This window comes from Homo sapiens, chromosome 1 (genome assembly GCF_000001405.40).
Source record: "Homo sapiens chromosome 1, GRCh38.p14 Primary Assembly".
NCBI classification, from domain to species: domain Eukaryota; kingdom Metazoa; phylum Chordata; class Mammalia; order Primates; family Hominidae; genus Homo; species Homo sapiens.
Window position 1 is genome coordinate 37,771,075 of NC_000001.11, and position 515,026 is coordinate 38,286,100.

The window sequence follows — 515,026 nt, forward strand, 5'->3', positions numbered from 1 at the left end:
GGAGTAGATCTGTATAGAACAGTAAGATTTTGCATTGGAATTCTGGTAGAGTGCAAAATCACCAAACCTGGATACTCTAAAAAAGAATGCAATTGAAATCCTAGAACTGAAAAATATAATAATTGAATTTAACATAGTAGATGGAGCTGATAGCAGGTTAGACACAGCTAATTCTAGGATTAATGATGTGAAATATAGTTTCAGCATAAAATATCTAGTATCAGAAGAGAGAAAAGAATTGAAAATAGGCATGGGCAAGGACTTCATGTCTAAAACACAAAAAGCAATGGCAACAAAAGCCAAAATTGACAAATAGGATCTAATTAAACTAAAGAGCTTCTGCACAGCAAAAGAAACTACCATCAGAGTGAACAGGCAACCTACAGAATGGGAGAAAATTTTTGCAATCTGCTCATCTGACAAAGGGCTAATATCCAGAATCTACAATGAACTCAAACAAATCTACAAGAAAAAAACAAACAACCCCATCAACAAGTGGGCAAAGGATATGAACAGACACTTCTCAAAAGAAGACATTTATGCAGCCAAAAGACAGATGAAAAAGTGCTCATCATCACTGGCCATCAGAGAAATGCAAATCAAAACCACAATAAGATACCATCTCACACCAGTTAGAATGGCAATCATTAAAAAGTCAGGAAACAACAGGTGCTGGAAAGGATGTGGAGAAATAGGAACACTTTTACACTGTTGGTGGGACTGTAAACTAGTTCAACCCTTGTGGAAGTCAGTGTGGCCATTCTTCAGGGATCTAGAACTAGAAATACCATTTGACCCAGCAATCCCATTACTGGGTATATACCCAAAGGATTATAAATCATGCTGCTATAAAGACACATGCACATATATGTTTATTGTGGCACTATTCACAATAGCAAAGACTTGGAACCAAGCCAAATGTCCAACAATGATAGACTGGATTAAGAAAATGTGGCACATATACACCATGGAATACTATGCAGCCATAAAAAATGATGAGTTCATGTCCTTTGTAGGGACATGGATGAAGCTGGAAACCATCATTCTCAGCAAACTATCACAAGGACAAAAAACCAAACACTGCATATTCTCACTTATAGGTGGGAATTGAACAATGAGAACACATGGACACAGGAAGGGCAGGCAACATCACACACCGGGACCTGTTGTGGGGTGGGGGGAGGGGGGAGGGATAGCATTAGGAGATATACCTAATGTTAAATGATGAGTTAATGGGTGCAGCACACCAACATGGCACATGTATACATATGTAACTAACCTGCACGTTGCGCACATGTACCCTAAAACTTAAAGTATAATAAAAAATATATATATAGGTAAGAGAGAAAGAGACATATGGGACATGGCAAAAAGGCCTAAATACATGGAATTAGAGTCCTAGAAAGAGGAAACAGGAAAGAAGTACTATTTGAAAAGAGAGTAGTTGAAAATTTTCCAAAATTGATGAAAGATATCAAGACACATACTCAAGAAGCACTATCAATCCCAAGCAGGATAAATGCAAAGAAAACTACACTTTTTTTTTTTGAGACAGCGTCTCACTCTGTCACCCACGCTGGAGTGCAGTGGTGTCATGTCGGCTCACTGCAACCCTCTGCCTCCCGGGTTCGAGCAATCCTCCTGCCTCAGCCTCCCGAGTAGCTGAGGCACGTGCCACCATGCCCAGCTAATTTTTGTATTTTTATTAGAGACAGGGTTTTGCCATGTTGGCCAGGCTTGTCTCAAACTCCCTACCTCAAGTGATCTGCCCACCTCGGCCTCCCAAAGTGCTGAGATTATAAGCATGAGCCACCACAGTTGGCCGAAAACTGTATTTAAGCATTTCATAATAAAACTGCTGAAAACCAAAGACAAAGAAAAAATATTAAAAGCAATTAGAGAGGGAGAGACACATTACCTTCAAAGGAACAACATTAAGACTGACAATGGTGGAGTGTGGTGGCTCATGCCTGTAATACCAGCACTTTGGGAGGCCGAGGCAGGCGGATCACCTGAGGTCAGGAGTTCAAGACCAGCCTGGCCAACATGGTGAAACCCCATCTCTACTAAAAATACAAAAATTAACCAGGCATGGTGGCACGCTCCCATAGTCCCAGCTACTGGGGAGGCTGAGGCAGGAGGATTGCTTGAACCTGGGAAGTGGAGGTTGCAGTGAGCCAAGATTGCACCACTGCACTCCAGCTTGGGCGATAGAGTGAGACTCTGTCTCAAAACAAACAAACAAACAAAACACACACACACACACGTACACACACACACACACATGAACAACTTTGGTTAGGCATGGTTGCTCATGCCTGTAACCCCAGCACTTTGGAAGGCCAAGGAAGAAGGATCACTTGAGGCCAGGAGTTCAATATCAGCCTAGGCAACACAGCGAGACTCCATCTGTACAAAAAAAAATACAAGAATTAGCCAGACATGATGGTGTGCACCTGTAGTCCCAGCTACTCAGGAGGTTGTAGTGGGGGATCACTTGACCCAGCAGGTTGAGGCTACAGTGAGCTAGGATCACACCACTGCACTCCAGCCTGGGCAACAGAACAAGACTGTCTCAATTTTTTGAAAAAAGGGCTGAGGCCAGGCACAGTGGCTCATGCTTGTAATCTCAGCACTTTGGGAGGCTGAGACAGGAGGATCACTTGAGCCCAGCAGTTTGAGACCAGCCTGGGCAACGTGGTGAAATCCCATCTCCACTAAAAATAGAAAAATTATCCAGGCATAGCGGCATGCCCCTGTTGTCCTAGCTACTCAGAAGGCTGAGATGGGAAGAGAATCATTTGAGCCTGGGAGGTCAAGTCTGCAGTGAGCTGTGTTTATGCTACTGTACTCCAAACTGGGAGACAGAGCGAGACCTGTCTCGAAAATAAAATAAAATAAAAAGACTGACAACTGACTCTTTCATAGAAATGATAAAATCCAGAAGATGATGGAATGGCATCTATAAAGTGCTAAAAGAAAATATCAATCTAAAATGCTATACTCAGTGAAAATATTCTTCAAAAATGAAGGTAAAATAAATATGTTTTCCCACAGTCAAAATTCTTCACAGATCCACACTAAAAACATATTAAAGGGAATTTTTTTAAAAAACTCAAAAGGAATTATGAACATCCAGGAAAAAAATAAGGTCAAAAGAAAGTAAATATGTGGGTAAAAATAAATGAACAATAACTGTATAAAGTGATAATGTCATGTGAAGTTCTAAATGCACATAGAATTAAAACATCACAAAAATAGCACAGAGTGTGGGAGCAGATAAATGGAGTTAAAGTATTTTAAGGTACTTGCATTGTCTATGAAGTGGTAAAAGAATTAATTTATATTAAACTTTAGCAAGTCAAGGATGCATGCTGTAATTACCATGGTAATCATGGAAAAATAGTAATAAAAATATGTTACTAACAAGCTAATGTAGAAACATTTGGAATAATAAAAATAATCAAAAAAGATTTAGAAGAGAGGAAAAAAGGAACATCGAACATGTGGGATAGATAGAATACAAATACTAGGATATCTTGAAACTCAGATGCATAAATAACTATTTTAAATATAAATGGACTAAATATTCCTATTTTAAAACAAAGATTGGGCCGGGTGCTGTGGCTCATGCCTGTAATCCCAGCACTCTGGGAGGCTCAGGCAGGAGGGTCACTTGAGCCCAGGAGGTAGAGACCAGCCTGGACAATATGGTAAAACCCCGTCTCTGTGAAGGAATACAAAAAGTAGCTGGGCATGGTGATGCACACCTGTGGCCCCAGCTACTTGAGAGGCTGAGGTGGGAAGATCACTTGAGCCTGGGAGGTTGAGGCTGCAGTGAGCCATGATTGTGACACTGCACTCCAGCCTGGGTGAGAGTGAGACCCTGTCTCAAAAACTAAAACCAAACAAAATAAAATAAAATAAAAACAAAGATAGTCAGATTGAGTTTCTAATTTACTTATTATTTTTATTTTTTAGTATTAAAAAAATTTCTTAGAGACAGGATCTTGTTCTGTTGCCCAGGCTGGAGTGCAGTGGTGCAATCATAGTTCACTGCAGCCTCAACCTCTTGGGCTCAAGCAATCCTCCCACCTTAGCCTCTAAAATAGCTAGGACTACAGGCATGTGCCACTGTACCTGGCTAATTTTTTTAAAAAATTTTGTAGAGTCAGGGTCTTGCTATGTTGTCCAGGCTGCTCTCGAATTGCTGGCCTCAAGAAATCCTTCTGCCTCAGCCTCCCAGAGCACTGGGATTATAGGGGAGAACCACCATGGCCAGCCCAGATTGGATTTTTGTTTTGGGGTTTTTTTTAATTTTTTTAAATTTTTTATTTTTTATTTTTTGAGACAAGGTCTCATTCCGTCACCCAGGCTGGAGTTCAGTGGCATGATCACAGCTCACTGCAACCTCTGCCTCCTGGACTTGAGTGATCTTCACACCTCAATCTCCTAAGTAGCTGGGACTCCAGGCGGATGCCATCATGCCCAGCTAATTTTAGTACTTTTCTTTTTTTGGTGGAGATGAGGTTTCACCATGTTGCGAAGGCTGGTCTTGAGCTCCTGAGCTCAAGTGATCCATTTGCCTCAGCCTCCCAAAGTGCTGGGATTATGGGCATGGGCCACCACACCTGGCCCAGATTGGGTTTTAAACAGCAACTTTATACTGCTTTAAAAAACTTCCACATAGCCAGGCACAGTGGTTCATGCCTGTAATCCCAGCACTTTGGGAAGCCAACGTGGGCAGATCACCTGAGGTCGGGAGTTTAAGACCAGCTTGACCAACATGGAGAAACCCCATCTCTACTAAAAATACAAAATTAGCCAACCATGGTGGCGCATGCCTGTAATCCCAGCTACTTGGGAGGCTGAGGCAGAAGAATCGCTTGAGCCCGGGGGGTCGTGGTGAGCCAAGATCGCGCCATTGCACTCCAGCCTGGGCAACAAGAGCGAAACTCCATCTCAAAAAAAAGAAAGAAAGAAAAGAAATTTCCACATAAGGATACAGATATGTTAAAGCAAAGGTTGTAAACAAACAAACATACAAACAGGATAGTATGTGCAAACGGTACATAATACAAACAGTAACTAAAAGAAAATCAATATCGCTAAACTAACATTGTAATTTTTTTTTTTTTAGACGAAGTCTTACTCGTCTCTCAGGCTGGAGCGCAATGTTGCAACCTCAGTTCACTGCAACATCCGCCTCCTGGATTCAAGTGATTCTCCTGCCTCAGCCTCCCAAGTAGCTGGGATTACAGGCAAGCGCCACCACACCTGGCTAATTTTGTATTTTTAGTAGAGATGGGGTTTCATCATGTTGGTCAGGCTGGTCTCGAACTCCTGACCTCAGGTTATCCACCTGCCTCAGCCTCCCAAAGTGTTGGGATTACAGGTATGAGCCACTGCACCCGGCCTTTTTTTTTTGAGACAGTCTCACTCTGTCGCACAGACTGGAGTGCAATGGCCTGATCTCGCCTCACTGCAACCTCCACCTCCTGAGTTCAAGTGATTCTCCTGTCTCAGCCTCCCAAGTAACTGGGATTACAGGCATGTGCTACCACGCCTGGCTAATTTTTTGTATTTTTAGTAGCAACTGCCACCAACCAGAACCGCAAAATGTTGGCTGTCTACCAGGGGCATGAGCAGTTGATGGAAAATTACAAGAGGCTGGCCAGTGATCTCCTGGAGTGGATTCAGCAAAACAGCCCCCCTGACTGGAGAACCCCATACCCCAAAAGACCTTCCAGGAGATGTAGCAGAAGTCTTTCATGACTACTGGTGCATCCACAAGCTGTCCAAAGTGCAGGAGAGAGGCCAGCTGGAGCTCACCTTCAACACGCTGCAGACCAAGCTGCACCTAAGCAACCAGCCTGCCTTCATGGGCTCTGAGGGTAAGATGGTCTTGAACATCAACAACAGTGGGCAGCACCTGGAGTAGGCCAAGAATTGACATGAGGAGTTGCTGCTGAATGATATTCACAGGCTGGAGCAGCTCAACCACCTGGCAGAGAAGTTCCAGAAGACCTCCATCCATGAGGCCTGGACCGATGAGAAGGAAGCCAGGCTTAAGCAGCGGGACTATGAGACAGCCACCCTATCAGACATCAAAGCCCTTATCCACAACCATGAAGCCTTCGAGAGTGATCTGGCCATACACCAGGACTTTGTGGAGCTGATCAAGGCTCTGAGAGTGGAAAAAACTCAAACTACTTTTCCTCTGCTCTCACACAACCCAGAATGCTTCTGTGACCAAATGTGTGTGGGGTTTTCCCCACCCACGGAACAAGCAATCAAATCTGCAGCAGACACAAGCTGGTTGTCCTCCAGTTCAATTCAATTCTGACTTTATCTACCTGGAGATAGTGTCAGATCCCACAGGGAAAGGGCTCAGTCCTGCAATACTGCCTCCACTTCAGATGCTAATCACAAGCCCAATTATTTTTGCCTGTGCTTCAGACCAACTCGCTATAAATTGGGGATCCTGCTACCCGCTACTTGGGTTCCATTAATTTGCTAGAGCAGCTCACAGAACTCAGAAAAACGCTTTACTTACTTTGGCTTGTTTATTACACAGGATATTACAAAGGATACAGATGAAGAGACACATAGGGCAAGGTGTGGGAAAGGGGACTTGGGACTTCCATGCCCTCTCTGGGGATGCCACTCTTCAGGAACCTCCATGTGTTCAGCTCTCCAGAAGCTCTGTGAACCCTGTCTTTTCAGGGTTTTATGGAGGCTTCATTATATAGGCATGATTGATTAAATCACTGGCTATTGCTGATCAACTTAATCTTCAGCCCCTCTTCCCTCCTCAGGGGTTGGGCAGTGGGGCTGAAAGTCCCAACCCTCTACTTATCCCTTGGTTTTTCTGGTGACCAGCCTCCATCCTGAAGCTCCCTAGGGGCTGCCAGCCATCCATCAACTCATCAGCATACAAAAAAAAGACATTGTTTTGGAAATTCTAATTATTTTTTAGTCATTGTATGCCAGGAAGCAGGATCAAAGACCAAATACATTATTTCACAATATCATAGAGGACACTGCCCAGGAACTCAACGAGCTGGATTACTGTGACTCCCACAGTTGTCAATGCCCAGTGCCAGAAGATTTACAAGGAGTGGGAAACCCTGTACTCTCTGACCCACAGTCACAGGGAAGCCCTGGAGAAAATGAAGAAGCAGCTGGAGGCCACTGATCATCTGTACCTGGAGTATGCCAAGTGGGCAGAGCCTTCTACAACTGGATGGAGAGTGCCGTGGAGGAGCTCCAGGACATGTTCCTCATCTACAATACTGAGAAGATTGAGGGCCTGATCTCAGCCCACAGCCAAAAGTTGACCCTGCCAGATAATGATAGGGAGAAAGAGGCTATCCTGGCCACCCACAAGGAAGCCCAGAGGATCACAGATAGCAAACATACCAAGCTGTCAGGCAGCAACCCCTACACCACTGTCACCTCCCCCGACCCCACACAGTTCATCCACTCCCAGTGGGCAAAGGTGCAGCAGTTGGTGTCAAAGCAGGATTATGCACTTCTGGAGGAGCAGAGCAAGCAGCAGTCCAACGAGCACCTCCACCACCAGTTCTCCAGCCAGGCCAATGTCATGGGGCCCTGGATCCAGACCAAGATGGAGGAAAGTGGGTGCAGCTCCATCAAAATGAAGGGGAACCCAGAGGACCAGCTAAACCTGAAGCAATATGAGCAAAACATCATGGACCACAAGCTGAACCTGGACCTGCTGACGCAGAGCACCAGCTCCTCCAGGAGGTCTTCATCTTCAACAACAAGCATATCAGCTACATGGTGGAACACATCCGCACGGCTGGGAGCAGCTGCTCACCACCATTGGCTGCACCATCAGTGAGGTCAAGAACCAGATCCTCACCTGCAATACCCAGGGCATTGGCCAGGAGCAGATGCAAGAGTTTCAGGTGTCCTTCAGCCACACTGACAAGAGCCATGGCAGGGTGCTGGGGCTGAAGGAGTTCAAGGCCTGCTTCATCAGCTTGGGCTACAATGTGGAGGATAACAGCAGAGCAATGCTGAGTTCAACTGCACCGGGAGTGTGGTTGACCCCAACCATAGCAGCCTTGTGGCCTCCCAAGCCTTCATCAACTTCAGGTCTTGGGAGACAACCAACGTAGACACAGCCAGGTCGTTACCTCCTTCAAGGTCATGGCAGGGGACAAGAACTTCATCACAGCCGAGGAGCTGCAGGGAGAGGTGTCTCTGACCAGGTCAAGTACTGCATTGCCCACCTGACCCCACAACAGGTCCCCAGTGCCATGCCTGGTGCCCTTGTCTACAAATCCTTCTCTATAGCTCCATACAACAAGAGTGACTATGAGGCTCCTGGTGAGACTCGTATCAAACACCCTTCCTCGTGGCCTCTGGTAGGGGCTGGGAGAGCCCTTTGCCCCCTTCCCATGGTGTAGGCCTCTACAGTCCCCATTCCTCTGTCTCTGTTAAAAGAAAGAAAAGGAAGGAAGATAGAAAAAGACTGGAGGACACAGAAGGGACAGGGGAGGGTGTAGCATTTTTCTGCTTTGGTGGAGACCATAATGATCTCTTATTATCATAGCCTTTTTTTTTTTTTTTTTTTTTTTTTTGAGACAGAGTCTCGCTCTGTCACCCAGGCTGGAGTGCAGTGGTGCGATCTCGGCTCACTGCAAGCTCCGCCTCCCAGGTTCACGCCATTCTCCTGCCTCAGCCTCCCAAGTAGCTAGGACTACAGGCACCCGCCACCATGCCTGGCTAATTTTTTTTGTATTTTTAGTAGAGATGAGGTTTCACTGTGTTAGCCAGGATGGTCTCGATCTCCTGACCTCGTGATCCACCCGCCTCGGCCTCCCAAAGTGCTGGGATTACAAGTGTGAGCCACCACGCCTGGCCTATCATAGCCTATTCTTATAATGACATCTCTCAGGTCTAATGAGCCCATGATGAACCTTAATCCTATGTTCTGCTTCATGTTATAATTCTTGCTGCTGGTTCTAGGCCAAACATTGTGTAAGTGCCTTGTTTGTTCAATCCTTACTGCAAATATATAAGGCAGTTATTGCCCTGTATTTCCTTCTCTTCATATCCAAAGTTCTAAAGGGTAGTCCACTAGTCCCCACTTCCCTATTTAATTTGTTTAAATACACTTTCACTTTTAATCAAAGTAACATTGTACATAGTATTAAAAGTCAAACAGTACTACAAGGCTTATAATTGAAATAGAAATCCTCTGCTTCCTCCTCCCATCCCTGAGTTTCAACCACTTTTGCACCTTTGGTTTTATCTCCTGTCATTTCCCCATACTTACTGAACATGGTGCTGAATCTCACACAGGGTGGGCCCTTTGTAAGTGGAGGTTTTTCCTGCTCTCATTCTGTTCCGCAAGCCTCACAACATGGTCAGTTGGGGGTGATGAGACCCCAATATATATGAAACAGCTCATGAACAACTCAGCTGACATCTACAAACACTGTGCGCCAGGTTCAAGAGAGAGTATTTACTGTGCAACGATTAAGAGCACAGGCAGATGTGGGCTCAGATCCTACCCCAGCCTCTCCCTACCTCTCTGAGCCTTTGTTTCTTCACCTGTAAAATGGGGAATGACCTTACCCATGACACAAGATTGCTGTGAGGATGGTGTGTGTGTGAGAGCAATCAAGCATCCTAAAACACAGCTAACACGGCTAACATGGTTTCTGCTCCACTCCACAGGGAACCAACCATAGAGAAACCATGGTGGGGAGACGTCTCGAGGGATGGGCGAAATCTGAATAGGAAGGAAAAAGAAAAGTTATTACAAGGGAGAATCAGGCTGAGTGCAGTGGCTCACACCTGTAATCACAACACTTTGGAAGGCAAAGGTGGGAGGATCTCTTGAGCCCAAGAATTCAAGACCAGCCTGGAGAGCATGATGAGACCCCATCTTTAAAACAATAAAATAAAACAGAACTGAAGCACAGACATAAAGGCAGAAATAAACATGGCATGTTTGAGAGACAGTGAAAGGAGACCAATGTAACTTGAATGTCAGGTTCTTTTTTTTTTTTCAGGGTCTCAAAAACAATGTTTATTTTAACACATAAAATATACCATCTAGCACCAATGCCTGTAAATACCAGACTTCCATCCGGTTACTACTCTTTGGAACAGGTATGAATAAAGTCCTTGACAGATTATTGTATATGAGCAAATGGCTTCATTATAACATAAAACAGAGAGACACAGAATAAAAATTCATTTGGTATATACATATAGAACTAAATTTGTAGTTATTCAAAAACCTTTCAGTGTTTCAGGTAAACAAGTTAATACCAGTATTTTTAAGCCAGATTTTCCTGGAACATATATATAAAGAAAAGTGCATGAGCCACCTATGTGCTTAAGCCTGAAACTGGTCTTTCTATTCTCACTCCATTCTCAAATGAAAAATCTGTAAAGATATCTTTTGTTCCTCCAATCTTCTGATTTGTCTTCTTAGCAACTCATTACAGTGTAATTTACTGATTAAATCACATAGATGTATGGTAGAGGAAAAGAATACAACTTTGGCCAATGTAAGTATACAAGACAATATCTCAGTTCTTTTTAAAATTAAAAGAACATTTAAGTATTAAAGATATTTTAAGAGAAATGAAGTGGCAGATAAACATGATAAACACTGCATAATTATGTACAAAATGAAAACCTTTTAAATTTTGAAGACAAACTAAAATTTACTGGTTTGAATTTAAAACATTATTGTATAATAGTAGATAGTTCTCTTTAGAAATTTATCTCTAGTTTCCTATAAAAGGTCATGCTGGTTCACTGTTTTTTTTTGGCAGATTTGGGCCTCACCTCAATACCAATTTTTATTTGAATAACTGATTCCCAACATTTCTTGTAAGCAGGACTTGATGCTGAACTAAGTAACCTAAGCTGGATTCAGGGCCATTGGCCGGCAGGCAGGCAGGCAAGCAGGCAGGCATTTTTTGTACTACAGGCAGCCCATGGTGGTTGTCATCTATACATCGGATCTCTAAAGACGTGCCGGAAAAAAATCTGTGGACACAATCTTCCCATGCTGTATTCACATGCTCGGTTCACATCTTTAGTTTACCAGGTTGTCAGAGGCTTGGGTAAGATGACTAAAGGCTTCATGATGAAAATTTCCATTTTTTCTTTCTGATGTATATAATATGAATATCTTCACTTTGGTACTCTTCATCATGTTTTTCCAAAGGAATTTTTTCAAAGTCAAAGTCTAGCTGAAGGAGCTCAAAATATTTTTTCTCAATATCTGGACTTTTTCCCATTCTTCGTTGTTCATAACAACATATAATACAAGTCTCAAATCCACTGATATCTTTTAGAGTTTTCAGCAATGGCTCCAAAGACTCTTCATAGTATATGCAGTCGGCCATCAGTATGTAGACGAGTGGAGGAGGAAAGTCTTCTATTTCTTCCCCCCATTTCAGTACCTTGGCTTGAACAGAACCAGTGACAAGGTGCTTGCTCATGTAAGTCTTGCAATTCCTCAAGATCAGTGACTACAACATTAGCCCTGAGGGTAGCGGCCATGCACCCCACGGCCCCGGTGCCCGAACCCAGCTCCAGCACCAACCGCCGGCTCAGCGTGTGGGCCCAGTCGCCAGAAAACTCAGGCGTTTCCAGGTATTTAGAAAGGACATATGCAGCGTCCCAAACGATGCAACCCATGCCGCCAGAGCCATACTGCTGTAGTGGTAGCACCGTACCATCCCACTTCTCCAAAACTTGCACAAAGCTCCGCACTGGGTCCTCCAGTGAAGACTCTGGCGTAGTCGCCATCACTGCCCAGCAACAATAGCTTTTTTTTTTATATATATTATTATTATTTTTTTGAGATAGGATCTTACTCTGTTGCCCTCAAACTCCCGGGCTCAAGTGATCCTCCTACCTCAGCCTCCTGAGTAGCTGAGAACTACAGACACGTGTAACCATACCTAGCTAATTTTTAAATTTTTTGTAGAGGCAGGCTCTCAATATATTGCCTAGGCTGGCCTTGAACTCCTGGCCTCAAGCGATCCTCCCACCTTGGCCTCCAAAAGTGCTGGGATTACAGGCATAAGCTACCATGCCCAGGCTCATTTTAAATGTAGGAGGTCATGTTGGATCAGCAGCTGAGAAAGCCCTGCCAAGGTAGCCAGTGGGGTACTACTGTAGGGCGGGTGGGGGAAGAATAGGACAGTGGGCAGGGAGCACTCATTTGTGAGCAGCAGGCAGAACAGATTGAATTTGGGCCTGGGGAAACCCAGGTGTGGTATGATTAAGCTTTGTCTGGTACTCTGGAGACATAGCTGAAAGGTCACAGAGAAGTAGCCTTAGTAAGATGGAATTATACTAGATGGTTTCTAAGAGCACTGATAGCCTAATATTCTATAATTATATCATTATAGGACTGATATGGTGACAGTGGAAATATACAAAAAGAGAAAGAATGAAAATATTTTGCAAGCATTATCAATATGACTTGGTTACCATTTGCATACTGGGAATTAAAAAGTGCATTGCTGGCTGGGCATGGTGGCTCATGCTTATAATCCCAGCACTTTGGGAGGCCGAGGTGGGCAATCACAAGGTCAGAAGTTCGAGGCCAGCCTGGCCAACACAGTGAAACCCTGTCTCTACTAAAAATACAAAAATTAGCCAGGCATGGTGGCAGGGACCTGTAGTCCCAGCTACTTGGGAGGCTGAGGCAGGAGAATCGCTTGAACCCGGGAGGTGGAGGTTGCAGTGAACCGAGATCGCGCCACTCCACTCCAGCTTGGGCAACAAAGTGAGACTCTGTCTCAAAAAGAAAAAAAAAAGTGCATTGCTGGACATGGTGGTGTGCACCTGTAATCTCAGCTACTTGGAAGGCTGAGGTGAGAAGATCACTTGAGGCTAGGAGTTTGAGACCCCAACTAATTAAACAATTTTAAATTAGCCAGGCATAGTAGCACCACCTGTGATCCCACCTACTGGGGAGGGTGAGGCAGAAGGAATGCTTGAGTCCAGGTGTTCAAGGCTGCAGTGAGCTACGATCCTGCCACAGCACTTCAGCCTGGGCAACACAGCACGTCTCTCAAACATGCCATGGTTATTTCTGTCTTTAGGCCTGTGCTTCAATTCTGTTTTTTATTTCATCTTTTTAGAGATGGGGTCTCACTATGTAGCCCAGGTTGGTCTTATCTCTAAAAAATAAACATTAAAAAAATGTGCTTCAGAGATTGGGGTGCCCTTGGTTGGGGAGGTACGTAGTGGAATTGACAGTAAAACATGCAAGTAAAAATTCTAGCAGATGCATGAAGAACACATGAGGCATGCTCCCGTCTCCAGGAAAATGAACTTGCTGTTTCTTCTTCCTGGAACTCACTTCTTCCAAACGTCTGCACAGTTTTCTTCCTCTCTCCCTCAGGCCACCCTCTCAGGGAGGTCTTCCCTGCCCAACCTATTAAACATTGTAAAACTTCCCCAGCCTGGCATTCCCTCTCCCCACCTCCTGCTTTGTGTTTCTCTACAGCACTTGTCATCTGACCATTCTGTTTTGTTTATTAGATGATCAGTATCCTAATATGAAGACTGTATAGAAAATAGATTCAGAGGAATTTAAATGTTGTGTTGGAGAGTTTAGAAAAAACAACTAATAAAGATATAGAGCTGGGCACAGTGGTTCACGCCTGTAATCCCAGTACTTTGGGAAGATGAAGCAGGTGGATCACCTGAGGTCAGGAATTTGAGACCAGCCTGGCCAACATGGTGAAACCCGTCACTAATTAAAAATACAAAAATTACCCAGGCATGGTGGTGCATGTCTGTAATCCCAGCTACTCGGGAGGCTGAGGCAAAAGAATCGCCTGAACCCGGGAGGCGGAGGTTATAGTGAGCCGAGATCGTGCCACTGCACTTCAGCCTGGGCGACACAGCAATACTCCATCTCAAAAAAAAAAAAAAAGATACAGGCTGGGTGCGGTGGCTCATGCCTGTAATCCCAACACTTTGGGAGGCCAAGGCAGGCAGATCACCTGAGGTCAGGAGTTCAAGACCAGCCTGACCAACATGGTGAAACCCCATCTCTACTAAAAATACAAAAATTAGCTGGGCGTGGGGGGTGGGGGGCACCTGTAATCCTGGCTACTCGGGAGGCTGAGGCAGGAGAATCACTTGAACTCGGGAGGCAGAGGTTTCAGTCAGCCAAGATCGCACCATTGCACTCCAGCCTGGGTAACAGAGCGAGACTCCATCTCAAAAAAAAAAAAAAAAAAAAGATACAACCACATGGAGCAATGAAAAATGAGAATGCGGTGACACACTCTCAGCTCACTGCAACCTCAGCCTCCAGGGCTCAAGCCATTCTGTGTCAGCCTCCTGAGTAGCTGGGATTACAGGTGTGCACCACCACACCCAGCTAATTTTTGTATTTTTTGTAGAGACAGGGTTTCACCATGTTAGCCAGGCTGGTCTCCAACTGCTGACCTCAGGTGATCCACCCGCCTTGGCCTTCCAAAGTGCTGGGATTACAGGCGGGAGCCACCACGCCAGGCCCAGCCTATCTATCAATTTCAGCTGCTCTGGGAAAGAGCCTTCTTGGGTGTCCTCCTGCTTCCATTGGGCAGATTGCTCTTCAGGCTTGCTGCACAGGTAGTGCTCTGGGACTCCCCTGAGCTCTTCCTCTGTGTTAGATTTCCTTTTTACTGGATCCCAAGTTCCTCCTCACCTTTTTTATTTACTTCTCTATTATATTTTTTGGTAGCTTCCTGAGAAAGACAGCATAGGAGAAAAAAAATTGAGACCTTGAATACCTAAAAACAATGTCTATTCTAGACCAGTCTGGGCAACATGGTGAAACCCCGTCTCTACCAAAAATAGAAAGATTAGCTAGGCATGGTGATGCATGCCTGTAGTCCCAGCTACTTGGGCGACTGAGGTGGGAAGATCACCTGAGCAAGAGAGGCAGAGGTTGCAATGAGCTGAGATTGCACCACTGCACTCCAGCCTGGGCTGGAGTGAGACCCTATCAGAAAAAAAAAAAAAAGTCTATTCTACTCTCATAATTAAAAAAAAATGTTTTCTTTTTCTTTTTTTCTTTTTTGGAGACGGAATCTCACTCTGTTGCCCAGGCTGGAGTGCAGTGGCACGATCTCAGCTCACTGCAAGCTCCGCCTCCCGGGTTCATGCCATTCTCTTGCCTCAGCCTCCCCGGCAGCTGGGACTACAGGTGCATGCCACCGCACCTGGCTAATTTTTGTATTTTTAGTAGAGACAGGGTTTCACCGTGTTAGCCAGGATGGTCTCCATCTCCTGCCCTCGTGATCCGCCCACCTCGGCCTCCCAAAGTGCTGGGATTACAGGCGTGAGCAACCACGCCCGACCAAAAAAAAAAATTTTTTTTTTCATTTTACTTGACTACAAGGTTCAATACACCACCCTCACAATTTTAAAACTAATTGTAGAATCCTAGGTCCAAAATTATTTGCCCTCAGAATTTTGGAAGAAATTGTCCCCTGCCTTCTGCTTTCCTGGGCCATTCTAATTCCAAATCCTTGACTTCTTTTTCTTCGAAAGCTTTTTGGATCTTCTGTTTTCAATGTCCTGAACTTTCATAATGATGAGTACTGTATGGGTCATTTTTTAATTCATTGTTCACTTAGGGGGCTACTGCAATCCAGAACGTCATGTCCCAGGACATTTTATTTTATGAGTTCTTTGGTAATTTCTCGTTTCAGTGTTCTGAAAGGTTCCTCAGGGTGGGTTTGTTTTTCTACTTCCTGGGAGATTCCTTGGCTTTATCATCCAAAACTTTCTATTATAATAAAATTTTAAATTTGGGCTCTATTGCTTTAATTTCCAAGAGCTTTTTATTGGTTTCTGATCAATCCTTCCCCCCGTGTATATAGCATTCTGGTTTTGTTTCATGAATATGAAAATCTGTTTATTTGGCTAGCTGCATTCTGTTTTCTTCTCATCAACTCTTTCACTCTTACTTTTTTTTTTTTTTCTTTTTGGAGGGTCTCACTCTGTCACCCAGACTGGAGTGCAGTGGCACTATCATGGCTTACCGCAGCCTCAACATCCTGGGTTCAACCAATCCCCCTGCCTCAGACTCCCAAAGCGCTGGGATTACAGGCATGAGCCACTGCACCAGGCTAGCTCTCACTGTTTCATCCTTTTCTTCCTTCCTTCCTTTCTTTCTTTTTTGTTTGTTAGCTTTTTATATCTGGCTTTCATTCAGGGAGCGTTCACTAAATGTCTGAGAATCATTAGTTATTCACGTTTAGAGTGAGGCACTAGAAAGCTGATTGAAAGATCTGAACGCAAGAGGCATGTTTGCTGATTTGTGTGTTTCACTCTGGGTTGATCAGGCAGTAAGCTGACTTTTCAGTATGTGGAGGATTTTCCTCAAGGGTCTCAATGTCAGTCTGTGCAGAACTTTTCCCAAGGGTCTTTCTTTTTCTCCAGGGAGTCACTTGGACTTTTGCTTGGAAAGTTGACTTAAAAAATTTTTTATGGCCAGGTGCAGTAGCTCACCCCTGTAATCCCAGCACTTTGGGAGGCCGAGACTGGTGGATCACTTGAGGTCAGGAGTTTGAGACCAGCCTGGCCAACATAGTGAAACCCCGTTTCTACTAAAAACACAAAAATTAGCCAGGCATGGTGGTGTGCGCCTGTAGTCCCAGTTACTTGGGAGGCTGAGGCAGGAGAATTGCTTGAACCTGGGAGGCAGGGGTTGTGGTGAGCCGAGGTTACTCCACAGTACTCCAGCCTGGGCGACAGAGTGAGACTCCGTCTCAAAACAAAAAACAAAAAAACCTAGCCAGTCGTGGTGGCCCTCACCTATAATCCCAGCTACTCGAGAGGCTGGGGCATGAGAATTGCTTCAACCTGGCAGGTGGAGGTTAAAGCAAGCCAAGATTATGCCACTGCACTCCAGCCTGGGCGACAGAGCGAGACTCCATCTCAAAAAAAAATTTTTTTAACCTTTAATTTTTAAATTTATTTTAGAAACAAGGTGTCACTATTTTGCTCAGGCTGTCCTCAAACTCCTGGGCTCAAGTACCTCAGCCTCCCGAGTAGCTGGGACTACAGGCATGCACTACCATGCCCAGCTCCTGGAAGGCTGACCTATGACTGCCAGTGTTCCTGGGGCTGAGTGATATAAAGAGCTGGACTTCTTGCCATTTATTGATCCAGACTCCCCTGGATTTCAGGATGGCCTCTCACTCCTCCCTCTCCTGTTGCCTAGTACTCCTGTGTCTGGGGATTCTCTTGTTATACTCTTTCACAGAACAAACCTGTCATCTCCAGCCATAGTGGGGAAAGGGGGCTCTCTCAACACAGTCCTAGTTCTGTAAGGAAGAAGGGGAAAATTGACTCTGAGCAGATGTAGGAGAGACTTTTGGCTGTTTACCCAAATCCCCTTCCTTTTGCCCTTCTTTCTGATTTTTTTCACCTCTGAATGGCCTTGGCACGGGATTTGCTTGGATGTGAATAGATGACACAATTCTGGCCAATCAGAAGTGATGGGAAACCTGCTGAGAGCTCCTAGAAGAGCTTATCTTACTTGTTAAAAGGATTATAAAATAGGGCCATTCCCTTTTCTGCACCTGGATGTTGTCCTGTGGGAATGGAATGCTTGGAACTGCTTCCATCCTTCTCAATCATGAAGGGAAGGCCAAAAAAAAAAAAAAAAAAGAATCACAGAGAAGGTGATCTGATGTCACAGTGTCTTTGAACCCTTAGATTAACCATCTCTAGAACCAGCCTAGTTAAAGCCTCCTTAATATGTGGGGTAATAAATACACTATACTCTAAGCCCTAAAGGACCAGTCAAATCAGCATCACCTGGCATCTTCTTAGAAACATAGACTCTTGGCCAGGCACAGTGGCTCTCACCTCTAATCTCAGCACTACAGGAGGCTGAGGCAGGTGGATTGTTTGAGCCCAGGAATTTGAGACTAGCCTGGGCAGCATGGCAAAACCCCATCTCTACCGAAAAAAAAAAAAAATTAGCCAGGCGTGGTGGTGCACACCTGTAGTCTCAACTACTTGGGAGGCTGAGGTGGGAAGACTGCTTGAGCCCAGGAGGCAAAGGTTGCAGTGAGCTGTGACTGGGCTACTGCACACCAGACTGGGTGATAAAGTGAGACCCTGTCTCAAAAACAAAAAACAAAACAAAACAAACAAACAAACAAAAACAGGTTTCATTCCAGACCTACTGAATCAGGATCTGTATTTTTAACAAGATCCTCAAGGGACTGACATGCTCACTAAAGTGTGAGAAGCACTTTAAGCCATGTTTAGCTGTTTTCCTTCTTATTTGTGGCTGAACACACATTCTAATCGATAGAATGGGTGTAATACATACCTTGAATGCCACGTGTCACATCTCTTTGGCCCACCTTGATTTTAGGAAAAGTTTTTAGGCAGAACTCTTAAGATGTCCCCCACCAAGATTCCTGTCCTCTAGCTATTCAATTGAAAATAATCTAGTTACTGTTGTGAAGGGACTTTGTGGAATGGAATGAAGTTTACTAATTAGTTGACCTTATATTTTATAATTTTTTAAATTAAAAAAACTTTTAGAGATGAGGTCTCATTATGTTACCCAGGCTGGTCTCTAACTTCTGGGCTCAAGCAACCTACCCACCTTGGCCTCCTAAAGTACTGGGACAGGTGTGAGCCATTGTGCCTGGTCTTTTGTTTGTTTTTTTTTTGTTTTTTTTTTTTTTTTGTAGCGACAGGGTCTTGCTATATTGCTCAGGCTGGCCTCGAACTCCTGGGCTCAAGTGATCCTCCCATCTCGGCCTCCCAAAGTTCTGGGATTACGGGCATGAACCACCACACCTGGCCAATAATTGACCTTAAACAGAGGAAGTTACCCTGGATTATCTGACGGCATCTAATATATCACATGAGCTCTTAAAACCAGAAGAGGAAGGTATGAGAGAGAGGTAGAAAGGGAGGTCAGAGAGATCCAAAGTGTGAGAAGGACAAGATCTGATGTTGCTGGCTTTGAAGATGGAAGAAGGGGCCTACAAGCCAAGAAATGCAGCAGGCCTCTAGAAACTGAGAAAGACCCCCAGATGACAGCCAGCAAGCAAATGGGGGCCTTAGCCCTGCAATTGTGTGGAACTGAATTCTGCCATTGAGCTGGACGTAGATCCGTTCCTAGAGCCTCCAGAAAGGAGTGTAACCTGCCAACGCCTTAATTTTGGCTTCCTGAGATTCCAACCAGAGAACTCACTAAGTCACACTGTGCCTAGACTTTTGACCTACAGAAATCATGAGACAGTAAACTTTTGTGCTGTTTTAACTGCTAAATTTATAGTAATTTGTTATGACAGCAGAAAATGAGTACATCTAGGATGGATGGTTCTGTGCGAGCTTAGTCTTCCTCACACTGGCGGCATCCCACTTGAATAAATAATGTGTCCGTCTCTCTTTATACCTGCCTCAAAACCTTCTCTGATGTCCTGGGAGCCTGCTTGGCAACAGGAGACCAGAAATACAAGGAAGTTAACTCCCCTAGGGAAAATGCTTGACCAGTGGAGGAGGGGGTCAGTAGGTAATTGCTTCAGCCTCACACCTCCTAACTCTGGGAGGCATTTGTACACTTCTGAAAAGACGTGGCAGAATTAAGTCCCCATTATCTATAGCAGCGACATCCTCAGTGCACCATTGGTTTGGCTTTTCTTTTGTTCTTGTCTCATTCTGTTCAATTCCTAACTCTTACTTCCTGAGATTACCTTCCAAATGACCTCCTGCTCCCAAGTCCCCTTCTCGGTCTTGTCAGAGATTGATAGGCAATCAATAGTCAGCTCCATCAGCTCACCTTGCTCAGAATAAAAGGGTAACTTATTGGAAGAATGGTCAAGTGTTTCACACCGCAACTAGGCCGCCAGGAAGACTGAAATCAGGACACCAATAACACTAAGTTTCTCTCTGTCCCTTCCCTCTAATGGCATTATCTTGTTTGTTTGTTTGTTTGTTTGTTTGTTTGTTTTTGAGAGAGGGTCTCACTCGGTCACCCTGGCTGGGGTGCAGTGGTGTGATCACGGCTCACTGCAGCCTTGACCTCTCAGGCTCAAGTGGTCCTCCCACCTCAACCTCCCGAGTAGTTGGGAGTACAGGCGTGTGCCACCATGCCTGACTAATATATTTTAATTTTTTGTAGAGATGAGGTCTCACTATGTTACCCAGGCTGATCTCAAAAGCCTGAACTCAAGTCATCCTCCCACCTCAGCCTCCCAAAGTGCTGCGATTACAGGCATGAGCCGCCGCACCCGGCAAATGGCATTATCTTTAAAGAGGATGAAATCTCTCCTGCAGACCAGAGAGTAAAATCCCAAAAAATGACTGGAATTGATGCCCTTTGGGTCAGTATTCATGATTGGTCCAGTGGAAGATGGGAAGCTATCATTGGACTAATTTTGACCACTAGGTCAGAGTACTAGCCCTGGGTCAAACTGTCAAGGCCAGGTGGCAGTGTCAAGGACTCCAGGCATGGCCAACAGGGGACACAATTGTTTCAGGGCATCCCAGAAATAGTGGGATGACTGGGAGCTGGGGAAACCTTCCCACTATTTTTCCAAAACCTTCACCACCCATTCCCTGTTCTCTTAGTTCCTCGTTAATGATTCTTTCTGTTTCCTTCTTAGACTCTCTCCTTCCTCTGCCTGTCCCAGAAATGCTGGTGTTCCTGAGAGTGCCGTCCTTACCCGTTTTCTTCTCTTTCTTTCTTTCTTTCTTTTCTTTCTTTCTTTCTTTCTTTTTTTGAGACAGAGTCTCGCTCTGTCACCCGGGCTGGAGTGCAGTGGCGTGATCTCGGCTCACTGCAACCTCCGCCTCCTGGGTTCAAGTAATTCTCCTGCCTCAGCCTCCCAAGTAGCTGGGACTACAGGCGCCTGCCACCTCGCCTGGCTAATTTCTTGTATTTTAGTAGAGATGGTGGTTTCATCGTGTTGCCCAGGCTGGTCGCAAACGCCTGAGCTCAGGTAATCCACCTGCCTTGGCCTCTCAAAGTGCTGGATTACAGGCTTGAGCCACTGCACCCAGCCTCTTCTCACTCTTTCTATTCCCAGAGTCACCTCACTCTTTGGTAGACATGGTATTCTCTCCAACATTTAACCCACTCCACAAATGTAATCTCATCTAGTCATGGTAATTCTATCCCCCTCGGCAATAATTTGTCTGGCATAAAAAGGCCTAAACCAGATTAGACCAAGGAGATTCAATGAGATGTTTGTTTAGGACTTCTGGGAAAGAGAAATCAGTCTTACCCTTGCCTGTGGAATGGGAAGAGCAGTCAATAGCCATAGCAGCCATTTTGTGGCATGAGGGGAACTGGGTTTGTATATGAAGTCAGTGGTGGGGAGAGTAGAGCAGTGAGACGGGAACATCTCAGGTTCCTAATGACATTGTTGGATCAGAGAAAATACCCACTCTGCCCTGCCACTGGGCTCCTTGCTTTGCAAGTTGATACACTGGCATATTCCTTAAGTCAGGCTGAATCGGGTATGGGCGACCTGGAGCTGAAGGCATTCCACTTCATTCACATTTACCACCATAAGGTCTCTCAAGCTCACTTTCCTCGGCTGCAGGTCTACCAACACTTCCCAAGCTCCCTGCTCCTCTTCCTGGGTTCCCTACAATTCATTTTACTTAACCAATAAGAACTGGGTGCCCGCCATCATCCCAAGCTCTGTTTTAGACATGCAGACAGGGAATGAAACAAAGTTGCTGTCATTGCGGACCACTGAAGGAGGCATATGATAAACAAAACTATCTTCTGAATAAATGAAGTAATGAATAATGCAGTGTAGGAACTCTATCAATAGCGAGTGAAAAGCTTATTATCTACAGACTATCACACCAGGGGCTGGTACTCACTTAAACGGCACTAGGAAGTGAGTGTCAGATGCTGTTCCGGCAGCCCTTGGCGTCTAACAAGGTAAATAAGACGGGGCCTGTCCTCTGGAGCCCAGAATCCAGGAAGAAAGGCGCACATGTATTGAGCGCTTGCTTTTCAGGCCCCGTGGAAGTGCTTTACGGGAACCATCTCATTTAATCCTCCCTGACTCTAGGAGGTTCTCCCAGGAGAGACCGCTCCAGACGACATCAGGCCTACAAGCCAAGAAATGCAGCAGGCCTCTAGAAACTGAGAAAGACCCCCAGATGACAGCCAGCAAGCAAATGGGGGCCTTAGCCCTGCAATTGTATGGAACTGAATTCTGCCATTGAGCTGGACGTAGATCCGTTCCTAGAGCCTCCAGAAAGGAGTGTAACCTGCCAACGCCTTAATTTTGGCTTCGTGAGATTCCAACCAGAGAACTCACTAAGCCACACTGCGACCCGGCAGGCTGGGCAGTGCAGCGAGCTCTGGAGAGTGCGCCCTGACCCGGGGTCCAGGCCCGGTCAGTGTGACCTTGCGCGAGTCACGGTCGTCCTCCGCCCGCCAGGCCCCGGACGGCGTCTGCAGGGTCCGATTCCTGGGGATTTCCCGACGCCCCTTCCCCCGAGGTTCAGGGGCTGCCTGGGGTGCCGGGGAGGGGGGCCGAGGGATGGGGGACCTGGGGCTAGAAGGGTGGCACTGAGACCCGTAGGGAGGGGGCCAGTGAAGTGAGTAAAGGTGGATCGACGAAGAAGGAAATCCTTGGGGAGAGAACCACCGACGCGCGCTTCTTTCCCCCCCCCGCCCCGCCTCCGCCCCCGCCCCCGCCGCGCCGCCTCTCTCCCGCGCTCCGGAAGGCCTGCGTCCCCGCTCCCCAGCCAGGCGCCACCACCTGCCGCCCAGGCAGCCAGGCGACTCTTCTTTCGCGGGTCACGCGGCCTGACTCAGGCCCCTGCTCCTGTGGCCCCGAAACTCGCCGTTCGCTGGGCCTTGCGTTGCACTCGGCGTGCAGTTCCCCCTCGGCTCGCGGCCACTTGGTCCGCGCCGCCTGCGTCCTGTGTGCCGAGCCCGCCCGCACTGCGGGGACAGGCCGGGCGCCGCCCACGCCGCGCTCTGCCGGGCGCACAGTCTGCCTGGGAAGCGCGCGGCCGGGCGGGCGGCCATGGCGCGGCACGCTGGGAGGTAGCGCGGCGGCTGCAGGAGCGCACAGTCGGCCATGGCCCGGCGGCGGCGCCGCGCCTGCATCGCTCTGTTCCTGGTGCTGCTCTTCGCCTTCGGCACCCTCATGGGTCTGCGCACGCTCAAGGCTCCGGACGGACTCCCGGCGCTGGGCCCGGGCCTGGAGCTGGCGCCCTTTGAGCGACGCCCAGAGGGGGCCCCCGCGCCCGCTGCCAGGGCCCCGGCAGCCCCTGCCGCGCCGCCCCCGCCGCCGCCGCCGCCCCGCACCGCGGACCCTGGCGGCTCCCCTGGGCCGGCACCCGCGGAGGCCGAGCCCGCCCCCGTGCAGAGCCTGCGCGTCTACTCGGACCTGCACGCCTTCTACTACTCGTGGTACGGGAGCCCGCGGCGCGAGGGCCACTACATTCACTGGGACCACGTCATGGTGCCGCACTGGGACCCCAAGATCTCGGCCAGCTACCCCCGCGGCCGCCACAGCCCCCCAGACGACTTGGGCTCCAGCTTCTACCCGGAGCTGGGGCCCTACAGCTCCCGGGACCCCGAAGTGCTGCGGGAGCATATGACCCAGCTCAAGGAAGCCGCCATCGGTGAGCGCCCCCCACCCCGGGCGGCCCTGCCCCCCAGCCTCACCCTTCCTCCTTCCCACACCCCAGCTCCCTCTGGTCCTGTCACCGGCCCTTTGGTCCCACTTATCCGCCAGCCTGGCTTCTTAGCTGTTCCCTCCCACTCTCATCCTGGGCCCACCATGCGACACCGCCCCTCCGTCTAGTATTCAGACCCCCCAGCTGGGCCCTTCCATCCCTAACATCCAGGGCCCTTCCCATAGGGCGGAACTGCTAGGAGTTTGCACCAGGAGAGGGAGGCAGAGTCTTCAAATTTGTTGGGCGATGGGAAGTGAGGCCTGGAGTCCTGGCCCGCAGGTTCTGGGGTTCAGAGGAGTGGAACTTAGGGCGGCCTCTGCTTTCATGGCAGGTACAGGGTAGAGCAGCAGCCGTTCCTGCTTTTGCTGGCTGCAGAGAGGAAAGTGTGCCCGTGTTCCATGAAGGCCTCTGCTCTATTTGCAGTTGGAGGTAGTGTTGGGGGTTTAGAGGCTTTTCATCAAGCACCCAGCTGGAGGGAAGGTCCCAGGGCGCCTCCTTCGTAGGCTATGGAGGGGAGGCTCACTTATTTCGGATTTCGTCACTGAATTTTGCTGGATTTTACAGATGGCCTCTGCTCAGGGCTCTTCTCCATGCGGGACGTTAGGGTTAGGGGTGCTTCTCTTCTTCAGAGGTAGGCCTGTGGCTTCCAGGTGGGTGTGGCACTGTCCTCCCATTCCCTTTGTTCTACTACTTGCTGAGGCAGTCTAAAGCCTGGCTCCCTTCCGGCCTGGCGCGCTACGGTTCCCGCAGGCGCTCCGCTTCAGCACCGCGGGCGTGGACAGCTCCGGGGCGCGAGGCTCTGGGACTCATCTGCAGGAAGTGAACCTGGCAGGAGGCTTGCTTCAGGTTTTTAGGAACCATTTTTGCAATTGGAGATGTTTGTGAGGAAAAAAATCTCTGTTGAGGGGGGTACTGTGTGTCTCTGAAGTGGCCTCTGTGTTGCGTCTCAGGCGTCCTGGTCCTGTCCTGGTACCCACCTGGCATGGCTGATGATAACGGGGAGCCCTCAGATGACCTGGTGCCCGCCATTCTGGACACCGCCCATCAGTACAGCATCCAGGTGAGTCTCCAAGAAGAGGCCACGTGCTCTCTGCCCTATTCTGGAGAGTTGCTCTCCTCCGCCCACAGGGTTAGTGCCTCTACAGAAGTTCTTGGCAGTAGCCCAAAGGGATAACAAATATGTGGCAAGTGTGGTTTTGGGGGAGGGTTCAGATAAATGGTGCCTATGTTGCTCTTAGTTTTTTGAATTCTAAGAAAACTGAGAAAACTAAATATAGGACCAAGAGAAGACTAAATAATTATCACTTTTGTTAAATAATAATAGAGGTTAGGTTGTAAACCCTGGTGGAAAAAGGGTAGGCAAGAGCCAAAGGGACCTGCAGACTCAACTCTCTAGTGGGAGGCAGTGCTGGACCTCGAGGAGTAGGCAGGTGTTCTCAGCAGGTGGGCTCACTTTCAAGAGGAAGGACGGACTGGACGAAGCATTTCCCCACATGTGCCAATCAAGTAAGTCATCCCTTGCTTCTGTGGTGAAGGAAGAAAAATGATAGAGAAAGAAGAAAAGCCCCACTCCCCTATTCCTGAAGAGAATTCCACCACTGACATGTCTAACAGATCACAGCAGTTTTCCACTGACACAGCTTCAGCATACTTATTCCACTGTTTCAGGCAGCTAGCACCAACCACTTGGAGCTGGCACAAGGTTGAAACCTATTAGCCACCCTGTAACAGCCCACCAAAATGATTCCCACATGCCCTGCTGCGGGAGATGGGCAAACTGCTCACCCCTGTTTTGGCCTTCAAGGGCAGCAGCTGCCTTTATCTCTACTGTGCCCACCACTGCCAGGCCCTCTTCTGAACTCAGCCTCTCCTCCAGGCCATGGTTAGATCCTGAGCCTGATATGTTGTGGCCCCTAGATAGACACTCACCTGACCATTACTCCTCTGTTTGTGGCAGGTGGCCTTCCACATCCAACCCTACAAGGGCCGGGATGACATCACTGTACATGACAACATCAAGTACATCATTGACACGTAAGGCTGCTCTGGGGGCCGGGATTTTGGTGGGGATCAAAATGGAGGTAGGGATAGAAGGTTTGGAGGGGCAGGTCAAGAGACACAGGGCATAATGCCTGTGTTTCCCAGCAGCTGTTTTATAGTAAGAGAGTACTGGGCCTAAAGTCAGGCAGCCTGGGTTTCAATTCCTGTCCTGTGGCTTCTAATCTGTGATGAGGCAAGCCTCTTAACCTTTGAGTCTTGTGAGAATCACACGAATTAATATATGTGAAAGTAGCTTCTACAATGTAGGCACCTCATTTATTCATTCAGAAAGTATTGAATGAAGGCCAGGCATGGTGTAATCCCAGCACTTTGGGAGGTCGAGGCAGGCGGATCACTTGAGGTCAGGAGTTCGAGACCAGCCTGACTAACGTGGTGAAACCCCGTCTCTACTAAAAATAAAAAAATTAGCCAGGCGTGGTGGCGCACACCTGTAATCCCAGCTATTCAGGAGGCTGAGGCAGGAAAATCGCTTGAATCTGGGAGGCGGAGGTTGCAGTGAGCCGAGATTGCACCGCTGCACTCCAGCCTGGGTGACAGAGCGAGATTCCATCTCAAAAATAAATAAATAAATATTGAATGAGGCTGCGTGCAATGGCTCATGCCTGTAATGCCAGTGCTTTTTTTTTTTTTTTTCTTTTTTTGAGACAGAGTCTCACTCTGTTGCCCAGGCTGGTGTGCAGTGGCACAATCTTGGCTCACTGCAACCTCTGCCTCCTGGGTTCAAGCGATTCTCCTGCCTCAGCCTCCTGAGTAGCTGGGATTACAGGTGCCCACCACCACACCCAGCTAACTTTTGTATTTTTGTATCTTTAGCTGGGCGTGGTGATGCACAGCTATGGTCCCAGCTACTTGGGGGGCTAAGGTGAGTGGATCACTTGAGCTCAGAAGTTTGAGGTTACAGTGAACTATGATGGCACCACTGTACTCCAGCCTGGGATTTCACCATGTTGGCCAGGCTGGTCTTGAACTCCTGACTTCAGATGCTCTGCCCACTTCGACCTCCCAAAGTGTTGGGATTACAGGTGTGAACCACTGCACCCGGCCTCCCAGGGCTTTGGGAGGCAGAGGTGGGAGGATTGATTGCTTGAGGCCAGGAGTTTGAGATCAGCCTGGGCAACATAGCAAGACCCCATCTCTACTGAAAAAAAAAATTAGCTGGGCATAGCAGTGCATGCCTGTAGTAGTCCTAGCTACTTGGAAGGCAGAGGTGGGAGGATCACTTGAGCCCAGGAGTTTGAGGTTACAGTTAGCCACAATTACACCACTGCATTCCAGCTGAGAACAGAGCAAGATTCTGTCTCTTAAAAAAACAAACAAAAAAAAAGAGAGTATTGAGTGCCTACATGTGTCCAGGCACTGACTTAAGCCCAGTTGTACAGTAATGGGTAGGACTAGCGAAATTTCTGATTTCATAATGTTTACTTTCTAGTGTATGTTGCAGGTACTGTGGAGCAGACAGTAATTAAATGGGAAAAATCAAACAGTGATCTGTACAGGATTTTGTGCTAGAGTGTGCCCACGATGCTACTTAAGAATGGATAGTCAGGTCAGGTGAGTCTGAGGAGACAACAGGTGAGCTAACACCTGAATGAGCAGTCAGGGCTGGGTGTGGTGGCTCACACCTGTAATCCCAGCACTTTGGGAGGCTGAGGTGGGAGGATCACTTGAGGCCAGGAGTTTGAGACCAGCTTGGGCAACATGGGGAGACTCTATCTCTACAAATTTTTTTTTAAACATTAGCTGGGCATGGTGATGCATGCCTATTGTCCCAGCTATTTGGGGGGCTGAGGTGAGTGGATCACTTGAGCCCAGGAGTTTGAGGTTGCAGTGAGTTACGATGGCACCACTGTACTCCAGCCTGGGCGATACAGTGAGACTTAAGAATAAAAAAAAGAAAAAAGAAAAAAAAGCCCAGGCCCAGTGGCTCACACCTGTAATCCCAGCACTTTGAGAGGCTGAGGTGGGTGGATTGACTGAGGTCAGGAGTTCAAGACCAGCCTGGCCAACATGGTGAAACCCCATCTCTACTAAAAATACAAAAATTAGGCAGGTATGGTAGCGGGTGCCTGTAATTCCAGCTACTTGAGAGGCTGAGGCAGGTGAATCACTTGAACCCCAGGAGGTAGAGGTTGCAGTGAGCTGAGATCGCCCACCGCACTCCAGCTCTGAGCAACAGAGCAAGACCCTATCTCAGAAAAAAGTAGTAATAATAAGAAGAAAAAAGAAAAGAAAAAGGGTCAGCTCTGCAAAGATCCGGAGGCAGGGAGAAAATTCCAAGCAGAGGGCTGGCAGATGCAAGTCCCATAAGATGGAACAAGCTTGCATGACACATGAGAGCCGGATAGAAAGGCCAGATGGGGAGTAATAGCTGGGAAAAGAGCAGGAATGGAGTAGGCAGGGCCAGATCAAGTAGGTGGGAATAATGAATGGATTATATGGAGGCAGGATGGGAGCCTGGAGACCAGTTAGCTGGCTGTTGTTGCAATCCAGATGGAAGACGGTGGTGGCTTGGCTAAGGGTAGGGAAGTGAGGCTTAGGAATGACAACTGGAGAGAGGAAGGAGGGAACCAGGTTCTTGCTTAGAGGCATGATGACTCCAACTGTGGAGACTGACTGGCTCCAGAACTGGGCTGTGTTGCATCCGTATCTCATCCACGGGAGGTCCTACAGCTGTGCTGGTCTCTCCCATCCAGCTGAGGCTCTTCTTTCTCCTTCTCAGGTATGGCTCCCATGGTGCATTTTACCGCTATAAGAACAGCATGGGCAAGAGCCTCCCACTCTTTTATATCTACGACTCATACCTGACGTCCCCTGAGGCCTGGGCCCACCTCCTGACACCAAACGGGCCCCATTCGATCCGCAACACGCCCTACGATGGGGTCTTCATAGCGCTGCTGGTGGAGGAGGGCCACACCCACGATATCCTGGCCGCCGGATTTGACGGCATGTACACCTACTTTGCCTCCAATGGTTTCTCCTTTGGTTCTTCCCATCAGAACTGGAAAGCTGTGAAGAACTTTTGTGATGCCAACAACCTCATGTTCATCCCCAGTGTGGGGCCTGGCTACATAGACACCAGCATTCGGCCCTGGAACAACCACAATACGCGCAACAGGGTCAATGGCAAGTACTATGAGACGGCCCTGCAGGCGGCCCTGACAGTGAGGCCCGAGATCGTTTCCATTACCTCCTTCAATGAGTGGCACGAGGGCACCCAGATTGAGAAGGCCATTCCCAAGAAGACACCCACCCGCCTGTATTTGGACTACCTGCCTCACCAGCCCAGCCTGTACCTGGAGCTGACACGCCGCTGGGCGGAGCACTTCATCAAAGAGAAGGAGCAGTGGCTCATGTGAGGGGCCTGTAAATGGGCGTGAGGTGCTGATGTCCTTGCCTTGCTGGAAGATGTCACCATGTGGGGTTCAGCTGAGGTTGTAGCCACTCACTCGTTCCCAGGTCAGAGGTCAGCAGATGGGTGTTTCTGGGTGGGCCGTCAGGCATGGGCCTGTGCAACACAGAGCCCGTTCCTCAGGCGAGTGGTGCTGAGGTGCTCTGTGGTGATGGGAACGGCAGAGGCTGGCAGGTGACTGAACTTAGCCCAGGGCAGCTCCACATCCTGGGAACACTTTCATGTAACCCCTTCTAGTTTTGAACTCTGCAGCAGGCTGGTGCTGTGTAGTGGCCACCCAGTCACCACCCTTGGAAGGGTGTCAGGGTCTGGGCTCGCATGCACCCTGCTCCCTTCTGCCAGCCTGCATCCTCTCCTCAGGCCTCCTTCCCACATCATCTGTCTTCTCTAAGTTAGGGAACCATATTTGAGACTTTCAAAAAGGGAACTTCTAGGTTTAAGCTCCTCCCAGTAGATTCCTGAACCCAATTATCAGGAAATCATCCTGAGCACTCACAGGTTCATTTAACACTCACTCATCAAGCACCTTCCTATGTGCTAGGTGCTGGGGAAAACTTGACCAAGGAAGAGTTCCTGTCCTGAAGCTTCCAGGACCCAGCTTTCCTTTTCTGGTGTGGCCTTGTAGCTAGTGCCTGGGCACAGGTGTTTTTCTTTTTGCAGTTTTACCTAGTGCTGGGAGTTCAGTTCTTTTTCCTCTAGAAAAATACCTCTGTGCTCCAGAGCCTAATTTTTCCCAGATGCATATTTAGCTCTAGGGAGAGGACTAGGAGGAAATCCCCCTCCCTTTAGCTGCCTGAACTGACTGAGGCCCACTCACTAGAGCCATGTTCAGTGCTACTGTGATTAGTAGTAATTAAATATGAACTGGTATTCTCAAGTAAGCATTCCTTTTGCTCTCTTTAAGACCTCACAGATTCTGACCTTAGATTCTGTGACAAACTGATACAGGAGCTGGGCTGGCTATGGCTTTACCACAACAAGTAGGTTTGCTTAAGAAATTACTAAACAATGGCTGGGCGTGGTGGCTCACTCCTGTAATCCCAGCACTTTGGGAGGCCGAGATGGGCGGATCACGAGGTCAGGAGATCGAGACCATCCTGGCTAACAGGGTGAAACCACGTCTCTACTAAAAATACAAAAAAATTAGCCAGGCGTAGTGGTGGGCGCCTGTAGTCCCAGCTACTTGGGAGGCTGAGGCAGGAGAATGGCGTGAACCCGGGAGGCGGAGCTTGCAGTGAGCCGAGATCACGCCACTGCACTCCAGCCTGGGCGACAGAGCGAGACTCCGTCTCAAAAAAAAAAAAGTTACTAAACAAGGCTGGGCGTGGTGGCTCACACCTGTAATCCCAGCACTTTGGGAGGCCAAGGAAGGTGGATCACCTGAGGTCAGGAGTTCGAGACCAGCCTGGCCAACATGGTGAAACCCCATCCCTACTAAAAATACAAAAATTAGCTGGGCGTGGGTGCCTGTAATCCCAGCTACTTCTGAGGCTGAGGCAGGAGAACCGCTTGAACCTGGGAGGCGGAGGTTGCAGTGAGCCAATGTGGCACCACTGGACTCCAGCCTGGGCAAGAGCAAGACTGTCTCAAAACAAAAACAACAAACAAACAAACAAAAAGAAAACACAAAAAACATTACTAAACAAGATTTCTAGAGGGAATTAACAAACCAGTGCTTATTTACCAATAAACTAATACGCTAATTGCAGGAACCCTGATTAAAGCAGGCCCCTGTTAACACAAGATTCTTAGGATATACTTGGAAACAGGTGCATTGGAAACCACTGTACTGAGAAGTTTATGGGCTCAAGACTGAATTGGAAGCTAGGCGTGGTCGCTCATGCCTGTAATCCCAGCACTCTGGGAGGCTGAGGTGGAAGGATGAGTTCAGGAGTTCGAGACCAGCCTGGGCAACACAGAGAGACGTGTCTTTAAAAAAGTAAAAAATGGGCTGAGTGCCTTGGCTCATGCCTGTAATCCCAGCACTTTGGGAAGCCAAGGCGGGTGGATCACTTCAGGCCAGGAGTTCAAGAACAGCCTGACCAACATGGCAAAACTCCATCTCTACTAAAAATACCAAAAAAATTAGCAGGGTGTGGTGGTGCACACCTGTAGTCCCAGCTACTCAGGAGGCTGATGTGTGAGAATCACTTGAACCTGGGAGGCGGAGTTTGCAGCGAGCCAAGATCGTGCCACTGCACTCCAGTGTGGGCAACAGAGATTCTGTCTCAAAAAAAAAAAAAAAAGACTGAATCAGAATTTTGGGAACTAGGGTACAAGAGGGAAGGGGAGGAAGGAGGAAATAGACCCCAGTGGTCACCTCAAGGACACCCAGCCCCAGTTAGGTAACTGATATTAAGCCCCACCAGAGAGATGAGCAGGCCTGGCCACCTGGCTTTGGGGCTTAGCTGGGGAAACCAAGGCAGGCAGGGACAGCTGAAAGGGTTGGATGTTGACCTGTAGTAATTTACAGAAGGTAGCAACACTGGCTTCATTTAACACACACACAATCTGAAAAATACTAAACATGGGAAGGCCAGGGGGCAGAGGCAGCCATTCTCACACACTGCTAACAGCAGTGTAACTTGACTCAGTTCTTTTGAAGGCTAATCCATACTGAGAGCCATAAATACTTCCTACACTTTGACCTACTCTCCTAAGGAAATAATTCAAAAGAAGAAAAACAAACCATTTACAAATATGTTTAATAGCAGCATTTCTTTAAAGAAAAACAAAGTTCAAATGCCCAATAATAATTATGTTTAACACTTGGTACACATATAAATAGACAAAAGGCTGCGGAGAACACTGGATTTAAATAAAGGTGTTATGGGTATAATTAACTATAATTTATTTTATGAATAAATAAGAAAAAAGTCCCTGGCTATAAAGGATAGTGGAGGTTTATTTCCCAATATTCTTCCATTTGGACTGAACCCCTGCCAACTAAGCAGACATCCCACTATTACACCAAAAAGACTGCTCTCCCTGCGAGCAATTACAATACATGACACCACTAGGCCCAATGGCTCAGAGGGAAGAGTGGCCTGTGGCTCTTCAATCTTTATCCAAACCTGGTTCTAGCTTCAGGAGCCTTTGGTCACCTGAGACTTTTTATTTATTAATTTTTATGAGACGGAGTATTGCTATGTTGCCCAGGCTGATTCTGAACTCCTGGGCTCAAGCAGTTCTCCCGCCTGGGCCTCCCAGAATGTTGGGATTACAGGCATGAGCCACCACACGCAGCCACCTGAGACTTTTTAAACAGCACCAGCACTTCTGGCTGGTTTGAACCTTAAATGCCACCACCCACCAGAGAGGAGGCTCTCACTAGATTCTAAATCTGTTATTTAATTACTTTTCAATTGAAAAACAAAACAGACAGAAGAAACTTATTAGAATAAGGCCACCTAGGAATGTTCTTAACTTTTCCATTCAGCTTTTGGCTGATATATGAAAATACAAATAAATACATCCTTTCCCCAGGTGCAAGGCTAAACCAGCAGCTCCAAGGGCTTGGTCTACAGTGCTCAGAAAGACACACTGCCTTAAAAGTCAGGCTAGTGCCCTAGCTCCGGTGGCCTCTGCAAATGAGGCCTTGACAGTCGTCAGTGGACAGACACATAGTATCCAGCACCAGGTCTTGGGCCTTCCTGCTTCCCAGAGTTTCACAGGTAGGACGCATGTGAGGGGAGCAGTCCGTACTTCTGTTGGAGGATGGCTGTAGTACTTTCCAGGGCACTGAGGAGGAAACAGGACAGTTACCAGTCTGACTTCTCAGAAGTCCCGAGCCCACCAGAGGCTGGTGAGCAGGGACATCGAAACTGGCTAGCCTTGTTAAGCCCTGTTCATCAACCCTTGATGAAACCTTTTGAATCCTAAGAAAGCCAGGAAACTTAGTCCCACTGCAACTACCACTTCTCCAAACCTGGCCCACACTCCTTCAGGGCAACATAGGAGGCACCATCTTTATCTTGTCAAAGCTTTTTTGCATCTCTCCAACCTCCCTCAAATTATTTCCCCACACCACAGGAAAGAGACTTACCAGCCTGGACGAATGATGCCAAACTTTCCGGGCACAGACAAATCAACCACAGTTGAGCCAAGGCGACACTCGGGGCTCTGGCCATCCCCAATTTGTCCCCCATCAATAACCAAGGACAACTGAGGCCAGAGATCCTGGAACTCCTGAGAAGAGGGAGAAGGAAGAGCATGGACACTATCCCTGGTGTATCCAATAATGTCAAACTGCACGCAGTCATCAAAGGCCATATAGTCTTAAAACAGAAGGCACTTTCCTCTAAGCAGAGAAAGGAGCTTCATTTAGTTAAGGTCAACTGTGCCAAAGACACTGTATTCTATGAGGTTTGGAGGCCTCCTGGGTTAGCACTCCAAGTAACACCTATCTAGGGTTTAAAGAAAATCTTGCTATGTCAAAAGGAAATTTCACACATTGCTTCAGTTAGGGAAATATAAGTACAATGAATGGAGTTCTGGGCAGAGATACGGGCTATAACTCTAGACTTTCCATCGTATCTCCGTGTGACTGCATGCAAGTTACTCTATCCAGGCCTACAAGACAAGTGGGCTGGACTAGATGATCCTATGTCCTCATTTCATTTGTTCTAATCTATGTAGCCAAGACAGGACTAGGATGATCTTTTCTTTGACCTGGCTTGCCGCAAAGATAAGAGAACAGGGTCAAGAGTCAAAAACTAGGTAAAAAGACCAGGCATGGTGGCTCACGCCTGTAATCTCAGCACTTTGGGAGGCTGGATCTCTTGAGGCCAGGAGTTTGAGACTAGCCTGGTCAACATAGTGAAACCCCATCTCTACTAAAAATACAAAAATTAGCCGGGCATGGTGGCACACGCCTGTAATCCCAGCTACTCACTCGGGAGGCTGAGGCAGGAGAACTGTTTGAACCCGGGAGATGGAGGTTGCAGTGAGCTGAGATGGTGCCACTGCACTCCAGCCTGGGCAAGAGAGTGAGACTGTCTCAAACAAAACAAAACAAAAAAAAACTAGGTAAAAATCTGGTCACTTAATGGCTGCGTAACCTGGAACAAGTGATTCCAGCTCCTTCTAGCTCTAGAACTATGCTCCTGGATCTCACTGCGACTCTGATCAGGGTAGGAAGAGTAGAACATGGTAGATTCTGCATGCCACCAGCACTCAGTCTTTGGGCTATGAGAAGGATACTCCCCCTAGAGCAGTGGACTGAATTGTTAACTGAGCTAGAGCTTCCCCAACCCCCCAAGGAAGACACTGCAGTGGCAGTTAGGCCTGGAAATCTGGGACAGGAAATCATAAATACCAGTTACTGTGTTGGACAGGTCAAATGATTGCTGACAAGGTAAAAACCTCCCCTCCCTGTGCCACATCCCGATTCTTGCTCCTGGGGTACAGCCACCAGGACCAAGTCAAACCTGCACTCTGAGAATGGGAAGGGATGCTGAACTCTCACTTTCTAAGAACCCTGAGCCCCACTCTAGGTCTGGGAATGGAAAACCCATCGAATGGAGTTCTGAGCAGGGATACGGGCTCTAACTCTGGACTTTCCATCGTATCTCTATGTGACTGCACGCAAGTTACTCTATCCAGGCTTATTAGCTGGATGTAATAAGCCCAAGGAAGGCCCAAGGCCTGATGCTGGATACTATGTGTGATACTATGTGTCTGGCCGAGTCTGGGGACACAATGTAGCTTATTACTACGTTTTACATCTTAGTAATAAGAAAAAAAACGAAATTTCTATGTGTCCTCCTTTGTTCTAATCTATGTAGCCAAGAAAGGATTAGGATGATCCTTTCTTTGATCTGGCTTGTGGCAGAGATAAGAGAACAGGGGCGAGAATCAAAAACTGGTTAAAAATCTGAGTCAGTCACTTAATGGCTGTGTGACCTGGAACAAGTGATTTAACTTTCTGGAGGCTAAACTTCATCTTTTTTTTTTTTTTTAAGAGACAGAGTCTCGCTCTAGAGCCCTGCCTGGAGTACAGTGGCACAATCTGAGCTCACTGTAACCTCTGCCTCCCAGGTTCAAGTGATTCTCCTGCCTCAGCCTCCCAAGTAGCTGGGATTACAGGCATGCGCCACCATGTCTGGCTAATCTTTGTATTTTTTATTAGAGATGGAGTTTTGCCATGTTAGCCAGGCTGGTCTCAAACTCCTGACCTCACATGATCCACCTGCTTGGGCCTCCCAAAGTGCTGGGGTCACAGGCATGAGCCACTGCCCTTGGCCTTCTTCATCTTTCTTTACAGCACTGTCGTGAAGATTTATAGCCTAACTGTGTTCTCCAGAAACTGTTATCTCCAGAAAAACAGGAAGACATTGTTCTTATAATCTTTCCTATTATTATAAAGACTGAAGAAAAGACCAATTCTCCCCCTGGCTTTTCAGACTTTGAGATAAAATCTTTCAAATTTTTTTAATTTATATTGCCCCCCACCACCTCCCTGCCAGCTGGGCAACCTTCCCACTGTTGGCCCAAGAACTCTCATGCCTGGCCATCCCAGTGTACTATCAATGCCACTGATTCACAGAAAACAGTATGTGCGCTGGTGACATTTCCAGGGGAAGGACTGGGTAAACTCACCTCGACATTCAGAGAACTGGCCTGGGAGCTGAGGTTGGCACTAGTGAGAGCAAGCGGACCCTCAAACATCTGAGCCAAGTCTTGCATAAAAGCATGATCAGGAATCCGAATGCCTACAAGCTGTAAGGCAAGGGGAAAGGGATCATGAGAAAGGTTGGAAGGGATAAGAGGGTAAGTCTTATCTGGATCCTAGTGAAAGCCAAGTGGCCTGGAGTCTGGGGACACAAGAGAAAACTTGACTCACAGGCGTAAAAGGGTTTAGGTCCTTGTTGAGCTCCTCCGAGCGTTCCATCACCAGGGTCACTGGTCCTGGCAGTAGGTCTTTCAGGAGCCCCTCAGGTACTCTCACACGGCAGTATCTGGGAAACACAGAAGAATAAATCCATTCAAAATTGAAGGGCCACTGGTGGTCCTTTCCTAGACTCTAGGCAGACGTAGAAAAGGAATCCTTCGAGTTTACAATGGGAGCCGCCTGTCTCCCTGCTTCACCTCCCTAAGAGCTTGAGCAGAAAGCAGGGCTCCAGAGGCGCACCCCTGGCTTGACGCCCATGTGCCTCTGGTCTCAGGGACTACAACAGCTGCACCGCTGTGATATCATGATAGTGGGATCAAGCTCCACGTTTTATTTTCTTCAAGGCATTCGCTATTAAATTAAGCTACTGTGTTTGTTTGCTTTTTTCCCGGGGGCCTCCCCAATTAGCACAAATACGCCAAGGGAACAGGGTCCCTGCCTTTCTCGTGTGTTGCTGCTTCCCAGCAGCATGTAGTTCAGGGCCCGGGGCACGTTAAGTCCTCGGTACATATTTCCAGTTCCGGATTCCTTGGTGAGCCTGGACAAGCCCCTCCCGCTCTCTGCGCCTCAGTCTCCCAAGCCTGTCACCGGAAACCCCTCCCGCGGTGCCGCCCCTAGCGGGGCCGGGTCGGGGCGGCCTTACCTGTAGACGTCGGCCACGCGGCCGAGGCATACGGCCAGAGGCTTGGCCTCGCTGCGACCCTTGAGGCGGTACACAGCGCGCAGAGCCGCCGAGCAGCTCGCCGCGCAGGCCAGGCCGTACAGCGTATCGGTGGGGACGGCCACCACGGCGCCGGCGCGCAGCTCGGCCACGGCGGCCCGCAGCGCCTCGGTCCAGCCGGCGCGCTCCGGGCTCGCGGCCTGCACGGCCCCGCTCCCCGGGAGCCGCAACAGCCGGGCGCCGGGGGCCGCCGGAGCGGGACTCGGCGGGCGGAAGAGGCGACCGCTCCGGGAGCCAGCAGGCCCCTCGCTCAACCCCACGCTGGCAGCCACCGCGGCCCTCATCCCCCTGCACCGACGCGCCGGAGACATCCGCCCAGGCCCGCTTCCGGGAGGAAGTGACGCTCCCAGCCAGCTTCCGGTCCAGGAGACTCGGCCCCGCCTCTGCGCCGGGCAGCTTAAAGGGACCACGACCCCCAGGAGGATTGAAGGAGACCGGTGGGGACGGGGCGGGGCGCAGCCTTGCGAAGCCCTAACGCAGCGCTGGGGAGGGGGGCGGCCGAAAGGGGGGCGGTGGTCGGGCCGCGCAAGCGGAGATGGAATGGGGCCCGGGCTCAGACTGGTCACGGGGGTGAGAGGGGGCCCGTCGGGGCGGGAGGAAGGGGCTTGGCCCCGCGCAAGCGCCGGCCCTGACCGTCTGTCTCTCGCTCTCTCCCGGGCAGGGAGGCTGCCGGCGTGGACCGCGGGAAGGCGGGGCTGGGGCTCGGCGGGAGGCCACCCCCACAGCCGCCCCGGGAGGAGCGCGCCCAGCAGCTGCTGGACGCGGTGGAGCAGCGGCAGCGGCAGCTCCTGGACACCATCGCAGCCTGCGAGGAGATGTTACGGCAGCTGGGCCGCCGGCGCCCGGAGCCGGCTGGTGGCGGGGTTAGTGCCCACCCTGGGCTGGGCTGGGGTGGGGTGGGGTCTGCCCACTGGCTAGGCTGGCCAAGCCCTAGCTTACCCTGGAGGGGGGAAGTATGTCTCCGCCGCTTTATCCCTAACCTCCTTTGATCTGGTGAGAGGTTTCGAAAAAGTTAATACTATCCAAATGCCAAATGGCCACATCCTTGTGGGGCCTAATCCAAGGCCTTGCCTCCCAGCCTCACTTTTTTCCTTTCTGTTCCAACTAGAACGTCTCAGCCAAACCTGGAGCGCCCCCCCAGCCGGCTGTCTCCGCCAGAGGCGGCTTTCCAAAGGATGCTGGCGATGGAGCTGCGGAGCCCTGACCATCCCCGAGCAGAATACCCTGACTTCTCTCCCTCCCCAGGGCCGGTGGCTGGACTCTGAACAACTCCCTTCAGTAAAGGGGCCAGTCTTCACTGGCAGTGGCTGGTACTTGGCTCTCAGCCTGGAGTGGCAGCTCTGCTAGCAGCTGGGTTCACTCCCACTTCATCCTGGCTGAAAGCAGTGCTGTGCTTTGAAATGCAGCCAATGAATACCCAGTCTGATTACCCAGATTTGGGCAGACCAGCAGTGCTCGCCAGAGTGGTCTGGCCTGCTATGGGGGATCCAGGTGGTGTTACATGTCCATTTCATGTTTTGGGGGCTTTTAGCCCCACAAAACACCTTCAGTAGAGCCTTGATTAAAAGGAAACCTGCAGACTCTCCTGGTGACCGACGTTTCCTTTCTGTCCCCTCTCCAAGACTGATGGCTGGGAAGGGGGGAGTGGTGGAAAAATGTCAACTATGGGCAGGGTTGGTAAGAAATGCCACAGATACTACCAGATTTAAATAAGCATTTAATTAGGATTTCATTAGTATTTAATATTGCTTTTTCAATTCCAAAAAGTTAAATTTTCACTTTTTAGCAGATATTTTAAAGTACAATATTAAGTTTATACAAAATGAGCAATTAAGCAAACACCATTATTTCACATTCTTCAAAAATACAAATTCATATTTATTCTTTTTTGGGTTTGGAGGTTTCTTCCTTTGGAAGTACTGAACCTGTAACGTTTTCACATCGCTCAGTGGAAGTCCGTTGTTCCCATGTTTCACACTTACTTTTACATAATCCAAATAAAACTATTTGGGATTTTAAAAGTTGTCACCAAGACCCCGGCCAATGATTAGTGTATGTCAAAAAAAAGGGCTCTTGGGGGCTCTTGCCTTTCCTGGCTAGAAGATCTGAGCCAGAAATTCAGCAAAAATCTGTTTCCAGCCACCCTCCCCAAATAGGGACTAGAAAGAGTTCACAGGAAAAGGGAACAGACACCTTGAACTCTGACCCCCACCCCCACATTCTCCAAAACACAACGAAGGATGTAGACTGTTGAGTCAAATAGCCCTTGGGAGGCCTGAGAACACAGCAGGAAAAGGGCAAGAGAAAGCCTCTGACTTGGCACACTACGAGGATAACAAGGATATTGCAAAAAACACCCCTGGGTTTTGGTGCAAAAAGGTTTTATGAAAAATTTTCCCATAAGAAAAAGTAGAAACTGCATTGAGCTGAGAAAGTGACACTACATTATCACCCAATTTTTGGCCCAACAGGCACACCACCAAAAGGGCAGTGTGTGGTTTTAAACCTCAATTCCAGTAAAAAAGCTTGTACTATGTACACATTGACATAAAGATCCAGTTTAATTTGCATTTTTCAGTGCAGACTGAGAAGCCCTCTCTTGAACAGGAGTAACAGTGAGAAATGCCCAGTGGTCGTCGGCTTCCCCAAAGGGCATCAGAAGAAATACAGGACTGTTTCCCTCTCTCCCTAAAAAACATGCAAGAGGAAACAGGCCAAAATGGCTAACCAATCAGAAATATGCTTCAGTTTTGTTGCCTCCACCCCCAAATATTAAGGAACAGACAATTTCTGATCTATGTCACAGCAGAACTATTTGCATATTGGATCTATGAAAATCCTTCTGCTTTGGCTGAAGTATATTCTAAAACTTGTCTATTCTATAGCCTGAGAATTGAAGATAAAATGGGGGAGGTGGAGTAAAGGAAGAAAGTTGATAATGATTCATGGGATGTAATGTTTGTTTATAGGATTTAATGAAGGCTGGAGGCCTTTTTGCTTAAGGAACCAACACAGGTAGTATGGGGAGCAGTATGGAAATGGCTCATGTTGCCCCCTGCCACCCATGCCTCCCCAAACATATTTCTGATTGGTGGTGTAAGACAATTGTAAACTCTTGAGAAATATTGTTGCAGTTCCACAAATCAATGGTTTCAATCACTCTGGAAAAGTCTTTAAGGACAATGGATGTGATTACAAATATAAAAGTCTAGAAGGTGCCAGGTTTCTACCTAGGAACAATCTGTTCCTTCCTTTCAGGCATCATTTTGTAATGGTGAAGAGGGAAAAGATGGCGAGAGACCAAGAAGTGATGAAAAAGGGCCTCAACAGTCAGCAGAAAACAGGACCCACAGCAGTTCTTCAGAGAGCCTGAGGGGGCGCCCTGGGGCACACAGGGAAGGCTTGCATAGATTGAGCGGTTGCTGAGAATGCATAATAGTGTTTCCCTATGGACAGTCTCACAGCACAGGGCTGATTGAGCGGAAAAACGCTGCCAGGCCAGGGCCACATGGGACAACGACCATCAAGCTACACATATTGCACCAAGGTAAGTGCTTTTCTTTTCACACCTCAATTTAACTTTTTATTCTGAGCAAAAAATAAAACTTTGTGGAAAGTATATATATGTATATATACACACAAAAGAAATTGCAGCAATCGGGTTAAAGATAAAATAACCTAAAGTGCTTTTTTATTTTATTATTTCTTTAATATACCAATATGAGGTTCTGCAAACTTGTCCCTCTGGACACATTCAGCATTATACAAAGTCTCTCAGGAAAACCCACCCACCCTCCAATATCCCCATCAGTCCACAGCCTTGACCCTGAAAATAAAACTCTCCGATCTACCAACTATCCCAGAGGTGAAGAAGAGAAGCCCCTTGCCTTTTACTCAGAGAGATCTTCACATCTTAAGGCCCCTCCTGGGCTTTGTACCATGATCTCCTTCTAAACGGAGGTGGAATTCAATAAATGACACCACTTCTGTCACCAAACTGGTGGTGCCCCCATGAGACTGGCCAGACCCTGCCAGCAAAGACTGGGCCACCTTCCCTCAATGCCCAACCTACCTGCCTGGGAAGGGCCAAGTTCACTAAGGCAGTTTGGTGGTGCCAGCCAGTTTCCTTACCACCTCCTAAGTCCATGAACCCCAATCCCTGGTGCTAAGCACCCTTTGAAGCGGTTGTCTAATTGGAGATGTTAGTAGGAGCTAGAAGATAACGTACAGGGTGAAAATGGTTAAGTTTACTATGGGAGGGGAAAAAGGCTTGATTTTTACCTGCTAGAATTCTACAAATCCTCCCTAACCTCACCCTAGGTTCATTTCCCAAGTTTGGGAAACCACACTCACCATGAAGGTTCTTTCTGGCTCCAGCTTAGCTAGGGGCCCTCTCTTCTCCAAGGTCCTCGGCACTAGAGACCAGGCTTATGGAAGGACAGGTAGGAAAAGAGAACTGGAAAAGGAGGGAAAGAAAGACTGCCTATCCTGGGAAATAAACCTGATCTTCACAACCACTCACTGGCATTTTAAGCACATTCCTGATTTTTCAAAAGCTGATTGGATCTGATAGTCTCTCTTGTAATCTAGAGTCACCCTCAAAAGGCAGATACTTCAGCTTCTTCAACTGGAAAAATCTGTCAGCCTAAACACTGTTTAAGATGCTGCTTCGTCACCCCCGATCTTTGAGAGTGAAAAGGCCACTGACCTGGGTAGGGCCCAACATGAGCACAGCCCTGGCTAACCAAGAAGAGTCGCTATTTAAACTGTGGGTGCTTCAGATGTCCTTCCCTGGGCTCCTATTTCCCACTTCCGCCCCAGGGAACCCAAATCCCAGGTGACCACAGGATGGGGATATGGGAAGGTCATTACTGCCCTCTGATACAAGCTTACTTTGGGGTCCCATCACTACTCTCTCAGAAGTTGTAAACAGCAAGGGCCCTACCTCAAAACTTCCCATGGGTGCGAGGCCCAGAGACAGCCAAGGACAACTCATGCTCAGCAGTTGGTTTTCCAGGAGGACTGGAAACCTCCTGCCTTATCAACTTCTGCTGAGGTCAATGGTCAACAGAAGCCACAATCCTTTTGGGGAAGGGAGTGCAGAAGGTCAAAAAGAAGTCAATTCCCTAGACCAGGCATGGTGGCTCACACCTGTAATCCCAGCACTTTGGGAGACTGAGGCGGGAGGATCACCTGACGTTGGGAGTTCGAGACCAGCCTGACCAACATGGAGAAACCCCGTCTCTACTAAAAATACAAAATTAGCCAGGCGTGGTGGCGCATGCCTGTAATCCCAGCTACTCGGGAGGCTGAGGCAGAATTGCTTGAACCTGGGAAGTGGAGGTTGCGGTGAGCCAAGATTGCGCCACTGCACTCCAGCCAGGGCAACAAAAGCAAAACTCTGTCTCAAAAAAAAAAAGAAGTCAATTATTCTGGCTAGGGTCCTGGAATGAGAAATTGGCTGCTTGTAGTTAAGATTTCTTACTGCCATTTCTCCTCATGGCAGTAACAACATTCACCACCACTGCCCTCTTTGTCTGTCCCTGAACATCCTTGCTAAAGGCAGGGAGGGCCTCTGGCTCCAAGGTAAATTATCTGTTCTCAATAATATCTTGGCTGGCCCTGAGCAATGGCTCAGAGAACAGGAGAGTGACCAATGCAGATCCCTTTACATTAGGGAATGAAAATGCAAGGCAAAATTATGGCTGCTTCCTGCCTGACACTGTTGGCTTAGAAGAGCAGCCTTGTTTGTGGAACACCACTCCTTGCTCAGGGCAAGGAAAGGGCTCTTGGGAGGCAGAGGCCTATTCTGCACCTCAGGCCATGCCTGGCCTCTGAGCTCGGTGAGTTTGGTCAGCACTCATGACTATGTTAATATAGCCTGTTGAGGGAAACTTTTCATGCTAGTATGGATTGTATCTTTTATTTTAAGAGGCAATGACTTGGAGCCAAAGGCAGACATATGGATATAATTCTATAACACACACACACAATTTTTTCCTATAACACAACTTAATGAAACATTCCAAATGAGATAACTTATTGCAACATTTCAGGCTTTTTGGTGGAAAGGGAATTTTTTTGTTTTGCTATACCCTGAGTAGAAGATCATCGTTTTGTGTTTCTTTTTTTTTTTTTTTTAAATAAATCACATGACTAAGCTGAGCAAGTCACATCCTTGTTTGCACTGTATGAGGCTGTATGCAAAATCCAGAGGGGGGCAGAGATGGAGGGGGCAACCCAAAGCCTGGCTGGAACCTGGAACCAGGACACCTGGCCTGCCAATTACATGCCACCTCATATGAATTCCCTTAAATCTGCACCTTCTTCTGATAAGCAAAATGCAGCCCTTCTGCTCTGAGGAAGAAAATACCATTAAAAAGAAGGCAGACCACCAAACAGCACTGGCCATAAGCCACAAGTTCACTCTAGGACAAAACAGCGATGTTCCCCAAGGAAAATTCACTGCGATCTGCAAGCCCTGGCAACCAACCGAGAGAAAGAACCAGGAAGGCAAGGACAGTGATCATGTTGCTAGAGCCTGCTTTGCACACACGTCATCAACAGACAGCAGTCAACAAGCTGCCTAGGGCCTCTGCAGAGCCAGATCAACCCCACAGCCTGTGAGCCAGGCCTTAAGCTGCCTATTTGTGCTGAAGCGGGCTGCAGAACGACCCGTGTTATCCACCCTGAGCACCACCAACACTAAGCACAAATGACAACACCATCTCACCTGAACCCTGTCCAACTCACAGCTGCCTCACTGGCCTTTGCCACTGCCCTCTCTGATGGAGCAAGGGTCTGGCCTTCCAAGCAAATGTCAGCCTCAGATTCAAAAGACACATAGGAAGGAGCAACACCCAACACACTGAAAACTCCTGCCCGATCCACAAAGACCCCAGTGCAAGCGATGGGCAGCATCAGATTGATGGAAACCACACCCTTTCATTTAGAATTTTTATGCACACGAGTAACCTTAGTTTCCAAGTTCACATGACAACAAGCAAAAGTGACATACAGTGCAGCCAAACAGTTCACTTATAACTTAGCTTTTTTTGTTGTTTTTTTTGTTTTTTGTTTTTTTCCAAAGAATAGTTCCTTAAAATGGATGCTCCTGGGATGTGAATAAAGAAAATACGTCTGAAAGGTGAGGATTTCAAACAGTAGATTTCTTCATCCTTCAAATTTCTGACCCATGATGGCAGGCATTGTACCTCATGCCTCCTGCTCACCCGCTTTTCCCAGAGGTGAGCACACATGGGCCCTTCACTTGGAGAAGCTGCTGGTGAGGCCCATCTCCTCCTCCCCCTGCAGTAGTGCTTCAATGGGAATCAGATTGGACGGGGTGTCCAGGCTCTGGAGGGATAGAAACTCTGACACATCCATGGCACTTAATGTTTCTGTCTGAGGGTCTGAAGGAGTCTCTGCTTGTCGGCTTTGCTCACAGGAGGAGGGCAAGGTAGAGGATGATGACCCGGGAACAGGGGCTGAAGAGAAAGTCTGCGCTGGGAGCTGCAGGCTGGGCCCATCAGGAGCCTGGGGGCTCGGCTCTGGAGGGGGTGGGGAGGAGCAGCCCTTTCTCCTGCTGGATGCCCGCTCCTTTGCAGAGTCCCGGCATGCACACTGACACTGACATGCCTCTTCTTGTTTGATGATGATCACAGGAACACTGAGGCCAATCTGCTGGACAGAGCTCCCTGCGAGAGAGGCAAGAGAGACTGCTCTTCAAGTAGCTGCAGGGGCAGGAGCATGAGGGACAGGGATACATGGACTAGGTGAGAGCAGAGTGCCATGGGAACCATGGGAAGGATGGTTGCCACACTTCGGGCTTCGTTCTGCTTTAAATTGGACCACATGCCCTCTGAGGTAAAAGAGGGACACTCCCCAGCCCGAGACAAAGTCCCGTTTCCTTAGAAAGTCACACACACGATCTAGATGCACCCTGTATTTCCAGCTTCATTTCCAGTCATTCTCCATTGCACCCTCCCTGTGGAGGCCTACTTTTCCTGACACGTTCTTTATACCCCTGGGCCTGTGGGCTCTTCCTTACGACTAAAATCCCTGGACACCTCTCTTCTGGAGAACTGACACTCATCTTTCAAGACCTAGCTCACTCCCCCACTCTCTGTAGGCCTATGCAGAGGACTAGCTTGGATGAAGCCGGTACCCAGCCTCCCGGCACACATGCACAGTGCTGCTGTTTTCCTTCCACACCTCTCTCCTTGCGGTACAGGACCTGCTTGGTTCTGCCTGCCCAGGAGACTCTGAGCTCCTTTAGGACATCTTACTCATCTCTCTTTCTCTCATGTGTTGTACGAACACTTGCTCCATATTCAGCCAGGCTTTGTGTGTCTTGACAGAGCTAAAGACCAATGGGCAGGATGAGGTGCAGTGGCTCATGCCTGTATGTAATCCCTGTACTTTGGGAGACTGAGAAGGGAGGATTCTCTTGAGCCCAGGTGTTTGAGACCAGCCTGGCCAATATAGTGAGACTCTGTCTCTACACATAATAAAGAAAAATTAGGCCGGGCGTGGTGGCTCATGCCTATAATCCCAGCACTTTGGGAGGCCAAGGTGGGCAGATCACTTGATGTCAGGAGTTTGAGACCAGCCTGGCCAACATGGTGAAACCTTGTCTCTACTAAAAATACAAAAATTAGCTGGGCATAGTGTTGAATGCCTGTAATCCCAGCTACTTGGGAGACTGAGACATGAGAATCACTTGAACCTAGGAGGCAGGGGTTGCAGTGAGCCGGGATTGCGCCACTGCAGTCCAGCCTGGGCAACAGAACGTGACTCCATCTCAAAAAAAAAAAAAAAAAGAAAGAAAAAAAAGAAAATTAGCCAGGCATGGTGGTGGAGCATGCCTATGGTCCCAGCTACTTGGGGGGCTGAGGCAAGAGGATTGCCTGAACTCAGGAGGCCCAGGCTGCAGTGAGCTGTGATCGTGCCACCATACTGCAGCCTGGGTGACAGTGAGACCTTGTCTCAAAAACAAAACAAAACAAAGGCCAGTGGGCAGGAGAACAGGGTGGGAACGGGGAGGCCTGACAACTAGTGCTTTGGTTCCACCACAGATTCACTTACAACCTTGGGGGAGTCAATTAATTTTTCTGGGTCCCAGTGTCTTAATCTATAAAATAAAGAATTTGAATAAAAGGAACTTTCAGCTCTATATGTGTCTCTGACCCAGATGCTATTTCTTCATTACTGTAATTAGAAAAGAGTCCAGTGAATTAACAACTGCCCTCTTTAGCATTAGCTGTGATTCAAAAATTTTTTTCTGGCTACATTTTAAAGCTGTATCTGAAAGGGAAAGAACTGTTACTAGTTAAAGAATGTTAAACACGGTATTTTGGCCAGACGTATACTAACTTCTAATAGTTGTGAGAATATGAAATACTCTAGCCAACAATACAATGTGAAGAATTTAACTGAGGCTGTTTAAAGATTTTTAAAGTTTTAGAAACTGGGACAAAGCAATAATTAGCTGTGCCTCAAGGGACCCACAGAGTTGCCTTCTCTTAAGGCTAACATGGAATTACATACCTGGGCTACTGGCTACTGGTACTGCAGTGGTAAAAAACACCTTCTCAACTTTAGATGCTTGCTGCTGAAAAAAGAAAAAGAAATCTCATTTATAGCCACTGTAATATGGCAGATCCCCAGGGACCTGAAGCCTCACCAACTGTAATGGTCATCCAAGAAGACAGAAAACCCTTAGTGTTCAGGGATTTTTGTACTGAGTGATGTTTTGTTTGTGCTCTGACATGAGGTCACTGCACTGTTTGACATTCAGTGCTGACAACGTAGTTAGCTTTGTACGCCACTAGTTGGCTGGCTCCCAGCTGCCTAATCCAGTAGGTTCTGTATCCAAAGGCTCCTCCTCCTCCAAGGTTGCTTTTCTCAAGCAGATTGTCTTCTCAGAGGGATCCCAGGGCTAGCTTTCCTTCAGGCTCTCCACATTCCCTGCTGCCCCCTAGTACTTCTAAGAAAGCTGGAAAGTTCTTTTTTTCCCCCTCAGAGATTAAGCTGCATGCCAAGGACAGGTTAAGGCTTCCTCTCACAGGTAGACAGCCCTGTAAAGGCCTTGTGCTGTAAGGTGCACAGCATAGTTCAAGGGTGGGCCCTGGATTCAGCCACACTTGGATTCAAGTCCAAGCTCTGCCACTTATTAGTTGTTGGTGTTGGGCATGTGATTTAACTTCTTAAGAGTCTTGTTTCCCCACCTGTAAAAACAGGAATAATAACTACTATGGATGGAGTATCTGTCCCCTCCAAAACTCATGTTGAAAGTTAATCCCCAGTGTGGCAGTATTGAGAGGCTGGGTTTTTAAGAGGTGACTGGGTCATGAATGAATTAATTCACTCATGGATTAATGAGTTATCATGGGAGTGGGACTGGTGGCTTTATAAGAAGAGTAAGAGAAGGAGGGTGTGGTGGTACATGCCTATAGTCCCAGCTATTTGGAAGACTGAAGGAGGATCACCTGAGCCCAGGAGTTCAAGGCCAGCCCAGCCTGGAACATAGTGAAATTCTCTCTCTTAAAAAAGGCCAGGCGCAGTGGCTCACGCCTGTAATCCCAGCACTTTGGGAAGCCGAGGCGGGTGAATCACAAGGTCAGGAGATCGAGACCATCCTAGCTAACATAGTGAAACTCCATCTCTACTAAAAATACAAAAAATTAGCCGGGCATGGTGGCGGGCGCCTGTAGTCCCAGCTAATCGGGAGGCTGAGGCAGGAGAATGGTGTGAACCCGGGTGGTGGAGCTTGCAGTGAGCCGAGATCGCGCCACTGCACTCCAGCCTAGGTGACAGAGCGAGACTCCATCTCAAAAAAAAAGGCCAGGTGTGGTGGCTCACGCCTGTAATCCCAGCACTATGGGAGGCCGAGGCGGGCAGATCACGAGGTCAGGAGATCGAGACCATCCTGGCTAATACGGTGAAACCCCATCTCTACTAAAAATACAAAAATTAGACGGGTGTGGTGGCGGGTGCCTGTAATCCCAGCTACTCGGGAGGCTGAGGCAAGAGAATGGTGTGAACCTGGGAGGCGGAGGTTGCAGTGAGCCGAGATCGCACCACTGCACTCCAGCCTGGACAACAGAGTGAGACTCCGTGTCAAAACAAAAAAAAAAAAATGAAGAGGAAGAGAGGCCCGAGCTAGGATGTTCAACCCCTCGCCATGTGATGCCCTGTGCTGCCTCAGGACTCTGCAGAGGGTCCACACCAGGAGGGCGGCCCTCCAGATGTGGCCTCTCAACTTCGGACTTCTCAGCCTCCATAAATGTAAGAAATAAATGTATTTTCTTTATCAATTACCCAGTTTGGGGTATTCTGTTATAAGCAACAGAAAATGGACTAAGACAATAACCAAAAACCTCTTCAAAGGCCTCTGTGAGGATGAAATGAGATGATGCACGTAGGACACTTGGCACATGGTGAACATTCAGTAAACATTCATTATTTAAGACCGGGCGCGGTGGCTCACGCCTGTAATCCCAGCACTTTGGGAGGCCAAAGCGGGCGGATCACCTGAGGTCAGGAGTTCCAGAACATTATTTATATTATTACTAAGTAGGACTATAAACCTATGCCCAGAAAATCACCCTTTTCGCTCTAGTATACTTCCTATTACATGGGCTAAAAGGTTTCCACTTTCTTGAAGTCTTATCTTGAGGCAGCTTTGTCTTTTATCTCGCTAAAAAGGAAATTTAAAATTGCCTCTAAGATGAGTGTGGGAGGAAAGTGAAAGCTTCTGGCTACGTTATAGCAGATGACACTATAAAATAATAATGGAGGCTGGGCGTGGTGGCTCATGCTTGTAATCCCAGCACTTTGGGAGGCCGAGGTGGGCGAATCACCTGAGGTCAGGAGTTGGAGACCAGCCTGGCCAACATGGTGAAACCCTGTCTCTACTAAAAATACAAAAATTAGCCAGGTGTGCTGGTGCATGCCTGTAGTCCCAGCTACTTGGGAGGCTGAGGCAGGAGAATCGCTTGAAGCCAGGAGGCGGAGGTTGCAGTGAGCCAAAACTGCACCACTGCACTCCAGCCTAGGCAACAGAGCAAGACTCTGACTCAAAAAAAAAAAAAAAAAAAAAAAAAAAAAAAAAAGGAGAAGTGAGACCCTAAATATCTGAAAAGAAAATGGATGACTTGTTTCACTCAGCACCCCAGGACAGGGCCAGAGAAAACAATAAAAACCACATGGAGGCGGGCTGGGTCACAATACTGGAAAGCCCTTTCCAATGACTCTAGCTATCTAGAAATGGACATAGGCTCTCTAGATCTAGACGGGGTTGGCACCCTAGTTCTGGAATTTGAGTGTTCTCCCTGTTGAGCCCCAAATGGCCTTTCTAGTGTGTCTAATAGTAGCATACATCCACCTCTAGGTTCTCCAACTTAGTACATCCTTTTCTCCATCTAATTCCTACCCATATCTCAAGGCTGACCTGACCTGTATGGCCACCCAACAAACCATTAGTGTCTGAACCCCTCAACGCAGTGGCCAAGAGCCACCAACTCTGGGATCAATCTGCTTATGCTTAAATCCCAGCTTTGCCACTTGTGAGCTCTGTGAACTTCAGCCAGTCACTTAACCTCTCTGGACCTCTGCTCTCCATTGGGAAAATTAGACCTACCTCCTAGGATTGTTGTAATATGTTAAAATGTGTTTTGTGTGACATATAGAGCTGCAGCTATACAGAGATAGTAAAAATATCAATGATTGCTAGGGGAGAGGGAAGTGGTAGAAGGGATGAATAAGTGAAGGACAAGGAATTTTAAAAAATGTGAAACTATTCTGGATATTGCTTAATGGTAGATACATGACATTATGCATTTGTCAAAACCAATAGAACTGTACAGCACAAAGAATGGACCCTAAACTATGGACTTTAGATAACAATAATGTATCAATACTGGTTCATCAGTTGTAACCAATGTACCACACTGTTGCAAGATGTTAGTAATAGGGGAAAAAAACAAGATGATAGGGAGAAAAAACAATAATAATAATAGGGGAGGGCTGGGCATGATGGCTCACGCCTATAGTCCCAGCACTTTGGGAGACGGAGGCAGGCAGATTGCTTGGGTCTAGGAGTTCAAGACCAGTCTGGGCAACATGGCGAAACCCCGTCTCTACAAAAAATACAAAAAATTAGCCAGTCATGGTGGTGGGTGCCTGTAGTCCCAGTTAGGAAGCTAAGGTGGGAAGATGGCTTGAGCTCAAGAGGTGGAGGTTGTAGTGAGCTGAGATCGCACCACTGCACTCTAGCCTGGGTGACAGAGCCTCAAAATATATAATAATAATAATAATAATAGGAGAAACTAGGGGTGGGGAAAGGGTTTATGGAAACTCTCTGTACCATCTGTTCAATAAAGTCCAAAAAAAAGTAATCTAAAAATAATGTACGTAGGTAATAACTGACACATTGCAGATCCTCAATTTTAAAAAATATGTAGCACAATAAGTCCTTACACATAGTAAGGACTCAATGAATAATAGCTGTTGATGTTTTTTAAATTACCATTATTAGTATTTAATATTTAACCTACTGGTAATATTAACTTTCTTTTTGGCATTTTTAGCCTCTTTAACTAGAATATATGTTTTTATAAAAAATAAATCATGTTTTTTCTCTTTTCTGTATCCTCCAGATACTCAGTATAGTGTCTGGCAAATATTAGGCTTTCAAAGTTGTGAGATTGGCCACCCTGAGACAATTCTTCACGATGAAGCATTAACTGAATGACCAAGTCATTTCCCTAGTCATCAAGACCAAGTACTTCCTCAGAAAATGATTCTATGATGGGCTGTGGGAGCACAAGTTAGCTCTCTGACTTGGCCACTGCTGTCCGGTGCCATCTGACTGGGTCACATCAGTCCCTCACATCAGTCTGACTCTGCCTTGAAAACAACCTTTTTCTGGAATATTCTGGGACCTCTGGAGTTTGCTGACTGCTTTTTTATACTAGATGATGTGATTAGATTCCAGTATCAGTAGGAATATTTGTTTGAGTGCCTCCTGCTAGATAAAGACTGTTTCTCTGCCTCCTTACTATAGGTACTGACCACAGCATTTCCTACGTTTATACCACTTGATTATGTGGAAAATGACTAAAAGGTAGAATTACATGTTTCACGGTGGATATGACAGCCACTTTTCTTTTTGAAGTAAAAGCTTCTGAACATGTCACCTATGTAAATACACTTCACCCCACTGGGTATATTCATACATAATACTTACAATTTGTTCTTGGTTTTGTGGAGAACTGGTGGCACCATTTAATATCCATTGTAAGTTCTGTTCTCCCATGACTAGGCTGGACTGCAGGATAGCTGTGTTGGGAGTTGGGGTGATGGTTATTGTGGGATTATTAGTTAGGACAGAGTTGGCACCCAGGGGCAGAGTCTGGACCATGGCTGGCAGGGGCTCAGTAGTACTTTGTGGTGGGGCTGGTGCTGCCACAGCTGATGCCACTGCCGCTGCTGATGCAGAAGCCCCAGCAACAACAGAAAGTCCTGGTACAATGGGCTGCGGTGCCTGGGGGTGCGGAAGAAACTCTTGATGATTAGCAGCAAACTGTGTGCTGTGGGGAACAGGCACTTCTGGAGGTTGTAAGAGAGCAGGGGGGTTGCCAAATGCAGCTTGCTGGGAGCCAGGTCCTAGGGAGGGAGCAGGCGGAGGAGCAGACGGAGCTGAGGCAGGTAGTAGAGGCTGGGGTGGCTCGGAGAGGCCAGGTTGCAGTACAAGTGGAAGAGATAAAGATGCTGAATTTCCTGTGGATGGCGGAACATCACTGACTGACTCTGCATCACCATTAAAACTTTCAGTCAAGGAAGCTGGCAAGAAAAAGAAATAGAAATATATATACATATCCCAAGCCTTAGATGAGCCACAAAAACAGTCATTATGGGCTAAACAAAACACAGCTGAAGTCCACTGAGCTGATCTCTTCATAGCTAGCAGGCCAGCTTTCTGTCATTTTCATTTAGTGACACCTCTGGTCAAAGTATCACGTTTCACCATCAACCTCACTTCCTAAATGTGAAGACCCAATATAGTTCTAACCATTTAAAAAAGTGTCTTAAGGCTTTTCTGGAAAAGAGACTAAACATCCTTTTTTTGACATGACTAGTGACTATACTTTCTGACTAATGGGAAGTTTTACAGACAAATTTTCATGAAACACAGTATGATATATGCAGCTGAAGTTTGTGGATTTGTGGGTCCTGTCCATTCACAGACAGTGTATCACATCAGAAGAAAGAGCTCACAAGGCTGGGCATGGTGGCTCACGCCTGTAGTCTTAGAACTTTGGGAGGCTGAGGCGGGTGGATTGCCTAAGCTCAGGAGTTTCAGAGCAGCCTGGGCAACATGACAAAACCCCATCTCTACCAAAAATACAAAAAAAAAAAATTAGCTGGGTGTGGTAGCACGTGCCTGTGGTCCCAGCTACTCAGGAGGCTGAGGTGGGAGGATCACTCAAGCCTGGAGGTGGAGGTTGCGGTGAGCTGAGATCACACCACCGCACTCCCATCTGGGTGACAAAATGAGACGCTGTCTCAAAAAAAAAAAAATGTAGAAGAAAAATCTCACAGCTCCTCCCCATTTTGGTGGTTTTACAGCCAACAGAAGATTCTGGGAAAGGAGATTCTCTTCTTCAGGACTGAGGGAAGTAGGGGAAAAGATGGAATTAAACTGAAAGACCCAAACTTTCTGACCCTTTATAGAAAGCTCACTTCATTTACGCTAACTAGAATGATTCATTGTGCCTGTGACTCAGTGTGTCAGCAAGTGCTTAGATGTGAGTAGAAAGAGTCCGTGTGACAAACCTGTCTGTTGAGGATCTTCCTGAATTGCCGTATCATCTGAATTCTGGAACATTGATTCAAAGATGATTGCTGGTGAAATTGTGCTGAGGTCCTGGCCCTGGGTCTGATGGAGAGAGACAAAGATGTGAGATTGGCCATCTTGAGACAATTCTTCACCATGAGAAAACACATTCAAAGCAGCAGAACTAGAATGAAAATCTTTTGATATGCATTTTGTTTCTACCTTCTGCTATTTAAAGTAACATGTATTTTCTTAAGCCTTAGACACTAAAGATTTGGGTCCTCAAATACTTTATTTTTATTTATTTATTTTTTAATAGAGACAGAATCTCACTACGTTGCCCAGGCTGGTCTTGAACTCCTGGGCTCAAGCAATCCACTCAACCTCAGACTCCTAAAAATGTTAGGATTACAGGCATGAGCCACCATGCCCAGCCCCTCAAACACTTAAAACAGGAATTGGCACACTATGACTTGCCAGTTGATTTCCTGTTTTTGTAAATAAAGTTTTATTGGAACACGGGCACATGCATCCATTTATATATTATCTGTGCTACTTTTGCTACAATGGCAGAGTTGACTAGTTGTGACAGAGACCATGGAATCAACAAAGCCTAAAATATTTACTGTCTGGCTCATTACCAAAAAAAACCTTGCTGACTTCTGATCTAAAAGACCAAATCTTACATTAAAAAATGAGATTACAGGCCAGGTGTGGTGGCTTATGCCTGTAATCCCAGCACTTTGGGAGGCTGGGGCGGGCAGATCACCTGAGGTAAGGAGTTTGAGACCAGCCTGGAAAACATGGTAAAACCCCGTTTCTACTAAAAATACAAAAATTAGCTGGGCATGGTGGCAGGCGCCTGTAATCCCAGCTACTTGGGAGGCTGAGGCAGTAGAATTGCTTGAACCTGGGAGGCGGAGGTTGCAGTGAGCCAAGATCGCACCACTGCACTCCAGCGTGGGCGACAGAGCAAGACTCCGTAAACAACAACAAAAAAATTATATAATATTCATTACCCTGCAACTTGCTTTCCTCATGTAATAATAACATTGTGAATATTTTTCATAATATCTATGATATTCTAGTATGTATGCATGGTAATAAACAAGACAACAATGGTGAACAATAGTGATACCTTTATACTTAATAAAAGGTCAGAGGCATTAAAAACAAAAAGGTAAAATGTGAGGGGGGAGACCCAACACAATGTCCTGAGGGCCTGCCTCCCCACAGGCACTAACTAAAACGAGCACTCTTCACTTTAGTTCAGGGAAGGGGAAAGACTACAGTTCTTCTATCCATGGTCAACCTCCAATCCACCTCTACCCCTACAGTTCGTAGGGCAAGAGTGGTAAGGGCAACTGCCTACAAAGTCCAGAGAGGGAAAAGAAATACGTGAAGCAAGGGAGGTGGGTTGTGGCATACTGGAGAGAATGCATGCCAGTCACCTCAAGGGCTTCAGCCGAATGCTGCCATGGGAATATGCAGGCCAGGGATTACCAGAACTCAAGTGGCAAAATTTTGACTTTCTTTTTTTTGAGACAGGGTTTCTTTACTCTGTTGCCCAGGCTGGAGTGCAGTGGTATGATCATAGCTCCCCGCAGCCTTCAACTCCCGGGCTCAAGTGATCCTCCCACCTCAGCCTCCAAGTAGCTGGGACCACAGGTATGGGCCACCACATCTGGATGATTTTTTAATTTTTCTGTAGAGATAGGGTTTTACTATGTTGTCCAGGCTGGTCTGGAACTCCTGGGCTCAAGAGATCCTCCCACCCCAGCCTCCCAAAGTGCTGGGATTATAGGTGTGAGCCACCACATCAGACCCAGAAATTTTGATTTTTACATGAAATCTACCAACTTGTAAATAAAAGCAAGTACAGCTGACCCTTGAACAACATGCATTTGAACTGCACAAGTGGACTTATACTTGGGACTTTTTTCCACTTCTGCCACCCCTGACACAGCAAAACCAACCCCTCCTCTTCCTCTTCCTCCGCCTACTCAATGTGAAGACGATGAGGATGAATCACCTTTACAATGATCTACTTCCCCTTAATAAATAGTAAATTTATTTCCTCTTCCTTGTGATTTTCTTAACATTTTTTTTTTTCTAGCTTACTTTAAGAATACAATACATAATACATATAACATTCAAAATATCTGCTAATCTAAACTGTTTATGTTATCAGTAAGGCTTCCAATCACAGTAGGCTAAGGCCATTGCTAGCTCAGTTTTGGGGGAGTCAAAAGTTATACTAGGATTTGGTTGTGCAGGGGGTTATGGGTTGGGAGGCCAGCACCCCTAGCCCCTGTGTTGTTCAAGGGTCACATGTAATTGAAAATAACTTAAACACACTGTATATACCAAACTAAAACCTCTTTTTAGGGCAGATCTTGCCCTAGTGCCAACATACGTTTTAAGGTCATTTTGTAACAACTCTGCTTCTAGAAGGCAGAACTCAGAAGGATCACTTTGGGATTGGGTAGAAGTGTGGTGATGAGTGGGGCTGTCCACCAATCTAGAAGTGCTCAAAGATTAAATTGCCCACTGGAGCCAAAAGGGAGCAATTCTTCTTTTCCCCCCCTTTTTTTCAGACGGGGTCTAGCTCTGTTATCCAGGCGGGAGTGCAGAGGCGCAGTCAAGTCACTGCAACCTTGAACTCCTAGGTTCAAGATCCTCCCCTAGACCTCCCAAGTAGCTGGGACTACAGGCGCACGCCACCATGCCTGGCTGCTTTTTAAAAATTATTTTTAGTAGAGATAAGGTCCTGCTACGTTGCCTAGCCTGGTCTTGAACTCCTGGCCTCAAGCAGTCTTCCCAAAGCACTGGGATTACAAGTATGAGCCACCACCACCAGCTGATGATTCTCTTCTACGTCTATCAGCTGAAGGAGGGGAAATTCAGTGATTCCTTTTTTTTTTTTTCTTCATTTCAGTGATCCTGATTGCCAATATGATAGAAGGTGAAGTCAGAAATTATGTGAGGCCAGGCGCAGTGGCTCACACCTGTAATCCCAGCACTGTGTGGGGCCGAGGCAGGCAGATCGCTTGAGGTCAAGAGTTCGAAACCAGCCTGGCCAACACAGTGAAACCCCGTCTCTACCAAAAGTACAAAAATTAGCTGAGCATGGTGGTGCGTGCTTCAAATCCTAGCTACTCGGGACGCTGAGGCAGGAGAATTACTTGAACCTGGGAAGTGGAGGTTGCAGCGAGCTGAGATCAAGCCACTGCACTCCAGCCTGGGTGATGGAGCAAGACTCCATCTCAAATCTATGTGGGACAACTTCCAACTTCCAGTCCGGACAGAGTTAAAACTCATAGGCCAATAGTGTGACTTTCAAATTTTCATTGTGACACAAAGTAAGAAATACATTTTACACTGTATATACATACATTCTTCATATTATATACATATCCATATGTGTAACTGAAACAAGTCTATGAAACAGACCTTATCCTTACTATGTGCAATGTCCTCTGATTTTTTTTCTATTCTATTGATGTCTTTGAAATGCTGATTATAAACCACTATTTTAAAACCCAATGAAAAGGTGCAATCCAGTTTGAAAAATAGTTGACTAACAACTACCACTGAGCATAAGCTTTGCAACCTCCTCATAGTTGTTATTATTATTATTATTATTATTATTATTATTATTATTTGAGACAGAGTCTCGCTCTGTTGCCCAGGCTGGAGTGCAGTGACATGATCTTGACTCACTGCAAGCTCCACCTCCCAGGTTCACGCCATTCTCCTGCCTCAGCCTCCCAAGTAGCTGGGACTACAGGCGCCTGCCATCATGCCCGGCTAATTTTGTTTTTTGTATTTTTAGTAGAGATGGGGTTTCACCGTGTTAGCCAAAATGGTCTTGATCTTCTGACTTCGTGATCCACCCGCCTCGGCCTCCCAAAGTGCTGGGATTACAGGCGTGATCCACCCTCCTCGGCCTCCCAAAGTGCTGGGATTACAGGTGTGAGCCACCACGACCAGCCATAGTTATTACTTTTGTTCTGTTTATAAATCATTATAGGTAGTAACATAATTAAAAACGAATGAGCTATATTTGTCAATGATATTAGGTTGGTGCAAAAGTATTTGCGGTTTTTGCCATTACTTTCAATGGCAATTACTTTTGACCAACCTAATACCTCAATAATACTAGGGAAAAGAAAAGGAATGGGCTTGTGTGCCTCCAAAACATATGTACAAAAATGTTCACAGCAGCACTATTCATAATGGCTCCAAACTGGAAACTATCCAAAGGCCCAACAGGAGAAAGAACAAATATTGGTATATTCATTTAGTGTATTGTGGTATATTCACTTAGTGTAATATTGTTCAACAAGAAGAATGAATGACCTGTAACTGTATGTAATAATATGGCTTAATTTCTTAAACATAATGTTATGAGAAGAAAAGCCACACATAAACAAGTATATGATTCCAATCATAAAAGCATTAAAAAAAAAAAAACAGGAAAAACTAATCTTAGTTGTTGTAAGTCAGAATAGTGGTTGTCTGCAGGGAGAGATCATGGCTTTTGGGGGTATGTGAGGGGGGGGCCTCTGGGGTGCTGGGAATGTTATTTTGTTTGTTTTCTTTTGTTCTGAGACAGAGTTTCGCTCTTGTCACCCAGACTGGAGTGCAATGGCACGATTTCAGCTCACTGCAACCTCTGCCGCCACGGTTCAAGTGATTCTCCTGCCTCAGCTTCCCGAGTAGCTAGGATTACAGGCGCCCGCCACCACACCCGGCTAATTTTTGTATTTTTAGTAGAGACGGAGTTTAGCCATGCTGGCCAGGCTGGTCTCAAACTCCTGACCTCAGGTGATCCGCCTACCTCAGCCTCCCAAAGTGTTGGGATTATAGGCGTAAGCCACCACGCCTGGCTGGGAATGTTCTTTTTGACCGGGGTGCTGGTTACATGGGTGTGACGAATTGTGATGATTCATCAAGCTGTACATTTATAATACATGTGCTTTTCTGTATGTATATTGTACCTCAATAAAAAGCTTGTTAAAATTTAAAAAAAGGAAAATGCTGAAGCCCCTGCCAAGCTTCAGGGCAAAAACGCTGGGAGCAAAGTGGGTAGGAACAACTTTCACAAGTAGAGAAGACAAGAACAGGCTGAGCTTTCCAGGCCTGGAGCAAGGAGCAAAGAGCAAAGGGCAAAGAAGAGGAGAATACAGGTAGCTGTCTGGGACCAGGATGGATCCTGGAGCTGAGCAGCCAAAAGGCTTCGAGAAGGCCATTCCCTAGCACCTTCAACTCTCCTCTAACAAAAGATCTGAGCAAACCAAAGTTCATTTCTAGGATATGCATACATATGGCTGCTGAGAAACCCATAAAATCATTATCTCATATAAATTTACTATTTGATTTTAACAAGTCCTGATTCTCTCTTTTTTTTCTTTTTTTTTTTGAGACAGGGTCTTGCTCTGTTGCCCAGGCTGGAATGCAGTGGTGTGATCATGGCTCACTCCAGGGCTCAAACAATCCTTTTGCCTCAGCCTCCCAGATAGCTGGGACAACACCAGCTAATATTTTATTTTTACTAGAGATGAGGTCTCTATTAAAAAAAATATTTTTATTAGAAAATACCACCACCACACCCAGCTAATATTTTATTTTTACTAGAAATGAGGTCTCACTGTGTTGCCCAGACTGGTCTCAAACTCCTGGGCTCAAGCCATCCACCCACCTCTGCTTCCCAAAGTGCTGGGATTACAGGCATGAGCCACTGCACATGTCCCTAATTTTTTTTTCAAGCAAAGAAAATTTAATCCTGGCCGGGCGCGGTGGCTCACACCTGTAATCCCAGCACTTTGGGAGTCCGAGACGGGCGGATCACGAGGTCAGGAGATCGAGACCATCCTGGCTAGCATGGTGAAACCCTGTCTCTACTAAAAAACACAACAAAAATTAGCCAGGCATGGTGGCGGGCGCCTGTAGGCCCAGCTACTGGGGAGGCTGAGGCAGGAGAATGGCGTGAACCCAGGAGGTGGAGCTTGTAGTGAGGCGAGATCGCGCTACTGCACTCCAGCCTGGGCGACAGAGCGAGACTCTGTCTCAAAAAAAAAAAAAGAAAAAAGAAAAATTAATCCTATTGCTTCAAGGAATTGTGGCCTTAGTTTGAAAGGCTAAAATCAATTTCCACATCTGAGATAAACACTGGGTACCAGGAGCATGATCTATAATTAAACCCCAAGGGATAGTGCTTCTCTCTCTTGATTATATAAATTGTGATAGGAAAGGCTTCCCTTTTTCATAAGTACTTGGTGTCCCCTTATGCCAGGGTATTTTCCTGGTGACCCTAGGGCTCCAGAAAGCTCGTTAGTCATATGTCATAGTCTTGGCCAGAGAATAGACTCCTAAGCTATTTAACACAGTTACACGTTAAAGGGATATTATTCCTAGAAATCTTAGGCTGGGTAGCTTTGAGGGCATCTAGACCACCCAGTGCAGAAATTTCTTTTAGAACATTAGTTGTAAAATAGGAATATGCATAAAAGTCATGTGATGTACCCATTTAATCTTTTTCTCTTTGCTCTTTAGTTTGATTCATTTCTATTATTGATCTTCAACTCAACTGATTCTTTCTTCTGTCATTTCCAATCTGCTGTTAAGCCCCATCCAGTGAATTATTTCAGCTATATTTTTCCGTTTTAGATTTCCATTTGGTACACTTTTTACGGTTTCTATTCCTCTGCTGAGATTTCCTATTTGTTCAATCATTACAAGCATATTCCTTTATGTCCTTGAGCATATAATAGCTTTTAAAAATCCTTGTCGCATAAAAAAATAAAAATAAAAAAAATCCTTGTCTGTTAATTTTAACATTAGATGGGTCATCTTGGGGTCCATCTCCACAGATTACCTTTTCTCTTGTGGAGGGATCATGTTTTCCTGTTTCTTCACGTGTTTACTAATTTGGGATTGCTCTGAACACTACAAATGATATATTTTAGAGACTCTGGACTCTGTTACACTTCTTGGAAGTGTGTTGACTTGTTTGTCTGAATATTCCATTAACTTCATCTCCCTTGCAGTGGATGCAGCTATGATCTTTGTGTAGATCTTTAGCCTTGGCTGGGCTGCTTAGAGTCTATCCCACACATCCATGGCGCAGGGGTCAGCCAGAGATTCGGAGAGAGTTTATACACAGAACTTGGGGCTCCCCCTTAGTGACTCTTTCCTTTCCAGGCTACCTGCCTTCACTTTCCAGGTGCTGTGGCCACCCTGAACTCTGTCCTCTGGTTATTCAAGCCAGTAAGATTGAGTTTTTATAAGTTTGGCTGCCTCGTTGGGTGCCAACTGGGGCTTGCCCAAGGTGGATAAGCCATAAAACTTGCAAGCCTACCCAGTGCCTTTACCATCTTCCAAGCAATCCCTTCTTCCAAGGTTACCTCTGCTTGCTATTGGTTGCTCACCAGTGCCTTTCCACAGTTGTTTTTTATATTTTGTCTAGAATTTTTAGCTGTTTTCTGCGGGAGAGTTGGTCTCATAAGAGCAACTCTGCCACTACCAGAAGGAGAATTAGGCCTTGTCGTGCTTACATAAAAATGCAGGTTCAGATGCCACGGTCAGACAAGCTGACTCAGCAGGCTTGGGGGGAGGCCCAAGAACCTACAACTTCAGAAGTGCTGTAATTGACTCCACTAACCACTCTTTCACAGCATTCCTGAATCATTCAGTCTCTGTTCAAATACTTCCCATCATATTTATTCATTATGCACATAATCACAGAAAATCTAGCCTATGCTATATTTATTTACCAGGAAAAACGACAACAAAAAACCCAAACTCAAAATTAGTGTTAGCAATACTATAAAACTCTCATGTTCAACATGGAGGAGGCTGCATAAGCTCAGACTCAATGCATTGGTTTGTAAGTTGCATCATGGAGCCATGGGAATGGCAGTCAAATTTCCTAACAGCTTGAATCAAAGCAATCAGATTAAGATAAAGTGGGCTTGTCCTTTAGCAGATAGAGGCCTCTATATGTGTAAGAGGTTTTCTTCAAAAAGCTAATAAACCTAAAGAAGGGAAATTTTTCTCTCCCCATTGCACAGAAAAAAAATAAATAAATAAAATTAAAATGAAAAAGGAAAAGACCAAGCCAGGTCATATAGATAGGATTTGAGAAAGTCCAGAAACTAGAATTCTGGTTATGTCTTACAGTACTAGACTTTAAGTTCCTCAAGGACAAACTATACCAACATTTTTAACTACTATAAGCTCAGTACTGGCACAGTGCCTGGTCAATAAATATTTGCTAAATGAGTAAAAAAAAGAAATTTTCTGGGGCCAGGTTACCGAGTGAGTGACCTGCGTCAAAAGGAATCAGGCATCAGAGAGAACAGGCTCTAATAGAACTCTTATCAGAAGAAGAAAAAATCCTACATGGTCAGTAATTAAACACAATTAAATTTAGAAAACTTCAAAGACTGGCCTGCCTCAATTTTCCCACCAAAGGGAGTGCTTAATTCTTGCCCTTATTTTTCTAGCACTGGTATTACAGGTACACTTACCGTACTGGAATTTTCTCGCAATTCAGAATCTGTGGACAGAAGGCTCAAGTCACTTAGACAAAGTGAGTGATTTGTATCCTGTGAAAGAGAAAAAATTCTAATTGAGTAACAAAAATCAGGATTTACAGTGGCATATCATGTAACAAAACATTTGATTACAAAGTCCCTAATGTTCCACATGTCTACATGTATTATCTGAAGAAGTATAAGCCAACCAAAGCAAGGGCTAAATGAATTAATTTTTTTTAAATTATACTTTATGTTCTAGGGTACATGTGCACAATGTGCAGGTTTGTTACATTATGTATACATGTACTATGCTGGCGCGCTGCACCCATTAACTCATCATTTACATTAAGTATATCTCCTAATGCTATCCCTCCCCTGCCCCACCCCGTGAATTAGTTAATTTTTAAAAATCCTGATATTCTTACAAGAATATCTTACATTTCTTAAAAATGATTAATAAAGAGTTTTAGAGGCTGAGAGTGGTGGCTCACGCCTGTAATCCCAGCAATTTGGGAGTCTGAGGCAGGTGGGTCACAAGGTCAGGAATTCGAGACCAGCCTGGCCAACATAGTGAAACCCCATCTCTACTAAAAATACAAAAAATTAGCTAGGCGCGGTGGTGTGTGCCTGTAATCCCAGCTACTCGGGAGGCTGAGGCAGGAGAATCACTTGAACCTGGGCGGCAGAGGTTGCAGGGAGCCAAGATCACGCCACTGCACTCCAGCCTGGGCGACAAGAGTGAGACTCTGTCTCAAAAAAAAAAAAATAATAATAATAATAAAGAGTTTTAACATTATCTTATGACTAAGGCTCCAAAGTAACAAACCTATAATAATGTGAAATTAATACTATCTGTATACCTGGTCTCATCATTTACAGTGATTTCACAGGACCTCATTTGCCATTCATATAAACCTTGGAAGTATTACTCTATATCCCCATTTTTTATTCTTTTTGTAACAAATTGCCACAAACTTATATTCCCATTTTAAATATCAGAAAACTGATGCTCAGACAGTAGGAATCAAGTGCCCCCAAACACACAGCTAATTAGCAGAAGACAAATCCAGTGCTTCTGACTGAAAAGTCAATGGTCCTTCCACCACTGTGTTTCCCACATGGGCACTGAAAGGCTCCTTACTCAGAGTGGTACTGGGGATTTAGAATTCAAATTCCACTGCCCAGACTAAGTGAACTCTGGAGTCCCAGAATGCCAGTCACAATTCACACTTTAGGTGGTAGCCCTGCTTACCTCAGATGCTCCTATTCATGCACACACTCAACAAACATTCATAATGCATCTACTATGTATTAGACACCGTTCCAGACCCAGGGATACATTAATGAACAAACTAAACTCCTCCCCACGTAGAGCTTACGTTCTAGCAGAGAGGACAAAAAACAAATAAATATACAATGTGCAAGAGGATAAGTGTTATGGAGAGTAAGGGCAGTAGGGAACTCTGGGATAGGAGTTGCTCTTTTATTGGGTGGTTAGGGAAGCCCTTTTAGGTAAGTGGCATTTGAGTAGAGAGTGAAGGAAAGAGGGTATCAACCATGCACATATCTAGAGAAGATGTTCCAAGCAGAGGGTACAGCAAGTATAAAGGCCTAGGGGCAGGAGTGGACACTCCTTGGTTCAAGAAACCACAAAGAGGACCATATGGCTGAAGTGAGAGGAAGAAAAGTAGGCAGGGCACAGTGGCTCACATCTGTAATCCCGGTACTTTGGGAGGCCAAGGCAGACAGATCACTTAAGCTTAGGAGTGCAAGACCGGCCCAGGCAACATGGTGAAGACCACATCTCTACTAAAAACACAAAAAAAACCTGGGTGTGGTGGTGCATGCCTGTGGTCCCAGCTAGTTGGGAGGATCCCTGAGCCAGGGAGGTGGAGGTCACAGTGAGCAGAGATTGCACCACTACACTCCAGCCTACAGGACAGAGCAAGACCCTGTTTCAAATAAAATGAAATAAAACAAAAATAAAAGCGAGGTAGATGAGATCAGAGAAGCAACCAGGCCAGAATGTGTAGGGCCCTATAGCCTACTATAAAGACTGACTTTTACTTCAAGTGATACAGGAAGCTACTGGAGGCCAGGTGGGGTGGCTCATGCCTGTAATCCCAGCACTTTGGGAGGCTGAGACAGAGGGTGGGGGCGGCGGGGGTGGGGGAAGGGAAAGACTGCTTGGACCTTATCTCTATTAAAATAATTTTTAAAAATCTATAAAATAAAAATTTAAAAAGCTACTGTGGGTTATGAGCAGAGGACAGACATTATCTGCTTTATGGTTCAGAAAGATCACTCTGGCTGATATATGTAGGACAGTCTATTGTGGAGTGGACAGAAGAGGGGGAAAAGGTCCTAAGAAGCTCACTTAACAGGTTATTGCAATAATCCAGGCAAAAAGACAACAGTAGACTGAATGAAGTAATCAGAAGAAGTGATGGGATTCTAGATAAATTATCAAGGATGAGCTGGCAGACTTTGCTGGCGGATGTGGAGTGTGAGGGAAAAAAGAGTCAAGAATGACTATAAGATTTTTGGCCTTTGCCACTAGAAAACCAGAGCCGCCATTTACCAAGACGAGGAAGACTGCAGGAAGAACAGGTTTGGACATGTTAAGTTTGACAAGAGTAGATGATATCTGGGTGAAGACGTCGAGTAGGTGGTTAAATACACAAGTCAAGACACTGATCTTGACCCTGACTTCTTCCCGCTCACTAACAGATATACAGAGAAGACATTTTAACCTTTGATTGTGATACACAAACAACTGTTGAAGTTCTATGGTACCCAGATCAAGAGACAAAAACACTACACACCTCTGATCCATTGTGTTGTGGAAGTGCATTGTATGAGTGTCCTTTGTTATCATGACCTTTCATGTGACTTTTGAGACTGTATTGAGTGCTGAATGTTTTCTCACAGCCATTACTGGGGCAGAAGAAGGGTCTTTCACCTGCAAGAATAACAAAGTAGTGTTAATTTACCATAAAGTCATTTCACTGGATTAAGAAATCTACCTTTCCCTAATAGAGGTAAGTAAGTATTTTTAAGAGAGTTTGGGTAACAGTTGTTAAAAGTTCAATAAATTACACATTAATCATCTCAGTCCTCAAACTCAATGCTGAGCAAAGCATTGGGAATGCCTACTGCTGGGAAGTTTAAAGAGTAGATTTGTTTCTCACAGGTTGTTTTTTTTTAGAGTGTCTCTGTATTGGTTTCATCTCTTAAGGTTGAATACCTGAGGTCCGCCTCTGAAAGAAACCCAAACATTCTAGGTAAGGCTGAGCTAATTATGCTCACCTGAATATATACAGGATCTATATCTCTGTATATCCACCTAGCTCTACAGGTCTCAATGGAAAATTGATAGTTACAGGCTTGATGAAACAAAAATTGGCCTAAACTCACCAGTATGTGTACGAACGTGAGTTTTAAGGTGGTGGCTTGCTGCAAATGCTTTTCCACAGCCATCGTGATCGCACCTAAATTTGTTAAGGAAAGAGAAACAGGAGTCATTAGCTAATAGATCTTTATCCTGAACGTCTTTTTTTTTTTTGAGATCGAGTCTCGCTCTGTCCCCAAGGCTGGAGTGCAGTGGCGCAATCTTGGCTCACTGCAAGCTCCACCTCCCGGGTTCATGCCATTCTCCTGCCTCAGCCTCCCGAGTAGCTGGGACTACAGGTGCCCACCACCACGCCCAGCTAATTTTTTGTATTTTTAGTAGAGACAAGGTTTCACCATGTTAGCCAGGATGGTCTCGATCTCCTGACCTTGTGATCCGCCCGCCTCGGCCTCCCAAGTGCTGGGATTACAGACGTGAACCACTGTGCCTGGCCTCTGAACATCTCTTATAAATAGAAACTAAAACAAATATTCAGAACACTAAGATCAGATCAATGACACTGGTTTTAGAGATGGGAATGATGAGAGGTTCTTGAAAAAGTAAGGTGGCATATCTGGGATCAGAGAGAACTGAGAGCCCAGGATAAGTATTTCTTGTCCTACAGGTAAGGTCCATGTTGAGAGCCCTGACAACAAAAGTCTTTTGATGAATTACTTAACAGACCTCTGTTGACAGTGACAGTCCATATGAAAAATCTGCCAGTGGAACATTAGGAATATCAAGAGTAAGCAAAGTGGCTCTCAAATATGTACATGGCTTGCAATGTAACATAAGAACAAAATCAATCAGAAGATAGGCTCAAGTAACTTATCTATAATCTTGTGTGTCGAGATCTACTTCATTCTCTTTTACTGTCTTGATAACCAAAGCTAAAAGGAATCTTTCCCTCCTCAGAACTCCTAAGGCTTTTCTTTACATTTCTTTTATGGCAACTCTCATTTCCAATCTTATTTTCTCTGTGGATACATCTGGTATCTGCTCTCCTAGAGTGTAAACTACTTGAGTACAGGATCCACGTAGCTCTTTCTGTAGTTCCTGCACATAGCAGACATTCCTTAATTACTTATATGAATGAATGCATTTTCTTATAAACCAAAATATTTTATTTCTTTAAATAGAAAGCTTCTCTAAAGCATTTTCATTTTTAATTACATGCAATCATCATCATGTCTAAAGTCTCATTGAATATTCAAGAAAAATGCAGTTTTAATCATCACAAAAATAAATGCATGTGACTGGATAGAAATCAGAGTCCTCTCAGCAGCCTACGGGAAGGGGGGCGGCGGGGAATAACCTAAGCTTCACAGCATCCATCTGTAGAGTAACCAATTACAATCTAACTACTCTTGCCCTTAAAGGGATCATGACTCAGGAATGCATCTGTAACTTAAAAACACAATTCCTTTTTTTTCTGAGACATGGTCTCTCTCTGTTGCCCAGGCTGGAGTGTAGTGGCATGACCATGGCTCACTACAGCCTTGACCTCCCAGGCTCAAGCAATCTTCCCACCTCAGCCTCCTAAATAGCTGGGACCACACGCATGCGCCACCACTCCCAACTAATTTTAAAATTTTCTGTAGAGTCAGGGTCTCACTTGCCCAAGCTGGTCTTGAACTCCTGGGCTCAAGTGATCCTCCCACCTCAGTCTCCCAAAGCACTGGGATTACAGACATAAGCCCAGCCCACAATTCCATTTGATTGGCATCTAAGAGTTGACTGTCTCTAACGACTTTTTATTTCTAAGTACCCTAACAAAACGAGTGGTTTAAGAAGGAACAGGTAGCATATCTAATGCCTTGAATATCCCCTGCCAAAATTCAAATACATTGTTTATTTTTTTTTTATTTTTATTTTTTTTGAGACAGAGTCTCACTCTGTCATCTAGGCTGGAGTGCAATGGCACAATCTTGGCTCACCACAACCTCCGCCTCTCTGGTTCCAGCAATTCTCCTGCCTCAGCCTCCAGAGTAGCTGGGACTATAGGCATGTGACACCACGCCTGGCTGATTTTTGTAGTTTTAGTAGAGATGTGGTCTCACCATGTTGGCCAGGCTGGTCTTAAACTCCTAACCTCACATGATCCACCTGCCTCAGCCTCCCAAATTGCTGGAATTACAGGCATGAGCCGCCATGCCCGGCCTCAAAGACATTGTTTATGGGCAGTTTTTGGCAATACATCTATCTATATTACATTTAGGGGAAATCCTTACAAACTGATTATCTCATTAAAAATGTCATATAATCATCCCAAAGCTGATTTTGAATACCTGTTGAATGCCTGGAATCATGCTATATACTATGAGCAGAGAAGAAAGTAGATAACCCAAGTCCCTCCTTCAAGTTTATAGTAAATGTATCTATTAGATATACATATGTTGACATATATGAATAAAAATGGATGCTCCTATATGTTTGTGTATACACACGAGATATTACAAAGCAATAATTTGAACAAGTAACAACTGCACCACTAAGCTAAGCATCCCTACCTCTCATTTCCTCTCTTGTCTCCTCATTCCCTCCCTCCTTGATTCTTAGGTAGGTATCCCTCCTCTGGGCTTAAGGCACTTTGGCCATCTTGCAGCCTCAGATATTATCCACAAATTTGTGGTTTTTTGTCACCAGACAAAGGTTCTTAAGAAGAAGGCCTGCTTCGGAGTATTTCTCTAGCACTAATAAAAGTACCCACCACATAACTGAGTTTCAACAAATGCTTCTTGGAAATAAATGGGAAAAAATGAGGCAGAAAGGCCATCATCCACAGAGTAAGGATGTTCTTGGACTCCATCAGCACCCCTCTAATCTGCAGTGGTTGGTTATAGCTGTCCTGGGGTGAGCTAACACTGCTAAATCAAGAGCTAGTAAAGGGAGTTTTCTTTCTTTTTTGAAAAATTCCAGAGTATATCAAGACCCCCAGCTGAAACCTGGTCAGTGACAAATAGAAAACAGTAAGACCTACCGAAATGGCTTTTCCCCTGTATGAGTTCGAATGTGCTTCCTCAGATCACTGAGTGTGGTGAAGTATTTGCTGCAGCCTTCAGATTCACAGTTAAACGTTTTCCCTGTGTGAAGCCTCTGATGTGCTTTCAGCCTGCAAAATATTCCAGAAAAATTCCCTTTGTCATAAAATTCTTTTTTTTTTTTTTTTTTTTTTCTGAGACAGAGTTTCGCTCTTGTCGCCCAGGCTGGAGTGCAATGGCGCAGTCTCGGCTCACTGCAACCTCCTCCTGCTAGGTTCAAGCGATTCTCCTGCCTCAGCCTCCCAAGTAGATGGGATTATGGGAGCCCACAACCACGCCTGGCTAATTTTTGTATTTTTAGTACAACGGGGTTTCACCAGGTTGGCCAGGCTGGTCTCGAACTCCTGACCTCAGGTGATCCGCCTGCCTCGGCCTCCCAAAGTGCTGGGATAACAGGCATGAGCCACTGCGCCTGGCCTCCCTTTGTCATAAAGTTCTACAGAGCCTCCCCATGCCAGCTTAATGTGCTTCAGGATCAAGTGCGTAAGAATTCTATACCCATAACATATTAGTATCCAACATATTTTGCCCCAAAAGAAACGCAGAGAATAGCACAGTGGTATGAGTGTGACTCTGGAGACAGACTTCCTGGGATTCAAATCCTGACCCCACATCCTGCTTGGATGGGGAAACTTAAGCTAGTTATAGAACCCCTCTGTGCTTCCATTTACTTATCAGCTATTGTGGGGACTAGCACTTGGAATCATGCCTAGCACACAGTGAGTATTTTTAAGTGTTAGCTACTGTTATTTCTATTACTTTATACTCAATACTGAAGACTATTAAGTCTCCTGATACAAACGTGAAAAAGAGAATTGGCTACTGAATAGGCCACTCCCCATTTCTCAGGATAGAAAAGTCCTTCAAGCTTAGGTAGGACAGAAGCCTTAGCACAAAGATCCTGAGCCAAGGGGAGATAGTACTCTATGCCAAGCACTGAAATGCCCAGGCCAGAATGCTGCTCCATGAGATGCAAATCTAAACAGAAATGTACTGTCGCTTCTAACCAGCCCAAGATACGTCCATCTTTAAGTAACAGGTTTCTCTAATGCATTTTTAAATTTTTTTCTTTCATTTTCTGAGATCTGGCAGAAATGAATTTTACGTAGTTGAACACAGCTGCGCTCTTTTAAAGCCCTGAAAGTGAAAACAACTCCTCTGCAAGGGGAAAGAGCTCTGCCATCACAACAAGGTCAAGGTCAGAGGCTGGCAGAGCATTGGAGACGAGACTGACCTGTACAGTGTGTTGAATGCCTTCTCACAGCCCTGCACGTCACACTCAAATGGCTTCTCCTTCGTGTGCACTCGCACGTGGATCCTGAGGCTGTAAGAGGTAAGGAAGGCTTTGCCACAGCCCTCCTGATTACAGACAAAGGTGTACTCTCCTCGGTGAGTCTTCTGGTGGGTTCGCAGGTTGCCTGCTGTGCTGTAGGTGCGGGGACAGCCCTCAAAGGTACATTGGTACCGCTTTACCTGGCAGAGAAAAGATACCTCATCAACAGGACAAAAATGCTGCCCAGGGCTTAACTCCCCCACCCAGAGCTCAGCTCCCAAGAGATGCTGTGGACAATACAACTGGGTTTTCATCATAAACACAGAAAACAGCCTCTAGCAGCAAAGTGGAAAAACCTTATTGTTGATCAAATCATACCTGGACAACACATAATGATTTATGGGGAAGAAATAAGTCTATATGTAGATGAATATTCTAAATGAACATAAGAATGTTTTCAGACTCTATATACATCTACCCACTAAAAGTACACTATACTGTTACAGCTACCTGTATTCAGATAAGATCTTAACTTTGTTTTAAGGCTTGACTAAACACCCTGACCTCCAGAACTACAACTTGATTGGAATTACCAATATTAAATTGAGTTTAAAACATCTGGAAATTTACATACTTAATCATCAAACATATTTCCCTAGATTGTTTCCACTGCATATTTTCAAGCCTACAAAATGACAACAACATATTGCAAATTTCTTGGAAGATTTGGTGATGTGATAATTCTCAAACTGCCAGCCTCTTGTTTCCTTTCACCATCAAACTTCTTGAAAGGGGAGTCAATTCTTCACCTCATGGCAGAAGGTTAAGAAAAAAAAAAAAGCTGCTTCTCCGACAAATATCAAATGGCAGATGACTCTAGTGCAGTGGAGGGCCTGGAATGGGAGGCCCAGCAGCTTCCTCAGAGACTTTGGCAGGGATATTGGGGCCAGGGTCATGGCTGTGGTTGGCCTGGAGCCAGGGCTGAGGCCATGGAGCTCTCAGAGGCAAGGCTGAGAACAAGGAGTGGATGCCCATCACCAAGCTGGGCTGCCTGGTCCAGGACATGAAGATCAAGTCCCTGGAGAAGGTCTAGCTCTTCTCCCTGCCCATTAAGGAGTCTGAGATCATTGACTTTTTGCTGGGGTCACCTCTCGAGGATGAGCTTTTGAAGACTACACCTCTGCAAAAGCAGACCCGCGCTGGCCAGCACACCAGGTTCAAGGCCATCGGGGACTACGGTGGCCACATCGGTCTGGATGTTCAGTGCTCCAAGGAGGTTGCCAATGTCATCCAAGGGGCCATGATCCTGGTCAAGCTCTCCACTGTTCCTGTTTGGAGAGGCCACTAGGGGAACAAGATCAGCAAGCCCCACGCCGTCCCCTGCAAGGTGACAGGCTGCTGTGGCTCTGTGCTGGTGTGCCTTATCCCTCCCCCACCCCACCCAAGGCAATGGCATCATCTTGGCCCATGCCCAGGAAACGGCTGCTGATGGATGGTATTGACAACTGCTATACCTCTGCCATGGGCTGCACTGCTACCCTGGACAACTTCACCAAAGCCACCCTTTAGGCCACCTCTAAGACCTATAGCTACCTGACCCCTGATCTCTGGAAAAAGACTGTATTCACCAAGTCTCCCCGTCAGGAATTCACTGACCACCTCATCAAGACCCACACCAGAGTCTCTGTGCAGAGGACCCAGGCTCCAACTGTGGCTATAACACAGGAATTTTACACAAGAAAAATAAAGTGAATCGAGCCTGTTTAAAAAAAGAAAAGAAAAAGAAGAAGGCAGGGTGCGGTGGCTCATGCTTGTAATCCCATCACTTTGGGAGGCCAAGGCAGGAGGATCACTTGAGGCCAGGAGTTTGAGACAACCTGGGCAACACAGCAAGACCCTGTCTCTACCAAAAACAAACAAAACCACAAAATCAGCCGAGCATGGTGACACATGCCTATAGTTCCAGCTATTTGGGAAGCTGAGGTAAGATTGCTTGAGCCCAGGAGTTCAAGGTTACAGTGAGCTATGATTGCTACTGCACTCCAGCTTGGTAGACAGAACCAGACCTGGCCTCAAAAAAGAAAAAAAAGGGGGAAAAAAAACTAGATAAACAATAATAGAAATAAAAATATTAATAAAGAAAATACCAAAATACAAAAGTTAGCCAGGCGTGGTGGCACATGCCTATAGTCCCAGCACTTAGGAGGCTGAGGTGGGAAGATCCACTTGAGTCTGGAAGGCTGAGGCTGCAGTGAGCTATGATCACACCACTAGACTCCAGCCTAGATGACAGAAAAAATAATAATAACAATAACATTTTGGGCTGGATGATTTAGAAAAGAAAGAAAAAAAAGAAAAAGAATTTTTAAAAATTTAAAAAATGGCAGTTGACACCATTTCCATCAATGCCCATGTATTTCTTAACCAGTTGGCAAGATGGCTTTACTGTAAGAAATTATTCTCTTAACTTCCCGGTAGTCAGACTCTTTCGTCCTTCCCTATTTTCCTTGACTATTCGCAAACATGTCTCATTGATGATACCCTCAATGTCTGAAAACTTGTCCTTCACAACATAGTAATGCCTTGGGGCACTCTTTAACTCCTTCTCTGAGATACTTCTTTCCCTTAACCTCTAAGTGTAGGTGTAGGGATTCCCAATTTTGTCTCTCATCTCCCAAAGATCCTCATATCTATACTGATGCGGTAGAAGAAGCACTAGACTTGGCAGCAGAAGACTGAATTCTGGCACTTTTGTTCAACATAATTTTTTTTTTTGTTTGAGACAGAGAAACCAAGAACAATGATGTCACCAGAGCTAAAGGAAAAAGGGTCTCAAGGAAACATGATCAACATGTTAAATGTCAGAGAAAACAAGGAAGATAAAGACTGGGGAAGTGACTGGATCCAGCAGCTAGGAATTCACTAATGACTTAGCAAGACTAGTTTCAGCGGACTACTGGGGTCAGGGTCCGGATGCAGGTGACTAAATGAAAGGTGAAGTGGAGGTAGAGGCTAGAGATGAAGTACGGCAGCACAAGTGAACTCCTGAGTTGATAAAGTCTTTTTGTTTTTGTTTTTAAGAGACAGGGTCTTTGTTGCCCAGGCTAGAGTGCAGTGGTGTATTCACAGCTCACTGTAACTTCAAACTCCTGGGCTCAAGTGACCCTCCCTCCTCATCTTCCATAGTAGCTGGGACTACAGGCATATGCCACCACACCCAGCTAATTTTTAAATGTTTTGCTATGTTGCCCAGGTTGGTCTGGAACTCCTGGCCCCAAGCAGTCCTCCTGCCTCGGCATCCCAAAGCAATAGGACTACAGGGTTAAGCCACCACGCCTGGCCTGGTTTTTTTTTTTAAAGTAAGTCAGTTCTTGAACATATTTGGAGGCAGAAAAGTCCTGGAAGAAGGAGAAGTTGAGGATTTAAGGAGGAAAATAAAGAAGAGCAAGATTTAAAAGCCCGGGAGGAGGGGAAAGCCTCAGGTAGGAGAGGGACATTTAGTTTCAGAGAAGAGATTTGAGATAAGGATGAGTGTGACTCAAGGATGGACAAAGTTTTCTGTAAAGGGCTAAACAAAAAATAGTTTAGGCTTTGTGGGCCTTATGGTCTGTGTCACTAGTCACCTCTGCATGTTAAAGTAGCAACAGACAATACGTAAATGAACCAGCAAGGCTCTGTTTCAAAAACGTTACTTATGGACACTAAAATTTGAATTTCATATACCATGATATACTCTTATGATTTAAAAAAATCATCTAAAAATGTAAAAACCATTCTTAGGCTCAAGGGCTGTGCAAAAACAAGTAACTGGATGGATTTGGCCTGTAGGCCACAGTATGCTAACCTCTGAAACCTGTGGTGGTAGGGTAGTAGGGAGGGCCCCTACTCCTCCTGTCTCCCCTCCCACCCCTCCCCCATCCATCCAACCCCCATCTGATCTTGCACAAGTCTTTAGGTTCCTTAGTCAAGTGCTCTCACCTGTTCATTGTGTTCTCTTTCCACTGCCACACAGAAGAAGCTCCATAAATATTTGTTAAACTGAATTCCTTATTGAATCACTAATCCAGGCATTCTTCTCACGTCTCAGGACCTAGTTTTGCAGTCATTTGTTGCCAGATTAAGTCTAAAACAGTTTTCCACACATTCCATCTCTCTGCTCAAATGATAAAGTCCCAATTCCTTAGCCTAACATTCAAAGATCTTTCCAGGGCTGCTTCTGTCTTCTATCACATTACTCAGTAAGCAGCCAAACAGAAGACTCTGTCTAGGCCTATAAGCAACAGTACACTCTTACCCATTTGCAAGACTGAATTCCTACTTCCCTGACTTCGTTCTCTCCTTCTTCTCCACTGGAAATGCCTAGTTCCTTCCTTCTCCGCTTTTCTGAGTCCTTCTCTTCCTTTAACGCGAGCCTCAGGAACTACACGCTCCTTCACCATCATTCCATGTCTACATGACAGTGCCCTTCTCTAAATGCCAGTAATACTTACTATACCACTCATTTGACACTTAGTTTATACTGTTAATTATTGTCTCATGCATATATTCTGACTTCCCATCAAGACTAAAAACCTCCTTTGTGCTGCCAGATAGAGAATTGAAAATGATCACTCACCACTAAGGAGAAATGGGATTGTGGATGCTGGGATAAAGGAGTCTGCATGTATCAATCATAAAGCTTACAACAATGCTGAATGATAAGAGCAGAATTTCACTCTTAAGATGCTACAGCTTTTGTTAACTTTATAAGTAACTGCAATAAATAATTAACTACCCCCTCCTGTCTCCCTGCCCTGCCAAACTCTACTCCCATTCATGTTTTTTCATTTGCACAATTCAAGCCTCCACTAAATGACCCTTCCTCTAGGAACTCTTCCTGACTGACCCTTACTTCTATCCCAGACTAGAATAGGCATCCTAATTATAGGTTTTCAGAGCTTCCTGTAAAGCACATGATAAAATTAAGATGCAATAATTACCTGATTAAACCATTTACATCATTATGTTTCATGGCTAGGCACAACAGTTATCTGAAAAACAACAGGCACTAAATAAATATTTGTCCAATTAAATGGGTGAATAGCTACTTCCCGGCTGGACTGTAAGCTCCATGAGAGCAAGGACTACGTTTATCCTGTTCACTGACACAACTTCCGGGACTAGCATTGTGGAGAAGTGGCGCTTGATTTATATTTTTTGAATGAATGAACAAATGAACAAAACCAGTGGGACTGAAAAGGTAGTGACAAGGACTACAAGTGACATGTGACAAAGGAATAGTTTCAAGGAGAATGGTCAAGTAGGTCAAATGTAACACAGATGATTGATAAAACACCTCTTGGATTTAGCTGACTCACAAAGTCATAATTGCCTCAGCACAACCAGCTTCACTGGAATGGTAGGAACAGAAGTGAGAAAGTGAGACAATGAATATCAACTACACTTTCCAGAAATTTGGCTGAGGAGAGAAAGAGAGGGGAGGGGGCGGATAGCAAGTTAGAAAAGGACACAGATTGGGGAAAGTATTTGTTTGATTTTTATTGATTGATTGACAGATTGACTGATTGAATAGATGGAGTTTCTCTCTGTCACCTAGGCTGAATGCAGTGGCATGATCTCAGCTCACTACAGCCTCAACCTCCTGGGCTCAAGCAGTCTATTTCAGCCTCTTGAGTAACTGGGACTATAGGTATGTACCACCACGCCTGGCTAATTTTTGTATTTTTTGTAGAGATGGGGTCTCACTATGTTAGGCCAGGCTGGTCGGGAACTCCTGGCCTCAAATAAATTTCTCACCTCAGCCTCCCAGAGTATTGGAATTACAGGTATGAGCCACCACACCCGGCCTGAAAATATTTGTATTTAAAAGTGGGGGAGACAGTTGACTGTCAAAGCAAATGCGTGCTCCCCCCATAAAATGCTGAATAAATGAGTAATCTCTTGCCTCATTTGGAGGGAGAAGAAGAAGTCACTATTCTGTGTCTTTCAGAATCATTTTAAAATAGCACAAAATTTCACAAAAAGGGAAAACTAAACCTCCTCAAACTGGATCAGAGCAGGAAATTGCAAAAACGTGTAGGTTTTCATGGTTACATACAGGAGGTATTGCAACATTTGGAACATTTCAATACAACTAAGGTTTATCATTCATACATCCTAAAAATTATGTTCCAGAAATTATACTGTCCTGGGTGCTAGGAATACATATAAAAATTGTCCCTACTCTCAAAGAGCTCAAAGTCAAAAGGAAAATCAGACAAGAACAACATGGTTTGAGAAGTTTTACTGATAACAGATATTCAGCATACTATGGGAATATACCAAAGAAACATGTAACAGACTTCAGTGACCTTAGAAAGGCTTCTTGAAGGTGGTGATCCCCAACCTGAATTTAAAGACATGAGCAGCTGGGTGATGGAGTGAGACCCCATTTAAAAAAAAAAAAAAAAAAAAGCTTTCCTCCAAAAGAGCTTCAGGCTCTAAGCATAACTTTAATCTTCCTGAGTGGCCTCAAACAGCTGTCGATTACCCTGTTAGGGAACATGGAGGGAGCACAGGTTAGGTGCACTGAGGATAACATCTCATGCTAGTAATGGGCACAAAGTAGGAGCTTTCAGAGAATTGATGCTGATTTACAAAGTGTTCTGAGCAGTTCTAGAATACAGAAATATTTAACAAAGATGACTGCCTTGTTAAGATAACAGAATCAGAGAAGAAAGGTGAATGGGATAAGCAAAAGTGAGAAAATAAAACACTGTGACCCCAGAAGGCAAAAATTTAAAAAAATTAGAAAAAGAAAAAAGTCAACACCTGTGGAAAGAAAGAAAAAAGAAAAAAGGCTGGGTTTTTCCTGGAGGAAAAGAAAGTGAAAGTGAGAAGCAGATTTTACACACATTTACAGCCCCCTATTCCACAAGAGAGTTCCTGCTTCTGGGCACCTAGCACATGAACATTCTCATAAATAAATGACTGGCCTGGCTGTTATGGCTATAGAAACTGCCTTTTCCTCCCCATCACTAGTGACTTCCCTTCCCTCTCTGTGTCCGACTCCATTCCCCACACCGGCACTGGTATCATTTCTTCTCCATAATGGACAACCAAAAAGCTCAGAAATATAAGAACCCTGAAGATCTCATTTCGACAGGCCTCCCATCCCCCACCATGAGAGCTGACTTCATCCAGCTGTTCCCCACACCTCAAACCTTTACCCTTACAGAACAAGTACTGCTGTCCCTTCATTTCTTAGCCCTTTTCACAGCCAACAGGTCTCAATACCTGATTCTTGTATCTTTGCAAAAGTGGTGTGTGATGGTAGAAAGCATAGGCTTTGGCATCCAGAAAGTCCTCAGTTCAAATCTCGGTTCTACCAGTTGCTAGTTGTGTGTTTCTAAGTGTCAGTCTGTCATCTGTAAAATGGGGGCTAATAGTATCTATGTTATAGGATTGCTAAGAAAATTAAATACAAAACTATATTAAAGCCCATAACATAGTGATCGGTACATATCAGGTATTCAACAGCCAGCCATCTTCCTCTCTCCACCACCATTGCCAGCATAATAGAAGTCCTCATTCTTTGAGAGCCCTTAGCTCTGCCTGGTGCCCCAAATGCCCACCATGGAAATAATTTTCAGTGGCCTGATACTAAGTCAAAGGAAGCCAAGTATAAGAGAGAGGAGTGGCAAGAGCTGGTATCCACAGAACGCCTGCAGGGGACTACAGACAGGTTCTCATTTTAAAACACTGTTGTATGGGCCAGTGAGGTGGCTCATGCCTGTAAGTGCTCACCTAGCACTTTGGGAGGCTGAGGTGGGAGGCTCACTTGAGCCCAGAAGTTCGAGACCAGCATGGGCAACATAGCAAGACCGCGACTCTCCAAAAAAATAAGAAATTAGCCAGGTGTGGTGGCTGAGGTGGGAGGATCGCTTGAGCTGGTGAGGTCAAGGCTGCAGTGAGCCGTAATCACTCCACTGCACTCAGCCTGGGTGACAAAGTGAGACCCTGTCTCAAAAAATTAAATGAATAAAACACAGTTATAAATGGCGGTTTATGTTCCATGGCAGTATTAATACAACAGTTCAGCTAATTAGGGGTTACCAAGATTTCTATGGGCTATCCTGGAACCTAATCACAATTTATATGTAAGCTTGTCTCAAGGAGAAAACACCTCCCAAAGAGTGCCTAACAAAGAACATTTTAACCTCTTGTTAAACTGGACATTACCTCTTTACCTCCTTCAAGAACCATGGGGGTCTATGAGGAAAAGAAAGCAAATGAACATCCAGCGAACAATCATGATGCACCAGACACTATGCTAAATGTTTTATACATATTACATATGAATAAATCTCATTTAATCTTCACAAAATGCAATGGGATATTTCTATTTCAATTTTATAAAAAAGGAAACAGAGCAGCTTGCCCAAGGCCACATAGCTAGTACATAACAGAACAAAGCTGGAACCTAGGTTGAAACTATCCCTTTGCACATCACAGAAGAAACAAGTAAGCCTGATTTAAATATGAGGAGAAAAAAATAAAATTCAGGTTCTTTTGCCAATGTCATATAACAGCAAAATGTTGGCAGTACTTAATATGTACAACCTATGTGAAATGTAAATCGAGACCTATAATTCCTATAGCACCAAGTTTGAAACCCAATTGTACACAAAACCAGTCTAGTCCCTTTTCCAGGCCAGTGGACCTGAGTGATGGAAATGCTGATTACTAAGGAGAGGTATATAATACACATGCAGACACACTGATAAAATGGCTTCATATGGGGGTAAATGGAAAATGCTTCTTGCTCTGGATTCCTACAGAGCCTCACACTTACAAGCCATCAGAGTTCAGAAGGGAACCTGCAAAGAAATGTAATCACAGTATGCAAAGACTAAAAAGTCGGTAGTTCCCCTCTAGGAGAGTCAACAACATCTTGGTTTGTCTGAGTGGATCATTCCACTGCCTGAGGAATTTATAATGAGGCATGAGATTGGAACTAGGTCTCCCAAAGTAAAGGACATACATTGCAAAAAGGCTCCAAAACACTGGAGTCAGATTTTTCCTGTTATACTTAAAATCTGTCACACTAAAAGAAATAACTCTCCTCTTGGAATGCCACTGGCCATGCAATTAGTTCATGGTGTGTCTAGAAGCAATATACCAAGCAGCCTAAAAACATTGCTGTAGGCCAGGCGCAGCAGCTCACACCTGTAATCCCAGCACTGTGGGAGGCCAAGGCGGGTGGATCACCTGAGGTCAGGAGTTCAAGACCAGCCTGACCAATATGGTGAAACCCCATCTCTACTAAAAATACAAAATTTAGCCAGGCCTAGTGGCACATGCCTGTAATCCTGGCTACTCGGGAGGCTGAGACAGGAGAATCTCTTGAACCCTGGAGGCGGAGGTTGCAGTGAGCCAAGATCGTGCCACTGTACTCCAGCCTGGGCAACAGAGCAAGCCTTCACCTCAATTAAAAAAAAAAAAAAATTGCTGTAACTGTGCTTGTTGGTAGAAAATGATACCTTTCCTAATCAATGTGCTGGAATACTTTGGTGCATCATGTAGAATAAATTTTGCATACGATTCCTAGGGTTTTTTCATGCTCCTTGGCCAACTACTCTATAGAAAACTGGCAAGGTCAGTTAGCCATGGAGGATACATCACGTCACCAATGTAGTGCAGACAGAGGTAGATGAACAGGTAACTAGACCGTCCTGGCAGGTTCTATGGAAGGGCACAGATTCAAGAATGGACTGCACAAACCAACTAAAGAAAACACAGTTGCCAGGTGTGGTAGCTCATGCCTTTAATCCCAGCAGCTCAGGAGGCTAAGGAGGGAGAATTGGTTGAGGCCAGAAGTTCCAGGTTACAGTGAGCTATGATGATGGCCTGGGCAAACATAGCAAGACCCAGTGTCTTAAAAAAATAAAATAAAATACGTAAACAAACAAACAAACAACAAGACGCAGCTGCTTCGAGACTTGGAGTAGAAAGGCCTTAAAGGGCCAGACATGGTGGCTCATGCCGGTAATCACAATACTTTGGGAGGCCAAGGTGGAAGGATTGCGTGAGCCCAGGATTTTGGAACCAGCCCATAGTGAGACCCCTCTCTACCAAAACAACCACCAAAAAGTAGCCGGCACAGTAGCACATGCCTGTGGTCCCAGCTACTGTGGAGGCTGAGGTGGCAGGACGGCTTGAGCCTGGGAGGTTAAGGCTGCAGTGAGCCATGATCGTGCCACTGTACTCCAGCCTGGCTACAGAATGGAACCCTGTCTCAACCAAAAAAAAAAAAAAAAAAAAAAAGCTTTTGTTTTTAGGCAGAATGAAAATATTTTGATTAGAAATTTTGCAAGCTGGCCAAGTGCCATGGCTCATGCCTATAATCCCAGCACTTTGGGAGGTCGAGGCAGGAGGATTGCTTGAGCCCAGGAGTTTGAGGTTACAGTGAGCTACGATCCCACCACTGTAATCACTCCAACCTGTGTGACACAGTGAGACCCTGTTTCAAGAGAGAAAGGAAAGAAGAAAGACAGAAAGGGAAAAGAAGGAAGGAAGGGAGGGAGGAAGGGAATGAGAGAGAGAAAGAGAAAAAAAAGGGAGAGAGAAAGAGAGAGAGAGAGAGAGAGAGATCTCAAAGCTACCAAATCAGTAGGGAGACAGTAATGAAATAACAAGTATGAGAATAAGATACGTGAAATTCGAGTCAGAATGACCAGCGGCCTTGTGGTAGGAAAAGACTATCTGTGGCAAGGTTCTGGTTGGTTTATTTTTTGCGCAAGACAAGCATGAAGAAAAGAAAATGAAGTAATAGGTAAGCCAACTCCACACTATATGAAACAATGAAAAAACCAGGAGTAAACAGGAAATTCAGGCTAAAATGTGACTCAGAAAATAAGCTGCTTGGGAAGCCAAGAAGACCAACTAGTTATCAAATGATTTGATTTCTCAAGAGTAACACCTGTGCATGGAGGGAAAAGAAAAAACCAAAAACCAAGCTGAAAAAAAACGAAAGGAAAAGGAGTAAGGAAGAGCTAAAGGATCATGAAGTCTGTTATCGAGTAGTCATAAACATCAGCCTCTTCAGGCCAAATAAGTGGATTTTAATGCCAAAATAAAATCACTGCCAAAACAAAAGCTAAGCTAAGACAGTGCTTCAGGAAGGCAAGCCTCCTGAATGTCTGGTCATTAAGCAAGATTTTCGAAGACTAAAGCTACTGCTACTTCTCCTTCAATCTCCACCCAACCCCAAACCTACTGATTTCAAGAATATAGCATCTTCCACAAAGGTCTCATGGATAGCATGGAAAAATGTGGGTGAGAGGAAAGTGGAGTGAGCTAAATCCCCAGCAAACTGAACAAAGTGCTCATAATATCCTTGACCCTGTGCTATTCAATATGATTATCAATGATCTGAAGACAAGAATGGCAAACCAGACTTGCAAATAGAATAAACCAATTTGAATAGTACAAAGTGGAAAAGTGACAGCTTTTCACTGATTGCATAATCATTCCCTCTGTACCATCTCCTCCTCTTCTGCCTAGATCAGCATTTCCCAAAATGTGTTCCACAAAACACTGATCCCTGGAAATTAGATCTGAAAAATGGTTTCTCAAGTTTAAAGCATTTGAAAAATTCTGTGTTTTCTTCCTTCTTAGCTGTTGGCACATCAAAGGCTCTGAGAAGTCCTAATCAACAAATTTCTGTCTTGGTTTAACTTAATGTTTCCCGAACATTCGCTCATGAAACACTTTCACACAGTAATCACTGATGGAGGATGGCCTAAAGTTTAGGTCCTAAACTATGTCCAAATTACCTATGCTAAACAAAAATGATTCAATCTCCTTGAGCTAGCTACTACTGCCTCATCACTCTTCTTCCTCTAACTACCAAACTTATTTAAAAAAAAAAAAAAAAGCCAACTTGACATTTCCTGCCTCCTGTTTCCTCATCACTCACTCACTTCTTCATCACTCAAAACCTGGCTTCAGCCCCAGTGCTCTGCTGCAAGTCTTCTCATGATATGTGAACAACTGCACAACCAGCACAACTAAAGGCTTCTTCGGGGCTCCTCAATCCCTCTGCAGGGTCACACAGGAATATTCTCATTTGTTGACACTCTCTTCCTTCAGCTTCCACAACACTGCAGTCGACCCATCTCTTTGACTACTGTGATCTTCTTGGGTTCCTCTTTCTCTTTCCAACCCTTAAATTCTCAGGCCAACTCTTACTTCTCCCTTAAGTAAACTACCCACAGTTTGAAGGCCCCTTTCTACTACTATTCTAACTCCAAACCATTTCTTTGACCTCAGATACACGTTTCCAATGAGCTTTCCATTTGTTCATGTTACTTTTCTCCAAGGACTATACATTCAATACACTCCTACCAAACTCTTTAATTACCCCATCAAAACTTTTTCCTTTTCCCATCTTTCTTGATTCCTATGAATGGGATCACCATTTGGAGGGTGCGGAGAGCAGAGTTAGCCACTTTCTCCTCAGCATGCACACAGCACTTCGAATACACCTCTGTTAAAATATCTACCACAACGGACTCTTAACTGCTTAACTCTTCACCTAGATTTGAGCTCCATCAAAAAGCTGTGCTAAGACACAGCAGAAACTCAACAAATTTGGGAAAATGGATGAATCCTTTCAATCAACATGATTCAAAACCTTTTTTTTTTTTCCAACCAGATTCTCATTTTGTTGCCCAGGCTGGAATGCAGTGGCACAATCATGGCTCACTGCACCCTCCGCCCTCTGGGTTCAAGTGATTCTCCTGCCTCAGCCTCCCAAGTGGCTGGGACTACAGGCATGCACCACCACAACCGGCTAATTTTTGTATTTTTAGTAGAGACAGGGTTTCACCATGTTGGCCAGGCTGGTCTAGAGCTCCAGACCTCAACTGATCCACCTGCCTCTGCCTCCGAAAGTGCTGGGATTACAGGCATGAGCCACTGTGCCTGGCCTATTCAAAACCTTTGAATCATGCCCAACTCATGGCTCATTCATCAAACTCCAATAACACGTACGAAGTTCTCTCGTACTTCTACAAAAGTCCTTGATTCTTCCCATGAACAAGGCCACTATCCTTTCTTCAGATTTAAATGAAACCCCAAACATAAACTACAACTGTCTCCTAACTAGGCAAGAAGTCTCCAGTTTTCCTCTGCCTCCAAGCTACCTCTGCTGCCAGACCAATCCTTCTAAAATGCTACTCTAACCACATTCTCTATCTAACCACTCTAGCCTTGGCTTAGACACCTCCAATGGTTTCCCACCATTTCTAGGAGAGTACAGTTCAAAACCCATAGAAGGTTACCACTGCCTTCCATGTTTGGATCTTTGCTATCTTTCCATCCTTATCTCCTTCTACTACTATGTTCTAGTCTAAGGGTCAGCACACTACAGCCAGTGAACCAAATCCACCCCACTGCCTGTTTTTGTAAAGTCTTATCAGAACTTGGCCATGTTCATTCTTTATGTATTGTCTATGGCTGCTTTTGTGCTACAATGGAAGAATGGAGTAGCTCCAACAGAGACCTTATAGCCTGCAAAGCCCAGAATATTTACTATTTAGCCCTAAGCAGAAAAAAGTGTGCTGACTCTGTTGTAACAGGACAACTGGCTATTCCCTGAAAATGGCCTGTTTCCCACCTGCATTCCTTGTTTCATGCTGTTCCTCTCTCTTGGAAAAACCTTCTCCTGCTTTTTTCCTAAATTGTATGTATTCTTTAAGACCAGCTCAAACGCCACCTTTTTCACAAAGACTTCCCTGATCCCAGAATTAAGGGTGAGCTTCCCTGTGCTCACAGTGCAATATTTGTACCTCTCCTTCACATTTACCACACTGTGTTTGCTGCTATGATTATTGGTGTAAACAATTTCTGCTTCTATGCTATAAATCGACTACCACAATCATTTGCAACATCCACAGAGCATAACAGCATTTTGCTTTATAAATGTTTGTTGAGTTGAAATGAACCCCCCTACAAGCTCAAATATTGGACTGAAACCAACAAGATAAAATTTCATAGGGAGATATTTTTATTTTTTATTTTTTGAGATGGAGTTTTGCTCTTGTTGCCCAGGCTGGAGTGCAGTGGCACCATCTTGGCTCATTGCAACCTCCACCTCCCGGGTTCAAGCAATTCCCCTGCCTCAGTCTCCAGAGTAGCTGGGATTACAGGCGTCTGCCACCACGCCCGGCTAATTTTTTGTATTTTTAATAGACACAGGGTTTCATTGTGTTGGCCAGGCTAGTCTCGAACTCCTGACCTCAGGTGATCCACCAGCCTTGGCCTCCCAAAGTGTTGGGATTACAGGCGTGAGCCACCATGTCCAGCCGGGAGATATTCTTAATAAGGCTTACATGCAGGTCTCCATTTTCATTTTTGTTAGATCTGACAGCTGCATACATGAGAATAATCTAGAGCAGGGTTTCTCAATCCCAGCACTATCACTATTTTGGGCCAGTTCTTTGTTGTAGGGGGCTGTCCTGTGCACTGTAAAACATTTAACAATGTCTTTAACCTCTACCCACTAGATTCCAGTATCGCCTCCACAGTATGACAATACAAAATGTTTCTAGACATTGCCAAACATCTCCTGAGGGCAAAGCTGCCCGCAGTTAAGAAGCACTACTCTAGAAATTTCCAACTATAAGCTAACAGTAAGATGTTGCTGATAAAATGTAGACTATATAGTAATTGTAGTACAGTGTCCAGATTAAGAGATAAGAGCCATACTGTATTCAGTGCTAGTTGACTCACACTTATGAGACTGCGCTCAACTGCAGATTTTAAAAGGACTCTGGGGCCGGGCGCGGTGGCTCATGCCTGTAATCCCAGCACTTTGGGAGGCCAAGGCAGGCATATCCCCTGAGGTCAGGAGTTCGAGATCAGCCTGACCAACATGGAGAAACCCTGTCTCTACTAAAAATACAAAATTAGCTGGGTGTGGTAGCGCATGCCTGTAATCCCAGCTACTTGGGAGGCTGAGGCAGGAGAATCGCTTGAACCTGGGAGGCGGAGGTTGCAGTGAGCCGGGATCACGCCACTGCACTCCAGCCTGGGCAACAACAGCAAAACTCCATCTCAAAAAAAGAAGAAAAAAAGGACCTTGGAAAACTGGAATTCATATAATCAAAGGTGACTAGGCTGATGAGAGACTGGGGAAAATGTCACAGAGGGACATTTAAGTAAATGGAGGTGGTTAGCCTGTACAAGAGGAAGAAAAATCCATGATCTTCAAATAGCTGATGGACTGTTCTGTGGGAGAAAGTTTACTCAGGAAGGCAGATCTAGAACCAGTGGGCAGCACCTGCAGAAAGGCAGGTTTTGGTTCTATACAAGTAAAAGCTTTCTAACAATCAGAGCTGGCTAACAAATGTATTGGGTTGGGGTATGAAACACTCTGCTCTTGTTGTTCTGGATGTCTTCAAGCAGAAACAAGATTAACTGATGTCAGGGATGCCATAGGGAGATTTCTGCATAGGGTAGGAGGTGGGACAAGATGGTCTCTCTAAGGCTAGCAAAGGAAAAGTGATATGCCATCAATAAGCCATATGCAATTTTAAGACCTCAACCACAGCAAAAAAGATATTCCTTGCTAAATCATTCACCCTATTTCTGTTTGGTAACATCTTAGTCCTTGGTACTGTAACTACTAGTGACTTATTTTTTTCTAATTGACCTGTAATAGTTCCTGGATGGGCCGGGCATGGTGGTTCATGCCTGTAATCCCAGCACTTTGGAAGGCCAAGGCAGGTGGATCACCTGAGGTCAAGAGTTCGAGACCAGCCTGGCTAACATGGTGAAACCTCATTTCTACTAAAAATTCAAAAAATTAGCTGGGCATGGTGGTGCGTGCCTGTAATCCCAGCTACTCAGGAGGCTGAGGCAGGAGAATTGCTAGAACCCAGGAGGCAGAGGTTGCAGTGAGCCAAGATCGCACCACTGCACTCCAGCTTAGGCAACAAGAGTGAAACTCCATCTCAAAAAAAAAAATAGTTCCTAGATAATGTATATCACTACCTTTAAACCAGAACTTTTATTCTGCTAATAATAACCACTAATATAATTTGTAAAATGCTTTACAGTTTTCAAAACATCCTGACATGCATTAGCTTACTCACATTAGCTAAACATGAAAATGAAAACTTATTTTAGATAACCTGCTCTCATTTACTGTCTCTTGCCTGAATTTCCTTTTTTTTTTTTTTTTTTTTTTTTTGAGACTGAGTCTCTCTCTCTCATCCAGCCTGGAGTGCAGTGGCACGATCTTGGCTCCCTGCCACCTCCACCTCCCAGATTCAAGTAATTCCCCTGCCTCAGCTTCCCAAATAGCTGGGATTACAGGCACCCGCCACTATGCCTGGCTAATTTTTCTATTTTTAGTACAGATGGAGTTTCACCATGTTGGCCAGGGTGCTCTTAACCTCAGGTGATCCACCTGCCTCGGCCTCCCAAAGTGCTGGGATTACAGAAAGTGTTAGGATTACAGGCATGAGCCACTGTGCCCAGCCTGAATTTCTTTCTTTTTTTTTTTTTTTTTTTAGATGGAGTCTCACTCTATCGCCCAGGCTGGAGTACAGTGGCATGATCTCGGCTCACTGCAACCTCTGCCTCCCGGGTCCAAGTGATTCTCCTGCCTCAGCCTCCTGAGTAGCTGGGATTACAGCCATGTGCCACCAAGCCTGGCTAATTTTTGTATTTTTAGCAGAGACAGGGTTTCACCATGTTGGCCAGGCTGCTCTCGAACTCCTGACCTCAAATGATCCACCCGCCTCAGCCTCCCAAAGTGCTGGGATTACAGGCGTGTGCCACTGTGAAATAAAAGTTCATTAAACATTCACTAAGATAATAAAACATATTCCAGCAGATACTCATCTCTAAAACAAATCATTTAAACACAACCAGGAGATAAGCCAAATATAGTTATTTCTTCATCAAATAAGCAAACTCCAGTTATTTCCCTGTAGATAAGCTAAATAGTTATTTTAGCACCAGAAACATGGGTCTACTTAAGTGAAATTTCTGTTTTATTTATGATTTGGGGAAGGAAATTCGAGAAATTACAATTTGATATTCCCAAATTTCAATGTGGCTATACAAACCAAAAGTTCCAGAAGCAATCACAACAAAACCTGAGGCATATGTTGTTGATAGCAAAACTACTTAAGTCCTAACCCCATGCACTCCTTTACTCCCCAGCTAAAATTTGCACCAAGAATTTTGTAAGGACTTGCCCCAAAACCAAACTAGGCCCTCACTGACTGCTTTACTTACTTCTTTACGTTTTGTTTCCGGACATTCCGACTGCAGAGTGAGGGTTGCACCTTCAATATTTCTTGGCATGGGTGTGGAACCAGGGTTTATTGTCAAATGAATCTGATCTGGTGAGATAATGTGCTGCACATAACCCTGGGACATTGCTTCATGATCTATCAGGTGAAAGCCCTCTTCACCCCCTACTAGAAAAGGCAAGTGTTCTCCGCACTGTCCGTCGTCATCTTCATCCTCCAAAGTGCCAGGGTCCTGCTCAATAAGAACAGTGGTCCTATCATAAACAGTTCCAGATGAGGAAGGCACCAGTCCGTTTTTATCCACAAACCTGAGCATTTTATCATCGGGGGTCAGCTCATCTTCCTCTGCCTCAAAGTAGATGATGTTGTTGTCTGGACTGTGTTCCCCCATGGTTCAGTTGTGCTCAGCCCAGTTGTGAGAAATGAAAACGTAATGACTTGTCTGCAACAGAACAAAGCCAGAGTTAGAGTCATACCACAAGACCGACGGACCTCCTCAGCAACCACAAGGCTCATTTTCCCTCTCACTTAAAGAGCAAGCCAAAGCAAATGAAAAACCATCCTTGGGAATAATTTTTTTATTTTAACTTTAAAACCATCAAGTCATTTTTAAAGAAAAGCAATGCCGACTGGGCGTGGTGGCTCACACCTGTAATCCCAACACTTTGGGAGGCTAAGATGGGAGGATCGCTTGAGGCCAGGAGTTTGAGATCAGCCTGGTCAACATAGTGAGACCCCCATCTCTAATAAAAAAAAAAAAAAAAGAAAAAGAAAGAAAAGCAATGCTTTTCAAAAACTGAATAAGTTCATAAGACCTTCTGAATACGCCTGTCAAACAATTTGAAACTTGGTCAAAATATTTAAAGGGGACAAAAGAGCAAACAGAACAGCAGCTGCTGAAAGGCTGAGTTGCTACAAATCTTAAGGGAAACTCCATCCATTCAAATATCCTCCAAATCAGACCACGAGGCAGTAAATGGTTTCATGCAGTTTATGGTAGAAGGAGCAAGGCTTTGGAGGCAGAGTCATCTACCTACAAATCCTGTCTTTGCCTTTTACTACATGGGTAACTTTTCTGTGCCTCATTTTTCTTACGTGCAAGGTGGGACCAGTAATTCCTGTTCTCTCAAAGTTTTTATAAGAAATAAAAGAGGCAACATATGTAAAGCACAATGTTTGGTAAATAGTAGAGGAACAAGTATGAATTCCTTCCCCCCTACCTAGAACAGATGTTTCAACCTTCTGGGTGGAAGGGCTATTCCTCAATCAGGCACAAACAACGAAGATCACTGTATCTATTTATGTCCTAAAACAATATGGTGTCAACAAGAAGTTATGGTTCTGTGGTGGGCTCTCGTCCCTGAATCAATTGAGTCTTATTATTTTTGTTTCTACAGCTCCTAGCATAGTACACTGATACTATGATAAGAGTTCAGGAAATGTCAGCTAAATGACTGAAAGACATGGCTACCTACTCTCTCGTGAAGATATACTATCTTGGGAAGATACATTCTCTTGAGAAAAATACCACATTTGAAGCTTTCATGTTCTGGAATAGTGATTCTTCCTTCATCTGCAAACACAGGCTCTACAAATGTGGGTTTGGCAGGCAGAATAGAGAATTTTAAAATAATCAGCACATCCCTTTTAGTTTTCAGTCTGGCTTTGCGCTTTATCTTTCTCTTCTGCTCTGGGTTAGAAAGTGAGCCTTTACTTAGTGGGATGGCTAGACAGTTACCAGAGACAGGCCAAAGGATTGGATCCGGGAGGTACCGGCCCGACCCCTAGCTCTGGCTTACGCAACCCCACAGATGTACATTTCGCTGCATCTGAGCAGAGAGAGAAGAGCACCGAGGGCCCCAGTGGGCTGCCCCGGCACCCTCGGCGGCAACGCGGAGACCAACTGTCCGAAACAAACAAGACCAGGAGGTTTGAGGGTAGCCAACGAGGAGTGCGAACAGAGCCCCCTTGAGAGGAGGCTGGGAAAAGGAACCTGTCTGGGATAGCCCCCAGCACAGGGCTACACAGAAAAATCCGAAGACAAGCTGGGGGTCTCCAAGCAAGGAGGAGAGGGGCAGGGTCCGGGTCTCCATGGAAACAGGGAAGGGGGGCTGGATACCCATCCCCATGGAAACGGAGAAGGGGTGGGGTCCCTATGGTGACCAAACTGAGGTCTCTATTGGGAAATGCTTCAGGAGGGAGCCTAAGTCCCGCGCCTCCCGGTAAGTCCCAAGCCCAGGCCGAGTCTAGTTTCGCCTTTTACCTCCGCGGCTCCCGGCAACGGCGGCAGCAGCAGCTTCTCCCCTCCCCAGCGGCACCATGATTGCCCCCACCTTCCCCTAACGTCACTTCCGCTTCCTCTTTCCGGAGGAAGGTGGGGACAGAGGATCCGCCCCTCCCTGGCGCCTCTGGTTGGCTCAGGTTGTCAGGGGGCTGAGCTGCAGCCTCCAATTGGCGAGCGGGGCACCGAGGGGAAGGCGCCCAGGAGGTGGGTTCATCCGCGTGGGGAAGCGCCCGGGGTGGCCACGCGGGGCCCGGAGGGTGTCGCCCTCGCGGCACCGGAGTCAAGGAGAAGGGAACGAATCCCCAAGGAAGAATCCGAAATGTCCTCAGCCAGGTTTGCGCTGACCGCCCTCGCCCTGGCAGCCACAGCCGCAGCGGGAAGGACCACAGTTGGCAGTCAGAACCCTGGCTCCAACCCGCCAGGGGAGCCTGGACGGCCGCGACGTTCCCGGGTTTCTCCTGCCGGGACCCCGGCCTTCCCTTCAGCACCCATCAAAGTTAACACAGGCAGGAGGCCCAGAAAGGAAGACAAGACCCCAAAGGCAGAACTAAGAGTATTCTAAGCCCAGCTGGAGAGGACGCCGCCGCCTCTTCCCCTTCTCACGCGCTTGCCTAGGACCCCCAGCTCCCTTCTCACGCGCTTGCCCAGGCTGGCGGTCCCAACTTTCTTCCCCTGCAAGAGGACGCGGCTACGGCGGGACTCATGCCCGGGCCAGTTAGCGCCACCTACCGGCCACTCCCTTCCTTTCACCGTTCACATTGTCCTGCTGGCCCGCGTCTTAAACCCATTTCACAGTGCCCAGAAGTAGTGGGCATTCGTACCCAGGAAGCGATTCTGCCTTCGTTATGCCCCTGTCCTTTCCAAATGCCTGGAGGATCTAGCTGTTAGATCCTCCCAGCTGCCACTGCCTGTTTTAACCATAAGCTGCTTCTCTCGAATATTCAGAGTGGGACAACTCCAAAGACCAGACCAGGGGTCAAGGGGTTCAGGTCAGTGCCATAACCATTTCTTGCTGGAAGTATGTGAATAGTGACTGGTACCCACCAGACTGCCAGGAATATGTCTCTTTGGCCCCAAGGCTTGAGCCACAAAATCCAGCTGCAGCGAACTGCCATCTCTTAAGACATAAAAACATACACAACCGCCACTGTTAAAAATACATTTATCATTAAAATATATTACACATGGAGACAGGATGCATCATATACAGTTTGGAAGACTTGCTGGCCCAGAAAATCCCACTTGTTTCACCGAACACTCATTTTTTCAGTGATTTTACATTTTATTTTTAGAGACGGGGTCTCCCTCTCTCACCCGGGCTGGCGTACAGTGATGTGGTCATAGGTCACTGCAGCCTCAAACTCCTGTGCTCAAGTGAGCCACCCACGTCAGCCTCCCAAGTAACTGGGACCACAGGCATGCATCACCACACCCAGCTAATTTTTTAAAAATGTTTTTGTAGAGAGGGGGTCTCCCTGTGTTGCCCAGCCTGGTCCCAAACTCCTGGTCTCAAGTGATGCTCCCACCTCAGTCTCCCAAAGTGCCGAGATTACAGGCGTGAGCCACTGTGCCTGGTCATTTTAATTTTTTAAATGCCTGTATTGCCCTCAGAGGCTGAGCAACCAGCCTCAGAGTTATTGAGCCATTATCTGGGCAGGAACGGGGGTCGAGTTTGCATATGCATATACACATCCTCAGACAGAGCACTGAAAGCATCTGAGGTGGCTGTAGCCTATTTTATCCAGCAGCTTCTGCCTGCATTCTTGCCATCCAACTCATTGGCCTTTCAGGACTTTCCATCAAATATCTGATCATGGGGATCTCAGCCCAGACTGACTATGCCCTGGAGGTAGGGTGAGTGAGTACAAGTACAGTTATTTAAAAACATTTTAGGCCAGGCGTGGTGGTTCATGCCTGTAATCCCAGCACTTTGGGAGGCCAAGGCAGGTGGATCACCTGAGGCCAGGCATTCGAGACCAGCCTGGCCAACATGGTGAAACCGTGTCTATACTAAAAACACACAAAAAAATTAGCCAGGCATGGTGGCGGACGCCTATAATCCCAGCTACTCGAGAGGCTGAGGCAGGAGAATTGCTTGAACCAAGGAGGCAGAGGTTGCAGTGAGCCAAGACCACGCCAACGCACTCCAGCCTGGGCAACAAGAGTGAAACTCCATCTCAAAAAAGAAAAAAAAAAAAAAAAGGCCGGGCGTGGTGGCTCACATCTGTAATCCTAGCACTTGGGGAGGCCGAGGCAGGCAGATTACCTGAGTTCAGGAGTTTTAGAACAGCCTGGGCAACACGGTGAAACCCCGTCTCTACTAAAATGCAAAAAATTAGCTGGGCGTGGCAGTGTGTGCCTGCAGTCCCAGCTACTCGGGAGGCTGAGGCAGGATAATTGCTTGCACCCAGGAGGCAGAGGTTGCAGTGAGCCGAGATCGTGCCACCGCACTCCACCCTGCGCGACAGAGCAAAACTCCGTCTCAAAATAAAAAAAAATAAAAAATAAAAAAATCTGTGTTAAATAACTAAAGTTGAAAATTGAATGTCAGTTTTATTATGGTGGATTTTCTCCCGTGTCTTCACGACTCACAGCGCTGAGTGTGCTAACCAATGGTGGGCTTAATTGGGGTACTAGGCTCAGGAAATAGCTGCCATTCTTGCTACCAAGTGGCCTCACATAATTATCTTAAGGCATCTCTTGAGCTGAAACAGGTGGGGCTGGTAATTGGCAGCCTCAAGTAAAATAGGAGGAGAGAGAGGCTCAGAGTGGGTTGCAGAGGAACTGGTGAATAAATTCTTGAGCCTTCTTCTTCTCTGTCATATCAAGCTTTTGGTGACCAGCTGGGTTTCGAAGCAATAAGCTGCCAAATATGCTAGCTGCAAGAAAAAACACAGAAAAGAAATGATTCAGCAAAAGAAGGTACTAAAGACACACATCACTTAACGACAGGGATATGTTCTGAGAAATGTGTCATTAGGTGATTTCATCATTGTGCAAACATCATAGCGTGTACTTAAACTTTCACAAACCTGTACTTACACAATTCTAGATGGTATAGTCTATTGCTCCTAAGCTCCTGTACAGCATGTTACTATACTGAATACTACAGGCAATTGTAACACAGTGCTAAGTATTTGTGCATCCAAATATATCTAAACATAGGAAAGGCACATCAAAAATACGGTATTATGAGCTGGGTGTGGTGGCTCACACCTATAATCCCAGCACTTTGGGAAGCCAAAGCGGGCAGATCACTAGAGGCCAGGAGTTCAAGACCAGCTAGGCCAACATGGTAAAACCCCATCTCTACTAAAAATAACAAAAATTAGCCTGTCCCTGCCAGTGGGCTTTCCAAGGGGAATGGTGCTGTGTCAGAGGTGGCTGAGGTTGGGGGGTTGTGGGGGAGGCAGCCCTGCTTGGTGTCCTGCCTCTCTGGTTCCTGCCTCCTCCCCCAACCACCCCGTGTCCCCAGTGGGGGCTCGTCCCCAGGATGCGATGAGGTTCCATGAGCGTGGTAGGGATGGTTGAGGCACGGGCGTTGGAGGGTGTGGCCCGGTGGCCCCTGTCCAAGGGTTGGCTGTGAGGGCCTGGGTGACCATCTGGCTCCCACTGGCTCCCAGCCCTCTCCCATCCTGCAGTGGGGAGGGTCACTGCCCTTTAAAAAAAAAAAAAAAAAAAAGGCAGGGTGCGGTGGCTCAGGCCTGTAATCCCAGCACTTTGGGAGGCCGAGGCGGGTGGAATCACGAGGTCAAGAGATTGAGACCATCCTGGCCAACATGGTAAAACCCTGTCTCTAATAAAAATACAAAAATTAGCTGGGCATGGTGGTGCGCGCCTGTAGTCCCAGCTACTCGGGAGGCTGAGGCAGGAGAATTGCTTGAACCCGGGTGGCGGAGGATGCAGTGAGCTGAGATCACGCCACTGCACTCCAGCCTGGCGACAGAGCGAGACTCCATCTCTAAAAAATTAAATTAAATTAAATTAAAAAGCTGGGCATAGTGGCAAGCGCCTATAATCCCAGCTACTCAGGAGGCCGAGGCACAAGAATCACTTGAACCCAGGAGGCAGAGGTTGCAGTGAGCTGAGATCACACCACTGCACTCCAGCCTGGGTGACAGAGTGAGACTTTCTCAAGCACACACACACACACACATGCACACACAAACACACACGCACAAAACCACGGTATTATAATCTTATGGGCCCTCCATCGTATATGTGGTCTTTCGTTGACCAAGATGTTATATGGTACATGACTATACTTTTTTTTTTTTTTTTGAGATGGAGTCTCACTCTGTCGCCCAGGCTGGAGTGCAGTGGTGCGGTCTCGGGTCACTGCAGCCTCCGCCTCCCAGTTTCAAGCGATTCTCCTAACTCAGCCTCCCGTTTAGCTGGGATTACAGGCATGCACCACCACACTCAGCTAATTTTTGTATTTTTAGTAGAGATGGGGTTTCACCATGTTGGCCAGGCTGGTCTTGAACTCCTGACCTCAGGTGATCCGTCCACCTGAGCCTCACAAAGTGCTAGGACTACAGGTGTGAGCCACCGCCCCCAGCCCATGACTATACTTACTCTTGTGTTGTTAGGAGTGGGGAGGAGTGTCCAAACGCAAAACTTTCTGCTTTAAAAAATCTTTGCCCAGAGCTTGATATTTTAGTTCTACTGCAAGGGACCTGGGACCCTCCTCAACCTCATTTCTCATTACGAGTCTCTCAGTTTGCAGAAATGCTTTCCATAGACATTTGGCTGCTTACCTAGAATATTCTCATCCAAATGATTTTTTGCTGAATTTTTCAGCAGTTCTCGCAAAAACGCCATCAAGTAGTGGAAGACATTTTTGTGGAATATGGGGAGAGTAGAAATGACCTGAAAGAGGAAGAACCGGGATTTGTCTTTTGTTCACTGAATCATTTCTCAAGTGCCTACTATAGTCCAAGAACTGTATACACGATCCAAGTGCACGAGAAAGACTGTGCACAGAAAACTGGTTGCTTACCACTTGGCATAAGTATCAAAAGAGAGGTACGGGTCAAATGCAACATGAATTTAGAAGTCAAACTTTTAACTACATGTTCCTATAAGACTGAAAGAAATAAGACATTTTAGTTGGGTCTTGAATGTAAGACAAAATGGGACTTACAGAGGTTAATAACTGGGGTGAGAGCAAAGAAAGTATAAAAAAAGGGCAGGAGAAGGGAAATAGTGAAGTAAGTAGAGAGAACACTTTATGAGAAGTCAATTTTGGCAGGAGCATAATTAGAAGGGTTGATCAGGCCCTGATCAATGAGTACTCCAGCTATCTGCATATCAGAATCAGTTTGGAAGTTTGAATAGATTCCAAAAGTGATTATGGGCTCAGTGGCTCATGCCTGTAATCCCAGCACTTTGGGAGGCCGAAGAGGGTGGATCACCTGAGGTCAGTAGTTCAAGACCAACCTGGCCAACATGGTGAAACCCCATCTCTACTAAAAATACAAAAATTAGCCAGGCATGGTGGTGCACGCCTGTAATCCCAGCTACTCAGGAGGCTGGGGCAGGAGAATCGCTTGAACCTGGGAGGCATTACAGTGAGCTGAGATCGCGCCAATGCACTCCAGCCTGGGTGACACAGCAAGACTCCATCTCAAAAAAAAAAAAAGTGTGATTCAGTAGATTTGGGGTGTGGCTTTAGAATCTCTATTATTGGCAAGTTTTCTAGATTATTCTGCCAAGGCCTGTTGTATGTGTGAACCACCAAGCTAGATCATAGAACGTCTTCAATATTTAAGAAAATCAGTAATTGGCAATAGAGAGCCAAGTATAGTTTTTGACCAACAGTCACATGACAATAGCTTTAGAATACACAATCTGATGGCAGCATGCAAAACAAATCAGCAGAAGGAGATCGTGAATGCAGGGCACTGAACCAAGCTAAGTGCAATGAGAATGGAAGAGAGAGGATGGGTGATAGATCAACGAGACTGGGCACATGGGAGGCAAGGAGAGGGTGGAGTCAGAAATGACTCAGGTTTCGGGGTTGACTCACTGGAATTAAGGGTGATGCCATTAAAAGAAACAAAGACATAAGAGAAAGAGCAGGTTTGAGAAGGAAAGATAAGGTGTTCAGTTTCTGAGATGCTGCACTTGAGGAACTGTGTCCACTCTGTTCCCTTAGCCCCATGGGGTCTGGGGCTAACCACATGCTGCTCAATGCTTCCTCTCACCTGTTTGCTTGCTGTGTAGTTGCCAGAACACTCCAAGCAGTTATGGTAGGTGCTGTAACAGATGACAGGCTCTGGAAGGCTCTCCAGGAAAAGCAGCAGGGCTTCGGCTACAGAATGATTGCTGGCAGCTTTTGGCCCCATTGTTAAGGAACCGATAATGCTGCTGTCCATGGTTAGGAAAAGGCCCAGGAGCAAGCACATGCCAGAAGTGCTGCCTGCCCTGTCAGGCTCTCTGCTCAGGGCTAGGATGCCAGCCTAACTTCTCGAAGGGACCACACTGTTTGTCAGGTGAGCCAGGCCCTCCTGAGTTCCTGCTCTATTGGTTGCTTAAAGTTGTAAATTCTTAGCCTGGGCAACATGGCGAAACCCTGCCTCTACGAAAAGTTCAAAAATTAGCCAAGTGTGGTAGTATGCACCTGTGGTCCCAGCTACTCGGGAGGCTGAGGTGGGAGGCTCCACAGGCTCCAGCCTGGGTGATAGAGATGGACCCTGTCTCAAAAAATAAATAAATAAAGTTGTAAAGTCTTCTCTATGCAAACTTTAAGTAAAACATGGTAGCTGAGGATACAATATCAGATTTTGAGCCATAAAATACTTTACTTTTTCTCACCCCTCTCACTCATATTCTCTCTCTCTCTCTCTCTCTCACACACACACACACACACACACACACACAGAGCTGAATGTCTGAAGGATACAGAGGTTATCAATCATTCCAGTATCCAAGCAGTCCCTGATATGTTCAAATTCTGACCTCAGGCCTGGTTGCTGAAACAGATCTTCCTGCAAAAGGGAAGACAGTAACAAAATAATTATTTTCTCAGAAAATCATCAATGATTTCCTGACCTGGCAATATCAATAGCAGAATGCAAAAAGGAGCAGTGTGGTGAGGCCTCTGAATCACCTGACAGATGATCTGATTTAGGCTGATGTGGCGAATTCATCTTGCAGGCCTTCCCTGGCATGTTTCTACAATAGGTCTTCAGGCATCTATTATAAAACTATGGGTAGGGCACACATCACACAAGAAGATCCAACATTGGAGAAAATGTAAAAGCAGCTATGTGTCCTGCAGTGGTATAGAGGGATTACCCAGGGGAAAAAAAATGAAGAAAATATACAGTGCATAAGAGCATAAGAGAACGCTAACAAGGCACCTCAATGCTTTGGGCAAATAAAATTATGGCAGCCATCAGGCGTGTTGGCTTATGCCTGTAATCCCAGAACTTTGGGAGGCAGAGGCGGGTGGATCACGAGGTCAGGAGATTGAGACCATCCTGGCCAACACGGTGAAACCCCGTCTTTAATAAAAATACAAAAATTAGCTGGGCTTGGTGGTACATGCCTGTAATCTCAGCTACTCAGGAGGCTGAGGCAGGAGAATTGCTAGAGCCGGGGAGGCGGAGGTTGCAGTGAGCCAAGATGGTGAACTGCACCCCAGCTTGGTGACAGAGCGAGACTCCATCTCAATAAAAACAGATTATGGCAGCAAAGCTATTTCTATTAGTCTCAGGATACTTTATGTTCATTTGTTTTACAAAATGACTTAATACCATATAACTGTATTAATAATAACAATATTATATGTATTGCTCAAAAGTTCCATTTGAAAGGAGTGCTACAGAGAAGGTAGAATAGTACAGCACTGAAGAATATGACTTCTCTAGCCAGATTCACTGTATTCAAATTCCACCTCTGCCCATTTATCAGCTTTGGGACCTTAACCAAGTTATTCACCTTTCCAGGCATCTGTTTCCTCATCTGAGAACTACTGTGAAAACTAGAGGCAATGCTGTAAAAAACACTTAGAATAGTGCTTGGTACACTGCAACTTTCAATAAATGTGAGGGGAAGAAAAGTGAAAATGGAATATCATAAGAATGTATATTTTTTTAAAAAAAGGATGTTGCTCTGAAGTGGTAAAGTGGGCTTGTAGTTTGTATAGGTCTCCCTGAAACCTATATAAACAGGTCAGTGAAACTAACCAATCTGATTAGTGAAGGCTGCCCTAGTCACTCTAGAAATCAGGCCTCCAAATTTGTGGCCCAGGGGTTGCATCTGATCCCCTGCCTCTGCTTGGTTTATCAACAAGTTGGCCCCACCCATTCCCAGAAGCTGGTGAGAGTTCCTGAAGGAGAGCGATGACATCCTGAGAGGCCTCCAGGCAGCTTTCTGGCAGGGGGACCCCAGAGGCCATGGGAAGGAACATGCTATGCTGTGCTGGGATGGGCTTCCTATGCAACGCTGCTTCCCTTGGGGGTAATCAGGTACTACACGTAATAGCAGGGCCTCTGGCAGAGCGCGGTGGCTCATGCCTGTCATCCCAGCACTTTGGGAGGCCAAGGTGGGCGGATCACCTGAGGTCAGAAGTTGCAAGACCCATCTCTACAAAAATACAAAAATTAGCCAGGCATGATGGCAGGTGCCTGTAATCCCAGCTACCTGGGAGACTGAGGCGGGAGAATCACTTGAACCCAGGAGGCGGAGGTTGCAGTGAGTCAAGATCGCACCATTGCACTCCAGCCTGGGCAACAGAATAAAACTCTGTCTCAAAAAAAAAAAAAAAAAAAAATAGCAGGGTCTCCCAGGAGTGTGAAACATGGCATACTATCTATCCTTCCTCCCCTCCCTGGGTGAAGAACAGTTCTCCACAGTTTCCTTATGAAAAAAGTTCTTGGGGCTGATGGTCCTCAAGGCAGCCTGGCCTCAATCAGGTCTGAATGCTTAAACACAACCTACCTGCTGGACAGCATTTCGGTACAGGTAATCAACCATCATCCAGAGCTCTTTGGGGATTTCCATGGGGCTATCCAACTGGCTCCCATCATCTCCAGTCCATACTGGCATCAGAGTCTGGAAAGCAATCAAGATCATGACAGAACTTCTGCCAGGCTGGCTCCAGGAAAATGCATGGCATGGGGACAGCAAACCCACAGAAAAAGGAAAACATTCCACTGCCCCTAACCACGCATTCCACAGACAGAAATGAAATCAGGTGGTATGATCAAGGAACAAAAGGTAATTTTTGAGAATCAGGAGAGGGTTATGACAAGCAGTTTCAATGAATCAGGTCAAATATGCACCATCTTTTCAGGAAAAAATCATTCCTATAGCATTTCACTATTAGAACCAGAGAGAAGTTGCGGTCTGGTGAGGAAACAGCACAGACTTGGGAGTCCAAAAATCTGAGTTCAAGGCCCAGGTCCACTGTTTTGATTTTCTTTTATTTTTTTTTATTTTTATTTTTTTGAGACGGAGTCTCACTCTGTCACCCAGGCTGGAGTGCAATGGCACGATCTCGGCTCACTACAACCTCCACCTCCCAGGTTCAAGCAATTCTCCTGTCTCAGCCTCCCTAGTAGCTGGGATTACAGGCGTGTGCCATCACGCCCGGCTAATTTTTTGTATTTTAGTAGAGATGGGGTTTCACCATGTTGCCCAGGCTGGTCTCGAACTCCTGAGCTCAAGCAATCCACCCACCTCGGCCTCCCAAAGTGCTAGGATTACAGGCGTGAGCCACCGTGCCCGGCCCGATTTTTTTTTTAATTGATTTTTTTTTTAAATTTTGAGGTGGGGTCTCGCTATGCTGCCCAGGCTGGTCTTGAACACTTGGACTCAAGTGATCTACCCATCTCAGCCTCCCAAAGGGCTGAGATTACAGGCGTGAGCCACCATACCAAGCCTCCAGGTCCACTGTTTTTATTTATTTATTTATTTATTTACTTATTTATTTATTCGAGATGGAGTCTTGCTCTGTCGCCCAGGCTCAGTGCAGTGGTGCGATCTCGGCTCACTGCAACCTCCGCCTCCTGGGTTCAAGCGATTCTCCTGCCTCAGCCTCCCGAGCAGCTGGGAATACAGGCGCCCACCACTGCACCCAGCTAATTTTTTTATTTTTAGTAGAGACGGGGGGTTTCACCATCTTGGCCAGGCTGGTCTCAAACTTCTGACCTTGTGATCCACCCGCCTCAGCCTCCCAAAGTTCTGGGATTACAGGCGTGAACCACTGCACCCAGCCTCCAGGTCCACTGTTAACTCACCATATGACCTGTGACAAATCACTCTCCTTGATTGGGCCCCTGTTTTCATCTATATGATGAAGAAGAGGGAGTTCAAGACTCCCTAAATTTAAAAATGCACTGGAAAAAAAGCATACATATTACCATAGGTCTGCTCCAAATTAGTTCCCTTGTATTAGAATTGTCTCCATAGGAATCTTTTAGATGGCAGCAAATTTAGTTTAGGATGATAACCTACCGATGATGATTTAAAAAAAAACAAAAGAATAATATCATTGACCTACCGATGATGATTTAAAAAAAAACAAAAGAATAATATCATTGACTATGGAACTTTCATTATTTTAGAATTCATGGCTGAGTTTGTCTTCTTTTTTTTTTTAGAGACTGTCTTGCGCTATCGCTCAGGTACTGCAGACTTGAACTCCCAGGCTCCCTCCCACCTTGGCTTCCCAAGTAGCTAGGACTACAAATGCACACCCCCATACCCAGCTCATTTCTTAATTTTTTTGTAGAGATGGAGTCTCATTACGTTGAGCAGGCTGGTCTCAAAGTCCTGGCCTAAAACATTTATCCTGCCTTGGCCTCCCAGAGTGCAAGGATTACAATTGTGAGTCACTGTGCCCAACCCATGGCTGAGTTTCTCTAATGTACTGCTACAAACTGAATGTGTATGTCCCCCTCAAATATGTACGTTGAAACCTAATCCCTCATGTGATGGTACTAGGAGGTAGGGCCTTTGGGAGATGGTTAGGTCATAAGGGCTCTGCCCTGATGAATGGGATTAGTGGCCCTAAACAAGACACCTCAGAGACCTCCCTCCCCTCTTCTGCCATGTAAGAACACAGTAAGAAGATGGCCCTCTATGAATCAGGAGGTAGGCCCTCACCAGACACCAAAGCTGGCAGTGCCTTGATCTTGGACTTCTCAGTCTCCAGAACTGTAAGAAATAAATTTCTGTTGTTGATAAACCACCCAGTCTATGGGATACTGTTAAAGCAGCCCAAACAAAGATACATACTATAAGTGAACTACTGAAAAACGTGGTCACAGCATTTTGCAGCTTTTCTTTCCTATCAAGAAGTGGAGTTAGGCAGGGCATGGTGGCTCATGCCTGTAATCCCAACACTTGGTGAGGCCGAGGTGGGTGGATCAGCTGAGGTCAGGAGTTCGAGACCGGCCTGGCCAACATGGCGAAACCCCGTCTCTACTAAAAATATAAAAAAATTAGCTGGGCATGGTGGCATGCACTTGTAGTCCCAGCTACTGGGGAGGCTGAGGCACAAGAATCGCTTGCAACCTGGACGGCAGAGGTTGCAGTGAGCCCAGATCGTGCCACTGCACTCCAGCCTGGGTGACAGAGTAAGACTGTCTCAAAAAAAAAAAAAAAAAAAAGGCCGGGCGCAGTGGCTCATGCTTGTAATCCCAACACTTTGGGAAGCTGGGGCGGGCAGATCACCTGAGGTCAGGAGTTTGAGACCAGCCTGGCCAACATGGCAAAACCCCGTCTCTATAGAAAATACAAAAATTAGCCGGGTATGGTGGCGGGCACCTGTAATGCCAGCTACTTGGGAGGCTGAGGCAGGAGAATCGTTTGAACCTGGGAGGCAGAGGTTGCAGTAAGCCACGATCGTGCCACTGCACTCCAGCCTGGTGGACAGAGTGAGACGCCGACTCACAAAAGAAAACAAAACAAAACAAAAAAGGCCAGGCGTGGTGGCTTACACCTGCAATCCCAACACTTTGGAAAGCTGAGGCGGGCAGATCACGTGAGGTCAGGAGTTCAAGACCAGCCCGGCCGACATGGTGAAACTCCCTCTCTATTAAAAATACAAAAATTGGCTGGGTGCAGTGGCTCACGCCTGTAATCCTAGCACTTTGGGAGGCTGAGGTGGGCGGATCACCTGAGGTCAGGAGTTCAAGACCAGCCTGGCCAACATGGTGAAATCCCGTCTCTACTAAAATACCAAAATTAGCATGATGGCGGGTGCCTGTAATCTCAGCTACTTGGGAGGCTGAGATGGGAGAATTGATTGAACCTGGGAGACGGTGGTTGCAGTGAGCCAAGATGTGCCACTGCATTCCAACCTGGGTAGCTGAGTGAGACTCTGTTTCAAAAAAAAAAAAAAAAATTAGCTGGGTGTGGTGGTGTGCATGCCTGTAGTCCCAGCTACTAGGGTGGCAGAGGCAGGAGAATCACTTGAGCCCAGGAGGTGGAGGGTGCAGTAAGCTGAGATTGAGCCACCGCACTCCAGCCTGGACAACAGAGTGAGACTCCATCTCAAAAAAAAAAAAAAAAAAAAAAGCCAGGCGCGGTGGCTCATGCCTGTAATCCCAGCACTTTGGGAGGCCGAGATGGGCGGATCACCTGAGGTTGGGAGTTCCAGACCTGTCTGACCAACGTGGAGAAACCCTGTCTCTACTAAAAACACACAAAATATTAGCCAGGCGTGGTGGCGCATGCCTGTAGTCCCAGCTACTCAGGAGGCTGAGGCAGAAGAATCGCTTGAACCCGGGAGGCAGAGGTTACGGTGAGCCAAGATCACGTCATTGCACTCCAGCCTGGGCAACAAGAGTGAAACTCCGTCTCAAAAAAAAAAAAAAAAAAGAAGTGGAGTCTTTCTCCACTTGTAGAATCTAGTCTGGCTTCACAACTTGCTCTACCAATAAAACATGGCAGAAGTGGCCTTGTATGCATTTTGGAGCCTATGCTACAAAAGGCCTTACAGTTCTTCTCTCATGTTCTTGCCACTACCTACAGAAGACTGAGCTAGCCTTCTGAATGATGAGTCCATGTGGTGAGTGAAACCCAGAGAAAAGCTAACACCAAGACATGTGAGAGAGGCCATCTGGAGCCCTCCGGCCATCACAGCTGCCATCTGATTATAACCACACAAATGGGGCTAGGTGAGACAAGCAGAAGACCCACATGGGAAACCCACAGAATCATGAGGAGCAATAACTCGGTGTTAAAAACTACTAAAATTTCAGGATGGTTTGTAGCACAGCAATATACAGCTGATACACTAAGCAAGCTCTAGGAAGCTGAAGAGTTTCTAAGTCCCTAGGAAGGTAGGCATAGGAATATCTTGTTTGACTGGCTTGTCTGCTACAAAGTTCTAGATGTTTCTTTGTGGCATATTACTCACCAGCTCACTAATGGTTTCAAGTGGTAGGTCCAAGATTGGCTCTCTCATGTAACACAGTGTATGAATGGGAGACCCAAAACAGCTGGGCAGGTAGTTCCCAGACACAGACAAAAAGTAATCCTTTCCCCTGTCCAAGTGCAGAACCAGAATGTCCTCAATTTTGTCTTCACCCGAGTTGAGCTTTGTAGCTGTCATCTTATTTACGAAGAGCTCCAAGTCAATCTCAACATCAGAATCTGCAGAGAAATTTTAAAAATAATGTTGGCCGGGGGCAGGCCAAGAGGAAAGGGGAAAGAAGGCAGGAGGGAAGAGGGTAAGGCATAAAGGGTTAGGAAAAGGAAAGAAAAGGTATCAGCCAACCAACAAGCATCCAAATGTGCTTGGCATGCAGGAGACACAAGAACAAAGAGTTTATAGTCCAACTGGGAATATGAAAACAACAAACAAAAACATTTGAATAGACAAATGCTATAAAATTCAAGCACTAAGGAGCACAGCTCAAGCTAGAAATACTAACAGAATAAGAAGGCATGGATCAAAGAGCCTTCCCTGAGCCAGGTAAGATGAAGATGACTGACTCAGTAGAAGTGTAACGCAATTATCGGCCTGTGAATTGTCCACAAAACACCCTTCATTGTTCCATCACAGAGTACCATGCAGAGTGCGAAGGAGAAGTCGGGAAAAATGTGGATGGTACATTCCAGAGCCAGATATAATTTCTGGATTACTTCCCCATTATCAAGAGCAGATAATTGGGAGTTGATTATAGCAAGATAGTAAAATGGTTCCTTTAACAGCAGCACCTGCTATACAGCAATTTTATGTTTTCTCTTTCTGTGAAATTATGGAACACATAAATGACTGAGAATGCTTTTGAAACTGAACTCATGCTCCTCACTATTTTCTATTTTATTCATGAATGGGTTCATCTATAGGGCTTTTTAAAAAGCCTCAAGCAGAGAATAAAACACTCAAGCAAAAAGCTCATTTTAGGAAAATGAGCAAATATAGAGTAAGGCATTCCCCAAACCAGATACCAGGAAGCTAGGAACAGAGGCCTTACCTGGCAGGAGGAAGCCTCTGCTGGGGTTGGCATTCAGCCACTGCTTACAGTAAGACTCTTCATCAGGCTTGTTGATGAATTCAAAATGACAGGGTACTTGTCCATTATGAATTGTAAAGGATTCTACTTTCAATTGCATGTACTTCACATTCTGAAAACAGAACTGGGAAGAAGCCCGGGGCCAGTGAAAACCAGTGCCCTTTCCTCAGCAACCTGCCCAGCCACCCCAACTGGGCAGTCCTTACCATGGAAAGAAAATGAACCATCTCTTTTAAATGTTTCTGCTTTAAGTATCTACCTGGGAGGCCACAGTTCCCACTAAAGACTAGTTATCTGTGTTTAACCCAAAATCCAAAAATTCCGTTTGTTTTTGTATGTCTACTTCCTGAAGAAGTCAAAGTTTATATCTTCTATACCCAAAAACCATTTACAAAATACCCTTCACAAATTCCACTTCTAAACATGAAGATCAAGCCCATCCTTCCAAGTAGCTGGACATCTAGGGCATTAAAAATGCCATCTGCGGCTGCCACAGTGGCTCAGGCCCATAATCCTAGCAGTTTGGGAGGCCGAGACGGGCAGATCACTTGAGCTCAGGAGTTCAAGACCAGCCTGGCCAACATGGCAAAACCCCATCTCTACTAAAAATACAAAAATTAGCCAGGCATGGTGGCACAGCCTGTAATCCCAGCTACTGGGAGGCGGAGACAGGAGAATTGCTTGAACCTAGGAGGCGGAGGTTGCAGTGAGCCGAGATCGTGCCATTGCACTCCAGCCTGGGTGACAGAGTAAGACTCTGTTTAAAACAAACAAACCAAACAAAAAACGCCTTCACCTTAAACCCCAATTTGACTTTGTAGAATGTCAAGTGTGAGTGATCTTCCATGTGGCTCTTCCATGAAAAACCTTCAGACCATATTCAACTTCCTATATTACCTATTCCTTTTCTATACTGTCTTCCCTCCCATTAACTCATGGGTATCCAAACTCAATTTAATCTCAAAGCAAAGCATCAGTAAGAAGAAAAATCCATTGCAAGAATACACAATAGTTATTCTAAAATCAAAACACATTTTGAACCATATTCTGGTTTAGAAGAATAGGACATGATGACCTAAGCCAACAACCTCTCTCTTCTCAGCTAACACCATCAGCCTCACTTTATCGAAAAGCAGTCTATCAAGAAAGACCACAGTCCATAGTGCTATAGGTGCCTCCTAGAACTCTGAGCTCCAATAGATGAGGAGATTTAAGCTCTAGGAATAGAAGAGCCCAACACTAATCTTTTTTTTTTGAGATGGAGTCTCACTTGGTCGCCCAGGCTAGAGTGCAGTGGCGCGATCTCGGCTCACTGCAAGCTCCACCTCCCAGGTTCACGTCATTCTCCTGTCTCAGCCTCCCGAGTAGTTGGGACTACAGGTGCCGACCACCACGCCCGGCTAATTTTTTGTATTTTTAGTAGAGACAGGGTTTCACCGTGTTAGCCAGGATGGTCTTGATCTCCTGACCTCATGACCTGCCCACCTTGGCCTCCCAAAGTGCTGGGATTACAGGCGTGAGCCACTGCACCCGGCCTGAGCCCAATGCTAATATTCTTAACATGTCCTTCCTACCTCTCGCTTGGACAGGGACACAGAAGGAATGTTGGCATTTTCCATCTTATCCAGGGAGCGAACAATTTCCTCCAGTGTCTTCCGGTAAAGCTCGTCATTTACGACCCTCACCTGAAAGGGAAACATCAGAGACTGAGTACCTTGGCTTCTGCCCATTTCCTCTTTCTCAGTATAGACGGCATTCACAGCACTGGGAAATAGCAGTTGATAGCAACACAGAAAACAAAGGCTATAGATTTAGTTAATTAATGAACTCCATTAACAATTGACTTAGAAGGATCTGCCAGAGGCAAAGCTTGTGGTACAGGCATCTGCTTCCTGATTACCAGAAAAAAATACATGGAAGTGAAAGCATGGTTAGCAGTTAGTTCTGCCAGGTCTTAGGACCAGGGCAGAAAAATGCTTGCCCAGTACCTAGCTCTATTTTGCTTGCTGCCACCAACAGGCCAGCAGTGAGAACTTTTTCTAAGGCTTTGATTTAAAGCAGTGTTTCTCAAGTTTGTTTTTTTTTTTTTTTTGCAACAAGGTCTTGCTGTCACCCAGGCTGGAGTACAATAGAGTGATCTTGGCTCACTGCAACCTCCGCCTTCTGGGTTCAAGTGATGCTCCTACCTCAGCCCCCCAAGTAGCTGAGACCACAGACACAAGCCATCATGCCCAGCTAATTTTTTTACTTTTTGTAGAGATGAGGGGTTTTGCCATGTTGCCCAGGCTGGTCTTGAACTCCTGAGCTCAAGCAATCCACCCACCTCAGCCTCCCAAAGTGCTGGGATTACAGGTGTGAGGCATTGTAATGATAATAAAGAGCCACCACAGATAGATAATAAATAAATGAGAAGGCTCATGCCTGTAATCCCAGCACTTGGGGTAGCCAAGGCAGAAGGATCACCTGAGCCCAGGAGTCACTTGAGACCAGTCTGGGCAAGACAGCAAGATGCTGTCTCTTTAAAAAAAAAAAAAAAAAAAAAAAAAAAAAGGGCCCGGTGGCTCACGCCAGTAATCCCAGCACTTTGGGATGCCGAGGTGGGCATATCACGAGGTCAGGAGATCAAGACCATCCTGGCTAACACGGTGAAACCCCGTCTCTACTAAAAATACAAAAAAAAAAAAAAAAAAAACCATTAGCCGGGTGTGGTGGCGGGCGCCTGCCTGTAGTCCCAGCTACTCGGGAGGCTGAGGCAGGAGAATGGCGTGAACCTGGGAGGCGGAGCTTGCAGTGAGCCGAGATGGCGCCACTGCACTCCAGCCTGGGTGACAGAGCAAGACTCCATCTCAAAAAAAAAATTAGTCAGGTAAGGTGACACACACATACAGGCATGCCTGTAATCCTACCTACTGAGGAGGCTGATGTATGTGGGAGGATTGCTTAAGCCCAGCAGATTGAGGCCGCAGTTCGCTGTGACTGTGCCACTGCATCACTGCACTCCAGCCTGGGTGACAGAACAAAACAGTGTCTTTTGAAAAAAAACAAAAAGAAAAGGCTGGGAGCGGTGGCTCATGCCTGTAATCACAGCACTTTGGGAGGCCGAGTCAGGTGGATCACGAGGGCAGGAGATCGAACCCCATCTCTACTAAAAATACAAAAAAATAGCCAGACGTGGTGTAATGTGCCTGTAATCCCAGCTACTTGGGAGGCTGAGGCAGGAGAATCGCTTGAACCCGGGAGGCGGAGGTTGCAGCAAGCTGAAATCACGCCACTGCACTCCAGCCTGGGTGACAGAGCGAGACTCCATCTCAACAGAAAAAAAAAAAAAGGAAAGGAAGAAAAAGATGCTGATCTCATAGGTAATCAGGGAAATGTAATCTAACATGATAAAATATCTGCTTATTGGGTTGGCAAAAATTTTGAAGACTGATAAAACCCAATATTGACAAGGGTATGGGAAAATAAACTTATACATGGTTGGTAGAAGTATAAAGTGGTAAAACTGTTGTGAGGGTAATTTAGCAAGATCTAATAAATTTAAAATACATTTTTTATTTGAACCGCTAATTTCATCTCTAATAATTTCATTCTATAGAAATACACTGATACACAAACATACATGTGAAGGGTGGTCACAACAGCACTGTGTATAATAGCAAAACTTTGGAAATAACTTTATGATCATCAATACATACATTATGGCTCATCCATACTATGGAATACTTTGCAACCTTTAAAAATAATGAGAAGAAAGCTCTACCTTCACTGTCCTGGAAAGATCTCCTAAGACATATTCAGTCAGGGAAAAAAAGATGTCCTCAGAGCAAAATGTATAATATGATCTCTTTTACAAAAAAGGAAAAATATCCTCAATGTTGTATACACAATACTGACACACCCATTTATAAACGCATAGAGAAAGGTCTGCAAAGAGACAGTTCAAAAATGCAAAAGGGAACTTCCATGTATGAGGAAAAATGCAGAGGCATACTAAAACAATTATTAACCAAGTTGTTAATAATTGTTTTAAATTGTCCTAAAAGGGGCTTCTTCCCTCTCAAAAGGAGAGGAAGAAACCAGAAAGACAAGAAATGGTCTTAGTTGTGAAAGCCAATTCCCTCCAGAATGATTACAACAGGTACCAGCTGCCACCTACCCCGATGTCAAACACTGAGCTGACAGGCTTGTGGTCACTGGTCTTCAGGGCCATGTGGCTCTGGTAACTCAGCTGAGTGATGTTCTTCCCTTTCCAGAGAATCCGATCACACCAGGCAGGAGCACGGCACTTCTCACTGAAATGCAAAGTCCACACTGGAAGTACTCACAGAAACAGCAGTGCCCGCTGCCTGGCGAGTGCCCTGGCTCAGGTGGGGAGTGATGAATCAGGGCCTTCATGTCCATGTGGCTAAGTCATCTGAGGCAGCAAGAGCAATTCGGGCCCACCAAGGGATAACATGTATCCTGTGGGTATCATCCAAAACAACCATGAAAGCTCAAAGCCAAAACAGAGTTCAGACTGATTCTCTGATCTTTATCCTCCTATGAGAATCAGGAGAGAATTAAAAAACCAATCTGACAGTAAGCATGCTATGGTCTTTATTTTTTATTTTTATTTATTTATTTATTTATTTTTATAGAGATGGAGTCTTGCTCTGTCGCCCAGGCTGGAGTGCAGTGGTGTGATCTCAGCTCACTGCAACCTCCACCTCCCAGGTTCAAGCAATTCTCCTACCTCAGCCTCCCGAATAGCTGGGACTATAGGTGTGCACCGCCATGGCTGGCTAATTTTTTGTATTTTAGTAGAGGTGGGGTTTCACCATGTTGCCCAGGCTGGTCTTGAACTCCTGAGCTCAGGCAATCTGCCCGCCTCGGCCTCCCAAAGTGCTGGGATTACAGGCGTGAGCCACCGCACCCAGCCTATGGTCTTTAAAAGATCTTGGTTAAGGCCAGGCACGGTGGCTCACGCCTGTAATCCCAGCACTTTGGGAGGCCAAGGCAGGGGGATCATGAGGTCAGGAGGTCATGAGGTCAAGAGATTGAGACCATCCTGGCCAACATGGTGAAACCCCGTCTCTACTAAAAATACAAAAATTAGCTGGGCATGGTGGTGTGTGCCTGTAGTCCCAGCTACTCGGGAGGCTGAGGCAGGAGAATTGCTTGAACCCGGGAGGCAGAGGTTGCAGTGAGCCGAGATTGTGCCACTGCACTACAGCCTGGCGACAGAGTGAGACTCCGTCTCAAAAAAAAAAAAAGATGCTAGTTAAGAGAACAGCCTCTGAATTCCCACTGCCTGGGTTCAAATCCTACCTGTACCCCTTGTCTGCTTGGGGGCCTCTTTAATTTTTCTATGCTTCAGTTTCCAATCTCATAAAATGAGGTTAATAAATCATACCTACTTCAACAGGTTCTTGAGGATTAAATGAGAAAATAACAAGGGCATCAAATAGTACATGGCACATGGTAAGCACTAATAAAAATATTAACTACTGACTTTGGGAGGCTGAGGCAGGCGGATCACTTGAGGTCAGGAGTTCAAGACCAGCTTGGCCAACATGGTGAAACCCTGTCTCTACAAAATTAGCTGGGCCTGGTGGCACATGCCTGTAATCCTAGCTACTTGGGAGGATGAGGCAGGAGAATCGCTTGAACTCGGGAGGCAGGGGTTGCAGTGGGCCAAGATCCAGCCATTGTACCCTAGCCTGGATGACAGAGCAAGACTCTGTCTCAAAACAAACAAACAAACAAAAATATTAACTACTGTGTAATGTCCAAGTACCAGCTAAGTTAGTTGGAATCATCTCATCCTAGGCACAGCTAAAAAGTAAACCAGTATTAAAATTATGGAACAAAGGCTAAGGCAGTCACAAAGTTAATACATGGGAAAGAAGCCTGCTTCATGAGCAGATACTGAGAGAAAATGTTTGATCAGAGTGCAAAACATAGGGAAAAAGTCACAGGAAGCATATATTCTTCCTTAGGTCCAAAAGGGCAAGTACTTCCCAGAATTTCTGGGTTTCCGTTTGCTCAACCCTTTGAAGCAACCTCTGACCTACCTGGTATCCCAGTCGTCAGAGCCCGTATCATACTTGTAAGTAGGCTGGAATGTGAGCTCACCCTCTGTGAAGCCTTCAAAGACAGTCTTTGCGGCCACCTGAATTTTCAGCTATACAAAAGGATGGGAGAAAAAAAAATATCAGAATAAAAAGGTCAAACTTTGAATTAGTGGAGAAAAGCATATCAATCTGGAATTCAAACTCTAACCCAAAGGAAAAAGCCCCAAAAGAAAGTTATTCTGTAAGATCTTAAGTTAGCTAACTCCTAGGAAGTGGACAAGCTGACCACTCTTTTGCCTGTATATGGTTTTTATTTTTTATTTTTTAAGTTTTTAATGTTTTATTTATTTATTTATTTATTTATTTATTTTGAGACGGAGTCTCGCTCTGTCACCCAGGCTGGAGTGCAATGGCGCAATCTCGGCTCACCGCAACCTCCACCTCCCAGGTTAAAGTGATTCTCCTGCCTCAGTCTCCTGAGTAGCTGGGATTACAGGCGCATGCCACCACGCCTGGCTAACTTTTGTATTTTTAGTAGAGACAGAGTTTCACCATGTTGGCAAGGCTGGTCTCGAACTCCTGACGTGATCCACCCACCTCGGCCTCCCAAAGTGCTGGGATTACAGGCGTCAGCCACAGCGCCTAGCCTAATGTTTTTTATTTTTCAGTCTCACTCTGTCACCCAGGCTGGAGTGCCATTGTGCGACCATAGCTCACTACAGCCTCCATCTCCTGGGCTCAGGCAATCCTCCTGCCTCAGCCTCCCAAGTAGCTGGGACTGCAGCTGTGCAACACCACACAGCTATATTTAAAAATCTTTTAGAGGCAGGGTCTCACTATATTGCCTAGGCTGGTCTCAAACTCTTGGCCTCAAGTGATCCTGCCGCCTTGGTCTCCCAAAGTGTTGGGATTGCATGTGCAAGCCATTGTGTCTGGCTAAGGCTCTTTCATAAGAGCATAGCTACACCCAAAGGGCCTGAGTATCATCTTACTGAGATATCTTTAAGAGGATTAGGTACCACTTAACAAACTAATAGTTTTTCTCTTCCAGGTATCAAACACTTCATCTGTGTAGCACAGTTGCTCCAAATATACATAAAGATAGAACTGCGTTGTCAAATTAGTTATGCGAACTGGGGGAAGCTCTGTGCCTTGGTTTCTCCATCTGTAAATTTTGGATTTATAATAGAATCTACCTCATAGGGTCTTTAGAAAGATTCACTGTCAACTTAAACAGTGCCTGACACATTAGGAAAACAGCTAGCATCCTTCCTATTAATTTTAGGAGCGCCTTCCAGATCACACTCTCAGCAAGATCAAAACCACAGGTGCTCTTCCCTCTTCCCTGGAGCACCACACTTGGCACTACACGGACTGGTGAAGAACTATCAGCTCTAACATTGCACATGGTCAGCTATTTAGTAGATACTACTTGCCAAATTCCTGAAAAAACTATTTAAAAAGCAACAGAAAATAGTAAAAATGTAGGTATGAATGTAAGCTGACCCTTACATATAGAGCTTAAAACCATGTGGTAGGCAGATAACACACAAAATGGGTACAACTACTTCAGGAAAGACCAGAAAAGAAGGCAAGTAGAGATGGGTATCAAACTACAAGAGAAATTAGAATGCCTCAGACCAGAACACAGAGGAGATAAACAGAGAAAGACATAACTAAGTTGAGAATCTTTTTCTTTAATTAATCTGCACTGGGGAAAAAAAGATAATAGAGGCTGGGCGCGGTGGCTCATGCCTGTAATCCCAGTGCTTTGGGAGGCTGAGGTGGATGGATCACGAGGTCAGGAGTTCGAGACCAGCCTGGCCAGCACGGTGAAACCCCGTCTTTACTAAAAATATAAAAAATTAGCCGGGCATACTGGCACGTGCCTGTAGTCCCAACTACTTGGGAGGTTGAGGCAGGAGAATTGCTTGAACCCAGCAGGCAGAGGTTGCAGCGAGCTGAGGTCACAACACTGCACTCCAGCCTGGGTGCCAGAGCAAGACTCTGTCTCAAAAAAAAAAAAAAGATAATAGAAAGATTTAGACTAATGACAATACTAAGGTTACTAAAAGGGAGGATATAGAACAACAACAACAAAAAAGGACTTTAACATTCTGAACAACCTGACCACCTGAACAGGTCTGAAATCTACTGAAAGAAGTAGCCAGAAGAAAGTCACAGGGAAACAGATTCTCTTGTACTGTGAAACAGCGAGTGCTCTGAGAAGGAAACGCTACGTCAAGCAATGATGGAGAACAGCAGGTTACAGAAGTGATTCCTACAGAAAGTGAGGAAAGCCACTTGGGAAGAGCTGTCACTCACACTAGAGAAGTGTGGTGACGAGAAGCACAGAGGAGAAGGAGGCTCATTCTAAAAACAATTATTACATCATCTTAAATATACCAAGTCCTTTCTTTATAGAAGCTTGGTACTCTTTTAGCCCTAACTTCAGACCTCTTGAATAAATGAATGACAAGGTGAGAGAGAGAACATGCTCTTGCTCCCACAGGAGACAAGGTGCTTCAGGAGAGAGCCAATGGGGAGACAACTATGGAAGAGGGAAATGCAGATGAAATGAAGAAATGACTGGACAACATCAGGAACTCAGGGAAACCTCCCAAGCCAAGGAGGAAGAGGCTGCGAGTTTGGAAGCCAGGCTTTTCTGTGCCCTCATGGTGGAGGACAGCTGCTGGAAGAGGGCACAGGTGGCCATCTGTACCTGATCATATGCATACAGCATTTGAAAGTCCTTCTCTTCGATGAGCTTTTTCACTTTTTCCACATCCAGCTCTTCTATCCTGTAGTTGAGGTCCCCCAGCCACAAGATCACACTGTGAGGACAGAGCACAAAGGTAACAGGGTTTAGGAGGAACTTTAACCTGATCTACCCAGGGTGCTTCTGACAAAGGCCCCTGAGGCTCAGCCTCTTGGGAGGTGGGTGGGAAAATGGCTCAACTGTTCGGAAAATTTTTTTCTCTCGCCATCCCATTTAATAATCTAATGTGATGCTTGCTCAATTATCTTGGTCCAAGTTCATTATAAACAGCCTTGTGTTCTCCTTAGCTATTTTATTCTTGTAGGTTGGAAAGACAGTCTAATAAGATCTAAAAGATAGTAATTTACCCCATTCCTGGGAAGAGGGAAAAAAAATCAAGAATTGAGAGTCACGCCAATCACCCAGAGATCCCAAATCAGATGATGCCACGATACCACCTCTGCCTCTGTGTATACTGCAACCCACAAAACACACTCTCAGCCTTTGTTTCTAGAGCAGAGTTCCTCTGAAACAAAGTTCAAACTTTATAGTGGAGCCTGGATTTAACCAGCAGTATATCATTGGTTGGCTCTTTCTGTACTGCAGAGTGGAGTGTAGAAGGTGTTTGATTCCTTCTGCTGCTTTGGGAAAAAGCTAACTGAAGGCTCCCTGATGACACTGTACATCTCATTAAGTCTAATACTGCTGTATCTGAAGCCAACAACCATGTCATTAGAGAATCTGCACAGCAGTACACGCACACCAAAATTAATGCATCCACAAACTAAAAGCAGACAAACTGACACATAAGCTGCGACCTCACAAACTAGGATGCTGCAGGTTCACCAGAATGGAAGAGCTCGGCTGCAAGACACTCCCTGCTAGGCTCCCTGGAGAAGAAAAACCATCCTGTCAGCTTCCAGAACACCAAAATGCTCCAGATAGTTCCACCTCGGCAGGCAGGACAAGAGGCGTTAACTCTGTTTACTCCTTGGCAGATATCACGGCCCCAGTGGCTTCTTCCTCTTTATAAAAGAAGTGGCGTATGTTATCATAAAGTCTAAAATTCTAAGGCTTTGACTTTAGACAAAGAGGAAGTTGTAGAGATAAATGAGATAAAGTAAAGAGAAGAAACAAAAATGAGCACAAGATGCTCTCAGAAGCTGCAACTATATCTTTGTAAAGTTGAATTAAGAGGAAAAAAAGACCAAGTGGAGGCAAACAAATGTAGTCCAACTCTCAATTATACATGCTCTGGAAAGAACAGACAAATAAAATCCTAAAACATACTTCTAAAAACTGGGTTTGAGATGCTCATTCTTTGGTTGTTTTCTTCATAATGTTGGAGGTAGGCAGACCCAAATTAAAATAAATCTTTAAAAAAAAGAAATCTTAAGCAGAACTCAGACTACAATATAGCCGTCAACTGCTGTTTTGTCATATTCTCTGCTCAAAATAAACTTTTCCTTCTCCTTTCTCCTCTCCTTTCCTTTCTTTTTTCTTTTCTCCTCTCTTTGTCTTTCCCCTCCCCTTCCCTTTCTCTTATCTTCCTGCCTCAGATTCCTGAGTAGCTGGGATTACAGGCATGCAGAATCACACCCAGCTAATTTTTAAATTTTTTTCAGAGACAGGTTCTTACTATGTTGCCCAGGCTAGTCTTGAACTCCCGGGCTCAATCGATCCCCCCACCTCAGCCTCCTAAAATGCTGGGATAACAGGCATGAACTACTGCACCCAGCCTCACTTTCTTCTTATTTCTGGCTGCTATACTATAGCAGCCAGGGATTCTCACACATGTTGATAAAATTAAATACTGAAAAAACAAATGGCCGGGCGTGGTGGCTCATGCCTGTAATCCCAGCACTTTGGGAGGCCGAGGTGGGCGGATCACGAGGTCAGGAGTTTGAGACCAGCCTGGCCAACATGGTGAAACCCCACTCTCTACTCAAAATACAAAAATTATCCAGGCCTGGTGGCACGCACCTGTAGTCTCAGCTACTCGGGAGGCTGAGGCAGGAGAATCATTTGAACTGGGAGGTGGGGGTTGTGATGAGGCGAGATTGCGCCACTGCACTCCAGCCTGGGAGACAGAGCAAGACTCCGTCTCAAAAATAAATATATAAATAAATAAAACTTATACCTTCCCAAGGACACATGATGCTTGAGAAAGACTCTAGAGTGTGCTTGCTTTGGCAGCACATATACTAAAATTGAAATGATACAGAGAAGATTAGCATAGTCCCTGAGCAAGGATGACATGCAAATAAAAATTTAAAAATAAAATAAGAAGGCCGGGCACGGTGGCTCACGCCTGTAATCCCAGCACTCTGGGAGGCCGAGGTGGGCGGATCATGAGGTCAGGAGATTGAGACCATCCTGGCTAACACAGTGAAACCCCGTCTCCACTAAAAAATACAAAAAATTAGCCAGGCATGGTGGCAGGCGCCTGTAGTCCCAGCTACTCAGGAGGCTGAGGCAGGAGAACGGTATGAACCTGGGAGGCGGAGCCTGTAGTGAGCCTAGATCACGCCACTGTACTCCAGCCTAGGCGACAGAGCGCGACTCCATCTCGAAAAAAAAAAAAGTAAGAAAAGAGAAAGACTCAAGAGATCTGCCAGATAGCAAGTTAGGAAACTAAATATTTTCAAGAGATATAATCCATGTATAACCAAGAGGTGGGAGCTACCACCATTGCAGCAATAGGAAACCACCACCAGGCATCTCCCCATGAAAAGACAGAGCCCACAACTCTATGTACTCATGGTGAACCGCATGGGGTGGAAGCCCAGACTCACTCATGGTTGCTGATGGTGAGAGGGGGAAGGCTTGGGTCAGGCTGACAAAACTGCATTCGAGAACAAATGTCCTTATAGTCCTGGTTCCTCCTCTCATACTCTTCAATGTGGGCTGCCAAGTGAGAATTCACAACGCAGATGCTGGTGTTGTGGAACTGGAACCTGATCGCCACGCCTCCCTTGTTGCCCTATGGAAAGGATCCCCAAAGAAATCCAATTCAAACTTAATTGTGTCAGTCACTTAAACCTACAAACTTTCTGGCCGGGCACGGTGGCTCACGCCTGTAATCCCAGCACTTTGGGAGTCCGAGGCGGGTGGATCATGAGGTCAGGAGTTCAAGACCAGCCTGGCCAAGATGGTGAAACCCCGTCTCTACTAAAAATACAAAAATTAGCTGGGTGTGGTGGCAGGCGCCTGTCATCCCAGCTACTCGGGAGGCTGAGGCAGAGCACTGGTTGAACGCGGGAGGGAGAGGTTGCAGTGAGCTGAGATCACGCCACTGCACTCCAGCCTGGGAGACAGAGTGAGACTCCATCTCAAAAACAAACAAACAAAAAAAAAACCCTACAGACTTTCAAAATGTTTTGTCTTAATCTTTATAATAATCCTGTGGTATTATCTATATTGTACAGATTAAAAAAAAAAAGAAGGCAGAATGACTAGCCAGTCAATGGCAAAGCTGAATCCACAACCTAACTCTCTCGAACTCCTGGCCTCAAGTGATCCACCCACCTCAGCCTCCCAAAGTGCTGGGATTACAGGTGTGAGCCACCACACCCAGCCCCAAAACCTAGCTCCCTTAATCCAGTGTTCTTTTCACTAAATCACAGGCAAACCATAGGTACCCTTTGAAAACACAAAGCTAAGCTCTCACAGAAGAACCTAAAAACAGAACTTTAATGGCCTCAATAAGAAGAGGAAATTGCAAACCTACTGTCAGCATTCTTTGTTTTTCTGAATGACCCAGCATAGTTTCTGCAACATACTTCATGGGTGAAATGGGAGGATCAACTGGAGGCTCTAGTGTTGGGGAATATGAGGACAGGCGCTAATTGGTTAAATCAGCAGGTAGTTCACTAAAACAGTTTCTAAATAGTTTGCTCGACTGAGCCCTGCTTGAGGGTATGATTCATCTTGGAATATTGGCACCTTCAAACTGGGACACGTGTAGTCACTGTGTCATCAGAAGTGGTCAATACCTCAGGAGCTAAGGTCCTCAATGTGCCAAACAAACCAACCAAGGACTCACCATCCTCCCCATGATTCCTGTCCCCACAGTCTCGGCTTCCACTTCTGAGATATAAGCTGCATGCTCCTGTTTGACATATAACAGCAGCATAATCCCAACCAGTCGGATAAGCTTCACCTGGAAAAGAGAGACATGGCATTAAATAGAAATTGCAAACAGGAATAAATACCCCAAAGGAAACATAGTCTGGAAGCTGGCTGAGAGTATTCACGTGTCTCCTTCTCCACACTAGAACACAGGTAATCATCTGTTCAATTCACCAAGCATGCTATGTGCTAACCTACGAGTGGCGAGACCCTGCATCTTTCCCACCCGGAGGCACCCCTTCTGGAAGATCTGGAAATGAAAATTGCGGGATAATTAAGACTGGCTTAAGATAAAGGTCATGGAAAAGGTGAAAAATGATCTTGGAATTTCCCTGCATGGCAACATAAAATTAAGAGGTCCCTGACTCCTCTCTTACCTTTGCATATTTGGCATCTGGATGAAGACCCTCTGACACAGCTTTGAACCACTCTTCCTCCTTTGGGGTATCGTGAAAGAAAAAAGCTTCCTTACTCAGATCAAGCTCCTGGAACCTATTTTGAGAAGCAACCAGTTAGATAGTAAAGAAAAGTAATGTGCAAATGACACATTCTCAGATTGGTTTAGGTGCATAAGCCCTAGCTTTCTAGCTAAACTTCAGGACCCTCAGGAGGAAAAAATAAACATTTAGAGCCAAGGAACTAAATGCCAAGGAACTTTGCAGGTGCTGTTGCAAACAAAAACCCATTTTCTTTTCATGACCAGCCTATGAAGTAGTTCGAAGTGTCCCTATTTTACATCTGTAACCCCTAGTTCACACAAGCACCAAGTGGCAAACTGGGATTCAAACCTTGGTCTACATAAATTATGAATTCTAGTTCTTTTCAATATACCATACAAGCTTTGCTGCCCCTCCCCACTAGTAATGCCCAGTATAGAGATGAGAAGATTAAAAAAAAAAAAGACTAACTGATGGGACTTTCTTCAGCTAACCTTTCTTCTCTGGCAGAAGATAGTTTTGCTTTGTAACCAAAAATGTATTGAATGTCCAAGCAATAAAGTTCAGTTCAGGATGCACTGAGTTCAGGATGCAATTCAGGATTTTAACAGAAGATTACACTAAAAATTAAATACTAGCACTTAAATGCCAAGCACCCCACTTTAATAGTGGCAGACATTTGCTTGCCATGAGGAAGAACATCAAACAGGGAAACAGCTGTTATCAGGCATCTGTTCATTTTTCAAATCCTTCACCTGTTGTGAAGACCCATCCTTCAACCACAGCTCTGTGTGCTTGAAGATGGAGAGGGGACTAGAAGAGAAGCACTCACCCTACACAATAGACATCTGGGGCCTGGATACCATTGCTCAGCCACAGCCGGAGGCATTCTTTGGGGGACTGCCCATTTACATTGTATGTTCCCGCAAAAAACCTGTCACCAAAGAGAAATAATTAGTGACTCCGAATCACTATGGAGATAACAGGAGAAAGCATTTTATGCTGATTTATGCTGGTTTCCGTCTCTGTGGACTGGCATTTTGAGACATAAGAAATGTCATTTCTAACCTAGACCAGGACTGCAGCACCAAGGAGTGACTTGCGGTCTGTCATGGTATCTGTTACTTTTGTGATAACAACTTCAAATAGTATAGGCCTACTCCGAACATTCCCACTTCCTTTAAACAGCCATTACCCAGGCATTATCTGCATAATTATTTGCCTTGTATATACTACTGAAATGAAAAAATGAAAAGTGCTTTGGTAATTACTTTTGGCAAGAAAGCAACACCAGTATTCAAAAGGCTATTTCTTCACCATAATTCACAGTTTGTATCCCTAGAAACAATGTTATTTTATCTTATAGTCCCAATGCAACGATTTTGAAAGATCTAGCAGAATCCCACAACCTTTATTAATTTAGCTTTTAGTAATCTTGCCTAAAAAGATTACCAAACACCAGCTAACTTCATTTTAGTAATTTCATTTTAAATGACTTTCTTCAAAGGCCCAGAATGCCAAGGGAGTATAAAACCTTGGAGGGATACATAAGAATCAAGAGGCCAGGTGTGGTGGTTCACACTTATAATCTCAACAATTTGGGAGGCCAAGGCGGGAGGATTGCCCAAGCCCAGGAGCTTGAGACCCATGTGGGCAACACAGTGCGACCCTGTCTCTACAAAAATTTAAAAATCAGCACATGTGTATTACCAGCTACTCCAGCAGCTGAGGTGGGAGGGTTACTTGGGCCCAGGAGGCTGAGGGTACAGTGAGCTGTGACTGCACCACTGCACTCCAGCCTGGGCAACAAAGCGAGACCTTGTCTCAAAAAGATAAAACATAAATAAATAAAAGAATCAGGATGGCGCTCCTTCTTCTGTACCCATTTGTCTCCACAAATATTTCTGTAACTATCTGCAAGTCGTGTCACTCCCACTATACCACACCTATCACCGTGCCCACCTAGAAAGGGCACAGAATAAATGCCTGTTAATAAAGAATGCATGGAATCACTCATTTTGAAAATGAGGGGAGAGATTCTATAGAAGAGTATGTCTCCAAATCCAGGTATAGGAGGAAGTGCTCAAATTCCAGAGTGCCAAATGATCATTCTGCTCTGAAAACATCCTAGAACCCAGTTAGCTACCTGAAGTTCTGGATATAGGTGTAATCCTCTTCTTTCTGTAGTAGATGTGATTTCACAATTGTATCTCGCAGTCCAAACTTCTGCATGGATAAAATATGAGCCTTGTCCGACACTGTGATAGTGGAGGAGCGAACCATGTCAGTAATTTCGGACTTGGATTTATTCTGTCTGGAAAAACAGAAGTATTTTTTTCATATGTGGATGAGTCCCCATGGCAAAATGAATGAATACAAAGCTAAAAGTTCCCCTATACAAGCATCTAAGTCACAGAAGACTAAAGGAGGCCAAAGTAAAATTTATCTACTAAAACAACACTATTTCTATGTGGAATTAAGTAAATTTATATTTTGTTGATTGTATAATATGTTGGTCTGGAGATTTTCCTAATAATAGAGTCACAGAATCTCAGACCAGAGGGGCATCTTAAAGATAATCTAATTCCCTCAGTTCTAAATGAGAAAAATGAAACCCAGTGTCATTAACGCCTCACCCACATGAATGGTGGCAGAGTATGGGATTCAATCATGTAATTGACAAGCCGGGCATGGTGACTCATGCCTGTAATCCCAGCACTTTGGAAGGCCAAGGGAGGCAACTCACTTGAGGCCAGGAGTTCGAGATCAGCCTGGCCAACATGGCAAAATCCCATCTCTACCAAAAATACAAAAATGAGCTGGGTGTGGTGGCACATGCCTATAATCCCAGCTCCTCGGGAGGCTGAGACACAAGAACCACTTGAACCTGGGAGACGGAGGCTGCAGTGACTGGGTGACAAAGTGAGACTCTGTCTCAAAAGAAAAAAAAAGAAAAAAACTGTAAAACCCTCTAGGTCCTTTAACTTGATCATTCTATTCTGTACATCTATTCCACAGGAATAATCCAAAATAAAAAGAAAGGCAATGAGAATTTATATTTTATTATTATTTGCATTGTACTGTATTTATAGTCGTAACTAAAATACTGATACAAGTAAGTGTTTTATCTTGACCAGACAGATTCTGGAGATATTCAGTAGGGGGCACTGGAGTACAGACTTCAGATATTTATATAATAACACACCTCAGGGGCGAGTCAGGAAAGAGTAAATAAAACAGGAAAAAAAGTCACTTCAGAGTCAGGAAACACCTAAAAGAATGAAAGAGTGAAATCAAACGTTTCTAATCTACATTTTCAAGGGAGGGCTAGACTGCCAGTTCCAAATCCTAGATTGACCACTTGATAATTCTGGGACCTTGGGTGAGTTATATAACTTCTCATTACCTGAGTTTCCCTAACTGTAAAACAGAAAAAAGTACTTACCTCTTAGGCTAAAATAAGATAGTCCAAATAAGAGCAGGGTGCCTGGCAGTAAGTGCAAATAAATGTCAGGTATTATTAAGAACATTTCCAGCCAGGCACGGTGGCTCATGCCTGTAATCCCAGCACTTTGGGAAGCCAAGATGGGAGGATCAGATGAGGTCACAAGTTCGAGACCAGCCTGACCAACATGGAGAAAACCCATCTCTATTAAAAATACAAAATTAGCCAGGTGTGGTGGCACATTCCTGTAATCCCAGCTACTCAAGAAAGCTGAGGCAGGAGAATCACTTGAACCCAGGAGGTGGAGGTTGCGGTGAGCCGAGATCATGCCACTGAACTCCAGCCTGGGCAGTAAGAGCGAAACTCTGTCTCAAAAAAAAAAAAAAAGGACACTTCCTAGGCCAGCTACCCTGGGACAACTTACATTATACCCAAAATGGTCTCAGTACTGTGAGGAGAACCTCAGTCCTACAAGGGACAAGTGAAGGGAGAGTTGCATTACCTTGGTTGCAAGCTTTCTGGTTTATCTTGACCCCTGGAGCTTTGGTCCATAGGCACTCCCTTCCCATTTGGTCTCAAACCATCAAAGTTAGAACCACCTAAAGGGAAGGAGAAGAAATTAAAATATACATACATAGGCTGGACATGGTGGCTCATGCCTGTAATCCCAGCACTTTGGGAGGCCAAGGTAGGTGGATCACCTGAGGTCGGGAGTTCGAGACCAGCCTGACCAACATGGAGAAACCCCGTCTCTACTAAAAATACAAAATTAGCCAGGCATGGTGGTGCATGCCTGTAATCCCAATTACTCGGGAGGCTGAGGCAGGAGAATCGCTTGAACCCGGGAGGCGGAGGTTGCAGTGAGCCAAGATCGTGCCGTTGCACTCCAGCCTGGGCAACAAGAGCAAAACTCCATCTCAAAAACAAACAAACAAACAAATAAATAAATAAATGAAACATACATATGCTTTAATATACAGACAACAGCTTCGGAAATTGTAGTCTAGGAATTATTGGTAGTCCACATATTGCTTCAAAGGGCCTATGCTGATGTCTGGGTGAAGTCCCACAGACCATACACAGAAGGAGAAAAAAGTATCTCATCCAGGTATCTTTACTGCTGAAAGTGTAACTATTCCAGCTAGTCTAACTCCCTTTTCTTGGATAAAGGGTACATTAAGGAAAGAATAAAACCATGAAATCTGAAAACCTGAGTTTTATCACCTGCTTTATTATTTATTACCTCCTGACTTTGGAAAAGCCATCTAACCTCTCTCAATCTCAGTAATTTGACCTGTCCTGCCTTCTTCACAGGTTTAATGTAGGGTCAACTGAGTTGACATATGAGTAGGCACTTTAAAAGCAATACAACATATTATAAAACATAACATAGCGACTTCCACTCTGAAGAGGAGAAAGGCAAGGGTCAGAGATTAAAACTGGAAATAGTCTAAGAGCTCTAGAAAATGAGAAGCGCTTGTCATTGTTGACAAATTGCCTTGAAAACCAAAGAGCCCAAGGGCCCAACCCAGAAATATTTTGGGAAAGTCGTTAAACCAAGATAAACCTGGAAAGGAAAATTAATCTGCCAATAGCTTCTCTGCTCTTTAAAAGCCAGATCTCTTGTCAACAGGGAACAACATGAAGCGGTCACAGAGAGATGTGATTTTAAAACCCAAGTTATGGGAAGGAGCTCTGGAGGAATGAAACACCACTGAAGAATTTTGCTGCGAAGACTATTACTAAACATGGATTTCTCAACCATGCATTCACATGAACCAGAAAAAAACTTTTGAAAAAAGAAAGCATAATCATTTGAACATGAAAATAATTACACCTCAATGCCTCCAATCAATCACCAAATGCTATAGACTGATTATTTATACCCCTGCCCAAAGTCATATGTTGAAATCCTAACCCCCAAGATAACATACTAGGAGTTGGGGCCTTTAGGTGTGAGGTGTTTAGGTCACAAGGGTGGAGCCCTCATGATTGGGATTAGTGCCCTTATAAGGGTTGAGGAGACTAGAGTTCCCCTTTTGCTATGTGAGAACACAGTGAAAAAAGACAGCTGCCACTAAGCCAGAAAGCAGGCCCTCACCAGACATTGAATCTGCCAGCACCTTGATCTTGGACTTCTCAGCCTCCAAAACTGTGAAAAATAAATCTCTGATCTCTGCTTTTGTTTTGTGGTGTTTTTCCTGTATGTTTTTTTATTATTTTCTTTTTCTTTTTTTTTTTTTTTTTTTTTTTTTGGGACAGGGTCTCCAGGCTGGAGTACAGCAGCCTGATCATGGTTCACTGTAGCCTTGACCTCCAGGGCTCATGTGATCCTCCCACCTCAGGCTCTCTGGTAGCTGGGATTAACAGGCACAAGCCACCATGCCCAGCTAACTTTTTGTATTTTTTTGTAGAGATGGAGTTTTGCCATGTTTCCCAGGCTGGTCTCGAACTCTTGAGCTCAAATGATCCTCCTGCCTTAGCCTCTCAAAGTGCTGGGATTACAGGTGTGAGCCATCACACCCAGCCAAATCTCTGTTGCTTATAAACCACTCAGTCTATGGTATTTTGTTATAACAGCCTACAGACTAAGGCTAAAAACTAAGACACCAAAGCCTTTCAATTTTGCTTCCTAAATGCCTCTCAAACCAATATATTCCTATCCCCAGTGTCACTGTGCTAGTCTAGGTTACCAACATCTCCCCTGAATGACTATAAAAGCCTCAACTAGTTTCCCTGCCTCTTTTCTCACCCCACCCTCTCCAACCCAGTTTCTACACTGTGGCCAGAGGATTTTTTAAAAAGTAAATCGGATCACATCACTTTAAATCTTTTAAAGGCTTCATACTGGATAAACCCAAATCCATACATACAATTGCCAAGGCTCTTCCCAGTCTGGATCCTACCCACTGCTCTAGCCCCAATACTCACCACAGTCCTTCAGCCCCTACCTCCTTGATGCCATGCTCTAAGCATATTAAGGTTACTGCAGCTATGCAAAGATCCCGTCAGAAAGCAACTTCCCTCTTCTTCATTCTGCTTTATAAGGCTAACTCCTACCCATCCTGTGCCAGGGGTCAGTAAACTTTTTCTGTAAAGGGCCACAGAGTAAATATCCTAGGCTTTGCAGGTCATACAGTCTCTTGCAACTGTTCAACTCTGCTGCTATAGTGCAAAAGCAGCTGTGAGTGTGGCTGCATTCTAACGAAATGTTATTTAAAGATGCTCAAATTTGAATATCATACAATTTTCACATATCACAAAGCATTATTCTCTTGAATCTTTTCAAACATTTAAAAATGCAAAAAATCATTCTTAGCTCATGAGCTGTACCAAAGCAGATGGCAGGCTGGATTTGGCCTATAGGCTGCACTTCACCAACTCCTGCTATAGGCCATATCTTAGAGGTCATTTCCTCCAAGAAGACTTCTCTAACCTCTCCTAGGCTGGTTAGATGCCCTGACATTGGTGTTTCCATAGCTCCCTGTACTCCCCATCACAGTCTTGATTGCTGTGTACTGTAGGTGTTTTTTCTTCCCAGTTAGACTGTAAGCTTACTGAGGACTAGACTTTGTCTGATTTATGCATCACTGTATCCCCATCATTCAGCATACCACCCAGCACATTATAGGCAGTACAGTCACACAATTCAATATTAAATGCGCAATGAACCTGAATCCCCATGCGTCTATGTTTTTCTTTTTTCTTTTTTTTTTTTTTTTTTGAGACAGGGTCTCGCTCTGTTGCCCAGGCTGGAGTGCAGTGGCGCAAGCTTGGCTCTTTGCAACCTCTGCCTCCCGGGTTCAAGCTATTCTCCTGCCTCAGCCTCCCGAGTAGCTGGGATTAGAGACACGCAACACCACACTCAAGTAATTTTTGTATTTTTGGTAGAGACGGGTTTTGCCATGTTGGCCAGGCTGGTCTCAAACTCCTGACGTCAGGTCTCCCAGTGCTGGGATTACGGGCATGAGCCACTATACCCGGCCCCTGTGTGCCTTATATGTTTAAATACGTAACATCCAAGTTCAAGTCTGTAGCATTCTTTTGGAATGTTTCAGGTAATCTTCCCATTGTCTCCAAAATATAACAAAAATAAGAAAGGAGAACTAGAATGGGTTATGTCTAGAGTTCTACTAACCCATAGTTACTTAATAATTATTTCTAGAAATGCAATCCCCAGCTGGATTCTACTTCTCTTTCTTTACTCTCACTGAGCTATAATAAAGCTTAGAGAGCTAAGGTATTTGAGTTAGTAATGGTGTATTGGGGACATCTGTTAGAATGACTGAAATTTAAAAAAAAGAAAACCAGCTGACAATTCCAATTGCTGACAAGGATGCAGAGGAGCCATGACTCTCATCCATTGATAGTAGGCATGGAAAATCATACAGACACTTTGGAAGACAGCTTGGCAGTTTCTTAAAAAGTTAAACAGTCTTACCATATGTTCTACCCATGACACTCCTAGATATTTACTGATCTGAAAGTATGCTGGGTGCACCATGGCTTGTGCCTATAGTCCCAGCTATTCGGGAGGCTGAGGCAGGAGGACTGCTTGAGCCCAGGAGTTTGAGATCAGCTTGGACAATAGAGACCCCTATCTCTTAAAAAATAATAAAATCCCTCTCCCTCTCCCCCTCCCCCTCCCTCTCTCTCTCCCCACAGTCTCCCTCTCCCTCTCTTTCCACGGTCTCCCTCTGATGCCGAGCCGAAGCTGGACGGTACTGCTGCCATCTCGGCTCACTGCAACCTCCCTGCCTGATTCTCCTGCCTCAGCTTGCCGAGTGCCTGCGATTGCAGGCGCGCGCCGCCACGCCTGACTGGTTTTCGTATTTTTTTGGTGGAGACGGGGATTCGCTGTGTTGGCCGGGCTGGTCTCCAGCTCCTAACCGCGAGTGATCCGCCAGCCTCGGCCTCCTGAGGTGCCGGGATTGCAGACGGAGTCTCGTTCACTCAGTGCTCAATGGTGCCCAGGCTGGAGTGCAGTGGCGTGATCTCGGCTCGCTACAACCTCCACCTCCCAGCAGCCTGCCTTGGCCTCCCAAAGTGCTGAGATTGCAGCCTCTGCCCGGCCACCACCCCGTCTGGGAAGTGAGGAGCGTCTCCGCCTGGCCGCCCATCGTCTGGGATGTGAGGAGCCCCTCTGCCTGGCTGCCCAGTCTGGAAAGTGAGGAGCGTCTCTGCCCGGCCGCCATCCCATCTAGGAAGTGAGGAGCGCCTCTTCCCGGCCGCCATCACATCTGGGAAGTGAGGAGCGTCTCTGCCCGGCCGCCCATCGTCTGAGATGTGGGGAGCACCTCTGCCCTGCCGCCCCGTCCGGGATGTGAGGAGCGTCTCTGCCCGGCCGCCCCGTCTGAGAAGTGAGGAGACCCTCTGCCTGGCAACCGCCCCGTCTGAGAAGTGAGGAGCCCCTCCGCCCGGCAGCCGCCCCGTCTGAGAAGTGAGGAGACCCTCTGCCTGGCAACCGCCCCGTCTGAGAAGTGAGGAGCCCCTCCGCCCGGCAGCCGCCCCGTCTGAGAAGTGAGGAGCGTCTCCGCCCGGCAGCCACCTCGTCCGGGAGGGAGGTGGGGGGGTCAGCCCCCCGCCCGGCCAGCTGCCCCGTCCGGGAGGGAGGTGGGGGGATCAGCCCCCCGCCCGGCCAGCCGCCCCGTCCGGCAGGTGAGGGGCGCCTCTGCCCGGCCGCCCCTACTGGGAACTGAGGAGCCCCTCTGCCCGGCCAGCCGCTCCGTCCGGGAAGGAGGTGGGGGGGTCAGCCCCCCGCCCGGCCAGCCGCCCCGTCCGGGAGGTGAGGGGCGCCTCTGCCCGGCCGCCCCTACTGGGAAGTGAGGAGCCCCTCTGCCCGGCCAGCCGCCCCGTCCGGGAGGGAGGTGGGGGAGTCAGCCCCCCGCCCGGCCAGCCGCCCCGTCCCGGAGGGAGGGAGGTGGGGGGGTCAGCCCCCTGCCCGGCCAGCCGCCCTGTCCGGGAGGTGAGGGGCGCCTCTGCCTAGCCGCCCCTACGGGGAAGTGAGGAGCCCCTCTGCCCGGCCAGCCGCCCCATCCGGGAAGTGAGGGGCGCTCTGCCCAGCCGCCCCTACTGGGAAGTGAGGAGCCACTCTGCCCGGCCAGCCGCCCCGTCCGGGAGGGAGGTGGGGGGGTCAGCCCCCCGCCCGGCCAGCCGCCCCGTCCGGGAGGTGAGGGGCACCTCTGCCCGGCTGCCCCTACTGGGAAGTGAGGAGCCCCTCTGCCCGGCCAGCCGCCCCGTCCAGGAGGGAGGTCGGGGGGGTCAGACCCCCGTCCGGCCAGCCGCCCTGTCCGGGAGGTGAGGGGCGCCTCTGCCTGGCCGCGCCTACTGGGAAGTGAGGAGCCCCTCTGCCCGGCCACCACCCCGTCTGGGAGGTGTACCCAACAGCTCATTGAGAACGGGCCATGATGACAATGGCGGTTTTGTGGAATAGAAAGGGGGGGAAGGTGGGGAAAAGATTGAGAAATCGGATGGTTGCCGTGTCTGTGTAGAAAGAGGTAGACATGGGAGACTTTTCATTTTGTTCTGTACTAAGAAAAATTCTTCTGCCTTGGGATCCTGTTGATCGGTGACCTTACCCCCAACCCTGTGCTCTCTGAAACATGCGCTGTATCCACTCAGGGTTGAATGGATTAAGGGCGGTGCAAGATGTGCTTTGTTAAACAGATGCTTGAAGGCAGCATGCTCCTTAAGAGTCATCACCACTCCCTAATCTCAAGTACCCAGGGACACAAACACTGCGGAAGGCCGAAGGGTCCTCTGCCTAGGAAAACCAGAGACCTTTGTTCACTTGTTTATCTGCTGACCTTCCCTCCACTATTGTCCTGTGACCCTGCCAAATCCCCCTCTGCGAGAAACACCCAAGAATGATCAATTAAAAATAATGATAATAATAATAATAAAATAAAATTAAATAAAAATAAAAATAAAATAAGATAAAAGTAGTGGCACATGCCCATAGTCCTAGCTACTTGGGAGGCTGGGGAGGGATGGTTACTTGAGCCCAGGAGTTCAAGGCTGCAGTGAGGTGTGATCTTGTCACTGCACTCCAGCCTGGGTGACAGAGGGAGATCCCACCTCTAAAAAATATGGCAAGAAAAATAATTTTTGTACACATAAAAACCTGCACAGAAAAGTTTATAGCAGCGTTAAAATCACCAAAAACTGGAAGCAACCAAGATATATTTCAACAGATGAATAAACTGTGATACATCCATATAATAAAATATTAAGCAATTAGAAAAATTAGTTATCAAGCCATGAAAATACATGAATGAATCTTAAATGCATATTGCTGAGTGAAGGAAGTCCATCTGAAAAGGCTATTTATTATATGATTCCAATTACACAACATTCTGGATAAGACAAAACTATAGAGACGGTAAACAGATCAATGGTTGCCAGGGGTTTTGGGGGTGAGGGTGGGGTCAAATAAATGAAGAACAGGGGACTTTTTAGGACAGCAAAACTATACTCAAAAGAAACTATAATGGTGATACATGGTAGTATCTATAGCTTTCAAAACCCACAGATTTTTACAACACAAAGAATGAAACTGGGCTGGGCACGGTGGCGCACGCCTGTAATCCCAGCACTTTGGGAGGCCGAGGCGGGTGGATCACGAGGTCAGGAAATCGAGACTATCCTGACTAACACGGTGAAACCCCATCTCTACTAAAAATACAAATATTTAGCCGGGAGCGGTGGCAGGCACCTGTAGTCCCAGCTACTCGGGAGGCTGAGGCAGGAGAATGGTGTGAACCCAGGAGGTGGAGCTTGCAGTGAGCCGAGATCGCGCCACTGCACTCTGGCCTGGGCGAAAGGTGAGACTCTGTCTCAAAAAAAAAAAAAGAATGAACCTTAATGTATACAAAATTTTAAAAAATCATTTAGGACGTCAGGAGATTCTGGAGTAAAATGCAGAAAATGACAAAAGTGTCTAACCTATATCACAAAGGTATGAAACCACCTCATTGAAGGGAGTAGGGGAAAAAGTGTTTACCTAAGTAACTTTAGAAATGAGTGGTATCTATAAGACTAAAGGCACCAGGAGCAGTGGCTCACGTCTGTAATCCCAGTACTCTGGAAGGCTGAGGCAGGCGGATCCCCTGAGGTCGGGAGGTCGAGACTAACCTGACCAACATGGAGAAACCCCATCTCTACCAAAAATGCAAAATTAGCCAGGTGTGGTGGCGCATGCCTGTAATCCCAGCTACTTGGGAGGCTGAGGCAAGAGAATCGCTTGAACCCGAGAGGCGGAGGTTGCAGTGAGCCGAGATCGCGCCATTGCACTCCAGCCTGGGCAACAAGAGTGAAACTGTCAAAAAAAAAAAAAAAAAGACTAAAGGCAAGTGGAACTGTACAGAAGCATTGTACTCTAGTTGATAATGGTGTTCCATGGGGGTCCTGATTAACAATTCTGAGGCCAGACGCAGTGGCTCACACCTGTAATCCCAACACCACTTTGGGAGGCCGAGGTGGGCAAATCACCTGAGGTTGGGAGTTCGAGACCAGCCTGACCAACATGGAGAAACCCCGTCTCTACTTAAAATACAAAATAGCCAGCCGTGGTAGCACATGCCTGTAATCCCAGCTACTCAGGAAGGTGAGGCAAGAAAATCGCTTGAACCTGGGAGGCAGAGGTTGCGGTGAGCCGAGATCGCACCATTGCTCTCCAGCCTGGGCAACAAGAGCGAAACTCTGCCTCAAAATAATAATAATAATAATTTTCTCAAGGTACCTCTAGGCCAAAAGGAATCCCTAACAGTTCTACTTAAGTAGTTAGGGCCAAATAAGTATTTAAGTCCTAACAACTTAGTAGCAATTTGAAAAAATAATACACATAAAAAGATTTCCATTTCATCTTTTTTTTTTTTTTTTATGGAGTCTTGCTCTGTCGCCCAGGCTGAAGTGCAGCGGCACGATCTCGGCTCACTGAAGCTTCGCCTGCCGGGTTCACGCCATTCTCCTGCCTCAGCCTCCCGAGTATCCGGGACTACAGGAGTCCGCCACCACACCCAGCTAATTTCTTTGTATTTTTAGTAGAGACGGGGTTTCACCGTGTTAGCCGGGATGATCTCGGTCTCCTGACTTCATGATCCGCCCGCCTTGGCCTCCCAGAGTGCTAGGATTACAGGCGTGAGCCACTGTGCCCGGCTGAACTACGTTCCACTGGAAGTTTGTCTGGTGTTCCCACAGATCTCCATGTTTACCTTGAATTTTTTTTTTTTTTTTTTTTTTGAGACAGCGTCTCACTCACTCTGTCACCCAGGCTAGAGTGCAGTGGGGCAATCTCAGCTCACTGCAGCCTCTGCCTCCTGGGTTCAAGCAATTCTCGTGCTTCAGCCTCCTGCGTAGCTGGGACTACAGGCAGATGCCACCACACCCAGCTAATTTTTGTTTTCGGTTTTTTTTTTTTGAGACAGAGTCTCTCTTGTCACCCAGGATGGAGTGCAATGGTGCGATCTCAACTCACTGCAACCTCCGCCTCCAAGGTTCAAGCGATTCTCCTGCCTCAGCCTCCTGAGTAGCTGGGATTACAGGCACGTGCCACCACACACAGCTAATTTTTGTATTTTTAGTAGAGACGGGGTTTCACAATGTTGGTCAGGCTGGTCTTGAACTCCTGACTTCATGATCCGCCCGCCTCAGCCTCTCAAAGTGCCGGGATTACAGGCGTGAGCCACTGCGCCCGGCTGAACTACTTTCAACTGGAAGTTTGTCTGGTGTTCCCACAGATCTCCATGTTTACTTTGAATTTTTCTTTTTTTTTTTCTTTTTTTTTTTTGAGACAGAGTCTCACTCACTCTGTCACCCAGGCCAGAGTACAGTGGGGTAATCTCAGCTCACTGCAGCCTCTGCCACCTGGGTTCAAGCAATTCTCATACCTCAGCCTCCCGTGTAGCTGGGACTACAGGTAGATGCCACCACACCCAGCTAATTTTTGTTTTCGGTTTTTGTTTGTTTTTTTTTTGAGACAGAGTCTCTCTCTTGTCACCCAGGATGAAGTACAATGGCACGATCTCAACTCATTGCAACCTCTGCCTCCAAGGTTCAAGCGATTCTCCTGCCTCAGCCTCCTGAGTAGCTGGGATTACAGGCATGCGCCACCACACACAGCTAATTTTTGTATTTTTCGTAGAGATGGGATTTCACAATGTTGGTCAGGCTGGTCTCGAACTCCTGACTTGGTGATCCGCCTGCCTCGGCCTCTCAAAGTGCCGGGATTACAGGCATGAGCCACCACGCCCGACCTGATATTAAATCTTATATTTATTCATTATTATTGGATGCCATTTCCACTAAATCGTGAGCTCTGCGAGGCAGGGACTTGGTCTTCTTTCTTCTGCTTCCTTGCCCAGTGCACAGCAGGCACTCTATGTATTAAGTACAGCAAAGTATCAGGAAATGTCAGCTGACGTCCAGCTCTACTACTATCTTCCTGTGTGACATGAGAAGTCACTTCTGCTCTTTGGGTCTCGGTTTCTTCATCTATAAAGTGGGGATTTTAAATATCAAAATTTCAGGGGCCTTTACCATATGGAAAGGCACCTGCACTTTTCAAACTAAGGAGTTATGAGGAAGTGCTCTGCTTCTGCATGTCAGTGGTTTCTAATGACTCTCTCAGGATGTTTCTTTAGGTACTTCCTAGCAGACTGAAAGGTCATCTCCTAAGGGCTGACAGTTTGTGGATTCAGTTCACGGCCAGGGGTACATAGCGTACTGATGGGAAAATGGCCCTGCATCTTGTCGATGTCTTCTCACAGGGGGTCTCTCAGGACAGTCCAGCAAGGACCAGAACATCTTCACTCATTACACTACCTATGGAAACTTTAAGGCATGATGTGGGGGATTTCCAGCCACAGGGCGGTCTTCTCGGAATCTCCTCTCTAGAACCTGGCACGGAAGCTGGCTGTCAGAGCAGCTCTTGACCAGATTTGCCATTACACAGCCCCATAGTTCCCCCTCTGGCCACAGCTTCCTGTCTTTTCTCCTCTCCTGCTTCCCTACTCCCACTCTGCCCTTTTTTTAACCTCAGACCTCCAATCTTTTTGTCACCCAATCTAATAGGTGACAATAGATATTTTTCCTTTTTTCCCCATGTTCGGTCACCAAGTCTTATGAATCCTCTATTAAATTTTTTTTTTTTGAGGCAGAGTCTTACTCTGTTGCCCAGGTTGGAGTGTGGTGGCGTGATCTCAGCTCACGGCTCCTCTGTGTCCTGAGTTGAAGCGATTCTCCTGCCTCAGCCTCTCAAGAAAGCTGGGATCACAGGCATGCACCACCACGCCCAGCTAATTTTTGTATTTTTAGTAGAAACGGGGTTTCACCATGTTGGCCATGGTGCTCTCAAACTCCTGACCACAAGTGATCCACCCACCTTGGCCTCCCAAAGTGCTAGGATTACAGGCGTGAGCCACCTCACCCAGCCTCTCTTAAATATTTTTATATCTGACTGTCTTCTCTATCCCTACTGTCATGCCTTAGTTTAGGCCCTTAATGTTTCTGGAAAGCCCACTTAATGATTTCCCTACCTCCATTTTCACCTCCTCCAATTCCATTCTGCCAACACCTAGAAGAAAACACAAATCTGGGTGGGCACAGTGGCTCATGCCTGTAATCCCAAGGCTTTGAGAAGCTGAGGCAGGAGGATTGCTTGAGTCCAGGAATCCAAGACAACATGGTAAAACCCTATTTCTACAAAAAAAAAATTTTTTTTGAGATGTTGTTTCGCTCTTGTTAACCAGGCTGGAGTGCAATGGCACAATCTCGGCTCACTGCAACCTCCACCTCCCGGGTTCAAACTATTCTCCTGCCTCAGCCTCCTGAGTATCTGGGATTACAGGCATGTGCCACCACACCCAGCTAATTTTTGTATTTTTAGTAGAGATGGGATTTCTCCATGTTGGTCAGGCTGGTCTCAAACTCCCGACCTCAGGCGATCGACCCACCTCAGCCTCCCAAAATATATTTTTTCAATTAACTGGGCATGGTAGTGCAAACCTGTAGTCCCAGCTACTCAGGAGGTGAAGGGGGAGGACAGCTTGAGCCAGGGAGCTCGAGGCTGCAGTGAGCCATGATTGTATCACTGCATTCCACTCTGGGCACTACAGTGAGACCCTGTCTCAAAAAAAAAAAAGAAAAGAAAAGAAAACACAAATCTGGACACGTCACTACTGTGGGTAAAATCCCTCAATAACTTAAATCATTTTATCAGAGGCATTTGAACCAGAGCAACTCCATCTTGAATAAGAGCTAGGTAAAATAAGGCTAAGACCTGCTGGGCTGCATTCCCAGAGAGTTAGGCATACTAAGTCACAGGATGAGATATGAGGGTCGGCACAAGGCACAGGTCATAAAGACCTTGCTGATAAAACAGGCTGCAGTAAAGACGCCTGCTAAAACCCACCAAACCAAGATGGCCACGAGAATGACCTAGGTCATCCTCATTGCTACACTCTCACCAGCGCCATGACAGTTTACAAATGCCATGGCAATGTCAGGAACTTACCCTATATGGTCTAAAATGGGGAGGCTTGAATAATCTACCCCTCGTTTAGCATACAATCAAGAAATAAAATAAAAATGGGGCCGGACGCAGTGGCTCACGCCTGTAATCCCAGCACTTTGAGAGGCCGAGACGGGTGGATCACCAGGTCAGGAGATTGAGACCATTCTGGCTAACACGGTGAAACCCCGTCTCTACTAAAAAATACAAAAAACTAGCCGGGCATGGTGGCGGGTGCCTGTAGTCCCAGCTACTTGGGAGGCTGAGGCAGGAGAATGGCATGAACCCAGGAGGTGGAGCTTGCAGTGAGCTGAGATCGTGCCACTGCACTACAGCCTGGGCAACAGAGAGAGACTCCGTCTCAAAAAAAAAAAAAATTAGCTGGGCATGGTAGTGCATGCCTGTAATCTCAGCTACTTGGGAGGCTGAAGCAGAAGAATTGCTTGAACCTGGGAGGCAGAGGTTGCAGTGAGCCAAGATCACGGCATTATACTTGACGGAGCAAGATTCTGTCCAAAAAAAGAAAAAGGCTTAAATAAAATATTTTTTGTCAGAAAAGTAAAAAGTGTAATGCCTTTTAGTTCACATGACTTAAGTAATCTTTGGGAAATAAAAACAGTTTTACATGCAAGGTGTGTAAAGAAACTGAAATATGTTTTTCATAAAAGATTATAAGAAGTCAGTCAGGCATGGTGGCTCATGCCTGTAATCCTAGAACTTTGGGAGGCCGAGGCAGACAGATCACGAGGTCAGGAATTTGAGACCAGCCTAGCCAACATGATGAAACCCTGTCTCTACTAAAATACAAAAAATTAGTCAGGCATGGTGATGCGTGCCTGTAGTCCCATCTACTCAGGAGGCTGAGGCAAGGGAATCACTTGAACCCAGGAGGCAAAGATTGCAGTGAGCCGAGATCGCACCACTGAGCTCCAGCCTGGTGACAGAGCAAGACTCCGTCTCAAAAAAAAATAATAAATAAATAAATAAGAAGTCACGGGAATGTGGATTTTTTTTTCGCCTAAAGGGTTAAAGGATTGTTTAAGTTAAATAGAATAAAACTGAAAGTTTAAGAGTTTGTTAATCTTGTAAATGAAATTCTGTGTGTGAACATACTGGCTAAAGTTAAGAGGGTATTATTCAGTTTTTCTGTAAATTAAATATTAGAATAAAAGTACAGTAAGTTTTTCTTAGAGCACTAATCTGCTCTTCAACAAAAAAAATTACAAAGGGTTGGCCAGTCACGTTGGCTCATGTCTGTAATCCCAGCACTTTGGGAGGCCGAGGTGGGCGGATCACCTGAGGTTGGGAGTTCGAGACCAGCCTGACCAACAAGGAGAAACCCCATCTCTACTAAAAATACAAAATTAGCCAGGTGTGGTGGTGCATGCCTGTAATCCCAGCTACTCGGGAGGCTGAGGCAGGAGAATAGCTCGAACCCAGGAGGCAGAGGTTGCGGTGAGCCAAGATCGTGCCACTGCACTCCTGCCTGGGAAACAAGAGCACAACTCCATCTCAAAAAAAAAAAAAATTTTAAAGGGTTATAAAAGGTTAATGAAAATCTTACCTTATGGTCAGGCATTAAAGTTGGATAGATTTGTCTATAAGGTTTTATTAAGAATTGGGTTTAACATTAATAGTATACTAATGCAAAGTGAAGTTTGGCTTATTTGGTATATAAATCATAAAGGAAGCATTGTCAAATATGAAATAGTGTTTGGCTTTCATTGGGCTGTATTTGCATAAATATGTTATTGAGGCCAGGCGTGGTGGCTCAAGCCTGTAATCCCAGCACTGTGGGAGGCCAAGGCAGGCGGATCACCTGAAGTCAGGAGTTCAAGACCAGCCTGGCCAACATGGTGAAACCCCATCTCTACTAAAAATACAAAAATTAGCTAGGCATGGTAGTGCACACCTGTAGTCCCAGCTATCTGAGAGGCTGAGGCAGGAGAATTGCTTGAACCCTGGAGCCAGAGGTTGCAGTGAGCTGAGATCATTGTGCCACTGCACTCCAGGCTGGGTGACAAAGCAAGATTCTGTCTCAAAAATAAATAAATAAATAAACAAAAATATGTTATTGGTATATGTTCCAAAATTATGGAAAACTCCTATAATTCTGTCATGACTTAGTGTATGTTACTAATAATTACAATTGTTATGTAAAATTGTTACATGCCACTGTGGTAACCAAATTTCTTTGTCAGTTGTGTTTTTGACTGTGGCTGCCTTAAAACATTTTGTCATCCACAGACAACTGTTGTCTTGTTTTAATCCTCTTTCAAAGGTGGTTTTAATCAGCTATAGGAATTTGAAAAGTGCTCTTGAATGCAGGTTTCTAATAACTTTGGAGACTGTGACATTAGAATTGAGGAAAAACTTTCAGGACTCATGCAAAGCTGAAATGTTCATGAATGTCAATCAGAACAGAAGTTAACTGCATGGACTGAACTAATAGAAGACTAAAGTAATCTTTTTGACTTTGCTTAAAACATTGCTGATCCCTTGTTTTGTTGTTCAGAGTCAAGAAAACTTTTCTTTTGAGCTATTTACATCTTTTAAAAATTGAGTAAAGTATACTCCTGTGAACAAAATTTAGACCGTATTTGTTTCACTCTACCTAATTTCTCAGAATTTGGAAACTATTTGTGAGTATTCTCAACTTATGGCAATATAATTATTTGCATAAGTGCAATAAGAATCTGTTTCTTTTTGCAATAGGACACAGTTGGAGAAATTGGTTATTTTACCAAGGCTTTGACTGGAATGGTATGTTTTCCTTTAAAGAATCAAATTTGACTAACAGAGCCAATAAAAGCCCCATGAGAAAACTGGCCTCATACCTTGGCTACAGACTCTGTACAGGGTTCTTGACCTGTGGTAATTAAAGAATGTCACTTTCTGACAGGCCCAGGAGCCCCAAGTTATCTTGGAACCTCAAGAGGAGAGAAATTTACCCAACTTACAGGTACTTCAGGATACAAACCCATGGCTGGGCTCAGCTTTAAAAAAGTATTATCTAAGATTTCTTAAGAAGCAGACTTCCATCAAAGCCAATTTTAAAAGCCTATGTAAAAAAATATTTATTCTTGCTGCACTTTATACAAATAATCAGTCCAAGTATAATAAAGCAAATCGGTCTTACCATGATTTGTCTTTAGTAAAAATGAAAGACTGGAGAGAGGAAAAAAATATATGTTTCAAAAACTATGGTTAGGCTGGGCATGGTGGCTCACACCTGGAATCCCAGCACTTTGGGAGGCTGAGGTGGGTGGATCACTTGAGGTCAGCAGTTCAAAACCAGCCTGACCAACATGGTGAAACCTCATCTCTATTAAAAAAAAATACAAAAATTAGCCAGGCATGGTGGTGTGTGCCTATAATCCCAGATACTCGGGAGGTTGAGACAGGAGGATTGCCTGAACCCAGCAGGTGGAGGTTGCAATGAGCCGAGATTGCACCACTGCCCTCCAGCTTGGGCAACAGAGTAAGACTCTGTCTCAAAAAAAAAAAAAAGAAAGAAAGAAAAAAAAAACCTATGGTTATTAGGTTCTAGTCTCATCAGTTGTGTTTACGTTTTTTCCTGCAATTTAGACTGACCCTACTTATTTCTATTAACCAACTAGTGATCTCTGGTGCAGCTCAGAAGAAACAAGAGATATAGGTAATGTAAAAACCTGGATCAATATTCTAATTCTGGGCATATATTGGAATCAGCTAGCAATCCCATATCAGCTTGGTTCCAACAGTTGCCCAGTTCATGAAAAGCCTTCTAATTTAGTTTATTTGGAATAATTTCACTTATTTTGCTTTACCGTTGTGGAATACATTGCTGTTGTACTCTTTGTGTAGAAACGCACAATAAGCTTACTGAATGTTTTCTTAAATTGAACACTTATTAATCTTCCAGATATTACCTTTTGTTGGAACTCAAGAGACATGAATGGCCTTGCCATACTGCTGCTTTCTGACTGAGCTCCTCTCTACCCTGAATACAAGAGACCCTCATAGTTAGGCAGGAATATAATCGACCTATTCAGCATGAAGAAGTTACAGAAGATGGATTTTCATCCCTTTGCAACCCTTATGATTAAGGGCTCTTTTATAAAAGGGAGGGAGAAATATCAGAGGCATTTGAACCACAGTAACTCCATCTTGAATAGGGGCCAGGTAAAATAAGGCTAAGACCTGCTGGGCTGCATTCCCAGACAGTTAGGCATTCTAAGTCACTGGATGAGATGTGAGGGTCAGCACAAGGCACAGGTCATAAAGACCTTGCTGATAAAACATGCTCAAGTAAAGAAGCCTGCTAACACCCACCAAACCAAGATGGCCATGAGAGTGACCCACCTCGTCCTCATTGCTACATTCCCTCCAGTGCCTTGACAATTTACAAATGCCACGGTAATGTCAGGAAGTTACCCTATATGGTCTAAAAAGGGGAGGCATGAATAATCTGTCAGGCCTCTGAGCCCAAGCTAAGCCATCATATCCCCTGTGACCTGCATGTATACATCCAGATGGCCTGAAGCAACTGAAGATCCACAAAAGAACTGAAAACAGCCTTAACTGATGACATTCCACCATTGTGATTTGTTCCTGCCCCACCCTAAGTGATAGGCTATGTTCTCCCCCGCCCTTAAGAAGGTACTTTGTAATATTCTCCCCCGCCCTTAAGAATGTACTTTGTACACCTATCCCAAACGTATAAAAACTAATGATAATCCCACCAACCTTTGCTGACTCCTTTCTCGGACTCAGCCCACCTGCACCCAGGTGAAATAAACAGCCCTGTTGCTCACACAAAGCCTGTTGGTGGTCTCTTCACAAGGATGCGTGTGACATTTGGTGCCAAAACCCAGGACAGGAGGACTCCTTCAGGAGACCAGTCCCCTGTCTTCGCCCTCACTCCGTGACCTCAGGTCCTCAGACCAACCAGCCCAAGGAACATCTCACCAACTTCAAATTGGGTAAGCAGTCTTTTCACTCTTCTCATGCCTCTCTTGCTACCCTTCAATCTTCCTCTCTTGCTACCCTTCAATCTCCCTGTCCTTCCAATTCCAATTCTTTTTCCTCTCTAGTAGAGACAAGGAGACGGCCAGGTGCGGTGGCTCACGCCTGCAATCCCAGCTCTCAGGGAGGCTAAGAGGCGGGAGGATAGCTTGAGCCCAGGAGTTCGAGACCTGCCTGGGCAATATAGCGAGACCCCGTTCTCCAGAAAAAGGAAAAAAAAAAAAAAAGAGACAAGGAGACACATTTTATCCGTGGACCCAAAACTCTGGCGCCAGTCACGGACTCGGGAAGATAGTCTTCCCTTGGTGTTTAATCACTGCGGAGATGCCTGCCTGATTATTCACCCACCCTCCACTGGTGTCTGATCACTGCGGGGACACCTGCCTTAGTCATTCACCCACATTCCCTTGGTGGCAAGTCAATTGCAGGGATGCCTGCTTTGGCTGCTCACCCACATTGCAGCCCAGGGCTGCTCACCCACCCACTTCTCCATGTCTCTACCTTTCTCTTTAAACTTACCTCCTTCACTATGGGCAACCTTCCACTCGCCATTCTCCCTTCTTCTCCTTTAGCCTGTGTTCTCAAAAACTTAAAACCTCTTCAACTCACACCTGACCTAAAACCTAAGCGTCTTATTTTCTTCTACAACACCGCTTGGCCCCAATACAAACTTGACAATGATTCCAAATAGCCAGAAAATGACACTTTCGATTTCTCCATCCTACAAGATCTAGATAATTCTTGTCATAAAATGGGCAAATGGTCTGAGGTGCCTGACGTCCAGGCATTCTTTTACACATCGGTCCCTTCCTAATCTCTGTTCCCAATGAGATTCATCCCAAAGCTTTCTTCTTTCTCTCCTGTCTGTTCCTTCAGTCTCCACCCCAAGCTCTGAATCCTGGGAATCCTCCTTTTCTACAGACCCATCTGACCTCTACCCTCCTCCCCAGGCTGCTCCTTGCCAGGCCGAGCCAGCTCCCAACTCTTCTTCAACCTCTGCTCCCCCACCCTATAACCCTTCTATTACCTCCCCTCCTCACACCCGGTCTGGCTTACAGTTTCATTCCGTGACCAGCCCTCCCCCACCTGCCCAACAATTTCCTCTCAGAGAGGTGGCTGGAGCTGAAGGCATAGCCAAGGTTAATCCTCCTTTTTCTTTATCCAACCTCTCCCAAATCAGTTAGCGTTTAGGCTCTTTTTCATCAAATATGAAAACCCAGCCCAGTCCATGGCCCGTTTGGCAACAACCCTTAGATGCTTTACCGCCCTAGACCCAGAGGGGCCAGAAGGCTGTCTTATTCTCAATACACATTTTATTACCCAACCCACTCCTGACATTAGAAAAATCTCCAAAAATTAGATTCTGGCCTTCAACCCCCCAACAGTACTTAATTGACCTCACCTTCAAGGGGTACAGTAATACAGAAGAGTTGTAATTACTTGCCTCCGCTGTGAGAGAAACCCCAGCTACATCTCCAGCACACAAGAACTTCAAAACGCCTAAACCTCAGGGGTCAGGCATTCCTCCAGGACCGCCTCCCCAGGATCTTGCTTCTAGTGCTGGAAATCTGGCCACTGGGCCAAGGAATGCCTGCAGCCTGGGATTCCTCCTAAGCCGTGTCCCATCTGTGCAGGACCCCACTGGAAATCAGACTGTCCAACTCACCCAGCAGCCACTCCCAGAGCCCCTGGAACTCTGGCCCAAGGCTCTCTGACTGACTCCTTCCCAGATCGTCTCAGCTTAGCGGCTGAAGACTGACACTGCCCGATCGCCTCGGAAGCCTACAGGACCATCACAGATGCTCTGGATAACTCTTACAGTGGAGGGTAAGTCCATCCTCTTCTTTATCAATACGGAAGCTACACACTCCACATTACCTTCTTTCCAAGGGCGTGTTTCCCTTGCCTCCATAACTGTTGTGGGTATTGACAGCCAGGCGTCTAAACCTCCTAAAACTCCCCAACTCTGGTGCCAACTTGGAAAACATTCTTTTATGCACTCCTTTTTAGTTATCCTCACCTGCCCAGCTCCCTTATTAGGTTGAGACATTTTAACTAAATTTTCTGCTTCCCTGACTATTCCTGGGCTACAGCCACACCTCATTGCCTCCTTTTCCCCCAGTTCAAAGCCTCCTTCACATCCTCTCCTTGTATCTCCCCACCTTAATCCACAAGTATAGGACACCTCTACTCCCTCCTTGGCAACGGATGATGCACCCCTTACCATCCCATTAAAACCTAATCACCCTTACCCTGCTCAATGCCAATATCCCATCCCACAGCACGCTTTAAAAGGATTAAAGCCTGTTATCACTCACCTGCTACAGCATGGCCTTTTAAAGCCTATAAACTCTCCTTACAATTCCCCATTTTACCTGTCCAAAAACTACACGAGTCTTACAGGTTAGTTCAGGATCTGCACCCTATCGACCAAATTGTCTTGCCTATCCACCCTGTGGTGCCAAAGCCATATATTCTCCCATCCTCAATACCTCCCTCCACAACCCATTATTCTGTTCTAGATAAACCTAGCTGACCCCATAAATCCTAAATCCTTTCCCCACTCCCCTTTCCATTCCTTAAAAAACAGCCCTAAAAGATGCTCCCACACTACCTCTCCCTAACTCATCCCAACCTTTTTCATTACACACAGCTGAAGTGCAGGGCTGTGTGGTCGGAATTCTTACACAAGAGCCGGGACCGCGCCCTGGAGCCTTTCTGTCCAAACAACTTGACCTTACTCTTTTAGCCTAGCCCTTACGTCTGCGTGTGGTGGCTGCCGCTGCTTTAATACTTTTAGAGGCCCTCAAAATCACAAGCTATGCTCCACTTACTCTCTACAGTTCCCATAACTTTCAAAATCTATTTTCCTCCTCACACTTGACGCATATACTTTCTGCCCCCCAGCTCTTTCAGCTATACTCACTCTTTGTTGAGTCTCCCACAGTTACTATTGTTCCTGGCCCAGACTTCAATCCGGCCTCCCACATTATTCCGGATACCACACCTGATCCCCATGACTGTATCTCTCTGATCCACCTGACATTCACTCCATTTCCCCATATTTCCTTCTTTCCTGTTCCTCACCCTGATAACACTTGGTTTATTGATGGCAGTTCCACCAGGCCTAATCGCCACTCACCAGCAAAGGGAGGCTATGCTATAGTATCTTTCACATCTATCATTGAGGCTACCACTCTGACCCCCTCCACTACCTCTCAGCAAGCTAAACTCATTGCCTTAACTTGGGCCCTCATTCTTGCAAAAGGACTACGAGTCAATATTTATACTGACTCTAAATATGCCTTCCATATCCTGCACCACCATGCTGTTATATGGGCAGAAAGAGGTTTCCTCACTACTCAAGGGTCCTCCATCATTAATGCCTCTTTAATAAATACTCTTCTCAAGGCTGTTTTACTTCCAAAGGAAGCTGGAGTCATTCACTGCAAGGGCCATCAAAAGGCATCAGATCCCACTGCTCAGGGCAACGCTTATGCTGATAAGGTAGTTAAAGAAGCAGCTAGCTTTCCAACTTCTGTCCCTCACGGCCAGGACTGGACAGTACTTTGCCCTTCTCAGAATTAGAGCCTGTCCTCGAGATGCTACAGGGTACTGTCCATTTGAACTTTTATATGGACGCACTTTCTTGCTCAGCCCTGACCTCGTCCCAGACACCAGCCCTCTAGGCAACTATCTTCCAGTCCTCCAGCAGGCTAGACAGGAAATTCGCTAGGCTGCTCATCTTCTCTTGCCTACTCCAGATTCCCAGCCATATGAAGACACCCTAGCTGGATGATCAGTTCTTGTTAAGAATCTGACCCCTCAAACTCTACAACCTCCATGGACTGGACCCCACTTAGTCATCTATAGTACCCCAATGGCTGTTCGTCTGCAGGATGCCCCACCATTAGGTTCATCATTCCAGAATAAAGCTGTGCCCGTCAAACAGCCAGCCTGATCTCTCCTCTTCCTCCTGGAAGTCACAAGTGTTCACCCCTACTTTCCTTAAACTTATTTGCATTTCTGAAGAGCAGTAATAACCCTTATGAGCCTAATACAACCCTTCATTCTATTAGGTCTATTCATCCTTACCCTACTTTTTGCAATAGGGCTTTACGCAGTCACCCCCACTACTTGTTCTGTGCCCCAAAAACTTGTCATCCCTATCTTCTGTCTAGTCATACTCCTATTCACCATTCTCAACTACTTGTAAATGCCCTGCCCTTGTTTACACTGCTGGTTTACGCTTTTCCTCCAAACCATTGTAGCGGATATCTCCTGGTACTATCCCCAATCCGCCACTCTTGACTCCCTCTTAGAGTGGATAGATGAACTTTGCTGACAGGGCACCCTCCGATACTTTTACCCTGATGAAGTCCTATTCTTTACTTTTATACTCACTCTTATTCTCATTCCCATTCTTATGCCATCCTCTACCTCTCCCCAGCTATCTCCACCACACTATCAATCTCACTCACTCTCTCCTAGCTGTTTCTAAACCTTCTTTAACAAACAATTGCTGGCTTTGCATTTCTCTTTCCTCTAAAATCACAGAGGCCTCGACTTACTCACTGCTAAAAAAAAAAAAAAAGGGGGACTCTGGGCCAGGCGCAGTGGCTCATGCCTGCAATCCCAGCACTTTGGAACACTGAGGTGGGCAGATCACGAGGTCAGGAGATCGAGACCATCCTGGCTAACACAGTGAAATTCTGTCTCTACTAAGAATACAAAAACTTAGCTGGGCGTGGTGGCGGGTGCCTGTAGTCCCAGCTTCTTGGGAGGCTGAGGCAGGAGAATGGTGTGAACCCGGAAGGCGGAGCTTGCAGTGAGCCGAGATCACGCCACTGCACTCCAGCCTGGGCAACAAAGCAAGAGTCTGTCTCAAAAAACAAAAACAAAAACAACAAAAAACATTTTTTAAATGAAGAGTGTTGTTTTTACCTAAATCAATCTGGCCTGGTATATGACAACATAAAAAAACTCAAGGATAGAGCCCCAAAACTCGCCAACCAATCAAATAATTACGCTGAACCCCCTTGGACACTCTCTAATTGGATATCCTGGGTCCTCCCAATTCTTAGTCCTTTAATACCTGTTTTTCTCCTTCTCTTATTAGGACCTTGTGTCTTCCGTTTAGTTTCCCAATTCTTACAAAACCGCATCCAGGCCATCACCAATCATTCTATATGACAAATGCTCCTTCTAACAACCCCACAATATCACCCCCTACCCCAAAATCTTTCTTCAGTTTAATCTCTCCCACTGTAGGTTCCCATGCCACCCCTAATCCTGCTCGAAGCAGCCCAGAGAAACATTGCTCATTATCTCTCCACATCGCCCCTAAAAAATTTTCGCCACCCCAACACTTCACCACCATTTTGTTTTGTTTTTCTTATTAATATAAGAAGACAGGAATGTCAGGTCTCTAAGCCCAAGCTAAATCATCATATCCTGTGACCTGCATGTATACATCCAGATGGCCTGAAGCAACTGAAGATCCACAAAAGAACTGAAAATAGCCTTAACTGATGACATTCTACCATTGTGATTTGTTCCTGCCCCACCCTAACTGATAGGATATATTCTACCCCCCCACTTAAGAAGGTGCTTCGTAATATTCTCCCCGCCCTTGAGAATGTACTTTGTACACCTATCCCAAACCTATAAGAACTAATGATAATCCTGCCACCCTTTGCTGACTCCTTTTTCAGACTCAGCCCACCTGCACCCAGGTGAAATAAACAGCCTTGTTACTCACACAAAGCCTGTTGGTGGACTCTTCACATGGAAGCACGTGACATAATCCACCCCTTGTTTAGCATATAATCAAGAAATTTTAAAAAATTAAAACGGCAACCAGTAGCCCTCAGGGCTGCTCTGTCTATGGAGTAGCCATTCTTTATTACTTTACTTTCTTAATAAATTTGCCTTTACTTTACTCTATAGATTCGCTTTGAATTCTTTCTTGCTCAAGATCCAAGAACCCTCTCTTGGAGTCTGGCTCGGGACCCCTTTCCGGTAACAATTTTTGGAACAAAACCCAAACCTCTGAGGATTGCATGAAAAGATCTTTATAAATAGCTTCAGACTTCCTCTCCAGCCCCATTTCCCATCCCCACTGGAAGCTTCTCTCTCTTACCTCCCAATCCAGTCACACCAAACTTACCTTTTCACACACTGCCTATTCACTCCACCCCTGATCCTGGGTATATCTTTCCATATCCCAATTCCACCTTCACGTGATGAACTACAAACTCATCCTTCAAGACTCAGTTCAGGAGTTATCTTCAAAAAACTTTCTCTGGCCCCCTCCATACATTCTCACATAACTCAGTGCTTACTTCCATCAAGGCATGATAATGGTTCCATTATGATAATGGGATCATACCTGGGTTTAATTGTTCTTATCTGTCTTACCTCTACACCTAGACCACTAGCTTCTTGGAAGCAGGGACCAATGTGCTATCTCTGGCCCCAGCTCACCACAATATATGGCACACACCAGGCAGTCAGTAAACACACCCTAAACAAACAGTCCCCAGGCAGATTAAGCTCAGTGTGATTTTTCTGTGTACTCTCATTGACCACCTTTCATGCCGACAATTGAAACCATTTCCCTAGGAGCAGCCTACCTAGTAAGTCAACAAGCTACAGTAACAACTGCAGCTTGATTGCGATGTGTAAAAGTGCAAGTGTTCTATTTTTCTTGCAAATTCTGTGCTTTGTACTGCATATTGTGTAGAACCAAAACTCTCACATGCCTCACTAAATAGACAGTGTTGACCCTTGAGGTGCCTTCCTCAGCCCAAGCAGCAACATAGCCTAATATAGACCCACAAGCCCTTATCTGAAGCCTCTTGGGCCAAGTGCATTTTGGAATTCAGAATGTGGGAGATTTTAGGAAGATAACACATTACCTGTATCAAATACTACATAACAACCCCAGCAGGGTCTGAGGCAATACCCAGTTAATCAAACGCTTTCATATTTCCACAGTATAACTTACGAAGAGTAATACTTAGTGAGAGAAACAAAGCCTATAAATAGTCTCATGTCAGTTCAAGCAAGTCTTACTGCCAAATTGAGCTTGGGTCAAACTTACAAGAAAAATTTGTTCCAGCCTTCAGAGCTTTCAGGACTTCAGAACTGCTGATAAGGGATTGAGGATGGTAGTTAATGAGCATGGCCTGACAATACCTATATGCATTAGAAAGGACTGGAGTATATGTCTGTGTGCATAGATACCACACTTATAAATATTCACATATGCTGTATTTGTATGGACTCAGACACAGACACATGGAAAGTCTGGAAGGGTGCACAGCAAAATGTTAACAGTAGTCATTTCTCAGTGATTAGATTTCTTTTTCTTTTTGCTTATATGTATTTCCTATAGTTAGCTATAATAACATGTTTTTTGTGTTTTATATACATACACAGGCTTTGGAGTCAAAGACACGTTATATTGAGAAAGTTATCTAACTTCTCTAAGCATCTGCTTCCTCATGTGAATAAGATAACAGTGTCTGCCTCATACAATTGCTGTCTTCTTTTCCCATAGTTAACTTGAGGGTATCCCTCACTGCATGACCAAGAGGTGTTCTAGAAGCCAAATAAGATCTGTTGAAGGCCCAGACCTATAAAACAAAGATAGGCAGCAAGGCCTTGATTTTAACATCCGGTAGCCAGGCCTACCACTGAATTGGTGTCTGGGTTTTTCTTTTTCCTTTTTTTTTTTGAGATGGAGTCTCGCTCTGTCACCCAGGCTGGAGTTCAGTGGTGCAATCTTGGCTCACTACAATCTCTGCCTCCCAGGTTCAAGCGATTCTTGTGCCTTAGCCTCCCAAGTAGCTAGGATTACAGGCACCCACCACTACACCCAGCTTATTTTTGAACTTTTAGTAGAGATGGGGTTTTGCCATCTTGCCCAGTCTGGTCTCGAACTCCTGACCTCAAGTGATCCGCCCACCTCGACCTCCCAAAATGCTGAGATTACAGGCATGAGCCACTGCAGTCTGGGCTTTTTCTTTTTCTTTCATTTTTTTTTTTTTCTTTTTTTTGAGGCAGAGTTTTGCTCTTGTTGCCCAGGCTAGAGTGCAATGGCACGATCTCGGCTCACCACAACCTCTGCCTCCCCGGTTCAAGCGATTCTCTTGCCTCAGCCTCCCGAGTAGCTGGGATTACAGGCATGCGCCACTACGCCCGGCTAATTTTGTATTTTTAGTAGAGATGGGGTTTCTCCATGTTGGTCAGGCTGGTCTCGAACTCCCGACCTCAGGTGATCCGCCTGCCTCAGCCTCCCAAAGTGCTGGGATTACAGGCGTGAACCACTGCGTCCAGCCAGTCTGGGCTTTTTCTAAAACATGCCATCATACAAAGAAAAAATAAATAAATTCAAACCAAAATGGAAATACCCCATTTGTTTTGAGAATCATCTGAGAGGCAGCAACATTATTTCTTCATTCAATTGCTCCTTCTGCCTCCTTTTGCTCTATTTCCTCCTCGAGGCCCCTTAGTTATTTGTAGGTACTCCTCAAGCCCTAGACCAGTACTGTCCAATAGAACCTTTTTGATGATGAAAATATTCTATAACTGTGTTGTCCAATATATATTGAACACTTAAAATATGGCTTGAGACCGGGCCCAGTGGCTCATGCCTGTAATCCTAGCACTTTGGGAGGCCGAGGCAAGCAGATCAGGCAGTCAGGAGTTCGAGACCAGCCTGACCAACATGGTGAAACCCCGTCTCTACTAAAAATATAAAAATTAGCTGGGCATGGTGGTGGGCGCCGATAATCCCAGCTACTCGGGAGGCTGAGGCAGGAGAATTGCTTGAACCCGGGAGGCAGAGGTTGCAGTGAGCCGAGATTGTGCCACTGCACTCCTGCCTGGGTGACAAAGCAAGACTCCGTCTCGGGGGAAAAAAAAAAATAATTATATATATATATATATATATATATATATATTTGAGAAAGGGTCACGCTCTATCACTCAGGCTGAAGTGCAGTAGCGCGATCTCGGCTCACTGCAACCTCTGCCTCCTGAGTTCAAGCAATTCTCCTGCCTCAGCCTCCCGAGTAGCTGGGATTACAGGCATGCGCCACCACACCCGGATAATTTTTGTATTTTCAGTAGAGACATGGTTTCACCATGTTGGCCAGGCTGCTATCAAACTCCTGACCTCAAGCAATCAGCCTGCCTAGGCCTCCCAAAGTGCTGGGATTACAGGCATGAGCCACTGTGCCCAGCCAAAAAACTGAAGTTTTTAATTTGATTTTACCTAAATTAAGTTTAGCCTGTAATCCCAGCACTTTGGGAGTTCACGATGGGAGGATGGCTTGGGACCAGGAGTTCGAGACTAGCCTAGTCAATCAACATAGCAAGACCCCATCTCTTAAAAATAAATAAATAAATAAAATAGCCATACATGGCTAGTGACTAGCACATTGGACAGTGCAAATCTAGACCTTGTTCTTCCTCTTCTACAAGGAACCCACCAGCCATCCTGGTTGATTATGAATGAGGCTGTCCAGCCCTGTCTGAGCTCAGCACCTCCACCATCCCCTGGGCATTTCTACAAGACGTTCTGTATGCAGGGGGGACCCAGGTAAAACTGTAGTCTGATTCTGGACTCTTTCCCTGAGCTCTCCCGCCTATTACCAGCACCATCATTCTTCCTATCAGCCAGGTGTACAGTCTTGCCATCGGCTCACCTCTCTCCTTGGCCCCCCAGAGAGAGTTAGTCATCCATTTCTTCAGTCTCACAGCTGCCTTCCTCCAGGCTACCATCTCCTCACTTGCTACCTCAGGAGTCTCCCAACTAAGAGATCTTCCCACTTCTCCCTACCCATTTAGCCTCTGCACTTGGCCTGATTAAACTCTGATTTCATCTCTCTGCTCTAAATCTTCCTGTACAGGTTAAGACCCAAACTGGTTCAATTGGCATCTGACGCCCTTTGCAAATGGCTCTACTCTCCTTCATCAATCCATCACCCAAAGACAGCCTGATCTAAAAGGATAGATTCTTCACACATGCCATCCGCACTCCTGCCTTCATATGAAGTTACTCCTACTTTTTGGCCACCTCTCCTTCGAAGCCCAGCCTCAACTCCCACCTCCTCCTTCATGAAGCCCTCCCCAGCCACATAAGTTCTCAGTAGTCATTTCTCTGAATTTTGAGTGTCTTCCTGTCTATATAATGTGTCTGGCACTTTAAGAAACATTAGACTGTTTTGGAAAATGCCTTGGGCTTTGGAATAAAATAGAGCTGGTGATGTTACTGACTCCATCCATCACCTCTTATGAAACCTCAAACAAATTACTTAATTTGCTTCCTCATTTGTAAAATGGAAGTAATGCTACCATATTTACGGAGACCTCAAAAGGATAAACAAATACAATCTACATGGGTCACGAACCTAGCACAATGCCTGGTACACAGCAGACATTCAGGAACTGTTCCTCTCCCTCTTCTCCATCACTCCTAATCCCCCACTGCTTTAATAATGATGACTACCATTTATCAAGTACCTCTCATAGTTAGGTAATACGTTCAATGCTTCATGCATTGTGTCTGATTATTAGCCTTGTTTTACAAATAAGGAAATTGAGGCCTAGAGCAGATAGCAGACATGCTCAAGGACATAGAGCCAGTAAATGGTGCAGCTGACATTAAAACCCAGATCTGCTTGACTCCAAAGTCCCACAGCCTCCCATTTTGCATGCATGAGGACATCATCATCAATGAAACTATAAACTCCCAAGGGTAAGTACGATGTGAATAGAAGGTTTAAATCTGTTTGGATAACCAAGCAAAAGTATCAGCACAGTCTGTACAGGATATGTGGGAGTGTGGCTGTCACTGCTGGGTGGAGATCACGTTCTACCCTTCCTGAGCACCTATTAGGTCTAGGAGGAGGTGTCCCCTCCTATCTTCTCAGTCACCAGCCTTTGCATCCCATTTCCAGCACACTGGAAGAACCTGCAAAACCATGCAAGCAAAATACCTGCAAACCATGTGCTTCAGAATACCTGACAGTTCAAACTGACCGGATTAAGTGAGTAGGTTCAATGTTTGCCAGCAAGATCATGCCCTGCACACACCACCAGGGGGACATTCCAAGGGCTCTCTAAGTCTGAGACAGGGCCTTACATACTAGCAAAGAATTCATGGGGAAATAAACCACTCTAGATCCAACTACCTAGAATACAAGTCAGGCTCTGTTGATGATGACAATGATAGTATTATAAATACTAATAATATTAAGAGCAAATACTTGGCCAGCAGTGGTTCATGCCTGTAATCCCAGCACTTTGGGAAGCCGGGAAGCCGAGGTGGGCAGATCACCTGAGGTCAGGAGTTCAAGACCAGCCTGGCCAAAATGGCGAAACCCCATCTCTACTAAAAATACAAAAAAAAATTAGCCAGGCGTGGTGGCAGGCGCCTATAATCCCAGCTACTCGGGAGGCTGAGGCACAAGAATCACTTGACCCAGGAGGCAGAGGTTGCAGTGAGCCAAGATCATGCCACTGCACTCCAGCCTGGGCAACACAGCAAGACTACATCTTAAAAAAACAAACAAACAAACAAACAAAAACTAATACTTAAGGCTTACTACGTATTGAGCACTGTTTAAATCACTTTACATATATTTTATCCTCACAACTACTCTATGAGGTAGGTGCTGTTATTATGTCCACGTTACAGACCAGGAGATATACACAGAGAGGTTAAATAACTTGCCCAAGAGCACACAGTAGTAAATGGCACACAGCCAGGGTTCAAACCCAGGGAATCTGAGCCAAGAGTCTGTGCTCTCAACCAATAAACTATATCACTGATGAGAAAACGAGAGGCTCAGAAAGCATTTCTGGCAGAGAAAATTTAACTTCAGCAAAAGCACAAAGATAGGGCATTATGGTATGCTTGGAAACAAGTAATAATAAGTAGGATAAATAAGTAGGGAAAAGTTTTATTTGAGAAGCACTAGGGATACAAAAGAAGAATGTGGCCGGGAGCGGTGGCTCATGCCTATAACCCCAGCACTTTGGGAGGCCAAGGCAGGCAGATCACTTGAGGTCAGGAGTTCGAGACCAACCTGGCCAACATGGAGAAACCCTGTCTCTACTAAAAACACAAGTATTACCCAGGTGTGGTGGTGGGCACCTGTAATCCCAGCTATTTGGGAGGCTGAGACAGGAGAATCACTTGGACCCAGGAGGCGGAGGTTGCAGTGAGCCGAGATCAAACCACTGCACTCCAGCCTGGGCGACAGAGTGAGACTCTGTCTCAAAAAAAAAAAAGAAGAAGAAGAACAAGAGTGTAAGAGTCAGGTCTCAAGTGCGACCTGAGTTCTATTTTCGACTCCGCCAATGACCAGATGAGTGATCACAAGCATGTTACCCTACCCTCTCTAAGCCTCAATCTCCCAGCTGAAAAACAGAGATCCTCGGCCAGGCGCGGTGGCTCACACCTGTAATCCCAGAGCCTTGGGAGGCCGAGGCAGGCATATCACAAGGTCAGGAGATCGAGACCATCCTGGCTAACACAGTGAAACCCTGTCTCTACTAAAAATTCAAAAAATCAGGCGGGCGTGGTGGCGGGCGCCTGTAGTCCCAGCTACTCAGGAGGCTGAGGCAGGAGAATGGCGTGAACACGGGAGGTGGAGTTTGCAGTGAGCCGAGATCGCGTCACTGCACTCCAGACTGGGTGACAGAGTAAGACTCCATCTCAAAAATAAATCAATAAATAAAAATAATAGAGATCCTCTTATGGAATTTTTGTGACACAGTGTAAGGCCCATGGACTCAAAGTAAGTGCTTAATAAATGGTAAGTGCTACTAATAATGATAACAACAGTAGTAAATTTAGGCTAAACTGTAAGACTTCAAACGCCATGTAGAGTTTGGATTTTACTCTTATGACAAAAAGGAGCTGTTTACCTAGCACATAGTACACAGGGCAGGTAACTCTTGAGTGACATTCATAACACAGGGCACCTGGCATTGAAAAGAATGGAAAAAATCCATTTTTTCCAGTTCAGCTTTGCCACCATCCCAAATTGTTTTGTTACTTTCTTCAAAGTTAAATAACCATGTTTAGTTTTCTTTTTTCATTTCTTTTACATTTCTCAAATATCTCACAGCTTTAAAAAGAAGTGCCATAGATTCTATCATTTAAAATGAACACAGGGCCAGGCGCAGTGCCTCACGCCTATTATCTCCACACTTTGGGAGGCTGAGGTGGGAGGATCACCTGAGGTCAGGAGTTCGAGACCAGTCTGGCCAACGTGGTGAAACCCTGTCTCTACTAAAAATACAAAAATTTTTTAAAAATAATAATGAATAAAATAAAGACCAGGCGTGGTGGCTCACGCCTGTAATCCTAGCACTTTGGGAAGCCAAGGCAGGTGGATCACCTGAGGTCAGGAGTTCGAGACTAGCCAGGCCAACATAGCAAAACTCCGTCTCTACTAATACAAAACTTAGCCAGGCGTGGTGGCGGGCACCTGTAACGGGCTTGCTGGCGAGCGCCTGTAATCCCAGCTACTCAGGAGGTTGAGGCAGGAGAACTGCTTGAACCCAGGAGGTGGAAGCTGCAATGAGCCGAGATCATGCCACTGCACTCCAGCCTGGGCAACAGAGCAAGACTGTCTCAAAAAACTAAAAATAAATAAAAATGAGCTGGGTGTGGTGGCAGACACCTGTAGTCCTGGCTACGTAGGAGGCTGAGGCAGGAGAACCACTTGAACATGGGAGGTGAAGGTTGCAGTGAGTTGAGATCATGCCACTGCACTTTAGCCTAGGTGACAGAGCTAGAATCTGTCTCAAAAAAATGAAAATAAAAATAATAAAAATAAATAAAAGTTAGCCAGACATGGTGGCACATGTCTGTAGTCCCAGCTACTTGGGAGGCTGAGACAGGAGAACTGCTTGAACCTGGGAGGTGGATGTTAAGGTGAGTCGAGATCATGTCACTGCACTCCAGCCTGGGTGACAGAGTGAACTCCGTCTCAAAAAATGAAATAAGCTGGGCTCCGTTTCAAAAAATGAAATAAGCCAGGCGCGGTGGCTCACACCTGTAATCCCAGCACTTTGGGAGGCCGAGGTCAGGAGATTGAGACCATTCTGGCTAACACGGTGAAACCCCATCTCTACTAAAAAATACAAAAAACTAGCCGGGCATGGTGGCAGGCGCCTGTAGTCCCAGCTACTTGGGAGGCTGAGGCAGAAGAATGGCATGAACCCAGGAGGCGGAGCTTGCAGTGAGCCAAGATCGCACCACTGCAGTCCAGCCTGGGTGACACAGCGAGACTCCGTCTCAAAAAAATAAATAAAATAAAATAAAATAAAATGAACACAGACATCTCTAAAAACACATCTCATGCCAAGCAAACCTGTAAGTTCTAGACTGGAAATCCAATTTGCACCCTGTGCAAATCCAATTTAGGCTGGCAAGGACTAAATATGACCAGTTTAGCTTTCAAGGAGGAAGACTACAGTGCAATTACTTTACGGCAACAGGTTGGTTAGTGGTGATAGGCCCCTGGAGAGATGACTTGAATTTTTCCTTCTCAGGCTTCCCTTCAGTGGGCCTTCTGTGAACTGTCTGTGGTCTGGTGATAAAGCTAAAAGAGAAGTGGGCAAGAGCAAACCAGGAAGCGGGGAGGGCAACACAGAGATGCAGAGCATGCTCAAAGAGGAAGGGGGCAGGAGTTGTTGAGGCCACAAAGCACCTTGGGCTAGAAATTGTATGGGTCTCTACAATTCAACCAGAGACAGACATTTTTTGAGCACCTACTGATGTACAAGGCATTCGGCTGTCATTTGGGAAGGAGAGAGAATGCAAAATGCTAAAAGCAGCAAGTTCAAGCTTACAAAAATGTAGCTGAATGAGAAGTCAACAAATAGGTGAAAAAGTACAGGGCTTTATCCAGAAATAATAAGCAGTCAAGTTTGAAGTAAAAGGAAATGAAGATAAGTTGTAGCAGATAAGACCAGACAGAGAAGCAGGCTGAGGTCAGGCAGTGCAGGACTTGACCACTATACTAAGGAATTTGAGCTTTATTCTATAGGCAACAGGGAGTGGTACAATATTGAAGTTCACATACAAAATAGTAGAATACGATCAAAGTTATGTTCTAAGGAGATCCCTAAAGGAGAGGGAAACTTGAGGTTGGGAAGACTTACAAGAAGACTACTGCAACAGTTCAGCTAAGAGGATACCAACATGAATAAGGGGGATTTTGAAATGTGGGTAGATAGGAGAGGCACTGCAGAAAAAAAAAAATGAACAGAATTTGCTTATTAGACATGAGAGCAGAGGGAAGAGTCAAGGATACCCTGAGGTTGTTAGTGACTGCATTCAGAAATATGAAAATGGAGGGAGGAAAGGAGTAAGTGCAGTTCTTTTTTTTTTTTGAGATGGAGTCTCGCTGTGTCGCCCAGGCTGGAGTGCAGTGGCGTGATCTCTGCTCACTGCAACCTCTGCCTCCAGGGTTCAAGTGATTCTTCTGTCTCAGCTTCCCAAGTGGCACGCAGATTACAGACGCAAGCCACCACACCTGGCTAATTTTTGTATTTTTAGTAAAGACAGGTTTTCACCATGTTGGCCAGGCTGGTCTCAAACTCCTGACCTCAGGTGATCCACCTGCCTCAGCCTCCCAAAGTGCTGAGATTACAGGCCTGAGCCACTGTGCCCAGCCAATGCAGTTCTTATCAGGAAGAAATCCCCCTAGGATAGACCCTGAAGACAGCAGCCAGGTTCTCAGTTCTCAGAGGTGAGCATTTACCATTTCTTTTTCTTTTTTTTTTTTGAGACAGAGTCTCGCTCTTGCCCAGGCTGGAGTGCAGTGGCGTGATCTCGGCTCACTGCAACCTCCACCTCTGGGGTTCAAGCGATTCTCGTACCTCAGCCTCTTGACTAGCTGGGACTACAGGCATGTGCCACCCTGCCGGGCTAATTTTTGTATTTTTAGTAGAAACAGGGTTTCGCCATGTTGACCAGGCTGATCTCAAACTCCTGGCCTCAAGTGACCCGCCCACCTCAGCCTCCCAAAGTGCTGGGATTACAGGCATGAGCCACCGCTGCTGGCCAGCATTTCCCATTTCTAATTGTATTTCCCAAATGAAAGCACGTCTAAATAATTAGCATTGCTTAAGTCCTGTGTGACTTTCCAGGAGGCAAACATTCACTCCCATTTTAAAGACATAAGAGGAAAGTTGAGACACACGTTTAATATCGTACAAAGAGGTCAAGCGCGGTGGCTCATGCCTGTAATCCCAGCACTTTGGGAGGCAGAGGCGGGAAGATCACTTGAGGTCAGGAGTTTGAGACCGGCCTGGGCAACACAGGGAGATCTCGTCTCTAAAAACAAAAAGAGGCTGCGCATGGTGGCTCACACCTGTAATGCCAGCACTTTGGGAGGCCAAGGCAGGCTGAATCACTTGAGGTCAGGAGTTCAAGACCAGCCTGGCCAACATGGTGAAACCCTGTCTCTACTAAAAATATAAAAATTAGTCCAGGCATGATGGCTCACGCCTATAATCCCAGCACTTTGGGAGGCCAAGGTGGGCAGATCACCTGAAATCAGGAGTTCAAGATCAGCCTGGCCAACATGTTGAAACCCCGTCTTTACTGAAAATACAAAGAGTAGCCAGACATGTTAGCACATGCCTGTAATCTCAGCTACTTGGGAGGCTGAGGCAGGAGAACTGCTTAAACCCAGGAGGTGGAGGCTGCAGTGAGCAGAGATCACACCACTGCACTCCAGCCTGGGTGACAGAGTGAGACTCCGTCTCAAAAAAATAAAATAAAATAAAAATAAAAATAAATAAAAACAAAAAGAGAAAGTAATAGTGCACCAAGGAACCATGAAGAAAAGAAAAAGAAAAATGTCCAGGCCTCTTGACATCCACTTTGTTTAAATTCTCATCATTGGCATTCCAAGAAAGAAAGTCTCTTCTCATTCATATTTGCTAGCTTCAGTTCATGTATGGATCACCAATAACAAAACTGTTAGAGCGTAATTTATTTTATATATTTATCTATTTAAATTTAGAGATATCACTATGTTGCCCAGGCTGGTCTGGAACTCCTCAAGCAAGACTCCTGCCTCAGCCTCCGAGTAGCTGGGACTACAGGTGCGCACCACTGTGCCGGGCTAACAGTATATTTTAAGTAGCAAAGAAAAACATGCAAGTCAGCTAGCATCTATCCTCCAACAGTACAGTATCTTTCCTCTAATAAATATATTGATGCCTCCCTCTTCCTGAACTGTCCCTCCCTGAGGATTTTTCTGTTCAAAGCTCCACTTCTAACTGAGTGTTTGTGGGTCACCTCACTTGCTCTCAACAATAACTGCAGAATTCCAAAACAAACTGTTTTCAGAAGAAAAAAAGAATCTTTAGGGGGTTCTCTTGTACTAGAAACATAAAACTGGATTAAATGGCCCAAAGAAGGAAAATGGAGAGGGGAACAACAAAAGGAAGAAGAAAAACGAATACAGTTCTCTTTTGTTTAAGGAAACAAAGTGACTTAAAATAAGTTACTTAGGAGCCTGCAGAGCTTCCCACAACGGTGGAAATGATGGGCAATATTTGTTCTCTAAGATAAACAAAAGCAAATTTATTTTCTCCATGCTAAAAGGATATGTTGGTCACACAAGTTTTACCTATTAGTACTGACAAAACAAGATGAAAGAGAGAGTGAGAGAGAAAACCACCCCGGGGGCTATTTTGCTAACATGCTCTCTGGCTTCTACTCTGGTAAACTAGGTTACCCTTTATGTTACCCTGAGATATAAATAGCATTCATTTCCTTTCACTGGCATGACAGACTTTAATACTTTGTTTCCTGGGTCCAGAAGAAAAAATACTTAAACACATCCCCTTGTAAATTTGAGTTACTACAAAGCTGGTTCATTTCTTTTTTTTTTTGAGACGGAGTCTCACTGTCGTCAGGCTGGCATGCAGTGGCGTGATCTCAGCCCACTGCAACCTCCGCCTCCCAGGTTCAAGTGATTGCTTCAGCCTCTCAAGTAGCTGGGATACAGGCGCACGCCACCACGCCCAGCTAATTTTTTATATTTTAGTAGAGATGGGGTTTCACCACGTTGGCCAGGATGGTCTTGAACTCCTGACCTTGTGATCCGCCCACCTCGGCCTCTGAAAGTGCTGGGATTACAGGCTTGAGCCACCACACCCGGCGAAGCTGGCTCATTTCTAATCAACTTTGGATTAAAAAAAAACAAAATGTATTTGCTATTACTGCTTTGTTAAAATAGCCCAGAATGGCCCCTGTGGGACTTCTGAGTAGCCATTTCCTTTTTAGTGCATAGTTCAAAACCCTCCAGAACACAGCTCCAGGTTTTGCATGTACCCAGGATGCAATGCAGGTGAACATTTTACAGACTGACTTGGATAAGTACTGGGCCCTGTACAGGATCCTCAATGGGGTTTTCTGAATAAGAGCAACTTCAGTTGCTAGATGGAAATAATGAGGTATTTCTCCCAAATCAGACTTCACTCTTTTTAAGGAAAGAAAAAGCTGCAAAAGGAAGTTAACAGCATCCCTGGTCATCTAGTGGTTAGGAAGAAAAAAAAAGAAAAGAAAAAAGATGTTAAGAACAGTGAGGCCAGGCGCGGTGGCTCACGCCTGTAATCTCAGCACTTTGGGAGGCCCAGGCGGGCAGATCACAAGGTCAGGAGATGGAGACCATCCTGGCCAACAAGGTGAAACACCATCCCTACTAAAAATACAAAAATTAGCTGGGTGTGGTGGCGTGCAGGTGCATGTATGTAGTCCCAGCTACTAGAGAGGCTAAGGCAGGAGAATTACTTGAACCCGGGAGGTGGAAGTTGCAGTGAGCCAAGATCGTGCCACTGCACTCCTAGCCTGGTGACACAGCAAGACTCCGTCTCAAAAAAAAAAAGGAGCAGTTAAATAAGTGCAGGAGCAGAAAGACTCCTACCAATCTACCGATTCAACTACCAATCTAAAGTCAGTGCAAGCTGGGCTTGGCAAGAGAATCACGTGAACAAGCTGCCACTCAACCAAAAGCATTACCTGACTTCAACACCACAAGTTACCTCCTAGACACTGGTCTGAACCTGAAGACGTGGATTCCAGTCTGAAACTAGCTCCATTTCATTTTTCTTTTTCTTTCTTTTTTTTTTTTTTTGAGACAGAGTCTCGCTCTGTCACCAAGGCTGGAGTCCAGTGGCGCAATCTCAGCTCACTGCAAGCTCTGCCTCCCAAGTTCACGCCATTCTCCTGCCTCAGCCTCCCGAGTAGCTGGGACTACAGGCGCCCACCACCATGCCCGGCTAATTTTTTTGTATTTTTAGTAGAGACGGGGTTTCACCATGTTAGCCAGGATGGTCTCAATCTCCTGACCTCGTGATCCGCCCTCCTTGGCCTCCCAAAGTGCAGGGATTACAGGCGTGAGCCACTGCGCCCGGCCTCATTTTTCTACTATAATCTCTACCAAGCTCAGCCTAACACTCCTGAATTCAGCAGAGACAAATCAAAGAAAAGAAAGGACATTTTGAAAGAATCATCAAAGATCATTCCTATCTCTATTAATGCAAAGGCAAAGAATGAAGACCAGATTCACCTATCCCCCAAAATGCCTGGGCCTCAAAGGTGCTCTATGCCCTTGGCTCACGCTACAAGGAACACTGTCCTGCTGGGCCAACCCTATACTCTCTTACCTCTATCTACGTATTATCAGACCCCTCTCAGTCAGACTGCCAGCTCCTGAGGGGTGCCTTTGTTTCTCCTGCCGTGAATCAAAAACAGCTTTTTTTTTTCTGAGGGGACAGAGTCTTGCTCTTGTCACCCAGACTGGAGTGCAATGCCGCGATCTCAGCTCACTGCAATCGCCACCTCCCGGGTTCAACTGATTCTCCTGCCTCAGCCTCCCAAGTAGCAGGGATTACAGGTGCCTGCCACCATGCTCAGCTAAGTTCTGTTTTTTTGGGGTTTTTTTGTTTTGTTTTGTTTTGTTTTGAGATGGAGTCTCGCCCAGGCTGGAGTGCAGTGGCGCGATCTCGGCTAACTGCAACCTCTGCCTCCCAGGTTCAAGCGGTTCTCCTGCCTCAGACTCCCGAGTAGCTGGGACTATAAGCGCACACTACCATGCCCAGTTAATTTTTTTTGTATTTTTAGTAGAGATGGGGTTTCACCGTGTTAGCCAGGATGGTCTTGATCTCCTGACCTTGTGATCCGCCTGCCTCAGCCTCCCAAAGTGCTGGGATTACAGGCATAAGCCACTGTGCCTGGCCTAATTTTTATATTTTTAGTAGAGACAGGATTTCGTCATGTTGCCCAGCCTGGTCTTGAACTCCTGATCTTGTGATCCGCCCACCTCGGCCTCCCAAAGTGCTAGGATTAGGCATGAGCCACCGCGCCCAGCCAAAAACAGCATTTTTAAGCAACCATTTGCCTTGGTTTCTCTAGGCTATCAAGTAGTGGGTATTTTGATCATATGCATATAGGAAAAAACAAATCTACTACTCCGTTTCCCTTGGGGCCTGTATCGACATCCAGAGGCAGCCCAAAGGGTTCTTCCCACCTGTTATAGAAGATGTAACTCTCCTCTGAGGCCAGAACAACTCTGGAAACAGAGATGACCCAAACAGAACTGGAGAGCTTGATACCATTTCTTACCAATTTTAGCAGCAGCAACTTAGCAATTAACAGTGTCACCCAGTCACTTACTGTAGGTATTACGATAAGATAAAAAAAAATTTTTTTTTTTTTGAGATGGAGTCTCGCTCTGTCTCCCAGGCTGGAGTGCAGTGGCACGATCTCAGCGCACTGCAACCTCTGCCTCCTGGGTTCAAGCGATTCTCCTACCTCAGCTTCCCAAGTACCTGGGATTATAGCCATGTGCCACTACACCCATCTAATTTTTGTATTTTTAGTAGAGACAGGGTTTCGCCATGTTGGCCAGGCTGGTCTCGAACTCCTGACCTCATGATCCGCCCGCCTCAGCCTTCCAAAGTGTTGGGATTAAAGGCATGAGTCATCGTGCCCAGCCAGAAACAGCATTTTTAAGCAACTGTTTGCTTTGGGTTCTCTAGGCTATCAAAAAGTGGGTATTTTGATCATATGCATATAGGAAAAAACAATCTACTACTCTGTTTCCCTTGGGGCCTGTATCGACATCCAAAGGCAGCCCAAAGGGTTCTTCCTACCTGTTATAGAAGATGTAACTCTCCTCTGAGGCCATAATAACTCTGGAAACAGATGACCCAAATAGAACTGAGGGGCTTGATACCATTTCTTACCAATTTTAGCAGGAGCAACTTAGCAATTAATAGTGTCACCCCACTTACTGTAGGTATTTTAAGAGAAAAATTTTTTTTTTTTTCGAGATGGAGTCTTGCTCCGTCTCCCAGGCTGGAATGCAATGGCACGATCTCGGCTCACTGCAACCTCTGCCTCCTGGGTTCAAGCAATTCTCCTACCTCAGCCTCCAGAGTACATGGGATTACAGGCACCTGCCACCACGCCCATCTAATTTTTGTATTTTTAGTAGTGACGGAGTTTCGCCATGTTGGCCAGGCTGGTCTCGAACTCCTGACCTCAGGTGATCCGCCCGCCTCAGCTTCCCACAGTGCTGGGATTACAGGCATGAGTCACCACGCCTGGCTGACAAAATTTTTAAAACTATTTATTTATTTATTTTAGAGACAGTCTCACTATGTTGCCTAGGCTGGAGTGCAGCAACTAATTCACAGGATCAATCATAGTGCACATCACCCTCAAACTCCTGGGCTCAAGCCTTCCACCTCAGCCTCTCAAGTGGCTGGGACTACAGGTACGCGCCACCATGTTCAGCTTTCAAATTATTTTAAAATAAAAATAAAACCGAAACCGTAACAATAATTCCTCACCAGCATATGGCTAGTCTCTGTTTTTTGAAAGGAAATGAAAGATTGAGATCCCTGCACATTTCTCAGTCGGGGCAGCTAACTGGCTTCAGAGCTAGCTGGCCTGACTTGTCATAGAAGACTAAGGGAATGAAGTGCCTGCATGGCCTGGCTCTGGTGTACTGGCTGAGAACACAGCACCCACCTCTTTCTGCTGCCATTGGCCTTGTCCTCCGCCAATTGTCTGGATTCTGGCAGTCTCTTGTGAAGGGGCAAGGAGATGAGGTGCTCTTAAACTCTCACCCGTCCCAGCACCATAGCCCAGAATGTCATGGAAACTCTAGTGATAGTGAACTCTGAGATAAGCCCAAGGAAGATGCAAACTATCAGCACCATCAGGCGCTTCGATCGCACCTTGTGATGGCTGCAATGAAGGAGAAACAAGCACCGAGGAAGTCCTCTGCTCACCTCGTTTCCTCTCAGTTTACAAACTCTTGTGCAACATGCCACTCCTCCCTGCCCCTCATAGTTTCCAAGCCTTGTAAGAGCAAGTGGAGGGCTGGCCCACACTTTACACAGCTACTTGACAGGCTCTTCATTGCTGGCAAATGACTGTCACAAATAGGTACTAGGGGTCATGCCAAAGCTCACACATAAATGGAGCCTCACGGACACACCCAGGGGAAAAAAGCACCAGGGGCCCTTGCAGAAAACCCTGGAGCTGGACAAAAAAAGACAGGTCTGCAGGTCCTCCCAGAGCACGGACTCACCCAAATTTCAGCCCTGAGCCTCCCATCTCCAAACGACAAGCTCCTGCTCAGCAACTGGCCTTCTGTGCTCCCCATTATCCACCAACTGCTGGGTGGGAAAAAACCTAGTCCTTTTATAACCTGTAACTTCATCCTGGCCTCTAGTCCCAGAGTAGACAGGGCTCCCCAAGACTCCAGCCCTGTACACTGCGCTATCATCACAGGGGCTGAGAACTGACAGAGCCCCAACACATACCATACCTCACCCAAAGGAAGACTCTATCGTAGGCAGGGCACCACTCCCCCACCCGCCCCACGCGACAAACTCGGAAGATCAGGATTGAAGAGCAAGCTCAGATGGAGCAACAGGCCCAGAGAGGGGCAGCGAGTGGCCCGAGGTCACACAGCGAGTTCGGAACGGAGCTTTACTAAAACCCCAGCCTCCGGATTCCCAAGTACCCCATTCCCACCCGCCTACCCTCGTCACGCACGCCTAAGAAGAACATCACAGAACTTCTGCCCCAGTGTCCCAGCCTCCAGAGGGCCACCAGGACTTTGGTCTTCGCCCCGAGCGTCCACTGGCCAAACCGCCGACCCTGCCCACCCGAGGGCCGGGCGCACCGCCGCCCCCGGCCCAGCTCCCCAGCCCAGCTTCCCGCCGCCCGCCGAACCTGCAGTGTTGCGCTCCCGAGAGCCGGCGGCGGCAGACATTTCCCTGCCTGCTTCCTCAAGCTCCTCATCCCGCCGCCCGTCCCGCGCGCTCCGCCCCCAGACGAACCCGCCCCCGTGTGCCCGCTCCATCAATCGAAAGCCTGTCTTCTCCATCGCTCCGCCCCAAAACAGAACGGAGCCCGCCCCCTGTGGCCGGGCCTCCTCCAATCCCCACCGTTTCTTCCGGGACGGATACCTGCCTCCGCCAATTGTCGCGTACCCTGGCCAGGTAACTAGGGCCGAGTTACAACCGCGCGGCGTTGGCATCTCCAGCTCCAGCTCTGCGCACCTATACCGAGACAGCCACAGGAATTCAGGATCCCGGGTCGCAGAATCGAAGCCTGTGCAGGAACAAATGGGGGCAGACTGAGCCACGAGCTTGAAGAGCCGGCTCTGCATGATTGTATTATCCCAAGAGACTCCGGCCCTGTTTCTCCCGCGCACAGAAGGGTTCTGTGCGCACTGAGGTTCAAATGCAAGAATAATTGTGAACACAAAAGTACTATTCCAAGGCAGAGACCACCGCCATTCCTTGAACCTCACGGTAACTATGTGCCAAGGTCTGTGCCTCGTATAAATATTATCTTCCTACTCCTCGTAACACACCTTTTATGAGGGAGGAAACTATTATCCCAATTTTCTTTTCTTTTCTTTTTTTTTTTTTTTTTTTTTTTGAGACGGAGTCTCGCTCTGTCGCCTAAGCTGGAGTGCAGTGGAGCGATCTCCGCTCACTGCAACCTCTGCCTCCCGGATTCAAGCGATTCTCCTGCCTCAGCCTCCCGAGTAGCTGGGACTACAGGCACGTGTCACCATGCCTGGCTAATTTTTTGTATTTTAGTAGAGACGGGGTTTCACCGTATTAGCCAGGATGGTCTTGATCTCCTGACCTCATGATCCACCTGCCTCGGCCTCCCAAAGTGTTGGGATTACAGGCGTGAGCCACCACCCCCGGCCTATTATCCCCATTTTATATACAAGGCAACCAAGTTCAGAGAGGTTAAGTCTGAGGTCGCAGAGTGACTAGCAGAGTGGAGGATTCAAACCGATGCCAGAGGGTTGGAGGATTTCACCACCCATAACCTCCAGCAGCAGTTGGCAGCCCACTCCAGAGAAACACACGCCGTAAGTAAGCAGTGTGTTTACTATGAAATATATCAAGACAAGTCCTCTGTTTCTCCCTTAACCAGACTGCCACTCTCCCTCTTAGAAATTCTTGAGTCACCTCTGTCTCTGACTCAAACCCTCTGACTCAAACTATCTGACTCTGGAACAGTTGCTCTTAACCCTCCTGCTATCCCACCTGCTCTGTCTGTAGAGCTGCATGAACCCGACCGAACTGAATAGGATGTGCAAGGACATGATATATGAGAAGACTTGAGTTCCAGTCCTGACTATGGCACTGCCAGACACAGCTTTTAAGTTGTCTTCAGCATTTACATACTATTAACCCATACTTGGCCTCGTCTGATCCTCAAAAAACTTGGCTTATTGAAGAAGGCAAGTTTATATTTCCATTGTATAAATAAAAAAGCCAAGGTCTGAAAAAATAAAATATATAGTAGGGCCAGGCGCATGCCTGTAATCCCAGCACTTTGGGAGGCTGAGGCGGGCAGATCACGAGGTCAGGAGATCCAGACCATCCTGGCTAACATGGTGAAACCCTGTCTCCACAAAAAATACAAAAAATTAGCTGGCCATGGTGGCATGCGCCTGTAGTCCCAGCTACTCGGGAGGCTGAGGCAGGAGAATCCCTCTAACCTGGGAGGTAGAGGTTTCAGTGAGCTGAGATCGCACCACAGCACTCCAACCTGGGTGAAAGAGTGAGACTCTGTCTCAAGAAAAAAAGAAAATACAAAAATTAGCCGGGTGTGGTGGCGGGCACCTGTAATCCCAGCTACTCGGGAGGCTGAGGCAGGAGAATAACCTGAACCTGGGAGGTGGAGGTTGCAGTGAGCCAAGATTGCACCACCACACCCCAGCCTGGGTGACAGAGCTAGACTCTGTCTCAATAAATAAATAAATAAATAAATAAATAAATAAATAAATAATAGATAAAATAAAATGTAGTGTTCACATTCACATTTAGGAAGTGACAGACCTGGGATCTGCACTGAAATCTCTGAACTCCGAGGGCTTTGGCATCAGAAACTGAAGTTTCAAACCTGGTCCCATTACTTCAATTTTTATTTTATTTATTTATTTATTTATTTATTTATTTATTTATTTATTTATTTATTTTGGGACAAACTCTTGCTCTGTCGCCCAGGCTGGAATGCAGTAACGTGATCTCTGCTTACTGCAACCTCCGCCTCCCGGGTTCAAATGATTCTCCTGCCTCAGACTCCTGAGTAGCTGGGATTACAGGCACACGGCACCACGCCTGGCTAATTTTTGTATTTTTAGTAGAGGCGAGGTTTCACCATATTGGTCAGTCTGGTCTCGAACTCCTGACCTCATGATCCGCCCACCTCAACCTCTCAAAAGTGCTGGGATTACAGGTGTGAGCCACCCCATCCGGCCCCTATTACTTCAATTGATGATTGATCTTGGGTAAGTTGCTTGCCTCCTCTGTGTCAATTTACTCGTCTGTAAAACAGGATATCTACTTCTTAGTATTGTTCAGAAGACCAAACGGAGAAATACAGTTGTTGTGCATTGTCTCGGTATCTAGAAAAATGTCTGGCACACAGTAGGTGCTCAATTAATGTTAGCTAACTGTGATCTCTTGTTAGCTGATGTTTCTCTAATAGTAGATTCTTAGCCAAGACACTTCCACTCTCTGGCCTTTTGTGCTGTACAACATTATCCATCAAGGACTGGGTGGAAAAAACCTAGTTCCTTTTGCCTCTAGTGCCTCTAGTAAAATGAAAGAGTTGGGCTGGTGGATATCTAAGAGTCTGTCAATACTGAGAGTCCCTTCTAACCCAGGTCCCTCCCTGAGGAAATCCCCATCATGACAAGCACTCAGAGAAGTTGGTTGGTACAGAGTTTCTCTGCTGGTTACCCCAGGTGTGGTGTGGACCCCAGAAGGATGACAGGTAAGGGGACTGCAAGACACACACCCAATCCTAAAAGAAAGAAGTCATCCTTGACTCCTGTCTTTCATTCTCATAGCTACCAACCTCTGCTCCTGCAGTCAACAAATATTTATTAAGTGCCTGCTATCTGACAGGCGGTGTTCTTTTTTTTTTTAAGATGGAGTCTTGGCCGGGCGCAGTGGCTCACGCCTGTAATCCCAACACTTTGGGAGGCCGAGGCGGGCGGATCACGAGGTCAGGAGATCGAGACCATCCTGGCTAACACGGTGAAACCCCGTCTCTACTAAAAAAATACAAAAAATTAGCCGGGCGTGCTGGCGGGCGCCTGTACTCCCAGCTACTCGGGAGGCTGAGGTGGGAGAATGGCGTGAACCCAGGAGGCGGAGCTTGCAGTGAGCCGAGATCGTGCCACTGCACTCCAGTCCGGGCGACAGAGCCAGACTCCATCTCAAAAAAAAAAAGATGGAGTCTGGCTCTGTCGCCCAGGCTGGAGTGCAGTGGCACGATCTCGGCTCACTGCAACCTCTGCCTCCCGGGTTCAAGCGATTCTCCCGCCTCAGCCTCCCGAGTAGCTGGGACTACAGGCACGTGCCACCACGCCTGGCTAATTTTTTTGTATTTTTAGTAGAGATGGGGTTTCACCATATTGGTCAGGCTGGTCTTGAACTCCTGACCTCGTGATCCGCCCCGCCTTGGCCTCCCAAAGTGCTGGGATTACAGGCGTGAGCCACCTTGCAGGCTGGCACTGTTCTTATCTCTGCGGATGAAGTTGTGAACGTGACCCAAACTCACTGCCCCCATGGTGCCTTCATTCTCATCAGTTTGACCTCTCTATTTTTCAAGTCCATCCCTCCTTCCCCATTCCCATCACCAGGGCTCTCCCAGGTCCCAGCCTCATTTTCCATTCCTTAGCCATTCCAGTACATTCCTATCTCCCTGCTCTAGTTCTCTTTTTCTATACCAGTTGCCAGAGGAACTTTTCTAACTTGCAAATCTTGCCTTATCACTCTCCAGCTTAAAAATTCCTTAATGGCGGCCGGGCGCGGTGGCTCACGCCTGTAATCCCAGCACTTTGGAAGGCCAAGGCGGGCGGATCACGAGGTCAGGAGATCCAGACCATTCTGGCTAACATGGTGAAACCCAGTCTCTATTAAAAATACAAAAAATTAGCCAGGCGTGGTGGTGGGCACCTGTAGTCCCAGCTACTCGGGAGGCTGAGGCAGGAGAATGGCATGAACCTGCGAGGTGGAGCTTGCAGTAAGCCGAGATCACGCCACTGCACTCCAGCCTGGGCGACAGAGTGAGACTCCGTATCAAAAAATAAATAAATAAATAAAATTCCTTAATGGTTCCCCATAAGCTATAGGGCAAAGTCCAAGCTCTTTGCTGGGTAGCTAAGACCCTTCATGAGATGCTCTCTGCTGACCCCTCCTGGCTCAGCTCTCTCCACACCCTCCTCTTCCCCCAAGTTCAGTCCCCACCAAAGGTCCTGCCCTTCCCTCCGACTGCCAAGCCCTTTTCCTCCTTGTTGCCTGCCTGGGGAAAAACTCTTCTTCATCCTTCTAGCCTAAGCTTAAATATCACCTCTGGCCGAGCGCGGTGGTTCACGCCTGTAATTCCCGCACTTTGGGAGGCCGAGGCGGGCGGATCACCAGAGGTCAGGAGTTTGAGACCATCCTGGGCAACATGGTAAAACCCTGTCTCTACTATAAACACAAAAATTAGCCAGGCATGTTGGCAGGCACCTGTAGTCCCAGCTACTCAGGAGGCTGAGGCAAGAGAATCGCTTGAACCCGGGAGGTGGAGGTTGTAGTGATACAAGATCATGCCACTGCACTCCAGCCAGGGAGTCTCAAAAAAAAATTCACCTCCTACATGAAGCCTTCCTGGGCTGTTTATAGGGGAGAGGGTGCCATGAGCTAAGGAAGCACTAGAGCAAAACACGCAAGGGCTCAGGCTCTGGAGCAGAACTTTTTTTTTTTTTTTTTGAGAGACAGAGTCTCGCTCTGTCACTATATGTTGGCCAGTCTGGTCTCGAACCCCTAACCTCAAGTGATCCACCCGTCTAGGCCTTCCAAACTGCTGGGATTACAGGCATGAGCCACCGTGCCTGGCCTGGAGTAGAACTATATAATCCTGCCTAATCCTGGCGCTATCGTTTACCAGCTAGGTACTCAGGCAACGCTCTTATCCTCTCTGAGCCTCAGTTTCCTCATCTATGAAATGGACACATCGATAATACTTCCCTTGTAAGATCGTGGTAAAGAGTATATGAGGCCAGGCCGGGCGCGGTGGCTCACACCTGTATTCCCAGCACTTTGGGAGGCCGAAGTGGGCAGATCACAAGGTCAGGAGTTCGAGACCAGCCTGAACAACATGGTGAAACCCCGTCTTTATTAAAAATACAAAAATTAGCCAGGCATGGTGGCGTGCACCTGTAATCCCAGCTACTCAGGAGGCTGAAGTAGAACAGTCACTTGAATCCAAGAGGCGGAGGTTGCAGTGAGCCAAGATGGCGCCACTGCACTCCAGCCTGGGCAACAAAGCAAGACTCCGTCTCACAAAAAATAAATAAATAAATAAATAAAAGTAAATGAGAGGCTGGGCAAGGTAGCTCACGCCTGTAATCCCAGCACTTTTGGAAGCTGAGATGGGCAGGTCACCTGAGGTCAGGAGTTCAAGACTAGCCTGGCCAACGTGGTAAAACCCCATCTCTACTAAAAATATAAAAGTTGGCCAGGGACAGTCGCTCACGCCTGTAATCCCAGCACTTTGGGAGGCCAAAGTGGGCGGATCACCTGAGGTCAGAAGTTCGAGACCAGCCTGGCCAACATGGTAAAACCTGTCTCTACCAAAAAATACAAAAATTAGCCAGGCATGGTGGCATGCGCCTGTAGTCCCAGCTACTCGGGACGCTGAGGCAGGAGAATCGCTTGAACCCAGGAGGCAGAAGTTGCAGTAAGCTGAGATTGCACCACTGCACTCCAGCCTGGGCGACAGAGCCAGACTTTGTCTCAAAAAATAAAATAAAATAAAATAAAATAAAAATAAAAATAAAAATACAAAAATTAGCCAGGCATAGTGGCAGGTGCCTGTAATCCTAGCTACTTGGGAGGCTGAAGCAGGAGAATCGCTTGAACCCCAGAGGCGGAGGTTGTAGTAAGCCAAGACTGTGCCATTGCACTCCAGCCCAGATGGGCAACAAGAGTGAAAGTTGGTCTCAAAAAAAAAAAAAAAAAAAGCTGGACACGGTGGCTCATGCCTGTAATCCCAGCACATTGGGAGGCCGAGGTGGGTGGATCACGAGGTCAGGAGTTCAAGACCAGCCTGATCAACATGGTGAAACCTTGTCTCTACTAAAGATACAAAAAATTAGCTGGGTGTGGTGGCATGCGCCTGTACCAGCTACTCGGGAGGCTGAGGCAGGAGAATCACTTGAACCCAGGAGGTGGAGGTTGCAATGAGCCGAGATTGCGCCATTGCACTCTAGCCTGGGCAACAGGGCGAGACTCTGTCTCAAAAATAAATAAATAAATAAATAAATAAATAAATAAAATTAACATTAAATTTAAAAAATTTTTTTAAAAAGGAGTAAATGAGATAATGTGTGAAAAGTTCTTGGAATAGTGCCTAACGCATGCCAAATCAACAATGAATGTGAGCTACGAGTCTTCTTGTAGAGGGGAAAAACATTTTCTGAGTTCCTGCTATGTGGTAGGCACTTTTACATGTGTTATCTCATTTAATTCTCACAACCCATGAATAAGGTATTCATTACATACAGAAGCCTACAAAAACTAAAGTTCAGAGAGGTGAAGTAGCTTGCCCAAAGTTGCACAGCTAGGTACTGGCAGAGATGGGTTTCAAACTCAAGGGGCTGTATAGCTTCAAAGCCCAGGCTCTTTGGTGTTATTTCTATTATTATACCTCCTACAACTATTATTAATAATCATAAAATATGTTATCCTTTTATTTTAAGATTTAGAGATAAATTTCCCCCTGCTTAATAAATTTGAAACCTCTTGGCTGGGCGCAGTGGCTTAGGCCTGTAACCCCAGCACTTTGGGAGACCAAGGTGGGTGGATCACCTTAGGCCGGGAGTTCGAGACCACCCTGACCAACGTGGTGAAACCCTGTCTCTACTGAAAATACAAAAAATTATGCTGGGTGTGGTGGCTCATGCCTGTAATCCCAGCACTTTGGGAGGCTGAGGTGGGCGGATCACCTGAGGTCAGGAGTTCAAGACCAGCCTGGCCAACATGATGAAACCGTGTCTCTACCAAAAATCCAAAAATCAGCTGGGCGTGGTGGTGGGCGCCAGTAATCCCAGCTACTCGGGAGGCTGAAGCAGGAGAATCGCTTGAACCCAGGAGGCGGAGGTTGCAGCGAGCCAAGGTCGTACCACCACACTGCAGCCTGGGCGACAAGAGCGAAACTCCGTCTCAAAAAAAAAAAAAAAAAAAATCAGCTAGGCATGGTGGTGGGCGCCTGTAATCCCACCTATTCAGGAGGCTGAGGCAGGAGAATTGCTTGAACCGGGGAGGTGGACATTGCAGTGAGCCGAGATCGCGCCACTGCACTCCAGCCTGGGCAACAAGAGCAAAACTCCGTCTCAAAAAAATAAATAAAATAAATAAACCTCTTAACCAGGCATTCAAAGCTCTATAATCATGTTTCTACTTCCTTTTGTTTTTGTTTTTGTTTTTTTTTTTTGAGATGGAGTCTTGCTCTGTCCCTAGGCTGGAGTGCAGTGGCGCAATCTCGGCTTACTGCAAGCTCCGCCTCCTGGGTTTATGCCATTCTCCAGCCTCAGCCTCCCGAGTAGCTGGGACTATAGGCGCCCGCCACCATGCCCGGCTAATTTTTTTATTTTTAGTAGAGACGGGGTTTCACCGTGTTAGCTAGGATGATCTCGATCTCCTGACCTGGTGATCCACCCGCCTTGGCCTCCCAAAGTGCTGGGATTACAGGCGTGAGCCACCGCGCCCGGCCTGTTATTTTATTTTTTAGAGACAGGGGTCTCACTCTGTTGCCCATGCTGCGGTGCAGTGGCGCAATCATAGCTCAATGTAGCCTTGAACTCCTGGGCTCCGGTGATCCTCCTGCCTTAGCCTCCCAAGTAGTTGGGATTACGAGCAAGCTACTAAGCCTAGCTGTTTCTTCTGCTTCCTTTTCCCTTATCCCCTAGTTTGAATCCAAGGGCAGTCCCCTTCCTGGCACAGCAAGCAAAATAAAGTGAAGCCCCTGGAGGCTCAGGCTCCACAGCAAGACCACAGAGAAGACCAGCCCTCTCCCATTGCCACAAAGACAAGAGATAGCTTGAAAGAAGACAGCTAAAAGTGGTGGGTAAACATTTAAGCCCCAGCACCTGTTGGCTTGAATTTGCATGTTCTATGACTAATCCTCTGCTCTGTACACAAACTCTCCTTTACCTGCCGGGCTAATGTCCCATTCTAAACAAATTTTGTCCTAAAGGCCACTAACGTTTCACTGCTAGCCCAAAGCTAGACCATTTTCTCAGCGGCAGTGAGTGACAGCAGGGTTCAAGGGCAGGAGAGCCAATATGACAGATGGTTCTAGCTGTGAGTTCTAGCTGTGGGTGGCAGAGAGAGGGAAGTTGGGCCGCTTGAAGCTGCTTAGTCTGCCAACTTGTAAGAGATTCTGCATCACAGTCACAACCTATCCTGTGCAACCCTGCCCAGAGCCAGGAGAGCAAAGGGGCCCTGCTGTAGTTAACACTCAACTCCAGAAACTGTAAACACAAAAGCAAACACCATGGTTGGCTGGCAGCCTGGGGGCACTATGGCTTTACACCAGCAGCTTCGAAAGGACACAGAAACCATGGGGTAAGAGTCCAAAGGGTGGAGAGTCAACTGGGGTGGGTAGGTGAATACCCAGCAACCCACCCACCCCCAGGGAGCCTGGGGTCTTACCTACCTGGACAGGCCCTGGCAACTTCGTGGAGGAACATCCTGGTTTGTGAACCAAAGGGCAGTTGGAATACGAGGCTAAGCTCTGCTGTGTCCAGCTGGACGGTCACATCTGAGCCTGCACAAAGGAGGCAGGAAATGAACCCTTGGCTGCCAGGAGCTAAGTGCTTGATGCAGCCTAAGCCTGAGAATGGAGAATCAGCAACCCAGACTCCCAAAGCCCCTTCAGCCCTTAAGCAACTTACTTGGGACAGCTGCTGGGACAACAAGGAAACCCTCTGTACCCTGAGTTCCAAATTAACATCATCCCCTCTTTATACAGGAGGCAGAAGAAGGCTCTGAAAAGTCAGTAAGCCTCAACTGCAGTACTAGATGGAACTGGGAAAGAACAGGTTCTCTGGATGTGTAGTCTGTTCCCCTCCCGATGAAATGAAAAGCACATAGAGGCAGACAAGAGGGAATGTCCATGGGTCAGTCTACCTGACTATGCCAGGTAGTGTGATAGGCACAGGGAATACCATGGTGAAGAGAATACACGTGGGCCCGTCTCAGGGAGCTAGACTGTAGAAGGCTTCCCTATTCATAGCATATACCCAATACCGGGCACATGGTGAGCACTCAAACCATGTGCTGAACTAACAGACAAACAGAAGCAACCTAGCAGAGCGATTAAGAGTGTGGGCTAGGCTGGGCACAGTGACCCATGCCTGTAATCCCAGCACTTTGGGAGGCCAGGGCAGGAGGATTACTTAAAGCCAGGAGTTTGAGACCAGCTTGGAAAACACAATGAGACACCACCCCCCGCCACCCAATCTCTATAAAAAATTAGCCAGATGTGGAGTCCCAGCTACTTGGGAGGCTGAGGTGGGAGGATCGCTTGAGCCCAGGAGGTTGAGGCTGAAGTGAGCCATATTTGTGCCACTGCACTCCAGCCCGAGTGACAGAGCAAGATCCTGTCTCAAAAAATAAAATAAAGGGCCGGGCGCGGTGGCTCACGCCTGTAATCCCAGCACTTTGGGAGGCCGAGGCGGGCGGATCACGAGGTCAGGAGATCGAGACCATCCTGGCTAACACGGTGAAACCCCGTCTCTACTAAAAATACAAAAAATTAGCCGGGCATGGTAGCGGGCACCTGTAGTCCCAGCTACTCGGGAGGCTGAGGCAGGAGAATGGCGTGAACCCGGGAGGCGGAGCTTGCAGTGAGCCGAGATCGCGCCACTGCACTCCAGCCTGGGCGACAGAGCGAGACTCCGTCTCAAAAAAAAAAAAAAAAAAAAAATATATATATATATATAAAATAAAATAAAATAAAATAGTGTGGGCTCTAGAATCTGAATTCTCTAAGTTTGAATCTTGGTTCCACCCCTTACTAAACTGTTTAATTTCTCTGGGCCTCAGTTACCTTGTCCATAAAATGGAGATGCAAACAGTGATAACCTCATAGAGCTGTGAGAAAAGCCTGATTTAGGCCCGGTGCGGTGGCTCATGCCTGTAATCCCAGCACTTTGGGAGGCCGAGGTGGGGTGGATCACAAGGTCAGGAGATCGAGACCATCCTGGCCAACACGGTGAAACCCCGTCTCTACTAAAAAAAAATACAAAAAATTAGCCGGGTGTGGTGGCAGGCGCCTGTAGTCCCAGCTACTTGGGAGGCTGAGGCAGGAGAATGGCGTGAACCCGGGAGGTGGAGCTTGCAGTGAGCCGAGATCGCGCCACTGCACTCCAGCCTGGGCAACAGAGCGAGACTCTGTCTCAAACAAAAAAGAGAAAAGCGTGATTTGGTGTATGTAAAACTTCTAGCACAATGCTGGCGTGGGATAATCATTAACTCATTATTTGCTTCTATTATTATTATTGTTGTATAGCAAAGCAGACAGACATTAAATATGTCAATATAAAGAATTACATCACTGATTGAGAGAGGCTGGCAAAAATAAGAAAAAGGCAAGCCAGGTGTGGTGGCTCACGCCTATAATCCCAGCACTTTGGGAGGCCAAGGCAGGTGGATCATCTGAGGTCAGGAGTTCAAGACCAGCCTGGCCAACATGGCAAAACCCCGCCTCTGCAGAAAATACAAAAATTAGCTGGGCATGGTGGCGGGTGCCTGTAATCCCAGCTACTTGGGAAGCAGAGGCAGGGGAATCACTTGAACCTGGGAGGCGGAGGTTGCAGTGAGCCAAGATCATGCCACTGTACTCCAGCCTGGGTGACAGAGTGAGATTCTGTCAAGAAAGAGAGAGAGAGAGAGAGAGGAAGGGAGGGAGGGAGGGACAGACACATGTATCCATGGGATACAAAACAATTTCAGGATTTTTTGGGGGTTTTTTGTTTGTTTTTTGAGATGGAGTTTCACTCTTGTTGCCCAGGCTGGAGTGCAATGGTGCGATCTTGGCTCACGGCAACCTCCGCCTCCCAGGTTCAAGCAATTCTCCTGCCTCAGCCTCTCGAGTAGCTGGGATTACAGGCATGCACCACCATGCCTGGCTAATTTTGTATTTTTAGTAGAGACGGGGTTTCTCCATGTTGGTCAGGCTGGTCTTGAACTCCTGACCTCGTGATCTTGGCCCCCCCAAAGTGCTGGGATTACAGGCGTGAGCCACTGCCCTGGCCTAATTTCAGGGGTTTAACAAAGGCTGCCTGGGAAGAGAAATGCATGAATGGAAGCCCTGAAGGCTGAGTAGGAGTTGGCTAGGTGAAGAGATGTGAGGCTTGCAGGAGGAGAGGACAGCGTGTGCAGGGGCTCCGGGGTGAGAATGTGTGTTATCGGGGGAGACGGAAACAGCAGCAAGGAGGAGAGTGATGGGAGATGAGCCCACGGAGATGGGCTGTGCCAGATCCTACAGGGTCTTACTTGCTGCAATAAGTTTAGCAGGGGGTGCTCTTACTTTACACCATTCTTCTTTCTCTGAAAATCAGGCACCCCTGCCCCGAGTGGGACCCAGACCAAGAGGACCACTCACCAAGGATGTAGAGTTCACCATCTGGGGACACTGTGGGGAGGGAAATGAGAATGCCCTTAGCAATTGAGCTTACTCCCCCTTGCCCCCCCATCAAGGACAAAGATGAGCTGGGGGGCCCATAGGAGAGGATTCATACCACCCAGCCCCCTGTGGCACCTTCTTCCAGCGTAAAATCCCGCGAGACTGGCACTATCTGGTCCAGAGAGACATCGTCCCCGGTAATGGCCATCCTCCGGTGCGTATAGAGGAAGAGACTAAGGGCAGGAAGCAGAGGTGAGGATGGGGGCCCGCTGGCTGTCCCTCAGCCCTATCTTGGAGGTCTCGGGGTGCTCACACTCGCTCGTTGGTCCCTAACACTGTGCTGGTGGTGCCCTGGCTAGGCACACTCCTCATGCCATCTCTGTCTGTGGTGCCCATCAGAGACTGCAGTTTTATGGATGAGGTCATCAAACCAGAACTTTTCTCATCTGCAGGAGCCCCTGATTGTTAGTAAAACACAAACACATGTTTGATCTAACCATGGTGCATTCTAGCACTGTGTGTGACAGGAACAGTGCAACCTTAGCTACCCACTTCTCTCCCTGAACCTGTTTCCCATCTGTAAAACTGGGGTGATGGATCAGAAAATGTCTAAGGCCCCCTCCCTCCCAGCTCCTAGACCCTGAGTCACTTACCAGCTATGAGACCTTTGACAACTATTACTCTCTCTCTGCTTCTGTGTGGTATGTGGGTGTTACTAGACAACATTTATGGAGCACTTTCTTTTTTTTATTTATTATATTTTTTAAATTATTTGAAATAGAGATAGGGGTCTCACTATATTGCCCAGGCTGGTCTTGAACTCAAGCAGTCCTCCCAGCTCAGACTCCCAAAGTGTTGGGATTACAGGCATGAGCCACTGCACCCAGCCTTATTGAGCACTTTCTACACACCCCATGGTGTTCGTTTTTTTTTTCTTGTTTTTTTTTTTATAGAGACAGGGTCTTGCTGTGTTGCCCAGGCTGCAATCGTAGTTCACTGTAATCTCAAACTCCTCGGCTCATGTGATCCTCCCGCCTCAGCCTCCTGAGTAGCTGAGACTACAGGCATGCACCACAACACCCAGCTAATTTTCTTATTTTTTGTAGAGATGGAGCCGGGGAGCGGGAGGTGGGGCGGGGTAGGGGGGGCGGTCTCGCTATGTTGCCCAAGCTGGTCTCGAACTCCTAGGCTCAAGCAATCTTCCTGCCTCAGCCTCCCAAAGTGTTGGAATTACAAGCATGAGCTACTGCACCTGGCCTAACTCACTTTACTCTTTAATATGGACAAATCGAGGAGTAAAACAACTTGCTCAAGATCATGTGGTTCCACCAGGTGCGGTGGCTCATGCCTAAAATTCCAACACTTTGGGAGGCTGAAGTGGGAGAATGACCTGAGGCCAGGAGTTCCAGCATGCAGCTATGAGTGCACTACTGCACTCCAGCCTGGGTGACAGAAAGAGACCCCGTCTCTAAAAAAAAGATCATGTGAGGCTGGGCACGCTGGCTCATGCCTGTAATCCTAGCACTTTGGGAGGCCAAGGCAGGTGGATAACTTGAGGTCAGGACTTCAAGACCAGCCTGGCCAACGTGGTGAAACCCTGTCTTTACTAAAAATACAGAAATGAGCCAGGCATGGTGGCGGGCACCTCTGTAATACCAGCTCCTCAAGAGGCTGAAGCACGAGAATTGCTTGGACCTGGGACGCAGAGGTTGCAGTGAGCCAAGATCACCCCACTGCACTCCAGCCTGGGCAAAGACCAAGACTCCTTCTCAAAACAAACAAACAATAGATCATGTGGCTTGTTAGTAACAAAGCCTGGGTTTGAACCCAGGCATTTGGACCACGAGGCTCAAGATCTGGACTAGTATGTTAAACTGTCTCTTCTCAAGAAACTTCCTCCTTAGATCTTGAGGATTATGAGTTAGTACGTGTGCAGGGTTTAAAATATAGTGTTCAAAAAATATTAACTATCATTGTGATAATTATTCTAGGAGACTCAGACCCTGCCCTGGAGGGACAGTTGAAGTTCAGCTGGAGGGTGCAGTGATGAACAACCCCATGGCCCAGACAGGTGGGGACCAAGCCCCTCACTCACGCGTGTTCCTGGCCGCCGTGCTCCAGGCGGTAGCGCACGAGTCCCAGGAGGCGGCTCTGCCGGCTGTCCCCCTCACACAGCACACCTTGCACCGCCTGCGGCTCAGAGTCAAGGGAAGACAACCCAGAGGCGAGGCCTCTCCCCACCCAGGCTGTCCCACCTTCCCTCTGTTCCCCTGCCCCCCCAGATTCACTGTGTGGCCTTGGGTGAGCACTCAAACCATGTGCTGAACTAACAGACAAACAGGCTCTCTAAGCCTTCCTTATCTATGAAATGAGGATAATAATCCCCAACTTCATAGGGAGTTAGGAGGATAACTGCGTATTTAAAGCATTTGGCTGAGAGTCCAGGACTCAGTAAGTACTTAGTAAATACTGATTTCCTTCTCCCCTGATGGTTCAGAGGGGCAGGAGAGGGGATAGACACCTCGACACCTTCCATTCCTCTTCCCAAGGCCAGGGCAGGCTCAGGGCCGCAGTTAGCACAGGAAGGATATGATGACGCAGTATTCCCCCTCAGCCAGCGTCTCCTGGATTGCCACAGACTGGTCCATGCTGGCCCCTGCTGAGCGCACACACCCTGTGGGAGGGGAGATAGGAGCCCCGCTTTGGTCAACAAGTTACGCATGGGGTGGTGGAGCTGCCTCAGAGGGGTTGGGGGCAGGAGGGAGGGGCCTTTGCAGAGGGAGATGGTACCGGGGAGGCCTGATCCTCCTCCTCCTCCTCTTTGTCCTCCCTAGAATAGGCCTTTCAGTTTTTAGGGATAGGGGTCCAGTCCCTTTGCCCCGCTGGGATCTACAGTTTGCTATACTGCCTTTGTCTGGGAGGGCATCCAGTTGCTCTTGAGTGTGGTCTATCCTTGTTGGAAGTGGGGTACGTGGATTGGAGAAGGGGACCTAGTCCCTTTGCTCCTAGGACATGGCTCTTCCTCTCTTTTGGGGACAGTTTTTGTTCTGCTAGCGCCTCTCTGGGAGGTGTCAGTGGTGTGTCCATGTGGGGTTCAGGGAACATCCCCTTACTGTCATTCAGGAGGGTCCCATTCCTCTTTCCTTGGAGACAGGAAGTGTCCCATTGCTGCTTGCCCTTCACCCCCGCCCCAGCAGGCCCATTGCATCAGCTGCAGGCCGGGGGTTGGGGGGTGTCCCAGCCCTCAGCTTGCCCACTCCCTCCTGCCCAGCCCTGCCCTGGCTTTCCTGCTCTGCTCCCACCCACAGCTCCCTGACATTGTCACCTACCTCCTGAGCTGTCACCACAGGGCGCACGGGACTCCGCTGCCCCAGGTTCCGGGACAGTGACTACATTTCCCAACAGCCCCTGCGCCACATGGTGGTCAGTCAGCCTGCAAGTCCCAGCATGCCCGAGTCAATCGTGGGGTGGGGAGTCTCTCCATCCGTGTTAACCCCTTAGGCCCTGGGGTACACTGGGCTTCCTATACCAGAAAGGTTTTCTAATGATTGCCCTCACTCCCATCCCCAGCCCTCTAGGTCATGGGGCCAGAGCTTCCCACCCAGAAGGAAGATGGTCACATTTTATCTTAGGGGAAGAATATAATGCATTTTTATTTTCTCCTTAGTTCCATCCTCAGCTCTTCTCACTCCAGGGTAGACAACCCGGACCTCTACTGAAACTCTTCCCCTAAAATAACTACCTTCTCCTGGTTTAATGGAGGGAGAACCAGACTATGAAGAACCATTATGTCCATTTTCCAGGTGGAGAAACTGAGCCTTGGATAGGTTAAGCAGTTTGACATTAAGTCCTGCAGCTAGCAGGTGGCAACACTGGGACTCCACTGAAAGTCTGACTGCAACTCCTGGGCCATTTATACCGCTACACACTGCCCTATTTCCTCCCTTAGCCCCACCCAGCCCTCCTGCCACACAGGGCTGTTTGAGGCTACTGGGTGTGAACGCACTTTATAAAGGGTATGACACTGTTCCTGTCCGGCAACGTCCTTCCCCTGATCCGCCTGGCTTTGTGACCTTGGCCAAGACCTTTCTTCCCTTGGGACTCAATTTCCCCATCTAAGATAAGGAGGTTACCCAAGATGGACAAAAAGAGCCAGCACAGGGACTGGGCACAGTGGCTCATGTCTGTAATCCCGGCACTTTGGAAGGCCAAGGAGGGAGGATCGCTTGAGGCCAGGAGTTTGAGACCCCATCTCTAAAAAAAAATTTTTTTAAATTTAGCCGGGTATGGTGGTGCATGCCTGTAGTCCCAGCTACTTGGGAGGCTGAGGTGGGAGGATTGCTTGAGCCCAGGAGTTCAAGGCTGCAGTGAGCTGTGATTGCTCACCCAGCTCAGATAAGGAATGCTAGGATCATTCTCACTTGGCCTATTGGCTGTTTAATTAAGCTGTAAGCTCCCGTTGGACAGGACTATGCCTTTTCATCAACATACCAGCAGTTTCTGGCACACAGTTATCTATGGAGTTAGTGAATTACTTTCTGAACTATTTTAATAAATACACCTTCTCTCAAGCTTTGGCCCAAACTGAAGGAATGGGCCTTCAGTGCTGGGGAGGGGGTGACTGTTGTGACTTGTGAACAGTTTCCCTTCCTCTTTCCCCAAGTGAAGTGGCCATCCTAATGACCAGTTCAACTTTGCATATGTAAACCCCTTCCAGAAACAGTCGTTGCCTTCTTCTCAATCCATTTCTTTTCCTGGAAACATCCACAGCACAAATGGAGCTCAAGTTTATTTGAATTCAGTGTCTAAGTCATGTGGACGATGAGGGGAAAGGGGATTGACTCAGACCCTTAGGATCAAGGGGTGGGGTCACTGCAGGGAAGCAGAGGAACCCCAATTCCAGCCCTGCTCTAGTGTCAAAGCCTGGCGAGGAGGGTCTGGGCAAAGTAGATGGGGCTGTGTGCTTTTTATGATGAAGAAACTGTCCCTGCAGGATTTGGGGGTCCTCCCACTGGGTGGGGGTCAGGCAGGAGGTTTTCTGTTTTTCCAGACAAACCCTATCCTCTCCCTGAGATTAGGGCTGAGGGCCTGCCCCCTTGGGGGGTTCCATGGTCAGGCCTAGGCCCTAGAAGGGGAGAAGTGAGGAGCCTTAAGCCCAGAGCTGTGGGCTTGATAAAGGCCTTTTACTAAAGATGCAACTACAGGAATCAGAGCTGGAGGGGGACCTGAAGGCTTGTAGATCCTACAGGGTCTTCTTGACTGCTGCTCCCAGATTCTGCTGGGCCCAGCTAGGGGAGCAGGAATAGGAGCAGAGCAGAGTGGAGGAGAAGTAGCATAGCCACAGCCAGGGCCCAGTGCAGGGGGTTTCTGGTGGCCCCAGGAGCTGCCTGGTTGAAGTGAAGTTTCCCATCCAGCTGAAGGCAGCTGCCTGAGGTTGAGGCTTGACAGCACTCCTGGTAGCAGGGTGGGGCCACAGCCCCATGACACTGGGAGGTCCCTGCTTCACAGGCCTGGCTGCAGCCTGCAATGTAACCTGAGCTGGAGCATTTCAGCTGCAAGAAGAGGTGGGACCATTCATCTTCCCCTTGCCCCTCTTCCCCACTCAAAGGCAGAAAGTGTTAAGTGGGTCATGGGTTGAGCTCAACCTCCTTGGACCCCTAGCTTCCTGCCCACAAGATCAGTGAGTTCCTAGTGAACATACAGGGTGGTCAGAAAAAAAGGGGCACATCGTGGAGGTATGGAAAATTCCAGTTGCTGCCTTTGGTGTTGGCATCATGCAGAGCTGAGGGGGTCAAGCTTGCTAGACCCCACGGCTGCTCCCAGCAGGTCTAGCTCCAGCCAGATTCTACTGCTGAGCTACCCACTCCAGGTAGAAGGAGAAAGCCATGCAGCTCTGAGGGAGGAGAGCTCCCTAATTCTTGGAGCATCGCAGGGCTCACCTCACAGAAGTCCAAGCCCTCAGGGCACATGGCCACAGCTTTCGGCCCTTTGAAACAGTCACCACCTTGGCAGGAGAAAGTAGCACAGATTTTCTTCTGGAAGAGAAAGCAGGAGGAGGTTTGGGAGCTCTGTGCAGACTGAACAGGTGGTAAATGCTGGACAGAGGCAAGGCTGGAGCCCTATCATGCCTGTGTCACTGGCCCCATCCACCACACGCTGTCCATTCCTGCCTCCACTTCCTAGAGGAGGCAGGTGAGAATGAGACACATTTCCCTGGAGGGCTGGCAAGGTGGTGGTCACCAGGGGTGGAATGGAATGTAGCTTGTCCTCTGGGATCGTCGGGTGGGCTAGGCCTAGGAGCAGAGCAGGACTGCCTGGGGAAGTGCTGTGACACCTCTGTAAAGCCCTGACCCCCTGCCTTGCCCCCAGGGAGAGCATGATGTGTGTGGGCAGCTCACAACCTGACATCTCCCCCACCACGGCCTAGATGAGCACAGGTGCTTGCCCCAGGCCTCTTTGTAGCTTGTTGGGGAGGGGAGTGCTGGATGGGCTGGACTGGGGAATGGTGGGGATGTTAGGAGTGGGGAATCTGAGAGGGGGTGGGGCACCAAAGGTAGAAAGCTCAGACTTGGGGAGCTAATGAGGAAGGCAGAGTTTTTTTTTTTGTTTTTTTTTTTTGTGGTGAGGTGGAGTCTCTCTCTGTCGCCCAGGCTGGAGTGCAGTGGTGAGATCTTGGCTCAGTGCAAGCTCCGCCTCCCAGGTTCATGCCATTCTCCTGCCTCAGCCTACAGAGTAGCTGGGACTACAAGCGCCCAGCACCACCATGCCCGGCTAATTTTTTGTATTTTTAGTAGAGATGGGGTTTCACCATGTTAGCCAGGATGGTCTCGATCTCCTGACCTCATGATCCACCTGCCTTGGCCTGTCTCGATCTCCTGACCTCATGATCCACCCGCCTTGGCCTCCCAAAGTGCTGGGATTACAGGCATGAGCCACCATGCCTGGCCTAGGAAGACATTAAAGGTAAGGGTCAGGGCCGGGCGCCGTGACTCATGCCTGTTATCCCAGCACTTTGGGAGGCCGAGGCGGGTGGATCACGAGGTCAGGAGATCGAGACCATCCTGGCTAACATGGTGAAACCCCGTCTCTACTAAAAAAATACAAAAAATAAGCCAGGCATGGCGGCGGGCGCCTGTAGTCCCAGCTACTCGGGAGGCTGAGGCAGGAGAATTGGGTGAGCCCGGGAGGCGGAGCTTGCAGTGAGCCGAGATCGCGCCACTGCATAAGCCTGGGTGACAGAGCAAGACTCTGTCTCAAAAAAACAAAAGAAAAAAAGGTAGGGGTCAGTCAGAAAAGGCCTAGAGGTTAGCATATTCATAGAGGTTGGGGGGGCTGGTGAAAATTGAGCTGAGATTTGAGGGCCTCTCAAAGGGCTGGGTTCAAAGTTGAGGGTTAGTGTGCAGAAGGGCTCTGAGCTTGTGGATGAGTAGGAATGGGAGTCAGAGGTGGGGGCTCTGAGGAATGGGGCTGGGAGCTGCAGGTTGGCGGGGCAGGGCTGAGTATTAAGGGTGGGGCTGTCTCACCCCAGGCTGACTCATTGAGCACGAAACAGAGTGGCCCTCCATTGCAGCACTGCAGCCTGCAGGGGTCTGGGCTGGGGGCTGAGCTATTGGACAGCAGACAAGGGCTAGGACCGGTTTCATTTCCCCCTTCACAGCTGAAGCTGCACCAGGCCATGTAGTGGGAAGCGTTGAGTTGAATCAGCTGGGTAGAGAGAATGCAGGCATGTCCAGGAGGATGGGGGCACAGCCAGGCCTGGGCCATAGCTCCACGTTCCCAGCATCCCAGATACTGACTCCTCTCCCTCCCGCTTCAGGATCTGTTCCTGCACCTTACTGTACCTGAATGTCAATCCCCCTTCCAATGGCCTCCCTCCACTCTCCTTCACCTCTGAGAAGTACCCTGGCTTGGGTCCCTCACAGCCCCAGCCCCACACCTCGCAGTGGTGCTGCCCGGGCTAACACTCTGTGGTCTGGTTGGAGAACTTTTCCTCCTGGTAGCACATCTCTCCGAGGCAGTGGAAGTTGTGGCATATCTGCGGAAAGGTTTGACCACTGTGGTCACACGCCTGGGGCTGAAGGCATTAGGAAGGCTGTCCCCTCCCTCATATGCTGCTTACCTGGACAGGAGCAGGGGTCAACTGACTGCTTGCCAGGTTCTGGGCTACCAGTAAGGCCAGCAGGAGGACTGATAGGAGGAAAAGGAGAGAGGGAGCCACTGCAGAGGCTGAGGCAGGTGAATCATGAGGTCAGGAGTTCAAGGCCATAACCAGCTCAAAGGTCATAGGTCAAAGAAAGGTCATGCAGCAGTTAAGTGGAAGAGGTCATGAACTTAGGGAAAAGTAGGGGCAGTCCCAGGGTCCAGCAGTAGTCATGGTCCAGGAAAGGCCAGGATCCCTGGGCTGAGGACAGCTACCTCTGAGCAAAGCAGCTCTGTGGCTACCATTGGCCACATACATCTTCAACTGAGGTGCTGCAGGAGCCAGAGAGAGGGAAGGACCAGTTCTGGCCAGCTGAGGAAACCTACAAGCAAAATTTCCATTACTGTACTATGCAGATGAATAAATTGAGGCTGGGGAACTAGGGTGGGGGTGGGTCAACCTTTAGGGAATAAGAGGTCTCAGGGGCTCAGCTTTCGCTTCCTGCAAGTCATACTGTCAGAGTGACACTGGGGCAGGCACAAAGGGGCCTGCATCCCAGTAACAGCCCCCCGAGACACATTTTGTCACTGGCATGGCAACAGCAGCATCCCAGCCTGAGGGGAGGCAGAACTGGAGCAGGTGCAGTGACAGGAAATACATACCCAGTGACTCTGATCTGGTCTCATTTGCTGCCAACGTCAGAAGGTGCCCGGGTGTGGGAAGGTGGGAGTCATGGGCTTCCTCAGAACCCAGGGCAGGAAAACCCTAGGCCACAGAGGGTCAAAAGTCCAGACTCACTTTGTCCAAGTGTTCTTCAGGATTCAGACCCCAGCCTGTCCCTAAATGAGTGCTGAGCCAAAGATAGGAGGTAGCTCTCAGACTTTGGGTTCCTGGATCCCAGACTCTGCCCCCTGCAACACTAAGGGGCCACACCTAGAAAGGTCTGCTAAGCCTGGGTTTAGGTTTTTCCATACAAGGTAGGAAACTGCTAGAGATGAGAGTGGGGCATTATTCCTATCTTCTCGCCCAGCCCTGGAAGCTGAGCACAACCCAGACCCTACCATTCCCAATGCTAATGGGGCATCTGTTTCCCTGCCCTCATGGATGTAATCCTCCATCAGCACTCAGACTTGTCTCTCAAGTGACAGCAGCCAGGGTGATGCGATACACAGGAGAGTGTGCAGCAAGGACTCCTGGGTTGGGCCCTTCTGATGGTGTCAGCCTCTCTGTTGCCCATCCGTCCCCCCCACCAACAAACACTACACTCAAGAAACAGTTCTCTTGCTGGGCATGGTGGCTCACACCTATAATCCCAGTGACTCAGGAGGCTGGGGCAGGAGAACTGCTTCAGGCCAGAATTTCAAGACCAGCCTGGGCAAGATAGTGAGATTCCCTTCTCTACAAAAAATTAGCTGGGCATGGAGGTGTGCATCTGTAGTCCTAGCTACTTGGGAGGCTGAGGTGGGGAGGTCACTTGAGCCTGAGAGTTGGGAGGCTGCAGTGAGCTATGATCATGCCACTGCACTCTAGCCTGGGTAACAGTGAGACCTTGTTAAAAAAAAAGTTTTTGGGGCCGGGCACGGTGGCTCACACCTGTAATCTCAGCACTTTGAGAGGCCAAGGCAGGTGGATCATGAGGTCAGGAGTTCAAGGCCAGCCTGGCCCATATGGTGGAACCCCGTCTCTACCAAAAACATGAAAAAATTAGCCAGGTGTGGCAGCGCACACCTGTAGTCCCAACTACTCGGGAGGCTGAGGCAGGAGAATTGCTTGAACCCGGGAGGCAGAGGCTGCCCTGAGCCGAGATTGCACCACTGCACTCCAGCCTGGGCGACAGAGCGAGACTCCGTCTTACAAAAAAAAAAAAAAAGTGACAGAGCGAGACAGAGTCTCACTCTGTCGCCCAGGCTGGAGTGCAGTGGTGCGATCTCGGCTCACTGTAGCCTCTGCCTCCCGGGTTCAAGCAATTCTCCTGCCTCAGCCTCCCGGGTAGCTGGGACTACAGGTGCGTGCTGCCATGCCCGACTAATTTTTGTATTTTTAGTAGAGATGGGGTTTCACCATGTTGGCCAGAAAGGTCTTGATCTCCTGACCTCATGATCTGCCTGCCTTGGCCTCCCATAGTGTTTGGATGACAGGTGTGAGCCACCGTGCCTGGCCTCCCATAGTGTTTGGATTACAGGTGTGAGTCACCGCGCCCGGCCAAATGAAGTTTTTACACAGTCAGCCCCTCTCCAAGGGGACTTCGGTTTCCAAAGGCCAAAGGTTCAAAGGGCTCAAAGGTTCTACCCAGGTCCCTGAAGCTTTGTGAAGAGCCCAGGCTTCCCACAGAAGCCCCTTTCCTCCTCCTTACTTTGCACAGTTGAGGCTGGAGGGACATCTCAGGAATATGATGGGGCAGGTGGACAGACACTGAGCAGAATCAGAAGGCTGGGCAAAGATAGATGGGTACCTCCTAGGCTGTATTAATCCAGGCTTCTTGTCCATCTCCTTTAGTCTGTGTGCCCCTCCATGGCTAGAGCATATTCTCAATATTCTCTGTGCCCCACCCTATCCCAGCTATAGACCTACCTGCACACTTGAAGGTGCAGAGGGCTGTGAGTGTGCATGCACAAGGCAGGGAGGCTACAGCTGCCGCCCCTGGAAACTGGAAGCTGCCCTTTCTCCTCCCCTCCAATCACTTGTCACCTCTGGGATTTGCCTCTCATGTTGCTGCCACCAGGGACACACAGGGACCACAGAAAAGAAGAAAGCATAGCTGCTGCCCAGACTGTAGTTGGAGGGAGAAAATAAAGCCACTTGAGCAGATCAAAAGACCGCTGTCCCAGCATCCCACTGGGAGGTGCCTTATTTGTCTGGATCGGAAACCTGGCAGGTGGAGAGGGCTCTCAGAAGAGATCAGAGGGAGAGGAGACCAGTGTCCTCCCAGGGTGGACCTGTAATGGGAGGACTCTTCTGGATGAGGGTGGAGAGGGTCACAGGTTCATTCCCACCCTGAGAACTCTGAGCTGAGGCTGACAGTAGGACCTGAAGGATGAGGAGAAAGGTTGCTATCATCCCAAGGATTTTTTTTTTTTTTAATGCAGAGGGAGAGAAATATCTCACAACTTCACTTCCCCAACACATTGGTTACCTTTAGGGTGCTCCCTTCACAGAGCCCTCCAGCACAAGTTGACCCCAGGGAGGGAAATGGACAGAAAATGGAGAAGAAAGGGATACCTGGTTGAAGCCAGAGACAGATTTCTTCACTTTCATCTGAGAAGTAGAGAGTAAAGACTCCTCCTGGGAGGGCTCATTCCAGGTGCAGCCTCTGGGTTTAGCAGCACCAATCTGAGGGTCAATCCCAGGAACAACTCCCTAAATGCTCCCTGCAGCTTTCCTCCATGAAGAGCTAATTGAATTAACTGTTCCCAGCAGTAAGTGCATTGGCAAAGGTTCCGACTCCATGTCTAAGAAAGATTCTTGGCTGGGCACAGTGGCTCATGACTGAAATCCCAGCACTTTGGGAGGCTGAGGCAGGTGGTCAATTGAAATTCTCTTCCTTTGGTTGACCCTATGGAGTCCAAACCTGAAGGATCACCTCTGAGAACCAATTCTGATGTGGTTTGCCTTCACCTCAGAAAACAGCTGTGCCCCTTGCAGCTGGATGGAGCTGGCCATATGGCTCTTCCTGCGTGCCCAGAGGCTGCTGCTGAGCTTCTTCACCTCTGGCTTCTGCCCTCACTGTCTCACCTCCGCTTTAGTTTTCAAGGTTTGATCTAGCTGTGCCTGGCACATGGAAGGCACTAAAAAAACCCTGAATGAATGAAGGTAACAAATGAACAAGCCTTTGCTGTGACAGGTAAGCCCGAGGTTCCCTCCAAGGTTGTTCTGGCACAGAGTTCGCACACTGACTGCAGTTACTGGGCAAGGGGATGGCAGGACTCCTTAGGACCTGGTCCCACTTCCTCTCCACACTGTAGAGGGAGAACCTATTAACCCTGGAGTCCCAGGTAGCCTCAAGACAGGGTTTTGAGGACTCCAACAGCTGGAAAGTAGCAGGTGCATTCCTTGGTAGCCCAATGCAGCCCCTGTTCTGACGAGCAGTCTGAAGGGCCGTCTTCTCCCCACATTTCCCATTCCAACGCTTTAACTCTCTTCTCAAATGGCAATGTCTCCTTGCACTTTGGGCCAGTTTCCACTAATCAGTGTTTCCAGTTGGCTCAATTAGGTTTAATTATTCACTCACTCTGCTTCAGCTCAGGCCCTGGAGAGGCTGTCCAACTGGAGTCTTATTTTTTTGAGACAGAGTTTCACTCTTGTTGCCCAGGCTGGAGTGCAATGGCGCGATCTCGGCTCACTGCAACCTCCGCCTCCCAGGTTCAAGTGATTCTCCTGCCTCAGCCTCCCAAGTAGCTGGGATCGCAGGCATGTGCCACCACGCCTGGCTAATTTTGTATTTTTAGTAGAGACAGGGTTTCTCTATGTTGGTCAGGCTGGTCTTGAACTCCCGACCTCAAGTGATCCGCCTGCCTCGGCCTCCCAAAGTGCTGGGATTACAGGCATGAGCCACTGCACCCGACCTGGAGTCTTAAATGAAGGAGTGAAGGCACAAGGGAATGAGTTGCACAGGGATGGGCTGAACTAGGAAGGAAAATACCAACCTAGAGTGCAGTGCCACTGGGGTGGGGGTGGTGAAACTTTACTGCCATGGAAATAACCAGGGCAAAAGATTGGTGTGAGGCAGAAGGCTAATTCAAGTTGGGATTTTTTTTTTTTTTTTTTTGAGACGGAGTCTCGCTGTCACCCAGGCTGGAGTGCAGTGGCGTGATCTCGGCTCATGGCAACCTTCGCCTCCTGGGTTCAAGTGATCCTCCTGCCTCAGTCTCCTGAGTACCTGGGACTACAGGTGCATGCCATCACGCCTGGCTAATTTTTGTATTTTTAGTAGAGACAGGGTTTCGCCATGTTGGCCAGGCTGGTCTCCAACTCCTGACCTCAAGTAATTTGCTGCCCTCGGCCTCCCAAAGTGTTTGGATTACAGGCATCAGCTACTGCGCATGGCCTGAGTTGGAATTTTTAAAAGTAGATATATTAGCCAGCCTGCCTCTGCATGGGATGAGTGCGGCACTGGTTCTTGGTAGGTTTTTAGAAAAATAAGATATAAATGTGTAATATAAAGAAAAAGATTAACATTTTTTTAAAAAGTAGATTTATTAAAAAACAGTTGAAGGTCTGAGTGTTGAGAGGCAAATGGGGTCTCTGGGGGATCCTGTCCTGCAGCAGGCCTGACTTTCAGATGACTGTGCTTATAAGGCAGATCAGTGCCTTCCTGGTTGCCTTAGTTCTTTCCATTTCAGACACCACATTTGGATCCTGGGGCAGCTGCTCAACTCTACCCAACTCTACCATGGCTACCTGGGATTGGAGAACATGTGAGTATTAGCTACTTTTACAGTCAAATAGGGATCTTGTAGAAGAAACAGGTAGACAGACCCACCAGTCTCTCATTCTGACCTAGCAAGCTGGTGAAGTCACTGTCGGTCCTAGTTCCCTTGTTTGTTGGGCTGCAGGCCCATTCCAACACAGCCCAACTCCCCCCCCCCCCCCTTTTTTTTTTTTTGAGATGGGGCCTCACTATATCGCCCAGGCTGGTCTCAAACTCCTAGGTTCAAAGGATCTTCTAGCCTCAGTCTCCTGAGTAGCTGGGACTACAGTGCGTGCCACCATGCCTTTTTTTTTTTTTTAATGAGACAGGGTCTCACTATGTTACCTAGGCTAGTCTCAAGCAACCCTCCTGCCTCAGCCTCCCAAGTAGCTGGGACTACAGGCACAAGCCACTGCACCCAGCTCCAACTCCTTTCTTTATGCAAATACAAAAGGCAAACCTTGGTGCGACACTTAGTCCTTAGTAGCAACCCTGGCTCATCCTCCTAGTCTTTCCCTAGTATTTGCATCAATGGCTAACTAAGCTGATGGCAGACCTCATCCTGGGGTAATACTCATTCAGGGAAGCAGCAACAAAGGAGGGTGGGGAAAGAGGTCAGGTCAGATTTACCTAACATGATATGTAGCATAATAGGTGCCCATTAAATCTCAGCTACTAGTAAAGTTGGTGAGGAAGAGGTATGGAGGCGTTAAGACCTGAAGCACTGAGTTGGTCCATAACCCTGGGCTTTAGAACAAGGTCTGGTTTTATTTTCTGGCAGAATCTTTTAAAATATAAAACAGATAAAACACATCTCAACCCTGCAATCTGCCAGCATGCCTTGTTTCTACAAGATGCATGCTAGACCATGAGACTACATAGCAAAGGGTCTTTAAGAGGATTTGGTTGGGAGAAATAGAAAAAGCAGATCTTAGGGAAGCCTGGGCTAGCCCAAAAGCTGAGCTACATCCCTGAACACTAGAGCAGTCCTTGTCTTTTCAGATCCTCGTATGTCTTCTTATTCACAACATTCCCACTTGAGTCTTCATATTCTTCCTGAAAAGGAAGGGGTACACTTTGTTAGACAGCTCTCCTAAAAGAAATGTTTGGAACCAATCTCTAAGTACCTGAGCTCATCCTGGCCTGATTCCATGGCATACTCTGGTACACTAAGATTGGCATTCATCTAAGCCTTTCTCAACTGGGGTTCCACAAGAGAATTAAGTCCCACTGCCCCAAAGCAGCCACCGTGTGCAATGAATTAACTTCTCTCGTAGACATCTAGAATGATATCAGTCATGACCCATCATTAGAGTATCTGAGAAAATAGTTTATTTAGCTCTCTATGTTTAAGATGGGGAACCCTGGTTGAGAAAGGCTGACCTACAACAGCAGTTTTCAAATGGTTCCCAAGAATCCCAGGATTCTGCTCAGAGGCCATTGCAGGGGTTGAAAGGGAAGCCAGGAAGTCTGAGCTTCCCCATGTCCAGGGCAATTCTGCTTGATTCTATTTTATATATCAGAGTACTATATTACAAGTGGAAGAGAGTTTTGCTGCCAAAAAGAAAAAAAATACTGAAAACCACTGACTCAAAAAAAGGGAGGCTATTGTCAGTTACTATGGGACTTGGAGTGAGTCAGTACCATTCCTTACATACATGTCATTCTTGATCTCTGAAACCTGCTGCTTGGGATGACCATCATAAGACCAACAAGGACATCTCCCTGTCGCTATGAGAGTATCATCTCTCATTAGATGCTTTCCTCAAAGGAGATCTAATACATGATACAGAGTCTCGGCATTTTAGTCTATAAATCTCCATGGCAGAACATGAGATTGGGTACTCCCACTTGCCATTTCAACTTTTTTTTCTTTTTTTTTTTTTTGTGAGGTAAGTTCTTGCTCTGTCACCCAGGCTGGAGTGCAATGGTGCGATCACAGCTCACTGCACCCTCGACAGCCTGGGCTCAAGCAATCCTCCTGCTTCAGCCTCCTGAACAGCTGGGACCACAGGCATGTGCCACCACTCCCCGCTAATTATTGTATTTTTTGTAGAGATATGGTTTCACCATGTTGCCCAGGCTGGTCTCCAATTCCTGGGCTCAAGTGATCTGCCTGCTTTGGCCTCCCAAAGTGCTGGGATTATGGGCATGAACTGCTGCACCTGGCCCATTTCAAAATTTGAATGGCAGAATACAATCTGTCTTTTTGTTGTTAAAGAGACAGGGTCTTACTCTGTCACCCAGACTGGAGTGCAGTGGTATGATCATAGCTCAGCAGCTGCCTCAAATTCCTGGGCTCAAGCGTTCCTCCTGCCTCAGTCCCAATTAGCTGGGACTACTAGCATGCGCCACCACACTTGGCTAATTATTATTATTATTATTTTTTGAGAAAGAGTCTTGCTCTGTCACCCAGGCTGGAGTGCAGTGGCACAATCTCGGCTCATGCAACCTCTACCTCCCCAGTTCAAGTGATTCTCGTGCCTAGGCCTCCCAAGTAGCTGGGACTACAGGCGTGCATGGGTGGATCACCTGAGGTGAGGAGTTTGAGACCAGTCTGGCCAACATGGTGAAACCCTGTCGCTACTAAAAATACAAAAATTAGTCGGGTGTGGTGGCGGGCGCCTGTAATCTCAGCTACTCGAGAGACAGAGGCAGGAGAATTGCTGGAACCCAGGAGGCGGAAGTTGCAGTGAGCTGACATTGCACCACTGCACTCCAGCCCGGGCAACAGTACGAGACTCCGTGTCAAAAAAAAAAAAAAAAAAAAAGGAAAAGTCAATTTGTAGATATTGTCACATTCTACTCGCTGCTGCAGTACACCAGGGACCATCTTTCACCTCCTTTCTACATGGTGAGGGAGCTCTCTATCACTTGACACTATCCCTAACACCATCCACATTAGTACCCACCTCAGTGTCAGGCTGCCATCGTTCTGAAGCCTTCTGCAATTTCAGTTTGGCCCACACTGCAGGATGAGAAATGAACAGCAATCAGGATGGACTGAACATCTGTTGGGTATCCAGTGTTATAATCCTCTCTCCCTGCCATTAGGATGCTCCCTAGAAGACTCTGCCTTTGAGATTCTTGCCTACCCCAAACCAGAGTTTTGGTTCTGGACCACCTATAGACAAAACCCTTTCCACTGCAAAATTCATCATGATCTTGCTTTGCTATAAAAGTTGGATCAAATATAACCAAAGACCTCCGAAAACAGAGAAACTGATACTCTTGAAGGAGGTTAATGTGGAACAACCTATGAGAATAATGGGGAAAGTGACTTTACTTTCTTAAAGCTCATAATATAAAAATTCTAATAGTTCAATAACAATCTCTATGAAGGAGAAAAGGTAAAGACATCCAAAAAAATCATTGTAGCTTCAGAAGGAGTGATCAGACAAGTATACACAAGAAAAAAACAGATACAAACCAGGGAAAGAACAACTTGAATCTTTTTTTTTGAGACGGACTCTCGCTCTGTCGCCCAGGCTGGAGTGCAGTGGGGTGATCTCAGCTCACTGCAAGCTCCGCCTCCCGGGTTCACGCCATTCTCCTGCCTCAGCCTCCCGAGTAGCTGGGACTACAGGCGCCCGCCCCCATGCCCGGCTAATTTTTTTTGTATTTTTTAGTAGAGATGGGGTTTCACCGTGTTAGCCAGGATGGTCTCCATCTCCTGACCTCGTGATCCACCCGCCTCGGCCTCCCAAAGTGCTGGGATTACAGGCATGAGCCACTGTGCCTGGCCAACAACTTGAATCTTAAAGTATGGTGTCAGGAAGGTGAACTCTTAGAACAGATGGCTACATGTAATACATAAGACAGGTCCACTGCCAGAGAGGGAAGATAATAAAATATCAATAGATGATGAGAAAACAGAACTTGATTCCTGCGTTTCCACCTTTCCCATCAAGCAGAATAATCTAAACTTGACAAGATTAGAAGAAATATCACAGAGAGACAGTTAAAGCCTAAGATGGGTGAATGAATAGTAAATAAAACAATATATGATAAAATGCTTAGCTCTGCACCTGGCACATAGGTGCTCAACTAATCAACTTTTCCTTCTTTGCTAATTGCTTTAAATGAGCTGAAGTTGGCCAGGCACAGTGGCTCATGCCTGTAATCCCAGCACTTTGGGAAGCTGAGGCAGGCGGAACACCTGAGGTCGGGAGTTCGAGACCAGCCTGATGAACATGGAAAAACCCCACCTCTACTACAAATACAAAATTAGCCGAGCGTGGTGGTGCATGCCTGTAATCCCAGCTACTCAGGAGGCTGAGGCAGGAGAATCGCTTGAACCTGGGAGGTGGAGGTTGGGGTGAGCCGAGATAACACCACTGCACTCCAGTCTGGGCAACAAGAGTGGAACTCCGTCTCAAAAAAACAAAAAAAAATTAGCTGAAGTCTTCAAGCCCAGGTAATATGCACATCAGGAAGGAATGGAGAAGTTATGTGCTTACTATGTGACAGGGCAGGACCCTGTCATATTCTTTGCCAAAGCTCTTCAAGAATCTAACCAAGAATTCAGCCTGGGTGACAAAGCAAGACTGCCAAAAAAAAAAAAAAAAAAAAAAAAGAAAGAAAGAAAAAAAGGCCGGGCGCGGTGTCTCACGCCTGTAATCCCAGCACTTTGGGAGGCTGAGGTGGGCGGGCAGATCACCTGAGGTTGGGAGTTCGAGACCAGCCTGACCAACATGGAGAAACCCCATCTCTACTACAAATACAAAATTAGCCAGGTGTGGTGGTGCATGCCTGTAATCCCTGCTACTCAGGAGGCTGAGGCAGGAGAATCACTTGAACCCAGGAGGTGGAGGTTGGGTGAGCCGAGATCGCACCGCTGCACTCCAGCCTGGGCAACAAGAGCGAAACTCCGTCTCAAAAAAACAAAACAAAACAAAACAAAACAAACAAAAAAAAACATTAGCTGAAGTCTTCAAGCCCAGGTAATATGCACATCAGGAAGGACTGGAGAAGTTATGTGCTTACTATGTGACAGGGCAGTACCCTGTCATGTTCTTTGCCAAAGCCCTTCAAGAATCTAACCAAGAATTCAGCCTGGGTGACAGAGCGAGACTGTCAAAAAAAAAAAAAAAAAAAAAAAAAAAAAAAAAAAAGGCTGGGCGCGGTGGCTCACGCCTGTAATCCCAACACTTTGGGAGGCTAAGGTGGGCAGATCACCTGAGGTTGGGAGTTCGAGACCAACCTGACCAACATGGAGAAACCCCATCTCTAATAAAAATGCAAAATTAACTGGGCATGGTGGTGCATGCCTGTAATCCCTGCTACTTGGGAGGCTGAGGCAGGAGAATCGCTTGAACCCGGGAGGTGGAGGTTGCAGTGGGCCGAGATCGTGCTATTGCACTCCAGTCTGGGCAACAAGAGCGAAACTCCATCTCAAAAAAAAAAAAAAAAAAAAAGAATATTAATAAAGTGCGACCAATCACCTAAATGGCGATTTCCGGTGGCAATTTCAGAGGGCTCTTTCTTAGCTTTTGTACAGTTAAAAAAAAATCATAAATCTAAACCAATGGAATAACTAACATAATAAATTTATAAGTAAAACCCTCTAAGTTAAAAAAAAAAAAAAAATCACTGCGGCCGGGTGCGGTGGCTCACGCCTGTAATCCTAGCACTTTGGGAAGCTGAGGTGGGTGGATTGCCTGAGCTCAGGAGGTGGAGACCAGCCCGGGCAACAAAGTGAAACCCCACCTCTACTAAAACACACAAAAAATTAGCTGGGCATGCTGGCGTGCACCTGTAGTCCCAGCCACTCGGGAGGCTGAGACAGGAGAATCGCTTGAACACAGGAGGTGGAGGTTGCAATGAGTGGAGATCGCGCCACTGCACTCTAGCCTGAGCAACAGAGCGAGACTCCGTCTCAAAAAAAAAAAAAAATCACTGCAACTTAAATGACAGTTCAGAATCTCTTGCTGCAGGCTAAAATCTCCAAGAGAGAAAATAAAAATTTCAAAAGAATGATCTAAACAAGTTAATCCAGGCCAGGAATGGTGACATGAGAATCACTTGAGCCCAAGAGGTAGAGGCTGCAGTGATCCAAGATTGTACCACTGCACTCCAGCCTGGGCAAAGAGCAAGACCCTGTCTCAGAAAAAGAGAGAGAAGACAGGGGCTGGGTTCGGGTGCAGTAGAAATTGAGGTAGAAATAAAACTACAAATGCTATGTGGTGAACCTAAAAAGTTCAAGGGAAGCCATGATGGGTAGAAATAATACAACTAATCAAAAACAGTGGCAATAACAACATTCATAGGGAGAAACTGACTAACCTAGACAGCTAAGTAGATAAATTCTGAAAGTAATACAATTGAAGAATCATGAAACTGCCAATGATAATTCTTTTTTTTTTTTGAGACAGAGTCTCACTCTGTCGCCCAGGTTGGAGTAAAGTGGCAGGATCTCGGCTCACTGCAAGCTCCGCCTCCTGGGTTCACGCCATTCTCCTGCCTCAGCCTCCCAAGTAGCTGGGACTACAGGCGCCCGCCACAACGTCCGACTAATTTTTTGTATTTTTAGTAGAGACGGGGTTTCACTGTGTGAGCTAGGATGGTCTCGATCTCCTGACCTTGTTATCTGCCCGCCTCAGCCTCCCAAAGTGCTGGGATTACAGGCGTGAGCCATTGCGCCTGGCCCTGCCAATGATATTCTTAAAAAAAAAAAAAAAAAAAAAAATTAGAGCCAAGCATGGTGGCTCATGCCTGTAATCCCAGCACTTTGGGAGGCCAAGGCGGGCAGATCATGAGGTCAGAGATCAAGACCATCTTGGCCAGCATGGTGAAACCCCATCCCTACTAAAAATACAAAAATTAGCTGGGTGTGGTGGCGCACGCCTGTAGTCCCAGCTACTTGGGAGGCTGAGACAGAAGAATCGCTTTAACCCGGGAGGTGGAGGTTGCAGTGAGCAGAGATTGCGCCACTGCACTCCAGCCTGGCGACAGTGCGAGACTCCGTCTCAAATAAAAAACAAGAACAAAAACAAACTCTGTATGGCTAAGAGAACACGATTTCTTTCTAGAAAGACTCTTAATGACTAACCCTTAAAAAATTACGTGATAAGTGTGATTTCAAAGAAGGCAGTAAGGCGTTGTGGAAAGAGGAAAGACTGTTTTAAGACACACGTGTTGTAATCCCAGCACTTTGGGAAGCCAAGGCAGGCAAGTCACCTGAGATCAGGAATTTGAGACCAGCCTGGCCAACATGCTAAAACCCTGTCTCTACTAAAAATACAAAAAAATTAGCCAGGCGTGGTGGCGAGCGCCTGTAATTCCAGCTACTCGGAAGGCTGAGGCAGGAGAAATCGCTTGGAACCAGGAGGTGGAGATTGCAGTGAGCTGAGATCACGCCACTGCACTCCAGCCTGGTTGACAGAGCAAGACTCTGTCTTAAAAATTAAAAAAGAAATTAAATGAAATGAAATAAAAAAAGAAGTAAAGAAAAAGGCTGCCATGAAAATGTTAATGGCAGAGAAAGCTACCACTGCGGGGAAAACAGGAAGCCTGGCGGTGGTCCTCTATGTGCTTCAGCAGCACATTCCCTGATATGCACTCCACTTCACTTTCTTCAAGAGGTATTTTGCTGCTGTGTTTCTATAGCCTCAAACACAAGCTTACTGAGGGCACTTCTATTTTTCCCTTTATATCAGTCATTCTCTTAACATGAGCATGGTGGCTCATGCCTATAATCCTAGCACTTTGGGAGGCCAATGCGGGTGCATCACTTGAGGTCAGAAGTTCCAGGCCAGCCTGGCCAACATGGTGAAACCCCGTCTCTACTAAAAATACAAAAATTGCTGGGCGTAGTGGTGCATACCTGTGGTCCCAGCTACTTGGGAGGTTAAGGCACAAGAATTGCTTGAACCCAGGAGGCGAAGGTTGCAGTGAGCCGAGATCAGCCACTGCATTCCAGCCTGGGCAACAGAGCAAGACTCTGTCTCAAAAAAAAATAAAAAATAAAAAAATAAAGTTGGGTGCAGTGCCTCATGCCTATAATCCCAGCATTTTGTAGGGCCAAGGTGGGAGGATCACTTCAGCCCAGGAGTTTGAGACCAGCCTGGGCAACATAAGGAAACCCCATCGGCACAAAAAAAAAAAAAAAAAGAAAATAAACTCAGAATAGTTTTATAAAGCACTTGCTTTCTTTGTCATAAGAAGTCAAGAAATTATATAAGTTAAAGAATCTTAGCGCAGTCCCACTGAAGAGATAATCTCTGTCAATATAAACAGTTTCAAATGACAGGTTGTAGCATGTTGCATGTTGGGCGGGGATCACGCCTGCAATCCCAGCACTTTCGGAGGCTGAGACAGGCAGATTGCTTGAGTACAGGACTTTAAGACCAGCCTGGGCAACATGGTGACACACCATCTTTACAAAAAATACAAAAATTAGCCAGGCATGGTGGCACAAGCCTGTAGTCCCATCAGCTTGGGAATCTGAAGTGGGAGGATCACTTGAGCCTGGGAGGCAGAGATTGCAGTGAGCTGTGATGGCACAACTGCACTCCAGCCTGGGCAACAGAGTTGGAAGCCCAAGGTTCAAGCTGACCAAACAGCTGAACAGCCTGCTAAACATAACTGAGAGTAAAGTGCCTGTAATTTAACAGTGGGGGGTGGGATGGGGGGGTAAAATACCTTACTTCTGTCTAATCAGCCAACAGTGAAATGTGACATAGATCCACTGAAAAGAATATAAAAAGCCGGGATGGGCGCGGTGGCTAACGCCTGTAATCCCAGTACTTTGGGAAGCCAAGGCAGGTAGGTCACCTGAGATCAGGAGTTTGAGACCAGCCTGGCCAACATGCTAAAACCCCGTCTCTACTAAAAATACAAAAAAATTAGCCAGGCGTGGTGGCGAGCGCTTGTAATTCCAGCTACTCGGGAGGCTGAGGCAGGAGAATCGCTTGGAACCAGGAGGTGGAGGTTGCAGTGAGCTGAGATCACGCTACTGCACTCCAGCTTGGGTGACAGAGCAAGACTCTGTCTCAAAAAAATAAATAAATAAATTAATTAATTAAATTAAATTAAAAAAAAAGAAGAAAAGAAAAGGCTGCCATGAAAATGTTAATGGCAGAGAAAGCTACTACTGCTGGGAAAACAGGAAGCCTGGCGGTGGTCCTCTATGTGCTTCAGCAGCACATTCCCTGACATGCACTCCGCTTCACTTTCTTCAAGAGGTATTTTGCTGCTGTGTTTCTATAGCCTCTAACACAAGCTTACTGAGGGTACTTCTATATTTTCCTTTATATCAGTCATTATTTAACACATTAAAATCAATTCAGAAAACTATCCATACAACCATTCAATCAAAATCTTGCATAAAAGGGAGTTCACAGACCCAGGCTAAAAGCCCTGGTTTATACTCAGCACAGAGCTCTTCTCAAAGGAGAAACAATCAGTATTGCCGACTAATTCATTTCTCTTAAAAATGCAATAATTAGCTGGGCACGGTGGATCACGCCTGTAATCGCAGCACTTTGGGAGGCCGAGGTGGGCAGATCACCTGAGGTCAGGAGTTCAAGACCAGCCTGACCAACATGGAGAAACCCGTCTCTACTAAAAGTACAAAATTAGCCAGGCATGGTGGCGCATACTTGTAATCCCAGCTACTCGGGAGGCTGAGGCAGGAGAATCGCTTGAACCCAGGAGGCACAGGTTGCAGTGAGCCGAGATCGCACCATTGCACTCCAGCCTGGGCAATATGAGCGAAACTCCATCTCAAAAAAAAAAAAAAAAAAAAAAAAAATGCAATAATTAGGCGCGGTGGCTCACGCCTGTTATCCCAGCACTTTGGGAGGCCAACATGGGTGGATCACTTGAGGTCAGGAGTTCGTCACCTCAACCAGCCTGGCCAACATGATGAAAGCCCATCTCTACTAAAAATAGAAAAATTAGCTGGGCATGGTGGCACATGCCTGTAATCCCAGGTACTAGGGAGGCTGAGGCAGGAGAATTGCTTGAGCCCAGGAGACGGAGGTTGCAGGAGCCAAGATCGTGCCACTGCACTCCAGCCTGGTGACAGAGTGAGACTCGTCTCAGAAACAAAGGCTGGGCATGGTGGCTCACGCCTATAATCCCAGCACTTTGGGAGGCTGAAGTGGGCGGATCACCTGAGGTCGGGAGTTCAAGGCCATCCTGGCTCACACAGTGAAACCCCGTCTCTACTAAAAATACAAAAAATTAGCCAGGTGTGGCGGCTCATGCCTGTAATCCCAGCACTTTGGGAGGCCAAGGCGGGCGGATCATGAGGTCAGGAGATCAAGACCATCCTGGCTAACACTGTGAAACCCTGTCTCTACTAAAAACACAAAAAATTAGCCAAGTGTGGTGGCGGGCGCCTGTAGTCCCAGCTACCGGGAGGCTGAGGCAGGAGAATGGCATGAACCCAGGAGGTGGAACTTGCAGTGAGCCGAGATCATGCCACTGCACTCCAACCTGGGCGACAGAGTGAGACTCCGTCACAAAAAAAAAAAAAAAAAAAAAAAAAAAAAAAAATTAGCCAGGTGTGGTGGCACGTGCCTGTAGTCCCAGCTACTCGGTAGGCTGAGGCAGGAGAATCGCTTGCGCCCGGGAGGCAGAGGTTGCAGTGGGCCAAGACTGCACCATTACACTCCAGCCTGGCGACAGAGCGAGACTCCATCCATCTCAAAACAAAACAAAAAAACACAAAACAAAAAACAGAAATGCAATAATTATACAACTGTCCTAGATTTTACATATCCACAACCTACTGCCTTTAACCCTGGATACACAGGGTATTAGGATGCTGAATTGAAGGAGTAGAGCCATTTGTACTCGCCTAGGAGACAGTAAATAAATCTTACTTACAGGAGACAGCATCTTCAATCTGTGTCACATTAGCAAAGTGAGCAGTGTTTGGGATGCCCAAACACCTCATGCCATGAGCATGACGCCATTCCTGGGAGAAGAGAGAAGCAAAAGGATCATGTGAAATGGGAATAGCTGAACACAGAGCACTAACTCCATTCTACTCATAAATCCTAACATGGCCCTTTGCAAGACTCCACCTAAAGGTAGCATTCCTTTTGTGATTCATGTTTGTAAACAGCTGGCTGTGACTGACAAAAGGGTGGTATTTCAAAGCAGCACTGCATTGTTTGCCTCACTGGGTTGGCTTGTAAACCTAGATTCTAGACCCAGTAGTCTTATACATAAAACCTCTGGGTCAAGATCACAGAAAAACATCACAACTCTCACTACATCTCCCATATTGCAGGAGAACTTACCAAAGCCCCAGCAACTCCAAACACCTGCATGAATAGGGGTTACTAATGGCAGGTCAGCATCATCTTTGTAGGTAAAGGAGAAGACTTTTATTAGGCACAATGATGTGGTGAGGAGAGAGCAGGGAGATTATACACTGACATGATGGCAGTTTTAACTAAGGGATGGTAAATGGCATGGGCTTTATCCTGGATGCCAACTCCAATCATTGTAGGAGGTGCTGAGAAGGATTCAGAACTCACTCATGGGCTCAGCAAAAAAGACCCATTATCAATTAGTAATATGTATGACTCAGAGAGGGGGAGAGGAGTTCATATAAATTTGTCATCCTTGGTCTAGCATAAATGTTTTCCTTTCTGTAAAATTTCCTTCCAAAATCTAAGAACTCTAAGTAGAGCCCACTTAGAGGTGAGCCCACTTACAGCAGTATCATCCGGACAATACCCTGTCTCAAGAATGGCTTGATAAATATCAGCCCCTTCATTTTTTATTTTCTCAAGAGGCAAAGATCCATTTAAGATCTGAAAGAGATCAGTCAGCCCTATTTTTTATCTTGAGTATTAGCAATGGGGTAGAGAAATAACCAAGAAGTCAGAAATTGGTCTAAAATGCTAGCAGAAAGACAAAAACAGAGAAGTTTAAGAGCAGGCAAGAGAAAACCAAATAAGGTTCAAAGAGTGGTGCGGTAGAATTCCTCCAGAAACTATCTCAGGTATTTAAGACTAACATTGGTGCCAAAAGTCAAATGCCATGGGCTTGATTTTAAAACCATCCTTCTCTGATTCCCTTCAGCTCTGGACACCAGTGGTCCACATAGGCTGCTCCTACTCTTTTCTCTAAAAGTCTCATGTTTTTACTTCAATTCCCAGGAAAAATGGCTCTGAATTCCTTACAGCAAAGTGTCGCTGGAAGGCTTTGGGCCCTCGGTAGGTGTAGTTTCCACAAATCTCACAGTTGTAGTTGATATTTAGGCCATGAAGCTTATACAGCCAGTAGGGAATAGGCTAAAAAAGAAAAAAACAAAACAAAACCAAGAAGTGTTAGCCTACTAAACTCTGTATCTGTTTCCAAAATGGGGAATGGGGAGAAAGTGGTAGTGCTGAGACTTACTTTGCCATCCCAGCCAAGTGGCAGGTTTTTGGGGTTGTAAATGATCTCGTTCTCTTCATCTTCACTCTCACTCTCACTGATCTGCTCTTCTTCCTCTTCTTCTCGCTCTTCTCCTGTCCTGGCTTGCTTGCGCTGTACATTTTCATGAGTGAGATGTCGCTGTTCCTAAAGCAGGTCCATAAATGAAAAGTCAGAAAAAAGTAGTGCAGAATAAGAAGGGAAATTTCCTGTTTTCCTGTAACTTTTGCTGACCCCTTACTTCCAAGGATAAGGTTCTTTCTTACAGAATAAAGGAAAATCTTGCCTTCATATCAGAACTCCTTATCAGCAGGCTCTACCTGATCCCAAAGAAAAGAGTCAAAGGTTTTACATCACTTGCCTAATTACTCATCTGAGGCTATTATAGAACAACAGAAAACAGTCTCATCTATTCTGACTCTAAAATATTTCCTGGCTGGGTGTGGTGGCTCACGCCTGTAATCCCATCACTTTTGGAGGCTGGGGTGGGAGAATCACTTGAGGCCAGGAGTTTGACATCAGCCTGGGCAACACAATGGGATCTCATCTCTACAAAACATTTACAAATTGGCTAGGCATGGAGGTGTGCACCTGTGATCCCAGCTCTTTAGGAGGCTGAGTTAGGAGGACTGCTTGAGCCCAGGAGTTTGAGGATGCAGTGAGCTCTGATCCCGCCACTGCACTCCAGCCTGGGCGACAGAGTGAGACTCCTTCTCAAAAAAAAAAAAAAAAAATATGCACACAATACAGGAGCACCCAGATTCATAAAGCAAGTCCTCAGAGACCTACAAAGAGACTTAGACTCCCACACAATAATAATGGGAAACTTTAACACCCCACTGTCAACATTAGACAGATCAACGAGACAAAGTTAACAAGGATATCCAGGAATTGAACTCAGCTCTGCACCAAGCGGACCTAATAGACATCTACAGAACTCTCCACCCCAAATCAACAGAATATACATTCTTCTCAGCACCACATCACACTTATTCCAAAATTGACCACATAGTTGGAAGTAAAGCACTCCTCAGCAAATGTAAAAGAACAGAAATTATAACAAACTGTCTCTCAGACGACAGTGCAGTCAAACTAGAACTCAGGATTAAGAAACTCACTCAAAACCGCTCAACTACATGGAAACTGAACAACCTGCTCCTGAATGACTACTGGATAAATAACGAAATGAAGGCAGAAATAAAGTGTTCTTGGAAACCAATGAGCACAAAGACACAACATACCAGAATCTCTGGGACGCATTTAAAGCAGCGTGTAAAGGGAAATTTATAGCACTAAATGTCCACAAAAGAAAGCAGGAAAGATCTAAAACTGACACCCTAACATCACAATTAAAAGAACTAGAGAAGCAAGAGCAAACACATTCAAAAGCTAGCAGAAGGCAAGAAATAATTAAGATCAGAGGAGAAGTGAAGGAGACAGACACACAAAAAAACCCTTCAAAAAAAATCAATGAATCCAGGAGCTGGTTTTTTGAAAAGATCAACAAAATTGATAAGACCGCTAGCAAGACTAATAAAGAAGAGAGAAGAATCAAACAGACGCAATAAAAAACGAAAAAGGAGATATCAACACCGATCCCACAGAAATACAAACTACCATCAGAGAATACTATAAACACCTCTACACAAACAAACTAGAAAATCTAGAAGAAATGGATAAATTCCTGGACACATACACCCTCCCAAGACTAAACCAGGAAGAAGTTGAATCCCTGAATAGACCAATAACAGGTTCTGAAACTGAGGCAATAATTAATAGCCTACCAACCAAAAAAAAGTCCAGGACCAGACGGATTCACAGCCGAGTTCTACCAGAGGTACAAAAAGAGCTGGTACCATTCCTTCTGAAACTATTCTAATCAATAGGAAAAGAGGGAATCCTCCCTAACTCATTTTATGAGGCCAACATCATCCTGATACCAAAGCCTGGCAGAGACCACAACAAAAAAAAGAGAATTTTAGACAATATCCCTGATGAACATCGATCCAAAAATCCTCAATAAAATACTGGCAAACTGAATCCAGCAGCACATCAAAAACTTATCCACCATGATCAAGTTGGCTTCATCCCTGTGATGCAAGGCTGGTTCAACATACGCAAATCAATAAACGTAATCCATCATATAAACAGAACCAAAGACAAAAACCACATGATTATCTCAATAGATGCAGAAAAGGCCTTTGACAAAATTCAACAGCCCTTCATGCTAAAAACTCTCAATAAACTAGGTATTAATAGGATGTTTCTCAAAATAATAAGAGCCATTTATGACAAACCCACAGCCAATATCATACTGAATGGGCAAAAACTGGAAGCATTCCCTTTGAAAACTGGCACAAGACAGGGATGCCCTTTCTCACCACTCCAATTCAACATAGTGTTGGAAGTTCCGGCCAGGGCAATCAGGCAGGAGAAAGAAATAAAGGGTATTCAATTAGGAAAAAAGGAAGTCAAATTGTCCCTGTTTGCAGATGACATGATTGTACATTTAGAAAACTCCATTGTCTCAGCCCAAAATCTCCTTAAGCTGATAAGCAACTTCAGCAAAGTCTCAGGATACAAAATCATGTGCAAAAATCACAAGCATTCTTATACACCAATAACAGATAAACGGAGAGCCAAATCATGAGTGAACTCCCCTTCACAATTCCTTCAAAGAGAATAAAATACCTAGGAATCCAGCTTACAAGGGATGTGAAGGACCTCTTCAAGGAGAACTACAAACCACTGCTCAACGAAATGAAAGAGGACACAAAGAAATGGAAGAACATTCCATGCTCATGGATAGGAAGAATCAATATTGTGAAAATGGCCATACTGCCCAAGGTAATTTATAGACTCAATGCCATCCCCATCAAGCTACCAATGACTTCACAAGCTTACCAATTTCTTCACAGAATTGGAAAAAACTACTTGAAAGTTCACATGGAACCAAAAAAGAGCCTGCCTTGCCAAGACAATCCTAAGCCAAAAGAACAAAGCTGGAGGCATCACGCTATCTGACTTCAAACTATACTACAAGGCTACAGTAACCAAAACAGCATGGTACTGGTATCAAAACAGAGATATAGACCAATGGAACAGAACGGAGTCCTTGGAAATAGTATGACACATCTACAACCATCTGATCTTTGACAAACCTGACAAAAACAAGAAATGGGGAAAGGATTCCCTATTTAATAAATGGTGCTGGGAAAACTGGCTAGACATATGTAGAAAGCTGAAACTGGATTCCTTCCTTACACCCTATACAAAAATTAATTCAAGATGGATTAAAGACTTAAATGTGGGCCGGGTGCGGTGGCTCACGCCTGTAATCCCAGCACTTTGGGAGGCCAAGGTGGGTGGATCACCTGAGGTCGGGAGTTCGAGATCAGCCTGGCTAACATGGTGAAACCCTGTCTCACTAAATACACAAAATTAACTGGGCATGGTGGCACATGCTTGTAGTCCCAGCTACTCGGGAGGCTGAGGCAGGAGAATCGCTTGGAACCAGGAGGTGGAGGTTGCAGTGAGCTGGGATCATGCCACTACACTCCAGCCTGGGCGACAGAGTGAGACTCTGTCTCCAACAAAAAAAAGAAAAAGAAAAAGAAAAAAAGACTTAAATGTTAAACCTAAAACCATAAAAACCCTAGAAGAAAACCTAGGCAATACCATTCAGGCCATAGGCATGGGCGAGGACTTCATGACTAAAACACCAAAAGCAATGGCAAAAAAAAGCCAAAACTGACAAATCGGATGTAATTACACTAAAGAGCTTCTGCACAGCAAAAGAAACTACCATCAGAGTGAACAGGCAACCTACAGAATGGGAGAAAATGTTTACAATTTACCCATCTGACAAAGGGCTAATATCCAGAATCTACAAAGAACTACAAAGAATCTACAAAGAGAAATGCAAATCAAAACCACAATGAGATACCATCTCACACCAGTTAGAATGGCGATGATTAAAAAGTCAGGAAACAACAGGTGCTGGAGAGGATGTGGAGAAACAGGAACGCTTTTACACTGTTGGTGGGACTGTAAACTAGTTCAACCATTGTGGAAGACAGTGTGGCGATTCCTCAAGGATCTAGAACTAGAAATACCATTTGACCCAGCCATCCCATTACTGGGCATATATCCAAAGGATTGTAAATAATGCTGCTATAAAGACACATGCACACTTACGTTTATTGCAGCACTAGTCACAATAATAAAGACTTGGAACCAACCCAAATGTCCATCAATAATAGACTGGATTAAGAAAATGTTGCACATATACACCATGGAATACTATGCAGCCATAAAAAAGGATGAGTTCGTGTCCTTTGTAGGGACATGGATGAAGCTAGAAACCATCATTCTGAGCAAACTATCGCAAGGACAGAAAACCAAACACCGAATGTTCTCACTCATAGGTGGGAATTGAACAATGAGAATACTTGGACACAGGGTGGGGAACATCACACATCGGGACCTGTTGTGGGGTTGGAGGACGGGGGAGGGATAGCATTAGGAGATATACCTAATGTAAATGACGAGTTAACGGGTGCAGCACACCAACATGGCACATGTACACATATGTAACAAACCTACACGTTGTGCACATGTACCCTAGAACTTAAAGTATAAAAAAAAATTAAAAAAAAAATATTTCCTTAACCAGGACTTTCTTCTCCTTTCCTCACCAAGATGACCACTTTTTTTTTTTTTTTTTTTTTTTGAGATGGAGTCTTGCTCTGTCGCCCAAGCTGGAGTGCAGTGGCGCAATCTCGGCTCACTGCAACCTCTGCCTCCTGGGTTCATGCCATTCTCCTGCCTCAGCCTCCCGAGTAGCTGGGACTACAGATGCCCGCCACTATGCCTGGCTAATTTTTTATACTTTTAGTAGAGACAGGGTTTCACAGTGTTAGCCAGGATGGTCTCGATCTCCTGACCTTGTGATCTGCCCGCCTTGGCCTCACAAAGGGCTGGGATTACGGGCATGAGCCACTGCGCCCGGCCCAAGATGACCACTTTCTAACTTGCCTTGAGTCTCTCCTCATTCCAATCCAATTTCCATTTTGCTACCAGGTTTATCTGTTTAAAAACCCAAATCTGTAGTGGCACGCTATCCTACTTAAGAGAACTTTTATTGGCTTCCTACTGCTTATAAGGCAAAGTCCAAATTTCCAACATAACTCTCTGACAGAGTTTTCTCCGACCATTCCCTCCCTCATAAGCCATATTCCACACACACTGCATTTCTCATTTCCTGAACATATAATTTTATCTAATACTGTTGTATCTTTGTGTTTGCTGTTTCCTCTACCAGAAACTTTTTCTTCTCCCTTCTCTCTTTCTACTTAGAAGACTCAACCTCACTTTATTCAGGTATGTATCACATTATATTGTAATTATTTGTCTCCCCTAACCACAAAATGAGTTTCTTAAGGGCAAGAGGCTGTGTCTTATTCACTATTGTATCAAAAAAATTTGCATAATGTCCAAAAACCAACAGACATCAACAAATGGTATAATAATGGCAAAAATCTTATCAGTTCATAGTGAGAGCAACTTCTGGAAAGTATTTGGCTAGAACTGGTTGGAATTCCGAAGAGAATAGTGCCATCTCCTGGCAGGGAAAGCAAAATGCTCTTAAAGGATGGAGAGGCCGTCGAGTGGCTCCAGCACTTTGGGAGGCCAAGGCAGGCGGATCACTTGAGGCCAGGAATTCAAGACCAGCCTGGCCAACAAGACAAAACCCTGTCTCTACCAAAAATACAAAAATTAGCCAGGTGTGGTGGCACACACCTGTAGTCCCAGCTACCAGGGAGGCTGAGGCACAGGAATCACTTGAACCCAGGAGGCGGAGGTTGCAGTGAGCTGAGATCCCGCCACTGCACTCCAGCCTGGGTGACAGAGTGAGATACTATTTCAAAAAAAAAAAAGAGGGAGAAAGTGGTGGACAAATCTCATGTCAAGGGCATGAGTGGCCTCCCAGCCACTCACAAGACTGGCAATTCAGCCTGCTGTCCACACTAGCACAGCCCAAGTTCACAGCGGAGAATATATCTCTCCAATGTCCAATGTCTAGCTAGCCTTTTACTGAAAGCAGTCATAACAGAATCACAGGTGACTAGTTCTACAGCTATTATACGAATGGTCCTCAAAGGCCGAATGAAAATGTCCACGGCAATTAACAAAAATATGTGAACAAGCTATCTGATCCAGAGCCATCCACTCAACGGACCATGCGAGTATGTGTAAAGGGAAAGGCTCTGAGAGTTAAAAATTGGGCTGGGCGCGGTGGCTCACGCCTGTAATCCCAGCACTTTGGGAGGCCGAGGCAAGCGGATCACGAGGTCAGGATTTCGAGACCAGCCTGACCAATATGGTGAAACCCTGTCTCTACTAAAAATACAAAAAACTAGTCGGGCGTGGTGGCGCATGCCTGTAGTCCCAGCTAGTCAGGAGGCTGAGGCAGGAGACTTGCTTGAACCCTGGAGGTGGAGGTTGCAGTGAGCCCGGATTACACCACTGTACTCCAGCCTGGGTGACAGAGCAAGACTCTGTCTCAAAAAAAAAAAAAAAACTGTACACAGCAGACACAATCAGAAAGGCTGGTCTTCTGAAGGACTCCAGAGACACTGATCATCTTTTCTGGATGAGTGCTGCCCTTTCTTCCACTTTTTCTTCCTGGAAAGAGATTTCTTTTCCTCCTACTCCTCTCCCTGCTTTCTCTCTGAGACAAGCATACTGGTCAGGCTAGGCCTTTCTCTACCCCAACCCACACTTCAGCTCCTCCTGAAATATTCAAGAACATTCACTGCCAGCTTTGTACTAATAATATTCTAGCCCTACTAAGTTTCTCATAATCTTATGAACATGTAAGTTGACTTACATGAGATGACTTATGAAAATGCCTTTTCATAAGTCATAACTGAAAGGCCACTTTGAGTAGCCTTTCTGTTACTTGCCCTTTGAGTGTCTGCTTTGTGGGCTACTCCTGAGTATTTTCTAAAGCTCAGGCACAGAATCTGCACTATTCTGGACATTATATTGTGAGGGGACTCTATTCTCCATGACTGGCTTTATGGGAATTGGGCAACTTTGGGAGTATCATCTAACAACAGAATAGGAACTTACTGAAGAGCCTTGTACCCTGACCTCTATTTTGTGCCATACTAGTTTATCAGCTATCCACTCCTCTTTTGAACCTAATGAAAAAGTATCTTCTGTGAGTTCCTCTCCCTTTAACTCCTGTGCTTTATACCATTTTCCACTTTCAGCAGTCAGTCACTTACCCCGAGAATCTCTACATATTCATAGATCTGGGCTTCTAGAAAAGCAATGTCTTTGTTCCTTTCAGTGTCTCTGAGAAAAAGAAACAAGCTGTTTCACTCAAGGATTCTCTCATCCATTGTTTTGTTCCCTATATCTGGGAACATTTATTGCACAACTGCATTAAAAATTATAAGCACATGAGAAATACGATGCTATGAAAGCAAATGCTCTGTTCATCTCAGGACTCTCTGACAAATACTGAGGGTATTTCTCAGAATGCATGGAGGCTTCCTCTATGACCTCACTTAGAAGATGAAGGACACATCAAGACCGCTTACATTTCCATCATTATAATCTACAAAGGAAATGTGGTATATAAGAGCAAGCTCTGCAGCAGGTAGACCTAGGCCCAAATCCTGACTCTGCTACTTAGAACTATGAGAGAGTGGACACATTCCATAACTTTTCTGAGTCCTTATCTGCAAAAACTCAGGATAACAACTAATTTTCTGGGTTGTTGTGAGAATTAGAAAAAAACGTACATTAAGAAAATACTGGGCCAGGCTCGGTGGCTCATGCCTGTAATCCCAGCATTTTGGGAGGCTGAGGCTGGCGATCACTTGAGGTTGGGAGTTTGTGACCAACCTCGCCAACATGGTGAAACCCTCTCTCTACTAAAAATACAAAAATTAGCTGGGCACGGTGGCTCACATGCCTGTAATCCCACCACTGTGGGAGGCTGAGGCAGGTGGATCACCTGAGGTCAGGAGTTCATGACCAGCCTGGCCAACATGGTGAAACCCCGTCTCTACTAAAAATACAAAAACTAGCCAGGCATGGTGGCGCACTCTGGTAATCTCAGCTACTCGGGAGAGTGAGGCAGGAAAATCGCTTCAAGCAGGGCGGTGGAGGTTGCAGCGAGCCGAGATTGCGCCACTGCACTTGAGCCTGGGTGACAGAGGAAGACTCCGTCTCAAAAACAAACAAACAAAAAACACACAAAAATTAGCCAATGTGGTGTTGCACATCTGTAATCCCAGCTACTCGGGAGGCTGAGGCAGCAGAATCACTTGAACCCAGAAGGCGGAGTTTGCAGTGAGCCGAGATTGTGCCACTGCACTCCAGCCTGGGCAACAGAGCGAGATTCCATCTCAAAAAAGAAAAAAACAAACAAACAAAAAAAACAACCCTGGGTCGGGCACGGTGGCTCGCGCCTATAATCGCAGCACTTTGGGAGGCCAAGGCAGGTGGATCACTTAAGCTCAGGAGTTGCAGACCAGCCTGGCTAACATGATGAAACCCCATCTCTACTAAAAATACAAAAAATCAGCCATGTGTGGTGGTGCGTGCCTGTAGTCCCAGCTACTCAGGAGGCTGAGGCAGGAAAATCTTTTGAACCCAGGAGGTGGACGTTCCAGTGAGCTGAGATTGCACCACTGCACTCCAGCTTGGGCAACAGAGTGAGACTGTCTCAAAAAAAAAAAAAAAGAAAAAAGAAAATACCTTGTATAAGTATGTAGCTCAAGAATTAGATTCAACTTTACCAAAAATAAGCTTAGAAAAATAGGTTTTGAACCTATTTAGCCTTTTAGCCTCCATAACCTATTAAAGGTGCCATGAATATGGTTTCAAATTTAGAAACTTGATGTGCTCTCAATCAGATGAATACAGACGGTCCTTGGTTTATATTAACAGTGATAGTACTCTCTGCTATTAGCAGAGATAAAGAGCAGACTGGATCTCTGTCAACCAATAACGGAGATAAAGCAGGCTTTAAAGTCTCCACTGTGGTTAAAAATTCTGCATGGGAATAACATTTAAAAGCCACAAGCAGCAGTGCTACCCCAGCCACTCACCGCTTGGTGCCCTTTGACTTGGGATTTTTGGCAAACAAAGAGGTATCAAGTGACTCCAGGGACTTTCCTTTGGTACTGAATAGTCTCTGGGCTCGCTCTTCTAGGGTCCTAAGGAGACAGGACGGCAAAGGATTTTAGGGTTACTTTACCACACAGGCTGGCTTATTTTTGCAGTGTGGAGCAACAAAAAAAATGGAATCAGAGCTACTTAGAAGACTGTGCAAACACACAGTAAATCGATAGTTTTGATAGAAAAACTATTCCTTACCCGCCACATTTCAAGCCTAAAGCTAAGAGAGCAGATTTCAATCTGTCCAAACCCAGAGAAGCCAACTCCTATACAAAGAAGAGAAAAATTACAATATTACATTAACAGATTTTTGGGAAACCCCAAATGCAGGCCAGAGGGTGGGTGTTCCTGAGGCTGTGGCAGGACCACACATTTCACAGCCAATCTAGCAGTAAGTCTAAACTCTCCAGAGGACTGAATCTATAGTTATCTTCAGACTTAACCATACTGATAGTGTTCCATTTACTTTACTACGGCTTAATGTAGTTAGAATAATTATTTCAGTTTCCCAAGTAGTAATTTTTTTCTTTTTGCCTTGCTACTTTCTTTGTAGATGCTTGATCTCAAGAAATAGTGCCTTATCACAACACAACCATGGTATTAAAGACAGGAGAGCAGTCTTTAAAGACAGAAAAATAGACAGAGAGAACACTACTACTGCTGAAGGAAACATACCTCCCAGGAGGAGAATGCAGAGAGGTCAAGATGGGCTCCAGCATGGGTCAGGGCACTGCTTGTCTCTTTCTGGAAAGAACAATATGGTATTTATTAAGATCCAGGTTTAGGCCAGGTGTGGTGGCTCACACCTGTAATCTCAGCATTTTGGGAGGCCAAGATAGGTGAATTGCTTGAGTTCAGGAGTTAGAGACCAGGCAGGGAAACATGGTGAAATCTTGTCTCTACAAAAAATTATCTGAATTAGCTGGGCATGATGGCATGTGCCTGTGGTCCCAGCTACTCAGGAGTCTAAGGTGGGAAGATCTCTTGAGCCCACAAGGTTGAGGCTGCAGCAGTGAGGTATGATCATGCCACTGTACTTCAGCCTAGAAGCCAGATGGAGACTTTGTCTCCCAAAAAACAAAACAAAACAAAACAAAACAAAAAACAAAAAAACCCCACCAGGTTTAGGATGAAGCTAAGGTTTGTCCACATTCTCTCCCTGGAGAGTTCAGGAAAAACTCATGTTTATCCCTAGAAGTGAGAATGTAGATTCCTAACATATGATCTGATAAGCTCTTGGTTGGCAGGAACCACATAGCAGTAATGATGTGATTGGTGAAAATCTGGGCACAGTCAAAGGCAAGTGGACCCTGGCAGTCTTGCTCCAAAGTACACTCAAAAAAACTCACATACGGCCAGGTGCGGTGGCTCACACCTGTAATCCCAGCACTTTGGGAGGCCGAGGTGGGCGGATCACCTGAGGTCGGGAATTTGAGACCAGCCTGACAAATATGGAGAAACCCTGTCCCCACTAAAAACACAAAATTAGCCGGGTGTGGAGGCGCGTGCCTGTAATCCCAGTTACTCGGGAGGCTGAGGCAGGAGAACTGCTTGAACCCGGGAAGCGGAGGTTGAGGTGAGCCGAGATCCCGCCATTGTACTCCAGCCTGGGCAACAAAAGCGAAACTCCGTCTCCAAAAAAAAAAAACATAGCATACTTGGCAGGGAATACCTCATTGTCACAAGTGATACCAAGGAATTGATACCTAATGCCCTAAAGTGGAAGCTCAAGATAAAGGAAAATAATTACTTCAATTCCCTGGCATGTCCACCATTCACATCCCACTGAAGCTCACCGGCCATCCAGGAAAGGTCCCATTCTCCCATTTCTTCTCAAACTCAGCCTGAATCTTCCCAAAAAGTTCATTCTGATCTTGGAGAGGCTTCACTCTATCTGTGTAATCCTGAAGGTACTCAAGCAGCATCTCTAGGTATCTACAGAGGAACACACAATGCAGACAAAGCAAAAAGGGTTTCTATTTTTGGTATCTTGTTATTCCCTGCAGAATATAAAGTACTTATAATTCTAGTAATGCTATCTTTTTAATACTCTTTTTTTTTTTTTTTTTTTTTTTTTGAGGCAGAGTTTCGCTCCTCTTACCCAGGCTGGAGTGCAATGGCGGGATCTTGGCTCACCACAACCTCCGCCTCCCGGGTTAAAGCGATTCTCCTGTCTCAGCCTCCCGAATAGCTGGGATTACAGGCATGCGCCACCATGCCCGGCTAATTTTGTATTTTTAGCAGAGACGGTGTTTCTCCACGTTGGTCAGGCTGGTCGCGAACTCCTGACCTCAGGTGATCCGTCTGCCTCGGCCTCCCAAAGTGCTGGGATTACAGGTGTGAGCCACCGCGCCCGGCCAATACTCATTTTTAAATGAACTTACAATGGACTTTTTTCCCAACATGTCATTTTGATTCTGACCTTTCCCGCCTCCTTTTATTCTCATAAAATGATGCTAAATACTAAGGTCTTAATTACTTTGCACATAAAAGATTTCAGTAAAAAGAAAATGAGAAAAAGAGGGGAAGGGTATAAAATCACTAATCAGGAGAGTAATTAACAAAAACATAAATTTTTCACTTATACATCACACCTAAGCATCTCACTTCAGTCACTATCTGAGAAAGTCTAATTTTTTTTCCCATTAAACTCCAAAAACACAGAAATCCCAGAGTGGGAGAGTTCCTTCTATAATGAGACAAAATTAAGAACACTATGGGCATAAGATGGAAGATGTGCCCACAGACACACCTTTGTCCACGTCCAGACTATCGCAAAGGTTTTAAAACCACATCATTCATAACCCCATCCTCCAATAAACCTGGAAGTATGCCTTCATGTATGCCTTCCAGGCAACAAATTCAGAACTTCACCCTCAAAAACTTCACATTATCTTCTAATCAAATCCAGGAGAGGCCTAGAAACTATTAATGCCTACCTCTTATACTCTGCATTCTTCCTTTCTTTAGGAATGTCAAATAATTGGTCAAAGATGGACAGGTATGTGATATAATCCAGCTTCTGAAAAGAGGAAAGAAATGACAAGAAATTCAGTTAGGTATTTATACTGTAACAAGTTACAATATAATCTCCAATAAGTGAGATCAAAATTGAGTGTTTTCTAAAGAAGTAACAAGGGCTGGCTAATTTTGGTTTTTTTTGCTTGCCTATCATTCAATCCTACTACAACTGGAGTGTTAATTTCACTGGACTGAAGGAAAATATCAGACATAATAACTTTACAAAATAAAGATCAAGTTAATGAACATTAAACTAAAAGAAACGTTTGTCGATTATTACCTCATGCTAGGGTCTTGGTTAAAGACTCTGACACCCTAAAACAAGGTGCTCAAAGGTGCCATTTGTTCACGCAAGTAACTACTTATTAAGCATCTTTGTACCAAGTACGGGGTACAGAAAACAACAAAACAGACAAGGGATCTGACTTGCCTGCATGGAACTTGAAGTTTGGTCACTACAACTCTGGGACATTTCTTCACAATTCCATGAGGAATCTAATCATGGATTTCCTTGTGATCCTTTTGAGATTGTCATATTAAACCTCATCTCTTGTGATAAGCTATTTTTTTTTTTTTTGAGACGGAGTTTGGCTCTTGTTGCCCAGGCTGGAGTGCAATGGCATGATCTCGGCTCACCACAACCTCCACCTCATGGGTTCAAGCGATTCTCCTGCCTCAGCCTCCTGAGTAATTGGGATTACAGGCATGAGCCACCATGCCCGGCTAATTTTTTCTATTTTTAGTAGAGACAGGGTTTCTGCATGTTGGTCAGGCAGGTCTTGAACACCTGACCTCAGGTGATCCACCTGCCTTGGCCTCCCAAAGTGCTGGGGTTACAGGCGTGAGCCACCGCGCCCGGCCTGTGATAAGCTATTTTTAAACATCTTTAAGAAAAGACATTAAATACCTTTTTGCTGACTGAAAGATCATGTTGTTTTATTTTCCATGTACCTAGTATTGTTTGTGTCTAAAACAGGAACACCTAGAAGAACACATAAATCTGGGTGGGCACAGTGGCTCATGCCTGTAATCCCAAGGCTTTGAGAAGCTGAGGCAGGAGGATTGATTGAGTCCAGGAGTCCAAGACTAGCCTGGACAATACAGTGAAACCCTATTTCTACAAAAAAAAATTTTTTTTTTTGAGTTTGAGTTTTGCTCTTGTTGCCCAGGCTGGAGTGCAATGAATGACACAATCTCGGCTTACCGCGACCTCCGCCTCCTGGGTTCAAGCGATTCTCCTGCCTCAGCCTCCTGAGTAGCTAGGATTACAGGCATGCGCCACCATGCCCAGCTAATTTTGTATTTTTAGTAGAGACGGGGTTTCTCCATGTTGGTCAGGCTGGTCTTGAACTCCTGACCCCAGGTGATCTGCCCACCTTGGCCTCCCAAAGTGCTAGGATTACAGGCGTGAGCAACTGTGTCCAGCCAGGAACATGGTATTTATTTAAAAAAAAAAAAAAAAAAAAAAGAATTTAAAGAAATCTTATGTAAGGCTGGATGCAGTGGCTTCCGTCTATAATCCCAACACTTTGTGAGGCCAAGACAGACGGATTGCTTGAGCTCAGGAGTTTAAGACCAGCCTTGGCAACATGGCAAAACCCCATCTCTACACAAAATACAAAAAATTAGCTGGGCATGGTGGCACACGCCTGTAGTCCCAAGTACTTGGTGGGGCTGAGGCGGGATCCATCACTTGAGTCCAAGAGGTCTAGGCTACAGTGAGCCAAGATCGCGCCACTGCACTCCAGCCTGGGTGACAAAGTGAGACCCTGTCTCAAAAAAAAAAAAAAAAAAAAAAGATTTATTTTGGCAAAGGTAAAATATGCTTGCTGTATTGATAATGGACTGGGTACAATGGCTCATGCCTGTATCCCAACACTGTGGGAGGCCGAGACAGGAGGATCATTTGAGGTCAGGAGTTTGTGACCAGCCTGGGCAACACTGCAAGACCCCATCTTTACAAAAAAAGACAAAAATTAGCCAAGTGTGGTGGTGGTATGCACCTGTAGCCTCAAATACTCAGAAGGCTAAGGCAGGAGATCACTTGAGCCCAGAAGTCGAGGTTGCAGTGAGCAAAGATCATACCACTGCACTCCAGACTGGGCAACATGGTAAGACCTCATCTCAAAATAAAAAAAAAAGTATTAATAAATAAATATGCTTCTTGTTTTCACTGTAGAAAACTTTCATTTTGAATAGTATTTCATTCCAAGAGAGCATATCACCTCTTTAATATTTACATAAGAGTTTTAAAACACAAGGAAGACACTTTACAATGGCTTCATGTCTGCTAGTTCCAGCCTACTGTCCTGACTCACTTCGAGAATCAGAACCTCTCTGCCCTTTCCCAGGCCTTACCTCAGATGCCTTCAGGTTAATGTACTTGAGGTAACAGTCATGGAGATCGAGATAACGACCATATCCCTCTTCATCTGTGAACTCCACCAAGTCTGAGGGAATCAGATACATCAATGATTCAGTTTCTACAGACCACTCTCTTGGACTTACCTTTTCAAATGGACTGTGTGTTCCTAGTTTCCTGAGGCAGCACTTCACCCAAATGTCTTCCCTTTGCTCACAATATAACCTCCAATAAGTTAAGTGAGATCAAAAGTGAGTTTTCTCTTACAAGGTAACAAGGACTGACTCATTTTAGTATTGTGAACTAAAGTGAACAATCCTTGGCTTTCCAAGCCAGTAAATTTGAGGTAGGAGAGAACAAAATGAACATTTTGCCCAAGACCAACTTAGGATGTCACTCTAGCCCAGAAACCAGCAAAGACAAAACCAGCAAGAAATCCTGGCTATAAATATCTCTGAGGCCATGGCTGCAAATCTGAGCTGTCATTAACCTGTATTTTTGCTGGTGCTGAATGAAATTTTCACCCCTACTTACTTTGTGCCTCTTCACTTGGATTCTCTCGAGCCTTCAGGAGTTCCTCAAATTCCACTGACATTGGCACACAGATCTGAGGGGAAAAGTAAAAGCTCAGGTGGATTTTTCTTTTTGCTTTTGAGATGGATTCTCACTCTGTGGCCCAGGCTGGAGTGCACTGGCACAATCTTGGCTCACTGCAACCTCTACCTCCCGGGTTCAAGCGATTGTCCTGCCTCGGCCACCCGAGTAGCTGGGATTATAGGCACACACCACCACGCTTGGCTAATTCTTGTATTTTTAGTAGAGACAGGGTTTTGCCATGTTGCCCAGGCTGGTCTCAAACTCCTAAGCTCAAGTGATCTGCCCACCTTGGCCTCCCAAAGTGCTGGGATTACAGGCATGAGCCACTGTGCCTGACCGCAGGCGGATTTTTCAATGTAAAAGTTGCAAGATCACAGAAATGAAATACACAGAAAGTTGGACTTCTGATGATTTATTTGGCCTTGATTTTTCACTAGGAAATCTACTACTGTTCTCCAATTACCTTGTTTTTCCCCGCTTTTTTGTACTGTTTGAGTAAAACCCACTAAAGTAACACATGCTCACAAAAACTCAAAAGTCCACCTTTATTAATTCTCCTGAGAACAGGTGACCACTGTTAACAGAGCTTTTGCTATGCCAGTGGTTCCCAAACTTTGCTGCACATTAGAATCACCTGGGGGAGTTTTTTTTTTAAATCCTGATGCACCTGATACCAATTAAATCAAAGGAGGGCAGGTATCAGTACTTTTTAAAGATCCCCAGGTGGCTCAAATATGCACAAAGTTTGGAAAACAGTGCTCTATGTATTTAAATATATGTATTTGTACAAGTACATTCATGCCTGCATAGGTTTTTGTTTTTGTTTTTTTAACATAAAAGACTTGCGTCTGACATTTAGTATATCTTGGGCATCCTTCTAATCAGTTATTTAAGCATTTATTCCTCATTACCTTTTGACCATGGCTGGAATAAGGTTAACACATCAGAATGGTATTCATTTATTCTCCCTTGGTTAGCAGAAGACCTCATTCTCTATCCTCCAAGGGGGCTATGTGTGTGAGGGTCCCTTCATTTACCTCCGCGCTATGTATTGCAATAAACAGCCTCTATTTTTTGCTGTTTTTAGTCTCTTCCTTTTTCCCTGTGCTCCTTCAAATAAGTATGCTTCTCTGTCTTCCCCAATACCCTCCTGTTTCTCCCCTTCTTTTTCCTACCAGACTTTTTTTTTTTTTTTTTTTGACGGAGTCTTGCTCTGTTGCCCAGGCTGGAGTGCAGTGGCGTGATCTCAGCTCACTGCAACCTCCATGTCCTGGGTTCAAGCGATTCTCCTGTCTCAGCCTCATGAGAAGCTGGGATCACAGGCGTGCACCACCATGCCCGGCTAATTTTTGTGTTTTTAGTAGAGAGAGGTTTCACCATTTTGGCCAGGCTGGTCTCCAACTCCTGACCTCAGATGATCGACCCGCCTCGGCCTCCCAAAGTGCTGGGATTACAGGCGTGAGTCACTGCACCTGGCTACCAGCCTTTCAAATGCATGTTCCATACTCCATACTTCTACTTCCCCATTACCCATCTTTACCTTGTGACCAGATTTCCATTCATACTACTTTAATGAAGCAGCAATCCTGGCAGATATAAATCAATAACAGTTGACACCATGACTGCCTTTCTGAAACTCTCTTTTGCTTAACTTCAGTAAGGCAACACCACCTGGAGTGGTCATGTGACCTTTCTGATGGAAGCCTTCCCAGGCCCTTTTTCTCTTTACCTTATTATAAGTGAGCTCCAGGGCATATGAGGGCCGGGCGCGGTGGCTCATGCCTGTAATCCCAGCACTTTGGGAGGCCGAGGTGGGCGGATCACAAGGTCAGGAGATAGAGACTATCCTGGCTAACATGGTGAAACCCTGTCTCAACTAAAAAATACATAAAATTAGCCAGGCGTGGTGGCAGGCACCTGTAGTCCCAGCTACTCAGGAGGCTGAGGAAGGAGAATGGCATGAACTCGGGAGGTGGAGCTTGCAGTGAGCCGAGATCATGCCACTGCACTCCAGCCTGGGCAACAGAGCGAGACTCCATCTCAAAAAAAAAAAAAAAAAAAAAGACAGAGTTAGGAACACAATTTATTGGGGAGAGTAATTTCTGTGAAAGATAAAAAGGAAGAGAAAGTAGGATTAGGACAGGATAGCCTAGACCACAATGCAGATTGGACAAAATCTTGACCAACCCAACGGGGAGCCATGGAGCAAAGATTATTCATCAGAGGAGTCTCAGAGTGGACCAAATTGCTGGGCCCTAGTACCCATACTGTGCTCAGTCACTGGCTGGGAGCTGCCCACAAAATGTGGCCTTGACTTCTTTTTTTTGAGACAAAGTCTCACTCTTGTCCCCCAGGATGGAGTGCAATGGCGCAATCTCGGCTCACTGCAACCTCCACCTCCCAGGTTCAAGTGATTCTCTTGCCTCAGCCTCCTGAGTAGTTGGGATTACAGGCACATGCCACCATGCCTGGCTAATTTTTGTATTTTTAGTAGAGGTTGAGTTTCACTATGTTGGCCAGGCTGGTCTTGAACTCCTGACCTCAGGTGATCCACCCACCTCAGCCTCCCAAAGTGCTGGGATTACAGGCGTGAGCCACCGTGCCCAGCCGGCCTTGGCTTAAAAGCTGAGGGAGATACTGAAAACACTGTATTGTAGGATGTCAGCTAACTATGGTCCTTGCAGCTAAATGGCAAGTTCTTTCTTGAAGTGCATTTGAATAGCACATGTCCAGTTTCCTTTATACCTTTCCTTTAGTATGCTTTAAGGATAGGTCTGGAGAAAATACTTTTCTGAGGACATACCTCATTTGGGTGCTTCCGGTGGAATTCCTTTATTTGCTTGAGTCTATTATAGAATTCAGCAAACTCATTGGGTCCTGAAATGGCATTGAGCTCCTCCTTTCGTAATCTGCAATTTCAGGAAAATTTCAAAGAAGATAGAGCACAAAGTCAGTCCTCTAACCATGGCTCCTCAGAAGCACTAACTCCTGGATTAGCTGTGACTGTCACTTACCCATCCTTATCATCATACAAATCCCTCAGGTTCCCACTGACCTCCATATACCTCTGAAAGGCAAATACAAAACCATCAGAATGATGCAATTTGCACAACTGTAGAGCTAAGCAAACAACAAGGGTTCTCCAGTCAAAGCCCAGGGCAACCTCAAGAGACATGGATATGAGATAGTCTTAACAGTTCTGTGCTTCCTAGTACCTTTAACAGCCCTGATTCCTGGTTAGTTTTTTAATAGCCCTTTAACAGCCTTGATTCCTGTTTAGTTTTTTAAGCAGGTCGATTGGAAGATTACCTAAATGATACATTTAAGGGGTGGCTCCTATCTTTACATACCACCGATGCCTAACTTCCCCTGTAACAGACTCACCCTCTTTGGCCAAACACTAGTTCCCACCTAACATCCTCAAAGATAAAGATGATATTCACTATTTCAAAACGCTTGACTGAGGAGTAGGCAGGCTAAATAAACATTACATAGGCTTCCTTTGTAGTCAAAGTATACTAATTCAGGATGGTACAGGTACATAGTCCCTCCTCCAAAACTTTTGGGACCAGATTTGTTTCAGAATTTGGAATGTTTAAGTTCAAAAGAGGTATCATATATTATGTAACATCCCTAGTGGAATCTGGAGCACACAGTTCTGCAGTAAACCTCATACCTTATTTACCAAGTGGGATAAATTAAAGACCATAAAAAGCCTATCACAGGTTCGGGCCAGGTTTTACTGTCAAGTGAGATCAGGTCAGATTTTGACACCAAATAATCACCCAAGGGGAAAAAAAGAAAATCCTTGGTTTTCAGAGTATTTTGGGGCTGAGGGCTTGTAATCTGATAATCTCCTGCAAATCAGAAGGTCCAAGTAGGTCTTTTATTCCTTTTTAAACAGGTTTCAAACATACACAAGAGTAAGGAACGTAGTAAAATGAACCTCCATTTATTCATCACCCAGTTTAAATAGCATCTTGTTTTTCTTTTAATAAACTGAACTATTACCAGACAAATGCAGTTTAGTAGTCCAAAACGCTTTAAAGTAGTATCCTGGGAGAAAAACACTAACATACGGGGTGTGTTGTGTGTGTGTGTGTGTGTGTGTATATATATATATATATTTTTTTTTTCATTTAAGGGAAGGATTGTAGCTATGCACCTGAGTCATGGACTCTTCATAACTATTGTTTGCACATCCAAGGGATACAGGATGCTGTAAGAATGGGCACGTGTAAGCCGGCCGCGGTGGCTCAAGCCTGTAATCTCAGCACTTTGGGAGGCCGAGGTAGGTGGATCACGAGGTCAGGAGTTCGAGACCAGCCTGACCAACATGTTTAGTAGAAACTCCGTCTCTACTAAAAATACAAAAATTAGCTGAGCGTGGTGGCGAGCGCCTGTAGTCCCAACTACTCCGGAGGCTGAGGCAGGAGAATCGCTTGAACCCAGGAGGCGGAGGTTGCAGTGAGCCGAGACCGCGCCACTGCACTCCAGCCTAGGCAACAGAGCGAGACTCCGTCCAAAAGAAGAAGAAGAAGAAAAAAAAAAAGGGCACCTTTCTGATTAATGAAGAATGCCCAAGAGTTCCCCATTCAGAGAACTGAGGAAGCACCCTCACGTTCGGCAGCCTGTGGACATCTGTCCAGGCAGAGAGCCCGCGACTGGCCAATCCGGTTACCTTTGGCCAGGGACTCATGCTGAGACACCGCACTTCACTTCCCCTCTCTTTTCCCGCCCTCGCCAACCCAAAGAGAGGCAGACAGCTGGGCACTCACATCTTGCATGGCCCGAGTGCGGTGATCAGAATTGATCTGGTCCCGGAGCTGAAAAAACAAACGGTGACACAAACGCCGTTAGTTTGCGTTCTGGAGTAGAAAAGGCCGCCCGAGGGCGGAGCTTACCCGCTCAGCTTTTACCAGCTGAGGCAGAAAGGCCTCTGGGGCTCCGGACCCCGGGAGGAGGTTACCAAGACCGGAGCTCGGAGAGGGAGCCCGGAGGAAGGCAGGGAGGTTCTGAGGGCCAAAGCAAGCTCTCAGAGGTCAAACACGGGATAGAGGCTCGTGCTCCTGCCGCAGCCTCTGCTCAGGCCCCACTCACCGTGGACTTCTTGGTGAGCATCTCTTTAGCCATGACGTCCATGAGCCGTTCCTTCTCCTCATGATAGCGCCGCTGCTGCTCCAGTATTGTCTCCATCTTCCCTTAGTCGCGGCTTCTCAATTCAGACCACCAACACGGCCGGAAGCAACTCCTGCCGCCCAGCGCGCCTGAGTCCCCACGTTGCGCATCAGGCTGCACCAAAGTTCCGCGAGTGCCGGAAGTGCCCCGGGACTTAAGAAAACAGGAGCACCACAAGGAAGGCCAGTCCATGTTATGGAGATGGCAACAGTGCCACCTGCTGGTGGGAGGTGTGGTGGAGCGATGCCGAGAGGTTCGCAGATGCCTCCAGGGGGCATAGGAAAACCCAAGAACCTGAGGTTCAGCGGACGGCTTCCTGCGGCTTGCTGGGGCCGGCTTGGCGGGCAGGTATCCTGTGTGGACTGCGCGAGCAGTTGGAGTGCGGATGGGAGTTGGGAAACCGGAACTTGAGGACGCAGCTTTCAGCATAAATTATGAGAACGTTTTCTCTTTCTCTGGACCTCAGCGTCTTTCTCAGGAAAATGGGAATAGTGGGGTTTTGCTGGTGGTGTTTTTAAAAAAATTCACATGTGAGGCCGGGCGCGGTAGCTCACGCCTGTAATCCCAACACTTTGGGAGGCCGAGGCGGGCGGATCACTTGAGGTCAGAGGTTCGAGACGACCAGGCTGGCTAACATGGTGAAACCCCGTCTCTACTAAAAACAAACAAACAAAAATTAGCCGGGCGTGATGGCAGGCGCCTGTAGTCCCAGCTACTCCGGAGGCTGAGGCAGGAGAATCGCTTGAACCCGGGAAGCAGAGGTTGCCGTCAGCTGAGATCGTGCCACTGCACTCCAGCCTGGGCGACAGAATGAGACTCAGTCTCAAAAAAAAAAAAAAAAAAGAAATTCACGTGTAGAAACGACTTGTCTATCGGCAGCGAATATGTTAAATAAAATACTGTGCATCCAACGAGATCAGGAGATTGAGACCATCCTGTCTAACACGGTGAAACCCCGTCTCTACTAAAACTGCAAAAAATTAGCCGGGCATGGTGGCGCGCGCCTGTAGTCACAGCTACTCGGGAGGCTGAGGCAGGAGAATCACTTGAACCCAGGAGGCAGAGGTTGCAGTGAGCTGAGATCATGCCACTGCATTCCAGCTTGGGCGACAGAGAGAGACTCCGTCTCAAAAAAAAGTAAAATAAAATAAAATAAAATACTGTGCATCCAAGCAGTGGAAGACCAGCTGTGAAATGACATACAGCCTTAAAAAAAATTCTGTCTATATATCTCCACTTGTAGGTAGAGAAATGCAAACATGTCCATGTGTTCATATGTTCACAGCGGCATTATTCATAATAGACAAAAACTGGATGCAGCCCAAGAGTCCATTAACTGGCAAATGGATAAAGTGTGGTATATCTATACAGTACAATGGAACATTATTCTGCAATAAATGAATACTACAATGATGAACCATGAAAGCATCATGCTAAGTGAAAGAAGCTAGACAGAAAAACAACAGTGTATGTCCAGATAAAACGTCCAGAACGGTGTTAAAAGAAAAACACTGGTGCTTGCTATGGCAGCACATATACTAAAATTGGAACCATACAGAGAAGATTAGCATGGCCCCTGCAAAAAGAAAAAAAAAAAAAAACACCGGTTATTACAGCTTGGTCTTTGCCTTATTTGAACACGGTTTGCATAGTTTGCCATGTTTGATTGGCCAAAACTCGGTGATTGGCAAAGAGTAGGCTATGGTCTGTTTACAACTCCATTTAGGTTATAGTTCACAATGTACAGAGAAACCTTTAGGCTAAATTTAAAATATGTAAGGAGGCAGCTTTAGGCTACAATTGAGTTAACAAAGGCAAATCTATGGAGGCAGAAATATGAGTGGTTGCTTGTGACCGCAGGTGAGATTGGAAGTGATTACAAATGCGCACAAGGAATCCATTTTGGATGGGTAGAAATGTTCTAAAATTGGATTGTGGTGATAGTTGCATAACTCTATTCATTTTATTAAAATTAATTGCTTTGTACTGTTAAAAATGGGTGAATTTTATGGTATATAAATTACACTTCAATAAAACTGTTAAAAACTCTGTATGAACTCATATGGAGAGATGGCCACACAAACTGAAAAAAGCTAGATGCACAAGTGTGTATAAAAATAGATGTGCAAAGAGATTATTTCTGTAAGGATATCCAAGTAACAGTAAACAGTGGTTGTTCCTGAGCAGACAGCCTTGGAGATCTGATATGGGAGATTTTTCTTTGTATACACCCCAAGCACAGCATAAAAAGTTATTCTTAAACATACTTTTTCAATTTAAAAATTAATTTAAAACTGAAAATACATATGTGCACATTTATGTTTAACAAAAAAGAACGAGGAGGACATAATGCATCACATTATTAGTAATTTACCTATTGTTCACTTTTTTCTTTTTTTTCTTTTTCTTTTTTTTTTTGATAGGGTCTCTCTCTGTTGCCCCAGGCTGGAGTGCAGTGGCATAATCATGGCTCACTGCAGCCTCCACCCCTGTGGCCCCCACAGGTGGGTGCCACCACCCTGGTTAATTTTTTATTTTTTTCCCACGCAACAAAAGCCACATTTAAAGTTTTGTTTTGGGAGTCTCGCTCTGTCGCCAGGCTGGAGTGCAGTGGCGCGATCTCAGCTCACGGCAACCTCTACCTCCTGTGTTCAAGCGATTCTCCTGCCTCAGCCTCCTGAGTAGCTGGGATTACAGGTGACTGCCACCACACCTGGCTAGTTTTTGTATTTTTAGTAGAGACGGGCTTTCACTATGTTGGCCAGGCTGGTCCTGAACTCCTGACCTCCGGGTGATCTGCCTGCCTTGGCCTCCCAAAATGCTGGGATTACAGGTGTGAGCCACCGCACACCAAAAAACTGCGAGGTTTTTTGTTTTTTGTTTTTTTTTGAGACAGGGTCTTTCTGTGTCATCCAAGCTGGAGTGCAGTGGCACGATCTTGGCTCACTGCAACCTCTACCTCCTGGGTTCAAGCAATTCTGCCTCAGTCTCCCTAGTAGCTGGGATTACAGGTGCGTGGCACCATGCCCAGCTAATTTTTGTATTTTTAGCAGAGATGGGGTTTTGCTATGTTGGCCAGGCTGGTCTTGAACTCCTGCCCTCAGGGTGATCCGCCCACCTTGGCCTCCCAAAATGCTGGAATTACAGGCATGAGCTACCACACCAAGCCAAGGTTTTTCTTTTTTTTTTGAGACAGGGTCTTGCCAAGCTGGAGTACAGTGGCACAATCTTGGCTCACTGCAGCCTCGACCTCCTGGGCTAAAGCTATCCTCCCACTTCAGCCTCCTGAGTAGCTGGGACTATAGATGTGCGCCACTACACCCTGCTAATTTTTGTATTTTTTGTAGAGATGGGGTTTTTTGCCGTGTTGCCCAGGCTGGTCTCAAACTCCTGGACTCAAGCGATCTTCCTGCCTTGGCCTCCCAAAATGCTGGGATTATAGGCATGAGCCACCAGACCCGCTGTAATTTTTTAAAAATTTTTACTAGAGATGAGGTCTCACAGTGGTGCCCAGGCTTGTCTGCAACTCCTGAGCTCAAGCAATCCTCCTGCCTTGGCCTCCCAAAGTGCTGGGATTATAGGCGTGAGCCACCGCACCCAGCCCAATTTTTCTACAGTAAACATGCATTACTTTTTGTTTTTAAAAGTTTGAAAGCAGGCTGGGTGCAGTGGCTCACGCCTGTAATCCCAGCACTTTGGGAGGCCAAGCTGGGAATTTCGCTTAAAGCCAGGAGTTCTAGAACAGTCTGGGCAACATAGCGAGACCTCATCTCTACAAAAAATAAGAAAATTAGCTGGGCTTGCTGGCATTTGCCCGTACTCCCAGCTACCTGGGAGGCTGAGGCGGGAGGATCACTTGAGCCCAGGGGTTTGAGGTTACAGTGAGCTATAATCTTCAAGCCTGGGTGACACCCTGTCTCAAAAAAGAAAAAAAAAGTTTGAAAAAACGGAGGCTGGGCATGGTGGCTCACGCCTGTAATCCCAGCACTTTGGGAGGCCGAGGCGGCAGATCACGAGGTCAAGAGATCAAGACCATCCTGGCCAACATGGTGAAACCCCTGTCTCTACTAAAAATACAACAAAATTAGCTGGGCATGGTGGCGCACGCCTGTAGTCCCAGCTACTTGAGAGGCTGAGGCAGGAGAATCACTTGAACCCGGCAGGTGGAGGTTGTAGTGAGCCGAGATCGCGCCACTGCACTCCAGCCTGGCGATAGAGTGAGACTCTGTCTCAATAAATAAATAAATATAAAATGGAAATAGTGACCTGTGTTTTGCCCACTCATGAGGGTGTTATGGGGATCTTATTTGTATATCGGAAATTTAAGCAGGACTGCCAAGCTTAGGGAAAGGACCCAGTCACAACTCATCTGGGGCTTTTCCTGGGACATTAGGAAAGAGGTAAAGTAGAAATCTCCATTCAGGGAGTGGGGAGACTCAGCAAATGTTTTTTGTTTTGTTTTGTTTTTTGGGGGGTATAAACTTGGAGAGCTACTGTATTTCTTGAATACGAGATGCCATCAAATGTAAAACTCAGTATTATTTTATGCTTTACTAAGGAAGAGAGAAAAAATTGTCAATTAAACAATGACACACCTTTGATTATATGTCTGGGTTTCTTTTTTTTTAAGACGGAGTTTTGCTCTTGTCCCCCAGGCTGGACTGCAGTGGTGCTATCTCGGCTCACTGCAACTTCCATCTCCGGATTCAAGTAATTCTCCTGCCTCAACCTCCGGAGTAGCTGGGATTACAGATGCCTGCCACCACACCCAGCTAATTTTTGTATTTTTAGTAGAGGCGAGGCTTCACCATGTTGTCCAGGCTGGTCTCAAACTCCTGACCTCAGGTGATCCACCCGCCTCGGCCTCCCAAAGTGCTGGGATGACAGGCGTGAGCCACTGCGCCTGGCCTTGATTATATGTCTGGGTTTCTAAGATGTTAAGTCTGAAAAATGTTTGTATTGAAATAAATCAAACAATTTTGTAGCTGCACATCTCTCACTTCCTGTTAGGTGGGTGGACCGCCTTACCACCACCATCCTCCAGTCACTGTGTCTCAAACCTGATGCCTTCCTGCCCCTAAATGTTTCTTCATCCCCACTCCAGGCAGCAAGTCTTGCCTTTTCCACTCGAGCTGCTACCTGCTGCAAGATGTCTCACCCGGACCACACTACACTAGCCTCCGAACCAGCCTGCTCATCTTACCCCTCCACTCCATTATTCATGCTGCAGCCAGCATGATCTGTCTACAACTCTGCTCATCACAGGCCCCTGCTTAAACAGTTCCATAGGCTGCATTTCCTGCAGGGTGAGGTCTGTGCAACTTGGCATTCGGCTTTTTAGGACCTGGGCTCTGCCTGCCATTTTACTCTCCTGGCACTTCCTCCAAATGGAATTACTTGCTACTTCCCCAAAGCACCGTATGTTCTCAGGCCTCCAGGCCTTTGCGCCAGTTGTTTTCTATGCTTGGACTGCTCTTCCTCAACAAGTATTTACTGAACACATAGTAAGTGCCGGGAGCTGAGAACGAGAGCGGGGAGCAAGGCAGGCAGGATCTCAGTCCTTAGGCTGGTGGGAGAGAGAAACAAATAAAACCGTAAGCATATGTGGTAATTATTAATTATAAACACACGTGGTAGGCATTCGTAAAAGTTTGTTGAAAATGTCGGGGAGGGAACTTAAGAGGGCGGGTCAATAGTTGCAGCAAACCACCGTGCACACGTATACCTATGTAACAAACCTACACGTTCTGCACACGTATCTTGAAACTTAAAGTAAAATAAAAAAAAAAAAAAGAAAAGAAAATGTCAACCATGGCTTCAGAAAGCGGTTAGAGTCCAGGATCTACCAGTGACTACCTATGTGACTTGGGGCAGCTGACTGCAGGCGTCTCCACCTCTGTGTAATGGAAGTAATAATGCCCGCCCACAGGACGGGAGGAATTAATATGAGATACATACAATCTGGCGGTTTCCGCCGGGCCGGAGGGGCTCTCCCACTCCAGGGCGCCGAGGGTCCGCCTGCCCAGGGCCGGGCCTCGCTGCAGGCAGCTGTGGGCGCCACTGTGTGCGCATACCTGCCCCGACAGCCGGACGGTCGGCCGAGCCCAGACCGCGGCAGCCAGGGTCAGGGACAAGGGACGTCGGACGCCGGGCGGGCGAGGGGAGCGTCGCCCCGCCCATCTCCCCACTTTGGGGGACAGCCCCCCTCGCTCATTCCCGCCTCCACCCTTGACTTGAATCACTGTTGGCGGGGGACGGGGCGTGACCCATTCATGCCGGGAATCGGATCCAGATGTTCCCGCGGCGTGTGCAGCTGCATCCTTGCCTTTTTTGGCAAAAAACGTGCGGCCGCGAGAGGATCCTGGGCCGCCCTTGCTAATCCTTGGGAAGAGGGGGAAGGGGGCTGAGAGGGTCTGGGCCCAGACTGGGGATCGGAACCAGGTCCTTGCTCTGCGGGCTTTGGGCAGGGCTGTTGGCGGAGGAGACTATTCGTACCAGCCAATTAAGGAACCCCACCGCCACCCTGGCTTTCATCTGGAACCTCCCCCAAACCCCTCCCTTCCCTACATGAGGGAAAAAGCCCTCTGCCAGCAGGGAGGCAGGACGAGCTCCAGAGGGAGGGTAGCTGTGGCGGGGATCCCCTTCATGGGGAGAGACTTCCCACCCCATGGCCCGGCCCCCCTCCACCCCACCCTGCAAGGATGAGGTCTAGCAGAGATTCTGAGCCTCCCAGTCTGCAAAAACCCTTCCTTCCCCATTATACCCTGAACACACACACACACACACACACACACACACACACACACACACGGAGGCCCCTGCTTCCTCACACCGCTTTATTGCAGAATCTGGAAGGGGGATGAGCCAATCTCACCCCTCTGCCCATCTATGGGCAAAATGGAGCTGAAATAAAATGAGAAGACACTCGGTGGCGACCTGCTGGGCAGCACCCTGTACCCTAGGGCCCCTTATCAGTGGGCTCCTGATCTGCTGCCCCCACAGCCTCAACCGCGGGGATGGGGTGGGGCAGGTCAAGCCTGAGAACAGTCCACTTTCAAGGACTTCCCAGGCACCCATAGGAGACCTGAAACCTATAAAGAGAAGTCTAGATTTAAGGGGGCCTAAGTCCCAGAGTCCAGGTTTGGAGGGCTCGGGTCTAGAGCCCTGATTTGGGGAGAGGACTCAGTCTGGGAACCCAGACTGCAGGGGAGAGGGTGAATTCTGGAGTCCAGGTGTGGGGAGGGGGCTTGACTCATGGAGGCTCTGTAAGAGCCCAGGTTTGGGGCCCTGGGTCAGGGAGTACCAGTTTGGGGATGCTGGAGTGGGGAGACAATCCTGGAGCCCAGAAGGAGACCCATTTTTTTTGGCGGGGGGAGCTGAGTCCCAGAGGTGGTTTAGAAAAGGAGCCACAGTCCTGGGCCCGTGGTATGGGAAAGCCTGGGTCCAGGAGCCCTGGCTTAGGGCCCTGCCTGGCTACAGCCCTGGCAGAGCACTTGGTCTCCATCCGGTACGAAGCCCTGGCCCACCAGGGAGGTAGAGCAGCGGGCGCAGGAGAAGCAGTTGTGGTGCCAGTGTCGGTCTTCAAAGGACACATACTTGCCTCCACCGAGTCCTGGAGGGAGGCTGGAAGTTAGCTATGCAGATGTGGGGATGGTCCGGCCCTCAACCTCACCCAATACCACATCCCACTCCCTTGCCTGCACCCTACCCACTCCGTTCTTTGACCCTTGTCCCACCTACGATGGGGCGCTTGCAGCTGCTGCACTTAGGTGCAAAGAGTTCTCCAAAACAGGCCACACAGTAGGGATCTTCATCCCGGGAGGTGAACTGCTGCCCTGCCAGGGGCGTCTGGCATCCGGTACAGACCAGACATTCTCGATGCCACGGCTGATCACGGTATGTCACTCCACCCTGTGTCAGCGTCTGTGGGGGCAGCATCCATTAGTAGGTATGAGTGGGGATTCCCACCCCACAACAGGCCTCACTCACCCCCACCTGGCTGGCCCAGCCCCCACCTTGCTGCAGCGGGCGCAGCGAGGAGCAAACTTGTTCTCATAGCAGGGCACGCAGTAGTGAGCACCCTTGTCGGGCACAAAAGAACGGGAGCCCAGTGGCTGTTCACAGCCACTGCACAGGAAGCAGTGCTCATGCCATGTCTGGCCTCCATATTCCAGCTTCCGGGACCCTGTGGGGAACAGGGGTCCCATTTAGAGGTTGTGTCCCATGCTCCTGAGGGCCACCCTCTGTAACTTCCCCAGGAGTCTCCACTCCTCTCTCAGCGTGAGCAGGGTGGTGTCCGTGCACATGCAGCAAGAACCCCCCCGCCCTATGTATATTACACATGCTAACCTCTCCCCAGACACCGGACATGATGACCCAGCTAGACACGAGGGTTTTGGCCTATGTTAAGCCCCCATATGTCCCAGAGATGACAATTTCAGCACACATCAAGCCTCCATGTAACAGTCATGAAGTCTCACTAAGAGCTAAGCCCTCATATAACAGATGTGATGATTTTAGCACTCACATGGGACCCCACATGTACCAGGCAAGTAAGTATCTGCCCACACAAAGTTCTAATGCCCTGGGCATGACAGGTTCGGTACATGCTAAGCCCTCGCATCTCCTCGGCACACCATTCTCCATAGGTGCTGAGTCCCAGCATTTCTATTAGGCATGCAGGTCCCCACACATGTTAAGCCCTCTGTTTATCTGCTTCTGCATACATTAAGACCCAATGCAACAAGCATGACAGTCTCAGCACACCTCTAGTTCCTACCTGTACTAAACATGCAGATATTCACACATGCTAAGCCCCCAAGTATGTATCACATGTGTCAATCTGCCTGTACATAGTAGCCCCCAGGAGTATACCAGGCAAACAGATCCCGTATATACTAAATTTCCAGAAACATGCTGTGTATGCAGGTCTTTACACAGACCAAGTCTCCATGTATCAGACAGACACATGCAAAGACCCTACGCAGATGCCAGTTCTCACACAAGATGAGCCCCTGAACACATACCAGGCATGACAGTCTCCCCACAAGCGGAGCACTGCGAGGAAAACGCACTGCAGTAGCAGTCATTGCAGAGCAGCTCACTGTCCTGGCAGGTGAAGGGTTCATCGGCTAGTGAGCGCTGGCAGCGGCAGCAGCGGAAGCAGCCCTCGTGGAAATGGCGGTCTTCATAGAACAGCTCCTGTGGGGAACACAGCAGGGGCACTGGCACCCAGGCCTCATGGACCCATCCTTTGCCCCCTTCCACTGGTCACCACCCACCTCCTGCCTGGCCTGGCCCTCTCCTTACCCTCGAGTCATGCCCGATAAGCTGCTGGCACTCAGCACAGGTGTTGGCAAAGGTATTGTCATAGCAGGGCACACAGTAGGGGCCGCTGTCTGTCTGGATGTACTTGCGTCCATACAGGGACTCGTTGCATTTTGCACAGTCAAATGACTCGCTCATGGTGGCAAGGGGAGAGAACCCTGTTAGGAGCACAAGGTGGAACTGGGGTCACACAGAGAGGCTGTGGCTTGGCTCCTGGCAAAGAGGCCTCTGCATTCAAAACACAGCCAAGAGACCCGGCATAGGAAATGCCAGTTCAGAGTAGGTGGGGATGGGGAAGGGGTGCTTCTGGGAAACCAGGAATCCCACATGTTTCTTTCTGTATTTAACTCGGGGTAGGAAGAGGTCAGGAAAAAAACCAGGAAGCAGAAGTTGTTTTCTTATCTAGGCCCTAGCAGATCTAGGGGGAGGGGGCTTTTCCTGGGTCAGTGACTCATTTCCTGTCCCAGCCAGCGTCTAGCCTCCACTGTCCCGACTGTCCCCAGCGTGGGAGAAGCAGGGGCAGGGAGCCACCCCACTCTACTCCTTATGAGCAGTACTCCCACCCTCTCCTGACTCCCAGGAAGGGACTTTAGGAATATGGATAAAGGAACCCTTAACCAGAGCTCTGGAGTACAGAACTTAGAGACGGGAATGGGCTGTGCCTGCCCCTCCTGATCCAGAAAACAGTGGAATGCTAGAGAGGTGCTGGACTAATGAATGGTAGAAGAGGCCAGTGTGAGAGGTTGGGCCTTCCCTCCCGGGGAATCAGCCAAGCAATGGGAACTTCAGAGGCTCAGCTTAGGTTCAAGCAGGAAGGAAATCCTGCAAGCTGGACACAGCCAGTCTTCCCTAGCTAGACCCTCTGCCCTCATCCCCCCACCCCCGCTGTGTCACACCAGCTTGGACAGCCTTGGCCTGTAACATCTGCAGCAGCTGTGGCGGCACAGATGGCCAGATGTCAGGTTTTGCCAGCAATGGGGAGAAAAAAGGAAAATGAAGTGTCGGGGGAGGCAGAGGGGAACTGGAGACAGACTGGGAGTGCAGTGTACCCCCTGCCACCTCCTGCTAACATCTGGCAAAACCCCAGGATCTTTCCATCCCCTGGGGTCATGATTTCCCTCCTACTGCCTCTGGGAGAGAAGGTCTCTCCCACCTTTTCCGATTTCTCAGGGTTTGGGACTAGGGAGCTGAAAGGAGAGAGAGCAAGAGCCACTGAAGACATTTTCTCCCCAATCAGGCCCCATCTTGGGTGGGGAGTAGGACAAGGGGGAGCCCTGAGAGCTGCTGCTGGAGACACCCAGCCCCCGACCAAACCTCAGACACTTTCCATTTTCTCAGGAACAAAGCATGTTTGTGGGATGAGGTCATCCACACAGCTGCCTCTGGAACAGGAGCCTAGGGAGTGGAGCGGTAGGGAAGTGGGGTTCCCAGACCTTTCTGCTGCCCCGGATTCCAGTCTCTAGCCCCAAAGTCAGAGCTCCCACCCCTGCTCTCCTCCATCATGAAGGCTGCTCTCTAAGGGCTGGGATCCTGGGGTAGTGGAGAGGAACCACCAGGACCCATAGGAAGGAGATGTTCTCACAGCTGTGGATGAGCCCGGGGAAGTTACAGGGACACACAAAGGAATCCACCAACCCACTCTCCCACAAGGCTCCAGTGCTGGCAGTCGCCAGGGCCTGCCCTGGCTCAAGCTGAAGGAGAAGTCCTCCTTTTCTCATCCACCCCCAGTGCGAAATTCTTGACAACAAGCGCTGCTCTGGCTTGAAGTTCAGACTCCAGGCACCAGCAGATGCCCCCAGCTTGGAGGCCTGACTCTCCATACATCAAGCCTCTGCGCAATGGGAGAACAGCCAGCTTGCGCTCCAGGCCAGGGCATGAGGCCACCAGGGGCCAGGGTCTTTAGAGCTGGAACTCCTGGGCTGGGGGCTATGGTGTAGAGAAGATACTCCTCTTTCTCAGCCCCCTTCCTGCCACTCAGGCCCAGGTTTCCTCTGGCCCAACATCTGAGGATTGCCTGGGCTGTCAGCCACGGGGCAGCAGGGGGCCACACAGGTGGAATGCGTCCACAGGGGGTGCCTGGGCCTCTTCCTTCCTTCTTGGCTTGGCCCACTGCGGCTGCCACCTTCTCAGGCCCAGGCTAGACTTGGGTCCACCCCCTGAGAGACAGTCAGCACTCCGAAACCAGGGCAACCCAAATAGGGTATGGGCATGGCTTCTATTTCCTTCCCAGAATCCCCCAATGCCCTAGTCTATCCAGCTGGGCTCTGGTGAGGACAGAGTAAAGGGCACCAACAAGGCCCACCTGTCTCTGCCCATACCCCTCTCCCTGCCCTTTTCCCTGGCAAGGCTGGGGACTGCGGGGACTGAAGGGAGCCAGCCTTGTATTCCTTCCTGACCGGCAGTGGGGCGGGGTTTGGGGGAGACTGCTCCTCTACAGATGGCTCACAACCCTGCACCTCCAACAATCTCCCCTCACAAGGCACCTCCCAGTGAACCTCCTGGAGCTCAGAATGACTGCGTAACTGGCTATGGTGTATGGAGCAGCTCAAGCTGTAAGGTTTGAATCCTGGCTCCTGCACTTACTGGCTGAGTGATCTTGGGCAAATCCCTAAGCCTGTTTTCCCATCTAATTAAATGAGATACTACCACTTCCTACCTCCTAAGTTTGTTGTCAGGCTTAAATGTGATGATACTTGTAAAGCACCTGGCAGATAATAAATACTCAGAAAATGGTAGCTATTAGTATTTTACTATTAGCGCCCTCACTCATACTGGGGCCAGATAGCAGTTTCACAGGCAGGTCTGGGTCAAGCAGCTGGACTGGAATTTTTTTTTTTTTTTTGAGACAGAGTCTCGCTCTGTCGCCCAGGCTGGGGTACAGTGGCGCAATCTCGGCTCACTGCAACCTCCACCTCCCGGGTTCAAGTGATTCTCCTCCCTCAGCCTCCCGAGTAGCTGGGACTACAGGCACCTGCTACCACGCCCGGCTAATTTTTTGTATTTTTAGTAGAGACGGGGTTTCACTGTGTTAGTCAGGATGGTCTCGAACTCCTGACCTCATGATCTCCCTGCCTCAGCCTCCCAAAGTGCTGGGATTACAGGCATGAACCACCACACCCTGCCTGGACTAGAATTTTTAAATAGAGATGGGGTCTCAATATGCTGCGCAGGCTGGTCTCAAACTCCTGGGCTCAAGCTATCCTCTTGCCTTGGGTTCCCAAAGTGCTGGGATTACAGGCATGAGCCACAGTGCCAGCCCAATTTTTTTTTTTTTTTTTTTTTTGAGACAGGGTCTCACTCTGTCACCCAGACTGGAGCGCAGTTAACTCCATCTCGGCTCACTGCAATCTCCACCTCCCAGGTTCAAGCGATTCTTCTGCCTCAGCCTCCCAAGTAGCTGGGATTACAGGAGGGCACCACCATGCCCAGCTAATTTTTGTATTTTTAGTAGAGATGGAGAGTTTCGCCATGTTGGCCAAGCTGGTGTCCGCTCAGCCTTTTTGTTTTTTTTTTTTGTTTTGAGTTGGGGTCTCACTCTGTTGCCAGGGCTGGAGTGCAGTGGCACGATCATGGCTCACGGCAGCCTCGAACTTCTGTGCTCAGCCAGGTGAGGTGGCTCACACCTGTAATCCCAGCACTTTGGGAGGTTAAGGCCGGTGGATCACCTGAGGTCAGGAGTTCAAGACCAGCCTGGCCAACATGGTGAAAACCCATCTCCACTAAAAATACAAAAATTAACTAGGCATGGTGGCGGGCGCCTGTAAGCCCAGCTACTCAGGAGGCTGAGGCAGGAGAATTGCTTGAACCGAGGAGGTGAAGGTTGCAGTGAGCCAAGATCATGTCATTACACTCCAGCCTGGGCTACAACAGCAAAACTCTGTCTCAAAACAAAACAAAACAACAACAAAAAAAACAACTCTGGGCTCAAGCAAACCACCTGCCTCAGCCTCCTGAGTAGATGGGACTACAGCCATGTGCCACCATGCCCAGCTAGGTTTTTCTATTTTTTGTAGAGATGGGGTTCTCACTATGTTGCCCAGGGTGGTCTTGAACTCCTGGCTTCAAGTGATCCTCTGGCCTCAGCCTTCCAAAGTGCTGGGGTTACAGGCGTGAGCCACTGTGCCCAGCCTGGTCTGAAATTTGACCTGGACATTCTCAGCATAGGCCCAGGGAGAGAATAGGGGGCCCCAGGCCCATGGGGCTTGCTGAGGACACCAGTGGGGAAAGTGGTCGCTTCAGTCCGGTCAGCCTGACTCTAGTAAGCTTAACTCTTGAGATCTCTCATGCAGGTCCACGGATGTAGACACCTGCATGCTGCTTTGCCACTCACAAAGTCCATGCCCACCACAATCTCATCAGATCTCACAAAAGGCAGGCAGGACAGAGTATCATCCCCATTTTACAGCTGAGCACAAGGAGGCCAGGAATAGAGCAGGTTCATGCCCAAGGTCCCGATCAGGACCCAGGTCCCCTGCCTCCCAGCCCAGAGCTCTTCCCTCTCCCTAAAAATGCTGCCCTGGTGATGAAGCGGATGGTGACATGGGGGTGGTCAGTTTTTAAGGGCAGGGGAACAGGAGATGCACCAGAGCCTGGCTCTTCTCCTCAGCTGCTAGCCCTGTGATTGGAAGACACCCAGAAGCCTTTCCAATGCCCCATGCCAACCATTCAATCCTTCTGCCCCCACCCCCAACATGCCCACTGTCCAGGAGGACCCTGGCCAGGTCCCACAGCTGTGAGTCAGGATCAGAACAGACCCCTCCCCCACCTTCTAGAAGCTGACAGGAGACTTAAGGGGAGAAATCCAACTCCCTCAACCCTCACCCTCTGCTACCGGGCACCAACCCCAAGCTCTGCTCTCCCCCATGTGGCCTGGAAGTCAGAGAAGTTTAGGGAAGGGGGTTGGGGAGCAAGATCCCGCAGCTGCTCTGGGGACATGAGAGGAACAGTTCATTCACCCTGGGTCCCCCAGGGCTGAGGCAGCCCATCCAAGATTTGAGTTCAAAAATAAGTTGGGGCTGTCTTGGTGGCTGTGTGTGTGCGTGGGGCTCTTCTTGATCTCGAACTTACTGTCTCAGGGCCTCTGCCTCATGGGGGATCGGTAGGCTCAGAGTTTCTGTTTCCCCACAGCCTCACCTCCCAATGGTTCAGGCCCGGGTAAGTCAGGGGCTGTCCTGGAAGCTGTCAGACCACCTAGGTCTCTCTGCCCCCACTTAGTCTCAGTTTCTGGTGTCTGTCTCTGCTTCACTCAGCATCTCTGTGTCTGGGCACACTTCAGTCTCTGTCTTTAGGTTTTGGACGGCTCTGTATCTTGACTGGCTGTCCCCCAGGGGGCCCATGCCTCTGTGGATCTCAAGTCTTGGTCTCTTCTTGTCTACATGGCTGAATGTCTCAATCCCCACCACCTCCCTTTCTCTGTCTCTGCATCCAAGTCTCTTTCGCCACCTCTGCACGCCTGAATGTCTCTGTCTCTAGTCTCTGAGCGTCTCTGCAGGCCTCAGAGAGCAGATTCAGCATGAGGCCAATGACGCCCAAGCCTCAGGGCACCTCCAAGGCCCGGGGAAGGGCCCTAGGGAATGTGTTCGCTGGGGTCCCACGTATGCTTTTTCTGAAAATGCTCCACAAAGCCTAGGACGGCCCCCATGCCTCGGGTCTGTCCACCAGTAACTCTGTACGCCCGGTGTGTCCTTGTTTCAGTGGTCTCGGTAGCCTCCTGTGCCTCGAGTCCCTGCCTGTCTCGGTCTCTCGCTCCACCGGGCTTTCCGAGAACCTCAGTTTCTCCAGCGCTTCTGGTCGGTCGGTCTGTCTGTCTCTCTCCGGCTTTTCTATTTCAAACTTAGCCCCCTCCCCCGCCCAACTCTCGCTGCCGCCCCCGCCCCCGCCCCGCCCGATAGCCCGGAGGGGTCCAGTCCCGGCGGGCGCTGTCCCGGGCTCGGCGTGCCCCGGGCACCCGTGGCCAGAGCCCGGCGGGTACAGGGGACCGGGGCCGCGGCTGGCCTCAGCCCTCCGCGGGTCCCTTCGCTCCCCGGCCTGGGCGCGGGGGCGGACCGCCAGGGCTGGGAGCCGGGGTCGGCGGGGCGCTCACCTCGAAGCGGGCGGCGGGAGCGGGGAGCGCGCGGCGCAGGCGGGGCCGGGAACCGGGCGCCGCGTCCCTCGGCGGCTCCTACCTGCGGGCCGGGCCAAGCGGGGGCCGAGCGAGCTGCCGGCGAGGCTGCCGACTGCAGACGGACCGTGTGGGCGAGTGGGAGCGCGGCCCCAACCCCTCCCCGAGGAAGTGAGCGCGGGCCCGCCCCGCCCGGACCCCGCCCCCGGCCCCCCAGCCCGCCGCGGGGGCCAGACCCCGCCCCCACCTCCCTTTCGGCCGCCAGTCGGCCCGGCCCCCTCCTCCCGCCCGGCCTAACCTGGCTCTCCCAACCTTCAAGCGGCCGGGACCCCGCCCCTGTCCCCTCCCCGCAGCCTCTGTTCTCCTCCCCTCCCACCCCCCATCCCCAGCTGCCAGAGGGAGACTGCTGTATTCCATCTCAGGCCGGCGACACGAGACCCCGCAGACCATGGTCCACTGGGGGAGTCCTCTGGCCTCCTCGGATCCCCCCACCCCTTCACCTTACCCCAGGGGTGACACTCAGCCCGGCCTTAATCCAGCCTGGAGGAGGACGTTTTGACTCTGCTGTCATGAGCCTGTCAGCGGGCACCAAGGTGTTCTCTGAAAACATGGGACGAAGAGAGGACCCCTCCCCACCATAGGGCCTTGACCTCCAAAGGGTTTTATTCCACAACTTTGAGTAGCAAAAACAGGGGTAACCACCTCCCCACTTCCAGCAGCCTCCTGACACTGAGAAGTCCTGCCTTGCCTGGGTTTCCGCAGTGCCCAGGAATAGTTTTGACCTTTGAGGCCCGGGGGAGACCCTAATCCTCGGCCCCATGATCTTTGGGCTTCTAGGGTGGGGTGTGAGGAGTGTGAGAGGATGGGGCACCTCAGGGGTGGTGGAGGAGAGGGGAGGGGACCTCTGCGGTGTCTGAGCCTCTGGCTTCCTCCCTGTGTCCGTGAGGGAGGACTGGCGCCTGCTAGGGACACGAGGCCCCTCCAGGTCCTTAAGGCCACCCCCCCTGGGATCCTCAGGCTTGTCACTAGGAATAAATAGCCTCAGTCTGGAAGAGGTGGGGGAGGGAGGGAGGCAGGAGGCTCTACTGTGCTGTTTGTGGAAACAAGAGACAACAAATCAACCCCGGAATAACCTTAGCATCTAGAGTGAAGATTCAGGTGCCCACAGAGGCCTCCCCACACCCCAGGCTGGGTGTAGCAGAGCTCTCACGGAGGAACTAACACCCTCCCAGGCTGGGGCTCCTGAGAACCTTTCCGTCCCATCTCTGCATCATGCCTGGGTTCCTGGGTCCCAAGTCACCCACCAGGTCTGGTTTCCTTTCAAAATTAAATCATTGCTTGCTTATTATTGCTGTTGTTGCCTAAATGGTAAGAGCCATGAAGGCAGGGCTCCGTTTTGTTCCCCACTGCCTTCTCAGTACTTACTCCAATATCCGGCACATAATAAACATCTGATGAATGAATGGATACCAGACACTGCTTCAGTATGTATGCCCCTCTAACATCCTCGGTTTGGATCACAGGCACCTGCTATCTGGAGTCCAGGCAGTGAGCATCCAGCCCATGGATGGGGCCTTTTTCTGGGATTTTTTTTTTTTTTTTTTTTTTTTTTTTTTTTGAGATGGAGGCTTGCTCTGTTGCCCAGGCCGGAGTGCAGTGGCGCACTCTCCGCTCACTACAACCTCCACCTCCCAGGTTCAAGCGATTCTTCTGCCTCAGCCTCCCAAGTAGCTGGGACTGCAGGTGTGCACCACCACGCCCGGCTAAATTTTTTTTTTGTATTTTTAGTAGAGACGGGGTTTCACCATCTTGGCCAGGCTGGTCTCAAACTCCTGACCTCAAGATCTGATCTGCCTGCCCCAGCCTCCCAAAGTGCTGGGACCACAGGCATGAGTGACCATGCCCAGCCTCTCTGGGATGTATCTTGCAGGTGTAAGAGACTCCCAGCCCAGGGGAGTGCAGTGAAGACTACTCAGCCTTGGTGGAGTGGGTACCAAGAGGAGGTCAGCTCTGGGGGACGGGAGGGCAAAGGTGGGGAGCCTTCAGAAAGCAAGGGGTTATGAGTGAGTACAGAAGGGGCCTGATAAAAGGCAGAGTATTGGAATCTCTGTTCTTGATGCATGGCTCTAATCTCTCCTAAATAGCCTTAATGAGAGCCAGTACTTCCTGAGTTCTTTCTTTGCACCAGTCCTGAACACTTTACATATATTGACATACCTGATTATTCAATAACTTTATTAAATATATGTGCATCTATATTTGTTTGTTTTTGAGACAGTGTGTTGCTCTGTCACCCAGGCTGGAGTGCAGTGGTGTAATCACGGCTCACTGTAACCTTAACCTCCTGGGCTCAAGCGATCCTCTTACCTCAGTCTCCCAAGTAACTGGGACTACAGGTGTGGGCCACCACACTGAGCTAATTTATTTTAATTTTAATTTTTTGTAAAGGCAGGGGTCTTATTAAGTTGCCCAGGCTGGTCTTGAACTTCTGGGCTCAAGCAATCCTCTTGCCTCAGCCCCACAAAGTGCTGGGATTACAGGCATGAGCCACTATTCCTGGCCTAAATATATATTTTCATCCTCATTTTAAAGATGAGAAAATGGAGGCACAGAGAGATTAAGTAACCTGGCAAGGGCGACACAGGTAATAATGGCAAAGCTAGGATACAAATCCCAATGGTTGGCCGGGCTTGGTGGCTCTTGCCTGTAATCCCAGCACTTTGGGAGGCTGAGGCAGGAGGATTGCTTGAGCCCAACAGTTTAAGACCAGATCTGGGCCAGGCGCGATGGCTCACGCCTATAATCCCAGGACTTTGGGAGGCCAAGGCGGGCGGATCACGAGGTCAGGAGATCAAGACCATCCTGGCTAACGCAGTGAAACCCCGTCTCTACTAAAAATACAAAAAAATTAGCCAGGCGTGGTAGCAGGTGCCTGTAGTCCCAGCTACTCTGGAGGCTGAGGCAGGAGAATGGCGTGAACCCGGAAGGTGGAGTTTGCAGTGAGCCGAGATTGTACCACTGCACTCCAGCCTAGGTGACAGAGCGAGACTCCGTCTCAAAAAAAAAAGACCAGATCTGGCAACATAATGAGACCCCGATCTCTATTAAAAAAAAAAATCAAACCGACTGGGGGCGGTGGCTCACGCCTGTAATCTCAGCACTTTGGGAGGCTGAGGCAGGCGGATCACGAAGTCAAGAGTTTGAGACCAGCCTGGCCAACATGGTGAAACTCTGCCTCTACTAAGAATACAAAAATTAGCTGGTTGTAGTGGTGCATGCCTGTAATCCCAGCTACTTGGGAGGCTGAGGCAGGAGAATCGCTTGAACCCAGGAGGAGGAGGTTACAGTGAGCCAAGATTGCACCACTGCACTCCAGCCTGGGCGACACAGCAAGATTCTGTCTTGGGGAAAAAAATAAAAATAAAAAATCAAATCTGGACAGTCAGAAGTCATAGCACCCTATGCCAAAAATGAGCTTCACCATTAGGCTCTAGTATCTGTAGTCATTTAATCTCTGTGAACCTCAGTCTTCTCACTGTGAAAAGTGAATGAGTCTGCCTCACAGCATTGTTGTAAGGATTGGATGAGAGCACACAATAGATTGTCAATATGTGGGGACAGTCCCCACTTTCATGATCAAATGTTAAGGTTCAGCTACTTGGACTTGGAGTCTGGGGGCCAGAGAAAGTTAGCTCTCTGGCTTGGGCCACCTGGGCTAGGGAGAGCGGCCTAGGGGCAAGCCGCCCACAGTGAAGCTGTGTCTCCCTGTCTCAATTTCCATTCCCCAGGAGGCTCACATTTCTCTGCTCACTCTATTTTCGTTGGCCCAGGAGGACGTGCCCCAGGGAAGTCCAGGGATCAGCCACAAGGACTCCCTGTTCCTGTTCCCTATCTGTCCTCCTCCCTCCCTGGGAAACAGGTGTGTCTGAACTGGGGCTGGAAGCAGAGCCTGAGAGCTGGATGACTGGCCTTGGGTGAGTAGGATCCTGTTGTCCCTCACTCACCCTAGAGGTCCCCACACACTCTTCTTTATCTCATGCTTAGGGCACCCCTGCTGTTTTTTCACTCTGCAAGGGTTTTCAAAAGGAGGCCCTGGGTGGCTACTGACAGGCCTCTCATGGTTTCCTGTGAGTGCTGAATCACTCTCTGATGCCTGTAACCATAGGCCCTCCTTCCCCCTAGTGAGAACACAGCCTTTTTCCTCTGGGTATATTGCTCACTCTTACCTACTGGCTGCCTAGAGCTCTTGCAGGCCTCAAGGCTTGGTAGATAACCTCTTCCAAATTGCCCAGATGCTTTCTTCTATTTTTTTCTTTTTCTTTTTTTTAAGATGGAGCCTCGCTTTGTCACCCAGGCTGGAGTGCAGTGGAGCAATCTCGGCTCACTGCAACCTCCGCCTCCCAGGTTCAAGCTATTCTCCTGCCTCAGCCTCCTGAGTAGTTGGGACTACAGGCACACGCCACTATACCCGATTAATTTTTGTATTTTTAGTGGCGATGGGGTTTCATCATGTTGGCCAGGCTGGTCTTGAACTCCTGACCTCAAGTGATCTGCCCGCCTTGGCCTCCCAATATGCTATGATTACAACCATGAGCCACTGCGCCTGGCCGTCCAGAAACTTTCCTTGTGACCCCAAGCTGGACACTGAATTTGTGGGTGGAGAGGGTGAAATAAGTAAGTGACTTTCACAGAGCATGGGAGGTGGGGAGGGCAGAGCAAGAACTAATGTAGTTAAATGTTGACTGTGTGAAGGGCACCATGCCACGTGGTAGTCATTACCTCTTTCTGTCCTCACAAAAACCAGAAGAGGCAGTTATTATTATCATCATCACCATTTGACAGAGTAAGACAAGCTCAGAGAGTTTGACATCATAGCCTCAAATCACAAGCCAATAGGTGATAGATATAAAGCCAGGGCTGACACCAGGGTCCCCCTGTCTAATGTACAGAGCTAGCTTCTCTTGGGTATGCTGGTCACCCAGTGCCTTCTTCAGGGGGAAGAGGCAGGAGTGGCTGGGGCTGCTACCTAGTCACCCTGCCTGACAGCTGGTCTTCTTAATGGAAATGAGGCTGGAAAGGTGGGCATGAGGCAGGTTATAAAGGGCCTTGTCTTCCAATGGTAAGTGATAAATGAGATGGAATTTTGTTAATGCAGGAGGCCCTAAATGGGCAAGGCTCAAACTCATACTTTCAGCTCTTTCAGGCCCACTGGTCGACTGGACTGGCATTTCTGGGGACTAAGGGGACGATTTCCCTGGAGCTCCTGAGCTGGAGGAGTGACCCCTGTCATGAGAAATGCGTGCAATTATACATCCTGTTTCATGTGGTGGAAAAGAAACCAAATACCTCTGGAATGCTCTACTGTGCCCAATCCTCTCTCTAAACTTAGAAGCAGGTTTAGTAATAATAAAAATAACAATAGTAACTCCATTTTATTGTGAACTTGCTAAGGAATAAAAACAGCATTAAGCACTTTAAACATAGTTCGTTTTGGCCGGGTGCGGTGGCTTACGCCTGTAATCCCAGCACTTTGGGAGGCTGAGGCAGGCGGATCACGAGGTCAGGAGATTGAGACCATCCTGGCTAACACGGTGAAACCCCATCTCTACTAAAAATACAAAAAATTAGCCTGGCGTGGTGGTGGGCACCTGTACTCCCAGCTAGTCAGCAGGCTGAGGCAGGAGAATGGTGTGAATCCGGGAGGCGGAGCTTGCAGTGAGCCGAGATGATGCCACTACACTCCAGCCTGGGCAACAGAGCGAGACTCTGTCTCAAAAAAAAAAACAAAAAACAAAAAACCAACATATTTCGTTTAATCATCAAAACAGTCCTGTGGGTATAGTATTATTATTACCTCAGTTTTACAGATGGGGAGATGGAGGCTCAGTGAATCTAACTTTACCTTGACTGGGGTGGCATCAGAACACACCTCATGGGTCATTACCTTGTACTGCCTCTGATTCGCATATCGTCAACCAGCCATTCCCTTAGGGATGTGAGGGACTCAGAACTTTATAGCTATTGTCATTGGGTGATTTCCTTCTATGCTCTTTACAGATATGACTCCTCAGTTCAACTGTGAGCTCTTGACAGCAATATGAGGCAAGAAGTGTATGTTATTATTATCCTCATTTTATGCTTGAGAAAAATGATGCTCATTAAAGTCAAGAAACCTGCCAAAAGTCACACAGCCTGTAAGTGAATGGCAGAGCCAGTTATGGTTTTAAGGTCTCTTGTCTCTCTATAGAATATTTTTTCCTGTACACTGTTGTAGAGGAGCAAAAAATGGACAGGTCAGATGAATGAAGTTTATATAGTGTCCCAAGTTACAGAAAAGAATAGTGGCATGGGGCCTCTGGGGGCTGGTGGCAACACATATTATGGGAAGGTGAGAGGAGGAAATGTCCTGTTATGGAGATAAAATCTCTCAGGAAGTAATAGTTGTCAGCCCTCTTCTTGACACAGATACCTCACTAAAAATGTAGATTTCCTTTGTAGGTGATAAATTTATTTCTACAAAAGGAAGGACAGCTTTTCAGAGCAACTCCTGTATCTGCAGTTTCTCAGCATAACCAGCTTTAAGAAACAAGCCAGAGAAATATATATTTTGGGGTGGCATATTCTGGCCTCCCACAGTCATATTTTGGAGTGGTGAGTCCTGAGCCCCAACAGTGTTTTTTTTTTTTTTTTTTTTTTTTTTGAGACGGAGTCTCACTCTATTGCCCAGGCTGGAGTGCAATGGCGCCATCTCGACTCACTGCAACCTCTGCCTCCCAGGTTCAAGTGATTCTCCTGCCTCAGCCTCCCGAGTAGCTGGGATTACAGGCGCGCACCACCAAGCACAGCTAATTTTTGTATTTTTTTTAAGTAGAGACGGGGTTTCACCATGTTGGGCAGGCTCCTGACCTCGTGATCCGCCTGCCTTGGCCTCCCAAAGTGCTGGGATTACAGGCGTGAGCCACCGCGCCCAGCCAGCCCCAAAACTGTTAAATCCGTACTGCTCTAGCTTTAAACATACCTTCTAGATACAGCAACCCGTGCCGAGCTGTAAGTGACTGCACATGCGCACACGCTAAGCCCAGCTCAGACGGAGGCCAGTGCCAGCCACGTGTTCCCAGGTGCCCACGCGGGCCAAGCGCGAAGGCGAGATCTGGGTAGCGTGGACAGGCGCTAGCGAATAAGAACTGGCTCTTATAGAGTCACGAGACTATATCTGGGAAACTACACTTCCCAGAAGCAGCCTGCGGTGACTGCCTCTGTTAAATGACGTACTTCCTGAAAGCCGGCTCCGGATAGGTTGCTTAGAGGAAGTAGGCGGTTCTAAACCGCCGGCGGCTAGGCCTATTTCCGGTAGGAATCAGTGGACTTGGCGGCAGAGGCAGTGCGGATCCGGCGTTCTCCACTGATCTTTTCCAAGGCTGTACAGACATGGCGGCGGCTTTTCGGAAGGCGGCTAAGTCCCGGCAGCGGGAACACAGAGAGCGAAGCCAGGTAGGACCATACAGGCCCCACAAGTGCTGGCCTTTGTCGCCATGTGTTACCCTTGCCCCAACCCTGTCGCCACCGTGGGATCCGGGTCCAAACTGTATAGTATATAAATGCACGTAAATGTATGTTAATGACGCTGGCGTGGCTGGGGCGGAGCTTCGTGGGAACGAGTGGAGGGGATTTGTCGTTTCCGTTCTAGGAAAAGCAGGGGTGCCCCCCTTTCCTTGGGGATATAAAACCTGCTCTGGAAGATTTCAGTGTGGTGATTGAGTAAGATGTCTGTCAAGTGCCTGGTCTCTTCTGAGGAGTTGAGGTCAGAGCTCATGTAGGCAACAACTGCTGGGCTGAAATTGGATCCCACGTCTAATGGGCAGCTCCGCCTGCTGCATATGGGGGCCCTGACCGAAGAGACTGTGGTTACTAATGTGGTATCATCATCACGCTGGGCTTGTGGTTCATGAAGATCTGCCATATGTGCTTTTTGTTTAAGCCTTACCCCTTAATGTTGGCCTTTTCCATTCCCATTATACAGATGAGGAAACTGAGGTCCAGAGTGGTGACTTGTCCAGTTACAAACACCAGATTCAGGCAGAGTAAACAGTTCTAGGATTTCTATGGTGGGTGTGTCTGTGTAGGGAGGTTGAGTAGAAATAAGCTTATATGCAGAATCAGTTGATACACTGTCAGGAATCCCGTGCTTAATATCTGATTCAGAAAGGCCCTTAGACATACATATGTGCTCCAACTTAGTTTTACAGATGAGGAAGACAGGGGAAAGAGTTGTGCAGCTGACTGATGGGATAGAACTAAGGCCTCTTAACTACAGTTCAGTCTTCCTGCTTAATAGCATATATCAAACTTTTTTTTTTTGAGATGGAGTCTCACTCTGTTGCCCAGGTTGGAGTGCAGTGGCACGATCTCGCCTCACTACAACCTCCGCCTCCCAGGTTCAAGCGGTTCTCCTGCCTCAGCCTCTCGAGTAGCTGGGACTGCAGGTGCACACTACCATGCCCTGCTAATTTTTGTATTTTTAGTAGAGACGGGGTTTTGTCAGATTGGCCAGGCTGGTCTCGAACTCCTGACCTCTGGTGATCCACCCGCCTTGGCCTCCCAAAGTGCTGGGATTACAGGCGTGAGCCCCTGCACCCGGCCAAAACTATCACCTTTTGAGCACTTACTATATGCTAGGCACAGCCCTGCATGTTTTTACAATTGTCTCATGTAATCCTACAACATCCCTCTGAAGTGGATGTTACCCTCATTCCTCATTTTACAAATGAGGAATCTGGTGCTTAAAGAGATTGAATAGTATATCCAAAGTCACAGTTGTAAGTAGTGGAATTGGATTAGCAGAGAAGACAGAGGGCTTTCAGAGCTGGCTGTGGACATGGCATGGCCATGGCTGAGTAGGAACAGATGGCCTGTGTAGAAGAGGTGAGAAGAAGACCATCCTGAAAAGGTGGGTAAACCGTTGACACAAACGTTCCATATTTGGGTAGTTTGGACTTTATCCTGCAGATCCTTCAGTAGGGCAGCAGGGGAGCTACTGAAGATATTTTGTATGGAGGGTGTATGTGTTATTACGTAAACTATTTCAGATACAATACCAGGTTTCCTTTTGTAATGCGATTGTACATTCAGGTGGACATGAGAGATTTCAAGATTTCTGCCTCACCTCATGTTGTTGCTTTTTTGACCCTTTAGCTTGCTTTCTCTACTCTGTTAACCTCCCTTTGCTGTAATTAAAGTTAAAATTATTAGGGGAGGTTTGGTATTATTTTACTTATGTTTTTGAGATAGTGTCTCCCTCTGTTGCCAAGGCTGGAGTGAGTGGGGCAATCACGGCTCACTTCAGGCTCGACCCCCTCACTCAAGCCATTCTTTTGCCTCAGCTTCCTGAGTAGCTGGGACCACAGGCGTGTACTGTGACACCCAGCTAATTTTATTTTATTTTTTTAATTTGTAGAGATGAGGTCTCACTGTGTTGCCCAGGCTGGTCTCGAACTCCTGGGCTCAAGTGATCTGCCCACCTCAGCTTACCAAAGTGCTAGGATTGCAAGTGTGAGCCTGGCCTTAAATAGTTATTTATTGCATCACTTGAAGGATAAAAGATGAGAAAGATGACTGTTAAAAATCCTACCCAAATTATTATACAAGTTTTTTTTTGTTTGTTTTTTTGAGGCGGAGTCTCGCCCTGTTGCCCAGGCTGGAGTGCGATGGTGTGATCTTGGCCCACTGCAACCTCCGCCTCCCGTGTTCAAGCAATTCTCCCAGCTCAGCCTCTTGAGTAGCTGGGATTACAGGCACCTGCCATCATGCCCGGCTAATTTTTGTATTTTTGTAGAGGTGGAGTTTCACCAGGTTGGCCAGGCTTGTCTTGAACTCCTGACCTCAGATGCCCCACCCACCGTGGCCTCCCAAAGTGCTGGGATTACAGCATGAGCCACTGCACCCGGCCTATTATACAAGTTTAAACACTGGAGAAGTGTATGCATTTCCCAAAATGTTAAGATTATTCGCAACAGAAGAGGACTCAGTCTACTGTGATGGCCCTAGGGAGAATGGGTTCTAGTTTTGGCTCTGCTACTTATTAGTTCTGTGTTCTTGGGCATATCATTCTCTAAACCTCATTCCCTTTATGGAAAACTGGGGTAACAATAGTGCCTGTTTCACCTTCTTTCCAAGATTGTGGTGGGGATTAAATGAAATTGTGTAAGGAGCATAGCACATTGCAAGACCCTGACATATACTAAGTGCTCAACAAATGGTAGTATGTAGAAGGATCATACCAAGATTTAATCCTTATACCTTCCATGCTCTCCAAGTCTACGTCAGAGAAAGTACTTTCTGTCATACTTTTTTCTCATACTGAGTACCACAAGTATAATAATAATAGTAAACTCATGCTGGAAAGCTGCTATGTGTCAAGCCATGTGCAGGCATTACCATTAATAGAAGCTCCTTGAATCCTCAGTATAACCCGGAGAAGCAGGTACTATTTTCATGTTACAGTCAGGAAATAGCAGCTCAGAGAAGTTAAGTGACATGCCCAAGGTCACAGATTGTTCAGAGGTAAAGCTTGGATTTGAACCCACATCTCCAGACTCTAAATTTAGCTCCCTTACCACAGTTGCCTCCCTGTTACTATGTTTTCCCTTTGTAGTATTTTATAAACCCTTGGATTAAGTTGGTAGTAATTTTAGTACAACTGGCAACTGCTTGCTTAGTGCCGAGTCATTGTTGCCTCTCTCTGTCCTTAATAGGCCAAGAAACCTACTACAGCAGTGCTTGTGACCTGTCTGGTGCTGGCAGGGTCCCTCTCATCCTTGGGCAGAGCCCAGTTGTGGGGAGGGGAGGGAACAGGGTCATGGGTTAGCTCCAAGGACTGGATTTACTGAGCACTCCAGAGACTCCTGTGCCTGTTAGATGTCGTGTTGATTTGGATATGTGTTTGCGGAGGAAACTAAGCACTGTTGTTCTTTCTTTTGTCTTCTAGCCTGGCTTTCGAAAACATCTGGGCCTGCTGGAGAAAAAGAAAGATTACAAACTTCGTGCAGAGTGAGTTCAGTCTTTCTGGTAGAGGCGCTGCCAAGAAAGCTTACAACCTCCTTGCACTGCAGCTGAATTGCCTGAGTGTCCAACAGGGGATAATTTCCTGCCATTGATAAAATGGCCAAAGCTCTGGCAGCCTGTCAGATAATTTTTTCTGTGATCCTAAATTTCTCTCTTTGTTTAGGCAGATCATTATTTATTTAACTGTAGTTGCATTGTGAATTATTTGTATTATGTTGTTCCAGATCATTTTCTCATAGTGGCTTTGATTTGGCTCTGCCTTGGTGTTTGAGCCCAAAGTTGAATCTTTTTCTCTTTGTTTTCTTGAAGTGCAGGATATAATCTGAAATTCCATTTGTTGAGTCTCTTACATCACCATGTGTGTGATGTGGAATGAAGAGATGTGAAAGATGGATTCATGAGACCAAGCGTGGGTGATAATGAACTCTGAAAACATTTTATAAAACAATTATCCCCATTCTTGTTCTCTGTTAGCACTTTGTTTGCAAAATACTTCTTAATTATTTGTTAGCGATACATGTCAGCTGAGGTCCTTTTTATGCCCCTGGTCTAGATGGTGGTGATGGATTAAATGGGTTTCTGTAGGTCCCAGAGATTTTAAGGCTAATGATAATTAAGTATTGTTATTGGGCCAGGCAGTGTTCTAGGATATTTACCGTTTTTACACTGATTTGTCCCTCCCAACAACCTTCTGGGATGGGTTACTATTACCGTATTCATTTTACAAATGAAATTGGGATTCAGGATGGTTAAATAACTTATCCAAGGTTACTTAGCCAGAAGTTGTCAAGTCCAGATTTGAACCCATGCTGTCTGGCTCCAGAGTCCATGATTCTAGTCATTGCGCTATACTGTACTGTGTAGTTTCTGAATTACATATGGTCATTTGGTGCCCAAGCTTGCACCATATCCTAAGGAGTTTTAATTTGTACTTTGTTTGGTGTCTCCCTGTAATGATATAAATGGCACTGAAACATATATAGGCTGGGGACAGTTAATTTCAGGTTCCACTGGAATAGGAACTGTTGATTAGACTGTGGACCCTGCGAAGACATGAGCTCAGCTCAGTGACAGTGGAGTGTCCAGATCCAGTCAGTGCTTTTGGCTTTTTTGAGTTTCACTCTGTGTGACCTTTTAGATGCTTGTAAAGTTTGCTTATTGTGGGTTTTTGGTTTTTTAAAATTATCTATTTTTTTTTTTTTGCTATGAACCTCATTTAACCTGTCTTTTAGTGACTACCGTAAAAAACAAGAATACCTCAAAGCTCTTCGGAAGAAGGCTCTTGAAAAAAATCCAGATGAATTCTACTACAAAATGACTCGGGTTAAACTCCAGGTGGGTGCCCAATGGCTTGGTTGGTGTTTTGAGCTCCACACATTGGAAAATAAGGACAGGGAGGAGATGGAGAGGAAGAATCGTTGGCCTTAATTTAACCCTTCTCTGGTTACTCCAGGTGCTCTTGGTCAGTGTCCAAGGCAAACCCTCCACTTCCAGAGGAGCGTGCATTTTTACCTTTGAATCTGGGTTGTCTTATACCTGGAGCTGTTCTAGGACAGATGACTGGAGGTGCTACATTGAACGTACGCCTCAGGGGCCTGTGTCTAGGATTGCTGTTAGCATACAGCATTTGGTTGTCTTTTTGTTTTTTTTTTTGAGATGGACTCACTCTCTGTTGCCCAGGCTGGAGTGCAGTGGTGCGACCTCGGCTCCCTGCAACCTCTGCCTCCCGGGTTCAAGTGATTCTCGTGCCTCAGCCTCTCGAGTAGCTGAACTACAGGCACACACTACTGTGCCCGGCTAAGTTTTTGTATTTTTAGTAGAGACGGGGTTTCACCATGTTGGTCAGGCTGGTCTTGAACTCCTGACCTCAAGTGATCTGCCCATCTCGGTCTCCCAAAGTGCTGGGATTACAGGTGTGAGTGACCGCACTTGGCCTATGGTTGTCTTTGTTCTAGCCGTGCACTGTGCCAACAACTTATTAATGATTTTAATCTAATAGGGAATATATCTTTTAAATTTGGATTTTAGGATGGAGTACATATTATTAAGGAGACTAAGGAAGAAGTAACCCCAGAACAACTAAAGCTGATGAGAACTCAGGACGTCAAATATATAGAAATGAAGAGGGTTGCAGAAGCTAAGGTAATTCACTCTTTGTTCTGATTGGTTTTATTGGTTAAGAAGGGAAACTTAAATTCATCAATCTCAAGTTATTCATTAATTTCTTCTGGCATTTACAATCTCACTTGATTGTAATAATGATTTAGAAGTATAGTTAGCATGGTAGAGTGGAAAGAGTTCAGGTTTGGGAATGAGACAGACCTAGGGTTTGAGTTCTGGCACTGCCATAAATTACTAGCCCCATGACAATGGGCAAATTCAACTCCCTGAGGCTCTTCCCTCATTTCTGTCTCAGGCGACTGTTGCAGGGATTAAGTGCGTCTTGGGAAGTGCCTAGCCCAATACCTGATATTTGTTGGGATCCTTTCCTTTAAAAGAATAAAGCAAGTTCTTTGCTGGCTGGCAATAATGATGTGAAATGGTTTAAACTTTTGCAGTTTTTTTTTTTTTTTGGTACCCTAGAAGAATCTAATATAAAGTGAGACCATATTCTGTGTTCTAGAAAATCGAAAGACTAAAATCAGAGCTCCATCTGCTGGATTTCCAGGGGAAGCAACAGAACAAGCATGTGTTCTTTTTTGACACCAAAAAGGAAGGTATGAAATGTTTGAAGGTTTCTGGGACAGTCTACCATGCCAGTCTGTGTCATTTGGTGTTAGAAACCGACAGTGCCTTAAGGATTGTCTTGAATTTTAGTTGAACAGTTTGATGTCGCAACTCACCTGCAAACAGCCCCGGAGCTAGTCGACAGAGTCTTTAATAGGCCCAGGATAGAGACCTTGCAGAAAGAAAAAGTGAAAGGAGTTACCAATCAGACTGGACTTAAGGTAATTTTCTCTGTTGTTCTTCACATGTGAGCTTAGGGGAATCTAGGTGTTTTTTTTTTGTTTTTTTTTTTTTGCTACTGCATTTAAAATAATTTTTAAAATTTATTTTATTTTATTTTTTAGTCAGAGTCTCACTGTCTCCCAGGCTGGAGTGCAGTGGCACGATCTCGGCTCACTGCAACCTCCGCCTCCTGGGTTCAAGCAATTCTCATGCCTCAGCCTCCCCAGTAACTGGGACTATAGGGGTGCAACACCACACCCAGCTTATTTCTGTATTTTTCATAGAGATGGGGTTTCGCCATGTTGGCCAGGCTGGTCTTGAACTCCTGACCTCAGTTGATCTGCCTGCCTTGGCCTCCCAAAGTGTCGGGATTACAAGCGTGAGCCACTGTGCCTGGCCTAAAATAATTATTTATTTATGGAAAACTCATGAGTTCCCTTAGAAAAGTGGATTTGTAGGATGATTTGATGATGGGATGGAAGTGGAGAAGGGCTTCCTAATTTCTATGATCGGAGGAGGTATAGTGGTCAGAAGCTTAGGTTCTGGCCTTTAGACCTGGGTTTGAATCCCAATTCTGACCCTGCGCTTTGTGCTTTTAATACTTGTAACAGATGCCAGTGTTTTGAAAATGCAGAGAAAGGGATTGCTGAAGATTAAAGGATTTGCAATACTTTAATATTGAACCTTTAGCAGTGAATACGCACATCAAAAGGTCTTTCTGTGTTTTTATTTTTCTTGAGACAGGGTCTCACTGTCACCCAGGCTGGAGTGCAATGGTGTGATTATGGCTCACTGCAGTCTCCACCTTCTGGGCTTAAGCGATCCTCCTGCCTCAGCCTCCTGGGTAGCTGGGACCACAGGTGTGTGCCACCATGCCTAGCTAATTTTAAATTTTTTTTGTAGAAACGGGGTCTCGCTAAGTTGCCCAGGCTGGTCTTAAACTCCTGAGCTCAAGTGTTTACTCCCGCCTTGGCCTCCTGAAGTGTTGGGATTACAGGCGTGAGCCACCATGCCTGCCCAAAAGGTCTTTCATATTGTGTATTGTAACAAAAATTTTGTTTTGGCTTTTCCTTATGGTGCTTTCCGTCACTGTAACTGGGTTGTGCAGAAGACATGCTTTTCCTGAAAGCCTTCTGGAGTTGAACTCTTCTGACTGATTCATTAAAAAAAAATGCTGTCAATGTGTTTCAAGCAGACAGCTGTTCTGTTTTGATTTGAATCATTTACACTGCATCAGTTTTGCTTCCAATGTTTAATTTCACAGCAGTTTTCTCTAGCTCAGAGGCAGCTAAACTTGCTTTAGTAATATAAATACCCCTAATTAGTTTGACTATATTGGGTAATCCCATAAATCTGACAGTCTGTGCAATAAAGCGAAAACAAAAGCTGTCTGAAACCACTGCTGTGAGACTGTGCTAGAATCTGTGAATTGTTGAAGTCTAAGGCCCAGTAATATTTCCTTCTGTAGATAACACTTCCAGCCAAAGAGCTTGCTCATGAGTGTTCTTGTGATAACCCTGTTGTTTGTCAATTAGGTGTACTTTTTTTTTTTTTTGAGACGGAGTCTCACTCTGTCACCCAGGCTGGAGTGCGGTGGCGTGATATCGGCTCACTGCAACCTCTGCCTCCTGGGTTCAAGCAATTCTCTTGCCTCAGCCTCCCGAGTAGCTGGGATTACAGGTGCCCGCCACCACGCCTGGCTAATTTTTTGTATATTTAGTAGAGACAGGGTTTCACCATTTTGGCTAGGCTGGTCTTGAACTCCTGACCTTGTGATCCACCCACCTCAGCCTCCCAAAGTGCAGGGATTACAGGCGTGAGCTACCGCGCCCGGCAATTAGGTGTACTTTCAATTAGCCGTGTCACTGACGCTTCTCAAGAATTGTGGTAGTCCCTAAAGAGATTAGTATTCCAAATTCCCATGTAGAATAGTTCACCAGCATAGCTTTTGAGAAGTTAGGGAGGTTTAGATTTTTGCCATTTTTGTCTAGTAATTATGTTTCTTTCTATTTTGTTTACTGCAAAATCATTTTTATTAAGAGACTGCTGGTGGGTGGATTGCAAGGATATTTTGTCTGTAACTTCGAGTGGGTAGACAACCCATGAGTGAGCTTTAGGAGGTCTGAGAAAACCCCCCTTTCTCACTGGTATTTTGTGCAGATAGGTATATGTGCTTGCACAACCTTTTACAAATGTGTATGTACATTTATCTCAAGAAACATCCCATGCTGGGCGTGGTGGCTCATGCCTGTAGTCCCAGCAATTTGGGAGGCCAAGGCAGGTGGATCACTTGAGGTCAGGAGTTCGAGACTAGCCTGGCCAATGTAGTGAAACCCTGTCTCTACTAAAAATACAAAAATTAGCCAGGCGTGGTGGCGGGCACCTGTAATCCCAGCTACTAGGGAGGCTGAGGCAGCAGAATTGCTTGAACCCAGGAGGCGGAGGTTGTAGCGAGCCGAGATAGTGCCACTGCACTCCAGCCTGGGCGACAGAGCAAGACTCCGCCTCAGAAAAAAAAAAAAAAGAAGAAAGATCCCAAAGCTTTCATCAGTTTCTCTGAGGTTGATGATTCCCCAAAATGTAAGGACCCCACTGATCTTTGAGGAGTCATTAGCAGTGAGAATTCTCAGGTGAGCTTCTGCTGAAAAAATTCTTCTGCTTTCTGAGTGGTAAGATTTTCAGGCACCAGCACACTGCCTGGGGACCCTTCTGTTGCCGACTCTTCTGTTGCTCTCCATTCACTTTGTATAGGGTTTCCAACACTGATTCATTCCTGCCATCATCTCAGGTGACTGTGGCACTCACACAAAGGTTGAAGCAGCTTAGTGTAGTAGTGGAAAGATTCCTGGGATTTGTGAGAGGGGGACGGTCCTGACTCTGCTCCAGGTGAGCTGTGTGTCCTTGGACCACTTCTTCTCTGGGCCTCATTTTTCTGCGTTTGTAAATGACGGGTTTCGATAAGATAGTCTACAGGGTTCCTTTTTTAATTTTTAATTTTTTTTTTTTGAGACAGAGTCTCATTATGTTGCCTACGTTGGTCTGGAACTCCTGGGCTCAAGTGACCCTCCCTCCTCAGCCTCCCAAAGTGCTGGGATTACTGGCGTGAGCCACTGCGTCTGGCCCAGGGTTCCTTTCAGCTCCAGAATGTGATGTTCCTAAAATGGGCAACGTTATTGTTACCACGTTATGTTGATTCTGGTGAAAGAAGGGAGTTGATGAAACTATGCAGTTGGCTTAAATGGATTAAGAAACAGTTTCTTACTCATTTTTGTCCTGTTCATTGTTCACTGAGAATGTGTGTGTTTCTTCTCCAGCGAATAGCTAAAGAAAGGCAAAAGCAGTATAACTGCCTGACACAGCGGATTGAACGAGAGAAGAAATTGTTCGTTATTGCTCAGAAAATTCAAACACGCAAAGATCTTATGGTGAGGAGAGAGAGCCTTAGGCCTCTTTTTTTTTTTTTCCCCCTTTTCTTTCTTGTAAAGGTCTTAACTCAGACTAGATTTCAGCTGTGTGTAAATCAACCCCAGTGAAAATGTCTGCTCCTCAGGGGCAGTGGTTTGAGCCAGTGTCTGTTACTCTGACAGTGTTGAAATGCGCCTTGATTAAGGAGGTAATAAGGGGGTTATTAGTCAGTGCTTTGGAACAGCAAAGGGTAGGATCGGGTAGCATATGAACTTTATAGCTTATGAGCAGCTCCCGTAACATTTAAACAGGTTAACAAAACAGTGCATGTCACTCATTGGTGTTTAAAAATAGACAACATTGTGTAGTTAAATAGCAGAGCTGAGGAATATAAGATGCCTCTTTCATATTCTTATCATTCCTCTAAATGTCAAATTCTTTAGCTTTGTAGATCATTTAGGTCAGCCTTTCTCAACTGGGGTTCCGTGAGAGAATTAAAATTATAATTTTAAATGAAACAACTACTTGAACACCTTTCTTCTCAGTTTTCCTAGGACTGTACACAGCTAGTACTTTCTAGATGCCTAGGGGAGAAGTTAATTCATTGCCTACAGTGGATGCCTTGGGCAGTAGGGCTGTGTCCGTTCTCAACTTTGAGAAGGGCTGAAGCAGGTGCTAATAGGTAGTTTATTAACCTTTCGATTTTACAAAACCATTTCCTTCTCTTTACTGATCACCTTTTTACTCTTTTGTAGGATAAAACTCAGAAAGTGAAGGTGAAGAAAGAAACGGTGAACTCCCCAGCTATTTATAAATTTCAGAGTCGTCGAAAACGTTGACGTGTTATAGATAAGCCTTGTCATTCTGTATCAAAAATCTGTTGTCGTTTTCTAGTAACTTCAAATTCCATTACTCCAAATGGCATGGTTTTCCGGTTTGTAACCATAACTAAATTGTCAGTCTGACATTTAATGTCTTTCTATGGACAACATTAAATCTCCCTCCCTTCTGTAATTGTTTTTGGATTGTGAAATTAGTCTTATTTTTATATACTTAATTTTTTTTTTCTTTGAGATAGGGTCTTTGTTGCCAGGCTGGAAGTGCAGTGTGTGATTATGGCTCACTGCAACTTTGAACTCCTGGGCTCAAGTGATCTTCCTGCATCAGCCTCTTGAGTAGCTGGGACCACAGACATGTGCCACCATGTCTGAGTAATGTTTAAATTTTCTGTAGAGACCAGGTTTTGCCATGTTGGCCAGGCTGGTTTTGAACTCGTGGCCTCAAGCGATCCTCCCACCTTGGCCTCCCAAAGGGCTGGGATTACAGGGATGAGCCACTATGCCCAGCCCATAATTTTTTTTGTTATGAAACATAGGATCTCATTACAGCAGATTTGGAAAGTAGATTAATTCATTCCTAATCCCAGTGCTTATTCAATAATAACAAATATTTATTGCATGCTTAACTGTGCTAGGAGCTAGAGCTGTGGAGGTGGACAATTACTGTGAGTAGTCTAGTTGATTTCCTCCATTTTGTAAAACGAGGCATCACTTTTTGTCCATGTTTTTGTGTTTTATAGTTACAGTAAACAATTTGATGTCCTACTTTTTTTTTTTTTTTTTTTGAGACGGAGTCTCGCTCTGTCGCCCAGGCCGGACTGCGGACTGCAGTGGCGCAATCTCGGCTCACTGCAAGCTCCGCTTCCCGGGTTCACGCCATTCTCCTGCCTCAGCCTCCCGAGTAGCTGGGACTACAGGCGCCCGCCACCGCGCCTGGCTAATTTTTTTTTGTATTTTTTTAGTAGAGACGGGGTTTCACCTTGTTAGCCAGGATGGTCTCGATCTCCTGACCTCATGATCCACCCGCCTCGGCCTCCCAAAGTGCTGGGATTACAGGCGTGAGCCACCGCGCCCGGCCGATGTCCTACTTTTTAATTAAATCATTAGCTCTTTCCCAGTTTGTTACATCACAAAAGTTTTTTACAGTAATATATGCTAGAGTAAACGTTAAAATAAATATTATTTTTAATGATTGCATAGTGTTTTATCTAGTGGATAGACTGATTTTACCCTCACTCATTCTTCTTTTATTGGCTATTCAGGTGGCTTCATAAATTATCCAAGGAGGAATTTTTTTCTCTTACTTAACAGCTGCAGATAGAAACTCTTGGAACAAGGAACCTACGGGAGCACCTCTTCCTTATTGATGAAGCTCAAATCAGTATAGGCCTGGCTGTGTCTCTGTCCTCTGCACTCCATGCCAACTCACAATTCCAAGGCTAGAATAGCTTGGTGCAGACCTTCACTCTGGGAATATGGACCCCTGGGTGTGTTGGCCAGCTTCTTTCTCTTCTCTGGTTCTCTCCTTCCTTTGTTTGCCCATATCAGGATTATAGGCCAAGGACAGTAAGGACAGGACTGAACATGCTTAGAGCAAACATGGGAGAACAGGGAGCGGGGTTCTGGGGGGCTTGCGTAGCCCTTACACCAAGGAGGGAGAACAGCCATGTGTGGATTGTAAGGCTTTAAAAGAAAATTGTTAATGCTTAATAAGTGCCCATGACTGTGAGCTTCCTGTACAAGCCTAGACTAGAAGCCTGTTTCCTCAGGGTGTACCCAGTGGAATTTAAATCAGGGGCCCTGGAAAACAGCAAGAAGGGTCAGGAAACAGAAACCAGTAGGTTTTGCCTTCAGGAAGGAAATGCTTCCCATTGTGTGTATGCACTCCCTTCTGGGGAGGTGCTGAGCTCAGTCAATGCTGAAAGTTTTAGAGACTTGAGGATCAAACCAGGGAAGGGACTCATCATAGTGATACTAGACAGGGGAGTGAGCAGACTAAGCAGCAGTCTGATCCTGGGGTCAAACAGCTGGATGCTGCTGCTCCGTCTCTTGCCCCTGCTGGGTGGGAAAGTGGGGGAGAGGATAGGGAATAGACCTAAATGCCTTCTCACGAACCACACACCCACATGAAGGTAGGCTCGCCTCATGGAATCTCATGTTCACAGATGCACAAGGCACATATAACTCAGGCCTCATAAACAGGTACAGGCATACCTACACACCGTCTGGCACAGGAGCACAAACAGTGACGTTTGAAGAGCCACACTCCCAGGCCAAATGGAGCAGGAAAGTGCATCCTTTTGGTGTACTGTGAGTTCCAGGCTGAAGGTAATCGGAGTGCTGTAAGGGGAGCTGGGTGTTCTGAATTGCTGTTACACTGAGTGCTGTCTCCAAGACTCAAGGATTTTAAGCAAAGAGATTGGCTGTCCCTGTGACTAAGCAAAGACAGGCCCCAGCCCCATGTATTCTGAGAATTGGCCAGGGCTTTGCCGCTTTGGTACTCAGTGGGACCCTAGACTCTTGGCTTGTTGGGGAGGGAAGAGTATTGTTTGCTTAGCCGCCCTTTTTGGCCTAGGGGTGATTTGGGCTGTTGGTGGCATACTGCTCTAGCTGTGCCAAGGGGGCTGTGGGCAGCCTATGGAGCTGGAGGGATTTTCTGAGTCAGGACTTGTTTGGCTCAGGTCTCTTGTACAAACCAAGTCTCCAAACAGCAGTTCTATGGTGATGTGGACCCTTCAGGTCTGTCCAACAGAGAATTCAGTAAGCCTGGCTCAGTCTTAGTCTGTTGCTGCATCCTAGGGCCCTTCCCACCAAAGCAGGAGAGTGTCAAGCCCTAGCTTTATTCTTGAATAAGTTCATCTTTTTCTTTGAGACAGAGTCTTGCTCTGTCACCCAGGCTGGAGTGCAGTGGCGCGATCTTGGTTCACAGCAACCTCCGCCTCCTGGGTTCAAGCGATTCTCTTGCCTCAGCCTCTCTAGTAGCTGGAATTACAGGCGCAGAGACGGGGTTTCGCCATGTTGGCCAGGCTGGTCTCGAACTCCTGATCTCAGGCGATCCACCTCTCCTTGGCTTCTCAAAGTGCTGGGATTACAGGCATGAGCCACTGCTCCTAGCCAATCTTTTTCTGATTTCTAACTGCTTCCTGGTGCCAGGGTGGAAAAGGGCCCAGCAGGTGGAGCTGCTGCCCCTTTGCTGGGATTCCTTCTCAGGGACTTGGTGTCCACCCACCCAGCACACTTGTCTTCTTTCAAAAGTGTCCTTGTACTTAGGAAGTACTTGCATGTGTTTGCTTATTGAATTTAATGCTAGGGGGGAGAGCTCCCATGAAGAAATGGGATTTTCTCACCCTGAGTTTGAGATGAGTGTGGCCCCAGGAGGAAGACTGGGCAGGAAGGTGCTTTTCCTTCCTGTTTCTAGTGAGGACCATGCAGGGAGGTCTCTGTCACATAGCCCCAAGTTTCCCATAGGGTGGTTCCACCCAGACCTGGGAGGGGTCTCCCTCCGTGCAGCTTTAAGCATCTGTTTGTCGCTCACTGTCCTCTCCCCCATGCTGCTGACGGTGGGGCACTGAGCAGTTAGAGCTGCACGTCCTCCAGCAGGGAAGGCAGCCAACAGATGCAGACTCGCTCTGCCTACCTGTGGAGGCCGGTGAGGCCAGGGCCTGTTGGGACTTGAAACAGTGAGGCAAGTGGGTGTGTGGTGCTGGGCTCCCCGCTCAAGTTCTCCCAGCGTGCCAGTTCCCGGAGCCTTATGTGCAGGGTGTTGGGGAAGGGCGGGCTGAATCGTGGGTGGGAGTCTTGGCTCAAAGCCCCAGGTGAGTGGAGGAATTGGGGGCGGACCTGAAGTACTGTCTTGAAGTGGACCTGGCAGGCCTCTTGGGCTTGTGCAGCTGCCTCCCCGGGTCAGAGGGTGCGCCCTCTGTACCCAACCAGGTCTCCACAGGTCTGTCTCAGCAAAAAGTGCAGGGAAGGATCAGAGAGAAGCTGTAAAACAAAGGGAGGCAGAGCTTCCCTTCCCAAGCCTACTGCTGAGAGGTTGGAGTGTAGAGGAGGCTGCCTAGTTCATGCTTCTGCCTGTTCTTTCCTCAACTGCTCTGGCCAGAGGGAAGAACGTCTCCGCTGCTTCTCAGGCTCCCTGTAAGGAATTTCCTGGCTCCCTATTCCTGGATCCATCATCATCACATTTAGGAAGTCTTGTCCAGTCTACTCCTAGGTGAAGCATACACCTAGGTCTCCTTGTTCATCTTGTCCGCTTCGCTTAATGCAAAGGGAACAAACTGCTTGGGGCTGGGGTGGTTGCACAGTCCAGCCCTGTGCTCCTGCGTGGTGGTAGGAGAGGCTCGTCCAGAACGGAGCTAAGGACCCAGCTTTTTCTAGGCAAGAGGAATATATCAAGGGAACTGCTGTGTTTAGGGGTAAGCAGAGGATGGAAAGGGCTTCCTTTCCCCTCCCTGCATCTGTCACCTGACGGCCATGCTCAGATCGGGTTAATGAAACTGTGGTGCCCCAGGCAGCTGGGCAGCACCCCCCTGCCCTGAATCAGCCTGAGTCATTTACAGCTTTCTCCCAGTTACCCCAAAGGCTTCTCTCAGAGGTGACAAATGTAGGGGGTTGGTTTCGGGTTTCATGTTTTCACATTACTGGGTGGAAAAAAGAAAAAACACCTTTCCAAACCAAAAAAACCAGCTTCTATAGCAGAAACAACTTGTCCCGAGAGCACTGAAAATTTCCCCATCCTCTCTCCTCATCTGCTCAGAGACACTGAGACCAGTGATGGAGGGGTTAAGGGGAGGGGTTGGAGTCAGGCTGAGTGGAGTGTTGGGGACAGCCCCTTTGGAGGTGGCAGCACCTGCCTTCCTGCTTATAGGCAGGGGAGGACCTTTGCAGGGCCCTGCAGCTCTGAAGCCTGTGGTCTCCAGTGCCCAGAGATGGATTGCCAGGGCATGGGACAGTGAACTCAGGGTGGCGAGGGACCAGGGAAGGAAGGGACCATCTCCCCTCCCTAGCTATTTTGATCCCAGGAGGTCTGGGACAGGTGTCCCTCCCTGGCAGAGGGTTCTTGAGGTGGAGTGGTAGGTGGAATATAGAAGGTCCATCTGGCACATGGAGCCTAGGGGGCAGCACCCCCTCCTCTTGCTGGCTGGTAGCATTGTAGACCACCCCAGCCCCCCGCCAGGGGCAGATGGTCTCCATAGCAGATGGAGACTAGGCTGGCAGTGGCAGGATGGGCTTTCTAGTCTCAGCCTGGCCACTCTGGCTAATAAGACAATCCGGGGGCAGTGACAGGGCTAACTGCTGGTGTGTGTGTGTGTGTGTGTGTGTGTGTGTATGTGTATGTGTGTGTGTATATAGGTGTGTAGGAGAGGGAGCCCTGGCCTTATTGGGCCATTCTGGGGGAGAAGTAAAGAGGAGTCCCAGACAGAGTCAGTGGATCTTTGGGGCCCCCTCAAGTTTGCTATGTAAGCGTGGCAGGCTCTCAGTGCCTGGGCTCCTGAAGCTGCCCTGGTTCTTGTGTGAAGGGGCCGGCTCCTGGGCTGGGAGCCTCTGCTGCAGCTGGAGCCTGGACTGCTTGATTTAGACCCCCTGCCAGGTCCCCAGAGCTCGGCCTGGGCAGCAGCTCCTCCCAGAGGACGCGCCCGTTTATTATGCGCTCCTGCTCCCTCATGGCTCAGGCAGGCAGCGGCCTTCATTAGCGGAGGAGCTGGGGTCTGTTTTGGCTGCCTCATCAGCATCAGTGAACTGCGTCCCTGCGAGATTTGATACAATTTAATTAACCTAATTAAAAGCTCTGATTGCAGAGATGATTGGGGTAGCGCCAGCAGCGACTGCATATTTATAATGAGCTGCAAGGTGTGGGACCGCAGCCAAACGCCACGCATCCTAATGAGCGGGAGCCGGGAGCCAGGGAGCGGGAGAGGGAACGTTTATTTTTGGCAACAATGCCCAGTTCCTCCCTGCCAGGGAGTCAGAGACCCAGGGAGCAGAGACGGACCTGCCCACTGTGCTCTTCCGCACAAGGTGGAAGCAGAAATGTGTGCTCTCCACCGGTTCTAGGGCCCTTGGACGCCCCAGGAGCACACAGTGCCCGTGTTTCTGTTTGTAGAGTAGGGGGCTGGGACCCCAGCCATGCACTTTTCCTGCCTCTCATCTCTGGGAGTCAGGGGCTGCCTTCTGAACCGGGGCCTTGCTGTGAGGAAACAGGACCCAGCAGAACCACCTTGTTTCCAGGCTCCAGGATCCCTGGGCTGTTTTCTCAAACTTGCCAAGGAAGAGACAGGGGCTGGCAGGACAGGCTGAGAGGCTGCTTGGGAGTCAGAAAAGGGGTCTGCATATCCAGGAGTCCCAGATGAAGATCCTGGGCCTGGGACAGAAAGGAGAAACAGGAGGGGCAAACTTCCCACTCATCCTGGAAGCTGGGGACCCCTGTCCCCATCTCCTCACTCCCTTTGAGGACCCTGCCCAGGGAGGCCAGCTGCCCTGGACTCTTCCTGTCTTCTCCCACTGCCTCTGTCTGGGGAAGTCTTGGTTTGTCTGACTCAGCGTTTCCGCTGTAAATCACATCTAATAATACCGAGAGTGAGAGCTGAGACGGAGGTGCTGTGGGTGAAGGGGCACCGGGGAGGAGGGGCACGCCGCCTAGGTGCCAATGGGTGTTGTTCAGGGAGGGAGCTCTGAGGCGGCAGGAATGGGGGCTGGGCCCTGAGGAAGAAGGTGGGAGCAGCCTGCCACCCCTGCCCCCATTCCTGCTCTGGAGCTTGTGTAGGTCATGAGCTCAGCCAGGCTGGCCCAGCCCCCCAGTGCTTTGAGTGCCGCCAGGACAAGATGAGATTTGTCCCAGCCTACCTTGCAGAGTTGCAGCTGTTTAGCTCCCTTATCAATCTTCTCTGTGGGTTTAATCATCTCTCTGTCATCCTGCTGGGGCAGCCCTCCCCTAACTGAAGCCCCCAGAGGGGCTGGAGCTTCTCAGCCCCAGCTTTCCTCCAGTCCCCCTCCCCCAGACAAGCATCTTTCCCCACCTGACTTCCCTTATGGGAGATAGAGGGTGGGCCAGGGCGGCTTTGCTCCAGGTTTAGTCTCAGTGGCAGGGGTGAATGTCCTTGTGTTTGCAAGATGTAAACAGGATGAAGGGTGGGTAGAGGTGGCACTGGCAGAGAATTTGTCCCAGCTGGGTCCTCAAGGTCTTTGACTCCATTCCAGCCTGGGTAGAACAGGGCCTAGAGGTCGGCTATGAGGGCTTTCTGCCCAGAACCAGGAGATTCTTGCGTAGGTGCACGATCCTTCCCTCCTGCCAGCCCCTTAGGAGCTGCAGCCAGCCAGCCAGCTCTGGCCTCCTTCCCTGGGTGGGTCCTGTGGGGCTCAGGGGCCCGTGGGCAGTAACCACGAGCCCACGGCTTTGTGTGCATCTTGGGAAGGAGGGCGCACAGGAGTCAATGGAGCCTGTGTTGTGGTCCAGGCGGGGAGCCAGGGCGCAAGGGGTTTTGGGGCTGCCCCAGTGCTGACGTGCAAGATGACCTTCAGGGCCGCGCTTCGGCCCTCTGCTGTGCTCTCCTTCCCTGCTGAGCATCTGGAGAATGGGCAAGGAGGTGGCATGGGATGGGGTATGTGCCCCCAGAGGGAACATGAGAAAGAGGGCCCTTCTTCCCCTGCTCCCCACTCCTCACCCTAGGCCTTCTCTGTGCAAATGGAAGGCCAGCGCCTCCCCGTTTCTCAGAAGGGGATGTAAAGTCCCAGAGAGGGTTGGGATCTGGCTGAACATCACCCAGCTTGTCCTCAAGGCAGGGACTGTGAGACCCCTGCAGAGGGTCCCTCAGGACGGAACCAAAGGTTCTGGAGGGCCACCAACCAGTCCTGGGCTGGAGGGGGCTTGTTAGGTTCAGCATAAGGCTGGGCTCTGGAAGACAATGGAGTGTTGATGAGGCTTCGGTCCTGGTCTCACATGACCTGACCAGGCAGGGTGGGTGGACTGCACGTGGCTGAGTTGCCTGGGCTGACCTTTGGTCGCTGGCTAGGGAAGAGAGGAAGCCATGAAGGCTCCTGCCCACTCCATGCCCTGGGCACCCTGACACCCCCTCCCCAGGAACTGCCCTCTGGGCACACACTGTCTTCCACCTACCTACCTTCTTCTTTAGTCTTTCTCTTTTCTCTGCCACGTGTAGGAGCATGTGTACAATATGTGTGTATTTGTGTGTGAAAGTATATGTCTGTGTGAATGTGAGAAGTGAGGCATAGGATGAAAGGGAGAGAAGAGACCCTCTTTCTGGGTTCTTCCCTATCAGGAATAAAGACTGAGTTTCAGCCAGGCACAGTGGCTCACACCTGTAATCCTAGCACTTTGGGAGGCTGAGGTGGGCGGATTGCCTGAGCTCAGGAGTTTGAGACCATCCTGGGCAACATGGTAAAACCCTGTCTCTACTAAAAATACAAAAAATTAGCTGGGCATGGTGGCGCGTGCCTGTAATCCCAGCCACTCGGGAGGCTGGCTAAGGCAGGAGAATCGCTTGAACCCGGGAGGCGGAGGTTGCAGTGAACGGAGATGGGACCACTGCACTCCAGCCTGGGTGACAGAGCAAAACTCCATGTCAAGAATAAAAAAGGAAAAAAGAAAAAAAAAAAGGCCGGGCGCGGTGGCTCATGCCTGTAATCCCAGCACTTTGGGAGGCCGAGGCAGGTGGATCACTTAAGGTCAGGATTTCGAGACCAGGCTGGTCAACATGGTGAAAACCCGTCTCTACTAAAAATACAAAAATTAGCTGGGCGAGGCCACGTGTGGTGACTCATGCCTGTAATCCCAGCACTTTGGGAGGCCGAGGCGGGCAGATTGCTTGAGGTCAGGAGTTCGAGACCAGCCTGGCCAACATGGTGAAACCCCATCTCTATTAAAAATGCAAAAAATTAGCTGGGTTTGGTGGTTCATGCCTGTAGTCCTAGCTACTCAGGAGGCTGAGGCAGGAGAATCACAGTGAGCTGAGATCGCGCCACTGCACTCCAGCCTGGGCAACAGAGCAAGACTCCATCTCAAAAGAAAAAAAAATTATCTGAGCATAGTGATGGGCACCTGTAGTTCCAGCTACTTGGGAGGCTGAGGCAGGAGAATTACTTGAACCCAGGAGGCGGAGGTTGCAGTGAACAGAGATCGGGCCACTGCACTGCAGCCTGGGTGACAGAAAAAAAAAAGGCTGAGGTTTTTCCACTGTGGGGATACCAGCATGGATGGGGCCAAGGTATATGTGCGTATGCCTCTGCATGTGTGTGCATGGGAGTGGATGCACATGCTCATGTGGAGGGCAGTGCCCCCTGCTCTGCCTTGTCCTTTGACCTGTATCCTCCTCTGGTGGGAGGGGTGACTTCTATGGTCAGCATCTTCCAGCTCAGGCTGGAACCAGAGCTGTGACGGAACCAGAGCTGTGACAGAGCCAGGGTGTCATTTTTTTTTTTTTAATCTTTTTGAGACAGGGTCTCACTCTGTTGCCCAGGCTGGAGTGCAGTGATGCGATTGTGGCTCACTGCAGCCCTGACCTCCTGGGCTCAAGTGATCCTCCCACCTCAGCCTTCCAAATAGCTGGGACTACAGGTGCACACCACCACACCTAGCTAATTTTTAAAATATTTTGTAAAGATAGGGTCTTGCTATGTTGTCCAGGCTGGTCTCAAACTCCTGGGCTCAAGTGATCTTTCCACCTCAGCCTCTCCAAATGCTGGGATTACAGGCATGAGCCACCATGCCTGGGCCACACTTAGGATTATTATTTTTTATTTATTTTTAATTAATTTTTTTTTTGAGACAGTTTCGTTCTTGTTGCCCAGGCTGGAGTGCAATGGTGCGGTCTCAGCTCACTGCAACCTCCGCCTCCTGGGTTCAAGCGATTCTCCTGCCTAAGCCTCCCGTGTAGCTGGGATTACAGGCGCTTGCCACCATGCCCAACTAATTTTTTTTGTATTTTTAGTAGAGACGGGGTTTCTCCACGTTGGCCAGGCTGGTCTCAAACTCCTGACCTCAGGTGATCTGCCCACCTTGGCCTCCCAAACTGCTGGGATTACAGGCATGAGCCACCGAGACCAGCCCACACTTAGGATTATTGAAGGGGTTTATCTGCCCCACCTCTTCCCTTGACAAGATGCTAAGGTGGATGTAGCAAAGGGGTTTATCTGAAGAGACTCTTCCCCTGAAATCCCCAGAGGGTTGAGGTCCAGGGTCTCAGAGAAGGGGCAAACCAGTGTGAATGACACAGCAGCTGAAAGGAAGCCCAAGGCCCGACTTTGTCATATTACATATATTGTGTGAAGCTTTTCTGGTGAATACTCCTTTGCTGGGAGCACCATCCAATTTTCTCACTAGGGCTGGTCCACCCCTAAACCTTTCTGGTGGCCCTGAGAGTTTGGGGCAGGAAGCTAAGCTCCCGCCTGGGATGAGATGAGGGTGGGGCACCCAGGCATGGGCATGAGGAGGCATCTGGGTGAGGGGACAGCACATGTGCCCTCAAACTCTCCAGGCTTCTCTCAAATTAACAGCTTCAGGTGGTGTGGCTGAGGAGTGTTTCTGGGTGATCCTACCTCCTCCCTTTTGTGTCCTTTGGCTGCCACCCTGCATAGAGTCCTCTGAATCTCCTCAGGTACTGGGGGAGACAGAATAGGAATGGTCCTTAGCAGTGGAGTGGAAAGGACAGGGCCTGAAGGGGCTGGGATGGAGGCTTTGTATGACCCCATGGGGCTGAGTTTGAGGATGGGCAGAGGCCAGGGCTGAGGCTAGAGCTGGGATTTGAAGTTGGAGCCGAGTTGAACGTGGACTAAAGTGAGATGTTGGAGGTTGGGTTGGAAGGGCGTCTCCTTCAGTCTTGACAGGATTCTGAGATGTCTATATTTGGAGTTCAAGGCAGATGTTCTCCCCCAGGTGAAGAGAATGTTTGGTGTCAGCTATCCCCTTGGAGGCTGGGGTGGGACACATCCCTTCCCCCTGCTCACCACAGCCAGGCAGAGTCATACATCACCAAGGGGCTGGGCTCCCTAGATGTATTGCCCTCATGCATCGCTATAGCAACCCTACTTTAATCCTGCATTATTCTAATGTGGTCCCCCTCCCCACTGTGATGTATAGCTGGGGTCTTAGAGCTGCTAGGCCCCTTTTCCGAGAGTCTGCTCCATCCACCCCATCTTGCCTCTCTTCACCCTGTGCATGGGACTCTTTGTGAGGCTGGGTGTGGAGGTGGGTCTGGCCCATCAGCCTACCCGCCTGCCTCCCCAGTGAGGGGAAGTAGGAGGCCATGTGTCCCCGGCCCTGGTACACGAGCGCCTGACGCACCGACCCACGCCAGCTTGCCCAGCCTGGGGACCTGAGGCCTTGGGGTTGGGGGCCAGGGCTGGACAATGGCTGCATTCCGGCTGTTAGCCACAGGCCCCCATTGTTCCTGTGGACACTGCCTGCTTGAGGGCCGAGATTCTGGCCCTCACCCCGTGTGGGGCGTAGGATGCTCCCTGGACCACTCCCCCGCGGACCATAGAGGGGTGATTCATGGGGTGGCCAGGGCAGAGCAGGCCCCAGCTGTGCCCAGATTCTGGGGCTGGGAGGGGGAGGCAACTGAGGGTTGTTTGTGTCAGGGGAGGGGGGTTGATTGAATAGCCAGAGGACTCCAGGCCCTGGACGCCAACCACGTCATCTCCTACCCCGCCTCATGTGTGGGCCGGCCAGAGAGGCCCCATTGTCAGGGGAGCAGGCCCACCCAGGCTGGAAGGGAAGCGAGAACTGAGGAGGACCACCTCAAACTGGGAAAACCCATAGACCCCACAGTCTGCACTGCTGGGGAAACTGAGATTCAGAGAATGGCAGGGTCTTGCTCAAAGTCATACAGCTAGGTGGTGACAGGCCCCAGCTGGTGGTGATATCTCCCTATACCTTCCTGGAGATGCTGCTGCCATTTCTGACAGAAACCGAGTCCCATTGGTGACTTCAGTTTTGGCAGAAGTTATGTTCATGAACTCCTTCCTCTTCCCCACTTCCTTTGAAATCCCTCCAGTTTAGGTTAGCACTTGTGTCCTTGGAGTAAGGAATTGGAGGCTGGGCACGGTGGCTTACACCTGTAATCCAACACTTTGGGAGGCCAAGGTGGGAGGATTGCTTGAGGCCAGGAGATTGAGACTAGCCTGGGCAACCTAGTGAGAGACCCTGTCTCTACAGAAAGAAAACAAAATTAGCCAGCCGTGGTGGCACATGCCTGTACCCTGTAGCCCTAGCTATTTGGGAGGCTGGGGTGGGAGGATTGCTTGAACCTAGGAGTTCAAAGTCGCAGTGAGCTATGATCACGCCACTGCACTCCAGCCTTGACAACAGAGAAAAAAAAATAGAGCTAAGGGGAGTCCTAGGGCCATGCAGAGTCCATATGGACAACACTTTCTGTGGGGCCCTCAAGAAATGAGTGAGGCATGGAGGTTCCCAGTCTCTGACACACAGGATGCATAGATGCAACAATCAACTTCATTGTTTCCTCCCAATTTTTTCATGTAGGCCCTCGTATACCTACCCTATATGACTTCAGAGTTAGGGAAGGGAAGAGACTAATCTAGGAGTGTTCTGAGAACAGAGGGACTGGTCTTATCTATCTTTGTGCTCAACATAAGGCCTGGTTGTTAAATTGGATGATTGGATGAGCGGATGGTAGATGGATGGGTAAGTGGTTGAATAGGTAGTTGAAGCGTGGATGGATGAATGGGTGAGTGGATGAGTGGGTAGATGGATGAATGGGTGGGTGGGTGGGTTGATGAATGGGTGAGTGGATGGATGTAGAATAGATGGATGGAGGAATGAATGGGAGAATGCCTGTTTCATACACTGAGGTCCAGGGATGACAAATGACCCAACTTGGGATGAACAGTGGAGTGAGGCCTGGATGCAGGTACCTGGGCACCACCTTTGAGGCTTGGTTGTGCTGTGGCATGGTTTGGTGGTCAACCTCTGGGCAGAGATGCAGAAGAAGCAGGAATTGAGACTTAAAGGAATCTATAGACAGACTTAGTCTTATGGTGTGTGACTCCACAGGGTCTTTGACCCTGAGTTGAATTTTCTGTGCTGGAGTTAAAGGAGAGGGCAGGGGGCTACTGGTGGAAGGGTCCCGCGAAGGGCAAGAAAGTAAATGAGTGGAGTCTAAGGGTTCAGGCTGAGTGACTTTGGCTCTTTGGGATTAGGCCCAGAGCCAGGACCCCCCTGCACCTTGCCCCCAGGCAAACACTCACTTATTCTTCATGACCCAGCTTGATGGTACCACCCTGCATGAGGCCTTCCCTGACCCTCTGAGTGCTGTCTTCCAGAACCTAGGACAGAACCTTAGTCCATAGAAGGGGACCAGTGCACATGACTGAGGTCATGGGAATGCTACAAAGTGGCAGAAGTAGAGAATAGATTGAGAATCTGTATCTATCGCTAGTTTTCTGGGTTATCTCAGTTAAGGCCCTCAATATCATTGGGCCTCAGTTTCCTCACCTGTAGGCTGGGGATGGGGATCTTGAGCTTTTCTTTCTGGAGTGGTTTTGAGAATGAAGAGAAATAATTCTAGGCCGGGGAAGCACTAGGCATTATTTTTCTGCACTGCTTAAGCTCAGCAATAATATAATAATATATGTTGTACATATAAAATTATTTTTATAGCCAACATTTAATGTGCACTTGCAATGTGCCAGGCTGTCTTCTAAGTGTTTACATATATCATCTCTTATCTACTCCTCACAGCAATTCTACAAAGAAGGCACTATTATTATCTTCATTTACCGATGAGGAAACTGAAGTTTGGAAGGCTTAAGTATCTTGCCAAAAGTCTCAAGGGTAATAGGTGGTGCAGCCAGGATGAATGTCTGGGCAGCTGCCAGGGCCCACATTCTTAGGCGCTACATGGAACTGCGCAGTACATGGAGGCTTGGAGTGGATCAATCAGAAGGGCTTCCTGACGGTCTTGATGATCCCAGGCAAATTACACAACTTCCTTGAGCCTCATGAGATTTAAGTTGAGCACAGAGAAAGATAAGAGCCCTGTGTTGAGCACAGAGATAGATAAAAACGAGTCTCTCTGTTTTCAAAACACACCCTGATAGTGGGGTAGTGGAGGGAGGGGCAGCTTCTAGCCAATGAACCCCATCACCCTTGGTCCCCAGCTTCTCTCCCTGGCCCAGTCCTGAGTCCTGGAACCTCCCCTGCCTTGGGCAAATACCCAAGCACTGAACACAGTGTTTGCCCCAGCAGGGGGTGCCATGGACCTGGGAGTCCATGTCCCAGGTCCATATCCAGGACATCTGAGTGGGCTCTGGGAGTCAGAAAAAGTGGGCTTTATCCCAGCTTCTGTCATTAACAAATCTTGCTGCCGTGGACAAGTCACTCTGGGTACCACTTTCCTCATCTATAAAATACAAATAATTAATGTGAAGTAGTGAAAATAAAGCACAAAGGAGTGATGGGAAAGTATCTCAGAATGCCTTGGACAGAGTGGGGTCCATGGTAAAAGTTCATTACATTATGGTTTTCTTCCCTGTTCACTTGCTTCTGCACAATGCCCTGTTCAGGCCTCACAATAAAACAGCTTTCAGGCTGGGCATGGTGGCTCACACCTGTAATCCCAGCACTTTGGGAGGCTGAGGTGGGTGGATCATCTGAGGTCAGGAGTTTGCGACCAGCCTGGCCAGCATAGTGAAACCTCCCCGTCTCTACTAAAAAAATACAAAAATTAGCTGGGTGTGGTGGCGGGCACCTATAATCCCAGCTGCTAGGGATGCTGAGGCAGGAGAATGGCGTGAACCCGGGAGGTGGAGGTTGCAGTGAGCCAAGATTGCGCCACTGCACTCCAACCTGGGCCACAGAGGGAGACTTTGTCTCCAAAAAAAAAAAAAAAAACCAACAACAACAAAAAACCAGCTTTCATTTATTCATCACTTATGTAAACTCTATATGCATATTATCCCACTTAATTCTCAAAACAACTCTATGATCAGGGAACTGCCTTTGTTACCATACCAGGAAATGGGGGCACAGAAATGTAGGTAGTTGGCCTAAAGTCACAAAACTGATAAGAAGTGGAGACAGGATTTTTGCCCAGGTGTCTGGTCCCAGAGCCCCTGTCTTTCACCATTCTGCTCTCTACCTCCTCGGAGGCGTGGATAGCTTCCGGAGGGACTGTGATGACAAGGGGAGAAGGCAGGTGACCCACAGAGGCTGGAGGGTGCCTGGCCATGGGCTTGGTCTGTCCATGAGCTGCTTGGGTCAGCTCTACCAGCTTCTGTGTGGATGGAGCACTCCCTCCTCTCCAGGCCAGCCCAGCTCCAGGGAAGGCCCAAGGATGGGGACAATATCCCATTCCAGGCCACGGAGCAGTGGTAATGCAGGGTCCAGGTCTGCTCCGGCTCTTGCTCTTGCTCAGAGCTGAATAATCTGGAGCCTTTGAAGAAGGATTTCTGAAAAGCCATCAGGAGTGAATCATTGACTTAGGGAGGCGATGAATCAACGGGGAGTTCATAAAACGGCAAATGAATCGGGTGTGAGAGCGACAGAGCCACTGCTATTCCCCAGAACCCTCCAGGGACAGAGAGCCGAGAGAAAAGAAATAAAAATAACACGGGGCCTTACGCCTGCCACAAACCCCAGGCAGCCCCTCCTTCCAAGTGGGAAGACAGAGTGGGGCAGAGGGATGGGACCCACTGTGGGTGAAGTGGGGCCAGAGGGAGGCTCCCGGGGGCACTCCCAGCTCTCTGGGTCCAGGCTGTGGGTGTAATTAGCAAATGCCTTTTCACTTCTTTTCAGGAGCCCTTATAAGAAAGAACACTGATTTTGACGAACACCCAAAATAATGTGAGATCAGGCACCATGCATTATGCATGAGGTCTGATTTAACATGAACATTATTTCTTGTGTACGAGACCATATGCCTCCGTGCTGTCTCTGCAGCCTAATAATACCCAGACCCACCCTGGTCAGGCTCAGCAGGAGACATGTCCACTGGTGTGTATGTGTTGGGGGCAGGGATTGGAGCAAAGCTCTCCTGGTACTCAGGTCATCTGAGGAGAGCCCACTCAGATGCCCAGGAGCGGGGTGGGTAGTGGGAGGTGGGTCATGCCCTTGGAGAAAGACCAATGTAACCATGTGAACGTGCCACTGTGCGTGCGCGCGTGCGCACGCGCGTGTGTGTGTGTGTGTGACATCAGGGGCCCGTGACTAGGTGATGCTGGGTTCATTGCATAGCAATGTGGGGGCATATGCATAGCTGAGGTTTTACTGCACAAGAAGGACTACGGCAGGAATGGATAGATCTAATTGCTGTGTGTGTTTGTATATATACACGCATATGTATGTGTGGGGGTGTGTGTTTAAAAAATAAGATCACACATACATACAAACACACAGCCTAACTTTAATTATCTGAAAGGAGCCGGAAGAGATCTGGGAGGAGCTGGGACAATGATGGACAGGAATGTGTTTGGAAAGCAGTTTAGGGGCAAGTGCTTGGAAATCCTGAGAGAAGGGGACCAGGTCAAATGTTGCAAAGGATGGCCGTGTGTGCTTAATCAAATATTACATGTGCCAGGTACTCAGTGACTCTCAAGAGCTTAGTGCCAAAGACCAGAAAGCTAGTCTTAGACTGCCCAAACTGTGGTGTGGGTGTGACCATGGGTGTCTTAGCATGCGTGTGAGTGAGCAAGGTGGTGAGAGCCTGGATTGGGGTTTTAACTGGTTGAGGGGAGGAGTGATGGGGATGGGGATGAGTGGAGAGAGAGAGAGAGGAGGTGGTGTATGATCGTGGGTTTCTGAGAGTGGCTGTGTGAATGGGCAGGGTGGAAGATGAGAGGGAAGGGTCATGGATTAGTGTGTGTGTGTATGTATGTGTGTGTGTGTGTGTGTGTGTGTGTGAGAGAGAGAGAGAGAGAGAGAGAGAGAGAGGCAGGCTTGCTTCTTTTGGAGGCTAAAGTTGCCTCTGCTCTAACTGGCAGTCCTCCTCGAACAGCCCACTTGAAGCTGACTTTTTAAGGGCATGCTTAGGTTCAAGGTGGCTCTGGTAACTGCTACCAGGTCCCAGTTCAGGGACCAATAGAGGGCAGTCCTCCCACATGGAGGCCTCAAGAGGCAGCAAGGGGAGCCCTAAATGGCCAAACACCATTTCAACTCCAGAGCCTTCAAATGTGACAGGCAGGGACAAAACGGATGGCTCCTCCAGCTACCTCTGGTCTCAGTCTCTGAGCCAGAGGCCCTGGGTAGATCATCTTGGCTGAGCTTAGGAGAGTAACTAGGCCTGATAACCAGTCTCCTCTCACTCCACCCTCTGCTTAGGTGGGTCTCCTTTTTGGAGCTGAAGCCCTGCTAGGGAAAGTTCCAGGGAGGGAGGCAGCCCGGCCCTGGATGTGTCATTGGAGGCCCAGAGCCTCTCCAGGGGAGGATGAGTTCTAAACGGCTCTAAGTGGGCACCTGCGATTGGGGGTCAGTTAGTCCTATGGACATCCAGTCAAGTCCTAAGGTCAAGGGATGATTGCATAGGACCTAAGGCATGCAACATATAAATTAGTGCAACCTTCTGGGCAGTAGGTGGGGGAGAATATAATGTCGTCACGCCTCAAGGCAGGATACCTTCTGGGTTTGCCTTGATGACCGCAGGTGACTAAGATGACCATTTTCCTTCCTTTTGGTATTGGCCAACCTCCATTCTACAAATATTCTTCCTGCTGAAAGCATTAGCAGTGTAGCCTGGGTTTTCTTTTCCCTCTCCTACCTCTGGGATTGGCTGTGGCTTTGCACACACAACAGCATACACACAAATTCTTACACCAACTTGCAGAGGTTCACATGGGGAGAGAGTTCTAACTACCATAATCTGTGGCCACATCAACATAAACAATAATTTTGTTCAAGTGAGATGCGGAAGGAGATGGGATCAGAAAATTCCCAATATGCTAGGGAAAGCTTGGACTTCCTTGGAGGTTGATGCTAGGGACACATACCTCTCCTGAACAAAAGGAAGTCTGAGGCTCTCAGGCACAAGCAGGTAGATATACATACCCTTGGGACGGAGAGACTGCATCAAGCCCACAGTTGGCTGTGCTTGTCCTAACTCTATTCTATCCAGGGAAAAAGATTTCTCTTTCCTATAAAGTGCTGAGATTCCTACCATGTAGGGGCCTTCTGCGACCAAGGGGTTGATCACCAGGTAGCTATCTCATGCTGGTATCTCATTAAGCCAGATCCTTGCAAAGTAAAAGATTTTCTTCCATCCCTTTTTCCACTTTTTTTTTTTCTCATTTTTTTTTGTTCTACTCCTCAGCTGCTGCTGGTTCTTGGGAGGCTGCTTTGTTTTGCTATTTTTGAGTTGACTTGCTTAAATAATAAACCCACCCTCTTGTAGAGGATTAAGCAGACAATTAGGAAATCAATCAATCAATTGGTGTCAGCTGCAGGCAGAGGCCGGTGAAAGGCCTCATCTTCCCGGTGGCCCTTTCCAACCTCAAAACCTGCTGAGGCTCTGGGCCGCGCAGGCGGCGGGAGCTCTCAGCTTCATTTGCTTCCATTTCAGAGCCTTGAGGCTGGGACAAATCCAGGAATGGAGAAATGAGGGAGCAGGGAGGAGTGTGTGGCGGCTTCAAAGTTTTGTTCTTGGTGGAGTAGGAAATGAGAGGCTGAGGCAGGGTGGTCAGTGGCTCCTGGCTATGCCATTGCCCAGCTGGCCGGTATGTTGCCAGCTTCCTCTTTAGGAAACATGGGAGGGAAGGCTGCCTGGCCCACCAGTGTGGGGAACGGCTGGGACACAGGTGCCAATTACAGGGCTATTCACTCACCTGGCTGGACTGAGCTGAGGAGGAGAAGAAAAAAGGAGCAGGGAGTGAGGGGCTGGGCCTCTAGAAGCCGAGGCAGCCTTTGTACTTGCAGAGACAATTCCCCCCAAGAGTGAGGGCCGAGCGCAGAAAGTCGCCAGGAACTCTCAGCATGGCACAGTCATCCCGAGGCCCTAGCCCCGCCGGGGAGCACCAACTTGGGGCCCTGGGGACACCTCTCTGGACATCCCTGACACCGTCAGCTAGAGCCCAGGCCTCTCACAGGCCTGGACTTGGGCCGCTTCCCTGGCAGGAGGGGCCCCACACGCCCCCTCACTAGGGTCAGCTTTCTCCCCAGCTAAGAGATTGTGCCTTCAAGCTTTGGCTTCACAAAGAGTGAGAGAAACCGCATGTGGCTTCTCCTGAGAGGGGAAAAGAACTGCGTCTACGGAGGAAGCAGGAAGAGCTCTTTTATCAGTATTTTTAAGAAGGGTTGTTTTAAAGGAGAAAATAAGGTCTTGACTGGAACCCAGGTAGTCTGGAGCTCTGCGTCGGGAACCAGATCTGCCCCCAGATACCCTGACTCACTCCAGAAGACAGCATCTGAGGTCTGTGCTCTCCTTCCTATCACTCCCTGCAGTGGTGGCGGTGATGAGGGTCTTGGGTACCCAACCTTGGAAAGAAGATATCAGGTCTTTCTGATGGCACAGTTACCCGTGCCTCCACTTCTCCCCAACAGAAGCTGGGGCAGCGGTTTGTTTGCAGAGACATAAGACCGGCTTTGCCCAAGCAAATTGGCAGGGCTCCCTCCCTAGGCTGACCCAGCTCACGTAGGACCATGAAAGCCACGTCTGTCTAAGCTGTTAGAACTCCCAGTGCATCCAGGGGGGCTTGGGCACCATTTGAGTTTGGGTGGAGAGCCTGCTGGAGTAGGATGGTGGGGCCTCACCAGGCTTCCAGGTGCCCTAGGACTGGGAATGGTAAAGTTGGCTCAGACCTCTCATATAGAGTGCAAGGTGAAATGAAAGTTGGGGGTTGAGGTGTCAGGTGGGGGATTATAGATTCTAGGCTGGTGACCCAGGCCGAGGTGGGCTTCTTTCTTGGTGGAGAAGAGCAGTCGAGTTGTGCATGAACAATGGCTGATCCGAATTCCATGTGGTGTCTTTGGCTCACTGTCCCGGGCCCTGGTTTGGTCTAGGAGAGTCTGTCTACGACAGGGGGACACGAGGCAGCTTCATCTTCCCTAAACTGATGCATCTGAGGCAGGGGCCCAACTGTTGCCCATGTCCTGATATCCACCTGGAAGGTCTGCAGGGTCATCTTCCTCCAAGATCTCTCCTGGTGAGATCAGAACTTCAGGGAGGTGAAGCAGGGGATCCCATCGCTTCACCCCAAAAACCCACCCAGCCCTAGCAGTAAAAAGGACAGGACACAGCCCTGGGGTACATGTTTATGTGAGTAATAAAATATTTACTATAACATAAATATAAAGGGAACTTCCCAGTCTACATTATTTTTTTTTCAATAAAGATACAAAGAGAATGCACCGAAACATTGTTTCAAAAAATAATAAAAATAAAATAACAAAATTTAAATTCAAACCTTAACAAACAGAAGAAGAAACGGAGAAGGGGGAAGCTCCAAACACATCCAGAAAATAAATAGAGATGGGTCAGAAATTCGGAAATCATATTAAAATATCTTTTTCGGATTAGTCAGTGTACAAAATCCTTTAGGGTAGGAAGGAAGGGTAACCCGGAAAACCAAAAATAAAAACCAAGCACAAAATGTTTCTTCTCCCCGCCAGTGTGTACATATCTCACATATTTACATGGTTCCCACCTCACCCCAAACTTGGGGAATTTCTCTCCCGGCCTCCCCTGGCATCCCGCATCCCGGCGGGCTGGAAAGGGAGCAGAGGGAAGCTGCAGGGAATCAGGCGGAGGGTTCTCAGGGAACGGCTTATTTCTACAGCTGGTTAAAAAACAATCTCTCTAACTTTTCCAAGTTTCGTTTGGTGTGGCCAGGAGGGCAGGGCCCCGCGGGGAGCAGGGGCCGCGCTATGCGGCGGTCGGTCTGCAGCAGGGCAGAAGCCCCTTCCCGTCTGGGTGTGTGGGAGCGCAGACCCCTCCGGCGTGGCCGGGAACCAAGCCGGGGCTCGGATGAAACGAAACGAAAAATGAACACTCGAATTTTTTTTGTTAGTTTTTTTTTTTTTTTTTTGCTTTTTTTTGGGGGGAGGGTAGGGTAGGGAAATATAAGGGGAAAAATAAATTAGGCTAGATTAAAGCTTTGGCTATTTCCTGCTTTTATACACAGACGCGGCTCTCGCGACCTCCCCTCCGGGGCCCCGATAAATACAGTATACTGCGATTTAAATTAAGGGCGCGGGCGGAGTTAGAAGGACCCCAGGAGCCGAGAGGCTCCACGAATAAATAAAAACCGTAAAAAACCAAGCCCGGAGAAAGGGGAAAGCGGGGTGGGGCGCATCCTTATAGGAGAGAAGAGGCGTGTAGCGAATAAAGTGACAGCCCCCCACCCTGGACCCGCAGGCTCAGGAGTCCACGCGGGGAGAGGGGATGGAGAACTCTCCTCGCTTCGTCCTCTCTCCCGGGGAATCCCTAACCCCGCACTGCGTTACCTGTCGCTTTGGGGAGGCCGCTGCCGGGATCCGGCCCCGAACAGCCCGGGGGGGCAGGGGCGGGGGTCGTCGAGGGGATGGGGGCAGAGAGCAGGCGGCGGGCAGGATGCCCGGGGTGAGTTGGCGAGTTCCGGATCTTCGCTCCTCTCTCCCGGGGCTCGGGCGACGCAGCCTACCGGGCTGTCTTCGCCGCTCACCGGAGAGGGTCGTCCGGGTGTTTGGTTTTGTTCGAAAGTTTCTGGGCTTTTTTTTTTTTTTGTAAAATCCAAAGCAACCGAACAAAAAGAGTCCAGGCCGCGCGGGCGGGCTGCGCGCCCGCGCCCTGCAGCGCGCCGGCGGGGGCCCGGCCCGCGGGGTCACTGCACTGAGCCGGGCAGTGTGTGGTGGTGGTGGTGGTGCAGCGCCGCCGGCGGGGGCGGTGGGGGCGCGGAGGGTGGCGATGCGCCGCCCCCGCCAGGCCCTAGCTCCCCAGGCGCGTATACATCGTCCATGGGCGGGTGGCCCGCGCCGGCCGCAGGGGTCATGCGCTTCTCCTTCTGCCGCCGGTTGCAGAACCAGACGCGCACCACCTCCTTCTCCAGCTGCAGGCTGTCTGCCAAGCCGGTGATCTCGTGCGCCGAGGGCTTGGGGCACTTGAGAAAGTGGCTCTCGAGCGCGCCTTTGACCCCCACCTCGATGGACGTGCGCTTCTTGCGCTTGCGGCCCTGCGCCGCGATCTTGTCCAGGTTGGTGGGGCTGCCGCTGGACGAGTCGGTCTCCTCCAGCCACTTGTTGAGCAGCGGCTTGAGCTTGCACATGTTCTTGAAGCTCAGCTGCAGGGCCTCGAAGCGGCAGATGGTGGTCTGCGAGAACACGTTACCGTAGAGCGTGCCCAGCGCCAGCCCCACGTCGGCCTGCGTAAAGCCCAGCTTGATGCGCCGCTGCTTGAACTGCTTGGCGAACTGCTCCAGGTCGTCCGAGCTGGGCGCATCCTCGTCCGAGTGCTCGCCCACCGATGAGCCGCCGCCGCCCGCGCCCGGGTGCAGGTGCGCCGCCGCCGCGTGCAGGCCGCCCGCGTGTGCATGTCCGTGTGCGTGTCCGTGGGCGCCCAGATGCGGCGGCGGCGACGGCTCCAGCTGCGCCTCGTGGCCATCCTCGTGCAGCGCGTGGTGCAGGCCCGGCCCCGCGCCGCCACCGCCCGCCGCCAGCATCCCGGCCAGGCCGCCGCCGCCGCCCCCCGGGTAGGCCGCCTGCGCGTACAGCCCGAGCGGCTGGGGCTGGTGGCCCCCGCTGGCCCCGGGCGAGGGCGACATGGCCGGGCCCAAGTGGTGCGCTGTGCTGCCCTGCGCCCATGCCGCGCCCGCGTGGGCCGCCCCCTGGTGCACCAGGCGCGCGTGGAAACCTCCGCCGCCGCCGCCGTCGTCGGCTCGGCCGGTGCCGCCGCCGCCTGCCTTGCCGTGTTCTAGGTGCGGGCCGCCGGCCCAATCGCCGCCGCCGCCTCCTCCCGTGGGTAGCCACTGGGGGTGCGCTAGGCCCACGGGGTGGCCCGCGCCCGCGCCCAGCCACTCGTGGTGCATCAGCTTCTGCACTTCGCGGTACGCGGCCCCTGCATGCAATCGCTCCGCGGCCGCCGCCGCCGCCGCCGCCGCCGCGGCGTCCGGGTGCATAAGCGGCCCGGTGCCCCCGGCTCCGCCACCGGGGCCCCGCGGCAGGTACTGCGCGGTGGTGGCCATGCCGCCCCGCGCCCTGCGCCGCGCCGCCGCCGCCGCTCCGCTCCGTCTGCGGGCCCCGCCGCCTCGCTCCGCCGGCTTAAAGCCCCGACCCGCTCGGCGCTCCGGAGCCCCACCCCGCCCGCCGCCCATTGGCTGCCCGCGGAGCTGCCTCCCGCCTCCCCTGCCCGGCCCCCGCCCCGCGCGCCCGCCCGCCACCCTGCCCGGCCGCCCAGAGCTCTCCATTGGGCGTCGCTCCCGGGGTCCCGCGCGCCGGCCGTGCTGATTGGCCGCTGGGGCTTCATTCACGGCCCCCCTACCGTCCGCGTACACACTCACGCCCCGGGGGCGCGGCCGCCACGTGGGGAGTGGCGCGGGGGTGGCCCTGGGACCGCACCCCCTCTCGTCCTGGCTGTGTGGGCCCCGCTTTCCCCCAGCGCTGGAGACTCCGAGCCCGGCCGGTCCCACATTCCACGCGAGCTGAATTCCCGCCCGCATCCCGCCCGGGCAGCAGGGATTGCCGGCTCCGGGAGGCGCTCGGGCTCCGAGAAGCGGCTCAGCCCCGCGCCCCTCCCTCCTCAGTACCGCTGCCGGCGGACCAGGATTCCCGCGGGTCCTGGCGGCTGCGAGCGCGAGGCGGCGCGGATTCGCGGCTCGGTTCCGGCGCGACTGCTCACCGCGCCCGCCTCGCCTCCCGCGGCTGCCAGCGTGCACTGGGCGCTCCTCGGCGCGTCTGCCCGGCCCGTCTCGGCTTTCCTTCTCCTTCCTCTAGTCCCAGCGTCACAACTCCGCCGACCTCCTCTGCCCTGAGAGCGCGTCCGGTGCGGGCGGAGTCGGACGGACTCTGGCTTCACGCCTCGCGCGGGCACACCTTCTCCCGGGCACTGAGGCCCAGGTGAGTACCGCGCGGGCAGCTGGGGCTGGGACGGCGGGCGGCAGCGGTTCTACAGTCCTACGCGAGCCCCTGGTACCCGGCCGCGCTCCGGGGTTCCAGAAGGAGAAGATCTCGAGGTGGAGACTGTGGCTCCGGGGAAAACGCTGCTGGCAAGGGCGCTAGTTGGGGGTGGACGTTGGGCCCAGGGGTATCTGACCTGCGCCGCTGCAGCCTTCTCGCTCCTTCTCCCAGCTTGAACGGCTCATCGGCTGTGGTCGTGGTGGGATCACGCCCCGGGAGAGGAGAAGGATGGGCTCAGGGAAGGGGCTCGGGCTCTCCAGAAATCCGGCGTGCAGGCCGGGAGCTGTCCAGCCTCGCTAAGAGCCCTGGGCTAGAGTTTGCCCGGACTTGCCTGGAGCTGCTGAAAAGGGAATTGAGATTGAGGAGGCCTTGTTGGAAAGGTGGGCAGTGGAATTTAGCTACCTCCTCACGCCCCAGCCCTTGAGGACTCCCTGAAGGATCTTGAGTGGAGTCGGACCTCACTGCAGTTCCTTTGTGCCTTCTTACCCGACCTTGGGCCCCAGGCTGAGGGTACTGAGCTGTGTTTTCTCCTCTTCCCCACACCGAGGCTTGGGTCCCAGGGAGTCTTCAGCTGCCAGTCCTCCCTCTTTTCTCTCCTGGATCTAGCCTCAAGTGGATTTATAGCTTACAGGGCCCTGGGGTCCCAGATCACAGAACTGAGCTGGGGGCCCACCTAGGGCCCCACTGGGCAAATCAGGTCTGTGGAATAAATCCTTAGATTGAAAAAAGTTGCTGGGGGCTCAGGTGGCAGCTGCCATTGGAACGATCCAGGGCGGCTGGGACAGAGTTGACAGTGACAGGGGTCACCCTGGGCACAGACTTTGATCATGTGGGCCCTGAATGCCCTAGGACCAGCCAGGGAAGGAGTGGGACAGAGCAGGGCCCTTATCCTGCCATTGGCCACTGTCCTGAGCAGGCTCCGTGGTCCCACCCTAGCTGTAAGAGCTGCGATGGAGCTCTGTGTCTGAACCGAGCTAGAGATACTGGGCTTTCCTGGACTCTGGCCCAGGGAATGGTCACCTTGAGGCAGCCCAGGTCTTTCACCTTTCCCAGGCCTGGGAGGTAGGAGGAAGACTGGGAATTCCGCAGTGAAGTCCATGCTCGTGCCAGCCCTAACCAGGCCTGTGTGATATTGAAGCTTGGGCTTTCAACCTGGAGCTGCCATCATCTCCCTGGGCAAGAGTAACTCTGGTCTAGCCTTCCTAGCTCTTGGTTTTCCTTCCTGTATGTTGGGAATAACAGTACTATAGGCAGCCCACCTGTCTCACTAAGGTAGGTCAGATAGTTATGTGAGACAACGGGGGTGTAAAGCTCTCAGATAGGTGTTTACTTTGGTCGTTTCCATTGTTGCTGTTCAGTGACAGGCAAGGCATTCCCCCTCTCTAACTAAATCTCAGTTTCTCCACCTGTAGCGTGGGATTGCAGAGGTTTGGACCAGTCGACCTCTCTGGCACTTCTCACTCTCATGGTCTGTGATTCTGTGAATCTGTCTCAGTTCCTGTTGAAGGAAGTCTGGACAGCGGGCAGGTGTTTTGATTTCCAGCCTTTGGAATTGCCACTGAGGCTGGAAGAACAATGACCAACAGGCACGGATTTTTTTTTTTTTTTTAAATTATACTTTAAGTTCTGGGATACATGAACAGAATGTGCAGGTTTGTTACATAGGTATACATACAGGCACAGTGTTTTAGCAAGTACTTTTACCTGTACCTCTCAGCCCTGTGAGAGAGCACTGAGATTATTATCTTCATTGCCTAGATGAGGGACCCAAAATTTGTCCAAGGGCACAGGACCTGTGAGTTTTCACTCATCATTCCCCTCATTACCGTGGGATGGGGGTCTATGGAGGCAGCAGCTTTGGCTGGCACAGCAAAGAGAGCCCTTGGCCCTGTTTCTGGTAGGTCTCAAGGGCAGGCCAGGGCCTGCTGGGGCTCCTGAAACCGTCTTCCCATGTCTGTGCTGAATTGAGGGGCATCAGCAGTAGAGCAGTAGCGAGGCTTCTAGGTTATCAGCTTGTCACCCAGCAAATCAAAGTCCCAATCCCACCATGTCCTTTAGCAGCCCTGTGACTTTGTGTGAGCCACATTGCCTCTTGGAGCCTAAGTTTGTGCATCTTACAGTGAGAACAATAATGCCTGCTTTTCAGGATTGCTCTGAGGCTCCACAGATGAAATAAGGCATGCAATTTAGGTGCCCTTTAAATGTTAGATGCTGGCCTGGGCTGGAAAGCAGTTTGAAGCAGGAAAGATATAATTCTTTTCTCTGCTTTGGAAATTTTAGACCTTCTACAGGGATATGGGTTTGGTCTTGAGTCAGAATTTTCTTGTGTTTGAGTTAAGTTTCCCCCAGGAAGTCTTGACATCACTCTTAAGATTCTGTGTGGGACACTAGGGCTGAGACATGGCCACTGGTAGAAACATCTGCAGCTGAGCAACCCCTTTGTCCTGCAGCACCACCTTCTTAGGCCCTGGGGAGAACTCATCCTCAGACCCACAACACGTAGGCAGGGTGTACACACAGAGGTCAGACATCCACGTGACCCATGCAGACACAGAGTGGTGTGGGCATGAGAACAGGTGTGCACACACACACACACACACACACACACACACACAGATACAACCATGCAATTTAGCACAGGACTGAATGTACGGATTCACAATAGGAACACACAAACTTGCACCATTAGGCTGAATATTGATAGTCACACAAAGCAACACCCAGTGGTAAATACAGGCATGTGTCTAAATGGGGAGATACACAGAACCCACACATAGGCTGAAATAGGCTGAAGTAGGCACTGCTTTGCTGACACAGAGATACATGAAACCTAACAGGCTCTTGGGGCCACAAACATGGAGACTCTCAGCTGGTGTGCCGAGTCACACACATAGGCATACCATCATACTCACACACAAGAGCACGTGGAGCCAGCCATGCACACCCTCTCACCCAGATGCACAAAGAGGCTTACCCCACACATCACAGAGACACACAGACATATCTACCCACACCCTGTAAGAAATAACAGATCCGCTCAGGGGATCAGAAAGCAGAGGAAAGGGCTGTGTCCAACCCAGAGTTTGGTCCACATGGTTTGGTTGCAGCGCTAGGCCCAAGGCTTTTCTTTTCATATTTTTTCCCACTCTCCTTTTCTGTGGAGTGCAGCTCCCAGCCAGGCCGCCGCCAGTTTCAGAGTCTCCCGGGCCTCCCTCCCCAGTGGGGCCTCTGCCCAGCCCGCCCCCAGGCAGGAGCTGCTTGGGCTTTCCCAGAGCACAGCAGCCTCCTCCAGGCTCTGGAGTGTGACCGAGCGCCTACTCATTTGACACAGGTCACCGAGCCTCCAGCAGATGGGGCCCTCGCTGTGGGGGGTCTCTGAGCCGGGGGCTGTGGGGGGCTGGGAGTAGGAGGGAGGCTCTGCAGGGATGGACAGGCTACACAAGCTCCAGCTCCTTATACTCTTTCTGCAAAGCCCCGGGTTACAGACGTGGGACCTAGAATACAACTATACTCACGAGTCAGTCGTCATCAGCACCCTGGCGGCCACATACACAGGGCAGTATTCCAGACACACATCCCAGGTGTCAGGGGGCCTAACAATGGCACGCCGAGCACAGCTTTGGGAAGGAGAAAGAGGAAGAGCCTTGCTCAGCGTCTCCTGGAGGCAGCTGGGTCTGGCTGCTTTCCCCCTTTGGTCTCTGAGCCCCCGAGCTCTCTTCTGTGAGTTGGTCAGTTGGTTAGGAGTCCAGGATGGGTTGAGAGCAGATGCAGTTTCAGACCTCAGGCCTTTTCAGTGCTGGGGGAAGACAGGCTCCAGGATGCTCCACCTGGATTCCTCACAAGTCAGGAATGCTAAGAGATGAAGAGGAGAGATGGGGCCCATGGGAAGTGCTGCCGGACAGGCTGTGTATCTTAGGATGCCTCCCGCATGCATGGACTTTGAGTCTTTGAGGCTGGCTGGACCGGGGCAGCACTCGCGGGCCACTTCCTTTCCCTCCTGGCAGTCTCCTTATGCCCTGGATCTTGCCTTTTCAGAGTGGCCTGGCTTGGCAGTAAAGGGTCCTGGGTTCCATCTTGGCCCTGACTCAGGCCTCATTTTGGGCCAGTGTCAGCCTCCTAACCCTCTGTATCCTCATCTGAAAGTTGGGCAATATGGTCTCTGTTGGCTGCTTGAGAAGATGGGGGTGAGATCACTGCTTGAAGAAAACTTGGAAAGGGAAAGTGTGGCTTGATTTCCCTCCCTGGCCGGCCATCTGGGGTGGGTAAGAGGCTGTGTGAGCAGGCGTGGAACCTGCCTGCTCCCCTAACCAGTTCTTGCTAAAGAGTGTCAGGAGGGACCACGCCCACTGGGGCTTGCTGCCCGCGCATTCTGAGCTGCAATGTGGTTTTGACTGGAAGAGTCTGGCAGGGTCCTAGCTGTCATAAATTCCCAGTCTTAGGAGGGTGCCAGGGTCATCTTATTGATCCACTGCCTTGGCGAGGGTGGGTGCCATCTAGACAGATTTGTAGTGCTTGCCACCATCCTAAAGCTCTCCCCGCATAGGATGAGCTCACCCTTCTGAGCCCTCAAAGCCCCTACGTCTCTCCCTCTAAGCTCAGCCCCTTCAGGTGTCCAGTTCTTCTGTCCTTCCTGTAATCTTTAGAGCCCAAGGCAGAAGAGAGGAGTAGTAGTAGGGCCGTCGCTGCCTTTGGCAGAAGAGAAAGGAGCGATCTAACTTATTTAATCTCAGGTCTTGGTGAAGGGAAGGAGGGACAGAAGGTGAAATATCTCTTTGGGAAGAATCTTTCCTTGTATTTTTGTTTTCCTGCCTCAGCCCCTAGGCTGTGGGTGTGGGTAGGGGTCCTCCCAGAGTGTCAGTAGAATATTCAAATTAGGGGTGGTCAATTGCTCTTGAAATTTACTTTCATTTTTAGCAGAATGTCAGCCTTTGAGCTGGTGTTAATGCCCACAATCCGGTTATGCAGAACACGCTCTCTGCAAATCGGTAAATCATTAGTGGGGATTAATCAACTCTGAAAGGCTGGGGCTAGGCTTTAGTTTCTTTCTTTCTTTCTTTCTTTTTTTTAAAACATACTTTTTATCCGGATGGCTGCAAAATTCACCATCACAGGATAGGGTGGGAGCAGGGGATGATAATTTAAGTCCTTGTCACCATCATTAGAAAAGTGAGATACCTTTCTGGGCCTTGGGTTGACTTTGTAGTCCAATTGAAGGGTGGGAGTAGGCAGTTTGGGTGGGGTGGGAGGAAGGGAGGGCAGTTCCCTTGTGATTATATGTGTTATGATGTTTATAATAGTGTGTAGGTGGCTTGGTGTGCTTGTATATATGGTGACTTTATGTTAGCATGCTTGCATGAATTCATACGTTTCTACTTTAGAGATGCCCATTTATGTGCTTGTGTTAGGGTGCTTTTGCTTGGTTTGTATTAGTGTCAGACACTTGGTTTGTAATTGTGTCAGACAGTACTTCCGTTTGAGAGTGTTTTGGGATACTGTTTTATTGTGTGTGTGAGTACTTCCCCTCTGGTGGGAGACCACATCTCACCCTCCTCAGCCTCAGGGTAGCTCCCTAGGGGAGGAAGGTAGAACAGGAGGGCAGTCCCAACCAGCACCTGCTGGGGGGGTGTGGCTCAAGGTTGATTTGCATATTCATGAGCTAGCTGCCTGGTGGCTTGGGGAGCTCTCCTCTTGAAGAGACTCAGTCTGAGCCCAAGTGGGAGACCTCTTAGGGCAGATAGGGAGGTCAGGCTCTCACTGTTAACACCTCTTACTCCCCAGTCTCAGGTATAGTGGCTGCCTCCACCCCATGGCTCAGGAACCTCCAAAACCCGCAGTTCCTGAAACCTGACCTCTGCATAGCCACAGTACACATAATTCTAGCTTCCAATAGGGATAAGAGTGATGTGGCCGCTCCTATCAGGAAGCTGTCAGTTCCTGGACGCTCCTGTGGGGGATCTTGGGGAAGGAAGCTTATTCTTCCAGCCAGGATCAAGCTGATAAATGGGACCATCTCCCCATTCTCTGTTCACACTGGATCAGCCTCCTTATTCCTCTCCTTCTCCCTAGCTTAATGCAGCCCAGCTTTGGAGTAGTAATTACCTTCACATGACCCAGTAATCATATTCCCTGGGTGTTGAGCAGAGCATGTGTGTACGGGGATGAGGTCACAGGACTTTCCCTTCCCCTCTAGTCACAGAGTGTGAGGTTTGAGGTGGGATTTAATGGGCCTGGTCCTTACATCAACCCACATTTTCCTCTAACCACCCCCACCTCCCTCTCCCAATATAGGGTCAGCTTGGCTAGCCTGGGCATCACCGTTTGCTACTCCCCAGATGGCACAGGTGCCCTGTACTCCTGTACATGTGCCTCGTTCATCATCCCACTGTATGTCTCCCCACGCCTCCAATGTAGTAGTCTAGCTTGTAGTCAGGGGGAAGAATGGAATGATACAACTACTTGGCTTTTGCAAGGTGGGAAGGTCTGGGGAGAGTTGTCTGGGCTCATTGCTGACCTTTCTCAGCTTTCTTGGGGGGTAGCAGGTGGAGGGTGGAAGTGGTGAAGGAGGATTTAGGAATTATATTTTCCCAGGGACCTCTCAGCATCTTTATATATCTCTCGTGGCAGACATCTGTCTGAGCTTAGGGTAGCATCTGCCTAGGCTAGGGACAACATCTGTTTGAGGCTGGGACACCTGGCTGAGCCCAGCACATTATCTGGCCCTGGGACAGCTTCTGTCTGAGCTCAGGACATGTGTTTGAACCTGGCACAACATCTGTCTGGGCCTGGTACATCATCTTCCTGGCCTGGGGGCAATGTCTGTTTGAGCCCTGGATGTGTGTTTAACTTGGGGACGTCTGCTGGGCCTGGAACAATACCTGTCTGAGCCTGGGGATGGACTTGTCATTGCAGATAAAATCACCCCTGAGCCTCAACTTTGGTTTGTGGCTGAACACAGAGTGTGTGCAGGGCTCATGTCCCTGTTCTCCTTTCTACCGAGGAACGGGATCTTAGGTGGAATGCCTCAGTTTACCTTCAATTGTAGGTCCATTGGCCTGGTTGCTCTGGGTACCTCGAGCACTGGACAAAGCCTACAACCCCAGTGGCTCTGGGAAACCAAAGTCAAAAGAACGCATGAGGGGATCGATAGGTTATAAAATCCAGTGACCGGTCTAGGATGATTCTCCCTTTCTCCAATCCCTCATCTAGGTACTTGAGTCAGGTCACAGTGTTCCCACTAAGACACAATTTGGACATGTCACTTTGCACTTGGCTCCTGAGAACCCTTCTATTTATTTATTTATTTATTTATTTATTTATTTATTTATTTATTTTTTGAGACAGAGTCTCACGCTGTTGCCCAGGCTGGAGTGCAGTGGTGCAATCTTGGCTCACTGCAACCTCCGCCTCCCGGGTTCAAGCTATTCTCCTGCCTCAGCCTCCCGGGTAGCTGGGACTACAGGCACCCACCACCACACCTGGCTAATTTTCCTGAGAACACTTCTATTGCTCCCTGTTATGTACATCATCAGGCCCAAAGTCCCTGGTAATCCTGTCTCTGCTGACCCTCTGAATCCAGCAACACTGAGCTCTGTTCCTGCAAACACACGGGGCCCTCCGAGACCCCTTATCTCCACACACATGGTTCCCTCTCCTGGGAATGTCCACCATCTCTGCTTTACATTCTTCAAATCCCAGCACAAGGGTCACCAGCCCTGGGAAGTTTTCCCCTCTAGACTAAGCCACAGCCTCTGTCCTGCTTCCACAGTCCATTTGTGCATTAGCATTTACAGGCCTATATTGTCATTAATTCTTTGTGTGTCTGTCTCTCCCATAGGACTGTGAGCTCTGGGGCTCCGGGACTGGATCTGCTTCACCTCTATCCCCCAGCACCCAGCTCAATTCCCGGTCTATAGTACTCACCAATAAAGAATGCCTGTTGAATGACCATAGGTTGTGCCCCTGTGATCTCATTTCCTTCTTTTTTAAAAATGAGGGCTTAGAGGGATACTGTAGACACTGGTTTGCAGTCTCAGAAGAAGTGGGCTTCAGAGAAGAGGGCATGTCTTTTTCATACCTGGTTGGTTGACTGTAGCCAAAAGCGCTGGGTAATGGACCCAGAGTGCCCTGGACAAGAGCCTGGTGGAGGCTTGTCCTGCCCAAGGTTCTTTATCGGTGAAGTGAAGTGAAGGTCAGGGGGCAGCAATGAATCCAGACATAATAGCCTCTCTGTGGGCTGCAGGGATGGGACTAAGTCTAATAAGGAGGACTGTGTCGGGCAAATGTCAGGACCTTGACCTGGGACCAAACCCAACTCCTTGGGGGCAGGTGGGAGAATAGAGGCCTGGCTCAGCACGAATGGAGAAGTTACAGGGTTCCTAGGTATGCTCGTCTTGCCAGAGAGAGAAAGTCACAAAAAGTTTTATCAATATCAACGTTGTATCCAGAGCAAGGTGCTCTCACTGGTCAGGACACCCTGGCACCTGGCCAGCTTCAGAGGGACATGGATCCCTAGGAATGTGTATGGGGAGAAAGGCCAGAATAGGGGGGCATGTGGAACCATGAAGAGGTAGCTGAGAAGTGAATGTTCCGAGGACATGGTCTCTGCTTTTGTGTCTTTTATTCCACCAAATAGGAATATCTTTATGTTTTTGCTGATGATAAAAACAATACAAGCTCATTTGTAAACACTAGAAAAGTAGTATACAAAATAGAAAATGGAAGTCCTCCATCAGCCTCTCTGCCTCATTCCTCATAACTACTCCTGGTGGCTATATCTTTCCAGACCTTTTTTTTGTGTGGACACACAGTACTTAATAATAGTAGCTTAGGTTTATTGAGGGTTTATGATGTGCAGGTACTGTGCTAAATGCTTCTACCTGAATTTACGCATTGCATCCTCACAAAAACATTATGGGTTAGCTGCAACTATTATTCCCATTTTACAAATGAAGAAACTGAGGCTCAGAGAGTTGAACTCAAACTTGCCAGGGTTATCCAGGTAGTAATCTATATCGTTATCTGTGGATCTATTATGTACAGATATATAGATAGATAGAGATATGAATTCTTTTGGCAGAAGATGGGACCACAGTGCATATAGTGTTTTATAGTGTTTTGTAACTTGTTCTTTTTTGTTGTTGTTGTCGAGACGGAGTGTTGCTCTGCTGCCCAGGGTGGAGTGCAGTGGCGCAATCTTGGCTCACTTCAACCTCCACCTCCTGGATTCAAGCAATTCTCCTGCCTCAGCCTCCCGAGTAGCTGGGATTACAGGTGCCTGCCACCACACCGGCTAATTTTTGTGTTTTTAGTAGAGATAGGATTTTACCACGTTGGCCAGGCTAGTCTCGAACATGTGACCTCAGGTGATCCGCCTGCTTTGGCCTCCCAAAGTGCTGGGATTACAGGCGTGAGACACCGCACCCGGCCTGTAACTTGTTTTTTTAAATTAACAATGTTTTTGGATGTGTGTCTATTTTTTAATACATCTTATCCACTTTACCCTTTTGAAATGGCTGTACAGTATTCATTGTGTTGATGCACTGTAATTTCTTTAAAATCTACTGATGGACATTGAGATTGCAGCTTCTGCCTCTTGTCTGCAGGGCTGTCCTGGGTCCCAGGGAGTAGATAAACTCTTTGTGACCTGAAGGAGCAGAGTTCAGATCAAGCCATGGACATTTTAGGGAGCCAGTGTTCGGGTTCCCCATTCTAAGGACCACCTTGTCAGAGACTAAGCTCCCTGACTCTGGAGGAATTGAGTAAAGGCAGAGTAGCTGCTCTCAGAAATGCCGCAGGAGGATTTTTGTATCAGGCTATGCTTTGGGGGGAGCGTGGGTGGGGCCTGAGGTATAGGGAAAGGAGCGCTGGTTTTACAGCTTGGAGACCTGCTCAAGTCCCTGTTCTGGCTCCTGGCAAACCTCCCAGTGCTTCAGTTTTCCCCATCTGTAAAATGAAAATAGAGTACCACAGTAGTTCAGATCATGGGCTTGGAGCCAGGCAGACCTGATTCTGAGTGTAGGTGCTGCCTCTTACCAGCTGTGTGACCAGGGGCAATTTGCTTAAACTGTCTTAGCTATACTTAACTTTAACCCAGGAATACAATACAAATAGTTGTGTGTGTGTGTGTTTTGAGACAGGGTCTCGCTCTGTTGCCCAGGCTGGAGTGCAGTGACGTGATCACAGTTGACTGCAGCCTTGACCTCCTGGGCTCAAGCGATCCTCCCACCTGAGCCTCCTGAGTAGCTGGGGACTACAGGTGCATGCTACCACACCCAGCTATTTTAAAAAAAGATGTTTTGTAGAGATAGGGCCTCATTATGTTACCCAGGCTGGTCTTGAACTCCTAGGCTCAAGCGATTTTCCCACCCGGGCCTCCCAAAGTGTTGGGAATATAGGCATGGGCCACCACACCAGCCTACAAATAGTTTGTCCTTACATTTCAACTAATTTTTTTTTTTTTTGAGACGGAGTCTCGCTCTGTTGCGCAGGCTGGAGTGCAGTGGTGTGATCTCGGCTCACTGCAACCTCCGCCTCCTGGGTTCAAGCAATTCTCCTACCTCAGCCTCCCAAGTAGCTGGGATTACAGGCGCCCACCACAAGGTCCAGCTAATTTTTTTATTTTTATTTTTAGTAGAGATGGGATTTCACCATGTTGGCCAGTCTGGTCTGGAATTCCTGACCTCAGGTGATCCGCCCGCCTTGGCCTCCCAAAGTGCTGGGATTACAGGCATGAGCCATCGTGCCTGGCCTCAGCTAATATTTTTTATCACCTGTTTTCGCCCAAGCATTGAGGATATAGCCATGAAAAAGATAGACAAAGCCACTGTCCTCAGAGAATGTACATTCTAGAAGAGGAGGGAAGAGAATCAGACAGGAAACAAATAAACAGTTTCACAGAAGATGACTACAGATTATACTAAGAGTTTTGAAGAGACTGCATCGGATGCTATGATAGAGTTGCTGGAGGGGCCCAGATGCAGTTGGTTGAGAAAACCCTCCCTGAGGATGTGACATGGGAGCTGAGGCCTGGGGATGAGAAGGGCCAGTCACACTGAGAGCCATGGAAAGAGCGTCCTGGCAGGGAAGACTGTGAGGTGCCAAGGTGTCCTTGTGTGTCCAAGGAACAAAAGGCAGCTGATGTTGCTGGAGCAGAGTGGCAGAGGAGAGAGCAGCTGGAGCTGAGATCCAAGAGGGAGGTGATGCAGACCTAGCAGGCCCTTGTAGAACGTGGTCAGGAGTCTGATATCCTGCTAAGGGTGAATTTCTACCTCTTAGGGTTCTCATGAGGGTTCAATGAGATATGCATGTTTGGGTTTCCCCAGAAGCAGATCCCAAGATAAGGATTTGAACACATGCAGGAAAGTGATTCCAGGAAATGCTGGTAGGGAGTGGGCCTGTGAGACTGGGAGGGGAGGAAGCCCACAGAGAGAGCCTCTTGGAGCAAGTTGCAAGTTACACTATGGGTAACTGGACCACTGAGGATCACTGGGCGCCTGTGTTGAACACACTTCTGAGAGTTACCCCACTTGCTAGATGAGGAAGCCAGGTCATTTATCTACTGTCATGTCAGTCATTCTGGGGGTTGGGGTGAAGGTTAATTCTCTAGCACTCTGAGCCTGCCTTGGGAGGGCAGAGCAGGCTCCTGGAGACCAGAAGAAGCCCTCAGGCAAGGATGCAGCTGCAGGCAATTTGAAGTCAGGCTAGAGTACACTGAAATGGTAGGGCCTGGAGGAATGGGGGTGGAGCGCCAGCACTGTCTGCTACTCATGGAGAGCTTGTGGCATAGGAAGCACCCTATCGATGATAGTAATTATTGCTGATAATATTAATGGTAGTTTTACTAATGATTATTGTCATTGTGAGGGTTAAATTGGAGGATATTAATCATAGCTCACATATATTGGGTTCTTATAGGTGCCAGCAGTAAGCACTTCTAAGCACTTTACATGCTATCTCATTTCATACCTGTAGTAGCTAGTATGTAGGAGAATGCATGATGTGTGGCAGGCAGTCAGTAAATCGCTGTTTCTTCAAACTTGGAAGTTCTAGAACTTCAGGTGATGAATTTGGGACTGTTCAATGGACCCCTAGATGCTGAGGGTTCTTGTCCCAAACCTCCTGAGCTACAGGCAGCCTCCCTGGTGCCTTGAGATGCTGACTCAGCAGAGAAAGATGTAAATTCCTACCTTGGTTTGCATACAATTTACACATATTTATTTATGAGTGTCTTTGATTAATGTCAAAGTGCCTGTGTGATTTTTCTGCCAGGCTTCTGGGCCCTGCAAGGGCATGGCTGGCATCAATGTGGCTGCAGGCTCCGTGTGAGCATGTGGGGGTTCTCGGGTGGCCTGAAAGTGACAGCCATGGGTAGTGGCTGGCAGCCATAGGTAGTGGCTGGCAGCCATAGAGGGCGTGGTGAGCAGCCTGGAGCCTGTTATTCTAGCGTGATTTGGGCAGCTGGTGTGAGTCGGGGATGTCTGTTAGCATGTGGCAGGGTCCAGCCAAGGGACTGGGGGCAGGTCAGGGCTCCAGGCACTGGGGTGAGTGACTGTGGGCCCACAGTTGGCCATGGTCTTGGAGGAGCCTGGGTGGCGGCCACATTTTCTGGGTGGGAACTCAGACCCAGGGAGCCAGGACAAGCTCAGGTTCTAGGACTCATGGTGGTGGGAAAGGCTTCCAAACAAGGCAGAGCTCAGAGGCTGTCTCTGCAGAGTGCCTGCCCCCCGGGGCTGCCCAGGGCAGGAATCCTCTGCTTAGAAGCTCTGAGAAAGGGAGTGCTCTCTGCAATCAAGGCCTGGGACAGGAATTGAGAAAATCTGCCAATCAGCAAGAATTTTCTGTGTGCTGGCAGTGCCCAGCCCTGTGTCTGGAACTGTGGAGAAGATCAGTCCTAGCCTGTAAACTTTGGCAGGAGAACTGGTGAGATAAGGAGGGAAGGGCAGACCCCGACCTTGGTGGAGGCTCTGTGCTTGGCACCATGCGGTACTTACACCCATTATCTCCTTTAATCCTCACAAGAGCCCAGACAGGCAGTTAATGTCATGTCTCCTCATTACAGGGGAGAAGCAGGGATCAGAGAGCTGTAGTAACTTGCCCAAGGTCACACAGCAAGTAAGTGGAGGAGTCTAGATTTGAACCCAGCTCTGTTTCATTCCAGAGCCCAAGCACTTGACCAGTTTATTCTGCCTCAGCTAGGTGTAAAATAAGGATAAAACCAAGATCATTTAGTTTTTGTGAGTTAAATGGGCTCAAGTGTGTGGACAGCTTAGCATGGTGGCTGGCACACAGTAAGTGCTCAGTAAAAGTGTTTTTTTCTTAAGTGGTACAGCAAGGATTCTTAAATCCTGGTTCATTGCACCCTCGTGTTTGCATGGTACTGTGGTTTTTGCCAAGGCCAATTGGGAGGGCAGACGGTTGGGAACAGAGCATGACCTCTGCTGTGAGTTGAGTGAGCCCTTGTCATGCAGGGACACTGACAGCCATCAGCAGATGGGTGGGACCACCTGCCAGGCCAGATCCTCTGTTGGCTCAAGGCCCAGCCCTGGATAGGGTAGGGACACTGAGGCTGTCTAGTCAGGATGGCCTGGATATACGTGTGTGTGTGTATGTGTGTGTGTGTGTGTGTTTATGGACTTGGTGAGGGTCCTGGACTAGAGAAGGAGAGACAACTTTGGGAAGTGGGGAGCTCTCCCAGCAGGCAATGGTCAGAGCCCTTTCTTATTTCCAGCTGCAGAGATCTAAATCAGGTGAGAGCCTGAACCATGTGAAAATGTGTGGGAAATCACTCCTGGCAGAGGGAACAGCAAGTGCAAAGGCCCTGCGGTGGGAATGAACTTAATGTGTACATCCACTTTCCACAGTAGCTGTAGAGACAATATTGACTCCAATTCTCCAGTATTTGATGTAGAGGAGCTAAGTGGGGGCAGGATTCATTTATTCCTTCAACAAACATTTAGTGCCTGCTTTGTGCCAGGCACTATCCTAGATGCCAGTGGCTAACACTTATTTGGTGCTCACTGCTTCTAAGCACTTTATGTATATTATCTCATTTAGTCTTCACAGCACCACATTGAGTTGGGGAAGTCTGGGGAGACAGCTGGTCCTCCTCTGTTTCCTCTACCTTCTTCCCATCTCCCAGCCACCTCAGGTACCCAGTATGTGCCACCCAGGAAGACCAGGATCTCCACAGTGGGTGAGGTGGGGCAGTTCTGAGAACATGACTGCTGCAGGGTCTTTCCCGTCCTGACTGGGCCCTGCCTAAGCGCAGGCTGTTAGCCTCCTGGGAGCCACCCAGTGACAGGCTAGAAAGGGTGCTCTCCAGTCAGGCCTGCCTCAGAACATCCCCTCCCAGGGGGCTTCCAGTTGTACCTTCTCTGTTCCTTCTCTACCACTCAGCTCCTGGCCTCCCTCCAACCCATTTGTGTAGCTTAAGCCCTGTTTTTGGACTCTGCCTAGGGAGCCACGTTCCAGTTCAGGGCTGAGACTGCTGGCAGGGAGAAAAGAAAAACTTCCATTTTCTGATGGGGCAGTCCCCGAACACTCCCTGTGGTTTCACTAACTCTGCTGGAGGCAGCAGGGCGGTTCACACTGTGCCCGGCTGACTCTGTCCTTTCCTTACGATGATCAGCTCACAGGGCCTCAGCCAGGGCAGACTTTTCAGTTCCTAACTGCCCACCTGTGCCTGTGCACCCAGCTTGTGCCCATGACCTGGGCTCCTCACCCTCTTCCGGAGGAAAAGGGGCAGAAAAGATTAAATAGAAAATTGCTCAAAATTCAGAGGCCGTGGAACAGATCTGACAGTTCCAATAGACTTTGGTGAATAAATAAACCTGGAAAAAGGGGGTTTTCTGGGTGGGGTGAAGGAAAAGGAAGGTCTTGTATGATGGGCTACGCTAACCTGGAAACCATGGCTCCATCTGTCATTCCATTCATCCGTCTATCCATCTATCCAACCATCCATAATCCATCCTGCCTGCCTGCCTGCCTGCCTGCCTGCCTTCCTTCCTTCCTTCCTTCCTTCCTTCCTTCCTTCCTTCCTTCCTTCCTTCTCTCCATCCATCCATCCATCCACCCACCCACCCACCCACTGACTGCTTGCCTGATGCAGCCACCAGCTCAGTTATGCTTGTGGAGTAAGTGTGCTGGGAGCTCGTCAGTGTTTATGCTTTTATGACCCCTCTGTTTGTGCATTTCCTCTCCTCACCAGGTTTGTAGAGAGCTCCTTGTGAAGTGAAGTCCCTCCATCTCTGTAGAGCCAAGAGGAGGGGCTCTGTGTTGGCTGTGGGGTTGGCAGCAGCTGCCTGGCTTGGGCACCCTGGTTAGTGGGGAATCTTGCATGCTGCTGCCACTCCTGCTGCACCAGGCCTATGACCTTCAGTCCCAGCTGTGGAGTGTGCCAATGTGGTCGCCAGGTGAGCAGGGCCAGGGCTTTGCACTGCTCCAGGGGCAGGGCCTTGTTGCCTGGCAGCCTGCCCATGATGCTGAGGGGCTGCTGGCCTCCAGCCAGCACCAAGCTTTTAGAGTGATACAGTTGTATTGCTGCAGAACCTCTCCACACTACTATAGTAAACAAACAGTCTGGGGCCAGGCATGGTGGTTCATGCCTATAATCCCAGCACTTTGTGAGGCTGAGGCAGGTGGATCACCTGAGGTCAGGAGTTCGAGACCAGCCTGACCAACATGGTGAAACCCCATTGCTACTAAAAATACAAAAAATTAGCTGGGCGTGGTGGCACATGCCTGTAATCCCAGCTAATTGAGAGGCTGAGGCAGGAGAATCACTTGAACAGAGGTTACACTGAGTGGAGATTGCACCATTGCACTCCAGCCTGGGCAACAAGAACGAAACAAAAAAAAAAAAAAAAAAAAAAAGTCTGGGACTCTGGGCCTGCCTGGGAACCAGGAAGGATTGGGGTAGTTGCCATCTCTGTTCTTGGAGGGGTGGGTGGGTGGGCGAGCTTTGAACCCAGCAGCTGCTGTGGGCCTGAGAGTTGAGGCCAGTCCTCCCGACCCCAGCCAGACCTGGCTTGGACAGCAGATGTGGGGCAGCACACAGACTAGGCGGTGAGCTGTGTTGGCTGGAAGTGAAACTGCAGAGGGCCCAAAGGCAAAAGACCCAAATCAGACGGAGATAGAGATGCAGATAGAGCAGAGGGATATGGAGATTGAGGGGGTGAGGGGGGAGTGGGGGAGAGAGAGAGAGAGTCTCAGAAAGGCAAGACAGAGTCAGTGAGAGAGGGAAGATTCAAAGGACTGAGAAGAGAAGGATCAGGGGAGGGGAGTCCAGGGCAAGGGAAGAAAGCCGGTGTGGTGGGCTCAGGGAAGCAGGTCTTTCAAAGGCAGGGGATGCAGAGAGTAATGATAGCTTAATAAAAGCCCCCTCCTGTGTGGACAGCACCCTACAGCGAACAAACTTTCCCACTTGCCAAAACTCATTCAGGCCTCCTGATAGCCGGGCTGAGATGGGGTTGGAGATCTCCACGCTGCAGGATGGGGCGGGGAGCTGGAATTGGAACTGGGACTGGCTGGAGTGGGTAACACAGGGTGGGGGTGGTGAGTGGCTTAGAGACAGAGCCCCCAGCTGGGCCCAAGTCCCTGCAGTGACTGAGACTTCCCCAGCTGTGTTCCCGGGCCAGGCTTGTGCTCGCCATTCCTGCCACCATGACAGTGCTGCTTTGTTTCCTGGGAGGAGGTGCGTCGCTCTCAAGTCCCGGCTGCTGACTGTAGTGGATGCTGTGGTGCATGCTCAGATTCCCCTTCAGGTCTGAGGCGCTCGCTCCCCAGCTTCTGGGTGTGTGGGCTGTGGATGACTCACAGCTGAATCCGTCTCAGGGAATTGCCTTTGATGGAAGTGGGGGGAGAACCTTGCCCAGCGTTATTCCTCCTCCCTGGGGGCAGCCTGTATCCAATGGCCTATTGATTGTAGGAGTGGGGGAGTTGTACAAAGGCCAAGTCCCCTTGCATCAACTTGTGACACTACTGAAGGGCCATCCCAGTTCCAGAGGTCCTTGGGAGATTGGCTGAGGCCTTTGGTATGACTGCATGGCAGATCAATTTCTCCATTTGCCCAACCCTGCTTCCCTCGCTTCCTGTTGTTCTTGGGATTACTCCCCAGTAAACTCCCCCAGAAACGGTGAGGCTGTGAGATTAGACACCCAAGAAGGCCAAACTCTGGCCCCTAACAACAGAACTGGTGGAGAGATGTGAACTTGGAGCAGTTGTCACCTCTGAGACAACTCAGAGGTGGTACAGCTTGAGTGAGCAGAGCCTCCCTGGCCACAGATGCCATGTCCCATCCCCTAGCCATGGACCCCAAGGATAGGGGAGAGAAGAGGCTTACCCTGTGGGGCTGAGGATTGATCCTTGAGCCCAGCTTTGGAATTGGGACACCAGAGCCTGGGTGTTTCTCAGCCCAGAAGCCTTGCGTGACCTTGGGCATGCCCGCTCTGCCTTGCCAATGCCAATCTCACAGTCTCAGAGTATTTCCAGGGATTCTGACCTATGACACTAATGCTAACCATTGGACACCAGCCTGGACTCAGCTCAGCTCCCCTCCCTCACATCCTTGTTTTCTTTCTAATTCTTATTGACATCAGACAGGTATCTGTGTATCAGGGAGAAGTCGTAGTAGGAGGGAATGTTCATCCAGCCCTCCCCACCCTGGGCAAAACCCCTCTGTGCATTCCCAGAAGAAAATTCATAGAGAACTCGTCCCCTAGCGGGTAAGCTCAGAAGGGGCAGGGCCCTGTGCTGCCTGGCACATGAAAGGTGCTTGATGGTTTTGAGTGATGATGACTCTGGCACCTTTGTGCTCCACCAGAGAGGCAGGAGGTGTGGTGGTTAGGGTGCTGGAGCCAGACTGCCTGGTTCACATGCCAGCTCTGCCTGTCAGAAGCTGGGTGACCTTGGGTAATAAGGACAAAATGGGTTAATCTATATCAAAGTACTTAGAACACAAAATGGCCTGTGTTAGCTATTATCATTATTATTATTTTTTTAGTTGTAAGATAACACCTGATCCTCCAGGTTGTTTGGGCTGTAGATCCCATGTCTAAGAGATGCACACACACATAAGGAGTTATTTCCTTAGTGAACAAGGAGTCTCATGTGTTGCCCTGTATCCCTATAACCTCATGCAGTGCAAGCTCCTCACTTGGAAACTCTGCAGACAAGGCAGAGAGGGCTGGGCCAAGGTCATACAATGCTCTGGGCTGAGGAAGACCCAGGCCCTGGTGTCCAGTTCCCAAGCTGGGCTCAAGGCTCAATTCTCAGCCCCATAGCCTCTTCTCTCCCCTCTCCTTGGGGTCCATGGCTAGGAGACGGGACGTGGCATCTGTGGGCAGGGAGGCTCTGCTTGCTTAGGGATGGATTGTCTCAGAGGTGACAACTGCTCCAGGCTCATATCTCCCTCTGTATACCCAGTTCTGTTGTTGGGGGCCAGGGTTTGGCCTTCCTGGGTGTCTAAGGGATCAGATGAGAGGCCACTGAAGTTCGGAGGGTTAATCTCTGGCACTGTGCTTGCTGCACAGAGATTGCAGTGGTCAGGTAACTGTAAATAATAATACCAAACCATAACATTCACCCAGCACTCTCATTCCCTTCCTACCTCATTTACCCCCACGATGATCCCACGAAGTAGGACTTGCCCCTTCCACTGCTGCTAGCAGGGGCGGGACTCTAAGCCCTGCCCCTCTGCACCTGGGAACTGCCTCTTACTTGGTCTTCCTGCTGTCTCACTCCTGCCTCATTCGAGCTGTGCTATTTAGTACAGTCCCCACATGTAGCCAGTGGGTGCATGAAATGTGACTAGGTCAACTTGAGATGTGCTGTAAATACAAAATATGTACTGGTTTTTGAAGATGTGGTATAAAGAAACCAATGTAAAACATCGCTAATAGTTTTTTTATATAGATGACATGTTGAGATGATAATATTTTGGGTGAAACAAAATATATTATTGAAGTTAATTTCACCTGATTCCTTACTGTTTTTCATCTGGCCACTAGAAAATTTTAAATTATGCATGTGGCTTGAAACATATTTCTGTTGGACAGTGCTGCTCTGAAGTCTGTTATTCACACAGCAACCAGGGTTATCCTTTAAGATCTTGGTGATTATGTCCCTTCTCTGATCACAACTCTTTATTATTATTACTTTTCTTTCTTCCTTTTTTTTTTTGAGACAGAGTCTCACTCTGTCACCCAGACTGGAGTGCAGTGGCGCAATCTCAGCTCACTGCAACCTCCACCTCCCAGGTTCAAACAATTCTCGTGTCTCAGCCACCAAAGTAGCTGGGATTACAGGCGCACGCCACCATACCTGGCTAATTTTTTGTATTTTTAGTAGAGACGGGGTTTTACCATGTTGGTCAGCTGGTCTCCAACTCTTGACATCAGGTGATCTGCCCGCCTCAGTCTCCCAAAGTGCCGGAATTACAGGCGTAAGCCACTGCTCCTGGCTACTTTTCTTATTTTTAAGAGATGGAGGTCTCACTGTGTGGCCCAGGCTGTCATGCAGTGGCTATTCACAGGCGGGAGTATAGCACCCTATAGCCCTGAACTCCTGGGCTCAAGTGATCGATCCTCCTGCCTCAGCCGTCTAAGTACCTGGTACCACAGGCGTGCACCGCCATGCCCATCTGCTCACAACCCTTTACGAGCTCCTGTGACACAAGATAAAAGCCAATTACTTACCATGGCCTTCCAGACCCTTTGAAGGTGATTCACCCTCTTGCTTCCTTACAGATCTTCCCTCCTGCCATGTGTGGCTAGCACGTGCTCCTATGTTCTAGCCACACCGTAACTCCTTAAACTTGCTAAGCTTATTTCCACCCCAGGGCCTTTGCTTGCTGTTCCCTTTGCAGGGAGTGATTTGCCATCTCTCCATATGTTCACTCTCTCACTTGATTCTGATTTCTGCTAAGATGTCCCTTCCTCAGGGAGGACTTTTCTGTCCATCATAGCCAAAACAAATGCCTCTGTGCTCTCTAATCCCTCGGGCAGAACATTAGCTCTTATGTAACATTACATACATGGCCTAGGGTTTTTCATCCTGTAGTCATGAAAATCCCGTTGGCACTTGGGAAGCTCTTAGAGATACCTAGCTCAATCCTCTCTTTTTATGGAGGGGGAGATCGAGGTCCAGGGAAGGAAGAAACTTGCCCAAGTTCATAGGTATAGAAATAATAATAGCCAGCTGCCATTTATTGAACATCTGCTCTATGCTAGGGGTTTCACATCCATTCTTTTGTTTATTCCCATTATTTTCTTAGTAGTCTCTGATTTTGCAGTTGAAGAAGCTGAGGCTCAGAGAGGTTAGGTGATTTGTCTGAAGTCACATAGCAGGAGGGCATAGACTGGGATTCAGACCCAGATCTGTTTGACACCAAAGATTGGGTTGTTCCTCTGGCCTCTGTGGGTTCCCACATTCCAGGACCCAGGTCCTGTGTCTCAGGCCAGAAGATTTTCTATATTGGCTGGAGCTTCTGTGGGATGCAGGCAGTGGATGAGAAGGGAAACGACAGCAAATAGAGGAAGCACAAGTCTCTGGCCTCAGTGTTGGGTGCACACAAAGCAAATGGGAGAAGGAGGAGAGGGGCTCCCTTCCCCTGCCCCAAGGCCCAGCCAGGCAGGCCCCCAGCAGCCTGGCTGTCTCCCTCCCTTGCGGGCTGGAGCTGCCTCTCCGCCTCTGCCCGCCTGATCGGGGCAGAGCTCGGCTTCATGTATTATTAATAGCACTGCCAGCCTTCCTGTTTTCACGCTGATAACCTGCAGGGGAGGGCTGGTGGGAGGGAGGGAGCAAGGTGGCAAACCCTGGAGCTTCTAGGGTCCCTCCCCCCTCAGTAGAGCAGCTCTGCGGGGGTTGGCCCCAAGTCTCTAAAGTTGGTTTCTAGAGCCTCCCCCATCCAAGCCCACGGGAAGGGACCAGGGCCTCCTAAAGGGAAATCACATGGGAGGTTGGAACGTGGGGTCTGGGAAGGGCCCTGTTACTCAATCCATCTAGGACACCAATGGCTCAAGTCACCTTGGCCCTCCCCAGAGGCAGAAGTGCCCATGTCTAGGGCACATGGGGCTCAGAGCTGAGGATTCAGGGGTGTGTGTGTGTGTGCATGTATGCACGTGTGAATGTATGTGCGTGTGTGTGTGTGTGTGTGTGTATTTGAGAGAGAAAGAGAGAGAGAGAGAGCATGAGAGAGTGAGTGCTTGGCTCCCAAGGTCCGCTGTGATAAGAGATCTCTGAGGTCCAGCCACACATAGACTTCAGGCCATATCTGAGCTGGCCTCTGCCTGCCCCCGCTCCCACGCCTAATCTTTTTCCTTTCTAGTGCCCAACCTGGAGGCCAAAGGCAGGTTACAGATGGAGCCACCATGTCCGGGACTCTGATGGGTGGGGTGGGTAGGGGCCCGCCCCTTCGATCTGGCCCATAGGCTGGAGGTGGCTGTAGGGGATAGCAGGTGCCAGCTGTGCATCTCTTTCCAACTTCTTGTTCAGTGATGTCACATTGGTTGTTTGAAATTGGTCATGGTGGGAGGATTTACATTACAAAAATCAGCAAATGCTACAAATCAGGGTTCTGCACCCCTAGAGCCAGTTGTTAGACATTTAGTAGCACAGCTCTTGGACCAGTATGGAAGGCTCTGCTGCATCTCATCTAGAACATGCCTATACCTTTTTTTTTTTTTTTTTTTTTTTTTGAGACAAGGTCTGGCTCTGTCACCCAGCGGGGAGAAGTGCAGTGGTGCGATCTTGGCTCACTGCAACCTCTGCCTCCTGGGCTCAATCGATCCTCCCACCTCAGCCTCCTGAGAGGCTAGGACTACAGGTGTGCACCACCACACCCAGCTAATTTTTGTATTTTTTGTAGAGATGGGGTTTCGCCATGTTGCCCAGGCTGGTCTTGAACTCCTGGGCTCAAGTGATCCACCCACCTTGGGCTCCCAAAGCACTGGGATTATAGGCATGAGCCACTGTGCTCTGCCACGCCCATACCTTTTCTATCTTTTACCTCTTCCCAGACTGCTCCTGTGAAGTCTTTCCTCTTCGCTCTTGCCTGTTATTTTTCAATAATGTAATAAGAGGAGTCATGATATTGGCTAACATTTCTTACGTGCTTGTTAATTATTTTCTGGGTCTGTTGGAAGAGCTTTACAAGATTCACTTCATCTTCACTGTCATCTAGTGAGTATTATTTCCAGTTTACAGATGAGGTAACTGAGGCACAGAGAGGTTAAGGAACACTTGAGGTCACACAGCTGGTAAATGGCAGAGCTGGGACCCAGCTGGGACCCCTATCTGGCTCCATGGCTGCTGCTGACAGATACTATGTCATCCCTGCCTCCCTGCAAGGGCTGCATGTGGGTGCCTCCTACAAGTCTCTGTGACTGTCCTGGCACTTGGGCCTCTCTGACTTCCTTTGCTGTCTCCCCGGAGCTATGCACTTGGAATTGTCCTTACTGGGCCCAGGTCTCTCCTGCCCCCCCAGACTGGGAGCTGCTTGAGCTCAGTATCTGGGTGTGATTCTTCTGGTGCCTTCAGTACCTGGCCCAGGAATGAGTGCAGAGAGTACTTGCTGAATGAGCCGCTAGTGGGGGTAACCATGTGGCACAGCACCTGGCACCTGGCACACATGCCTGTGCACAATGCCCAGTAAGGGGCAGCTGTGCTTATCAGAGCCTGGGCTCCATCTTCCAGCACATTTTGATGAGTGCCTTTCATATGCCAGTCCCTGTTCCAGGAGCTGGGGTTTATCGTGGTAAATAAAACCGACAGAAACTTTGTCCTCTTGGACAAAGCTTATGTTCTGGTAGGGGAGACATCTAATAAACAAGATAAAGAATGAAAAGGTAAAGCATTTAGGGATATGTGCTCAGGGGAAAAATAAAGCAGGGAAGAGGCTAGAAAGTGTCCAGGGAGATTTTGATGGGTTGGTCAGGAGCCTGTCGGACTTCACTGAGAAGGTGCCAGTTAAGGAAGTGAGGGAGTGAGCTATACTGTTTACTGGGGGAAGAACATTCTAGGCCGAGTGAAGTTCCTGGGGCAGGAACTTGCTGGACATGTTTGAGCAACATCAAGGGGGTCAGTGTGGTTGGGGTGGGCAGAACAGAGGAGAAAATCGGTCAAGGAGTTATTGGAGTCAAGAGAGGCAAGTGAGGGAAAGAAGGGGCTAGTGGCAGTGGTGGTGTAGGGTGGGCATGGGGAGGGTTATGAGAAGCAACAGCTTTTCCTTCTGCCCTATGAGGAGCAGGAGAGGGACAGCTTCGAGAGGAGGGAGACTGTTTTCTGTAGCCGAAAACAGTCTTGCAGCTCTTGACTGGGTCTTTGGCCTCTTGTAGACCCAGGTGCAATGCAGAATTGCCTCCATTTCCCCTCTAGACTCCTACCAGCTGCTCCCCTGTCCTGGCCACAAGAAAGTCCTGCCCTAAGGGCACTGCTGGTCTGGAATGGCATCTTCCTTGTCCTCAGGTTTCTGCTGCCCTCTCTGCCTGCCCCTCACACCTTAGGGAATACTGACTCCATGGTCAGGCTCCTGAAGTGCTAACTGTGGACTGGCCAGTCTTGGAGCTCCTGTTTTCCAGCCCCTTCCCTCCATGTTCCTGAGGTCCAGCCTCCAGGCACAACCTGCCCCAAGAACAATGCAGGAGAGACCCAGGGCCTGGAGCGGCTGGCCGTGTAGGGACAAGGTGGCAAAAAAGGAAAGAGATTGGGAAGATTGTGGGTTCAGTGGGCACAGGGGGGCTGGGCAGAGGTCTCCTACCCAGCAGGAGTCTAGGACTGTGGATCAGAGGTGGTGCCAGGGCAGGTGATGTCTGGGCTGGGAGCGTGTGGACTGGATTTATTTGTCCAATGCCACACCCCACCCCAGAGCTCTAAGTGCTCAGCATCATAAATAAAACTCACCTAATAAATCTCCCCTGTAAATTTTCTGCGTAGAATTTCATTACTTGTCTTGTTTCCAGTCATTAGGTTTTAGTCCAATTCGGAGTTGTCCCGATGGCTGTGTAAATCATGCCTGCACCCTGGAGAGCGTGAACTGCAGGGAGAAATCACGCCTGGGCCTGCAGGGGTGACAGCTCAAGCCTGAACAGCTGGACCCTGTGGGGAGTCGGCTGCTTGCACTGAGCTCCTCCTATTCTCCTTGCCCTGGATGGGGAAGGAACTATCATTAACTGAGCACCTAACGAGTGCCAGGAACTTTATAAACATCATCCTGAATCCTCACACCAGCCCCACAAACTAGGAATTACTATCACCATCTTAAAGAATGGAACTGAGGCTGGAAGAAGGGAGGTCATTTGCCTGAAGTTACACAGCTCAGCTGGTTTGTATCTGACACAGTCTGGCTTTGAGCTTAGGTTTATCTGGCTCCTACTGCATCTACTGCCTCCTAGTGTCATAGTTAGAAGAGACTGTAGAGAACTTAGCACAGTGCCACCCCTTCCACAAGCATTCCTTGGTTACTAGCTAGAGTCAACCCCTCTGTTGTCTGTTTCCTGTACTGACTTTGAACCACTTAGGAGGCTTTGCTCACACCCAGTGGCCTTCCATGACTCTCTACCTGCTGTGCTTTCTGATACATGGCTCCTTGGGCTTTTGCACACTCATAGCTATGCATCTAGTTCCAGGACTATTGAGTTCTTGTTTTTCTTCTTTTCTAAACCATAAGCTCCGTGAGGGTAGCGGCTACACCTGCTTGATTCGCCCGTGTATTTCCAGGATCTAGTATAGTATACAGCACATAAAGGTGATGGATAAATTTTTTATCGAGTGACTGGATGGAATAATGAATGAATGAATGTAGTCACACCAGGGAGGAGAAGGAGGAGATGTCAATATGGCCACACCTCCTCTGTGCAGGTCAGTTACATTCCCAAAGCCCAGTGGAGGTCTGAGTGGGTAGGGAGGATTCTGGAACCTCATGTCCAGGCCCCAACTCAGTGCCAATCTTAGCTTTCACCTCAACATCAAATTTTAGCCCTTGACCCAACTCAAACTCCAAACTTAGCCTCAACTCCTAATCCATTTCCAACTCTGATCTCAGCCTCAAGTCCAAACTCAACACCTGACCCCACCTCAGCTCCAACCTAATCACAGCCTTCACCTCAGCTATAGCCCCACCCCTATTTCCATTTCAAAATCAGCTTCTATCTCAGCCACAACTTAAATACAGATCCAACTTCCACCTTAGCCCCCATTCCAGACCTCAACCCCAGCATCACTAGTCAAAAGCAGTAGCTCCTCCTCACCTGTGAGCAGGGAGCAGCCATGGTCCTCAGATGTTGACTGTCCCATAAGCCTGTCATCCTTTCCCCCACCTGCCTTACAGCTTGGAGAGGGGAGGAGTCCTGCTGGCCTCTTGTGAGAACTCAGTAATATTTTTCCACACCCGTCTCATGGTTACAGTTCACAAACCACACACATGTCCATCAGCCCACCAGGTAGATCCCCTAACCGCTCAGGGAGAGGTCTGCATTTCTTTATGTTACACTGGCAGAAATGGAGGTTATTAAATGCTTTGGCTGGTTTGTGATAAAGGGGGTGCTCTAAGCCAGCTTTTCTAAGTTTCATGCTGTCCCTAGTCTCCCTGACCTGGGTAGAAGATGAGAGGGGCCCTTGGTTCTGTGTGTGTGGGTGTAACAGCAGGGACCCCTTACCCCCAGCCCTCAGCACCCTTGGGTGGTCTCCACTAAGGGCTATGACAGAAACATTCTGAATGTTTCCCACCCTGAGCTCAGGAGAGCTTGTATCAAGAGAGAGGCGAGTGATACAGGACTAGTGAAGTGTGTGGTGGATTTGAGGAGTGTTTGGTTAGGGGCCTGGCAGCAAACAGAATCTACTCCTAATGGTTTCTATGCAGCGACTGTGATGAATGGGCTACCTACAAAGGCCTGGGTGAAGATTTTAGGAAGCAGCAAGAGAGGTGGGGCTCCAGGGACTAGCAACAGTCAGAAGCCCTTACCACCTCAAGGGCTGATGAGACGAGGGGAGGGAATGGTGTTGTGGAGGAGGGAATGCCTGGTGCAAGCCGTAGTCATGGAGAAACACAGCCACTGCTAAAAATGTTGCCCAGGAAGGAGGGAGTGAGGAGGGAATCCCTGACCTCCCTCTTCCCCTTCCCTCCAACTTCTGCCGGTGCCTCCCACCAGCTGAACCCAACCAGGGGCACCCAGGCCAGGCAGTTCCCTGGGGTCAGTCTCCTGGGGCACAGCTCAGGGCTGAGAAGGGCAGGGTGTGAATCTGGGCCAGGGGATCAAATGGAGAATAAACAGCATGGGGAGAAAGCAAGAGCAAAGGGCAGGTCTTCCAGGAGAGACAGACAGACAAAGAAAAAGCAAGGGAGGTGGAGAGTGTGTGAGAGAGGGAGTGAGAAAGGGCTCAGCCATTTGTCTGGGCAGGTCTGCGGAACTCAAATCCGGCTCATCTGCATCTCCTCAAATAAACTTCTGGGAAGTGAATGCCTGAAGCAGGCAGAGTGCAGAGAAGTCAGCAAATATGTGCGTAGTGAATTCCAAGCCTTCTGTTCCCAGCTCCTGGGAGGGGCCGCAGTGCCTTGGGGTGTCCTGCCGTGTCTCCATCGGGTCCCCTGCCTGGCTGCTCTAACCCTGAGGAATGGCCTCCATTGTGGGCCTGTGGAAACAGGGAGAAGAATCTCTTATCCAGCAGGTCTGAGGGCCACAGGAACATAAGTAACACTGAAGAGTGAGGCTGATCCCTGGGGTTTGCGCGAGCCTGCAAATGCATGATTCAACAGCACTCGCCTGGTGCCTCTGGGAGGCAAGCTGGATGAGGATGTTGTTCCCATTTTATAGATGAGGAAACTGAGGCTCATTGGGAAGGGACTTTCCCAAGGCTATGTTATGAGTTAGTTGCAGAGCTTTGAACTTGGGCCCAGACTGAGCCTGAAACCTGACCTTACACTGAGTCCCAGCCCCAGTCCCTGAACATGGTCTCTGAACATGGCTCAGATTTTGCCCCAAAAGCATCTGGACCAGGAGGTTGGAGCGGCCTGGGATACCCCCTGAATACTTTCATACTAATTCTGCTATGGACAGATGCCTGCAATCCCCTAGAGGCTTGGACATTTTCCAAAGGAAACTTTTACTGAAGAAAGATCATCTTTATTTATGAAATACTTATTCCGTGCTGGGCACCATGCTAAGCACTTTGCATGAATTATCTCATTTAATTCTCTGAACAATTTATAAGTTTGAAACTATCATTATCCTCGTTTTACAAATGAAGAAACTGGGGCTCTGCGAGTAACCTTTCCAGTATCCCACAGCTAGTACATAGTGGAGCTAGGATTCAAACCCAGGTCTCGATGCCTCTGTAGGATTTCATTGTTAAGCTGCACTGCCTAACAGGGACCAGAAATTGTAGTTTTTCTTCTTCTCCTAAAAGCAAACATCCAGGCTGGGCACAGTGGCTCACGCCTGTAATGCCAGCACTTTGGGAGGCAGAGGTGGGCGGATCATGAGGTCAGGAGTTTGAGATCAGCTTGGCCAACATAGTGAAACACTATCTTTACTAAAAATACAAAAATTAGCTGTGCATGGTGGCGCACACCTGTAACCCCAGCTACTGGGGAGGCCGAGGCAGGAGAATCACTTGAACCTGGGAGGTGGAGGTTGCAGTGAGCTGAGATTGCACCTCTGCACTGCAGCTTGGGCGACAGAGCGAGACTTCCCCCCACCCCCCCGAAAAAGCAAACATCTTACATATCCCTAACCAGGAGGGGCCACAGGTGGCCTTGATAGGCACAACTGCCAGGTCTTCCAGCCCTGGCCTGGGCCACACCTGGGCAAGGCCTAGCCAGGCTGTGATAGAGGAGACCAAAGAGTGTGCCCTTCCTCACCATGGCCCAGGGGAAGGAGAGCAGATCCAGAAGATCTGTGGGCCATGGAAGGAATATCCTTGGTCTTGCACAGGACACAGCATCTGTACTTATTCCATACATGGGTACGGTCCACAAGGTATGGGCATGCTCCACGCTTGTGAGCGATGTCTGTCTGCCTGCCAAAAGAAGCTGCTGGATGCATGCAGGGAACTTTTCCCTATCTTCCCAGTGCTGTGCAGTGCTAGGCCTGTGAGAGATCAACCAAAGCCCCAGCTCAGAACTATGGGGAGGAGAGATAGGCAAAGGGCACCTTCTAGGAAGATCTGACTAGGGCTGTGCCCCCAGGGAGAGCCCAGGTTTCTTGCTGCCATCTATTCCCCCAAGCAGACCCCTCCTGGCTCTCCCTGTACATCAATAACTCTCCTCTTGTGTCCCATCCCTAAAGGTTCCCAGGAAGGAAGAGGGGACCCTGGATCCTGACCTTACAATCTGTGGATCATGAGGTGTGCAGATGCTGTGCCTGGGAGCCAGAGACATGGCATCTTCTTTGTGATTCTGGGCAAATCCCTTGGCCTCTCTAGTCTCCTTTCCTCCTATGCAAAGGGAACTGGCTGGCTTCAGTGATCTCTGGGACTCCTTCACACGAATTTTCCCACTGACTCTCCCGCTCTGAGCCCTGAAGCTTCTCTTCAGCCTGTCCCTCCCCTCCCCCCTCCAACTTCTGGGCAGAGGCTCTGGCCATGGTGCTGAAGGTGGCCATGGCCTCTGCAGGGTCTTGGAAGACCGGAGGTGAGCAGGGTACCCACCTCAGGACTTGTGAGGGCAGAGGAAAACTACCCTAATTAAGAATTTACTATGTACTAAGCCCGGTGCTGTTCACTTTACATGCGTTACGTTGACTGATTACAGTGTCTCTTGGAGGAAGAGATTATCATGGGAAACTGTTTCAGGAACTGTGGGTTCTACACCTTCCAGGAAGCAGAAGGCTGTTCTGACTTACTTAGGATTTCAAGTAGCCCTGGCTCCCAGAGATGGTCCTGGGACAATTAAGGGCAGCTGAGAAAACAGTGACATGTAGAAATGGTTGATAAAACTGTGAGGGAACGTCTGTTGACACTGATTCTGAGCCTGCGGCCAGAGATGAATGATTGAAGCACCAGGCTTGTTAAAGCGAGAGCACGTTTGATTTCTCTCCCCTGCACTGCATGCGATTTTGCTGGAGGGAAGTTAGCAATCAGCTAATTGACATTGAATTAACCATGAAACTCAGCCCCTGCCTTCTCTCTGAAGCGCTCTCCAGCAAGACTTTATCAAGGCTTTGAATTATTGATTATTACTTATAGCTCTGATGGGGTGATTTCCTTTTATTTGTTTTCACATTGGGTGTCCTTCATAAGTGTCCCTGAGAGTGGGAGGCACCCAGATGCAGAGCTTCTTACCAGAGGAGCAGAGGAGAGAAGTCTAAGTCCAGGGAGGACAGGTCTGGACAGTCCATCCTGACCCAGAGAAATAAATCTGTTATCTGTTAAGCCACGGAGCTTTTTGTTTTGCATTTTTGCTGCTGTTACTGTAGTAAAGCTTAGCCTAATCTGACTAACAGGGACTCCGGAGGCCAGGTCCTTTCTGATGCCCCATCATGCCAAGCTTATAGGGTGTGAATGTGGCTGTGCTCCCTGCCCTGCCATTCAAACTCTATCTGTAAGGATGCTTACTCGATGCCTACTGCAATTCCTTCAGATACAGGGATTCTTCCACAATATCCAAACCAAATGGCGTTCTGGACTCTGCTTGCATATTCCTGGGATGAGAGTACATGCTGTCCTGAGGCAGTAAAAGTGCTCAGCACCCACCGTCCCCTTGGCATCATCCATGTAACTTCTACTGGTTTGGGCTCTGTCCCATGGAGCCCCACAGAGTAATTTCTTTCTTTTTTTTTTTTGGTCCCATGACAGCCTTACAAGAATCTGGAAAAAAAAAAAAAAGAATCTGAAATTAGATATCCAAGGCCTCCTCTCTTCCAGGAAACATCATTTCAACTCTTCACAACACTAAATTTCAAGTCCCATCCCTAACTTGGTCTCTTCTTGTATTGGGAATCCAATATGTCTAGGAGCCTCTGGAAATACAATATCTAGAACTGGATTTAACACTCCAGGTATGGCCTGAGAGTGATAGAGCCTAACAGACCCATCACCTTCTTCAGATTGGGCATTAGACCTTTAATGATGCAGCCTGACTGGGATGAATAGCTTTGTTCTATGGCAGAGACACATACTATTTATTGAATTCATGTGCTCCTCATGTTTCCCAGCTTCCTTGTGGCCAGGTGGGGCCATGTGACTAGTCTGGCCAGTGGCCTGTGAGCTGAAGTGATATGTGACACTCTAGGATGACACATTTGAGAGCCAGTGAGTGATGTTCCAGGCTCCCCTTCCTTGCCCTGGCGACCTGGAAGCCAAGTATTCCAGATGGCATTGCTATAAGACACAAGCAGCCTGGATTTATGAATCACCACTGGGAAGGGAGCCACCCTAAAGAGTTGCTGGACCCACAGTGAACTTTTTTTCTTCCTTTTTTTTTTTTTTTGAGACAGAATTTCACTCTTGTCGCCTAGGCTGGAGTGCAATGGCGCAGTCTTGGCTCACTGCAACCTCCACCTCCCAGGTTAAAGCAATTCTCCTGCCTCAGCCTCCCAAGTAGCTGGGATTACAGGCAGCCACCACCACGCCCTGCTAATTTTTTGTATTTAGTAGAGACGGGGTTTCACCATGTTGGCCAGGCTGGTCTCGAACTCCTGACCTCAGGTGAACCGCCCACCTCGGCCTCCCAAAGTGCTGAGACTACAGGTATGAGCCACTGCACCTGGCCCACAGTGAACTTGGTATGAGCAGAAATAAACTTTTATGTATTAAGTCACTGAACTTTTTGTTGCAGTAGTTGCTGTTACTGTAGCACAGCCTCACCAAACCTAACTGATAGGCCCAGCACACTCCTCACTCACATTGGGAATTGATTCTATTTCATCATCTGTGTAGTGCCCCATGTTAAGCCCTGTCCCTCCCCAGCTAGACTTTGCTGTGATTCTTATTTATTGGCTTTGAGCTCCATAAAGTTAGTGACCATGTCTTACTCTTTGTATCTCTCCCAGGGCCTAGTCTGCTGCACAGAGGATGTTCACATTTGTAGAGGAAGGGAGTAAGAAAAGGAAATTCTGAGTCCATCAAGATAGAAGCAGAAAATATTCCCTAGGATATTTCTCTGGAATGAGGCAATATGGACTCAAATCTCTAGTTCCATCACTGAACAGCTGCATGTCCCTTAGCCAGTTACTTATTCTCTCTGCGTTTCTGTCAAATAGTGGTAACAGTCCCAGTTTCTCAGAAGTTGAGGATGTAATCATATATTTTATAAAGACTGGCTGGCACATTGTGTTGTAAAAAAATGTCAGATGTTGTCATCACCATCACCATCGTAGTTATCACTGTCATCATCAGCGGGAACAGGGGATATTGTTGCCCATTACATCTAGGAGGGAAGCAGAGAAGAGAGTCATCCAGGAAGGGTCTCAGCCCCAAGGCAGTCCCAGACGGAGGACTTGGCAGATGCAAGATCACGTAGATGCTCTCTGGCTCACGGTCAGATATCCTGGGCCCAGCCCTGCAGCACTGTCCTCCAGAGGATGCACACCTACCCAGGCCTCCTTACCCTTCCTCACTGGACTTTCTCTCAACACATGTGTTTGGCTTGAGATGCAGCTTGTCACATGTGTCTGGCTGATTCCACTAGGACAACTCTGCTTGCTTCTGGCAGAAACCTGGACAAGGCAATGGAATATATGGGAGTCATGTCTCTCTGCTAACAGGCATTCTGTGTGTAGAGGAGGGAGGATGGCCTCTTCGAGGTGGACTGCACACATGGGCAGATGTCATCTGAAGATTTTGAAAAATTTTTGTTTGTGTACCCTACACAGTCCACCACAGACACATGTCACTGTGCAAGTGCACACCATTTTGGATGCCCAATGTCATTGTGGAAGAGAGGGAGCCTACATTTTTTGAGCACCTATTATGAGCAAGCTGTAACTGATACCAAAATTAATCCTCACAATTCCATGAGGTAGAGTTTATTATTCCCATTTGAGAGGTGAAAAAACTGAGGCCTAGACAGTGTTTGAACTGGGGACTTGAATCCAGGTTTGCCTGACTTCAGAGCCTGCCCCCTTTTATTTATTTATTTATTTTTTGGTTTGTTTTTTTGGGACAGAGTCTCACACTCTTGCCCAGGCTGGAGTGCAGTGGCGTCATCTCGGCTCACTGCAGGCTCCGCCTCCCAGGTTCAAGTGATTCTCCTGCCTCAGCCTCCCGAGTAGCTGGGATTACAGGTGCGTGCCACCATGCCCAGCTAATTTTTGTATTTTTTTTTTTTTGAGATGGAGTCTCGCTCGCTCTGTTGCCCAGGCTGGAGTGCAATAGCACGATCTTGGCTCACTGCAAGCTCCACTTCCCGGGTTCATGCCATTTTCCTGCCTCATCCTCCTGAGTAGCTGGGACTACAGGCGCCCGCCACCACGCCGGGCTAATTTTTTGTATTTTTAGTAGAGATGGGGTTTCACCGTGTTAGCCAGGATGGTCTTGATCTCCTGACCTCATGATCTGCCTGCCTCGGCCTCCCAAAGTACTGGGATTACAGGGGTGAGCCACTGGTGTCCAGCCCCTGCCCCCTTTTAATTTATTTGTTTATTATTTCTTTTTCAGGACAGTGGATACTTTTTTTTTTTTTTTTTAAGATGGAGTCTCATTTTGTTGCCCAGGCTGGAATGCAATGGTGCAATCTCAGCTCACTGCAACCTCTGCCCACCGGGTTCAAGCGATTCTCCTGCCTCAGCCTTCTGAGTAGCTGGGCCTACAGGCACCTGCCACAATGCCTGGCTAATGTTTATATTTTTAGTGGAGACGGGGTTTCACCATATTGGCCAGGCTGGTCTTGAACTCCTGATCTCAGGTGATTGATCCACCTGCCTTGGCCTCCCAAAGTGCTGGGATTACAGGCATGAGCCGCCGCACCCAGCTAGGTTTTATGTATTTTGGAGGACCCTCATCCAGAGTCTCTTCAGATTTGTCTCTTTGGGTTTCTCTTCATTAAGCGTCACACTTCTCACTTGTTCAAATACTTTTACTTTCGGTACCTTTGAAAGGCTTACTTTCAAAACAATGGTTATAGGCTGTAACCAAATGATCCTAATTAGCTGCCTTGGCCACATTTTTAATGTTTTCTAATAATTCCTGTTTCTGCAAGAAACGAATCTGGAGCCATGGTCCTGCAGAAACTTGATAATGTCTTTCTTGGGCGGTAGCTCACTGTGCAGCTGCTCCACGGCCCATGTCCACTGTGGAATGGCCGCTGCCATCTGCCCCCGCTGCCTCTTCCTGTCTTCTTTTTAATACACTGCCTACTCCCAAGACTTGTCCTCTGGCCCGATCTTCCACTGCCCTCCACCTTGACAAATGTACACTTTCCTGTCCTCCCTAAAATACATACACACACACACACACACACATATACATATATATACACATATATACATATATATATACATATATATGTATATACATATTTTTGAGACGGAGTCTCGCTTTTTCGCCCAGGCTGGAATGCAGTGGCACGATCCCAGCTCACCACAACCTCCACCTCCTGGGTTCAAGCAATTCTCCTGCCTCAGCCTCCCAAGTAGCTGGCATCACAGGCACCCGCCACCATGCCAGGCCAATTTTTTGTATTTTTAGTAGAGGCAGGGTTTCACCACATTGGCCAGGCTGGTCTCCAACTCCTTGCCTCAAGTGATCTGCCCGCCTCGGCCTCCCAAAGTGCTGGGATTACAGGCATGAGCCACTGCGCCCAGCCTAATATTTTATAATCACCAGGCACTGTGGTATGTTCTGAGCCTTGGCTTTCTTCCCTGAAAATGGTACCTGTCTCTTGGGACTGTTGTGAGGACTGATTAATATCCACAGAATACTTAGCACACTGCCTGGCACAAAATTAGCATTGAGTGTTTGTTATTAATATAATAATGGCTGACATATATTGAGTACTGTGTTTGTCATATTCCATGGTGCTAGGTGCTTTATGCAGGATATCTAAATGCTCAAAACAATCCTTGCAGTAAGTGTTAGTACCCTCATTTTCAGTTGGGGAGATTGAGGCTTAAGAGAAGTTAAGTAGGCTAGGGGAGGTGGCTCATGCCTATAATTCCAGTACTTTGGGAAGCTGAGGTGGGAGGATCACTGGAGCTCAGGAGTTCAAGACCAGCCTGGGAAACATAGTCAGATCCCATCTCTACAAAATAATAAAAATAAAAATAGAAACATTGAGAAAAGTTAAGTGAATTACCCAAGTTCACAAAGTAAGGAAGAGGCAGTGTAGGGATCTGAATTCTGATCACCTGACTCTAGAGGCTGTGCTGTGGCTGCTCAGAACCAAGAACTAATAATAATTAATAATCTAGAATAATCACTTCCATATATTGAGCAGTTATTATGTGTGAGGGCACAGCTCTTATCTATACCTGTATTTATATCTATGCCTCAATTTTTAAAACTGTCCTCTCTGAGGCAGATTCTATAATTAGCTGGATTTTTTTTTTTTTTTTTTCCTGAGACGAAGTTAAACTCAGTCACCCAGGCTGGAGTGCAGTGGCACAATCTTGGCTCACTGCAACCTCCGCCATCTGGGTTCGAGCAATTCTCCTGCCTCAGCCTCCAGAGTAGCTGGGATTATAGGCATGCTCCACCATACCAGGCTAATTTTTTGTATTTTTCCTTGCAGTGAAACCCTCAGACAGGGTTTCACCATGTTGGCCAGGCTGGTCTTGAACTCCTGACCTCAAGTGGTCCACCTACCTAGGCATCCCAGAGTGCTGGGATTACAGGTGTGAGCCATCGCACCTGGCCAATTAGCTGAATTTTTTACACATGAGACTGAGAGTAAGAAGGATTAGGTAACTTATGCAAGACCTCAAGCTAGGGAAATGCAGTGTGGGGACGGGAACCCAGGCTGTTGACATGGATGTGACCACTGCAGTATATCACCTTCATAGCAGGGAAGATATATGTATTATATATCATTTGAATGTGGTGTAGAGCTTGGATTAAACCATTGTTTATGCAATACATACTGAAAACAAAAGGATTCACGATGTTATAAGAGAAAGGGACACATAAAGATATACTAGGCAAAGGCTAACACTAAATAAATAGAGGTCAAAATTGGTGGCCTTCCAATGACTCCAGATGACATGAGCAGGCCACAACCAGTTTGATTCAGCTTGATCCCATCTTGGCCAGCCCCACACATTGTGAGCTGGCCCCAACAGGTCTGGTTTGATTGGTGCCAGCTTGAATCAGTTAGTTAGATCTAGTTGCAGCCAGTTGGGACCAGCCTGAACTGGATTGACCTAGTTTAAGTCCTTTTGTGTCTTCAGGCTGACTTGCCTTTCAGTCTTAGAGTTTTGGGGCTCCCTGTGGAAACTCTTCTCTTGGAATCCTGGCTGGATGGCTTTGCTTCAGACACTAGCGAGGGGGAGAGTGTAAGTAAATTATTAACCTGACAGGATCCAGCCCTTGGACCCTTGGGGGTGTAACAGCTGGAAGGCCCCATCCTGTGAACCCTGGCTTGGCTCACTCTGCAAAGTCCCTCCTACTCAAATTCCCCTCCAAAGGTCCCTGTGGAATCCCCTCGCTGCTTGCCTTCCCCGCACCCTGTCCAGCCCCAGAAGTAGATTTTTCCTTCATTTTCTTTTTGAAGGTGCAAACATAGGGGGTCCATGTGAGCAGACCTAGAGCTATCCCTGAGCAGTGTGGCTTGTCTGGGATGTTAGGGCTGATGTGTGGGTGGTGCCCCCTGTGTTGGGTGATGGTTGGTGTTGCTCACTTCATTTCTAGACCCCGACAAAGATGTGACTTGTACTGCTACACTGACAATGTAACGAAGCATTGATGTGCATGGAGACTGGGAGAGGAAGGTGGGCAGAAAGGGCAGGTGCTGGCTAATGGGATGCCACATCACATTATCATTGTGCAGGAACCATGCCCCCTGCAGAGGATAACAAGGGCTGGAGGTAATGAGTACCAAACAGGCCTGAGGAACGCCCCCCGCCCTGCTGTGCAGGCTGGACTCCTACCCTGGGGCTTGCTGCTCCATTCCCAGCTGGACTGGGTTGCAGGGAGCGGTGGGACTGATCAGACTCAGGAAGCGTTAGAAATCCAGCACCAGCTGTCTCCTGGAGGCTGAAAATCCCCTGGGACTGGCCACCTCCTCCTTTCTCATTCGTGCCATGCCTAAGGTTATGCGGATGTTGGTTAGAGGCCTGGGGATGGCCACCCAATTGGAAGAAACCTGTCTAATGCACTTACCCACGGCCACAGGGAGATCAGTAGCTGGCCAGCCCATGCTCCTTTGAAATGCCTGTGGATATGTGCTGCATAGACAGAGGGTAGTGCAGAGAGAGAGGCTCCTTTCTAGTGTGGGGTACAGCCCCCCCCACCCCCCCACTGTGGAAGGCAGACTGCTCCAGAGGACACCTGGTGGGGGCCAGGCCTAGTTCTCTCCCTTCCAGTTCTGGAGCAGAATGCCTGCCCCCTCTACCTGCCGTGAAGCAGGCCATGCCAGGGCTCCTGGCACTTCAGAGGATGCTTCCTATCCCTTCTGTGGGTCTCAGCTCTCCAGGTCCTGTGGAGGGACTGGGGCCACAAGAGAGTTGGCGATGGGCCTATGTGTGTTAATTAACCTGGGGTAGTCTTTGTGGACTGTGCCCTGAGGTCAAGGATGGACTCTTCCCCAGGGACTGACTGCCTTGGGGACCAACTGAGCCCAGAAACAACTGTGCCCAGGGACTGACTGCTGACTGTGCCCTGTGCCCTGGGGGACCAATGATGCCCAGGAATCAGCTACATCCAGTCACTAACTGTGTCCATGGAATGACTATGCCCAGGAACAACTGTTCTCAGAGACCCTTTGAGGGCTCACTGTGTCTGGGGCTCATCTGCACCTAGGACTGACTTTGCCCACTGTCACTATACCTGAGAGCCAACTGGACCCAGACTCTACCTGTGCCCAAGGATAGATTATGCCCAGAGAGTATCTGTGACCAGGGACCATAGAGAGTGTCTATGTGCCCAGAGACAGACTGTACACAGGACTGACTTTGCTTAAACACTGTTTCTAGGGACCAACTGTGTCCTGGTACTAGCATTTTCCAACAATCAACTATGTTCAAGGACAGCTGTACCTGGCAAACAGCTGAGCCCAGGCACTGGCCCTGCCGAGGGCTGGCCTAGGCCCAAGGATAGATTCTATCCAGGGACCTGAGGCCTGCTGTGCCCAGGGACCAGCTGTGTCAGGAAACAAGCTGTGCCCAGGGACTCTGGATAGGGGGAAGCTGGGGACAGAGACTCTCCCATGTGGGCATAGACTTGTGTGCCTGGCATACAGGCTGCCCAGCTGCATGCCACATGCCTGGTGTGAGTGCCTCTGGCAGCAGCTCTTATTCTGGGACAGTGGGAGGAGGGCCCCTTGCCCTTTGTGGAGGTACTCTCAGGCTCCTTTCCCATTTTGGCACCTAGTGAATAGGGAAGGAGAAAGAGCACACAGAGGGCTGGGCGCTGAGGCTCATGCCTGTAATCCCAGCATTTTGGGAGGCTGAGGTGGGTGGATCGCTTGATGCCAGGAGTTTGAAACCAGCCTGGCCAACATGGTGAAACCCCATCTCTACAAAAAATACAAAAATTAGTCAGGCATGGTGGCACATGCCTTTAATCCCAGCTACTCCAGAGGCTGAGGCACGAGAATCGCTTGTATTTGGGAGATGGAGGTTGCAGTGTGCCAAGATTGCACCACTGCACTCCAGTGTGGGTGACAGAGCAAGAATCTGTCTCAAAAAAAAAAAAAAAAAAAAAAAGGCACACAGAGCTATTGAGCACCTGTCCTGTCATGTGTCAGCACATGCCTGGTCCTTTCTTCCCCATATGTCATTTTGTCCCCAGGACTACCCCATGAGGCAGCAGTTATCATCTTCATTTACAGATGGAAAAACTGAGGTTCACAAAGATGAAAGTTCTTTCCTGGTCTTTCTGACTCCAAAGCTCTTACCTGTAGTGAGGTCTGCCTATTTCCACACTGCACGTGGGTCTCCCTGAGTGGAGGGAGAGGCAGGGGCCTCCCAGCATCTTACAGAAGAGGAAGCTGAGGAAGGACCAGATCCCAGGCATCTGGTCTGCAACTGGCACACTAAACCTGTTCATGCCAGTGGCCCTGACTTCTCAGGAGAAGGGCACTTGGCTGGCCTGGTAGGAAGGGCTTCCTGGAGGCTGCATTCCTGGTTGCTGTCTTGGAGGCAGGAAGGCCAGGGTGTGGAGGCCGTCTGTCCCATCACAAGCCCCCTTTCATGATGCTCAACAAGGCTCCTTCAGAGGCCGGACTCGGCTGTGCAAACACGCACATCTGGGCTGCTGGCTGGGGCGGGGTGGCGGAACTCCCCCACAGCTGGCCAGCTGCTCCTGACCTTCTGGACAAAGGGAGCTTTGGCCCTGTGGGGGTTCCCGGGAACTTGGAGCTCTGGAGGGTATAGCCTCTACCCAGCCCTCCACGGGGGGCAGTCCTCTCTGGCTGCCGCCTGTCATTTTCATCATAACTGGAACTCTGCCTCTGACAGCATTTCCTGCTGAGGGCATGCCCTTTCCCTCCCTCGAGGGCCTGCACCCAGCCAGAACTGAGGAAAATAGAACAAAGGCTGCAGGCAGAAAGAAACTCAAGCGGCAGGCAAAGAAGCATCTAAGCAGCCATCCCAGTCTAATCCCCATCCTCTTGGAGCTTTTAATTTCGTGGAGGAGAAAGACACAAGCCAGATAATCGCGCACGCACACACACACACACAACTGTAAATAACAACAGACTATGTAGTGTCCTTCAGGTTTTAGGCACTGGCTTGGTGCTTTACATATTTTAACTAATTTCGTCCTCACAACAACCCTATAATAGGGAGATACTATTATTATTCCCATTTTACAGACCAGGCAGTTGAGGCACAGAGAAGTTAGGTGACTTGCTCAAGGTTACACAGCTAGTAAGTGGCAGAGCCAGGATCTGAAATTAGGAAATATGCATTCTTTTTTTTTTTTTTTTTTTTTTTTGAGATGGAGTCTTGCTCTGTTGCCCAAGCTGGAGTGCAGTGGTGCGATGTCGGCTCACTGCAACCTTCGCCTTCTAGGTTCAAGCAATTCTGCCTCAGCCTCCCGAGTAGCTGGGATTACAGGCGTGCACTACCACACCCAGCCAATTTTTTGTGTGTTTTTGGTAGACCACGTTGGCCAGACTGGTCTCAAACTCCTGACCTCAAATGATTCGCCCACTTTGGCCTCCCAAAGTGCTGGGATTACAGGTATGAGCCACCACCCCCCGGCCACGGAAACATGCATTCTTAATGATGCACATTTGCAAACCACCGTGAGGTCCATCTCAGGAGGAGCTTGGATGGGGAGTGGGGAAGCCACTGGGGAGGGCAATGGGATTCAAGCTTCGAGAAGATCACTCTGGCTGCTGGGTGGAGGGCAGATGGGGGTCCAGACTGCAGGCTGTCAAAAGAGACCTGGTGAGAGATGACAGCGATGCGGCCTGGATTAGGGCAGGGGCAGTGGGCACCAGGAGAAGAGGGCAAGTTTGGGAGAGACGTAGGGCCTAGAATGGTGGCACCTGGTAGGTGAGTGGGTGTGGGAGGGTGCCTTAAGGTGGGGTTGAGGACTCTACCCTGTGTTTGGGAAGTGAGCCAACCAGCTGTGTCTCAGGTGCTCTCTCCACCTGCCCGGCAAGCCCACCTCGACTCTCCTGCTTCCTGGGGGAAGAGGTGGCCTGGGAGGCATGTGGGAGGCTTTCCATGACTGCTGAGCCCTAGCTTCCTGGAGCATCCCTCAGGGTTCGGGGAGAGTAGGTCACTGGTAAGTGGAGGAAGCCCCGAACCTGGCCTCAGACACAGATTTAAATCCTGACTCCTCTGATGAGCTGTGAGACGTTAGGGGAGTCACATATATCTCTGGACCTTAATTTCTTACGAAATTTGGGAAATGATGCCTGCCTCACTGGGCCTGCATACGACAATTAATATGGAAGTGGACTATGAAGGTGAGGGTGGAGGAGCTGTTTTGTTGTTGCTGTTCAATTGTATCATTTGAGGCTTCTTTCCACGTGGCAGGAGAGGTGGGCTGGTGGGAGGCTCGGGAGGCCTGGACGCCAGCCTCTAAGAGGTCACGGGATGGTGGACATGATCCCATGATGGGCCTCAGTCTCCGGATCTGGGATGTGAGCCCCCGATGGGAGGCAGAACAGCCAGGGTGGTCCTGCCAGGCAGGTGGAGAGAGTGCTGCTGCAAGAGTTAGGCGCTGAGACAGAGCTGGCCAGAAACAGCATCCCTCGTTCATTCCAAGTTCATTCACTCCTTTAACAGACATGCCACTGAACACCTGCACAGTGTCAGGCCCCATCCTAGGGGCTGCGATATGATGAGGAAACAAGGTCATTCAGGTTCTGGCTTTCTAAAGCTCATCGTACAGTGGGGGCAACAGATAGTAAAAAAATCAACAAGGAGGGTTGAAACAGCAAAATGTTCTATGAAGACAAAAAAACCAAAACCCAAACCCTGGTGATGTAAAAGAGGGTGAGGGGGAGAAGGGCTCCTTCAGATAGGGCGGTCAGGGGCAGTCAGGGGAGGTCTCCCGAGGTGGTGACAGGTGAGCTGAGGCTAGGCTGATGAGAAGTTTAGGGGAAGAGCGGGCAAGCTCAGGTGACTAGTGAGGAAGGAGGAGTGTGACAGGAGAGGCATGGAGAGATGGGAGAGAAGCCAGGTCAGGTGAGGCAGGAGAGAACGCGGTCATGCCAGGCTTTGCAGGCCCTTCTAAGGAGTGTGAACTTTGTTCTGAGAGCAATAGGAAGCCTTTGAAAGGTTTGAAGCAGGGCGTGACATAGTCTGATCCACTGTCTGGATGACTCCAGCTGCTGTGCAGCGAATGGATTGAATGGTGGGAGGGACTGTGATGCTTAGCGACCTCTGGCTGTGACGCCTGCCCCAGCCCTGCTGTGAGGATGCTCCACTCTGTCTGCTTAGGACTTACTTGCCTTCCACACTCTCCCCAGCCCTCTTCTGGGCCAGCAGCTCCAGGCTGTGCCAGAGTTCCCAGAAAGCACCAAGAATCTTGAGGCAGAGGACTGACTGGCTGGCCTGGGGAAGGCTTGGCAACCCAAGTGCAGGTACAGTGGGCATGGGTGTGGCTGCCCTGCCTGCCTCCACCCTCCATGCAGGACAGGTACCCCACGCCCACCCCCACCCCTCATGGGGCTTTTGAATTAAAAAGTCTTAACTTTTTCTTTTAAATGGCAGCTCTGTGTACTGTACATGGTAATTAATACATTAGCATTTATGCAAAATACCATCACAGCCGGGCTGGTATGTCAGCTGCCTTCCTGAGCTGCAAAAATGTGAGCGCCCCGAGGTACCTCAGACAGGCCCCCGCCCCTAGCAGACAGCTCTGTTTGACCTGCATCATTCACTAACCTGTCTCGGGGAGCCTGTCTACATGCACACATCTGTGTATGTTGGCCAATGTAAATGCTGCTTCTTGTGAGTGTCTGTGGTATGCATATGTGTCCTTGTGTGTGGATGCACACGTGCTGCTTGTGTCTCTACAAGCAGATACAAGGATGCCCTTGTACACAACACACGTGCTGCTTGTATAGACATGAGTGTTGTCTACGAGGGCATCCTTGTGTCTGTGTGTGTGCCTGTGTTGGTCTGGGCATGAGTGCATATGAGTCTATGGTTTTATATGTGTACATCTCAGAATGTGTGTGTATGTACATTTTGTTTTTTTTTCTTCCAGGTTGAAGCGATTCTCTTGCCTCAGTCTCCCCAGTAGCTGGGATTACAAGCACCTGCCAACACGCCTGGCTAATTTTTTAATTTTTAGTAGAGATGGGGTTTCACCATGTTGGCCAGTCTGGTCTCGAACTCCTGACCTCAAATGATCCGCCCACCTTGGCCTCCCAAATTGTTGGGATTACAGGCGTGAGTCACTGTACCTGGCTGTGTATGTACATTTCTGTGTGCCTGTTGTGCTTGTCTGCCGGTCTATGTATTTGTGACTGGGTGTGTCTGTGTGTTTCTGTGCATCCATGTGGGCTGTGCATGCATGTGCATATGTGCATGGATATGGATGTTCATGTTCATATGTGTATATCAGTGGCTGCCCACGCTTGAATGCCTCTGTGTGGGTCACTAGGTATGTCTGTGGGATCTGCTATTTGTGTCTGTGCATCTGTGTGTCAGTATGACTATGTGTGTGTCTCTGTATGTGCATTCCTATGCATGTCTCAATTTGTGTGTGTGTGTGCGCATGTGCGTGTGAAATGCTTGCTAGACTGACTGTGAAATGAAGTTGCAGCACAGTGGAAAGAACAACTCACTGGAGACAGTGACATGCGTATTCTCTGGACCCTGGGCACCCTGCCGCTGATGGGCTCACAGGGCAGTGGGAGAGATGAGCCCTTCAGTGGGCAGTGAGGACCCGGGTTACTGGTTGATGGCAGAGGCCAGCGCAGGGTGCTCCTCGGAAGCTCAGTTGGCCCTGAGTAGGAGTAGGGGTGAGGTGGGGTTGGGGAGAGTTTCTGAGGCGGCGGCTGTTGAGTGGGATCCTGGAGGGTGACTAGGAGTTAGCCAGATGAGAAGTAGAGTCTGAGGAGCACGGATGTGGCACTGTGACAGCACCTGGCCTGTTCAGAGAGGCTGGAGACCAGGAAGGAGCTCATTGTCAGGAGTCGGGGTAGCTGGACTAGACCACCCAGGGCGCATATCCTGAGGGAAGCGGGACTCACTGGAGGCCTTCAAGAAGGACAGGGTCATGGTCAGGGTAGAAATATCACTCTGCTTTCACAGTGAGGAAGGACTCAGAGGGATATGCCAGGAGACAGAGATTGGAGCCACGGCAGCAGGGGGAAAGGAAAGGGGATGGAATCAGAGGGTATTCCCGAGGTAAAACGATTAGTATCCAGAGATTGATTAGACAACAAAGTGAGGGGAGGGAGAGGGAGGAGCAGGAGTTGGGGGACATCCAGTTTGTGGCTGCAGAGATTGGATGGTTGATGAGGATGTTCACGGAGACAGTGAACACAGAAGGGTGAAGGGAAGAGTTTTCTTTGGAGGGAAGGTGATGAGTTTTAGACATCTTGAGTTTCAGATACCTATGAAATGTAATTTGTTCATTCATTCTTCATTCACTCATACATATACCATGTATCAGGCATTTGAGAAACCAAGATGAACGAGACAGAGAGACAGTGGAGTTTAGAAAGAATTACAAAGGCTCCGGAAGCTGGGACCACTGTAGGAGAAGGGAGAGAGGAGAGACCTGTCATGCAGAGGCCTGTGGGTGGGGTAAATAGGTTAACCTTTTAGGGAAGACAGTGGGAAGGCATGGAAGGATTGTGCAAGTGTGGGGGCTGCCATGTCAGGTGTGTACTTTAGAAAACCTTTCCTCTTCTTGCACATGTCCATTGTCAAGGGGTCCCTGGTTTTCTAATCTGTAAAATGGAGCTGATGATCTGGGCCGTTGCCACACAGTTGCACAATTGTGAAGTAGATTAATGCTGGGTCCTGGTAATGTGTCCCTGCCCTCAAGGAGCTTACTGTCCAGTGTAGAAGCAAGCACAGAAACAGACACTACAATGTGGTAGATGCTGTGATGTGGCCAGCACATAGTAGGTGCTCAATAAATATTTGTTAAATAAATGATTGATTGAATGGATAACAGCACAAGGATCCGTAGGAGCTGAAGGAGGTTTCTCACTCACCAGGAGGTAGAGGGGTTAAAAAAGACTTCCTTGGTGAGGTGCTGCACAAGCTGGGTCCTAAAGAATGATTAGGAATTAGCCAGGGGAAGAGGGGAGGGAGCAGCACAAAGGCTGGAGGTGGAGGAGGTGCGACAGGACATCATTTAGTGTGGCTGGAGCAGAAGCTGCACAGTGAGGAGAGGAGGGGTGCAGTGGGATATGACAGAGGCCATATCACAAAAGATCCTGAGTGCCAGGCCAAGGAGCTTAAGTCCTCCACTCCCCCAATAAAGAACGTGGAGCCACTGAAGGCTTTTAAGCAGAGGAGTGGCTGATTAGTTTTGTGTTTTCTAGAAAGCACTCTGGCCTCTTGGCAGGGAGGTTGGTGATGGAGTCTTTTGTGGCTTAGTTGGGGTAATGATCGTGCTGCTGTACGTCTTGGATTTATCTTAAGGGATAGGGCACCAAACTTTTTTTCTTTTTTTTAAAAATTTATTTGTGACAGGGTCCTGCTCTGTTGCCCAAGCTGGAATGCAGTGGTGCAATCATAGCTCACAGCAGTCTTGAACTCCTGGGCTCAGGGGATCCTCTGACCTTGGCCTCTCGAGTAGCTGGGACTACAGGCATGCATCGCCCCCCACCCCCACCCCCGACCCCAGCAAATTTTTGTATTTTTTTTTTTTGGTAGAGACTGGGTCTCACTATGTTGCTCAGGCTGGTCTTGAGCTCCTGGCTACAAGTGATTCTCCTCCCTCAGCCTCCCAAAGTGTTGGGATTACAGGCATGAGCCACTTTTTAAAACTGTTTTAAAACATAGATTGAAGCATCTACAGACCAGGCAGTGGGAACCCTGGCTTCTACACTTTACCCTGCTGTTCTCTGGCTCTGTGACCTTGGATTGGTCACTTAGCTTCTTAGGGCTTTAGATGGTTCTTGGGTAAGGAGACACAGTTAGAAAAGGGAAGGACATTGGGAAGGGCTTTGCGTGGCTTCCTGGGATATAGGGTCCCCTCAGGGCACAGGAGGCACACTGGGATAGGGGGCAGCTGCCTTCCTTCTTCCTTCTCCTTGACAGGAAGAGGAGGAGAAGAGTGAGGACAAGGATGAGCTCATGTATTTTCATGCTGTGGCCTCGACACCCAGCCCCTTAGTCCCAGCTCACAGAGGCTGGGAGGCTGCTCTGGAGTGGGCTGACCCCTCCCGCAAGCAGGCACTCTGCTATTGTTCAAAATGGAATTGGTCCCAGGAAGCTTGGAGCTTGTGAAAGCCGCTATGAATTTTGCAAAACAGCTCTGAGGCGGTAAAGCATGTCAGGAAAATCAAATGCGGAAATCCCTATTTAGAAACCCCACTCTGGACAGGCATGGTGCGCCGGGAGGAAGGACTGGGTAGGGGAGGGGTATGGCCTAGATGCCCCTCCCCTGTAGCCTGGGAGGGTGCCCAGCACAGCTAGGAGGGGAGACCCCTTGGCCCCACCTTCTTTCCAACTTACCTGGTTTCCCAGATTTGAGGCCCTCACAAAGCACCCCCAACCTTTTCCAATGCACCTATACTTTTTTTTTCTTTTGAAAGCAGCTTTATCATTTTGCAAAAAAGGATACATATGCTCATTGCAAAAAATTCAGACAATATGGAAAAGTTCAAAGAAAAATGTAAAAACCACCTCAGATTTTACCAGCCAGAGATAACCACATAACATTTTGGTGAACGTCCTTCCAGACTTCTCTCCTTGCATAAATATACACAAATAGATTTCACGTATGCAACTCCACCCTGAGTGAAATCAGACGACACATGCTGTTCTGTCACCTGTTTTTTTCCTCCCCACTCAGCAATATGTCATGGACATCCTTCATGTCAATTCATACAGATCCACCTCATGGTTTTAATGCCTGTATTATGTGTATGGATATACCAGTATCTGGATATACCTCACTTTACTTACTCAGTCCCCAGCTGATGGAGATATATGTTTTTCCAATTGTCTTGATCCCTGCAATGAATATCTAGGTGCATATATCTTTGCATGTTTCATTGATTCATTCATGCTACAGATGTTTTTTGAGTGTGTTCTGTGTACCAGCCCAATGCCAGGTACATAGGAAATGTACCAGCCCAATGCCAGGCATAGAAATCATGAATAAAACAGACATGGTCAGTCCTGGCTGTGGTGGAGTTTATGATGTAGTGGGGAGACACGGTGTCTGGCCCCTGCCATCAGGAAAGACAGCAGTTTTTTGCAATGAGCGTGTGTATTAAGCAGTTACACAGATACTTATCCAATTAGCAGTTGATCTGTAGTACGAAGGAGAAGTACACATAGTACGAAGGAAACGTACAGGCTATGACAGAATAAAACAAGAGAAGCTAACCTGAGCTTGGGAGTCAGGGAGGGCTTCTCTGAGGAGGTGACATTCAGCTTGAAAGATGAGTGGGCAAAAGGCAGAGTCAGGATGAAGAGGAAAGCACTGGTGAGCATGGGAGGGGGACAGCAAGAGGGTTTCACTCAGAAGGAACAGTGTTTTTAATTATTAACACACGGGAAATTCCTCAAAATGAAATTGCTGGGTCGGAGGGTAAGCAGATTTTGCATTTTGTCACATATTGTAAACTGCTTCTCACCAAGGTTTTACATGTGTTCCATCCCGTAAAGGGTATGCCACGAGGTTGTTGTGAAGGTTCAGTAAGAGAGTGAGCGTGGAGGGTTAAGCATAGCGCTGTCACATAGGCAGTGAGCTGGCCACTGCTGTTGCCATTATTATTATAATTATCTTTGCCAATCTAATCGGTGAAAAATGATATCTCATCTTTGTTTTTAACCAATGTGTCTTTTTTTCGACTCCACAGGAAATTGAGCCCTTGAGGGGGAAATGAACCATCTTTCTTTCTTAAGCCACCTTTGTCAGGAACCTTCCTGTGCCCCTTGGGGAGGCAGGAAATGTCTAGGATCCCTGGCCTGCAGTCCCATCCTCACAGCAAAGCCCCTAGGACTTAGAAATGACTCCAAGTCCCACGTGGCTCTGGGCTTCCAAAAGCAAGCGCCAATCAGAGAAGGTGGAGAGGAGATGGGAGAATGGTTTGGAACCTGTGTGGGACGGTCGTCCCGTGGAGAGGGGCAGGCAGAGAGGTGGGGGCCCTGGAGGCAGAGTCCCATGCCATTAGGAGTGCTTGGAGATCCCAGGTGCTCCTGAATGATATTAATGCATCTATATGAATATTAATAGCATGGCCATTAATATTAATGACAATAATAAACAAGTGTGAGGATTATTTTTAAAGAGGGCTGCTGCTCCAGCTGTTGCCTCCCTTCATTAATAAGCTGCTGAGATTCTCAGCCATCCTTTCCCCAGACCTCTGGCAAGACTCAGTGGCATCCTCAGGACCTCTGTCTGGGTAGGGGTGAGCCGAAAGAGCATTTTCCCAACATTTTGGATGGAAGGAGAATCAATGCAGGAAACCCTGAGTTTCCGTCCAAGGAGGTCCGGGCCATGTGAGTGGGCATGGGGCAAAGGAGGGATGAATCGGCTTGTGTATGGGAGCCAGCTGTGAGGACCCTACTTCCTTCTCTCGCAGGCCTGCGGCCCCAGCCGTCTGCATCCCCAGAGGAGGCTGGGCCAGGAGGGGGTTTGCAAGGGACCAATCTCTTGCAAAGGTGGTGAGAGGAATTACCCTGCTAAAGTGATCATGAATTATAGAAAGGAAGAGGGGGGAGGAAGGCCCAGAATATCATATGTGTAAATAAAACGGAGTGGCGGCCAGACATGAAAGCCAGCCACCAAGCTCTTGCACCCACAGAGCCTCTTCTCCTGTGGACCCACCTCCTGCCAAGTTCCACCGCAAGTCACTTCCAGCCTCCTTCTTCAAAGGATTTGTTAATAAGTCAATGACGGAACATCTAAAGGGGAAAAATATTTCTCTTTATGGTTGAAGATAATTGTCCCAGGAAAAAAAGAAAACAACAAACCTTTAATTACAACTCACATGGAGAAAGCTTGATTTGTGGGCAGAGCCCAAATGCTGAGGAGCTGGATGTAAAATATTTGTAATATTTAGGGAACCTAGAGTTTTACATAAAAGTAAACAGCATTGCCTGAAGGCACAATTTCCAGCAACACAATAAAATGTGCAGTGAATTTATGGCGGCCATCCATTAGCTCTTACCAAGGCAACGTCGCCCCTATCTGTCGTCCATCATTATAATAGAGGGTTAATGCACCGAATTTACATAAAAAAGTCATATTGTCTGCATGAATTATTTACACTTGAAGCTGTTTTTACAGCTTGGTTTCAAGCTGGATTCTGGGAGAGATTCTGCCAGTAAATTACTCTGTGGAGACCTGGTTCTATAACTGTGCGCAGAGCCGGCAATGAAAAGAAAGGAAAATGGGCAGGCCCTGGCGGGTCGTTGGTGCTGACGCCTCTCGGGTGGGGGCTGGAAGCAGTGGTGGAGGCTTCTGGAGGTGGTTGGATGTTGCTGCAGATGGGACTCTGCCTCTGGGCCTGTGGCTTCCTGGTTGCCACTCAGCTGCCCGTGTGGCCAAAGTGAGTTCAGGCCCAGAGAACCATAGCAGTCCTCCAGAGGTGTCTGAGGGCTCTTGGTGGCCAAAGTCTAAGGCCTTTTAAGGATCAGGGGGATCCCTGCAGAGGGAGAGAAGCTGCTGCAAGAGTTGGAGCAGGAACCCAACTCAGCAGTGTGAGCAAGACCCATCATCCCCATTGTACAGATGGGAAGATGGAGGCCTCAAGAGGCACCTACTCAAGAGGTGGGAAGTCTATTCATCCCAGGTGGGCCTGGGGACTGTGGGAGGTACATGCACTTCAGACCTGGGGGGTGGGGGGGCTGGCACGGAGCATCTTTGGGACACACAGAGAAAGAGAGTCTCCATGCCACGCATCTCAGCCCTTATTGTTTTCCGGGACCTTTCCTTAACTGATGGCAGTTTTAGTGGTTGGGCTGGCGTGGGATGCACTGATGTGTGCCACTGGGTTCTTAAATCTCTCGAGGTATGGGGTACTGGGGAGAACTGCTCATGTTTCCAGGTGATGTGGAGTTATGGGGAGCTGGTCATGCAGTGGAAAGACCTGGATTTTTATTTTTATTTATTTATTTATTTATTTATTTATTTATTTATTTATTTATTTATTTTTGAGATGGAGTCTTGCTCTGTCGCCCAGGCTGGGGTGCAGTGATGCCATCTCGGCACACCACAACCTCTGCCTCCTGGGTTCAAGTGATTCTCCTGCCTCAGCCTCCTGAGTACCTGGGATTACAGGTGTGCACCATCATGCCTGGCTAATTTTTGTATTTTTAGTAGAGATGGGGTTTCGCCATGTTGGCCAGGCTGGTCTCAAACTCCTGGCCTCAAATGATCTGTCCACCTCGGCCTCCCAAAGTGCTGGGATTACAGGTGTGAGCCACTGCCTAGATTTTTAATCAAGTGTCAGCTGTGTGGCCCTGGGTACGCTTTGGGCCCTCAGTTTCCTCATCTGTAAAATGGGATTTCTAATCTTAACCCTCCTAGACTGTCCCAAAGGAATGGTGAGAGGCACCAATGGGATACAATACTCGGAAGGTGTCTGGTGTGTTAGAAGCAAGGCCACAGGTGACAGGGTTGGCAGAGGGAAGTGCTGAGGCCTGGGCTGATAGAGGAACTTGAAAAGAAGAGAGTGAAATGGACACAGAGAGACAAGGCTAGATAATCAGACACAGAGAGGTGAAAGAATCATAGAGACAGAGAGAGAGGGAGAGGGAGAGACAAAGAGCAAACCCACAGAAACAGAGAGAGAGAGAGAGAGAGAGATGGGGGTGGTGTGGGGAAGAGGCTGTGTTCCAGGAGAAAGAAGTCAGAGGCAAGGTCAAGCTGCTTAAGGCTCCAACTGCCTGGAGTCCTGTGGATGCCTTTCTGGCCAGTGAAGAGGTTGGCAGGGCAGGGCCCACCGTGGGGCCCGTGCCACCCCTTGCCTGGACCCTCTCCCTCCTTCCAGGCCAAGAAGTGCCTGGGCTCCTCTCTGGCCTGGGGGTTCCTGCCTCTTCTCCCTTTGCTTTCCTTACAGCACAAGGAGGCCAGAGCCGGATGCCAGCGCCCTTCCTCCCCCATCCCGCAGCACCTGGGATGGGCGTGTGCTCGTCGCTGTCGCCGTGCTCTCGTCTCCCACTCCTGGAGCAGCCACAGCAGGTCCCAGGGGCCTGGAGACAACAAATGGCTCCCTGCTGATGGGCTGCTTGCCGCCTCCTGTCTGCCAGCCAGTCCTGCTGCACACCGGCAGATAATCAAGTAGGGCAGGGGAACCTCTCCTGCCCACGGTGGTGTGATTTAAACCTGAACTTTGCTTTCTTTCATTCCCTGGAGAAACAGGATTTAGATTGTAAATCTCTTTCTTCCTGAGAACATGCGCATACACCCAGGTGCACACACACTTGCATAAACACATAAAGGTGTTCACACACTGCAAACTTGAATACTTACACGCAAACATGTCCACCCGTTTCCACACCACACATGTAAGCAATCACGCACGATGCATCTGCATGTGCAAACAGCTCACGGCCACAGGTAAGGGCAGGAGGAAAATTTGTCAGTGGCTGGAACGGCTGTGATGTGTGGGGTGGGTGGAAGCTGGTGAAGTGGACAAGGGATGCTGAAATTGCAAGAAACTCTCTAGACCTCACCCCGCCTTGTTACATGGGAGAGGAATGAGGTTTGTGCTGTTGCATGAACATGTGTGCCTCTGTGTGTGTCCCTGTGTGCAAGCGTGTGTGTGTGTTTCTGTGAGTGTTTTGCAAGCGTAAGTGTCTTTGTTGAGTGCTGAGGTTGACAGTCTATGGATGGGGTAGTGTGTGCTGCATCGTGCTGGCCTTGGGACTGGACTCAGGACCGGACTGGTGTCCATAGTGCCATGGCCATGCTGTAGGCCTCGGGCAGGCTGTCGCTTTTCTCCGGGCTCCAGCTTCTGCTGGTTCCCCAGGGTTCTGCCAGTTCTGACTGTCTAGTTTCTCTGTGTGACCTTGAGGGTGTGTTTCTCCAAGGCTTGAATGAGCCGGGCTTGGGGTGTGCGTGTGTGTTTGGTGAGCATTTGCGTGTTTATGCTGGGTATGTTTGTGTGCATGTTCGTGTGTCGATGTGTTGTAGGTGTTTGTGCATGTGTTTTTGCCTGCATGTGGGCGTATTTGTATGTTCAGGTGAGTGTACTTACAGCAGCGAGGATGCCATGCACCTGTGTTTGTATTGTGAGTCTGTGTAGAGTCTGGCGTGAGCGTGTGTGACAGTGAGCTTGGGAGGTGATCTGTGGGTGTGTGTTTGCCTAGTGGGAGGATTTGTGAGGGTGGATATGGGAGGCTCCCCGTTCTTACTCCTCTGCTTTCATCTTCTCCGTAACATTGATCACCATTGGACACACTGGGTATTAGTAGTTACTTCTTTGTTTATGGTTTCTCTCCTGAAAGCTAGAATGCAAACCCCATGAGGGTAGGAGTTTTACCTGTTTTGTTCATGGCTGTATCCCCACTATTACAACAGTCCCTGGCACATGATGGTGTAGCTGATGTCCAAGAACATTCACTGAATGAATGAATGAATAACTTAATCATCTCCTTCAAGAGTTCCCTTAAGTGTCACTCTTAATTAGTGTTGACCTCCACTTAAAATTTCTGCCTGCCCCAGCGGATCATGAGGTCAGGAGATTGAGACCATCCTGGCTAACACGGTGAAACCCCGTCTCTACTAAAAATACAAAAACAAAATTAGCCGGGTGTGTTGGTGGGCGCCTGTAGTCCCAGCTATTCAGGAGGCTGAGGCAGGAGAATGGCGTGAACCCGGGAGGCAGAGCTTGCAGTGAGCAGAGATCGTGCCACTGCACTCCAGCCTGGGCAACAGAGCGAGACTCCGTCTCAAAAAAAAAAAATTTCTGCCCTCCCCTCCCCACAGCTCTCTAGTTCTTCTTATGTTGTTCTCATTTTTCTTTTTTAAATTACCTTCCAGTATACCAAGTGATTTACTAATTGTTGTTTACTTTTTATTTTTATTTTCTGAGTGGGAGTTGCACTCTGTCACCTGGCCTGGAGTGCAGTGGTGCGATCTCAGCTCACTGCAACCTCCGCCACCTGGGTTCAAGCAATTCTCCTGCCTCAGCCTCCCGAGTAGCTGGGATTACAGATGCACACCACCAAGCCCAGCTAATTTTTCTATTTTAGTAGGGACAGGGTTTACCATGTTGGCCAGGCTGGTCTTGAACTCCTGACCTCAGTTGATCCACCTGCCTTAGCCTCCCAAAGTGCTGGGATTACAGGCGTGAGCCACCATGTCTAGCTTTGTTTATTTATTATGTACTATCCTAAGTTTTTAAAATTGTTAGTATCCCTGTTAGAATGAAAGCCCTCACAAAGAGTGGAACCTTTGTTCAGTTTGTCCACTGATGTCTTTCGGGTGCCTGGAACAGTGCCTGGCAGCTGGCAGGTGCTTAATTGATATTTACTGAGTGGATGGATGGGCTTCTGTGTGTCATGCGGGCATGAGTGGGCTTTTGAAGTGTTTTCTGTGAATGTGTTTATAAAGTGTGTGTGGGTGTGTGATAGTCAAGGACTGCATTTTTTTTTTTTTTTTTTTTTTTTGAGATGGGGTCTCACTCTGTCACCCAGGCTGGAGTGCAATGGTGCAATTTCTGCTCACTGCAACCTCCACCTCCCTGGGCTCAAGTCATTCTCCCACCCCAATCTCCCTATTAGCTGGAATTATAAGCGTGAGTCACCACACCTGGCTTTTTTTTGTATTTTTTGGTAGAGATGGGGCTTCGCCATGTTGCCCAGTCTGGTCCTGAGCTCCTGATGAGCTCAAGTGATCCACCCACCTTGGCCTCCCAAAGTGCTGGGATTACAGGCGTGAGCCACCATGCCCAGTCAGGACTGCATTTTTAATGATGTGGGTGACTGTGTTTGATGATGTGGGTAACTGTGTACTTTGAGGCCCGAGGGCAAGTCTCTGATAGAGCTTTCAGGTTTGGGGCATCCTGCTTGGGTATTGTCAAAGATTTGCAAACAGACCCATGAATGGCTTCCCTAGGAATGTCTAGGAATCTTTTCCTTGGTGGGCTGCAAACCTGGTGGCCACAGGCCTGAGCCCTGTCCCTGGCAGCCTCCTGGGTCCACCCCTTCCTTTGCCTGTGGGCACATCTGGGCCTCATGCTTAGGGAATTCCCTCACCCTATAGCACAGTCTGAGCCCTGGGCTGGGAGGCATCAGGAGAAGGGCAAAGGCTGTAGTCAGTGCTGGAGGACAGCCACATGAGCAGCAGCTGGCCTCAGCACCTGGACAGTCTGGGAAGAGGGGCCTTGGGGTGCCACTTGGACAGGGGGTAATCCTGGCACCAGGGATTCAGGAGGCAGTGGTCAGTTCAGAGGCATCAGGGTTTGGTGGCAGGTGGCTAAGCCCTGATGAGGGGTTGGGAAAGAGGGTCCAAGCTGGCCCTATGCTTGGGCTGTGGGGGCATCGGGGGCCCAGGCATCAAAGAGTTTATGGTGTGATGTGGGCTTGGGGGCCAACATGAAAAGCCCACTGTTTCAGTCTTCAGGGAGTGGTGGGGTCTGTGCCTCAGTCCAGTCCCATTTAATATGAAGGTGGTGGGCACAGAGCGGCTGGGAGGTGGGGTGAGGGGAGGCCACCCTGTGGATGACAGTGTCAGGACCTAGAAGGCACTCAACCAAGTGAAACTTTGGGCTGAGGCTGAAAGACACATGCAGCAAGGCCAGAGACAATATGCCCCCTTAGGCCAGCATTTAGGAAATATTCTCTAATGCGTGAGTGTGGTGGTCAGGGTCAGACAGCTGCACTCAGCTTTCACAATCTCCAGCTGTGTGACCTTGGGAGGGTTATGTAACCTCTCTGAACCTCAGTTTCCTGACAGGCACAATGCAGATACTTTAAAAAAAATTTCATAGTGAGATTGGAAGGATCAAGCTGTCATTACTACTGTTATTCTTGTTATTTAAAAAGCTGTACAGGTCCAGGAAGGAAGGACTGTCTTGACAGGAATTCAGACAAAAAAAGATCCAGGGTTTTGGCCGATCTCAAATTAGTATGAGGGTCTAATATGGATGGTGAGATCTGTGACATACAAAAGAAGGCAGTGATCCCTGAAGCCAACATGGGTTCACCAAGACCGGGCACAGCTCTTAGGTTCTTGACAGCTTAATGACTCGTGGGTAAAGAAAACGAGCCAGCATGGGTGGAGAGGAATCTGTGATTTATTGAGCACCAACTGTGTGCTGGATACTTCACACGCATGGTTTTATTTAATCCTCACAAGCTTGTGGATTAAACAAGACGTGACAATCTCCATTTTACTGATGAGAAACTGAGTCTCCGGGAAGTGACTTGCCCAAGGTGGGTGGAGCTGGGATTCAAACCTGGGTCTGTCTGACCCTTTCTGCCATATCACACTGTCTCCTAAGATGTTGGGTAGAGTCTCTCGTGACTTTTGAGGACATGAAGGATGTCTGAGAGGGCGCAAAGAGGGCTCCCATTGGGCCAAACAACAGCCATGAAATGTTCACGTAAGTGTAACCAGGTCAGTCTACAGAAGGCCTCTAGACACTGCCATGGGGCTGTCCACCCTGCTTTGATCAGTCTATGCCAAGGACCTATAAGAAGACATGGAGGATACAGACTTATAAAAGGTGGAGTGGTAGAAAGCTCCAAGGGACAGAGAAAACCTCAGCAGAATCAGGATTTAGAAAGATCTCGACAGACTGGCGTGGCAAGGTGAATTTAGCTGAGGAAATATCACAGGGAAAAAGGCTGAGGCCCATCTTGACTACAGGAAAAATTGTAGAAGGGATGGGCAGCTCATGAGAAAGATTTAGAAGCTCAAGTGCCAGTAAGTTCAGCATGAGTCAGTAGGCTACATTAATAGAAGTATGGTGTTTGGGACAAGGGAGGGGGGCCTCTCTCTAGCCTCAGTTTACTCTCTGCCCTGGGGCAGTTTGTACTGCAGGTATTTGAAGGTCATGTGCTATTTTCTGTTTTTCCAGTTCTCTCCCTTTCTTTTCAAGTTATTAGGGGAGGCAGAGTCCTTCTGGAGTTTGACCCTTGGATTCCATCCAGAGCAGCCTCCAAAATGACACCTTTGAAGGTGGGAAAGACACTGCATATTCTCTGGGTTTTTGTTTGAGGTCTGTCTTGGATTTGTTCTTTATGCCCAATTACCCTAAGTCAAGGGAGAAGAAAGTGCTGGTCTCTGAATGTTCTGGAACGGGGAGAGCTCCTGGTTCCCTAGTTCCTACTGGCCAGGTGTATCCATTCCTTTTCCAGCTGTCTCCTTCCCTTCTTAGAGCCCTTTTTCTGGTGGTCAGTGGCTTGCCAGGGCCTGGCCAGGCTGGTTCTCCTATGCTGGAGGAGGGGCAACAGGAGGGAGCCTTGCAGCTGCTCACATTGGGGCTGGATCTCTGCTTAAGCTGGGATGTCACCTGCCAAGCTGAATTCGGCACAGGAAGCTCCTGGCTGGAAGACGCGCTGTTTAATTTGGAGATTCTGTTCCACTCTGAAATGTGCTTCTCCTGGCAGCTGCAATGAAGTGAAGCTGTTGAGCTTCCCTCTCTTATGCCAGAATCACAGCCACTTTTTCCTGAGAAAGAAACAGAGCTACAGACAGTTTTACTCATTAAATACTTTTTTTCCCCTTAAATCTGTTTTTGTAATTTTTTTTTTTTTGCGTGAACGGAAAAGTAAAACGGGTGATATTGAAATAAACAAGGCATTTGTGATGGGAAGGTTAAAGCAGATTGTTGGGGGTGGGGAAGGGGGTTGGAAATGCCCCATGTGTCTGTATGCAGGCTGCTCGTAGCCTGTTGAGGATGAGAGTGAGAGAAAGTATTCATGAGGCTGCCCCTCTCCCAGCCCAGAGGAGTCAATTTCTCCAAGTGTCCTGGGCTTCAGTGAGAAAGGCAGTGGAGAAGGGAGCTCTCGTTTATTAAGGGCCCACCAAGTGCTACGCCTGTAATATGGGTGAGCTCATTCAGTCCTTATGGCAACCCTGGGTGGTAGGAGCTATTTTACAGATAAGGAAGGTTGAGGCTCAGATGACTTAAGGTCAACCCTGCAGGGCATACAGAGCTGGGATTTGAACCTCCATCTGTCTGACCTCTGATGCTGTTTTTGGCTATACTTTGCTACCCTGAGCAGTTGTGTATCGAGCTGGGGGATGTAAAGGGAGGAGAAGAAAGAAGATGAAGAGATACCAGCCAGCCTTAAGGAGTGGACATCCTGCCTGGTGAAACTGAACAAGACACCTACCGCATGTGAGTGAACCAAGCCCTAGTTGCTGGGCTCCGACAAACATGGCTGGTTTGGGGAAGGGTATGTAAGAGTGGGTGTGGAGGGTTTTGGCCTGATAATGAAGGTAGGCTTCTTGGAGGTAGAGGACCCTGGAAGTTGAGTGGAGTTGAGGGAACAGCCTGGCAACATCCTGGGCCAAGGCAGGCAAGGTGTGAGTATGGCTCTGGTGAGAGGAGGTAAGTCTGAGTCGGGTAGTGATGGTTGTGGTGAGAATATCCATGTTGGCAGAGGAGGATCAGGTTGGAAGATGTAGTGCAAAGAAAGAGCCCTGAGCTGGGAAGCAGGTGCCCAGTTCTTGTCCTGGCTCTGCCATTGAGTTGCTGTGTGATCTTGGGCTAGTCCTCTTCCCTCTTTGGGTGTCCAATTTTCTGTCTGTAAAATGGTAGAGTTGGATTACAGGATCCCTAGAGACCTTTGCAGGGTCCTAAGGAGAAAGAAGGTGACTATAATATCCAGAGGACCTTGAATATCAAGACTTGGCATTAGAATCATGAAATGTTAGGATTAAAAAGATCTCCAGGAATCATCTACTTAAACTATCTTCCTTTACATCCTACAGGATGAGTAGGAGTTATCAGGCAAAGGAAAGCAAAAGATGGAAGAGGGAAAAGAGGGCATTCCAGGCAGGAGACATAGTGTGAACAAAGGCATGGGTGGAGGCACGGTGCAGTGAACATTAAGCAGGTTGACATTGAAGATTAAAGACCAATGTGGCCGAGTGCAGTGGCTCACGTCTGTAATCCCAGCACTTTGGGAGGCTGAGGTGGGTGGATCACCTGAGATCAGGAGTTTGAGACCAGCCTGGCCAACATGTATTTTGTAAAAATACAAAATTTAGCTGGGTGTAGTGGCGCACACCTGTAATCCCAGCTACTTGGGAGGCTGAGGCAGAAGAATCACTTGAACCTGGGAGGCAGAGGTTGCAGTGAGCCGAGATGGCACCACTGCACTCCAGCCTGGGTGACAGAGTGAGACCCTGTCTCAAACAAAAACAAAAACAAAAACAAAACCACAAAAGACCAATGTGGGGTGTGGGAGGAGGCGAGTCATCAGTTAGGAGAGGGAGATGGGACCAGACCTCGGGAGGACCAAGGGGGTTTGACTCCATCCTTTGGGTAATGGGGACTCATTGAAGCTGTGGGAGTGACATGCTCAGAGGTACAATTTTGAAAGATGACTTTGGCAGCTTTGTTGATCATGGATTTGATAGGGGCTGGGAGCAGATACAGGCCAAGGATACGTGCTGACAAGACAGGTCAGGAAGCTGTGTGTCAGCTCAGCAGGAGGTGGTGATGGTCCCAGTCAGGGTGGCAGAGTGGGGACACTGAGGATAGCACCTGTTCACAAGGTATTTGGGAAGTGGAATAGATAGGACTTGTTGATTGATTGGCTATGGGGAGTGGAGAAGAGTGAAGATACAAGGACTCTCAGGTTCTGGCTTGGTGATATTCACTGAGATGGGACACACAGGAGGAGAGAGGGATTTTTTGGGAACAAAGATAGCTGAGTTTTAGATCTGGTGAGTTTGAGGTATCAATGGAACAGTGTGTAATGTCTCATTCATTCATTAATTATTTACTGAGCATTTACTATGTGCCAGCCATGCCTGGATACTGCTTTTCCGTAGCTGTCAGCCTAGAGGGGCATTCAGAAAGTTCTTCTATACACTGAATATTGAGCAGCTGAACTTTTACCCATTGGCCTTCTTCTGCCCTTCAGGACTTCACTGGCGTCTACCCTCCTTCAGAGATTAGAGATCAGTGATTGTGGTTCCTTGCATCATCTTTGTTTCTGGGAACATGGAGCTGTGGAGGGAATGTGGACTTTAGAAAATTATAAAGGCATGGATTTTAGCCCAAGCACCTTTTGTATGATCTCATTTGTTAAGTGGGTTTAACGACAACTTTTGTTTTTGTTTTTGTTTTTTTTTCAGATGGAGTTTCGCTCTGTCGCCCAGGCTGGAGTGCAGTGGTGCCATCTCGGCTCACCGCAACCTCCACCTCCAGGTTCAAGTGATTCTCCTGCCTCAGCCTCTCAAGTAGCTGGGATTACAGGTGTGTGCCAGCATACCCAGCTATTTTTTTTTTTTTTGTATTTTTAAAGAGACAGGATTTCATCATATTGGCCAGGCTGGTCTCAAACTCCTGGCCTCACTGATCTGCCCATCTCGGCCTCCCAAAGTGCTGGGATTACAGGCATGAGCCACCACACCTGGCCTAACAACACCTCTGTTACTGACAGTAGAGTGCTGGAGTGGGTTCCTACTGGCTAACAGAACCCACTGGAGTGGGTTCCTACTGGCAAACGTTTGGGCATCTCTTCCCAATTCTGCATGCATTGACATCCCATTGGTAGCTTGAAATTGACCATCGTGGGAGTATTTACACCACAGAAATTGGCAAATGCTACAAATCAGGACTCCTTTTTTCTTTCAAAAAGCTGGTTGGTAAGTATTTACCAGCTAACAGTAAATATTTATGGCATATAGAGTTGTGGTTTGGATGATGGACGTAGAGCACCTGGCACATGGTACCCAGATATACACATATTGCTTAGCACAGTGGGTACCTAAGTGTGACTACCTTTTCCTTTGATGTTTCCTCTCTATGGGAATACTGTTGCTTCATTTGCTCACAATAACAACCTCCCTTCCACCAGGGCCTGCTCCTCTCTTTTCTCAAACAACATGGTCCCAAGTGAAGCTGCCATCTTCTTACTCCTCTTGGCCTCCATAATGGGGTAGAGTTAAAAGGATGGGGATTTTGGAGTCTCATGAGACTAAATTTGAATCTTGGCTTTGCCTCCTACTAGCTGTGTAATGACCCTGGGCAAGAAATTTAATCACTCTGAGCCTCAATTAAGTCACCTGTAAACTGGGGATGGGCATGCCTCCCTCATTAAGTTGTTGTAAAGATGAAATGAGGTAATGGGTACATGAGGGCCTGGCATTGAGGCGGCAGTTTCAGTGAGAGCTTGACCCATGCTGGTCTCCTTCCCCTGAAAAGTCCAGTGTGGACTTGGGAAACAGCTCTGATGATGGGGTGGGGGGTGGGAGAGGGAGGAACTGGGGCTGCAGCCTTGGGAAGGATGGTTTCTGGTGGAACATGTAGGTCGAGAGAGGCTGTGGGCCATAGGACCTTCCAAATGTATTCTGAGTGCAGTGGAGGGGAACTCCCCTGGCCACAGTTCATGCTTCCAGGGCCCTCACCTGCAGATCTGCAGATAAACTCCTATCATCAGCTTGGCTCGTGCGTTTCTGGGGCGGCTGTGGCAGCCTGGGCTGCCCTGATTTACCACCCCAGCCCCAAGCAGATTAAATCACCCAGAGTCATTTGAATTTTACTTGGCCTTGTCACACAAATCTTAGAAACTGCTGTCTGGCAAGAAAACTTTCCCTGTACTTTTTGGAGGAAAACTAAGAGCTCTAGAAATTGAGGTGAAGTGGAAAAAGGAGGTGGTTCCAGGGGGGTTTCTGCATCTTCAGATCAGACCAATGTTGCAGGTTAGAGGAGGGATTGTGGTGTGTGTGTGTGTTTGTGTGTGTGTGTGTGTATGCAATTGCTGCAGAGGCCTCTGGGACAATGTTGTTTCTGGCTGTGTGACATAGGGCAAATCACTTAACCCCTCTGAGTCTCACAGGACTGTGGTGAAGGTCAAAGGGGCTAGCTTGTGGAAAGCATTTTGTAGGCTTCAATCAGTTCTGTGACTACTAATTGGAAAGATGAGACAAATGACTACATAAATAAATTATATATGGCAGTGGTTACTATGCGTCAAGCAGAGTAAGAGCTCTAGGAGCCAAATGGAGGGGCACATTGCCAGAGGTCTGGGGCTTGACTTGGGCCTTAAAGGAAGCCTAAGTCCCAGGGAAGAGAAGTGGAAGAGGCTGTAGTGCAAGTGAGGTTGTCGACGCCACCTCTGTCTCCATCAGTGTGTGTGGCTCTGAGGTGGATCCTGATTGGTTTAGCCAATTCAGATAATGCCCCCTTCTCTGACCTTGGCACATTGGCTGGTTCCAAACCAACCATACATACATTCTCCTAGTCACTGGAATTGATTCAGATTGGCCCCATCAGACAGAAACTCGGGGTTTTGGTGAGATGGCTGGGGAAGCACGTCTAATCTCTTTGTATCTGGATTTGAATGAGGAAACATGTGGGCCTAGTTTCTGGCAGGCATCTGGTGACTAGGAACACTAACCTGAGAATGTAGCCAACATATGGAGGTGGGAAGAACCTGGAAAATCACAGAAAAATGGAGTCCCAGCCCCAGTCAAACTATGCCTGATGTTTGTTGCATCTGGAGTATTACATGAACTAATCAATCTGCTTTATTAGGCCAGTTTGGATACAGGGGCTGATACGGGGGCTGATGGAGGGATCTGAGTAGGGAGCCGAGAGTCTACTTGGTGTTAGGCAGCCATGAATGAGGAGACCCTGTAGGCGGGAGTAAAGGGTGGGTGAGGGTGCGTAGTGGGGTGAGGGTGGCTGAGGTCTATAGGAAATGAGACTAGAAGAAAGTCTGGGATTGAATAATGGAATGACTCAAATGCAAGGTTAAGAATTTGGGCTTGATTTTGTAGGCAATGGGGTGTAGCTTCAGATTTGTGAGCAGAGGAAGGGAAAGGATAAGTGATGTGAACACAGTGATATTTTGGGAAGATCAACGTAAGAGTGGGATATATATATATATATATATATATATATATATATATATATATAGGATTGGAAAGAGAAATTGGGGGCTGAGACTTTAAAAATTATCATTTATGGATGCTACACATAGTTCATGTATTATCTCACTTAATCCTTAAAAGAGCCTCCCCCATCCCTCTTTTTTTTTTTTTTTTTTAAGCTGACTTTCCAAAATCTTGCGTAACTTGACTAGACCACATAATTAGCAAATGGTGGAGTCAGGATTTGAACACAGGTCATCTGACTTCAAACCCTGTATCCTTATTCACCATATTTATGGTAACACAGTTGACAAATTAGGATGGGCTAGATAAGATAGTGGCTACAGAGGTGGAGAGAATGGAACGAGAGATATTAGGTTGGTGAAGTTCTAGATGTTTTGTCATTAAAATCAGAAACCAGATCAGGATAACCATTGTTATCAACATTTAAAAAACTCTTTTCCAAAAGTGCTAGGCATTGCAATTAGATAAGAAGATGAAACAGAAAGTATAAATGTTGGGAGAGAGGAGTAAATAATCATAGTTTGCAGATAAGATGATTATTTATCTGGAAAACTCAAGACAATATTCTGTAAAACAATCAGAAAAAATAGAGTTTAGTAAAATGGCCAGTAACAAAAAAATTTACACAAACTAACAGTCTTTCTATTTATAAAATGACTATCTAGAAGGTAAAATAAAAGCTCCATCCATACTGTAAAACACAAACACAAAATACTCAGAAATAAACTTTACAAAAAAGTGTGTAGCATTACATGAAGAAAACTCTTCTGAGTTTGAATAAATATGGTATATACCTAGTTCTTGAGTAGAAAGATTTAATGCTTTAAGGATGTCAATTCTCCTAAACAAATGTGTGAAATTAAGATAATCCAATCAAGATCCCAACAGGATTAGAATTTTTTTTGACAAAATAATTATGAAGCTAATCTGGAAGAATACCAAATGAGAATAAGGAAAATTCCAAAAAAGAAAAATGATGAATATTTACTCTATCAGATATTAAAATGTTTTATAAAGGCACAATATAATTAAAATTCTTGTCTAGGAATAGACAGACAGATCACTGGGACAGACTAGAGTCTAGAAATGGGCCCAGATATTTAAGGGAATTTTTGTTTGTTTTTGGAACAGAGTATCACTTTGTTGCCCAGGCTGGAGTTCAGTGGTGTGATCTTGGCTCACTGCAGCCTTGGCTTTTCGGGCTCAAGTGATCCTCCCACCTCAGCCTTCTGATTAGCTGGGACTACAGGTGCAGGCTACCACACCCAGCTAATTTTTTGGATTTTTTTGTAGAGATAGGGTTTTACCATGTTGCCCACATTGGTCTTGAACTCCTGGGCTCAAGCGATCTGCCACCTTGGCCTCCCAGTGTGCTGGGATTATAGGCATGAGCTATTGCACCCAGCCTTAAGGTATTTTTATATGATAAAACAGCATTTTAATTGAGTTGGGAAAATATGGGCTATTTTATAAATGGCGTTGGGATAATGGGCCAGCCATAGCAACACTCCTTATTGGGGTAAGAACTCTCTGACTTGGTCTAATAAGCTCAAGCCATGAAGACCACATGGCATAAATATGAGTGAATATTTTGATCATCTTAAGGTGGGGAAGATTCTTCTAAGTATGACGTGATATTTGAAATCATAAAAGAAAAGATTGATAAATTTGACTATATGAAAATTAAACATTTAAGTACCTTAAAGAACATTATAAGAAAATTTTAAAAGAGGGGTATATACATATGTATGTGTATATATATATATATATATATATATGACAACAGTTTAATTTTATTTCTAATGTACAAAGAGCTCTTACAAATCATTAAGAAAAAGATAAATATCTCATTAGAAAAATGGGCAAAGGACATGAACAGGCAATTCACAAAGAAAATAACTACAAATGCCTGAAAAAACAAAAAGACATTTATTTCCCCCTCCCTATAATCTTAGCAATGCCAATAGAAACAAGCATCATTTGCCTTCTGTTGATCTGGCCAAACATTAAGGCTGACAAAACCCAGGCTTGATGAGGGTCTGGACTAATGTGTGGGCACGGTTGATGAGAATTTTGCTGTTGTAAGCTTTCTGAAGGACAGAGTGGCAAAATAGAAATAGCATACCCTTAATTGCAGCCATCTCATTTATTGGATTTTATTCTAAGGCAATTGTTGCAAAAATGAGCAAAGAGAATATGCACAAGGATATTTATCACAACATTGTTTATGAGAACAAAATTCTCACAACATCCTTAAATGATCATCAGTAAAGACCCAGTTAAATAAAGTATGATACATATAATGGACTACTATGAAGTAATTAAAATAATTTTGTAGAGCTCTATTTATTGACATAGAAAGATGTCTAGGACATATTGTTGAGAGAGAAAAGCAGGTGTCAGCGAGAACAGTATGTATAATACAATTCCTCGTCTATAAAATTATATACATAGATCTCTATGTGTATATATGCATAGAGATATGTCTGGAAGGCTGTTCACCAAAATGCTTGGAGTGGTTGTATCTGGGAGGTAGGATTTTTACTTTCTTTTTTGTACTTTTAAGTATTGGTTAGATTTTTTTTTATAATGAAGATATATCATGTTTTTTAATCAGAACAAAGAATAATTCTATTTGTTGTAGCATTTTGGAAATAAGGCAGATACTAAATAGGAGGAATCAGCATGTGGTGATTTAACAGATGTGGATAAGGAGTCAAGACATAAGCCAAGAATTTGCCCTTTGGTGCCCGGAAGCTTCATGCATCATGGCAAACCCAGAGCAAGAGTTGATGCTGGAGGAAGAAGGAGGCCCTGGGTTTTCAGAGCTTTGTTCTGTGGCAGTGGCTGGTGGGCAGTATGGCTGCCTCTTAGAAGGGGAGGGCTGGGGTGGGCTTTTCCCCAAGGACAGAGCTAGGGATGAAATCTCAGAGGGAGAGAGTGCATCGGCAGGTGCAGGAGAAAGCTGGAAACTGAGCCTGGAACACAGCCATGGTGACAAGACGGGTGAAGAAACAGGATGCGTGGTCAGGAAGGCGCGGGGCTACAGGAGCATGGAGTGTCTCAGGATTCCATGGGTGTGGGGGCGAATTTCTAGGGAAAGGTCAACCATATCTAATGATGCAAAGGCACGGAGGCTGGGGAAAGGGCACAGGACTTGACAAATAGGACCTTGTTGATGACCTTGGACCGAGCAGTTTCAGTGGAGGAATGAGGCTGTGCATTGTCGTGTGTGGGAGTAAGGGAGTTTGTTGTGGGAGAAAGGAGGATTTTAGCTTGGGGGAGCTGATTTAAGGGAAAGGGACTGAGCCTTGAATAGAGATGTCAATAACTGGCTCGTGTGCCTCCCTGCTCACTCCCCAGCCCTGGCAGGCATCACTAGTCATTCTGCCGAGCCCAGATGAAGCCATAAAATCTTTCTCCTAATAGCCAGCTCAGGGAGCCGCTACCAGGTTCTTGGAGTTGGCTGCTGAGATGAACCTATTTTCCATGCCTGGGCTTGAACACACGCTTGCAGGATGATGAGAAGAAACACATGGAAGGGGCGACGGAAGGAGCAGGAAAGCCGAGGCCTGGTGGAGCCAGGGCCTCCCATCCATGCAGGCATAGACGGTGAGCTCAGTCTGGTGAGACTTCCAGGCCAGAGCCTGGATGAGTGGAGCACTCTGCCAGTGAGTCTGAGCTGACCAAGCACTAGAACAAGAGAACAAGTTCGTCCTTTTGGTGATGCTGTGAAAAAGCCCAACTGTGTGTGAACTACCAGTTGGTGTACAGATATTTGAGGACTCACCACGGCCCACCATCTGGCTGTCCAGAGAAAGCATCGTCAGCACTCTGTTGTCTGGAACACTGAGCATGGAGGGGTCTGCCTGTGGGTTCCAACTGCAGTGCCCGAGAGCAGAACAAGGAGTTGTGGCTCAGTAGTGGCTTGTTGGGAAGACTTTTAAGGAATATACTCAGTGTGATTCGGCTGCTGGGCCTCTAATGGTGTTTTGATTGCATCAGTGGGAGCATGGGGTTCTGGATAGTGGAGATAAATGCTCTTTTGGACTCTCAGTGGCCAGAGCTTCTCTGGAGCAGTGGAGAGAGGCAGACACGCGGGCAGAGCTCACCCACAGAAAATGACCAGGGTCAGGGGAGGCTGGGCATCATGCCCATCTAGGAGAAATGCTCGAAGGAGCTCAGGCCAAGGAATTAGATGTTTGCTTTTAACCTGCCGAAGCAGTGCTTTCAAACACATTGTCCTTGGAATTTTAGTTTCTTGCAGTTGTTTCACAGAAAAGGGTTCTATGAGCAGATGTGTTCAGGAAATGCAGCACCCACAGCTCAGTGCACGTGAGTACAGTAAAGGCTTTGAGAAGTCCTGCAGCGAAGAAACTTGTTTAATGTAGCATTTTCTCAAGCTTATTCAACTACAGAAGCTTTTTCAGTTCCATATCGATTTGCCTCCTGCAGGACTAGTGACGGACCTGGGGCAGAGGGAGCAGCGCATCCTGTGTGGTCCCAGACATACAGAATTGTTTGGGCAAATGTAAGAATGTTGCAAAGAGGCAAATTTTGGCTCAGTTCAAGGAAGAACTTTGAAAGCAATTGCAGATGTTTAACCCATGAAGGAGGTGGTAGAGGAATTTGAGTTCCCAGAGGCCTCAAGCAGAATGTGGACTTAGCAGGAATCCTGCAGAAGGAAGCCAGGTTCTAAGGGGTTGTCATCATAGATTTCTGTGGTTCCATGAGTCCTGGAAGAGGGGCTCCTTGGCTGCCCCATAGTGGTACTCCTCCCTCAGAACCTGTGGCCTAGCTTGTATTGCTGTGTACGGCAGCCAGGCGGACTTGGAATGCTTGAAATGAGCAGTCTGCGAAGGTAAGATGTGAACACACGAATATCCTCATTAAGTCCCAAATACACATCCCAAACTTTACATAACAGGAGCAGCAGCTGGAGACGCCCACAGCCCTAATTGCTTTTCTGTACTAAGAGAACGTCTTCTCTTCAGCTCTGCTTCTCCCATTCATTTAGGTAATTACTGGAGGGAGCCAGCTGTGGAAGGCTGGCGGGCAGGCAGGCGCATTTGTGACACCACCTAATGGGTGCCGCCATGAGGATGGGGTGCCACGGGAGCTGGAGCCTGTCCGTGCTCTTCATGGGGAGTAGGGTGCTGAGGATGGGAGGCCAGCTGCTCGGCTTCAGTCCTGATCTCAGTGGGCCCAAAGTGAGCTGCCGGGATGGAATGCCTCTCCTCCCAGGGACTTGACAAGCACGATTCCAAGAAAGGACAGATCCAGAGCCAGGTACAGGCATGGGGAGGGGAACGCATGGAAGAATCGACTCTGCTCAACGAATTGCTCAAGGTGCTTTCTCTGAATCTCATGTTGGGCTGGGGCACTGAGGCCGATCAATCAGGAAGAGCCCACTCTCTAAGCTCACAGGTCAGGGGAGGAAGCAGTCATGGGCCAGAAAGGGCTGGGATCAAAGGAAGCTATCAGGACTGGGGTGTGCAGAGGACACAGAGACTGACTCTGTCTTGGTGACAGGGAATCTGGGAAGATGTCTTGGAATAAGAGATAGTAGGATTGGGCCTTGGAAGTGTGTATGACCCTGCAGTTGGTGATCCCTTCTGCAAAATGGGGCCAAGGAAAACTTCCAGGCCCCAAAGTGACATCTGGTTTGTCCCCTTGCTTCCTGGTCCCTAGTAACAACCTGGGACTCATGAGGATCCTCTTGAGGTTTCTTTAAGGCAGTCCTGAGCATGGGGCTCGCAGCTGGAGCCAGCCTGGAACCTGGGCCCTTGGTGGTTGGCCAGGGTGGGTGCCCTGGAAGAGTCAGCTTTGAGCCTGTCTTCAGAGGGGCCCTAGGGAGGGCTGTGGCCTAGGCGCTCTGCCCACCAGGCTTCCTGTGGGTGGCAAGTGAAACTTTTCCTCTTGGTTCTCTCCCAGAAGCCAGCTTCATTCCCCCAGCCCCAAGTGGCGGCTCCTTGGGCCGGAAACAATGTGCTTTCTCCACGCCTTAGAGTGGAAGTCAGCAGTTTGGCACCGTCTGGCTGGCAGCCTCCACCGGCTTCCTTTGGCACTTTATTGGCAAAGGCGGTGACATTTCTTTCAGTTGGGTGGGTGGAGCTGTTATGCAAACTCCCGCTCTCCTCATTCGCCAGATGAATATTCATGACTCAGGCAATCTGTACCAGCCAGACTTTCCTGAGGGCGGCAGCTTTTCTTCTCTTCCTCTCTCTCTTTTTCTTTCTCCTTCTCTCCTTCCCAGCTCTTTGGAAAGCTGAAGTGCAGCTATATTTAATTTACAAATACAGAGCCATTTAGCTTGCCTTTTGAGATGCAGGCACTGGGGAGGAGGTGCTGGGGAATGGGAACAGTGGTTGAGGAGTTTGGTCCTGACCCTGTGCCTCTAAGCTCCAGTGTCCAGCCCCTGGGCCCTAGATCCTGGGAAGCTTTGGGAGTCTGGAGCTTCTTTGAGCTTGGCCTCTTGGGGCCTTCAGGGATGAAGGTACAGCAGCTCACGCCACCCCATTCCACACTGGCCTCTGAGGTCAACATGGAAATTCTCAGGCAATGATGGTTTCCTGCAATTCATGGCCTGGGACCCACCAATACATCTTCTCCCGCTCTGCTCTCCCGTTTGTCAAGGCCCACCCAGATCCTGCTCCAAGCTCTAGGTGGAAGCCCAGAAGGCACTGGAGCATTTGCTAGTCATTGGCTTTCCGGGGAAAGAAATAATCCTTGTTTGGGGTCCAATTCCTTGGGGACACATTACTCCCTTTCTAGGAAGGACAGGTCCCTAGTTTCCTTTGTCTCTTCCCAAAGAGGCACCAAGAACTCTGGCAGAGGGGTCAGAATTACCAGAATTTGCCAGGAAATGTGGTCTTAGCAAGGATGTGCTTGCGTGAGCACGTCTTGTGTGTGTGTATGTAAATATTTACGCACAGCTTAAGTGAGTCTGTGTGCCTACATCTATGTTCAAGTGTCTGAGTGTGTGTCTGTATGTGTAAGGGCGTGAATGTGTGTGTCGCGGGAAGTCTGGGAATGCTTGCATATGTGCGAATGTGCCTCTCCAGTTCGCGTTGCGTGTGTACCTTTGGGGGGACTGGGGATATCGTGTGTAAATACGGGTGTTCCTGGGGGGCCCAGACGTGTATGCGAGTGTGTACGTCTATTAAGTGAATTGTAGGTGTGTGTAAAATGAGAGTCTGGAGGAGAGAAAGAGAGAGTGTGCATGTGTGTGTGTGTGAGTGTGTGTGTTAGGGTGTGTTTCCCTGACCTCCATTTCCTCCCAAACCTTTTCCTCTCCAGGAAGGTGGAGGGGGACGTTTCCCCCTTTGCAAGTGTTACAGATTCTATCCGAGGACGTGAACAGAAGGTTTCCCAGCACAGAGCGTCCTGAAATTACTTTATATTCCCCCCCTCCTTGTTTCATCTAATCAAAATAGCAGCATTAGGCTCACCCATTCTCCCTGCCCACCCCTCAGCCCTGGGGGAGGGAGCGAGGCGGGCGGGCCATCTTGCCTGACCCCCTTTGAGAGCACCTTGCAGGCCTGAGCCAAGGAGCTGTCTTCCAAATCTCCTCTTTCCTCAGCGGCCCATGCTTCAGTGGCAAGAGCCAGCTGCCTCCCTGCCTGCCAGCAACTGCCAAGCTCTTCCAGAACCCACATCTAGGCCCGGCCTCATTTACAAATATGCAAATTTGCATCTTTTCTGGTATGCAAATGGAGACATGACAAATAGCTAATTAGGGTCAAAAGAAGCACTCTGAACCAATTAGTTGTAGGGTCTATCCCTTTCTCCTGGGAGAAGACTGGGCCTTCCTGCTCCCTTCCCAGCACTGACTCCCAAATGCCCACACACTCTGGCATCCTGTCTGGCTGGGGCCCTGACTGTGAAGAGCACTGAAACAGACGTCAGTGCATGGGCCTCAGTCTTACCTCTGACCTAGCTATGTTACCCTGGACTCATTTGACTGAGCCTCAGTCTCTTCCTCTGTGAAATGGAGCAATGACAATGACTATCTTGTCCCTAACCATCCACCCCAGCATAGGGAGACTTGGGAGGACTTGGATGTAAATAGCTTTTGAAAACTGTACTACAGGCCAGGCACGATGGCTCACACCTGTAATCCTAGCACTTTGGGAGGCTGAGGCAGGTGGATCACCTGAGGTCAGGAGTTTGAGACCAGCCTGGCCAACATGGTGAAACCCCATCTCTACTAAAAATACAAAAATTAGCCAGGCGTGGTGGCGGGCGCTTATAATCTCAGCTACTCAGGAGGCTGAGGCAGGAGAATCACTTGAACCGGGGGGGTGGAGGCTGCAGTGAGCCGAGATCACACCACTTCACTCCAGCCTGGGCAAAAGAGCAAAACTCCGTCTTGGGAAAAGAAAAGAAAAGAAAACTGTACTACAATTTGTCTGATAGGCACATCACTTGTAATCTTACAAAGTACTTTCTGCCCTTGATCTCATTTAATCGTCCCATCAACCCTCTGAATTAGATGAATTCAATGTAGGGATAGGATGGCAGTAGGTTTCATTCCACATGCCAACTCTGGCCAAGTATGAATGGTGCTTGGAGTGGTGTGTTGAGAAGGATTCAGAGGCCAAGTCTAAATTCACCAAAAAAGAGACTGTGAGCTCTTAGTGACATTTCCCATGGGCAAGTGTTTGGATTCTGGGAGGTCATGTGCTGCATACTTACCTACCTGAAAGATATGGAATTTGGAGCAGGAACCTGGGTTCCAGTCCTGTCTGCTCCCTTGATTAAGTTACTTATCCTTCCTTGGCTCAGCTTCCTAGTATAAAGCAGGGAAAATAAAACCTATGTCTTTGGGTTATTGTAAAGATTAGGCAAGGGAAACTTAGGCAAAATCTCTTTGTCATCTGAGAGGGGATGTCCATTTAATTGGCATGTCAGTAGGGCAGGCATATTGTCCATTTCACAGGTGAGGAGCTTGAGGCCTGGAGAGGGTGGATGACCTGAAGAAGAAGCTGGCAGCATCACCAGGCAGGGCTGCATGGCAACTGGGGCTGCTTCTCTCTCTGCCACTACAGGATCCTGGCTCCCTCACACCACCCCCATGCTGATGCCCCACACGGGCTGCAACAAGCCCTGCTGGCCTGGCTCCATTTCTGGGTGTGAAATTTGGCTGAGTCGGCACCTGGTAGAATGGAGCAATTGCTATCCTGGAGCCTGGGGCCTGGGACAGGGCCAATGCGCAGACCAAGGGTTGATGGGCGGATCTGACCAAGGGTTGGTGGGTGGGCCTGGCGGGCTTGGCCAGGGAACTCGCCAAAGCTGGGCAGCTGGCAGGAGTGGGGCAGGAGAGGGCCTGGCTTGAGGACAGCCACTCAGGGAAGCTGAGACCCAGGGCCTAAGCTCAAAACAGAGCCCAGCAGCATGAGTGTCTGCCTGGTTGCTGGCGTGCCTGAGCATGTCGGCCGGTGTCTCCGAGCTTGTCTTTGTGTGTGTGCACGTGTCTAAGGGTATGCTGGGTGCGTGTGTTCTTATAAATGAGTGTGCATGTCTATCAGTGCAAGAGCTGGTGCACCCATGTAGTTGTGCACATCTGTGTACCAAGGTGTGTCTGTGTCAGTGTGAGCCTACACATCTGTGTATAAGCAAACTTCTTGCATGCATACATCTGTCAGTATCCGTGTGTGTCTGTGCATTTCTGCCTGTATCTGCAAATGTCTGCTTGTGCACTGTCCATGCAGGTAGGTCCACACTGGTGTGTGTCTGATGACCTCTGTCAGTATCTGCGGACATGAGTCTGTGCTTTCTGTTAGCATCTGTGCAAGTGTCATCTACGTCTATGAGCATGTTTGTTCTTTCCAGTGCCTCTATGTGTCTTGTACCTGTATGTAAATCTGTCCATGCCTGTCGTGAGTGTCTCTGCAGCTGTGCCTGTATGTTGGTGTATTTTGCAGTGTGTACATCTAGTGAGGGTATTGGTATTCACTTCAGGATGCAGGCATGGCTGTCTCAGGGTGAGCAGGATGGAATCTTCCCTGTGTCTGCAGTGGCTCCCGGTCATCACTTCCATCTTTGCGCTGTGGCTGAGGCCTCCTGGACTCTCATGTTCCTTTCCTCTGCTTGAAGGGAAGCTTTGCTCAAGGTTTCCCAGGGTGCTGCCTCTGACAGGACCAGGCCCTGGTGTCCCTGAAGGAGGACCCGCTTTGCCCTTTGGACTTGTTTATCCCTCCCCTCACTCTTTCCTCCTCTCATCTCCTTTCCTTTTTCTTTTCTTCCTTCCATTCCTCATCCTTGTCCCTTTTTTCTCTCCCTCTTTCTTTCCTTCTCTCCTTCCTTCCTTTTTTGCAACTCGCTTGAAGAGACTGGGTCTTGGGCTGCTGCGGGAGTGACAAATGACGTTTCAGAAGCCACACTTCAACCTCTGGAGAGGGGTCCCCACTCCCGCCCCCATGCAGATGCAGCTCCAGAGCCACCCAGTCTCCGGGGGCTCTGTAAATTAAAGCCATTGCATGCCCCATTGCATTTTAATCATCAGCCCCCAGCAGTAGCTCCGAGTGAGAACCCATGACCTTTTCTCCTTCCCTTTTGAGGAGCCCTCTCCCACCGCTCCTACACTGCTGGTAAAAGGCAGCCGCACTGCCTGCTGGAAGACCTGCCAGCTTGGGCTTCAGAGCACTTCTGCCTCAGATCCACGACGATCCCTTCTGTCATCGTGGGACCTTTCCTGGGATTTGATTTAGGGCGACGCTTCCTCCTGTCTGTGTCCTGAGTCCTGCCTTCCCTGGCTGGTCCTCTTTGCTTAGTCACCCAGATCATTCCCAGACAGCTGCGCCCTGGATATGGCTCCTCTCATGTGCTGCCTGGAAATGTCTCCTCTCTTCTCACCTGCTGAGAGGTCCTTCTGGGCAGGGACTCGGGCAGATTCATTCCTGCCTGCCCCACATTTCCCTAGCCCAGGGCCTGGCCCGTTGCAGTGCTGAAGGATGATTCTGGTAAGAAACAAGGTACTCCAGCTCACATCTTGCAATGATTATGCCTCCCCCACTCTCCCTTCTCCTTGCAGTTCTCTCTCTTCACTGATGATTTTGGATGCAATTTAAAATAAAAATATTGATTAAAAATGGAAACTATATAAATAAAAATAAAAACACTTAACATCAATGTGTCATTTGAGCTTTAACATAAAGAGAAAACATGTGAAGGTGACAATTTGTGGACAATTCCAAATTAGCATGAAGTTCTCAGCTGGTAAGTATCTTGACTTTTTTCCCCTCTCTTGGGGTCTGTGGAATCCTGACCAGGCATGTGGTGCAGTAGAATGGGAGGAACTTGGCTTCGGCCTTGATAAGCCTGGGTTGAATCTTCCACTTATGGGCTTTCTGAAGCTCAGTTTCCTTATCTGTGTAATGGGGAGAAAGACCCTACTTCATGGCGTGATTGTGAGGCTGATAGAAAAGGGCACACAGGGGCCAGGCCCAGTGGCTCATGCCTGCAATCCCAGCACTTTGGGAGGCCGAGGCAGGAGGAGTTCGAGACCAGCCTGGCCAACATGGTGAAACCCTGTCTCTACTAAAAATACAAAAATTAGCTGGGCATGGTGGTGGGTGCCTGTAGTCCCAGCTACTCAGGAGGCCGAGGCACGAGAATTGCTTGAACACAGGAGGCAGAGGTTGTAGTGAGCCAAGACTGTATCACTGCATTCCAGCCTGGGCAACAGAGTGAGACTCCATCTTAAAAAAAAAAAAAAAAGTCAGGCTGGTCTTGAACTCCTGACCTCAGGTGATCTGCCCGCCTCGGCCTCCCAAAGTGCTGGGATTACAGGCGAAACCCTGTCTCTACTAAAAATACAAAAATTAGCTGGGCGTAGTGGCAGGTGCCTGTAATCCCAGCTACTTAGAAGGCTGAGGCAGGAGAATCGCTTGAACCCAGGAGGTGGAGGTTGCAGTAAGCTGACATTGCACCATTGCACTCCAGCCTGGGTGACAGAGCAAGACTCTGTCTCAAAAAAAGGAAAAAAAAAAAGAAAGAAAGAAAATGGTGCACAAGGCCAGAAGCAGTGCCTTGTGTCTATCATTTCACCTTCAGAATACAGCCAGAGTCCAACCACTCCTTCCACAGACACTGCTATAGTAGAGGTCCATGCCCAGTGGTCTATTCTCTACGCAGCAGTCACAGTGATCCTGTTAATTAGCATTTAAGTCGTAGCACATCACTTGTCTGCTCAGAGCCTGCAGTGGTGCGTATCTCATTGGGAGTAAAAACCAAGGTCATCATAGCAGGCTCAAGGCCTCACATGGTCAATCATCCCTCACCCCAGGGCCCCCATCCCTGTCTTTACTATTCTCCCCCATTGCACTTCCCTCCAGCCCCACTGCCCTCCTGGCTGTTCCTGAACATGTCGGGCACTCTCCTGCCTCAGGGCCTTTGCACACGCCATGCCCTTTGCTGGAATGCTCTTCCCCCAGATATCCTCATGCCTCCCTCCATCACCCCCTTCAGGTCTTTACCCAAGTGTCCCCTTCTCCATAAGGAAGACCCTGTTCTTTCTGACCTATTTTTATCTGTGGCACTTGTCACCATCCAGTATATATATTTTTTTGCTGACTGATTTTCTATGTTGCTTGTCTCTCCCTGAGAGAATGTGAGCTCCTTGAGAGCAGGGATGTTTTGTCTTTGTTTTCAACATCTGGAACAGTGCCTGGCAAGTCATGGGCGCTCAATAAATATTTGTTGAATGAATGAATTGCTCATCATTTTGGAGGGTGCCAAAACATAGGAGCAGCTATCTTCCAACTTGGGCAATCAGAGGTGAGAATTCTGCAATTCTGAAAGGGCATTATTTCAGCATTACTTTGTTAGGGAGGCAGTGGGGGCCCTTGGGAGGAAACCCCATGGTCCTTCCGCTTGGGGCAACCAGCTCAGGAGGAAGTACCATGTGCTGGTTCCCAACTCAGCGGGAGAGTCAACAGTGTGTTCTCGTGGGCCAGCCAGGCATCAGGGATCCTGCTCCCTGGAAGCCTCTCTGTGAGCTCCCTGCCCCGTGGCTGCAAGCATATCCGAGGCTAAGGCGGGCCTTCCAGGAGGCTCACACTCAGCCAGGCTTCTCTGTGGAGGTAAGGGCACCAGAACGCGGAATAAACTTGTACTAAGGTAGGTATTTTAGCTGGTGCTGGAAAGTTGGGGGAGGATTAGCTACCAGAAGAGCACGGGCCGGGCACTGCAGGCCCAGGGAGCAGCGCGGGCAGAGCCGAGCATGTAGGAGGCTCTTGGTGCACTGGCTGGGGAGGGACAGGCAGCGAGTTGTGGCTGGAACGTGTCTACTTACCTGCGAGAACCTCCTGAAGCCAGGATTGAGTCTGCTCCATGTTTGCCTGCCCCTGTAGTGCTTACAATGGTGCCTGGCCCTCGCAGGTGCCCTTGACGTCCGCTGTGTGGCCTGTTCAGCTCAGGCCAGGAGTCTAGGAATTGGGTGGTCTAGGCACCTCTGATGGTGCAGATCAGACCTCAGAACAGGCCTTGGAGAAGACAGGGGTTGGGGGGTTTGGCTGGGAAAATGGTCTAATCTATTTGGTTGTTGCAAAAATAATTGCAGTCTTGCCATTAACTTTGGTAAAACTGCAATTACTTTTGCACCAACCTAATTCCTTTATTTTATTTTTCTTTCCTTTTCTTTTTTTAAACAATGTTTTGTAATCTACCTTTATTTTAAAAGTAGTTTCTTCCAAGATTGGCACAAGGGTTTCTCCAGAGCTAGAGATGAACCCAGGTCATAATGATCTCCCTAGTCTGGACACATTCATGGCTAAATATGGCTTTGTCTGGATTTTAGAACAGGGTTCTTTACTTTTTTTTTTTTTTAAATGCCATGAACTTCTTTAGCAGTCTTCTAGAGTAGTGTTTTATTCTTTATTATTATTTTTTTTTAGAGACAGGGTCTCACTCTGTTGCTCAGGCTGGAGTGCAGTGGCATGATCATAGCTCACTGCAGCCTCTAACTTCTGGCCTCAAGTGATCCTTCCACCTCAGCCTTCCAAATAGCTAAGGCTAAAGGTGCGTGCCATCACTTTCAGCTAATTAAAACAATTTTTTTTTTTTTTTTTGTAGAGATGGGGTCTCACCATGTTGCCACACTGGTCTTGAACTTTTGGCCTCAAGTGATCCTCCTGCCTCGGCCTCCCAAAGTGCTGGGATTACAGGTGTGAGTCACCATGCCCAAACCCAAATAGTGTTTTTAAATGCATAAAATGAGATACATAGGATTACAAAGGAATGGTTACGGTTCTAACCATAGATCCCAGGTTAAAATGGCCAGTTACACTCTTTTCGAGGACAAATATTCCACTCTGTGAAAACAGAGCACAAACCTTGGCTTCTCCTCCTGCACACTGGAGGGTGGGGTTGGGGGAGGTGTTTGTGCATATTTTTGCAGGGCTGTCCTGGGGGTGGAGATAAATGTCTGAGAGGCAGAGTTTGGAACCCTAGGAGGATGCCACTTGGAGGCAGATGGCTGGGCTGCCTGGGGGAAGGGTTGAGCACCCCATCTCTGGAGGTGGTGAGCTGGAGGCCCATCTGTCAGGGATTCTGGGGTCAGGCTGGGGTGGGTGATTTCTGCCCAGGTGGGAGAGGATTTTGATTTTTCCTGAGCTACTTTTGGTGGTGAATCTAGGAGGTACGCAGGGCTGTAGGAACTTTCTCTTTTGCCAAACCCTGAGCCACGCCGGCAGCCCTGGGAATGAGAGAATGGTTACTTTGTGCAGGCTTCCACCCGCCAGGCCCATAGCAACAAATTTACCCCAGTGCCATCTCCAATTTGCCTCAGAACCAGTAATTGATCTTGTTCTTTGGAAGACAATGGCTTCAGGGTAGGGAAACACCTTGCTCCTCTGTCTGTCTTCCAAAACCATTCCTGGGGAAGGGGATGGATTGTAAACCATATCACCCATCCTCCCGCAACAGCTGTGCAGGCTTTCAGTTCTGAGCCTAGGAGGGGATCCCTCCTTCTTTCCTCTGTGGCACCGTCACCCTCCCTGGCAGCTTGAAGGCCTTCGACATCACCCAAGAGCCTTTGAAATTGTCCAGTCCAAATCCCCTGTGTGGGAGCGTGGATGGGGTCACTGAGGCCTAGAGAGGGCAAGGGCTTTGCCTAAGTCACATAGCCTCAGGGTAGCAGGGCGGGTTCTGGAACCTCAGCACTGACTCATCCTGCTGTGTCTGGAGTAGGGAGAGCTGGCAGTGGGAAGGCAGCCCCGGGTCTCCTTTGACAAACACATCATGCTTCCCACCTAAACCACCTCTGTGGGTGGGGAGCTGGGGACTGGTCTATTAGCTTTCTCCCGCTGTCCCCCGAGGGTGCATTTGTCTGTTTTGCATTTTTTCCAGGCTGTAGTTAGACAACTCCTGGTCCTGGGGGGAGCGCTGCAAAGAGAAAATGTCAGGGCGACATGCCGCCAAGATAACATTAGCGAAATATCAAGTCCTTTATGATGTCAAGAGGGATTCCTTCCCGCTGCCGAAGCTGCCTAATGACATCATAAAATAGGCCTGCAGCAGCCGCAGTCCCCCTGAGTCATCCATCAGCCCTGTTCATGGAGGGTCCCAGCCCGCACGCGGGGTGGGGGGTGCCGGATTTTAAACCCAAAGGAGGCTCCAACAGAGCAGTACTGTGATGAACTGAGGGACAGAGGACACCCACAGCTCCCAGAAAGGGGCAGCCTCCTGGCGGCAGTGCCCCTCCATGGCTGACCTGGACACTAGGGGACAGGCATGTCTCCAAGGCCCCTCGGAGACCTTGAGGCTGAGTTGGCTGCCATAGGAAACTAACACCTCCCGGGGAGGACCGCACCCAGCCTAGAGTACCTCCGTGGTGCTAAATGAGAAAAGAGAGCCAAGCCCAGACTTCTGGTTTCCTGAGGGCTGACCTATCTCTTGAGGGACAGACAGGACTGCTGGGCCCACGGGCCCCATCATCTGGTGCAATGAGACCAAGAGTCACCCCACTGGAGACAGATGGAGGAGGTCTTTGGCTCCTTTGAGGCTGGCATGTACTCTTGCATGTTTTGTGTGTACACTTGCGTGTGCCCATCTAGCTGTATAAATCTAAGAGTGTTCACAGCACATTGACAAATGGGTTGGTCCGCATGTGTACAGCCCGTGTGTACACACTCATGCCTGCATGCCTACTGTCCACCTGCTTTCATTTTTGTGTGTCTGAGTCTACAGCTGCCTAGATACCTTTCTCTATGTCCATGTGCTTGTGTTTATGCATGTCAAAGTGTCTGCCGATGTGGGGAAGGAGATGTGGAAGCAGATAAGGAAGAGTGAAGGGAGAAGGGGGATCCCAGAGGGTGAGTGGGTGCGTGGGGTGTAGGGGTGCCAAGCACGTCCACTCATCACGCTAGGCGGAGGACATCAGCTGTGTGTTGGATTCACCTGGGGAAGCTGTAAAATCTACCCATGCTCCAGTCTCCCCTCAGATCAATGAAATCAGGACCTCTGGAGCCAGGGCCCAGGTACCAGCATTTTTTCAAGGCTCCCCAGGCGACTGTAAAGTGCCACTGGGGTTGAGAACCAGGGGTGTACTCAAGCCTGGCTATTCTAAGTGTGGTCTGAGGACTCGCAGCATCAGCCCACCTGGGAGCTTCAGAGAAATGCAGAATGCCAGGCCCTGTGCCAGGCCTCTTGAGTCATAATCTGCATTTTCATCCCACAATCTGTATTTGAATAGGATCCCCAGGTGATCTGTACATCCATTAAAGCTTGAGAAGAGTAGAGCGGTGCTTCTCCACATAAGCAGGCAACAGAACGTGTTTTAACAAACCCTCTGGGGTGATTCTGTTGCAGAATTTCTGATTCAGTAGGTCTGGGGTGGTGTCTAAGAATGTGCTTTTCTAACGAGTTCCCAGGTGAGGCTGATGCGGCCAACCTGGGGCCTACACTTTGAGAACCACTGGTATGATTGTAGCATATGAAGGAGGCAGACAGGGGGAAAAGGGAGTGGAGGCGGGGGTGTTGGGGAGGGAAGGTGGGATGGAAGGGGAGAGGACAGCTTAGTCACCTGGGAAGATCATGTCCCTCGAGAGTCTGCCCTGTCATTGTCTTAGGGTCTTGATTTTCCTGACTCTTGGGCTAGGCCAGGGATGGGGCTAATAAAGGGAACAAGAAACATACAGAACTCTACCGAGAATTGCTGGCATTTATCCTCTCCTTTCTGGTCCCTGCAGAGCCTCTCCCCACCCCTCATTCTGTTCAGTACAGGGATCCAGGGCTGGATACTTCTCTGGTTCCTGAGAGCCCCAGGCCAAAGACGCGGGCCCTCTCAGAGCCTGAGCTCATCAAAATGCCCACATGCCTTCTTGGGAGTCCAGCGCTCAGAGGGGGCTCAATAATCAGGGCACCCATGTATCCAGTTTGCCTGTGACAGTCAGTTTCCAAGAATCATCCTTTCATTCTCAAAAGTTTGCATGATAAGCCATATGGCTCCCTACTAATAATGGTTACCGAAATGATGAAAGTTCGGTTGAGGTAGAGGTGAGGAGGCTGAGAGGGTGGAGTGTGGGAGGGGACGGGGTGTCTTCCAAGGGGAAGCCCTTTGGAAACCTGCCTTTCAGGGCCCCTCTGCCTTGCCCGGCTTCCTTGGGGAGGAATGGGAGGGAGGGTCTTTCCCAGGAGGGGTCAGTACATGGCGGAGGGGGGGGCGGTCTCTCCTATGGGGCGGCCAGCCTTGTCTGTCTGCCGGTGCGGAGGCAGGAGATGGGGTGGGGATGGCGGTGGGAGCAGAGGACGGGCAGGTAGAGGCTCAGCTGCAGCCCCTCTCTTGGCTGGGGCCAGACCGTAGTATCAGTACCTCTTTTGCCTGCATCTCCGCCCCAGGAACCTGAGGGCTGGGGGAGGAGATAGGGATCAGCGGGAATACCAGAGGTGTGAGGCAGGCATGAACTCACCCAGGGTGTGCCTGCTCTCTGAGCCCTGCCAGGCCACCCTCCACCCGCTCCCAGGTACCCCCAGGCCGGGTTAGACAACAAGCTTCAGCCAGCCACGGCAGGGGCGTCCCAACGCGCTGGCTGGGTCCCAGCCAGGCTGAGGCAGGGAACTGGGTAGCCTAGTGCTACCCAATACTTCTTCTGGAAATAGCCGATAGTGAACCAAAGTGGATCTTCTCCGCCCACCCCTGCTGGGTCCCCGGGGGCTGGTGCATTTGGGGGAGCAGCAGGGAAGTAGAGCTGGGGCTGGGGAGAGCAATTTAGGACTGGAATTTTGCCATAGACTTGTGGTCCAGAAACAAGGGAAGTCAGTACTTTCAAATGACCAGGGGAACTGGGAGACCTGTCTCAGCTTGGGACAGGGGGTGAAAATCAGGAAGAAGTTGGTCCAGCAGTGTGGGCCAGTAGAAGAATGCCACTGTGTGCCCAGTGGTGTGCTCACAGGCATTAACTTGGAAATCACGGGCAGAAAAGCCGGAGGAAGCTGTGGGAAGTATTTACCAAGCCAAATACATTAAAGCACCTCTTGGTAACTTCTGATTCTGGATGAAACCAGAGATTCACATGTGGTAAGGTGGGCTGTTAAAGTCAACTGGTTGACATGGGCTTGGTGGAGTATGGGTGGCCCCCTAGAAGCTGTGGGTGTCCTGAAAATGTAGGGGGAGGGCTCTAGGAGAAAATACTCCTACCCTTGACTATCTGCTGAGTGGGCCCGAGCCTCCTGGCTAGGGGCCCCTCCCAGCTGCCCTGTCATCACTCAGCAGTCCCCATTTATGCCTGAAAGCACACTCAGGCCCTCCCCACACATGCTCTTCTATCCCATCCCACTCGTCTATAAGTGCACCCATGCCACCCCTGCATACACTGGCACCCACCACCTCCATGCACATCCCACATCCGAAAGCACAGGGAAGCAAGTGGGCCTCACCCAGGAGCTTCGCACAGAGCATGCCGTCGAGACATCTTTGCATAATGAGTGAACGGATCCATCTGTGAGCCGTGACCTTTTCTGGCCATGCTCCTTTTCTGTGGGCTCAGAGTCCCAAATCCAGCAGGGAAGTGGGGGCAGACAGCATTTGCCCCAGGGCTAAAGGCCATAACCCTGCTCTCCAGAACATTACCTGGTAGTGGCTTTCCCTGCCTTGTGGATATGAGCTGCTGTTCAGAGCTCCCTTTCCCCCGTGTGCTTATAAGGGACCCCTGCCAGTATCTCTGCCTATCGTTCTCTGAGTCATTTTTTGTTTAGCAAATGTTTCCTGGGCTTTCTGTGTGCTTGGCCTTCTACTGAACTCTGGGGCCCAGAGACTAGGAGAACAGTTAGCTCATCCCTTCCAAAGGACACCCAGTGACTCTGGGGCTTGGCAGAACCCTCAGGCTGGCCACCCCTCCATTCTGGGATTATATCCTTCCTGGACCCTTCCCCACCTTCACTCCCATTTCTGCCCTCACACTCACACACTTTTCTCTACCATGTGACAACCACCCTCCTCCTCCTTGCCATTCTGCTCCACCCCTCCTTTTCCTTCTTCACTCTGCTTTGACTGGATGACAACACCTGGTGGCCTGGTTGTGTTCTCTTGGTTCTGGGACAGTGGCGGGAGTGTTGTGGAGGGTCTCGGATCCCTCTCTGGCAGCTGACACTCCTGTTTTGGCGCTGGGAGGAGCAGAGCCAGGTGGAACCCAAGTGGGTGGGTGGAGGTTGCCCCTACTGGGTTCTGGTTAGGGGTTTTGGCTTCTTGAGGGCCTGAAGCGTGGCAGGGAGGGGAGGGAGGACAAGGAGGGGGAGGAAGGAAGAGAGAGAGAGAATGGGAGATAGAAACAAGAGTGAAAGAAAGCCACAGTGACCGAGAAATAGAATTGGGACAAACGAACCAACAGACAGAGATTCTGACTCTATTACCAGGCACTTCTTAAAGATCACTGTTGGCCAGGCAGTGGCTCACACCTGTAATCCCAGTGCTATGGGAGGCCGAGATGGGCAGATTGCTTGAGTTCAAGAGTTTGGGACCAGGCTGAGCAACATAGTGAGACTCTGTCTCCACAAAATACAAAAAATTAGCCAGGCATGGTGGTGCGTGCCTGTAGTCCCAGCTACTCAAGAGGCTGAGGCAAGACGATCGCTTGAGCCCAGGAGGTGGAGGTTGCAGTGAGCCAAGACTGCACCACTGCACTCCAGCCTGGGTGACAGAGTGAGACCCTGTCTCAAAAAAAAAAAAAAAATATTCACTGACTTTTCTTAGGCATGCACTTGGCTCTATCTCAGTGTGTGAAGAGATGCAGCATGTGATGCTCAGCCCTGGGATGGCCTCAGAAAGGGCTCGGGTCCTGTCCTGGACTCCAGCTGCAGCTGGCCACAGTCCCTACCCCTGCTGTGAGGGCCTGAGTGTGCCCTCCAGGAGGAGACCTTGGAGAGTGGCAGTGACGTTTCTCTGAGGGCACTCTGGCCCTGGGATGCTCTTGTTTTCCCCTCCATGGCCCCCACCTTGTTGAGGTCTTGACACCCCTCAGCTTAAGCCTTCAGGGAGCTTCAGAGATTGGAAATGAGCTTTGTAGAGGATTTTGTGCATTCTCAGCACCCTCTGGCCACACCTCACATGGGTGGCCTTTAGCCTTTCCTCAGATCCTCGATCTCGGGTCGCCCTCCTTTGTCCCTGGCTGTGGGCTTGGACCTGATGAGTCCCGTCCTCTGGTCCCTGTGAGGCTGCCTAGGCAGGGGTGGGACTGGGGGCTCAAGATAAGGAGCCTGACCTCTCCTTCTTTCCTGCCGAACTGTCAAGAAGCTCCCAGGCAGGTTCTGATCCATCCCAACCTGCTCTGCAGGCCTCCTGGGCTCCTCATTTGCCCTTTGCCTGGGGGACCCCTCCCCAGGCCCGGCCAAGGCCCAGGAGCCCTGCTAAGAGCCACGAGCAATCTCCTGAACTTAACAAGGGATCATGGCAGGAGCAGAGAGTCCCTTTGTGTCCTCACAGCACAGCACGCACCCGCCCCAGGACAGAGGGGCCCTGGCAGCCTCCAGCCTGGTTATCTGATTTAGGGGCTGATGGGGTTTCTAATGGAAAACAATATGGTAATTTCAGAATGTTCCTGATTAGATGAAAATGATATTGCATCAAAGTTACTTCCTTAATTTATTCAGAAAATAACAAGAGAGAATTCTCTCCTAAGATCCTTAATTAAACCAGAGCTTCCACCGCAGGCTAAGCAAGCTCTGAGCTCCAGGTGTGGGGAACAAAGGCCGCTCCTGGCCTGAATCTCTGAGGGGCTGCCCTTGGCTGTGGGGTCTGGGCAGGTCTTTACCCAGATAGGCTGCCCATTCTGCCAGGAGGGGGCGTTGGCAGAGACAGGGCCCAGGCTGAGGCTCCTTCTGCTGCAGGGGCCAGTGGGGTGGTCATCCTAGAATCATTCCAGTCCCGTCCTGCCTTCCTATCTTCTCCAACTTCTTCCTGCTGGGTCCCCAGTGATCCCGATCCATGGAGACTCAGAAAGCTGGGGTGGCAGAGCTGGGAGCCCAGGGCATCTTCAAGACATGGGCCAGCTGGGTGAGCATGGAAGATGCTGGTGGGGCCAGTTAGGATCCGCACTGGGTCAGCTTGGGGCAGTCGGCACACCTGAAAAGTCTTCGCCAAACAGGCTCTGATTTGAGAGGGAGAGGTAGGGCTAAGAGAAAGAATACAAGATGCTGAAGCATCTGGACTTTAGCAACAGGGAGAAGGAAGCTGTGGCCGCTCTTAGGCCTGAAGGGGCAAGGGAAGGAAGGACAGAGGAGGGGCCGCTGGACAGAGCTGTGGCCATAGAATAGCTCAGCCAGTGCCTGAATGCAGTGAGTCAGAGAGGAGATGGGAGGCACATTCCCAACCTCTCTCTTTTCCTGCCCTTGATTCCTTGCTGGTGCCACATATTAGCTGGCCTGGACTGGAAGCCAGAGGGTGGGAGAGCCTGGGAGACACACTTCATAGGGAAGGCCCCTGGAGGGCCCAGAACAGGGCAGAAAGTGAACCTGGGGACAGAGCAAGCACAGCTTCCAAGGTGATGGTAAACAACCTTTCATCTGACTGATGCCTCAGAATTTCTCCAGCACATTTTCATCCATTTTCCTTGTCATTCCCCGCAATAGCCCTGAGTATACACTGTTGTCTCCAGGAGGAAGCAGGCTCAGAGAGGTCAAGTGATATCCCTGAAATCACACAGTGGGGAGGTAATGGAGTCAAATTCCATTCTGCTTTACTCCACCTCCCTCCCCCTTTCCCCCCAATTAGACGCTTGGGTGTATGAAAGTGCTAGTCTGAGCTGGGTGTTACAGTTTCCTGGTGTGCAAGGGCCCTGTCTAGAAGCTTCTGTGAGACCATGAGGGAAGTCCTGTTTCATGCCCATGGCACGTCAGCAAGCCCTTGGCACTTTGCAGACCAGACTACAGCAAACTCCCCAGGAAACAAAAATGTCTAATTCGTGTGAGAGCTCCTGCTTTGGGGTCTGCTATAGAGTGGGGTGAGTCTGGGATCTGCTGGAGCAGGAGCCAAAAAAGGAGGCATCATTCCTGAGTTGGAATCATTTTGGAAGGAACTCCCCATCTTCCCAGGGACCATCTCCATTTGTCCACATGCCTGCTGGTTACACTGCACCAGCCTCAGTCCCCCCCACCAGACACCAGCACCCCACCTGCTGAGCAGTGTAGCAGGGGCCAGGAATAGCTGGGGATCCATGTGTCTAATCCTCTGGGTGGCAGGAGGAACCTGGGTGGGGTTCTTGGGAAGCTTTCGACTTTGAACTCTGATGTGGCAAATGGGTAGAGAGTTAGAAACGTGGGCTCTGAAACTGACTCAGAAGGACCATGAAGTGCGAGAAGAGTTCTGAGGGTGGGGAGGCTGGCAAGGCACATGCTTGTATGCGTGGGTGTGTGTGTATACATCAGCACATATGTATGTGAGGATGTGTGTGCAAGAGAAAGAGAATTGTTAGGTCACTGGCGATCAAAGGGTCAAGGTCAAAGGAGGCAGGGCTTGGATGGACTGTGATAATAATAGAAGCAGCTAGCATTTATGTAACGCTGTATGACAAGCCTGTTCCAGGCCCTTTACATAATTAACTATTTTAATCTTCACAACCAATTTAGGAGGTAGATACTATTATTACCCCATTTTACAGGTGAGGAAACTGAGACACAGAGGGGTTCAATGATGAGCCCCAATATTGGAGCTAGGATTTGGGCCCAGGTCCAAGTCATGACCACTGAGGGGCACTGCGGCCCCCAGCCTGTCCTGGAGGGCATGGTCCTGGACCCTGCCTCCTGCACAGGGCTTCTGGACTGCTACTTTGATGCTCTGTGTGTCATGCTCTTTGTCCCCAGCAGGTCTGTTTTGGGGGATGTGAAGTTGATCCCACAAAGTTCAGGTATCAGGCGGGAGGTCCTAACTGAGCCAAAACAGGGAGGTGTCAAAGAAGCTTGGGTTTGGGGGGACCATTCATCCTGGATGGCAGGATGCAGGGGTTGTAGGGGGATGAGGCAGAGAAGTGAGCAGAGGTGATGTGTAAAGGGTCTTTGTCGGCCAGACTAAGTCATGACACCTCCATCCTATAGCATGGAGGCAGGAGCCCTTGATAAGGGTTTCACACAGGAGAGTGGCATGGTCATCCTAGAAGGCTCACTCTGGTGCGGTGTGGACTGGAGAAGGAGAGACTGGAGGCTGAGCAGTTGATGAGCTGAGTAATGCCAAAACCCCCAGGCAAAAGGTGATAAGGCCTGGGCTGGGTCAGGAGGTGGAACTGGGGAGATGCTCTTAAGAGGTAGAAGCATCAGTGTTTGGGGATAGACTGGACATGGTGGGGTGGGGGAAGGGAGTCACTGAGAAGGACACCTAGGTTTTTGGTTACCTGGGTGGGTAGAAGTCGTACGAGGAAGAGCAGCTCCTGCTAGTCCCGTAGGTCCCTCAAGGCAGCAGAGAAGTCTGTGGCCCTGGTGGCTGAGGCTCGGCTACCTGGAGGAGCCTAGGAAAAGTGACCAGGGCATCTTCCCATAGGCCAGGGTATCACATGGCCCTGGAGAGATTTGGAGCCCTGGATTCTTTCCTGCTGGACACCAGAGACTGAGGAGGCAGGAGGTCAGAGGCATGGCAGTGGACAAATCAGGAAATGGGGGCAGGGATTTGTTTCCTTTGGAATCATTTTCACTTTCCTTAGCCTCCTCTGTTTCTAAAAGACTCAAACAGGAGATGGCAGGAGAAGGAAAACTATATATCATTCATTCATTTTTTTTTTTTGAGACGGAGTCTCACCCTGTCACCCAGGCTAGAGTGCAGTGGCACGGTCTCATCTCACTACAACCTCCGCATCCTGGGCTCAAGCGATCCCCTTGCCTCAGCCTCGTGAATAGCTTGGAATACAGGCGCGTACCACCATGCCTTGCTAATTTTTGTATTTTCCTAGAGATGGTGTTTCAACTCCTGACCAGTTTTGAACTCCTGACCTCAAGTGATCCGCCCACCTCGGCCTCCCAAAGTGCTGGGATTACAGATATGAGCCACTGCACCTGGCCTCATCATTCATTCTTAAGTCTGAAATTCCAGAGAAGCCCTGTGCTACAGTGGTTAGAACTCTCATTCTGTGGTTAGCTGGGCTTCACATTTCAAAATTATCACTTTGTAACTGGGTGTTCTTGGGCAAATCACTCTACCTCTCTGAGCCTTAGTTTCCTCATCTGGCAGTTAGGGATCATTCTAATACATACCTCATAGGCTTGTTGTGAAGTTTAAGGTAGTGAAGGGCCTCCATGGCAGCTCGTAATGATGCTCAGATCTGTGCAGGGTGACAGGGAACAGGGCTGCTATGGCATGTCTCCTAGGAGGCCTCCCCCCTCCACAGGGAGGGGACACAGCTATTCTTTTGGAACTGGGGATGGGGAAGAAGGGGAGGGGTGCCTGTAGGTCTTTACTGCCTGGCAATTCCAGGCCCTGCCTCTTCCTCGCAATCCTGGAAAAAAAAAATGGCAACCCCCCATCCCCCCGCCACACCATCTCCCCTGCCTAGGCATGGGCCTCTCCAGATAGGATTTGGACCTGCCACGTCTCAGCCTTTCCCCCTGGCTGCAGACAGTGCCCAGCTCAGCCCAGCTTCTCCCCACCAGGGCAGTGCCTCAACTCCAGCTGTCCTGTGCCTGCAGGTCCCAACCCGAAGCCAGGGCAAGTGGTCCCTGAGCTCTCAGATGACCCAGAGGGAGTTCTGAGGTCGGGGCAGGACCCAGCCTTGCCGCAGACCCATCTACATCCTTCCAAGGTCAGAGCCCACAGTCAGAGCCCACAAGGAAGGCAGCAGAGGGTGGTCACTTCCCTCTCTCCCTGGCTCCAGCTCTGGGAGCGAGGAGCCTGACCCCTGGCCTGAACTCGGCTCTTACCCCAACCCCAACTCAGAGAGTTTGCTGGCAGCAGCCTGGATGACTTTGGTGTAGTTTCTGTGGTTTAATAAGCTACAAAAACGACATTATTTTAAGCCAATCTGGATATAGCACAAAAACTCTCACCCCGTCTGTTCTGTGAAACTCAGATACCCTGACGAGAACACAGCTCACAACCAACTAATACAATATTCTACTGGGCGCGCTGTCAGCGGGCCCCACGCGGGAGCCGGCTCCCCGAGGAGGACGGCCCAGCCGCGCAGCGCAGGCCGAGGAGGGAGGCGGCGGCCGGGGCGGCGGAGCAGGCGGAGGGCCCAGGGCCGGGGTGGGGGCCTCGCGGGGTTGGGGGGACTGCCTATCTTCTCCCGGAGCAGCTGGGGCCGGCCACACAGAACCCCCTCTCGGCTCCCCTGCCCCCATGGATGGGGACGCGGGGAGGAGAGGAGAGAGGAGAGGAGAGGAGAGGAGAGGAGAGAGGAGAGGAGAGGAGAGGAGAGAGGAGAGAAGAGAAGAAGAGAAGAGAGGAGAAGAGAGGAGAGGCGCGTTCTGGCCTGCTGACAGCAGTTCTACTCCCACAACTCACATATGTCTGATTCCGAAGCAGGGAAGTGTGTCCAACACACCCAATGCAAAGACAGGTTGTTGAATATTTTTTCTCTCATCACTAAAAAGGATTCCCTGCTGGGTGCAATCAAGATCCATAAACTCGCGGCTCGAGTCGGTGTGAAAGCAGCGCTCCAGCCCAGACTCCCTCGCTGGCGCTAAATGCAGGCTCCGGGCGGGCGGAGATGCGCCGGCATCCGCTAGCAGCCTGGCCTTGCGACCGGCAGTTCCCGGCACATTAGGCAGTGCGCTTATTTTGGGCTCCGCTTCAGTGGATTAACTTTCAGTGTAAAGTTTTGGAGCTTGGGCACCGTCCCCGTGACACTGCCCCCTCCCCTTTCGGTGGGTACCAAACTTCACAGAGCCAGAGTCAAGGAGAGCTGGCTGGGTTCTCAGCAGCCCTGGGGTTCAGTGGCTGTTCTCCCTGGCAGCCTGGAGAGCCCCCCAGCTGGCTGACCCAGCCTGCCTTAGTGGGGACCAGGTGCCAACGCCTCTCTCTGGGGCAGAGACACTGAGCTTGCAGGGTTTTGGTGATTTTGCAAGGTTCCCGTCGGGGGTTGATCTGGGCTGAACTCGTCTCACTTCTGCTGGTGGTGGCAAGCCTGGTATCACCGCCCTCCACACACTGGCTCCCTCCTGCCTTGGGCATAGGAACCCAGGACGCATCCTGGAGGCTGGAATCCTGATGTTTATATGAAGATAAGGGTGCCTTCTTTCTTCTGAGATGCCTTCCCCATCCCTCAAGTAGGGAGGCTGAGGCAGAAAGGGAAGTGGCAGGAGACTTAGTTGGGCCATAGGAGAGCCCCAGGGAAGCCGAGGGGGCAGAGAGAGGGTGTGAGGGAGAGAAGAAAAGGGAACACGGCCAGCCCCTAGACTCCTTTCTGATGTCTTGGGAAGGAAGAGATTGGGGTTCTTGGAGAAACCTGGGCTCCTCTTTCCCTCCCCCCACCAGATGCTCAGTGACTGTCCGCTGGGAGGTGCTTTCAGATCCAATGGTTTAAAACTCTAGTTCCCATGAATTATTAAGAAGCAACTGAAAATGTTGTCTTCAGAAAAGTTCCCCTTCTTCCTCCAGCATCCCATTTTCTGGGGGCCTAGGATGTGTCATTTAAAACCAGAGTGAGCTTCAGAAACAACATGCAGGGTGAAGCAGCCCAGTGAGAGTGCCCAGACTCTACAGGGTGTGGACTGTGTTACTTACTCACTCATTCATCCCAACACATCATCAGGGCTGACTTTGTTTAGGTTACTGGATGGGGGCTTTGGGAGGCACGGCCTGGTAAGGGAGAGTAGATGCATACCTGTTCACACATTTGTTCATTTATTAACACCGAGCATGAGCCAGGCACCGTGTTTGGGTGCCGAGTGCAAGCAGATGCAGTTTAAGTATGAAGCAGAATGTGAAAAGGGCTGTGAAGGAGAGAAGGGCTTGGGGATTGGGCTGCACGGAGCCTCTGCAGGCAGCGCTGTCCAGGACCTCTCCCAGCTGCGAGGCAATGCTGAGTGAAGGCTGGATGGACTACAGTGCCTTCCGGGCCTGCATCCTTTTAAGCTTTGCATCAGCTTGCAGAAACCCACAGGGATGCAATCACTGTGCCTCAAAGTTATATCAAGGCAAAACCCAACGATGAGAAAGAGGAAATGTTGAGGCAGTTTGGGGGAGCCCTGGATTTTTTTTTAAAAAAGCCTTCTTTCCACTCATAAATCACCCTCCTTTGAAACCCCTCCTCCACTTTCTCTGCTCTCTCTCTCTCTCTCTCTCTCTCCAAGAGATCAGCACATTGCAAAGACAGGTTGTTGAATATTTTCTCTCTCATCACTAAGAAGGCCTCCCTGCTGGGTGTAATCAAGAACCATAAACTCGCCTTGCGGCTCGAGTCAGTGTGAATCGAGCCCCAGTCAGCTTTCCTCGATTCAGACACGCTCTGGCCGGCTGACAGCACGGGCCAGGCCGGCGGGTGACGGCCAGGCTGCTCTCGCAGATGCATCCGAAGGGGCTGCAGCCAGTGGGGCTGGGTCTCATAGAGTCTCCGCCACTGGCTCTGTAATGACCCGGCATGGAATTCAGGGCGCCTCTCCTGAAAGGTCAGGAAGGAGAGAAATCAATGCCTGCAGACAAGGAGTCCGTGCATTGACAGGTGCCACAGGCACTCCTTGGCCCTCACCCCATGTCCCCAGGTCCCCGGGGAGAGGAGACAGACAGGATGACCTCTCAGACTTGGCAGTTATTTCTGATGAGCAGCCTGACCAGATGGCTTTCTCTCTGGTTTTTAGAATTGTTCCTTTCAAGGTGGAAGAGGGCATGGACCTAGTGTTGCCCCAGTGGGCTAGGGTTGGGCTGGAGGGTGGTGATATTGGAATAAGAAGGGAGAGTGAAGGAGAGGCACCTGGGGAGCTGGGCTGGTGGCTGGTTGGCTGCTAAGGGAGCTGTCCTGTTCTTTGCCTATAAAGACAGGAACAGCAAGGGTAAGAAGTCTTCAGAGGGAAAGCTGGGGAGGAGCCTTTCCCGTCTTTCCTTGACTTTCTGTCTCTGACAATGTTACTGCCACTGCCTGGACCCCTGGGCCAGATGGTCCCTCCTTCCTGAAAGAGCTGCTTCCAATATCCCTTTCAAAAGATACCCTCCTCCTGCCAGCCAGCAAACCTTTAGGACACCTGAGTGGTTTCCCAAATATGCCTTGTACATTCCCACCTCCAGGCCTTTGTGTTTGCCATTTTCCCTGCCAGGCAGGCCCTCTCTTCCTTCTTTTTCTGGTAAGCTCCTTCCTACCTGTCCTTCCAGGCTCAGCAGAAATGTCTCCTTTTTTGAGGAGCTTTACCCGACCAGGCTGAGGTCACCGGTGGCTCCTGGGGAACTCATGCAATTCAGCCCTTAACATACTATGTTGTGGGGATCTGTCCATCTGCCCTTTGGGTGAGAGCTTCCCCTCTAGGGTTGGGACTGAGTCTGACTCAGCTTTACGTGCCCAGGGCCCAGCACTGAGTCTGTTGGGATGAACAGGATAGAAGTTTTATCACCAAGTTTCAACACTGCTCTCTGTCTGTACCTGCCTACCTGTGTACCTGTCTACCTGTGAACCTGTGTACCTGAGTGGGAGAGTGTGCCCTGGTTTCCATGCATCAGTCTTTGCAGGAATGTCTTTCTGCCCACTCTTCCCTTCTCCACCCTCCAAACCAGATAGGATGCTCCTTGAGGGCAGGGCGAGCTCTGCTTCATCTCTAAAAGCACAAATGCAAAGTGGGAGCTGGTAAAGATGTGTGGAACTGGGTCTGGATTTTGCTAAAAGGGACCTGTTCAGGCGGGAGCCCTCTAGGCAGGGTTGCTGTTGTGGCTTCCCATGAAGGGCCTGAGCAAGTCCCTGTGCAGGGTCCAAATGCTCACTCTTCATGGGGTGGGAGGGTCCTTTCCATTCAAGCATGGAGAAGCTGCAGCCCCAGAATCTGCAGGCTCAGCCTCAGGGGCTGGCTGTCCACGTTGGGTCTTCACATTCCCATTAGCCAGTTGTGGGGCTAGCCCTGGGGCTCTTCTCCCGGGGCTGCCAAATACGATGGCTCTCCAGAACAAAGGGCAGCGTTGTTTCTGCTGCTGCCTCCATAGCCTCCCTTGGGAGGCCGGGAGCCAGGACTCAGACAAAGTGTGGGTTTCCTCTCAGGTGGACAGCACGCCTGCCCTCCCGCCTATGCAGAGGCCACAGAGATATTGCCCACCAGATTCAGGGCTCTCATAACTCTTTCAAGACAATCACTTTATTTATATGACTTTGTTTAAAAAACCCACAGACGATCCACCACGGGGACATCTCCGACTGGCTCAGCTTGGTTCTCTCCTATCCTCTGAGTCCATAACTCTTAGTCTTTTGATTCTCCCAGTCCACACACTATAAAAATCTTATTTCTATAAGGTCTTTTATGGTTACCAAGATAGTCAATAGTGTCATTTTCATTCATATCATTCTGCAGGGAAGTTAGAGGAAACGAACCAGACAGAGGAGAGCTATAAATAAGGTTCAGCTACACAAGGCCCCAAGCAGATCCCACTGTGTTCTTTTAAAACTACTCATGCACAGAATACACACACACGACATATACCTATGCACATGTATGCCCAGTCATGCTAGAGACAGGTGCACACGAACTCACCCATGCACACAGGATGCTTTGTCCACATGCTGCTTGCATACACACACGCATGTATGTGCTTGCACAATTTAGCAGTTTTAGAAAAAAGCCCTTTATGGGATTTGCCTGTCTTTGGAGGGCCAAGAGCAGGCAGCAGTACTTGCTGTGGTGAGATGGGGGTACTGAAGCAGGCCAGCTCAGAGAACGCATTCCAAAGCCATGAACTGCAAGGCTGGGCACCTGGCCATCCATGAGCTCATGTGTGGGGAGCTTTGGAATTCCCGCCAACACAGGAGCTTAGCTCCGGCCTGAGTGGCAGAGGCAGCCACCCAGCCAGCACTGGGAATGCCGGGCCACTCTCAGAGCTTCCTCTGACTGTCTCTTGGTGTCATCTGAGGGCCAAACCCCTCATTCTTTGGAGGAGAGCCAGCTAGCTTCACCATTCTGGTTTGTGCCTTGCTGCCACACCTGATTGTCCACAGCCCTGCTGCCCACAGCTTTGCCTTCAGGGCAGGACCCCAGAGGAGGAGCATAAGTTGTGGCCCTAGAACAGAAAGCAGGAAGCCTTGGGCACTGAGGCCCAAGAGAGGCAGAGAGAGAGCTGGCAGGGGAGGGGAGGGTAAGAAGTCTTCCGAGGGAAAGCTGGGGAGGAGCCTTCCCCATCTTTCCCTGACTTTCTGTCTCTGACAATGTTATTGCCACTGCCTGGACCCCTGGGAGCAGGTAGGGGAAGGGAGGGGCTGCATGGCTAGTGCCAGAGAACTGTACTCTCCTTAGAGAATTCCAGGCTCATTGGCCTGGGGTGCAGAGGAAGGAATGGCCGCTAGAGTCAAGAGGTCTGGGTTCTAGCACTGACTAGCTGCACACTGCAGCCTTTTGCGATGCTGGGCAGACACCCTCCCCTCTCAGGGCCGCTATACCCCAGTGAACCGTAAGGAGGGATGCGCTCTCAGGTTCCTCCTAGTTTGGGAACTGCAGGTGGATTAGGCACACTTCAGGGTTCCAGGGCAGGTGTGTCTCCTTAGCTTCCCCATCTGCAAAATGGGGCTGATGATTTTTTACTGTTGGCGACATCCCAGGGACACTGTGAGGGAAACTGGGCGAAAGTCCAGGTGTACGGATGAGCTTATTTGGGAACTGGTGGCTTTGGAACTCATAACGAATGCAACCCATCAGGGTGCCCAAGACCTTGCAAAGGATCCCCTCCTACCCCCAGCTTCTTTCTTCCTCCTTACTACCCAGCACCCCCTGTACTCCCCCAGCACTGGAGAGCTGAGAATGCAGCCCAGGGCTCTGAGCTCGAGGCCTTGGAATTCCTCTATTCCCCTACTGCCTTCTTCAAGGGAACTATTAATTGTAATTTAAGCCTCCCAAGTTAAAAGCAGCGTGCAGATTTAAGGATTCTTTCATCCCAATTACACATCGTTTCTGGCTGCACTTTAGTGCCAGGCTTTTATCTGTTGTTCTGGGGAATCACTTATTGGCCAGAGCAGCGGGCTCCACGCAGATTGCTCCCTGATTATGTTTAATGGCAAATGGAGAGTTAACTCTCCTCCCTCCCCGGAGCTGTGTCGGCACTTTTCCCAGCCCAGCCGAGAGCAGCCCAGGGGAACAGGAGGGCATGGAATGGGGGAGCTGCAGGGACCTCCATGTCCTGGGACTGTTTGTGCAGGGCTCCGAGGGGACCCATGTGGCTCAGGGTGGCTAAGGGGGCAATGCTGCCCCCACCCGCTGGATGACCCAAGTGCTGTGTTTCAAATGCTGATAGCAGCCCTTTGTTTATTCTACACATTCCACTACCATGGGAGGCTACTGTGCATTCATGCCTTGGGCTGGCCTGTTTCCTCACCCACACTGGAGTGTGCCCGGCAGTTAGGGCCACTGCATCAGTCTTATACACACTTGCACACTCCGGGTGAGCCCAGCTCCTGAACCTGCACTGCCACACGCACACTCACACACACTCACACTCACAATCAACATCTCCATGTGCACGATCACACTCGACTTGCATAGACTCCCTACTCTCACCTGCGAGCACGCTCTCAGCTCAGTCCCAAACATGCACAGGGCTGGACCCTTCTCCACCATCAAATGGAGACTTTTCTGTCTGTCTTTTTGTCTTTTGCTCACAGAATTAGGCTGCCAGAGGAGCTTGGAGTGGATCTTGGAATGTCAGGTGATGAGATCATAGACTCAGACCCCTGTGCCATTGAGCCCCCAGGGTCACTCACTTCCACTGGGTTCCTGAGCCCCAGTAGGATTGTACCTTGTCACAGAGTTTGGGCTGGCTCAGTCCTTTGGATGCTACTCTGTGAATCTCAAACTTGACGCTCCAAAGCAGAGCTCCTGGTCTCCCCCAAACCTGCTTCTCCTGCAGTCCTCCCCCGTCTCAGCTCTTGGCAAGTCCTTGCTTCCATTGCTCAGGACAAAAAAACCCTGGAGTCATTCTTGACTCCTCTCTTTTTCTCACTTCCTACTTCTAGTCCATCAGCAGATCATGCTGGCTGTATTTTAAATACATATTCTTAATCTGATCACTTCTCACCACCCCCACTGCCACCACCTCGACCAACCCCACGAAGACCTGGTTTACTGTAGCAACCTCCAGACAGGCTTTCCTGCTCCTGCTCCTCCCCTCCATGCGGCAGCCAGACCCTGTCCTTCTCTGCTCCTCTTGAAGAAATACTTGAGGACCTTACAGGGGCTTGTGAGTCCTTATGTGATCTGCTCCTTTAACCCCACCCACTCCTGACTTCTCCTCCCCTATTTTCTCTCCTGCACTCCTCTCCAGCCACAATGACCTCCTTGCTGCACCCGTGCCTTAGAGTCTTTGCTGTTTCTCTGCCTAGAATGCTTTTCTACCCGATCTTTGCTTGAATAACCCTCTTCCTCCTCCTTCAAGCCTGCTCCAATGTCACTTCTTAGTGAGATCACCTTAAATATCCTATTGATCCTGCAACCTGCTGCCCCTTCAGCCCTGCTCTCCCAATCCAACTTACTCTGCTTTTATTCTTTTTTTTCCTTTTTCTCTTTTTCAGCAGAACATATACCTTCTATCACAAGTTGGGTGCACTGGGAAACAGACTCCGACAGAGACTTCGGCTTGCAGGAGGTTTACAGGGGAAGGCTCTCACAGTGGAGGAAGCAGAACCAGGCAGAGGGAACAGTTGAATTGTGATGTAGTCACAACAAAGGCCTCAGCTGACCCCATGGGGAGCTGTGAGCTGGGGGGACTTTCAGAGTCGCTCTGCATTAAGGTGAGGGGGCTGGGGAACTTATAGCTTCATCTACCTACTATTGGGTGTGGGCTGCCCCCAGGGAAGGGGAGTGACCTTGGGTAAAGCAGCTGTCTTCTTTGAGCACAATTCTGGGGAGGGACTCAGCTGAATGGCTTTGGCCACCAGTGCTCAAAGCAGCTGGGGGTGAGTGCATCCGCTCAGAAGTGGAGAACTGGGTGCCACACCACAGCGTCCACTTTGTCTTTTACTATACATAAATGAGTAAATGTTAATATATAAAATTTATTGTTTGTTGTCTGGGTGCAGTGGCTCATACCTGTAATCCCAGCATTTTGGGAGGCCGAAGCAGGTGGATCACTTGAGGCCAGGAGTTAGAAATCAGCCTGACCAACATGGTGAAACTCCGTCTCTAGTAAAAATACAAAAATTAGCCAGGCATGGGGGCATGCACCTGTAATCTCAGGTACTTGGAAGGCTGAGGCAGGAGAGTCGCTTGAACCTGGGAAGCGGAGGTTGCAGTGAGCTGAGATCATGCCACTGCACTCTAGCCTGGGCAACAGTGAGACTGTCTCAAAAAAATAAAATAAAATAAAATTTACTGTTTGTCTATCTCTCCCTCTAGAAAAGTCCCATGAGGAAAGGGGATCTCTGTGGGTATAGCTCCCTGATGTTTTCCAAGTGCCTGGAACAGTTTTGGCCCATAGTAGGCTCTCCATATATATTTGCTGAATGAATGAATGAACCTGCCCGTTTTTCAGTGTGCTGCTTGTGACTGCCATCAATTTCACTGGAATCTCAATCCCAGTTTTGCTACCAACCAGTTGTGCAAACTATGGGCAAGTTGTCTAACTTTTTGGAGCCTCTGCTTCTTCATCAGTAAAATGGAATAATAGAAGTACCCATCTGACAGGGTTTTAGGATGTAGTTAACTAATGTTTGTAAAGCGCTTTGCAGGTGCTTTGGACAAAGCTGATAGTCACTGAATATTAACTTGTTGTTAATGTTGTTAGTACCTTGGGCTCTCCTTGCTTTGGGTTGCTGCCAGGATTCTTATCAGACTTGAAGACAAAGCCAAAACTCCAGCTGGGAAATCTTGACTTTCCAGGTATACAGGAAGAGGTGGTGTACAGAAGTCTGATCTGCAGAGGTCATTATTGGTTAATGAGGATAGAGGTCTGCTTACAAGTCTCTGGCCGGAATCCTTGCCTTGGGGCAGCTCAATGTGTACCTGTGTGTGTACATGTGTCTGCACACATGATTGCACAGAGTTAATGCAAGCTACATTCAAAGCTGTGCATTCCTAAAGGATAACTGCTCATAGGTATTAGGCCCATATAGGAAGCCAGTCATTAGCAGGGTCAAAAGAGCTATCTTTCCTTCCTATCTTCTGCTCACTCTTTACCTTCTACGTGGGCTTCTTCCCCATTGCTCCTCTGAATGAACTCACTTCCCAATATGCAGTGACTTCCTTGTGGTCAAGTCCAGTGGTTGCTTACTTGACCTCAGCAACAATACTGACCACCACTCTCCATCTTTACTTCCCTGATTTGGGTATAATGAATACCATGGTATGTCTCCCTGGCTTTCCTGCAAAAGGACTCATTGAGGCACTCTGTTCTCCCAGTCAATGAAAGCATCTGTGGCCAACAATATTCTGAGTCTTTTCCCAAGAACTGCCTTTGGCCAAATGGAACTGCCTCTCCCAAGTGTTACGCCACCTCCCAAGGGTTATTACACCACCTCCCAAAGGGTACTACATCTCCCTGGAGATAGTTCCAATTCAATAATGGATAACTCTTCCTTCATTTTGGGACATCTCTAAAGGGTCATAGTTGCTCTAGCACTTTCCACCAGCCCTTGGTCAGCCCAGATTTACCTCTGTTGCCAATACATCAGAGTTCAACTTCTCTCTCTGCCTAGCCTGGCTTCCATTCCTCTTTGCTGGTGTTGTGCCCAAGAGCACTCTCCAATAAGTCCTCTGCATGCAAATCTCCATCTTTGATCTATTTCTAGGGAACTTGACCTACTACTACAGTTGGTGCTAGAAGTGGTTCCTAGGAAACAGACTCTAAAATGGGATTTTGGAGCTGGATCATCCACCGGCCAGTTGGTAATAAGAACCCCATCACTGGTGGTGGGTGGAGGTACTGATAGCCCCTGACATGCTCTAGCAGTGCAATTGTTAAAACTTTCACTGATGGGGAAGTGGGATGGGATACTGGTGAAAGGGAAAGTACTAGTGGGTGTACTTTCTCAGACATTCGAGAGGCTCAGAGGAATGATAATTATGAAGTCTATGGAATTAAATGATTGTTGCTGGGGGCAAGCAAGGCATTGGAAAAAGACAATGAAATGCTGAGAGTGATTAATCACCAATTTAAGGTGAAGTGTGAAAGCCAGAGGGCCTCCTTGCCGTCAGATAAAGAGGCTTTCTCCTGCAGCTGGAAGGCAGAAAAAACTGAGGTTTGGCCCAGGAATGAATTGTTAGGGCAGCAGATTTCTAAAGAAAACTGAATTCTCAACATAGCAAGTCAGCCCTGTTTGATTGATCAGGGCTTGACTGGGGGCTCTGACACTTAGGACAGGGGCATCTGGATGGATTCCCTTGAATGTCTTGAAACTCTAGGTCACCCTGAGCCCTCTGAGGCCACAGAGTGTCTGTCCTTTGCTTTCCTGTGAAAGGCTAGAGCTTCCCCGGTGTGATGGTTAATACTGAGTGTCAACTTGATTGGATTGAAGGATACAAAGTATTGATCCTTGGTGTGTCTGTGAGGGTGTTGCCAAAGAATATTAACATTGGAGTCGGTGGGCTGGGACAGGCAGGCCCACCCTTAATTGGGTGGGCACTGTCTAATCAGCTGTCAGTAAATATAAAGTGGGCAGAAAAATGTGAAAAGGAGAGACTGGCCTAGCCTCCCAGCCTGTGTCTTTCTCCCGTGGTGGATGCTTCCTGCCCTCGAACATCGGACTCCAAGTTCTTCAGTTTTGGGACTTGGACTGGTTCTCCTTGCTCCTCAGCCTGCAGACAGTCTATATTGTGGGACCTTGTGACTGTGTAAGTTAATACTTAATAAATTCATATATAATATATATATATATTTATATATATGTATACTATTGGTTCTGTCCCTCTAGAGAACACTGACTAATACAGATTTTGGTACCAGGAGTGGTTCTAGAGGAACAGAATATTAAGGATGGAGTTTTTTCATTGGTTTTGGGGTTTCTGGAGTTGGCTGCTTAATATGATTTGACCTCAAAATGCTAAGGACTCTAATTCTAACAGTATGGAGAACACTGATAGTCCTTGGTGTGAACTATTTAGAGAGTTATGCAAATAAAGCTATTTGACACTCCTGATTTGCTGCTCATGAGAGGCAAGGATTTCCGTGATTCTATACGTAATAGCTTTGAGCATATGTGGAGAACCAAAGAACATAATGAAGCTGGCTTGTTGCTTCTAAGTTCAGTGGACAAACTGATGAAAGAAAATGATGAACTCAGGAATTTTGTCTCCTGGCTTCAGAAGCAGATACTGAGCCTCAAATCTGCTAAGACTGCCCTGAGTGAGAGTCTTATCTCCTGTAGAGAAAAACCTGAAATTGTGGAAAAACAGACACAAGCTCTTATCATGTGAGTGGCTGACCTGCAACCAAAGATGGGTGCATAGCCTCTCCAGGTGTCTACTGTTAAAGTGAGGGCATTGATTGGAAAAGAGTGGGACCCTGAAACTTGGAATGGGGATGTATGGGAGGACCCTGCTGAAGCTGGAGACACTGAGTTTGTAAACTCTGATAAACCTTTTTGGAGAGAAGGAACAGCTTTGCCATTCCCAGTAGTGGCAACATCCCCTCCTGGACCCATGCTGCCATCAGCCTTTCCACCTTTGCCTGAGGAGATAAACCCTGCACTGCCTGAGACGACAGTGATGGCCTCCTCTGAGGCAGTTGCCAGGCAAAATAATGTTGATTCTCCTCAGGAGCCACCCCCAACACCCCTGTTTGCTTCTAGACCTATAACTAGAATAAAGTCCCAGCAGGTCCCCGGAGGTGAGGTTGAGAGTATGATCCATGAGGAGGTGAGCTACACTCAAAAAGGGGAGTTCTCTAATTTATATAAACAACAATCTGGAGAACAGTCATGGGAATGGATATTAAGAGTATGAGATAATGGTGGAAGGAACATAGAGTTGGATCAGGCTGAATTTATTGATTTGGGCCCACTAAGTAGGGACTTTGCTTTTAATATTGCAGCTTGGGGAGTTAAAAAATGTTCTAATAGTTTATTTGCTTGGTTAGCTGAAATATGGATTAAAAGATGGCCCACTGTGAGTGAGCTGGAAGTGTCTGATCTCCCTTGGTTTAATGTAGAGGAAGGAATCCAAAGGCTTAGAGAGATTGGGATGGTGGAGTGGATTAGTCACTTTAGATCTACTCATCCCAGCTGGGAGGGTCCAGAAGATGTACCCTTAACCAAATAGATTGTGAAATAGATTTGTGAGGGCAGCACCTGCATCTTTGAAGAGCCCTGTAGTTACTCTTCTCTGTATGTCAGATCTAACAGTGGGAACCACAGTCACTCAACTACAAAATTTAAATTCAGTGGGAATAATTGGATCCCGAGGTGGCAGGGGCCAAGTGGCAGCACTCAACCATCAAAGGTAAGGTGAGCACAGCTACCGTAATGGGCAGCAGAGGCAAAGCAGCAATCAGAATAGTCTGACTTGTGTAGAGCTCTTGCACTGGCTAATTAATCATGGTGTTCCTATAAGTAAAATTGATAGGAAGCCTACTGCATTCCTACTTAATTTATACAAGCAGAAAACTTTCAGGTTGAATGGGCAAAAGACTAATTTGAATTATAAAAACAGAGAATCACGGCCCCTCAATCAAGTCTGTAAACTTGAGCCAGTTTACAGACCCAGAACCCCTTGAATGAAGGGGAGGCAGTGTCCTCTTGAGGAAGGACCCCACTACATTACTGATAATTTATGCAGTGAATCTTTCTTCCATCCTTCCCCAAGGAGACCTCCAGCCTTTTACCAGGGTAACTGTGCACTGGGGAAAGGGAAATGATCAGACATTTCGGTGACTACTGGACACTGGCTCTGAGTTGACGTTGATTCCAGGGGACTCAAAACATCACTGTGATCCTCCAGTTAAAGTAGGGGCTTATGGAGGTCAGGTAATTAATGGAGTTTTAGCTCAGGTCTGACTTACAGTGGGTCCAGTAGATTCCCAGACTCATCCTGTGGTCATTTTCCTAATGCCAGAATGCGTAATTGGCAGAGACATACTTAGCAGCTGGCAGAACCCCCACACTGGCTTCCTGACTGGTAGGGTGAGGGCTATTATGGTGGGAAAGGCCAAATTGAAGCCATTAGAGCAGCCTCTACCTAGAAAAATAGCAAATAAAAAACAATATTGCATCCCTAGAGGGATTGCGGAGATTAGTGCCACCATCAAGGACTTGAAAGACACAGGGGTGGGGATTCCCAACACATCCCCATTCGGTTTTCCCATTTGGCCTGTGCAGAAGACAGGTGGATCTTGGAGAATGACAGTGGATTAAACTTAACCAAGTGGTGTCTCCAATTGCAGCTGCTGTACCAGATGTGGTTTCATTACTTGAGCAAATTAACATATCTCCTGGTACCTGGCATGCAGCCATTGACTTGGCAAATGCCTTTCTCCATTCCTGTCCATAAGGCCCACCAGAAGCAATTTGCCTTCAGCCAGCAAGGCCAGGAATATGCTTTTATTGTCCTACCTCAGGGGTATGTCAACTTTCCCGCTTTGTGTCATAATCTTATTCGGAGAGACCGTGATTGCTTTTTTGCTTCCGCAAGATATCACACTGGTCCATTACATTGATGATGTTATGCTGATTGGATCCAGTGAGCAAGAAGTAGCAAACACACTGGACTTACTGGTGAGACATTTGTGTGCCACAGGATGGGAAACAAATCCGACTAAAATTCAGGGATCTTCTACCTCAGTAAAATTTCTTGGGGTCCAGTAGTGTGGGGCCTGTCGAGATATTCCTTCTAAGGTGAAGGATAAGTTGCTACATTTGGCCCCTCCTACAACCAAGAAAGAGGGACAATGCCTGGTGGGTCTATTTGGATTTTGGAGGCAACACATTCTTCATTTGGGTATGTTACTCTGGCCCATTTATTGAGTGACCTGAAAGGCTGCCAGTTTTGAGTGGGATCCAGAACAGGAGAAGGCTCTGCAATAGGTCCAGGCTGCTGTGCAAGCTGCTCTGCCACTTGGGCCATAGGACCCAGCAGATCCAATGGTGCTTGAGGTATCAGTGGCAGATAGGGATGCTGTTTGGAGCCTTTGGCAGGCCCCATAGGTGAATCACAGCGGAAGCCTCTAGGATTTTGGAGCAAAGCCCTACCATCTTCTTCAGATAACTACTCTCCTTTTGAGAAACAGCTCTTAGCCTGTTACTGGGCTTTGGTGGAAATTGAACGTTTGACTATGGGTCATCAAGTCACCATGGGACCTGAACTGTCTATCATGAACTGGGTGCTTTCTGACCCATCTAGCCATAAAGTGAGTGGTGCACAGCAGCATTGCATCATCAAATGGAAGTGGTATATATGTGATCGGGCTTGAGCAGTTCCTGAAGGCACAAGTAAGTTACATGAGGAATTGGCTCAAATGCCCATGGTCTCCACTCCTGCCACCCTGCCTTCTCTCCCCCAGGCTGCACCAGTGGCCTCATGGGGAGTTTCCTATGATTAGTTGACAGAGGAAGAGAAGATTAGGGTTTGGTTCACAGATGGTTCTGCACAATATGCAGGCACCACCCGAAAGTGGACAGCTGCAGCACTACAGCCCCTTTCTAGGACATCTCTGAAGGACAGTGGTGAAGGGAAATCTTCCCAGTGAGCAGAACTTCGAGCAGTGCACCTGGTTGTGCACTTTGCATGGAAGGAGAAATGGCCAGATGTGCAATTATATGCTAATTTATGGAGACTCTAGCCAATGGTTTGGTTGGATGGTAAGGGACTTGGAAGAAGCATGCTTGGAAAATTGGTGACAAAGAAATTTGGGGACGAGGTATGTGGATGGACCTCTGTGAGTGGTGAAAAACCATGAAGATATTTGTATCCCATGTGAGTGCTCACCAGTGGGTGACCTCAGTAGAGGAGGATTTTAATAATCAAGTGGATAGGATGACCCATTCTGTGGACACCACTCAGCGTCTTTCCCCAGCCACCCCTGTCATCGCCCAATGGGCCCATGAACAAAGTGGTCTTGGTGGCAGGGATGGAGGTTATTCATGGGCTCAGCAACAGGGACTTCCACTCACCAAGGCTGACCTGGCTACAGCCATTGCTGAGTGCCCAATTTGCCAGCAACAGAGACCAACACTGAGCCCTTGATATGGCACCATTCCTCGGGGTGATCAGCCAGCTACCTGGTGGCAGGTTGACTATATTGGACCTCTTCCATCATGGAAAGGGCAGAGGTTTGTCCTCACCGGCATAGACACTTACTCAGGATATAGGTTTGCCTGTCCAGCATGCAATGCTTCTGCCAAGACTACCATCCTTGGACTCGTGGAATGCCTTATCCACTGTCATGGTATTCCACATAGCATTGCCTCTGACCAAGGCACTCACTTTATGGCTAAAGAAGTGTGGCAGTGGGCTCATGCTTATGGAATTCACTGGACTTACCATGTTCCCCAGCATCCTGAAGCAGCTGGATCGATAGAACAGTGGAATGGCCTTTTGAAGTCACAATTACAATGCCAACTAGGTGACAATACTTTGCAGGGCTGCAGCAAAGTTCTCCAGAAGGCTGTGTGTGCTCTGAATCAGGGTCCAATACATGGTACTGTTTCTCCCATAGCCAGGAGTGTCCAGGAATCAAGGGGTGGAAATGGAAGTGGAAGTGGCATGACTCACCATCACTGCTAGTGATCCATGAGCAAAATTTTTGCTTCCTGTTCCTGTGACATTATGTTCTGCTGGCCTAGAGATCTTAGTTCCAGAGGGAGGAATGCTGCCACCGGGAGACACAACAATGATCCCATTAAACTGGAAGTTAAGATGGCCACCTGGACACTTTGGGCTCCTCCTACCTTTAAGTCAACAAGCTAACAAGGGAGTTATAGTGTTAGCTGGGGTGATTTACTGGACTATCAAGATGAAATCAGTCTACTACTCTACAACGGAGGTAAGGAAGAGTATGCATGGAACACAGGAGACCATTAGGGCGTCTCTTAGTATTACCATGCCCTGTGATTAAGGTCAATGGAAAACTACAACAGCCCAATCCAGGCAGGACTACAAATGGCCCAGACCCATCAGGAATGAAGGTTTGGGTCACTCCACCAGGAAAAAAACCCCACAACCTGCTGAGGTGCTTGCCGAAGGCAAAGGGAATACAGAATTGGTAGCAGAAGAAGGTAGTCATCAATACCAGCTACAACCACGTGACCAGCTGCAGAAACGAGGACGGTAATTGTCATGAGTATTTCCTCCTTCTTTTGTTAAAAACATGTTTGTGCATGTATACACTTGTACTAAGAAAATATCTTCATTTTATTTCCTTTTTCCTTTATCAAGTGACATAAGATTTATTGACTTCATATCAGCATTCAAGTATTGTTAACTTTATGTAATAGTATTTGGGGATTGGTGTGTTTCTGGTTGTAAGAAGGATAGTTGTATTATATTAGGCATAATTATGACCTTATTATTGTCTTTATTTGAAGATTATGTATGATCTCAGGAGATGTGTATGGGTTCAAGTTGACAAGGGGTAGACTTGTGATGGTTAATGCTGAGTGCCAACTTGATTGAAGGATAGAAAGTATTGATCCTGGGTGTATCTGTGAGGGTGCTGCCAAAGGAGATTAACTTTTGAGTCAGTGGGCTGGGAAACATAGACCCTCCCTTAACTGGGTAGGCACCATTTAATCAGCTGCTAGTGATTATAAAGCAGGCAGAAAAATATGAAAAGGAGAGACTGGCCTAGCCTCCCAGCCTACATCTTTCTCCCATGCTGGATGCTTTCTGCCCTAGAACATTGGACTCCAAGTTCAGTTTGGGACTCGGACTGGTTCTCCTTGCTCCTCTGCTTGCAGACAGCCTATTGTGGGACCTTGTGGTCATGTAAGTTAATACTTAATAAACTCCCCTTTATATATCTATATCTATATCTATCCTATTAGTTCTGTCCCTCTAGAAAACCCTAATACACCCAGGCCTGAGGATGATGAAAAGGCCTCTACCTTGCAAGATGCCATGTATCATGTACCCTCCCCCAATTCCCGCCCCAGCTTATGGTCTCCCACCTCCTCTTCCAGCAACCAGACCAATAACTTGGGTTAAGCTGCAACATAACCTGGCTGCTAAGGGAAGAAGTCACTGCAGGATGCAGCCAGTGAATACCAGCAGGAGCCGGGAGTTTAACTTCATTTCTCTCTTGCATCATTGACAGGCTTGCCACCTCTGGTTTCCACCCTGCTGCTCTATCTTCCATGTTGCTGTTACAGGGATCTTTTCAAACAGATATCTCGCCACATCTCTGCCCTGCTTAGAACCCTTCAGTGGCTCCCCCTGTGGCCTCAGGACAAAGCCCCCATTTCTTCACTCAGTGCTGCCTCATCTCTTACCCCCTTTTCTATGTATTCCTCTTTTGGTACTTGCCACGTCTGTTCCTATGTTGGCACTTTGCTTTTGCAGCTTCCTTGCCTGGAAACTCTCTCCCCTTCCTCACTTCACTGGGGACTTTCATATCTCAGTTCAAGGGCCACTGGTGCTCCTCCTGCAGAGACATGTGTTCTCCAGCTCCCCTCTTCAGGGCTGGCTCCTCTCTCCTGGGCTGCTGAGGGCATAATAGGCTGCAGAGGGCTCTCAGCCACTTCCCTCCCTGGGGACTGCCTGCAGCCAGACAGCTGCCTTCCCTAGGGTAATGCCCCCTCTGGGGACCAGCCCACAGTTACTGGTGGCTGAGAAGGACTCAAACACCTGCCTCCTTTCACTGAGTTTGGGACAACCTTGAATCCCTTCCTACCTTCAGAACTTCTCATAGCTGAGGTCTAAGTTGCAACCATATTACTGGGCCAATCCCAGCTTCCTCCGTCTTTATAGGCGGATCCCTCCAGAGCAACCCTCCTGCTGCAATGAACTTCATGCAACTGTGTTTCAAAGTCTTTCCAGAGATAACACCTTTTAAAGCATTCTTAGATTTTCTTTCTCTGGGATCTCTCAGAACCATGCATATATATTTGATATTGTGTATTTTTCAGTTATCTGTTGCTGTGTAACAAGCCATCCCTAAATGTAGTGATTTAAAATAATGATATGTTTTTTTTCTTGATTTTATGGGTTGACTGTCCTCAGCCAGGCAGCTCTGCATCACCCAGTGTAGCTTAGGCCACTCATGTGTCCGCATTCACCTGGGAGCTCCACTGTAGCTGGAATGTCCAGGATGGCTGCTCATCCTCCAGGATATCTGTCCACATGGCCTTTAATCATCCACTAGTCTAGCTTGGGCTTCCTTATACTATGGTAGCTGGGTTTCACGAGGAAGAAAGTGGAAGTGGCCACTTCCCTTAGGGATTGGTCTTATAAGGTTTAGAATCTCACTTCTGTCATACTTTCTTGTCAAGGCAAGTAACAGGCCTGCCAGATTCAAGGGGAGGGGAAATAAGCTCCACCTGCTGATGGGAGGAGCATCATTTGCATCTAGGGATGAGAAGGAGTAAAGGAAACTATCTACCACAGCATGTAACACCATGACACTGGGAACTCCTTGAGGGCAGGGATTCATCTATATAGCATCGTCCCTAACCCACGCACTTCCAGGAGCTGTCAGAGATTTCTGATGACAGAGTGAGCTCCAGCCCCAATATTACTCATTCTGTGTTTGGCCCCCATAGATCCTGGGCAGGAGGTAAAGAGGTAGTGAAGCCAAGCCACAGGTTGTCAGCTGCCTCTCTGGGGACATCGCTTTAATTTCCAAGATAGCAGTCCAAATGCTGTCTGGAGTCTATTTCTGGGCACAGACTCTGCCCCTGGGGCATGAGTAGGGCACATTTTATTCAGCCACATGGTTACCCAGGGCCCCAGAACCAAACACAGGCTTAATAATTAAAGCTTGTCTCTTCTCTGTCATGTCATTGTACATTTAGAGCATGTGGAAGTCATTAGTGTTGTTTGTCAAATATTTCTGGCAATGCACCTGCTGAACACATGAAAGGATTGCACTTCTTGGCCCTCTTGTGGTTGGGTGAAGCCTAGTGATTAATTCTGGCCAATGAGTTGTGAATGGAAGTGACTTGTGCCATATATGGACATTTAATTGCTACATGAAGCCCTTCAGAGCTCTTTCCCTCTGCCTTGGAGACTGGCAATGTTCGAGATGGTGTCTGCTCCATCAGTTGAGTGAGGATACATGGAACAGAGCCCCAACCAACCCATGATGCACAAGTGGCATGAGTGAGAAATAGTATTTGCTGTTTGAAGCTGCTAAGATTAAGGGATTGTTTGTTATGGCACCATGACTGAGCCTATCCTGTGTGATACAAGGGCCCTGACTCATCTTGAGCTCAACTTAGCATTTAGATATATCTGGAGCGGGATAGAGGCAGGGCTCTGGGGAAAGAACTCACCTTCAGGGAAGAAGGAATAGAGACTGGAGTAGATACTGTGGTAGGAATCCAACACTATATTAGCAGCCCAACTAATATAAACAACTAATATATTAACATGTGTTAGAGTTGTAAAGACGTCATAGTAACACTGAATGGAATAAATATTCAGGAAAGTGGGACCATTAAAAAGATTCCTACCCCTGCCTCCTACATGTACGTTTCTTTCCTTCCCCTCCCCCTCCCCCAAATCCCCTCATTCACTGCAAGGGATTTGAATAGTTGTCGTAAAGGCAGAGTGATTTGAATGCCCAGACATTTGCATATGGGCTTTCCTTCTGTTGCTTTCTTTATTCTAGTTCGGTGGCTCTCTAACTTTAGTGTGCCTAAAAATTTCTGTTCATGGCTGTATAAACAAACCCATGTATACTGTACTTTATGAGTGGTTTGAGTTTTTCAAGGGTACTTTAGACTATATGCAGTTCTTGTCTTATGCACAGACTTCAAAATCTAACCTCTGTGTAAGATGATATTCCATTGTTCAAAACCAAAAGAACCTTGTAAATTTTATGAGACACGGAGGGCACAAGATGTCAGCAGCAGCTGCTTGTAGGCCATTATCCACCCATCCCCCAAGTCCTGTTGATTTTACACCCATGGTCTAAGCCTCCATCATCTCTTTCCTGGATTACTGTGAAGGGCTCCTAACTGCCTTTTTGCTTCTATTCCTGTTCCATCCAATTCATTGTCCATACCAGAGCCATCGTGATCCTTTCCAAACACCAATCTGGTCACGTTCGTTCCCCGGTCTGAATCTCTTCACTGGCGTCCCATTGCGCTTACCAAGAAGATCGACACTTTTAATGTGTTCTTAAGACCACAGGATTCAGCCTTGCCTGCCTCTCCAGCTTCATTTCACAGCAGTCTCCCCTTTGGCCTTTTACTTTCACCGACACATTCCTGTCCCTCTCCCCCATCGCAGAGCCTTGGCACCTGTTATACCATCTGCTCAGAATGTTCTTCCCCCACCCTCTCCTTTTTGCCTGGTTAACTCCTACGCATGCTTCAGATGTCAGTTCAAATGTTACGTCCTTGGAGAAGCATTTAAGCCAGCTTATTCTTTATTTGCTCTCATAGAATGTGTTGCTTTCCTTCAGAATATTTATGTCAGTTTGTAATTATATACTAATTTGTTTGATTATGTGATGAACACTTGTTTCTTCCACTAGAATGTAAGCTCTAGGAGAGCAGGGGCCATGGCTTCCTTGTTATTCTTGTATTCCTAGCACATGCAATGTATGTTTGCTGCATGAATGATTGAATGGTACCATAGTGGTTTCAGTGGCAGTGATAGTGGCTGCGGAACTGAAGCAGTGATGGCATATCCATTTCCATCTGTTTTGGGCTATTATTTACTCTTATTCTCACCTCTAGCTTCTGTGGCCTGAGAAATAGGAATTATCTCCAGATGCAAAAACCAAGACCCAGAGAGTAGACAAGACTCAGGGCCAGTGAGTGGTGGAGTCAGATCCAGAATCTGCTCTCCAGATGCTAGGAGTAGAGTTCCTTCTCAGACACCGTACTACTTTCTGGCCTGTATTCTGACAAAACAGATGCCTCCTAAGGTCTCCAGTGTGGATGACTTGTGGGGTACTGATAGCAAAGTAGCATCTTTTACAAACAGTCCTCCTACCTCTCTTCCTCTTTTTTCTCCTTTTCATCTTTCTCTTCTTTTTCCTCTCATTTGATTAAAAAGTCATTTTTAAAAATAAGGTCAGCATGGCTGAGACTTTTTGAAATGTTTGGGCTGTGGTCAGCCCAAAAAAACTAGACTGAGCACAGTTTGCCTAGTTAGCCCCACCTGTGGGGCTGGTGAGGACCCGTATGTAGGATTAAGGCAGAAAACCTCAGACTTCAGGAAATGTGCTAATGCCAATTATTGCTTGTTAAGGCTTTAGGGTTTGATGGCACTTATGTGGGTTGGGGGCAAGACTTCTCTTAGAAGGGACTGACATTTCAATTTCAGTCGTTCTGGGAAGAAGTGAATCCTGGAGCAGAAAATGAGGAGGTATGTGGTAGAATTTAGCTGGAGGGGACATTTTCCTCCTCTTTCTGGAGACTTGGTTTAGTTTGTTCTGGATTCTGAGGCCTGGAGGTAACTAGAGCATTATATTAGTTAAGGCAAGGCCAGCTGCTCTAACAGATAAACCTTTAACATCTTGGTATCTTAACAGAAAAAAGTTTATTTTTTATCTCCAAAATAGATGTTCTGATAAGTGGTGGTTTTCTTCCAAGTGGCAATCAGGGACCCAGGCACCTTCCATTTTGTGGCTCTCCCATTCTTAATGGAGAGAGTCTCAAAGTCACCTAGAAGCAGAAAAACTAACCGGGGTCAGGTCTCAGCATAGCTTGAGCAGGTAAGTACAGACCCTGCTCCAGGAGTAAATAGCTCATTCACCAAAATTGCTGAATAAGCTGCCGACATGTACCAGGAGGAACCAGGGGGATCCATGTAGAGGTGGATCCCAGACTCGGGCGGGGTTGGGGGTGGAAATATAAGTGTAGATCAGGGAGTGTGTATTGATCTAGGAATCCTTTCCTGGGATTAAGGATTTAATGCCTGGCAAGGACACTTGGAGTCAGTGCTAATATGCTGCCAGGATGTCTCCATGAAGCTTGGACCTGCAGCTAATTAGATGGAGGGATGCTGGAATTGCTGGTAGAGTATTGAGGAAGGAGTCAGAAGACTTAGAGATGTGATGTGAGACTATGATACCCACTGACTATGTTTTCTAGAAAAGTCCGAAGGATACTTCCCTCACTAAAGCCATAAGAAAGGCACTAGTTATGGATATACAATATTATTGAGGAGCTCAGTAGTGGCTATCTTCTGCAGGCAGGGTTGACAGTAAGAGATGCTGCACTGGAACTGGGCTCCTCGATGACAATGGGAATGATGGAATTTTGGAATAGGAGAGACCATGTGCCAGCGGGAAATAGAGGAAAGGTGGACTTGTTTGCCACATCAAGCAGTAGAGTCAAGTGGCAGCTAGAGGTCTTCACCCAAAGGATCTGTGCTGATAGCTAATAGACCATGTTCCTAGGAGCTGGACATATGGACAGCCCACAAGGTATTACTTACCTTATATAACCAAAAAAGGTCAAGAACAGGTGAGCCAAAAAGATCAAGGCCTATGGCAGCTTCCATAATAGAAAATAATGAATCTTTAGCCATTTTCCAAATCTGAGCCCCTTTTCAGACCCAGAGTCCATTGATTGAGGAGGAGGCCCTGTCCCCTTGAGGAAGGACTCTGCAAAGCCACTTCAATTATTTACAATAAATGTCTTCCCAATCCTTCTCCAAAGAGACTTACAGCTATTTATCAGAGTACCTGTACATGAGGGAAAGAGGAAACAATAAAATTTTTTGAGAGCTGTTGGGTATTGAGTCAGCTGGGGATGCAAATGCCACAATCACTCCCATATTAGAATTGGGCATATTGAGGGCAGGTGATAAGGGAACCCTGGTTTAACTCTGTCTTACAGTGGGTCCAATAGATGCCCACACTGAAGGTTTGTTCATTTTCCTCGTTTCTGAGTATGTAATTAGCATGGATATACTTAGTAGTTGACAAAACCTTCATATTGGTTCTGAAGCCCAAGTTGAGATCTTTTAAAATGCTCTTTAACTCTTTGGCCAAGATATTAAATCCAAAGCAATTCCATATCTTAGGTGGCATTGTAGAAATTAGTGCTGCCACCAAAGGCTTAAAGGATTTAGGAATTGGTTTTCCCCACCACATTCCCATTCTATTTATTGATAGGGACCCTAGAAATCCAGATTGGTCAAGGATAATGACCAGTGGACCATCAAAACAAGGGGGAGTTCTGATTGTAGCTGCTGTGCTGGATATGGCATATTTACTAGAACAGATCAACATAGCCTCCAGCATTTGATACATGGTATTTGATCTTTTCAATTCACATCAGAAAAAAGGATTAGAAGCAGTTTGTATTCATATGAGAAGGATAGCAATATATATTTACTGTCTTGCCTCAAGGCTATGTTGATTTTCTTGCTCTTTGTCACAATATCATCTAAAAGGACTTTGATTGTCTTGACATTCCAAAAACATCATGCTGGTCCACTATACTGATGGCATCATTCTCAACAAATCCAACGAACAGGAAGTGGCAAGTAGTTGGACGTTCTAGTAAGAGACATTTATGTCAAGAGGACATATAGCTTACGCAGATTCAGAACTTGAAGCACTGATCAAGCGTTTGTAGGTATGGCTCCTTGAATCTCCTACCATAAAGAAGGAGGCATAGTTCTTGGTAGGCCTATTTGGAGTTTTGAGGTAGTGAATACTTATAGTTGGGAATAGTGTTCTAACCCATTTATTGAGTGGCCCAGGAAACTGTCAGCTTTGAATGGGTTTTAGATCAAAAGAAGACTCAGCAACAAGCCTGGGCTGCAGTGAAAACTTCTCTATTTCTTGTGCCATAAGACCTTGTAAACCAATAGTGTTAGAGGTATCTGTAGTCTGGCAAGCTTTATCAGGAGACTCACAGGGGAAATCCTTAGAGTTATAGAGCAAGGCTATGCCTTCTTTAGTAGAGAACTACTCAATGCTTGAAAAATCAGCTTCTGGGGTGTTACTGGGCCCTAACAGAAACTGAGCACCTGACCATAGACCATTAAGTGAATATATGGCCAGAGCTGGCCATCATGAGCTAGGTATTATCATATCTGAGTCACAACGTTGGCTAGACACGTTAGCAATCCATCGTATGAAGGAAATGGTACATTTGAGTCAGATCTGAACAGGTTCAGAGGCTCAAGTAAGTGCATGAACAGGTGGGATAGATTCCCATGTCATCTATCTTTGTTGAACCAACACCTTCCTTTCAGCTCATATATATCCCCTTGTCAGGAGATTCCCATGACTAGCTAGGAGATTCCCTCCTCCCATGGAGGAGGAAAAATCCTGGGTTGATTCAAACATGGGTCAGTTCAATATAGTGGTGACACTAAAGGGCAGTGTTGACAGGAGATCTTTAAGCAGTACAGTTAGATCATTAACTTTTTATGGAGAAAGGAGTGGTCTGACATGAGTATATACATAAAGTTTTGGGCAATGGCGAATTGCTGGGCTAATTGGTCAGGGGCCTGGAAGAAGCAAGATGAAATGATCAGAGCTAGGGAGTCTGGGGATAAAGGACACGGATGGCCCTATAGGAATGGACACAAAATTTTGGTATTTTTGTGTCTGATATTAATGCTCATGAGAAAGCATCCAATGTAGAAAAGGTATCAAACAACTAGAAGACAAGACTTGTCCATTGAGTGTCAACAAGCCTCTGTCCTCAGCTGTCCCATGTATGGTGGCAGGGATGGAGGATCTGCATAGGCTCAATAATGTGGGCTTCCTCTCACCAAGGCACATCTAGCCAATGCAGCTGCTAAATGTGTGACTTGTCAACAGCAGGGCCCAACATCGAACCCTTAGCATGGTACTGAGCCTTATGGAGAATGTCCAACCATTTGGTGGCAACTGCCTCTGGAAGAAGCAACAATTTGTCCTTACTGAGATTGACAAAACTCTGGACATGGTTTGTCTTCCTTGCCCATGGTGCCTATGCCAGCACCACTACCCAGGGGCTTACAGAGTGATTAGTGACATGGAATTCTACATAGCATCTTCTCAGATCAAGACCCCCCACTTTACAGCAAAGGAGGTATGACAATGGACAAATGGCGTTGGGATGCATTGGTCCTATTATATACCAAATTACTTGGAAGCTGCTGGCTTTATAGAATGTTATGTTATAATCATCCGTTAAAAACTCAGTTAAGGTGGCAGTTTGAGGAATCCATAAGTCTAGAATTCTGTTCTCCAGGATGCAGTGTATACATTACACTAATGGCCATTGAGTAGTGTTGTGTTACAATGGCTAGAATATATGGATCTAGGGATCAAGGGGTGAAAGTGGGATTGTGCCCTTTCACCATCATTTCCAGGGACGAACTTGGGGGAACCTGTGCCTCTTATCCTAGAATCTTAAGGCTCTGTGGATTTATAGGTCTTGGTCCCAAAGGATGGGGCACTTTCACTAGGGGAAATAGTAAGGATTCCATTGAACGTAAAACAAAGATTCCTTCCCACCAATTTATTTTGGGTTCTTTGTGCCAGTAGACCAGCATACAGAGAGAGGAGCTAGATTTGCTGTTACATAATGGGGACAATGAGGAATATGTCTAGAACTTTTCTACCCTCCCTGTGAACTTTCCCCATTCCCTACTTTACTTGTGCCTCTTGGGAACTATCTCTTGCACCCAAGTTCATGTGAATATATGGCCAGAGCTGTACTTTTGAGAGATTACAGTAAGACAGTCACATTTAAAATTTTGTCATAAGTGCAATGGAATTCGTTGAAGGGTTTTAAGCAAGGGTGGCACATGATCAGATTTGCATTTTAAAAAGATCACCTTGGTGGCTGTGTGGAGAGTAGATTGGAAGGATTGGAATGGATTTAGGAAGTCAGGAGGCAGTTATAGTAGTCAAGACATAAGATGGTGGTGATTTGGACTTGTATAATGGTTGTGGTAGAGATGGAGAGAGAAGTTGGTGGACTCAGGATATTTTATAGTGAACAGAATCAATAGGACAAGAGTTCCCTTTGTCTGTTTCAGATCAATTTGTTTAGAACTTTGCCTTAGTGCATGCACAGATGTTTGTCTGAGCACTCCTTGTCCTCTCTAAGGCCAGTCAGTGGCTCTAGGGAAAGCCCTGCTTAGATCTCTTACTGGCAGCTGCTTCCTGGGAGGAAAGGGCTGTATGTATGAATTAAATAATTTTACCATTGAATATTGAAACCCCATCATGCTCAAGAACCCTGCGGTGAGACCTCTCTAGCTTAGCCTAACAGAGAGAGATGTTTCTCTCTTTAGGATAGCCAAGACTCCAAGTTTCAGTTCTGTTTGAGCCACCCAGAGTGGCAACTCTGCAAAACTCTTGAGTTCCAAGGCTATGGTGTTTAGTTGATTTTCACTGTGATGAAGGGGGTCAAGGACTGGTTTGTGGAAACACGATGGCGACCTTTGAGATTCTCAGAGTTGGAATCTCTGAGGAAGTAGAGTTGAAGACAACTCTTCAAAAGACTGGATTTCCTGTTATCAGTCAGCTGAGGGCTCCAAGTTCTCAGAGTAATGAGACTGCCTTGGTGTTCAGGGGCTAGTCAAGCCCGATGCATTTGGATTACAATGTTTATTATTTCTTGGATCTCCTGGAATGATTTTGGCTACCCAGGCAATCTCCCTAGAGCCTGAATTCCCCATGGCCTGCAGAATGTAATATCTAAAGATGGTGATAGTGGTGTCTCAGAATGACTGAGGCCTGGTGATTGGCCACTTGGGACTTAGTAGGGACTCAGTAGGGACTCAGTAGATGTGTGCTGGGTGATGTGAGAGGTGGGGCAGAGCCTGATAATTCCCAGGATTCTAGCTTAGGTGACTGGGTGGTGGGACATTGAATTTAGTTTTGGATATACTGAGGAACATCCAGGGAGTCTTGCTCAGCAGGCTGTGGAATATATTTGTATTTCTAGTGTCTAGAATAATGCCTGGCATGGTAGGAACTCAATGAATAATTGTTCAACTGTATTTGTTAAATTCTTCTCTCCAATTCCCCCAGCAACTCAGTGATCGATCAGGAGAGTTGTCACAACTTTTTATTTAGGATAATTGAATCCCTAGGTGAGAGGTGAAGTTGGTTAAGGTTGAAGACCTCTTGCTGATGAGCATGTCTTGGGATAGTCTCCACAAAGCACTTGATTCATTGAAGCCTCCTTTGGATATTCAAGGAGGTGAAAGATGAAGACCCACAGGTATCCTGGGACTTAGCTTTTTTGAGTGAGGTGGATTGGGATATGGGTGTGAAGTAGGAAAGGCAATTCCCTCTTTCCAGATCAGGATTCTACCGTAATCTTTCTGATTGTAGAGGTTATAAGTACAAGCTTTGGAGTTGGATAACATGGGTTCAGTCTTCAATCTGCCATTTTCTAGCTTTGTGACCTTGGGAAAGTTATTTAAGCTTCAGGCCTTATTTTCCATATTTGTAAAATAAAGATATTTATATCATCTACCTCATAATGTTGTTGTGAGAATTAAATGTTATAAAGCATGTAAGATGCTTAAATGTTGGCATATAGAAAGCATTCAATAAATGCTACCAATAATTCAATAATGCTACTAACCATTAAATAATCAATCATAGTAATAATTGTTTTTATTTTTCCAGCAACATCATGCATTCTTTATACTTCTTCTAATTTATGAAAAAGTATCAATATTATTATTCCAATTTTACAGATGGAAAAAAGAAGCTTGGAGAAGGGGAAATGACTTTACCCAGCTAAGAATATGGCAAAGCTGAGCCAACTAGTCAAGTTTTCTGACCCCAAATCCTGTATTTCCCATGACTCATCTTGTGGAAGGCTGAGGTATAACTGAGTAGGTTTATCTAGCTAAGTCCAATAGCAATGCCAAAAGGTGAAATTCAAGTTCTATGAGAGTGGACACACCTGCCAACTTAGCCAGGAAAGTGTGTGTCCCATGTGTGGGTATGTGTGGTTGTGTTGGAGGGTGAGGGTAAATTGGTGAAATATCTCCCCCAACTCTCCAAGCCCTCAGAAATTCCCAACTCACAGAAGAGCATATTTTCGAACACCTTTCTGAGACCATCTTACCCAGGTCCATCTTTTGAAAAGCCTTGTCCAACAAAGCTGAATTCAAATGAAAGAGAAAAGCATTCCTTTTCCAAGGGTCTCTGTATCCTGTGTCCAACCTGAGCCAACCAAATAGCTCAAGACCTGGGAGAAATCTGAGATTAGAATATCTAGATTTTAGTTCTGATTCTGCCACTCTATGATGTGAATAATTCCCTTTCTCTCCTCAGGCCTCAGTTTCTCTGTCAGCACCAGATGGGGACTTCTTCAGCCTGACACTCCATAACTCAAGGTTGCACCCACATCTCCTACCTTTGGGGGAAGGAGAGAGGGATTATGGGACAGTGGCATCAATCTCCTTCCCAGGATGGATCCTCTGAGCTCTATATTTCTTGCCTATAGTGACCAGGGAATTTTCCTCTATTGATTGCTTTCTGTAATCGAGCTTAACAAATAGAACTTCCCTCAAATGATTCTTCCAACTAAACTGATAGAAAGCTAACCTTGTTATATTTATTGACAGAACATTGAAATAAATATTATAGGTCTAGAGGGAATGTTTCAGCTCATTGATTTTTTTAAGGAAATAATAAATGGAGCCTATTCCCTTTGGCATATTATGCTGGGAATAATCTGAAAAAATGCTTAGCTTGTTCAACACAGAGCTTAGAAACCCTCCTTCCACTCCCAGTGGAGCAGGGACCCTTTGCATAAATCTGCTTTGGCCCAGACAATCAATTTTCAATTTTAATTATTTTCAAAACTCGTTTATTATTTGCTTGTTCTGTGAGTTTGGAGCTTTGCTTTTTAGTGAATTTGTAGCCAGAGTGGTCAGAGCTCTGGCCTGGATGGGGAACCTGTGGGATTTCTTAGTTCTACCCACCAGAGAGGAAAACTCACTATCCCTCTTTCCAGGGACATTTGTTCTAGAACAGGGTCTGCAAACTATGACCTCTGGACCAAATCCAGCCCACTGCCTGTTTTTGTAAATAAAGTTTTATTGGAAAACAATCACGCCCATTCGTTTGCACGTTGTCTGTGATTGCTTTCTTTTTCTTTTCTTTTCTTTTTTCTTTTTTTTGAGATGGAGTCTCGCTCTGTCACACAGGCTGGAGTGCAATGGCGTGATCTCGGCTCACGGCAACCTCTGCCTCCCAGTTTCAAGCAATTCTCCCTCCCCAGCCTCTCGAGTATCTGGAATTACAGGCACCCTCCATCATGCCCAGCTAATTTTTGTATTTTTGCAGAGATCGGGTTTCACCATGTTGACCAGGCTGGTCTTGAACTCCTGACCTCAGGTGATCCCCCGTGCCTTGGCCTTCCAAAGTGCTGGGATTACAGGCGTTAGCCACTGCGCCTGGCCGACTACTTTCTACTACAATGGCAGAAGTGAGTAGTTGCAACAGAAACCACAGGGCCCACAAAGCCAAAATATCTACTACCTGGTCCTGTGCAGGAAAATTTGCCCATCTCTGTTCTAGAGTGTCTTCTCTCTTGCCCTTTTAAATGAAGCCAGCATCCTTCACCTACTAATTCTGGGGCTCCCTGGACTGAGTGGCTACTATAATAACAGTAGCCAAAGCCTACATAGTGCCCTTCTAGGTACCCAGCACTACCCGAAGAGTATTACATTTGTTAGTTGTCATTTTATCCTCACAGCTCTTTGAGGTAGGGCAATTATTAGCACTTTTAAAAATGTGGAAACTGAGGCACAGAACAGTTGAGTATCTCATCTAAGGTCACACAGGTAGAAAATAGCAGAGCTAGCATATAAATCTAGGCTGACTGGTTTCAGGGATGGTGTCAGAGGTGGCAGGCTCTCAGGGAAGGTCTAGATCAATGTCCCCAAAGGGCAGATGGAGAAACTGAGGCCCAAAAGGCAGTCACACAGCTGGTGGTACAGCTGGAAGTAGAATCTAGATAAGGGTTCCAAGGCCAAGTCTTTTTGTTGTTATTATTACATTGTTTTACTCAGCTTCTTTTTATCAGAGCCACGCAAGGGGATTCAAAGACCATTAAAGCCAAGCCCTGTATCACCCACATCTCCCATCCCACCGAGGCTTTGAGAATCATATTATCTACTACATCACTCACTGCATCTCTTTCTCACAGTCATTTCTTCTTTTACTCTCCTAGGTTGGTGGAGGAATTTGGTACCTGGCTCAAGGGTTTCTTTTTTTGGGCAGTTTCAGCATTCATTCATACCATAAATGCTGCTGAGGACCTAGAACACACTATATTTGGTGATTTGCATGGTCATTAGCAGCCCTTTGGGAAAGAAGTTAAACCGTGTTATAGACTAGCATACAATCAAAAGTTTGGGCTACATAGATGGCAGTCTTTCCCAATTAAAAAAAAAATCACTCGTTGATCCCTTGTCCTCCCTGCCTATCACCATGACTTTGACCTTCCATTCACAGCCAGACTGACCAGATGAGTTTCGACTCCATGACTGTGTCCATGTCCTTCCCTCCTACTCACTCCTCAACGCACTCCAGTCTGGTGTCCATCCAGAGGCCACCATGGAGACTGCTCCAAGGAGGCCCCTAGTGGTCCCCACACTGGAAGGTCAGTACTTTCCAGTTGTACCTTCAGACTTTCTCCTGCCTTTTGAAACTGTTGAGCACTCCCTTCTCCTTGAGAGGTTTGCCCTCTAGCAACACTCCTCTTGCTCTTCCACCTCTCCAGGCATGCCTTCTCAGGAGCCTTTTCTGGTTCTGCTCCACCTGTCTTGTTCAATTTTGGGTTGTCTTGGGTTGCATCTTAGACCCTCCACTTACCGCACATAGGATCAAGCCATAGCTCCAGCCACTTACTGCTTATTCCCCCAGGATTTCCTCAGATCTCAACCAGCATCCTAAATCTCTTTCCTGAACTTCAAAGTACAACCAGACATCATTTGGAAGTCCCTCAGGTACTTCAAAATCAACTTTTCAAAACTGAATTCATTATTGTCCCCTCCCCATACATGACCCATATTGATGACTTATTTCAGCACCTACCAAGCTGTTCAAGCCCAAGGCTCCTGCTGTTTCATCTCGTCTTTAGAATTGGCCCTATTGATTCTGGTTCTTAAATCCCTCTCACATTTATTCTTTCCATTTCACTCTTGATGCAACTGCCTTACTTTAGGTTCCTGTCATCTCTCACCTGGATAATTAATTAGTTAATTAATTTAACAACTATTTATTGCATATTACTATGTGCCACTCTCTGGGGGAAATGGTATTGAACAAGACAGACATTGGCCCAGCTCTCATGGGCTCAGATCCTTAGCAGGGAGAGAGCTTCAACAGATAAAACAAATACTTAGATAAGATAATTTTAGATAATGTTAGTCCTGTGAAGAAAGTAAAATTGGATAACGTGAGTGAAAGTGACTGGAGGCAAACTTCTCTAGATTGAGGGTCAGGAAGGGCTGTCTGGGGAGGTCACATTTGAGCTGAGATCCCACAAAGATAGGTGAAAGAGCATTCCAAGCAGAGGGAACAACTGGTGAGGAGGACTTGAGGTGGGAATAAGCTTGGCTGAGTTCAAGGAACAGAAAAAGGCTGTTGGAGCTGGGGTGTAGTGTGTATGGAGAAGACCAGCAGGAAGTGCATTTCAAGAGGCAGGTAAAGGCCACAACATACTGGACCTTGTAAGCCATGGTAGAGTTTGGATTGTATTCTGAGGGTAATGAGAAGCCTTTGAGAGGATTTTAAGCAGATGAGTTCTGATTTACATTTTAGAAAGCTTGGGCTGGGCACAGTGGTTTATGCCTGTAATCCCAGCACTTTGGAAGGCCAAGGTGAGTGGATCACTTGAGGCCAGGAGTTCAAGACCAGACTGGCCAACACGGTGAAACCCTGTATCTACTAAAAATACAAAAATGTAGCCAGGCATGGTGGCGTGTGCCAGCTACTCAGAGGCTGAGGCAGGAGAATCACTAGAACCCGGGAGGCAGAGGTTGCAGTGAGCCGAGATCCTGCCACTGCACTCCAGCCTGGGTGACAGAATGAGACTCTATCTCAATTAAAAAAAAAAAAAAGAAAGAAAAGAAAAGAAAACAAAAAAAAAAGCTTGTACTATGTGCTGAGAGTGGGTTGCATGAGGTCAAGTGTGGAGGCAGGGAGGCAGGGGCCACTGTAATTGTGTGGCTAGAATGAAGTTGTGAAGCTAAGACAGGAAGGGATGTGGTGGGGTCAGGATTTGTTTTGGAGGCGATGCCATCAGTCTGTAGATGGATTGAATGGCGGGGTGCGAAAGAAAGAGGAGGCAAGTATGTCTCCTCAAGACCTTACCCTTCTCCCTCCCTATGAAAAGAAAAAATAGCAAGCTCTGAACAAGAATTACATCTCTTTTGCCCTCTCCTGCTCTGACATCCTGGCACAGAAAGGTTCTGGCGCCACACTTGTCTTGCCCAGAGGCATCCTGGCCTGGGGTTGAGACTGGGGTGTGCCGCATCATGAACTGAGCCACTGGGGATGGAGTTGGGTCATCCTCCCACACCCAACTGCTCTTTGTCCTTAGAGCCAAAGCCTTCATCCTGGCTGCCCTGTGTTAGCCAGGAGATGCTCCTACATGGAGCCGCAGATTCCCCGACACTGCCTCAAAGGCTGAGAGTCACAGGATTACCTATAGGCTCCACCCCTCCCTAGCCTGGCTGAGCTCCAGATGCCTCCAGGCAATGGCTAGAGCAGCCAGCATGAGCCCCACATGGGCTGCTTTTCAGCTATGTGACCTTGGGTAAGTCATTTCACCTCTCTGGGCTTCACTTTCTTCATTGTATATTGGGGCAAATTAATTCTATCCCACCGGGTTATGGTAGGATGGAAAGGCCTGGCCTTGACTTCTGACTCCATTTTGGGTTTTGGAGACTTTGGGTGCTAGAATCCTCCTCTCTAGAATCTTCCTTGTTCATCCACAAGGAAGGATGAACTTGTGTCTCTGGAGGCTCTAGGGGAAAAGAATAACTTGGTTTTAGTTTTGCAGAAGCAGGTGAATTCTCCATGAGGGAAGGTGGGAATGGAGTGAGGAGGGTAGTTTCCCAGGATTCTCTAGATATGCCTTTTCCTGACTATGATATTCTGGAAACACTGAAGCCATCTTTTCACCTTTAATTATCAACCTTTGCAAGTGGAGATCAACGGTAGTAATATGTTCAGGGACCAGGCAGGGCATGAGTGAAGTGGGCTTTGTGGGGGCTGCGGTCAGTATGAGAGTTCATACTCCATCCCAAGGGAGTCGGGGGAGGGAGAGTAGCCACTGCTTAGCTCCAGCCAATTGTTGACATTTGGGAAGTTGAACCTGGTGTCGCCAGGTCTTCTGAGTTTCCAAGAGAAGTCAGAAATCTGGAATTTTATGTGAGATCTCCTGAATTTTAAATGTTGGCAACTAACTCAATTAAACAAAAATACCAATGTGGGACAAGCAAGAGTTCCAGGATGCATTTGGCCCGCGGGTGGCCAGTTTGTGAAGCCTGATACAGAGTCACTGAGGAATAGTTAGGGTCTAACAATAGCCAGGTGCACCAGCTCACAGTGAATACAAATATAAAGCACTAGGAAACACTGACAACTTCATGTTTACGTATCCTGACCGGAAATACTTTTCACATCTGTAGAAGATGGAAAGGCTTGTGACTTTTCATTTTCACTAAATACTGAACAATATCCAGTGTCCCTGTTAACATTGGTTAATCAGTTGATGGCTGAACACAAAGTGTGTTATACCTATTCATATATGTGTGTGTGTATATATATATATATATGCATATTCATTTATTTATTCACATAAGCTCCTGTCAACAAGTTCCTATAATTACAGTGTAAGACACAACTTTGGCTCTGTGTCAGGTTAAAAATTATTTGAAATAGGCTGGGCATGGAGGCTCACACCTGTAATTCCAACACTTTGGGAGGCTGAGGCGGGTGGATCACGAGGTCAGGAGATCGAGACCATCCTGGCTAACATGGTGAAACCCCGTCTCTACTAAAAATAGAAAAAAACTAGCCAGGCATGGTGGCGGGCCCCTGTAGTCCCAGCTACTTGGGAGGCTGAGGCAGGAGAATGGCATGAACCCGGGAGGTGGAGCTTGCAGTGAGCCGAGATCCCGCCACTGCACTCCAGCCTGGGCGACAGAGCGAGACTCTGTCTCAAAAAATAAATAAATAAATAAATTAATTAAAGCAAATTACTTTAAATAAAAAGCAGGATAAAGTAAGTACTCTAAGAGTTACAAGCAAAGGGCTGTGTAAGTGAGGCACAAAGATAATATTGATTACCTTTAGGGGACTTGGGGACAGCTTCAGAGAGGAGATGACATTTAACCTGAGCTTTGAAAGGTGAGTGAGGGGAGTGTGAAGGAAGTAGATTTCTGTTAGGATTCTTGTCTGCAAGCAACAGAACTAACTCAGCATCACCAATTTTGATGGTTATTTTGATGTGTCATCTCTACTGGCCATAGGATACCCAGATATCTGGTTAACATTAATTCTGGGTGTGTCTGAGAGAGTATTTCCAGAGGAGATTAGTATTTGCATTGGTGGACAGAGTAGAGCAGAGCACCCTTCCCAATGTGGGTGGGCCTCACCTCATTTGTTGAGGGCCTGAGTAGAACAAAAAGGCAGAGGAAGGCTGAGTTGGCTCTCTCTGCCCGTCTGCTTGAGCTGAGACATCGGTCTTCTCATGCTTGTGGACTGGGACTTGCATTGGCACTCCTGGTTCTCAGGCTTGTGGACTCAGTCTGGAATTTACACCACTGGCTTTTCTGGGTCTCCAGTTTGCAAATGGCAGATCGTGGGGGTTTTCATCCTCCACAGAACCCTGATTAATACAGTAATTAACAGAAGGCTAGGAACTCACACCTGTGAAAGGCAGGGATTGAGGAAGCCTGGATTGGCAGCCTGGATTAGGAAGCAGGAAGCTGAGAAACTGCTAAGAAGCAGGATTGAACTCTGCCACCATTCAAGTTAGCCTCCAAATGGCCGTGATCCTTGCACCTTTGCTCAGGATTCAGCTTCCTGGGAGACAGTGACTGGCTGGCTGACTTTAGGTCCTGTCTTCCCCAACCTCCGCAGACAGGTGAAGGCTAGGGCCCTCTTTATGTGCATAGTTGGTGTGGAGTAGTGGGAAGTAGACACAGGAATTACCCTTCTGCCAAGGCTCTATGCAATGGTAGTTATTCCCAACCAGTGCTCACTAATGAGGAGGGCACCCCTCCTCTTCCAGATGGAGCAGTTAGTCCTGTGATGGTGCAGCGCAGGGCCTCAAGAGGACTCCAGGTTCTGTGAGGCGAGGAGATGTGTGGCAGAGGCTGAGTGGGGAGGCCTTACTGATCTTGGGTTTCCATTGGAGCCCATCACCGCACTGCCTCTGAACCACACTAAGGCACACACTACAGTCAGGAACACAGTTACTTCCTTTGTTCTACTGGACAAGGGGCCCTGTTCCTGTCTCAGGTTTTATTCCTCCTTATCAACTACAAAGAAATAATGGCTTATTTATTAAAGAGAAGCACCTTTTAGTTTCACTTATTAAAAGAATGAACAAAAAGGAAAAGTAATTTAATTAGTTTTGGAAACAATCTAAATATGTAGTAATAACAGGTTGATTAAATAAATTTCAGTACATATAATAGAATTAATCTGTCAAGGTTGCAAAACAGCCTAGCTATTCCAACCCTATTAAACAATTATATCAAACACACAGACCACACACACACACACACACACACTCAGAAAAATGACTGGAAGGATGTACACCAAAATGCTAGTGGTGATTATCTCTGGGTAGTAGGATTCCGGGTGAATTTTATTTTCTTCTCTTTGCTTATTTTATCTTTCTATAGTTTCCCTCCCTCTCTCCCTTCCTTCCTTCCTTCCTTCTTTCCTTCCTTCCTTCCTTTCTTTGACGGAGTTTCACTCTTGTTGCCCAGGCTGGAGTGCAAAAGAGCAATTTGCCTTCAAGCCATTCTCCTGCCTCAGCCTCCCAAGTAGCTAGGATTACAGGCATGCACCACCACACCTGGCTAATTTTGTATTTTTAGTAGAGACGGGGTTTCTCCATGTTGGTCAGGCTGGTCTCGAACTCCCGACTTCAGGTGATCTGCCCACCTCAGCCTCCCAAAGTGCTGGGATTACAGGCGTGAGCCACCACACCCGGTCACCTTTCTGTAGTTTCTATAATAAACATGAGTTACTTTCCAATCAGAAAAAAGGTTGTGTTAGAAAAATAAATTTGTCATTACATTGATGAATAACAATCATCATGACAGTCCGAATAGACCAATCTTTTAATACCAGTCATGAAAATCAGCTGAGCATATACCAAGTGATGTGTAACACAGATCCTGAACAAAACCAAGAATGTGGCTGAGAAGTGGGTTGAAAGACATTTACATTGTCCCCAAATTGCCTTTCCCTCTCCCCACCCTACGAGGGACAGCCATCTTTCTGCTTGACACCTCCTCTGGGGGATGGGAAGCAGGGTCACTGCTCCATCCATCCAAGGCCTGTGGCTTAGTGATTTTGCCCATGAGATTTAGGACACTTTCACCATAATATTTATTCAGTTTTATGGCTTTAAATATAACCCTAACTCCTAATAATCAATATTGATTTAGCTATAATATCTTATTTATAGACATAGTCTTCTGGTTTGCATATGGGCTCAAACTGTAATGCAGTAGAAATAAGCCACTCACTGCCCTGGCCCTGGGCCACCAATGAAGAGACTATCAGCCCCTGATGGATGGCTCGGAGGCCCAGACAGAGTTTGGGTTTCTGATGCCCACTTCTCCCCACCCCCTCCAAAATGGCTGCTTTGGGCAAGGCAGAAAACCACAGAGCCATCCTGGGACTGAGAATGCCTTTTCACCTCATGCAACATAATTGTCATTCTTAAGGAGACAAGCCTTCCACCTGGCCTTATTGGAGGGCAGTTATAACCAGTAGAAATGCTAATAGAAATAGGACCCCGAGGGAAAGAGAAATAGCTAGAAGTACAAAAGTTTAAGGGTATGGCTTAAGAAAATAGAGACTTGCCTCCAACTTACCCCAAGTGGGCCTGACTGTGATGGTATGGATTTCTAGAGATATTATTTTGCTATAATTAGTGTTGAAGAGGTGTCCAGGCAGCACGGCCCCTCATAGGGGTGGCCACTGGCCTGGCCACCATGATCCTGTGTGATTAAGATCTACGAGGAAGGGTAGAAGAAGCCAGAACTGTCTATCCTAGAAAAGAGAACACTCAGAGAGACTGGTGATGCTTGCCTAAGACTAAGAGGTTAAGGAGATAGCCATCTCTTGTTTACCAATGAGCTATGCCTTCCTTTGATCAGAATAGTATTCATTGCTCAGAACACCCCCTCTCCCCTTGAAGTTTCTGGGAATTCCCATGTGTATTTGGTGAGCGTGGTGGGGATTTGTTATTTAGCTTCCTGTACTCTCCCCTGTGACATGCACACACCAACATCCATTCACCCTTGCATGGAAATGGCTCTAGATTCCACAAGTAGAGTCTATAGTCCAGGCCTCCCCAATCAGATCATCTCTTCTCCTTGATTGCAAATTTGTTCATGGTGAATCCCAGGACTTTGGGAGGAGCTACCAGAAAACAGTGTGGTTCTCTTTCATATACTTGAACCTGAGAGCATGTAGTGGCTGAAGCTCCTGAAGCCACCTTGATAATTAGGTTGTGCTTGAGAAAAAAACCAACATAAAATAGATGAATTGAGAGATATCTTGCAAGAGACACATACTATTTCTTCTGTACCTACAATCCTCCCACCCCCACTCCATACAGTACTAAGGAGCACATGACCTTTTTTCTTGATCACAAATGGTTTTACTAGGGGTGAGCGCCTAGCTCCACTTGACCAATCAGACTTATTCTTTTAGCATTTGGAACATAGACACAGGGACTAAATCAGTAAGATGGTATTGGGCACTAGAATGGAATAGTCATGTAGAGTTGGGGCCAAAGTAGATGCTCCAACTTATCCACCTGCTCCTGGGACACACTCCCCTTCACATGCAAGTCAGAGTTATGGGGGAATGCAGAGAAACAGACATAATAAATATATGAATAATGTTTTGGTTGTCTCTTGCTGTATAACAGACCAGCCCAAAACTTAGTGGCTTATAACAACAATTTATTATTATCTCTCATGTTCTGTGGGTTGACTAGAATTGGCTAGGTCCTTCTCATTTGTGGTCACTCATACTGTTACAATCAGACTATGGCTGGGGCTGGTGTCATCTGCAAGCCCAGCTGGGATGGATGCCAATCATAGCAATTGACACTGTCTATAGTCAGGGAACTCTGCTAGGGCTGTTTCCAGAGTAGCTACAAATGGCCTCTCCACGTGGCTTGGGCTTCTTACCGCATGGTAGTTGGGTTCTAAGTAGAAGTGTCCTAACAGCAAGTGTCTGAAGAGAAGGGGAGCAAAAATGGCCAGTCTTCTTAAGGGCTAGGCCTGGAACTGGCATAATATCAATTCTACCCTGTTCTGTTTGTCCAAGCAGTCATAGACTACCCTAGACTTAAGGGGTGGGAAACATAGACTCCACCTCTCGGTGGGGAAAATGGCAGTGTTACAGGCAGGGAAGGAATTGATGGTGGCCATCTTGGACCTCAGCTAGCACAAATAATAATGATTTCTAAGGGTAACTGGTGAAGCTTGTTAACAATTGTGCAAGGCACTTTATATACACCATTTCCTTTAAGGTGCTTTATATACACCATTTCCTTTAATCCTTAGAACAATTTTATTATTACACATTTTACAGTTGAGGACTTTAAAGCATGGAGAGGATGAAATAAAATATGGAGGATATTGTAGTGTCAAGGAGCAGAATTAGGCTGGGCGCGGTGGCTCACGCCTGTGATCCCAGCACTCTGGGAGGCCGAGGCAGGCGATCACTTGAGGTCAGGAGTTCGAGACCAGCCTGGTCAACATGGTGAAACCCTGTCTCTACTAAAAATAAATTAAAAATAGCCAGGCATGGTGGCAGGCACCTGTAGTCACAGCTACTCAGGAGGCTGAGGCATGAGAATCACTTGAACCTGGGAGGCAGAGGTTGCAGTGGGTCGAGCTTATGCCACTGCACTCTAGCCTGGGCGACAGAGTGAGACTGTCTCAGAAAAAAAAAAAAAAGAAGAAGCAGAACTGACTAAACTAAAAAAGGTTTAGTAAGATGAGAAGAAACTCAGTGATGGAAAACCCCTAGAAATTGCCCAATCCAACCCCTTCATTACACAAGGAAACCCATACCTAGAGAAGGGAAGAGGCTTTTCAGTACCACCGAAAAAGGTTTAAATGATATGCCCACTTATTTTCTCACTTAAGAGGGATATGAGAAGATGGGGCAAATCCAGGAAAGCTGTAGCTGGTGGTTCAAGTCTCATCAAGTTTCTTGTCAGCTTTTCACTTTACTACCCTCAGAATGTGAGTGATCTCGTCTTGGTCAGCCAACTGTAGCAGGTGATCTCAGAGCTACTCACGGATGATTGGAGCAGGGGGATACACCTCACCAATCTGGACCGATCACATGGAAACAACCTCATGTGGCCACATCTAAAGCTGGAAGGGAAGGATAAGCTTCTCCATGTGTCTCCTTCTTCCACTAAGCTCCATACAGACTTTTCCTTCTACGTCATTGCCCAGAACTGGGATACACCAATCATTGACAAAGGAGAATAGGATTATCAAGGCTGATTTAGACGAGTCATGATGCTCCCTTGGGCTGGTCTCTTTATAGCCTGATATCTGAGCAAACTCTGCATTCTGTTAGCAAGGAAGAAGGACGAGGTATAGCTATTGTATAGGTAGCCAACATTTTCTGCCACATGCAGCTTTAAGAGGTAAAGAGAATGGCGTCTGTTCCTGAGGTTTCAATTCCACTTCTGGGCTCCTGTGGGCTAGATGTGCTGTTTCCTGTCCTTGAGCATCTGTGAAATTGCCTGTGATATCCTGACAATTAATTATCATTTACTTAAGCTAACTTGAGTGGGTTTCTGTTCCTTGCAACCAAATATGTTGTGCCTAAGAAAACCACTGAGACACTTCGTGACGCTTTTGTTTCATAATTTTCTTGAATAGGTTTTTCTAGAGTGTTTCGTAATTGACTAAAGTGCTCGTGCCTGTGTGGCACTGGACTTGCATTCAGGAGACCTGAGACCCAGTCTTGGGTTGGCATGCTTGCTACCATTACTTCTAGAAACCATGGTGAGCATTGCTGGTTAACTACAGCATTCCTTCCCACTGAACCCAAATATGGCCCTAGAATTCTTAATACAATGCTCAAAGCCAGCCAACTGGTCAGAGTTGGTATATGAGATGAAATCCATTTTCCATTTGCAGCTCTAAGCTTGGTGGTACCAAAAAGCCTCTTCCCTTTACTAGGTATGGGTTTCTCTGTGTAATGAAGGGGTTAGATTGGGTGCCTTCTAGGGGTTTTCCATCACTGAATTTCTTCTCATCTTACTACCCAAGTTCCATTTACCAGGCTTGACATAGCCCATGGTTTCTGATCACACCACAGGGAGCTCAGAAAGTGAAATGGCATGATCCTGGGTGTAGGTAGTAGATGTAGACTGGTCACGTTCCAGTGATTAGGGATGCTTCATCTCTTCATAGGATTCTGGAGGAGCTCTGGTCTTCATGTGGTGACTCTGGAGCTCCCATTCCCTAGTGTCACTGAGAGGGGAACACATAGGCAGCTGGATTCTGTCGCTTTATGAAAATCCTATGGGCAGTGTAGAGCTGTGGTTAAGATCACAGCCTTGGGCTGAGAAAGGCCGAGGTTCAAGGCCTGTCTCTGTTTCTTCCTGTGTGTATGACTTTAAGATGGTTATCCAGCCACTCTAGGCCTCAGTTTCCTCATCTGCAAAGTGAAAATAACACTACCTCTATTGTAGTAAAGACAAAATAAGATTATGTGTGCAAAGTCATCAGTCAAATGCCTGGTACACAGGAAGTATTAAACACACGGTAGCTATTATTGTTATGCCATTTGGGGACATTTTTCATGTCATTGGGATGGTGCCACCCCTTTCCCGATATAGAGTCCAAGAAGGTCGCTTGGCCTGAGTCTGGGGCAGGCAAGAGGGAGGGAGGACAGGCAGTCTCTCCCAAGATGCTTGGGGCAGCCCATGACCTGCAATTCTGGTCCCACACTGAGCCGATTCCACTGTGACCCATATTTTATGCAATGCTGGCAGATGGGGCTCATTTGGAGGACAGTGGCTGGGAGCTGGGGTCAGCGAGGGGACTGCAAATATTGTCCCATGAGGCAGAGCCGAGGCAGCTTAGCCTGGAGATGCATGCGGGGCCTGTTTTCTTCCTCACACACTGAAAGGCTGTTATGGGCAGAGAGCGGATGCTGGCGGTAGCCCCAGAGAGGAGGGAGGGAAGCGCAGAAGGTGCCCTGTGATGGTGCCGCCTCTGCCGCTCACAGCCTGCCCAGTGGGGCTCTGAGCCCCTCCATCCCCTTCTCACTTCACACTGGTGGCTCTCATGGGGTGCTTTCTAAACACACCAGTTCCTGAACACCAGGAAAACACTGCTAGTTCAGTAGATCACAGTGGTAGTGGTGTGTGTGTGTATGGGGGGACACAATCCCCATCTCCTTCCCCGCTCCCCTTTTTCCTTGAGTTATTTGAGTAGGTTTTGCTTTCTTAAAATCCAATGACCCACAGATTGGAGGTGCCTGCACCTCCTTAGCCCCAACATGGGGACCTTAGTCCCTCCTAAGCTGGCATCATGGCAGCTGAGCATCGATATACCCAGCCCATGGCTCTGACCCCAGTTCCTTTGTGGCCCTGGCCATGCCAGCCAGACCTACTGGCGAGGACGAAGCCCCCTGTCATCTCTTTGTGTGGTGTTGTTTGGAGGCTGACTCTCTGCACCACAGGGGCCATGGGCATCCCCTTCCTCACCTAGGGGGCATCAATAGGCTCTTGGGGTGCACTGCCACCTCTGGCTACCCATGCCCTGGGTGATGGGGGCAAGCCCAGGGGAAGCAGGCCACTTGCTCAGGACCCTAGACTCTCAGCACGGCACTCCTGATACCCAGGAGCATTCAGGAGGCACTGACAGTTGTTGGTGGGGGTTGGCGGGGGGGTAGAGGGAGAGGGAAATACATTTTTAAAGATAACCTGGAGGCAAATATAATATTTATACTTATTTATCCTCAGAGCTCACTCACAAGGCCCCAGACATGTCTAATGAGCAGGAATTGCAAAATGGCCATGAGTCCTACTTGTTTGCCTTTGCAGAGTCTCTGAGCAGTCACATGGACCCAGATTTTTCAACTGTGTGACCGCTGCAGGCAAAACGGCTGTAAGGAACACCAGGACGTGCAGCAAGTGCCCGACTCCCAGAGGCATCGAGCCACAAAACTGCCAACCCAGGAAAATGAGGCGCTCCCTTCCACCCCCCTCTTGGCAGAACACAGAGCATTTGCACTTACACACGTGTGTCCTCGCTTCGTGTGCCGACACGTGTGCACACACGCAGGCACACAGAGACTCTGTGTCTTCATGGCCTCCCTCATGGGCCTGCAGGCATACCCTTGTCCAAATTCATACACACTCCCCTGTCTATTCAGACATGTTGTCCACAGGGACAGGATGCTCCGTGGCTAAGGGCTGGTTCTGGATGGGGGCTCTTCCCTGCTCCGCTCACTCTGGACACCAATGACTGTAAACACTATGTGAAGGGGCTTCCTATGCAGAAAGTCAACAACAGAATTAACTGAGACCAGCACAGTCTGCTCTGGAACGAGAATGACATACAGTTTACTATATGGTTAACTCAAGCATCTAGGCATAGTATCTATATGCATAGTTATATAAATACATATACAAACATATATGTATACATAGAAATAGAAAAGTGTATGGCTAGAGAAAATGTACAAAAATATACACATGCTGCACAATTGGACCTGACACTAACTTCCAGATCTTCCTCCTGCAGAGTGATGAAGCCTTTCACTGGTGGGGCTGCATGTATCCAGGCTCCCCAGATTGGGTCAGGTCTGCTGTTTTAAGGTTGGGAAGTCACAGGTGTTCCTTTTCTTCACAGCACTTCTTACAGTTGTTATTCTACCTCTGTCTGTGACACTGGCTTTTCCACACCGTGTTGCACTGGTTTGTAAGCTCCAGAAGGGTAGGGCCATATCTCTTTGCTTAGTATATATTTCAAGTGCCCAGCACACAGCAGGTCCTCAGTACATAGACGGCTGAATGAAGGCATGGCCCTTTCTTCTGTTGTTTTCTTTTTGTGTCCCATAGCAATCCAGTCGCACACGTTGGGACCAGGAGGGTCACTTCTTTTAATGCTGACAGCATTGAATTCCAGATCTTGGTCTGAAAAGTGCAAATTTCTTTCTTTCTTTCTTTTTTTTTTTTGAGACAGAGTCTCGCTCTGTCACCCAGGCTGGAGTGCAGTGGCGTGATCTCAGTTCACTGCAGCCTCTGCCTCCCCGGTTCACGCCATTCTCCTGCCTCAGCCTCCTGAGTAGCTGAGACTACAGGCTCCCGCCACCATGCCCGGCTAATTTTTTAGCCAGGATGGTCTCGATCTCCTGACCTCTTGATCTGTCTGCCTCGGCCTCCCAAAGTGCTGGGATTACAGGCGTGAGCCACCACGCCCGGCCGCAATTTCAAATACAACACCAACGCCAACTGTATTCCTAAGGAGGTGATTTTCTTCTCCTTTGTACCACTGGTAGCCTTTTTTTTTTTTTTTTTTTTTTTTTGAGACAGAGTTTCGCTCTTGTTGCTCAGGTTGGAGTGCAATGGCGTGATCTCGGCTCACTGCAACCTCTGCCTTCTGGGTTCAAGTGATTCTCCTGCCTCAGCCTCCTGAGTAGCTGGGATTACAGGCACCTGCCACCACACCTGGCTAATTTTTGTATTTTTAGTAGAGATGGGGTTTCACCATGTTGGCCAGGCTTGTCTCAAACTCCTGGCCTGCCTGGGCTGCAGGGGTTGGGGTGGGTGATTGTTTGGGAAGTCATAATCAGTTTGGGTTTTCTTTTTTTTTTGAGATGGAGTCTCACTCTGTCACCCAGGCTGGAGTGCAGTGGCACGATCTCGGCTCACTGCAAGCTCCACCTCCCAGGTTCAAGAGATTTTCCTGCCTCAGCCTCCCGAGTAGCTGGGACTACAGGTGCCCACCACCACGCACAGCTAATTTTTTGTATTTTTAATGGAGATGGGGTTTCACTGTGTTAGCCAGGATGGTCTCGATCTCCTGACTTCGTGATCCGCCCACCTTGGCCTCTTAAAGTGCTGGGATCAGTTTAGGTTTTCACAGGGCAAAGTTATTTCTAGACATAGTCTGGCCTGGAAAACATTCTTTTGGCGGGAGCAGCATGTTCTAAAAGCCATGCTGTGAAGTCTTCATATGCAATTGCACTGGGTCATGCCTGACCAGTTTTACTACAAGTCAGAAGAGGAGGTTGATAGTCTCTTGACTGATCAGGGCTAGGGCAGTGAGAAATCCTGACCCACTCATTATGCTAATTTCTATCAGAACACTTGCTCCGGCTTCTGGGTGGCCAGATGCCTGTCCCCTCACCTCCAAAGCAAAGAAGGAACTGCAGTTTTCTGGATGCCACAGATTTAATGCAGTTTTCTGGATGCCGCATGGTTTAATTGGAACAAACCATAAATTTCTTTAATAGACAGTTGGCTTTGCTAATGACTGTTTTAAAGAAGGGTTTCAGGGCTGGGTGCGGTGGTTCACACCTGTAAATCCCAGCACTTTGGGAAACAAAGGCGGGCAGATCTCTTGAGTCCAGTAGATTGAGATCAGCCTGGATGACATGATGAAACCCCATATCATCCATCTCTATAAAAAATACAAAAATTAGCCAGGCATGGTGGCATGCTCCTGTAGTCCCAGCTACTCAGGAGGCTGAGGTGGGAGGATCTCTTGAGCCTGGGAGGTCGAGGTTGAAGTGGGCTGAGATTGCCCCACTGCACTCCAGCCTGGGTGACAGAGTGAGATACTGCCTCAAAAAAACAAAAAAAACAACAGAAAAGAAAAAAGGGTTCTGGTTAAAAGCTCTAAACCCTACATCATTCTTTTGGGGCAGAACGCTTCTGACACATAACTGGCTTATAAACCCGAGTATCAGGGCACCTCATTTATTCACCCAGCAAGATGAACTTCCAGGTCTCACTATGTCATGGGTGGGTGGGAAAATCCATGGCGCAGATGCTGGTCTGCAGTCCTCATGACTGGTCGTCACGTAGTGTTCCCCACTCTCATCTTTCTGTTTACTTGGGATGTATAAATAAAGCAACAACAATAAAAACATAGAGCACAGTTAGCTCCCCAAACACCTCCCACAGCGTTAGGCCTTTCTCCTTGGAAAATTCTTTTGGTCCTGTGCAGTGGTAGTGGATGCTGTGTGTGACTGCCGGATCCCTTCTTTGGGAAGAAGGCACTCATTCCCCGGCTTCTGGAGCATTGGCTGCTCCCCGTGGAGTCCCTTTCTGGGAACTGCTCTTGGCTGAAGACACCCGGCCAGCTCCACGTTCTGTCTCCTCCCTGGGGGCAGTCCACATCCGGTCTTCGGCTGTGCAAGGGCACAAAGGCCCTGCCCCTGGCCTCAAATCGAACCTTCTCTGAAGTCCCAGCCAAGTGCCAGAGCTCCCTGTGGGAGCAGCTGAGGCCTTCATTTAGACTGCATTACAGTTCAATTTCTCTCTCTGTCCAATCCTGCTTCCTTCACCCTTGACACGTGTTGAGTTTCTTATAAATTCCATTTACATAAATCTCCATCTCAGAATGTTTCCTGGGGAATCTGACTTGCACCAGCCACCTGGGACCTTTGCAGCATTCCAATGCTTGATGCTTTTGGCGTACATGTGAAACCGCATGTTTTACATTGAGAAAGTCTGGCATGACCATAGCTAGTCCTGGGTAGCCAGGATTCAGGGTCAAGTGTGGTAAGATCTCAGGTGCTCTCTGACTGAAGTTTGTGGGATTTTAAATTCAACCCAAGACTTCCACTGAGCTTAACGCTTTGGATAGTAGGCAGGGCTTGCCAAGTGGCATGTTTATGCCCATGCAAGTCTGACTTCTGCATCTCTGCCTGTGCTCAAAGGAGTGACCTGCCTGTACCTGGGACAGTCAGAATGGAGCTGGAGGATCCTCAACACTTCCTCCCTTTCTCTTCACTTGGGGGCCTTCAGAAGGAGAATGTGAAGCTCAAGAGTTCATGTGAAACACGGATCTGAGAACTGTGCATATCCTGAGTCTGTTTGCACTGGGATCCCTTTTGGGGAGCTAACCCTGCTGACTTTATTTCCAGGATCCTCTGTGATATGGTTTGGCTGTATCCCTACCCAAATCTCATCTTGAATTATAGCTCTCATAATCTCCATGTGTCATGGGAGGGACCTGGTGAGAGGTAATTGAATCACGAGGGCAGGTTTTTCCTGTGCTGTTATCATGATAGTGAATAAATCTCATGAGATCTGATGGTTTTATAAAGGATGGTTCCCCTGCACACAGTCCTTTGCCTGCTGCCATGTAAGACATGCCTTTGCTCCTCCTTCATCTTCTGCCATGATTGTGAGGCCTCCTCAGCCACATGGAACTGTGAGTCCACTAAACCTCTTTTACTGTATAAATTACCCAGTCTTGGATATTTCTTCACAGCAATATGAAAATGGGCTAATACACTCTGTCAGCTGCCTGCTGCCTGGATTTGGCCAATAAGAAACATTGGTGGGCATCTGGATGGTGGAGGAAGAGGGAGAACCTAGGATATTTGTCCCTTTCCCTTTCTGTCTTGGTGGCTTCTCTAGCTGCGGCTGCATCCCCTCCACGGCTCCAACTCCTCTAGGTTCTGTGGCTCCGGTCTCTTGAGTGGCCCTGGCCCATGACATTACCTCCTCCCTTTGTCTCTCCAATCTAGAGGTGACAGTGACTTCCTGCTTATCTTTGGTCACCTCACTGTCACCTGGTGGGGGTTCAGTTTCTCTATGACCTATGTAACCAATTCCCTGCACTAAATTCCTCCTATTATAAATTCTTAAGGTGATTTCTGTTTTCATGGTTAAACTCTGACTCATACGAGAATTTTGTTGTTCTAGTGGAGTTGGGGTCTAATTTAAACAGGGGATGATCTGTTGAGCTCTGTCTGTAGAACAACTGGTCTAATGACTGAATCATTCCACAAAACTGCCAACAGATCACCCTGGATCACCCCTACTCTGTCCTGCCCCCACTTTCATCTTAGAATCCAGTCATGGAAGGGCTCTTTTGACCATGTCTGCCACACCCCTCCCCCGCTTTTTTTGAGACAGAGTTTCATTCTTTTTGTCCAGTCTGGAGTGCAGTGGTGCGATCTAGACTCACTGCAACATCCACCTCCCGGGGTCAAGCGATTCTCTTGCCTCAGCCTCCCAAGTAGCTGGGATTACAGGCACACACTACCATGCCCAGCTAATTTTTGTATTTTTAGTAGAGACAGGGTTTCACCATGTTGGCCAGGCTGGTCTCATACTCCTGATCTCAAATGATCTACCTGCCTTGGCTGGGATTATAGGCGTGAGCCACCACGCGGGGCCAGAACCCCCTTTTTATGGACTATCTCATGGGAAATATGCCCAATAAGACCCACTCTGGGAAACCGTTATGGCCTACACTTGGATTTTTTTTTTTTTTGAGACGGAGTCTCACTCTGTTGTCCAGGCTGGAGTGCAGTGGTGTGATCTTGGCTCATTGCAACCTCCACCTCATGTGTTCAAGTGATTCTCCTGCCTCAGCCTCCTGAGTAGCTGGGATTACAGGCACCCACCACCACTTCTGGCTAATTTTTGTATTTTTATTAGAGACAGGGTTTCGCCATGTTGGCCAGGTTGGTCTCGAACTCCTGACATCAGGTGATTCACCCACCTAGGCCTCCCAAACACTTGGATTTTTGACGGCCCATTTGGTTACGCACTGGGTTGGAGCTAGAGCTATTTTCAGAGGAAAAATACTGTCTTCTCTATGGACAGGAGTAACTGTCCATTTGGGTTCAAGTCCTGGTTTACCATGCTCCATAAGCTGGGCATTACTGATTTCCTTAGTATTTCCTTAGGGTTTATTTGTCCATTCTCAGCCACAGTAGAAAGCTGAGTCCACATCCTCTGATTATAGTTAAGGAGCTGAAACAGGACTTTTAGTAGGAGTGAATGGGGTAACCCACAGACCACCCTTAGCACAGTGCTTGGCTCTTGGGAAGGATTAAACAAATGCTGGCTGCTGTGAGCTCCACCTGCACTGCTCCAGACCCTCGATATATCCTCACTCAGGTTAAAAAACAGGCTAAAACCTTGGGAGGTTGAGGTGGGCGGATCATAAGGTCAGGAGATCGAGACTGTCCTGGCTAACACGGTGAAACCCCGACTCTACTAAAAATGCAAACAATTAGTTGGGCATGGTGGCATGTGCCTGTAGTCCTAGCTGTTCAGGAGGCTGAGGCAGGAGAATCACTTGAACCCAGGAGGCAGAGGTTGCAGTCAGCCGAGATTGCACCACTGCACTCCAGCCTGGGTGACAGAGCGAGACTCCAACTCAAAACAAACAAACAAAAAACAGGCTAAAACCTGCCTCTAGACTCGGTAAATTTCACGGCTACCTCCCATAGATTCTGAGATCTTGCTAAAGTCTCAGGGATCTAGGTTGCATGGGAGACCCAGAGCCTCTTGCATACGTTAGAGCCCATGACAACCCTTGTCCCCTGCAAAGCTTATTTAGGCCCTGCCTGGACTCTTGGGGATTGGCAGTGGGGTGTGTCTGAGCCACTCTCCAGTTCTGTCTTCTGGAGGTACCCTCTCTGCTGTGTCCTCAAGTAGTTAGCTCTGCTCTGCCTGGCCCAGCCCATGCAGCCTGGAAATCCTAGTGATCTGAGCCCCAAACAATCCCCCACCCCAGATACCTGTTCCCCCATCATCCAGCAGAAGTAAGGAAATGGAGAGAAGTTGCTACAGGAGCATTTGGAAATGGGAACCAATGTCAACTCTTGCACCAGGGACCAAAAGCTCAGACTGGTGCAAACAAAAGTGTTTTTGTCCCCAGGGGCTGGTGACCATGGTCACCTCCCAGCCAAGAAGCAGTGAGCTTCACAGAAAACTCCTTACTCCAGCTTGCACCAGGACAGGGCCCTCCTTGAAGCCTGGGGAGCTGACATTTCCAAGAAAGGGGTGGTGGGGGAGGTGGGACCGCAGCTGGGCCCCCGACCCCCTGCCGTCCTCAGCTTGGAGCCAGGGCCGGAAGGACCACTTCTAATAGTGACTCAGCCTTTGTCTTTGGCCAGCCCGGCTGCATGGGGCCAGGCGGGGTCTCTGCAGCTGGCTGAGTTTGCTTCCGCAGTTCTCAATCCTGGGTTTTTTCCACTGACCCCCAACTTTTTATTTTGGAAGTTTTCAAATTTACAGACAAGCTGAAAGAATGGTCTAATTATTACCCATGAACTCTCCATCTAGATTCAGCATTTGTTAACAGTTTGCCATCTTTCCTATCTCTCTTTTTTTGGTATAGTATTCGAAAACGGGTTGTAGGCATCATGATTCTTATCCCTAAATAATTCTCACGCTTCTCCTAAGAATAAAGACAATCTTCTTCATATCCACAATGCCATTATTGCATGTGAGAAAATTAACAGTAATTCCATAATATCAGTTAATTTCCAGTTTATATCCATATTTCCCAATTGTCCTAAAATGCATTTTATAGGTTTTTTTTATAGTTCAATTTAAAAAAAACCTAATTATGGCATATGTTTTTATGCTTTGCATTTTGTCTTTTAAAATCTAGAATCCCAGCACTTTGGGAGGCTGAGGTGGGAGGATTGCTTGAGGCCAGAAGTCGGAGACCAGCCTGGGCAACATAGTGAGACCCCCATCTCTAAAGTCAGGTGTGGTGGCACACACCTGTAGTCCCAGCTACTCAGGAGATTGAGGCAGGAGGATTGCTTGAGCCTAGGAGTTAGGGGCTGCAATGAACTCTGATTGTGCCACTGCACTGCAGGCTGGGCAACCGAGTAAGAAACTGTGTATCTAGGAGGAAAAAAAGTAAATAAAATCTAGAATAGCCCTTTTAACTTTTTTTTTTCTCCTATCAATTAGCTTTTTGAAGAGTCTAGGCCAGTTTTCTTGTACAGTAGAAGTTTCTACACACTGGATTTGTCTGATTGTTTCTATGTGATGTCATTTACCTTGTTTTTCCATCTTCATTTTTTTCCTGTAAGCTGGATGTTCATCCTAGATGCTTAATTAGATTCAAATTAAACTGTTTATAAGAATATGTCCCTAGTACTGTGCACATCACATTGTAACACATCAGGAACGTATTCTAGTTCGAACTTTTCTTGGTGTTCAACTTGAAAGCATGAAATAAGGTTTGATGATCACCTATCATATGCCAAGGGCTTTGCAGAGCTTCTTATCTGGACTTACAAAACAATTTGGAGGAGAGGAGATTGGCCTCCTTAGTTTATAGATGAAGAGCTGAGGCACGGAGGTGGCAGGGGCAGAGAAGAAAATGAACACTTGTCAAGGAACCATTGGTGTCCAGGGATGGGGCAGGTGTGAAAGCCGTGATGCTTTCATTATACAGGGAGCTCTGGGAAGTTAGATGGCTCACTTAAGTTCCCAAGGTCAGTTGAGGGGTAGAGCTAGCTTCATATTCAGATCATCTTCCTCCCAGTCCTGACCTCTCCCTGGATGTCCTTTTTGGGTTCTGCATGTCCAATGGATGCACTAGTCTGGAGTCCAGGCTCCATCGTGCTGGGTCAGCCTGGCATGCTCATGTCCTCAGTAGGCCCTGAGTGGTGACTCTGAAGGCCTGGAATCTGAGAAGATGCTTTAGGTCAGCGGCTGTTTATTTTAGTCCCTCATGACACTACCAGGACCAGAATAGGGTGGGTAAGTGGGTATTTCTTCTACCTCTCCCAAGAATTCAAGTGTAGGTGGAAGGAGGTGTGGCAGTGAGACCCGAGGAGGCCTCCTAATCTGGGGAAGCTAAAGGGCCAGACCACAAGCCCAGTGTCTAAGCAGAAGGCATCTGGGGAAACTGGGGCCTGATGAGGGGCAGAGGCTTGCCTCAAGTCACAGGTGGAGGCAGAGCTGGGAGTGGAACACAGGTGAGAGTCTGGACTCCTTAGGCAGTGAAAACTGTGTGAAAGGTAATCTTTTTTCAGAGTGGAACGGGAGCTGGAAGAGGAGTGCTCAGTGGAGGGCTGCAGGGGTGAGCTGATGGAGGTGGAGGTGGGCAGAGAGAGAACAACACAGGCAGGAGGCCACTGGCTTTCAAAGTGTGGGGTCCCCCAAGGTAACACAGGGCGTGGGTTGTAGGGTGCATGTGTGTCTGTAGGAGTTCCCCAAAGACTTTCTTTCTTTTTTCTTTTTTTTTAAATTGAGACAGAGTCTCACTGTATCGCCCAGGCTGGAGTGTAGTGGCCACAGTCTCTGCAATTTCTACCTCCTGGGTTCAAGCGATTCTCCTGCCTCAGTCACTGAAGTAGCTGGGATTACAGGCATGCACCAACACACCTGCCTAATTTTTGTATTTTTGGTAGAGATGGAGTTTTGCCATGTTGGCCACACTGGTCTTGAGCTCCTAGGCTCAAGTGATCCACCACGCTTGGCCCAAAGACTTGCTTCAGTGACATCATAGTGCCTCCCTGGCAGACACTGGGAGGACCTTCACTTCATCCATTCCCATCGCCTTGATTTCACCTTCATCTTCTCACTCGGGACTCTGATATCAGCCTCCTTGAGGGTCTCCAGCTGCCAGTTTCACCATTTCTAATCTATCTTCCACCCCGTGGCCAGAGCACTCTTTCTAAAACACCTCTGGTCAGGCCACTCCTCTTTAAACCTTTGTATCACTTAGCCGTTGCGATATAACAAACGACTCCAAAATTGAATGCCTTAAAAGAGGTCAGTGGGCCAACTCCACTGATCTCTGCTGGGCTCCATCATGTGTCTGCTGGCAGGTCATCTGGGAACCACTGGTGGCTGGATGACCCGGGATGGACTCGCTGACATGTTGGGTTGTTGGCAGGTTGCCAGTAATTTGGGCTGGGCTCCTCTGGGACACCTCATTTCTCCTCCGTGTGGCCTCTTAGGCTTGTTTCCATGGTGGTCTCAGACTTCAAGAACACTTTTCAAACCTTTGTGCTGCATTTGCTAATGTCCCCTTCTGCAAAGCAAGTCACATGGCCGACATGCTCATGTCCAGATGTAGTGGGGAGACTGGGGTGGGCAAACAGATTCCACCTCTTTATGGGAAGGGGAAATTTGTAACCATTTTGCAGTCTACCACAATCTTTCCAGACTCCACAGTGCTCTCAGGATACAGTCGTACCCTCTATACTCTCTGTCACCTGTTCCCAAACTATCTTCCCATTGTGCACCCCACACAGAGCTTGTGCTGCAGTTTACCCGGAATCTCACCATTTTCAAAGCACCTTTCTTCTCCAATGCCTTTGTGTGTGCTGTTCTCTTTGACTGGGGTGCCCTCCCCACCTCTGCATCCTGTGCTTATTTATTCTTCCAGGTCCAGCTCCAATGCTACCTTATTCTAGAAGCCTTTTCCGCTTTATCTCCATCTGCATGCATCCTCACTTCTGGATCTCAGAGCCTTTTGCTTGCGTGTGTGTTGCTGCACTTCTTTCCCATTGTCTGGGAGCACAAGCTTTGCTCGTGGCTAGTGGAGCAAGAGCTCTGAGTAAGGCTCTCCGTGTTAGAATCCCAGTTCCTTCATGTACCTCATGACCTTGTGCACAGCACTTTACTTCTAAGCTTCTGTTTTCTTATTTCCTTTTTTTTTTTTTTTGAGACAGGGTCTCACTCTATCACCCAGGCTGGAGTTCAGTGGGGCCATCTTGGCTCACTGTAACTTCTGCCTCACGGGTGCAAGCGATCTTCCCTCCTCAGCCTCCTGAGTAGCTGGGACTATAGGTGCATGCCACCATGCCTGGCTAATTTTTGTATTTTTTGTAGACATAGGGTTTTGCCACGTTGCCCAGGCTGGTCTTGAACTCCTGAGCTCAAGCGATCCCTCCACCTCGGCCTCCCAAAGTGCTTGTGTTACAGGTGTGAGCCACCACACCTGGCCTCAGTTTTCTTATTTCTAAGAAAAGAGGGACAAGAAAAGCCCTTACTTTGTAAGGTTGTTTTGTGAAACTAATGATGTGCCTGTGAGGTGCTTGGCAGGGTGAATGTGAGCTCCCATGAGGCTGTAAGCACTTTGTGAACAGGAGCTATGTTGGCTAAATCTCCTCCCCAGAGGGGAAGATTTAGAACACTCCTCATGTGATCTATGTCCACATGGCTTGACATGGAACAGGTCCAGGGTAGAGATCCTCAGTGATCATTTTTGTGAATTGACAACTCCCCCAGATAACAATGCGTCCCTGCAGATGCAGCAGACATAGGGCTTGCCTGGTTTAGGCTTTTCCTCAGCACCCCTCAGTGTGGGACAAGACTTGGCTGGGCCCACAGCCAGCAATAAAGTGGATGCTAATAACATCATTATATGCTGAATAATTAACTGTCATTTAAATATTCATATGTTGTTGGGGGCAAGGCCTTTTATCAGCATCTGGGGACGTGTCGGCAGAGGAAGGCGATAGATGTCGGCAAGGCTGACTTTGCCTGTGAAGGGCGATCTAGGGTCCAGAGAGAGCCGTGGAGTGGCCACCAGACAGTAAGCTAATATATAACCGCAATATTCTCACGTGATAAACTGCAATTTCATAAATGCTTGATGCATATGTGCAAGCCTGAAACAATATTGGAAGCATTAATTTCATTTGACTAATGCTTATCTATATTTTATTCTGTTCCATTTTTAAAGAACCCTCTCTTTCTTTCATGCAAAGGGAGGTGGGGCCGGAGACCTGCAGAAGGGCTAGAGTAGAAGGGCCTGGAGGTTCTTACCATCTGTCTGCTGTGCTGCAGGTGCAGGTTGGGACCAGGCTGGTGGACTGTCCCTGAGCCTAGGAGCCCTGCCTTGGGGAGTTCTGACTCTGGTTCCTTGGGAGAAGAACTCAGGCTCTTGGTGGCATCAGGGGAGAGCAGCATGGCACCTAGTTCCTGGCCAGCTGGGTTGAAGCTGCTGTCAATTCCTCAATTGTTTCTGCAGGGGTGAGCCTGGAAGGGATGCCCTAGTGACCCTGCAGGGAGAGGTTTGGGAAGGTAGGGACTGTTACAAAGCAACTACCCCATGGTGGTGAAGTGGGCGTGGGAGGAGGAGGAGGGGGAGGGGAGAAAGAAAGTTAAGGGAGAAGGACAAGGGGCTGGAGGAGGATGGAAAGAAGAGGGAAGAAGAGAAAGGCAAGAAAGGGATGAAGGAGCCTGAAGGGGCTTGTGCCGAAGGAGATGGCTACCTTGGAGGGAGCAGGGCAGATTGGTGTGGTAATTAAGAGCAAGGGTCCTGGAACTGGACAGTCCTGGACTTGAGTTTTAGCTGTGCCTCTAACTAGCTCTGTGACCTTGGGCAAGGAACCTACCTTTTCCAAATGCCAGTTTCCCATTTGTCAAATGGGAAAAATTGTAGTACTTAACTGATGTATTCATTGTACATTTTTGCATAAATTTGAACAAATTACCACAAACGTAGTGGCTTTAAACAACACACGTCTCATAGTTTCTGTGTTAGGGGTTTTGGCAAGGCTTGATTAGATCCTCTTCTGACAATCTCACAGAGCTACAGAAAAGGTGTCAACCAAGAGGCATTCTCATCTGGAGGACTGACTGGGGAAGGATCTGCTTCCAAGCTCACTCAGATTGTTGGCAGGATTCACTTCCCTGCAGTTGTAGGACTGAAGGCTCTGGCTCCTGCTGGTTGCAGGAGGTAGCCTGCAACTCCTAGTTCCACAGTTCCTTGCCATGTGGGCTCCTCCAACATTGCTGCTTATGTCATCCAGCCAGCAGGGAGAGCCTCTATCTCCAGCCTGCTAAGATGGTCCTGGGAATGGGATGTAATAATGGGACAGACCGCCCATTACCTTTGCCATATCCTATTAGTTAGAAGCATGAACACCAGGAGGCTGGAGTCATAGCATTTACCTTCAGGCTTGTCTGCCATATCTGAAGATGACAGCCTGTAACTACTCAGCATTGGACAATGTTCTAGGTGCTGTATCCTACCTCATTTAATCTTCCGAACAACCCCATGATGTGCCATAATTATTGCCACTGTACTGATGAAGAAATGGCAGCCCAAGAGCTTAAGTAACAGCCATATACTTAGTAGCAGGTAGAGTTTGGACTTGAATCAGGTACTCTGGTACCAGGACCCAGACTGATAGCCACCATACAATCCAGCCTCCCAGGGCTGCTTGTGAAGATAAACCACTTAGGATGCTGAGGACAGGTCTTGGTACAAAGTCTAATAAATACCACTCCAAAGTAACCCATTTGTGACTTGGCCTCCTTTGGTAGCCTCTGTGTGCTCCCTGTACCCTTGTTGTGACCACATCTGCAAAATCTTCACATCCCCAGGATCACCAAAGCCAAGCCCAGAGCATTGGAGAGCAAAAAGGGAGCATGGAGGAATGAAGTCGTGTGTTCTTCCCCTCATCTGAAACACCTCCAGCCCAAATCTATTCACCTCTCTGGCCTTCACTTAAATGTCACTTGTTTCTTCTTGCTACTGTAACAAATCACCACAAATTTAGTGGCTTAAGACAATACAAATTTATTATCTTACAGTCCCAGGAGGCAGAAGTCTGAGATGGGTCTCAATGGGCTAAAATCAAGGTGTCAGCAGGGCTGTGTTTCCTTCTAGAAGATCTAGGGGATGGCTGGGCAAAATGGCTCATGCCTGTAATCCCAACACTTTGGGAGGCTGAGGCGAGAGGATCACCTGAGGTCAGGAGTTCGAGATCAGCCTGTCCAGCATGGTGAAACCCCGTCTTTTCTGAAAATACGACAATTAGCTTGGTGTGGTGGTGCACACCTGTAATCCCTGCTACTTGGGAGGCTGAGGCAGGAGAATTGATTGAACCTGGGAGGCGGAGGTTGCAGTGAGCTGAGATCGCACCATGGCACTTCAGCCTGGGTGACAAAGAGAGACTCTGTCTCAATAATAATAATAATAAAATCTAGGGGAGAATGTGCCTGTTTTGCCTCTCTACTTTATGGAGGCTGTCTGCATTCCTCGGCTTGTGGCACCTTCCTGCATCTGCATAGTCAGCAATGGCCAGTCGAGTCTTTCTCACATCACGTCACTTTGACCCTGGCCCTTCTTCTGCCCTCTGATTCTCTTTTAAGGACCCATGTGATTACATTGGGACCACTCAGATCATCCAGGATAATCTCCCTATTTTAAAGTCAGCTGATTAGTACCCTTAATTCTGTCTGCAACATTAATTCCTCATTTGCCGCATAACATAACATGGTCTCGGTTTTGGGATTTAGGATGTGGACCTCTTCAGGGGCCATTCTTCTACCCAGCACACTTCCACAGGGGGTCTGGGGCTCTGTGACATCCTTTACTTATCCCATCACTACCTTAGGCTTCTTCCAGGGGTTTCAAACTCACATTGGGGCCAGGAGCAAATGCAAATGAATCCTCTGAGTGTAGGGTAGTAAGGAGTGGTAGCATGGTGACAAAGGAAAAGTCCTTCCACATTCAAAAATTTTAAGGCATGATGTTGGCCAAATTCAGCCTGCAGACTGCCAGTTTGTGCCTTGGGATCCTGTTAGACTATGACCACCTTGTGAGCTGAAGCTGGGGCTGCAGAGAGGCTAGCACCTTAGGGCAGGGTAGTCAGAGGCACGTTCCTGGGCAGCCAGGTCAGGAAAGGCTCTCCTGCCTCCAGGCTAAAGTTGCTTGTACTGGACCATATGCCAAATGCCCTCTTAGTTGGGTACCCTGTGCAGGGCACAACCCATGCACTGTCCATGGCTCTGTCCCTAGTGTCCCATACGGTGTGTGGCACATAGCATGCATGTGGACTCAATACTTGTTGGATGTGTAATTGAATGAAATCCACTGCCTTCTCACTCACTCTTTACCCTGCTCAGGGATGTGTGACCTCCTTCACAAGAGCTCAGCTTCTCTTGACAGGCACTGTGGATGTGTGCATGTGTGTGCATGTGTATCAGTCACAGGCTTCAGTGACTTGGAACCCAAGGTCTTTGAGCCTTTGCTAGGAAATCACCGTGGCCTGTGACCAAAAGGCTGGGGCCAGGGACTGACTGACGGAGGGGGTTCCAGCCCGCTGTTGCCACTGCCCCAGCCACTTCCTTCCCATTTTCTCCCCACCACCCCCCTTGAATTCAAGATTCCCCAGAGGTCGAGCCTGGTGTAATTACAAGGTATCTGCTGCCTCCCCATAAATCTAATAGACTTTTTGGCCTTGTCAGATTAAAACTTACCTATCAACCCGCCGCAGTCCTCTAGATCTCCCTAAATCTGTACTTGGGAGAGAATTTATGGCCAGGAATTGCATTTTGCAAAATGATTAAAGTTGCCAAACAGCCATAAAAAGTTGCAGGAGGAGATATGGTTTTTTTGAAAGTCTGCTTAATTTATAAGGGGTGGAAGGTTTATTGTCATTTAGAGTCCACAGCGAGGCAGCGATGGAGCGTTCGGCGGCAGCTGTGCACAGCTGCTCTCGCTTTATGCCTTTTACATGTTTTTAAATTGCCCTGTTTGAATCTGGCCTTCTGCAGCAGCAGAAACGCCCTGGTTTGCAGGAGAGAGGCTGTTCCTCCTGTCCTCTGTTGTTCAGCCCTGGTGGCCCCAGATCCCTGCCTCATCCCCAGGCTCACCTTCCAGAAGCTTTTCTGGCTGATCTCTCTGCATGCTGACTGCCCCATCCCATTCTATGATCCTCTGCTCGTCTCTCTGAAACATTAACAAGCACTCACATGCGGAAAGGCTTTTAAGTTTATAGGCGATTTCACGTGTCGTATCTTAGTACTTATCACCCTGGATTAAATGATTAAATGAGATAAAACATGTAAAGCTCTAAATACAAGGCTGCTACCTAGTGAGCTAATAAATAGAATTAGGGCTCCCATTTATTGACCACTTACGAGGTGCCAGGACCTCTGCTCTGAGCGTCACATGCATTAATTCATATAATCTTGCCTGCCACTCTCTGAGGTAGCTGTTAATTGTGTTTGTGTTTTAGGAAGCCTAAAGAACTGAACCATGCAGTCAATGTTCAATGAATATTAGCTGCTTCTATTCATATTATTAGGGCAGGAGTCTTTTCTGTTCTTCTTCCACATTGGCACCTAGTAGGCACTCAATGGGAATTGCTGAATGCAAGCAGGCCTGCATACCTGAACAACACTGCTGTCACTGCCTAATGACCCTCATCCTCTGTGGGTACAAGGATCAGACCTCAATCACCTGAAGTCTAAATTAGTACTAGACACATATTAGTCTATATATATTTGAAAAATGACTGGACCCAGGGATGATGGTGTGCACCTGTAGTCCCAGCTACTCAGGAGGCTGAGGTGGGAGGATCGCTTGAGCGCAGGAGTTTGAGGCTGCAGTGAACTGTGATTGTGCCACTGCACTCCAGTCTGGGTGAGAGAGCGAGATCCCATTTCTGAAAAAAAAAAAAAAGGAAAGAAAAGAAAGATGATTAAATAAATCAAATCCTCACAGCAATCCTATGAGGATGGTTTTGGGAATTCCATCTTACAGAGGAGGAATAGGAAGCTGAGAGGGAGTATAACGTCTGCTAAAATCACAGCTATAATGGCTGAGCCATGATTTGGATTCCAAGTCCAGTGGGTTTTTTCCCACCTCAGCCCAGCTGACCACCTGTTAGGCATTTGGAGGTAGATTCAGAAATTTTTCTTCTTCATTATTACCATATCTAATATTGATTAAATACCTAGTACTCACCAGCTGTACATACTGTCCCGAATCATGCTCACAACATACTTGCATGATGTTTATTATTTTCTCCATTGTATAGATGCGGAAATTGAGACTCAAAGAGGTTGAGCAGCAATTCCGTGAGCTGAAACTTAAGCCCAGATGCATGTGATTCCAGAGGCAGGTAATTATGATAAAGGATGGTGATTGCTATAATGAGGGAAGAACTCTAAACCCAGCCTGGCAAAGGCAGCGAGGAGAGGAGAACTGTCAGGGCAGGCTTCCTAGAGAAAGTGGCTTCTAAGCTGACATTTGAAGGATGAGTAGGGATTTGTCAGATAAATGATAGGGGATCATGTTCTAGGCAGAGGGAACAGCAGGAAGGCAAAAAAGAACAAGGCTGATTGAAGGATGTGACTGTTGAGCCTGGCCAGAGGCAGTCTTGGATTCCCTCTGGCCTCAGTCTCAATCTCCACCTCCCTGGGGTGCAGAGATGCTCAAGGTGGGAGAGGAACCCATCGGCTGTGGGCTGGGCTGCTTCCTAAGTTTTCATCAGCTCTGCCCTCACTCTCGGCTCTTTTTTCCAGGCCCAGGCCCACTCGCCTCCTGTGAGTATCAGGGAAGTCCAGTGCTGTCTGCTGCTGGCCTGTGATGGATGAATTGGCCCTCTTGGACTTGGTCCAGTGCTTTCAAACTCGACTTTGTCCCTCCATCCATATGTTCAGGCTTTTTTCCCTCCTCCCCACAGCCTGGGCATGGCAGGTGAAGGAGCCTCCTCCTCTACTTTCTCTGCTTCTCAAATGTTCTAAGACTTGGGAGAAGCCCAAAGACCTCCAGGCTCTTCACTCATTCATTCAACAGATACCTTCTGAGCATCTGGTATGTTCTGGATTTTGTCGTAGGGGTTGTGAACACAGCAGGCCAGGTTGTTGTCCGCATGGAGGTTATCATGAACAAATGCATCAACGAGAAGATTGTAGGGAATGGCATGAGCTTTGATGTTACTAAAACAAGTTGGTGTCATTGGAAGTGACTGGGGGATGCGAGAGGGGCTGTTTTGCTAGCATGTAGGGAAATCCACTCCATAGAGGGGATGTTCGAACCGAGATTTAAATGAAAAGAAGCCACTCAGAGGAAGATCTAGAAGAAGAATATTCCACACCAAGAGAGCGACAAGTGCAAAGTTCTCAAGGTTGGAATGGACTTTACCAACTCAAGGAAGAGAAACGAGGCTGGAGCTTGGAGAGCAGGGGCAGAGGTGGGTAGGGATCAGATCCTGCAGGGGCTTAGAGCCCATTGTCAGACTTTAGATTTTACCCTAAGTGCAACTATAGCTCTTGGAGGCTTGGATCGGGGAGAAATGTGATCTGGTTTACACGGTAAAGGATCACTCTGCTTTCCATGTTGAGAACAGGTTATCGAGAATTCTGACAGCCACAAATCCTAACCCACACCAAACTCTCCTCCAGATGCACCTCACCCTGCTGTACTTCTAGGTCCTTGCGCCTGCAAAACCCTCTGCCAGGTATGCCTTTCTGCTTACTTTCTAGAACATTCCTATTCATCTTCAGGACCCAGCCCCCAGGCACTTTCCTGATGGGCCCTCCCCCTCGCCCACAGTAAGGGTTAAGTTCATGTTCTCATTGCCATTACCCAATTCCAGCCATAAGCAGACTCAGCCTGTTTCTGGGTCCCTCCCCCGACTGGACCAGGAGCTCCTCAGACATCAGGATTGCAGTTGACTTGGCTGTGAGAGCCCAGGACCTGCACACAGCCGGGCCCAGCCTGGGTGCCTGCCAGCTAAACAAATGCTTTCTGGGTGGACACGAACTCATTGAGTGCCCAAGTCATTAACAGAAGCACGAGGTTAGCAAGCACCCTCTGTTTAAACAAATAATAAGATTAGAAGTATGGTAACATACTACTTACCACAGCATTTAATTTGAATCCATACTTACTAGAAATCGTGGCATCTGGACACTGAGTTTCCAAGTGTTTACTAAAAGCGGCAATAGCCTGTGATCGTCAAAATTTGAATAGTTCTTTCTCAAGGACTGTTCCCTTGCTACCTTGAGACTAGGAATGTCTGTAAAAAAAAAAAAGAACACATTTGTTATAATACTTCTTGTAAATACTTGTGTTGGAAAGAATACACTTATTAAAATACTTCCTATATTCCTGTAAATCCTGGTGTTTGTTCATGTGCAGTTGTAAACCTGTGTTTGTCACAGGATGCTGTGTACACTCTCTGATATTTTTCTAATTCAGCTACTGATACAGAAGAACTGTGCAGCTTCTTAGTAAGCTAGGAATATTTAAAGGCTGTCTTCCTTGTTCATGATCTATGCAAGTAAAAATTAACGAATTTTGAAACAAGGTGGGGTCTCATTCTCTACCAGCTGTAAGCTTGGTGAGGGCAAGGAAGGTAATGGGATCCTCATTCGCTGAGGCTTCCCTAGCATGGGGTCTGCCCGCAGCGGCAGATGCTTGTTGATGGAGGCATGAGCGAACCTTGGCATGTACAGGCCAGGATTCCCTCCACCAAACTCAACTGCACCTCCTCCCACCATGAGAGTGTATGGCTGGGCCTGAGGCCTGCCAGTTGATTTCACTGTGCTGGGAGGAATCTAGTTCACACTCAGCCTGGGTACTGCGCTGTGAATGTCCTCACACCAGGCAGCCCTATGAGCATGGCACTGGGATGCCCAGTGATGATACAGGGGAAACAGCTGGATCATTGAAATGTGCAGTTTTCACTTGACTGTTTGGCAAAGACCCTAAGACCCTGAATAAGTTGTTTAGCTTCTTTGGGCCTCGGTTTCCTCACCTATGAAATGGGTATCATAATATATTTTTGTAAGATAGCTCTCCAAAGACTAGTGGCCCTATTTGACTGCCAAAGTCCAGACAAGTGTTGCTGACTCCCCACTGCCCTCATCCTATCTTGGCCTTTGACATCAGAGTAGAGAATCAAGAAAAAGGACCTTGTCCCCACTCTGATTAAATCCATGATTGCTCTGCTCAGACATCTCAGAGCCCGATGTGATGGGAGGTTTCGAGACTATGCCAGACTCCGTTGTTCTTAACCCCCAGTGCAGATAGCCAATGTGTGTACCTGGCCTGAGCACAGCGGCTGCTTGGCATGTTCCTTCCTTCACCCTTCCAGGTTGAAGCCATCCTGGCAGGTGCCTCTGTGTGACTGGGTGCCAAATGGCAACCCGCTCCTCTCCATTGATGACGTTAACCTTCACATCTCAGGGCTTCTCTTGTAATATCCATGCATTCCATGGATAGTTACTAAGAGCATAGCACGTGCAAGTGCCAGTTAGCACTGGGAATATAGGAGAACAAAATTAGTTCTGCCCTCACGGAACCTGCATTCCAGCGGGAAGGGGGTGGATGTTTTTGGGTAGAGACACACAGGCACCTGGGGTCTGTGAGGTTGACAGAGTCTGATTCCTGGTCTGCAGGCTTTTGATGCTCACTCCTGGAAGTCAATATCCATCTTCAAGTCTGCCTCCCTAATGCCCAGTTTCAAGTTTCTGGGGGAATTAATGAAGATAATGCTGTACGGTGTCTGATATGGTGCTGGGCACATCCCGGGTGCTTGGAAGTTGTAGATCTCTTTCTCTTTCCAACACAGATCTTTTTGTGTCCCCCTTCCTGTGTCTTCCTCTTTGCCCTGATTTTCAGGCAGAGCAGGAAGAGGGGCCCTTTGTACTTAGGGCTGAAGGCAAGCCACTTCTTTGGTTTCAGGGACAGCCTGCTGAGGGAGGTGGCATAGGAGGAAGATGAGACATACCCGGAGATCTTGGGAAAAAGGATGTTCAGTGCCTCTGCCCTCGCTGCCAATACTGAAGCAGAGGGAGGCAAGGCCCAGCCTGAGGTCTCCTTAAAGGTGAATGAGACCAGGCACGGTGGCTCACGCCTGTAATCCCAGCACTTTGGGAGGCTGAGGCAGGCGGATCACCTGAGGTTGGGAGTTTGAGACCAGCCTGACCAATATGGTGAAACCCCGTCTTTACTAAAAAAAAAAAAAATACAAAAATTAGCCGGGCACAGTGGCTCACACCTGTATTCCCAGCTGCTCAGGACACTGAGTCAGGAGAATCACCCGAACCTGGTAGGTGGAGGTTGCAGTGAGCCGAGATTGAGCCACTGCACTCCAGCCTGGGCGAGAGAGTGAGACCCTGTCTCAAAAAAAAAAAAAAAAAAAAAAAAGTAAATGAGAGAGGGAACATGAGCTAGGCTGAGCAAGAAACAGTGAAAACAGTTACTCTCAACTTTGCACAGTCCCACCAAAGAGCGGTGGCATCTTGCTGTGTAATCCAGTGAACTGGCTGTTTTGGATCCGATAAGACCCTGGCTTGAAACCCTCCACCAGCAAAGTGAAGGATGGCATTGTTGTCCATCATAAAAATCAATGGTTCTTTTGCTAAGTGGCCAATATTTATTTGGCTTTAGCATTGTTTAATTCAATGCATCAATTAAAGACAGTGTAATGTCTGCTCTGGTCTTCAGCCTCAGCTTCTGTGTGTCGTTACCTCATCTGTTTGAGATCACTCACATCCTTACGTCTCTGCTCCTTTGTCCCCTTGCGTAACTCAAGGACAGGAGTAATTGACGTGAAACTTTTAAAAATTAATTTCGCTGCATATGTCACTGAGGGAGAGTGCAAGTCCTCCCAGCCATTTATAACGTCACGGTGATTGGTCCTGACAAAACAATACCTTAAAAACTCACCAAAGTAAATTATGGCCCGAGCAAATGGCTGCTCCGTGGCAGGGCCGGAGGCTTGGAGGAGAGCCAGGCAAAAACAAAGTAATGTGCTTTTGATATTAATAACAGAGATGATATTGATCTGCAAGCTAGTGTCACTTCTCCACTCTGGCGAGGAGATTGCTCCCGGCATTTAGTCCACTGAAAGCCACTTTCCATTCAGGCCATTTAATTTTGTGAGTCTTTAATTATGTGAAATGGAGTCTAGTTAAAGGGCCAGGTCCCAGTTTTGCCAGGCGGAGACGTGGGCTGTGATTCAGGAAGCTGTCAGAAATGAATATAACTCAATTCTTAGACCTGCAAATGCAGTAGTCTTTCTAAATGTTTATTTCATCCCTGCACTTCTCTGGCCTGGTGCCATTGTGCATCAGGACAGACACAGACTCTGATTACAGGATCACATTTTTCAAAGACCTGAAGTTAATGTGCCTGTTTTCTGCATAATAAAAGTCATAACTCACAGGGACCTCCAATGCCTCTCCCCTGAAAGGGGGCCTAGACAGACTGCAGGAGGGCTGAACATTCCAGCCTGGATAGCGTGCCCTGTACCTGGCCCAGTTTTGGACATTCAGTCTCCCTGCGGAGCTGTGACGGAACATGCTGGCAGACCACAAGTCAGACCACAGGCCAGCCCGTGGGGCAGATTATGTATCAGAGGTTCACGAGACAAATTGGGAAGAAACCCACATATAAGACCACAGTGATGTCCATGGCTTCTGATTTAGGCTTCAGGGAATGTCATCACTACAGCTCTATACCTTGGATTTATCTAAGTATCTTTCCTTGGGTCAGATCCGGTCAAAGTCTCTTTCTCCCTTTCTCTTGTGCATATAGTCCTGTCTCTGTGTGTCCCTATGTTCCAGAAAGGCAACCTTTCATCTATGTGTATATTTGAGCAACATACACATTGCTTGCAAGCTCACCACGATCCTAGAATCACTATTGGTCTCTGCTTTACAATTGTTCCTCATGTTGGCTGCTGTGTCCCCTTTTCCATATAAAATCTCTCCTGAGTGTGACTAAAGGCCCTCTTGTTGAAATGCATTTTCAGAGTTTAGAGCTCAGCCTGCCTGGGCTATCCTGCTGTTGTTCTAGTTGACACTGAGTGGTGTTCCATGATAGGAACCGCCTGGAGATATACAGACTACCCCTGCCTTCTCCTGTCCTGTAACACTCTCCAGTTGCCTGGACCCTCAAGACTTTCTTACAAAGAGGGGTCAGTATAGAATAGCATGTCTCAAAACTTGGCTCTCTGACAACTCCTCCTCTCCAGCCAAGGATTGAGACCTAAAATAATTAGAACCGCAGAGACAAAATGCTGTATCATCTCCACACTTTACTCACAGGAGGATGCACCAGAACCTTGCTCAGAGTCCCTTTCTCTTATGTTATGAATAGTTTTGACAGTCTTCATTATTATTTGTGTAGCCTACAGAGGATTTAGAAGTAGAAAAAAGAGGTGGAGAGTGGCTTCTAGAAGTAAAAACACCCAGAGCAGCAGCTGAAAGTGAAGGAAGAGAGAACTTTAAAAGCACACAAAGTAACTCAATATGAGAGGTCTTCAAAAACTTCATGAAAATGTGTATTAAGAAAAAACTAGTCCAGGTGCAGCAGCTCACACCTTTAATCCTAGCACTCTGGGAGGCTTAGGTGGGCAGATTGCTTGAGCCCAGGAGTTCAAGACCAGCCTGGGCAACATCGTAAAACCCCTTCTCTACAAAAAATAGAAAAATTAGCTCAGTTTGGTGGTGGGAGCCTATAGTTTCAGCTACTCAGGAGGCTGAGGTGGGAGGATTACCTGAGTCCGGAAGGTTGAGGCTGCAGTGAGCCATGACTGTGCCACTGCACTCCAGTCTGGGTGACAGAGTGAAACCCTATCTTAAAAAAAAAATGAAAAAGGAAAAAAATGAAAAAACTATAGATGGATTTCAAAATCTTTTTGCACCAAAATAAACCCGCACTAACTTGTTATAACATGTCTGAACAGGATCTATTTTGAGGCACTAAGAAGGATAAGACATCAGCTTGAAAAGAGCCCCTATCAAAGCAACATGAATTTTGCTAAAATTGAAGCAAGAACAAACATCAAATTTATGGTGAAGCTTGGGTGGAAGAATGGTGAAATCATTAATGCTTTACAAAAAGTTTAGGAGACAATACCCCAAAGAAATCAACAGTTTACAAATGGGTAACTGGTTTTAAGAAGGATGAGATGATGTTGAAGTTGAAGTCCTCAGCTGCAGACCATCCATATCAATTTGTGAGGAAAACATTAATCTTGCTCATGCCCTAATTGAAGAGGACGAGTGATTAACAGCAGAAACAATAGCCAACACCATAGACATCTTAATTAGTTCAGCTTACACAATTCTGACTAAAAAATTTAAGTTGAGCAAATATTCCACTTGGTGAGTGCCAAAACCATTGTATCCAGATCAGCTGCAGACAAGAGCAGAGTTTTCAATGGGAATTTTAAACAAATGGGATGAAGATCCTGAAGCATTTCTTTGAAGAATTGTAACAGGAGATGAAACATGGCTTTACCAGTACAATCCTGAAGACAAAGCACAATCAAAGCAATGGCTACCAAGACGTGGAAGTGGTCCAGTCAAAGCAAAACTGGACCAGTCAAGAGCAAGGTCATGGCAACATTTTTTTTGTGATGCTCAAAGTATTTTGCTTGTTGATTTTCTGAAGGGCCAAATAATGATAACATCTGCTTATTATGAGAGTGTTTTGAGAAAGATAGCCAAAGCTTTAGCAGAAAAATGCCTGAGAAAGCTTCACCAGAGAATCCTTCCCCACTATAAGAACATTCCTGCTCATTCCTTTTGTCAAACAGGGCCAATTTTGCAAGAGTTTCAATGGGAAATCATTAGGCTTCCACCTTACAGTCCTGATTTGGCTTCCTCTGACTGCTTTTAGTTTCCCAATCTTAAAAAAATCTGTAAAGGGTATCCATTTTTCTTCAGTTAATAATGTAAAAAAGACTGTATTGACATGGTCAAATTCCCAGGACCTGTAGTTCTTTAGAGATGGACTAAATGTCTGGTATCATTGCTTACAAAAGCAACTTGACCTTGATGAAGGTTATGTTGAGAAAGTTTATATTTTTCATTTTTATCTTTTAACTTCACATTTCCACAAACTTTTTGAAGTCTTCTCATCCAGGGAGGTTTCTCAAAGTATGTTTGAAAAACATCCCTATAGGGGAATGTAAGGGAAAGGGGTTGCTTTGTGTTGCAGAATAGCAGACTGAGACTGGTTATTTATGAACAACACAAATTTATTTGGCTCACAGTTCTGGAGGCTGGGAAATCCAAGAACATGGCACCAGGATCAGAATAGCAGACTGAGACTGGTTATTTATGAACAACCAAAGTTTATTTGGCTCACAGTTATGGAGGCTGGGAAATCCAAGAGCACGGCACCAGGATCTGGCAAGGGCCTTTGTGCCGTGTCATCCCATGGCAGAAGGTGGAAGGGCAAGAGAGTATGAAAGCAAGAGAGCAAGAGGAGGCAGACTCATTTTTATAACAAAGGCACTCTCATGATAATAATCTAATCAGCTCTTATTAGGCCCCACCTCCTAACACTGTTGCATTAGAGTTTAAGCTTCCAACACATGAACTTTGGGGGACACATAGTAACTATAGAAGGGATATACAATGAAATATGTTTAGGAAATGCTGGGTTAAAGAAAGCCAGACAGGTTTCTTAGCTGCAGGAGATTTCAGTGCTCCTAATATGCTAACATGCACTGTGCCTCTGTAAAGGCAGGGGAATAAAATTCAAGTTTTCTTAAATGTATTTACCCAAAAATATTTTTTCTCCTTTGGTCCCCACTCAAGAGGATTTTGAGAGTTTAGTATTCAGCTGAACACAGTCAGAGAAATACTGATATACCACGACTCATGTTTGTACTGGCAACTGTAGTGGACACCATCTGTTTTTGGCAGCCATTGGCTCTCCTTGCAGAAACAGCCCTCCCCAATTTTTTTAGTACATGTGATGTAGTTGGGAGTTTATTCCTCAACTTCAGCAGTGAGCACATAACCCATGCTAAGCCACTCATGACATTGCATCCCCTGGGCCACAATAACTGGTTTGAGGATAGGCACATAGTTTGATCACAGCCATGGAGATGCTATGGGACTTTGAAGGGAATTCTGGATAAGAGACAGTTTGACTCAAAAGCAAAGGATGTGAGGCTTGGAGCTGTGGCAGCCATTTTTCCAACACCTGGAGCTCAAGAAGTCAACCTGGAAGAGAACAGGGCTGTGAGGTGAAGATAAACTGGATCTGTCTTTTGAAAAGATCGGTTTGGGTGCTGTGTGGAAATTAGTATTGGTAGAGGGATCTGGCATTGAGACCAGTTAGTCAGCAAGTAGTGGGACGAGATGAGAATGGCTTGAATTAGAGAATAGGCAGTAGAAATGGTGAGGGCTCTTTAGGAGGTAATAATCACTTGGGGAATGATTGGAGGGGATGAAGAAGCAGGAGAGAAAAATGATGGCTTCCAGGTTTCTGACTTGCAAAACCGAAGAGATGGTGGTGACATCTGAAAGAGGACCAGGTTTGTTTTGGGAAAATGGAGTGGGAGGGAAGTCATGAGTTCATTTTGGTTGTATTTGATTTCAAGAGTGGTTGGGAACTCTTAAGTGTTGAGTAGGATTTTGACTTGAGGTCAGAGGAGAGCCTTGGATTGGCAATATCAATTGGGGAGACCTTGTCTTACGGAGGGTAGTGAGTTACCCATGACAATGCTACCCAAATGTATGTCTGGGACAGGAGGATAAAACTTCAAAGGAAACTGGTAAAGGAACCCTCAGAGAGGTAGAAGGGACAGAATGTTTAAAGTAGGAAGGAAAGGTCAACTTGCTGAGAATTAGAAGAGGATTGGAAAGTGTCCTTTGTGTTAAGAGATAAGAAGAACACTAGTACTTTTAGCCAGAGCTGTTCGGTAGAATAAAGGGCAAAAGTCAGATTATTGGGTGGAGGAAGGAGCAGGGAGGAGAGGAAGCAATCAGAGCAATAATAATAATAGCAAACAATGGCAAATAGGAAGTGAACACTTACTATGGGCAGGCCCTGTTCTAAGTGCTTTATGTATATTAACTCCCTTAACCCTCACAATGATTCTTTGAGGTAGGTACATGTGTTTACATTTTATAGACAAGAGGAAACAGAAGATCAGAGAGGTTATGTGATTTGCCTGATGTCACACAGCTGCTGAGAAATGGAACTGGAATTCAAAAGCAGGCAGTCTGGCTCCAGGGCCCATATTCCTAGCCAATAACTTATACCAAGGGATTACATGGTGACAACTCTTTCAGGCAGTTTGGCAGTGAAGGAGAGGAGAGGAGAGAAGAGGGGGAGAGGAGAGGAGAGAGACCTGTAACTGGAGACCTGTAGCCAAGGAGGTTTATCCTAAGATGGGAGAGACATAAATGTTTAAATATCAACAAGAAAGATCCTTTTCAGATGAAGTGGATGGATACAGAGGAGAGAGAAGAAACAATGAATAATGTGGGGTGGGAGACAATGGGGTTCAAAACACAGGAGGAGCTAGGAGGAAGGACCCCTCCTCTCATGCAGGGCTAGGGGAGAGAATGGGTGGTGATGTAGGTAGATTTGTAGGAGAGTTACTTTCTGATCAATTCCATTTTATCTGGGAAGGGGTGAGGTCACCTGATGAGCGTGAGAGGGCAGGAGTAAAGCATATGAGGTTTGAAGAGTCTGGGAATGTTTGAAAGTCATGGAAGGCAAAAGAGGAAGCTGGTGAAAAAACGTTGGAGAATCACAGGAAGCCAGTGATCATGAATTTTGTCGGTTTGTGTGCAGCACAAGACAGCAAAGGGTTGGGTTCATTGAAGATTGGGGTTTTGATAAACAGGTAGAGAAGAGAAAGTGGTGGGGGAGAATTTGGAGTACTGGTAGGAGCGTTAGTAAAATGATGGACCACAGAGTCTATGCCAAGATAAAAGGAGAAGCAGAGGAAGACAGCTGATAGGTTGAGAGAAAGATGAAAAGGTTGATGAAAGTCTTGAGGAAGCTAAAGAAGGACCATGATGCAAGATTTAAAGAAGTAGAGTAGATTGGTCAGAGAGCAGGACGCTTGAGTTAGTGATGCTGGGGGCTGCAGTTTGGGGTCATGGCAAGGCTTGTGATGAGACAGGGAATGAGTGACTGGGGGAAGTGGGAGAGAGGGTTATTGGAGATGAGATTGAGGACCTGAGAAGCCTACGTGTTGCATGGATAGTTCCTGTGGATGTCGAATTCACCCAAGATAAAGGCACAAAGTAAAAAAGCCAAAAGTATGAAATAAAATCTTAAAGTGAAAAAGAAGACCTCAGCCAGGTGCCAAAGGCTTCTGGGGGCTGATCATGATATCAACAATAATGTCTACCACAATGAGGCAAGGAGAAAGGGTAGAGCTGAATGGCACGGCCCTCAAAGGTGCACTGTTTTCTAGGCCAAAGAGGAGCAATGGAGAGTAAGATGGATACCAACCCCACCTCTGATTCTTACAGAGTAAATGAGCAGACAGCAGCATCTCTGGGGGGCTGCAGGGGAGGAAGTGTCTTCAAGAAAGACCCTGGTTCCAGTTAAGGCAGGAGATGGAGGGAACCCTTAGGGAAGACTCTCTGAATTTCCAGCTCCAGGTAGAGTTTAGGGGTTGAGAGGGGGAGTGGAGAAGTGGGACAAGGACATAACACAACAGCATTATGAAGCTGGTGCGTGTGGAGGAAGACTAATGGCCCATGGACTCATGCTCTGAGCATTGACGCGGGGTCATGGGCATGGGAGGCTGGCTTCAATGGTCTCTCGAAGATGATTGCCTCCAGGTTGTACAGTCAGGGGACCTGGTTCACTCAGCTTGGGGCCCAGCCACAATGCTAGCCCTTGGAGCCCTTCAGGGCATTGGTCATCTGGCACTGAGCAGGCTGTTCCATTTAGGTAGGGCATGAGGGTTTCAGTTCACCACAGCCCCCACGTCTCTACTGTACACAACTAGCTTGATTTTTTGTTTTCTGCTAGGTCCCATTTCTATCATCCCCATTTTTGTATTTGACTCCTGATTGCGAGTTTAAACTCTGGATTCAGACAATCTTGAACCTGAATTTTAGCTAGCCACTTAAGAGCCACGGGAGCCCAGGCAAACTCTGTGCCTCGGTTTTCTCATCAGTGAAATGGGGGCTGAAAGAGCACCTATCTCATAGATTGTTGTGAGGATTAAATTAAATGATGCAAACAAAGTGTTTAGCACAGTACCTGGTATATAGTGAGTGCTCAATAACAAGTAATACACATTTATTGAGCACTTACTATGTGCCAGTTTCTCTTCTAAGACTTCCCATGTAATGACTGACTGATGTAATTCTCTTAACAATTCTATGAGGTGAATACTATTATGTTATTTCATCATTTCCATTTGACAGATGAGGAAACTGTTGCATAGAGAGGGGAAGGAGTTTTTTTCAAGGTGAAACAACCATTAAGTAGTGAAACCGGTCAAACCCAGGCATTTTGAAGCTCCACTCTTAAACCATCATGCCATATAGCCTCTCACTGTGATACAAATGTCACTATTAATAACTATTATCACACAATTATTGTATAATTTTGCAAAAATTATATTGCAAAGTTTAATTAACCAAAACTTGGAACTGGTGCCCATACTAGGTTGGCAGTAGCATGCAGACCCTGACACTTCCTGGACACGCTCAGCCTGCCTTTCTCTGTCCACTGGTCTGAGCCCCTCTGTCTCCCAGATGGCTCAGTTTGGGATATCTGGCTCTCCAGGAAGCCGCTGGCTGTCTGACCCAGGTTTTCTGTCCATTCAGCCGAATCTCCATCAGAGGTACAACCCCCTCTTGATATGGCCTAGGGTAGGGGTGCTTAATTACACGAACTTCAGAGTCTGCCCTAGTTTGCCTCTTTCCTCCTCTCTCAATGTTCCTATTTGCACAACAAAGTCACTTTCTGTCCTTTGGGGTCCCCGTGAGACTCTTCTGGCCACTCGTCGCTGTAGTCCGTACCCTCTCTCCCAGATCTCTGCATGATTTTCTTAATGTGTCCACAATCCCCTGTTCTCCAGGGTCCTGAGTGAGAGCTGGGGATGTCAGGTTTGGGGAGGATGAGGGGGTTTCTCAGGGATCCTGGTCAGCAGGGTCTTGGAGGCCCCAGTTACTTAGAAAGAATTCCCCAGCATCAGATAAAGATTCCAGGGACCAAATGAGTACTGGGAGCCCTGGCCCAAACCCTGGCTGGCCACCCGACAGGCTTCCTAGAAAGCAGCTCACTGTGCAGTGGGTGCCGAGTGGGTGCTGTGGGTGCCGTGGGTGCCATGGGTGCAGCTTCATCTTGGCGGCCCTGGAGCAGTAGTTCCTTGGCCACCCAGCCTCACTGGCAGTGAGCCCCTGGAGGATGGAGCCCACAGCAGCCTTGTGGCCAGTGCATCACAATGTGGAGCACACAGTAGGGACCCCATAAATATTTGTCGAGTATCCCATCCTGTCCTCTAGACTGGACAACTGAGCAGGAGATGATTAAAAAAAATAAAAATACTAGCAGATACTTATATACCATTTACTACGAGCCAAGTATTATTCTAAATGTCTTCCATATATTAATTAAGTGAATCCTCATAACCACCCTGGGAGGTGGGTACTAGTGTCATCCCCATTTTACAGATGAGGAAACTGCAACCCCATGAGCTTGGGTAACTCATCTATGGTGATACTGCTAAGAAGTGGCAGAGCTGGGACTTGAACCCCAATATTGTGGCTTCAGGGTCGAGGCTCTTAACCATAATATGTGCATCCTGCTCTTTCTGAACCCTGTCACCAGGTCACCAGAGATAAGAGCTCATGTCCAACAGCTTCAGCTAAAAGGGAGGTATTGGCTCTGTGCTTGGAAGGTTTGGGGGGGCCTGGCCCTAGGGTTCTGGGGGTCCAGGTGATGTCAATAGACCAGCCATTCATGCAGCCTCTCTCTGTCTCTGCTCTGCTTCCATCTGTAAGCCAGCTTGTGTCTGTTCCGTGACCACAGGGGCCAGCTCCCAGAACTGGCTGCCCCACCAGACCCACAGGTTGTGGAGAAGGGCCAGCTTGGCACAGGGAGGGGGTGTCACAACCAGAAGAAGGGGGCAGAGGTGCCAGGCAGACAAAGATAACAGATGGAGACTTCGAGCTCCTGCCCCTGCAGGGGGTTTATACCTTTTAATAGCCCTCACTACAACCTAGAAGCTCCCATTTATAAATGAGGAAACGGAGGCACAAAGTAACTTGTCAAGGGTCCCACAGCTTGAAGTGGCACCAGCGGCATGCAAGCCCAGGGCTGCCTGATTCTGGACTCCATGCTGCCTGGAGCTTCTCAGACGGAGGCCCTGGGGGTCATATTGCATGGCTCACCTTGGCTTCCCCAAGACCTCAGGGCAGTTCTGTGGTTAGAGGACACAGGCCGAGAGGCACCTGGAGGGAGGGAGGCCAGGCCTCACCAGGGCCAGTGGCCAGGCTGGAGGGAATCACTGGTTGAATGGTGCTCAGGGTCCTGGAGCTGGTGGAGGTGGGTTCCCTGCCCTCCCCTGGCCCTGCATGGCCCCCAGGGCTGTGAGTCTGGGGACTGGGCACCTCCCCTGGGCCTCTGGCAGGGAGCGAGCAGTGCCTGAGGCAGGAGGCAGGCAGGCATGGCGTGGTCCCTGCCCATCTGGGGAGTGCTTGGTGGCTGGCTGGAACTGAGCAGTGGACGGCGTTTGGACTCAGCAGCGTGAGCCCAGCTCGGAGGCTGCGAGGCAGAGCCGTGAACGCCAACAGTCTGGAGGCAGGCTCCGGAGGGAGACAGGCTCGGGCCCATTCGCTGAGCTTGGTTCCCACGACAGCTCAGCAGACAGATGGACCTGGGAATCCTCACTGCCTGGCCAGGAGGGCGCACACATGAATGGAAATGCAGGCACCCCGGTGGGGAGGGACAGGCTGGAGGTTCCCAGGGAGGGCCAGGGGGGCGAGCCAAGGAGCAGGAGCTATGGCCTGGGCTAAGCGGTTAGATAAACCAGTTGGGTGTGCTGTGCTTCTTGGTTAGACTGATCCCTGGGCCTCGGCCCAGGTATAGCCCTGACCTTGACCTCAGGCTTTGCCTTGATTCCAGCCTCAATCTGAATCCTGAACTGGAACCCAGACTGAGCTGTGACTCTGGCCTCTGCTCAACTGGGCCGGGACCTTGGTCTTAGACTGAGCAGACTGAGCCCTGACCATGACCCCAGATTGAGCCCTGATCATCAAATCCATTTGCCTATGTCCTTCTCTGAAAGCAGCCCAGAGCCGACTGCCCACAATACTCACCAGTAGGGGTGGGTAAAAGGTGAGGGCCGGGCCCAGGTGGTACTGACAGCCTCTGGATGGCACAGGAGAGCAAGAGCAGAATTGACTTAGAGTGGTGGTGGGGTCGAAGGGTGGCATAACTGACCAGGAAGAGAAGACTCGCCTGCTGGGATGGAGACCAGAGGGCAGTGTCCCCTGCCCACCTTGAGCAGGTCCAAAATTCAGGCTGAGGAGGACAGAGCCCAGGTGGGTGGGCTTATGGGGTCCCAGGAGGCAGGAGGCAGGAGGCACTTGAGAATGAAGCAGGAAAGGCAGGACTGCCCGCCGGAGCCAGGGAGAGGACAGTGCGAGTGCAGTTGTGACCAGAGCTGGGGCCTGGGGAGGAACCCTCTTCCCAGGACCAGAGTCACCTGGAGCTCGGAAATCAGCAGCACCTAAGAAAGACAGGCAGGCAGAGGCCCAGCAAGGAGATGAACGCAGATCATTTGGGAATGAGCCAGCCAGGAATGACTTTGGTTAGGGGCTGGTGGTGATGATGGAAGGTGTGGAGTATTAGAGGGCACTCCCTGTTCTTGGTACTTCCAACTATGATCTGATCTAGTCCTCCTAACAGTTTAGTGAGATCTTGCAGCAGCGGCCCTGGATGCCCCAGTCTCCAACTTCCCCTGGGCACTCACTGCCCCATACCTGCCATGACTCTTCCTTAGGGTTCCTCTGGCTGCCAGAGTGTGCTTCCCTGGCACTGGAAGTGTATGTGTAGGGGGGTAGGTGTTAGGGCCCCTGGGAACAGTCAGCAATGGACTGGGGTGGAAGCATAAAGAGTCCAGCTTCCTCTCCTTCAAAGGAGACAGCTCTGAGGTCAGTTCTACGCTATGTCCTAGACCAGAGGCTGGGGAAGTTTGTTGGCAAAGGGCCAGAGAGTCAATATTTTAGGCTTGGAGGACCATATGGTGTCTGTTGCAACCATTTAACTCTGTCATTGTGGCAGAAAATCAGCCACAGATAATACAGACATGAGTGGGCATGGCTGTGTTCCAATAAAACTTTATTTACAAATTCAGGAGGCAGGCCTGATTTGGCCTGTGGGCTGTAGTTTGCCAACCCTTGAGATGGCCCCAGTAGGCCTGGGTCCAGCGTGGTCACCAGCTCATTCACGCGCCTTTCATTGCTCTCCTCCCCTTCCCAGTCTCACTTCTCCACTCCCTACTGGAACTTCCAGGATCTCTTCTTAAATAAATGACTTGATCTTGAATTCTTGTCTCTAGGTCTGCTTCAGGGGACCCCCAATCTAAGACAGATATCCCCAATTTCACATGAAGAGACTGAGGCAGCTGGAGGCAAAGCAGCTTGTACAAGACCCCACAAGAAGAGGAGGAGTTGCTTTCTTGAACTGCTGTGGTTTTACCCACAGTCACCGGACCGTGCTGCCGCCCTGGTGGGAGGATGTGTCTGCCTGCACAGGTTGAACAATCTCAAGACACCTTGCTGGAATTGGCAGAACATTGAGCTCATTCGGTCACTACCAGGGCTATCAGGCACAGAGGATGAGGCAGTCCTGCCCTGCCCTCTAGAACCGAAAGTCTGGACAGGGAGTGGCAGTTAAATGTGGGGCAGAATGAGATCAATGTCTCCAAGGGGTAACCCTGTCATCCTCTCCCTTGGATCTTCTCTGGGAGAGCTGCAGGACATGAGCGATCACTCTTTCTTTTCAGATGGGTAAACTGAGGCTCAGAGAGGAGATGGACTTGCCCCAGGCCACACGGCTTATACCTGGCAGAACTGAGTCTGTCCCAGGGCTCTTTGAGCACCTGGGGATGCAGAAGCTGGCGGGGTGGGAGGTGGCGGGGACTGTGGAAGGCTTCGTGGCTCTCATGGGCACTCCAGCTCACTGTCTTTACTGCCACAGCCACTGCTTCTACATTTGCTATCTCATTGGATCATGGCGCCTTGAACAAAAGTGTCCTTACTCATTATCTAATTGAACTCCCATTTTACAGGTGGGAAAATTAAGACCCAGAGAAGGAACTTCCCAGAGAGCTATCCAGTGAGCCAAGTCAGAGTTAGGAGCAGGAGCCTCAAATTCCCAGGAAAGCAGCACGGTCCTCGAGTTCCCCCAAAAGCCAGACGGCATCTTTGACACCTGACTCCCAGGGGCCAGTCCTGGAGAGGACACCTGGCCTGGAGCCAACCTTCCTCTCCTCGCTGCCAAAGCTCTGCTCTCTGGGTTCTGGCACTGTCTGAAAATTCCTCCGTTGGTCTGCTCTCGGCAGAGCATAGATTATCACTCTTGTGCTAATTATTTTTATGATTAAAAGATGATAAATTATTAAACAAAGTCTGAAAAATGTGCCAAGATCTGCTCTGAGGCTGGGCCTGAGAAGTTGCCCCCTTGGCGTCCACGTTAATTAATAAATGAGACTCTCCGTGGAGAGGAGCCACAGCTGGTATATCTGGCAGCCAGGCAGGAGCTGGCGGAGGCCAGATGCCATGCAGGTGGGGAGGAAGGGACTCCCTGGGAGTGCCCAGCCTGGGATTTGGTAACAGAGTCCCCTCCCTCTCTGCTCCCAGCCTAGGACTCAGCGGAGAGCCCCTTGGTACCATCCGAACATCTGGCCTCTGGAAGAGGCCTAGGATTTCAAGCTGAGAAGCTCCAGCTGATACTTTAATGCTGTTCCCCTCTCCAAATGCAGACTTGGGAGCACCCCAAGTGTCTAAAGGAAGGCCGGAGACCAGGATTCAAATCTCTGCGAGCCCATTTCTCCTTGGGTAACTTTTGGGTAGGTCACTCAATGAGACGCCAAGCCTCAGTTTCCTCATCTGTAAAATGGGTAGAAATGACATCTATTTTTGCAAGGGTATTGAGAGTGTTAAATAGGATAATGTCTATCAAGAGCACTCAGCTCCCAGCAGATGGTCAAAAAATGTTAGTTGGGCTGACTTGAAGCTTGGGTTTTTTGCTGTGCTGCCATAACTAGCTGTGAAACATTGGTCAGGCAGATTTACCTTTCTGAGCCTCAGTTTCTTTATCTGTAAAATGGGAATGAGAACTCCCAAATCTTAGGATCAAAGGGAAAACTATATGTGAAGTGTCTAACAAAGAGTAAGTACTCAATTAATGGTGGCTATTTTATCATAATTGTTTATTACAGCGCCAACACACTGAAGTTTCAACAAGTGGGTATTCCTCCTTCACCATGGGCACTTCTTCCTGCATCCTTTGCTGGTTCTCCTCCCTCCCCACCTTACTCCTTGCAGCGCCCTGGGCTCAGGCCTCCATGTCTTTCTTCCTTACACTCTCTCCCTTGTGAGCTCATCCATCTGTATGCTGATGGCTTCCACATTTCTAATGCTAGCCTCGACCCTCTTCCCAGAACTCCAGACTCCTACAAGCAGTTGCCCATTCAAACTCTCCCCTTGGGTGTTTAATAGATATATCAGATCTAATATGTCTAATAATGCATCTCAAATGGAATTCCTCATCTTCCCCTCTGCAAACCTGTTCCCCACCGCCCCTACAGTCTTCCCCACTTGGTTAATGATGGCTCCATCCTTCTGGTGACACCTTGGAGTCATCCTTGATTCTGCTATTTCTTTCACTTCAAATACCTAAACCATCAGGAAACCCGGACAGCTCCACCTTCCACCTCTGTTAGAACCTCAGCACCTAGCCATCCCCCATCACCTCCCCCACTCCCACCACCCTAGCATAAGGCACCATCACATCTTACCTGGACTCTTGCAGTAGCCTACTAATTGCTGTCCCTGCTGCGGTACTTGACCCCTATAGTAATGCTCTACATAGCTGCCAGGATGATCCCTTTAAAACACAAACACTAGACCCAGTCACACCTGCTTATAATCCTCCAAGAGGCAAAGTCTTTGCCAAGGCCACAAGGCCCTGTACTACCTGAACCTCCCCGCTTGCTAAGACCTCCCTCTCTTACTCTGTGCCAGCCACGCCTACCTTGGTGCTTTCCGTGAACACACCAGGGGCACACTCCCACCTTGGATCTTCATACTGGCTGTTCACTCTTCTCATTCCTCACCTCCCTCAGACCTCTGCTCAGAGGTCACCTTTGCTGTGAGGCTTACCTTGACTGTCCCATTTAAAAGTGCACCCCGACATTCTGCATGGTGGCTTCCCTCTTCCATTGTGCATGTCCTCTTCTTACATACTGGAGTTTCTTGAGCCTTGTGTTTGCTGTCTTCTCCCTCCAGCATTATCCGTTTTGTGCCCTGCAGCATTCCCACAGCAACCAGCACAGCCCTTGTGTGGTGGAGGTGCCGGGCATACTGAGATGCATCTGTCAGCATCTGCCTCCTGGTACCTTGGGCCTGCATGTCTGGCAGGCAGGTAGAAGAACACGCTGGCCATTTCAATGTTAAGACAAAGAGGTAGAGAAGGCTGGATGAAGGAGGTGATGACTGAACCATATCCTGAGGCAGCTGGGGTTTCCAGGAAGAGGACAGAGAGAAGGACATTCAGGTGGAGGAGCCAGCAGGTGCGAAGGCTCGGCAGCTCAGAAGCATGCTCTGAGAATGGCAGGTTGTCAATGGCAACCCGGGAAGGGGATGGGGGAGATAAGCTGGAGAGGAGGCAGGTGCCTGGGGTGGGGTGCAGAGGGAGGCCAGCTCAGATCTCCTGATTCTGCCTGGTCCTCCACCCTCTGCATAAGCAGATGGGGCACATGCCCACCCTCGTGATTTCCCAAAGGATACACAGTAGTTTAATTGCCAGAAACAGGATATTAGCAAAATAACCATATTTCATTGTGTCTGGGATGCACAACTATTTTCTACACCACTCAGAAACACTGCCGGCTAATGTGTGCCATGGCATGAAGACCCATGTGAAAGCATGTGCATCTTTCCAGTTGTGGCTTATATGGTAATAGGTAGTATTGCCTAGCACTGTAAAAGGACTTCAGATATATTATCTCACTGCATTCTTGCACCAACAATGGGTACCTATGAGACAAATAAATTAGTTCCCCATTTTACAGATGTGACAACCAGTGCACAGAGAGATTAACTAACTTGCCGTCCAGTGGGCATGTGGTGGAGCCCAGGGTGAAACCCAGGCAGTCTCTAAAGCATTGCCTTCCAACATGCAATGGAGTGTGAAATGCGGAAGCCATGGGGAAGCACAGGAAATCGGCCATGTAAGATAGGAAGCAATGGTTCGATTTATTCAGTGGTGACGTCCACCACAGCTGCATTCCAGTAATCTGCACCCCTCATCCCAACATCCTCACCCTGCTCTGCCTGTGTTGGACAACTCGTCTTCTTGACCGGAGGTGATCTCCCACAGTGAGGTAGCCCTACCCTTTTGTTTCAGCTCTTGGAAAACCCCAAACCTCAAGGCCATACACTCCTTGTGGCCAAGTGAGCATCTTGGCAACTTCCCGGCTTTTCCAAAGAGAACTAACTCCTGCTGGGGGCCCCCCAAGTCACCCCTCATGGCCCTTACTTCTAGTGCTCTGGAAATGGCTGAAACCAATGGATTAACTTGCTTTCCCTATTAAATATTTACATAAACACGCTCGGGAAGGTGTGTGTAAGTTATCAATAATGCAAGGCCAGCCTAGGCTCGGTGAGAGCTAAGAGACCCAAATTGTATCATCATAATCCATTATTCACATATAATGCGTCTATTCTCCTCCATTAGCGCAGGCAGGAAATGCCCCTGAGTGCCGGGCAGGGCTTTGGAAAGCGCAATAAATGGCGGACAGACACATGGCGGGAGGGCGGCAGCTGTAGTTAAACAAGTGTAAATTAGCGCCCAGCCTCGCTCCCTGCCTGCAGCCAGAGCGGCGGGCACAGGCCTGGCAGGGAGGGGTTACAGGATGTGGGGAACTCGCTATCAATCTAGACAGCCCTCATGGCCTCCCTGGAAACCCTTCCGGAGGAGCCCTCCAGCTGGCCGCGTGGGAGACCACGCCTCAGAGAGCACAGGCTTCTGCTCTGCAGGCCTTGGCTGGAATCTCAGCTGCACCACTGAGTGGTGACCTGGGGCGAGAGGGTGGAGGGGGCTGCTGCGCAAGCTGCCCCCACACTGAGCTCCGAGCCCCATCTGTAATACAGGGATGAGAATCACCGTCTCACAAGGTTGTTGCGTGAAGGAAATAAAATGAGAAAGGAGAAGTTCCCAGCATACGGCACACGGGAGGCCCTTAGAGAATGAAAGAACACTCCTCTCCCTCCTCCCGCTAGGCGGTTTCAGACTTAGGAATAAAACGGGAGAAGCTTTGCACCGTACCCAAATGGATGTGGTGCAAAGGCAATGCGAGGTAAAGACAGAAGTGGCTTTATGTTGTCCTCTCGTCAGCTTTGCTGTCCCTGCAGGAGGCTCCTCTCCTCTGGACCCCACCCGAGTGCCCGGTGCTGCGGTCCGTCTCCTGGGCTCAGCAAGCACACTCACCATCGCCACCCCGTCTCCAGGACTTCTTCAGCCCTTAGTCCGTCCACACCCTCTTCTCAGCACTACCGTATTCCCCTGGGAGGCAGGTCCTGCACAGAGACGAGCACATCTGCTGTTGAAACGACCCCAGACCAAACGAAAGTTTTTGATTACCCGTGAACTGGAAGGTGGACTTTTGGTATAAAGAGCACCAGACTGGGAGTTGGGAGAGCTGAGTTCTTATCTCTGTCACCGCTGATGCTCTGTGGTTTGCGGAGAGTCCCATGGCCTCTGGACCTCAGTCTGCCTACCTGTAAGAGTAAGGGAATTAATCAAATGATTTGATGATCACGCATGACTTAGTGAATGTGAAGTGCTAGGTGTGTCTCAGGACCCTTCCTGGCTCCAGAACCCTCAGGATCAGAGGCATCATGAGATTCTAGAATCAATATTCTGGTTCAAGTCATTGCTTTGTCTTGTCTCCACAGCTACAGCTGGATTTTTTCTAGCACCGAAGCTGTGTCGTGGTACAGAGACCCAGTGCCCTGGTGTCAGGTGGATGGGCATGAGCTTGATTCACCTTTTACAGAGGAATCACATTAGCAGCCCCTCCTTACCCCTCCCCTCCCACTGTAAGGGGTCATGAGCCCAATGCCTAAGGGCATGGCAGTGATGGCTGTTCAGTGGAGGCCACAAAATAAAATGTGAATTTGGAAAGGCAGGGAGCAGATGACCAGGTTTTGTACTTTTCGGACAATGGTGTCCACATGTGGGCGGTTTGTCTGGGCCAGACCAGTTCTTGGCTCTGATGCCACCTCCTCAGAGAGGCCCTCCCTGCCCTATCTAAGAGCCGCCCCACTACTCTCTTTCCCCCATCCATTTTATTTTTCTTCCCATCACTACCTGACATTTTATTGTGTACCTACTAGTTTTCTTGCTCATTGTGTGTTTCCTCGACTGGAATGTTGGCTCCATAAGGACAGGTATCTTGTCCGTCTTGTTCTCTGCTGTTCCCCTGAGGCCTGGCCCCTAGTAGAAATTCGATACGTACTGAATGAATGAATGATTGTAGATTCAAATTTAGCACACATATATTGAGCACCTACTCTAGGCCCATCACTGTGCAGGTGCTTTTACATATGTTACACATTTAATCGGCTTAACAATGACATCTATTCATATATATTAAGACCAGTGGGCACTAACATTAAATTTCAATTAAGTGAGCCTGGTAGGAATGCTTCACATCTCCTCCCCTGCTTCATGTGTGCCAGGGGGCTAATCATGATTGAAAGGCTGAAGCAGTTGAATGATGTTGTGTTCCTATGTCCTGATGCCTTCTCCCAGGCTTTCCTTTTTTTTTTTTTTTTTGAGATGGAGTCTCTCTCTGTCGCCCAGGCTGGAGTGCAATGGTATGATCTTGGCTCATCGCAACCTCCGCTTCCTGGGTTCAAGCGATTCTCCTGCCTCAGCCTCCTGAGTAGCTGGGATTATAGGCATGCGGCACCACACCAGGCTAATTTTGTATTTTTAGTAGAGACGGGGTTTCTCCATGTTGGTCAGGCTGATCTCAAACTTCCGACCTGCTTCGGTGATCTGCCTGCTTTGGTCTCCCAAAGTCCTGGGATTACAGGCATGAACCACCGCACCCAGCCTAAACTTTCCTTCTTGTCCTTCCTTCAGTTCAGCTCATCTGCTCTCAAACTCAAGGGTGTTTAGGTAAAAATGACTGTACTAGGTTATATACAAAGAAAGCCAGGGAGCCGATTTCAAGGAATTGAAGAGAAATTTGAACTCTATGCAACTTTTGCCTGATGTACCAATTTTGGAATCAAATGCTCATATGCTATATAAGATTACTGTACTAGCTGCGTGGCTTTGGGCAAGTTACTAACCCTCCTTGAGCCTCAGCTTCCTTATCTGTATATGAAGATATTAATAGCTACCTTACAGAGTATATAAGATCTGCATATGATCTGTATATGATAAGCAATAGGTGGGTTTGAATCCTACTTTCAGCGCTAACTAGCCATGTGACCTTAGACAAGTTTACGTAATCCTTCTGTTCCTCAGTTTCCTCATCTGTTACATGGGTGATATTAATAGGGTGTACCTTTTGATTGGGCTGGACCCTGTTTGCATTCTGCCCTGAAGGAGAGCGGGGCTGTGGGTCAAAGCTGCCCTAATTATAGGTGCAGCATCCGGAGCAAGGTGTTGCTTGGCTCTGCACTGCTGGCAGGTGTGGAAGTCCTTGCCCCATGGGTGAATTCCAGCGCAGTTACTGCCTGTGGGGCAGTAGTTGGCAGGTGGCAAAAGAAAAACTTTAAGAGAACACAGATGGTCACACTTGACAAAAAATGTTCTAGCAACCTCACCTACTGAAATCTCCAAATGTTCTCCAGTCCTGGGTACTTTAAACATACACTGGCCCTAATCAGTCAGCATTATTATAGTCCTTCGTTCATTTAACAAATAGGTATTGAGTGCTATTATGTGACAGGCACTGTACTAGGGAGTGAGAAAACAAGTCAGGCACAGTCTTCATCCTCATGGAGCATGCAATTTGGTGGCCATAGTGATAAAAAAAAAATAACAAGAATAATAAGAAGATGGCATCCATTTATAACATGCCCAGAGCCTGGGCTATGTGCTTTCATATAGCACCTTATTTAATCCTCACAACATTCCTATGAGGCTCATCTTAATATCCTCATTTTATAAATGAGGTACCTAAAGCCCAGAGAGGTGATGCGACTTCTGCAAGGTCCCAGAATTAGCAAGTGGTAGTCGAGACACTGGAATCCAGATCCATCTATTTCCACAGTGTTACTGTCACCTTTTCCTCTGAAGTAGCTTCCAAAAAGGGAGAGTCTCCTGGGCTACCTGGGACCTTCCAGAGGAAGGAAGGGCCTGGTGAGGACAGGAGAAAACAGTTGATCCTGAAATCCCTGCTCAGTGCTGAAGTGTGGAGACTGTCCTGCCGTAGATTGCAGGAACCCTATATGGGGCGAGCAGTAATAAGTCCCAGCTCAGTGTGCGGGTGGAGATGCCCGTGAGGAAGGGCCAGCCACAGGCTTGCTTGGGCAGTGGCCCAAGCTGGTGGTGTGACATCTTTACTGTCTGATTATTTATAGAGTCCCTGGGACAGCAGGCATCCAAGGCAGCTCAGAGGTTATGGGCTTGGGGACCAGGAGAAATAAATAGCCTTCAAAAACCCCAGCCTGGTGGGGGAAGATATGGAGCCAGGATGAGATGTCTGCCCCGCAGTCTGGTGGGGGCTATATGAGGAGAGGAAGGACTGGGGTCCCTGGAGCCTGCAGGGACCATGCTGGGGGACAGCTGGGGGACAGGCCAGACATATCTCTCCCTTGGCCACTGGGCTGGGGGAGACCTGAGAGCCTCAGCCCTGTGATGGAGGCAGTGATCTCACTGGGGAGGGCCTGGGGCCTGGGGCCTCGGACTCAGGTCATCATGCTAGCCTCTTGAGAGTGGCAAGGAGTCCAGAGCAGGGGCAGGAGCCTCAGGCTGTTGATTCTGCAGGAGGTCACTGTTCTATCAGAGTTCTATCAGAGAAGCAGAACGTGTGTGATCCGAGGGCTTTATGCTCGGGGCAAGGCTTTTCCTGATCATGGGAGCTGCTAGGCAGCGGTGTCAGCCTGTATTCACGTGTCTGCTCCAGACCTGGAGTCAGCAGGGCTGGCGGTCAGCAAGAGAAGATGGACAGGAAGAGGAAGTGAGCAAGGACAAGGCAGAACCCAAAAGAATGGCCTGAACACAAAAGGAGGAGCGTCACCAGTTGAGGGCTTGCTGGGATGGCATCTGCTTCTCACTGGCACCTGGGTGGCCTCCCACTGCCTCTAAGCCTCCAACTGATGATATGGGTGATCTGCAGAAGAACTAGCCCGCTTCACCACAAAGCTGCACACAAGCCAGGCCCCGAGTTTGGAGAAGCTGAAAGAGGAGATCGATCTGGGGTTGCCACCCCAAGATCGCAAGCTAACAAGGTGAGCCAGCAGGTGGGCTGCACACGCATGAGCTGAGAATCACCCAAACCCACATAGACCTTGAGTGCAAATGAAGCTGCTGCTCCACTTCTGCCTTCCAAATCTCACACAAATTTCTCTTGTGGCCACCCCTAACCCAGAACTGTGCAGGAAATTCTGGGACATGTAGTTCCAGCTTTGCTAAGTTGACACAGGACAAAGCGTGCACATTCACTGTGTGACTTTGACCAAGTCCTTGACCCTCTCTGAGCCTCAGTTTCACCATCAGTAAAATGTGGGATGGACTCCTCAGTGGTTCCTCTTTTAATGTAAAAAACAAAAACAACAAACAAACAACAACAACACAACCCCAAACCCCAAAACTACAAAAACAAAACAAAAAAGAGGCGGAGACATGGATTTCCTCATCTCTCCTTTGTGTGCAAATGAAAGCGAGGTCTCCTCTAAATAAACCTGCAAATCCCCAGGAGGCTGAGGCCCCAGGTGGGAAGCACCTGGGATAGATCATTTGCAGATCCCTCCTCCTTCGGACAGATAGAATACAAGGCTGAACTTAAGGGCAAGACCTGAGCTCTAGCATTGCTGCTGGATGACAAAGCAAGGTGGTAAGCCTCTCTGAGCCCAGCTTCTTTCCCTCTGTGATAAGAACAATTCTTTTACCTTTCAGGGGTCCATCACATAGATGTCAGATGCTGGGGTAGGGCTCAGAGTGTATAACAGGCTTCTTAGATGGTGACTTAAGATCAGCTTTGTGGAAACCACTGTGCTGTCTGAGGACAGGGAGACAGTGAATTCTAGGACTCCTCCTCAGTGGAGCTCTCTGGACTGTGGGGAGACCATTAACTAATGGTATGGAAACCATTTAAACAAAAGACTGTGGGGCTTCAGGGGAGAGGGAGACAGATTCTGCCTGAGAAGGCTTGTTGGGGAGAGAGTATTTGAACTGGGCCTTGATGAATGGATATAGCGGTGGTTAGCCCAAATGGAGGGAAAGGGTGGTTTAGGAAGAGGGAAGGGCTGGGCAAAGCCTGCAGTTGGGTGCATGCAGCGTGTATCTGGGGACTGGCAAGGACTGTGGTGTCGTGGAACAGAGAATGTGCAGGCAGGAAGAGGAAGGGTAGGGTGGAGAAGGAGCTGAGGATTAGCTTGTAGAGTCTTGGGTGCAAGCTAAAGAGTTCATCCCAGCATTAGCCAGTGCAAGAGGCTCAAGTGTGCAACACTAGAGTCGCCCCAAATGGGACACCAGGGGTCCCCACATCTTCCAGGCCTTTGGGGTAATTCCTTCACATTTGAAAGAGGTAACTCAAGCCCTTTCCACACAGTGGAAGCCCCTAAGTATTCTCAAGGGAGGCTTCCCATCCTTTTCTCAGTCTTCACTGCAGCTGGCTGCCCAGCTCCCTTCTGGATCCTGTAGCACCTGTCCTCACTTGCTGATCTCTTCACTCCAAGCTGGACCCTACCTGATTTCCTCTGCTCGGGGAGTCCACTGGTCCAGGGATGTTGGGTTGAGTAGACTTTTATCAATGGTTTATAGGACAGTGGTGGGGCATTCAGTACCCTCCAGCAGACTCGTGCCATGGGATGAGTATTTATATCACGGAAATCAGCAAATGCTGCACATCAAGGTCTTTCAGCCCCTTCCCTAGAGTTGGTTCTTCAACCCCCACCAGAACACCATTGATTATGCGCAGTTCAAATCACATTTCTTAAGTGAAGATCCTATATCCGGGCCCTATATAAAAACCCCTCAGCCAAAACCCATGCTGGGGAAGTTCCTGCTGTTGGAATTCTTTCATAGGACCCTAAGTTTTCTGCCATATTGCTGGTATTCTCTTTCCATAAACTCCCCACACATCCATTTCTCCCAGATCTTTCAGGAAACTCCACATTCTACACACAATTCAACCCTCTCTTAGTTTTGCCGTCTCTTTCCAGACCACTTCCTAGAGTGGACACTTTATATTTACACCCTCAGGGGCTCGCCAAGTTATTTTTTTTTCTATAGGAAGGAAGTTGCAGATAGGAGAGCTTTAAACAGATTTGTTTTCCCTTCCGCTATGCGAGTCAGCTAAGTTGGATTCAAAAGGTGGTTCTGCAGATACTAAAAGTGATAATTGGGATGCCTGAAACAACGTGGAAAACACTTGTAGGTCACATGCTCAGATCTGCACTCTCACTTCTGGGAATCAATTCTACAGAAACATTTGCACAGATGTATGTATAGGGATGTATGGTGGCACGGTGTGTGATAAACATTGGAAATATTCTAATCGCCTGGCAATGAGGGATAAGTGAAATAAGCAATGGAATGTATAAAGTAGACCAAAAGGTAGAAGTGGGTCTCTGTATATACTGACATGAAATATTTTCACAACATTTTTACAGAAAAAAGTTGCAAAACATAATTTTTTTTTTTTTTGGTAAAAATGTCTTAAAGTATACATATATGTGTGTGTGTGTGTGTGTGTGTGTTTATAGATACAGAAAAATGTCTGGAGGATGAGCCTTAAACTGTTAATAGTGGCAATCTTAAGGAATGGGTGTCTATTGGGGAGGGGCAATGTTCCCTTTTTTATATCATATATTTCTGCATAGTTTGCATTTGTTACCATAAGCATATATTGCTTATGTAATGTTTTTAAAACCAATGATTTTTACAAAGAGAAAATGCTTCAAACACAATGCCAAATATAGATGGTAGGATGCAAAATTGCTTACATATGGTGGTTACAACTCTACAGAAACTCGCGTCTGCGTGGACAGGAATGGAATGAGGAGCATCCCACAAGAAGTGACTGGTGGTTAGGGCGGGGTCCGGGGAGAATTCTTTTTCCTCTTTCAGAAGGCTGGGTAGGGCTGAGATCTGGGACATCTCAAATTCCTCCCAGCACCTTCCTTCATTCCACTCCTGGCCCATGTTCCCGTCACTTACAAGTGGCAGTGGGTATCAACTATTCAATTATTTTTAAATAGTCGAGTGTAGGTCTGGATTGAATAAATCACATTGATGCCAATTTCCAGGGAAGTCCTTTCATATTTTATGATTCACTCCCCACCGTTCCCCCTTTCCTTCCTTGTGCTCCTCCTAATGAACCAGGAGACTGTGCATACTGTTCAGATGTCCCCACTGCTAACCCTCAAATGGAAATGCAGCAGCTGAAAACATCGTGGTTCTGGGTTTTTTTTTTTTTTTTCCTTTTCCTCCTCACAGTCCTGGGAAATTGATATGCAGGCAGGATTATGTTTTGTTTAAAGCTCAGTCCTGGCATCTGAAAGAATACATTACCCAAATTGGTGCATGTGGTTGAAATTCTGCAAAACTCAGTTATGTCACAAGTGGCTTGCCAATGAGGGGTCCAGCCGGGTCTCAGGCAGCATAAATGCCCTGTATCAGAGAGAGTGTAACAGTGGAAAACCATCCACTGAGGAATATTCCTGAAGTCAATAATTTATCTGCTGCTGGTGGAAGGCAGGCCTACCAGGCACCTCTGCCACCGCCATGATCACCCAATATGCCACCAACTCCCAGTCCTGGGGATGAACGCTGCTTTCTTCCTTTCCAGTTCTTTTAAGATTAGAATTTGTTCAAAGAACTGATTGCACATAAACACAGAGACTAGAGGGTTTTTTTTCCTTCTCTTTTCATTTTGTAAAATGGTCGTAAAAGAAAAACAAGTCCGTTTGGAATTTAGAATTCTGAAACTGCAAGAGAAAGAACTGGACTTCACTACGTGTGCTTTGGGGTCTGCACTGCTCCTGAATCTTGTCCGTGACTAGGGCACACAGGGAGCGACTCATTGGCGATAATTTGGGAGTCACTGTGGACCCACTTGCTCTTTAAATGTTGGAGTTTTAATGATTTAGGAACCAAAAGAATAACTAAGGAGCCCAGCAGTCATTACCTCAAATAATGAGACTTTTTAATGCAAAATCAATGTTTGTTATAATGAAAATAGATTCCTCAGCTCCTGCAGGGCCAAATGTACAAATCTTTTCTGCTGTTAAATAAAATGTGATGGCTCATTTTCAGGAGGATGGTGAGCATTTTTATTCAAGAGTAAAAATAAAATGTCAGAACTTATTTACTTCTATTAAGTGCTCATTCTCAATCAGATACTCTAATCAATATCTAATTGGAGGCAAGGAACGGAAAATAATTTTTATGCCAACTTGGGAGAAGGGAAGGAAGGGAGAAGGCAGGCAAGAGAAAGCCATATAGCACATGTTCAGTTATAATAAGGGCAAATACCTATTGAGCAGATGCATAGTGCCAGGACTGTGCTAGGTGCATTACCTGTGTTATATCATCACACTGTCACAATAGTCTGGTGAAGATCGGTACCATTGTGGCTCCCATTTACAGGTGACAAAACTGAGGCTCAGAGAATCTACCTTCTCATGTTTATTATGTGGTGGAGCCAGGATGGAAAACCAGGTCTGTCTGACCTCTCAGCCCTGGCTGCCAATTACTCTATTTATCTGCCCCCTCCATCCTTCTAAAAAACAAGTCTTTTATTTTATAAAAAAAAGTGAGTCATTCTTGAGATTACCCATAGCAGAAGTTTTACTCCTATGAACACTGAAACTGTAAACTTAAAATAGTTTTGGAGGGTAAAGGTTTTTCTTAAATATATTACATACTTCTCTGTCTTGGGAAGCAGTACATGGAGTGACTTTGTTTTAGTGACTCAGAACTGGTTTCCAGACTTACCTCTGTGATGTGAGGAATCTATCGTCTAACGGTGAGAAGTGAGTTGAAATCCTAGCTCTGAAGTCTGTTACTGAGTGCCTTAGGCAAGTTTCTCTACTCCCTTTGTGAAAGGTTGGATCTCTTAATATCCTATGATTTTAAGTTACAGGAAGGTAGATGACATCAATTTAAAGAAGAATCTTCTAAACGTTAGAGTTATCTGAAACTTGGCTGGGCTATCTCAGAAGGGAGAACACTCTCTATCCCTGGAGTTATTCCATCAAGACCAGCTGTGGTGATGATATAGCTGATAAGGCATTGGACTAGCTATCTCCTAGGGGCACCAGCAAACTTCTTCTATAAAGGGCCAGAAAGTAAGTGGTTTAGACTTTGCAGGCCACACAGTCTCAGTCCCAGCTACTCAACTCTACTGTTGTAGAGCAAAAGCAGACACAGGCAATACACAAACAAATGACTGTTGCAGTGTCTCATTAAAACTTTATTTATAAAAGCAGACAAATGGCCAGATATGGTGCAGGGGGCATAATTTACTAACTCCTATTCTAGGCTCTTCCAATGAGAAACTTTATGATTCTCTTCTTGTTCCTTATGTTATTGTGCTGGGCTGAGCACTGGCATGAGGGCCTGCCATAATCAATAATAATGAGTTAATTCTTACATAAATCTCACCATATGCCACATGCCTTCTTAGCTCTTTATTTATCTTTTAACTCCTTTAATCCTAACAATGATCCTGAAAAGTAGTGATATGGTTTGGCTGTGTCCCCACCCAAATCTCATCTTGAATTCCCATGTGTTGTGGGAGGGACCCTGTGGGAGGTAACTGAATCATGGCGGGGCAGGTCTTTCCCATGCTGTTCTTGTGATAGTGAATAAGTCTCATGAGATATGATGGTTTTATAAAAGGACGTTTCCCTGTACAAGCTCTCTTCTCTTGTCTGCTGCCATGTGAGATGTGCCTTTCACCTTCCACCATGATTGTGAGGACTCCCCAGCCATGTGGAACTGTAAATCCATTAAACCTCTTTTTCCTTAAAAACTACCCAGTCTCGGGTATGTCTTTATCAGGAGCATGAGAACGAACTAATACAAGTAGTGTTCTAGTTAGGGTTCTCCAGAGAAACAGGACCAATAGGCTATATACAGAGGTGTATAAGAGGAGATTTATTATGGGCATTGCCTCACGTGATTATGGAGGCCAAGGCGTCCCATGATCTGCTGTCTGCAAGCTGGAGCACCAGGAAAGCTGCTGGTGCATTCAGTCCAAGTCCGAAGGCCTGAGAAACAGGGGAGCCAGTGGTTTTGTAACCGCCCAGTGAGTTTACCTTGCCCACTGCCTAGACACAGCGGATTTCTCAAGGCAGGGGAATTGCAATAGAGATAGAGTAATTCACGCAGAGCTGGCTGTGCAGGAGATTGGAGTTTTACTATTACTCAAATCAGTCTCCTCGAGCATTTGGGGATCAGAGTTTTAAGGACCACTTGGTGGGTAGGGGGAAGCCAGTGAGCCAGGAGTACTGATTGGTTAGTTAGGAGATGAAATCATAGGGAATTGAAGCTGACCTCTTGCATTGAGTTGGTTCCTGGGTGTAGGCCACAAGAGCAGATGATCCAGTTTATCTATCTGGGTGGTGCCACCTGATCCATCAAGTGCAGGGTCTGCAAAATATCTCAAGCACTGGTTTCAGGAGCAGTTTAGGGAGGATCAGAATCTTGGCCTCCAGCTGCATGACTCCTAAACCATCATTTCTAATCTCGTGGCTAATTTGTTAGTCCTACAAAGGCAGTCTAGTCCCCAGGCAAGAAGGAGGTTTGTTTTGGGAAAGGGCTGTTATCATCTTTGTTTTAAACTATAAAGTATAAACTAAGTTCCTCCCAAAGTTAGTTCAGCCTGTGCCCAGGAAGGAACAAGGACAGCTTAAAGGTTAGAACCAAGATGAAGTCGGTTAGGTCAGATCTCTTTCACTGTCTCGGTCATAATTTTGCAAAGGCGGTTTCAATATAACTCTCAGTCTGAGGCTGAATGCCCGAGAACCACCAGTGTGTGTGTGTGTGTGTGTGTGTGTGTGTGTGTGTGTGTGTATGTGTGTGTATGTGTGTGTATGTGTGTGTATATGTGTGTGTGTATGTGTGTGTATATGTGTGTGTATGTGTGTGTGTATGTGTGTGTGTATATATATGTGTGTGTCTGTGTGTGTATGTGTATATGTATGTGTGTGTATATGTATGTGTGTGTATATGTATGCGTGTGTGTATGTGTGTGTATATGTATGTGTGTGTATATGTATGCGTGTGTGTATGTGTGTGTATATGTATGTGTGTGCCCTCTGTGTGTATGTGTCTGTGTGTGTATGTGTCTGTAAGTGTGTGTATGTGCGTGTATATGTGTATATGTGTGTGTATGTGTTCATGCGCATGCTTGTGTAAGTCCCGGAGTCTAAAGGCCTGAGAAACTGGAGTTCTGATGTCCAAAGGCAGGAGAACGTAAAGTGAGAGAGCAAATTTGCCCTTCCTCTGTCTATTTGTGTTCTGTTGGGGCCCTCATTGGGCTGTCCGCCCACACTGGTGAGGGTGGATCTTCTATACTCAGACCATTGATTCAAATCTAATCTGTTCCAGAAGCACCCTCACAGACACACCCAGAAAGAAGGTTTTACCAGCTGTCTGGTTCTTCCTTAGCCCAGTCAAGCTGACACATAAAATTAATCCATAATAATTAGGAACCAATATTATTATTATTCCCATTTTACAGATGAAGAAACTGAGGCACATGGCGGTTAAATAACTTGCACAGGTCCCTGCAACCAGTCAGAGGTGGAGCTGGGCTGCAAACCTAGGCAATGTGGTTCCAGGGTCTGTGCTCCCAACCCCTGTACTGACTTGCCGTTTATTGCATCACTTTGAGTAAATCACGGCTCCCCATAAAATGCAAATTCCACCCTTACAGCTTACCAGCTGAGTGAGCTTGGGCAAGTCACCTACCCTCTCTGAACTTTGGCTTCCTTGCCAGACAATGGGAATTGTGATTATTTATCACGTAGGGCTCTTCTGAGGTTGCCTGTGATTTGTGAAAGCATCTTATTTAGGTCCTGGAACTTAGCTGGCGTTCAGAGAATGCTAATTCCTGCCTCTCTCCCTTAGTGATTTCCAGAGAATCTAGGAATTGCTAAGAAACAAAGAGAGAGAGGGTCTTGCTCAAGCAATTGAAGTGACAAGTTCCCACTGCCTCCTGTAGGTTTTTTCTTTTAAAAAAAAAAACATTGGCCGGGCGCAGTGGCTCATGCCTGTAATCCCAGCACTTTGGGAGGCCGAGGCGAGTGGATCATGAGGTCAGGAGTTCAAGACCAGCCTGACCAACATGGTGAAACCCCGTCTTTACTAAAAATACAAAAATTAGCTGGGCATGGTGGCGCCTCAGGAGGCTGAGGCAGGAGAATGACTTGAACTCGGGAGGCAGAGGTTGCAGCGGGCCAAGATCGTGCCATTGCACTCCAGCCTGGGTGACAGAGCAAGACTCTGTCTCAAAAACAAAACAAAATAAAACAAAAAAACTGTAAGAGTTTGTTGTAAAACTGTGTTTTTCCTACAAGGAAGTGCTCTGGCCCTCACTGTGGGAGTGGCAGGCCTGAATTATTCCTGTCGTTTTAGCAGGTCTGCTCTCTGGGGGTGCTTTCTCTGAAAGGGATCTTGTGAGGTCTGAGCTGGGAACTCTGACCCCAGGTTCTGGTCAGTAAAGTCTCTAGCTGTGGTCACTCCAGTTCTGGACCAGAAAAACATGGAGACCAGCTCTTTGGCCATCACATCATGGGAAGAGAAATGTAAAGAACGTACACATGGTTTGGCTTGTTGTAATCACTCAGTCCAGGGTAGCTATTGCCTCTACTGAAATGTACCAAGTCCTCAATTTATGCCAGGGCCTGTGCTCAGTATTTTTCATACATTTTCTCATTTTAACCTCCCAACAATGTTATGAAGTTGTTACTATTATCCCTGCTTCACAGAGAAATCTGTATCTACGTATCTATGAGGGGGCATATGACTAGCTCGGGGTACTGGAAAGGCTTAAGTAATATTAAGCCATTTGCCCAAGATCATAAGTGGTGGAGACACAGTTCAGTCCTGGGAAGCCTGAGCCTACAGCCTGTGCCTTAACTCTGTTCCCTATATCTGTATGTCAGCAAATCCTGTTTGCTTCTACCTGCAAACCGTACTCTAAACCCAACTTCCTGCCACCCTCACGACTACCACCTTGGGCCAAGATTATAGCGATAGCCTGCCAACTAGTCCCATTGATTTTATTCTTGCACCCAAACCCCATTTATTCTCAAAATAGCAGTCCGTGTGGTCCTTTTCTTAAAAAATCAGCTGTATTGAGGTGTAATTTACATAAAATAAAATTCACCAGTTTGAAGTGTACAATTTAATGAGTTTTGACAAATGTAAACCTTCAAGTTCACACCACCACAATCAAGACAGGGAACATTTCCATGGCAGTGTGTTTTTTCAAAAAACTTTAAGTCAAAGCGTGTCACTCTTCTGCTCAACATTTTCTGAGGGTTCCCATTTCCCTTAAGTAAAAGTTGAAATTCTTGCAATGTCCTACAGGGCTGTGGCAAAGAAAAGGCTATGGGTTTACCAAGCCATGTCATTTTTTTCATGGGCACAAAGGAAGACCATATTTCCTATTGTCCTTGTATCTATGTGGGGCATATGAATAGCTGGGAAGTAGATAGTACTGGGAAGTAGATAGAAATGATGTCCATCCCTTCCAGGCCTGGGGCCTAAAATTTCTGGAGAGATCCCTGCTGTTTCTTTCCTCTATTTGTCAAATGAATATGGAAGACCCCATGGAGCACTTTGAGGCCTGGAGGATCTGAGAGTTTCTGAGCTGGGAACTGAGAAGAGATACCCTGTTAAGCCGCTGAGATTTTGGAGGACTTAGTGATGCAGCAGCTAGTGTTAACCCTGACCAAGGCTAAGGTCCTGCCCGCTCTAACCTCCGTCACCCTGGAACCTGTGAATGTTCCCTTATAAGGCAGAAGGGATTTCGCAGATTCGCATCTTGAGATGGGGAGATTATCCTAGATTATGTGGGAGGGCCCAACGTCAACACAAGCATCCTTATAAGAGGGAGGCAGAGGGAGATTTGACTACGGAAGAGAAGTCCATGTGATGACAGCAGCAGAAATTGTAACGATGTAGCCACAAACCAAGGCATGCCAGGGGATGCCAGCAGCCACTAGAGGCTGGAAAAGGCAAGGAGTGGCTTTTCCTCTGGAGTCTGCCGAGGGAACCTCGCTGATACCTGGATTTTAGCTCTGGAAGACTCATTTCAGACATCTGGCCTCCAGAGCTGTGAGAAAATACATTTCTGTTGTTTTAAGCCACTAAGTCTGTGGTAATTTTTTTACATCGGCAACAAGAAACTCACAGACTGCTTCATCTGTCTGAAATGCTTCTCCTGCAGATCTCTGAATGGCTGTCTCCCTTACCTCCTTTACTTTGCTCACATATTTGTCACTTTCTCAGCAAGGCTTCCTTAACTACCTTCCTTAACTATCTATTTAAGAGAGTACCCTGGGACTCCCTCTCCCCCTTCTCTATTTTTTCTTGTCTCCAGAGAACTTGCAACTGTCCGACATACCATATATTCTGCAGTTTTCTTTTGTTTACTTATTTCCTCCCTTCATTGGAAGGTAAGTTCCAGGACCCTAACCTGTTTTTTTCACTTGCTGTGTTCTCAAGAACAGAGCCTGGCACAGTCAGCTCACAGTAAATATTTGTGAAGGAGTGAGTAAATTAATGGATGGTCAAGAGGCCCCTTGGATGGAGGAATGCCTGGACTTGCAGAGCCAGCAGGTGCCTGGCCTTTTAGGGCCCTTTGGAGAAGTTTTGGGCCTGGTGGTCCCTTTATTCATCCTTTCCTGAGCGTCTCCTGGGTGTGGCACCCTGTGGGGAGTGATTGGAGATCTGAGGCACTCGTGGACACTTCTTCCAAGGGTGTTCACTTGGGCCAGGACATGTGAATAGTTGTAGATTAGGGTAATGTAGAGAGAAGTCAGGACCCTAGCAGGCAGAGCTGGGAGCTCAGATGACAGCCAGGAGATTCCTGAAAGGGGTCTTCTGGATGGGCTGAGAAGGATGTGGACTGGGGAGGGAAGAGGATGCTCAGGCAGAGAGACTGATGTGAGTAAAAGCCCAGAGCAGGTAATCCTGGGGGTGTGCTGGGACATCCTAAAAGTTTCCTTTTGCAGAAGTAGAGAGTGCGTGCCAGGGAGATTTGCAAGATGGAGTAGGAAAGGCAGGCAGGGCCTAGATCAAAAGAAAGCCTTAAATGTCTCCCTAAGAAGAACAGACTTCATTCTGCAGAGAGTGGGGCAGGGGGCAGTAAGGACTGTTGAAGAAACATTCAAAAAGGGGGAAACATACCTGTAATTCCAACATCAGATCTCATCAATCATCTCCACTTCTTTGCAGGCCCTGCCTGGGTGTCCACCCATGTAGGAGTCACATGTAAGCCCCTGGGAGCAAATATTTGGGGCTGGCCAGTCCCTGCATTTGTTACTCCTCATCTAGCCCCACCCTTTGACCAGCATGTTCCTGTAGCTCTCTCCCTCTCTGCTCATGGAGGCTGGTCCTTCAGAATGAGGAAATCATCTCTCGGAGTCATGAAGTAGCTGAAGCATTCTCACCGCCTTGTGGAAAACAGAGACAGGATGACACTTCTGTGCCTAGAACCTGGTTCACAGCACAGGCCAGCTGGATATGATTGATTTTCATGTTACTAGAACAAGAACCCACTGAGCACATACCAGGTTCCTAGCACTGTGCTAAGGGATCTGCAGACAGCTCCCCTCTAACCCTCACGACAGAGGGGACATGTTGGGCTGTCTCCCTTTCTCCAGATAAAGAGACTGTTGCTCTGAGAGGTCACAGAATAAGTGAGTGCTGGAGCCTGGATTGGAAGCCAGGCTGTCCAAGTTCAGGTTCTTGATAACTGGGTAATAGTCCACTCCATGGCAGAGCTTCTTAAACTGGGGTCCATGGACTCCCATGGGTCTGTGGATAAATCTGAGGTTTGTGAATGAGAATAGAAAAAACAATTACAGGATAGCCCCTTATCCACAGTTTCAGTTACTCAAAGTCAACCATAGTTCAAAAATATTAAATGGAAATTCCAGAAAAAACAATCCATAAGTTTTAAATTGGGCACCATTCTGACAAGCGTGATAAAATCTCACGCTGTCTTGTTCCATCTCCCACAGGACATGAATCATCCCTTAGTCTGGCATCTCCATGCTGTAGATGCTACCTGCCCATTAGATGCCTAGTATCCACCTGGGTTATCAGATCCACTCCCTGGTATTTCAGTGCTTGTGTTCATATAAACTTATTTTACTTAATAATGGCCCTACTGGGCATGGTGGCTCATGTCTGTAATCCCAGCACTTTGGGAGGCCAAGGCAGGTGGATCACTTGAGGTCAGGAGTTCAAGACCAGCCTGGCCAACATGGTGAAACCCCATCTCTACTCAAAATACAAAAATTAGCTGGGTGTGGTGGTGGGCGCCAATAATCCCAGGTACTGAGGAGGCTGAGGCATGAGAATTACTTGAACCCGGGAGGAGGAGGTTGCAGTGAGCTGAGATTGTGCCACTGTACTCCAGCCTGGGCAGCAGAGTGAGACTAAGTCTCAAAAAAAAAAAAAAAAAAAAAAATGGCCGTAAGAGTAGTGATCTCGCTGTTTAATACATTGATAAAGACGCTGTTACATTTCTACTTTACAGATTTTTGTTTAGTATTTTGATATATTTATTTCAAAGTAGTTGATTCTGTTTAATTCTATGGATTTTATTTTCTGCATTTTAAAATATTGTTTGAAGAAGGATCACAGGCTTCACCAGATTGCCTATGGGATCCATGGAAAATAAAAAATGGTTAAGGCTGGGCACGTTGGCTCATGCCTGTCATCCCAGAACTTTGGGAGGCTGAGGCGGGTGGATCACTTGAGGGCAGGAGTTTGAGACCAGACTGGCCAACATGGCAAAACCCAATCTCTACTAAAAATACAAAAATTAGCCAGGCATGATAGCGCATACCTATAATCCCAGCTACTTGGGATGCTGAGGTATGAGAATCACTTGAACCCAGGAGGTGGAGGTTGCAGTGATCTGAGACTGTGCCACTATATTCCAGCCTGTGCAACAAAGCAAGACTGTCTCAAATAAATAAATAGTTAAGAACCCCTTCATAGGATCTTTGCTGGTCCTCCATAAGTTTTCTTTCTCTCAGTTCTTATAGGCCCAGTTGGTATTTTTCTTGTGCCTCTTTCTATCTGTGTTAGAGTCATGATAGATGTGTTTAATACCCCCAGGAGACTGAACTCCCTGAAGGCAGCACTGTGTCTGACTCTTCTGTGTATTCCCCACAGTATTTCTTGGTACATAATAGATGTATAATAAATGCTTATAAATTAGTGAATGAGTGAGAGATGAATTAATGAATGAAGAATGAGTATTGAGCAGGTTGGGGACCACCTTGGAGAAGAAATACATGTTTTGAGTCTATTATATACCAGCCACTTGAAGCTTTCATATACATTATCACATCAAATCTTACAGCTCTACAACAAAGAAATCCTGACATTAATTTTATAGATGTAAGGAAACTGGGCTCAGAACAGTAAAGCGGCATGCCCAGTAAATGTTGGAGACAAGGTTTCTTAGATTCTTTCCTCTACACTGCATGAACCCACCTCTAGGGAGGAATAAAATGGTTAAAATCCAGGCAAGGTGGAGATAGTGTGACATGAGACATAACATAGGCTCATTGACTGATGTGTGATAGGGGCACTGTTTTTAGTTGCCCTAAATGTGAAAGTTGTTTTCCTCCAGGCCACAGCCTGGGTGGTCTAGAGTGTCTCTCTTCTCCTGCTGCACAAAAGAGCAGGGACAAAGCGAAGAGGAGCCAATTGCATGTAACAAACACCTGCTGCTGACATTTTGCCAAAGGGCTCTGAATCAGTCAGGGGCCAGCCAGGAAGACAGAAACCATTCTAGGTCTTTGGAACAGAGGGAATTGAATGCAGGGATTGGTGATGGAAGCACTGAGAAGCCAAACAGGACTGTGAGGCAGCTGCTAGAGATTAGCAACAGCTGGAAGCTGCTACTACCCTAAGGGACATTAGGACAGTGGGAGGAGGTGGTGTCACCAAAGCCCAGAAACGGAGGCCATCAAGTGGGAGCCAGAGTCTCAGTGGGGGCTGCCAGCTGGGGGCGAGCTAGCAGGAGCTGGAGTTCTGGAGAAGCATAACCACTGCCACAGACTCAGCCACTGTCATAGTGAGAGAGGGGAAGAAGTACCCTGGCTTCTCCTCTGGCACCCTCCAGTCTTCTACAGATGCCTTTCATTGGCTGAATGCTAGAAAGCTAGAGCGGGAGGGAGCCTAGGAAATGGAGTTCCCTGAGATACTGAGATCAGAAAAGGGTGGGGACAGATCTGAGAGGAAACCAGTAGTTGATGGGCATAGATCTACTCCTGGAAGAGTAGGGATCCTAGGGCTTGTGGGATGTTACAGAGGGCCCTGATTTGCTCTAAGGAACAGAGATGAGGCTCTGGTTTTAAATATGAATTTGGAGCAATTACAGCTGGAGAAATGGAGACTACTCTGCCATTGAGATCAGCCTTGGAGCTCAGTCCCTGACCTCTTCTCTTTCCTGTTGCATTCACTCCCTGGGCGATTTCCTCCTGTCCCATGGCTTTAGACATCATTTGCTGGCTGATGGTTTCCAAATGTCTGTCCTTGGATCTGAATTATTCCCTGAATTATGTGCCTGTATATCTAATTTTCTACCTCATATCTCCACTTGGATATATAAAAATGATATTAAACTGAACATGTCAGGAGTCAAACATTTAATTTGTCTCCCTTGTCCCCCATTGCTTCTTCCCACCTCAGTCAATGGTATCATCAACCTCTTGGTTGCTCAGGTCAACAATTTTGGAGTCATCCTTGACTCCCATGTTTCTTTCACAGCCCACCTCCTATTCATCAAGTCCTGCCAGTTCTGTTTTGAAACAGATTCTGAATCTGACCTATCCCCACCACTTCTTCTACCACCATCTTGGTCTACCCCGCTCCCACATCCTGGCCTCAACATTTCTCTTCTGGACTATTGTAGTAGCCTTCTCATTGGGCCCCATGCTTCATTTCCCCCATTGCCCCCTCCCCAATTCTCACACAGCAGAGTGATTCTGTTAAAACTTAAGTCAGGGCCGGGCGCGGTGGCTCATGTCTGTAATCCCAGCACTTTGGGAGGCCGAGGCGGGTGGATCATGAGGTCAAGAGATCGAGACCATCCTGACCAACATGGTGAAACCCTGTCTCTACTGAAAATACAAAAATCAGCTGGGGATGGTGCGCTCCTGTTGTCCCACCTAGTCGGGAGGCTGAGGCAGGAGAATCGCTTGAACCCAGGAGGTGGAGGTTGCAGTGGGCCGAGATCGTGCCACTGCATTCCAGCCTGGCAATAGAGCAAGACTCCGCCTCAAAAAAACCCAAAAAACAAAAAACAAACTTAAGTCAGATCATATTACTCTTTTGCTCAAATGCTTTCATATCATACTTTGAGAAAAGTGCTTGCCATGGCCCACAAGGCCCTGTGCCATCCCACTCTGCCCACCTCTCTGATCTCAGTTCCCACCACAGTGCCCCTCTCTTCCTCTGCTCTGTCCACAATGGTCTTGCTGTTACTTGAACAGGTCAAGCATCCTCCTGACTCAGTGCTTTTGGACATGCTGTCCCCTCTGCAGGGGACATTATGCCCCTGTATGTCCACATGGCTTCCTTACTTTATTCAAGTCTCTGACCACCCTAACTAAAAGGACATCCCAATCTGTCTCTTTCTTTCCTTACCCAGATTTGTCTTCATAACATTCATTAATGACATTACCTGTGCTAAATTCATTTTCTCATCTGGCTTCTCCATGGAATATAAGCTCCAAGAGGGCAAGAGCTTTGTTTGTTTTCCATCATAGCCCCACACCTAGCACAGAGCTATGCTGGACTGTCAGGTAGCAGCTCAGCACCATTTCCCCTCTTCTTTGCACATTCTTGTACCATAAGGGCTAGTCACTTGGAAATTACATTTTCCAGAATCCCTGTTTTGATCCTGCTGATGGCACACATAAGATTTGGAAGGTGGAAGAGAAGCAGAATCTATGTTACTGTTCTTCCAGAAGCAATGGGCTGATGCGTGGGTTTTGGTAAATGTGAGATGTTTGCGGTGGGCTCTGGGGGTTTTCCTGAAATTATCCACCTTAGCCCTGGAAGTAGGAACAACCATTTTGGCAATTTTCCTTATTTCATGCAACTTCTTAAGATATAGCAGTGGGTTTCATTAACGTATGTCCTTCCAGCCCTTTCAAAGTTTTTTAAAGTACCTGTCTCCTAGGAATTCCAGTTTCTGTTTTCTTGAATGAACTGTCTGATACAAGTCATGGCACACAGTAGGCACTCAAAAAATTATTAAATGATTAAACATGCCTTGATAGAAGGAAATGATGGGTCTAGAATGAATCCATGCTAGACACAAAGGAGCATTCTCAGGTGCTAAGGACAGGGACCTCAGTTACTTCTATCTTGGAGGTTTACTATGACCCCAGTGTGGAGGCCCAGGTATAGACATCAGACCTATTCTGTAGGGTATTTGGAGTATGCCATGTCTATGTGTATACTAAAGTTAACATTTTAGAAAACCATGTAGTTCATTCCATGATGAGGGTTTCATTCATTCCCCGTCTAGTCATTTTTTAAATAAATATTCAGTCCAAAGAGCTCCAACAGACATTGCTGAGGAAAGAGGGATCAGAACTGGGGAGACCTTCTGAAATTTGCAGTCAAGGTTCCACACCAGATTGCATGGTTTAAGTGCACAGTCTCTTTAAACAAAGAGCGACCTCTTCCCAAGGGCTTGGGATGAGCTAGGCTCTGCACTCAGTACTCTTTACTGCCCATCTCATAGGCTCCTCCCAATAATCCCATGATGGAATGATGGAAGTATTACCTTTCCATTTTATAGATGAGGAAACAGGCTCAGAGAGGCTCAGGGACTTGCCCAAGATCACTCAGCTAAGGCAGAGTGAGGAATTGGACTCAGATTTCAACCTTTTGGGGTGTCTGTCCAGCTCATGACTACCCATGCCTTCTCTAGAATCTGACCTCTCTTCTTTCTGATCCTCAGGGTTGGGCCCCAGCAGTCAGGTCTGTATGCATTTGGCAAGATTAAAGAGGGGGCCCCCAGGCTAAGTGCAGTGGCTCACACCTGTAATCCCAGCACTTTAGAAGGCAAGGTGGGAGGATAGCTTGAGCTCAGGAGTTCGAGACCAGACTGGGCAACATAGAGAGACCCCATTTCTACAAAAAATAAAAATTAGCTGGGTGTGGTGGTGCACACCTGTGGTCTCAGCTACTAGGGAGGCTGAGGCAGGAGGATCACTTGAGATCATGGAGCCGAGGCTGCAGTGAGCCGTGACGGCACCACTGCACTCCAGCCTGGGTGACAGAGCAAGACCCTGTCTCAAAAAAGGGGGGACCCCAGAGCTTGATGTTCCTCAAGGTCCCCTTCTTTCTTTTCCCAACACAGCCTCACCACAACCATCCGCCTTGGAGGCTATCCAGACAAATCTTGTTATGCTTTTTACCCTTTTTGAAGTTAGTCATTGCGAAATCCCCAGATTCCCAGCTTACTCCTCAACCTCTGCTCTCTGATCCTCATTTGGCTCTGTACATCCCCTAACATGACTTAACTCTCTGTTTTTCCTACTCCTCAAATCCTTCCACTGCGCTTCCTATGGTTAGTCACCAGAAAAATATCCTGTAACCTCATCCTTGTCCCTGAATGCTCCCCTTCTCCTTCTTACTCTAGAGAAAACTCAGCTCCCCTTCAAGGATGCTGCCTTTCCTGAATCCCTCTCAAGTGGTGGTTGTTCATATTCCCGCAGCCCCTGAACCACAGGTAGGTGGGGTAGGTGTCCTCCCTGCTCCTTGTTGCCTCTTTCAGATCATTTATTCCTGCGCATCCCCCCCGAAACTGTGGCTTTGAAGTTGTGCCATCAGACCACACCTCTTTGATAGTCCTTGTTGCAGTCATCTAGAGAGCCCTAGTCACTCCCCTCTACCGTTCCCTGAAGATATTTAAATGCTGAGCACTCTTTCTGCAACACTGCCCTGTCTCAGTTCTTGGTGATCTCCATAGAGACCGATCCTTCTTGGTGATTTCTGCAGAGACGATCTTTCTTGGTGATCACACGTAGAGACGATCCTTCTCTGAGCCTTGCGTCTCACTTCCCTGGCTCCCTTCATTCCACCTAATCCCACTTGTCACTCTCAAGGTCACACCCCAGTGCTTATCACTAACAATAACTGTATCCCCTCCAAAATCTCAAGCATCCTACTTTCTGAACACCATCTTACCTTTCCAGCTCACTCTGCTGTGGGTGGCGGCATTGCATGGTCCCCAGGTGACAGCAGGCTGTTCTCTACCAGCAAAGGGGAGGGGTTGCCTCTTCTAGCACAGAGGGGGAATTTGCGGTTCAAGATTTTCAGGCTTATCTATACAAATATTCTCATCCATTACGTCAGGGTTCCACGCCTTACCTGTTACAGACTTTAAGGTCACCTGTGAGACTATGCACTCATTTCCTTTGCAGGTCTCTCCCTTAGTAATCAAATCCTGAACCCAATTTTCAGCAGAGTCTGCTTTGTGGCAGGAGGAGATGAGTCTCCTTTAAAGATGCCACGGGGTCCTCTGCCTTCCAAGGCATGCCTTCAGCTGGCAATTAGCCTCCCTGGACCCACTATTTTATTTTGCAAGGCTTTCCTGGCTGTCAAAAACAGTGAACCCTCACCATAGTCCTTATAATTTCCTCCAGACTGATCAAGCACCGAAGCTTCTTGCCTTCTTCCTAGTACTGCATCTCACTAACTACAGGTGAAAGTTTAGCCCTGGTGAAGCCCTGCATACCAGAGGTCACCACTCTGTTTTCCACCAGCAATGGGGTCCCTTATTGTCTTCAGATGGGTGGGCAATCTGGTTCCTAAATCCCATCCTGAGGGCCATGCCTAGTACCAACTGCCTTAGTCCTCCCAGAAGACAGAGCCTGAGGCAGAAACTCGTGTAATCACATTAATGAGAAGTTCAGACCCTTGGTAGCAAGATTGAGGGCAGTGGGGAGTGAGGCAGGGAGAGAAGGAGAGCAAACCAAAGGAACTGTAATGCTGAGCTTTGTTGACACACATTTTTGTAACAAGTGTAGCTGATGGCTTGGTCCCAGGTATATCTTCTTGCTTCAGGACCATCTGATATTGTTTGGCTGTGTTCCCACCAAAATCTCATCTTGAATTGTAGCTCCTATAATTCCTACATGTCATGGGACGGACTTGGTGGGAGGTAATTGAATCATGGGGGCAGTTACCCCCATGCTGCTGTTCACATGACAGTGAGTGAGTTCTAATGAGATCTGATGATTTTATAAGGGCTTTTCCCCTTTTTGCTCAGCAGTTCTCCTTGCTGGTGCCATGTGAGGAAGGACGTGTTTGCTTCCCCTCCTGTCATGATTGTAAGTTTCCTGAGGCCTCTCCAGCCATGATGAACTGTGAGTCAATTAAACCTCTTTCCTTTATAAATTACCCAGTCTCAGGTATGTCTTTATTAGCAGCATGAAAATGGACTATGCCATTCATGCCGTATCTGAATAGACCTGAAAATCTGGTGATGGGGGTGGGTTGTAGAGAGAATTTATCCTCAGATTTCCTTTCATCTCCTACAAAGGCTTGCCCCATGAAGCATCAACTCTCCTGCATTCCTGGGTTTTGTCACCCACCCCTTCAGTGACTCTGAAGAAATCAGAAAACATGCCTTTTGGTGTAATTTTTTCTGGGTGCAGAAGTGAAGGAAGGATCCTGCGGACTTGGAGGTGGCCCCAGCCTGCAGAATTGCAGGGTCCCTGCAGCTGTGGCTGGGATGGAGCTCACCTGGGGAGTCAGTCCCTGTGGCAGCAGCTGGGGCAAAACAAGAGGTCAAGAGCACTAGTGATGGTGAGTGAGGCCCAGAGGACTTGAGGCTGTGCATAGGAGGTTCTGAGACGCTACGCCCTGTGAAACGAAAATCAGATTATGCCATTCAGAACTTTCATGATGTCTCGCCCCATACTGGCCCACAGACCTTGTCCTATCTGGGCCCTGCCACTCTCTGAGCTCTTCTCCTTCCTCTCCCACATGGTGAGCTTTATTCCAGCAGCACTGAAGGCCCTGCCTGTCCTCGGCCCATCCCAAGCCTCCTGCCCCAGGGCCTTGGCACCTGCTTTTCTCTGCTTGGAGGGCTCTTCCCCCCAATTCAGACTGCCTGTCTCCTTCATTTCCTTCAGGCCTCTCGTGAAATGTCACTTTGCCTATGAGGTCTTCTTTGTCCACCTTACGGAATTTCATCCCTGTCCCCACCCAGCTCTCTCTTTGCCCCGCCATATTGCTGTCCTGACATCCTGTGCATTTGTCAGCTGTTTCTTTTCTGTCTTCTCTGAACTAGAACGTAAGCTCCCTGAGGGCAGAGGCTTTTTCTGTTGGTTGCCTGCATCTATAGCAGGCATGGCACATTGCTGGTGCTCCATCAATCATTGTTAAATGAACAAATGATTAAGTAAATGAATGACGGTGATGCAATCCCCGCTCCCCTAGCCATGACTGATTAGACCCCTGGCCCAAGCTGGGCCAGCGAGATTGTCTCTCCAGGGAATTTGGAACTGGGCTTGAGAGCTGATGAGGCTCTGGAGGGGCAGAAATTCAGACCTGTGAATTCAGGGGTGGTGGGGTGGCACTTCACTCCACGCCAAGGTGGAAGGAGCTGGTCTGCAGGGAGAGGAGACTTGAGAGGCACTGCAGGGGATGGAGAGAGGCCAGCGCCAGCTCCATCCTCCCCCTGGGATCCAGGAGACACCCCAGGTCCTTATGATAAATTCCTCCTTTCTGCTTAAGCTAATGAGAATGGCCTTATTTTTACTTGCAATTAAAGACTTAAATATCAACACTACCATTTACTGAGTGCCACTGTATCCATCAGGGGCTGTGCGGAGCCTTATCCTGCTTTGTGGAACCTAAGCGGGTCACTTCCTGCAGTGCAGGCCACATGGGGCCCCTCAGTCAATTGCAGTACCTCGGTTAGCGCACAACCCTTGCCGAAGGAGCTCTGAGGCTGCCCTGAGGCCTTTTCCTGGCACCCAGGGGGTGGCCCAGCTGCCCCAGAGCCCGAGGCCTCTCCTCCTCACCCCAGCACATGGCACTCCCCCAGCCCAGCTGTCACTACAGGCTCTCTGCTCCTTGCCACCTTGGTTCTGAGGCTCCAGGTCTCAGCAAGGCTCAGCCCTGGGCTTCGTCACTCCTGCTCTCCGACCCCTGCATCTGGCTCCTGTTCTCCCAGCCTCCTGAGCCCCACAGTCCCCTCCCTGCAGGCCTGATCCCAGAGTGTGGAATCTATTGTCCTCTTCCATCCCAGCCAGACCCCAGCCCAACCTGACAGATCCTCCATTAAAGATGCACATTTACACACAGCTGATTTACATAGAACACAAGGAAACCGCTCCATTTTCAGAAAAAAGAGACTCCTGGTCACTGGTCACTTGAAACAGTGTGGATCCAGGATGAGGGAGCCTCCTGCCCTTCCTGTGATTTTTTAGGCAACTGTGAAAGGGCCATCAGACCAAGAGTAGGTGGCTGGGGGAGGAAAGCAGGTTGAACAAAAGGAAGAAATGAGGTGTTGGGCAGGCACATGCTATTTAGTTTCTGTATTTGCTTTTAGAGCAATTCTATTCCTTACTTACATATGCCCTTGTGAACCTTTAGGGTCTGTTTTTAAATTCTGCCAAGCCTCCCCAGCCCTGTTACTCCCATCACACACACACAGACACACACACACACACACACACACACACACACACACACACAGAGTTTTTATTTCAAAGGTAAGCAGTCACGGGACAGAAAGGTAGGGTGTGCTGTAGAAGAGCTTTGGAGTCAAAAGCCCCATATTGACAAGGAATCCATTGGGGCTTCAGTTTCCCTACTAGTAAAATGGGGATAATAATATCAACTCTATGGAGTGGTTTTGGGGATGGAGAGATGAAGTGTGTGCATGGTGTGCATGTAAGGTACTTTGTGCAGTGCTGGGTAGGTAAAGGATCTGCGAGTGGTAGTTATTTAGGTTTAGGAAGCAAAAAAGTCAACCACGTGCCCCATACTGGCCTCCTCTCCCATCCTTCCAAGAGACTCTACCCTTTGATCTGACCCAGGCTCAGACAGATACCCATCCCTAGCTGTGGGCAGAAGTCACAGGCCATTTGTTCCCCTGCTTTTATTGGTTCACATTCTTCCCTAGAAAGGGCCCTTCTCGTCTTGTTCTGTTCTTTGTCTATTAGGCCTCTTCTCCCCTCCACTCCCCCACCAAGAAGGTGACAAAATGTGGGTCCTAGGTGGGGTGGGGGCAGACAGGGTTGGGACACAATGATGCAACAGCACTGAACATGTGCCACTATGACCCAGGTGTTATGCTAAGCTCTGCAGGTCAGCTATCTGATTTAATCACCCATTTTGTGCATTCATGGCAGGCAATTCTGGCCGAGCCCCGAGAAGTTCTCAGAAACAGTGTGGTGATCTATTAGTGATGTCTGCTGTGGATGAAGCCATGGGAATATCATGATTCCATTTGCCTTCTCAGCTGGGAGCAGTTGGGAACATGTAGGAAGGACTCTGAGCTCCAGCTGGAGCTCAGGTGGGCTTCCTGGGGAGGTGATCCCTAAGCAGACATCTGTAGAATAAGAGGATGGTAAGTTGAAGAAGGATGGGCAAGGTGCTCTGCACAGGGAAATAGCATGGGTGTCAGATATGAATCACTCTGTGGGCAGACAGGTATTACTGGGGCATAAAGCAGGAGGCAGGGAGAGATGGAAGATGAAGCAGGCAAGAAAAGCAATGAATGGTACATGTAAAGCAGTTAAAATGAATAGTAAGTGCTCAATAAGCTGTAGCTGTCATATTATTATTGTTGTTGTTGTTACTGGAGAGTTCCAATAAATGTTTCTTGGCTGATAGGCAGAGGGCAAGGCCCATTAAGCACCTAGTGGATATTGCTCAGTAAATTCCTAGTTGACTTATTGGCAGCCTGATCAATAATCAATCGACTCTGGGGAAGTCCAGCCATGGCAGGTGACAATATATCAGGATAAAGATATAAGTGGCAGTACAAATACCCTACCCCAAGTCCAAATTCAGGGAAACTTTGCATTTTACTTAGCCCCTCCTCTGGGGAAGTCCTCCTGGCTTGCTCCAAGCCTACCAGCAGTCTACTTATGTTAGCCTCTGAGTCTGGTGACTTCTCTTTGTGGCACAGCCATGGCCTCTTGTCCATGTCCTGGAGCTGTCCCCTTTCCCTTCCTAGCTGCAGAGGGAGAGCTCAGCCGGGACCCCTTCTGAGGTTGCTGTTTTCTGACCCCTCTGCTCACTCTCCCAGGGCCTTCTTTGTGACTCAGACCTTGAGCTTCCCCCACCAGAACTGGGGCAGACCCCGCCCTTCATTTTCTATACTGTGCTTATTTTGTTTTATTAGGACACAGGGTGTCGCTCTGTTACCCAGGCTGGAGTGCAGTGGCATGATCATAGCTCACTGTAACCTTGAACTCTTGGGCTCAAGCGATCCTCCCACCTCAGCTTCCTGAGTACCTAGGACTATAGATGCATACCACCACACCTGGCTAATTAAAAAAAATTTTTTTTTTGTAGAGATGGGGTCTTGCCGTGTTGCCCAGGCTGATCTCAAACTCCCAGCCTCAAGCAATCCTCCTGCCTCAGCCTTTCAAAGTGTTGGGATTACAGGCATTAGCCACTGCACCCAGCCTGCTTCCTTATTTTACAGGATGAAGGGAGGGTCTGTGCCACTCCCCTGACCCCAGGCTGTTCTGTACACAAGGAATTTCCATCCCCTTCCCTCCACCCTCAGGGTGCCCATCCCTGCTCCCACCCTCCCCTGCATCCCTCAGAGCCTAATTGAAGAGGCTCCGCCTGGCACAGAAAATGAAAGCTTTATCTTCCCAGTCCATCCTGAAGTGTGTTAAGATGATGGATGAGTTTCCAGACCTGAATGCTCCTCCCAGTAGCATTAACAAAATTGCCTTTCAGGATCCCAACTTCCACGTCAAGATGGGCTGCGGTGGAGATGGGAGCCCCAAGCTTTGGCACTTGACGGTGAACATTAAAATCATTTTAATGCTGCATTTAGGATTTGTGTTCCCTGTGTATGAGCCAGTCCCATTGCTGGCACCGGAATAAGATGAATGATGTTTATTAAAAAGCTCTTTGGTACAGCCTGATTGACCATTAGGAACACTCAGCTCGGAGCAGGGTGCGTGGGCCCAGCTTCTGGGCCTGGATGGGACCCGTCAGAGATGCAGTCACTCTTAGCCCTATGGGGTCACAGCCAAGTTTTTTCCTTCAGGCCTCTCCCACCTCCCCCAGGCTATAATGTCAAGAGGTCAGAGATGAGTCATGGCTAAGAGAGTCCTGAGTTGGAATCTCACCTCTGAAACCAGGTTGCTGATGGAGCGGGGCAAACCCTTTCCCTGTTGGCCATCAGTATCCCCATCCATGAACTAAGGGAATGGCTAGCTGTTATGGGTTAAATCGTGTCCCCCTAAAATTCATATGTTGAAGTCCAACCTCTCTCCCCATCTCAGAGAGGTAAATAGGGTCTTACAGAGGCAATCAAGTTAAAAAGAGGTCATTAGGGTGGGCCGTAATCCAGTGTAATTGGCGTCCTTATAAAAGGGGGAAATTTGGAGATAGACACGCATACCCTGTACACACACGCCACATGGAGAACCGTACGTGAAGATAAAGGCAGGGATTGTGGTGATGTGTCTACAAGCCAAGGATTACCAAAGATTGCCAGCAAACCACCCAAAGCTAGGAAAGGGGTGAGGAACGGAGTCTTCCTCACAGCCCTCAGAAGGAACCAACGCTGGCAGTGCCTTGATCTCAAGTTTCCAGCCTGCAGAACCGTGAGACCCTTTGTTTCTGTTGTTTAAGCCACTCAGTTTGTGGTGCTTTGTTAAGGCAGTCCCAGGAAATGAAAATGCTAGCTGGAGCCCCGCCCACTCGGACACTCCCTGAGGCTATGACGCTAGGATTCAGCCTGAGAGACCAGGTGGAATGAGTGAATCTGTTCTCTGCTGCTCCAGGAAAACTTGGAGGGTGGAAGCCAAGCAGGTAGGACCTTGGAGCTGAAGCCAGTGGCTGTCTTTGTTCCCAAACCACAATGGTTAAAAAGGCCCAGGAGCCCAGGAGGAACTGCTGGTCCTTTGGGGACAGTTGGGTGGAGGAGGGGGCTGGTCCCAAGTATATGAGTCCAGGCGGAGCTCTGGTGCTGGGTTGAGGGCCACTCATGACTCCGGGTCGAGGGGTCTTGAACCCCCACCTGGAAACCTGGAGCAGGAAGCAGGGATGTCTGCCTCTGGGCACATGAGAGAAGATGCACGTGTTGAGCCAATCTCAGCTTCTAGACTCTCCCAGGTCAGCTTGCTTTTCTCCCAAATGAAAGTGTTTTTCATTGCGTGGAAATGAATCCACTTAGTGTGTGTTATAGGAAAAGGAGACATTAGTGTGCGTTATAGAAAAATAAAGTTAAAATTTATGCACACCTGAGTTTGTGGCCTGAAACAGACCCATTAGTACTGACTGAGCAACCAGCATAGCCAGACACTTTCACTGCATTCTCTTCATCCTACTGACAACTCTATTTTTGTGCATATTACTGTCTCCATTTTACAGAGGAGGAAACTGAGACACGGGGAAGTGATGCGTGACTCACAGTCACATAGTAAGCTTGGATTCGAACTCAAGGAGTCTGACCTCCTCACCCCCAGCCCAGGCTGGGCCTGGCACCCAGTGACACAGAATCTTCTCATGAGAGGCTAAACCCTGGGAGAAGTGGAAAGAGCTGAGGACCACAGGGCAATTGACGAAGAACGAGGAGCAATCCGGAGGCTGTGGAGGGTTAGAAACACTTGTGCTGGCTGTGAGATGTTGGTCGGGGGAGGACTGGTGGGCCATGGGCCGTGTTTATCTGTGGGGCCACCCTGTTTACCTGGTGGCTGAGCAGGGAGCATATCCTCTTTTGTTCCTGGGAGGTGGCTTGTGTGGGGACTGAAGATGAATCGGCCCAGGCGGGCAACTTCCCCGCTACCGCCCCTCCCCCGCACGGCAGGTAGCATCAGGTGTATTTGGCAAAGCCTCGTGCATGGGGAAGGCCAATCAGCCTGAGTGAGCTGGGCTGTGCTGAAGCTGGGGATTGCTGGGGATTGCTCTTGCAATCAGGGCATTTCACACAGCAAATTGTGGTCATTTAGGCCTCTCTCCGGCAAGCTTAATTTCAGGCCCAAGCACAGAGGCTATTCAGAGACACAATGAGGTAATTTCACATTTTAAAGCAGAGAATGCAGCGTAAATTAGTAGAAAAAATCATGACACTTATAAACCCGTTCTAAAGATGTATTGTTCCCTTCTCTTCTGGGAGAAAAAAAATCAGCTTCTATTAAGATTGAATTAACCACTGGAGGAGAATTCCTCAGACGGCCCATTCATAAGGAGAAATCTATTTTAAACTTGGTGGAAAGGCTTTTGCGGCAAGTGTTAGGAAGAGAGTTCCTGAGAAGATGCAGGTGCTCTCGCAGCAGTCCCTGCACCTGGGCAGGGGGGAGCAGGGCGCTCAGGCCTGCGCCCTCTCATGCCCACCCCAGGTTGGCCCCCTTTGGGTACAGCCTTGAGTAGTGTAAATGCTGAGGTCAGATGCCCCCCAGACAGTAACTTAAGTACAAATCGTTTATTTGGGAGTGAGGGAGGGGAGTGGGGAAGTGAGATGTCAGGGCTGGGGGACTAGGGGAGCAGTAAAGAGTCCTGCATCAAGTCAGCCACCCCTGTGGGTAACTGGAGGCAGAGGAGACCGTGCTCCTTAGAGTTAGCCTCCATGAGGGCTGGGAAGCTGGGCTGTTTATCACGCCCAATCCTAAAAGTCATCATGGAGGGCTGCTCCATCAATGTATTGGTTTTAATTTCTTGGCTTTTCTCATCTTTACCCTGAAGGTGGCAAAGTGGGCTCCAGCAGCCAGAGATAGCCCTTGGCAAGGCTGTGGGGAGCCAGGCAGGTAAGGCCTGGAGTGGTCAGCATGATGGGATCTAGCACGTGCTACCTGGTTACTGGTATTCTCATTCCCAAACCCCATCCCAAGGCGCTTCCTTGGGCTCTAGCACGTCTTTTTTTTTTTTTTTTTTTTTTTTTTTTTTTTTGAGACAGAGCCTTGCTCTGTCCCCCAGGCTGGAGTGCAGTGGCGCAATCTTGGCTCACCACAACCTGTACCTCCCAGGTTCAAGCGATTCTCCTGCCTCAGCCTCCTGAGTAGCTGGGACTACAGGCATGTGCCACCATGCCTGGCTAATTTTTGTATTTTTAGTAGAGAAGGGGTTTCGCCATGTTGGCCAGGCTACTCTTGAACTCCTGGTCTCAAGTGATCACCCCACCTCAGCCTCCCAAAGTGCTGGGATTACAGGCGTGAGCCACCATGCCCAGCCATCTAGCTCTTCTTTTATTCCAGACAGGCAGGTGCCATGTCAGCTTTCTGTGTCACAGAAGGAGCCATGCCAAAGGGATAAGTCCTGTGTTCTAGTACCAGTTCTTTGCCTGGCAAATTGTCAACCTGAGCTCCTCCTGCCTTCTCTCTGGGTCACAATATCCCCAGGTATTTTGGGATGCCCGTCAAAGCTTTTCCTTGTTCTGAAATAATGGCTTATATGGCAGGGGGAAGGTGACAATGTCAGTCTGATTCCATCACCTCTCCCAGCACCCAGATCTGGCTGTTGGGCCTAGTAGACCAGTGACACTTTGCTGAATGGAGCTGGACTGTGGGGCTGCAAGGCAGAGCTCTGGCCAGACAGACTGACCACCTCCTAATCTCCTGAGCCAGAGAGAAGCCATGGATACCACACCCATGGAGTGGCCCTACTGGCCCTGGATGTGCCCAGGCTGGGAGCCGGAATGTACTGAGGAGAGATGGCCCCAGGCCATGGCCCAAACTTGGGGTCCAGGACATCAGGATCCCTTTTTACTTTTAAAATGACATCCACTTTAAGGCAAATCCATCTGAGAACTGGTGAATTGACTCCACATGGCAAACATCTGAGCGTGAGACTAAACTCTGGGCTGTTTCCTCACTTTGGAGTATTCCCTGCCTCCGTTTTATCATTTAAGTTAAAATAAGACTTTTTAATCCACTGAACTTTTCATGCCAGAATATCCCTTGACTTTCCATGCCCACCTCCTTCTCTATGATGTTTCCAGTTCATTTTTTTCAGAGAAATCAATTTCAATGTTGATCAAAAGGCTTTTTCAGAGATGCAGGTGACAGAGCCCACGAATTCAGTTCTCAAGGAAACACAGGGCCCTGGAGCTTGTCCCCCCACCTAAAAGTGGGGTGAAGAGGCTGCCAGCTGTCCAGTGGGTGGATTTCTCCCCAACACCACCTGCGCCATCCATCCCCCCAGGCTGGCAGCCTCTCGGGGGCCTCATCCAGCCCCAAATGGTAGTGCCTCCAGCCCCCTTGACAGCCAGTGGTGGCGAAATGGCTGCTTCAAGAGTTCAGCTTTCTACAAAGACAGAAATAATCAGGTTGACCAAAGGGGAAAAAAGGGAAAATTGAGCATTATGAGGGTGATAATTCAGAAAGTGTCAGCCTCAGAATAATTGAATCCGATGACATTTTGTGCTACAGGAAACAATAGCAGCTAGCCGGCTGCCCGTCTGATTCATGTCTGGTTCATGTTTAACAAAACAAGGGCAAGGGTCACGCAGCCACGAGCCCCATAAATAACCCGTTAATGGGATTTCCAAACAAGCTGTCCTCAAAGTGGCTTTCCGTCTCACTGAGAGAATATTAAAATGCAAATGGATTCGGGCTGTGTCTTCATAAACAACCGTGTTCATTTAACCTCCGACCTCCCCGCTTAACTGCCCATTCTAGCAATTTGTACGGGCTCCTCGGCCACAGGCTCCTGCGGTAATTCAGGGAAAGTGCATTAAAGGAAAGGGTTACAATTTGCAATGCTCAGTTAATCATGCTATTGAGATGTTTATGGACAGAATCGTGCTCCTCCTCACACTTGTCTCAGCCCTTGTGTCCTACCCCCGCCCCCACCAACCCAAACGTGGCTGATTGGTTCCTTTTGTTGAATCTGGTGCGGTGAGGTGGGTAGGCTGTCTTCCCAGCTGACAGGGGTCCCCTCTGGCCTCCGGTCACCAGCCTGCTTTTCCTTGGCTGCTATTCTGCTTGGGGTCTGGCCAGAGACCCTCAGTTAAATGCGGATGGTCTCAAGGCTTGTTCTCCTTTGTGAAATGGCCCAGGCTTGCCCTGGGAAGCCGCCCGTCACTTGGTTTCTTCCCAGGAGCCCATTTCTGTTCTCTCCAGAGCTGCCCTGACCCAGCCCTGGCATTGGCCTGGCAGCTCTTTGACCAGCTCCGTGAGAAGCAGCTCAAGTGGATGTTTCCTCTCTGGGCCCTGGGCATGCCTCCTGAGCCTTGACCCTCCATCAATCTGGCCATGTGGAAAGATAAGACTTGCACAAAGAGAGTAAGGGTGATGTGAGCCAGGGGTCAGGGTTTGAGGTCTGATACCCTGGCACATTTCTAGAGAGGAGACAGGCACTATGTTGGAGGAAGTGCTACATGATCTCCTCCGTTGCCTGGACAGATCACACGGGCACTGCCCTCTTCAGTTTACAGAAGGCTTTTTCACATAGATGATTTTAGCAGATCCACTCAAGTCTGGCACCTGGCACCTGGTTGGGGTTCAATCTTAGAGATGAAGAAAGCTAAACTCAGAGAGGCTAAGTGACCTGTCTCGGGTCACCCAGTGATTGGAAGGTGGGGTGGGCCTGCAGACTTGGCCTCACTCTGAGGCACAGTTTTTCCGTATGTCTGGGAGAGGTCCCAATGTTCCGTGGCTTCTCTCTGAGGGGCAAAGGGAGTCTGTGAGAGCCTGGACTAGAGTCTTTATCCTCTCTTGGGCAGGAGGAGAACTGAGGAGGTAAAGCCGTGCCGGGGAGGACATGTGGGAATGGGGGCAGGTATCCGTGTCACTGGCCCCAGCTGGAGTCGATAGCCTCCCTGTTCCGAATGGGGCTGCCCAGTTCTAGTTGGATTTTTGTGTTGTTCTTTGAGGCAAGCATTTCTGTCCTTTAGCTTTTTCTTCCCGTTTCTTTATAAGGAAGGGCAGGGGAATGAATCTACGATGATGTCTCCAGTTCGCTAATGCAGACATGGACCTCTGGGGACCACCAAAATGAGAAATATCCAACTCCGCCTTGCTCTCCTGCTTGATAAACTCAAATAGACTTCCAGTTATAAATCTGTCTCAGGATGTGTAAAGGCTGGAACTGCAGAGACCAGCCCGTTAAGGAGCTCGGCTGGGGCTATGGCCACTGGGCTTCTTGGGCCTGGCCTGTGTGGAGGTCGCCCTCCCTCACGCTTCCTCCATCCCACCCCATCCTCTTCTCTATTTCTTTTTTTTATTTTTCTCTTCTCTGCCTCTCTCCCTCAGGCTCAGTACCTCCAGGGGTGGCAGAGAGAGTGGAGGGAGGGGGTCCCACGAGGGCCAGGGAGCCTAGGGTCCTGCGGAGATCACCCGCACCTGCCCACATCTCCTGTCGGGTTTCTCTGCCACACTTTCCTTGGATGGATGGAATTTCTGTCTTTCTCTTCCCCTCCCCATTTTGTTTCTGTTTCTGCTTCTCTGTGTTCTCATCGTGTCTCTGAGATGCTCTCTTGGTTTGTACCTCTTTCTCTTTCTGTTTTCTCTGTTTTGTGGGTCTTTCCCGTCCCTCCATGTCTGTCTCTCTCTGCCTCCCCCTCTCTGCCTCCCCCTGCCCCTCTCCAGTGAGGCTTCCTGGGTTCCGGCCAGGCGAGTTCCCCTGACAGCTCTGTGCTGGCTTCTTTGTCTCCAGCTCACCCCATTCTCCACTCTCCTCTCACAGCGATTTATCTAAAATGCAAATTGGACCATGTCTTTCCCTGGCTTAAAATCCTTCAAGGCTCCCCACCAGACCCTGGCGGGTTTCCTCCCCACCTCTCCAGGATCATCCCTTGTCACCCTCTGGGCTCCGCTCTACTCTGTGTGTGTGTGTGTGTGTGTGTTTCTCTTTCTCTACACACATATATGCGCACACACACACACACGATGAGCATCTGGAGGGAGAGACACATACAGAGACATACAGATGAGGGAGATAGGGAGAGAGAGAAGTGAGACAGAGAGAGAAAGAGACAGAGAGACAGGAGGAGATCTTATGCTAGAAGAGAAATGGGTCCTTCAGTCCTCAGCTCTCCAGGTCACCCTTCCATGGTGGCAAGGCCAGGTCATGTGTGCAGAGGACTTTCTACCTACCCACATCATCTGACACTGAATCCTGTGCTAGTAACCACCATGGCAGCCTGACTGTTACGAAGTAGGAAGTCCAGGTAGGAGGAAGTCTTGGGCAAAAAGAAGGATGACTTTCTGATTGTAGAAAGTGGGAGGAAAACAGGGGTATAGGGAGGCAGACACATTTCCAGGTGGCTGCAGGATGTCGATGGCCTTGTGTCTCTGTGAAGTAGGAAGGGAGGTCACCTGCTTGTGGGATGTGCAGGGCATTCACTAAGGAGGGAGGAGAGGTGAGGGCCTGGACAGGTCTCAGAGGGCCATGTAACAAGAAAACTCGAAGGGTCTGGTGGGCGGCAGAGGACCCCCACTGATAAGCATGAACTCGTGGGTGGGTGAGTTCCTTCAGCAGCACGGATGCTGCAGCATACAAGGGGACTGTTGGAGTGACCCAGGAGTGGGTTTTTTTCTAAGGGTGTGATGGAAAGACAAGGGACAAAGGCACGGAAGCCACTGGCAAAGCATGGATGATGGGATAGACCATGGGACCTAGGTGGGATTGGGAAGAAAGGAAAGCCTGGAAGGGCAGACTGGGAAAACTCAGAGGGGAAGAAAAAGTTGGCGGTTTTGTGGAGACCGAAGGACAGGTGCAGTGAAAATAAGAGGGTGGAGGGGCTGGAGGGGCTGGAGGTCCCAGGGGCTCAGGTCCAAGAGTAGGTAGTTAGGTCACCCATTTCAGGGGTGTTGTGGCTCTGGGTAAAAGGGTCATGGAGTGGCAGCTGAGACAGTGCAGGGATATCACTGAAGGGGGACAAACCACCCACAGACCTAGTGGCTGGAAACAACCATTTGTTATTGCTCCCGTGTCTAGAGTCAGCTGGGAAGTCCTGCCGATCTTGGCCAGGCTTGGCTGATTTTGGCTGGGCTTGCTCATATGTCTGAGGTCAGCTGGCATGGTTGGTCTCAGATGGCCTCACTCACATGGCTGGGGGTTGGTTGACTGGCCATTGGCTGGGTGTTGGAGGTGACCAGGCATTCTGTGTCTCGTCATGCAGCTTAGACCCAGATTGAGAATGTGTGCAACATCACTTCTGCCTCTTTCCATTGGCCAAAGGGAGCATGGAGTCCTGTCCAAAATCAAGGGGAAGAGAACTAGACTCCTCATCTTGATGGGAGAAGCCATAAGGAAGAGAGGCTATTTTCCAGTCTACTGCAGCTAAGGCCACCTGAGATTCCAGGGGATTGGACAGACCATCAGCCCTGACACAGGTCCTCTAGGATGTAGACTGAGATCCAGGTGCTAAGGTCTTCAAAGAGGGAGGGGAGGTGACACAGAGCACTGAAGATGACAATATCAGGAATGGCAGAAGCCATTCAGGCCCTTACAGGAGAGAATGTGTGTGTTTGTGTGTGTGTGTGCATGCATATGTGTGCACATGAAGAAGAAAGCCAACCTCTGATGAGGGTGCAGGGGTGAGCGCAGTGACAACCCTGGGAAATAGTTCCTGGTACTTTGCAGATTCATAGCATTAGCAATTCAGTCCCTTTCCCCTGCCCCATTCCTCCGCTGGTAACTGACAGAAGGTCACGGCCCATCAAGGTGCTGCCCAGGGGAAGGTTGCTACATCAGCTCTTTCTTATTGACCGGACTGTCTTCACTTTCTTTCACTCAACAAGTAATTATTGAGCATCAGTCATGTGCCAGGCTCTGTGTGAGGGACAGGAAAGAAGACACAGTCTCTGCCCTTGGGGAACTCAAAATTTAGACGTTACAGCCAAGGTGTATCTACGTACACATGTACTCACATGGGTGTGTGTGCATGTGTGCACATATACACACATTCAATACCCCCTGCACCCACAGATGATTTGTGGGTTAAAATATATAAATACACTTGCAAACTAAAAAAAAAAAAAAACCTTCAAAATCATCCTGATCATTTATCTTTCTGTTTAATCTCTGACAAGTTTGAGATTTTTCTTCTTTCTTTTTTTTAGAGATGGGGTCTCACCATGTTGCCCAGGGCTGGTCTTAAACTCCTGGGCTCAAGAAATCTGCTCTCCTTGGCCTCCCAAAGTGCTGGGACTATAGGCATGAGCTACTGCACCCAGTTGAGATTTTTCTAGAATAAAAAACTGTATTTTAAAAAGTAATCACAGATTCTATTCAATGGTTTATTTGAAATGTTCCATATTCAGGATGGCTCTAGAATATATTTCTGTGAATAAAGGGATGCCAGGAACTCTCTTCCCCCAAAATAAAATATATAAAAATAACAATGCAGCAATAATAATAATAACTTCCTTGTGACACTCTGCAATTCCAAAAGTCCAATCATGCGTGCTATATCAGTTGTCCTGTAAATGGCATCTCAAAGTTGGCCTCAGAATCCATGGGAGGTTTATGAGACCAAGCATGGATTAAGTCCTGCCCAAACTGAAGGGTAGGCTGGCAGGGTCTTTTTTTTTTTCTTTCTTTCTTTCTTTTTATTTTTTTTCAGACGGATTCTTGATCTGTCGTCCAGGCTGGAGTGCAGTGGCACAATCTTGGCTCACTGCAAGCTCCACCTCCCGGGTTCACGCCATTCTCCTGCCTCAGCCTCCCCAGTAGCTGGGACTACAGGCGCCCGCCACCATGCCCAGCTAATTTTTTATATTTTTAGTAGACACAGGGTTTCATTGTGTTAGCCAGGATGGTCTTGATCTCCTGACCTCGTGATCTGCCCTCCTCGGCCTCCCAAAGTGCTGGGATTACACGCGTGAGCCGAAATGCTAGCCAATTTTGGAGGGTCAGGGTAAGCCCTTTTAAAGGAAAGCGATGCCTCCTCTATTCCCCAGTCCTGTTGCCTCTCCTTGGGCAGGAGTTGGCTCTCAGCAAAGGGCTCTAGAGCTAGGGCCAGCACTGGGTTCCATGGTTCTCCTTGGCCAGAGTCACAGATGGACAAGATCCAGTAAGAGTCATTGAATCAAGGAATGGTGGAACTGTAAGGAGTTTAGGAGACCTCTGAGCCTTAGTTATCATCTGTCAAATAGGGCTAGCATCACACCTGACTTTGGGGTTGCTACGAAGTAGAGATACTATGGACTGGGATGGTGCTGGGGCAGGTGCTCTATGGACACTATGGATGTAAGGCAGTGTCAAGGCTGTTGGTCCCCACTTCCCCCAAGTGAGATCTAGATGAAACCTGTGACTCTAATCACCGAGTCCATGGCACCTTCTCTGGAGACTGTGACTGGGTCTTTAACTACATGCTTTCCAGAGGTGCCAGAGTGCTCTAAGCTTCTTCTCAATCTATGTCCCAGGGAACTGAAGATCATACCCAAAGGCATGCCCTGAGCCAACTCAGATGCAGAGAAACTTCATCCATCCTCTTAGCCAACAATGTGTGATCTTATGCTTAGGGTTAGGTTAAGTGCTGTGCTGGAGATAGAGACAGATTGGTCATATTCCCTGCCCGCATGAAGCTCACAGTTTGCTTGGGGAGACAGACAAGATTACAGGTGATCCCAAAGCAGAGTGATACAAAACCAATCAGAGAAGGAAAGGAAATAGCCTGCTGGAGCAATCAGGGAGGGCTTCAGTTGAATAGGAATTCCCTGAGTGGCAAAAGTGGGGAAAGGCAGGAGCTGCCTGTGCATAGGCAGGAGCATGTGAACAGGAGGTTATGTGAGGAGGCAGGGCAAGAAATGAGACCAGAAAAGCAGGCAAGGGTTAGCTGGCGTAGGGCCATGATGAGACTTGCTAAGCAGCCTAGGCTTTATCAGGGAGGCAACTGCAGCCATTGACTAGAGTTTTAGGGAGCACCCAGTATATGCCAGGCTACAGCATGAGGCATATTTGATATGGCTGTTTTGCTACCCAAGTGGCTGCATCAAAGTGTGAAAGACACTGTTTTCCATTACCAAGTCACGTGACTATCAGGCATGCTCCACTAATCCTCATCTCTTTCCTGGTCCCTCACTCTCTCTGGTCTCTCCTATCTTTTCTCAAGTCTCTTCATATATATATATATATATATATATATATATATGAAGAGACTTGAGTCTTGAGTACTATATATATATATATATATATATATATGAGTTTTGTGTTTTTAGTAAAGACGAGTTTCACCAAGTTGGCCAGGCTAGTCTCGAACTCCCAACCTCAGGTGATCTGCCCACCTCAGCCTCCCAAAGTGGTGGGATTACAGGCTTGAGCCACCAGCCTCTTACCATCTTTTATTGCATCCTGAAGCCTCCTGTATCCTTCAGGCCCAAGGATGGAATGATGCTCTGAGATGGCTATCATACCTATTATTTGATAACAACAAAGAACAAAATGTTAAATGATTTGTTTTATAAGCCGCATCAAAAATCCTTCCTGGAGATGGCTCCATAAAAATCTCTAAGTCTGTTGCAGTGAGCTGAGATCGCGCCACTGCACTCCAGCCTGGGTGACACAGCAACACTCCGTCTCAAAACAGAACAAAACAAACCTCTAAGTGTCACGAAACCATTCTAGGCATGAAGCCAGGCACTGCAGAGACAAAGAGGAATGAGTGTGGTTCCTCTCAGGTAGCTTCCACTTAATGAGGGGGATGGACAAGGAAACCACTGATTTTATCCAGTGTTGTAGGAGTTTAATAAAGGTAGCAGAGGGAGACTGGTTTGTGGGGAGCCACAGGAAGTAAGAGAACCGTGCCCAGCCTAGGGAGTAGGGGCATTTTGAGAAGCATCTTAGGTCAGGTTTCCTGGAGACAGACTCTGAGATGGAGATTTGTATGGGGGAAGTTTACAGGAAATGGTTCTGGGAAGTCATGCCCATAGGGAGATGAGGGAAGCGCCCTGGCCCCGGAGAGGTTTAATTGCTAAGCAGTTGCACCGGAGGCCTCAGCCAGTCTCACAGGGAGTCCTGGAGCTGGGAAGGACAGAGTTGTCCAGAACTGAGGCAAAGGGCTGGGCCTATACTCTATACCAACCAGTCACTGGATGTGGGTGCCCCAGGGATGGGGCATAACCATGAGGGAGGCAGCCAGTGCTCCTGCTCCCAGCAGCTGGGAATGAGCACCTTGGTCCTGAGAGGAGATCTGGGTAGCACACTACAGTATCCACTACAGAGGGCCTCCCAGAGGGCAAGGCCTACACCCAGACTTGAAGAAGGAGCAAGACTGCTTCTGATGAAGTTGTTGTTCATGGCGGTGGTGGTGGTAGTGGGAACAGCATATGCAAGGCTCAGAGGCCTTATTTTTTGGGAAAAGAGCAAGTAATTTAATGTGGCTCAAGGCCAGAGCTCAGAGGAGGGCAAAAGAAGGGGCTGGGTAAGTAAACAGGGGGCAAAACCCCTGAAGGGCCCCATTTGACAAAACCAGGTTCAGAATCTCGAACTTTGTCACACCGTGATGAGGAGCCACAGAAGGGATATGATCTGATATGTCCTCTAGACTCAGTCTGGCCGTGCATGAAGGCAGCAAGACAGATGGAGGGGAGGATCATTAGGCAGGTTTTGCAGTAAGTCCTGAACTTACTATAAGATTGACAATATGGTGGAAAGAAGTAGAGGATTAGGAAACATTTAGGGGGTAGAACTGATCCAATTAGTGACTAATTAGATATAGGAGTGTCTCTTCTAACTCTGCATGTATTAACTCATTTATGGTTCACAACAACTCATGAGGTGGGCCTATTATCTTCATTTTGCAGATGAGGAAACTGAGGCTCAGAGAAGTTAAGTGACATGCTATGGTCACACAACCAGTAAATGGTAGAGCCTGGATCTAAACCCAGACATTCTTGCTTCGCAATTTTCTGTGGGAGGAGGGGCATTTTGGGAAGCTTCTTTAGGTCAAGTTTCTAGGAGACGAACATCATCTGTCAATCAGATGGATGATGGCACTGTTTTAAGGAGTTCAAGGACACAGGAAGAGACCTGGCTGGGGAGGACTATGGTGAATGATGACATTTGCTGCGATCGCTGTAAGTCACCTGAATAGAGATGTTCAAAGGGCAGGTGGTGACATGGGTCTAAGTCAGCAGAGCACTGGCCAGAGTGAGAGATTAGGGGCCATAGCCTTTAGGTGACAAATGAAGCTGAACTCACTCAGGGAGAAGGCTTGGATTGGGAAGAGAACACAGGTTGGAAATAAGAAGAATGTGGATAGTTACGAGAAAGACAAAGGAAGAAACATCTGTCTAGGAAACCAAGAGGGACCAGCCAGAGATTTTGGAGGAAACTCGGAAGAGTTGTCATGGAAGCCAGAGGAGGAGAATGCTTTCAGAAGGTGTGAAGTGTCAGAGGCTGCAGGGGCGTCCTCTGATAAGGACTAAAAACTGCTCCATTTACTGAGGCAGAGACTGGGCTGCCCCAAACACCCACCATCCTGGAGAAAATGGAAGACTGAAGCACAGGATCTAAACGGCAGCTTCCTCACTCTCTTGGTAGGAGTAGAAGTGGAAAGCATTCAAACGAAATCTCTTCTTGGAGATTGATTGGAGCAAACACCCCGTTTATCATTTCCTCCGGGATTTCACTAGCACCTCTCTGCTGAGATAGGAATCTGAGACTTGTCATCCAAAGAGGGGAGACAGATCGTGACAGCCCATCCTCTGAAACCTGTCTGCTGCCTTCACACCTGGAGAACCCCCGGAGGCAGGGGGCGCCAGTGGGTGGGCGCGGGAGTGGCCCCCACCGTGACTGCTCCCCTCAGCTCCTGCAGGCAAACACCTGGAGCCCTCCTAGCAGGCCCAGGGTTGTCCTGGGACAGAGCCCCACATCTGAAGCAGGGGTGTGTGACTGCACCATATCCAGTTCTGATGCTATGCCCTGCTCCTCCTGCAAATACCCATGTCACATGCACACACGCACACACATAGGCATACACATGCACACACAGCCTGGCTGCTGTAAGCCATCACTCTCTGTGCTGGGGAGGCCCCTGGAGTAGAGGAAAGTGTACTGGGTTGGAGCTACCTCTCACACTTCATACCAGCCAAGTGACCTTATGCCAGTTACTTCACCGCTTTGCATCTTTGTTTCCTCATTTGATAAAACAAGGTTCCATTTTTTTTTTGGAGTGCTTGATATGCAATGACTATAGTAATAACAGTACTTATTAAGTGCCAGGGACTATGCAAAATCCTTTACACACATTTTCTCACCTTACCCTCTCCATAACTCTGTAAGGTAGGTTATGTTATTATTGCCATCTTATATAGAGGGAAACTAAGTCTGTAGAGGGCAAGTAATTTTGCTGAAAACCTCATGGCTTGTAAATGGCAGAGCTGAGATTTGAACCCAGGCAGTTGGATCCTGAGTTCTTAGCCCTTTCTTTCCCTCTGATTTTTTCTTTCCAATCCCGTCCTCACATGCAGTCAGAGGCATCTGCTTGTATTACCTATGTCTGCCTATGTTACTCCCCAGCCTAAAGCAAGCATTGGCTTTTTTTAGCTGTATATTAAAAGCCAAATGCCTTCACTGGACCTTCGAGGACTCACTTGTAATCCTCCCTCAAACGGGCCTCAGACCCTAGCCCCTGGCCAGCTGTGCTGTTTAGCAAACATGCTGTGTGTGTTCACATCCAGGACAAAGGTTGGGGGTCCTGGAGGCCAGGGCCCAAATTGTCTCATCTCTGAGCACCTCCTCCAACTCCTACATCTCCTCTTCTACTCCTGCTCCTTCCCCTATCCTAATTTGTAATGAATGTTTGTGCAATAAAAAGCTAACCATAGAAATAACAATAGCAGTGGGAATACCAGGAAAAGTTAAACAGGGCAGATCACAAGCCCCGACTGAGGGCCAGCTATGTGTCTGACTTTGTGCTTGGCCCTACGGGGCAACAGCAAACTAAGGCATCAGTCTCTATTCTTAAGGAGATGACTGTCTACATGACACGCAGGACACAAGGAGATGCTGACAAGCGCAGCCTTGATGCTAGCTGGGGGTTGTAGCCAAACAAGAAAGCAAGGAGAAATCAGGGCAGACTTCCTGGGGGAGATGGCATTGGCACTGAGACTTAGAGGGCTGGGATAGGAGAGGGCATTCTGAGACGGGAGAGAGGTGCACATTAAAGTGCTTCAGTCTCCCCTAGGTATCCCCTCACCCACACCCCATGTGCCTGGCAGCCATGGCTCCATATCCCCCCACCAACTCTGCCAACCCTAGCAGTCTCGCCTCCCACCACTCCAGCAGGTGAGCCTTCCTTCAGTTTCCTCATCCTGTCTTGGTCCCCCTGATGGCAGTTCCCTTGACTGGCTAGCTCCCAGTGATGCTTCCGTCTCATCTTAAACACCACTTCCCCTGGCACTAGGTTGTCTGGGCACCCTCCTTGCTGTTTTCGCTGCATCTTCTGCTTTTCCCAGCATGACACTTGCCAGCCTCGCTGGTGATGGCTTAGTTCATTGGCCCCACCAGTTGGTGAACATGGGGAGACCAGGATCTGTGTTTATCCTACCACTGTCTCCCCTGGCACCTGTACACAGTAAGTGCTCCATAAATGTCTGCAGAATTAATGACGAAGTGCTTAATAAATGCTTCTAGGCTTCTTCTTATCACTGTCTTGAACACCCTGGTCAACATGTCCTCCTCTGCCATTGTCCCTTGCCCTGGTCTTCTGGGTCCTGGTTCCAACTCCAGTCCAAGAGTGAAGAGTTGTGCCCGGGCAGGCCCCAGGGATGCTAGTGCTGTCTTGAGAACAGCGCTGTGAAAGCCACAATGGGCCTGATCTGGAGCGCTTGTCCCTGCTAATTATTACGGACAAGCCTCCTTATTGAACCTCGTCCTCTTATTGACATTCGGATGCATGAGCCGAGGCTGTTGTTTTAAACGCGCTCATTAGCCACACAAATCAGTCCTGTTGACAGAGCGCCTTTGAATTAAGCATCTCGCCATAGTCATTGGACAAGGAGCAATTTATAATGCCATTAGCAACGCTTTCGAAGGTTACAGGCATCAAAAATTGTTCAGCCGTAATTATTCTTAATGGATACAAGGAATAAACTGACGCAGGACAGCTTTTTCATTAGCCTTCAATCAAGGCTGATGGCTTTGAGAAATGTACAGTAAGTGCGTTTTGGGGAGAAATAATGATGTTACAGCACCTTTCCCAGGAAAATGCTCTGGGTACACAGCTTAACTTTTAATGGCCTTAATTTGACATAATTAAAAAAAATTTGAATTTGTTTTTGAAGATCTTGAAATAAATTATTTGGTTCCCATTTTTAACCCTTTGGGGAACTGGTGCTAAATAGCAGTCAGGGAGTGAGGAGGCCAGTCTCTGCAAATGAAGGTACTATTTAAGGAGTTGGGGTTTGCAGGGCAGTGGTCACCAGAAAGCCCACCTGGACTGCAAGCATGAGAGCTATGCCTCCACCCCAGGATTTCCAAGTGACCTTGGGAGAAAGGATTGGCTTTCTGAGTAGCCAGGCCCAGAGGGTTTATTTCCGTGGAGTTATTTGCACCATCTAGGAAGTGGGGCCCATATGAGGAGGGAGAAGGGAATCCTATGCCCTGAGATAGGGTGGGCTACAGACATGCAGAACTGGGAATAAACCCTGGTCCTGAGCTGTGGGACCCCAGGCAAGTGACTGCATCTCTCTGAGCCTCAGTTTCTTCATCTGTGAAATGAGGATGACAATTCCTACATCTTGGGGCCATGGTGGGGGTTTGATGAGATAAACGATATGAAAGCCACTGGCCGGTGCCTGGCACACAGTAGGTGCTCAATGAATGTTCATTCCTGAGGTCAGGGACTTGATCCACCTCACCATGGTAGTTCCCATTGACCAAGGCTAGGGCACCCAAAATGCTGGAAATCTAATAATGTGGGGTCAATTATGTTTTCTAGAACTTGTCTCAGGGAGGACACTGGATATGGCTGAACAGAAGCTGCTTGGGAGTGAGGGGCAGGGATAAGGTATCTCCTTGCACTGCCATTCCCCCTGCCTGAGACCAAAGGAAAAATAGGTGCCTTCTAAACTGCCCTCTAAGGAGAGTGGGTTAGCTGAATCCAGGGCTTTTGCTTTGCTAAATGAGGGCATGCAAGTTTGGGGTGGAGCATAATTGCTGGGATAATGAACATGGCACAAATTAGGAGAGGCCACACATCTGCTTTCTGTAACTTTCATCAGGCAGGACTCAATTTATCCCCAAAATAAATGATGAACAAATCCTTTAAGTCTATCAGATTGAAGTTGGGTCAAAATATAACCTGCCTGGAGCACTCATGTGTCTGGTCTAGGCCTGATAGTACCAAGAAGGTACCCACACAGAATTCACACTAAGTCACATTGAGTGACTAGCATCCAGTAGGCTTTAACAGTGCCTCCTGGGGCTTGTTGGCAGTGGCAGACACAGTGGAGCAGCCTGGTGCCAGGCCAACAGACCTGGCATCTAGCTTTGTCCCTGCCACTGCCCACCATGTGACCTTGGACACAATGCCTCTTTCCTCTGCATCTCAGATTCCTTATCTGGAAACGACAGAGCAGCTGGAAGTCACTGCTTCAGACACCAGGAAAATTCAAACTATCAGGATGTATTCTCCCTCAAGCCTGCCTAAGAGCAGATGAAAGCCAAGTCAAAGGCTTAGGAGAGTTTTTTGGTGAAATACTGTGAATAAGAAACATTCTGTCCATTGGTTTGGTGCTTTCTGTGGCTTGGGAGATGTGGCCACTGTTGCACTCTAGTAGGTTGTGGGGCATCTGTGCTTAGCAGAACTTTATCTTGGGCTCTACTCATGAACAGGCTTGGGGCCAAACACTGAAACAGTGCCTGGGCAGATCTGGGTTCCACTCCAAGCTTGGTCAACTAATCTTTTGGGACTTCAGCTTCCTTATCTTTGCAACCTATGGAATTCAGACTTAACCTTGTTTATCTTTTCCTTCCTCCCTCTCCTCCTCTCCCTTTCCCTTCCCCTCCTTTTCCCTTCTTTCCCTCTACTCCTTTTCTCTCCCCTTCTTCCCCTCTCTTCTCCTCTCTTTTCCCTCCCTCTCTTTCCTTTGTCATTTTTCCCTCCTTCCCCCCTTTTTTTCTAGCTGCCAAACCCAATTTTCAAGAGTCATCTTACACAGGTGCCTAATATATGAAATAAAGATGGAGCTCTTCTGCTTGAAATGTGGTGGAGTTCCCAGAGTCTACCTCCGCAGCTTCCCTCTAAGGTTTCTCTACAGACCCACAAGGCTCCTCAGAGCATGGCTGACCCCTCATGAGATGGCTCTGTCCTTCCCTTGAGGTCTCATCTCCTGCTGTCTCCTCTTGCCCTCCTCCTCCCTAACACTGGCCAACCTGCCATTTCCCAACTGTGCTAAGTCCTGTCACTCTTCTCTGCCTTTGCTGGAGCTGTGCCCTCTTCCTGGGATGCTCTTGCCTTTTTCTGTGACTGGAAGACTCCAGCTAATCCCTTAAAGCTGACTTCTCAGGAAGCCTCACCTGAGAGCCCTATGCAGAACAAATCTCTCACCCATATTGGCCCCTGCAGGACTTTATTAACCAACTGGCAATAGATAGCTCAGAGGGTATTTTAGCTAATGAGTCACATGTCTTTCTTCTTGGACAAACTACAAATGCCTTATGGGCAACTGATTGAGCTTTATGCCCCAGGACTTGGCATTAACAGCACCTGCTGGGAGGTGCCCACACAACATAGGACCTGGTGCACCTCGGAAGCCCTGCCATTCTGGGATCTGGCACACAGTCGGTGTCTACCTAGCATAGGTGCTGGTGTATGCAGGTGACACCCAGCCTAGGGCATGGCACAGAAGAGGAACTCATGGGACTTGGCACACAGTGGGAGCTTGCCCAGAGCAGGTTCTGGCTCTTGGATGCTCAGGAAATGTTTGCTGAAAGGAAATTCAGTGGAATGGAAGCCCAGTTCTGGGAGAGCAGCTGGCTTCTCCCCAGTCAGAGTAGGCGGTATTTTCCCTCCCTTCACCCCTGGTGGAAAAAGCAAATGTGATCTCCTCTCAAAGCCAGGAGCAGACAGGGCTGCAGGTTGGGGGTGATGGGAGAGGTCTCTGAGGTAATGAGCAGATACTGTTTCCTTATCACCATCGGCATGTTCTCAAGCTATTACTCCCGTCACCCTCCATTTGGACTTTTTCTGATAAACACCAATATCTGCAAATTCTTGAGGCTGACTGCCTCCCCAACCCAGGGGCTGCTCTGCTGGAACTCCAGATGTGTGATAAGGCAGGGAAATACATTTTCAGTCCACTAAGTCATCACATTTTCTGACAAGGATGCTCAGGCGCGTGTAGATCTCTGATGACTAATATTGCCTTCACTCAGCAGAGGGCTTCAGAAACCATCCAAACCATCACCAGGCTGTCAGGTGTCAGCTCTTCCCCTGGCTTTGCATATTGAGAGGCCCTCTGAGGAGCTCGAAGTCCTGATACAGCAAGGCGGGGGGCTCCGTGTGGAGGAAGAGGGCTGGCCAGCGGTCAACAGTCCTTGCGCCCGGCCTGCTCTCTCTCCTTGGGTGCCCTTGGTTGCCCTATGAACCTCTCTGGGCCTCAACTTCCCCACCTGTCCAAGGGGGAGAGATGGATTCCATGATCTCTAGGGGACTTTCCAGGGCTGAAAGTCTGATTTTCTTACTTTTCCACCATTAGGAGCACAGGAGGGTAGAATCCCATGAAATGTAAGGGAAGGCTTAGAATTCTGGGGAAAATGTAAGAGTAGTAGCTGTATTCATAATAACAATAATAGTAACTACCCCTTCCCATAAGTTACTTCATCTCTTTAGAGCTCTAGAATTAGGCAGACCTGGATTCAAAGCCCTATTGTGTCCCCCACTAGCTGTGTGATGTTGGGCAAGTTATCTAACTTCTATGAGCTTCAGTTTCCTCCCATGAAATAGGCAGAAGCCCTGCGATTCGGGGATCTGGCAATGTAGACAGTTGGTGTCTACGTAGCATAGGTGCTGGTATATGGGGTGACACCCAGCCTAGGGCATGGCACGAAGGAAGCACTCATGGGGCTTGGCGCATAGTGGGAGCTTGCCCAGTGCAGGGCCTGGCTCTTGCGTGCTCAGGAAATGTTTGCTGAATGGAATTTCAGTGGAATGGAAGTTAAGTTAGAACACTGGGAGCAGCAATACATGTTGCCTTTTTTTTTTTTTTTTTAGACAGAATCTTGCTCTGTTGCCCAGGCTGGAGCGCAGTGGCATGATTACAGCTCACTGCAGCCTTGGCTTCCCCAGGCTCAGGCGATCCTCCCACCTTAGCCTCCCAGGAAGCTGGGACTATAGGTGCACACCACCACACCAGCTAATTTTTTGTAGAGACAGGGTTTCACCATGTTGCCCAGGCTGGCCTCCAATGCCTGGGCTCAAGCGATCCTCCTGCCTCAGGCTCCCAAAGTGCTGGGATTACAGGCGTGAGCCATCGTGCCCAGCCCATGTTACCTTTTAAAAAAATCAATGTTAATAATGATTCTTATAACACTTCTTATGAGGTCATGATTGCTCTCCTGATCTTACTGGTGAGTGAAATGAAGCATAGAGAGGTGAAGTAACTTGCCAGAAAGGGAGAGCTTGGGTTTGTCCATATTTGACCCAGTTTCATGCACTTAACCCCTGCACCCTGCACCACTGAAAGATGCACCCTCAGCTCACTCACTCTGCTCCCCTTGCTCAAGCCAGCCTCAGGCAGCCTGCATTGGTGCTTATGGAAAGGCAGATGAATGGTAGAGAGCCAGTGAGTTGGGCAGGATGATGGAGAAGCAGCCAGCCTTGGAGGGGCTCCAGACTGCTAAGGGGGTGGGTGAGCTGGGACTGAGGCATGGAAGAAGTCATCTGGTCACCACAATTTGTACTTTTCTTTTGAAAAACAGAAAGTTGAGAAGAAAATGGATTGCAGTCTGTTACAGATCCAGTGGCTGCAAATCATTCTGAAAATTAGCTTTCTATGGGAAAATCTATATACTAATTAACTCCATGGCCTCTCTAACGAGTTTAAGCACAATAAGGCCTCTGAAAATATCGAGGCATTTTGCAGCTGCCTTAAATTCTACCTAGGGAGACAGGCTCACAGCTCATGAGGCTGTTTGAGAGGTTCCAGATGAAAGGGGAATCTTAAATGATTCATTTCCAAGGGCAGAAGGTGGGCAGCTATGACTTTGGTCGATTGCATAGGGAAGCGCAGAGAGCCCCAGCCTTATCAGGATGGATGGAGTCCTTGCTCAGGGGCCTTAGTTGACATGGGAGTGTGGCCCAGTACTTCCCACTCCTCCAACCCTGAGTTCTCAGTGTGAAGACTGAGAAGCCATCACCAGGTCTAAGAGACCTTTCCCAGGAAAGGCTTCTAGGGACTTGGCCATATAAACCAAGGTGGGAATCTCCCACCAATTTATGGCTGTCCTAGTGGGACAGTCCTGCCCAGGCCAGGGGAGGTGGCAGCACATGCTTGAGTGTGATGTGGGGAGACAGCTCAGCCAGCGGGATCCCTGGGGCATGTTCTCCACCTCACCCCGATGCTCCAGTGTGCCCTCCCTGGGAGGGCACCCTCAGATGTGGGCCTTTGCCCACCACTTCTGTTAGACTCCACACTGGGCAAGGAGTAGCCTGGCATAGTGCAGCATAGCACACATATGTGCTCACCCCCATGAGTGTACACAGCCATATATATATGCGGCCACTCACCTGTATGCCTGCACCCATGTATATGTAAAGACACACACACATGAACACACACTCACACATATGTCTTCATTCACCCCTGTCCATAGCACCATTTCCAGAGGCTGGAAATACCACTCGCTGTCATTCCCCAGAAACAGACCATTAACCCACAGCCCCAGGTAATCTTAGGGGGAGACCTCAGTGTGTCATGCCTCTGCAGGGCAGGAGCCCAAGCCCCCTCTTTGCCTTCATCCCCTCCAGAAATGCACACGAGTGCCACTCACTGTCACCCTTCCTGAAGCAACAGCCTGGGCATGGTTCTGAACAGAAATTCCCACAGCGCTGCCTACGGCCCTGGTGTGCCTCTGGGTCTGGCGTGCTGCTGCCCACTGGCCTCAGCAGTAGATGCCTTGTTCAGAACAGGCCCTCAGGAAACATCTCATGGCCAACAAGCTCTCAAGAGTGACTTGTGGCTGACTAAGGAAGCAAGCGGGAGGGAGAGAAGGGAGGGGTTCACCCAGGCCTAGTGATGATGGGGGATGCCTGTGCCTCCTCCATTGTTCTTGCTCTGGTTCTCTCATCATTGTAATGGCTACTTTAAAAAAAAATGTTGACCATGTGCCTGGACACTGCATGAAGTATTCTGCACTACTGTCCCTCCCACTCCTATTTCCCAGTGAGGAGACTAGGGCCCAGAGAAAGGAAGTCTCTTCACTTAGAGACCTGCGTGAGGCCCCGCCCCAGTGAGTAGTAGGGCCAGGACGTGGATGGAGCACACTTGATTCCAAAGCCTGCTCTTTATGTTCAATTGCCTTCTGGGGTTCTGGTTAAGATGTGGGAGACTCCTCTCCAGGCATGAGTGGGTGTATCTAAAATGGAGGGTCCTTTGCATGGTTCCCTTCTGAAGGCTGTGAAATAGGCAAAACCTGCAGCTTGATTGTGGGGGAGACCTGGATTTGAATCCCAGCTGCCATTTACCGGCTGGGTACCCAGGGGTCATGGCTAAATCCAACGGCCAGCTCCTATCTTGCTAGGTCTTACCCACAGCACTGCACATAGTGAGCCACTTCCTCTGCCTTCTAGAAACGTTTTCTTCCACTTGGCTTCCTGGATGCTGTAGTTTTCTGGCTTTTATCCCACCTCCCTGGCTATGCCTTCTGGGTCTTCTTTACTGATTCATCTTCTCTTCAGCCTCTTACCCACGGGGTGGCCACAGTCCCAGCTCCTCCTTGAGTCTCTAATTACCCTCACTGCTCCGTAATTGCATCCAGTCTTGTGGCTTTACATACCACCTTGGGCTCATGACTTGCAAATGTATATCTCCGTCCTGGTAGTCTCCCCTAACCCCAGACTTACAGATCTCACTGCCCCTCAACGTCTCCACTTAGATATCTAACAGCCGCCTGAAATGAACATGTCCTTCCAGTTGCCCAGGCCAAGAAGATTTGGGGACCTCCTGACCCCTCTCTTTCTCTCATCTGCCACATCCAATCAATCAGGAAGCCTTGGTGGCTCCTCCTTCCTGATATCTTCAGGATCTGACCACTTCTCACCATGTCTGCTGCCTGGAACACCCTCCCCCTACATATCACGAGGTGCATCTTGGTCCAAGCCACTGTCGTCTCTCACCTAGTTATTGCAACAGCATTCTTAACTGATGGTGTTTCTTCCACCCTTGCCCCCGACAGTGTATTTCAACCAACAGCCAGAGAGAGCCTGTAAAAGACGACTCACATCGTGACTCTCCTGTGCTGAAAACCTTGCGGTGGCTCCTCTGCTTCACTCAGAGTAACAGCCCAAGTCTGCAATGGCTGTGGAGGCTTCCATGGTCACTCCACCCACCCCGGGATTGGTATCCCCCCTTGATCTCCCCAACACCTCTCTAGGGACTCTCCCCCTTGTTCACCACCCCGGTCCCAGGGCCTTGGCACTCCTTGCTCCATTGCCTAGAATGCTCTTCCCCGGGTATCCATGGGGCCTGCATGCTTACCTCCACCACGTCACCTTTCCAGTGAGGTCCACCCTGATCCTTGGACTTCAAATGCCCCTCCCCCACCCCACGACAGGCATTCCCTTCCTGGTCTCCTTACCTTGTGTGTGTACACACTCTGTATGAATCACCTCCAACTTGTTTGTTTTTTGTATTGATTATTGTTTTATGGTCCCTCACCTCCAGCTAGGATGCCTGCGCCATAGGAATAGAGGCCTGTCTGTTTCCTTCTTTGATATCCCCAAGGCCTGCCGCAGTACCTGTACACAGTGGATATCGTCACATATTTGCTGAATGGTTCTTATTTCTTAACCTCTATGACCTTGGTTTCTTCATCTGTAAAAGTGGGTTATTTTGAGGATTAAATAATGAATCTTGTTATCCCACTCTAGTGCCAGCACATGTAGGTTTCGATGCTGTCTACTCCCTTTCTGCAGTGGCTTTTAGAGATCCTGGCCTCATTTCAGATGCTGCTGATGTTGTAGCACCTTTGGCTCCCTATGGGAAAGGGGATGGTGTCGGGAGGAAAGAGAGTATGTGGGGCCTCCACATCCCTCCTCTGGAACCTCACCCTTGCCCATCATAGGCCCAGTGGGAAGCCTCTCCAGGGAGTATTTGTTTTCTGGGTCCCTTTAGCCATAAACATAGCTTTAGACTGGGGAGTGAGGAAGCTCAGGTCCGTGCCTGCCCTGATGATTCCTGGAGAGAAAAAACTGTGATGATAGGGAAAGCCATAGACTAAAACAAGAAATTTGCTTTATAAACAGTGAAACAGATGATTTTAACAGTTAGTAAGGAAGAATTAGGAAAGGGCAATTTTATATATGCGTGTGTGTATATGTATATGTATGTGTGTGTGTATATATATATATATATAAACATACACAGTTACTCTTATCCAAAAGCTTGCAAGTGCACCGCTGATGTGATGTTTTCCTAATGAAGGCGTGCATACTGACAGTGTTGTTCTTCTTTGAGGGTACTTTATTGTTGTAACACAGCAAGTTTCAATAAACCTTTCCCCTCTAAATTGCAACATATGCAAAAAAGCACCAAAACAGAAGTCATAGTTCTATTTGCTCTATGAGGGTATAAAAGTTACTCTTTTTCCATCAAGATGGAAAGTAAAAACAAAGAAAAACTGCAAAACTGTGAGTGGCTGAATGGGAGTCACCCATGAACTAGAATAGAAACCATGAACAGTGACAAATGTGCCTGGCTCTTCCCTCCCTCTCCATGAAAAAATAATTTAGTCGAGTTATGACTATATCCTGAGCTGATGGCATGCAGACCTCCACAGCAGGAGATGGCTACAATTCACTGCTTGTGTTTCCCTTCCCTTCCCTTCTGTTCTCTCCTCCCTCCCTCCTTTCTTTCCTTCCTTCCTTCCTTCCATCCATCCTTCCTTCCTTCCTTCCTTAGTTCCTTCTTCCCTCCGTCTCTCCTTCCCTCCCTCCTCCTGTCTTCCTCCCTCCCTCTTTCCTCCCTCCTCTCTCTTCCCTTCCCTGTCTCCCTCCCTCCTTCCCTCTCTCTGCCTCTCTCCGCCTCTCTCCCTCCCTCCCTACTTCTCTCTTCCTCTTTCCTCCATCTGCCTCCCCGCCTCCTTCCCTTCCTCCCTCCATCCCTTCTTCCCCTTCTCTGCCTCTCTCCTTCCCTCTCTGCATCCCTCTCTCCTTCTCTCCCTTCCTCCCTCCCTCCTTCTCTCTCTTCCTCTCTCCCTCCCTCTCTCGCTCCCTCCCTCCCTTCCTCCCTTCCTTCTTCCCCCTCTCTGCCTCTCTCCTTCCCTCCCTCCTTCTTTCTCTTCCTCCCTCCCTCCTTCTCTCTCTTTCTTCCTCCCTCCCTCCCTCCCTCTCTCTCCTTCAAATATATTTGAATGCTCTTGATGTATACTTTGAAATATATTTGAATGCTTGTGACAAAACATGAGCAACATGAGATCTCTGCTGTCAAAGAGTATTAGTCTTGTAGAAGGGACGTGTGTGAACTGACAACTATATCCTATAATAGATGTTTGGGCAAAGTACTATGAGAACCCAGAGGAAAGGGCATCTGGAAGGCTTCACGGAGGAGGTGGCATCCTAGCTGGGGCTGGAGGGATAAGTGGTTGGAGGCGTGTGGGAAGCTTTCTAGGAAAAAAGCAAAGCAGGCACTCTGGCCTGGGGGCTAGGCTGGTGCCTGTGGTTCTGTGTGCTGCTGGGGGCGGGGTCAGGTGGGAGGTGAACCTGAAGAGGTGGCATGCTGATGGGGACAGCCCTGCCTTTGCCTCAGGAAGCTCTGGTCTGTTTGGGTTCCCTGTGGTGGCTTCTCTGTGACTCAAATGAAGCCATTGAGGTGGAGGGAGCCCTCCTCTTTGCAGGCATTGGTGTAGGATTTGAAGGACACTAGCCGTGGCTCCAGGGCCTTTTCTGTCCCTGAGCCAGAGAGAGGTGAGCTGGGGTCCACCCCCCACCACCCCCCTGCACCGCCCCTGCTGGGATTTTCCTACCTTGGGGCTGCTGTACACCCATGGTAGGTGCTCAGGACTTTCGGGCCACATGAGAACACTGTCTGGGCTTCTTGACATAGAAAGTCTCCTTTAGCAGTAGTCTCCTGAGAATTCCAAAGGCTTCATCAAGCACAGGCTGGGCTGGCAGCTTCCACAGTGACGGAGCTAGGCCATCTTATTAGACCCTGATCCTCAGTGAGTAAAGGCTTGCCTGCCTACTGGGGCCTCCTTCCAAGCCCAATCCACAGAAGGGCTCAGAGGCTTCTGGAGCTGGTTCCCAAACTTGCACACTCCCAGCCACTCCTCTGTAGTGGAGGGCCCTGAACGTCCAGGCTCCCTTCTCCTGAGGCCTGGTCCTGAGCTCTGGGAAGTTGCAGCCAGGGTACAGAGTGCAGCTCAAAACTATAAATGTTAAACATCTTTAAAAAGTCATGAAGCCCCAGCCATAATCCAGAACAAGTCCCTTAAAAGTCCTGGGAATCATATGATGGAGAGTGACTTTCTCCTTTGCTGGGTGGAGAGGGCATGTGTGACCAGTGAGACTCATGGCCATGGCAACAAGAGCTGAGGAGTCCAGCAGGCTCAGGATCGAGGGCCGGAAGAAGACCAAGGTGGAGGTTAACACTCACCAAGCACTGGTTGATGGTGGCTGTGAGCTGCAGAAGTTCAAGGGCATCTGTCTTTTTACCATTGCCCAGTACAGAGCCACGTGCACGGTACTTGGGTGAATATTTGTTGAGTGGATGAATGTATGCATGGATGATTTAGTAACCTTTCCTCCAGCTCCTCCAGTAAGCCTCTGTTTCCACTCAGGACCTCCATCTCAACCCTGTCTGCTTCTCTTCACTTGCATCTGGTATGTCCTTTCCAGGAAGCCAGGCTCAGGGTCCATTCTTCTTTCTCACCTCCTCGTCCAAGGCTGATATTAAACTCACTCATGCCCAGAACATGCCTCTGACCTATTTCCTATTGCAGGCAGCGCACATTTATTAAGTTTCTTTTTTCTTTCTTTCTTTTTTTTTTTTTTCTGAAACAGAGTCTCACCCAGGCTGGAGTGCAGTGGCACCATCTCGGCTCTCTGCAAGCTCTGCCTCCCAGGTTCACGCCATTCGCCAGCCTCAGCCTCCCGAGTAGCTGGGACTACAGGCGCCCACCACCATGCCCTGCTAATTTTTTTGTATTTTTAGTATAGACGGGATTTCACTGTGTTAGCCAGGATGGTCTCGATTTCCTGACCTCGTGATCCACCCACCTCAGCCGCCCAAAGGGCTGGGATTACAGGCGTGAGCCACTGCACCCAGCTTACTAAAGTTTCTTATGTGATTTCCCCAATTTTTCCTTTTTGAGCAAACACACTTGAGAGATCTCAGATTCTCCTTCTGTATCAGAGTGCAGCATTCCTGGCAGGTTGGAGACTCTCCAAGAAGCCGAAATGCAGTCCGACAGTGAGGAGAACCAGCTTGTGGTGTAATGTTTGTCCCAACATGGAGAGAAAGTGACTTGTCCCGAGCCGCATAACCAGTAAGCAGTGACTGCCTAACAATGGATCTAACGTGGCGGCAAGAGAAAGTGGCAATCAGTTGCCTAAATTTGGGTTCTGGTTCCAGCAGTTCAGTTCTCAGGGCCTCAATTTCCTTATTTGTAAAATGGACATCATATTTCCCACCTCAAAGAGTTGATTGCAGTAACTCACGGAATCCTCACGAAAGTGTGCCTTACCCCAACCCACAGAGTTGGCTCCTGCCCAGTGGGGGCAAGTGTGAACAGCCCCTTCTGACTCAAGTCCATCTTCTTATGAAATTTGTAATCAGGAACTTGCTATTCCAACCCCTCTGCCTGGCAGTCCCCCTGAGAAACAACTCCCAGCGTAGACAATGGGCAAAACAAAGGGCAGGAAGGAAAGGAAGTGGTCTGTCAGCACCTGGGGCTGCTGTGGAGCGCAGACCCACCTGAGCTCTGCAGGTAGGCAATCCTGGCTGGGATTCTGCAGACAGGCCTGGAGCAGAGCCCCCCCCAACCCCTTCCCGGCGGCAGCAGCAGCAGCAATAGCAGCAGCAACCCTCCTTTTTTAAGTCAAATGTTGCCTGGAAGTCATTGCTTCAGCAATTACCTCTGAAACCCATTGTTTCCTCAGCCCCATTAACATGTCAGATCCTGGCAGCCGCTGACGGGGCAAACACCCCTCGGAGGGCTGCAATTCAATTTAAGGATCACCTCCCCTGCACAGACAGCCTCTGAGCCGGCCCATCTCCAGATTTCACCAAATCGAGGAGAGAGTCTCAGGGTGCAGTTTGATCATGCTGCTTCCTAAATTAAAAACAAAATTGTAAGTGTTAAACATCTTTAACAAGTCATTAAGCCCCAGCCATAATCCAGAAAAAGTCCCTTAATGAGTAATGACATATGTTGTGAGCGCACTTATCTCCTAATGTTGGATGCTGAGATGGTGTGATGAAATGGCACAGTGCTCAGAAGGGATGGATCACCACTAATGGCAGGATAATTCGAGGCTGTTGGGCTGAGGACCCTGGAGAGCCAGGTTGTCTCTCCTGGATGGCGTGCGGCGGTCCTCAGTCTCCCCTCCTGCCCTGGCTCCAGAGCCCCATCCCCACACCTGAGGCTGCTCTGCCCTCACTCCCAGGCTCAGCTCTGCTCCTGGCTCTGCCCCAGGATGGGTCCTGTAAGAATCCAGAGGTTGGGCACCAGGACCTTTGCATGGTCTCATGGCTGTGGGTCTGCCCAAGCGCCTCTGTGTCCCCACCCAAGTCACTGGGCTTTTGAACAAGCCAGGCATTTCTCCCAGTCCTATCCCAGGGCTGTCCCCCCGGCCTCCCTGTCTGCTGCCCATCCCTCCCACTCAGGCCCAGGATCCTGCCCACATGCCCCTGACCACATATTTAGGCCCCTACCTGCTGCCTGAGCCTCCACCCACTTTCTGCTGAGAACCCCCTGCTCCAGTGCTCTGGCCCCTGGCTGACCACCTCTGTAGCCCTGTCTGATGTTTATTTGCCCACGTTATAGTTCCAGACACGTGAGGAGACTAATTAGCTGCCCTTTACCTCCAGGTCCCAATTCTCAGGAAAGAGAACATGATTGGCTGAGCCTGGGTAATGTGACTGCCCTTAAGGTCACTGGGTACGGCTCACCCATGGGGTGATGAACAGCTGCCGGAGGATAGGGCTTACTTTTTTCTACTCGGACTTCAGTAATTTCAGCCCCACACATTCCACCCACGCACCAAAGTCTTCCTCCTTCCCAGGGCTGGCTTCTGTGCTACTCTCTCCCTGCTCTGCTATAGCGTTAGGATGCCCTTCCCAACTAAGCTCCTTGAGACAGTCTTTTTTTTTTTTTTTTTTTTTTTTTTTGAGATGGAGTCTCGCTGTCGCCCAGGCTGCAGTGGCACCATCTTGGCTCACTACAACATCTGCCTCCTGGGTTCAAGCGATTCTCCTACCTCAGCCTTCTGAGGAGCTGGGATTACAGGCGTGTGCCATCACGCCTGGCTAATTTTTGTATTTTTAGTAGAGACGAGGTTTCACCATGTTGGTCAGGCTGGTCTTGAACTTCTGACCTCATGATCCTCCCACCTTGGCCTCCCAAAGTGCTGGGATTACAGGTGTGGGGAAGCCCCCTGGCTGAGACAAGCCTTAAGTCAGGGTATCCCAAAGCAGACCCTGAGACAGAGTGCTCCAGGGGAAGCCAGTAAGGAAAAGACAGACACAGAGCAAGGAAGAAGAGGAAGCCAAGGAGAGCGGAATTTCAGACAAAATCCACAGAGAGGAGCTTCAGTCTGATCCTGCAGGGGAGCTCTGGAGTGGAAGTTATGGCCCTGAATCGTACCTGAGGCAAGCTGCAGGTGCGAGGAGTTAGAAGAAAAGCACCCCCCACCTCACAGTTTCTTCATTCATTCATTCATATATTCAGCATATGTTAATTGTCACATTCTGTTATTTACTGTCTGCCAAACAGTACAGATAGGTAGCTTGCGCTGGGGGCTGCCTGAGAGCTGGGAGAACTGGTTGCCAGAGCTGGGAGAACTGGTTGCCAGGTCTAGCCTGATGAAAGATGGTTGTGTGGCCTAGGAGAATTCCTGCCTGTCTCAGGATGTCTATCTGACTACTGAATGGAAGGGGGCTAGGATACTTTCAAGAGAACACATTGTTGATTCTCTGGATTGAAGAAAGGGGCTGTATTCTTTAGCCTCTGCATCCTTTTTCATGTATCTACCTCAGGAAAAGGGGACACCCTCGTGCCCTGTGCTGGGAACTTTATACATTTTATTACTTTGAAAACACAACCTCCCAGTGGCACAGATACTTTTATTAGCATCATTCTATAAGATGAGGAAACTGAGGCACAGAGAGGTTCAAAAAATGATTTGGCTAAGGTCACTCCAAGTGGTGGAGTCAGGATATGATCTCAGAGCCAGTGGGCTGTTGACTGTAAGGGAAGAAGCATGGAGAATCCCCTCCCTACCCTTTTATCTATCAATCATATCTATCTATATCCCCCAAAACTTAGCTGATACTAACAATTTAAGGATCCCCAATCCCAAAGCATTTAGATTTTAAGACAAATAAAACAGTTGGAATCCTGGTCCCATGGAATTTCAGAGTTGGGAGAAAGTGAAGAGATTTCCTGGCTAACCCCTGCAGTTAACAGATGGCAAAAAGAAGTACAGAGAATTGTCTGAAGTCCCAGAGCAAGGGAGTGGAAGCGCGGCCACAACGAGGCATGCATAAGATTCTGCAGAAACCACGTTCTCCCGCTTCACAGCGGTCTGCTCTTTTCAGGAGAGCCTGGGAAAACTTCTGACTGTGCAATTTGCTTAAAAACAACAGAGAAACATCATAGAAGAGGATCAATTCCTGACCATGCATTTGAAATTAGACACTTACAGGCATTCCCTGCAGAGTGCTCTCCACTGGGGCCCAGTGGAAGCAGCATCACCCATCAGCCGCTGGGGGTGGCTGGTGCCACCAGGTCAGGCCTGGAGCGGGGCAGGAGTCTCCTCAGGCTCGATGCTCTTGACCTGCTGCTGGTGCCAAGAGTTAGAAGCAAAGCACCCACCACCTCACAGTTTCCTCATTCATTAATTCATTCATTCATGTATTCAACATATGTTAATTGTCACTTTCTGTTATTTACTGGCTGCCAAACAGTACAGATAGATAGCTTGGGCTGGGGGCCGCCCTGAGAGCTGGAAGAATTGATTCTGCCAAGACTGTTGCTCTTGTACTCCATCTGTGGATCTTATCCCTCCATCCATCCTCTGTTCTAAGTTTGACTCATATCTTTGATGCTTCTGCCTCAGTGACTGTTTTGCACCTAAGAACTTCTTGGCTATCCTGCTCTAGGGATCACTACTAGCTAACTCTGATGATCTTCCAAAGCTCAGCCTGTGCTTGATGCTTGGAGGTCATCATCCAGCTACAAACCCAGACTGTGTGCCTCTCAGGGACCCTTGGTGTCAGGATGGGAGTCCAGGAGCCACCTGGCTGCTGTTACAGTTAAAGGAAGGGCATGTAAGGCTGAATCACAGGCTTCTGTGCATAGCAGGTGTATTAGTCTGTTTTCATGCTGCTGATAAAGACATACCTGAGACTAGGCAATTTACAAAAGAAAGGTTTAATTGGACTTACAGTTCCATGTCGCTGGGGAGGCCTCACAACCATGGCAGAAGGCTAGGAAGGAGGAACAAGTCATGTCTTACATGGATGGCAGCAGGCAAAGAGAGAACTTGTGCAGGGGGACTCCTCTTTTTAAAACCATCACATCTCATGAGACTTACTCACTATCATGAGAACAGCAGGGGAAAGACTTGCTCCCATGATTCAATTACCTCCCACCGGGTCCCTCCCACAACACATGGGAATTCAAGATGAGATTTGGGTGGGGACAGAGCCAAACCATACCAGCAGGAGGTGGTGAGGAGCTGGGGCTGGGGGCTGCCCTGAGAGCTGGGAGAATCCGTTGCCAGGTCTAGTCTGGTGAAAATCGGCTGTGTGACCTAGATCTCCTGCCTGTCTCAGGTTGTCTATCTGAATAGTGAACAGAAGGGGCTGGGATACTTTCAAGCAAACACATCTTTGATTCTCTGAACTGGGGAAAGAGGCCACATTCTATAGCCTCTGCATTCTTTTTTATGTATCTACCTTAGGAAAGGGGGACATCACTGTGTCCTGGATGGAAAATGCTACTCAGAGGTCTGCCGTAGGACAGAGCAGAGAACTGGAAATATGTCTTTCCTGGCTCCTGCGCATCCAAAGTGGCTAGGATGGGGTGGGCTTTTCTTAGCTGTTGGTGCTCACACCATGCTGGGCACAGGGTTTGTCAGATACCATGGAGCATCCTCCTGGCCTCTGCCCAACAGCAGCTGCTCCCCCACCCTGGGACCCAAAGAGGGACAAGAAAACCCTCTTTATCTGGACAGACAGTACAAAGCCCCGTTGCCATAGCAGCAACAACCATTTCCTCCAGCTCTGATCCGGGGCAGAAGCTCAGCTGGGCCTGGGCCCAGGCCCGGAGAGGCCAGGAGCAGAGGTCAACCTTGGATGTGGGAGGTCTGAGTCACTGAAGCCCCAGCAATGCACCAACAGAGGAACAGAAGCTGGCAGTCACCAAGGCTGCCTTCCTTGTCATCATTCAAAGCCGGGCTGGGGGGCAGCCAGGGGCTATGGACTGGGCCAGGGCTTGGGACCCCAGTGGCTGAAGCAGGGCTGCCCAGATGTTTAAACCTTTCATAACCTGGATGGCACAGGAGTCTGGCCTTGCAGGGGGTTATGGAGCCCTGGAGGAACTGGTGGGGAGGAAGGAGCCAAATTACCTGAGCAGGCCCTGAAATATTAGTGGTGCCAAAGAGTTTAGAAACTCCTAAATTTGTGAAAAGGAGGAGCCCAACAGCATCTCCCTGCCAGCTGGTCTCTCTCCTTTATCTGTTGAGCCCTACGGGGAATGGGACGTGGCGGAGGAAGGTTGGAAGGACTAAGGGTGATTTCCAGGGCTTCCAGGAACTGAAATGGGCTTAATGGAAGGGTCAAGACTCAGCACCTGGCTTTTCCCCATCAGGGAACAGAGGTGCTCCAGGCTGTGAAGTCACGGATGGAATTCAGTCTTACTTCTGCCAAATGCTGTTTGAAAGTGTCCAGAATGCTTGCCTCTGAGGCTCAGTGCCCTCCCATCTGTAAGATGGGAATGCTAATGCTTATCTCAGAATGTTTTGGGGAACATTAAATGAGATAATGCATGCAAAGTGCTAGAAACAATGTTGGCCACAGGAAGTACTCAATAAACAATGGTTACTAATAGTATTATTATTAGGCGGAACCAGATAAAAATGCCATTTTTGTAAGTCAGAAGTGATCACATATCAGCAATTTCATCTGGTCCAACCTGATATTGATGGGTGTGATGACCCCTGCATTGGGCTGGGGCTATGGTGTGGCGTTGAGAGCTCAGGCTCCGGAGTCATACTGCTTGGCCCCAGTCCCAGTTCCACAACTCACTCTCTTGGGTGACCTTGAGCTAGTCATTCACCCTGTTTATACACCTATTTTCTCCTCTGTAAAACAGGAATATGGATGTGTTGTTGTGTGGATCACATAGGTGAAGCACTTAGAAGGATACCTGGCACAGAGCTGGTGCCAAGTGAATGTTTGCTAAATGGATAAATGTGGTCAGCTGGGAGGGGATGATTCTTATTCCATTTACAAGGGAGGAGATAAGGAATTTGCCCAGGTCACACACCTGGGGATGGTATAGCCCTGAGACCAGTGAGTGCTTTTGCTGTTGCTCTGCCTACTTGTACCCTGCAGCCTCCTGCCCTGTCCAGCCCAGTCTATATCTCCATTCTGATGATGGTCCAGCTGTCTTTCCAGCCAGCTGGTCAGCTAGTCAGACCTACTTGACTCACCTATCAGTTCTCCCATGTACGTACGCATCTCCTTTCCTTCCTCCATGTTTCATAAAACTAACTTCTGTTGGATGTTTGAACTTGGTTGAGATGATCTAGAAACCTAGAAATATCTCTTAAAAGTCAAATTTGGCCAGGCGCGGTGGCTCACCCCTGTAATCCCAGCACTTTGGGAGGCCAAGTCGGGTGGATCACGAGGTCAGGAGATCGAGACCATCCTGGCTAACATGGTGAAACCCCGTCTATACTAAAAATACAAAAAAATTAGCTGGGCGTGGTGGCGCATGCCTGTAGTCCCAGCTACTCGGGAGGCTGAGGCAGGAGAATGGTGTGAACCCAGGAGGCAGAGCTTGCAGTGAGCCGAGATTGCACCACTGCACTCCAACCTGGGCGACAGAGCAAGACTCCGTCTCAAAAAAATAAAAAATAAAAAATAAAAGTCAGGTTTATTGGCTTAGTTCTCCCAAGGGATACAGTTGGGTGAATTGTGTCTGTCTCATACATATATGTATCGATGTAGCCACCACTATAGACAAGAGGCAGAACATTTCCAGCAACCCCCCAAATTCCCTTGAGCCCCTTTGTAGTCACTCACTTCCCTTATCCCCAGACCCTCAGTAGCTACTGATCTGTTTTTTTCCTTACAGTTTTTCCTTCCCCAGAATGTAGTATAAATTAAATAAAAACAATATGTAGCCTCTTGAATCCGGCTTCTTTCACTGGGGTTAATGCATTGGAGATTCACCCTTGGGGATTACATGTAACAGCCGCAGGTTTATTTTTTATTGCTAAATAGTATCCCATCTTATGGATGTACCATCGTTTATCCATTCACTCATTGAAGGACACCTGAATTGTTTCCATTTTTTGGCAATTATGAGCAAAGCTGCTATAAACATTTGTGTAGAGATGTTTTTGAGTGAACATGTTTTCATTTTTCCTGAGTAAATATACATAGGAGTGAGATTGCTGGTTCATAAGGAAAATGATGTTTAAATTTATAAGAAAGTCCCAAACTGTTTTCCAAACTATACCATTTTGCATTCCATCAGTAATGCATGAGAATTCCAATTGCTCTGTATCCTTGTCAGCACTTGGTACTGCTTATTTTAAAAAACTTTTCAGCCATTCCAATGGGTGTGTGACGGTATTTCCTTGTGGTTTTAGTTTACATTTCCCTAGTGACTAATAATGTTGAACATCTTTTTATATGTTGTTGTTGTTGTTGTTGTTTTTGGCATCTATATATTATTCGGAGAAGTGTCTGTTCAAAACTGTTACCCATTTTTAAGTTGTTTTCTTTTTTTATTACTGAGTTTTAAGAATTCTTTACATATTCTTTATCAGATGTCTGCTTTGCAAATATTTTTCTCTCCATCTATGGTTTCCCTCTTCATTCTTAGCAGTGTCTTTCAAATTTTATTGAAGTTCAGTTATGAATTTTTTCTTTTATGGATCATATTTTTAGTTTCATGTCTATGAAAGCTTTTCCTAGTCCAAAGCTCCCCCACCCTTCTTATTCTCTAAAAGTTTTATGAGGCCTATGATCTATTTTGTGTTAATTTTTTTTTCTGGACAGTGTTTCACTCTTGTTGCCCACACTGGAGTGCAATGGCACCATCTTGGCTCACCGCAACTTCCACCTTGTGGGTTCAAGCGATTCTCCTGCTTCAGCCTCCTGAGTAGCTGAGATTACAGGCATGTGCTACCACACCCGGCTGATTTTGTATTTTTAGTAGAGACGGCATTTCTCCATGTTGGTCAGGCTGGTCTCGAACTCCTGACCTCAGGTGATCCGCCTGCTTCGGCCTCCCAAAGTGCTAGGATGACAGGCATGAGCCACCACGCCTGGCCATTTTGTGTTAATTTTTATGTATGGTACATGGTGTGGATCAATTTTATTTTTAAACTTTCTTTTCTATTTTTTGCATATTTATGTACAATTATTCCAGAACTATTGTTTAAACGACTGTTCTTTTGTCATTGAATTGCCTTCTCACCTTTGTCAAAAATCAATTAACCATGTATATAGGAGTCTATTGCTGGACACTGTTCTATTCTATTGATCTCTCTTTTTGCCAACACCACATCTTGATTACTCTTGCTTTATAGTAAGTCTTAACGTCAGGTAGTGTGATTTCTCTGACTTTGTTCTTCTTTTTCAAAGTTGTTTTGGCTATTATAATTTCTTTGTTTTTCCATACAAAGTTTAGGATCTGCTTGTTGATTTCTACAAAATTTTCTTCTGGGATTTTGATAGGCATTGAACTGAATCAATAGATCAGTTTGGGGAGAACTGACATCTTAACAGTATTCTTCCAATCCATGTACACAATATGTCTTTCAACTTCTTTCAGTTATATTTGAATTCTTTAATCAGTTTTGGTAGTTTTTTACGTATATATTTTGCTAGATTTATAATAACATTTTAAGTTTTTTGGTGTTATTATAAGTAATACCTTTAAGTTTCTAATTTCCAGTTGTTCATTGCTTGTATCTAGAACAAGAATTGATTTTTATATGTGACTTTGTATAAGTACCACATGCTAACTGATTGTGCCATTTAATTTTTGTATATGACTTTGTATACTATGACCTTGCTAATCTTATCTGTTTTAATAGCTTTTGTAAAGATTATTTGTAGACAATCTACAATTTGCATGATTTTCTATGTAGACCACCATGTCATCCACAAATAGAGACAGATATATTTCTTCATTTCTATCTGTGTGCTTTTTATTTCTTTTTCTTGCCTAATTGCATTGGCTAGGATCTCCAATACAATGTTGAATAGAAATCATTTCTTGATTCCTTTTTCTTTTGCCCCCAACTCCATCCAACCTATCAACCTTTGTGATTAAACCTACAAAATATATCAAGAATATGAGCACTTCTTACCATTTTGTCTGTCACAGCTTTCTTGCCTGGATACAACCACCACCTCCTCAATGGTGTCCCTGATTCTGCTTTTGTCCCCTGTGGCCCCTCCTCCACAGAGCAGCTGAAGTCATCTTTCTATTTAAATTAGAACAAAATCCAAACATCTAACCACAGTCTAGGGGGTTCTATAAGAAGTGGCCCCTGCTCTCCTCTCTGACCTCATTCCCCTCACTTGCTGCACCTCAGCCATAGTAGTCTTCCTGCTGTTTCTCAAACATGCTGAAGTTCAGCATTCCCACCTTGGGGCCTTTACACTTGCATTTCCTCTGTCTAACTGTCTGCTTCCTTTGTCTTGTTCCAGTTTTACCTCACATGTCACCCTGTCATGGAGGCCTTCCCTGACCCTCTGAGCTAATGCAGACCTGCCAGTTACCCTCTAACTTGTTATTCCTATTTTATATTCTTCACAGCACTTCCTGGTGCCTAAAATTATCTTTTTTACTTATGTATTTATTTTCTATCTCTCCCCACGAGTAGTCAGGGATTCTATCTATGTTGTGTACTAGATTAATGTGTAGTATATGGTAGTTTCTCATTAAGTGTTTGCTAACCAACTTCTTCCTGCCCTATGATCGTATGAGTCTGAGTGAGATACTCTTCCCAAAGTATCCCTCAACAACCAGACGAGCTTCTTGAAAGAGTCCTTGTTTCATACCTGTTTGTTTGCTTATTTATGTATTTATTTAGAGATACAGTCTCGCTCTGTCACCCAGGCTTGAGTGCAGTGGTGCAGTCTCAGCTCGTTGCAACTGCCCGCCTCCTGAGCTCAAGCAGTCCCCATACCTCAGCCTCCTGAATAGCTGGGACTACAGGTGCATGCCATCATGTCTGGCTAATTTTTGTATTTTTGTAGACACAAGGTTTCACCATGTTGCCCAAGTTGGTCTCAAACTCCTGGGCTCAAGCAATCTGCCCACCTCAGCCTCCCAAAGTGCTGGGATTACAGGTGTGAGCCACCATGCCCAGCCTTGTTTCATACCTGTTGAGTCTACCTCTTGAATTCCCAGGAACTCCCTACCTGACTACAATTTGCCTTTGGCTGCCATCACTTTTCTTTGGTAAAGGCAATCAATGTTCTCCTTATGACAAGCCCGGTTTTATACTACTGGAGATAGCAATTGCTTTTGCTGCAATTGACTCCTTCTGTCATAAACTTGTTTCCCCCTTGGCTTCTGGACATCGCATATTACTAGTTCTTCTATCTGTCTGACTGTTCCTTTTTACTGTCATTGGTAGACTATTGTTTCTTTTTCCTATCCATAAATGTTAGTGCTCCCTAGAGTTATAGCATGGGCTCACTACCTGCTCATCTAACCTCTTGGCTTCCTGCAAAGCCCTTGATTCAACAACTATTTATGGGGCTCCCAGGAGATGCCAGACATTGAATTGGGTACTGGGAAAATATTGATGAGAAAGACAAGCACGGTACTTGTCCTCTTGGAGCTCACAGATTAGTAAACATCATGAGGCCGGAGACTTTGTTTTGTTCATTGCTGCTTCCTCAGCAACTAAAATAATGGTAAACATGCAACACATATGTGTTAAGTCAGTGCATAAATGGTATAAAGAGACAATAAGCAAGAACTATACAAATATATATAATTATGATAATAAGTGCTATACTGGGGAAGTACCAGGTAGTACTAGGAGTGTGTAAGTCCAGAAAACCTAGTCTAGTTGGGGTTGGGAGACTTGGGAGACCTCAGTACAGAGACATATAGGCTTAGCCATGAGGATGGGAGGAGTTGGTAAGTCCAGCGCGACTGCTGGCAGATTAGAAGATCTGGTGGCGAGATGTGGAGGACATTCCCAATCTGATGCTTTCTGTCTCTTTGTGAACTATAAGAAAAGTTTATCTGCTGAGAGTGAGGGGGTGAAGGGGACATTAGAGGTTTGAAAACAGAGGCAAATGTATAGAGTGTGGGACGTGTAGGGTGAGTTCAAATGTAGTAGATTTTCTTTTGGAGGTAGGTGATCATTGATTCATGATGGCTTCAGGTTGCCCAGTGGTGTGATTTCTTCAACACATTCAGCCTCTTGGGTCAAGCTGCTGAGAAGACGGATAGTTGGTTTTATTCAAAGCTGGGCTCTTATGATGTCAGTAATGGCCAGAGGGATGGGCAAGAGAGTTGGGGACATTTGAACGGAGGGACTATAATGACAAACTCTGAAATCTAAGCCAGATAAGGAGGAAAATTAAGTCATGGGGGAGAGTGACAGGCAAAAAAAAAAAAAAAAAAAAAAACTTGCTTTGGCTGGGGACAGCTCAGTTACAAATACTCACTTCCCTATATGCCCTTTCACTCAGAGTGGCCATTAGGAACAGTTCTGGCCAATGAGATGTCAGCAGAAGTTGCTGAGTGAGACTTCTATGAAGGCTGTTGAAAGTGGAAAAACTCATCTGGGATGTGCCTTCTTCTCTTTGTCCTTCTTTATCGCTAGAATGAGATGAAGGGGCTAGAGTGGAGCCTTCCATCTTGAGATCATGCATGTATCTGGTAACCCTTGCCGTAATAACGCTGCCAAACAAACTACCCCCCAAACGCAGCTTCCCATGAATCTCCTGGTTGCCTGTGATTCGGCTGCTCTAGGCCAGGCTGGGTTGTTCAGCTTTGCTTCAGGCTGTGGCAGCTGGGGAGGTGCTGCTCCAGGCATCTCTCATCCTCCTTCTGGGGCATGTTCTTCTCATGGGCAATGGAGGAAGCCCAAGAGAACAAGTGGAAATGCAGAGTCTCTTAAGGCCTAAGCCTAGAACTGGTACACAGTCATTTTCTGCCTCATCTTGTTGGTCAAAGCATGGCGAAACCCAAAGCCAGGAGGTGGAGACATTTATTTGTCTCCTTTAGTGGGAAGAACTGCAAAGTCAAATGATAACAGATGGGCAGCAGGGAGGGGTCAAGCACTGGGGTTGGTAATGCAAGGGACTACAAGAAGCACGAAAGCCACCCTCAAAACACAGCAGACCAGGAAGCCAGCGGAGTTTGATGACTTCCTTAAGCTGCTGTCGTCTGTCTATATCTTGTTAGGGGAGGAAAAATAGGTTCCTTTTTGGTTAAGCTGACTTAGTTGGATTTCCAGTAAAAGACAATTTCAAAGCTACACAGGGAGTTTAAGGATAGAAAGTGTAGGCTGAGTGTGGTGGCTCATGCCTGTAATCCTAGCACTTTGGGAGGCCAAGGCAGGTGGATTGCTTGAGCTCAGGAGTTTGAGACCAGCCTGGGCAACATGGTGAAACTCCATCTCTACTAAAAATACAAAAAATTAGCCAGGTGTGGTGGCACGAGCTTGTAATCCCAGCTACTGGGGAGGCTGAGGCACAAGAATCACTTGAACCCAGGAAGTGGAGGCTGCAGTGAGCAGAGATCACTCCACTGTACTCCAGCCTGGGTGACAGAGCAAGACTCTGTCTCCAAAAAAAAAAAAAAAAAAAAAAGGGGGGGGTATAGAAAGTGTAAGGACCAATGACTTGGAGTCTTAGGAACTTGTAGAAAGAAACTAGAATAATAGATTTTGATTGGAGAGTGGGTATTTTTAATTGATTATTTCAGAGGTGGGGAAGTTTCTGGGGGTGACAAGGTACGAAAAATGTAGAGGAGAGGAAAGGGGAGATGGAGAGGCCAAGAACTAAAAAGCCAGGGTGTGGAAGGCTTCCCCATCTGGAAGTCAGGACATCAAGAAGGAGTTGGGGTAGTTGGCCACTCTAAGTGAAAGGGCATGTAAGGAAGTCAATATTTTTAACTGAGCTGCCCCAAGCCGAACTGGGCTGCAGGATCTTAAGCCTTCAGTGAGTGAGGAAGAGTGGTCAGTAGAGAATTGGAACAAGAGAGGGCCGTATAACCAGATGGCAAGGGTCGCACAGGAGCTCTGGGTTTTATAAGAAGATGGGAGTAGAAATGAGGATGCTCAAATTCCTATTTCTAGTTCAGGCTGCTCCGTAAGATTTAGACTCATACAACAACCCTCCAGCCTTTTTCATTTGCTGACTCCAAGTCAACAGATTCAAGACCGGGGTCACCATATTCCTCTGCAAACCCAATTCTCCTCCTGGTCACCTCTCTCAGTGAGTGACCTGCCACCACTCACCCAATCCAGAATCCTGTGGATTGTCCCAGAGTCTTCCTTCTCCCTCATCCTATCATTAAATCTTACTAGTCTCATATCACAGATCTGTTTCAATCCACCCCCTCTCCTCCTTCATATCCAATTCAGGCCTCCACCGTCTCCCGTCCATCCCTGTGCCTCATCCTCCTAGCTGCACACTCTGCCTCCAGTGTCTCCCCATGAAATCCATTATCTAACACCTCAGGGAACCACACCAGTGTTGGCTGAATCTGAAATCACAGTCTGCACAAGAAGCCAATCATGAAATACCTGCTTTGTCTCTCAGATGCATGAATATGAAAATGGATTTCTGAAGCTGGCAGGGTGGGGGAGCTGGCCCAGGGGATAAGAATCAGGCTGCCCCAAGAGAAGAGGTGGAGGTTCCCCAAGGGGAGCCCAGCTGCAAAGTGGGGTCCTCTTATCCACATCAACGGGATGGGCTTGGTTGTTGTGGGGACCAAAACATCCTTGCATCGCTCTCTGCCTCTGAGGTCCCTCAGGTGCCTGAGTGTGGGACAGCGAGCGGTTGTGGATGTCGAGCAGAGAGGCCTGGGGGGAGGGAAGGCCAGATGGCAAGATGGGGGCGGTGAGAACACCAAGGAGGGGTTGGCAGCAGCTGGGAAGATCAATGCCTTTCCCCTCTCCGTGTTTGCCTGTGTTGCTATCCCTGCTCAGATGAAAGAAATTCAAATGGTTATTGATTCTCGCTGAGGGGAGAATGTGGGGATCGGGTCTGGCTCCGTTACAGCTGCCCCAGCACCAGCCCGGCTAGTCCCAGTCCCAGCCTCAGTTGGAATTGAAGCCTCGCCACCCTGGATCCTGCCTCCACCTTAGTCCCAGCCCCAGCCCAGCACCTACCCTAGCCTTTAACTTGGGGCAGCAATGCACACAGTTAAAAATACTCACTTCCCTACAACTGCCTTCATTTGTAGGGCCAAGGAGATATAAACAGAAGTTGCTGAGATATAAGCCCAGACCCCCACCTCAATCCCAGGGGACGAGGAAAGGCAGACCAGAGGTCGGAAAACTATGGGGCGTCAGGTCCAATTCCAGCCTGCAGCCCGGGCCCTTGAGCTAAAAATGATTTTTACATTTTTCAAAGGGTTGTAAAGAAAAACAAGAGTATGGAACAGAGAACATACAGGACTAAAAACGCCTAAAATATTTCCTACCTGGGCTTTTACCGCCAAAGTTTGCCAAGCTCTGGTTGAGACTGTTTTCCTGCTTGTGACTTTGCAGGTGAATTTCCCCCAAGTCTAAGCATTAAGAGCTAAAAGCCCAGGGTGGCCTCCCACAGGTCTCAGCCAGAGTCTATAATCTCAGCCCCCTGAGGGGCAGGGAAGGGAGCCCATCTTCTCAGTGAGAGCCAAGGCTGCTTTGCAAGGGCTGTTTTGGTCTCTGTGTCCACCCCCATCCCCAAAGCCTCCTCATCCTCTGGGCTGGGACATCCCAAGATGCTTCGACCATGGTGGCCAGTGAAGGAATGGGCAACTTCCCAGAAGCTGTTCTGGGGAGCAATGACCCCAGGGTACTGCGTCAGGATGTTGTGTGTCCCCTAGGGCAGGCTCCTGAGGACTGGGAGTTGTCTTGACCTCTCAGCGGCCTTCAGCTTTGTTAGCATGGGTTGCCAAACTCCCGAGGCCGTAGGGGTCAGGACAAGGGCTGTGTTCCAGATGCTGTCATCACTGCTGGGTGACCTTGGGCCAACTACTAAACCCCTCTAAACTTCAGCCCTCTGTGCTTTAAAATGGAGATGACCATAACTACCTGTGAGAGTCATTTTAAGTATTTTTTTCTTGGTTCTGTATCAGTATTTAGTAAAGAGATATACCAAAAAAAAAAAAAAAAAAAAAAAAAAAGCATGCTATCTGAATTTCTGGCTTGCAAAGAACAGACATCACAATGTAAACCCAGAGAGCCCTGGATGGGAACTGGAAGACCCAAGCTCTCATTCCTTCTCTTTGAGCTGTGGCACCTTGGGCAGGGCCTTGCCAAAGTTTGCAGAGTGGACGTGAAGATGATATAATTTGTCAATACAAGGAAAGGTTTGATGGTGACGGTTACACTTGGAAGATATGTTTCTGGAACAGCACCCTTCTTGGGGCCAGCTGCTTTTCCAGAAAAGGCCAGAGCTGGGGACTGAGTTGCTGAGCTCACAAGTGACCCCACCCCTGCCGGATGTGCAGGAATCAGCAGGAAGATGCATCGATCGCCATTGGCAGCTGGGCCACGTGGACTGCCTATTGATTTGAGGCCTGCCTCTCCCTACCTCTTCCCCAGCCCTCCCCCAGCGGGCCTCATGAGTCCCTCTTGCCTTCTGCCTCTGACAGCACAGGGGAGGGGAGGGGAGAGCAGGGGGAGGCCAAGAAATCTCCCTGATCCCTCGACAAAGAGATCTGGCAGCTGCATGTAATTCGGGACTCTGATAATCCCTAATCCCTAATCCGCCTCCATTTGCAC

General features: G+C 48.0%; 9 protein-coding genes, 6 long non-coding RNA genes, 1 other non-coding gene and 5 pseudogenes across 57 annotated transcripts, besides 59 other annotated features; 12 read left to right on the forward strand and 9 right to left on the reverse strand.

Moving 5' to 3' along the window:
* The first annotated feature begins 5,562 nt into the window (after positions 1–5,562).
* ACTN4P2 (actinin alpha 4 pseudogene 2) lies at positions 5,563–8,464 on the forward strand (annotated as a pseudogene).
* A 2,477-nt stretch (positions 8,465–10,941) lies between these two features.
* LOC100129497 (valosin containing protein lysine methyltransferase pseudogene) lies at positions 10,942–11,826 on the reverse strand (annotated as a pseudogene).
* Positions 22,680–22,729: a silencer, noted in NCBI's record as "silent region_678". NCBI's record gives its function as "represses an Ori minimal core promoter by ATAC-STARR-seq in GM12878 lymphoblastoid cells {active_cell/tissue: GM12878}" and the evidence as "EXISTENCE:reporter gene assay evidence [ECO:0000049][PMID:35858748]".
* Positions 22,773–30,059, forward strand: MANEAL (mannosidase endo-alpha like). Of its 4 annotated transcripts, none has more exons than NM_001113482.2 (4): positions 22,773–23,658; positions 24,663–24,772; positions 25,670–25,746; positions 28,493–30,059. In NM_001113482.2, exons 1-4 carry the CDS (start codon positions 23,109–23,111, stop codon positions 29,127–29,129), a joined length of 1,374 nt encoding a protein of 457 aa, NP_001106954.1. In that variant the 5' UTR covers positions 22,773–23,108; the 3' UTR covers positions 29,130–30,059. The 4 variants fall into 4 exon arrangements, with proteins under 4 accessions (NP_001106954.1, NP_001026910.1, XP_005270567.1 ...); NM_001031740.3 differs by having other exon boundaries at positions 28,770–30,059; XM_005270510.4 differs by lacking the exon at positions 25,670–25,746 and having other exon boundaries at positions 28,770–30,059.
* Positions 22,990–23,109: a silencer, noted in NCBI's record as "silent region_679". NCBI's record gives its function as "represses an Ori minimal core promoter by ATAC-STARR-seq in GM12878 lymphoblastoid cells {active_cell/tissue: GM12878}" and the evidence as "EXISTENCE:reporter gene assay evidence [ECO:0000049][PMID:35858748]".
* Positions 30,060–31,870: 1,811 nt separating the features above from the next.
* YRDC (yrdC N6-threonylcarbamoyltransferase domain containing) lies at positions 31,871–37,134 on the reverse strand. Its single transcript, NM_024640.4, has 5 exons — positions 36,718–37,134; positions 36,027–36,141; positions 35,783–35,902; positions 33,228–33,370; positions 31,871–32,923 (listed from the first exon to the last, which is right to left on the reverse strand). The coding sequence occupies exons 1-5, from the start codon at positions 37,104–37,106 to the stop codon at positions 32,851–32,853; spliced, it is 840 nt and encodes a 279-aa protein (NP_078916.3). The 5' UTR covers positions 37,107–37,134; the 3' UTR covers positions 31,871–32,850.
* Positions 36,716–38,380, forward strand: C1orf122 (chromosome 1 open reading frame 122). 2 transcript variants are annotated; one of them, NM_198446.3, is made up of 3 exons: positions 36,716–37,365; positions 37,457–37,658; positions 37,904–38,380. In NM_198446.3, the coding sequence occupies exons 1-3, from the start codon at positions 37,331–37,333 to the stop codon at positions 37,997–37,999; spliced, it is 333 nt and encodes a 110-aa protein (NP_940848.2). In that variant the 5' UTR covers positions 36,716–37,330; the 3' UTR covers positions 38,000–38,380. The 2 variants fall into 2 exon arrangements, with proteins under 2 accessions (NP_940848.2, NP_001136198.1); NM_001142726.2 differs by having other exon boundaries at positions 36,716–37,232.
* Positions 36,784–37,043: a silencer, noted in NCBI's record as "silent region_680". NCBI's record gives its function as "represses an Ori minimal core promoter by ATAC-STARR-seq in GM12878 lymphoblastoid cells {active_cell/tissue: GM12878}" and the evidence as "EXISTENCE:reporter gene assay evidence [ECO:0000049][PMID:35858748]".
* Positions 37,224–37,773: a silencer, noted in NCBI's record as "silent region_681". NCBI's record gives its function as "represses an Ori minimal core promoter by ATAC-STARR-seq in GM12878 lymphoblastoid cells {active_cell/tissue: GM12878}" and the evidence as "EXISTENCE:reporter gene assay evidence [ECO:0000049][PMID:35858748]".
* A 119-nt stretch (positions 38,381–38,499) lies between the features above and the next one.
* Positions 38,500–88,518, reverse strand: MTF1 (metal regulatory transcription factor 1). Of its 5 annotated transcripts, XM_047421170.1 has the most exons (12): positions 87,669–88,518; positions 87,414–87,499; positions 86,177–86,635; positions 68,846–69,084; positions 67,551–67,682; positions 64,597–64,670; positions 64,005–64,141; positions 61,171–61,248; positions 52,636–52,738; positions 51,047–51,642; positions 46,345–46,408; positions 38,500–44,492 (listed from the first exon to the last, which is right to left on the reverse strand). In XM_047421170.1, the coding sequence occupies exons 3-12, from the start codon at positions 86,582–86,584 to the stop codon at positions 44,062–44,064; spliced, it is 2,262 nt and encodes a 753-aa protein (XP_047277126.1). In that variant the 5' UTR covers positions 86,585–86,635; positions 87,414–87,499; positions 87,669–88,518; the 3' UTR covers positions 38,500–44,061. The 5 variants fall into 5 exon arrangements, with proteins under 5 accessions (XP_047277126.1, NP_005946.2, XP_011539793.1 ...); NM_005955.3 differs by lacking the exon at positions 87,414–87,499 and having other exon boundaries at positions 88,457–88,518; XM_011541491.3 differs by having other exon boundaries at positions 87,414–88,518.
* Positions 69,771–70,606, forward strand: RPS2P13 (ribosomal protein S2 pseudogene 13; annotated as a pseudogene).
* Positions 88,455–88,784: a silencer, noted in NCBI's record as "silent region_682". NCBI's record gives its function as "represses an Ori minimal core promoter by ATAC-STARR-seq in GM12878 lymphoblastoid cells {active_cell/tissue: GM12878}" and the evidence as "EXISTENCE:reporter gene assay evidence [ECO:0000049][PMID:35858748]".
* Positions 89,623–175,983, reverse strand: INPP5B (inositol polyphosphate-5-phosphatase B). 21 transcript variants are annotated; one of them, NR_158630.1, is made up of 25 exons: positions 175,916–175,983; positions 175,178–175,260; positions 174,682–174,776; positions 172,722–172,819; positions 172,566–172,595; positions 169,614–169,724; positions 160,859–160,979; positions 120,284–120,380; positions 118,483–118,650; positions 117,169–117,270; positions 116,277–116,391; positions 115,814–115,930; positions 114,564–114,751; positions 112,587–112,658; positions 111,733–111,844; positions 109,011–109,120; positions 107,114–107,418; positions 104,532–104,642; positions 102,919–103,081; positions 101,856–102,091; positions 97,427–97,540; positions 95,385–95,469; positions 94,687–94,814; positions 93,238–93,349; positions 89,623–91,356 (listed from the first exon to the last, which is right to left on the reverse strand). NR_158630.1 is itself a non-coding variant. In NM_001365823.1 (25 exons), exons 6-25 carry the CDS (start codon positions 171,091–171,093, stop codon positions 91,241–91,243), a joined length of 2,547 nt encoding a protein of 848 aa, NP_001352752.1. In that variant the 5' UTR covers positions 171,094–171,187; positions 172,566–172,595; positions 172,722–172,819; positions 174,682–174,776; positions 175,178–175,260; positions 175,916–175,983; the 3' UTR covers positions 89,623–91,240. The 21 variants fall into 21 exon arrangements, 13 of the variants coding, with proteins under 13 accessions (NP_001352752.1, NP_001352753.1, NP_001352750.1 ...); NR_158628.1 differs by lacking the exon at positions 112,587–112,658 and adding an exon at positions 171,009–171,187 and having other exon boundaries at positions 107,114–107,496; positions 160,839–160,979; NR_158629.1 differs by lacking the exon at positions 112,587–112,658 and adding an exon at positions 171,009–171,190 and having other exon boundaries at positions 118,483–118,594.
* Positions 94,215–95,414: an enhancer, noted in NCBI's record as "MED14-independent group 3 enhancer chr1:38330961-38332160 (GRCh37/hg19 assembly coordinates)". NCBI's record gives its function as "activates an origin of replication core promoter dependent on BRD2, BRD4, P300/CBP and CDK7 cofactors, and independent of MED14, by STARR-seq in HCT116 cells {active_cell/tissue: HCT116}" and the evidence as "EXISTENCE:reporter gene assay evidence [ECO:0000049][PMID:35650434]".
* Positions 113,949–114,043, forward strand: RNU6-584P (RNA, U6 small nuclear 584, pseudogene; annotated as a pseudogene).
* Positions 130,519–130,758: an enhancer, noted in NCBI's record as "active region_777". NCBI's record gives its function as "activates an Ori minimal core promoter by ATAC-STARR-seq in GM12878 lymphoblastoid cells {active_cell/tissue: GM12878}" and the evidence as "EXISTENCE:reporter gene assay evidence [ECO:0000049][PMID:35858748]".
* LOC124904043 (uncharacterized) lies at positions 132,103–147,582 on the forward strand. Its single transcript, XR_007065876.1, has 4 exons — positions 132,103–137,253; positions 138,931–139,123; positions 146,789–146,906; positions 147,217–147,582. It is a non-coding gene; the product is annotated as an uncharacterized LOC124904043 (long non-coding RNA).
* Positions 155,089–155,328: an enhancer, noted in NCBI's record as "active region_778". NCBI's record gives its function as "activates an Ori minimal core promoter by ATAC-STARR-seq in GM12878 lymphoblastoid cells {active_cell/tissue: GM12878}" and the evidence as "EXISTENCE:reporter gene assay evidence [ECO:0000049][PMID:35858748]".
* Positions 159,621–160,120: an enhancer, noted in NCBI's record as "H3K27ac hESC enhancer chr1:38396367-38396866 (GRCh37/hg19 assembly coordinates)". NCBI's record gives its function as "activates a minimal SCP1, AML or CMV promoter by ChIP-STARR-seq in naive H9 embryonic stem cells {active_cell/tissue: H9 hESC(naive)}" and the evidence as "EXISTENCE:reporter gene assay evidence [ECO:0000049][PMID:30033119]".
* Positions 160,415–160,644: a silencer, noted in NCBI's record as "silent region_683". NCBI's record gives its function as "represses an Ori minimal core promoter by ATAC-STARR-seq in GM12878 lymphoblastoid cells {active_cell/tissue: GM12878}" and the evidence as "EXISTENCE:reporter gene assay evidence [ECO:0000049][PMID:35858748]".
* LOC105378651 (uncharacterized) lies at positions 160,976–174,727 on the forward strand. Of its 4 annotated transcripts, XR_001737983.3 has the most exons (5): positions 160,976–161,198; positions 163,567–163,676; positions 168,865–169,018; positions 172,661–172,838; positions 174,205–174,553. It is a non-coding gene; the product is annotated as an uncharacterized LOC105378651 (long non-coding RNA). The 4 variants fall into 4 exon arrangements; XR_007065886.1 differs by lacking the exon at positions 163,567–163,676 and having other exon boundaries at positions 174,205–174,243; XR_007065883.1 differs by lacking the exons at positions 160,976–161,198; positions 174,205–174,553 and adding an exon at positions 174,578–174,727 and having other exon boundaries at positions 163,138–163,676.
* Positions 175,801–176,330: an enhancer, noted in NCBI's record as "H3K27ac-H3K4me1 hESC enhancer chr1:38412547-38413076 (GRCh37/hg19 assembly coordinates)". NCBI's record gives its function as "activates a minimal SCP1, AML or CMV promoter by ChIP-STARR-seq in primed H9 embryonic stem cells {active_cell/tissue: H9 hESC(primed)}" and the evidence as "EXISTENCE:reporter gene assay evidence [ECO:0000049][PMID:30033119]".
* Positions 175,908–176,147: an enhancer, noted in NCBI's record as "active region_779". NCBI's record gives its function as "activates an Ori minimal core promoter by ATAC-STARR-seq in GM12878 lymphoblastoid cells {active_cell/tissue: GM12878}" and the evidence as "EXISTENCE:reporter gene assay evidence [ECO:0000049][PMID:35858748]".
* Positions 177,537–178,210: an enhancer, noted in NCBI's record as "H3K4me1 hESC enhancer chr1:38414283-38414956 (GRCh37/hg19 assembly coordinates)". NCBI's record gives its function as "activates a minimal SCP1, AML or CMV promoter by ChIP-STARR-seq in primed H9 embryonic stem cells {active_cell/tissue: H9 hESC(primed)}" and the evidence as "EXISTENCE:reporter gene assay evidence [ECO:0000049][PMID:30033119]".
* SF3A3 (splicing factor 3a subunit 3) lies at positions 185,901–218,948 on the reverse strand. 2 transcript variants are annotated; one of them, NM_006802.4, is made up of 17 exons: positions 218,796–218,948; positions 218,474–218,521; positions 216,710–216,762; positions 216,499–216,604; positions 213,633–213,705; positions 213,095–213,186; positions 210,655–210,737; positions 209,512–209,650; positions 208,391–208,459; positions 207,914–207,981; positions 207,646–207,753; positions 205,810–205,879; positions 198,497–198,661; positions 198,280–198,390; positions 196,970–197,060; positions 189,046–189,101; positions 185,901–187,189 (listed from the first exon to the last, which is right to left on the reverse strand). In NM_006802.4, the coding sequence occupies exons 1-17, from the start codon at positions 218,889–218,891 to the stop codon at positions 187,112–187,114; spliced, it is 1,506 nt and encodes a 501-aa protein (NP_006793.1). In that variant the 5' UTR covers positions 218,892–218,948; the 3' UTR covers positions 185,901–187,111. The 2 variants fall into 2 exon arrangements, with proteins under 2 accessions (NP_006793.1, NP_001307759.1); NM_001320830.2 differs by lacking the exons at positions 216,499–216,604; positions 216,710–216,762.
* Positions 218,200–218,299: an enhancer, noted in NCBI's record as "active region_780". NCBI's record gives its function as "activates an Ori minimal core promoter by ATAC-STARR-seq in GM12878 lymphoblastoid cells {active_cell/tissue: GM12878}" and the evidence as "EXISTENCE:reporter gene assay evidence [ECO:0000049][PMID:35858748]".
* Positions 219,000–219,169: an enhancer, noted in NCBI's record as "active region_781". NCBI's record gives its function as "activates an Ori minimal core promoter by ATAC-STARR-seq in GM12878 lymphoblastoid cells {active_cell/tissue: GM12878}" and the evidence as "EXISTENCE:reporter gene assay evidence [ECO:0000049][PMID:35858748]".
* Positions 219,561–220,106: an enhancer, noted in NCBI's record as "H3K27ac-H3K4me1 hESC enhancer chr1:38456307-38456852 (GRCh37/hg19 assembly coordinates)". NCBI's record gives its function as "activates a minimal SCP1, AML or CMV promoter by ChIP-STARR-seq in naive H9 embryonic stem cells {active_cell/tissue: H9 hESC(naive)}" and the evidence as "EXISTENCE:reporter gene assay evidence [ECO:0000049][PMID:30033119]".
* RNU6-510P (RNA, U6 small nuclear 510, pseudogene) lies at positions 220,388–220,460 on the forward strand (annotated as a pseudogene).
* Positions 225,543–225,837: a silencer, noted in NCBI's record as "tiled region #8264; K562 Repressive non-DNase unmatched - State 14:Gen5'". NCBI's record gives its function as "represses a minimal TATA promoter and a strong SV40 promoter by Sharpr-MPRA in K562 cells {active_cell/tissue: K562}" and the evidence as "EXISTENCE:reporter gene assay evidence [ECO:0000049][PMID:27701403]".
* Positions 225,696–234,440, reverse strand: FHL3 (four and a half LIM domains 3). 2 transcript variants are annotated; one of them, NM_004468.5, is made up of 6 exons: positions 234,283–234,440; positions 228,183–228,358; positions 227,900–228,074; positions 226,889–227,058; positions 226,610–226,796; positions 225,696–226,485 (listed from the first exon to the last, which is right to left on the reverse strand). In NM_004468.5, exons 2-6 carry the CDS (start codon positions 228,336–228,338, stop codon positions 226,331–226,333), a joined length of 843 nt encoding a protein of 280 aa, NP_004459.2. In that variant the 5' UTR covers positions 228,339–228,358; positions 234,283–234,440; the 3' UTR covers positions 225,696–226,330. The 2 variants fall into 2 exon arrangements, with proteins under 2 accessions (NP_004459.2, NP_001230807.1); NM_001243878.2 differs by lacking the exon at positions 228,183–228,358.
* Positions 226,414–227,335: an enhancer, noted in NCBI's record as "H3K27ac-H3K4me1 hESC enhancer chr1:38463160-38464081 (GRCh37/hg19 assembly coordinates)". NCBI's record gives its function as "activates a minimal SCP1, AML or CMV promoter by ChIP-STARR-seq in naive H9 embryonic stem cells {active_cell/tissue: H9 hESC(naive)}" and the evidence as "EXISTENCE:reporter gene assay evidence [ECO:0000049][PMID:30033119]".
* Positions 228,425–229,212: an enhancer, noted in NCBI's record as "H3K27ac-H3K4me1 hESC enhancer chr1:38465171-38465958 (GRCh37/hg19 assembly coordinates)". NCBI's record gives its function as "activates a minimal SCP1, AML or CMV promoter by ChIP-STARR-seq in primed H9 embryonic stem cells {active_cell/tissue: H9 hESC(primed)}" and the evidence as "EXISTENCE:reporter gene assay evidence [ECO:0000049][PMID:30033119]".
* Positions 229,213–230,000: an enhancer, noted in NCBI's record as "H3K27ac-H3K4me1 hESC enhancer chr1:38465959-38466746 (GRCh37/hg19 assembly coordinates)". NCBI's record gives its function as "activates a minimal SCP1, AML or CMV promoter by ChIP-STARR-seq in naive and primed H9 embryonic stem cells {active_cell/tissue: H9 hESC(naive and primed)}" and the evidence as "EXISTENCE:reporter gene assay evidence [ECO:0000049][PMID:30033119]".
* Positions 232,450–233,258: an enhancer, noted in NCBI's record as "H3K27ac-H3K4me1 hESC enhancer chr1:38469196-38470004 (GRCh37/hg19 assembly coordinates)". NCBI's record gives its function as "activates a minimal SCP1, AML or CMV promoter by ChIP-STARR-seq in primed H9 embryonic stem cells {active_cell/tissue: H9 hESC(primed)}" and the evidence as "EXISTENCE:reporter gene assay evidence [ECO:0000049][PMID:30033119]".
* Positions 234,111–234,470: a silencer, noted in NCBI's record as "silent region_684". NCBI's record gives its function as "represses an Ori minimal core promoter by ATAC-STARR-seq in GM12878 lymphoblastoid cells {active_cell/tissue: GM12878}" and the evidence as "EXISTENCE:reporter gene assay evidence [ECO:0000049][PMID:35858748]".
* Positions 234,501–234,560: a silencer, noted in NCBI's record as "silent region_685". NCBI's record gives its function as "represses an Ori minimal core promoter by ATAC-STARR-seq in GM12878 lymphoblastoid cells {active_cell/tissue: GM12878}" and the evidence as "EXISTENCE:reporter gene assay evidence [ECO:0000049][PMID:35858748]".
* Positions 238,287–238,456: an enhancer, noted in NCBI's record as "active region_782". NCBI's record gives its function as "activates an Ori minimal core promoter by ATAC-STARR-seq in GM12878 lymphoblastoid cells {active_cell/tissue: GM12878}" and the evidence as "EXISTENCE:reporter gene assay evidence [ECO:0000049][PMID:35858748]".
* On the forward strand, positions 241,660–253,746 carry UTP11 (UTP11 small subunit processome component). Of its 2 annotated transcripts, NM_016037.4 has the most exons (8): positions 241,660–241,791; positions 245,285–245,346; positions 246,594–246,696; positions 247,390–247,503; positions 247,985–248,078; positions 248,179–248,309; positions 251,625–251,735; positions 252,471–253,746. In NM_016037.4, the coding sequence occupies exons 1-8, from the start codon at positions 241,729–241,731 to the stop codon at positions 252,552–252,554; spliced, it is 762 nt and encodes a 253-aa protein (NP_057121.2). In that variant the 5' UTR covers positions 241,660–241,728; the 3' UTR covers positions 252,555–253,746. The 2 variants fall into 2 exon arrangements, with proteins under 2 accessions (NP_057121.2, XP_011539857.1); XM_011541555.3 differs by lacking the exon at positions 245,285–245,346.
* Positions 255,029–255,528: an enhancer, noted in NCBI's record as "H3K27ac hESC enhancer chr1:38491775-38492274 (GRCh37/hg19 assembly coordinates)". NCBI's record gives its function as "activates a minimal SCP1, AML or CMV promoter by ChIP-STARR-seq in primed H9 embryonic stem cells {active_cell/tissue: H9 hESC(primed)}" and the evidence as "EXISTENCE:reporter gene assay evidence [ECO:0000049][PMID:30033119]".
* Positions 255,695–256,247: an enhancer, noted in NCBI's record as "H3K4me1 hESC enhancer chr1:38492441-38492993 (GRCh37/hg19 assembly coordinates)". NCBI's record gives its function as "activates a minimal SCP1, AML or CMV promoter by ChIP-STARR-seq in primed H9 embryonic stem cells {active_cell/tissue: H9 hESC(primed)}" and the evidence as "EXISTENCE:reporter gene assay evidence [ECO:0000049][PMID:30033119]".
* Positions 256,248–256,799: an enhancer, noted in NCBI's record as "H3K4me1 hESC enhancer chr1:38492994-38493545 (GRCh37/hg19 assembly coordinates)". NCBI's record gives its function as "activates a minimal SCP1, AML or CMV promoter by ChIP-STARR-seq in primed H9 embryonic stem cells {active_cell/tissue: H9 hESC(primed)}" and the evidence as "EXISTENCE:reporter gene assay evidence [ECO:0000049][PMID:30033119]".
* Positions 257,619–257,668: an enhancer, noted in NCBI's record as "active region_783". NCBI's record gives its function as "activates an Ori minimal core promoter by ATAC-STARR-seq in GM12878 lymphoblastoid cells {active_cell/tissue: GM12878}" and the evidence as "EXISTENCE:reporter gene assay evidence [ECO:0000049][PMID:35858748]".
* Positions 258,802–258,881: an enhancer, noted in NCBI's record as "active region_784". NCBI's record gives its function as "activates an Ori minimal core promoter by ATAC-STARR-seq in GM12878 lymphoblastoid cells {active_cell/tissue: GM12878}" and the evidence as "EXISTENCE:reporter gene assay evidence [ECO:0000049][PMID:35858748]".
* Positions 259,582–259,641: an enhancer, noted in NCBI's record as "active region_785". NCBI's record gives its function as "activates an Ori minimal core promoter by ATAC-STARR-seq in GM12878 lymphoblastoid cells {active_cell/tissue: GM12878}" and the evidence as "EXISTENCE:reporter gene assay evidence [ECO:0000049][PMID:35858748]".
* Positions 260,383–260,677: an enhancer, noted in NCBI's record as "tiled region #3132; HepG2 Activating DNase matched - State 8:EnhW". NCBI's record gives its function as "activates a minimal TATA promoter and a strong SV40 promoter by Sharpr-MPRA in HepG2 cells {active_cell/tissue: HepG2}" and the evidence as "EXISTENCE:reporter gene assay evidence [ECO:0000049][PMID:27701403]".
* Positions 272,755–275,719, reverse strand: POU3F1 (POU class 3 homeobox 1). Its single transcript, NM_002699.4, has one exon. The coding sequence runs from the start codon at positions 275,667–275,669 to the stop codon at positions 274,314–274,316; it is 1,356 nt and encodes a 451-aa protein (NP_002690.3). The 5' UTR covers positions 275,670–275,719; the 3' UTR covers positions 272,755–274,313.
* Positions 275,780–276,109: a silencer, noted in NCBI's record as "silent region_686". NCBI's record gives its function as "represses an Ori minimal core promoter by ATAC-STARR-seq in GM12878 lymphoblastoid cells {active_cell/tissue: GM12878}" and the evidence as "EXISTENCE:reporter gene assay evidence [ECO:0000049][PMID:35858748]".
* Positions 275,780–276,522: a biological region, named in NCBI's record as "H3K4me1 hESC enhancer GRCh37_chr1:38512768-38513268".
* Positions 276,022–276,522: an enhancer, noted in NCBI's record as "H3K4me1 hESC enhancer chr1:38512768-38513268 (GRCh37/hg19 assembly coordinates)". NCBI's record gives its function as "activates a minimal SCP1, AML or CMV promoter by ChIP-STARR-seq in naive H9 embryonic stem cells {active_cell/tissue: H9 hESC(naive)}" and the evidence as "EXISTENCE:reporter gene assay evidence [ECO:0000049][PMID:30033119]".
* Positions 276,060–348,456, forward strand: MIR3659HG (MIR3659 host gene). Of its 2 annotated transcripts, NR_168386.1 has the most exons (5): positions 276,060–276,540; positions 331,343–331,422; positions 332,472–332,587; positions 334,558–334,678; positions 347,886–348,456. It is a non-coding gene; the product is annotated as an MIR3659 host gene (long non-coding RNA). The 2 variants fall into 2 exon arrangements; NR_168387.1 differs by lacking the exons at positions 331,343–331,422; positions 332,472–332,587; positions 334,558–334,678; positions 347,886–348,456 and adding an exon at positions 284,435–284,545.
* Positions 276,523–277,023: an enhancer, noted in NCBI's record as "H3K4me1 hESC enhancer chr1:38513269-38513769 (GRCh37/hg19 assembly coordinates)". NCBI's record gives its function as "activates a minimal SCP1, AML or CMV promoter by ChIP-STARR-seq in naive H9 embryonic stem cells {active_cell/tissue: H9 hESC(naive)}" and the evidence as "EXISTENCE:reporter gene assay evidence [ECO:0000049][PMID:30033119]".
* Positions 282,295–282,354: a silencer, noted in NCBI's record as "silent region_687". NCBI's record gives its function as "represses an Ori minimal core promoter by ATAC-STARR-seq in GM12878 lymphoblastoid cells {active_cell/tissue: GM12878}" and the evidence as "EXISTENCE:reporter gene assay evidence [ECO:0000049][PMID:35858748]".
* Positions 290,639–290,728: an enhancer, noted in NCBI's record as "active region_786". NCBI's record gives its function as "activates an Ori minimal core promoter by ATAC-STARR-seq in GM12878 lymphoblastoid cells {active_cell/tissue: GM12878}" and the evidence as "EXISTENCE:reporter gene assay evidence [ECO:0000049][PMID:35858748]".
* Positions 290,959–291,018: an enhancer, noted in NCBI's record as "active region_787". NCBI's record gives its function as "activates an Ori minimal core promoter by ATAC-STARR-seq in GM12878 lymphoblastoid cells {active_cell/tissue: GM12878}" and the evidence as "EXISTENCE:reporter gene assay evidence [ECO:0000049][PMID:35858748]".
* Positions 300,263–300,762: an enhancer, noted in NCBI's record as "H3K4me1 hESC enhancer chr1:38537009-38537508 (GRCh37/hg19 assembly coordinates)". NCBI's record gives its function as "activates a minimal SCP1, AML or CMV promoter by ChIP-STARR-seq in primed H9 embryonic stem cells {active_cell/tissue: H9 hESC(primed)}" and the evidence as "EXISTENCE:reporter gene assay evidence [ECO:0000049][PMID:30033119]".
* On the forward strand, positions 318,157–318,255 carry MIR3659 (microRNA 3659). The gene has a single exon (NR_037432.1). It is a non-coding gene; the product is annotated as a microRNA 3659 (primary transcript).
* Positions 323,448–324,860: an enhancer, noted in NCBI's record as "VISTA enhancer hs238". NCBI's record gives its function as "enhancer in: neural tube[13/20]" and the evidence as "EXISTENCE:transgenic organism evidence [ECO:0001131][PMID:17130149]".
* Positions 342,899–343,764: an enhancer, noted in NCBI's record as "H3K4me1 hESC enhancer chr1:38579645-38580510 (GRCh37/hg19 assembly coordinates)". NCBI's record gives its function as "activates a minimal SCP1, AML or CMV promoter by ChIP-STARR-seq in primed H9 embryonic stem cells {active_cell/tissue: H9 hESC(primed)}" and the evidence as "EXISTENCE:reporter gene assay evidence [ECO:0000049][PMID:30033119]".
* Positions 344,875–345,375: an enhancer, noted in NCBI's record as "H3K4me1 hESC enhancer chr1:38581621-38582121 (GRCh37/hg19 assembly coordinates)". NCBI's record gives its function as "activates a minimal SCP1, AML or CMV promoter by ChIP-STARR-seq in primed H9 embryonic stem cells {active_cell/tissue: H9 hESC(primed)}" and the evidence as "EXISTENCE:reporter gene assay evidence [ECO:0000049][PMID:30033119]".
* Positions 346,051–346,594: an enhancer, noted in NCBI's record as "H3K27ac-H3K4me1 hESC enhancer chr1:38582797-38583340 (GRCh37/hg19 assembly coordinates)". NCBI's record gives its function as "activates a minimal SCP1, AML or CMV promoter by ChIP-STARR-seq in primed H9 embryonic stem cells {active_cell/tissue: H9 hESC(primed)}" and the evidence as "EXISTENCE:reporter gene assay evidence [ECO:0000049][PMID:30033119]".
* Positions 346,595–347,137: an enhancer, noted in NCBI's record as "H3K27ac-H3K4me1 hESC enhancer chr1:38583341-38583883 (GRCh37/hg19 assembly coordinates)". NCBI's record gives its function as "activates a minimal SCP1, AML or CMV promoter by ChIP-STARR-seq in naive and primed H9 embryonic stem cells {active_cell/tissue: H9 hESC(naive and primed)}" and the evidence as "EXISTENCE:reporter gene assay evidence [ECO:0000049][PMID:30033119]".
* Positions 353,370–353,551: a silencer, noted in NCBI's record as "fragment chr1:38590116-38590297 (GRCh37/hg19 assembly coordinates)". NCBI's record gives its function as "represses an EF-1alpha promoter that drives an FKBP-Casp9 reporter gene in an ReSE screen in K562 erythroleukemia cells {active_cell/tissue: K562}" and the evidence as "EXISTENCE:reporter gene assay evidence [ECO:0000049][PMID:32094911]".
* Positions 357,552–358,052: an enhancer, noted in NCBI's record as "H3K4me1 hESC enhancer chr1:38594298-38594798 (GRCh37/hg19 assembly coordinates)". NCBI's record gives its function as "activates a minimal SCP1, AML or CMV promoter by ChIP-STARR-seq in naive H9 embryonic stem cells {active_cell/tissue: H9 hESC(naive)}" and the evidence as "EXISTENCE:reporter gene assay evidence [ECO:0000049][PMID:30033119]".
* LINC02786 (long intergenic non-protein coding RNA 2786) lies at positions 358,841–370,501 on the reverse strand. 2 transcript variants are annotated; one of them, XR_001737991.3, is made up of 6 exons: positions 370,383–370,501; positions 363,242–365,339; positions 361,996–362,063; positions 361,143–361,256; positions 359,316–359,448; positions 358,841–358,931 (listed from the first exon to the last, which is right to left on the reverse strand). It is a non-coding gene; the product is annotated as a long intergenic non-protein coding RNA 2786 (long non-coding RNA). The 2 variants fall into 2 exon arrangements; XR_007065917.1 differs by having other exon boundaries at positions 358,842–358,907.
* Positions 369,043–369,956: an enhancer, noted in NCBI's record as "H3K27ac-H3K4me1 hESC enhancer chr1:38605789-38606702 (GRCh37/hg19 assembly coordinates)". NCBI's record gives its function as "activates a minimal SCP1, AML or CMV promoter by ChIP-STARR-seq in primed H9 embryonic stem cells {active_cell/tissue: H9 hESC(primed)}" and the evidence as "EXISTENCE:reporter gene assay evidence [ECO:0000049][PMID:30033119]".
* On the forward strand, positions 370,422–448,166 carry LOC105378654 (uncharacterized). 6 transcript variants are annotated; one of them, XR_001737987.2, is made up of 7 exons: positions 370,597–370,640; positions 390,619–390,749; positions 421,931–422,014; positions 422,418–423,088; positions 438,197–439,708; positions 441,174–441,433; positions 441,935–448,166. It is a non-coding gene; the product is annotated as an uncharacterized LOC105378654 (long non-coding RNA). The 6 variants fall into 6 exon arrangements; XR_002958294.2 differs by lacking the exon at positions 422,418–423,088 and having other exon boundaries at positions 438,197–438,392; positions 441,935–443,608; XR_007065894.1 differs by lacking the exon at positions 422,418–423,088 and having other exon boundaries at positions 438,197–438,392; positions 438,929–441,433; positions 441,935–442,021.
* Positions 402,025–402,284: an enhancer, noted in NCBI's record as "active region_788". NCBI's record gives its function as "activates an Ori minimal core promoter by ATAC-STARR-seq in GM12878 lymphoblastoid cells {active_cell/tissue: GM12878}" and the evidence as "EXISTENCE:reporter gene assay evidence [ECO:0000049][PMID:35858748]".
* Positions 402,565–402,614: an enhancer, noted in NCBI's record as "active region_789". NCBI's record gives its function as "activates an Ori minimal core promoter by ATAC-STARR-seq in GM12878 lymphoblastoid cells {active_cell/tissue: GM12878}" and the evidence as "EXISTENCE:reporter gene assay evidence [ECO:0000049][PMID:35858748]".
* Positions 402,625–402,674: an enhancer, noted in NCBI's record as "active region_790". NCBI's record gives its function as "activates an Ori minimal core promoter by ATAC-STARR-seq in GM12878 lymphoblastoid cells {active_cell/tissue: GM12878}" and the evidence as "EXISTENCE:reporter gene assay evidence [ECO:0000049][PMID:35858748]".
* Positions 402,725–402,774: an enhancer, noted in NCBI's record as "active region_791". NCBI's record gives its function as "activates an Ori minimal core promoter by ATAC-STARR-seq in GM12878 lymphoblastoid cells {active_cell/tissue: GM12878}" and the evidence as "EXISTENCE:reporter gene assay evidence [ECO:0000049][PMID:35858748]".
* Positions 403,446–403,525: an enhancer, noted in NCBI's record as "active region_792". NCBI's record gives its function as "activates an Ori minimal core promoter by ATAC-STARR-seq in GM12878 lymphoblastoid cells {active_cell/tissue: GM12878}" and the evidence as "EXISTENCE:reporter gene assay evidence [ECO:0000049][PMID:35858748]".
* Positions 434,438–434,938: an enhancer, noted in NCBI's record as "H3K4me1 hESC enhancer chr1:38671184-38671684 (GRCh37/hg19 assembly coordinates)". NCBI's record gives its function as "activates a minimal SCP1, AML or CMV promoter by ChIP-STARR-seq in naive H9 embryonic stem cells {active_cell/tissue: H9 hESC(naive)}" and the evidence as "EXISTENCE:reporter gene assay evidence [ECO:0000049][PMID:30033119]".
* Positions 437,960–443,693, reverse strand: LINC01343 (long intergenic non-protein coding RNA 1343). Its single transcript, NR_038928.1, has 4 exons — positions 443,643–443,693; positions 441,024–441,377; positions 440,660–440,748; positions 437,960–439,748 (listed from the first exon to the last, which is right to left on the reverse strand). It is a non-coding gene; the product is annotated as a long intergenic non-protein coding RNA 1343 (long non-coding RNA).
* Positions 467,800–468,330: an enhancer, noted in NCBI's record as "H3K4me1 hESC enhancer chr1:38704546-38705076 (GRCh37/hg19 assembly coordinates)". NCBI's record gives its function as "activates a minimal SCP1, AML or CMV promoter by ChIP-STARR-seq in naive H9 embryonic stem cells {active_cell/tissue: H9 hESC(naive)}" and the evidence as "EXISTENCE:reporter gene assay evidence [ECO:0000049][PMID:30033119]".
* Positions 475,329–476,771: an enhancer, noted in NCBI's record as "VISTA enhancer hs1001". NCBI's record gives its function as "enhancer in: neural tube[9/11] | hindbrain (rhombencephalon)[9/11] | midbrain (mesencephalon)[10/11] | forebrain[9/11]" and the evidence as "EXISTENCE:transgenic organism evidence [ECO:0001131][PMID:17130149]".
* Positions 491,439–495,770: an enhancer, noted in NCBI's record as "VISTA enhancer hs2088". NCBI's record gives its function as "enhancer in: ear[3/7]" and the evidence as "EXISTENCE:transgenic organism evidence [ECO:0001131][PMID:17130149]".
* Positions 495,123–495,417: an enhancer, noted in NCBI's record as "tiled region #2971; HepG2 Activating DNase matched - State 8:EnhW". NCBI's record gives its function as "activates a minimal TATA promoter and a strong SV40 promoter by Sharpr-MPRA in HepG2 cells {active_cell/tissue: HepG2}" and the evidence as "EXISTENCE:reporter gene assay evidence [ECO:0000049][PMID:27701403]".
* Positions 499,305–499,902: an enhancer, noted in NCBI's record as "NANOG-H3K27ac-H3K4me1 hESC enhancer chr1:38736051-38736648 (GRCh37/hg19 assembly coordinates)". NCBI's record gives its function as "activates a minimal SCP1, AML or CMV promoter by ChIP-STARR-seq in naive H9 embryonic stem cells {active_cell/tissue: H9 hESC(naive)}" and the evidence as "EXISTENCE:reporter gene assay evidence [ECO:0000049][PMID:30033119]".
* Positions 500,153–500,330: a silencer, noted in NCBI's record as "fragment chr1:38736899-38737076 (GRCh37/hg19 assembly coordinates)". NCBI's record gives its function as "represses an EF-1alpha promoter that drives an FKBP-Casp9 reporter gene in an ReSE screen in phorbol 12-myristate 13-acetate-treated (for megakaryocytic differentiation) K562 erythroleukemia cells {active_cell/tissue: K562(+PMA)}" and the evidence as "EXISTENCE:reporter gene assay evidence [ECO:0000049][PMID:32094911]".

Bases quoted from the DNA above. Each gene is read 5' to 3' on its own strand.
- SF3A3 (NM_006802.4), bottom strand. From the start codon at position 218,891: ATGGAGACAATACTGGAGCAGCAGCGGCGCTATCATGAGGAGAAGGAA. The intron at 198,391-198,496 runs GTAAGTCTCAGC...TTTCTTTTTTAG, and splicing joins CACTTGGCTGGGATGGCAAA to CCTATTCCCTACTGGCTGTA. The intron at 197,061-198,279 runs GTAAGGAATTCA...CTCTTCTCCCAG, and splicing joins CCTTCCAGCGACACTTTGCT to GAATGGCGTCATGCTCATGG.
- UTP11 (NM_016037.4), top strand. From the start codon at position 241,729: ATGGCGGCGGCTTTTCGGAAGGCGGCTAAGTCCCGGCAGCGGGAACAC. The intron at 245,347-246,593 runs GTGAGTTCAGTC...CCTGTCTTTTAG, and splicing joins GATTACAAACTTCGTGCAGA to TGACTACCGTAAAAAACAAG. The intron at 247,504-247,984 runs GTAATTCACTCT...TCTGTGTTCTAG, and splicing joins AGAGGGTTGCAGAAGCTAAG to AAAATCGAAAGACTAAAATC.
- FHL3 (NM_004468.5), bottom strand. From the start codon at position 228,338: ATGAGCGAGTCATTTGACTGTGCAAAATGCAACGAGTCCCTGTATGGA. The intron at 228,075-228,182 runs GTAAGGAGAGGG...TGTTCCCCACAG, and splicing joins TTATCGGGCATGACTCGAGG to GAGCTGTTCTATGAAGACCG. The intron at 227,059-227,899 runs GTATGTGTTCAG...TGTTCCCCACAG, and splicing joins TGGGGAGACTGTCATGCCTG to GGTCCCGGAAGCTGGAATAT.
- YRDC (NM_024640.4), bottom strand. From the start codon at position 37,106: ATGTCTCCGGCGCGTCGGTGCAGGGGGATGAGGGCCGCGGTGGCTGCC. The intron at 36,142-36,717 runs GTAAGGCCGCCC...TGTGTTTCCCAG, and splicing joins CGCGTGGCCGACGTCTACAG to ATACTGCCGTGTGAGAGTAC. The intron at 32,924-33,227 runs GTAAGTCTCTTT...TTTCCTCCTCAG, and splicing joins GGCATCATTCGTCCAGGCTG to TGCCCTGGAAAGTACTACAG.
- C1orf122 (NM_198446.3), top strand. From the start codon at position 37,331: ATGGAATGGGGCCCGGGCTCAGACTGGTCACGGGG. The intron at 37,366-37,456 runs GTGAGAGGGGGC...TCTCCCGGGCAG, and splicing joins GGCTCAGACTGGTCACGGGG to GGAGGCTGCCGGCGTGGACC. The intron at 37,659-37,903 runs GTTAGTGCCCAC...TGTTCCAACTAG, and splicing joins CGGAGCCGGCTGGTGGCGGG to AACGTCTCAGCCAAACCTGG.
- MTF1 (NM_005955.3), bottom strand. From the start codon at position 86,584: ATGGGGGAACACAGTCCAGACAACAACATCATCTACTTTGAGGCAGAG. The intron at 64,142-64,596 runs GTGAGTTTAGGC...TTATTCTTGCAG, and splicing joins TCACGTTCGTACACATACTG to GTGAAAGACCCTTCTTCTGC. The intron at 44,493-46,344 runs GTATGTAATTCC...CCTCTCTCGCAG, and splicing joins ACCAGTAGCCAGTAGCCCAG to GGAGCTCTGTCCAGCAGATT.
- POU3F1 (NM_002699.4), bottom strand. From the start codon at position 275,669: ATGGCCACCACCGCGCAGTACCTGCCGCGGGGCCCCGGTGGCGGAGCC.
- MANEAL (NM_001113482.2), top strand. From the start codon at position 23,109: ATGGCCCGGCGGCGGCGCCGCGCCTGCATCGCTCTGTTCCTGGTGCTG. The intron at 23,659-24,662 runs GTGAGCGCCCCC...GTTGCGTCTCAG, and splicing joins GCTCAAGGAAGCCGCCATCG to GCGTCCTGGTCCTGTCCTGG. The intron at 24,773-25,669 runs GTGAGTCTCCAA...TGTTTGTGGCAG, and splicing joins CCCATCAGTACAGCATCCAG to GTGGCCTTCCACATCCAACC.
- INPP5B (NM_005540.3), bottom strand. From the start codon at position 175,234: ATGGACCAGTCTGTGGCAATCCAGGAGACGCTGGCTGAGGGGGAATAC. The intron at 116,392-117,168 runs GTGAGTGCTTCT...TTCTCAAAATAG, and splicing joins CCAGATGTCTATTGTGTAGG to GTTCCAGGAGCTTGATCTGA. The intron at 109,121-111,732 runs GTACAGATGGCC...CCTTTTGTATAG, and splicing joins TGCTGTATGCATATGATCAG to CTGAAAATTCAGGTGGCCGC.